This window comes from Sciurus carolinensis, chromosome 6 (assembly GCF_902686445.1).
Source record: "Sciurus carolinensis chromosome 6, mSciCar1.2, whole genome shotgun sequence".
Classification (NCBI taxonomy): domain Eukaryota; kingdom Metazoa; phylum Chordata; class Mammalia; order Rodentia; family Sciuridae; genus Sciurus; species Sciurus carolinensis.
In genome coordinates this window covers 57,785,209-58,361,924 of record NC_062218.1, presented here as the reverse complement: position 1 = coordinate 58,361,924, position 576,716 = coordinate 57,785,209, and the positions used below count along the sequence as shown (strand labels likewise).

The 576,716-nt window shown below is 39.0% G+C and overlaps 4 protein-coding genes, 2 long non-coding RNA genes and 2 other non-coding genes across 10 annotated transcripts in view; 3 read left to right on the top strand and 5 right to left on the bottom strand.

Annotated features, from left to right (window-relative positions):
• Window positions 1-211,087, top strand: part of Sv2c (synaptic vesicle glycoprotein 2C) — a 240,181-nt gene extending 29,094 nt beyond the window's left edge. For both annotated transcript variants that reach the window (XM_047554849.1, XM_047554850.1), the window contains exons 2-13: window positions 32,291-32,967; window positions 98,902-99,082; window positions 120,481-120,632; window positions 178,022-178,155; window positions 178,632-178,721; window positions 182,476-182,586; window positions 183,005-183,093; window positions 186,339-186,503; window positions 189,723-189,856; window positions 191,366-191,569; window positions 192,028-192,187; window positions 209,474-211,087. In XM_047554849.1, the coding sequence (XP_047410805.1) occupies window positions 32,388-32,967; window positions 98,902-99,082; window positions 120,481-120,632; window positions 178,022-178,155; window positions 178,632-178,721; window positions 182,476-182,586; window positions 183,005-183,093; window positions 186,339-186,503; window positions 189,723-189,856; window positions 191,366-191,569; window positions 192,028-192,187; window positions 209,474-209,657 (2,184 nt within the window). In that variant the 5' untranslated portion in view covers window positions 32,291-32,387 and the 3' untranslated portion in view covers window positions 209,658-211,087. The remainder of the gene's footprint in view (window positions 1-32,290; window positions 32,968-98,901; window positions 99,083-120,480; window positions 120,633-178,021; window positions 178,156-178,631; window positions 178,722-182,475; window positions 182,587-183,004; window positions 183,094-186,338; window positions 186,504-189,722; window positions 189,857-191,365; window positions 191,570-192,027; window positions 192,188-209,473) is intronic.
• LOC124986486 (uncharacterized) lies at window positions 179,577-210,885 on the bottom strand. 2 transcript variants are annotated; one of them, XR_007109010.1, is made up of 3 exons: window positions 210,721-210,885; window positions 183,067-183,197; window positions 179,577-181,758 (listed from the first exon to the last, which is right to left on the bottom strand). It is a non-coding gene; the product is annotated as an uncharacterized LOC124986486 (long non-coding RNA). The 2 variants fall into 2 exon arrangements; XR_007109011.1 differs by lacking the exon at window positions 210,721-210,885 and adding an exon at window positions 206,651-206,767.
• Window positions 211,088-253,154: 42,067 nt separating the features above from the next.
• Window positions 253,155-260,963, bottom strand: LOC124986685 (uncharacterized). Its single transcript, XR_007109060.1, has 3 exons — window positions 259,963-260,963; window positions 253,887-254,014; window positions 253,155-253,284 (listed from the first exon to the last, which is right to left on the bottom strand). It is a non-coding gene; the product is annotated as an uncharacterized LOC124986685 (long non-coding RNA).
• Iqgap2 (IQ motif containing GTPase activating protein 2) lies at window positions 260,147-540,605 on the top strand. Its single transcript, XM_047555267.1, has 36 exons — window positions 260,147-260,471; window positions 304,799-304,898; window positions 401,167-401,323; window positions 409,726-409,803; window positions 413,127-413,203; window positions 425,467-425,534; window positions 425,882-425,995; window positions 426,680-426,858; window positions 429,192-429,279; window positions 432,831-432,994; window positions 436,755-436,915; window positions 442,420-442,544; window positions 453,402-453,565; window positions 469,418-469,508; window positions 474,889-475,053; window positions 476,586-476,728; window positions 480,109-480,279; window positions 489,937-490,020; window positions 491,311-491,382; window positions 492,016-492,085; window positions 494,015-494,223; window positions 496,838-496,987; window positions 500,270-500,433; window positions 502,373-502,597; window positions 504,066-504,206; window positions 504,569-504,653; window positions 505,331-505,563; window positions 507,855-507,987; window positions 519,941-520,043; window positions 520,928-521,069; window positions 529,419-529,506; window positions 530,532-530,744; window positions 532,678-532,838; window positions 534,592-534,729; window positions 535,791-535,899; window positions 540,380-540,605. The coding sequence occupies exons 1-36, from the start codon at window positions 260,426-260,428 to the stop codon at window positions 540,491-540,493; spliced, it is 4,725 nt and encodes a 1,574-aa protein (XP_047411223.1). The 5' UTR covers window positions 260,147-260,425; the 3' UTR covers window positions 540,494-540,605.
• On the bottom strand, window positions 330,210-330,282 carry Trnav-cac (transfer RNA valine (anticodon CAC)). The gene has a single exon. It is a non-coding gene; the product is annotated as a tRNA-Val (tRNA).
• On the bottom strand, window positions 457,088-465,594 carry F2rl2 (coagulation factor II thrombin receptor like 2). The gene is made up of 2 exons (XM_047555269.1): window positions 465,407-465,594; window positions 457,088-460,776 (listed from the first exon to the last, which is right to left on the bottom strand). The coding sequence occupies exons 1-2, from the start codon at window positions 465,468-465,470 to the stop codon at window positions 459,728-459,730; spliced, it is 1,113 nt and encodes a 370-aa protein (XP_047411225.1). The 5' UTR covers window positions 465,471-465,594; the 3' UTR covers window positions 457,088-459,727.
• A 9,606-nt stretch (window positions 540,606-550,211) lies between the features above and the next one.
• Window positions 550,212-566,101, top strand: F2r (coagulation factor II thrombin receptor). The gene is made up of 2 exons (XM_047555846.1): window positions 550,212-550,638; window positions 563,373-566,101. Exons 1-2 carry the CDS (start codon window positions 550,551-550,553, stop codon window positions 564,566-564,568), a joined length of 1,284 nt encoding a protein of 427 aa, XP_047411802.1. The 5' UTR covers window positions 550,212-550,550; the 3' UTR covers window positions 564,569-566,101.
• On the bottom strand, window positions 557,415-557,488 carry Trnav-cac (transfer RNA valine (anticodon CAC)). The gene has a single exon. It is a non-coding gene; the product is annotated as a tRNA-Val (tRNA).
• Window positions 566,102-576,716: the final 10,615 nt, after the last annotated feature.

Sequence of the window (576,716 nt, the reverse complement as noted above, 5' to 3'; positions counted from 1 at the left end):
TTCATCTTCATTTTAAGATGGCTAAGTTAAGCAGTTCTTTGTTCATTTTTCTTCATGAATTGCATGGCACCTTGCTCTAGGCTTACTCAGCTACAATTCAAGATCAATATAATTATTCTTTTGTTTCCTTCTGGAGGAGCTATAGTAGAACACGAATAATTATATGTGTCGATACTTTTGGGCAGTGCTTCTCAAATTTTACTGTTATGTACAAATCATCTGAGAATCTTGTTAAAATGCAGATTCTGATTCAATAGATCTGCTGGGAGTGAGGCACTTAAACTTCTGCATTTCTAACAAGTTGCCAGAAAATGTCAACCACAGACTACTTTTTGAGAAACAGAGCCCTAGGAGAAATCTTTGCAAGTCATTGAACAGTTTGGAAGATTGGATTGTTGGTGACACAAAGGCAACTGATTACTACATGGTCAAGTGTTACGACACTAAAGTTGAGGTCTGTTAATTCAGAGTAATTAAAAGTATCCGTCCAATAAAAATGGTAGAAAAAATTTACTCTACATTTTTTGAAGAGATCTATGCAAAGGGCAATAAGACCACTCATTTTCTCTCCTTTAGTGTAAAAGAACTTGAAGGTTAAGATTTTTGTTCTGTATAAGAAAATTAAAATGAATGGATCATTGCAAGCAATTTCTCTTAATGTAATTTTAAAGTAAATATGTTTCTGCTTCAAATTTCAAATTAGAATAAGCCTCTATTTTAACCTTACAATGACTGTTAATAATTAGCACCAAATAGAAAAGGTTTCTTTGAAACACACACACACACACACACACACACACACACACACCAAATGAAATCTATCCAGAATTCCTTTTTATTCCTTCTTCATATTATTTTCAAGTTTTACTAAATTAAGTGATTTTCTATTTTTATACTTATCAGCAAATAGCATACCATTCCCAAATAAGATACTGAAAAAATATACACAGTTACTGTTTCTCTCAGTTTTGCTTGGGCAGATATACATTCTAGTAGAATTCAGTTTGCATGAATTTCTCCACAAAGTCTGCATTTAGCACAGTGTAAAAGCTGTTCTGGATGGTTTCACACTCTGAGAAATGGATGATAAATGTAAAAAATGAAATTTCTGGGCACATAAAAACTCAGCACAAGGAAATCAGGACTCTATAATTCCTTCCAGAGCTAAATTAGATTAATGGGTTGTCAAACATTGATTTATTGATGTTCATTCTTCATATTGTTATCCTCCTTATCTAGGTGCTTCTGATTCTGTTTTACTATTTATTTTAGATATAACTGGCTAATTTTAAATGAATAACAAGTAACAATGATAGACAACTGAAGTTTTGACTTTCAGTGTTTTAATTCCCCATTAGCTTATGAAATTTTTGAATGCAGTTACTTTTCTGTGAAAATGCTGATGCTTTTATAGACCATCAAAGTAGCAATTTAGAATTTAATTAAATTCCAATTAGTTGGAATTTAATAAATTCCAACTAATTTCCACAATAAAAATTCATAGTAATACCTAATAACACTGACACCATGCATACTAGTTTTGGTAGTTAGGTAAGACAAGTCAAAAGTTTCCATCTTTTTATGAGATATTTTATGCCAACTGTCTTAATATGTGGAGAAAACAGACCAAAAGCTATTAAACCCTTGACTGAAGCTACATAACTAGTTAGTGACGAAGATAATCTTGAAATTTATGCTCCTTCATTTATGGTTGGATGATGTTTTTAGTGTCTCCTCTCTGTTTCTATTTTGCCTTATGTGTTTTTAAATATTCAGAACATTAGCATATTTTATAAATTTCAAATAAAGGGGTAGCAGAAAATCAGTAAGGTATCAGAATGCATCTAGAACTCTAAAATGTGGATTGAGTTGGTCTCAGATTAACCAGAACAATTTCTTTCTACTGGTTTTACTTGCTTCTGTCACCCTTTACAAAACAGACTAAGAAGTCTTAACCACCTGTTTTCGATTGCCCAAGGTCTTCTTACTTAAGTACAAAAGTGGAATAAAGAAGAGCTGAATTTTCATTCACTTGTAAGACTATTGCCTGTTTTTACCTGATGGACTTTCTATGCAGTCTGTAAAAGTTCCCAGGAATATGTTTGTTTCCAGGGCTACTTTAACTTTTTTGCAAATATCTGAATAAAATCAGCAGAGGAGAGTGACAAGTTGTGTAGTGGCAGTAGGTAACACTAAAAGCATTTTGTAGATGGTGGCATGTATGCAGTAGCTATTCTAATATGAGTCAGTGTTGGCCAAGTTCCATCAGAAAAGAGCTGGCCAAAGTGCTGAAATACCTTGACATTCTGACAAAAAGCCCTAGGACAGCAGTTCAATTTATTTATCACAGAATTGAAGCTAAATTGAGAGGAGACTTCTCAATTCTCATTTTCCTTTACTTATCAGAAACTTTTGACATAGTTCATCACTACCTTCGTGTGCTAATTAAGATACTGTCTTTTAGCTCCAAAGTTACTCTTCTATATTCTGCTTGCAATTCTGCAATCTAGATTTCTGAGATGGCTCTGTTAGGTTCTGCCAGTAGGCGAGAGTACAGAGAGACTGAGAAGCTAGAAGAGGAGGATGGGACTCATTCTTTCTCTTTTGCTTCCGGCAGGCTTTTTGTCTACATGCAGTTCTTCTGAGTGCATGCCTTCTGGAGTGAAAAAATATTTTTCACTTGTTGCAGTGAAGTATTTCAGTTTGCAGTTTTTCTCACAGCTTTAGAACCTACCTCTGTGCATTGGATGATAACTCCCAAAAAGTCATGTTCCCTCAGAGCCTTAGAATATGATACTATTTAGAGATATTTATGGTCCTGCAGTTGAAATTAGTTAAGATGGAGCCATGCTGGGTTAGGTTTGACCCTAAATCCAACACTGGTGTCTTATAAGAAGGCTATTTGAAGACAGAGGTAGAGATTGAAGGGATGTGTCATCAGCCAAGAAATGCCAAAGATTGCCAAAAATTGCTGAAAGTAGGGAAGAGTCACAGGACAGAACTTGGCCCTCCTGGAACCTTGATTTCAGACTTCTAGTTTCCAGACTGTGCAAGGATAACTTTCTGTCATTTTAAGCCATGAAGTTTGTGATAATTTGTATGGCAGTTCTAGAACCTGAATACACTGCCTCATGTAGCTTTTTCACTGAACCAAACACCAGATAGCTAGTGCCTTCTTTTTAGACAAGGTTCTCAGATCCTTTCTTGGTCCCTCAACCCACACAAGCAGCACTTGATTTTCAGAAGTCAAATCTTGAGCTCTGCAATTCCTTTCTTTGAGTTTATTTGGTAGTTAAAACCCTGTTATCTTTGCTCCCCCAGCTCTAGAGGTGGTGGGTTTGTTGGTTTTGTTTTTGTTTTCAGATGCTGCCTTCATGATACTTTAAAGTTCTATTTTCACCCATTTTCCTACCTGGTTAACTTAAGTTGTTTACGTTAAATTATCTCCATTCTAAGGGTTAGGGTTAGGGTTAGGGTTAGGTTTAGGGTTAGGGAGGGGGGCAAGAATGGAGGAAGGAAGGACTGTATAGAGGGAAAAGAGAGGTGGGAGGGGTGGGGGGAAGGGAAAAAATAACAGAATGAATCAAACAACATTGCCCTATGTAAATTTATGATTACACAAATGGTATGCCTTTACTCCATGTACAAACAGAGAAACAACATGTATCCCATTTGTTTACAATAAATAAATAAATAAACAAATAAATTATCTCAATTCTAGATTGCTCAAAAGGCTAAGAATGGAGCCACCATTTGACCCACTTAGCCCACTCAATGGTATTTATCCAAAAGAACTAAAATCATCATACTAGAGAGATACAGATACATCAATGTCTACAGTAGTGCAATTCATAGTAGCTAAGCTATGGTATCAGTCCAGGTATCTGTCAATGGATGAAATACTAAAGAAAATGTAGTATATCTACACAATGGAGTTTTACTTCACCATAAAGAAAAATTAAATTTTGTCATTTGCTGGTAAATGAATGAAACTGGAGGACATTATGCAAAGTGAGATAACTCAGACTCAGAAAGTCAAAAGTTGAATGTTTTCTCTCATAGTTGAAGCTAGAGCAAAATAAGAAAAAGAATGGAGTATGGGTAGATCACCATGAAAACAGAAGGGAGATTAGTGGAGTAGAGGAGGAGGATAGGAAAAAGGAACAACTGCAGGATGAAATTGATAAAATTATGTTATGTGTGTATACACTCATATATACACACACACACATATATATATATATATATACATATATATGCACCACAGTGAATTCTACCTTTATGTATATTTGTAAAGCACCAATTAAAAAAATAATAAATAATAGAAGGAAGACTGGTAGAGTAGAGGAAGGAGAACAAGAGGAGGGAGGAGGAGAGGGAAAGGGGAAGCACTGGGGATTGAAATGGAGCAAATTATATTTCATCCATGAATGAATATGTCAAAATCAACTCCACTACTATGTATAACTATAATGCACTAATAAAACCATTAAAAATTCTCTCCTTTTAGTCCCCTGGCTGGATCCCAACTGAGACCACACCATTCTGATACTCTTCGTCATCAATTTCCAGTGAAATCCACTCTCTAGGTCCCCTCCTGACATGTATCACTTCTCAACCTACTTTGATAGCTATTTCTCTTCTCCCCAATCCCTTAACTTTTCAGTGATTCAAACTACAATCCCTTCTTCTCCTCTCATTTTCTCTCTCTTCCTCTCTTCTCTTCCCCTCTCCTCTCTTTTTCTGCCTACACTCACCTCTCTTATTGATCTCATTCATTCTTAAGATTTTTAAATGCAGCTATCTGCTATTGGTTCCCGACTGTCTATCTTTGACCTAGACCTCTGTCTCCTGAACTTCAACTTTGTACTCATTCTTCCACTGGATGTATAATAAGTACTTGAATACATCCCCAAACTGAACTCCTGATTCCTTCTCTGCAGCTGCTGCTTCCCTGTTACCTACCCATCTAAGTTGAAGGAAAATTCATCTTTCTCCTTCTTTTCTTTCCTCGCACAGTCCACACAAGAAAATCCTTGTGCCTTTAACTCAAATTACTGAAGCAGCCTCCCACTTGGTGTCTGTTTCTGCCTTTCTCCTTCTAGAATCTTTCCTCAGCAAAGTAGCCGGAGCAATCTCTTGAAATAAAGTCAGTTCATTTCCTTCTTTGCTCAAATTCCTGCAGTGGCCCTTCATCATGCTCAGAGTAAAAGCCAAGGTCCTTAACAATGTCTACAGGACTTCACATTATCTGACACCTTGTTACCTTTTGGGTTCCTCTGTTGTACTCCCCTTTTATTACTCTGTTCCAACTACACTGGCCTCCTTACTGTTCCTGTAATAGGCCACATGATTCTGACTGGGGAATTTTTTCTATCCCCTCTTCCTATAGCAGTCTTAGTCTGAATCTCCTTTTGGATGCCTCTCACCTCCTCTAATTTATTGTCTAAATCTCATCTCAATCAACCCTACCTGAATTCTCTAATTATTACTACTACCAATCCCCTCCCCACTTTGAACCCCCTTGCTTTACTCTTTTTTTAGCATAGATCATCTTCTAATAAACTACCTGATTTACTCTGGTGTGTTTATTATTTATTATCTTTCTCCTCATGCTAGCATATATACTCCAGCAGGCAGGGATCTTGTTATTGCATCCTGAGTACCTAGAAAAGTGTCTGATAGATGGCAAGAAGTCAATTAATATCTGTTGAATGTTTAAAAAATGAATAGATTCATGGATCACCATCAAAAGCTTAAGAGATGTATTATGCACTGAGTTAAAGAAACCCACAAAAATGAGTATATGGAGGAATCAAACACTGTTAGAAGTGATTAAGTAATCCAGTGGGAAAATAAACAATTCCAACATTTGACTTTTTAAGAAAATCAGCAAACAATCCAAAAATGAAATAATTAGCACATGTTTGAAGTAACTTGAAAGCAGCAGATTAGAGCAAAATGTGAGAGTTATAAGCTTTTTGCTTAATTCCAACAATTTGAAAGATCCTGTTTCTTTCGTGAATTCTATATGTTTAACTTACAGTAACACCTGTCACTATGCCTCTAGCCTTTATTCCATGGAAAACAGTTTAGGAGATACTGCTATAAAACGGAGTGGTGCAAAAGTCAGATTTTGCACATACCCAATAGCAAACAAACCTTATGGTTTTCAGATTATTTTCAGTTACATTTTTATTTGATACTGTGGCAGCCAAGAATTGATTACATAATTTACATAAGAAGTACCTGAAGACCTGTTAAAGGAAGCAGTTTTTTCACCAGAATTTTTAGTGTTTTGTTAAGATCAGTCATTTACAAATAATGTTTAAATGTTAAAACCAATGAAATACTTACAGATCCTTGAAAAGTTTACAGTATTCCTAAGAATGCAAAAATTGAATTCTAAGAGAAGGTCAGTCACATTTAGTTTACACAACAAAGGTTGAAGATATTTGGTTTTCCGGTTACTGTTTTGGACGTGTTTGTCTATACAAAGTATAGGGAATCTTTTTTTTTAGGGCCAGTGATCCATGATTGACAGAGGGTAGGAAATCAACAAAAGATCATGTGATTTGAAAGCAATTTAAGAATTTTTTAAAAAGCATTTAGAAAATATTTTTAAAGTTCTTGATTTTTAAAAAATTAGTAACAAAGACATATGATTAAACAATAATAAGAAAATAATAAAGTAACTTTTCATCTATAATATAGCCAGATGCGAGATGTAAAATGGGAGTGATGTCCTCTATGTAAGGATAAAAGAGAACAGAAAGAAAAGGATGAGGCATAAGAATTTGGAAGAGACACATGGAAATTAAATACAGAAACAGAGAGACAGGATTGGAGACATGGCAAGGTTAGAGACATGAGCAACAGTTGTGGAACTTGCTCTAGAGAGGTGTTCTAATTTCTATATTTTTATGTAAAAGTTTCAGGCACTGGTGTTCTTGAAATTTTACTCTTCACTGTGTTAGAGAGGAACATCTTTTCTCTTCTGAAAAAAAAAACAAAACATTTTTATTCTATAGAGAAAAAAATTTTATTGGCTAACTTTGACATCATTTAACCTTTAGGATGTGAAAGACTGTGTTTTAACTTAAACATAAAGCCTTTTACTATTTTTTGCTATTTGGCCCAGAGACCAAATGGAAACAAAATCTTACCAGCATTTTTATCCTCAAGTAAATGAAGATAACTTGTTAGTTTGAAAAAAAATAACTTGTTTTGTGATGAAAAAGAACTGATTTGGTTATTAGCCATTGTGTAGACAAAGAAGAGGTGGGCTAATTCATGAGCTATCTCCTGGTGTGCATTTTTGTTTTGTTTTGTTTTGTTTTGTCTTTTGTTTTTGTTTTGCTCAGTATTATCCTGTTGACATTAGAGGAAATGTAAGCAGCCCTGGGTCTCCTGTCTAATAACTGGAAGAAAAAGAATTTTAGCATAGACTGATTTTCTTTTCCTTTTGATGGTCTTGGTGAACTTATGATTATAGACTTGATCCTTTTCTCTGTCAGTAATAGAATAGTCAGAAGAACAATTAGTATTACAGACCTAATTTCCAACCCTTAACTTTTGGTGTTATTGCATATGACTTTGATATGTGAAGATTGCGAGGAAGAAGGAGGAATGAGTTAAAGAAGATAAGGACATTTATGGGATTGTTTCATTTGTGGTCCTTTCTATTCTAATATTAGAAGAAGTGTAAAAGGCTCAATCTCTTGTGGTTACAAGAATCATGCCATTTACTCTGTTGGTGTCTATCTGAGACCTGATGTATCTACACATCTCATTTGGGAGATTGGAGGGAGAATGATTACAGGATAAACACTAATAAAATGTTATAATTGTTCTAAAGCATGATCAAATGTGGGTCATTTCACATAAAACCAGTTTTCTAGGAGGAAGGGTGTTATGAATTTACTCATGTGCCCCAAAGATATGTTGGAGTCCTACACTCCAGTAAATACGAATGTGACCTTGTTTGGAAATAGAGTCTTTGCAGATACACTCAAGTTACAATAAGGTCTTTAGGGTGGGCACTAATATGACTTGTGTCCTTTTAAGAAGAGGAAAGTTTGAGCACAGACACACAGTGAGAATGCCATGTGGCACAGAAATAGAAATTTTAGTGACACAGGTGCAAGCCAAGGAGTGCTGAGAATTGATGGTACCAAGAGAAGCAGGAAAAGGCAAGGAAGCCTTCTCCAGGACTGCAGAGGGGGCTTGGCCATGTTGACACCTGAACTTGAGACTTTCAACCTCCAGAACCATGGGACAGTTAATGTCAGTTGTTTTAAGTCACCCACTTTTGGGCATTTTTTTACTTGGAATAAAGTTTGTAATGGGAAACTAATACAGTGGTCTGTGCCTAGAAAAGACATTTCAACCCACAATGGCTTAAGTCAACTCTGGTTTTCCATAGAAATAGAATAACCATAAGAGGTTATATTTTGTTGCCAATAGTCTAGTTTTCCAGAAAAATGACTGCTCTCATTATCTCAATCACCTAACAATTCTAAGTGGTGTCCATCTCTACCAAATTGTGAAGCGTCATCTGTCTTTTTTTTTTTTTTTTTTTTTTTTTGGTACTAGAGATTGGACCCAGGGGTGCTTAACCACTGAGCCACATCCCAGCCCTTTTTATTTTTTATTTTATTTTATTTCTTTTGTTTTGAGACAGGGTCTCACTAAGTTGCCTAGGGCCTTGCTAAGTTGCTGAGGCTGCCTTTGAACTTGTGATCCTCCTGCCTCAGCCTCTGGAGCTTAAGTGTTTTCTAACATGCATGTCAGGAAGGACTTATTTTTATTTTTCTTGACGTCTCAGGAAAAGAACTCCGCTGAACTATGAAGAATCCATGAGATTATGTTGAAAATCCAAAAAAGGGCTGGCCTGAAATAGAGAAGGTAGAGAGGGAAGCAGAGGGAAGCAGAGACGATCCCATTTATTTGAGAACAAGGGCATAGAATGTGACTTATTGAACTCATTGAGAAGGGGTCAGTTGGATGGGTGACGATGTCATTTGACTGCAGGAAGTAGGGGCATGAACATCCTTGGCACGGTAGCATCAGTGAAAACCCCCTCAGGAAGAACTGCTCAGTTTGCATAGGACGGGATCACGGTGGCTGGGGGCTGGTGTGCATGCAGGAGGGACGGCGGTGGAGTGAGCCTGGCAGCTGCCAACACCACCATCACAGTGCAGCTAACTGGTTTTTTTGTTTTTTTTTTTGTTTGTTTGTTTGTTTTTGCGGTGCTGGGGACTGAACCCAGGGCCTTGTGCTTGCTCCTTATGGACATTTTATGGAGAAAATAGAAACTGGATTCTGGAAGCCAGGATGGGATAAAACACATCGGGAGACTGGCACAGTGTTGTCAGCTTGCCATAATGGTGGAAAGAACACGAGTGCTTAAAGTTTCCCAAGCTCAGCAAATGGAAAAGAACAGGATTGGGAGCTCGAAGCCTTAGATGATTTGGGTTCACATTGGTTGCAGCTGGCTCTATGTGACTCTGGGTCGGTACTCGTACATTCCCCGCATCTCGATTTCTTTTTCTATAAGTACTTAAGAGTACTTATAGAGTACTTAAGAGGATCACATGAGATAACAGTTGTGAAATTGTATGAAATTGTGTTATGTGCTGTGCAGGTGACACACTATGAACGCCTATCCCCGAACACCCAAGGGCTGACAGTTGAATATGCCCTGTACTGAAGTCTCCTTATCATGCTCCAGGTGAGGAAACACTGAGGAGAAGGCAGGGGAGGGTTGTGGAAGGAGCTGATAGACCTGAGTGACTCTGCTTACATTTAGAGAACCCTTTAGGATCTTAAAAAGCATTAGGACCAGAAGTGCTCACTTACATAAAAAATGCAGATGGAAGCAGATAACATTATTTCCATCCAGAAATAAAAGAGTCCACTAACTGCATGTGCTTTGTTTTTCTTTCAGATATGTAAGGCAGTCCTCAAAGCCTAGAGGACTCATATATTCTGTCAAAGCCCCAGGTCATTGCCCAATTTCACTATGGCCAGTTTTTCAAAGGCCAGCTCAGCATTGCTTTAAAATGGAATCAACTATAAGGCTTCTGCCCTCTAGCAGGGGAGAGGAATGAATCTGTCCCCAGGATCATGCTCCTTTGTGTGTACAGTACGCCCCACAGTGTGGTGTGTGTTCCATTTGAAGTTAATTTTTTTGAATAGTCCTCTGAATGATAAGTTCCCCTTCATTAACTTTCTTTTTTAAATTTACACCTGCCTTTCCTAAAGAATCACATAGGATTTCCTTAGAAGGATAACCCAGGTTGTTGTTAACAATGAATATGTAAAGGAACTAAATGTGGATTGTGCGAGAGGTTGGGAAAGGATAAAGTGAGGCTCTTTTCCAGCAAGGAAATGTATTTTGTCCTTCTCCCTCCACCCTAATATTTGCAGCAGTATATTTCCATTTAGAGATGACCGATGGGACTATTGTAATTAGATTCCATTGCTGCAGCTGGAGACCAGAAGATAAAAGTAAGCATCTTCCTCCAGACCATACAGGCCATAGTGGGAACAGTTCACTTTCCAGTGATATCATCAAACCAATTTGCCTTCCCATGACTACACCAAAAAACATCAAAATTAGTTTGCTTTTCTGGGATCTTACTAGTGTGTGTCCTGCTCCTGGATTGTGTGAATTATTTGATCACAGAAGGAAGACTTGCTCTCTCTTAAGTGAGCCTTCTCCCTGTTGGGAGCACCAGAAAAATGGTTTCACCCCTGATGTGTCTCACCCCTGATAAAGGTTCCCCAACACTAACAAGCAGGAGTGCTTGTTCTATAAGATGTTTTGCCAGGTGATGGGCTCTCGGGTCTGATAGGCTTGGGTGATGCAAACTTGGAAGGGTCACAGTTGATGTTAGCATTTTAAAGGCTCTGAGAAGACCTGAAAAAAAAAAGATTCAACTTCGTTTAATTTAGTGTTCTATTCAGTCATGTAATAAGAAGTTTTAGAATGTGTTAGATATTCTTCTAGGTGTTAGAATTTAGCTTAGAATAAAATAGAAAAAGTTCCTCTTATGATGTTTATCATTTGTGGGGAGAGTCAGACAATGAACAAATAAGAAATATCTAATATGTTGTCAGTTAGTGACATAATGATACAAAAACAGTATAAATGGTCAGGGAGTGAGGATGTGGGAACTCTGCCTTAGTGTGGTGTAGGACTTTATGTGGACATGAGATCAGAATGAAGTAGAGGAGGGAGTCCAGCAGTTATCTAGCAGGAAAGCATTTCAGGCAGATAGAATAGCAAGTGCAAAGGCCCTGAGGCAAGTGTTCACCATGTTAGAGGCCAGTATGAGTTGGGCAGAGTGAGGGGGATGATGGAAGATGAGACCAAAGAGAAGGCAAATCAGGATATGTGGGTCAAGGGGTTGGGAAAGTACCCCCTGAAGAGTTTTTAGCAGGGGAGTACTGTTTTCTGCTGTACTTTTGGAACAAACTTCTCTGTTTGCTTTGTGGAGAAGATATGTTAAAGGGCAAAGGTAGAAGCTGGAAGGCTAGAGAGGAAGCCCTTCCAGTGTCCACGTGACACATGATACTGGCTTGAACCAGAATGAGCAATGGAGATGGTGAGAAAGTAACAAGTGGTCCCTAACATATTTGGCCATCGATCCTCTTTTTGAAGAATGCTTTTTAAATTTCTCAGAATTAATTTTGGGAAACACTGGTGTCTATTGTCAAATGTCAATCATGCATTCTGTCCCTCATAAAAGTGCTTTTATGCCTTATTGCATAGTGCTAGCTTGTAATAGATAACAACATAAGAGAGCTGATACCCCAAAAAGCCAATGAAAGAAATGGAGCTTCTTAATTCTAGAGGATAACATCAAGGTTCCCCTATTGCCCCTAGAAGCATAACTGTCAGGAAAGCATTAGAAATCTGTTTTGCCTTTGTTTGTTCTACAACTAACACAGGCGCAGATGTACCAAAGGCTCTCTGTCTCTGCGTTCTTTTTACAAATATCGACCTATGCTACTGTTTTTGTCAGCTTCTGCATTGCTGTGACCAAGAGATCTGATAAGAGTGATTTTAGAGGAAGAAAATTTGTCACGCACAATTTCAGAGGTCTCAGCCTTTAGATGGCTGACTCCATTGCTCTGTGCCCAAGATGGGGCAGAACATCATGGGGAAGGATGTGGAGGAGGAAAGTAGAGGGTAACATGGTCCCAGGAAGCAGAGAGAGAGTACTCTGCTCAACAAAGACAAAGTATAAACGCCAAAGGCATGCCCACAGTGACCCACCTCCTCCAGCCACACCTTACCTGCCTTCAGTTACCATCCAGTTAATCCCTATCAGTGGAGTAATGTACTGATCAGGTTAAGGCTCTTATAACCCAACCATTTCACCTCTGAACTTTCTTGCATTGTCTTACACATGAGCTTTTCGGGGACACCTCATCCGAACCATAACAACTACTGTGTCCTTTAGTACTCAGATTTTTTATTTGGTGAATATCTCTATTTACTTACCTTTTGCCCATTCTAGCCCATAATATGATATAGCTCTTATCACATTGTAAGACAATTATCTGTTTGTTGGAAGTTCCCACTACATGGAAATTTTTTCCATGGCAAGGAATGCTTACAATGTGTCGATGGTCTATAGCCTACTGTGCAGCAAATGCCAAACAGCTGCGTGTGGAATGAGTGAGCAAATGAATGCCACTGAGATGTAAGATGAACCAAAACGATCCCTTCCCTTCTAGGATTTGGAGTCTGATGAGGTGGATGGGTGACTTCTGCCTTCCCTTGTGACTATTGCTTAGAGCTGATTGGTTCTCATGCACTGGTGTAATATTCTAACTTGTACATCCAACTGCTAAACTTGAAATTCCACAATTTATGCATTTCTTGGAACTAGGCAATTAAAAAAGAAAGAACTCAGAGAAGGAAAAAGTACTTTAGGAACTGCCTGGTCATTTATTTATATGTTATGTGTGGATCAGTTTAGCAGCTCTTCCCTCTGTTGACAAGAAAAGAGAAGAGAGGGCACCCATTCTGCAACGGTCACCTTGCTCTCCTGGGCTGCTTTTTCTAATGTACAGATTTGTACTTACCTCCCCGTCGTCAGTCTTTCTTACACACACACACACACACACACACACACACACACACACAGAGTTCCTGGCAGGAGAGACCTGCCTGGAAGGGTGTTTTCTCAGCACACAGGAGTGTTATGTACCAACAAAACCCTGGGCAGAACATGGAACAGTGAGCTTATTACAGTTCTCTTGCTTTGCAGATGGCTCTGTGGGGACCTGTGCACCTAAAACTCCTCAGTCCCAAGGCTGCACCTTCACTGAGTCACGGAACACTGTTCAAGTGTTCAAAGGCCGCTGCTTCTGCAGCCATCCCAGGAAACTTACGAAATGAAATATTTGCTAAGTAAAATACGAACCGAGAAAAAAAAGAGACTGTCATTTCCAGGCATTAAGGGAGAAAAGAGTGCATGCCCTGAGTGCTCTGTTTGTCTTTCATTTCATCTCTGGGAGTTAACTGAGGTCCCAGGTGAGGAGGGGAGGTTTTGCTGTAAATGTAACCTGAATGAGGCAGACTTGATGCATCTGGCTATGCTTTTAAACTGCATTAAAACTCTGCAGATATGCTAATCTCATTGTCCTGATTCCCTCAGAAAGGACAGGCAGACAAATAGAGTTTCTTGGAGCGTTCCTTTGTAATCTCAACCTCAGGGTGTGTCGCTCAGCAACCACTGTAAACATGGGGACAGCCTTTTCTGAGAATGCACTGCGACTTCCTGACTCCCAGCCTGTGCTCACAGGTGGAGGAGGGCCTGGACAATCTCCACCTAGCAATCATTTTTCCCTTCAAAAAAGGAAATTGCCAGCATTATCACTGCTGGATGATGAATTTTACTTATAAATTACATTCTTTTATTCTTTAATTTCAAGTAAACCAGCTTACTGAGTAGGTACTGTGTACTGAGTTTTGCCTTTTGGTGTTATTTAATCTTCGTGACAGCCCTGTTATTTCCCATTCTACACTGATGTTGCAAAACGAGTAAATGCAAAAGTAATATTGGAAACCAGATGTATATATGTCACATAAACATGATCGCTGTACCTAAAAACTTAGATAATTTTAATATGTCTGGGATGCCTGTTTACTCAAGAGGTGTTGTGAAGTTTCTATATAAATTTGGAAACAATCGTGCATTTGTTCCACTGAGACAGTGAGTGGAGGACATGACTGCTTTTAGCTTTCCATTTTGGGGTGTAAGTAATTGCTCAGATGACAAGCTGATTGACTAGCTAGCTCTATAGACAACTTTTAAATACACAAGGTAGAAGCATCTCATTTATAGGTGGGATAGATACATTTCTTTTTCTTCTACTTCCAGAGACAGGCGAACAGAGAAAACAGAAACTAGTCCTATTTTGTCATAGTTTTGGTGAGAGAGCAAGTAAATGTGGAGGTTAAAAAAAGAAAAAAAAAAAAAAAAGGTAGGTGATTACAGGTGCTTATTAAGTACCTACCAGGAACAACTGAGTATTGAGTTTTTCTCTTTGATTGCTCTGTCTGCACTGAGGAACTTTTCCTCCTGCTGTCCTCTTCCTCAGACTTTTCTTTAAACACATTAAATACATACTGCCCTCTTTGTGAAGTTGTCATATTCATTGTAAGATGACTGTAGTCAGAATAAGCATGGTAACAAATGCGAAAGAGCAGGGCTAATGCGATCTTGTAAAAAGAGAAGACATTGTCAATGACTAGCAAATAGGATTTCAAAAGAAATCCACTAAGCTGTATTCTGCTAGATCTTGTCACTTCCTGCAAAGGTTTAGATGTGGTTTGTCTCCCAAAGGCTCATGTGCTGGAAGCTTGAACCCCAGTGTGATGGTATAAAGGCAATGGAATCTACCAGCTGGGGTCTACATGGAAGGTATTAGGTCCTGGGGAGCTGCCTTCAGAAGATATTAATGTTGATCTCATGGGAGGAGTGAGTTCCTATGAAAGGGGGTTATTTTAAAAAGAACAAGACTGACCCCTCCCTGCTTTCTGGCTTCCTGTCTTGCCAGGTAGTCTCTTCTGCATGCAGCCCTTTCCCTACCTGCTTCTTGGCTAAGTTGTGATGTAGTCAAGGGGCCCTCTCCAGAGGCAGAAAGATGGGATCACCTGATCTTTGAGCTTCCCAAACTGCAAGCTAAGTAAACCTCTTTTTTCTTCTTCATCTGCTTTTTTTTTTTTTTTTTCTTTTTTAAGTATCCAGCCTCAGGTATTGCTACAGCCTAGACTAAGCACTTCCTTATTCCAAACACATCTCATAATAAAACCGAAGGCTCTTTCCATTGCACTCAAAGCCCTTGATGATCTCTCCCTAGCCACTTTCCTTGACTTGCTTCCTGACTGTGCTCAGCTGCCCGGCCTCCCTGACATTCTCCACCTAAGGGCCTTCACTCTTGCTGTTCTGTGTCTGGAAAGCTCTGAGCCCCTGGGTAGCAGCACGCTTATGTCCTGACCTTAATCAAGCTTCTATTCCAGCTTCATCTGCTCAGAGTATCCTCCCTTGACCACTTTTCCTAGAATAGCTGCTCCTCCTACATTCCCACAGGGCAGCTGCTAGACACGTGTGGTCATTTTGATTTAAATTGTCCTATTTTTATTAGACAGCATAGATGTAGGAAATTCCCATCATCGTGGAATGTTGTGTGGAACAGAGCTTCTGTCTGACCTTGAACCCTGCTTTATTTTTATTTGTAGCACTCACTACTACATGAAATTATATGTTTTTGTTGGTTGTGATTTTTTGTTTGTTTTTGTTTTTAATCTGTCTTGCCTCTAGCAAGAAAGTGTTGTGTAAACAGGGACTTTGTGCGTTTTATTCAATCTCTAATTTAAAACTCCAAGAAGAGTGACTGGCACTTTAAATACTTGCCAAATGAATGATTGGATTTGTGGGTCTCTCCTTTAATCCCTGGGGAGATAAGCAGAATTGTTAAGGGAAGTCCCTCTTCTGCTCTTCCCAGCCCCAGCTATTTTTCCTGAGGCCTGGCTTTCTGGAAGGAGCACAGTTCCTGGCTTTGCTTCTCTTTGAGTTTCCCTCACATGATTCATAAGGGCTAGTGAAACGGGCACAGTTGTCTACATTCACTCTGAGAGGTTAATTACCACATTCACAGATGGCCCCTTTCAAATATGGAGGTCTCTGTTTAATGCGGGGAATCATATGCCAGAATGTCTTTGGTCATTTAATGGAAGAGAATGTCTGTTATATTTAAGAATAGGAATCATGAATGGCAGTCTTACAGCTGATTATGCTTCAATTATTTGGAAGCTCCTCAGGCATCTGGTTTCCCCAAAGGGTGATAGGATCCTGGTGAGTATTTGGGACAGGAATCCAGGAGCTTCGTACTCTTCCTGGGGCTGACTGAAGACACGCTAAGTCTGCTTGCCAATTCTTCCTGCAGACCTTCTGTAAACACCGTTACAGAGAAGGGGTCAGATCTATGGAAGGTCATAGAGAGGGAAGCTAAGCAAGGACTGTCAGCATGATTCAAAGCCTTTCCTTTCTGAATTATCCTCAAGCAAGTCTGACCATTACTTGCAGCTCATCCTTTGTTCCATGATGGAAATTCAGTGAGAGGCTTCCCATGGATGCTCTGTTTGCTGCAGGGAGTAGCATACTTTCTGACCCAACCATGGGTCTGGCAGACCCTAAGGTTTGTGACCAGAATGTATTTCATGGTTTTAAGAAACCAACAAGCAAATAAATTACAATTGAATATAAAATTTACACACACATACTTGTATTTTATTAACTCACACAATAAGAAAAAACATGTAAACTTCACTGAGTTACTTTAAATACTTGAATAATAGATTTATCATCTTCATGGACGAGATAGCTATTTTAATACTTTTAGTTCTACAATTAATTTATAAACTTAGTACAGTCTTAATGACAATTTCATTTGAAAAATTGCTAAGCAATTCTAGAGTTAATGTGGAAGAGAAAGTAGATGAGAAAAATCAAGAAATACTTGGAAAGGTTGAGTCATGAAGAGTATATACATTGAAAAATATGAAAACTTGTTACCAAGTGATAAAAATCAAAACCAACAAATGGTTATGAAGGTAATAGTATATAAATATATCAATGCAGCAGAATATAAACTGAAGAGACACTAATGCAGGTAGGAATTTTACCTCATGTAAAAGGGAAACTTTAATAAATTTCTGAGATAATAGATTATTCGTTTTTAAAAATTATTTCTTCAAACACACACAAAAAAATAAGTCACAGAACTAAATCTTAAACAATGAAATTAAAATTAATTAGGAAAATACAGACAAATATTTTGAATGTTTGAAAGGGCTTAATAAACACTATAAGGCAGAAACATGAATAAAGAACATTTTAATTAGACTGTAAAATAGTTTAATAGCTATTTGTTGTAAAAAAACCCACCATAGATAAGGACAGCTGAGAAAAATATTTACAACACACACAAAAGACTTTATTTCCTTACTATGTAAAGAACTCTTCAAATTTAATAAGAAAAAAATTTTGTATTAGTTTCCTGTGGCTTCCTAACAAATTACCACTGAGTGACTTAAAATATAGAAATTGATGCCTTCACAGTTCTAGAGACCAGAATTCCAAAATCAAATTGTTAGCAGAACCACCTTCTCCAAGGGAAGGATTTCTTCTTTTCCCTTTCGGCTTGGGTGACTCCAGATATTCCTTGGCTTCTGACTGTGCAACTATTATCTCTGCCTCTATCATCCTGTGACCTTCTCTATGTCTGTGTCTTCGCTTCTCTGTGTCTTATAAGGACATGTCATTGGAGTTAAACCCACTTTGCTAATCCAGGATAATTTTATCTCAAGATCCTTGACATAATTATCACTTTTGCCAGATAAGGTCCCATTCACAGGTTCTAGGGGTTAGGGCATGGACATATTTTTCTGGAAGTCACCATTCAGCCCAATATAAACCTCAATACAAAAATATAGGCAAAAGATAAAAGATTCACAAGAAAAGAAATGTTCACTTTCACCAGTAATCAAATGCAACTTAAAATGATAAAACACCATTTTTCACTAATCTCAACTGCTAATTTACAATATAGGTTAGAACACAAGGCAATAAGTCTTATATTCCTCTAAAAGTCATAAATTGCCACAGCCTTTCTGAAGGATAATATGATGTTATAAAAATCATCAACACTAGGTTTTCTTTTACTTTTTCTCAGTAAGATCTATCACACAAGTATATTTCATTACATATTGATTATACTAAAATAATGTAAACAACCTAAATGCCCAATGACAGGAGATGGGTTAAATGAATCATGGTATATGATAAATAAAAATAGTAGATAATTTTAAAACATGAGAAATGTTTCGCTGTTGAAGGAGGTTATAGAACTGCAAACCTTGGCCAAGATGGTGGATTAAGCACATGCTAAATCCTGTCTCCTTGACTCTATACCCCAGTTCACATGAATGGAAAATATTTCAAAATACTGTTTAAGTAACAAATAGTTTGAAATAAAAAAGAGCAAAAAGAAATCTTCAGGTGCCGGAAATTGAAAAGTAACACATAGTGTTATATGGATGCTGACCCTGCACTTCCCAAGTAAAAACTAGAGTGTGGCCAGCAGGCAGGTTGGGAGTTAGAAACATACTGCCCATCTGCACCTGGGAGAAAGGACAGCCTACAGCTACAACTGTCACAGTTGCATAAATGTCACCCACCTGAGGTGGAAACCCTGAGCCTACCAGTATCTCTGTACAATGTAGAAATCCAAGAATTCTTTTTTTTTTTTATTTATTTTATTGTAAACAAATGGGATAAATCTTGTTTCTCTGTTTGTACATGAAGTAGAGGCACACCATTTGTGTAATCATACATTTACATAGGGTAACGGTGTTTGATTTTATATTACTCAGCCATAAAGAATAATAAAATTATGGCATTTGCAGGCAAATGGATGAAATTGGAGAATATCATGTTGAGATAAGCCAATCTCAAAGAAATCCAAGAATTCTGACAGATAGTGATAGACACACTAACTCAACTGTTGGCTGATTCCTATAGAGCTGTAGCAGAGGCAAACTCAAAGCCCTGTAGGAAAAACAAAATAATACAAAACAAAAAGCTTTAGAAAGGTCTCCACAATGCAGGATCCAAGTGGGAAAGAATTCCTACTAAAAAGTGGTCCTGAATTTTTTGGTTTGGTCTCGGGACTTACTCTTACTCTTAAAAATTAATAATGATCAAAGAACTTCCACTTTTGTGGGTTTTGTTGAGTTTACCTTATTAGAAACTAAACCCAAGAAGTTTTCTGAAACACAAGCATCTACATGTCCCATTAACCATCAAAGTAATGATATCACTATGCCTCATGAAGCTTCTGAAAAATGCCACTGTAAACTTAGGAAAAGGTGAGAGCAAAATAGCATCTTTCTGTTTTTATGCAAATTGTTTGACCTCACAGATTACTTGAATGGTCTTGGGGATTTTCTGGGGATCACAGACCACACTTCAAAAACCACTGCCCTAGGGCTGGGTTTGTAGCTCAGTGGCAGAGCACTTGCCCAGAGCGTGTGAGGCACTGAGTTCGATCCTCAGCATCACATAAAAATAAAAGAAATAAAGGTATTGTATCCATCTATAACTAAAAACACTAAAAAAAAAAAAAAACACTGCCCTAGAAGGTGTGTTTATAATCAAGAATTACTAAATTTGGGGTGAAGTCCTGTATTGTCCCTGAGGTTGTCACTCTCACAGTAAATGGGAAAATTCATACTCAAAGAGTCAGAGATCGTAATCTGAGAAAAACTTCAAATGCAAATATACACTATGATGTAAATTAATCATATGTTCACATGGTCTAAATCATATGTTCATATATAGCCTACATATTGGAAGTATAATTGCTAATTGTTAAGAACAGAGATCTCCTTAAACCAACCACGATGTTGCACACTTGCAATCCCAGCTACTTGGGAAGCTGAGGCAGGAGGATCACAAGTTCTGGATTAGTGTCTGCAATTTAGCAAGCCCTGTTTCAAACTAAAAAAATTAAAAAGGGCTGGGAGTTTAGCTCAGTAGTAGAGTGCCCCAGTACTGCCAAAAGAAAAAGAAAAAGAAAAAAGTAGGCATCTGTGGGTAGTAGAAATACATGTGATTTTTCTTTTATTTGTTGTGACTCTCTGAATTTTCTAATTATTTCTTTTTTCCTCCCAAATTTTATTGTGATAAAATATACATAACATAAAATTTACTGCTTAACATTTCAAGTGTACACTCAGTGGTGTTAAATGCATTCACAATATTATGCAACCATCATCACCATCAACTCTACAACTCTTACACCTTATAAAATTGAAACCCTGTACCCACTAAACAATAACCCCCGAACCCCTCCTCCCAACCTCTGGCAATTACTATTCTACTTTCTGTCTCTATGATTTTAACTACTCTAAGGATCTCGTATAAACAAAATTATATAGTATCTGTCTTTCTGTGACTGGTTTATTCATTTAGTATAATGTCCTTAAAGTTCATCCATGTTGTACAATGTGTCAGAATTCCTCTAGTTATGCATAGTAGTTGGGTTCATCTCAACAAACTCGTACATTTATTGACTTTGATTTCAGTTTGTGCCCCACTTTCACTCTCCCCATTCTCCTTTCTTTACCGATCTTCCTTTCACACATTGGTTTATGTATTTTTGATTGGGCCTTTATACGTATATATAAAGTTGAAATTCCCTGTGGTACATTTATATTTTCTTCCTCTTTAAGACTGATTGTATGTGTATTGTCACATTTTGCTTATCCATTATTCATCAGTTTGTGGACATTTGAATTGCTTCTATGTTTTAGCTATTGTGAATAATGCCTCTGTCAAAAAGATGCTCAAATATCTCTTCTAGATCCTGCTTTCCTTTCTTTGGTGTATATATCAAGAATTGGTATTGCTCTATTATATGGTACTTCTATTTTCTTTTTGGGGAACCACTATACCGTTACCCAGACTGACACACCATTTTGTATTCTCACCTACAGTGTACAAGGGTTCCAATTTCTCCATATTCTTGCCAACACTTGTTGCAACTATTACCTTTTTTTGCTAGTAACCATCCCAATTGATGTAAGTGATCCAATTTTTTCTTAAATAAACACATCTTAGTTTTGTAAGCAGAAAGAACATCACTGTACTAAATGAAATCCAGATACTTGCCAAAGGCAGATGCTGCCCACTTTGACTCTGTTGAGAATATTCCTTCCATTAGGAAATCTGGGGCCTTCAGAAAAGTTCATCTATGTAAACAGGTTTGTTATTTGGGTAAGAACTTTAGGTTTCACTAATCTGGGATATGTAGAGATTTGGACAACTGCTGAGGTCATATTTACTTGGCTTAAGAAATATTATATTATTTAATCTCCAGGTATTGGAGTAGTTTCTGGTTTTTATTCTGTCATTTATTTCTAATTTCAATCCATTATGATCTGATAGAATACAAGGTAGTCTCTCTGTCTTCTTATATTTGCTAACAGTAGCTTTGTGGCATAAAATATGGTCTATTTTAGAGAAGGATCCATGTGCTGCTGAGAAGAAAGTGTATTCGTTCTTTGTTGGATGGTATATTCTATACATGTCTGTTAAGTCCAAATTGTTGATTGTGTTATTGAGATCTATGGTTTCTTTATTCAATTTTTGTTTGGAAGATCTATCCAGTGGTGAGAGAGGTGTGTTAAAATCGCCTAGTATTATTGTGTTGTGGTCTATTTGATTTCTGAAATTGAGAAGGATTTGTTTGACGTATGTGGATGAGCCAATGTTCAGAGCATAGATATTTATGATTGTTATGTCTTGCTGATTTATGCTTCCCTTAAGCAGCATGTAATGTCCTTCTTTATCCCTTCTGACTACCTTTGGCTTGAAGTCCACATTATCTGATATGAAGATGGATACTCCAGCTCTTTTGCTGTGTCCGTGTGCATGGTATGTTTTTTCCCATCCTTTCACCTTTAGTTTATGGGTATCTCTTTCTATGAGATGAGTCTCTTGCAGGCAGCATATTGTTGGATTTTTCTTTTTAATCCAATCTGCCAGTCTGTGTCTTTTGATCGATGAGTTCAGGCCATTAACATTCAGGGTTATTATCAAGATATGATTTGTATTCCCAGTCATTTGACTCAATTTTGTTTTTTGACATGATTTGGTTTCTCCTTTATTTGGCTATTCCTTTAGGCTAGTTCCTCCGGTTGCTGATTTGCATCATTGTTTTTCATCTCTTCCTCTTGGAATATTTTGCTGAGAATGTTCTGTAATGCCGGCTTTCTTTTCGTAAATTCTTTTAGTTTTTGTTTATCATGGAAGGATTTTATTTTGTCGTCAAATCTGAATGTAAGTTTTGATGGGTATAAGATTCTTGGTTGGCATCCATTTTCTTTCAGGGTTTGGTAAATGTTGTTCCAGGCCCTTCTAGCTTTTAGGGTCTGGATTGAAAAATCTTCTGATATTTTTATTGGTTTCCCCCTGAATGTAATTTGTAATACACTATTAATGTAAATGTAATACGCTATTATATGATGAATGGATAACAGAAGACATCAGGAGGGAAATAAAAAAATTTTTAGAAGTAAACAAGAACAAAGACACATCATATCAAAATCTCTGGGACACTATGAAAGCAGTACTTAGAGGAAAATTTATTTCATGGGGTGCATTCAAAAAAAGAAGTAAAAATCAACAAATAAACAACTTAACACTACAGCTCAAAGCCCTAGAAAAAGAAGACCAGACCAACACCAAAAGTAGCAGAAGACAGGAAATAGTTAAAATCAGAGCCGAAATCAACAAAATTGAAACAAAAGAAACTATCAGAAAAATTAACAAAATAAATAGTTGGTTCTTTGAAAAAATAAACAAAATTGATAAACCCTTAGCCATGCTAACAAAGAGAAAGAGGGAGAAAACTCAAATTACTAAAATTTGGAATGAACAAGGAAATATCACGACAGACATGAGTGAAATACAAAACATAATTAGAAGCTATTTTGAAAATCTACATTCCAACAAAACAGAAAACCCTGAAGACATCAACAAGTTTCTAGAGACATATGAATTACCTAAACTGAACAAGGAGGACATACACAACTTAAATAAATCAATTTCAAGCAATGAAATAGAAGAGGTCATCAAAAGCCTACCAACACCCTTAGATTAGTTTCGATTGTCTAGCCATTGTTATATGTGCATTTTAGTTAGTATTGCTGGGTATTAAAGGATAAGTCCTAATGCCCAAAGTTTGTTAGAAGTAGCGAAGTAATCCCTATATAAATATCCCTGTTAGTTTTTAGGAAGAACTGTCTTCTTGGAATGACCCTTGTTAATCCACCTCTTGGAGCTAGGGGTAGTCCTGAATTTAGTCACTGAAATGGTGCTGAGGGAGAAGAGAAAGGATGAGGGGACATGCTCTTTGCTAGTAGCTCCATATCTGGAAGGCAGGTTTAGATTATAACCATAGATCTATATGCATTTTTGGTAAAGTACTTGTGTTTATTGTGCACAAAGTTCATACTTTATTTCACAACACCTAAGCTTTCTAGATGTCCTGAGGGTAACAGTGAATCATAAAAAGTAGAGCTAGTGAATTAGCCAATTTGTAAATAACTTTTAGTTATAATTGATAGAAAAGATGCATCTGGGACATGGAATTGCTTTGTCTCTGGGCTTTGTGTATCAGGACTTGCTCGTTAGGCTGGCAGCAAAGGGGCACGGGCGCACACAGAGAAAGACAGGAGCAAGTGCTCAAGGATTGACATTTCCATGTGAGCCACTGGTGTGTGCATCTTCTGGCTGTACTATAGGAATACTTTAATTCATTGGGAACATGCATTCTTGCTAATACTTTAGTAGAAATCTGGTAATGAAACAAGCTTGGTGTATCCTGTTGCTTTGTCTCATTTTAAAGTGAGCATTAAGGGAATGCATTATTTTAGTTGTAACTCTGCCAATATGTCTATCCTAGAGGCCTGTTGCCATTTCTGTCTTCAATGAAATTTTTGTCCCCAAGAAAGGATAACAGATTTAGTTGGTATAGTGTATTCTTGGTTATCAAAAATACTCATGTAGCTTTGGGATTTTGAATTGGTGAATATTCATGATGTGTGGAAAAGCATGATACACACTACAATCTCAATCACAAAATGGGATATTGTGTATGTATATGCACGACCTGGAAGGACACGTCCAACTAAGCTGCTTGTGACTGGATGACTTTGTTCTTTGCTTGTGTTTTTATTTTTCCTGTAATGCACACATTAACATTTAAAAAATAAATGCTATTTTAAAAACAAAAACAAACAAACAAAAAAAAAGCCTACCAACAAAGAAAAGTCCAGGACCAGATGGGTTCTCAGCCGAGTTCTACAAAACCATTAAAGAAGAGCTCATTCCAATACTTCTCAAAGTATTCCATAAAATAGAAGAGGAGGGAAGCCTCCCAAACTCATTCTATGAAGCCAATATCACCCTGATACCTAAACCAGACAGAGACACATCGAGGAAAGAAAATTTCAGACTAATATCCTTAATGAACATCGATGCAAAAATTCTCAAAAAATTTTAGCAAATCGCATCCAAAAATATATTAAAAAGATAGTGTACCACGATCAAGTGGGTTTTATCCCAGGGATGCAAGGTTGGTTCGACATCCAGAAATCAATAAATGTCATTCACCGTATCAGCAGACTTAAAGTCAAGAATCACATGATTATTTCAATAGATGCAGAAAAAGCATTTGATAAAATACAGCATCCCTTCATGCTCAAAACACTAGAAAAAAATAGGGATAGTGGGAACATTCCTTAACATTGTAAAGGCCATATTCGCTAAGCCCATGGCCAATATCATTCTAAATGGTGAAAAACTGAAAGCATTCCCCCTAAAAACTGGAACAAGGCAGGGATGCCCTCTTTCACCACTTCTATTCAACATCGTCCTTGAAACTCTAGCCAGAGCAATTAGACAAACCAAAGAAATTAAAGGGATACAAATAGGAAAAGAAGAACTCATACTATCCCTGTTCGCTGATGACATGATTATATATTTAGAGGAACCTGGAAATTCCACCAGGAAACTTTTAGAACTCATAAGTGAATTCAGTAAAGTAGCAGGTTACAAGATCAATGCTCATAAATCCAATGCATTTTTATACATAAGTGATGAATTTTCAGAAAGAGAAGTTAGGAAAACTACCCCATTCACAATATCCTCGGAAAAAATAAAATACTTGGGAATCAATCTCACAAAAGAGGTAAAAGACCTCTACAATGAGAACTACAGAATACTAAAGAAAGAAATTCAAGAAAACCTTAGAAGATGGAAAGATCTCCCATGTTCTTGGATAGGCAGAATTAATATTGTCAAAATGACCATACTACCAAAAGTGCTATACAGATTCAATGCAATTTCAATTAAAATCCCAATGACGTACCTTACAGAAATAGAGCAAGCAATTATAAAATTCATCTGGAAGAATAAGAAACCCAGAATAGCTAAAGCAATCCTCAGCAGAAAGAATGAAGCAGGGGGTATTGCAATACCAGATCTTCAACTCTACTACAAAGCAATAGTAACAAAAACAGCATGGTATTGGTATCAAAATAGACAGGTAGATCAATGGTACAGAATAGAGGACATGGACATAAACCCAAATAAATACAATTTTCTCATACTAGACAAAGTTGCCAAAAATATGCAATGAAGAAAAGAGCCTCTTCAACAAATGGTGCTGGGAAAACTGGAAAACCATATGCAACAGAATGAAATTAAATCCCTATCTCTCACCCTACACAAAACTCAACTCAAAATGGATCAAGGACCTCGGAATCAGACCAGAGACTCTGCATCTTATAGAAGAAAAAGTAGGTCCAAATCTTCATCATGTCGGCTTAGGATCAGACTTCCTTAACAGGACTCCCATAGCACAAGAAATAAAAGCAAGAATCAACAACTGGGATAAATTCAAACTAAAAAGCTTTCTCTCAGCAAAGGAAACTGTCAGCAATGTGAAGAGAGAGCCTACAGAGTGGGAGAAAATCTTTGCAACTCATACTTCAGATAGAGCGCTAATTTCCAGAATATATAAAGAACTCAAAAAACTCTACACCAAGAATACAAATAATCCAGCCAACAAATGGGTTAAGGAAATGAACAGACACTTCATAGAAGAAGATGTACAAGCAATCAACAGATATATGAAAAAATGTTCAACATCCCTAGTAATAAGGGAAATGCAAATCAAAACTACCCTAAGATTCCATCTCATCTCAATTAGAATGGCGATTATCAAGAACACAAGCAACAATAGGATAGGTGTTGGCGAGGATGTGGAGGAAAAGGTACACTCATACATTGCTGGTGGGGTTGAAAATTAGTGCAGCCACTCTGGAAAGCAGTATGGAGATTCCTCAGAAAGCTTGGAATGGAACCACCATTTGACCCAGCTATCCCACTCCTTGGCCTATACCCAAAGGACTTAAAATCAGCATACTACAGAGATACAGCCACATCAATGTTCATTGCTGCTCAATTCACCATAGCCAGATTGTGGAACCAACCTAGATGTCCTTCAATTGATGAATGGATAAAGAAACTGTGGCATATATATACAATGGAATACTACTCTACCATGAAGAATGATAAAATTATGGCATTTGCAGGCAAATGGATGAAATTGGAGAATATCATGCTAAGTGAGATAAGCCAATCGTAAAAAACTAAAGGACGAATGATCTCACTGATAAGCGGATGAGGACATATAATGTAAGGTGGGAGGGGTTAGCATTAAGGTTAGGGTTAGGTTTAGGGTTAGGGTTAAGGAGGGTTGTAAGAATGGAGGAAGGAAGGACTGTATAGAGGGAAAAGAGGGGTGGGAGGGGTGGGGGGAAGGGAAAAAAATAACAGAATGAATCAAACAACATTGCCCTGTGTAAATTTATGATTACACACATGGTATGCCTTTACTCCATGTACAGAGAATCAAAATGTATCCCATTTGTTTACAATTTAAAAAAAAAAGAAATATTAGGTAGAGGGGAGTGAAGGCCAGGGAAGGGTTATGGGGGGAGGAATGATAGTAATGTAAAACAGACATTATCACCTCATGTACATGTATGACTACATGACTGATGTGATCCTGCCATATGTATAATCAGAAAAATGAAAGGTTACACTCTATTTATGTATGATCAATCATAATGTATAAATGTATTCTACTGTCATGTACAACTAATTAGAACAAATAAAATTTAAAAATAAAAAATAAATTCTTTATAGAATAAATTACCTGTGTTAAAATTGTATTTTAAAATGTTAATATGCTTCAAATCATATTTTCCAGGCTTGTTGAGTGATTTCTTACTTTAAAATATTCAGCTATGTTAAGTCCTATTTTTGTAGGAAGTCTATTTAAAACTTATAAGCAATTACATTTTGAAAATTTAACTTTCCATTGTTGATAGACTTGAAATACCGCATTTGATTTTAAAAATACATTTTAATGTAGCTTTTTGCTTTTTATTCTGCTTCCTTCAATTAATGTTAATTAGTGAGTTTTGTGATATTTTATAATAGATATTAAAACTTCAGATGATTTTAGTGTTCACCTTAATAGTGTAATTTTCCATAGTATATAATGATGACTGTTCATTGACATAATGTCAAGAGTGGGGAATTCTGTTTTTAGGAAAGTTTGGGAATGGATTCTTTCTAACAGGCTTTGCATTTTGACTTTCCAAGAGAAGGGCATGTGAAGTATAAAAGAAAGACTTGCCAAATATATTTGACCATGAAACTTTTTCCTCTTGGACCAACTTATAGTGTATTGTAGAAAGCACTTTGGGGAAATACTGTGCAGACTCCCTCATGAAGAAATGGGGGACCAAAGTTGGCCCCTGTATGGTGCTAGTGTCCTCATTTAATAACATTGCTTTAGTGTTTTACTTCTTAAGTCTCTGCTTTCAGAGAGTTTACACCCTAATGGGGAAGACCTTCCCATTTATCAACAGCCATAATGATGGAATACATGATCAAATGCCAAGAGGAAACCAACTATGCTTACCTGGGAAGATGGGATTTGGTTAAGCAGTAATGAGAGGAAATCATTTCATAAAAGAGGTAGACTTTGATCTGCACCTTGAAGAACAGGAATTGGTACATAGGGTCCTTGTAGAAGCATCCTTTTTTTTTTTTTTTTTTTTTGCGGTGCTGGGGATCGAACCCAGGGCCTTGTGCTTGAAAGGCAAGCACTCTACCATCTGAGCTATCTACCCAGCCCCAAGAGGCATCCTTAAATGATAAATGTCTGATGTCAAAGATTTAGACAGTTGGGTTGATGAATCAATAGATATTTCCTCCTCTCAAAAATGCGCTCAGTGTGGAAATCTCCATGAATGGCCTCCTGCCATCCTACTCCACTTCCTAGAGTTCTACACAAGCCCAAAGTTCCCTAGTTGGAAGGAAGGTAGGTGTCAGGAAAAAATGTGGGCACAGTTACCTAATCAGTTAGCAATATGATCCACTTGCCTTCTCTATTAGATCCAAGCTCAGGAGAGGGGTTGTTCTATAAAGAGGCCCTCGCCCCATCCTGCACATCAGGCGTCAGTAGTACTTTGGAGGATCCCTTTGTTGCTGGCATAAGGGCTGCCTTCTAACACAGTTGTTTGAGAGCTCTATTTCCATCAGAGGTCCCATTTCCACGAAAAGGTGGTAGATACAGTAGATATAGTGATGGAACCGTTAGGCTCTGGGTTAGGATTGCCTAGCTTTGCTTTCTTATTGGGCAGCTTTCAGTTTTCCCATCTATAAAATGGGAATTTAAAAATTACCCATCCCATTTGATAGTTGTGAGGATTACTGGGTGACAATACATCTGAAGTGCGTATCCATGACTGAGCTAGTAATAAGTTATCAGGAAGCTAGGAGTGCACAATGACTTTGTGGCTGCATTATTACAGATATGAGAACAATGGACTCCCCCAGCATCCAGGAGATGCTAAAATGTTTTGGGGAAGAAGAGCTATCCAAGATCTTTTGATGATGGTGATGATGAGGGATAAAGCAGAAGGGAAGATTGAAGGAGTGGGCATTGTGGGTAAACAGAAACATCTGTGTGTGTGCGAGTGGGTTGTGTGTGGTGGGAACTTGTGTAGGATAGTTCTAAAATAGTGTTCCTATTTGATATGAGTCATTAAAGAAGAAACAAAAAAACAAACTCCATTTTTAGAATAACTATTATTTACATGTAGTACTTATTTTTTTATATTTTATGTATTCATGCAAAATTATTGTCATACGCAAGGTGCATATTGTTGAATATATAAGCTACAATTTGCTGTGAATGTTGCTTGATTTAAACAGTCACTTCTATAAAAGTATTTTTTAAATCAGTTTTGAGTCCTGTGGCTCAGCATGAGCAGAACTTCTAAACAAGAGTTTATTAAATGTTTATTGGAGGAGGTGCTGTTAATCTGCCTGGATGCTTTTGGATCCCTTTCACTATCTCTGGGTTCTCTTAGCCTGGCCTCTGTGTGTTTGCTTCCATTAGCCAGCAACCGTGCTCTTCTTCCGAGGACTGCCCTTGGGCAACTGGAACTGCTTTTGTCTTTTGGTGTCCAGAGCTGCAAGAACCTATATTCCACACTTGCCCTTGGGTGGCCCATAGCCAACTTTGGCCAATATGGGGGTATAAGAGCCCAGCACCCTGGCCCTGGATGGAGGATAACTGTGAGCATCACTTACATTCCAGAGTTCCTTTACAGGGCCAGGCTGAAGCCTGCTCCTCAGGACACTGCTTAAAACTGCAGTCCTGTTTCTATTCATCTTCCTCCTCCTGTCCTTCTTCCCCAGCCCCTTACTCTTTCATAAATGATTTGCACCTGGCTCTTTTTAGTAGGGTCTATTGCTGGGGAACTTGATATATGTCAAATTCTTTCCTAAAAACAGAGTAAACAGCAAGTCATTTAATCTTCCCAGCACTGTGAGAGAGTTATTACCTTTATTTCGTGGAGGAAGAAACTATTTGAATAAGTGAGAAGGAACAACATGCATCCCTTGGAGGTTATGAAAGTTTTCATTGCTTTACCTAATTTTCTGGCTTCCTTGGCCACTAACGCCTTCTTTAACGTGATTCTTTTGAAGTACAGTCACCATCTTGGGGTAGTTTATCTGAAAAACAGGACCACATTTTGAAATTACTATCTACATAAAACCCATCATTGATGAAAGATACAATAATTCTCTTTATTTCAGGGCCTATAAGATGACATAGAGAAGAGGTTGTAAAACAATGTTAGCATGAAGGGGGGTGGTTACAGAATTATTTGAAAGAAGGCTGCAGCATTTGCTAAGACCCCAGTGAAAGGACCGTGTGAGGCAGATGAGGCTGAGCTGCAAGAGTCAAGGCATATCAGAGCCTGAGTCCCGGCTTCTCCTCTGACAAGTTTTGTGGCATTAGGCTAGTAGTTCTCCATGCTTTAATTCAGTCATGATCTTCCAAAGCAGATATCATTCTACTATTTCTACCATTCAGTGGTAGATTTCTGGAATGAGCCATATTTTTTGCATTTGTCAACTTACTAGAGAGAGGTAATAGCCATAGAATATAACTCTATTATCTGAATAATTTGCCTACTAGCTAAAATAACCACATTTTCCAAGGACAGTGCCAACTTGTTTGTACATTGAAATCATCGTAGATTCACATGTAGTGGCAAGAAATAACACAGAGATCCTCTTACTACTCCCCCAACTTTCTCCACTTGCAACATATATAAATATCTGATTTTAAACAGAATTTCAAAATTAGTATTTCTACTTGCCCTTATTTATGAAAAATAAAACACTGACAAATCATCTTTGCTTTAGTGAGACTATAACCTATGAGTTCATTTTTTCATTATCCAAAATTTTTAGAACCATCTTTTTTATGTTATTTCTGGGTTCATGTATGATAGTTGCATGATCAGTTAAATGTATATTTGTAATAGCTACTTACCAAGTGTTTTACACTGTATACAAAAAGAAAACATGGAAATGACCATTATATGAATCAATGTTTGGAATTTTGCCACAGCTTAGGCCTCAGGAAATTAGTAATGAGAGAGAGGTCCTTATTCACCTTTATGCACAAGGGTAGATGTTGACTCATTTGAACCACCAGGAGAGACAGTTCAGTGGACAAGTGAAATAGAATTTACCATGATGTCAGCATGAATTTAATGATCCAAGACATAGGGGATATCAGTGAGAAAGAAAACCAAATGATGGTCTTGGAAGGCTGCAGACTCTGGTATCTAAGACAGCAGCTAACTGGAGTATCAGTATGACAAGGTATGGGGGAGAGTTTATGTGAGGGTTGTGTGTGTGTGTGTGTGTGTGTGTGTGTGTGTGTGTGTGTCTGTGTGTACCAATTTGAAGAAAATAGAGATGAAGCTTGGGGACTTGCAGGGTGGTTGGAAGGACAGACCTCCACTGAATGAGACATATGGACTCAATCAATGACTATCAAGTGAAACATAGTCATTTGGTTAACTCTACCAGTTTCCTATAGATCCACTTGTTGTATCTGTACTGTGTCAGGGGAAATACTCATTGTCTGTTTTGGGTGCTGTGTGAGTCTCTGTTATTGTTAACACAATGAAACACAATGAAAGTAGAGGGAAATGCAATTTGACAACTACCACTGTGGTTTGATAGCTTTGGATAAGAAGTTACTTGTTTTTCTTTTTTTTCAATGTGGAGAAAGAAGTTCTAACAGGGTTCTTTGAATACTCTGGTTTTGCCCTTGCAGTATGCCTATGTGTCTGTGTATTTGTGAGCAATATTGTTTTTTCAAGGAGGCATATCTTTATAGCATTTTGGAGATGTGTTGGGTACCCTTTTAATGGTGTAGGATGCTTAGTTTATTTCTCAGGGGAATGTCTTTGTAACATTGCCCTGGAACAAAATTCCTTAAAACAAAACAATAATAACAACAACAGTAAAAATCCTTGTTAAAAATCCTGTAGTTCCAGGAGCTGATCACACTTGCACAGAGAACCAGAATGCACAGGTAGGCACTGAGATCAAACCAAGAAAAGCTTATCTATGTCTTAGGGCATGGGGCAGTGAAAAGAGACCAGGAAATGGATGGTAAGGGGAAAAAAAAAAAAAAAAAACACAGAAGGGAATAATACATATCTTCTCTGGTTCTTCTTTTGCAGTTCTATTTTGAACCCAAATTGGATGATGCTGGTAGGGCTGAGCCACTGACAGTCTGTGAAGAAGTCCCATCTTCTCGTTGGCCATCAGTGAGGTAAGATGGAAGACTCTTACAAGGATAGGACTTCCCTGATGAAGGGGGCCAAGGACATTGCCAGAGAGGTGAAGAAGCAAACAGTGAAGAAGGTGAACCAAGCAGTGGACCGGGCCCAGGATGAATACACCCAGAGGTCCTACAGTCGGTTCCAAGATGAAGAAGACGATGATGACTATTACCCACCTGGAGAAACCTACAATGGCGAGGCCAATGATGACGAAGGCTCCAGCGAAGCTACTGAGGGCCATGATGAGGAGGATGAGATCTACGAAGGGGAGTATCAGGGCATCCCCAGTATGAACCAAGGGAAAGACAGCATAGTGTCAGTGGGACAACCCAAGGGGGACGAGTACAAGGACCGTCGAGAGCTGGAGTCAGAGAGGAGAGCTGATGAGGAAGAGCTGGCCCAGCAGTATGAGCTGATAATCCAAGAGTGTGGTCACGGGCGTTTCCAGTGGGCCCTGTTCTTTGTCTTGGGCATGGCCCTCATGGCGGATGGTGTGGAGGTGTTTGTTGTGGGCTTTGTGTTACCCAGTGCCGAGACAGACTTATGCATACCAAATTCAGGATCTGGATGGCTGGGTGAGTATATTGTGTCACCGAGACAAGTTCAAAACCTGGTTTATTTGTTGAGCACAGGTATCACCATACAGAATAAATACTTTCACCTAGAGAACTGCATTTTTTTCAACAAATTTCTATATTATGAAGAATCTTAAACATACAAAAGAACCAAAAAAATTTTACAGTGAATACCTATGTATAGCCCCCACCTAGAGCTAACATTTATTATGTTTTCTTTATCTCCTATCTGCCCATCAATCCAACTTATTTGCATGCATTTCAAAGTAAAGGAGAACAATGTATTTTAACTTCTATTATTATAATAAGCCACACTGCTTAATGTTGGGATACATTATGAGAAGTATGTCATTTTGGGATTTTGTCTTTGTGCAAATATCGTAGAGTGTTCTTCCACAAAGATGGCTACAACTTCGCTAGGTGATATAATCTTATGGAAACATGGTCATAAATGCAGCCTGTCATTGACTGAAATGCCATTTTGTGGCACCTTGGTATAAATCTTTATATGAAACACATTTGACACCTTTATAAATACAGAGATTAATTCTATAAAACTCCAACCAATGTAATTTTAAGTTTTATATATAATACTGTGTTTTAAATATTTTTAGGAGCCTGCTAATCTTTATTTTTCCTATAATCTATGTGTATGTTTGCTTATTTTTTCAACTAGACTTATTTACAGAATTTTTTTCTAGGTCACTTTAAAAAGAAAATCTGTTTCAAGGTTTGTACTTTTGTGCCTAAGCTGGAAAAACTTCATTGCCTCACATGATTTAAAATGTATTTCAAGTTATATTAATATTTAAATTCTACGTGTTGAAAAATAATATGACCTCTCTACAAAGTAGTCAGACAGCAGATTTGATTTTTGTATGACAGTTGCCACACACCTAAGATTCTTACAAAGATGTAGTAAACACTCTCTGAGTTTGTGCCAGAAAAAATAAGAAGACTGAGAAACATGCACACAGTGGGGTGTCCCGATAGTTTGAATCCACTTCAAATACAGAGTACACAAAGGCAGGAGAATTTTCAAATTCCGTTTGCAAATTCATCCTCAGAGAACATGTTTATGTATATATAAAATGGTCACGTGTTTCAGAGTCTGCAAATAAAAGTAAAAATACTTAGTGCATATGTTTCCAAGGGAATTTAAAATACAGGTTAAAAAACAAAAAGTGTGGAAACCTACTAACTTTATTAAGTAATGTTAAAATCTTGATGCTGAGAAATTTTCTGGAGTGATTAAAATTAAATGCCATTTCCTTTCTCCCTGACAAGAGACAGAATCATGAAGGAGAGAAGGATCTACACTGTTTTATTCTTTTAATACTTATTCCTTTTCTAAGATTCACTCCTAGAATTTGTTTCTTTCTTTTTAACTGAAAGAAATGGATCCAAGAAAGCAGACTACAAAGGATCAAGGGGTGGTAGTTTGGAGTGAAGTTTGCATATTTGTTGATAGATGCATTGGTACGATGGAGCATCAAATGGAGACCTCACATGCTTCAGAGGAAAGACTTGGCCATTCATCGAATTGATCATTTCAGCAGATCTGTTGTGTATCCAGCACTGTATTTTGTTTATGTTTGTTTATTTGTTTTTGGTGATCAAGTCTATCAGTGTGAGCCTAGGCATCTAAAATTTTTCAAGATTTTGCTAAAGGAATATATCTGCAGAATGCTGCAAGAAGATAGATTCCTAGAAATATATCCACACAGATATTACTAATTGCTGGCTTAAATTTGGAATAAAAAGATTTTCATGTTATGATGCTAGTTTATGTTGGAAACATTACAGAAAAGTCTAGGCCCAGCTGACCCTCATGCCTTTGTCTCCTTGGAACTGAATGGGAGCACAGAATTACATAGAGTTCTCTTATCAGCTTATCCACCAAGCCCAGTACCCCCTAATGATGTGACACATCCCGCAGGTGGCACTCAGAAGTATAGATAATGCTGCAGAACAATAGGAGCTCAGATTTTTCATGTGTTTATAACGGCTGCCTGATTTACTGAATTTAAAATGTGTCTCCAGGAGTGTATTGTTTCACTCAAAGTTGTGAGTCCCCAAAAGAAGCCTTTTAATGGTTTCATAACTGTGCCTTCCAGACTTGCATTTCAATTATTTCGCATTGTAATTTCACTCATAATTGCATTCTAACGGAGTCTCTTTAGACAAGCATTTAAATTGTTTTGCCATTTTCATTTTATCGGATAATAGCTTTGTAATATAATTACCACACTAAGTCAGAGCAATGGGATCAAAATGCAGAAAAGAAAGATGCATGACCCATGTTTGGTGGCATTTTGTGGACATGGATTTTCAAAATAATTTTTTTATTCATTAATAAGTATTGTGTTATTTTCCTCAAGGACGACCAGGAATAAAAATATGGTCCAGTTTATATTTTAATTACTTGGGAGATTGATCCTCTCTTTGTGTTTGCTGTAAGATTGACTTAAATGTAGCTAAGGACACACTGTCTACATGTGCAGGTGTGTGTGGTCTTTGTGTATATTTATAACACCTATTGGGCTGGAAGAAGGTAGAGTAAATATTTAATTACCTAATGAACTGCTCTTTGGGGAAATAAATGCCTTCCCTTTTAAATAATCCGTTCTTTATCGCCAAAATCTATTTATTAAGTCCTTATGATATGTAAAGTACAGCGTTACCACTAGGAATAATAGGACAAAAAGTTTTTTAAAAAGACAAGCTTTCCTTATCCAAGAAATTTTTATAGTCCAATAGAATGATCACAAATGTCTGCAGATTGCCAGAATAAGGAAGCAAGTATCAGTAGCCAAAGGAGAACTAAATATAAATAAAGAGACTTTAAGCAAGGGTAATTCATTAAGGGATAGGACTCTGACTGAGGCAATGGAGAGAGGGATTGGATTTGGGAGCTGTTCTAGAGTCAGCAAGGACTTGTTCATTGATTAGTTTTGAAGGAGATGGAGAGAATCAGTTAATGAAAGAAAGGCAATTCATCAAATTAGGTAATTCAGAGTACAGCTGTAAGCAGGAGAGAAGAAGATGAGAAGTGTAGTTTTAAACATTCTCACTCTGAGGTCCTTGAGGAGGCTTGAAAAGGAGTATCAATGGGTTGCTTCCCATTTAGGCTGAAGTGCCCGAAGGTTATCATTTAAGATAACAATGCCAATGACTTTAACCAGGGAGAGGCTGGTTTCCTGCTGCATTCCATTTGTGGGGTTTGTGGTAGAGGACTTCTCATGGCTGAGAAGAAGAAGTCAAGAGAGAGGAGCAAACAGGAATGGGTAGTCCGAAAGTTGCAGAAAGAAGGAAGGGAGACAGTCTTGCAACGAAGACTGAAACCAATCTCTTAAATCTGGCAATTAATTTTTGGGCTGCTATGTAATGGCTCTTAGATGAACACAGTGAGTAAGGCTAAAACTTTTGAAAGTCTATGTATTGGGTGATGTGGCAATAGGTCCTCAGGATTCCCAGCCCTTGCCCAGAGTTGGGGATTCTCACAGATAGCAGACATTCTTCCCTCCCATGGCTTGGGCTTACAGTGGATGCTGCTGAGTGAGTCCCTTTGTAGGGCCATGACTGACTTGATTCCTATTCAAGGGTTGTTGAGATGGATAGATGGATTCTGAAGCAGGTAGGACTGTGACTATTTCCCTACTCTAGCTCCAGCTCACAGAACAAGCACCATATTGGCAACTCTTCTCTCACACTTTTCCATCAGAGGGGCTGATTACCACTTGTGGCTTATTTTCTCTTAAGACCCACCTAGTAAAACAGAGGTGTTGAATAATACAAAATAGATGGAAAACCACATCTTATACCCTGAAATATACTTTGTAACTAAGCCTGAACTACACAATGATTAACATTCTGTACAGTTTCTTTTATCCTTATGAAGGCACACATGAACTGTAACTCCTCATTCTCACATGCATTTGTAATTTTCAGGACCAGAGTTTTAGTAGCCTAGGTAGGACAGAGAGGTAAGTTGTGACAGCATGACAAGTAAATGTTGTATAGAAACTGGAGAAAGCAAGCACGGAAATATTTGTTGAATACATGAATGACAATCTCTGAGCTATTTAACACTTTGAGATCTCATTGATATGAACATATCTAACGTAGGACTGTGTCGTTTTGAACTCATCAGTAGCAGAGGCAACAAAAGAAAGCCACAGATTCAGATGTTGGCAATTCCCTTTCATGTTCTCTCAGGGTTGTTCTAAAGATTTGTCCTCCCTGAATTCATGACTATGTCTATTCCTATGGCAAGGAAAGATACAAAAGGCATTCTTGGCCTGTAGTCACTGAAGACATGAATCCTGTGGCTAAGACCTCTCATGCCAACTTCATGCTCCAAAGCAACTTCAGGATTACAATTCTTTTTCTAGAATTTATCCATCAGAAATATGGAAAAGTGTTTGCTAAAGGTACCAGTCTCCTTAGTCATTCTGTTTTTCATTCTAATTGACCAATTAGTATTCTGGGTTGGTTTGTTTTTATTTTGTGTTGGGGATCAAACCCAGGGTCTTGTGCATCCTAAGGTATTCCAGCGGTCCCTGCTTCCTCTCCCCTGTTAATCTTGATGAGGTTGCTATTGGAAGCTGACATCCTGGGTTGCAATTTGCAGGATCACCTGGGTTTCCTGGATAACAATTCCATGAGCAGTGCATACTAGTTTTCCTTTCAAATGTCAACAATATTAACTAAAATTAACTAGAATTGATTGGTATGCTAGGCAAAAATAAAGTTAGACCAAAAATATCAAAGCATTTAAGTCTATGAACATATAAACGGAATTTCACTTGACTTTTTTTATTTTCAGTTCTTGAAAGTTTTAAAAATATTTCTAAATGATTCTAGAATACATGTAGATTCTTACAAACTTACTTACAGATTCTTACAGAGCAGTGGTTTTCATTCTATTAATTCTTTACTGCCAATTGTATCATGTCAGACTTATTTGGCATTCTTGTATCTTCCACTGACAGCTAGAATATTTATTCAACAAAAATGTGTTGTCATCTACTGTGTGACAAGCCATCTAGGCTCTAGAGATGTAATAGTAAATAAAGCAGAAAATATCTCTGGTAAACTCTATGCATGTCTTTCAACCTCTCTTTCTATGGTTTTTACCTGGATCTTGGAATTCCTTGGAACATGGCAGAATCCACGTGCCCTCCTCCTCCTCTCTTTCTTCCATGTCCCCCTCCTTTGTTTAGCCCTTAAAGTAAGGATAGCTTCCTCAGGGGTGGGGTAGATAAATATGTCCTGAACCACCACACTTTAACATCTTTTTCTCCACGCTTCCATAGGCATCCTTATTCCTTTAGGCTTTAATCAACGAAGAAATACTCTGTTGGGATTTCTCGCTGCTTTATCTAGAGAGAGCTGTGTCTGATTTCCTGAAAATAATCAACTTCAGGTTTCTGAGATCCTCCAGTTTTTAGGTCCATTGACTCTTTTTTTTTTTTTTTTTTCTGAGGGGAAGTTTTATTTGTTAAGTTTTGAATGGCCTAATTCAATTTCATGCAAAAATTTATTTATTTTATGCTATATTTTTTAATGGGTTTCATTGTGATATTTCCATTCATTGTTTCTTTTTTTAAATTTATTTTTATTGTAAACAAATGGGATACATGTTGTTTCTCTGGTTGTACATGAAGTAAAGGTGTACCATTTGTGTTTGCCACTGACTGCTTGCAGAACGCAGTGACTGGTGCAGTGTGCACCGAGCCAGTGGTAGTGTACGTATGACCCCTGGCTGGTATTGCAGGGTAAACTAACAAGTCCAAGCTGATAACAAAGAGTGACACAGGTTTTTCTCTTTTAACTTTTTTTTCTCAGTATTTTGATCATTTGGCATCTGGCTGTACTCTAAATTTTAAGCCCTGTAACTAAAAATGTTCATTGCAATTTTCAGGAACAGTAGCAATGTCCCCTACCTGATTTCTGTTTTCAGTGTCTACTTTGGTACCTTTCATTGAGCTTTGATCTGTGTTGTGTATGTGCCCTCTGGCTCTGTTTAGCCTCTCAGCTGTCACATCAATCCTAATTGGAATTAAAAAGTTATTGACTCATAGGGTACATCCTGTCCACCAACACTAGCAAAATCTTATTTGGATCCATTATTGCCAAATTGGAAAAGAAGATTCAATAATTCATTGCCATTATAGGCCTGCATCTTATTTCCTCTAGTCTTTTGCATTCTCCTAAGAGGAGATCTGACATCAGAGTGGAGCTGGACCAAGTAGCCCAGAAAGACTCCTTCATCCTGAGTCTGATGCATTTTCACAGGACAGGAAATGAGCAGAAATTTCACAGCATATTCCTGAAATTTGCCAATAAGTGGAGTTCTGGGACTGAGAGTGGGATACAAAAAATATCCTTCTGCCATCCTGGGGGGGTCACTGAGGATTTCCCACAATGCAGCTCAGAACCTTGAGGTTGATTCCTTCCATCTTGTATTCCGAATTCCTGTATCCCTACATCCTAGAACACTCTTGGATGAGGATTCTGAATCCGCTGGGAGACTGGCATTACATAACCCAATTTGGTCTGGGACTCTCCCTGAACACAGTGTAGGACTTGTTGATATGCTGTCAGTTTGAATAATTTGTTTTTGTGGAGTTGGATTTAAGTAAGGCAATCTGAATTGCTAATCACCTAATAATTGGATCATGCCAAATACAAATAGCACAGACTTGTAGGTTGGTGTTCCAAATACCAAGAAGCAGTTGCATCTTTTCAATCTAATATCACAGTATTTTCATATAAGGCAAAAAGACTTTCTATGACCCAAGCTTCCTGCAGAACACTTCAGAGAGTAAGAAACTATTTCATTATACTCATCTTAAGAAGTTAGTCTGATAAATTACAGATGTATTCCCAAACTACATATATGCAAATTGACATTCTTACTTTAAGAACTTAGAAATCTCCTTCTGGTCTTTAATATAGTGAGAGAAAAAGTAAGAGGTCCCTGGGTGCAATTCTTAACCTTGATTTCAAAACTGAGGTCTCTAATTGAATAGAAAATAAGTGAATACTTATAATTTAATTTTTTTAATATATGGAATTTGCTCTCAAATAGAATCTAATGATCTTTACAATACTTTCACATTTCTATTTTGATTCTAGTTAATATACTTATAGTCATGGTTGTAATTATTATGCATATGTGGTTTAATTGATCTTCACCTGATTAATGTCTTAACATTATTTTATGTAAACATTTTGGAAGGCCAATTTGGTCAGCTGAGCTTTGTAAGTACATGGCCATATAACACGGGGTTATGGTAACTTGCTTAACTGTCCTGTTGCTGAGCATTTGAATGTTTCCAGTTTGCTTATTATATGAAACTCATTTGTTTTGTCAGTTTTACACTGCTGTGACTAAAAAACTCCACATGAACAATTTTAGAGGAGGAAAAGTTTATTTGGGGACTCACGGTTTCACAGACAGCTGCCTCTATTCCCCAGGGCTTCAGGTGAAGCTGAACATCATGGTGGAAGAGTGTGGTGAAGAGAAGTGGTTCACATGATCATCAGAAAGCAGAGAGAGACTCCACTTGCCAGATAACAAAACACATACCCCAAAGGCACATCCCCTGTGGCCAACCTCCTTCAACCACACCCTACCTCCCTTCAGTTACCACTCAGGTGATTCCCATCAGGGGATTAACTCACTGACTGGATTAACACTCTCATAACCCCATCATTTCTCCACTAAACCTTCTTGCATCATCTCATACATGAGCTTTTGGGGGAACACCTCACATTCATGCTTCAATTAATATCATTAAAATGACTCTTTTGTTTGGGACTTTTATTTGGCATGTTTTCCCCAAAGTATAATTGAAATAGTGAAGCATAAAATATTTTAATCCCTTTTTCAAAATCATGAATAATCATGAATAAAGATAATGTTGAAAGGAAAAAAAGAACATGAGGAATATTAAATAATGTTAAAGCCAGGCATGGTGATGCACGCCTGTGATCCCAGGGGCTTGGAAGGCCGAGGCAGGAGGATAACGAGTTCAAAGCCAGCCTCAGCAACTTAGCGAGGCCCTAAGCAATTGAGAGAGACCCTGTCTCAAAATAAAAATTATAAAGGACTGGGGATAAAAAATAAAAAGGGCAGTGGTTAAGTGACCCTGGGTTCAATCTTTGGTACCAAAAAAAAAAAAAAAAGAAAGAAAAGAAAAAAGTTGAAAATGACAAACACAAGCCTAAGGAATAGAGAAAGCTGAGTAAAATGTCCTTTGTGTATACTCCAGATATGGTGCTTTTTCAACACTTTTTAAAGGAAGTAGGTTGCATAATTATGAGGAAAATGTGTTAGTGCCCACGGGCAGACATTCATGGTGAGATGATGAGGGTACAGAGAGAAGATGAAGCAGGTCTTGCTTATATGTGCTTGCTTGATTTCCAAAGAGTGACATCACCCCAAATCCCTTAACCCCAAACTGAGCTCATTCCTCCATGTTCAGCTCTAGGCCCATGCTTCTCAACAGGCATGCCAGTCAAAGGGACAAGATTTTGCTATATGACAATGTCTCACACATTGCAGAATGGTTAGCATCTGTGACCTTTGCCCACCAAAAGTGAACAGTGCCTCCAGGCATTGTTTAAAACATGTGCCTGGCGCCTCCAGATAAGGGCTGTCAAACCCAGATTTGCAAAGTCTTCTCCCCAGGGGGCAGTAGGCCCAGGGCTTGATGTCTTGTAGTAGCATTTCCACAACTCAGCAGATACCAGAGTTTAGGGTAGAGGAAACAGAAGTGATGTCTCTTGTGCTGGCTTTCTGCCCTCCAGAAATAGCTAGCTGTTCTGTCTTCTAGGAATTCAGTTTTAATATCAGGATCTTTTGCTTGTCTTGACAAGTGTCTTTCTCTAAGGAACGTGTACAGGGAAACCAAGCAGGTCAATCACCAGGTTACTCTTAGAGCCACCACGTTAGAGAACACAATTTGATGTTCTCATAAACACTCTTGATTTGAGAAAGAGAAAAGTGGAAGGCAAATAAGGGGGCACATGTCAGGGCCGGTGAAGTGGGAGTAAGAACTGGCCTCTTGTAATTCCCATGCTGAGCTTTCTTTTCAAAAGAGCACATAGTCTCCGGTGGTGGTGAGAGTTGCACAATGTGAACGTACTTAACATCACTGACCTGTACACTTAAAAATGGTTAAGATGACAGATTTTATATTATACATATTTTGCCACAGTAAAGAATGCAATCTTCCTGTGCACATTAGGAATGATCAGATGTTTCTAAATATTGGAATATTGCTTATTTCTGCCACTAAATTTAATTTTTTTTAGCCATCAAGATAGAGCCTGGAGACAGTTACACTCATAGCTGAGAAACTACTGAAAACTCTAATGAATACACTTTCCATAGCCAGCTTATCTTGTGGGGTTGCCATGCAACCCCAGCTTATCTTGTGGTTGTTGAGGGGTTGAACTCACCAAGCTGTTTATCCTGGTTTGGGGCTGTTTCTACCCACCTGTGTTATGGGGAGCAACTTAAGAACAGACCGATCACCACTGAGAAGTCCAAATTTGAGAGTCTTTATTAAGCCGGCTGGCTGACTGTCTCACACAATGCCCCAAAAAATGGCTATTGGGAGAACAGCCCCGACCACAGGGTTGTAGGAGTTCTTATACCAAAAATCACATTAATCATAAGTGTCTGTTGCTATGATTCGAAATTACACATTAACATCATGAGATCATCAACAGAGGGGGAAGTGGGTCAAAATAACCTTTACCTAGGCACTAACTAACAAATGGTTACTAACATCCACACAATCACTGTTCACATGGTACATTGTTTAGGAGCAATAGGAATCAAAAGAGAGCAATTCTTTAGTACATAGGAGTTGCCATTGTATATTATTAAACATGTCACACCAAGTAACTAATGATGGGCACGGAGGCGGGTGTTCCCATGGGAGAAGCTTATTTCCTACATAACATGGAGTCTCAGAGCAAAATGGAGTCTGTTTAGTCATTTCCCTTAGAGTCTGGCCTATAACATTCTCATGGAGTCAGGTCTGTCAGCCCATCACACCTGGAGGAAGGGGTGACTTCTAATTCATCTAACTGAGGTAGGTCCTTCGTGTAAATCATCCACCTTGAGGAGCACCTTTCTACAGTCCTGTGCCAAGGGTCTGTCACTTGCTGACCAGCAGTAGGTAGTGGGGAATCTGTGGTGAAACAAAAGGAGAAAGGGCACAATAAGCCATTGTCACACCCTTCCAAGAATTTATGGCAGGTACAGACTATTCAGAAGAGGAGAAAAGATTAAAAGAAGAACATAGGTAAAGGGCAAATATAGTTCAGTAAACATTCATATAAACAGTTATAGTTGTGGATATTTAGTCAGATTAGTATGAGGCCTATTCTAGCAAATCCTGTGTCTGATTAAATATTTTTGAAATGTTGAGAAATAAGAGAATTTTGAGTTTGTAAATGCATTGCATTTATGACTCACAGCAATGGGACAAAATGAATCTAAAAGAGATGCTGGGTCTATGAGAAATTCTGCGGTCAGGGGGACTTCAGTTTCTTTCTCATTTAGGGAACATTCATCTATTTGTGGCCCAGAAGTTGTTGAATTTTGTTTTGGAAAAAGAAATTACTAGAAAATAATTTTTACAACTTCTACAATCACAGATTTCATAGTCCTATTTGTCTCCCTAGGGAATGAAGTGAAACTCCCTTAGATCTTAGGGCAGCTCGGGAGCCCTATCATCAGTCCCTTGCCACTCAGAGCTCGTGTTTGGCTCAGCAGGATGGGGGTGCACTTGGCTTCTGTAGAGCTGCCTTGCTGTCCCTTGAGTGGAACTGGCTCAAAGAGTGGGAGAGCCTCCTCTTCGCTTTTCTGAGTCAGGCTGGTGTTCTACAGAGCCCAGATGGAGATCTGAGAAGACCCCAGGCCAGGAGCCTAGGACGTTGTGGGAGGGATTTTCTCCAGTGCCTCCACCCGTGTTCACTGCTAGAGTTCCCCTCCAGGACTAACCTATGTGTCTGGCATCTCAAAGGTAGGGAACGAAGCAAAATCCAAAATTAGGGGAGTGGCCATATTCAAAACGTGCCACTTTCAGCCTCCAAAGTGGGGTCCTTGGACCAAAAGCAGGCTGGGAAATGGAGCCCGGAAAAGACAGCCTCTTTCTTTTTTTTTTTTTTTTTTTTTTTTTTTTTTTGCCTGTCTTGCAATCACCCACAGTGACTTTTTAGCATTGTCTTTAATAACTGACATATCAATATTATTACTATATATAAAAAAGAAAAAGTTCCATTTCAGAAGAATGGACTCTTCTATGTCTACCACTGAGAAGGGAGTTCTCACCCAAACATAGTAAAAACTAGCCTTCAATGTGACCAGGTTGGGCTTAGCTGAGTGCTCAGCATCCATCAGTGCCAATCAGCTCTGGCAGCTAACCTCACTGAACAGGAAGGAGGGAAGAAGAGCATCTGCTCTAGCTATGCCACAGAAAGAGCTTGTGGAGAGCAGGACTAAGCTACAGCCACTGGAGCAATGGTTGGGGTCCAGTGGCTCACCATGGTACCCCTCGGACAGTACCTAGGAGAATTGTTCTGTTTAGGTAATAGCACAGGATCGAACTCTTGGACAAGTTACAGGGGCTGTTAAATACTCAGTGTGCTCTTGGTGAAGTTAGGAATGTAAGATGGGAAAACTGCATTTTGCTCTACTTAGTGTGGGACGTTTATAAGGTACTTAAAAGTGGATGCTGGGCATGTTTTACTCCTAAGATTTTTGTTACAGATCTTTGGAACATCAAACATATTTTTTAAAAAATATTTTAGTAGCATTTGAATAACCCAAGATCAACACACAAACTAACTTATATTCCTGGTGGATTTCAGTATTTAAATTTAGGTAGTTTTAAGTACAAGGAGGAGGAAGAGAATGCTGAGGTAAAATCTTTATCAAGATCATTATAGTCCTTGGGAGGGACTTGCTACACCAAAGTGAAAATGAAGTCTGTGTGTCCCCTTTTCTGGAGAGAGGCTGACAGCACGTGATGCAGAGGCCTGTCCTTGCCCCAGTTATCAGGAGGAGCATGGCATGGCTGTGGGAGGGGGCAGGGATTCAGGAGTGAGAGTTCAAGGTTTAAACTGCCACACAAGGTGTTAGGAGCTGATTCTTTTACCTTCCTCCAGTGACTAAATAAAATCAAAGCAACCCAAGAGGCCTCCTCTCCTCTCCTGGGAGATGGTGATGCCATTGTTAAGACAGTGAAGTATATTTGAGAGAGTTTGGAGGAGGGTGATTTCACCCCAGATTCAACAATCCCATTTACCCCTGTGACCTTATGTTTAATTAAGCTTTCCCCCTAACACTTTTGGGCCATATTATTAAATGTTGCCTTTGTTGACTTCTGCAAGCTCATTTGGGTTGGTGGGATAAAGATCTCCCTCTTTCTAACCCCTAAATAAAAATCTAAGAATTCAAATGGAACATAGAAATGCAGTATGTTTCATTCCATGTGCAAAGCAAGCCCACTGCCTTCTACCTGGAATTGTGTTAAAATGCAGCGAAGAGACCCACCTCAAGGTGGGATCAACGTCATCTATTTCTTAAGTAAAGCAGGGATGAACACGACCAAGCCCTGCAGAATTAGTTTTGTTCAAAATTAGAAGAAAGGATGATAAAGAAACTGAACATCAAGAAATAAAAGCAAAGCAGAATAAGAAAAAACAAATAGGAAAAAAAGTCATAAAATAAAAGCAATTAAGTCCTGTCACATGCTACAAGCTGGTGAAACCTTGAAAATATAACCTTCCACAAAATAAACCAGACACAAAAGGACAAATATCATATGATTTCATTTAATGTGAATTATCTAGAAGAGGCAAATTCACAGAGCTAGAATGTAGATTAAAACTACCAGGAGATGCAGGGTGAGGGGTGGGGAGGAGAACAGGAGTGTTTTTTCCCATGTCTACGCATTTTCTGCTTGGGGAGATCAAAAAGATTTGGAAGTAGTGGTGATTGCTACACAACATTGTAAATATAATCAATACCACTGAGAGCACGTTTAAATGTAGTTAGGGCTGGAGATACAGCCCAGTGGTTCAGGTGCTTAGCATGCTTGAGGTTCTGGACATAATCCCTGCACCCTGTCCCCTAATAGTTAAAATGCTAAATTTTAGGTTTCATAAGCTTTAACACAATACAATTAGAGGGAAGTCCTTTTGGAGGTGACAGGATAATCCTAGTCCTACCCTGCTGGTTCGCCAATTTCCTGTGTTTGAGGAGACACTGGGACTGACCATGAACTGTGTATAGATAAAAATGGACTGTGAGCCGCTATTCCTACCTCATTTCTAGAAACTTCGGAGAAATCAGGATTTTGATGGGGCCCCAGTTCTTTGTCAGTGGCAGCTATTTCTATAACGTTTTTGCTGAGAGACTGCACAGTAATTCAGGGCCTGCGGCTTGCCATCAGTCTCCCGTATATGTTTAACTGCTAAAGTTCTGTTGGACATCCTGGGAAGTACTTGAGAGTGGAGATTGGGGCTTGGGTGTGAATAAATTATGCTATTTGAAACCCAGAGGGGAACAAAAATACAATCTAAAACATTCCGTAAATAATTTTTAGTTCACCTGGAGTCAGATAACCATTAGAGTTAGAAATTTGATTTCATTTATATAGATTTTTTTGAAGTGAGGTATTTATTGAGGTATTTGTTTTATGTTAAAAAAAAACTTGTCTCTTCAATAGTCAAAACTCTTGTTTAAGCTTATTTTTTAAATGGGAATCAAAGTGTTTTGTATACTTTCTGAACATCACATGTAATTTAAATGTGTCCCAATAATTCATTTTACTCTTTGTATAATACATTTTTCGTGCGTTCCATTTTTTGCTGTGCATCACTGCTGCCATTTTAACTGCCTCTAATTCATCCCTTGATGTTTCTGTGCAATGAATTAGGAAACTAAATAACTGTTAAGAATTATATGCAAAAAAAAAAAAAAAAAAAGAGCAAATAGCAATGGAGTAATTGGTTGGTTTTACAGTTGGGACTTTGTGCCAGATGTTTGGGATGTCCAAAAACCAAGTTTTAGCATCTGGCAGAGTGGGCTAAGGCCATTGGATATTTGGCTTTTGGAATGCTATCATATACCTTTTTTTCTCCAACTGCAAATAACTTCCTGTAAATAAGGCTAATGCTCAACTATGCATGGATTAGAAAAGTCGTTGCCAGCTTAAATTATAATTGAAGTAAGGTAAAAGCAAATGGTTCAAGAAGTTAGAATAATATGGGGCTGGGGATATAGTTCAGTTGTTAGGGTGTTTGCCTCACATACATAAGGTCCTGGGTTCAATCCCCAGCATCACCAAAAAAAAAAAAAAAAAAAAAAAAAGAGGAAGTTAGAATAATACAAAGTAGATTTAAAGTTTTGACATTTTTAATTCCCTTATTCTTTGCGATGTGGTCATTGCTGATAACTCTTCCTATTAATTATCCTCTGGGCTCCCTCCCTAAAGGTCCCTTGTGATGGAGATTCTTGTCACCATAACCTACTTGTCACTGCTGTTCTAATATTCTTGGGAGGAGGTGGGTGGATGGCTCAGGTCACACTTTGTCCATGGTTGGTTAGTATATGGGCTAGTGTAAACTCCTGTAAATGACCTTCAAAGCCCTGCACAGTCTGGGCTTGCCATATTTTTTCAGTCTTATCTGCTACTCACTCCCCATCCCCATATGTTCCTAGGTCAGTGGTAGTTAGGAGTTACTAGATGAAATATAGGATGCCCTCTTAAATTTGAATGACAAAAGTAATGGAATAACTTTTTAGTATCTTTATGTCCCAAACATCATATGAGACATGCTACAAAGTTATTTGCTGTTTATCTGAAATCCAAATTTATCTGGGCAACACTGCAGCTAGTGGTGATGACAGCAGGCGGGTGGAGAGCCCTCTGTGCCCGCTATCAGCAAGCCAGGCATACCGTTCCATTATCTCACTTAGTAAGAATCACATCCGATCCCAGACCTTCTGAATCAGTGCTAGAGGAGGGGCCAGGGAAACTGCTTATATGCCTTAAGAGCATCCCAGGTGACGCTTATTCAGAGAGAAATTTCAGAAACTCCATGGCTAGACCAGTGCTTCCAAGACACAAATGTGCATATAGGGGACCTGGGGGTATTGTTGAAATTCGGGTTTTGATGCTGAAGACCTGAAGTGGTGTCTCAGATTCTTCATGCTAAAAATCTCCAAAGTGATGCCAAGGCTATAGGTTGTGAACCTCACTTTTAGTAGCACTTTGAACCCTACTGTTGGTAGCCCCTCTAGGTCTCCCAGCTAAGAAGCAGCAGCATCACCAACAGTTGTGATAGTAAAGTATATAAATGATATTATGATTTTAAATAAATAAAGGGGAAATACAAATGAAAATATTTTTCTTAATCAGCAATAAATAGTGACATCTTTGTACAAAGGGTACTTTATGTGCATTTCAAGGAAAGGATTTTTGTTCCCAAAGTGAATGTTTTCTCAACAGCCAAGGGATGCACATTTCCCCTCTACTAAACTAAATGGATATTGGCTATTTGTACTGCTCTTTCTCTTACACAGTGGGGGACTTCACTGTCCATACCCACATTTACAGCTGTGAATCCAGATATGAGGGACACAGTAAGACTCTCCTTTGTGGAAATAGTTTCTCAGTGCCAGAGTCGGTGATAAAAAAATAATGTGACTCCTGCAATTCCTCACCCCCCATCTCCATGAAATTAAATGGTTTTTCTGTGAGTTTTCTCACAGAATTTAAACAACTTTTAAATTAAATGGCTTTTTTGTGAGTTCTTTCAACAGAATCTAGTTAAATCAGAAATATTAAAGAAATAACTGGGTCAAAAGAACTAAGTGAAAACTGAAAGAGTTAACCGAACTGCTAACAGGGACAAAAGAACGTTCTCCTGACCAAAATACAAAAAATTAACCAGATATGAACTCTGTTCATATAGTGTGGGAACCAGAGAACTAAGGGATTCATTCTGTTTGAGGGAAGAATAGATGAAGGAAGAGCTGCAGGAGACTGTAGTATTTGAACTGTACTTTAAATGTGGGTAGAATTTTGAAATGCAGAGATAGGGATGGAAACAGGTTGTTCCTGGAACACGGAACAAACTGAGCAAAGGCACTCATGCATGAAAATGTTGGGTTAAGTATTGTGAATAGATTGCAAGTCACTGTTGTTGAAGTGGAGCATGCATCAAGGGGAGCACTTGGAAAGGTGAGTTTGTGACCTATCTGCACATGGAGTGCCTTAAATGAATTTATTCTAGTGCCAGTGGGGAGTGGTTGATGTGTTAGCAGAGAACTGGCATGGTGAGAACTCTTGATTGGAGACTGCTGTGTATGGAATGAATTGGAGAGGAGTGAGCTCAAGATGGGGGAATCAGTTAAAACACATCTGAAATAGTCTAGTCAATAGGTGACAAGGGCCTGACTGCAGATGAGGAACTGGAGGGGAGAAGTGTATCAATGAATCCTTGGACGGTAACAGCTGATGAGTTGCAAGAGCAGAGGGAAGAACACATTGTAAGGCCCTGAGGTCTCAAGCCCAGATGATGTGTTTTAATTAGAGATTGGAGTTGCGAGATTGGTGAAGGTGGCAGCTCACATATAGGAAGGAAATCGAGTTTTGCTGCACTGGATGGTAAGGGTAAGAATTGAGTGTCTTATTCACAGGTTACCCTTAGCACTTTGTGGAATCTGGGCAATAAGTGGTGCCTAGTGAATTTTTGTTGAGTTTAAGATGCCAACCAGGCTGCTCAGGAAAAACCATCCAGGAAGGAATTTGGAAGCAAATATTGAGCTTGACCGGGAAGCTAACCCTAGAGATGAACATTTTATGGAGCATTCAAGAGTAAGCAGCATGTAGAAGGAGAGAGAGAAGATGGGGTATGGAATATTTTAGTCAGCTTTTTCACCTCTGTGACCAAAAGACCTGACAAGAATAATTTTAGAGGAGGAAAAGTTTATTTGGTGTTTATGGTTTTAGAGGTCTTAATCTATAGTTGGTCATTCATGGGACCCCAGGTGAAGCAGAACATCATGGCAGAGGGTGTGGAGGAGGAAAGCAGCTCAGAAAGTGACAATCAGGAAGCAGAGAGAGCCCCCACTCACCAGGGACAAAATATAAATTCCAAAGACACACCTCCAGTGACTCACCTCCTCCATTCACACCCTACCTGCCTATGGTTACCATCTAGTTAATCCATCCAAGTGAAATAATGCACTGATTGGCTTAATGGTCTCATAACTCAATCATTTTACCTCAAAAGTTTCTTACATTGTATCACACATGAGCTTTTGGGGAAAATCTCGTATCTAAATCATAACATTCTACTCTGGCCCCCAAAAGCTCATATCCATCGCCCAATGCAAAATATATTTAGTCCATTTCCAAGAGTCCCAATAGATTTAAAAATTCTAGCATTTTCCAAAGTCCAAGTTCAAAGTCTCCACTGAAACTCTCACTGTGAATTCCTAAAAATTGAAAGCAAATTACATATATCCAATACATAATGGAACAGAGCAAATACTTCCACGATTATAAATAAGGGACAGAAAGAATGGAAGACCATAAACCAGCTGGTCAAACAAGTTCTGTAGCTGCATGTCTAGCATTTGGAGAACATGGCATTATGATGTTCTCTACAATGGGCTTATATTGCTCCACCCCACCAGTCTTGCTGGTTGTAGCCCACATGGCTTCTCTTCTTGGCATTTTTTGTGCTCCACTCCTGCAACTGTTCTCAGCAGACATTCCACAGTACTGGCATCTCTCAATCTTGGGGGACTCCAAGGCAGCTTTGGCTCCCCTCTCACTTCTCCATGCTTCTTTTCAGGGGCTGCCTGTAGGGACTCTGACCCTGCTGTACTTCACCTGGCCTCCCTGGCCTTCCTTTGAAATCTTGGTGGAATCCTTCATGACCCTCAAATTCCATTATCCTGCATTTTGTCAGAATCAGCACCTCATGGTTGATGATGCCAAGGTCTACTACCATCTCTAGAAGTAGCCAAGCCTCCTGGGAACACAGCTGCAGCGGCCTCTGAATGCCTGGGTGGCTGAGCATGTTGAAAAAAAATTCCTGGATGCCCTGTGCAATCAGGGTGCCCCACAAATCTCTTCTCAAAGGAAATTTTACTTTTACATACTTGAGCCTGAGATAGGTATGGTCTTGTCAATCCCTGAGATGCCCTCAATTCATCTTTTCTATTGCCTCAGGGAAAAATATTCAGTTTCTCTTTGGGTCTATAAATGCTTTAAGAAGTGCAACTTCCTTAGCCCCAGTTTTACTCAGAGTTTGGCCAGACTGAACTGCAAGTTTTTCAAATCTGTCTATTTCTGATTTTCACAGTAAACTTGGCTAACAGTTACCAGTAATATCCTTGCCACCCACCGACGGCTGTGCTGCCTTGAAAATTCCTCCACCAGATTAATTAGTCTGTCATCTTTAAATTCAACTTCACAAATAGTCTCAGGACATGGGCAAACTGTAGATTGCTTCTTTGCCAGAATGTAACATGAATGGCCTCTAGTCCAATTTCTAATAGAATCTCCCTTTTCCTCTAAAACCTCATGAGCCCAGTCTTTACTGTTCACAATCCTATTGGCATTCTGGTCTTCTGAGTTCCCACCAGAATTGCCCATTAGTCTTCATTTACAATAATCTAAATCTTTTCCAACTTGCATCTAAACTTTTCAAAATTCCTTCCACAAATTCCAAAAAGCTCCAAAAGCTTCTGAACCACATGGTCAGATTAGTCACAGTAATAACCCCACTCTTGATACCAATTTCTTTTTCAGTCAGCTTTCTCATCACTGTGACCAAAAGACCTGACAAAAACACTTTTAGAGGAGGAAAAGTTTGTCATCATTTTTTCTGAAATCTTGGTACATAGATGACCAATTCTGTTGGTGTGAGGGAGGCAAGCAGCTTAGGACATGACAGTCAGGGAGCAGAGAGAGCTCTCACCACCAGGGACAAAATATACACCCCAAAGGAACGTCCCAGTGACTTACCTCCTCCAGCCACACCTTACCTGCCTAAATTGCCACCCAGTTAATCCATTCAAGTGGATTAATGTACTGATTAGGTTAAGACTCTCATAACCCAATGATTTCATCTTTAAACTTTCCTGCTTTGTATCACATATGAGCTTTTATGGGACATCATGTATCTAAACTATAACAGGACAGGAGGGAGTGGAGACAGATCTCTGGTGAATACTGAAGGGTAAATAAAGTCACCAAATAAATGGGTTGAAGATAGGAAATATCTCAGCTATCTGAAGGCCAAGAGCATAAAGGGTTAAAGGAAGGAGGAGATGGTCTTAACTGATAAGAACTTCCAGAGCATGACTAAGGGTCCTGACAGTGGCATTGAGAAAGCTGTTCCATAGAGTGGAAAGGACAGATGCCAGAATACCTGCTAAATTCAGTTTAGATGATATCTTCAAGGGGAAGAAGATAAATATGTTTAAAAATTGGTTATAAGGTCCTTTGGTATATATTTGCTTAGATAATACTTCTGATAATGTAATTATACTATAGACTACACCACCTGAAAAAATATTAGTCCTCTTCTACAAAAGAAAACTTGCATATTTGTAGCCATTATCCCGTACTTCTGCGTCATTATGTACCAATAATCACATTGGAAATATATATAAGAGATGAATGGCAAAAAAGGAGGATATTGGGTCAGCTGTTCCTATTTCATTTTATTTATTTTTCCTAATTGAAAACTGTGTCAGGTATAGTTACCTCTGGAATTAACAAGGAAATGAACATTCAATGAATGTTAACATTTAGGTAGTCAAATAGTAATTATAAAGTGATACTGAAATTTACAGGTGTGGTATAGGTTTGTGGAGCAGGTGGGAGCTACCAATTAATCACTCACTCCCTTTGTTTGAGCTGACTCAAGTCAGAGGATCCTCTAACACTACATGCTATAACTTTGCTTCCTGTGTTTCTTCTCAGTTAAATAATGTCTCCTGACTCCAGCTTCTCTCTACACTGGACATACGTCTTTATAATGTAGGAACCCAGGCAGAGATGTGGCTGATGTTTATGTGATATTTGCAAACAGAAAACAAAAAGTAAAATTTTAGATGTAAATTTGATTGTACCAATAACCCAATCAAATGATAGTGACTGTTAGACTGAACTTTTTAAAATTCCAGCTTGCACCTGTAGTCCCAGTTATTCAGGAGACTGAGACCAAAGGATTGCCTGAGCCCATGAGTTCAAGACCAGCTTGGGAAACGTAGTGAGACTCCCATCTTAAATAAATAAATAAATAAAACTGCACACTGTCTATAGAACCACACTTTATATTTAAAAATACAAATGCACTGAGAATAAAAGGATAAGAATGGTATGCCATGTAAACAGCAACCAAGAGAAAACTGGAGTGCCTACACAAATATCAGACAAAATAGACAAGAAAACATGCTTTATGCTTTACTTTTTAGTAGGTCTCTACTAAGGGCATTTTTATAATGGTTAAAGGGATAATCAAGTCAGAAGACATAATAATTACATACATGTTGGTTAAAAAAAATAAATAAAACACAAAAATATGTGAAGCAAAACTGACCAATGTGAAAGGAGAAAGAGACTGATCAATAATAGTGTTAAAAAATGAGTAGTCAGCACACAATTTTTAAACGATATTTAACAATGAGGCAGAAAATAATAAAGCTTGAATATCACCAAAACCACACAAGATCTAACAGACATGCATAGAATACTCCATCAGTATCAGAGTATTCTTGAGTGCATGTGAGACATTCTCCAGAACAAACCATATGCTAAGACATAAAACAAAACTCAATAAATTTTAAAGGATTTAAATAAAATTTTCTCCCTTATTCCAGCAGAATGAAATTAGAAATCAATAACAGAAAGAAATTTGGAAAACTCACAAATATTGTGGAAATTAAGCAACAAACTCCTAAATAATAGATTAGAGAAGAAATGAAAAGCTAGAAAATATTTTTAAATGAATGAAAATGAAGAAAGAAACATGTCAAAACTTGTGAGTTATAGCTAAAGGCATACCTAGAGGTAAATTTATAGCTATGAATACCTATTTGAATAAAGAAAGATCTGAAGTCAATAACTTAATGTTTAACCTTAAGATACTGGAAAAACAAGAGAAAACTAAACCTAAGGTAGTCAGAAGGAAGTAACTAATGAAGTTTTAGAACAGAAAAGAATCAAATAGAGAACAGAAAAGCAATAGAAAAATCAGTGAAACTCAAAGTTGGTTCTTTGACAATATAAACATTTACAAACCTTTACCTAGATCAACCAAGAAAAAAAGAGAAAAGTCTCAAATAACTAAAATCAGAAATGAAAGAGGGTGCATTATTACTGACCTTACAAAAATAAAAAAGATTACAAGAAAATACTATGAACAATAAGATGCCAATATATGAGATAATGGATACAATGAACAAATTCCTAGAAAAACAAATGATCAAAACTAAATGAAAAAGAAGAAAACAATATTAATAGACATAAAAAGTAAAGAGATGAAATTAGTAATTAAAAAAAAAAATCTACCAACAAAGAAAAGCCAGGGCCTAGATTATGTCACTGAGGAATTCTACCAAACTTTTAAAGAATAATTAATACCAATTCTTTTCAAACTATTTTTAAAACTAGAAGATGAAGGAACATTAACTAAATAATTTCATGAGGCCAGTGTTATCCTGATACTAAAAGCAAAGATGTGAAAAAGAAGAACTACAAACCAATATATCTTTGCTTAAACATGCAAAAAAATTATCAACAAAATACTAGTCAGGTGCTGGCGATATAGCCCATCACGTAGAGTGCCTGACTCACATGCTGGAGGTCTGGGTTCGAGTCCCCAGGACTGTGAGATTGCGGAATTAACAAAATACTAGTCAAGTGCATCCAACAGCATATAAAAAGGATTATACAATATGACCATTTGGGATTTATCTGAGTAATGAATGGCCAGTTTAACATACAAAAGTCAATTAACATACCATATCAATAGAATGAAAACAATCATATGATCATCTCAATATACAGAAAAAGCATTTGACAAACACCCTTTAATGGTAAAAATTTGGCAAACTAGTAGTACAAGGAAACTTAGTTCAATAAAAGATATTTACAAAAGATTCACAGTTAACATTATACTTGATTAGAAAAGAGTGGATGCTTTCCTGTAAGATCAGAAACAAGACATGGATGTCTACTCTAGCCTCTTTTATTCAGTATTACACTAGAACTTCTGGCTAAGGCAATAAAGTTCTAAGAAGAAAAGAAGTTGCATTGAGATTGGAAAAAAGAAGTAAAAATGATCTCTGTTTACAGATAACATGATCTTATATATACAAAATCATGAGAACTCCACCCAAAACTATTAAAATTAATGAACATGTTTAACAGGTTTATTAGTTTCCTAAGGTTGCTTTAACAAAGTGTCACAAACTGGGTGGCTTAAACCAACAGAAATTTGTTTCTAACAATTATGGAGGATAAAAGTCCAAACTCAAGACGGTGGGAGTCCCTCAGAAAATGAATGGAAACTTCCCTGACCTCTTCTACCTTCTAGTGTTTGTTGGCATTCCTTGGTATGTAGATGCATCACTCCAATCTCTGCCTCCATCATATATGACTCTCTTTCTTCTGTGTCCCTCTCTGCTTCTTGTCACAATACTAGCTATAACTCCAGTAAGACCTTAACTAATTACATCTGCAATGAATTACTATGGCTTAGAACTTAAAGGCTTAGAACTTCAGTGTATAGCTTTGGGGATGGTATCCAACCCATAATTTTGCAAGTTGCAGATTTAATTACTAAAATTAACTGGGGATTTATGTACTATGAACAATCTAAAAATGGTATTAAGGAAATAATTCCTTTTATAACAGCATCAAAAAGAATAAAATACTTAGGAATGAATTTAGCAAGTGGAAAGATTATGCTCTGAAAAATTTAAAGAAATTAAAGACATAATGAATAAAAAGGCATCCATGTTCATGGTTTGGAAGATAATATTATTAAGATGGAAATCATCCCCAAATTGGTGTATAGTTCATTGTACTCACTATGAAAACCCCAGGTGGATTTCTTCTAGAAATTAAGAAGCCAACTCAAAATTCATGTAAGATTTCAATTGTAAGATTTATTTGTAATTCTAAAATTCATATGGAATTTTGTTCTTAAGATTTTGACAATCTGGAAGAAGACCAAAATAGGAAGACTTATATTCCCAAATTCCAAAACTTACTATAAAATAATGGTAATCAGGCTATAGTACATACATCTCAATGAAATAAAATTGAGAATCTGGAAATTATATATAACCATCTATACATATGATTAACTGTTTTTTTTTGTTTTTTTGTTTTTTTAAGAGTTCATAATTGTCTTTTATCAGGTTTTTATTTGTTCTAATTGGTTATACATGACAGTAGAATGCATTCTGACACATTGCACACAAGTGGAACATAACTTCTCATTCCTCTGGTTGTACATGATACAGAGTAATATCAGTAGTATAATAATACAGGTATATATGGTAGAATGCCTGTTTCATTCTACCCTCCTTCCCATCCCTACTGCCCCACCCATCCCCTCATTCCCCTCTGCACAATCCAAAGTTCCTTCATTCTTCCGTACCCACCTCAACTATGGAAAAGCATCCAATTCAGAGAAAACATTTTGTCTTTATTTCGTAGGTATTAGCTTATTTCACTTAGCATGATATTCTCTAGTTCCATCCTTTTACCTGCAAATGTCATAATGTCATTCTTCTTTAAGGCTGAGTAATATTCCATTGCATATATATGTACCACATTTTTCTTTATCCATTCATCTGTTGAAGGGCATCTAGGTTGATCCTATAGTTTAGCTATTGTGAATTGAGCTGCATAAACATTGAAGCATTGATGTGGTTGCATCAGTGTAGTATGTTGATCTTTTTGTTTGTTTGTTTTGTTTTGTTTTGAGATTTTTTTTTATTTTTTTTATTTTTTTTACATTTACATAGGGTAATGATGTTTATTTTATTTTTCCCCTCCCCCCCACCCCTCCCACCCCTCCCACCCCTCTTTTCCCTCTACACAGTCCTTCTTTCCTTCATTCTTACCGCTCTCCTTAGCCTAACTCTAAACCTAACTCTAAACCTAATGCTAGCCCCTCCCACCCCCCATTATATGTCCTCATCCGCTTATCAGCGAGATCATTCGTCCTTTAGTTTTTTGCGATTGGCTTATCTCACTTAGCATGATATTCTCCAATTTCGACCATTTGCCTACAAATGCCATCATTTTATCATTCTTCATTGCGGAGTAATATTCCATTGTATAAATATGCCACAGTTTCTTTATCCATTCATCAACTGAAGGGCATCTAGGTTGGTCCCACAATCTGGCTATGGTGAATTGAGCAGCAATGAACATTGATGTGGCTGTATCTCTGTAGTATGCTGATTTTAAGTCCTTTGGGTATAGGCCAAGGAGTGGGATAGCTGGGTCAAATGGTGTTTCCATTCCAAGCTTTCTGAGGAATCTCCACACTGCTTTCCAGAGTGGCTGCACTAATTTGCAACCCCACCAGCAATGTATGAGTGTTCCTTTTTCACCACATCCTCGCCAACACCTATTGTTGCTTGTCTTCTTGATAATCGCCATTCTAATTGGGGTGAGATGAAATCTTAGGGTAGTTTTGATTTGCATTTCCCTTATTACTAGGGATGTTGAACATTTTTTCATATATCTGGTGATTACTTGTACATCTTCTTCTGTGAAGTGTCTGTTCATTTCCTTAGCCCATTTGTTGATTGGATTATTTGTATTCTTCGTGTAGAGTTTTTTGAGTTCTTTATAGATTCTGGAAATTAGCGCTCTATCTGAGGTATGGTTGGCAAAGATATTCTCCCACTCTGTAGGCTCTCTCTTCACATTTCTGATAGTTTCCTTTGCTGAGAGAAAGCTTTTTAGTTTGAATCTATCCCAGTTGTTGATTCTTGCTTTTATTTCTTGTGCTATGGGAGTCCTGTTAAGGAAGTCTGATCCTAAGCCAACAAGTTGAAGATTTGGACCTACTTTTGCTTCTATAAGATGCAGGGTCTCTGATCTGATTCCGAGGTCCTTGATCCATTTTGAGTTGAGTTTTGTGTAGGGTGAGAGATAGGGGTTTAATTTCATTCTATTGCATATAGTTTTCCAGTTTTCCCAGCACCATTTGTTGAAGAGGCTATCTTTTCTCCATTGCATATTTTTGGCCCCTTTGTCTAGTATGAGAAAATTGTATTTATTTGGGTTTGTGTCCATGTCCTCTATTCTGTACCATTGATCTACCTGTCTATTTTGGTACCAATACCATGCCGTTTTTGTTACTATTGCTTTGTAGTAGAGTTGAAGATCTGGTATTGCAATACCCCCTGCTTCGCTCTTGCTACTGAGGATTGCTTTAGCTATTCTAGGTTTTTTATTCTTCCAGATGAATTTCATAATTGCTTGCTCTATTTCTGCAAGGTACATCATTGGGATTTTAATTGGAATTGCATTGAATCTGTATAGCACTTTAGGTAGTATAGCCATTTTGACGATATTAATTCTGCCTATCCAGGAACATGGGAGATCTTTCCATCTTCTAAGGTTTTCTTTAATTTCTTTCTTTAGCGTTCTGTAGTTCTCATTGTAGAGGTCTTTCACCTCTTTTGTGAGATTGATTCCCAAGTATTTTATTTTTTTCGATGCTATTGTGAATGGGGTAGTTTTCCTAATTTCTCTTTCTGAAGATTCATCACTTATGTATAAAAATGCATTGGATTTATGAGCATTGATCTTGTAACCTGCTACTTTACTGAATTCACTTATGAGTTCTAAAAGTTTTCTGGTGGAATTTCCAGGTTCCTCTAAATATATAATCATGTCATCAGCGAACAGGGATAGTTTGAGTTCTTCTTTTCCTATTCGTATCCCTTTAATTTCTTTGGTTTGTCTGATTGCTCTGGCTAGAGTCTCAAGGACGATGTTGAATAGAAGCGGTGAAAGAGGGCATCCCTGCCTTGTTCCAGTTTTTAGGGGGAACGCTTTCAGTTTTTCACCATTTAGAATGATATTAGCCATGGGCTTAGCGTAGATTGCCTTTATAATGTTTAGGAATGTTCCCACTACCCCAATTTTTTCTAGTGTTTTGAGCATGAAGGGATGCTGTATTTTATCAAATGCTTTTTCTGCATCTATTGAAATAATCATGTGATTCTTAACTTTAAGTCTGTTGATATGGTGAATGACATTTATTGATTTCCGAATGTTGAACCAACCTTGCATCCCTGGGATAAAACCCACTTGATCGTGGTGCACTATCTTTTTAATATATATTTGTATGCGATTTGCTAAAATTTTGTTGAGAATTTTTGCATCGATGTTCATTAAGGATATTGGTCTGAAATTTTCTTTCCTCGATGTGTCTCTGTCTGGTTTAGGTATCAGGGTGATATTGGCTTCATAGAACGAGTTTGGTAGGGTTCCCTCCTCTTCTATTTCATGGAATAGTTTGAGGAGTATTGGAATGAGCTCTTCTTTAAAGGTTTTGTAGAACTCGGCTGAGAACCCATCTGGTCCTGGACTTTTCTTTGTTGGTAGGCTTTTGATGACCTCTTCTATTTCATTGCTTGAAATTGGTTTATTTAAGTTGTGTATGTCCTCCTCATTCAGTTTAGGTAGTTCATATGTCTCTAGAAATTTGTTGATGTCTTCGAGGTTTTCTGTTTTGTTGGAGTATAGATTTTCAAAATAGCTTCTAATTATGTTTTGTATTTCACTCGTGTCTGTTGTGATGTTTCCTTGTTCATTCCGAATTTTAGTAATTTGAGTTTTCTCCCTCTTTCTCTTTGTTAGTGTGGCTAAGGGTTTATCAATTTTATTTATTTTTTCAAAGAACCAACTATTTATTTTGTTAATTTTTCCGATTGTTTCTTTTGTTTCGATTTCGTTGATTTCGGCTCTGATTTTAACTATTTCCTGTCTTCTACTACTTTTGGTATTGGTCTGCTCTTCTTTTTCTAGCGCTTTGAGCTGTAGTGTTAAGTCGTTTATTTGTTGATTTCTACTTCTGTTTTTGAATGCACCCCATGAAATAAATCTTCCTCTAAGTACTGCTTTCATAGTGCCCCAGAGATTTTGATATGATGTGTCTTTGTTTTCGTTTACTTCTAAGAATTTTTTTATTTCCCTCCTGATGTCTTCTGTTATCCATTCATCATATAATAGTGTATTATTTAGTCTCCAGGTATTGGAGAAGTTTCTGTTTTTTATTCTGTCATTTATTTCTAATTTCAATCCATTATGATCTGATAGAGTACAAGGTAGTATCTCTATCTTCTTGTATTTGCTAACAGTAGCTTTGTGGCATAAAATATGGTCTATTTTAGAGAAGGATCCATGTGCTGCTGAGAAGAAAGTGTATTCGTTCTTTGTTGGATGGTATATTCTATATATGTCCGTTAAGTCTAAATTGCTGATTGTGTTGTTGAGATCTATAGTTTCTTTATTCAATTTTTGTTTGGACGATCTATCCAGTGGTGAGAGAGGTGTGTTAAAATCGCCTAGTATTATTGTGTTGTGGTCTATTTGATTTCTGGAATTGAGAAGGATTTGTTTGACGTACGTGGATGAGCCAATGTTCGGGGCATAGATATTTATGATTGTTATGTCTTGCTGATTTATGCTTCCCTTAAGCAGCATGTAATGTCCTTCTTTATCCCTTCTGACTAGTTTTGGTTTGAAGTCCACATTATCTGAGATGAGGATGGATACTCCAGCTTTTTTGCTGTGTCCGTGTGCATGGTATGTTTTTCCCCATCCTTTCACCTTTAGTCTATGGGTGTCTCTTTCTATGAGGTGAGTCTCTTGCAGGCAGCATATTGTTGGATTTTTCTTTTTAATCCAATCTGCCAGTCTATGTCTTTTGATTGATGAATTCAGGCCATTAACATTCAGGGTTATTATTGTGATATGATTTGTATTCCCAGTCAATTGACTCATATTTGTTTTTGACATGATTTGGTTTCTCCTTTATTTGGCTATTCCTTTAGGCTAGCGCCTCCTGTTGCTGATTTGCATCGTTGTTTTTCATCTCTTCCTCATGGAATATTTTGCTGAGAATGTTCTGTAATGCTGGCTTTCTTTTTGTAAATTCCTTTAGCTTTTGTTTATCATGGAAGGATCTTATTTCATCGTCAAATTTGAAGGTAAGTTTTGCTGGGTATAAGATTCTTGGTTGGCATCCATTTTCTTTCAGGGCTTGGTATATGTTGTTCCAGGCCCTTCTAGCTTTTAGGGTCTGGATTGAAAAATCTGCTGATATTCTTATTGGTTTCCCTCTGAATGTAATTTGATTCTTTTCTCTCGCGGCCTTTAAAATTCTGTCTTTATTTTGTATGTTAGGTATTTTCATAATAATGTGCCTTGGTGTGGGTCTGTTGTAATTTTGTATGTTTGGAGTTCTATAAGCCTCTTGTACTTGGTTTTCCATTTCGTTCTTCAGATTTGGGAAATTTTCTGTTATTATTTCATTGAATAGATTGTTCATTCCTTTGGTTTGTTTCTCTAAGCCTTCCTCAATCCCAATAATTCTCAAATTTGGCCTTTTCATGATATCCCATAGTTCTTGTAGATTCTGTTCATGATTTCTTACCATCTTTTCTGTTTGGCCAACTTTGCTTTCAAGATTAAATAATTTGTCTTCAATGTCTGAGGTTCTGTCTTCCAGGTGTTCTATCCTATTGGTTATGCTTTCTATGGAGTTTTTAACTTGGTTTATTGTTTCCTTCATTTCAAGGATTTCAGTTTGGTTTTTTTTCAGTATCTCTAACTCTTTATTGAAATGATCTCTTGCTTCCCGTATTTGGTCTTTTAACTGTTGATTGGTGCGATCATTTAATGCCTGCATTTGCTCTTTCATCTCCTCCTTCAATGCCTGCATTTGCTCTTTCATCTCCTCATTAGCTTCCCTGATCGTTTTAATTACGTACATTCTGAACTCCCTTTCTGACATTTCTTCTGCTGTGCTGTCATTGGGTTTTATTGATGTAGTATCTAGGTTTGTTTGGGACATTTTCTTCCCTTGTTTTCTCATATTGGTCAGTTGTCAGTGGGACCCTGAGATATTGCAGTTTTCCGCTATTGGCTTATAGTGTCCCAGTAGATTTCCAGTGTATCACCTCCCAGCCTTCAGTAGCCTGATGTCTTGGAGGAATCTGATAAAGCAGCTCATCCGAAGAAAACTGCCCCTAGCCCCCTACTGGTTCCACGGTTTGGAACTGGCTCTGTGCGGAAATGCTCTCACTGTGGGCCTGCGCCGTGCAGCTGGCCGTGTGGGAAGAGCCCACTGCCGGAGTGTGGAAGGCTACCTTGGGAAGACTCTAGCTGCCCTGCCCGGCTCCAATAAGCCACCTCTATCTGGGCCTGCCACCGGGCTGAGCTTTACCCAGTGGGCAGACTCACCCGTGGCTCTATTTCAGTCCGAGTCTCTCAATGCCTCCCCCTCTTAACTCCTGGGTTCTGGAGCGACTGGGGGTGCAGTCTCCCTCTAGGCCGCCATCTTGGATCGCCCCGTGAAGAGAGCCCGCAGCCGGAGTGGGCAGAGCCGCCTGAAGAGGTCTCCGGCTGCCCTGCCCTGATCCCTGAGGCTGCTTGCAGATCGAGGCTCTCCGCTGGTTCGTTGCCGGAGTACGCTGCGCTGCAGTGGCTCCGGGACTCGGAGCCTGCTCTGGTCAGAAAGGCTCTCACTAGCGGGCCAGTTCCGTTCCGAGAACCTGGAGAAGCTGGCTGTGTGGGCGGGGCCCACCGCCGGAGTGCGCAGGGCTGCCTGTGGATGACTCTAGCTGCCCTGCCCGGCTCCGCTAAGCCACCTCTATCTGGGCCTGCCACCCGGGCTGAGCTTTACCCAGTGGGCAGGCTCACCCGTGGCTCTATTTCAGTCCGAGTCTCTCAATGCCTCCCCCTCTTAACTCCTGGGTTCTGGAGCGACTGTGGGTGCAGTCTCCCTCTAGGCCGCCATCTTGGATCCTGATTAACTGTTATTTAACCAGAGCGCTTAAACCATTTAATGTGGAAATAATAGTCTTTCAACAAATGATGCTAGGACAATTGGATAGCTGCATGCCAAAGAATGAAATTGGATTCTTCACAGTATAAACAAAGATTTACTCAAAATGGGTCAAAGATTTAAATATGAGCTAACATTATAGAAATAGAACACTTAGAATAAAATGAAACCCTCATGACTTTTGACTTGGCAACATCTTGTTATATATAACACCAAAACACAAGCAACAAAAGAAAACTGGAAACAAATTGAACTTTATAAAAATTAAAACTTCTTGTCCTTCAGTGTTCCATTGGTGAAATGGAAATTGAAACACAGCCCACAGAATGGGAGAAAATTTTTGAAATTCATATATCTGATAAAAGCCTGTGTTCAAAATATTAAAAAGAAACTCTTTCCAACACAATAAGAAAAAGAAATAATTCACCTAAAAAAATAACAAAGACTGTGGGTAAATGACAGAAAGATCAATAGAGGGAAGGGAGCAGAGGGTCAGGGAAAGGAAGAGGAAGGAAAGGTACTGGGCTCAGAATTAAAAAAAGATATATTCCATGCTTGTATTATTATGTCAAAATGGATTCTACTATCACGTATAACTTAAAACAAGCCAATACAATAGGAAAAAATGAACAAAGGACTTTAATAGACATTTCCCCAAAGATCTTCAAATGGCCAGTAAGCATGTGAACATCATTATTCATTAAGAAATGCAAATCAAAGTCAGATAATGTATCATTTCACACCCACTGGAACGGCTAGGCTGAAAAGCCAGATAATAATGTGTTGACAAGGATTTGGAGATTCAGACCCCACGTGCACTGCTGGTGGGAATGTAAAATGGTGCATTCACTTTGGGAAAAGATCTGTCTGTTCCTCACCAACTTAACTCATAGAGTTACCACGTGACCCAATAATTCCACTTCTAGGTATATAACCAAGAGATATGAAAACAGAACTCCATATAGAATTACACAAGTATTTATAGTAACATTATTTATAATAGATAAAAAGTGGAAATGACTAAATGTCCATAAACTGATGAATGGATAAACAAAATTTGGTATATGCATTGAATGGAATATTAGAGATGCATGCTACAACCTGGATGAAATTTGAAAATATTATATTAAGGTAAAGAAGCCAGATGGAAGCAATTGGGGCTGGGGGGATAGCTCAGTTGGTAAAGTGCTTGCCTTGCAAGCACAGGGTCCTGGGTTCGATCCCCAGCACTGCAAAAAAAAAAGAAGCCAGATGGAAAAGACCACTTAACATATCATTTAATTTATTGATTCAGATTAGGCAAAGCTATAAAGACAGAAAGTAGACTATTGGCTGCTTAAGGCGGAGAGAATGGGAGGATGCAGGGGGTCCCAAAAGCTAAAAGAAAGGGTTTATTTTTGAGGTGATGAAAATTTTCCAAAATTGACTCAGGTGGAGGTTGAATATACTAAAAAGTATTGAATTTTACACTTTAAATGGATGAATAGGATAGAACATGAATTATATCTCCATAAAGACTTGTTAAAGTAGCATGTAAAGTTGCTTGGGAAACTGGTTTGCTTTATACAGTTAAGCCATATGTATATTTGTACATATTCCTCATATACCCTGCTATTTTATATAACTATAAAATCCAGGACAGAAACAAGAAAGTGCTGAGATCTTATCACCTACTTCTCCAATTTGAAATTCAGCCTGTTACTCAGTTATGTCAGCTGCAGCCTACATTTTCATGTCACTGATCATTTTACTTGGGCTATTTATAGTCTTTAGTCTGATACTCTTGGATAAGTTTGGCTTAGAAAAGGGGAAAAAGACTATTTGCAGAGTAATAAGTTCTATGAGTCAATAGGTTAATAAGATTATTGAAACACCAAAGCTATATTTTAAAAATCTCATTGACATGGTGATAGGAGAGGATATTGTCAGATGGTATTCCTGACAGTGCGGCAAGGTAAATTCTTTAGCCCTAATATACTCTTCCCCCTGAAGAGTTCAATAAATGCCTCCAAGGAAATGAATGTGTGTTTTACTGTTGTTATGATTTTTATGTTGTGATGATAGAAATATTTTAATTTACTTCAATAATTCAGTAGTTGTCATTTAACACCCATGATAATCTAAATCCTATACGAAGCAAATACAAGACAGGTATAATTCATCAGGGCCTTTGCGCCAGGAATCAGGAGCCTAGGGTTTTTCAAAGTCAGGTCACAGATTAGCTTTGTCCAGACTCATCTGTCAAGTGAGAGGTTTATTCCAGATACTTCCTGACAATCTTATCAGTTCCATCTCTCTGATGCCGAGATCTTATAGAAGATGAATTACTTTGTTTTAAGCAGAAGACAGTTGGTTAAAGTAGTGCATCCATTTCATAAGGCATTCTATCAGATAATTGGGTAGCACTGACACTGTGGGGCTTTAGCTGGCTTAGTAGACTGAGCCCTGGAATTCCATGACACGTGAAACCTGATGTGCTTGATCCTGTCTTTTCACTATGGATGCCTTTGCTCCCTCTGCCTCTCTAACAGCCTGTCATCTAAATAACAGTTTTCCCCAAGCTGAATCCTATGAAGTATTAGTTACATTTCTTTACCATACTTCTTAGAGCCTTTACTATACTAAATTGAGATTTTAATAAAGATCAGATTATGGGGCTGGGGAGATAGTTCAGTCGGTAAAGTGCTTGCCTTGCAAGCTCAAGGCCGTGGGTTCGATTTCCAGCACCACAAAAAAAAAAAAAAAAAAAAAAAAAGATCAGATTATGAAAACTTTTGACTAAACTAGAGTTCAGGGACTTAGAAGCCTCTGCTTTGGACACCTCCAAACCTGTGTCACAATTTACTGCTCCCAGGAAATGTTCTTTGTTTGCTGTGTGCATTCATCCTTGGGTCACCAATGACTGGCACAGTTCCTAGTATTGTATAGCCTGGCACATAATTATTACTCACAAATGTTTGTGAAATAATGATCGAATGAACAAATGAATGTGCACATGGTAGACTATAATCAGCTATTTGCTCTTCTAATCAGTGTTTTTGCATTAACCTTGCATAGTATAAATTAGCTCTGCTTGTGATTTTTCCTGTGATCTGGAGTTTCAGTTTTGAAGTCTGAAGACTGTTGTCATCCCAGCTAGTTTGTAACCATCTTTAACGGTACCATGTTCTTTATTAGTGTTACTGGCCTCCCTGCCCCAGCCTCACCTTGGCTTTTCTTTAGCCCTGCAGTCCTAGTCTTGGGCAGACTTTCTCCTCTTTGAGCTCTTTTTCTCACGCAGATCAAACACTAAGAATTTTCATATTGAAAGTCAAATTAGGCCTATCTTATAAATGTTGGACCCATCAACCTCATATTTTATTCCTTGTGCTCAAAGGAGGAGTGAATTTTTATGTATTCATTTTGCTTTTCTATAAAGAGATGCTCAGTGCACCAGAAAGGAATCTGTGCACAGGGAGAGACAAACGTCTCCAAGCCCTGAGGTTGAGGGCAGAGGGGCAGACTCATGTTGGAGTTTGTGGACTGGCACATGGCCCTCTTATAGCTCTCAGAGTTTCACATACTTCACCCAGCTGTCTTCTGAGTATCAGAAAGCTTTGTATTCACCATGTCTGTCCTTCTTTCAGCAGCCAAGATGGGAATTGTCTAGGCCTTATCTCGATTTTCATGTCAAAGTAAAAAACTCTACCTCCTTCCTTAAAGCCCTGGAAGCATTCAGGTCACATGAGAACAATTTCTTAGGGTGTCATGTTTCCTTTAAATAACCTTCATTAGAAGTGTAAAGGGTCATTTTACTCTGACTTCTTGATACCTTTCACAAACTCATGAATTTCTGAAGAATTACCTTTTTCTTTTTCCAGGCAGTGTCGAGATCAGGTTCCGTGCAACAGTCATTCGTGCTCTAGTAGAGACTGCCGTTCTCCTCAGGAAGAAAATTACAGTCCACACAATAGAATAAGAACAAGATGGCAGGAAACAGCCAAAGGAGAAGTCAGACTGATTTGAGTAACATGACACTGATTTGAATGACATGACACTGATTTGAGTGACATGACACACTTGAGCGTCAGCTCCATTGTATGTGCCCACAATTTGAGTTCTTTCAGGTATACATACAACACAATTTGAATTGCGATTTACCCAGCTTTTTTTTTTTTTTAATTGCAAAGTCTTTTTAAGTGAATGCTAAATCCCAATGGTATTTTCACTAACTAAGTCATGCATACGAGTTATAGTTTTGGCACTTCGCTTGTCATTTTTTTGTCCTTTTTTTGGGATGTGCTGAGGGTGGAACTCAGGACCTTATTATTGAGGGTGTATCTGACTTAAGAGTCACAAACCTTATATTAGTAATAAAGAGAGTTCCTGTTTGCCTTTTGTCCAGTTTCCCCGGATGATAATACAGTACCTCCCATAGCCATTGTAACATTGTCAGGACCAGGAAATTGATCTTGACATAATATTATTTCAATATAGACTTCATTTGGATTTCACCCATTACTTTTTAGACTGCTCTTTTCTGGAGTGGGGAGTGGTATAGTTCTAAGAAATTTTATCACATACATAGATTTACATAATCTTACTATACAATCAGGGGCCAGACTATTCCATCTCCACAAAGAAAACTCACTCATGTTTACCCTTTATAGCCATATCCTGTCCCTGGTCTTACCCCTAGTAATGCTGATCTGTTCTCCATCTCTGATTTTTTCATTATGAGAATGAAATCCTACAGTATATAACTTTTCAAGATTGGCTTTTTTCCTCCCACTTGGTGTAATTTCCTTGATCCTCATGAGTTAGTTATATGTATTAATCATTTGTTCCTATTTATTGTTGAATAGTATAAATACTATCCATTGAGTTTGTTTGCTTATTTGTTATTAGGTTAAGATTGAAGTAAAAAAGATCAAGTCAGTCGATGCAGGAACTGATGTGAATGTGGGGGGTGGGGAGGCAGCAGGGCAGAGTGGAATAGAGAGAAGGAACTAAATCAAGATCAGTAGGTAGAGGAATAACACTACTGGTGTGACTCAGCACCAGGTGCAGCCAGAGGAATGAGAAGTGATGCTCCATTCATGTACGATGTGTCAAAATGCATTCTACTGTCATGTCTAACCAATTAGAACAAATAAATAAATAAATAAAAAGAAAGAGAGGTAGAGGAACCGACCATGCTCCAAACACAGAAAAGTAAGAGCTGCAGCTGAGATATGCCAAGGTTCAAACTCAGGCTAGATTTTAAGTGTGGTCGGAAAGAAAGATCATCATGGGAGGTGTGCAGTAAATACTTCATGTTTTCTCCTCCTGTCCCTGATTGATCCTGGGTCCCAAGGTCTCTGTCCTTCCTGAGTCTCCTCATATTATTTCTGTCCCATGGTATCATGGGTTAATATCATGCCCAGAATAGAAATGAAGGTAAGGAGTAAGGGAGAACACGCTCAGGGGTAAGAGTTTTAAACAATTTACAAAGGAAAGGAAATTCCTTTCCAGTTGACCTAGCACATCATGACATAGCTTTCCACACCATCACGGTGCAGAATTTTTGGTGATTTTGCTCCAATTATAAAACCTTTTGATGACTGAGAAGGAGAAAGAGAAACTGAACTTCTTAATTTCAAGTTTATAGTTAGAATCCTCAATCCCCTATTTGAGCAGCTAGACATCTTTGCTTAGCCCAAATGCAATTTGTCAAGTGATAAAAGGAATGGGACTTGCAACAAATGAAAATCAAAGGTATCTTTGCAGCAGCCATCACTTGATGTAATGGTAAGTAAATCCTGCAAATATCTAAGAGCGAGGGTCAAAGCAGTAGACAGCTGGTGCCTTTTAAAATACTGCCTTGGCAAGGTTTTCTTTATTTTCCCTTCACCTTCTGGTTTGAGAAGACAGCCATATGTGGCCACCATTTCTGCTTCTTGCACAAAACTGGACAGAAATGATTTGGGTCACCTCGAATAACTGTTGAAAAGAGTCGTCTTTTAAGCAACCGCACACCTTTTTTGCTTTAACACAAGAAGCCCAAACTTCCAATAGCAGAGATATTTTTCTATCTAATAGAATACAAGGTCAAGTTTGTTAGTAGAAAGGGTTCTTCTCCCAATAGGGAATGCTGGGGCGTGGGGTTCCAGGACACACACAGGAGGTCTCCTGTACATGACATACATGAAGCAGAATTAGAGCCCCAAAAGGAAGTCAAACCAGGCTGACTACAATTGAGTGAGACGTGTGGTGGCTGTGCTCCACCGACGTCATTCTACGGTGGCCCTTTTCCGCAGAGCTCAAGTCATTTTCACACTGGACCATGCCACTGGAAAGGAGAACAGACTGGGCGGACAATTAACAATAGTCATGCTGACCTGGCAGGTTCCCTCTTTTAGCATGTGAACCTATACCTTCAGACAATGGGAAATATGTTTTACTGAATTCAGTTCCTGGTTCTATTGACAAATTAACTCTGTGACCATAGCAATTTTAGATTTGGTTTTCTTATCTACAAAATGAGCAGTTTCCCTTTTTCTCAATTCCCTTTCAACTTTATATCCTCCTAGGGCCTTACATCTTTGTAGCCTTGTATGTGACTGATTAGTATAGAGGGGAAATTCTCCAAGCTGCCATGACTCAGTTGTGTGAATTAAAAGTGATCGGCCTTAGTTTATCTCTACAAATGGGGAAACCCAGGATCATAATCGTGGCAAATGTTTATCTAGTTTTTACTAGATACCAAATATAGTTCTAAGTACTTAGTAAGATTTAACTCATTTTATCTTAAAAATACCTCTATGAGAAAAGTACTATTATCATATTACTGTCCCTTTTTCACCAATGATGAGAATGATGGCCAGAGAGGTTAATTATTTTTTCAAAGGTCACATAGTAAATAAGTAACTGAAGCTGGATAGGAAGCCATGTGATTTGGATCCATTGAGTAGTTGGTGGTGAAGAGTCTTCAGACCCAGGAGCCTGAATCCAAATCTTTATCAACTGAGTTATCCCTAGGCTTTATTATTATTATTATTATTATTATATTAATTATTGTTATTATTAAATCCCAACCTGGGGAGCACTTCACATTGCAAGAAAGGCATAAGCTCATTGAGTGCAACAGAGGAAATGGCTTCTATGCTTGAGGCAGAATTTAGGGAGTCCACATTCATGGTATCCAGCCTCTAATTGCAGTCTGTATAATTGTGTTAGATAAACTCTAATAGCTTTCTCCTTGCTACAGAAGCCTGTCATTTGCAAGCCTCATTAGGACAGAGTGGTGGAAGGTCCCTGAGTTTTCTATACAAACACACAAGTGCTCTAACACTCTTAGGCCTCTTGACCCTGTATGTAATCCACTGACCTCTTCTAGGTAGAATCAAAATCCATGACCCAGAGGTAACTACTCCCAGTTCTGAAGTGGTGTGTGTGTGTGTGTGTGTGTGTGTGTGTGTGTGTGTGTGTGTGGTGGTGGTGGTATTGATTGTCTTTTACTGGATGATTTCTCCTGACAACGTAGCCCCTGCCACCCCTCCCTGACCTCCAGAAATCTGAATCCCATGGACCAATCTGATAATCCTGGCTTTCAATGACTCAACCCCTGCTTACCCAACCATAGCAGCTGCCTGACCCCTCCTGCCCACCAGAACAATTCACCCTGGACCCCATCCTCCCTTTAGATCCATGTCAGATAAGACAGTGTGAACTCCTTTACCACCTTTAACCATACTGACCACAAACAAAAGCAAGTTGGAGAAAGTTTGAGTAGATTCTACAAAAATCTAGAAATGTTCATGTGTGATACATCCATCAAGGGCAAGTAAGTGGAAAATTGTTCATGAGATTCCCTCTCTCTTTTTGGAGATTGTTCCATGAAGGGCAGTAACGATCTTTGACTAAGTGCTGGGGAGCCTGGTCCACAGGTCTATCAAAGGAGGCAGCTGGTTCCCTGCCATGGCACTTTTCTTATGCCATGTTGCTCCCCTGCCCAACTTATTTGGCTTTCACAGTGCCCTCAGGTGAATGTATCTTCTCTTCCTTTTCAACTCTCACCTTTCTCTCCTAATTTACATTCTAACATGTTCATTGTGAGGTTCAGAGAACAAAGATTCTCACCAGATTTTCTCATAAGATATAAAACAACCTCCCTTTTCTGAAAATATTTAGGCTGTGGGAGTTTTAATAGTTCATAAATGATATTCCAGGGAGGTTCCAGGAATGAATTTAACCCCAAAGAGAAAATCTCCTGTCTTGCTCTTTTGTTACCAAGACCATCCTGTGGACACCATTGCCAAATTAATACTTCTGACATAACATTGATCATGAGGGGCTTTCTTGGTGCTAATATTGCTGTGGTAAGTAATGTAGCATTCAAAAATAGGGGTTTTTTTTATTATTCTTAATTAACTTTTATATAAAGAATTGCTGACATAACTGTGTTCCTGTGTAAGACATTTCTGCTGAACATGAAAGAAAATAAAACAAAATAAAAGCATAAAATCCATGTTATTGGAAAAGACAAAAGTAGAAACAATTGCCCTCTCAAACTCTTCGGAGGAGAGTTCTGAAGGCATGTTGAAATGAATGAGTCCAGGAACATTGGCTGATTAGCAGCTGGTAAGATATGGCTGGTGGTTGCATTTAGAAGTATCCTGCTTCTCAGGATCACTGTGGCAACATGATGGCAGCCATTCCAGCGTACCAATGTGACAAGATTGGCTCAGATCTATGCAATTAGAGCGCTGGTCTTACTGGACGTAATATTCACAGTAACCTCCTTAATGTGTGTGTGAAAAACTAGGAAATAAGGGTATTATAAAGGCTTATGTAGCGTGTTTTATCTCAGGCTTGTCCATTAGGATTTTGTTTCTTAAGCTGAGAGAACTACCAGATCAAAGAAGATAGACTAAAACTGATATGTTCTTCATTAGTACCAGGGGAATCCATCAACTGCATTACACCATTACCAGATTAGCAAAGGCTTGGGTAAATCCTGTGTCAAATGAAATGTGTTGGCAATAACAGGACTCTTAAATAGTCCCTGTACATGGAACCAATTAAGGAAGCCACCAGACAGGGTCGATGCTGCTTGGAAACCAGTCTGAGCAACAACAGCACATGAAATTTGAAAGGCTTAAGAAAGATGACTAGATGAATCAGCCTGCTAGACAATGAGATAATTTGTCTGATTATGAAAACCAATGCTGAATCATTCAAATTCTGTTGTGGTAGGAGAGATGTGGTCTTCCAAAAGAGAGTCATAGATGTCTTCTGGAGGACTGAGCAGCAGCTAAAAGGAATTAAACTCTACATTGTTGGTAAAAAAAAAAAAAAAAAAATACACAAATGTCCATGGAAATGATGTACAATCAGCATCACCTCAACTTCATTTTATGAAATCTACCTGCCTCTGGTGTTTATGTTGGGGGTTATGATGAAAGAATAAGATAGTCTCATAGGGCACTTTTTCCCTGGAGACAGGTAAATTGTGGCTCTGGTGGAGTGGATAAGAGAGAGAGACTGAATCCTCTTTACCGTGGTACATCTACCTCCTCACTATGGCCTTCAGCATAGAGGATGTTACAAACCAAAGATCAGCAAACGTGTCTATAAAGGGCCACATAGTAGATACTTTAGGTTTATTAGGCCTCCTATGGTCTCTGTCACATATTCTTCTTTATAATAACCCCCTTTCAAAATGTAAAACACTATTCTTAGAGCATAAGCTATACAAAAACCTAGTTGGTAGACCCAAGCTATTGATCTGTATACCCTTCAATGCCAGCTGAGAATGGTCTACTCTGATGATCTGGGCTCCTTTTGTTCATCTAGCAGAGCATGAGGACTGAGGCAGCCATAAGCTGCCTGCATTGTGTATTTTTGGTCAGCCACAAATACTGATATCCTTGTTACTGTTATTGCTGTTAGTTTTAAAATCCTTTTGTCTCAGAGCCAAGAGTCTCACATCTTCCGCCAGCATCCACAAAACCAGCATGCTAACTTAAATCTTTTCAAGTAACATAAAATCTCAGACTCCTCACAGTTCATTTTGTGAAGGAAAGGATAGTGGGGTGTGGTGGGAGATGATATCAGAGAAGACACTACATGGAAACCGGATAGTCCAAATGAAAAGATCATTTCCCCACCTGGACACTGACTTACAAGCCCTGTCAATCTCCAAGATTATGATTTTATCCTTCACAGAGATAGAGCCTTTTTTCCTTGCTGGGTGAAATGAGGGGGAGCATTTGACGCCCTCTGGAGTCCAGAATTTGCCAACCACAGGCAGAAACACAGAATTACATCTCATTGAAAACAAAAGGAAATCTGACCATAACTAGATTTTGCTCAAATGACCCAGGGATTAGATATGATTCAGTTTTTAAAAAGATTATGTATCCTATGTATAGAGAGAATATACATACATATATCATATATAAAGCAATATAGGTTGTTTTAAGTTTTAAAAATTAACACTGAATCTAATAGTGAATGTTTAGACACTAGTAACAACTGCCATTGTTTAATGCAGAGAGTGGATTCATTGTTTAGTGTAGAGAGAGAACTGGCTCTAACACAGAAAAGTGAAATAATGCTAAAAATTTCCCCCACATCCTATTCAACTTCCTGTTTGCGATTTTATTTGCTGATGATATACTCTTAAGGCTAATTTGAGTGTACTGAACCTTAGCAAAATTACCTACAATTGTCACTCACATGTCTAAAAAATGAAGATATAAGATCTAGAAAATCATATAAAAATTCATTACTTCCAACAACTGAAAATTAGAACCATTGAAATAAAAAACTAATCACATAACCAAGGGGTTTGATGAGTCAGATTCTCTTTGGGAAAGTCATTTGGAAACAGTAATAAAGACACTAGTTAAGCCCTGTCAGATCTGTCTGACAGCTCCCCTGTGCTTCTGTCAACATCTTTTCATTTGGATGGGTCAGGTTGCACATGGTGATGGCACCATCCTCAAGTCCAAATAAGCAGGCGAGTGTAGCACAAAGCCCTGAGATCTCTGCCCTCAACACTGCTCTGCTTATCTGCACACACAGCTGTGATGCTCCAGCCTGACCCCAGAGCAGTTTATTTGTGCCAACCCTGTGTGCATGGTGCTTCTCCAACACACACACACACACACACACACACACACACACACAGTAAGCTTAACACATTTAGTCTAGTTTGTGCTTTGAGAGTCAAATGTTTTAAGTGGTTACTGATTTACCCCATTGTTGCATCTCCAGATGGAAAAAACAGGAAGGAGACTGGAGGGTGTCAGTTTGGGAAAGGGAGATTGTGCAAACAGAAAACCATGGCAGGGAGTCCATGCCACAGTTTCCTAGGAGGAATGTGCTTCTGTTTCAGCCTGCCTCTGAGCTTTATCAATCGGTTACATTGTAGTTGGTAGCTTCAGAGCACACAGAATTTACACTCCTGTAAATATATTTCCCTCCAGGAGCTAATTAATACACTTCTGTTGGTGACAAAGTGCTGTCTACATATTTCTCCTCCTTGGCATTATGATCAACTCTCCCATCTTGCAACCAAATCACCCTCTACTACCACCACTCATAAAACACTCTGCTTCAATCCTGGTCCCCATTCACTTAGCTCCTATCTTTTTCCTACTTTTAAAATTCACTCATTAAAACAAAACAAAAATCCTTTCCAGGGATTATGCAGAGAAGAACACTTGATAGAAACAAGAGGAAGAATTTTCTAGGGCCATTTCTTCTCTCTTTTTTTTTTTTTTTCAGGGAGGGGGTGTGGTTGCCAGGGATTGAACTCAGGGGCACTTAACCACTGAGACACACCACAAGCCCTATTTTGTATTTTATTTAGAGACAGGGTCTCAGTGAGTTGCTTAGTGCCTGACTTTTGCTGCGGCTGGCTTTGAACTTGTGATCCTCCTGCCTCCGCCTCCCAAGCTGCTGCAATTACAGGCATAGGCAATTACAGGCATAGGCCACCGTGCCAGCTTCTAGCTCCATTTCTAGCCCTCATTCACTCTTTAGTTTATGGCTGGAGTTCAGGGGGAGAGTGGAATGCCTTAAGACAGAGCTACGCCTGATGCTCTTCTTTTGAAATGATTAGCAGGACTGAAAGAAAATACTAGCAATTAAATTGCTTTAGTCTTCCTAAAAATTGAATGGGGAGAAATATATATAATTCCTAATACTGTATTCCTCATAGTCTATTTATCTCAGCACATGAAATATTTTTAGAAATGTCTTAGGAAATATGCTACTCCAGACATCTGTCATCATATAACAAATTACCCAAAACTTTAGTGTCTTTAAAAAATAACCATTTTAATATATGTCACTCAATTTTGTGGGTTAGGAATTTTGAGAGCTTGTCTAGATGATTCTTCTTTGTGATGTCAACAGAGGGGTTTTGTTGGTAGATGAACTGTTCTGTAGGATCCAGGATAGCTGATACTTGGCCAGGACGGCTACAGCTGGTCTCAAGACCTCCTCCCTATCTCTTCCGCTTGGCTCTCTCTTCTTTACAGACTTGGAGATGGTGATCCAAGAACAAGAACAAGTACTCTGGTGAACAAGATGGAGGCTGTAGGGTCTTTTATGACCTTCTCTTGGAAGTGACATAGCACCATTTTTATCCCATTCCATTGGTTTGAGCATTTACCAGTCAGAATCAAGAAGAAGAGAAGCAAGATAAATTTGTCTTTAGGTGGGAGGAGTATCACGAAATTTGCAGCTGTGCTGTGCAACCATCAAACATGCACGCAAGAGACATCTCTACCCTGTTGCATATCACAGTCAATTTCTCTTCTTTTTTAACGCTTTTCAGAGTCCAGTGTTTCCAAAATATTGTTCCCATCTTTTGGAGTTTTATACTAGTAGTACAATTTTGGATTTTAAAGTACATTTTTTTTTTTTTTTTTTATGGTACTGGGGATTTGAACTCAGGGTCTTGTGCTTCTGAGGCAAGCACTCTACCAACTGAGCTATATCCCCAGGCCTAAAGTACAATTTTTAAACAATGAGGAAGGCCAACTTTTTATTTTACTAAGGAAGGACTTTGAAAAAAATAACAATAATTGCAACAAAATGCACAGTATTCTTAACACTTACTATCATTTTGTAAAACAAAAGCCTTGTTCACATCAAAATAATAGGAGGGACATATGCTCAGAATAAAGGACCTTCTTTTAAACTAAAGTTTATCTTTATTAAAAAGGAATACAGGGGCTGGGGAGATAGCTCAGTCCGTAGAGTGCTTGCCTTGTAAGCACAAGGCCCTGGGTTTGATCCCCAGCACCAAAAAAAAAAAAAAAAGGAATACAATTTTCCTTATTTTTTTCATTTCACCATAGGCTGATAGAAATTCTCATGATGCCTGTTCTATAGATATGCATTTGGGAATCACACATCTAGACCAAAGGTCTCAAGTGTTCCATTTATAACACGTTTTTGGGACACTTAAGATTTTGTGGTCAAAATCTTCTTTTTTGAAAAAAAATAAGACTATACCTTTTTTGTTTGTTCTTTTTAGATATACATGGCAGTAGAGTATATTTTGACATATTATACATACACAGAGTAAAACTTATTCTAATTAGGATCCCATTCTTGTGGTTGTACATGATGTAAAGTTACACTGGTTGTATATTCATACATGGACACAGGAAAGTTAGGTCTGATTCATTTTACTGTCTTCTATTTCCATCCCTTCTCCCTTCCCTTCCCCTTTGTCTAATTCAATGAACTTCTGTTCTTCTCTAGAATTTCCTTTTTACATTAGTCCCATTAATTGCATAGTTGTTTGAAAGAAGGACTGTAGTTTGTCAAGCTTTCTATGTTAAGTTCAAATGAAGTTAGCTAATTTTTACTGATTATTTCATATGTACCTAGAATACTGTAGTCTCTTTCAGAATAGGATACTATAAAGACGTAGTTCCTGCCTGGAATCAAATTGCAAATTAGTTATAGAGAAAAGATTGATGCATGTGAAGCACTGATAATGCAAGTCAGAATAAGGGTGAAAATATTAGAAGTTACACATGCACACTAGAATAGTCTGGGCGAATTCACAAAGAAAGTAGAGGTGGGGCTCAAGGGACAGAAATTGGTTGACAGGCAAGAGGAAGATATTGCATGTATGATTAAGTAAGGGTTCACAGGAGAGACTATGATAGGTCAGGTCAGTGCTGCACACCTATGATCCCAACAACTTGGAGCCTGAGGCAGGATGATCCCAAGTTTGAGGGCAGCCTGGGCAACTTAGCAAGACCCTCAGCAACTTAGCAAGATCCCACCTCAAAAAGTAAATAAATAAATAAAAGGACTGGGGATGTAGCTCAATGACAAAGTCCCCCTGTGTCCATCCCCAGTACTACCCTCCCCCACCAAAAATAAGAGAAAGATTATGATGTATTTAAGGGATATTGAGGGGCTCTTGGGTGTTTTGTTTTTTAACATGCCTTGTCGTATGTTTTAAAAGAGAAAACAAAATGGATTTAGTATTCTTTTATGGGGGTGGCTGAGCCTAATATAATAGGTGATTAAAATTCCTACTTTTTTCTTACTCTCAAAATGATTATTTTTTTACCTCTCCTCATCTGAGAAGCAGGTGGCTAATTGCTCATTCTAGACATAAATCATTAATAATCATAATAAAAATAGTAAGCTACTAAATAATAGCTTCAGTACTGTAAGTTAGCTCTTGAATATTGGGCGACCTTCCCTGAAATGCCTAAGTGTACTTCTGACAGTTTGGGATTGAGAAGCCCTTGTGTGATGTTTTATCACTAATGACAAAATAAATCTCAAGTGTCAAGAAAAACTGCCCTGAATTCACCTCAGCTTCACCAGCAGGAGTGGATTTAGAGCAACATCCATTAATCCAAGATGGTTTCCAATTATTTACACACTCACTGCCCTGAGCTGACAGCTTAGGTATCTGCCTCTTTGGGGAAATAAAAGGTCATATCAAAGCTTTAGAGATGGCCATTGAATTTTCTGTATATATTTAGCAGAGACTATTACAAGTTAATCTGATTGTTATTTTGATTTTCCATTTAAATTTAAAAACAACAATAGAGACAAACAAAACAACTTCAACAGAAACCTTATGGATGATTTTTCAGGAATGTTGAAAAATTCTTGGAGGACTTGTGCAATTATTTTCCAATCAATGTTGATCAAACCCTATGTGATCTTTGAGTTCACCCTCAGGCCTATTTTTCTGTCAAGCACAGTTATATCCCGGTACCTGGAAATGCCCAGACATAAGTGGTAAGAGTTCTCACACCTCCAGGCCTCTCTGTTGCTATAAAATATCAAAGGATTTTATATGGATATAGATCAAAGATTGTTTTCCTGTTCTGTTCCTCCGAAATGCCAGTTCCTTTTAGATTTTAATGCTTTGTTTGTTCACTATGCTAATAAAATAGAGACTTTTCTGGAAAAAAAAATTCTTTCATCGCTACAGTTATTCTTAAACTTGAGAAGATTAATCAATTTTTCATAATCTTGTTTTTCTTGCATGTTCTGGAAACAAGGCATATAATAGCACTGTTCTTCCCAAGTAACCCACTCTCTTGGTAGCATAAGCCTTTCCCTTATATTTGCTTAAGGTTGCTCTGTTGTATTCGAGGCCATGGTTTCAAGGCACTAAGGTGTACCATAATAAGCTTGATGTTTCCCCTCCATCCCTACTGATCTCCTGGACTGGCACCTTTCTTCCAGTTCCCTTCAGTACAGCAATGCTGTGCCCTTCTGCTTCTCTAAGTTGCAGTGTACTGAATTGCACCTCTTAGCTGCATTTCTTCACTGCCCGCTCAGCTTTAATCTTGTATTCTCCGCTTTTGTCACTGTCTTTAATACTGCTCTGTGATTGCCCTTTCAAACCTCACCAGCAACTTCTGAGACAAATCCAGAGGTATGTTCTGAGTTTTTATTCTCTGAGCGCCTTTGAGCAACCTTTCTTGTTCTACTCTGCCCTCGATCTGGACCTCTTCTTATTTCCTTGCTACACTTTCTTATTTCTGACTTCTTTTCCTGCTTGCCCTCTTAATGTGGTTATTCCTTGAGGGTTTGATCCTTGGGTTTCTGTCCTTTTAATTTATACTTGCAGGGAAATCATTTATTTCACAAGTCTCTGCCATCTCTCAAGCAAGTTTCTTCTTTTCCTCACCCCAGTTTTGGTCTGAAGTTTTCTGTTGCTTCTCAGGTGGATCCACTCTCCAGTTCAATCTTTACACACATACCCTCAGGCAAACTTTTCTCTACTGGCAAATTTTTCATCTAAAGCAGACTCTGCAAACCAGCCCACAGGCTAAATCAGACACTCCACATGTTTTAGTAAATGAAGTTTATTAGAACATAGCCCTGCCTGTTTACATATTGCCTATGGCTGATTTCATGCTGCAATGCAGAGTTGAGTAGTTGTGATAAAATCATGGTCCACAAAGTCTAAAATATTTGCTCTTTGGCTCGTTATAGAAAAAAATGTGTGATCAATATTAGTAAATGCTGGAGAGGATGTGGAGGAAAAGGAACACTTTTACACTGTTAATGGAATTGGAAATTAGGACAACCACTATGGAAATCAGTATGGAGGTTCCTCAAAAGATTAGGCATGGAACCACTATATGACCCAGCTATACAACTCCATGGTATTTATTCTAAAGAATTAAAGTCAGCATAGCATAGCAATACAATCTTACCAATGTTTATGGCAGTACAATTTACAATGGACAAACTATGGAACCAGTCAAGGTGTCTGTCAATGAATGAGTAGATAAAGAAAATGTGGTATACATGCACAGTGAAGTTTTATTCAGTCATAAAGAAGAATGGAATTATGTCATTTGCAAGAAAATAGATGGAACTTGAGAACAGTATGTTAAGCAAATATAAGTAAAATCCAGAAAGTCAAGGGTCATATATTTTCTCCTGTATGTGGAAGCTAAAGAGGAAAAGGGAAAAGACAGATGGGGATATCTCATGAAAACCAAAGGGAGATCAGTAGAGTAGAGGAAATGAACCAGGGGAGAAGGGAAATGGGAAATATTGGGGAATAATAATGACCAAATCATATCATTATATTATATGCATATATGAATGTGCAACAACAAATCCCACCATTACATACAACTATAATGCACCAACTTAAAAAATATGGGAAAAAAAGAGAAAAGTTTGTGATTCTAAAGTGTCATGTTGGATTGCATTAATTCCCTATTCAGAAACACATAAATAGCTCCCCACCATCTATGTAAGCAATGTAAATTTTTTTCTTTGATATTTAAGGTCTTTCTCTTACTCATCCAGCCTAATTATACTTCTTTTCACACACTACCAGCTCCTTATTCTTTTAACCTGCCCCACTTTCTCATGCTTCTCACCCTAGACCTGACCCAGGGCAGTTAGGAATGGCTAAAAGTAAGCAAGAATGCTATTTCTCCTATTCTCTTATTCAGATCCTGCTTTTTTCATAATGTATGTTTAAGAGCAAAACATGTTTTGATATATTTATACATAGTATAATATGCTTATTATAGTCAAACTGCTAATACATTCATCATCTCACATAGTTACTCCTTTGTGTTTAGTGCATGTCAAGAGCACCTACAATCTACTCTTTAGCAAAATCCCAAATTCAATGCAGTATTATTTACTCTAGTCATGTGGAACATGAGCTTTCCAGACTTTTTTATCCTACATATCTGCAACTGTGTACCCTTTGACCTATATTTCCCCCATTTCCTCCCCCACCAATTATGTTCTAGAATTTTATTGTCTATCTCTGTGTATTTGACTTTTTGAAAAATATTCCACATGTAAGATCATGCAGTATTTTTCTTTCCGAGTCTGGCTTATTTCACTTAGCATAATGATCTGTAGGCTCAACTATGTTGCAATAAATAGCAGAATCATCTTTTTAAGCTGAATGATATTATATTATGTGTATAAATATATTTTCACATATATACCACTTTTTGTCACTGGTGGATAGAAACTCTGGTCATGTGTCTTGGCTAGTGTAAATAATGCTGTAATCAACATAAGAATGCAGTTATCTTTACTTGATGGTGATTTCATTTCCTTTGGACATAGAGCCAAAAGAGGTATTCCTGGGTCGTCTGGTAATATGGTAGTTCTGTTTTTAATTATTTTGGAAACTCCCTACTATTTTTCATAATAGCTTCACCAACATATAATTCCCAACAGTGTACAAAGGATTCCCTTTCCTCATTTTTTTTTCTTTTGGAGGCTTAACTCAAGCTCTGCTTCTTTCACAAAGCACTCCCTGATGATATTGATCATTGTTTTATTGGCTTGCCTGTAAAGCACTACTCTGCCTGTTCGCCTATAGTATGAGTGTTGCTGATGTGAACATCTTCCTCACTTGTTTAAGATATGGCTCCTATTGAACCTGCCCTCCTCTGTCTCCATTTGTTTTATGATGACCTATCCTGAGCCAGAACCCCACTGTCAACTTCAGTTCTTCCTTGCTCACCCCTCAGTTTATAGAAACTGTGGGCTCCACCTACTAAAAAGATGTATAGCCTTTTCCCTCTTCTCCTGACTTCCTGCCACAGCCTTAGACCAATTGGGTCCTTGTTCTCCCGTACTGAAGATTAAACACGCAAGAAATGACAAGGGGAAAAAACAAATTTTATGTAAAGGATAGAACAGAGAGAGAAATAGAGACTTTTCTGGAAAGGAGGGGGTTTAGAGCTAGTCCCTGAAGGAGTGGGGGGTATCTTGCCCCTTTTATAGATTTCAGGTTTCCTTTCTTCTCATTCTCTCTCCTGCCATCCTGCCTACATGACCAAAGGCAGGAAAGGAGCTGCCCAGTGGGTACTCATTAATATCTCCTTGCTGGGAGTAACAATTCCCTGGAGGCAGGTAACCTTGGTGACAGGTTGTGGAGGAGGGGGAAGTGTTCTGGAGATATTAGCATTTTATTTCCTTTTGAATTAGCCCCCATCTTCCTGACCCAGTCATTCATCATCTATGCTATCTGTCCTTTGCCCTGGTCTCCCCAGGTCACCATCATCTTTCCTGGCCACTGGAGTTATCTGTGCAATGGTATTCCTTTAGCTGATCTCATTCCCAGGACAAGATGAAGGGGAGAAGGGTGAGGTGCCTGGACACAAGATATAAGGCAACACTCACCTCCAGGATTGTGCAAGTGCACAGTTTGCACCTGGGAGTGAGGGCCTCCTTCAATGTTGTGCCCCAGCTACTGCAGAAGCCTCAGTTACCGGCCCTAGTTCTGGTGGCCATTCTCTCCTCTCCCAACGCCTCTTACCTATCTTTTGCCCTTGCTGTTTATTGTCTGCATGGTTGCTGAAATGATCTCCTTGAGTACAGATGATATCCAATCTGTGTTTCAGTTGCCTGAAGAATAAAACCCAGTTTCTCCAGTTGACTCCAGTTTCTCTTCCAGCCTCTTGCCGCTGACCCACACTCAGGAATTTTACACTTCATCTACCCGGAACCACTGGGGCCCTCCTCATGCATGTGCCCTGACCCACCACCACACCTTTGAATGTGATCTTCTTTCCTCCCTTGGAACTTTCCTGAGTGTGCTCCTTTTACTGGAAGACTCTTGTTTATGGTTTATGATTCAAAGTCCAGCACAATCATCACCTTCTAAGTGAAGCTTTTCAGAATTCCCTAGAATTAATTAAGTCACCTCTTCCTTTTTTCCCCTTAAGCATAATCTGTGCACCTTAATTACAGCATGTGTTTCATTTTGTGGTAATTACTTTTTGTATGTTTTTAATCTCCCTGGAAAATAAAGGTTCAAAGCCCTGGCTTCTCCTTAGAATCGTTTGGGAAGTTTTTAAAAAATATAGTCACCTGAGCCCCACCCTATATGGAGAAATCCTGGGTGTGGCCCTGGGCAGCCCAGTTTTGTTTTGTTGTGTTTTCTTACAACTCCCTAGATGAGTCAATGTGCAACCAGCATCTTACAAACCTCACTGCACTTGGCAGTGAGCTTCTGAAGTGGAAATGAAGACTGTATCCTTCCCAGGTCTGTGGGCTTCTCCTCCCTCCTTGTTCCTCATACCTTGCAAGACGCCTGGTTTGCAGGAGCTCAACCAAGAGCTGTGGAATTCATGATCACTTACTCCACTTGTTGAGTCAGTGATAAGGATTAGTAAAGACTGCATTTTCTCCCTCAGCACAAGTCTTGGAGTGGGGCAAAGCTTGCAGATCAGGGATGCCACTGATGTGGGACAGATATTCCAATATCCATGATGCACCACACATGACTCACTTTAATGTTCTTGATTTCTAAGATTTGATTTTTTTTTTCTTTTACCACTTTGAATACCAGGTGGGACATGATACCCTTTCTGGGAGCCTGCAGAATTCAAAAAATATTTTGAATGAATTGGACATAACTTTCCTATGATCTTATATGAATACATCATAAGTGTAACTCCCTATCATGTACAACCACAAGAATGGGAAGTTACACTCCATGTGTGTGTAATATGTCAAAACACACTCTATCTTTGTGTATATCTAAAAAGAACAAATTAAAAAATATATATTTTACTATCTCTTGCCCCATTCAGTGGCATGCTGTAGCCTAGCCATGTGAGGGAAGACATTAGAGAATAGATTGGGCTTCATTATTAGGAATCTCCTACAGACTGCTTGCTTACTGGATTCGGTGGAAGTGTTTTTGACCCTTGCATTCTGTTTTGTGCCCAGATGGACAGAGGTACCAAGTAGCAGTGTTGCTTGACCCAGCATTACCTGCCTAAATAAGCAGCCAGCTTGTCTCTGCCTGGACTAACACGCTTAAATGTCAGACTTTCCAAATGTGAAACTCAAGATGTACTGTAGACTACATCTGATATTTACAGTTCTTTCGAGCTAAGGTGAACTGACTATTGCTGTAAACATTCTCCAATGCAAATTAGAGCTTTTTCCCCTTTGCCCATATGTCTTTGATGTTATTACTTCCTTTGGTTTTATTTGCTTTGTGAAAGTCCATAGATCTATTTGAACACATAATGGCCCTACCTGTGGCTACTAAAAATAGTCATTGGGGAAAAAATAAAGTGAGCGACTGGTTTTAGGGGAAGCTTATTAATTGTGTATTTAAATAGTTCTTTTTTAAAATATTTTTTAGAACTTTATTTAATTAATTTATTCATGTGTGGTGCTGAGTATGGAACCCAGGGCCTCACACATGCCAAGCAAGCACACTACCACTGAACCACAACCCCAGTTCTCAATTTTTTTTTTTTTCGTGGTGCTGGGGCTTGAACCCAGCCTTGTGCTTGAGAGGCAAGCACTCTACCAACTGAGCTATATCCCCAGCCCCAATAGTTCTAACTTGTTAAAAATCATATATGTCTTTCAGATAAAAAAAACTTAGATTTCTTCTGGAGCTGTTTTAAGTAAGCAGTTTCTTTTCAGAACATGAACTGAAGGAGGCAATTAAGTTGTCATTTCACTTTCTTCACTGTTTCAGAACCCTCTCCTTTTCTTCCTGTTGTCTGTCTCCCATCCCCTTCTTGCTTTCTCCCTTTTTTCCCACTGTACCTCACACCAATATTAGTAATTGTTGCTTATTGAGCAACTTCATTTCACAAAGTGCTAAGTGCTTTATCCAATTTAATCCCTCAAAAACCCTGTGTGAGATAGTTACTATTATTAGCCCCATTATACTGAGGAGAAAACTGGAGCATAAGAAAATTAAGTAACTTACCCAGGATCATACAGCCAGGAACAGTAAAGCAAGGACTCAGATCTAGGCCATCTGTTTCAAGGCCTGGGCTCTTAACTCCTTGCTGCCTGACCCCAAGTTAAAGTGCTAAGTGGTAGTGGGATGAAGATGCACTTTCCCAGTCCAGTGCAATAATAGCATTTGATTTTTTTAAAACAGTAAAAACAACCACAACAATAGTTCTTCTCTCACTTCAACTTACATTGCTTTAATAATGAGCTCAGTTCTCAGTACTTTTAATGAAAAAATTCAATAGGAAGAAGAACTGAACTTAAGATTTTTATATTATTTCTAATTCAGGTACAGAATTTGAAACCAGAGATGTTAAGAAACAGCAAGTTGTAAATAAAGAGGAGGCCCTGCAGCCTTCTTAGTACTGAGTGTGGGCAGGAGTAGGGGCAGCTGGAGAGAGGGTCAGTGGTACCTAGAATCAGCCTCTTATGGACTGTGATGGGATCTGGCCAAGGGACGGTCACACTTAAAGTGAACCATCTGGGGTCTAGGAGCAGTGACCACAGGACAGCAGTTGTGGAAGCTTCCACATCAGTAGGTAGGCAGAAAGAGGCCAGCAAGGGAGAGAATGTCTCCCCCGCCACCCCACCCCATGACAGAAGGGAAAATCTGGGCCAGCCTTGCAGGGCCAACCAACCCACTATCCAGGCCCACCCCAGCACAGGAGGAAGCTGATTGACTGGTCTGAAACCTTACAACTAGTTATTAGAGAAAGAATTAGAATTAGTCATGAATGTCTTGACTCTTACTCCAGAAATTTTTCCAATACAGAATTAAAATAATTAAAAATAATAATAATAATAATAATAATAAAGGAATTTTCCTTCAGGGAAATTGGGGAGAGGTAGGCTGTGAACCCTGGAATTGACCTTACGGATATAATATTTTCGGGATTGCCTTTTGTAGTAAGATAAACCAATAAGTGACTAGGCCAATGGCTTATAAAAACCTGTTTTTTTTTTAAGCACAAAGCATGCCTTCAGGGAACTCCTGGCCCATCATAAGTAACACTGGGCCTGACTAAATCTGGTCCAATAATTAGTTAATTGAAAAGTTGGTAAAGCAGGAACACATGCGAAACATGCATAGTGCTTACACATGGTATTTGGACATATTGGCATACATTCATTTGAATCCAGAATCACTTTTCTTTGACTCAGGTTCTTCAAACTGGAGTTCACTAATGCCTGTCTATGTCATTTGAGCCATTATATACCTCTGATTTTCAGTTTTAAATTTATTTCATGATGAGTGACAACTTAAAGACACATGAGCCTCAAACAGAGCACACAATCCTCATCTTAATGGTTTTCCCAGTATTTTACAATTATTTTGCTCAGGCTTATTTAACAGCAATGATTTTCTTTGCAGGTCATCTTTCCCAAGTCTTCCTTAAGTTCATTTTCACAGTAGTAGCTCCCTTTCCTTTCACATAAATCACATATTTCACTATATATATGACTGATATGCAATTAAATGCATAATTAATAACAAACAGAACTGGCATAAACTGTCTGGGTACAAACACAGTTAGCCCTTGTTAAGCATGCACTGCTGCTGATGGAAGCAGAAAGAAAGTGGATGAGTCAAAGGAAAAATCTTCCAGGTTTTGGTGTGTTTGCTGGCTAATTTATTGGGTTGGTTAAGTGAAAAATAGTGTGAAAAGAAAAATTATTTGTGATACTTGTTAAAGTAGGGCATATCATCTGCTTGTATGAACATGCAACAACATTATGTGTAATCCCATCACAGTCCAGAAGAAGCTGATTCTAGGTACCTCTGACCCTCTCTCCAGCTGCCCCTACTCCTGCCCACACTCAATACTAAGAAGGTTGCAGGGCCTCCTCTTTATTTACAACCATTATGTGTAATTGTAATGCACCAATAAAAATATGGCAAAAAAAAAAAAAAAAAAAGCAGTTTACGAAAAAGAACTAAGTCAAGTAAGGCAGACTTTATTCAGGGCCATCACAATAGGCGCAGGGACCACTGCAGGAGAGAGGGTTTGAAGTGGAAAAGAGAAGTTGAGCTCAATTCCTAAAAAAACAAGGAAAAGTGGGAGTTTCTAGTCAAGGATCTGGGTCCCAAGGATCCCAGGAAGGTTATGGATGGGAAATAACTAAGAGGAAACATCAGAAGTAAGAGGGATTACGGCTAAATCAACCTAACTGGATCCTTGCTGAAGGCAGGCAGGGAAGTAGACATAAACTGGGGGGGTTTGGAGGATGAGGAACCTGATTAGTTATCAAGGATGGTCAGATGTCCAGGATGGTAGTTTCTGACTCAGCAGGATTCCCGCTAAAATTGTGTAGTGCCCCGACCACAGGGTGGGTGTCACACCCAAGCCCGGGACCCCCAAAGAGACCACGACGGAGACCAAGCCGTATGCAACCACAGAAAGAGCCAATTTATTCAAGCAACGCTGCTCGGGCACTGGATACAGACCAGCTCAGCAGTCAACTGCCAAGTACCCTGAGCACAAGTTTACAAGCTGTTTTATACACTTAAAACAAAGGGACTCAGTTTCTCTTTTACAATTGAAGTGGTTTATGTCCTTGATGGTCCACATTAGGACATGTTTTGGACTTCTGCGAAGTTTTAGTCACCACAATAACCACTGGTCTATAGGAGGTCAGCTTGACCACAGTCAGGAGGGTCCCTTGTTATTTCTAGCAACAGCCTAAATCAGGGGATTTTTACTGCCAAGGACATCCTGTTATTTAGCTAGGCTGATTTTAGCTTGTCAGCAGCTTTTAATTTTTAACCCCTTTTTAGCATCAGCAACTTTGGCAACTTTTTAAGTTAACTCGTTGGGGCTTTACAATTGGGCAATGCAGAAATGAAATATAATATATCCAAGAGTCAGGACCCAGTTGAGAAGAGGTTAGAAGAGCTTGATGCATAGGTTTTTGTTAAGGAAAGAGTCTTCATCAGTGGGCTTCAACTGTAGGTGTACCCCACATTTGTGGGAGAAGACCCTATGTTTAGGAAAATAAACACACCTTTTTCTTGTGTGAGGAGCAATATGTAGAAAATATTGAGCATAATTTGGGCAATTAAGTTTTTTTTCTTAATTCTTTAAATATGACAGATTATATTTTTCTTTTCGACCATTCCCAGAAATGTCATTGTTTTTCAGAAAGGTTCATTTTATTTCACGTTGACTTTGTTTTAACCCAAAAAAATCCCTGTGTAAAAGATGAGGGTATTCATTACCTTATAGAGATTATTTCTCCATAAATTCAAAATACCACCACAGAATGTTGCCTTGAAGATCGATTTATAAATAAACAGTTTAATGACTTATAGAGTAATGCATTAGTCATAGACAAAGTACTTAAACCAATTTTTTAAAAAATGGGTTAGCTAAAAGTTACTAAGAGAAAAACACTACAGACCATTTCCTAAAATTGTTATGTGTTGTTTAAGTGTGGCTTAAAATGGTGTTAAGAGGAAGAGATATAACCCCTTAGGGATTGTCGGAATCAAAAGCAACTTAGCAAAGAGACAGAAATGGAAATGTGATATTTATCAGGGGAAATGAGGGTATGATCAAATAAAATGAAACCAGCCCTCATGTTAAAAAATACCTTAATGAGAAAGTCATGCCCTAGGCCTCTTAGTCTTTTGAAGGCTGAGAGAATGAACTAGCTGAGAATACCCTTCACTTGAGCTATGGCAAGAGTAGGCCAAGTTTGTTTCTCAGATCTAGTTCAACTTCCTGAAAGCCCAAATGAATTAAAATCTTCATTAATTCATGAAAGAATCCAAGAATCGTAGCTTGGGCTCTCTTAACATTGCTTTCCTGGAACTGAATTGGAAGGCAGGGCACCAGGGAGGTGAGCCTTTTCTAAGTACACAACTCCTGCGTGGCTTTGAGAGATCTCCAGCTTATCCAGGAAGATCTTGCTTGTCCAATGTCTTTGGAGTTAAAATATTCAGTGGTTTGCATCTTCTCCCCTCAAACATGAATTAAATAAACATGACTTTTCAGTAAGAACTGCATTTCTTACTTATGTGGAAAATACACCAGTCTAAAAGCACTTCCAGATTCCAGTGTGCACACATATATCACCTAGGGATCAGTGAGGATTCCAAATACTCAATAGGTCTTAACAGCCTGCATTTCTATCACGATCCTTAGTCCAAGGGTCATACTTTGAGGATCAAAGATCTAAAAGGTTCCATTTCAAATTCCATCTTCTCACAATCTCAGTTGTCCCACTTGTAAAATGAGGGCTTTAGACTAAGATCCTTTTAAATTCAGGCCAGTGGCAGCATCATGAAGTGTGGAGAACAGAGAAGGCTCATGGATGTCCAGAGCATATCCACACTAAGATTTCCGGGGCTCCTTGTAACACCATGAAAACAAAATAGAAATGTGAACACAAACAGGCAGGAAATACATTTGTGTTCTGACATTCCCAGAATGATTTCAGTTTTATTCCCCTGGTACCTTTGCCAATATTCAAAGTTTGACTTTAATTAGAACACATGATCAACAAATGAACATTATAATTACACTGTGTTTGTCTCAAATAACTATTGGGTAGGCTTGACTCTTTCTATGGCTTGCCTGATGGAATAAACTAATCCCCAATACTAATCAAGCATAGTCATAAAAGATTATTATCTTTAGACATATTTTAACCAAAGTAGAAGATACAGCCCAAGATACATTTTTGTGATAAACCTGTCAGTTGTGGAGGAATTGAACACCATCTTGTACGCTTTCGTATTGTTTAGATTCCACTCAGATGTGCCCTTCGTAGTGAAATCTTCCCAGAGGCCACCTCAGAGTTAGCAGCTGCCTCCCACCCTCTGCTTCAGTTTACACCTCCAGTGGAGCCACACCTCCTGGCTGGGCTCAGACTCATTTAGTTTTGTGCTTGCTTGGGTCCCTTACTGAGTTGGAAGTTCCTTAAGGCATCTTGATGGAGTCTGAAAGAGAACATCAGGTTCTTAGAGCCCAGGAAGATGGCTGGACACTTCAACATTGTTCTGTCCCGGTTGCATAGCCCCAGGAGGCCATGGAAGGTTCTGACCTGAATTCTTCCCTCTGGCTTACTTTCTGATAAACCATTCTCCTCAGATTATAAGCTCTGTTCTCTAAGGAGTTTGAACATCCAAATACCTTCAGGGCCAGGGTATTAGAAGGAATGTGGGAAGTCATGGGAGGTTAGCATCAAGGAGTTGGCCAAGACCCAGGTTAACTGTGCTTGCCTGGGTACTTACATTCACTTTCTTTAAGGCGGAACAGAATCGAGGTCCAGAGAGCCTGCTTTACATCACCTGATTCCTGGTTTATACATAACAGGTGTTCCTAAGGTAAGTTTAGCAGAAAGAAGAGTGGTGATATTCAAAATCATTAGCAACAGAAATAGCCTGGGAATCACAACAGTTCTTTCATAGCACTCAGCATCACCCTGTAGCCTGTTTAGGGTTTAACCAGATCAAGGGAAAACCCAAAGGGTCACAATGGAGGGTCCAGAGTGGTGGGTCCTGATGCATTCAACTGCATGTCAGCTCTGAGACAGACCTCTGGGCTTTAATCAGAGAAACATCATTTCACAACCCTGATTTGCCATTTTCTACCTGTTAGATCAAGTTGCATTGTCTCTCTGAGTCTTAGTTTTCTTGTCTGTGAAATGGGTTAATTCCAACTTTGCAGGACTGTGGTGAAGATTACATGAACCAAAATATGGTATGTTCTTCAAGGAGTACCTGGCACAAACAGATGCCCAGTCAAAGTAATAGCAAGGCCTGTTGTTTACTAGTATTAAAAAAAAAAATAGAGAGTGGAACCCACTACATCAGGGAAGGGCAACACAGGCAGAAAGGAAATACAGCACGTAAAATTGACTTGGGGGAACCTGTGGAATAGGGTGGGAGGTTGATCTCAACTGACCTAGAAATGGTGGGTGGGACAAGTCGATGATTGAAGAGGAAGATAGAGCACTCATAAAGGGATTTGCCAACCTGACCCAGCAGTTACATGTTGTGGGGTTCAGAGTGTGCCTGGAACAGCATGACTGAAACAGGTGTAGAGAGGATCATATTAGGGTGATCCGGCGTGGGAATATCGAGGGCAGAGAGCCCCCATTGGTGGCTCAAATGAGCAGCTGGGAAGAGACCAGAAACCAGACAAACAGGTACATCTGCACTCCTGGTCTGATTCTGGGTAATTCACATCCATGACAGTGAAATATGTGACACCTGCAGCAGGTAGATCCCCAACCCTCGGAGTGGAATTTTCAAGAGGCCCTGAGACCCAGATCTCTAGCAGAGATCAGCATCTGCCCAGCCAAAAGGAGTGTGAATCTAATCTCAAATACCTTCTAAGAAAGTTCCAAAATACAGCCACAATTAAACCCCAACTGCTGGAACTTTCCACCGAGAACTCTACATCAGCCCTGCTCTGGGGATGGATCGGTGTACCCTATCCTATATGTGAAGCAGGAAGCGGGGAGGTACTACAACCAGTTTTGGCTCCAGGTCACCACAGCCTGCAACTTGGTGAGACACACAAAGGAGTCAGATTTAACAACCTCTAGCCATTAATCAAAGGGTTACAGAGTCCAGAAAGAAATGCAAAGAATGCCACAACAGCATAAGCAGTGAGCAGCCATCCTTGACAACAGTTTTAGCCACCTCACTGAAAACAAGCCCTTTATTTCTAAGAATTTTTTCCCTTTATTTCCCTTTTAAATTTTAACTTAATTTATTTTTTACTCTTTGCCGTTGTATGTGCCTGCCTATGTGCATGTTCTAGCTGGACGATAGGTTTGAAATATATGCATGTACACATATGTATGTATATATAAATATGTGTATATTTATGTATTCATACAACTTTTATTTCACTTTATTGCCCTTTTCTTCACCCAGTTGTTATTTAACCTTGTTTTGACTTTGGTGAGGTAATATTTTGTGTGGGTTTGATTTTTCATTTTTTCTTTTATAGCTTTGCTTTGCTCCTCTTATTACTCTGTCTTCACTTTCCTCCCCCTCTGATAACCAAATTTTCTTATTCCCTATTCCTCTCTCTTTATTACTTTTAGTTATTTTTTTATTCCTCCCTTTTTTTTTCTTTTTTATACTGGAGGGTGAACACAGGGATGCTTTACCATTGAGCTATATCCCCACCCTTTTTATTTTTATATTTTAATTTTGAGGCAGGGTCTTGCTAAGTTGCTTATGGCCTTGCTAAGTTGTTGAGACTGGTCTTGAACTTGTACTCCTCCTTCCTCAGCTTCCCAAATCACTGTGCCTGGTTTATTTCTCCTTTATTACTGCCACCTGCTACCTCTCTCCTTATTCTCCTCTATTCGTTTTTGAAAAATTTCAAACTTACTCTTGCCTCCCTACCTTATTTTCTCTTCACTTGTCTGATAGAATTATTTAGTTTATAAAATTCCTACCCCATTCATGTTGTTTGGTTATTATCCAGTGCTGACTCATTACCATTTTGATTCAAGTGACAATTCATGTTATAGATGTCATAGTAGACACTGGACATCTATTTTAAGCTTTACTGTGATTGCCACAACTATTGCTTTTCCTTGCTCCCCCTTTCTCTAAAATGAGCTGGAATTTGATTGCAGCATTATAAGTTCATGGGGTAGAGATCCTGTGATTGAGTTACTCACAACTCAACCAAGGAACAGCACATCTCACTCTACACACAAAGTAGCTTCACGCAGGATCCAACAATACTTCAACATGTAGAGTTGGGGAGACAAAAACCCCGAACCAACAATCAGTCCCTCAGGTCCCCCTCCTGGACATCTACACAATAGTACCTGCTGATTTCAACACACCCCTTTCACCAACAGACAGGTCATCCAGGCATGAAATCAATAAAGATACTTCTGACCTAAGTAATACTATAAATCAAATGGACCTAATATCTACAGATAATTGCACCCCAAAACAACTGAATTCACTTTCTTCTCAACAGCTCATGAAACCATTTCCAAAATAGACATGTTCTAGTTCACAGTGCAAGTCTTGGCAAATATAAAAGTATTGATATAATCCCATGCATCTTATCAGATCATGATGGAATGAAATTAAAAATCGATAGCAAGAAAAATTATAGAAATGACATAAAAAATAAACATTGAACAATGCTCTTTTAAATTAGAAACAGATCATAGAATAAATGAAAGAAGAAATCAAGAAATTCCTAGAGAACAAAGAATGAGAACAAAGATACAACATATAAAATTCTCTGGGACAGTATGAAAGTAGTACCAAGATGAAAGTTATAGAATTGAATGTTTACAGTAAACAAACAAAAATAAAATAAGTTATCTAATGCAAACCTCAAGGCCCTAGAAAAAGATGAACAAACTTATTCCAAAATCAGTAGAAGATAGTAAATAATTAAGAGCAGACCCAAAATTAATGAAATTGAGAATAAAAAACATTGCAAAGTTCAATGCAACCAAGAGCTGGTTCTTTGAAAAGATAAATTAGGTTGATAAACCTTTAGTGAAAATAACCAGAAAAAATAAAGAGAAAACCAAATCGATAAAATTAGAAATGAAAAAGGAGATATCACCATGAACACTTCTAAAATACAGAGGATCATTAGAAACAATTTTGATGCTGATCACACGATGGGACAAAGCAAGCTAAGCTAGTGATGCCACTGCTGTTTTGCTTAACTTACGAACCCCTCTTCCTTCAATAACTGGTGTGGATCTAACAACACTGGCATCATGAGGGGAGGAGGGTGCTATTCTCTGGCATTAAATTAGAACCAAGAGGGATGGAGGTATTGTCTGTTCAGTCTGTTACCAGTGGACTTACTGGAGTAGTGTCAAGAGGGACAGAGGTGTTATTTGGTGAAGCATGGAGAGGGGTAGAGGTACTATCTGTGAAGCATGTTGGCATTGTTCATTCTCCATAAGCATTTTTTGATAAAACTTGTGTGTCACTGAAAAACAAAAAGAAAATAAAAACTTAAAAATGTATATGCCAATAAACTAGAAAAAAAGTTCAAAGATATTAGCAAATTTCTAGGTGCATATTACCTGCCCAAATTGAACCAGGAAGATATAGAAAACCTAAACAAACCAATATCAAGCAATGAGATTAAAGCAGCAATTAAAAGCCCTCAACAAAGAAAACTTCAGGACCAGATGGTTCTCCACCTAATTTACCAGACATTTGAAGAATTTAATTCCAGTTTTCCTAAAATTATTTCATGAAAGAGAAAAGGAGGAAATAATTCCAAATGCAAGCTATGAAACCAATATAACCCTGATACCAAACCCAAAGACAAATCAGATAAAGAAAATTATAGACCATCCCTGATGAACATATATACAAAAGTCCTTAATAAAACATTAGCAAACTGCATTTTAAACACATCAAGAAGATAGGACACCATGATCAAGTGAGTTTCATCCCAGGGATGCAAGGTTGGTTCAACACACACAAATGAACAAATGTAATTCACCACTCAAAGAAAATTAAGGATAAGAATCATGTGACCATCTCAATAGATGCAGAAAAAGCCTTTGATAAAGTTCAGCATGTTAAAAATGCTGGGGAAACTAGGCATGGAAGGAACTTAGCTCAACATTATAAAGGCTGTATATAATAAACCCAAAGCCAATATCATACTGAATGGAGAAAAACTGAGCTTTTTCTCTAGAATTAGGAATGAGATAAGGTTGCCCACTCTTGCCATACCTATTCAATATAGTTCTTGAAATGCTAACCAGAGCAATCAGGCAAGAGAAGGAATTTAAAAGAATACAAATATGAAAAAGAAGTTAAATTATCTCTGTTTACTGATGACATGGTCCTATATCTGGAAGACCCAAAGAGTTACCAGAAAATTTCTAAAGCTGATAAACAAATTGGGCAGAGTACCATAATACAAGATCAACATTCATAAATCAATAGTTTTCCTATACTCCAATAGTGAATCTGCTGCAAAAGAAATTAGGAAAACTATCCCATCCATGATAACCTCAAATAAATAAGTAAATAAATAAATAAAGCAATTTGGGGGGCTGGGGAGATAGCTCAGTTGGTAGAGTGCTTGCCTTGCAAGCACAAGGCCCTGGGTTCAATTCCCAGCACTGCAAAAAAAATAAAAAATAAAAAGCAATTTGGGAGTAGATCTAATCAAGGAAGTGAAAGACCTCTACAATGAAAGCTACAGAACACTGAAGAAAGAAATTGAAGAAAACCTTAGAAGATGAAAAGATCTCCCATTTCTTGAATGGATCACATTAATTTTGTCAAAATGGTCATGCTACCAAAACCATTATACAGATTGAATGAAATCCCATCAAAATGCCAATGATCCTCAAAGAACTAGAAAAATCAGTCCCAAAATTCATTTGGAAGAGTAAATGACCTACAACAGCCAATGAAATTCTGAGCAAGAAGAGTGATGCTGGAGGCTCTTAAAACACATGGTGTTGCCAGGCAGAGTGGTACATGCTTGAGATCCCAGTGACGCAGGAGGCAGAGGCAGGAGAATCATAAGTTCAAACCAGCCTCAGCAACTTAGTAAGGTCCCAAGCAACTTAGTGAGACACTGTCTCAAAATAAAAAAACAAAAAAAGGGCTGGGGATGTGGCACAGTGGTTAAACACCCCTGGTTCAATTCCCAGTACCAATAAATAAAAAAATAACACATGGTGTTGGGAAAAGCAAATACCCATATGTAGAAGACTAAAACTAGACTCCTATGTCTAACCCTGCACAAAATTCAAATCAAAGTGGATCAAAGATCTAGAATTAGATCTGCACAGCAAAGGAAATTATTCAAAGCATAGAGAGAGAGAGCCTACAGAATGGGAGAAAATCTTTGCCAGCTACTCCTCCAACAGGAGGTTAATATTCAGAATACACAAAGAACTCAAAAACTGGGGCTGGGGAGATAGCTCAGTTGGCAGAGTGCCTGCCTTGCAAGCACAAGGCCCTGGGTTCAATCCCCAGCACCCAAAAAAAAAAAAAAAAAAAAAAAAGAACTCAAAAACTTAAAACCAAAAAAAAAAAAAAAAAAAAAAAAAAAAACCCAATCAATAAAGGGGCAAAAGAACTAAACAGACTTATCTTAAAAGAAGAAATACAAATGTCCAACAAATCATGAAAAAATTTTCAGCATCTCTGGCAATCAGGGAAATGTGAATCAAAACTACATTGAGATTTCATCTCATTCCAGTTAGAATAGCAATCATCAAGAATACAAATAATAATAAATGTTGGTGAGGATGTTGGAGGAAGGTACACTCATACACTTTTGGTAGGACTGCAAATTAATACGACCACTCTGGAAAGCAGTGTGAAGATCCACAAAAGTCTAGAAATCTTCAGTATTTATTTAAAAAACACTGAAATCAGCATACCATAGTCACACAGCCACATCAATGTTTACAGCAGCAGAATTCACAATAGCAGAGATATGGAACGAACCCAGATGCCCATCAACAGATGAATGGATTTTTAAAATGTGGTATATGTACACAACTCAGCCATAAAGAAAAATGAAATTATGGCATTTGATGGTAAATGGATGAAACTGGAGGACATCATGCTAAGTGAAATAAGCCAAACTCAGAAAGTCAAAGGTTCAATGGTTTCTCTCATATATGGAAGCTAGGACAAAGTAAGGGGTGAGAGGGGTCTCACGAAAACAGAGGGAAGATAATGAAGTAGAGTGAAAAGATTGAGGGTGAGTAAGGAGGGATGAAAAGGGAGAAAATGTGAAATGAATTTGACAAAATTATACTATGTACATATATGAATATACCACAGTGAAATCCACCTTTATGTGAAGCACCAATTTAAAAATACAGTAAATAGAAGGAAGACTAGTAGAGTAGAGGAAGGTAAATGGGAGGACAGAGGAGAGTAGGAAAGAGGAAGCACTGGGGACTGAAGTGGAGCAAATTAAATTGCATGCATGTATGACTATGTCAAACTGAACCCCATTATTGTATAACTATAATGAAATAATAAAGGCATTTTTTTAAAAAAAAGGAAAAAGTAGTAAGTGGCTATCAATTAAATACAGAGAATTTGCCTTTGTACTGCCTTCACTTTCTGTAGTATGCTCAGTACTCCAGGACACAACCTACATAGTAATCATGGTGGGCCACAGAAGGTCTTGGGTTAGTGTACTGTCATGATGACTTACCCTTCAGGAGGAGGGAGACTATAGGATCTAAAGAGTGTGAAGACTTTGTTCCTGGACCTGGGAGTATAAGAAAGATTTCCAAGTCTTTATATTGCAGCAGCCACAGGCCACTCCTTATCTATGGAAGCTCATTTTCTGACTTGCAGTCTTTTTAACAACACAGACAGTATTATGGAGAAGCTTAGCAACCAGTTATTCTTCCGAGAAACATGAATGGCAAACTTGAGCCTCTTATACTATAAATAAAAGATATGCTGCATATGCATTTCCTTAAATGAGTCTGTCTGCTTTTGCAGTTCCCTTGCACTGTGCTGATCCATTCTTTAACCATTGTCTGAACATGCATTGGATCTCATGACATGAGTAACCACTATTGAGAAGGATAATCTGTGTATAGTCAGTCCTATGGTTCAGAAAAAACTATGCCATTCACACTGTGGCAGAGTTTGACCACCCACCTCTTTGCAGTACTCCAGTCTAATTAAAAACAACTTACATTTTGTCTGATTTTATAATTGCTCCCAACATTCACCATTCTCTGTAGCTGGGTATACTCAACTATCTGCAAGGAAGCATCCTCATTGATGTGAGAGCCATAAGGCCTTGTCAAGTGTTTTTCTTCTGAGTCTTTTATTGATTCGTTAACTCTGGTTAGCAAACTAATTTGGGAGTGAATGTTTAAATAGGATGTTTCCCAAATAAAACTAAAGCAATAAAGAAATGCTTTTTTTACCTTCTTACTTTGATGCCACAGAGAATCTCAAATATGCCTTAGAAAGTGGTGCTTGGGTAAAGGAAGGAAAAAAACAAAAATGGACGAAAGTACCAGTACAAGTTTCTTTAATGCCACATCCAAATATCACAAACTTTCATTTATTAATTATGTGATTTTCCTTAGACATTTTATATCCTTTTAGAAATCCCTCTGAACTAATATTTACCATATCTAATATTATTTGATCCCAGAGAAGATTCTAGATTGGGCTTGTAGGAATCTAGTATTTTAGAAGAAAGTGAATTAGAACATACCATACTCCCACAAGCCCAGTGTAGAATCTAGAGTCTAATACTCACAGCAACAGCAAGAGAGACCTCTGTCTAACTACTGTTTTTCCATTTCTTTCCCTTAGGGATTGAAGCCAACAATAAGTTTCATTTTTCCAAAATACTAACAGTTCTTTCTTCTCTCTTTAAGCTCCTCACTCCAAGAGTCTTCTCTGAGGATCAGAGCTAGAGATCACTTTAAGATTAACTTTTGTAATCTCTAAGTCAATTTTCCTTAACTCCCAAGGAAGGACCAGGGCTTTCAAGAAGGTTTAGAGAGAAGAAACCATGGAATCTTCTACAGGGGCCAAGGGTCTGGCTGTGGCACAGATCATCTGCTACAGGCAGAGATTTGAGGCACCGTACGGCGTACAATTTGACCTGGGGGCCTTTGCCGTGGTCTCCTACCTTGGTCTTGTCATGGTGATGCACTGGACACTAAGACCAAAGATGATTGACCATGAGTCGAACTCCAGGATTACTTTGAGTGGATACTTCTCATGTCTGCCTACTGTTTAATCACCCTCACAAGGCTGGGATGGGACCCAACCATCTTGTTCTCTTCTGCATGAGATGGTAGAGAAAATAACTTCCCATCAACCCTTGCAATTGGTCATGGCAGTCCAAGGTACCCTTCATAGCTTAATTTTCAACTCAGAACTGATTACTGTATCCCAAAGGACATATTTGTTAAGGGCATGTCCCCAAGCAAAATGCTGGAATGTATTTTGTTCCTTGTTCACTTGCTGTCATTTTACATGTCATTTACTCCCGATTTCTGATGTGCTTCTTTGTTTTCTGTGTGTTGCAGGCAGCATAGTGTACCTCGGGATGATGGTGGGGGCATTCTTCTGGGGAGGACTGGCAGACAAAGTGGGAAGGAAACAGTCTCTTCTGATTTGCATGTCTGTCAACGGATTCTTTGCCTTCCTTTCTTCATTTGTCCAAGGCTATGGCTTCTTTCTCTTCTGTCGCTTACTTTCTGGATTCGGGTAAGGTTTTCTTCTTCATACTTTATAGTAATGTATTTATTCATGATTGTATGCATTCTTCATCCTAGAAGGCCTCGATACCAAGGGATTATCTCCTACTCTTCTCCCTGTGTTTGTGTCAGCCTCAGGAGCTACACTACTGAGTTTTAGAGATATAATGATCAACCCCTAAACCTGAGGGATAAGTGAAATATCCCTATGTTCTCATGACTGACACCTATATGTCACAATTTCAGGAAATTGATATTGTTTAAATGGAAAGTTATTTCCACAGCAGAGCACATTCATACATGTATGTTTCTCCTGAAAATTTAATTTAAGCAAGAAATCTTTCTGCCAATTAAGAACTGATTAAAGTTCCAAACCATTTAGGGATACTCTCAAATTCAGGATTAGTGTCACAAATAACTGTAATGTTATTTGATCTGCATGATCTGAGTGTCTTTGACTAGGCAGGAAGCTTGCTTCGTGAGATGAAAACTTCTTTCTGTAAGTTCTTGACTCATGTTGAATTATCAGAAGTTGTGCTTCTAGCCAAGGGCAATGGCATGGAAAGCCAATGATGGAGTCATTTTCTTCAAAGAAAGCACTTATTACTACACTGTGTGAATCCACAAGCTTAGGAAAACTCAATGGCTTGATTAGGAGAGTATGAGAAACTGCTTTAATAAGGAAAAATTCAGAGACATAAAATTTCTGGTTCATACTTGAGAATTTAAAGATATTCTTTTCAAGGTGTTTATAGGAGAAACATTCTTTTAAAATGTTTTAAATGAAGGGAAGGAGACAGACTGGGTTATGAATCTGAGATGCTCTCAGTTGCAGTTGATGATACAATATCACAACCTATGCAGCAGAACACAATGTTGTGAAAAAGGTAAAGGTATGCCAGGATATCTTTCTTAATTACAAACAGTAGCACTTACTATAGCTCCTCATGTAACAGGCACATAACAAATATTTGACTAACTTGTAAAACTTTCAGGAGCATTCCTTAGAGGGACAACAGTGCATTACACCAAATCAAGATGGTTGGAGAGTTTAAGAAACTATAACTACATTTTTTTCTTGGAAAAATGATCAGAATCAATCATTTTCTTTATAATGATGGACAAAGGGGACTTGACCACAGTAGAAGGAATCCTTGGTGCTCAGTCAGAGTGAAATTGGCTACATACACTGCTGATGTGCAGAGATATTTTGGTTCATGTATTCCTAATCTTCTCTGGAAAATTTCAGTGATATTCATAAACTCAAAAGTACCTGAATGGTAAAGTGGTTATGACAATTTTAATTGTCAATCTGTGTTGTAACATGGTCAACCCAATTGACTGTAGAGACAAAGGGTCATTATGGTAACTGCAAAATACTGCAAATCAGTGGACTGTTCACAGGAAGAAGAAGCTATGTGGGCTTATTCATGTTATCATCCTCATCCCTATCATGAACAAATTATCCTCCAGTCAGCAAATCAAGGCTGCTAATCTCTAACTAACATAATTTACCCTGAAAAGCTCAGTGTGTTGCTAACACAGGTAGTCTCTATAAATTGTGATATGAGAAGTTATAGCAGTGTAGCAACTTCATGAAGTTGGCATAGGACTAGAATCAAGAAATGCAAGTCATTTAGGCTCTTCCTGGGTGACTCTCATACTCTCTCTTTTCTTTGGTAAAAGGAGATAATAGAACCTTACATTCCTACCTTGGAGTATGAGGATCAAATGAGGTAATGTACTAAAAGTATTGCTAGAGGAGAAAATGTAAGATAATGTTTTAGAATTCACCTATGATTTGGCATTTCCTGTTCCCTCTTAACTCATTCTCCCATTCATTTGGATGAGCTGTCCTGTGCTCATTGCCTCAGTGTGTCAGCAGGAACAGTGGAGAAAGTGGCCTCTTCCTGGCTTTGAATTTCAAATCTGGCCCATAAAGGAAACTGAAAGAACCAATCATGGACAAAAGATTTGGGAGGAAGTATGGCAAGTAAAATCAAGCCTCCCTGCTCACCAGAACAGATGATTTCCTAGGCCAGGGGCAGGGCTGAAGGGGACATGATGTGAGTTTAGTTACCTTTGTAGAGGAGTCAAAACATCCAGAGTTTTGTGTAACCCAGCAGCTGAGGGGACCTAAGAAATTAAGCTAAAAAAAAGGAAGTAAGAACTCTGTATTAGGCAGTGTTCTCCAGAGAGACAGAACCAATAGGCTACCTAGATAGATAAGGGGGAATTTATTAGGGGAATTGGTTCATGAGATTGTGGAAACAGAGAACAGGTTGTCTACAGGTTGGAGATCCTTGGGTGTTGTTAGCATGGCTCTATCCAAGTTCAAAAGCCTCAGAATTAAGGAAACCAACGGTATAATGTCCAGTTTGAGTGTTGCCAAAAACTTGGTCCTTGTCTCTGATGCCAATCCAATAACAAGGACACAGTTTTGAGAAAAAGGAAAAGAAGGTTATTGCTTTGCTGGCAAAGGAGAAGCACAGGGGACTCCTGTCCTAAAGGCTGTGATTCTGTCCATCAGCAGGAACAGGGGGCTTTTAAAGAGACTCAAAGGCTACATTTCATATGTTATCTGTCTGGAGTTGTAATTCACTTGTAATTGGGAGATAATCATTTTTGAGATCCTCTGGTACCATCCCCAAAGTCTGGATTTCTTTTTTCCTGTGGTGGGTGTGTACTCAGGGATAGATAGCTCTGCCTAGGATGGGAAGAAAGGTAATTCTGTTTCCCCTAAGTTTAGGGAGGGGGAGAGATTAGGGAGGAGCTGGGGGAGAGGAAGAGAAAGAAACATGTCTATTAAAAATAAGTTGCAGTAGCAGATCAGCAAGGGTTATATCAAAGCACAAAGTGGACCACTATTTCCCCACTGTCAATTTTTACATTCCATTTCTATGAAAAAAAATGGGTGACAATATGTCCAAGCTGCTTCCTGCTGAAGAGGGCAAAGTTGGCAGAAATAAACCAAAGTTCTTGTTCTCTATCAGGTGGGGCGTGAACAATTAAGGGCATTCAGCATCAGAACAGCCCAGAACATAGGTCAGGGATCATGCTAAGACAGCAATAAACAAGATAGCAAAGCATTACTTTTTTTGTAAACTATTAGTACAAAAGCAATTAATATTTCAACAAGTCTTGAAAACCATGAAGATAGTAACTCATAATCAGTGAAAAACAGATTAAGTTTATCAATATAGATTTGTAAGTCAATGAGGTCAGGCTCAAATTAACTCAGGATAAACTTGTGACTCTCAAGTCCTTTGTAATCACTACTATTAAACATTCCCACACAAGAATACTTACTTTACAGCCCTCAAGTTTATTTACTTTTGGTAGGGCTGACACAAGTGTACGTCTTAAGTTACATTAAAAAAAAACATTGTTTTTCCTTGTAAATGTCCATGTAGAACTGTGCTTAGGCTATACTCTCCTGCTAGATGTTAAAGACCAACTTGGTCAAAACTGATCTTGTCCCTCTCTATTCTGAGATTCTGAGAGTCAACTGAGATTCCTCAGAGATCACTCTTGGGGACATGTGCAAAGGATCCTTTAGCTTTCTTCTACCAGTCGGGCAACCTGCTGAGATGGGTCAGAGTCTAACTGACCATATGTGACTTCTCTTGGAAGCATCAGGGACATTTCCATCTCCAATGACCCTCCTCTTTGCAGAATGTGCACTAGTTGGCTTCCTGTTCTCTAGGGTCTTCTCAATCTCCCTGATCAGCAGATTGGGTGACTCACCAGAGTTGCAGGGCCCAGAGAGGGGTCCTGTCATTCTCTAGGCCCTGGCTGATCTTAGAGGGTGAGGGTCAAAGTGTTGGCTACTTTTTCCTTGGCCCTTTTACTTCCTTGACTTTGGTCTCCAAGTTTTTTATTTTAAACACTCAGCAATCCTTTTTCACCAGTCTTAAAGAGGGAGTAATGGGTTATAACTTCAATATCTGTAATTTTACAGTTATCCTTTTCATTTAGTTGGAATCAGTATTGGTACTGGAAGTCAGCATTATATACTATCTGTACTGTAGGTGATGGCTTATTATCTCAAATTAACCCAGGTTGTTTGTTTTATTTTGTTTTGAAGCATTACCTCTGCAAAACACTTACAGGCAACAATTATAAAGTTTACAAGGAAATACAAAATGAAATTACAGAGCAAAAACATATTCAGTTTGTGTAATAGCTATGAACCAAGAAAAATTATTTTTATAATCTTGAAACCTTACTTAGTTATATTATATCACTTGTTTAAAAATCATAGTTACCTTTACAACAAAAACCAGTCTTGGGGCTGGGGCTATAGCTCAGTGGCAGAGCACTTGCCTCACATGTGTGAGGCACTGGGTTCAATCCTCAGTACCACATAAAAATTAACAAAGACATGCTATCCATCTACAACTACACAAAATTTTTAAAGAAGTTTAAAAAAAAAAAAACAATCTTTTGAACACAACTTTAAATGAGCTAAAGTCTGGCCTATTTTGAAGCCATTCTAATGTGGAGTAAGGTGGGAGGGAGAGCCTTAAAGGTAAGGCTGGCCCTTCACAAATAACACAATACAACATTAAATCTAAAACATGAATCAAACAAAGGCTAAGAGAGCTTTTAACTTCCTTTTTGTGGAAAAAAAAAATGGGAGAATGCTTCCATGTTTTACAATGTCATCTTTAAACATATCAGGCTTTTCTTATTACCTTCCAAAATGTATTAAATTCCAATTCCAGTATGGAGAGTAACACAAAATTGTATATATAACTTATTGGCAACAGGCTACTTTATCCAACTATAAACATCAAATGACATGAATAGATACCTACCAAATTTATTATTTCTATACAAATATGAGACTTTTGCCATAGATATTTTAGTTTGGAGAACACCACCTTGGCAAAGTGCTCTCCTAAGCTTTACATTTAACTAAGTTTAACTTTTAAAGTACAATTTAGATCCAAGTGTATGGTAACAATAATCACAGGTTAGTATGGGTTAGCAAAAATCAAAGAATAGCTTAATCTCTTATACATTTAGAAAACATGTTAATGATCAGAAATTGACTTAGTCAAAGCAAACAGGTATAAGACAGGTCTTCAAATGACAGTGTGGCCCTTCAGATACAATGTGTGAAAGAGAGCACTTGCCGGTTATCTTGCCCATCTACTTACATAAACTTTCATTTTATAAACTTTTACATAATACTTAGACAAGGCTTAGACCAATTAAGTTCTCAGATGCATACATATAGTCAGTCACATATATTTGGGGTGTCATAGTATTGTAATAACCTAAATAACATTGCTTGTTTAACCAGTTACAAGTAATCATTTAAGACTTTAAAACAGGTACAAACCCCATTTCTTTAAAACTTAGTTTTCCCCAAGTAATAAAATCTAACAAATACAAGAAAATTATCTCAATAGATAAGAGCAGATCCATGTTTCAGACTTTGCTTCATATCAGTTCAAATAACTTTGTGCTAATTATTAGTCAATTTAATCACAAACACAAACTTTTGACATTTACCTTCTGCAAACCTTCTATGAATTACTCAGACATTCACAATTTTACATACTTAGTTTTGTCCTCTTTCATCTCGGACTTCAGCACAAGAATATGACTTCACCAGACAAAATACTTTCTCATCCATAAATATTTCTTTTACCTTCCAATCTTGCATATTAAAGTATATTTCCATACCTATAACTTTCTTTTATCTTTTCCAGTTTCAAACCCTTTCTTAAATTCACATTCTGAAACAGTCCTTATGAACGTTATCTGTGCATTTAGTTTACACAACAAATTTCATCTCAGGAGAGGGTTGGACAATCCAGCATATACAAAAACTGTGCCTTAATCTTTTTTTCTCCCAGGTTTTATTCAAGGGGTTGGAGCATGGGATATTTTTGAGCCTGACCTTTCTCTGTTATCAATATCACAATGCCATGAGCTTTAAGTGAGCTGCCCACTCTCAGGTGCACCCAGAGGCTCCTTTGCAGCCTTTTTCTTATACTAGGCATATTGATATGCAGTGGAGAAGGCCCTTTCCATCCTTTTCTTTAGGCTTCCTTGAAGATCCCTTTGCAGAAGCTGCCTAGGAGACACAGGTTGGCCTTAGTTTCTGTCTTTTTCATTTCTGGGGGTAGTTATTTATTCTGTCAGTCTCTCCAAGCATTTAGTTTCTTGGGATACTGTTATAGCAAGAATTGCTTTTCCCCATTGATGAATACCACCTGGCCAAATGGGGTGTCCTGTCAGATCTTAAAAGAGGAGACTATTTCCGTCCCCAGGTCATAAACAGACAGTTCTAGAACCTACTGTTACATTCATTATGGTCAGCTGCCTCCACTTCCCAGGGGGAGAATGGGCTGGAAGGCAGGGCAGAGGCCAGGTTTTATTTGGCCATTTTCTACAGCCCAGGCAGCTTTTCTGGGATTCTTCCCCCATTTTAGGGCTAGTGTTCTTGACCACAATGAGATGACCTGTGTGTGGCTGCCTAAAACAGTGAGGGAACAACCAGCACTGGGATTGAAAGATTTAAATCTTTGAACCCTTTCTTCTGGTGTCCTGCTATCCTTGCACACCAGAGACAGTGCCTTTTGGCACCTTCAACTTAGTTCCTGATGATTCAGACTCCTTATCATGCAACAGCATAAATGCTTGTACATACAGAATCTCTTTCATGTACTTTACCCCTGACAGACCAACCTCAGTGTCAAGATTGTATAAGAATCCAGAATAACCATTTAAAGCCCAGAGTGTGTTACAGTAAACCCTCTTTCTCTAGATAGGCTTATACCTATTGGTGGCCCATGCGACCAGATCTCTCTGCTCAAGGCATTACCAGTAAGATCAATGCAGCATGGCCCATGTCTTTAAGGGCCAGTAACAGACAAAACAGACAAGAGAGATGACAGATACCAGGGCTAACACACAGGAACCTTTAAAATAGACAGACCTGCACATAAAAATTTCTCCCACTTACTTTACCTTTGACAGACCAACTCCAACTGCAAGATTGTACAATAATCTAAAAAGTTATGTAAAAGCAGGATCATTACACCATAACATTATCTTAGACAGACTTATAGGTGGTCATTTCTTCTACTCACTTTACCTCTGACAGACCAACTACAATTGCAAGGTCATACAAAAAAAGAAACACAGAGCAAGACAACCAGAAAGAAACCCCCAAACCATGCTAACAGATGGAAACCTTTAAAATGACCAGCCAAGATCTTTCCCAAGAGACTACCTATAGAATCAATGCAGTACTGGCCATGTCTTCAAAGGGGCAATAGCAGATGCAAACAAAACACACAACCAGAGGGAATTTCCAAGCCCAAGGCCAACAAACAGATGGGAACCTAGAATAGAAATATCCCTAGGTTCTCAAGTCCCACTTAACCATGACTCCTACACCTGTGGCACCACAGATGTCCCTACAAAGAGGGACCAGATGTTCCCACGAAGAGGAAGGAGATGTGTGGAATCAAGGGTCTCAGTGTGCACACTGGGAGACTTACCAAATGGCCAAAGTTGTCATGAATTTCCTGAGTTTAGTTTCCTTTTCTCAAAGTGGAACATGATGGAGCAACCTGCACTGGTCAGGGAGAGAAGGTGGGAGTTCCCTGAAGGAAAAGGAGCTTCTGCAGCTGCTGGGACAATCCCTCAGTCCCTCCTTTACCCACAGGAGTAGCTCCTTGGTTCAACCTGAAGCAAACTCACCCATCTCCTAACTCTCCTGCAGCTGGCTCTCAATAATTTCGCCAGCACCTTGCATTCTCAGCATGGAAGTGGGGCTCCTTGAAGAGCCAAGCCTGCCCAAGAAAGCTGGATTGGGGGCCACCCTTGGGTCCCATCTGGATTGCCAAATTTGTTGCCAAAAGCTCTGTCCTTGTCCCCGATGCCAATTCACTAACAAGGACACAATTTTGAGAAAAAGGTGGGAAAAAAAAAAAAAGTTTTATTGCTTTGCTGGCAAAGGAGAAACACAGGGGAAACATCAGCAGGAACAGGGGGCTTTTAAAGAGGTGACTCAAAAGCTACATTCCATGTATTCTCTGTCTGGAGTTGTAATTCACTTGTTAATTGGGAGATAATCTTTTTTTAATTTTTTATCATTTTTGAGATCTTTTAGTGCCATCCTCAAAGTCTGGATTACTTTGTTCCTATTGTGGGTGTGTACTCAGGGACAGATAACTCTGCTAGGATGGGGGAAGAAAGATAATCCTGTTTCCCCTGAGATTGAGGAGGGGAGAGATTAGGGAGGAGCAGGAGGAGAGGACGAGAAAGAAACATGTCCATTTTAAAACTAAGTTGCAGTGGCAGAGCAAGGCAAGGGTTATGTTCAAAACATAAGGTGGACCATTGTTACATGAGGCCTATGGTCTGAGAACATAGGGGAATGGGGGTACTGATGCCAATTCCAGAATTCAAAAAGCAGAGAAGGATGTCCCCGGTCAAGAAGAGAGAGAGAAAAGAATCCCCTTTTCCACTACCTTTTTTGTTATGTTCGGGTCCCTTGACTGTTGCATGGCAACTGCCCACATCAAGGGTAGCTCTTCCCACTCAGTCCACAGATTCACCAGGCCAATCTTCTCTGGAAATACCTAATAGATACTCAGAATAGTACTCCCCCAACGATCTAGGTTTTCCTTAATCTGGTCAAGTTAGCAATCATGGTATCCTTCCTCCTCATCTGAGTTTGTGGATTACTGCCTCCATGGCCCAGGGTACTTCTCAACAACTCTAGAATTTATCTGGATAGCCTGTCCCTGAATCTCTGGGCAGTCTCACCCAAGTGAGACTCTGGGCAGTCTCTTTTCTCTAGTCCCATCGAATTTAATTCAAAACCCATTTTAGCCCCTGCTTTACCTCCTGAAGCCATGCCAGGCCTTTCCTAGGTATAGCTGAATCCACTCTGCAAGCTACTTGATCTGGTAATAAAAGGAAAGCACCCAATGAGCCCTTCCAGTCTCCATCCTCCTACCATAGCACCTGAAGAGAGGTGACAGGGGGCTTGGAGGCCCCCGAAGGAGAAAACGATGCTGACATGCACAGTGTCACCCGGAGGCACTTCTTGTTTTCAAAAGCATGTAATGTTTGAATCATTCATTCCATTACTTTATGAACTTGGTTACCTAAGCAGCAGAAGTGTTGATCTATTCCCTTTTTATTTAAACATTCTTTATTAAAACGAGCCGGAGAATTAAGATTCTCATGCTGAAGGCCTTAAATAAAAGTTCATGTTATAGCTATATGGTTAAGCAGTTCCTCCCATCCACATCGGATCCAGTTTTTAAATTGAGGAAGACAAGATGACCAGGGAAATAAGGTTCCGCAAGGTTGGGAAAGCTTCCCGTGTGGGCCTCCAAGGCACCACGTCTTTCCCAGGAGCACAGGATCTGCCCCTTTCCCATCTTGAAGGCTGTTCTCCCACAGCCTTCACTCCACCACCTGAGAGGCGTTACCTGACAGCACCTCACAGTGACCACAGTGACCCTCGCTTCAGTCCTGTTTTGTCTTCTTGGCAGCACTCAGGATCCCTGATTTATTTTTACTTTTATCTTTCTCTCCTCCACCAGCATGTAAATTCCAAGGGACTTAGACTTGGACAATTGTCTTTGTTCTGTACTGGTCCCCAGTATCAGTGGACCATTGATTCCTAGACCGCTTGGTAATGTTTAAGACATCAGTATAAAGTGCATATAACCTATGCACATTCTCCAGTATACTTTAGGTTATCTCTATATTCTTTGCAATACCTTATACAATGTAAGTGCTATATAAATTGTCATTATACTATATTGTCTAGGAAATATGACCAAAAAAAGTCTGTACATGTCCCTTATAGATGCAGTTTTTTTTCTGAATATTTTAGATTCATGTGTTAGTTCAATCCACAGACCCAGACCCCACAGATATGAAAGACAGGTGCACTGCTTAGATGCCTGCGGGAGGGTGGGCGTGGTTACTGCAAAGGACAGCAGAGGCAAGACAGCAGTCAGAAAAGTCTAACCCTGCACACCAGGGCTAGTTAATCTAGTGCTCCTAGAAGCGAAATAGGAAACCTATTAAATTCTTATGTAAAAAGTAAAAATAAGTCAGGCAGGGATCCTGAGTGCTGCCAAGAAGACAACACAGGATTGAAGCGAGGGTCACTGTGAGGTGCTGTCAGGTAACGCCTCTCAGGTGGTGGAGTGAAGGCTGTGGGAGAACGGCCTTCAAGATGGGAAGGGGGCAGATTACCTATAAAAGGGGCAGATTACGTATGAGCAGAAAAGTTCCATGTCAAGTTTCACAAAAACCTAACCGAACTCATGAAAACAGAAAGTCATGCCCCCTAAATAAATTTCTAAACTGTAACCACTTCCCATGACTCTTCACATGTGCTTTCCTCCTAATTCGCCAAGCCAAGTACCTCTTGAATAAGGTACAGACCAGGTTCCCATGAGGAAGGATGCCACTGCCCTGCAAAAATGTGTTTTGTTGATATTTCCCCCAGCTTTCCCTAGGAAGACTAAACCTGGGGCGGAAATCAGGCTTCTCATGACTCACTAGGGCTGGGGATATAGCTCAGTTGGTAGAGTGTTTGCACCACAAGCCCAAGGCCCTGGGTTCAATCCCCAGCACTGAAAAAAAAGAGATGACTTACTGGACATTGACTCTGAACCAGCACTAATTCCAAGAGACCCAAAGTGTCACTGTGGTCCACCAGTCAGAGTGGGGGCTTTTGGAAGTCAGGTGATCAGGGGGGTTTTAGCTCAGACCTTTCTCACAGTGGGCCAGTGAGTCACTGACCTCCATCCTGTGCTTAATTCCACAGCTCTGAAATGCATCATGGAAGCAGACTCACTGAGCAGGTGGAGCTTAGTAGAGCTCCTACCTAACAGTTCCATTCACTGTAAATTTTGGAATGTGAAGAGAAGTTCTAGATCAGGTCCAAACCCTTCCTTCATTTTGCAGATTTAGAACCAGAAATGACTCAGCTAGGAGTTAAGTTGCATTTAAGTTCTTTTAACTCAGAACTCTCCAATTAAGTAAATGGTACGTTCTGACTCCAAGGCTTGAATGTCTTTCTGCCAGTTTTGTTGCAAATGTCACATGCAGTTGCTCTCTTATGAAGCATGGGTGGCAGCACTGTATCATGTTCCTTCAGCTCTGAAGGGGACTGGAAGTTCTTGTTTCAGATAAAACTACCTGAGTTTATTATTTCATTGTCTCTAAATGTGCTTTCCTCCTAATTCGCCAAGCCAAGTCATAAGTATATCTTCTTAGAAACATAAATATGCCCAGCTGCCATATTCTGTGTTTGTCTAGATATTTATTCTGTACAAAGAAAGATTTTTCTCCTGGGGACAACAGCAGAATTTGTGGGAATGAGGAATAGGACATCAAAAATTACTCATCTGTCCTTTTTCTTTCCTAAATGAATCTCACACCACAGAACAGACATGTCCCTCCCCTCTTTTGTAACAGAAAATTAGAAAGATGGGAAATGGAGTTGGCACCACTGATTCATTTTCATTTGCTGCAGAATTAATTATTTGTTTCCAGTCACTGTTAATTATGAGAATGATAATGTGTTGGATGCCAGACATTGTCAGAGTTGGGAACTTCTCACTGAGGGTCTGGCATTGCTAAGCATGAAGGTCAGGAGAAAAACACAACAGCAACAAGAATTGAAATGAAATTTCAGTGTGTCTGTATATCTTAAGCAAAAGAAGAGTCATTCTCCCTCTGTGAATGGAGTCTAACAAACGTATGCTTCATAGCTATTTGCAATATCCATTCATTAACTATATATTAACTTATAATAACACTACCTGAGCCTTGCAGAAATGGTCACCATTAACTGGAATTCCTCAAAATCTTTTATATGTAGCATCTCATTTATTTACACTACTGTTTTTAATTATTAAGCATTCAAAAATATTGTGCCTTTTGTTTTCATTGAGGCACAGATAGATAGTTCCAAATGGTCAACCATTCCCAGTTTTGATTTTTTAGTTTGATTCTGAACTATAAGGTTTCCTTTCAAAACCAGTCTTTCCCTTAAGATATGTTTTACTTCCTTATCATATTGGGAAAAAAATGCAGATTCATTTTTAAAATTTCAAGACTTTTAAAACATGTTTTATCAAGCACCTCCATAGTACCTGCCCTGAGAGAAGTACTAGGATTAGCACTTCACATATATTGACTCCGGTAAATCTCAGTGACCCTCTGAGGAAGATACTGCTTATAATATTTGTGTCTCTATATCATGGATGAGGAAGTTGAGGCACAGAAAGTTTAAGTGACTATTTGTAGTCACACAGTAAATGATGTAGTGGTTTCATACTCAGGCAGTCTGTCTCCAGAGTCTAGTCTCCCAACTCCTAAACTCTGTTGGTCTCAGACTCAACCAGAAATATCTCTGATTTCATATGGCACCATGCCCCATACTTGTTGGGTGCTCCCAAATGTTTGAACAGATGAGTCCAGGAAGAGTTATGACCTCATAAAATTGGAATGGGAAGACATTTTCCAATATGTAAAATGAGGCAACAGTTGGACTAGACTATCTTTAATTCAAATAATTTCAGACCCAAGTTGTAAAGAGTAACTGGTAATACACTTGGTGCGGAGTTTGACCTGGTGACGGGGGTAGGTTGAGGGGTGATGCATGGGTGGGTAAGCGGAGGGTAAGCGTGGGCTTGGATGATGTGTGTACAAACGTGTGCTGCGAGTGACTGGATACCTCCGGTTGCTCATCATTTCTCATAGAGCATCACGATGATCGCTGCATCTTTATTTATGATACCGTTTTGGTCCTGTTGCAATGCGTTCTTCCAGCTCTCCCAACAGCTAGATTCACTGGTTTTTGTTTGTTCTGTTTTGTTGCTCAAGATGACGTTAGAATCTTGAGCTATAACTACACCATTTCTCCCAGTGGTGCCAGGTCTGTGATTGCAGAGGAATTATCCACAGATTTGGGGTTTAGGGGACCAATATGAATGCAAACAAGGACCAAGGGTTTGAATTGCTGTTTTCTTAGCAATGCTCAAATTATGATTATAGATCACTATATTTTAAATAACCAAGTTTTCTGCCAATTATTCTATTTATAGTTTCTATAATAATGAGAAGAAACAACTTCCTATGTCAAAGAATATTAATATTTTTACTTGTGGCTTTGGAGATTGGAAGACTAAAGCTACCTAAATCATAAGTCCTTTAGCACTGCTACTGAGCAAAGGAGATTTCCATCCTTGATTCCATGAAGGTTTGTTTTAGTTACCAGTAAGCATGCTTCTCCTAATTATTTCTATATTGATTACTTATTATGAATATGTGCCTTCTAGTTAATAGCAATCTTATTTTCTGTGCCAATTTGACCTATGCAGAGACTGTTAGGTCTGCTTTTTCATCCAACCCTTGGAAAACCCTCCCTGTGGTCTGGGATATGCTATGAAGTTCCATAAAGTGGAAGATGCTAAAAGAGTCATCTTTGAGACTGCTGTTTTTGATTTCTTCTTTTGTGTGTGATCTAAAACTATGAATTGGTTTAGAATTGCTGTGTAATTTGCCTGGCAGTTCAAAGTCTTCCCATCTTTTGATTTTTTTCTGAGAAAGGATTGAAAGGAGATTTTTCACGTAGGTATTCCTAACTGTGATACCTGGCATAGACTAGGCCATTCACTATTTTTGTATGAGCCCATAAATACATGACTTAAGAAAAGCTTCTGAAGTGGGCTCTTGATGGACTTTGTCCTCTGCTTATTATCTGTATAGAATGTGTGACTTTACAATGATTGTCTAACTTCCTCCTAAATGATGTTTTTGAATAATGCCTTACTTCCCAATGGAAATGGAAAATGGTAGATGGAGGTAAATGATTATTTGACAATAACATGTTAAAATAAGCTAGAATGAGTTTTTCTTTGTTAAATGCTTACTGGAGAATTAAACCAGAACAGAATTAGTTAGTAGAATTCTTCCTCAGAAATAAGAAGTCATTGCCCCTAAAATTATGTCATACTTCAAATCATTTTAAGTACAATTATTCTTTTTATTTATAACCTCCCTTTTCCCTGAAGTACCTTAAACCTCTCTTTGCCTAAAAATCTCTATCAGCTAGCTTTCCATTACTGTAACAAAATACCTGAGATAAGCAACTTAAAAAAGGAATGGTTTATTATGGCTCACAGTTTTGGAGGTTCCAGTCCATGTTCAATAGACCCATTGCTTCTAGACCTATAGTGAGGTAGCATCACAAGGATGGAGCAAGCTGCCTACCTCATGGCAGCCCAGAAGAGAGAGTGACAGGAAGGGGCCAGGATCCCAATATCCCCTTCAAGGGTATGCTCTGATAACCGTAACACCTCCGACTAGGCTCTACCTCTTGAAGGTTCCATCTCCTTCCAATTGTTCCACAGGCAGAGGAAAATAAGCCTTTAACACACGGGTCTTGGGGGAGACTTACCCAAACCATAGTAGCCACCATACATCAGTAAGAGGTACAGGGACAAACATAACCCACCACAGGGTTGCCATCTGAACTAGAGTAATATGAAGTTTGCAGGGATTAGCACAACCAGCTTCCCCGTTTCTCAGTGTGGTTTGTGTAGACAGTAATATTTGGCATCCTCAATCACCTGCTCTGTTAGACTGATTTAACTTACATGTCTCACATTTCCCAACAAAGAAAAAAATTTATCTGCAAAGCTGATGCATATCAGCTGATACACAATAGCCCACTCATAACTTTTAGACTATTGAGGAAAATAAATAAACATTTCATGATATTTACCAAACACAGTATCAAGTCACATGCAGGACCTATTGAGATGTATGTGTGCTTGTGCATGCATGAGGGGAACATCCCGATTTAGACCCAATTTAATGCAAAATTTTTTAGTTTCTTGATATTTCTATAATCAATGGCACAAACCAAAAATAATTATTATTTACTAAGATTAATTTCACTTTTATTAAAATTATTTACTATCCCAATTCCAAAAATGCTAAATATCAACACTTTATTTCATTCATGTAACTTCAATTATTTTGAACTTGAATAATCTTCTGCTTGTATAGAATGTGAATTTCAATGATTATTCCTTTGGAGCCTCCTATTATCAAGGATAATTAAATTTGACAACTAATAAACAATACCTGATACTGAGAAAAATGCTTTATAAACCACTCTGATTTGATTGCTTCATTGGTGTAAACAGTCCATCAAAAATGAACTCGAAGACCTAGAAATTAGACCAGAGAGTTGCAACTAAAAGAAGAAACTAAAAGTAGGTTCAAATCTTCATCATGTCAGTTTAGAACCAAACTTCCTTAACAAGACTCCCAAAGCACAAGAAATAAAAGCAGGAATCAATAATTGGGATAGATTCAAACTAAAAAGCTTTTTCTCAGCAAAGGAAACAATCAGCAATGTGAAGAGAGAGCCTACAGAGTGGGAGAAAATCTTTGTTACTCACAATTCAGATAGAGCACTAATCTCCAGAATCTATAAAGAACTCATAAAACTTTACACCAAGAATACAAATAACCCAATCAATAAATGGCTAAAGAACTGGGCAAACACTTCACAGAAGATCTACAAGCAATCAACAGATATATGAAAAAATATGCAACATCTCTAGTAATAAGAGAAATGAAAATCAAAACTACCATAAGATTTCATCTCACCCCAATTAGAATGTCTATAATCAAGAATACAAGCAACAATAGGTGTTGGCGAGGATGTGGGGGAAAAGGTACACTCATATATTGCTGGTGGGTTTGCAAACTGGTGCAGCCACTCTGGAAAGCAGTATGGAGATTCCTTAGAAAACTTGGAAATGGAACCACCATTTGACCCAGCTATCCCACTCCTTGGCCTAACCCAAAGGACTTAAAATCTGCATAATATAGTGATTCAGCCACATCAATGTTTATAGCAGCTCAATTTACAATAACTATATTGGGGAAACAACCTAGATGCCCTCAATAGATGAATGGATAAACTGTGGTATATATACACAATGGAATATTATTCAATCATAAAGAAGAATAAAATTATGATATTTTCAGGTAAATGGATGGAGTTGGAGAATATCATGCTAAGTTAAATAAGCCAATCCAAAAAAACCAAAGGCCAAATGATTTCTGATAAGTGGATGATGACATAACATGGGGTGGGAGGGAGGCAAGAATGGAAGAAAGGGAGGGAATGGGGAGGGGACAGGGGGATGGAAAAATAATAGAATGAGACAAACATCATTGCCCTATGTACATGTATGATTATGCAAATGGTATGACTCTACCTCGTGTACAACCAGAGAAATGATAGTTGTACCCCATTTGTGTACTATGAATCAAAATTTTTAAAAATGAACTTGAAATAACAAGAACTTGAACTAATTTTAGTAGTCATTACTATCATTATAAACTTTCCTTGTTAACTGGATTATGGGTGTGTTATCTATCTGGTAAAGCAAAGGTAACCACTTTATGTCATATGGATTTTTAAAATATAAAAGCAATTATATTTTCCACAATAAATACTCCCTCATTACAAGAGTTTCTTAACCTTAGCACAATTAATGTTATGGGCTAGATAATTTTTTTGTGTGTGTGAAGAGCTAACCTATTCATCTAGAATGTTTAGCTTGATCCCTGGCCTCTACCTACTTAATACCAGTAGCATCCTCTGGGTTGCGACAATTAAAAATGTCCCCAGGGCTGGGGATATAGCTCAATTGGTAGAGTGTTTGCCTCGCATGCACAAGGCCCTGGGTTCAATGCCCAGCACCTAAAAAAAAAAAAAAAAATGTCCCCAAACATTGCCAAATATCTGCAAAGGTTGGGCACAGGGTAATACAAAATTAGTCCTACTGATATGTGGGAGTTCAAGAACTTCCATTTAAACATTTTTAATCTCTTCATGTATTCTCAGAAATTGTATTTTAATGCAATAAGCAACATTGACAACAATAACAACTAATAATCATCATCATAATAATAATATGTATTAACCCTGGAGGTAGGATAGCAACGGGAAGATTTTTTAAATTTATAAGTTTTGTGTATTGGGTTGTGTCAGATTTTTCCTGCCCTCAATACTTATTGTAGGAAACAAATTTTATTACAAGACAGGAAAACTTCTGCCTTATCTCTTGTCTAAATATTTTTATAGCTGATAACTACAGCAGCTACATTCATCTGAAAGGCACATGGGTATTTCATAAGCCCCTGGAACACCCAACAGGATTGTTTGTTTCCCAGTGTCCGCTGACCATCCCAAATGAACTCTCTTGATGACAAGGACCCATCAGGGCCCCTGGGTAAGGGGTGATTGGGTTGTGAGTCTTAACCCAATCAGTGATTTAATCCCCTAATGGGAATTAACTGAGTGGTAACTGAAGTGCTAGGGTGTGGCTGGAGAAAATGGAATTGGGGTGTGGCTTTGGGGTATATATTTTGTATCTGGGGAGTGGAGAGACTCTCTCTCTCTGCTTTCTAATCACCATGATGTGAGCTGCTTCCCTCTCCCACCCTCTCCTGCCTTGATGTTCAACCTCACCTTGAGCCCTGAGGAATGGAGCCACCCTCCTATAGACTAAGACGAAGACCTCTGAAACCGTGAGCCCTCAGATAAACTTTCCCTCTTCTATAGTTGTGCTGGTCAGATCCTTTTAGTCACAGCAGCGAAATACCTGACTAAAACAAAGGAGTGACCCTAACAAGCAAGGTACAGAGTAAGTGCCTGGGGAGTTACAGAGCTGTTAGAACTTCCATCCCAGCACCCTCAAATTCTTTTGTGGTCTGACTGACCCAAGAAGTAAAGTGTAAAGTTTCCATTCTTGAGATAATTTATGTCCTTAGAACAGAATACTCAGAGCCTTAGTGTATCAACTCCAAAACTGGAGTCTGAAATTTAGTTCTTTTGAATAAACACTTTTGGCATATCCACTGGGCCAGATGAGAGTAATTCAAAGATGAAAACCCTATAGTCCCTGCCTTCAAGTTGCAAATGGTATATAAAATACCAATCATAGTTAACATTACAGCACATTGGAATGTGTTTTCCCTGCTTAAAGAATTTCAACACCGGAAGATGAGGAGTGATGTTTTCCTGAAAATAGATGACCAGCCCACGATAAAAAATGTGGATGCTTGGATTATTTTATAGATCTCTAGATATAAAGAATTTTTCAAAGTATTTAAGTAGGATCCCTCTTTAATTCTTCAGTCTCATTTATCCCTTGACATTCGAGCTGCTTGCGGTCCACTTTACAAACCTATTGAGAGCTATTCATGCAAACAGCATCACCTTAAAAGACAGGCATTGAATCAAAACCAGTTGGATTGCTTACAAGGCCAGAAGAGTTGGTATTCGCTTCTGCAACAATGATTTGTTGAAACTAACAGGCAAGTGTACAGTTTTCCACTTGAAATTTTAGTCATGCTGGAGTATATTTCTCTCAGTCCAGAGGCACCTGGCACATCTTGACATGCAACTGACTCCTTGAAGTGTGAGTTATAGCTGTTAAATACCAAATGCCCAGAATCCCAACAAAACATCAGTTAGGATGTGAAAAGTCCATGAGAACTGGAACTATTCTTTTCTTTTCTTCTTTATTTTTTGAGGTGGGGTGGGTACCAGGGATTGAACTCAGGGGCACTCAACCACCAAGCCACATCCCCAGCCCTATTTTGTATTTTATTTAGAGACAGGGTCTCACTGAGTTGCTTAGCTCCTCGCCATTGCTGAGGCTGGCTTTGAACTCGCGATTCTCCTGCCTCAGCCTCCAGAGTTGCTGAGAAAAAACTGGAACTATTCTTATGTACTGAAAAGTGAAGTCACAGAGTAGGGACAAGGACTTTATGGTACACAAAAATGGATTCTTCACATTAAGTGAAAATAAGAATAGCATTCAATGGTTTGTGGCAAAGGCATTTTATTTTCCATTAAAACTGGGTGTTGTAATGACATCACTAAAAATATGTTCAGACATTGAATGTTTAAACTCAGCTAGCTCTCCACGGCATGAGCTCTTTGAGAAGTTGTGCAAGGGAACCATGTGAGTCTACTGAAGTGTGGTATAGAGACAACTAGTTCTGACTGCCTACTACAAGCATTTATTTCTTGTTTGAAGGTTTGGTTGACTGTGTGTACTGGTGCTAAATCATCATGTGCTGCATTTGAAGATGTGCAGAGTCCTAACCCCAGAGGTTTTAAATAGAACCACTGCCTTCATGGTCCAGAGAAACATATACAGATAATTTCAAGTTAAGATATTTTAAATTCTTTGAATAGCAACTCTCAACTTAGAAATACTCAGTGGCCCAATATACATTACACACACACTCACATGGTACACAACAAGTATGTTAATGGTACAAAAAAGTTTCATGAACTAAACTCATGTTTATCCTTAATACGTGGGTTACACTCAAATATTTTCATCTCTGTCTGATTTTTTAAGATGCTGTTTACAGGTATAAATTAATTTCACAACCCATACACTAAATAATGCTGGCCTAAATGATCTGCTCACAATCAACAATGGGATAAATATGGCATCACTTTGAGTGAGGCAAATACATGAGATGGTGCTTTATTTTGACCTACCACTTAATGCAGAACAATATAAACCTCATGGTTCATATGGTACAACCAGTTAGCTGCAAAAATGGCCTTTTCCTAAATTGCATTTGCTGAAGTCACTTCCAATATTTCTTAATCATATCAACATCTCTAAGAAAAGCAGTTATTGTTAAATGGATAAACACATGTTGTACTCCTAGACATCAAATTTGTTAGAAATGTCAATAGCAATTTACTTGACAGAAATATGAAGATAAATAAAGCAGTATGTACTCTTTAACTGTATGACCAAGTGCTGGCTTCATAACCTGTTTATGTTGCTGCACATCTTTTAAAATATATATATTTAAGAGTTCATATATTGTAAAGATAAGTATCATGTTTTCTCTCACATGTGGAAACTAGAGGCAAAAAAACCTAAGGTACATAATGAAAGTCTCAGGGAAACCATTAGGGTAGAGAAGAGGACCAGAGGAATGTAAAGGTAGGAATTGGGCAGTGAAATTGATCAAATTATGTTATATGCATGTATGAATATGCTATAATGAAATTAAACTATTCTGTTTAATTAATGTGCATTAATGAAAAAATAAAAATTTCAATTAAAAAATTGTTTTTCCACCCTACCTTACTCTCTGAAGCAGTAATTCCTAAAATTGGGGATCAAGACCTATTTCAAGTTATAGTGAAATCTATGACTCTAGATGTCATCTCCCTAGAATGAACAAAATTTCAATTCTGTAGACTCTCATTTGAGAACACTTGACCTGAGTAGAGATCATTCAATGACCATGTCATCTCTCCAACTCAGTCAGCAGCTCTTTTATTACCCAATTCTGTTCAAGTGTGCTTGATCATGTCTATTTTATTTTACCAGTGTCTGTTTGAAATGTGCTCATCCAGGGGTGAGACTAGATTGAGACTAGAGTCAATCCACTGAGCGAGTGACCTTTTTGGCTCCCTGTTTGTTAATACATCAGCCTAACTGGGCTGCAGCGCAGCTGCTACTGGATGCAGTGTGTACAGATTGCAGACAGCCCCTCAGAGATGTTTGTAACTGTTTTCAGAGTTTCCATCTCACGAGTAAACATGTCACAGTGTATCTTTTTAAAAATGAGTTAAAGTATGCACTAGATCACATTAAATTATTGGAACTTTTAGTAAATATCATATAGAACATTCAACACTGAACAGAAAGCCCATCAGAATCTCAAGCCAACCTCTAAACCAAATGAGTGGGGCACCACGCCACCTTCTGGCCACATAGCCTAATTGCAGGGTCAAGTTTCCCGCAGCCCCCCCACTGGCATTTCTTTTCCTTATTTTTTTCTTTTTTAATTGTTCGATTTATATTGTAAACAAATGGGGTACAACTTGTTTCTCTGGTCGTACATGAAGTAGAGGCACACCATTTGGGTAATCATACATTTACATAGGGTAATGGTGTTTGATTCATTCTGTTACTTTTCCCTCCCCCCCCCACTCCTCCCACCCAAAGAGGTTTTTTTTGTTTTGTTTTGTTTTTTTTCCCCTCTGAGGCACCTGGGATTGGAACCACGGCCCCCTTGCATATGCTAGGTGAGCGCTCTCCAAAACGAGCTATTTCTTCTACTCCCAGGGTCAAGTTTTTAATAAATTGATTTTAAACATGAAGACTATAATATTAAAATTACAAAATGATAGAAAACATACTCCTTGATCTTCTGGCGTAGGGAGAGAGGATGTGTTGCTAGCGTTTGCTTTGGCATTGCCCTTCGCGTCTTCTGTTAGCTGTGCAGACCCCAGTTTCATGTATTCTCCGTGCTTCTTGGCAGGATTGGAGGAGCCATTCCCACTGTGTTCTCCTACTTTGCTGAAGTGCTGGCCCGGGAGAAGCGGGGTGAGCACCTGAGCTGGCTCTGCATGTTCTGGATGATCGGCGGCATCTACGCCTCTGCCATGGCCTGGGCCATCATCCCACATTATGGTAAGAGCTGGCCTTGCACCAACGAAGAGACCACCTGGTTTTGTTTCCACCTCCATTCCCATCTTTTTCCTGGCTTCTAAGTACTGGTTTGAGGGTAATGGTGTCATCATCATGGTTCTCCCTTTCATTATGTCCAGGAGTTTTGTTTTATTTTTTTCTGTGCAAAGATCAGTGTAAAGTAAGACTGGTTCTTTAGGTATACGGATATAATAAAAAATATACATATTTTTTTTTTCCTCTGCTATGCTCTCACAATTCTGGCCATGCAAAAATCAGTTCTCCCATAGCTGACTGGCCTTCAATTTAACTCAGTTCTGACACTATTTTTACCTGCGTTTAGAGTCAAATCCCACAGGCTAAGGAGTTAGGCCCATGAGATTGCCCCTTACTTCAGATGCCAATTGCAAGTCCCAGATGCCTCTGGAACTTCTCACTAACCAGATGTAAGTTGAGTGTTCTGCTGTCTCACTCTTCAGGTTCAATCAGTTGCTAAAATGGCTCACAGAGCTCCAGAAAACAATTTGTATTTCTCAGTTTATTAACAAGGCTATAACAAAGGTTACAGACGAGAGGTCAGATGAATATACATAGGGAAAGGAGAAGAGTCCTTGTGCCTTCTCCAGTCTCACCACCCTCCCAATACCTCTAAGCAACCTGGAAGTCCTCCAAACCCCATAGTTCAGGGATACTTAGAGAAGTCTCTAGAAATCACATGGGCATGGTCAATTATTAACTGAATCTCCAGCCTCTTGTCAAGGATGGAGGGTGAGGCTGAAAGTTCTAACTTCTCAGCATGGCTTAGTCTTTCTGGGACCAGCCCCCGCCCAGCAGACCAAAAGTTGCCTCATTAGAACAAAAACACCTTGTCACCCAGAATATTTCAATGGCTTAGAAGCTCTGTGACATGAACTGGGGATGAAGATCAAAAACTAAATATTCCTTATTAAAAAGCACACTATCAGAGGATACTGTAGCATTCTGTTGGCTTTTTAAAAATTTGTTCTTTTTTGGATATACATGACAGTAGAGGATATTTTGACATATATGAATGACATATACAGAGCATTCTGGCATTTTTAAAGTCAATATGTTTATTTCCTTGCATAGCATATATGCTACAACTCTGGGATCTCCTCAGATAGAGGTGGCAAGAGGATGCACAGATTATCACCAACACTTAAGGCAATGTAATTTATAGTGTTCTTGTGACTATCATACAATTCAAACACACACAGGTGTCTGTATTCATGCCTGCCTCATGTCCTCCACCTCCAGGCAGCTCAGAACTGGGTTGGAAACATGGGCATCCTGTCTTGAGGACCCTTGATTTGCAGAATCAACCTGTCTATGCTTCTGAAACCCTCTCCTTAGTTTCTACTAAGCACTTACTGTTCCTGCCATCCCAGAGTATTTAAAGGTTCTATGTGTCTGAGCAATGCTCTCCTCCACAGAAACGAGGATCTCCAGCGTGCTTTGTCCACTGACAGTGAAATGCAGGGATAAGTGAATAGTATGCAGGAATCAAATTCAATACCTAAGGAAAAGAGAAGGAGATATTTTGATCATATTTGTGACCATACATATACACAAAGAAACAGGCTGAAGTTTGCAAAACAGGAATACTGTATAGATTAAAATCACATATGACCTCAAGACTCACTCTTTGGGAGCTGGTTGTGAAGCTCAGTATGCCTAGCATGCATGAGGCCCTGGATTCAATCCTCCAGCACCAGGAAAAAGAAAGAAAACACACTCTGCCTGCACTAAGATCTAATCAATCTCAAAAATTAGATTTCAATAACTCACTTTCCTCATTTTCTATTTTTCTGCTTTTGTTTTTATAACAGAGCAATTTTTCATTATAAAGCATAACTCTGTTAAAGAACAACCTCAGAGAATATGATTCATTGTCTATTTCAGACATAGACTTTGGTAATCAGAAGCACTATAATTTGTTTTACCATATTGAATACAAAATTCATGTTGATACTCTCTTTCTTTTGATAAACCTAAAAAGTTATATGAAAACTGAAATTGGATTTAACAACCAAAACAAGATATAAGGAGTTTGTTACTTGGCCTGTAAAGAACTTTTACTAGCTGAACATTTAAATTGGGTTGGAGTGCCAGCTCAAGTGACGGGTTTCTTGTGTTTAGATTCTGGTCACTTCTAGGCCAGAGATGCCTTCACATAGCCAGAACCCCATATCACCTATTAGGATTGACTCCGGCACCATATGAGGTATTAAAGGTTTTCCTCCTTTTCATCAGGGGCCTGAAGACTTCATTAACCCTAGAACCTTCCTCTGTAGAACATTTAATTCATACCCCACTCAGATTGGTGTCTCAAATAGAAAAGATACTTAGGGATTGTTTCATAGAACTATATTTAAGGAGACGAAAAGAAAAGGCAGAGCTTCAGCAGAATCCAGCTTTACCCATCAATTCTCCCAGAAATGCTGCTAGTCCATCTTTAGGATGCCTTTATGCAAATGAAAATAAGGTGAAGCTCCACCCTCCCAGGAGGACTTAATTGCAGCCTCACTCACCATCTCTACCGGGTGCTCCTGCAGGGCGAAACCCGGCAACCTCGCAAGACAGTCTTGCATTACTTTCTCTTCTTTTCTCTTCACTTCTCTCTCTCTTCCTCTGACTTACTTCCCAACCACCTCTAGATCAGCCTTCTCCTCCATCTCAGCCTCTCATGACACCACTGCTCCTTGGCCCCCGGTCCCCTCTTCCCATCATACACGTCAGAATTTTACCTGCTTGCCTTCCTAAACTTCTAACCTGGATTGGCTTCTGCATTCTGCACGTGTCCAGTAAGACTGGACATGATTATTTCTATTTTTGGTTTTTCCTCACTAGGGAGCCAGTTCCTCTGACTTTGCCTTTTACACACCCTGCCCTTGAACTGTGGGTGGCTCAAGATTGTTTCTCTTACTTTGCCAACCATCCGTCAGTGGCTAACCCACAAAGAATAATAGTCCCAGCCTTTATTTTTCCACAGCACACATAAGACATTTCTTGTTTCTATCAGAAAGGGCTAACTGATCCACATATAACTAGAACGAGGGAAGGTTGTGGACCACAAACAATGCATGAAAAGTTACAGAAACAATCACAATACAACACAATTAAACGTCTGAGGCGGACTTTAATTTTATGCTGAAAACACCTTAAAATATTAAAATCTTATGGTCCTATTTTATTTTTTTATTTTTCCATGACCAGAAATGTAGTACCAACAACAAATTATTTCAATCAATCCTGGCTGCAAATTAGAATCAACAGGGGAGCTCTTTCAAAATGCTTTTGCTGAGATCATTGTTTTGCTATTGCAACTTGAAGAGTTTTGTTTGGGTTTTTAAGGTTGAATTTTAAAACAACTGCGTTGAGGTGTGTGAGTGATCATAATGCTTGGTGAATGGGTTTTTCCGGGGCATTCACATATAAAAACCCATAAATCTGGGTTTTTAAGACTTGTGTCTGTTGCTACGTGGAGGTTATACTTTTTCGTGAATTCCTTTTAGTAATTTTTCCATTTCTCCACGCCTTGGAAATTCCCAAGTTTGAGTCCTATCCCAGATCAATTAAATCAGATTCTCTGGTCCAGGAATACAATATTGAGCATTTCTATTCTTATTTTTTCTAGTTTAAAGTATGACTGACAAATAAAAATTAGTGTGTACCACTTGATTTTGATTTTTTAAATATATGTATACCTTGTGGACTGATGACTGCTATTGAGCTAATTAACGTATCCATCATCTCCTGTGGTTATCTTTATGTGTATGTATAGTGAGAGTACTTAAGATCCATTCCACAGCAAATTTCAAGTACATGATGCATTTTCATTAACCAGGTTGCCAGGTTGTATATTATGTCTTCAGAAGTTAGCATTTTGTAATTTTAGACTCTTTATACTCTTTGATCACCATCTCCCCATTTCCCCCAGCTCTCAGTCCCTAGTTGTAGGGGTGCCAGGCTAGCTCAGGCACAGGTAAGGACCACGGAGTCAAGACCCCAGATTCCAGCAGTTGGGTGGATGCAGGCTTGTGGCGAGCAGCCTGCAAACTCGTTTATTGCAGGAATAGCTATACATTTTATAGGTTTTTTGCCCAATCACAATGTGCCCAGGGGATCAGACCACCAGGCCCCTATACAGATTCCCTTGGTAACACTAGGTCAACTTGGGACAGTCATTTACATTCCTAGGTGGTCAGAGCAGAATGTTCCTCTCTGCAAGTTTACACATTTGAGACATTAACTGCTGCGAGCCAAGAACTAGAATTTCTCCCAACACCTGGTAACCACTCTTCTTTGTTTCTATGAGTTTGCCTTTTTTTTTTTTTTTATTCCACATTTGAGGTCATGCAATTTTTATCATTCTGCGTCTGACTTATTTCACTTAGCATAATATCCTCCAGTTTTATGCATGTTATCTCTGTGATAGAAGTTCCTTTTTTTTTAAGGCTAAATAATCATTCCAGTGTTTTGAAGTTCTACAGTTTCAAGTCTTACATTTAAGTCTTTAATCCATCTTTAGTTGGTTTTTGTTTATGGTGAAAGAGAAAGTTCTGATTTCATTCTTTTGCATGTAGATATCAAGTTTTCCCAACCATTTATTGAAGAGACTTTCCTTTCTCCCATTGTGTATTTCTGGTGCCTTTGTGGAAGACTATTGATTCTATATGCATGGATTTGTTTCTGGGCTTTCTATTAGGTTCCACTGGAGTATGTATCTACATTTCTGCTAGTACCCTACTGTTTCAGTTACTATAGCTTTGAAATATAATTTGAAATCAGAAAGTGCAAGGCCTCCAACTGTGCTCTTGCTTAAGATTGTTTTAACTATTCAAGATCTTTTGTAGCTCCATATGGATTTAAGGATTGCTTTTTCTATTTCTGTGAAAAGACATTGAACTAAATCCATAGGTCACTTGGGGCAATATCAACATTTTGATAATACTAATACTTCTAACCCATGAACATATCTTTCCCTTTATTTTCTCCTTCTTCTGTTTCTTTCATTAGTATCTTATAATTTTCAGTGTTCAGATTTGTTAGGGTTTGAATGTGAAGTATCCCCCCAAAACATTGTGTGAGACAATGCAAGAACATCCAGAGGTGAAATGGTTGAATTATGAAAGTCTTAACCCAATCAGTGAACTAATCCCCTGATAGGCATTAACTGAATGGTAACTGAAGGCAGATAGGGTTAGGGTTAGGTGTGGCTGGAGGAGGTGGGCATTGGGGACATGCCTTTGAGGTATATATTTGTATATGGCAAGTGAAGACCTCTCTCTGCTCCTGATCACCATGTGAGCTGCTTCCCTCTGCCACACTCTTCTGTCATGATGTCCTGCCTCACCTCAAGCCCCAAGGAATGGAGCTGGCAGTCTGTGGACTGAGACCTCTGAAACCATGAGTCCCCAAATAAATTTTTCCTCCTCTATAATTGTTCTTGTTAGATCTTTTAGTCACAGTAGCAAAAAAGCTAACCAAAACAAGATTTTTCACCTTCTTGGTTAAACTTATCCTATTTTTGAACATTATTGTAAATAAATTGTTTTCTTAATTTCTTGTTCAGATAATTCATTATTAGTATCTGGGATTTATATTATTTTTATTGATTTAGTATCCTATAACTTTATTGAATTCATTCATTACTTCTCACAGTTTTGGAGGGACTCTTTAGAAGTTCCTTTATATAAAATCCTGTCATCTGCAAACAGAGACAGTTTTACTTCTTCCTTTCTGATTTGAATGCCTTTGTTTCATTTTTTTGCTATTTGTTCTGGCTAGAACTTCCAGTACTATGCTGATCAGAAATGGCAAATATGGGCATTCTTGTCTTGCTTCTTATCTTTGAGGAGAATCTTTTACTTTTTACTATTGAGTATGTTGGCTGAGGGCTTGTCAGCATGACCTTAGTAATGTTGAGGTCCGTTGATAGTTTTTAAAGTCCCCGGGGTAGTTCCAATATGCAATCATATTTGAGATTCCTCAGCTTGTTGCCTCTCCCAGTGAGGGATCTCAGAAGTCTATTTTAATGGCAGGACCCTGAAATGTCACTGTATATGGGAAGAGCTGTGAATGACAATAAGAAAGGACAAGCCTGACCTGAGTTTCAGCATTGTTGATTTCATAAACTGAAATACTTTCCTGTTAATCAGGCTTAGACTCCCAGTTAAAAAGTAACTTTATGTCTAGATAGCTTTCCTTGTCAATGGCACATCTTTTCACTGTGCTTAAAAATAAACAAATAGTGGGCTGGGACTGTAGCTCAGTGGTGCAAGGTGCAAGTGGTGCAGTGCCTAGCATGTGCAAGGCACTGGGTTTGATTCTCAGCACCGCATGTAAATAAATAAAAGTCCATCAACAATTTAAAATATTAAAAAAATAAATAAACAAATATTTAAAAGTCTGTGCAATTCCTCTATAAACTTTGGAAGGAAAAAAAAAAGTCTTATATTTTCTCTCTGAAATTATGCAGTAGATAATCGATGTTGTAGCCCATAGAAACAACAAGAGCAGGTCAGTCTCTCCCCTCAATCCTCTTTCATTGAGCAACTCTGAGTGCCCGTCATCACCCACCTGCATAGCCATGTATTGAGGAACGTGGGAGCAAAATAAAATACAGCCAGATTCTGACCCCAGCAACACAATTTGGTCCTAGGGAAGAAATCCATAATTGACATCCACATTGCAAGTGTGTCTAAATGACAAATATGTTTTGTCAGGAGACTGATGGGCAGGAGGTTATCTTCCTTGACCCAGGTGTCACCTTCAGGAGGTGTGGCAGAGCAGTACTGTGCAAAGCCTCATTCCGCTGCCATGAGACTTGAATTCTAGCTCCAGACAAGCTTCTGATGCAAAGTAGACCTTGAGGTAGCCACACAGGATAATGAAAGGAAGGATTCTTGTGAAATTAGAGACCAGAAAGAGTATTTGGATTTCTTCAAAGGTGATGAGTTAAGATGTGGGCTCTGGCCAGGAGTTTCTGATGGACAGTGGGATCAGCCTGGCCTACGGACCTAGTTTTTGTATCAGCCTTAGATAATAATGGTCTCCCCTACTTCATTACTCTTGGAGTTGAAAATTTCCCTAGAGACAGACAGACAGCTGTCAACATCTGATGGTCCCTAGCATGAGCTCACTGCATCCAGCCTGGACAGCCCTCAGATTCTGAGTGATCAGCCATCATCTCACATGCGAATTCCCTACCCATCACCTGCATTCAGGAGCTGCCAGTCTGCTTCTCTCCCTGTGGCCAAGACCAGTCCCGCTTGAGGCAAGGGAGGAGGGAGAACAGCAAACCCAGAAGGAAATAGCCTGGCCACAAACATTATATACCTGCAACTGCTGAGAAAAGGTGTTGAGAACATAAGACTGTCAGTCACTTGGCACTCATTCTCAAACCTAGGCTTCTGACCCACAGCAGGGACTGGCTACCAGTTCATAAAAGAATAAACAATAATGTCTATGTTATTTTAATTGTATGCATTTATGGGATTCAGAGTGCTAATTCAATTATGTAATATGTAAAGATCAAGTTAGGATAGTTAGCATTTCCATCGCTTTAAACATTTGAAAAATTTTTAATTATATGTAATAATTGCATATATATATGAAAGACAATAAAATATTTCAATACATATATGTGTGTGTGTGTGTGTGTGTGTGTGTGTGTGTGTGTGTGCTGACCACATCAGGGTAATTAATGTTTCTACCTCCTTTTTTCAAATTTTGTTTTAATTTATTATACATGACAGTATAATGCATTTATACATTTTGATAGATCATACATAAATAGAGTGTTATCTCTCATTTTTCTACCTCCTTATCATTACTTTGTCTTTGCAGTGTTGAGCTCCTCTATTCTAGTTATCTATTTATATATTCATTAAATATGTAAAAGATTTTCATGAACTATAGTTACCTCCCTGTGCTGTGGAACACTGGAACTTATTTTTTTTAACTGTGTTTTGGTAACCATTATGCAACCTACCTCTATCTCCCCTACTCCCACCCTTCCCAACCTCTAGTTATTACTATTCTACTTCAGGTCATTTTTTTTTTTTTAATTTTTACTATGAGAGTGTACATGCACATGCAGGATTTGTCTTTCCGTGTCTGGCTGATTTCATTAACGTAATGTCCTCCGGATCTATCCATTTTGTTGCAAATGATAGGCTATCACTCTTTTTATGGCTCAGAGTTTTCCATTGTGTATATATGCCACATTTCCTTATCTGTGCATCCAGTGATGGGTACCTAGGTTGAGTCTCTATCTTGGCTAGTGTGAATAGTGCAGCAACAAACTTGGGCATAGCACCTCTTTGCTATGCTGATTTCATTTCCTTTGGCTATGTACCCAGTGGTGGGATGGCTGGATCATATAGTAGATATATTGTTTAGTTTTCTTTTTTTTTTTTTTTTTTTTTTTTTTTTTTTGCGGTGCTGGGGATCTAACCCAGGGCCTTGTGCTTGCAAGGCAAGCACTCTACCGACTGAGCTATCTCCCCAACCTTTATTTTTTAGTTTCTTGAGGAACTTCCATATTGTTCTCCATAGCGGCTATTCCAGTTTTCTTTCCCAACATAGGGCAAGGATTCCCTCTCCTTGTGCCAGGATTACCTTTTTGGTAATAGTCACTCTAACTGTGTTAAGATGACATTTCATTGAACGTAGATAAAATACAAGCAATATTGTCAAGAACAGAGCTCGGGTATAAAGGTTCTCTTTCAGCCCTCCTCCCCTTCCTCTCTCTCCCACACTCCCTGGTAATCAGGCTGCATCATATTTACTGGAAGCCCCATTGCCTTCAGGGAAAATGAGCCCCAGAGCTGAATCATTGCCTTCCTTCTGGCTGAAGCTTCCCCTTAGGCTCCCTCCTCTGAGTTGCTGTTGCTGCCGTAATGCGGCACTATCCGCTCCATTAAGCTCTCTGTCGTCATGTTCTCCTTTAAGTTCACGTGTGGAGCAGAGCGGGTGTTCTCCCCTGCTGCGTGCACCCCAGTGAGTAGCAAGGATGCTCAGTTAGCTAAGGGGGAGGATCTTTTCAGCCCAGGGGCTGCAGTTCTTCAGGTTCTTAAAGCCTGCAGCACATTGGGCTGCTCTCAGCACCTCAAACAACCCCCCCCCCAGCCTCTTTCTGGCTCACCCTTCACTGCAGACATCCTGGGACCACACTGGGAATGTCCACAAAGCCCAGGTTGCCCCATCTTCCCTGCTCCAGTCACAATGAAATGTGGGGTTTAAAAATACCCACATCCCCAAGGTTATAGGAATTACCAAAGTAACTCCTTTGGCTATGTGATGCATGAAGCTAATACATTTTCCATCTGAATGGCAAGGGGAACAGGAGGGAGGCAATAGCTTTCTGGTTGAGGAAGGAATCTTGTTTACAGTAAAAAAGGCTTTGTGGCCAAGGAAAGAAGAAGGAAAGAGGAATCCTGAGTCCAGCCCATTGCTCCTATGAGCTCTGCCAGGATTTTCAGTCTCCCTGTCCACTGCCTTCATCAGCATTGTGGTGAGGAATTAGTGTCATAATTATGGTATTTACATGGCCATAGTTAGTGCTCAAAAGTGGCAGCTATTATTACCACCAGGTTCAGATACCCAGACTGTCAGAGCAGCCCAGTGTAAGCTCAGAAATGACAGGAAAAGAGGGGGAGTGAGCTAAGGCATAAACCTCACCTGCAGGATGAGAGGATGGAGGAGGCAGCGGGTGAAAGGAAGAGGATAACAGTTGAGATAATGAGAGAGAATCAAGGAAAAAATAATGCTGTAAAACCTCGGTTACTTGGAACCTAATGAAGCAGAACCTTCCTCTCGTTGGTTGGTTGCATGAATTCATATTCAACAGGCACATAATACACACACAAAAAGAAAACTGTTTTCACAGCCACAGTGCCACCCTTCTCAGGCAGAAAGAATGAGAGCCTGGCATCATTAACCTACCTGCAGCTGGCCCTGTGGGTTAGTTGGGCAGCAAGGTGTGTTTTGGAAGCAAGGTGCCAAGATCTTGGAGACCGGCAGTCAGTGGAGTGGTTACCTGAACAGACTTAGGCATAAGACAAGCCCTGGTTCCGAGCCAGCTCTGGCATGCCTAGCTTGTCACCTTTAGGATGGTTACCTAGACTCTCTGATCCTCAGTTTCCTCTTCTATAAAACAGGTATCATGCTCATAGTACTACCTAATAGATTTCCTGCATTAAAGGACTGCTTTCCAGATGTGGTTACTTTGCATGGTGGCTGTCCCAAACATCCATCAGGGATAGTCTTGGATTTTCCCGTGCAGTCCTGAAATTGGGGTGAAAAAGGAAGAATTTTTAAGAAATTTACTCGCCTTTACCCAAACATGTTTTCTCTACTGTTTGCCTGTCACTTGAAGTTGTGAAGATGGATAGAATGGAGAAAGGTACAGGAACATAAGGTGTACAGCATCCAAAACATTCTGTGCCCACCCCAGAGGGTCAGGGGAAGGCTAAAATGAGAGCGGTGGTCCCACTCGGCAGTTTCACCTGGAGCCAGCAGGTGCCGGTGGGCCCTGAACTCAGCCCACTCAGCTGTTCTGTATTTCACTGGGTGTCACAGCCTTGAAGATTTGTGGTCAAGGGTTAAAGTAAGACACTTCATGGGGAATCGATTTTGGACATGAATGTACACCAGTGTGATTTGGAAATTTGTTTTTAGGCTCAATCATATGTTTCATCTCAACAAAATGACCCATGGCCTCCAATGTCCTTCACTCTGTGGTTCAATTTTCCCCATGCAATAAGATACATCAGCCACAAAAACAATGATGACGAGTCTGTAAGGGCTTATGAAGGAGACAGGAGCTCAAAAAGGCATTATGGTGGTTTAAGTGTATAGCCATTCCCTTTAGAGGGTGTATCTGATCATGCATAACTAGAAACAAGTGTTCAGGAAGTCTTGCATGCTGAAACTCAGCAAGAAGCCAGCTCTGTCACCCAAGTCCTGCAGTCTCTCTCCCCATCCTAAGTGCATCACCTCTTTATTCAATCCCTATTCAGTAAAAAGCCTGTGGGGAAGACGCGTCTATCAGTGAGGGTACAGATTGTATTCTGAAGGCCCAAAGGCTATCTAATGAACTTTCTTAGGGATGGAGAGCTCTGCACAGTTCTAGGAAGCACTTTTCCACATTCTCACTCTGGTTTTTGAGGCTTTCGCTTTGAATTCAGGGGAGTTGCCTCTTCGATTAAGCCAGTTGAGGTCATGGAGTTGAGGTCTTAAATTTCCAGTCAAGCACTCTGGAAATGGAAGGACATTTAGTCTCATGTTGAGATTCTTCCATGTCCCAGGCATGTTGTTTTATGCACAGGAGCTTAAAATGGGAAAATAGTCTTTAAAAAAATATGGCAATTTCCTGCTCTCGTGTTAATATAAAGAACTGTATGTGCCTATGCTGCTAACACCACTAGGTAACACTGTAGAGGTTAGTGACCATGATATCCCTTGGACAGTCAGATGAACTCCAAACCTCTTTTCAGAATAATGTTTTAAAAAACAGGTGAAATAAACAAAGTTATAAAGGAAACTAGACATTGCAAAATATAGTTACCAAAATGTATTAACAGGTTAAGTGGCAACATCTAGTGACAGAGCTAGTCACTGCCATAATGTTGAAGTAGATATGAGTGTAGAAGCTGGAAATCAATGGATGCTTTCTCTTGAATCATAGGAAGCCATTGGGCTTTGGCTCCAGGCCCATTTCTTCACTTCAGTTGAAGTTACAATTGGAAAAAAAAAAAAAAAAGCCTAAACAAGATACAAGTTTATTTTATATCACATTGTAAAAGTCTGGCTGTAGGCAGTCCAGGAATGACATAATGGTTCAAGGTTCCCAATTCCGTTCACCCATCGTTCCACCATTCTTAGCCCATTCCAATCAGTAGGTCCACATTCTGAGCAGTACAAAGCAGGAAAGATGTATAAGGATTATCCTGTGCTCCTTTCAATAACTTCTTGGAAGTCCCATACAAATACATTTAAATCTCATCAGCCAGAACTTCACCAGGTAAACATTCCTAGCTGCAAGGGAGTCTTAGAAATGTATAAAAGTCTTCCATTCCACCAGCCAGGAGAATACAAATCAGGGTAGAGTGGATACTGAGAGATAAGTAGTTATCTCTGCTGCACCATTTCATTCTTCCTCTGAAAGAAACTTTTAGAAATGTTCCTAAATTTTGTAATCTAATATTTAAGTATGGTCCTTCTGTATTCACTGATTTGGGGATGCAAATAACAGAAAGCAGCTCTGGCTAGCTTACCCAGAACAGGAATTACTGGAAGGCTATTACTGGGCACCTCACAGGATGGTTGAAAAGGCTGGAGAACCAAGCCAAGGAGAAAGGGAATCCTTCTTGAGATGGCTATCATGACGCATCAGTAAACTCAAAATTTCTATACCTAGACCCAAAGGAAACACTTGCAGTTTAAGAAAAATTAGCCCAAATTATACAGCTTCAGTTTTCAGTGCACCAAGATGCTTTTATATTGGTTTGACTTTTCCTCATAAGTCACAAAGAGATAGTTGTTTTCTATGCAAGATGAATCCTTAGAGATACCCCCTGCTGTTAATAAATCATAATTACCAAAGCATGACATTATAGATGAGTTATCCCAGCACCCTCATCCACATAAGTTGCTTAGCATACAAAAATGTGTGTTGAGAGGAGAACCAGCTCATATTTGAAGACAAGTATAATTTGGGTTCCTGTGGCCTTTATCAGCTGGTTTCAAAGACTGTAGAAACAAAACCCTCAAGATCTCTGGCCAACTTAAATTCTCCGCAGCATTTCAAAATGGATCAGACTTTCCTAGTCCTTGGATCATGGTTAACACTTAAGTGTTTGAAGCAAATGTGAATCCCAGCCTGACCAACAGACTCAATCCCATAAGAATCCTGGAGAACTTGCTCTCCAGTAGAGAATAGGCCAGGAAAGTTGGTGCCTATTCTAAGAGCTATTGATTTTGGGGTGTTTATCTTGAGAACAAATATTCATACATTTTACAGTATAAAATTATTTTTTAAATGAGTGGCCATCCCAAATGCTGGTGAGGATGCAGAGAAACTATCTTTCATGGATTCCTGGTGGGAATATAAAATAATACAGTCACTCTAGAAAATATTTTGGCAGTTTCCTTAAAAACCAAACCTAAATCTAACTTAACCAACAACTGCACTCCTGGCATTTCTCCCAGAAAAATGAAAACTTATGTCCATACAAAAACTTGTACATGATTGCTGGTAACAACTTTATCTGTAATAACCAAAAACTAGAAACGACCAAAATGTCCTACAATAGAATGTTACTCAGCAATGAAAAAAACAAACAATGCAATAACTCATACAGACCTCAATGTTATTTTGCAGAGTAACAAATCCAATCTCAGGAGGCTTATTTATGTAACATTCTAGAAACAACAAATATAGAGATGGAGAAAAAATTAGGTACAATGGGGTCAGGGGCGGGGAGTGGGTTTGAGTGTAGAGGGGGCAACACCAGGGAGATCTATGTTGGTGGAATAGTTCAGTGTCCTGATTTTTAAGGTGGTACATGAATCCACTATGTGAAAAAATGATGTGGGACTATATACAGCCCTGGGTATCCATGGGTCCCACACCTGTAGAGTCAACCAACTATGGATCGAAAATATTTGGGAAAAAAATTGCATTTATACTAACATTTACATTTTTGTCAATATTCACTAAACAATGTACTATAATAACTGCTTATAAAGAATTTACACAGTATTAAGTATTATAAGTAATATAGAGATGATTTAAAGTATTTGGGAAGATTGTTTAGGTTATGGACAGATACTATACCATTTTATATGATGGGCTTGAGCATCTGTAGATTTCAGTATCTAAGGAAGTTCTTGGAATTAACCCCCTGCAGATAATTGAAGGGTGACTGCAGTGACTAAAAGACCCCACCCGAACAATTGTATAGGAGGAAACGTTTTTTTAAGGACTCACAGTTTCAGAGATCTCAATCCATAGAAGGCCAGCTTTATTCCTCAGGTCTCCAGGTAAAGCAGAATGTCATGGCAGAGAGTCTGGCAGAGAGAAGTAGCTCACATGGTGACCAGGAAGCAGAAGGAAAGAGGTCTCCACTTGCCAGATACAAATATATACCCCAAGTCACACCCTAATTCCCACCTCTTCCAGCCACACCCTACCACTTCAGTTACCACTCAGTTAATACCTATCAGGGAATTAATTCACTGATTGGGTTAAGACTCTTATATCCCAATCGTTTCTCCTCTAAACTTCCTTGCATTGTCTTACATGTGAGCTTTTGGGGAACACCTCACATCCAAACCACAATACTGTATTAACATCAGTTTTCTGCTTTTGATATTACACTATAATCATATAAGATTAACCTTTGAGGTAGAGGGTACATGGAATCTCTCTACCTTTGCAACTTTCTGTGAACCTGTAAGTATTCCAAATAAAAAGTAGAAAACAAATGAGTAATATTATTTTAAAGGGTATTTTTACATATTCTAATAATCTTAGGGAAAAAGGCAATAGAAATGATGTTATTATTATATTATTATTATGCTATTATTATATTATTATAAATTATGTGTTATTACCCTTTTGTTTTTAATGGAGAACCTGTTTGGTAGAAAGATTGTCATTTCCCAAAGTGCCATGGATAATGGAAGATTAGATATTAGACAGACTTCTGATTCTCGTTTTTCAAAGTGTGCTCCAGACATGATACAACTAAGAAACTTCCCCAAAGAGTGACCAGAGGGTTCTCTGGAATCCCTTTGTTTCCATGGCATGCAGATGTTCAGATGGCAACTGTCCCCTTATCCGTCACAACCCCATGCCAAGCCTTCTGAGACCTAAGCCTCCTTTGTTTGCCTTAAGAAAAACCAATCACATGCCAAATTCTTTGTTATAGTAAAAATTACCAAAATAAAGACTGTATAAGAGACAGAAGGGGTTTTTACAACATGCATTATAGCCCACAGGATAGTCAATCCTCACTTGACTCTTGTCCTTACCTCGCTCTCTTTATTATGTAGAGAAATCAAACTCTGCCAATTTCTGGCTCTGAACTTACAAGCCCCACCTGTGTTAGTCTGCTCAAGCTCCCATTTTAACAAAATAAAACAAAACAGGCCTGGTGGCTTAAACAACACATCTTTTTTCTCATAGTTCCAAAGGCTAGAAGTCCAAGATCAAGGTGCTAGCTGAGATGGCTTCTAGAGAGGGCTCTCCTCCTGACTTACAGACAGTGGCTCTCTTGCTGTGCCCTCCCGTGGCAGCTAGAGGGGGAGATCTGTCTTTTTCGTCCTTATGACTGCACAGTCCTGTTGGATTAGGACCCTCTCCTTATGACCTTATTTAACCTTAATTACTCCCCAAAATCCTATCTGCAGATAGTCACATTAGAGATTAAGAATTCAACCTGTGAATTTCAGAAGATGCATTTCAATTCCTAACACCACTCATTGGTGATCTTATCCAGCAAAGGGCACTCCAACCACCAGAAATCACTGCACTTTTTGAAGACATGGAGGGTTATTAGATTTTTTTTTCTAGAGTTTTTTATTGTTAGGTATCTACTATAAACCTATCTTGATTTTTTTTCTCTATAAAATAAGGTCTTCCATATTTTTATAGACCCATAGCACTCCCCATCTCCTTCATCTGCACATTTTTATATTTTGAAGAAGACAAAATGCATGTGTGTGGCAGGGACAGGGGTTCTTTGAAAAGAACTGTTTTGAAAGTACTCTTGCTGGGCTGAATTCGCTTTGACCTCATTAGATCCTTTTCCCAAGGCTTACCATTAGCACCATTACCAAGTCTTGGTAACTAACTACCAGCACTTTTTTTAAATTAATTTTCACTTGGAAGGACATAAAAATAGTCATCATCTTCTAAAATAACCCTTGTTTGAATGTCATTATCATTCCTTAAATGTCCGTGAATAATACTGAGCTGGCTTAGAGGGTAAGAGACACATTTTTGTGGAAAGGTAGAGAATTCTTCCCTCACATCTTAGGGTGCACATTGGAGGAACTGGATATCTTTTTTCTTTCATATGCATAGTGGGGTGCCCAAAAGGCATACTCCCTTATTTTGCCCTTGTTAAGGTTAAATGTTGTAGAGCTACACATCTGCTTTGCAAATATTCTTTTGTTTATAAGGCCTAAGCCAAATTTTGTTTTTTACATAACCTACCAGCAGAGGCATTAGTACTGAGTGGTCCAGAAACTCCTTATTGTCTTATTTTTTAGTGATTGTATTGTATGCAGCTCTCTCTCTCTCTCTCTCTCTCTCTCTCTGTGTGTGTGTGTGTGTGTGTGTGTGTGTGTGTGTGTGTGTCAAAATCAAGCTTACCTTTGCCCTGAGATTCTCTTAGAGGACTTGAAGACAATCCAGGGAGCCCCACAGTATGGCAGTTTAGCAAATGTACCTCTCAGTATAACTGGACCACATGGAGGATACCTGTGTGACTAGTTCCCTAAGATGTACAACTAACCACCTAGAATAGAGCCTTAGAAGAATAGATAGTTAAATAAAACAGAGTTTGAAGTTGAAAGCATGATGGAGGAATCAAATATGCAATGAAACAGTCCATTAAGGGATGCTTCTTATGTTTGGAAGTACCTGGTCTTTTGTGTAACATTGCAGCACATTTCCACTTGAGAACAGATTGAAATGTATTGTCTCCTTTTTCCTCATTCCATACTCAACCCTGAAGAAGCTCTTTAGCTGTGCAGTGCATCGTGTTGTAGAGTGTACAAAACACAGAGGAGTAGGTTGGAGCTTGGATACGACACTTGCAAAGAGGTTGGAAAACAGTAAGCCTGAAAAGTGTGTGGTGGGAAGATGACAGAGGTTAGGCTTGAAGTCTGGGTGAAGTATAGCAGGAGAAAATGTGAGTCAGATCAGAGTGATCTGTTGATCTCAATCAAACAATAAATGTTCTCGTGTGATCTAGTAGTAGCAGTAGAAGAAATGGGCTGTTTCAGTCATTTATATATTCCTTACCCTGTCTTCCCAATAATTAGTAGCATATCTTAACAAGATGACTGGCAAGGGTTAGAAAATTAGTTGGGGGCCATAGAATCACTGTGTTTTCTCTAAATTCTGCAACGAAGAAATCGATTCTAGAACTTTGCCTTCATTATGAATAATGGGATTAAGCCTTCATTTAAATCACTTGATGAGAGTGTAATGTAGCACTTTGGGACTGGCAAACATTTATCATGTAACCCTTCTGTGCCTGCCCTGTGCCAGAAGCCAGGGGTGCTTCTAGGGTAAAGTATTAGTAGAAACATCTGGTCTGGGATCATAGTGATGAGTGAAATCCTTGCTGTTCATCTTCCCTTTTGCAGCCTATAGGTTTTAAGCACCCCTTCCTCAAGTGATGAACTTGGGTGATTAACTAGGTCCACCTTACGTTCTTCTGTGTACGTTACCATACAAACATGTTAGTAGTTAGAGGAGAGTTCACACGGCCTGATGGGTTAGGTGAAGGTTGGGGTGAAGGAAGGGGATTAAGGGAAGCAGTGTTGTGAGGAATCAGAGGAGCCCTGGCTTCATTTGCCTTAAGTGTTTAAACCAGTGACGTAAATAAGTGACAGTGGCACCTAATAACACCTTACATGAGAATCACCACTGGTGGCTTGTCAAGATTTTTCAGAACCCTCAACTCATGATGCAGAGAAAACTCATATGACAATCTGTTCTGTGCAGAGCTGACCAGGCAGAAGACCCCAACTGGAAAGAAGTAGCAGGCCGTTCCTCTAGGGACCATCTTCCCTCTTGCTATGTAGGGTTTGTGCTCAAGGTTGCCTCAGACCAGTGGTACAGTTCTATCTTGTCATGGACAGAGGGTGGAGGACCACAGAGGAGAGAAAGGAAAGAAAGGCTGCGGAAGGAACTGTTTCCCCTTTTTGACCTAAAGGAGCTACAGGGGGAAACATGTAGGAGGAACCATTAACCCAACCTGGCTGGACCATCCTCCCACCTGCTTCTGGTGCCACTGCCTCATAGGATTTTCTTCATAACTTCAGTAAAAAATAAATATTGGTTTGTTTAGAACTCTAAGCAATTTCTGGACTCTGAGGTCAGAGATCAAATCTTAGTCATCTTTACAACCTCTGTGTCACAGAACACAATGCTTCACCAGGATGAGCCCACAGTGAGTGTTTTTGTTGAATCGAGTCACAGAGTCCTATAATCAGTGCTCTGTTCAATGAATGCCCCACTTAGTGATGTTAGAGCCCTCACACATCCGGTCAAAGTCAATTACTCTCAGTTCATTCATTTTATTAAATGTGCCTGTACTGTGAAATTGTTTTTTTCCTTTGTCAATCAGTATTTTTGTTTCGTTTTGTTTTTGTGGTGCTGGGGTGTCAATCAGCATTTTTAAGAATGGGTTCCCACCCTGCTGGCAGTTGTGGCTGATGGAACATGAAGAAGAGCGACTCATTCTGTTCCATTGCATTTCACATTTCACGTAGCGAAAATCTCTGTAGGAGCCGTTACTCAGATGGCAGAGCCACAAGCAGCTCTCCTGCAGACGGAGCCTTTGTCATGGCTAAGCGGCTGCTAGAGTATGGGCTTCAGAAAATGCTGCTCGAGCTTCTGGGTTCTCTCTCTCTCTCTCTCTCTCTCTCTCTCTCTCTCTCTCTCTCTCTCTCTCTCTCTTTTTCTAACCTGTGACTCATGTTTGGATTCTAAAGCATTATGTCCATGGTCTTTGCAAGCTTCTCAAGGGACACAGACCTTTGCCCTTATTTAAGGTGCCAGGTATTAGGTACTGTACTACCAGGGGGAATTTCCCTGCTTTTGAGACTAGACTCCAGCTAGATCAGATCCATGTGGGTGTTTCTCAAAGAACAGCCTCTCAGCATGGCTGTCCTTTGAATGGCTCTGAGATGAGTTAGTTGAAAAGTGACAGGGCGGAAGCAGGGCTGAGGTGACCAGTGTGTCTGTGACTCACAGCAGAGAGGCTCTTTAAAACCCAAAGGCTGACCGTCATGCAGCAGGGAGGGGAAGTCTGCTGTGCTTCAGGAGAGCTTGGTAGGAGTGTGGGGAAGATGGAAAAATCCAGATGGACAGTTTAAAAAAGGAAACCAGGAGTCTGTCCTCCAGAACCTCATGGTTTTATGTTTGAGGCTGAGGTCACCCTCCCAGGGGGAATGAGAGGAACTGAAAGGGGTCATGTTGGGGAGAAACATCCCATACTTTAAAAGATTTGCTATCAGTAGTTTTCTTTACTAACATTTATTGAGCATTTATTATATACTATATACATTGTCCTAAAAGTGAAAATATGCTAGTTCTTTAATTTTTACAACTGTTCCATGAAATAAGTACTATTACCTAAATTTTACAGATGAAGAAACAGAGACCAGGAGAAGTTAGGACCCAAGGTCACCCAGCCAGTAAACTGGAGAAACTGGAATCCAGAACCATGCAGCATATGTGTCCCTAGACATCACATTCTTATTGGCTTTATATTTTACATTCCTTTCTATTGGGCCAATGCCCAAGAAGTCACTTGTACCCACTGCAGTCCATGCCCGCTTTCCATCAAAGACTGTGAGTTTAGGAATAATGTCCTTTCCCCTCCTATCTCAGGATAGATCCTTCAAATGACCTAGCCAGAGATCAGAGAATTTCTAGAACCAGCATTCATATAAACTATGACTGAAAGTGCAAATCCTATTAACACCCACCTTCCCCACTCCACTCCTTATATCTGCCAGGCTGAGGACCCCCACCCTGGTAAGAGGAGGCAATATGGTCATTCAGAGCTCTCTCCACCCCCATCTAACTTTGAAGTCCCATTCGCTGTTTCAGAACCTAAGGATGTCTCCTGGACAACTGGGGTTTGCTCCGGCTTTTAAGTTGCTTTCTAACTTCAGGTTGAACAATTAGAAATGTGTAGTGAAGTGACAAGGACCAACTACTGCTTCCAGTCAGTCAGCCCAAACACTTGGCCCTTTTGTTTCCATTTGGACTTGGGATGCAAGTCTTTTAGTGGAATTAGTTACTAAATGTCATGTCAACTGACTCTCACTCCTTTAATATAAATAATAAAAAAAACTCTTTACTACCTTCACAATTACCTGCACTTAAGTTCCTTTTATTTCAGTTCCAAGTCTCCAAGTTCCAAAGCCAATGTATTCTTTTTTTCCTCAGTATACAGAGGGCAAGATGGTGTGTGGCAGAGGGGAGAGTGAGAATGTATGTGGAGAGTGCCCTGATTCAATGGGGGTCAAATGGCAAAAGTTAAAGCCCTCCTCCTCAAAGTCATGCTAAGAGATTCTTCTAAAGTACATGAGGGAGTATTCTGTCATTTTCTGGAGAAAAATCCAATGATACTTGTCAAAATATGTAAATACATACATGCTAACCAAGTATACTCCATTCCTAAAATATACCCAGAGAAATTTATCTATATATGTCCATGAGATGCCATGCATAAAAATGTTCACAGAAATGTTGTTTGTGAAAGGGGATAGTTGGAGCAATCTACCTGTTCTTCACTAGGGGAATGGGTATGCCTGTGGTGCTAAATTACCTGGCATCAATTAGAAACAATCATGGCAATATGATACGTCTAAAAAACAGTGCTTAGTGAAAAGAATAAGTAGTAGATCATGTTGCTGTTATACAAATGAAAAGATACACAACTTATTATAAGAATTTATTCAAATTGAAACTAACAATGAGAATACATCAGCTATGGGGAGGGTCCTGAAAGGGAATGAGAGTGGGGAATGTTGATAAAAAGGATATATAATGATGCACATTATTTGTGCAATGTCTAATAATATGGTAATGGGGAGGGTAATAAATTCAGCCTCTACATGTAAGGTTTAAAAAGAAAATAAAACATTGAGGGTTTCATTGGAGTTTATTTTAATTATTCATTTACTCTACATTATCTGAGAATAAGATATGTAAAGAAAAGAAATAAAGTAGCATAAAGAGTTGCAGACTAAGAATCAGAGGTCTTTTCTTACACTCTGGCAACCTTGGGTTGTCCAAGCCTGGGTGCCCGATGCCTGCAGACTAGAAATGTTTTCCACCCCTTAACTCTAATGTAACATTCTGAGACCCAATGGTAAGTAATTTTTAAAGGCAAATGGATAGGTTAGGAGCCCTCTGAATGAAATTTCTCTGCCCAATGCAGGAATCTACAGTTAAGTAAGCACCTGTGAACATAGTATATCCATCATCATTTCCAAAGTTTCTGTACACCCTCATCAGTTCATCTGTTTCTCATAGAGCCCTCAGACACATAGACATTATAGTCACCATTCTGTGCAATGGATCACTAAGACTTATTTCTGCTAACTGAAATTTTGTCCTTTTTGATAACTGTGGGAAGTGCTTGATTTGCTTGTTTGATTTAACCGGTCCACAGTGTATATCAAAATTGTGTGTTGGGGGTGTAGCTCAGTGGTAGAGCACACGTGCAGGATCCTGGGTTTGATTATCAGAACTATCAAAAAAAATACACATACACATCAAACTGTGCACCATAAATATATAAGTATATAATATATGTATACATAATTATTATTTGTCAATTTCAATAACAGAGGTATTAATGTGCTAAGACTGCTGTACTTCATAATTGATTTTATTTCTTTTGGTCTTGGGAGGTTTGCTACTGAAATATTTCTTATGTCACAGCAATGAAACTGCAAACTGCATTAATTCCCAATGTGAAGGGACAAACTTTTTTAGGCAGATTTCTGTATGTATAATTATTTTTTAAAAAGGCTTTATTTCTTTAAAGTGTCATGTGTTATTACAAGCCAGGATGTATATGGGCATATCTTTTTGATTTATGTGACTATAACATTTTACTCAATAAATACTTAAATTCCATGGAACCAGTAATTTAGAAACACTTATGATATGTCCCTAGAACTGCCTAGTCACAGTAATTTAATGCTTAGCCTTTTTACTCCAGCAAAATTAATTTTATGCAGCAACAATTCACACTGAGCAATACAGTCACTATTACGCTAATCTCTGAATGTTTCTGAAGAAAATTATGACCCAAATTCTAAACAACAATTCCAAACAAAATGCCCATTTTTCAAGCCCAGCACAACACATTCAAGGTTTGCCTACAGTACATATGTACAAAATATCTGACAAATGCTCAGAAGAAAAGTTTGTTTCTTTTTTCTCTTTTCTTTTTTTTTTTTTTTTTTTTTAGCTTTTAACTCAATAAGAATCAAATGCTTTGTGTCTCTGGTACTGTGATTTCCAAATTGAAGAGATTCAAAGAGATGAAGTTTTATTCTGATACATTGTGCTGCCTCCTCAGTGGAGTAGAGATTTGAGCAGCAAATAACAACCTGATTTCAGGGCTCTGTTTCCATTGGTTGCCCACAGCATCACTGCACCATCCTGAAAATATAAGCATCCTGGCAGCCTGTAAGAGCATTATAAATCATAGTTTCATTTTAGGGAAAAGTTTATTGATTTGCTCATTTGTGTTCCCTTCTGCCTCTGGTGCACACTTTAGTGGAAAATTGAAGCTTCCTTTATGCAGTATATTACAGCCAATCAAAAGGGTGTCCTGTGCTTACCTGGTTTATAATGAAAGGTGATATGGGTGAGTGATTTCACACTGCTCACCCTGCAGTGAGTGTAATCAAGAGATAAAAGCTAGAGCAGCCACACATACTGGCCAGACTTCATCAGAATTACTTACTGCTTTTCCTAAGGCAGGGACATTTGATCATCAGTTTAGATGGAAGAGCTAACAAAATTAAAGGCAATGTATTCGTGTTTCATTTTGCATTTAAAGCCAGCCAACACTCCAATTCTTGCTTCTAATTACTAATTTGGCCATTCAGCATTGTACCTAAGTGTGATTTGGTTTGATACTTTTTCACAAAAGGGTCAGAGAAAGAAAGACAGAAAGATGGATGGATTTATCCATGGAGAAAAATGGTAAGAAAAAAAAAGATAAGGGAGATGAGATATTTAATAATATCTTAAAAGACACAATCAAAAAATACATGAATATACTTAGTAAAATGCGGAGATGTCACAAAATGTCTGGTAGAAAGATAACCAAGGCTTCATTAGATTTTCTTTCCTGTTATGGATTTTTCTAAGGCATGATTTGTGTTAGTTGGTAAAGCTTTCTATATCACAGTGCTGAGAGAAAACACTCTAAAGTTGAGACATTTGTAATATGATGTCAAATATATTAAAGAAGAGGTATTGGAATTACAAAGAAAAATAATAAAAATCAAATCAATACAAAAATTTAAACACAAAGAGTATTTTAATGTGAGCAATGATTGCAGTGTGACTGAAACACAGGACATAGCACTGTGTCATTGAAATGTATCATAGATACTTATATTGAAAACCTCAGGCTATCCATTTCACATGGCATTTGCTTAGTGCAAAAATTACTTAAGATATAAAAATAAGAATAATAAAATGTTTGTTGACCCATTTTCATATCCAGAGGGCAACCTTACAATTTTACAAATCCACAGTATTTTCTTTCAGTATATTTCATTATGTCTCCTGCAGCTGAGCACAATTCCTTTTACTTCTCAGTCGACTAAAATGGAGTAGATACAGCTGGTGATATGAACTGTCTTCCCCCTCCAACAATCCTACATGAAATTGAAGAATTTGTATGTTTTAGAAAACCAAATGATCTTAATCTAGAACTTGCATGCTGCAGAGTTCAGTGGAGGGTCCCATGCTTTCTTACAGAATAACAAAGCCCTTGTCTCTGCTGAGTTATTTGTTGTCTCGGATTAAACGTGATGACATTTTTGGTGGCAGATGCGCTACACTATTTTAGCAGCATGCCCAAAGATTCCCAATACAATTTCTTAATTATCAAACAAAACTGGCTCCATGGCACAAGGGGAAGAACATACGAGTTATCTCAGAGCTTCAGAATATGTTCTATCTATTTTAGTTTATTTTTAAAATCACAGTAACATATATCCATAGTCCTAAAAATCAAATATCACTCAGAAATAATAGTGAAAGAGAGCAGTCCTCTGTCCTCTTTCCCCACCCTCAATTCTTTCTCAAGATTACTTTCGGGCTGGGGTTGTGGCACATGTGAGGCACTGGGTTCGATCCCCAGCACCACATAAAATTAAATAAACCAAATAAAGGTACTGTGTCCATCTGCAACTAAAAATACTTTAAAAATTAAAAAAAAAAAAAGATTACTTTCAACTCTTTTTTTAAAACAAGGAATAAGCTGTATTTTAGGAATAATTATTAAACAGTTAAATATCCTAACCAGAAAATGAGAATTAATACCATGAATAAATTGTGTGGTATTTGAAAGACATAATGAAGTTTTCCTAGAGAACATCTAATACAATTCCAATATCCACTGACAACTGGGTTAGAGAAATCCAATGTTACTCTGCAATGGAAGGCAGCCCAGGCGGTGGGAGAAGTTGTCCTATCCACTCCTTATTGAATGCGATGTTTGAGTCCAGGTCTTGGAGCCACTACTTGCTAAACATTTGAAGTCAGAAAAGAAGTAAATTTCCTAATCACTCCTGAGACCATTGATTTGCATGATCAGAAATACATATACACATATTCAATTAAAATCATTTCAAATATACACAATTCCATATGTATAGTGTCATGCTGGCAGTATGGCATTTGCAGGTAAATGGAAGGAGTTGGAGGATATCATGCTCAGTGAAATAAGCCAATCCCAAAAAACCAAAGGCCAAATGTTTTCTCTGATAAGTGGATGATGATACATGGAGGGGCGGGGTTAAGGGAAGAATGGAGGAGTACTGAATTGTGTAGAGGGGAAAAGAGGGGAAGGAAAGATACTTTCAACTCTTAAGAGCTTTTTCTGTGTTGTCTCATTTATCTATATATTTTATAGATATGCTTTCCCCCTCCACAGGTCTACTACACATTACCTGTTGACGAGCATAGAAGTTGAGAATTTGAGCTTTTACACCCCCACCCAAAATCCTCTTTATCTTTATCCTCTCAATACGGTGAAATCATAGTGATATCGCAATGTTGAGTGGGGGATGTTAAATGTAATCAGGATTTATATTATTCTGACTCCTACTGAGCTAAGTAATATTTTGAATATGATTAAAAAGTAAAAATTAACCACATTAAAAAGTAAAGAGAACCATGTACAACTAATTCTAATACTATATTTTGTTTAATCCAATAAATATTCAAAATATGATCATTTCAACATATAGTCAGCATACAAAATGATGTATTTGATATTCTTTTATGATGATGATGATGATGATTCATTATATACAAATGGGGTACAACTTTCATTTTTCTGGTTGTACACAAAGTAGTGTCACACCATTTGTGTAATCATACATGTACATAGGGTAATGGGATGTTTGTCTCATTCCATTATCTTTCCTTCCCCCCACCCCTTCCCCACCCCTCACTTCCCTCTACACAATCCATCCTTACTCCATTCTGCCCTTACCTCCTCCCCCTCATTATGTATCATCATCCACTTATCAGAGAAAACATTCAGCTTTTGGTTTTTTGGGATTGGCTTATTTCACTTAGCATGATATTCTCCAACTCCATTTATTTTCCTGCAAATACCATAATTTTATTCTTCTTTATGGATGAATAATATTCCATTGTGTGTATATACCACAGACATTCTTTTGATACTAAGTCTTCAAATTTAGTATGTAGTTTACATTGCATCTCAATTCAGATGCAGGTTTTCATTGGAATGAAATTGGAATACATATTTAGATTTCACAAAATTTATAGTTGAAAATGCAGTTTCATATTTAGGTTGTTTGAAACATTCTCAGTAGTTTTAAATAATTGAATTGCATTGATTTGCAATTCTAAATTCATTAAAATAAAACTTCACTTCTTCAGTAAAATAATTCAGTTCCTCAGTCACACTAACCACATTTCAAGGGCTCAGTAGTCACATGTAGTTAATGACTTATTGGACAGTCCATGTCTAGCAGGACAGGTAAAGTACATTAAAAACATGGTTAATTGAACACACTCATGAAGAGATAATACAAGGATCAGAACCAAGGTCTGAACACTGCCTTTGCACACATCCTCATCATGGTAGGAATTGATCTCATTCCTTAGAACTTAACTCATATGTCAGCTTCCACAGACCTGGAGATTCCCTGCCTTGTGCCCCCAATTTGGGTAAGCTGCCCACACTGTAATCTCCCAAGCACCCATACATCTTCCATCTTCAGTTTGTCATCCTACATTCCAATTATTGTCTATACATCTGTATTTGTATTTTCCATTTGTTTATAAGCTCCAGATGGCCAGGAAGTTGCCATTATTGATTTTCCAGTGCTAAGCCTTCAATAAATATTTGTGAAATGAATGAATGAATGAATGAATGACTCCCACAACCAACCTTGGAGAAAAAGGAAAGAGGATTAACCTGTAGAATGGAGAAGCCAGGGTATGAAGGGAACCAAGATGGTGTAATGACAGAGGCAAGGACAGAAGCTTGGTTTGTGCAAATGTCACTCTGTCACATGCTCCTAAGAATCCAACAGGATGAGAGCTAAGAAAAAGCTCTCAGATTACTAACCAGGAAGCCACTTTTTTGTGGGTCTTCTGAAATGTTCAGACAAACCTAAACTCAGTGGTTTTTTTTTTTTTTCATAAGTTCATGGATTCATTGACATTGTGGTTTAACAGTTTTAGATATGTTAAATGTTTTAAATGTTGTAAACGTTTTGAGTAGATTAGATTCCAAGGCTATCACTGGTTTTACTGTTTGGTCAACTGTGATTCTTTTAGTTACTGCAGTCCTCACTAATGACAGCTGTTAAGTCTGTATGCTAATTGAAATAGCGAGTTATTCATAGCTGGCTTGGGGCAGTATGTGATTTATGGTCATTTGATCTAAAGATATTTAAAGGATGGAATTATTGGAACCAGAGAGAGAGAGAGGTGTGATTAATCAAAGAAGACAATTTACTAAATGGCCCACTAAAATACTGTAGTAAAAACTAAAACTGGGACCCTAGTTTTATCCATCAAGGCAAGGTGTGTGTGTGTGTGTGTGTGTGTGTGTGTGTGTGTGTGGTTAAGAAAGCAATTACACAGAGAAAACAAAATATTTTTCCAGCATGAATAGATTGTGGTTGTGGGATTCTCAAGGTATGTATATTTATCTTTGTTGACACTGTACCCATCACCAACACAAAACATCAAGTTCCTAACTCCAGGTCTACAGCATGAGAATCCCTTGGTTTTAGAGAATAACTAGGAAAAACAGACAGTTCCTTTTATTTGTGTCCTTAAGGCCCATATGACCTTCCTGTGTATTTCTTCACTTTTTTCACATTAGATACCTATGGGTCTGGGGTTCCTTTGTCAAAATTATTGGTATTAAGCAACCAGATGCAAAGTTTCCTAGTATTTATCTGAATAGAAAAAAAAATGACTACACAGTAATATGTAAGTACTTCTTTGAATAATTGGTAATTTGGCATCTGAGTCAGGTATATCTTGTGCTCCTCCTGCCCGACACAGTGTCTTTGTTGTTGAAAACCTCACTTTGACAAGCATCTAAGCATTTTTTTGGTAGTTACAGAATGTCAAAATAACTGTCCAGTTAAGTGTTTCAGGAGAAGACTCTGTCCAACCATGTAAACAGGCATCTTCTGGGGACATGTGCCACAAATCCTAAGCAGCAACACACACTCACACCCCAGATGATAAAAGGAAAAGGAAGCAGGTGCTTTGAATATCCAACAAAGCCAGAGGTAGTGAAGCTGTCCCCCTTCCCATGACAATTGTGCCCCCAGACTGACACTACCCTACCCTAACACACACACACACACACACACACACACACACAGACACACACACACACACACACCCTGAACATGCATATATTCTTGTATTTTCCATCCTTTATACCAATTCCTACCTGTGCCAGTTCTATGGCTAAAAAATTGGACTGTGAATTAGCAAAAACCCACCGAAATAGGACCCGTGGATGAATGGGATGGAGGTTCAAAGGAAGCTAGTGGTCATCCTTAACTTTTCCTTTGAAACTCTCTATTGAAAAAATGATTCCGAGTGACGTATTTTCTGTGATGTGTATTGATGACGTCTGTAAAATGAAAATTGAAGAAACAGATTAAAAATCAGAAATTCTGAATTGTTTCTCCCCAGAGTGTCCCAGTTTTCCCCTGGGTAAGACCAAGAGCAATGGTGCTGATGCCCCTTGAGGGATTAACTTACGATCAGAGCACTGTTGGTGACCTGAGCTAGCAGTGACCAGGAGAGCAAACAACTGAGCTAGAATGGTTGTATCTTTTGTTCTGCTGTGTGCAACAGATGTGATCCTAAAAATGTTCAGGTGAATATTTTTAATTTAATAATGTTTTCCCATGAACATATGTATGCTTCCTGTCTACTCCTTATTAATGTGTAATGGTTGTTTACTTTAAAAGCAACCTTCCCTTTCCAAGACTAGGGATACAAGGAGGCACTGAGAAGTATGAACAAGAAATAGAGAAAAATTACATTCACAGAGTACAGCTCATTTTCCCCTGTGAAGTGCTTATTTCTTTTCTGTGTGCTCATTTCAGATCGTGAGTTATTACTGCTAGGGATGACCTACCTTCTTAAAATTGTCACACACTGACACAGAAAATGATGTGAAATTTGTTCAAGGGAAGGACATAATAACATGGGGAAACTAGGTTGATTCTAATAATCAATTGAGAAGAAAAGTAGTCTGTATACTAGAATTTTGAATTTAAGCCACAATTTTTTAAAATTGTGGACCATAAGTAATGTTTCTTTTTGTGTTAAAAACTGAAAAGTTAAACTATTCAAAGTTCTCACAATGCCATTATCATTAGCTTCTAAGATTAAATTTGCAAATACAAGACTACATGCATGAGGATATGTTGTAAGTAAGGCAATAATAAAGCATGAAATTCAAGATAGGTCTTAGCCAGTCCCTCCCACCTGGTGAGGTATTAGATGACTGTTATTATTAGGTACCTATAAAAGGAAAAGTGAAACCATACTGAAGGGAGAAAATTAATTGTCCAAAACCAGGTACTGGTGGTCAAGTTACACACATGTCCTATTCACCTTTAAAATGTTGTAGAACTGGAAATATTCTCTTTTTTCTAAAATGTTATTGGTGAATTGCAATTATCCATGATAGCAGGCTTCATGGCACCTGCACATAGCATAGCTTGACCAGCCTCATTGTCCAGTTCTTGCCCTCTCTCTCCCCTCCTTCTTCTTCCTAATCTCCATCCTCTGCTCTACTAGTCTCCCTTCTCTGTCCATGAGACCCCCTGCTTTCTCCCTTTTCTCTCTAGCTTCCACATAGGAGAGACTTTCTGAGTCTGGCTTATTTTGCTTAGCATGCTGTTCTCCCAGCTGGAAGACCACGTTGTTATGTACTTTGGCTTCCGTACTCATTTGATCAAATTATCCTCCACAACCAGGTAAAGGAATAGCTTACCTGTCCACAGGCAGCTGCTCATTAGCGAGGGCTGCCCCAACAAATACCACAGAAGGGGCGGCTTCAACAACAGGGTTTATACTCTCACAGTTATGGAGGCTGGAAATCTGAGGTCAAGGGATTGGCCTCTTCCGAGATCTTTCTTCTTGGCTAGCAGATGACTGCCTTCTGGTTGTGTTTTCACATGACTGTTCCTCATTGTGTTTTATGTATCCCCATCTCCTCTTCTTGTAAGGATACCAGTCTTATTGGATGAGGGCCCATCCTAAAGACCCCCATTTTAACTTTACCTACTTAAAGGCCCTATCCTTATATACAGTTACAGGCACTAGATTGTACCTGTATGAAGCTGAAGGAGACACAACTCAGTCCACAGCAGCAGCCATCGTTCCAGCCCATTACCTACTCATAGTAGGTGCTCAATAAACAACTGTTAAATTACTGAATGAAAAAGGACTACTCAGAAATTCCTGTTCTTAGAGAGCAGGTATTAAGGTGAGTGTGGCCATGCTATGGCTAGAACTGGGCCACTCAGAGAAAATAGCAATCCATTTTTGTTTTTGTTTTACTGGGTATTGAACCCAGAGCCTCATGCAAGAATGCTACCACTAAGTTACATCCCAGCCCTTTTAATTTTTTTTTTTTTTTTTTTTTTTTTTTGAGACGGGATCTCCCTAAATTGCCCAGGTCTGGAACTTGTGATTCTCCTGCCATAACCTACCAAGTAGCTGGGATTAAAGACATGTTAAGATTTTTTTAAAAGAATAGTTATGTCATTATTAAATCTAGAAGAAAAGTAAAATTTTAGGTCAACTTTAAACAGATAAGGAGAAGAGACTTAGTCTTTCTCTGAGGGATACATAGAAAAGTATACATACAAGAGCTCCACAAAACTGGTTCTATCATATATTATGATTTGAGGCAGATCACAAGTAATTAACAGCTGTTCTGCTTTTATGAAAATGTTAGGTTGGATGCTCCTGTAGTAGATTCTGTTGACTCTGGAGACCGTTGTTATTTTTAATGCATTCACCCAAATGAGAAATGCTTTAAGCCAGATGCAAAGTGTTCGTCAATTTTACATCTCCCCATATTCACTAAGTTAAAAAAAAAAAAGACCCTTGAAATTAATTGGGAAAATGCATGATGCAATCCCATCACCCATTAAATATTCAACATCAGCTTTGAGAAATATTGTAACATAATTTAAAGTCAATTGGTGTAGAATTTTAATAAGATTTTGAGACCTTTGAAGAATTGCATTAATGCCAACATCTGCTTGTATTTGGTTAGTGAAATGACTAATTTTATAATTACCAGCCTTAACAAAAATATGCCGAAAATACGTTCCTCCTGTTATGAAGATGTCTATTTGTACAGATTGCTCTTCAGTGTGGTAAGATAGTGTGATGCTATCACTGCTTGCTTTTCCGCGAGGTGCGTGCTGACTGGTAGGTGAGCTGCTGATGTGCATGGTGTTTTTCTGCTGTGTCTTAGAAGCAGTGAGCTGGGCCCAATCGAAGACTGCAGAGCCATGGGGTATATAAATCTCCGGAGTCAGAGACAACTCAGTCAACCATATAGCAGTGCAATTTTGAGCCACAGTCCTGGTAATGAGATTTTTCAATGGTATTGGTTTAATATTAACCCTCGGTGGGTTACTTTGACATTTGCTACGCAATTGGAACATTTTATTCTGAACATTTGGTTTGCAAAATGATCTCCCAGTTTTCTTTCAAAGTCATTCCCTCCAAACAAAGAATTCAGGTGTGAAAATCAAATGGTTAAAATGATGACTTTAACTCTACATCACGACCCTCCCGTTTCAAGGGTTACTTCCCTAGTAGAAAAAATATCAACAGATACTCCATCTATTCTATTTTTCTTCAAGCCTGGTCAAGAAAGTCCCACAAGAAGGGCAGCCATTATCCTGTGTCTGATAAGAGCTCTTAAGTTACCCTGATAACTGCTGAGTAGACCTGTACCTCCTTCCCAGAGGTGCTGCTGACCGTGACCCACTGCAGTTATTGCCAGCAGATGCACCACCTGTGGTCAGTGAGGTAGGAGAAGTAGAACTGTTAAGCGACTAACTCCAGAGCCTCTTACTTTTCAAACTAGCATATGCAAACTCACTATCCAATGAGTTCATATGCAGTATAGCTTTAAGAAAGTCAATTTTAAGTGAGATAAGCCAATCTCAAAAAACCAAAGGACGAATGATCTCACTGATAAGCGGATGATGACACATATAGGGGGTGGGAAGGGGGCAAGAATGGAGGAAGGAGGGACTGTATAGAGGGAGAAGAGGAGTGGGGGGGGATAACAGAATGAATCAAAAACTATTACCCTAGGTAAATGTATGATTACACAAATGGTATGCCTCTACTTCATGTACCAACAGAGAAACAAGATGTGCCCCATTTGTTTACAATAAAAATGAATTTAAAAAAAAAGAAAGTCAATTTTAAGAAGCTCCATGTCCATATGCACTCTTTCCTTAAATTTAACTAAGAACTCGCCTTTCTTTTACTCCACAAATAAGATGCATACTTCTCACTGCCATCAAGCTAGTAACCTCTGGACTCTGAGCAAAGGGGCAATTCAAAATATTGGTGCAGCTGATAAAGAAAATAAAAAGTGGATGGCTCTAATAAGCAAGTAAGAAATGTTTTTGTCTTCAGGTGGTTTCTAATGCGTTTAACAAAATTAAAGGAGGGTCTTAATCAAGTAAGCTGGCACATCATAAATAATTTCAAAGATCGATCATAGTCCCTAAGTGAACTCTGAGTCCACAGAACTGGGTGGCATAGCTATAAGTAAAGCGCCTTCCGTCCACTTTACTTACTATGTGAATAAGAACAATGATAAGCTCTGTCTTATTCTAGCAATACATAACATTCATTCATGGATACATTGAACAACTGGGAAAAAGATCTTCCACTTTATGTTATAAAAATACGTAGTCAGAAACCTTTATTTTTAGTTTAACATATTTTCACAAACTATGCAATATTTTGTCCTATTGATCAATCATAACAATAATTATAATAATAGCTCAATTGTTATAATTTTTATCACTGAAAGCTTGTGGTCACAGGACATGGTTTTACAGTTTAAATTCAGATAGATGCGTTTGATGCAGAGGGGTATAAAAGTTGATCAATAAAATCATAATAGCATGATTCATGCATGAAAAATACTATATTAGTTTAGAATTTTGTGGAGAAGATGGAATGGAAATTCAAGTTCAAAGAGAAAGGGAATCATGTAAAATTTCCTCTGATGAAGTGCCTGTTGGTGTTGTTTATAAGTGGTTGATGACAGGTTCAAAATGGCTGTGGTATTTAGATTCCACTGGGACCATTTTAAAGAACAATGTTATGGGGAGGGGGTAGGGGAAGGAAAGATAATAGAATGGGACAAATGTCATTACCCTATGTACATGTATGATTACACAAATGGTGGGACTCTACTTCATGTACACCCAGAGAAATGAGTTGTACCCCATTTGTGTACAATGAATCAAAAAATAATTAAAAAATTTAAAAAGTGAATAAAAGAACAATGTTATGATTTTGTTTAAAGACTTACAATGTGCCAGAAGTTTAACTATTAGCAATAGGTAGATCCAGAGCTATGATAAAAATGTAAATGTTAATTTAGAAGTATGAGAAGGAAATGGTTTCTCAAAAAAGCGTTGGGATTTAATGAGAATAAAGTTTGGTTCCACCTCTAAATCCCTGCCCTTGAATGTGCTACAGGCAGCTCAACATAGACATTTCTAGAATTGTCTATTCCTTTCTTCTGCCATAACTACTCCTATGCCCCAAAAATCTTACTATTCCTACTACGAGGATTCATTACGATGAAATGAATGTTTCTTAATTATCTAATTGCACATTAAATTTTTTTTCAGTTTTACCTATAGGCATAATTTAATTTAGACCCAACTATCTCTACGTATTAAAAAAAGAAAAACTCAACTTTCTTCCTATCTTAAAAACTTCTGCGTAATATTCTCATTGATCTTTAAAAATCTGCACTGATTAGGGAAGAATAGAATTACTTTAGGTAGAGGAGAGTGAAGGGAGGGGAAGGTGTATGGGGGAAGGAATGATAGTAGAGTGAAACAGACATTATTACCTCATGTACATCTATGACTGCATGACCAATGTGATCCTACAACATGTATGATCAGAAAAATGATAAGTTACACTCCATTTATATACATAAATGATCTATCAGATCTATCAGAATGTATAAATGCATTCTACTGTCATGTATAACTAATTAGAACAAATAAAAAAATCAATAAAAAAAATCTGAACTGCTTCCCTCATCAGACTTGGCAGGAGGCAGAGAGGTAATGCATCTGTAAATCTAGCCAGTCAGCAAGGCAGAATAACAGCATTACTAAGTCCCTCTCCATCTTCCTTGCCTTGAGATTGGTAGCGGGAGCAAGGCTGGGAGGCCCAACTGCAGCGAGACATGACGCAGGCAGCCAGTACTCAGTCTTTGCTGGCTAGCTTTATGATTGTGTCACTGTCTCCATCTTGCTCTTTCAGTCCTTATAAACTGCCTGCTTTCTGTGGAGATTTCCAGGTCTGAAAGGCAATGTCTGATGCGGATATCCTGACACTCAATGTGAAATATGCAGATTGCTTACAACCTACTATAAACCAAGATGCAGATTTCAAAACTATTAATGGGAAGCTGGGGGTGTGGCTCAGTGGTAGAGCCCCTGGCTAGCATGCTGGAGGCTCTGGGTTCAATCCCCAGCAACACACACACACACACCCACACATACACACACACAATTATTAATGAATGAAGCTGCTGCTTTTCCCCAAGACTCACTAAATCTTCTCATGGCTTAATTACATACTAGAATTATACCAAATCTAAAATGTTAATTATGTTTATCTTTAGGTAATAAAACTCAAAGTGGTTTACCTTCTCATATTTAAATTTTTTTTTTTTTTTTGCAGTGCTGGAGTTGAACTCAGGGCCTTAGTGCTTGTGAGGCAAGCACTCTACCAACTGAGCTATCTCCCCAGCCCCTTAAATTTTGTTTTGAGACAGGGTCTACTAAGTTGGCTAGGCTAGTCTTGAATTCTGCCTCAGATTTACCTTCTTCTAAATTCTTTTCTATGTTGCTTGGACTTGCCACACATGCATGTATAACGACGCTACTACTTGAGGGTAGAGGAAAATAATCAAAAGAATTCTAGACAGGTGACGTGATTCAAGCCTACCCTTTCCTGGTACAAGAGTGACTCAGAGTTGATTTTAATCTTTTTCTAAGTCCTCTCCCTCCCTACCCCAAAATGATTTTACTTTGCCTGCACTTTTTAACACGCACTGTCAGGAAATTCTCTGTTAACCAAAGCACAACCATAGAAACAAAAAGTTGTATCCCATTTGTGTACAGTGAAACAAAATACAGTCTGTAAAAATTCAAAAAATAATAATAAAAAATAGAATGGGAAAAAAAAAAAGATTGACCAAGAGTAGAAGCTCTGAGCAATCAATGAAACCTCACTGATAAAATGTCAATGTAGAATATATTTTAATTTTGTGTAAAATTGTAATTCCTTATATTAAGAATGACTCCGTTTGGTACTTTTGTTTTTCTTTTTGTTGAAACCAAACAACAGTTGACCTTTCAAAAAAAAGACTTTGAGGTTTTCCCTGTTGTTCTGTACTATATGGGAACCTAGAAGAATACTAATAATCAATCAATATGATTAAAAACTATTTAGTCGTGTGGCTAGCTCCGCTTTTTTAGTTTTAAATATGTTCTAATTAGTTATACATGACAATAGAATGCATTTTGACACATCATACATAAATGAAGTATAACTTCTCATTCTTCTGGTTGTACATGATGTAGAATCACAATGGTTGAGTAATCATATGTGTACATAAAGTAATAATGTTTGATTCACTCTACTTTCCTTCCTACTCTCTATATCCCCTCCCCTCCCTTCACTCCCTTCTGCTAATCCAAAGTACCTCTATTTCCCACCTTATTGTGAATTAGCATCCACATATCAGAGAAAATATTTGGCCTTTGGTTTTGGGGGATTGGCATATTTCACTTAGCATGATATTCTCCGGCTCCATCCATTTACCAGCAAATGCCATAATTTCATTCTTCTTTAAGGCTGAGTAATAGTCCATTGTATATATATATACCACATTTTCTTTATCCATTCATCTGTTGAAGGGCATCTAGGTTGGGTTCACTAAACTTTAATAAGTCAAATGGCCAGAGTTTTTTTCACACACAAGAAGCTTTTTTCTGCCTCTTAAAACTTGTTCCTAGCAGCCTTTGGTTTAGTCTGTTTTCTCAGGCAGGGATTCATGATGCATTCTGCTGGACTCTGGTTATAATGCTATCAGTTATTTGGATGAAGGACTGGTGAGTCTTGATACCATCTTCTTCCCATGTCCTCAGTTCTCTCCCGTGGGGGCCCTGTCCTCCTCTGCCCTAGCAGGTCTGCGAGTGTCCCCTTTCTTCCCCACTAGCACTAGAGTCCTTCTCACTAGTCTTCCTAGAAGACATCCCATGGCAGATCTGGTTTCCTCGTCCCTCAAACTATGATATATGGGAGGAGTGCAGAAAATGTTCAAGGTTGCTTTGTGAGATGGTGGGCAAAGATTCCCTCTTTAAAAGTTCTGGGCTGCAGCCCTTGCTATGCGGGCACATGCTTAATGCTTGGGTTCTGAGATCAAGAATTCCCCAGTGTTTTGTGCTTGAGCTGCCTCTGGCTGCATTCCTGGCCTCAGAACTCGAGAGTAGGATGGGGTCTTCCCAGGCTTTGTATCTGTCCCCAGGAAGGGGCAACTTTGCTGGAATTTAGGAGTGCAGCAACTAATTTAGCACACAGACACGGTCAATGAGAACCAAAGAGGAAAGGAGGATCACAAGAGCTGCATGGCCCCCTGATTTTTCATTTTTAGACAGGCCCAGAGTCTGACCTGCTTTCAACTTCCCCTCAGACTTGCAAGTAAAAGGGGAGAGGAAAAAAGTAAAAAGAGAAAAGTAAAAAGAGCACCCTCACTGCTCCGTGACTTGCGAGCCCAGGGTGCCCCCAAGCGTTGGCTGGGCTTCATCACAGTTCACTATTCCTTGAAACGTGCGAAGGATGCATTTTAGCTTGTGATTTGTGTCCATCCATCTTAATTTCTTGCCAGAGGCTTTCCCCGCCTTTGTTACTTTTGAAGATTCGGGCTGCCCTAGTGCTTCTGAGGTATTTTTAAAGCAAATTTGGATTTGCCTTTTGGCAGACTGTACTGAGGGAAAGCAATTTCTAGTAAATTCATTTCCCAGCATGAATCTTGTCTGTTCCCATCTTTTTAAATCTGTCTCCCCTTTAACAATGTCATTTTACCTTTTAGACCACTTTATAAAACTAACACTCACTGGCTAGTTCACATCTGCACTTTGCTTTTGCAAGACCAAAAAAATTCATGAAACAGTCTTGATGAACAAGTGCCTCCTTGTATAGGGTCAAGTCTCTACAACAGTATTTGAACTTCTACCTGCCTCCCACTGAATGAAAATGACCTCTGGACATCAGAAAATCTTTCCTTTTACTTTCTTTTAAAAAATAATCTATTTCTATATCCAAGTATGTCTCTTTTGTTTGTTTAGTCATGTTTTCAAACTCCAGATATTTGTGATTTTTAGAAACCTCCAGATATTCCAATGTGCTCCAAACTTTGGGAGCCAATTAAGCAAAGAAATTTCTTGCTGTTCCTGCTTATTTATTAATCTTACTAACTATAACCTTATTTATTACTCTTTACACTCATTGCTGCCACTGGAGCTAAATATTCTCTATAATCCATGTGTATGTGTGTATATGTTATATATATATATATGTATGTATAGTTTTATTGTATCTATGCATAGTATGTGTGTACTGTGTGTGGTATATGTAGTGTGTACACTGTGTGTGGTGTGTATATGGTGTTATGTGTTGTGTATATGTGTAGTGTGTATATAATGTGTGTGTATGTGTTTGTGTACTTGTGTGTAATGTGTGGAATATGTGTGTGTTGTGTGTAGGAGTTTGGTTGTGAGGGTGTGGTTGGAGGTGAAGTTCTCATGCAATCACAAAGTCCACTCAGGTCAAAACCAGTAAGAACCAGCATGAACTTGTAAGAAGAGTAACTCTTCTCTTGCCTCATTATAGATGGTGTTTTGGTTAACCAGGATGCCATTTGTATCTGATTCCCCTGGAGGACGGCTAAAGATGATCCAAGGCAGAGTGAAGTGGTTGGGATGGGCAGCAGCCCCAGGAAGCCTCCCTTTGGCAAGGTTTGCTTCAGGGTAGGAACTTCATCCTCAGGAGGTGACAGTCCAGGAGAGAGCTTGGTGATGGCTAGAGAGGAAGGAGCCTGACCTTTGGTCACCTCTGCTATGGACAGCAAAAGGAATGTTGATGGTTCAGAAGCAAATGAATCCTGGCAACTAGTTGAAATAGGGCCAAACCCAAACCAATATGATTTTGAATAATTCCAAATCAGATTAGTATGAGTATCGAGTCCTGGCCCTGCAGCATGGTATAGTCATGAGAATGCAGTCTTGCTGCTGCTCTTTCTATTCTCCAACTGTTTTGCTTAAATTGAGGTCAGAACTTACATATAAAAAATGTGGGGATCTTAAGTGTACAGTTGATGGATTTTGACAATTGTGTATATCATGTAACTACCATGCAAATCAAGACACAGAACATTCTCATCTCCCAAAAAAATCCCCTCACACCCATTTGCAATCTCTTCCCACCCTGGATGCAACAACCTCGAACATTCTTATACAAGTGTGTAAGAGCAGCCCCACCTCTGCTTCTGCTTTCATTTCTCCTAAATAAATGCCTAAGTTGGGGATTGCTGAGTCACGGAGCAGAAGTGTGGCATATAAAAGCCTCTAGTTCTCCAAAATTGTGCTATTTGCCCTCCCACCCGGAATGCATGAGAGTTCCACTTGCCCCCTGCCCTTACCAAGACTAGGTGGGCCACGGAATGGCATTTCACAGAGGTTTAAGTTTGCCTTTCTTTGAAGACAGAGGATATTAAACAGTAGCGTTTCAATATTAATAACTGATTTTTTAAATCTTACTTGTCTAATCTATGAAACAGGATTCAGAGTGTCCAGGGGAACTAAGCTGTCTCATCTGAGCACACCTGAAATGCAGCTGGGTTATCCATAAGGACTCTGCCTAGGGTAGGAGCAGCATCTAAGAAAGAGATGTTCAGGACAGAGAGCCAAAGAAACTGTGCCCACAGGCCAGATGGATGATGGAAATTGTGCATGTTTTCCCACATAGTTTAGTTTATATTTCCTTAATCTGAACATCAGGGAGAGGGGAGTGCAAATAATTTTTTTTTTAATGTCCTTGAAGAAATCATGGGAGCTCAATCTAGGAGGAAAGGGAATCTTGACAGTGGGCCATGGAGGGAGCCGAAGGGTCCAGGCCCATGGGTTTTGTTGGCAGGACACAGCAGAGTGGCCTGCCTGCTACTCACACTAATCCTTTCAGATCCTCCTTGCAACAGATCCTCCTCCGTGTTCAGATGAGAAAACAGGCATAAAATGTCTAGTGCAGGATGGCAGCTTCCTCATGAAATAAAATGGAATCTCCATGTGACCCTCCAGTTCCACTGCTGAGAATATACCCAAAATAATGGAAATCAATGACTCGAGGAAGGATCTGCACACCCATGTTCATAGCAGCATTATATACAATAGTCAAAAGTTTAAAACAGCCCAAATAGGCTGGGGTTGTGGCTCAGTGGTAGAGCGCTTGCCTAGCATGTGTGAAGCATTGGGTTGGATTCTCAGCACCGCATACAAATAAATAAATAAAGATCTATCAACAACTAAAAAACTATTTTAAAAAAATAAAGAAGGCTGAGGGATGATATGTTTTTTGTTTTTTGTTTTTTTTTTTGGGGGGGGATGATATGTTGAAAACAGCAACAACCCATATGCCCATCTCAAGATGAGTGAATAAGCAAACATGATATATTCCTATAAAGGAATATTATTCTGCCATTAAAGGTAAACATTTTGGGTACATACTACAACATAGATAAACTTTTTAAGACATTACTGTGCTAAGTGAAAAGAAAAAAATAGACACAGAAAAAGGATTGAACCATTCTACTTGTCTGAAGTGCCTAGAATAGGCAGTCATCGAGACAGAAAGTCAAATACCAGGAGCAAGGGGTAGAGGGAAAGGACACAGTCTCAGTGTGATGAAAAAGTTCTAGAGGTGACAGTGGTGATGACCACACAACAATGTGACTGTACCTAATGCCACTGAATCCTGCACCAAAAAAAATGGTTTGAATGGTAAGTTGTTTGTTACGTATATTTCTCCACAATGAATACAAAACTGGAAAAAATAAAGTGGTTAAGTAATTTGCCCAAGGTCACACAGCCAGCAACCTACAGAATGAGGATTCAGATTCAGGTGGCTCAAATCAGATTCTGCACTGTCCCCAAAGATGCTTCAGAGATGGAGGTAGCTCCAGCTAGCATGGCACCTTTGGGTTGGGGACACTGAAGGCTGTACACCTGGCAGCAGATGCCCAAAAGTGAGGAAAAAAAGACAACCACAAGGCGTATATAGGAGATGTGCCTTGAGCTTCCCAGAAATATTTGCAAAGAAGTTTACCTAAAAGGTGGGGTCGAGTGATTGCTGTGGGTTTTGTAACTTAGTGTTTAAAACATACCCAGTGTTGCCAGAGAAATAATATCTCTGCAGGCAAAACTTTATAGACGTGTGGGTAATATTTGTAAATTTATGATTTATACATATATATACACAAAGCACAAGTACAATATTATTTTTTAATTACCTTCAATGCCTTTGGCTGCGGTGGTTATACCATAACTTAAAGCATCCTTTTGTTTATTCAATTATACCCGAGATGATTCAACAGATTAGGGTTTTAGTCTTTGGAGTTTAGCAGGATTGAGCAGAGTACGTTATAAACGAATGTGTAAACTAGATGGCAAACACCAGAAGAGGGGACATTTACATCACGGTAGGAATGCCCCAGAGGAAGCCACGGATTCTGAGGAAGACTGCAGAAGACAAGTTGCAAATCTCTAAAAATGACATTTGCTGCGGGCCCTGGAGGACTCATGGGAAATTTCCAGACAGAAAGCAGCGGTGAGAAAGGGACAATCCAGGCAAAGGGAAGAGCCTGAGCAGAAACACAAAGAAAGGCAGGTGCGGGAGGAGTAGGATGGGAAGCTCCGTTTCTTACTGGGGCGCCCGTTTGGGATGCAGATCGCTGGACCCCCGCCCAGCCCTTTTAATGAGACATTTCTAGATGAAGCTGGGGTGATGCCTATTCAACAATGTGATTGTTGATTGTCCTGTGATTCGATTGTCCACACAAGTGCAACAGGATGATCCCTGAGCTGGGATGAGAAGCACAGGGCCGTACAGGAGGGTCAAGAAACAGGCTTGCCTGAGGTCGCCGCGCCCTGGACCCTAGGCAGCTGCATGCAGAAGGCGATCAGAAGGGGAATACTGATGGGCAGAATCTGGAAAAGATGGGAGCAGGGAGGAAAGCAGATTTCCTGGTCGAGGTGGTTTTATTGGCGCACAGTCTCCAGGAGACTGTGGATAATTAACTAGCAGCAGGTGGGGAGGAGATTACTAGGCAGAAAGAGGTGAGTTGTAGACCATGGATGGATGCTGAGAGAAGGCAGTGAACTTTACCAGAAGGAGGAATTACAGGCATGAGGACAGATGGGAGCCAAGAGTGAACTCCAGGGGGCAGGAGCCAAGAGAGACATAAAAGAACAACGGTTTCCCTGAGTTCCCATTGCCGGTCCGGAGGAAGCCAGTGAGGCCCCTCCCACCGCCCGCCCACTGTTTGATCGGAGTAAACTCGTAGGACTTACGGTTGATGCCGCAAGCTTCCACTAAGGACATGGTTTCTCCATTCCTGAGGATAACTGCAAAATTTTAAGAACAAAACTCCCAGCTTATATGAAATGAGAATACAAATGTTTCAGGAAATACGTGGTTATTGCCTTGGTGGGTGTACCTGTGGTAGTAACAGTGTATAAGCCGCAGATCTTATCAGGAATCCTTTGATGGAGAATGTTACTCTCTACCAAACCCCAAGGGGAGAAAGCATTTCTTTGCTCTTTTTGTTGTGTGCCTCTATTACTCTTTGAGGTGCATTTAAAAGTGCATAGGAAGAAAAATGGCAACTCCCGTAGATTAATTTTATAGCAAAAATAAATGAATACCAAACAACTGACAAAAAAGAAAAAAAAAAAAAAAATCCACACAAGAATGAAATGTAAGTTCAGCTAAAGATCTGTTTGCAAACCAAGTATTCCAACTAACAATATATGTTGGCAAGGATGTGGGGTAAAGGGTACACCCATACATTGTGGGTGGGACTGCAGATTGCTGCAACCTCACTGGAAAGCAGTATGAAGATTCCTCAAAAAACTAGGAATGAAACCACCATTTGACCAATTGATCTCATTCCTCAGCATTTATCCAAAAGATTTAAAATCAGCATACTCCAGTGACACAATCACATCAATGTTTATAGCAGCACAATCCACAATAGCTAACCTATGGAGCCAACCTTGGAGGCCTTCAACTAGTGAATGAAGAAATTGTGACACATGTACACATTGGAGTGTTACTCAGCCATGAAGAAGAATGACTTTATGACATTTGCTGGTTATTGGATGGATCTAGAGACTATCATGCTAATTGAAATAGGCCAATCTCAAAAAACCAAAGGTCAAGTGTTTTCTCTGATAAGTGGGGGTGGGGGTAGAAGTTTAGTAGATTAGACAAAGGGGTATGAAGGGAAGGGAGGGGAGATAGGAAAAAGAAAGACAGTGGAATGAATCTGACATAACTTTCCCATGTACATATATGAATACACCACAGTGAATCTCACCATCATGCACATCCACAGGAAATTAATTAAAGAAAATAAAAATTTAAATAACTATGGATAAATGGCAGAAAGATCAATAGAGGAAAGGGAGCAGGGGGTGGGGAAGGGAAAGGGGAAGGAGAGGTACTGGGGCTCTAATTAGAGCAAGATATATTTCATGCTTGCATAATTATATCAAAGAGGATTCAACTGTCAGGTATAACTAAAAAGAACCAATAGATAAAAAAGAAGAAGAAAATAAGGTATTCAAACAGAATCTTAATTCTATTAACTTGCAGTAAAGTACTTCACCTGTGCCTTGAATGGGCACAGTGACTAGTTCACATTTCTCAGCCTGGGCACTACTGACATTGGGGACTGGATAATTCTTGTTTGAGGGTGGGAAGTTTGTCCTGTGCATTGTAAGATATTGAGTATGATCCCAGCCTCTCCCCACTAGATGCTAGCAGTAATGCTTCCCCAAGATCATAGCAATCAAAAATATCTCAGACATTTCCAGATGTCTCTTGGGATACAGTTACCAAATTTAGCAAATAAAAATACAGGATACCTAGTTAAATTTGAATTTCAGATAAATAAGAAATACATTTTCAGTATAATTATATACCAAGTATTTCGTGAAATATATTTTTTAAATATATTTTTTAAATCAGATTAAGTTCAACCTATAGCCTGGATTTTATCTGACCATCCTACAGGATGGAAAGCAAAATTATAGATGTGTACAACAAGCTGATGTGTATAAGGTTCCTGGCACAATGTAGGTGTACTATAAAAGTTCTAGCAATCCACTGCATGCCTTGAATCTGCTTCATCTGTGTCCCTCTTGGAGGTTACAGTTGACACTCAAGCCTTCCTGTCCTCCACCAAAACCATAATCAGAGTGGGTGCACTGGCCTAAGGAGAAAGAGAGCCCACAAGTGAATCTACAAGTACTGGAAACTAGCATTTCAACCAAAGCTGATTTTACAGCCACCCCTACCAGAGATTCAGTCTGTCTGCACTCCAGTGCTTTGTCACTTTGGGCTCTCTGAGTTATGAGATCATTTCTCATCAGTAGCAGCCAGGGAAGGTGATATTGAATGAAAAACTGCTACGTTAGTCCCAGACTGAGTCACTCTGGGTTTGATTTTTCTGGCGCCATAGCCCTAGAAGACCATTCCCCAGGATGCAGCAGGACCAATCATTTCCACAGTCAGTAGCAACCAGGAACTTATTTCAGGACCAAGATTAATGGCCCAAGTAGTCAGCCTTTCCAGAAAGCAGAGGTGAAATTTAACTCTGGGTAGATATCTCATGCTGAAACAAAGGAGATGGGATGGGGGTGAGGAGAAATAGCATTTGAATGTCAGCTGCAGGGACATTAATCAGGGATGGGCCAAAGGGAATCACATGTCTGCCAATGATATAATTGACTTCAGTTACTAAGGCTTCTCTTCAGACAATCTGAACAAAACATGCTTTAAAGATATGTTGCAGGAAGTACCCCGTGAAGGTAAATATCAGCTGGTTAACTTTTATTTTTCCAAAAGGAAGTCTAATTTGTGTTTGGGGAAGTATTAAGTGTGGCCAGAAGAAAATCCATTCGTTGCTCTGAGGGGAAGCCTTTTTCCTGCCTGACTATCCGTGAAATATAACATTAAAAACTGGTCACAACTCAGGTGAGGAAAAGCAATAGCGAAGGAAAAAATAGCACCCGCCTCGGGCTGCCAGCAAAACCTGAGAGCAAGCTGCACATTTTCATTGTTTATTCGAGGTATGAACCTTTATTGATCATTTTCAACTTCTAAAAAGTTATAAGTTCATGGGAAAGTGTTTTGAAACAAGGTAATAACAAATGGCACGACTACATAAAAATGTGGGGACATATCTAGCAGGGATGTGTATTTGTGTTGGGCACAGATGAAGCATTTTATGGCTTTATTGTGCTACTCAACAGAAAGGTTCTCTTTTTTTATCTCTATGAGTTTTAAAAGTGCAGGTATCCTAGTTTGTGTCTTCAATGGTATTTCAAATAATTCCATTTTCTAAACTGCTGCTGCTGGTGCTTCTTTGTTTGTTTGTTTGTTTGTTTGTTTTGGTACTGGGGATTAACCCAGAGCACCTTAACACTGAGCTACATCCCTAGTCCTTTTATTTTTTATTTGGAGACAGGTTGCTGAGGCTGGACTTGAACTTATGATCCTCCTCGCTCAGCCTCCTGGTTTGCTAGGATTATAGGCATGTGACACCTCGTCTAGCTCAATATTGCCTCTTCCTCCCTCCCACTGGGTTGACCATTTCCTTCCCATGGTAATGAGCTCTACCAGCCAACAGGCCATGAGGAAGTATGCTGGCAAAGAAGTGTGGATGTGACTCGATTTCATAATAGGTATGCTGTTCCACGTCCAGTAATATGATGGGCCATGTTATGGGGACCAGTCTTCTAACAGAAAACAAACTAAAAAGAGTTTAAAATAACAAACAGGAAAAAAAAATCAGTAAGGATAGAGATTTGAACAACATGATCAACAAACTTGATATGGGTGGACCCTGCACCTGATAACTACAGAGTATACATCCTTTTTGATCACTCTGAACACTTACAGAAGTGGCCACAAACTGTGCTGTGAAGGAAGTTCCAACATATTCTAAGCATGTGCTCTATCACAATGAAATCAAGTTAGATAACAGCCTTTTAAAAAATCTGTATGTTTGAAAAGTCACATTTAAAGGTACTAGACTAACTCTCTGGTTTAAAAGGAATCTGAGAGTGCATTCTTTATTGATTAAAGAAGCATTTTTGCATGACTACTTTTTACCAAGTATTGTACTAAAGATGAATATGATATGGCCCCTCCTCTCAAGGAACCACCTGCTGATAAATACTCAGTCTCTCTCTCATGTGACTTTTCTCTACACCAGGCATCCTGGTAAGGGCTGCAGAAATTCACAGGACACCATGATTACACAGTGGAGGAAGGGAACCCTTTTTAGTCTGAAAGAATATACAGAGAACATTCTTCTTTACTCGACCAATAGAGGACTGAAGCTTAGGAGTTCTTCAAGTTGACTGGTGGTGGAGGCGGGAATTGGCAGAGGTACAGAGATGTGGGGCTGGAATTGTGACTCAGTGGTTGAGCACTTGCCTGGCATGTGCAAGGTCCTGGGTTTGATACTCAGCACCACATATAAATAAATAAAGTAAAAGATTCATTGACAACTAAAGAAAATTTTTTAAAAAAAGGCACTGAGACGTCACACATGAAGTAATCTAACAGTGAGCTCTGTCAGTCACTAGGACATCAGAAAGTGTGTTGGCAAAGAAATATGGCCAAGGGTGGAAGGAGGGGCTTGCAAAAGAGAAGCAGGAGCCAGGTCTTGAAAACCGTATGGCTCTTGAGAAAGAATCTGGACTCCATCGTGATGGGTCAGGGGGAATCACTGAAAGGTTTAAGCTAGTGAATGAGTGAACTTGGAGGTACTTGGAAAACAGACTAGGCCCACTAGAAGCTAGGAGTTCTATTAAAGAGAAGTAGTATTAACTTTATTTAACGAAAAGGCATTGGCCAGTCATAAGAGAGAAAAGCCAAAGTGCTAGACCCCTAAGGTTTGTTGGACCAAGTGTTATCTCTTCATTACTGATCATGGAATAATCCAAAGCTCAAGGCTCAGAGCAATAACCATAACAAGTATACTTTAATGTTTCAGCAGTGGTCACAGTCATATTGATCTATGCAAACTGTGTGCCAGTCTATTAAGGTGGCTCAGGCAAGGTATAAGGATGACCTCAACCTCAGGGATGGAGAGAAAGCATCAGGTTTGAGAGAGATCAGAAAACAGAATTACATTCCTCAATGATAGACTAGGCATCCGGAAGTAGATTAGAGGCTACCCTCACATTTCTGGCTTGTAAGAACTTGAGGAGCATCACCACTTGAGCTGAGGTGGTTTGGGAAACATCTATTGGTAGTACACCTTAGGAACTTCAGATGATCTGAAAGGTATTTTCTTAGTGGGAGTAAATTGGATACAAGTAGCATGATCTGGCTATGGAGGTGAAAGGACCAGAGCAATATGTCCATCTACTGCACTTGGAGGGAGAATGTGAAGTTCCCTTGCTTGGGCATCAGGATCAGAAATTAGAGCTCCTAAATTACTGTGGTTACACGACTTTCCCACAGGTTAGAATGGAATTTCTCTGACATAAATGACAAAACTCTGAGGGTCATTTTGAGCCTGAGTCATGAGCTAAGCAGCTGTTTCACTTGTCAGGTATTAAATGATTTGTTCTGGATCAGAGGCTCTAAGGCAATAAATGGGACTAGGAAAAAAGAGCAGGTTCGAGAGGGCAATGGTGAGCAGAAGGTCATGAGTGTGACCTTTGAGCACCAGCAACAAGCAACACTGGGACTGACCCCTTGTCAAACATTAGAAAGGCCAGAGCCCCCTCTTTGTCTTACTCCTCTCCCCACAGGAATATCTTTAACTAAGCATAGATTTCATTAGAATGTTTTTACTAGACCACCAAGTTCTCTGGGAATGGACAGGGAGTTTTTGTTGATCATGAGCAAGACCTTGTGGAAGTTATGTGCAAAGAGCAGAAAGAAACTTTGATCTGGAAGAGAATGGGATCCATGAAGTTGTTTTTTGTTTTTTTGTTTTAAGGTTGTTTTAAAGATAGCTGCTTTGAAAGGCGATTGACTGAGTTGCTAATATATGCAATAAGCACCATTATCTTGCTGCAAATCCTCTACCAACTTTTCGACACTTATGTCAGAAATAACTGTGGTTTACAAGGTGTTGTTTTTTATTTTGAAAATATGCCATTTCTTGCCATAGATCCATATGTGAAAGAAACTTTCTTATGCTCTCACCTGGTCAAACAAGGATTTTCTTTTTCCATATTGGGGATTGAACTCAGGCCCTTGTGCATGCTAGGCAAACTCTACCACTGAACTACACCCACAGCACTTTTTATTTCAGCTTGGTACAGGGTCTCACTAAATTGTCCAGGTCAACCTCAAACTTAGAATTCTCCAGCCTCAGCCTCCACAGTTCTTGGGATTATAGGCATGTATCACTATGCCCTATTATGAAAGATCTTTGAACAAAGAGAGAACTTCAGCCCTGGAATGAGCTGTAGTCAATTATTGCATATTTCTACCTAATGTAAGAATTTTCGACGTTTAATTTTGTTTGTCTGTAAGTCTCCTAAAACTGTTCCAGTTCACAAAATGAACATAACTGATTTATTATTCATCCAAGAACATCAATTTTTATGAGTTTATATATAAATATATACTGAAGGTTTATATATGAAAATTAATGTGTAGATTTCATTTTAAATAAATATTTGAGTAAAACAGAGGAGAAAAGTTAATGTGTGGCTTAAAACATGAATATATATGATGCATATCTATTAATCAGTTGATTACATGCATTTGTGATATGAGCTTCAGTTATATATTATCAAGATTTTACTATCCTCTAGGTCCTTGTAGTATAAATTTACACTGAAAGACTGGGGATGTAACTCAGTGGTAGAGCACTTGCCTTGTATGCATGAGGCCCTGGTTCAATCCCCAGGATCACCAAAAATAGAAAAAAAAATTGCAGTAAAGTCTTTGATAAATTTTTGATTGAACTATATTATTATAACAGTAATACTATATCATTGTCTGCAAAAGAAAATACCAAGGAATTTTTGTTCAAAACACAAAAATACATGTTAACATACACATTTTATGCTAGCAGGCTTTTTTGAATCCTCAGACTTTTTATTTCTCAGTGGAATTTGGAAAGGACCATGCTTGAATTAGCGTTCCACACTGCCACTGGCAACTCTTTGTGGAAAGTTCACCTGGTATGCTCTTTGCATGTGAAGCAGAATAAACAACCTTGAAAAATAAGCTCATAATTTTATGAGTTTCAAAAGTCACAGGAAATCTGCTTCTTAGAAAGCATAGTTAAGGTCACAAGTCAAATTCAGGAAGCAGAGGCACGATGTGACTTCCCTTCACAGTGGGACACTTACTCTGTGCATTCCAAACAGGACCAGAGCTCAGAAACAAAAATAGAGAAACTAGGTAGTCAGAGGCTGGGGTTTGAGCATGGTGGTAGAGTGCTTGCCTAGCATGCATGAGGCCCTAGGTTCAATCCCCAGCACTGCAGGAGAGAAGAGAAATGAAGAAATGGAAATGTTGGCTTATTGCTTGAGTATGCTCGTAGAGACAGATGACGGTTGCAGTTAGTTGGAATATCACCCTTGGACTGTCTCCCTGGGATATGTAATTGGCTCTCACTTCCTGCAGGCATTATTTGATGCTGCAGGCAGATCCCTACCAAATGTTTTCATGGTGATTGCCCTGTGCATTTCTGCTGGAGATAATGCTCACAAGATTGCAGCTCAAGGAGCAACTGACCTCTGCCCCAAGAATCCAAGATTAGAAAATGGGATTATAGGTCAAGATTAAAGGTCTATGAATATTGTTCTCTTTCCTACCCAGAGATATGAGGGTTGCCTCTGGCACTTTCTCATTGGCATCCATAAATGTCCACTGCATTGTCAATGTTTGGGTTTTTCACAAACAGAAGCAACTGCATCAGTTCAGAAAAATGCAAATACAGTTGTGGTAGAACTGTAATTCCAGTTTTCTTCTTCTCTGTCTTCTCTCATCAGCACCTAAGTCTCAGAAAAATTAAAAGCTTATAACTCTGAAAAACATGTTTATGCCCTTTTCGAGTAAAACATAGTATAAGGTGATACAAGATTTAAAAATTAAAGAAGTCATGTCAAAAGTGCAAGTCCCCATGAACCCTCACCCCAGCCCTCAGTAACCATTTAAGTAATTTAGTGTATTTTTCTTCTCTCTTGTTTTCTGCAGCAAATGGTACGTTTTATGTGTATATAAAAATGAAATCCCTACAATTTACACTGTTTGGAAAAAAAGCTTTTTTTCTTCTACTGGGCTATATACCTTGAACATCTTCCCTGCTAAATCAGTAATACTGTACTATGGTTTATATAACTATCTCCCAGTTACAAACCCCCCAAACACATACACCTTTTATTGATTTATTTCCTTATTTGTTTTACAAATTGAGAATAAGATGAAAATTTCAACAACAGGGACTGTCCAGCTGCAACTGGTTAAATCTTATAGCCACAGATGATTCTAGATACATGACAACCTAAGTTTCAAGCCAAGGATTAATGTTTCATGCTGATTGTGCAGTGTTTATTTGTTAAACCAGTGGCATGTTGAAGGTACAAATTTTTATTTATGTAGGAATAAAATCAGAAATTCATCTGATCATTGTTCCCTTCTTAAGTTTTTTTCACTAAAGAAAATGGATTTTGAACCACTTTTAAAGAGAAATTTAGTAGGTCATGTACCCTGTGAGTAAAGACTACAAATAAAAATATATAGATGATTTACTTAACTATTAAAATTGATCTCTCATGCAATATTTAAGATTTTTCTTTTAGAACATTAGATCTGTGTCTTGCAACTAAAATCTGCTTTGTTGCCAAAGACAGTTTCACTGATATCTCATATCTGACAATCAAATTTAGAATAGTAAAGTAGGTACCGAGATAAGGTTTCCAGGACAGAGCCCAGAAAAGAATGCAAAACCCAGCACACTGTGTGTGTTGTATACTTTCCTTGGCACCTTGGAAAACAGACAACTGGGGAGGCAGCTGGTTTCTGCAATCACAGAGCACATTAGCTTGAGGCTGGCAAATGGCCTTGATTATTATGCAAGACACATAATACTCTTATTAGTGCCACACTGATTAGAGCTGTGCAGTCACAGTGTTCTGTAATACCCTAATTGAGGTCCTTCCTCACATGGAATTTACATTATCTGTAGATAAATCCCACAGTGTGACATTTTAATGAGTATTTTAACAAAGTCCAAAGGACAATTAGAACCATCAACTTCGCAGGGATCATTTTTTTAAGACAAAGAAGGCATGGTGCCAATGAAAAGGATTCATTTAAGAGAACTCATTTTAGTAAGTGTAGATGAGTATTCAGTAGCAACAACCCACTTTCCTAGTTTAATGAGGCTTGGTTTCAGATTCCTGTCCTTCACTCTACTTCCGACATTTGTGGTACAGACTTTGGGTAACATTTTTATTTTTGGTACCAGGGATTGAACCCAGGGGCGCTTAACCACTGAACCACATCCCCAGCCCTTTTTATGTTTTATTTGGAGACAGGGTGTCAGTGAGTTGCTTAGGGCCTTGCTAACTTGCTGAGGCTGGCTTTAAACTCGCTATCCTCCTGCCTCAGCCTCCCGAGCCACACCAGGCTTTTGTGTGACTCTTAAATTTAGATTTAGTCCACCTTGAAATGGAACTCAGGAGGGATCCTTTGGATCCCTAGATGAGGAATGATGGTGATCAGTGTTTTACTTCTTCATTCTTTTATTTGTTTTTAATGCAGAGGGTGGTATTTTTGTTTTACGAAGCATCTGTGGGGTCATTTCTCAAGACCCGCATGCTGTCTCCTATTTAGCCTTTGACCCCCAGTGCGGGATGTCATGAGGAGGGGGCATCCAGTTCCCTGGCTAGGACTCCTGCTACTGCTCTCAGGCTCTGTTCTCCCACTCCAAGTCAGGCAGTTATAATGTTGTAGGAAAGGGACAATCAACTCTGGCTAAACTCAAATACTTATTAGGCACAGATTTTAATTCTGTATCTATCTCTGACAGTAGAAATTTTAGAATTTGCTTTCTTTGTTCATAGGCCCAAATCAGAAACTGACCAGAAGTCTTGAGAGAAGACCCCTTAAAACATACAGACCATAGCCTCCTCTGTAATCCCACTGCACTTTCTTCATAACCTGGTACAGCATAGGTTGTATTGTTTATCATGTCTGTTAGCAAATCTGCTTCATCCATCCGGACTCTAACCTCCTTGAGGGCTGAGAATCAGTCTCATTAGCCTATACATGCCAGCGCTATGGCACATATAGTTACTCAATAGAAGTATGAAGGAATGGACACAATGTAAATAAAAATGTCTTCTTATAAAACTAAACAGAAACTTATATGACTCAGTTATTCCACTTCTACATATTTATACAGAATAAAGAAAAATTTTGATGCATTCAAAAATCTGTATGATATATTTATAGTAGCTTTGTTCATCACTTCAAACTGGAAACAATCCAACAATTCTTCCACTGGTGAGTGAATAGACTAACTGTGATGTATTCACAAAAAGATTCATAACACAGCAAAGAAAAATAAACCACTGGTATGTGCAACAATTTACATGAATCTCAAATATGTAATGCTAAGTATAAGAACCAGATTCAAAATGCTAAATGCAAATGATTCCAAATGCAAATCATTCCAATGCAGAATGATTCCATTTATATGACATTCTGGAAAGGAGGAAACTACTGGGACAGAGAACTGAGGAGGGGTTGACCCCAAAGGTACAACACAAGGAAAAGTTTCAAGATGATAGAACCATTCTGTGGTGGTGGTTACGTAGCTGCACATTTGCAAAATGCATAGAACTATACAGCTGAAAATAATAAATAAATCTCATGGTATCTAAATAATAAATAAATCTTACAAATTTTATTTGAAAACATAAATCAAAGATATTTTGTTGTTTAGTGTGGATCCAGAAAAAAAAAAAAGTAAAAGGAAACCTGAGTACCTATGGTCTTGTCAACCTGAAGTGATTTTGCACATTCTCATATACACATATACCCTGTGTGTGTGTGCATGCATGCTCATTAAATAAACATTTAAATAACACCTCCTATGGACTTCAACTTGCTAATGGCACTAGGGAGATATTGGCAAGTCAGAAAAGCAGGGATTCTATTTTCCTGGTGGGGAGAAGGACAAGTAATAAATATGTAAATAAATAAATAAATAAGACAGCTTTAGATCATGGTAAGTGCTATCAAGACAATAAAGGTCTCTAGTGGGGTTTAGTGTGTGGGTTCATCTGGGGAAATAACCTTAAACCAGGACCTGGAAGGTGTGAAAGAGGCAGCCATCAATGCAAATATTTAGACAGAGCAATCCAAACAGGGCAAATAATCAAATGCTGAGGTCTTGTAGGAGACTCAATAAAGGAAGAGATGGCGGGTGGCGGGGAACATCTTCCTTCAAAAACTCAGAAAGGCTGACTAAAATACGTAAGCATACTTTTAAATGTATGGCTGTGCTTCTGGAAAAAAAGGCATAGCCCCAAAGATGGGATTAAGTTCTATGTTCAAAGAACTGCTGGCAGGTCAATGGAACTGGACCAAGTGAGGAAAAGGATCAGCTGAAGAAAATGAGCTCCGATATCTGAAGAGGGATCAGTCCATGCAGGTCTAAGAGCTGTGGTAAGACACGTGGATTGCAATCCACATGTGTTGGGAGCTGTGAGAGTCTTTCAAACAGCAGAGCAAAGTGCACTTGTTGACATTTATCAATGTAACTCTGACTACTATAGGGAGAGTGAACTATGGAGGACCAAGAGAGGCAGGAAGACCAATTAGAAGGCTGTTGCTGAAGGTCAGCGAGAGACCCATGTGAACTGGAACCTATGCAGTGCCACAGAATTAAGAAGAAATGGATGGTTTTGAGATAAATTTTAGAGAATAACTTTCCAATGGGTTGAACATTGGGGATAGTGAGGGAAAATGGGGAATCAAGGAAGAAATACTGATTTTTAGTGTGAATAATTTCTGACTGGAAGAACTGAAATAGGGGAAGTTGAGAAAGAAATGAGAGTTTTTCCTTGGTAATGTGAAAATCTAAAGTTCCAATTGCATATGGTAGCTCTGAGATGCCTGCTAGGTAACTCTGTGAAGAGGTAAATAGGCAGGTGGAGATGTGGTTCTGGCACTCCAGGAAGAGAACAGGATGCATTTCTCAGACAAAGGTATGGAGATAGTGCATGGAGTTTGGACATAAATGAATCCACCTGTAGACAGAGGAGAGGATCAATGGCAAAGATTGAGGGAGTACCAACTTTGGGGGACCAGTCAGAAGAGTCAGTTAAGAAAACTGAAGGAAAGCCAGTGAGGTGGGAAAGAGACTAGTACTGATGAGGAAGTCAAGGAAAACAAGCTTTTCAAAAAGAAGGGAACAGATAGCTGTAGGAAATTATTTGGAAATTTTGAGTAAGATGAAGACAGAGAAGTCACTGTTAAGTTTGGCAAAATTGGTAACCTTGACCAGCCCCATTCGTGTGGAATTCAGGACAGAAGTCTGTTTGGGGTGAGAAAGTGGAGACAGTTGCCACTGACCATTCCTTTGAGAAGTTTTGCTGTGACATGAGGAACAGAGGAAGCAGTGCAGCCGCAGAAGCCTGTGGGGGCCAAGGAAGGGCTGTTACTTAGATGTTGGACATAAATCTGTGGGTGGAACAACTCCTGAAGTGAAGTAAGAAAATGTGATAGTAAGGGCTGGAGAGGAGGTGTAGGTGAACATAGGAGTCCCATACCTATGAGAAAGAGAAAGATGGACTTCAGAGTACACATGAACCAGAGGACCTTAGAGTGGCTCACGGGCAGGTCATCTGCTATAGAGATGGGACAGGAACAGGCAGATCAAGTTATGAAGGACTGGGAAGATGAGATGTATATATTCTTTCTGTGTTTCTTTTCTCAAAGAATCAGGAAATGAGGTCAAGTGTGAGGAATGAGGTTGCTGGATATTTGGGGAGAGATGGGAAAAAGGAATAAAGATAGTTTGGGAGAGTGGGAGAAAAGCATATGGCAAATAAAGGAAGAGAAATTGGTGGACAACACGTTTTTTACACAGAAGGAGGTCACCACTGCGTGTATGTGTGGGCATATACACACATGGATACATGCACACCATGCAAGGGACAAGAAGACAGACTTCACAGCTAATGAGATAGAGGAGGACTGGAGCAGCAATGAATAGGCTAAACTTCAGCTGTTCTAAACTGAGCAGAACTGGACTCTGGATCAGTTAGTTCTGTTATGGTTTTAGATTGTTGTCCAATTTCCTTGCTAAACTGAAACTTCCCAACTGGGATCACTTTCTAATATGTCTCTTCATCCACTGACATGATGTTCCAGAGCAGTAAGAGTGCAGGGCTACATTCCTAAGACCAGCTGTTGAGAAGGAGCCTGATGTCCCCTGGATGGGCATCTGGAGAGCCTAAGTAAAAGCAGGGAGTCTGGCATTTCATAGAGAATAGCTACAATTCTCCAACTTAACTTTCATCAGTCAAGTTACCGAGGGAGCTGTGTGTGGTATAGGTATGAAGTGTCCCCCCCAAAAATTATTGTGAGACCATGCAAGAAAGTTTAGAGGTGAAATGATTGGGTTATGAGACCCTTAACCTAATCAGTGTATTGATCCACTTGAATGGATTAACTGGGTTGCAGGCAGGATGTGGCTGGAGGAGGTCTCTGGAAGCTTTCCTTTGGGGTATGTATTTTGTCCCTGGTGAACAGAGCACTCTCTCTCTGCACCACATCCTGAGCTATTTTCCTCGGTCACACCCTTCTACCTTGATGGTCTGCCTCACCTCAGGCACAGAACAACAGAGTCAGCCATCCATGAACTGAGACCTCTGAAACCATGAGCACCAAATAAACTTTTCCTCCTCTGCATTGTTCTTGTCGGGACTTTTGGTCACGGTGGTGAAAAAGCTGACTACAACAAGCTGTATTACAAAGAGGAGTGTATCTGTTTCCTATTACCACTGCAATTAATCACCACAAATGTTTTGACCTCTAACATTATAAATTTATTAGTATACACTTCTGGAGGTCAGAAGTTCAAGTGCACTGGCAGGATTTCTGGAGGACTTCTGGAGGTTCCCTCTGGAGTGTCTAGGAGAGGAGTTCTGGCCTTTTCTTCCTGTCACCTACATTCCTTGGCTTGTGGCCCATGCCTCAATCTCCAAAGCAAACAGATGGTATCTTCAGATCTCTCTCCAGTCAGACCTCTGCTTCCCTTAGCCCCTGTCCTTCTCTAACTCAGATTCTCCTGCTTCCCTCTTTTCATTCAAAGGACACCTGCATTTACACGTGGCCCAGTCATATATGCTTCAGGATAATCTCTTTCTCTCAAGATGCCTGATTTAATAAGAGTCATCTTGAGATGCCTCTCTGAGTCCATTTTCATGTAGAGTAACATGTTCACGGGCTCAGGAGATTAAGATGAGAACATCTGTTAGGGGAGGGAGCATTATTCCATCTACCACAAGAAGCTTCCTACAGGACCGCAGTTGTGGCTCAGTGGTAGAGAGCTTCCCTAGCATGCATGAGGGACTGGGTTCGAGTCTCAGCATCACCTACAAATAAATGGATAAAATAAAGGCCATCAACAACCAAAACATTTTTTTTCTTAAAAAATAAGCTTCTTACTCTACTCACTGTAGTGAATGTCTCATTTACAAACTTCACTTTCTGAATTAATGTATTTGATGGCACCAGAGCCTTCCCCTCCTTGTCTTTGTTCTTCTTCCCTGTACTCTATGGAAGGTGCTATAGCCTGTAATTTAACAGAGTCACTGAAAGCTTTCATTTTTCTTCTAATGTTTAAAATACTAGAACTTAAAATTTCTTTAAAAAAAAAAAAAAGTCACCGGGGTTGTAGCTCAGTGGTAGAGCATTTGCCTAGCATGTGTGAGGTACTGGGCTCAATCCTCAACACCACATATAAATAAATAAAATCTTTTTTAAAAAGTCTTCATATGAAGCTCCAAAATCAAATGTGAGATGAGCCAGTTATATTTTCCCTGTTTTAGTGTAGAATTTCTTCTGCATTGGATAGGTAAAACTTTTTAACTTATGCTACATAAAACATTGAGAGCAATCATATTCCCCTAACATTTATGAAATAATTAATCAACCCCCATAACATCCATATATTAAATTCCCAGAAAAAAATTATTGATCTAAGATTAATATAGTATGTCATTAATGTTTACATCATTTGTTAACAAATTCAGTGAGTGAGTGGATGCACACATGAGGCCATGTGTTGATGTATAATTCTGTTTCAAATCCTGACAGGGAAGATTCTGATATGTGACTTCAGTTCTTTGGCCTTGAGGAAGTTATGTCACCTTCAGAATCTCACTTGGCTCTTGTGTAAACAGTGAATAATTATGCAGCTGTCCTGGGATTGGGATGTAAACTACCTGACTTATGTTCACAGAAAGTCTTATAAATACCCAGCTTTGCTATAAATTAGAATTTCACTCCACATAATTCATCTCTGCCTCTATAAATCTCCTCTGTGTTTTCAATTAGATTTGATATGCCTCATTACTTTGAATTAGAATCATGTTTGAATTCTCCTTTCAGCTATTTTAATATTCATTCAAATATTGGCTTTTTATTCTCAAAGGCATTTCTATTTGTATCCCACTGTGGTTGTTTTTACTATTTTAAAATAAAAATTCTATTTTTGTAATATTGAGAAATCTTCTATTTCCATTTAGAGCTAGGTACCTCTGTTCTCTTACCTGTTTCCTTGACTCACACCTAACTGGGAGCCATTGATACAGTCTACAGAGAGCCAATTCGTGGCAGACAGCAGGGTGGAAAACAGTGGAGGAGCAAACAGAAGATGCCCAGCACAGTGACCAATTGGAAAAAGCGTTTTCACTAATTAATGTTGGTTTCTGGAATTTGGATATATACAAGCCCACATGTAGCGCCTATGTAGACCTCAAGTCCTTTGGTTTCCAGCATCTTTCTTTGAGCACTGCCAATGGTAGACTTAAAACTAAGTTGGTCACCGTGGCTGATCAACTTATTCCTCTGAGGATCGTAGGACTTGACTGATTAATCTGTGGTGGAGATGTCGGTTGACTTTCCTGATAGGCCTAGAGGAAGCCTCCCTCACTCTTCCTGTCTCCTCTTCCAGGGTGGAGCTTCAGCATGGGCTCGGCCTACCAGTTTCACAGCTGGCGTGTCTTCGTCATTGTCTGCGCGCTGCCCTGTGTCTCCTCTGTGGTAGCCCTCACCTTCATGCCTGAAAGCCCCCGGTTCTTATTGGAGGTAATACTTATTATTACAAATACTGACATAGCCCACATCCACTGGAAAGAGTTCCTTGCTAACTCTAGGAAGTACATTGGCCTCTTTGGTAGGTACAGTTTTCCTTCCTGCCTGGAACTGTGGAGAGTCTGATTTCATGGAGACAAGCTTTCAACACTAGTGTGTGGAAAAGCTGCCTCATGGCCAGGAAATACTTGTTCCTCCTTAAACAACTTTTCATTCAATAAAGAGAACATGGTTTATTGTTTTGTAAATGAAATCTGCCATCCACATGCACTATTTCTAGTTACAGGCACATTGTGTGACCTGCTAGTGTATTCGATGATATCCAAATAATCTGTATTTGCCAGTGGGACTCTCTAAATTGTCTTTGCACAATTATGCTCAGTGTGGTCTAAGAATACAAGACGGCTATTGGAAAAGCAGGGGAGATATGTGTTTCACTGCGAGTGCCTCACTGCCTGGACATTTCTTAGGTTGGAAAACATGACGAAGCTTGGATGATTCTGAAGTTAATCCATGACACCAACATGAGAGCCCGGGGTCAGCCTGAGAAGGTCTTCACGGTGAGTTTGCTCCTCAGAGAATCCTCCACAGCAGAGTTCAGGGCAAGGACCAGACTGTAAACATTTGTGTGTGTGTTTGCCCATCTTCTTATTTATCAAAGTGAATAAGAGCAACTGTTCCTTCTTTTAGATTTAACAGAGATAAAATTTAAAAAAAAAACCTTTCAAGTCAATAAATAACATCACATATACATGCATTATAAACAAACTCTGCCATGTACTTGCTTAGCATCTATTTTATTTTTTATTTCTTAAGGGTTTAAATTTTAATTATTTATGAAGTTAAAAATTATAACAATTCAGATTGTGCACATTTAGGCTTTACGAATCATTTGGTTTCTGTCTCAACTACTTAACTCTGCCACAGTAATACAACAGCAGCCATGGATGATGTGTAAATAGATGGGCGTGGTGGCGTCCTAATGAAACTTTATTTGTTCAGACAGGCAGAAGGGCTGGTTTGGTCCCTAAGATGCCAACCCTATCTATGCCTATCTGTAACTCCAGGGTTCTGTGGCTATTTAAATAACACCAACCTGAGAGATGGGTGAAGATAGAAAGATCCTATTTTGACTTATTCTGACTCCCAGGCTCAGTACCAGAGGAGGAGGCCCTTGGTTGAAAGGATCACCAACATATTCTCCTTGGCTTGCTGTCAGAGGAGATCCAGGTCTGTTGGGCCATCTCCTCTGCTCTGCCAGGCCACTGCTTTTGCCCCAGCCACCCACCTGAAATTTATTTCCACTTGCTGCTCAGCCAAGAAGTACAGAGCATCCTAAGGCAGGAGGACTGTAAGTTCCAGGACACTCCCACACCATGAAAAAGAAAAAAAAAAAAAAATCAGATTGTATGAGACACAGTGGCACTAAATACCCAGTAATACTTCTGGTCTCTAGGTTTCAGGACATTTTCCAGTGACATACAACCCCTCCAAAGGCAGACATTCACAGGAACCCCATAGTGTTTTCTCCAATATGTCAAGAATTATCCTTCCTAGTTCTGAGGCCCTAAGAAACCATTAAGAAACTTAGTAAAATTTCAAAGTTATTTACTAAAAGTTTTTTTTAAAATCCAGTAATAAATGAGAAAACAATTATATTAGAGTATCAAAGCAGTGTAAGTAAGCAAGAAACTACTCTCTGGGTTTTCTGACAACCAAGGCAAAAGACAGATTTAATAGATTGCATAAGAGTGCCTTTCTGTTTTTTTTTTTTTCATTAGTACATTATAATTGTACATAATAGTGGGAGTTGTTATTACATATTTGTTCACACACATAACATAATTTGGTCAATTTCCTTCCTTGATAGTTCCATTTTCCCTACCCTCACCCCTGGTAGATTACACAGTTTTTGATATAAAGTAAATGGCAATGCATTTGTTTTCAAAGAAAAGTCAACTTTAGTTCTAACTTGTGAAGAGTTTACAATAAATTCTATTATAAGGAATACTGAACAATGTAAGAGATGTTATCTTCAATACAACTTTTACATAAAGGCAAATATTTTACACGTGACCATTTTTTAAGTCAATAACTAATCAGAATTTGGTAAAGGAAGGTAATCTTGTGGGAAACCTGAGAAAAGTAATCCAAATATGTGGCTACAACTTGTTGTGGCTTGCTATGAACATAAGATATGAAACAATCAAGAAACTTATTTCTAAAATAGATCTCACTTTATTATACATCTATGCACATGAGCACAAAGATATATAAGATGTACCCCAATTTCACACTGTACTGACTTCGCATTGTTCTCAGGATAAAGACAGAAATCCTCAATGTTGACAAGGTTGACAAGGATGAGACCCTCCTATTTTTTGGGTCCTTTCGACAGATACCCTCATCTTTCAGTTCCTCAGGTTTGCCATTCAACCTCACATGCCTCAGGCTGTTCCCTCTGCACTATGTTCCCTCATATCTCCAAACGTTGTTTGCACGTTCTTCCTCCAGTTTATTCATTTGGAAAATATTATACTTCTCTGTCCACCTCAGTTCAACTTCTGGAGTCCGTGAAGCCTTCTTTCTAATTTTCAGGTCAAACTGGATGTTCTGAGCAGTATTTTTCTCATTCTAGACAGACCTCCACGTGAATGCTTTCACTCTTACGTGGTAATCGCTTGGAGGCTATGATGCTTCATGTCTGACCCCAGTAGCTGCCAGTGAATGCATGAATGATCAAAGGCTGATGACTGGAGAAGTGGAAGTCTCTCAAAAGAAAAATGTTGAATGATGAGAACATTCTTTGCCAGGCTCAGTGGTGTAAGCCTATAATCCCAGATACTTGGGAGACTAAAACAGAGGATGGTAAATTTGAAGCCAGCATCCGCAATTTTACAAGACCCTATCTCAAAACAAAAAGGGCTGGGGAGCTGGCTCAGGGGTAAAGCACCTCTGGGTTCATCCCTCAGTACTGATTTAAAAAAAAAAAGCTTGTGATATAAAAAAATAAAACAACCAGAATATTACAGAATAATGCCTACATGGATTATTTTGAACTGATTATATTTGAAATTCCATATTTAACCCAGAAATAGACACCTTTGTTCACAGAGCCAAAGAGAGACTACTACCTACCTGATCCAATTTGAAAGATGCTTAGGGTCCCCAAATCCTTTCTGTCAAAACCCAGCCTAGGTACCCGGATATGGAGGATGCCATCTGGGATGTTGGCAGGCTCCCCAGAAAAACCTGCTCGAACCCAGACCAGGGTAAAGGGTGCACATTTCTATGTCCTCTCAGGTGGGTCAAAACTCAGTCAGTGTAGATTAACAGGGGGAGGGGGGCCAGGGCCACAAAGGAGCTGTTCTTCCTTTTTTCCTCTTTTCAGGATTCATTCTCTTTGATGCAAACACTGCTTTACCTGTTTTGGTAGCTCTTTTTCTTAGCAAAAAGTGACTACCTTAAGTCATAGATGCAACTTTTCATGCTGAGCTTCTGCCATTTATTTCCCTTGAGAGACTGAGGAATCGGTGTTAATGCTCAGTCAATCATGGCCACCTGTGGGATTTGTCGGCAAGCCACTTCTTGGTTATGCTGTGGGAGAAGGAAGAAAGGGTCTTAGTGACACGCTGCCAATAAAAAGCTTTGATGGGAAAGGTTTAAGGAGTATGGATGGGGATCAAATGCATCAAATAGGTTGTGAAAAAATGTGTACAGTCACTTTAGGTCAACAAAAATAAACCTTACTGCCTAAGTTAATCTGAGTGTTTTATCTGCTTATGTTGTCTTCATGGTAATGATCAGAGAAGGGTATTTTGGTTTCATATTGTCCTGTTATTGCTTTCTCTTCCCCCATTTCTCTATAACATTCCCTGTCACTCATTTCTTGTTCCGTTCTCTTAGGTGCTGTTTGGATCTTACGCCAGTGGTCTCCTATTTGTATGGAGTAATTATTGAATATCGCTTACTTTTTATAGGAGTCAGGTTTTGCTCCTTTAAAAATATATTGTGAAACTAGGCACAGTGGCACGCACCTGTAATCCCAGTGGCTCAGGAGGCTGGGGCAGGAGGATCATGAGTTCAAAGCCAGCCTCAGCAAGAGCAAGACACTAAGCATCTCAGTGAGATCCTGTCTCTAAATAAAATACAGAATAAGGCTGGGGATGTGGCTCAGTGGTCGAGTGCCCCTGAGTTCAATCCCTGGTACCCCCACAAAAATGTTAATTTTTTAAAATATATATATATTGTGAGCCTAAACTCAGCAACTTCAGAGAAGAGAACTCAGCATTTTTGCTCTGTTGCTTTCTACAGGTAAACAAAATCAAAACCCCTAAACAAATAGATGAGTTGATTGAAATTGAGAGTGATACCGGAACATGGTACAGGAGGTGCTTTGTTCGGATCCGCACAGAACTGTACGGAGTAAGTACCCAGTTCTGCACTGACCTTCATGTCAACCTCTTATATTTGGGCATAGTCAGAAGAGGGGCTGGCTCTGCCTGTCCCATCAGTGGGTTTCTTCCTTTTTGTCTAGGACATCTAAATCCTGGGCTCGGACCAGGCAATTTGACCTCTTTTGGGTCAGCAGCTAGCCACTATGTCCTGTCCTGGGGTAGGAAGGTGTTAGGCAGTAACAGGCCGTTTTGCAGTTCGCTGGCCTCCAGGAAGCTGAGAAGTGAAAATTCTAGTATCTGGTTCCCTCTGGGCCCTAGGTATAGACCCTTTAAGTTGAAATGAATTCAGCCCAACAAAAACTCAGCTCTTTTATAATCCAATGGAAGGGGCAGGGGAGTGGGGTTGACTAACTGCATAAGAAAACTATTTCTCTAATATTTCACAGATTTGGTTGACTTTTATGAGATGTTTCAACTATCCCGTCAGGGAAAATACAATTAAGCTTACCATCGTTTGGTTCACCCTGTCCTTTGGGTAAGTGATATTTAAATTCTTGGTGAGTGAAATCATTAAATGTCACATTATAAGTCCCAGTCACACTGCTTTCTTTTCTTATTCAGTTCCATGTTATTAACCTGCTAAGGAAAAAAAAATTGTCATCTTAGATTTGCTGACAAGTATGGATTTTATAAACCAATTATTTTATTTATCTTGTCATAAACCTGGGCTGACAGAACCAATAGCATTTGGAAAATCTGATAAAACCCCGATGACTCACCGTGTGACTGTCCACTGTCCTCTGTGCTTCCATTCAGCCCCAGCCACTCAACCTCTCTGCTCCTCCTCAAATATGCCAGACTCAGGCCTTCACACCACCCTCCACCTGGAACATTCCCACCAGGCAGCTGCCCGCCACATATCTTCACCCCTCCAAGTCTTTCCTCAGACATCACCTTTTTGGTGATACTGTCCCTAAGCACCTCTTCCTTCCTTCCTTTCCCTTTCTCTCTTTCTTTTTAAATCATAGCCCCTCCATATTCTCTAATACCTTTTTGACTTTATTATTCCTTGTGGTACTTTCCAGCTTCCACTATACAGAAGGTTTCTTAATTCTATATGAGAAATAAGGCTCTGCCTTCCCCCTCTGGAAACTCCACAATGATGGGAGTTTTAAACTACCTTGTTCACTGATGTACATCCCAAAACATAATAGTAGCTCAATAAACCTTTGTTACCAAATGAATAAAAATGCCATCTATGTGTTCTAAGAGAAAAGGAGATAAAGAGGGAATGCATGGGATTTTATTTGCTAATAGTTGACATCTTCACTTTTGAATATGTATGTGTAACTCTATTGTTGCCTAGTTTGCTGTTGAAAAGGCAAACAGATGATACCTTACGCTGGCAGGCCAGTAGGATTTTGATGTCTGGTAAAGCCCAACATTTACTCTGCAAATTCCCTTTTAAAAGCCGTAAATTAAAACAAGCAAGTGGTCCAAGATGAGAGTTCTTTCCCAAGTGCTGGATAAGGTATAAGACAGAGAAAAGAGGACAGCAGGAAGACCAGGGTCATAGAAGCCCATTCAGCTGTGTGACTTGGTGAACTGTGTCGTTCAGTTCCTCGTTTTTAAGCTAAGGGTTTTTTAGGATATGTAAAGTAATTCTCACACAACTTCTAGAAAATCCATTAATCTTGGAAGGAAGGAGGGCTGAAATTAGTGTATCTTAGGTGCCTACTGTATGCTAAGCACTGGGATAGATACAGAGAAGACAAAGATAAGCCAAAGGAAAGTACTCCTTTCAAAGTGAAGGGTTACCTGAAAATCATTATCTGGTGTTTATTTTGTTAACTTACCCATTAATGACCACATTTCTTTACTGCTTTTATCCTAACAATGCTAGCATTTAGTGGACATTCAGAAAATGTTTGCTGAATACCTGAAAAATTAGCTGAGACTCCTTCCATTGATGATGACTGTTCAGGGTAGTGAGCTTCCCTCATGGTTGCCATTTTCAAGTTTCTGCCCTATGTTTGTGAACTAGAGAACAGTGGGAAGGCACTAAGTGTCCCTGAGTCATTTCTTATTCAGCAACCAGCCTCAAAACCTCATCATAACAGCTCATACTATTTTTTGAACACCCCTGGTGTGTTAGGTACTTTGCATTCCATTTACTCTGAGCAACCACCCAGGAGGGAAGGTGGATACTACTATCATTACCCAATTATAGGTGTGTTAATGGAGGTTTAGCTAACCAACACAAATTCACAAAGCTGGCAAGTGACAAGGCCAGGACTCAAACCTGTTCTGCCTGCAAAGGCTATAGTCGCAACCACTTCTTTCCTGTGCAGCTAAGCATCACTGGAGACAAACTGGAGTAATGGCTCCCAAGTTTGCCTGCTCATCAGAACAATAACATTTCACATCCAGAGTCTTTCAGTCATCAGGCCTGGCTGGGGCCAAGTCCATGGGCACTGACCCAGGGATCCCACTTTGAGAACTACTACATTAGAGCAGCTCAGTTTAATAGGAACATAATGTGAACCACATATGTCCTTTTAAATTTTGTGGTAAACACATAAACACATACACCAAAGAAAGTAAAAAAAAAAAAAAAAAAAAAAAAAAAAAACAGGTGAAATTATTTTTAATACTATATTTTATTCATCTCATTATGTCCAAAGTAGTATCATTTTTAACATAATATAAAAAGTATTAATTACTGATTTTATATTCTTTTTTCATGTCTTCAAAACCCTGTGATATTTTGTCTTTATAGCACATCTCAATTTGAACTAGTTCATTTCAACTGCCTAGTAGCTGCATGTGGGTAGTGGCCACTGGTCTGAACAGTACAAAAGCATGATGTAGCCGTTAGAATAATACATCAGAGGTCAAGAGGCAGAAATAACCTTCTTTTTCAGATAGTGATCTTAATGTCCCTTTCCACAGTCTTGAGTAACCTTAGGAAATGGGACTGTACCCAAAGCTAGCAGTATCACAATAATATAGGAATCAATAAAGAGTCTCCATTAGCAAAAGAGGTCATTTTGAAAAGGCTTTCATATATTTTGTGTCCCAGGAGTTTGTACCACCAGACTAGGAAATGGGGTTTCTCAGTAGAGTCCAGAATGATAAGAATGACACTGGGGTCAGGATGCCATATATCTTAGTCCATTTGTGCTGCTCTGACCAAATACCACAGAATGGGCAATTTATAAATAGTAGAAATTTATTTCTCACACAAAGTCCAAGATCAAGGTGCCCAGAGGTTGGTATCTAGAGAGTGCGTGGGCTCTGTTTCCAAGACAGCAGTTTGTTGCTGCATCCTTCAGCGGGGACAAACTGAGCGTCCTTACATTGTGGAAGAGACAGAAGGGGAAAAAGGAAGGGAGACAGTTCTTAACACTATCACACTGGGGTTTAAGATTCAATTTGGGGGAGTACACATTCCAACCAAAGCACCGCCTATACCACTTCAGGTATAGGATGGAATTTTTTTCTGTACAACTTTTCCCAAAGGAAGAGTGTGGGGATTACATACCTGGGGTTTTCCAGCTAACCCCTAACTACCTCACCAACCTGATTTTTGCAGATTACTCTTGGAAGAGAGGGGAGCACACCAATCACTGTCTGTTGATTCATTCAAATGCCATAGGGAGCCAGTCATAACTGGAAGAGCTTCCTGGGAACCATCACCACTCTGAAAATGTGGAGGAGGAACTCATTGCCTTGGGCCTGCCAACACTTTTACAAACTGCTGTTTCTTTGTCTTTGCAGGTACTATGGATTATCAGTTTGGTTCCCTGATGTCATTAAACATCTGCAGTCTGATGAATATGCATTGCTGACTAGAAATGTGCAAAGAGATAAATATGCAAATTTCAGTATTAACTTTACAATGGAAAATCAGATTCACACTGGAATGGAATACGACAATGGCAGGTCTAGAAACTTTGAAATAACTGGCTCTTCCCCAAAACCAATTTCTTATTAGTATTCACTGCACCAAAACCCATAGGGTTTTTTGTTTTGTTTTGTTTTTAGTTTGTACATGTAGTCATTTTCAGACTGAATTTGAATACTTCCAAATGGAAGATACATGTGTATCAGTTGCTTCACTTAAAACTACTTCTGAAACTGAGTTGCTTTACATTCCTAAAATATGGGATTGACCAGTATGAAAAGAAAATTTAGAGAGACCCTGAAGAGTAATGGAAATAAGGAAGGGAAAAAGCAATGGATAATAGGTTATTTAACTTGGGGAAGAAATCCGAAATGGAATGTGATGAGTCTCTCCTTCCTGAGAAAGGGAACCACTTTTCAGAATTCCTCCCTTCTTCAGTAAGCTGAATCAACAACTGAAGTTAAATTGTATCAATTTACTTGTTTTAATTAGAGAACAGAAATGATTCCCCCAAGTTAAGTGCTTTCAAAGTACGGAATATGTTAGCAAGGGATGCTACTGAGAATGGGATCTGAAACATCTCTTGATGTCAGGAGAGAGAAGCGGACAGGGAGATGGTTCTGGTTCATTACTTCAGAGAGAGAAAGGGATAGCCAAACGTACTTGTGTTCCTCTATGTGTTGTTTGAAAAAGTAATTGCTGGTGTGAGTTCCTGATAGCTTACATTAATCTTAGGAATCTCTCCCAATTTTAAAAAGAATAAAAGTGAAAATCTAAAATAATCAAAAAATGTTACCAATGAAAAAATTAGTTCAGAAAGATGAAATCTGTGGGACACTTGTGGCCTCTGTAATGGAAAGGAGAGGTACCAACTCAGAGGTCTTAATCTAATTTGCAGTCATTGAAGGACTTAATCTTAAAGTCATATTGATATGCTTCACTCTCCCACCTGAAATTCTGACTTGAATCTGCATTTGCATTTTGCAGAAACCTTAGCATCAAATGTTCTGTAATTCTAGGGTGGGATTTTTAAAAATATATTGTTACCATTAGAAATTTCTGAAATCTGTGACTGTCTCAGACAGTCATAATTTTAGTAATAATTGTTTTAGTTCTAAGATGGGCAAGGCAGAGTGGCACATGCCTTTAATCCCAACTACTCAGGAGACTGAGGCAAGAGAATTGCAATTTGGAGGCCAACCTGGGCAGTTTAGTGAGACACTGTCTCAAAATAAAGTAAAAAGGTATAGGAGGCATGGCCCAGTGGTAGAGCATTTGTCTAGCATGCATGAAGATCAAAAGTTCAAAGCCAGCCTCAGCAAAAGTGAGGCACTAAGCAACGCAGTGAGACCCTGTCTCTAAATAAAATACAAAATAGATATGGGGATGTGTCTTAGTGGTTGAGTGCCCCTGAGTTCAGTCCCTGGTACAAAAAAAAAAACCTTCCCTGTTCCACATTATACAATGGCAACTCTATTATGTACCGACATGAAGTTTCCCACAGGTAGACTGTAAAGAAACTAAGCAAAGTATAGCTAGTGCTTTATAGGCTGAATGCTACTGGAAGAGCCACAAGAAACTGACAGCAGTGGGTATGTCTAGTCAGAGGAGCCAAATGACATTGGGTGGAGTCTTTTTCCTTCTTCAGTCTTCTAAATGTTGTACATTGTGTGTTCTGTGTGTATATCACTCATTGAAAACCTAAAATTTCTTCCCCTTTCCAAATTCAGTCAATTTTTTTGTTTTTGCTGTTTGTTTTTTGGACACCAGGGATTTAACTCAGGGGCACTCCACCACTAAGCCACATCCCCGGCCCTATTTTTTGTATTTTTTATTTAGAGACAGGGTCTCACTGAGTTGCTTAGTACCTCACTTTTGCTGAGGCTGGCTTTGAACTCATGCTCCTCCTGCCTCAGCCTCCCCAGTCACTGGGATTACAGGTGTGCACCTGGCTCAGTCTACTTTTGAAAAATTGGTAACGTTTTTGAAATGTGTAATTTTCTAGCCTCCTTTAGTGCATATAGATTTTTTTCCCCTTTGGGTTCCTGAAGTACAGATTGAAAACAAGATTTTTTTTTAGGCTGCTTGGTCTGTGAGGCCACAGAACATTTTGAACTGACAAATGCCATCGTGCGTTACAGTGAGAATAATTTTGAAAGTACTCAGTTGTTAGTGAATTGCTTTCAAGTAAGCTCACCTTCCTAGAAGGGTTAGTCCCTTTCTGTCCCTAATAGGAGTGGTCTTAGTATAATAGCTCCTTCCCAGGTAATCAAGCGTTTTCCTCTCAGTGACTGGCTAAGGGTAGGTACATTCACAGTCTTAATAAAGAACCATGATACACTGATCACATTTATCTGTTGGCTGGGATTCCTTATTAATGCTGAATCATAGACTCTCCTAAGACCTTATGGTTATTAAGACTATTATCATCTTCACCACCTAGAATTCCCCATTACAGTGCTCAAAATGCATCTCAGCAGGTTTCAACATTTTACTAAATATAAACAGAACCTTCCCAATTCTATTTGGCTCAAGGAATATCTGTTGACCATGAGGAAGAAAATACTCCTAGAAATGAGTATGACCTATACACTTCCTGACCCAAAGGCAGTCATTCCTCATGTAAATGATACAGAACTTTCTGTCCTCTCTTTAAAATAATTGGAAGTCCCCACACGAGAATGAAGAGGCCTTGAATTGTGAACCCAGGAAACAGATTCTCACTGAAAGTTCAGGGGGCTGGAAGTGTAACTCAGTGGTAGAGCACTTGCCTAGCGGGTGTAAAACTCTGCCCCAAAATTAAGAGTAATAAAAATAAAAAATTCAGGTAGGAACAGATTTTCAAGTTAGAAACACTAACCCTAAATAGAAAATTTTCAAATAAAGGCATATATGAAGAAACAGGAATATAGAATTGAAAAATAAAGAAGTAATAGCCACAGGTAATCTTCAAACTCTCTACCTTCTATTGCATTCCCCAGGAAACTTCTTACTGACATTGCAAAAGGCTAAGTGAGCTTGAGTGTCATCACTTACCCTACCAGGAAATAACACTGAGCAATGAAACAGCCAAAGGCCAGGATGCTTGAGGGGAAAAATGGAAAAGCAAAGAGCTTAGAAAATCTAGAAGCCTATATTCTTATAATTAAGAAAGTCTATCATGGGGTATCACATCTCTAAACATGTTTGACTTAGCTTTAAACTCTAATGGATACAGGTCATTGACATGAATTTGTGTGTATTTGTGTGTTCAACAGATTCCTAGGGGTCAAGTTCAAATCTGTAACTTTCAAAGACTCAGTGTTTAAGTCCTGCACCTTTGAGGATGTGACTTCAGTCAACACCTACTTCAAGAATTGCACTTTTATTGATACTGTTTTTGACAACACAGGTATGTGTGCCAGTTAGCTCTGCCTCCAGCTGGGGCCTCTTTAAAAGGCCCAGCTGTTGGCAGAAATATGATAACCATGTGATGGTGTGGCTAGGGGTTTGTGTGGGAAGTGGAGATTAAAGTGTAAATGAATGAGTTCTCTGAGTCAGATTGAATCAAAGGTAAACTTGGGTTGTTTGTTTTTTTTGTTGTTGTTTTTTTTTTTTTTTTTTTTGTCAGATTTAATGTAAATAGGGCTTGCCCAAGTTCAAAGTTGACAAAAAAGAAAAAAAAAAAATAATAACCTTTGGTGAATAAGTTTAAAGCAAAGAATTAACCTGCAGAATCCTGGTTTCAAAATCTGGCGTTTGCTTTAAAGAGCATATAGTAACTCTATGGTAACAGATATGGACAACATGTAGCTATGCTCAAATATTATATTTTATCCCAATCAATATAATGAAGTATAAAAAAAAAAAAAAAAAGGAAGGGAAGCCAACACTGATTGAGCCTCTACTATGTGCTATTTCCAGGTCATCAGACATTCATTATCTCATTAGTTCTTTACAATAGTTGAGCTTTAGAAAAATTAGGTAATTTGTCCACAATCATAGAACTAATAACAAGTGATATTTAAAGATGGGTTTATCTGACTTTAAAGCCCATGTTCTCCCATGTACACACATTGATCCTATTAAATGAGTCCAGAATAACAGCCTGTCACTGTCAGGAGGATCAGCCCTGCCTTCTCCATGTTAAGACAGGAAAAGCTTTGCCAGGCTTCAAGTGAGAATGGGGTCAAAGTGTCTTTGTTCATTAAATAGAGCTGTCTGTCACTACCCTTTAACCCGTTCAATCTCAGAGGACCAGCTTTTTTAGGCAAATCTTGATTAGCAAATAAGATAATGATTTTGATTCTCAGAGGGCTTTTAGCAACACCTACCACCATCTGCAACTCTTCTTAGATTCAAGTTCAAGAAAACCTTCAGGAGCAGTGATTACTAAAAGCCTTCAAATGAGAATGACCCCTGTTCCTTAGGATTCATCCACGCAGACCTTAAATCATAGCCTCAAGGATCTTAGAAAATTCCCTCTCCTGTGTGCCTCTGAGTTCCATAAAATAGCAATAATAAGGTTGATCCATGCACATTTTATACAAATTGTTCTTATAATTATAGCATGGAGACTTAGTACTATAATGATGGTCTTTATGTAGCGTGATAATTAGAATTAAGTAATATTGTAAAGGAGTGAGCAAGTAATATAATTTGTAGTAGCCAACCATAGGAAATCCAAAGATAACTGACTCTTTAATTTATTCCTTTATTCAACAAAGGTATCCCTCATTTTGCTAGTTTGTAATGAGAGGTCCTGAATTAGAATCCATCCCTCTGGCCAGAAGAAGACACAAAAAGTCAAGTCAGCCCAGGTTCTGATTTTTTCTGAATTCTTCATAGGCTTTCTGATACTGGCCCATACCTATTGCTCATACCCGGTAAGAGCTTGATGAATTGTCTCTTGTTTCTACAGATTTTGAGCCATATAAATTCATTGACAGCGAATTCCAAAATTGCTCATTTTTTCACAACAAAACGGGCTGCCAAATTACCTTTGATGATGACTACAGTGCCTACTGGATTTATTTTGTCAACTTCCTGGGGACATTGGCAGTGTTGCCAGGGAATATCGTGTCTGCTCTCCTGATGGACAGAATCGGGCGCTTAACGATGCTAGGTGTGTGCTCTGTTTCATGTAAAAGAAAAGAGTGGCCCCTGCACTCTAGGGGAGCCTCCTTCCTACTGGGTACCCTGCCCCCTGGAGATTTACATCCTGTGAGGAAAAATTCCTTAGACTTTCATTAGTACTAAATTGTAGTGAAAATTATGTCTAATTACATTTCATTTGAGCAGTTTTCATGAGTTAACAGACTGAAGAACTAATTATGTGTAACTAATGTATATTTTTCCACTTAAGTAACTGAGTAATGGACGATGTAGATTTCATACTTAGTGCTTTCGGAAAGAAGGAAGATGAACTTTCATATGGGTGAGCACTTTTGTACTTGAGCTTTATGGAACCCAGTCTGCAGCTTCCCCAGGAATTTGTTTTCCTAAGAGTTCTCAAAGGCTCAAGGGTCCTTGATCCACTGAGATGAGAGGAAACACTCCCCCTTTTGTCTGTATTGTTGGCAGGTGGCTCTATGGTGCTCTCGGGGATCAGCTGCTTCTTCCTTTGGTTCGGCACCAGTGAATCCATGATGATAGGCATGCTATGTCTGTACAATGGATTGACCATCTCAGCCTGGAACTCTCTTGATGTGGTCACTGTGGAACTGTACCCCACAGACCGGAGGTATGTTGAAATGGCCTTTGGGATAGAGGTGCTCCAAGTCCCATGGGACCACTGTCAAAATCATAAAAACTAAGCTGAACTGCCACATCCCCAAGAAAGTAAAAATCCCCAAAGTATCATGCTCATAAAGTTATAGGTTCCACATGCCTCTTTTAAAAAGAAAATGTAGGGGAACACAGTTCCTAGCAGGAAGTAATAGGGCAGTGAAACCAGTGAAGAAATTTAATTGTGCCCATGACTTAATTTGTTGGCTAACAGTGTGAGGGAGCTGTAATGAAGTGGTGAGGATTAGAACTTAATAGCCTGTCTTGGCCCACATTTTGAGTAGCTAATCAGTCTTGCAAGGGTGATTGCCTTATATTTGCAGATGTCTGCATGAGCTCTGCATTAAGCAAGAGAAGTCTCTAGCGCATATCTCTTGACCTTCCTGGTCTATTGGAGGAAACCCTAACACATTCTTATTTAAAAAAAAAAAAAGAAAGAAAGAAAGAAAATAAGAAAAGAAAAGAAAAAATATTGCTGCTGGAGGAAAGTTACTCACCCAGTCCTAAAATGGAGACACAGAGACTGCACCTTAAAACAGAAAAAGGGCTAGAAGGTAGGGCTTTGGGGTAGAGCTTCAGCAGGTGGATAATTAAATTAAATGAAAACAATGGAATCCCTGTTTTGCCATTTGACATAAGCTAAGACAAATGCTTTTTGCTACCTTCTGTTTCATGGACAACTCTTACACTTTGTTGCCATGGAAGACCTTTGTGTTGGAATACAGTATACACCTTGAAATGAAGGAGGAGGGTTTTTACCCTCTGACCATTCTGAGACACTTAGGGTATTGATTTGCCATTGATCCCGGGTTCCTTCTTTGACTTCATTCCTTAGGCTTATTGATCACAATAAAATGCATCTTCTGCATGTCCATACTAATTTCTTTTCTTCCTCAGGAATATCTTCCTGAGCTTCCATAATTGCGACTGGCATTTCTGTAAGCATCTTCCTATAGAACATTCAAAACTAAGAACACTAAGAATATTGTGAAATATTTTAATTCAGACCCTCAGTGAACCCCCGAGTACATACCTGGGCTCTGAAAAAAACCAAGTACAGCGTCTTCTTCATTTATTCAACATGTTTGTTCTTTATCTTTTGTGAGCACCCTGGTGATAAAAGTGCAGCCAAAAACAAGAGTCTTCAGCTTTCACTGAGTTTTCTTTCAACCAACCTCTCCTTTTGGAAGTAGGGCCCACATAGATGTGGATTAAACTATTAATTTAAAATAAGCCCCTCCAGTCAGGTTTAGTGGTGCACACTTGTAATCCCAGTGACTCAGGAGACTGAGGCAAGAGGATTAAAAACACAAGGCCAGCCTCAGAAACTTACTGAGAGCCTGTCTCAAAATTAAAATAAAAAGAAATGTATAAATACATTCTACTGTCATGTACAACAAATTAGAACAAATTAAAAAAAAGATCTGGCAGTGTAGCTCAGTGGTAGCACACTTCTGGGTTCAATCCCCAGTACCAAATAAACAAACAAACCATGTTAAAGCAAAGCTATCAGAGAGCCTCTTTTTTTTATGCTATGAGTTTGATACTATTGTAAATTAAATCAGCTGCTTGTCCCTTTACCATATGATATAGAAGGATGAGTGTCATATGGGGTTAGAATTTGGCTTAAAAAAGAAAACTCGGGCTAGGAATGTGGCTCAGTGGTAGAGCTCTTGCCTAGCACGTGTGAGGCTCTGGTCTGGTGAGAGTTTGGTCCTCAGCAATAAATAAATAAAATAAAGGTATTGTGTCCATTTACAACTAAAATATATATGTAAAAAGAAAACTAGTTGGACATAGTGGTACACACCAGTAAGCCCAGTAAGCCCAGCTACTCAGGAGGCTGAGGCAAGAAGATCACAAGTTCAAGGTTAGCAACTTGGTGAGACCCTGTCTCAAAATAAAATGAAAAGGGTTGGGGAGGTAGCTCAGTGGTAGAACACCAGAAAAAGAAAAAGAAAAAAAAAAGAAAAAGAAAAAGAAAAGAAAGAAAGAAGAAAATAAAAACTCAGCAACTGGGTAAGTTCATCCTCTGAGAAATATGAACCTGCTATTATTCTGTGTCAGAAAGCTCAAACATCAAGTGAGGTAAAAGCGAAAGTTTCTGTTTGTATTAGCTCAGGTCCTCTGAAAAGCCAACATCAAGATGGGATTGAACATGCAAAGACTCGATAAGTCATTTGTGTTCTTTTCTCTCCACGGTTTAAGGACAAGTAAAGATGAGTTATAATATGGTGTGGTCAGGGTTATGATGAGGGATGGACATGGCGCTCTGAAAGCATTGGTGCATCAGAGCGGGTTTCTTAGAAGTAACGTCTAAGCTGAGGCCTGGAGAAGAGTGAGTGACAGCCAGGCCAAGGAATGGAAAGAACATTGCAGCTAGAGCAAATACCACCTGCAAAGCTCAGCAAAGGAAAAGTCAACCAAGTTAGACAAGAAAACAGGTCATGAAGGTGCTTGAACATTGCATTATGTGAGGATGGGGAACCCTTGAGGTGTTTCAGGGAGAAAAACAAGATAAGATTAGAGAGCTCACTCTGTGACCAGAAAGGAGGTGGGACATCTCTGTAGGACACCGAAGGTGGTAATGTGGACTCCAAAAATGAAAATGGGAAAGGAGAGAAGGCAGCATTCAACATGTTCATGGAAGTTTAAGGATAAAAACGACAAAACTTGGTGTTTGATTAGATGTTGGAGTGAGGAAAAGAGGTTGTCAAAGAGGATTCCCTTTCTGCTTGTACAGTTGAGAGGATGGTCGTGGCTATGTTGAGACAGGGCCATAGAAGAAGCAGCAGGTTCATGCTGGCGTCAGAAAAATGCTGAGTTCCATTTGGGACATGTTGAATTTTCATTTCGACATGGAGCTGTCCAATATGCACTTGAATATTTATGTTGGATCCCAGAAAGATGCCTGGGGATAGAGTCCATTCACTAATTCACTCGATATGTTTATGGAATGCATACTGTGTGCCAGATACCATTCTAGTCATCAGTCAGACACAGCAGTGAACACACAGAGAGCCTGGTCTTGATGGAGCCTACATTCTAGTTTGGGGAAGACAGTCAATACAATTAGGTAAATGAAGTAGATATGAGTGTATTAAGTGGTGCTGAGTGCTAAAGGGAAAAATAAAGCTACATAGAAAATGCTAAGGTAAGGAGAGTTGTAATTGCGAATAGGATAGCTGAGGGAGATGTAGACCCTGTGAAGGTGACATTTGAGCAGAGACCCAGGCAGATACTTTGGAAGACAGCTTTCACAGTAAACACAAGAGCAAGTGCAAAGACTCTGAGGTGGGAGTAGAAGTGACCAGTTGCCAGGTTGGAGCAGAATGAGCAAGATAGAAGGTAAGAGTGATGGGAACAGAGTGGACACTCAGGTCTTCATGATGAGTGAAATAAAATCTGTTGCAGGATTTGGGGCAGAGGAATGACCTGATCTGACTTGTAGTTAAAAGGAGAACTGGCTTTCTAGGGCTGGGCATGGTGGTGCTCATCTGTAATAACAGCTATTCAGGAGGCTGAAATAGAAGGTTCACAAGTTCAAGACCAGGCTGGACAACTTAGTGTGACACAGTCTCAAAATAAAATAAAAAGAACTGGGGGTAGAACTCAGTGGTAGAATACTCCTGGGTTCAATCCTTAGTACTTCAATAAATTAATTAATTAATTAATTAAACTTTAGGGGATCTGAGGTGAATTCAGGGAGTCTAGTTGGGAGGTCACTGCAACAACTGTGGCAAGAGATAATGGGGCCTCTGGAGGCAGCGAGAAGTGATTAGATTCTAAACATATGTCAAAGACCAACAAGCGTTGCTGAAAGATCTAATGCAAGATGTGAGGGGGAGAGGTATGCAAGATGACTTCAGGGTTTTTGAGCTGAGCAACTGAAAAGCTGGGATGCCACTCCTGAAATGGGAAAGGCCGCAGGAGGAAGTTGAGCGGAATCGGGATCTCAGCTCTGTTCGTATTAAGTTTGAGATGCTATTGAATATCTTAGTGGAGATGCTAAGTAGGCCGTGGGATACAGAAAGCAGAGTTCAGGGAGAAATCTAGATGGGAAATAAAACAAAAAAATGTGAACCCTTTCAGCATATAGATGTAATTTACAGTATGATGGTGGATGAGGCCATAAAATGAGAGTGAGGTAGAAAAAAGGAAGTTCTGAAGACTCAGCTGAGACACTAGGAAATCGAGAGGCCAAGGAGTCAAGGAGAAACCAGCTAAAGAGATTGAGAAGCAGCAGTGAGTGAGATGAAAAGAAAATCAAGGTGTTAGGTCTGGGAAATCAAGGGAAGAAAGTAGTTCAGGAGGCGAGAGTAATCAGATGTGATAGATGCTACCAATGAATCAACCATAGTCACACCTGTAATCTCAGCTACCTCGGAGGCTGAGGCAAGAGGATCACAAGTTCAGGGCCAGCCTGGGCAATTTAGTGAGACTCTGTCTCAAAATTTTAAAAATCAAATAAGAGGAGGTGGGGCTATAGCCCAGCACTTACCTAGTATGTGCAATATTCAATCTCTAGTACTGAGAAAAGAAAGGAAAGAAAAGGGAAAAAGAAGGAAGAGGAAGAGGAGGAGAAGGAGAAGGAGGAGGAGGAAGAGAAAGAGGAGAAGAAGGAGGAGAAGAAAAGATAAGGGTAGGGAGTTTAATACTAGCAATGGAGTTTAAGACAGAAACTAAATCACTGGTACTATTGTAGAGATAGGTGCCTGCTCACAGGCATCAAAGCAAAGGCCCTGGGCCATAATTCCCATTCAAGGTGACAGCTCATCCTGACACAGGCCCAGTTTTGATGCTGAGTTACCCAGCCTTTCCCCTGCCTTGCAGCTCAGTTGCTTCTGAGCCAGGCTGGTTGAATTTCCAGTCAGTGAAAATGGCCTTGCTATAAAGATAGAAGGAGCATAGGGACTATCAAGCAATATATGCATATCATGTTTGGAGACAGTCAGTTCTGCACTCTTATGTCATGATTGTCCTGGAAACTGGGTTGGTGACAAGATGGCAGATCAAGCAGTAGGTTTGAGGTTCCTGGGAGAGTTCAATTCAAAAGGAACAGAAAACAAAGACTCGCATAAGATTAATATGTCCAAGAAGGCAAGAGTTTGAGTCCAGGGGTGAATCCTCAAGGTAAGAAGATTCAGAATGACCACAGATCTAGACTAAGAAAGGACAGGCACCAGGGTTACAATACCTGGTTAGGAGAAAAAGTTTCAATGGGCTAGAAACTCAGGTTGGGTAAGTAAAGGACAAAAGACCCGCCTGTAAGCAAGTGATCAAAATAATAAGATGTTATGATCTGAGGGGAAGCTGTGCAAGTTCGTTTTCTATAAACTGTAGGCTTCCAACAGTTGGGCAGTAAAAGCTTATTATAGTTTATAACTTTCTTCAGACTGACTTGCCCAGGGTCAGAACTGGCCTCAGATTGAGGCAAGATGTTAATACTAACTGCAGTAGAAGTTGTGGAAGAAGCGAGTGACGGTCACTGCACTCTCCCTGGCCGGCCACCTCCATCTCAATGCCATCTTCTTTCCAGCTCCACCGTAACAATGGGGGACTCTGACCAATGCCAGAGCATCAGCCACCATGACTGAGACTTAGTAGTCATGCGCCTACCTTTCCCTCAGACTCTTAATTCTCAGGCCTGGCTTTGAAGAAACAAGGAATACTTTTGGTTCTGCAGGGATAAGTGACAGGAAGGGACAAGGGAAGGAAGATTCACTTGGTTGGATGGTTGCAGTCAGGTGTTTGTCTTTTATCGTGAGACTAGACAGACAAGATTGCTTTGAGGGAAGAAATGAAGAGCAAGGCAAAATGGTGGACCTTTGAAATTGAGAGCATTATTGAATATTCAAGGCACTGTCTGATATTTTGACAATTTCAACTTTGGCCCTAGAGATATTAGTCCCTTCCTTGTGTCAAAAATGAACAGGGAGCCTGAATATGTGATATAGATAATGGGCGACTGATAATGTGAGATTCTTCTAATAGTAAAAATAAATATGACAAGCTCCCAAGAGAAATGGATTTTCCAACTTGCCAGAAATCTGAAAGGAAGCCCAGCCATCTAACACATTGGTTCAGGGGAGCTTCTTTTTCCCATCATTTTTCCACCCCCAGGTCCTAACACCAAGAAATTGCTTTTAACCCACTTTGCAAAAAGTTTTGGGAGATGTCAATAGGAGACACATTCCATGATTGGGATTAAGTCAGGATTGGTCAAAGTTCCCTCTGACCACTAATATCCTAACTGGGGAAAAAAACTGTTAAAATTTCCCTCCTGTCTTAAAATCTGAAGATTGAGTAAAAAATAATGTAATGATATGTTTAACTGGATTTTTCCACTATTTTCTGTCCCTGTTCCTTCACCTTCCCTCTTTCTTTTCTTGGTCAAAATTTTAAACTTTTCACAAGTCATAACCTGTAACCCACATAGTATAGACTTTGTGTTCTGGTCACTGAAGTTCAAGGTTTGGCCAGTGTCCTGCATCCAGGCAGTGACTTTTGCTGCCACCGTGTGGCCATGTGGAACCGCCCTGCTCACACTTCCTGTGTCCCCAGAGCCCAGTGGCCATTTTAACCATTCCTCCTTGAAGCTCAGGGCAAGGAGTCACACACCTTGTGAGTTACACAGCCAGGCTCTCTGAACAGCCTCAGCTCTGCGCAGACTCCCACAGCCAACAGGTCTGTCTCAACAGTATTTGTTCTTCCAGCAGCATGTTCCTGCCTTACTCTGGTCAATGACCTCCTTCCTTCACCCTTAAGCATGCACAGTTCAGACATGACCGCAGAAAGAATTTAAAAGTAAAACTCTTGATTGTTCACACCTGCTATTCCCTGCTAGTCCCGGGCAGCTGCTGCTGTCACCCAGCACTGTGGGATTGTTCTCTATATTGATGAGCTAAAATCAAAACATCTGCCCAGAATTAACCAGGCTAAGCCCCTCCTCTCAGGACTGTTCTTGTTTGGATAGAGAGGGTCTCCTGACTCCTCCACCATGGCCAATCTATAATCCTGACTCTCACTAACCAGCTGTGTGTCCTCAGGGTACCACTCAGAACAACTATGCCTCAGTAGTTTGAGATGTAAAATGAGGAGATTGAAATAAATGGCATCTTAGGTCCTTTCTACCTCTGGAATTGTCCTCCTCTTTTACATCACTTAGTGATCCACAATGACAATTTCATTCTTTCTTGAATATGTTCTCCATCTGTGGTCATTAAAAAAAAAGAAAAAAACTCACTCATTTTTTGGAGATTTGGACAGGAAGGAATCTTTCAACTATCCTTCCTGTTTTAGTCAGCTTTTTCGTTACTGTGTCTAAATGACTCAACCAGCACGACTGTAAAGGAGGAAGGGTTTATCTGAGTGCTCATGGTTTCAGAGGTCTTAGTCCATAGGCAGCCAGCTCCATTCCTTGGGGCTCGAGGTGAGGCAGAACATCATGGTGGAAGAGTATGGCAAAGGGAACCAGCTCACATGGTGATCAGAGAGAGAGAGAGAGACTCCACTCTCCAGATAAAAAAATATATACCCCAAAGCCACGCCCCAATTCCATTCTCCTCCAACCACACCCTACCACTTCAGTTAATCCCACCAGGGATTAATTCACTGATTGGGTTAAGACTCTTACAAACCAATCATTTCTCCTCTGAACCTTCCTGCCTTGTCTCACATGTGAGCTTTTGGGGGACACCTCACATCCAAACCATGTTGAAATTGTCAAAATATCACACAGTGCCTTGAATATTCAATAACGCTCTCAATTTCAAAGGTCCACCATTTTGCCTTACTCTTCATTTCTTCCCTCAAAGCAACCTATATTCCCTATATTCCCTATATCAACCTATATTCCCTCCACATCATCATACCCTGCTTCATTTTCCTGTGTATACCATAACATCACATATCTTTATATTTTATGCATATAAAATATATATGCGATATAGGTTTCTGTTTTATTATATATTCACATTTTATTTTTCTTGATATGCACTATCATTATATTATATATGTTTGCGCTTTAACCATTCAGCAAATGTCAGATTCTTTGATTCTTTTTAACTCCTGCAGTTAGAAGTGGAGGAGGATGAGGGGGTGGGGACAGATGCCCTCTCTGCCTCGCTGCCAGGTGAGTATAGCATATCCCAGGCATATGACAATGGGAGCAAATCCTGTCAGATGCAAAAACAGGCACCACAACAGTCATACAGACTATTCTTGAGCTCCAGGAAAGTCTACCTCTCTGTCCTTGAGTACCGAATTAGCCCTTGCATGAAAGGACCATGGACATAAGACATAGTGACAGCAGGACCAGCAGACTTGTGGGCCATCAGGCAAGAGTCCTCCTTTAGCGTGGGGTACAGGGCATATGGTTCTAGAACCTGGAGTCTGTACCAAGAGTACTGTGTCACTGAGTGGAGGTTGCTGAGCTCAGGGGATTGATGTTATGTCTGTTATGCTAAGGGAAGAGCATTCTCTCCAAACAACTGCATGTCCTGAAAATCACATCACCAATGAAAATCTTCTCAATGTTCATTAATGACCTTCTCCTACCAATTTCTAAAATGATATTCAAAGTGCAAAGGAATCATCTCCATCCTATTCGTTCCTGATTCATGTGCTTTATATTCTGTGGGTACACACTGGAAACAATTGTTATCTTATATCGTTTATACCAAAGTCCTTTTAAAGCAAATAACCACCAAGACCATATGCCATAGAATGTGTTGTATGCTTACTTTTTTACTATCTGTCACCCACAAGAATGTTAGCTTCCTTCAGGCAGGACTTCGTCTTTCTCACATGCTGCCATAACACCAGGTGAATAAATGAAATATACTTTTTAAAATTCAGTTGGTGATGGACTTTAGTTTTCCTTCCTAAATAGGATCTAGCTTCCCCACTTCCAAAGTAAGCAACTTAGGCCAGTTGTGAGGGAGTTCTTGTCTCTAGTTTTTGCTCTGCTGCCCCATGTGTCCCTCTTCCCCTTCTGCCATCATGGCCTGTGACCTCCTGATCCTTCAGCTCTCAGGTCCTCCTTCTCATACAGCATTGTCTCTTCTCCCTCCACTCCATCAACAGGGTGGAAGAAAGAGCACTGTTCTAGGAGTCAGGACACCTGAATTCAGGTGCAGGCCTTCCCAGAAGACAGCTGGAAAATTTGGAGACGTTTTCTGGGCCTCACTTTCCTCATGTGTGAAATGAAGGCTGAGCCAGGCACTGTGCTGGGTATTTTAGAAAATCTCATTTAACTTTATTCAGTCTTCATTCTCACACTACGAGTATTCTTACCCCATTTTCAGGTGAGGAAAGTGAGTTCCAGAAAATGGAGGTAGCTTGTCTAGAATCACTTAGCCTCAAACCCAGATGTCTGACTCAGTTCTGCTACTCTCAGTGCAGACCTATCTACCTGCCCTCCCAGGGGTGAAGGTCTGGTTTGTTCTTAAGAAGCTCACCTGGTATGTTCATGGACCTTGGCCTCAGATGAACTCTAAGTTGCTGCCCTGTGTTCAGTCATTCTATCTTTATTTACCCTGTCTATCATTATTACCCTGGCCCAGGCTGGCACTTCCTAGTCATGTTTATCAGATAAATGATAAGACACAAAGGCTCCCATTATTAACCTGTCTGTGAATATTTTATTTCAATGGCAACAAGCAATAGGAAACCCCTTGATGGTGTGGGGAATGGAAGGTAGGTGGAGGATGCTTTGGGGCCCAGGAATTCTCTCAGTCCATAACTAATAGGGGATTCCTTCTCCACCTGAATGTAAGGACAGCCTGATTACAGGGGTATAAAATGGCATCTGGTCCTTATTTAGGGATCCTGCCTACTTGAGTCTCAAGAAATTTCTTAGGGGCTGGGGAGATAGCTCAGTTGGTACAGTGCTTGTCTTGCAAGTACAGGGCCCTGGGTTCAATCCCCAGCACCGCAAAAAAAAAAAAAAAAAAAAAAAAAAGGAAATTTCTTAGTTCAGCCTTTTATTTAGCAAGTATCACAGGCATCCCTGTGACAGTCCTGAGACAGGGTTGTGCTGAGTGACTACAAAGATGACCCAGCCAACCTTCAAACATGACATAGACCTGCACAAGGCTGACTCCAGATAAGAAGATGCTCAGGTTTGAAACAGACCAACCTGGAGGTCAGAGAGAGTGGAGACAGTGGCAAGGAGGAAAGTAAATTGAGACAACCAAGTGAGAGCTAGGAAAGAAGGAGATGACTCAGGTTAGGTGAGAAACTGACAGTCTTTGGAGAAAATGAATTAAGCAGAGTGAACAAGAAATCTTCACAAGAGCAGGAGCAGCGAGGGAGAATAGGAGGGAGAGGAAGACTTTGGGTGGGATCATTCTCTGTCTGGACACAGCACCTCCTGTGACCTCAGTCTCCTCCACCCCACATTGTAAACACTTTTCTCTGGCTACCGTTATACTGCCTGATATGCCCTAGCAAATTCATCCACACGAAGTCAGTCATAGATGTGAGAGTGTTCAGTGTTCATTACAGTACTATTACCCCAAATCTGGACACTTCCACAATAATCAATGATATAACTACAGAAATAATAGTTATATGCTAATAAAACATTGGAACACAAACAACATGGGACAAACAGTTGTGTGAAAGATTGAAAAAAGGCAAAAAGCAAGGTTATATAAAACCTCTGGTTCGTGATGATTTATATGATTGAAAGCCTGCTAAAAGGAATTCGGACATGAAAACTATTTGTCGGATAGGTAGAGTGGATGTTTTGCTTTTGTAATTTCTCTTAGTACGTAACAGTAAACCAAAATCAATTTTAAATTGCAGACATCTCTGGGAAGATACCCTTAAATCACTTGGAACTTCTAAACCATACTAATGCCTAGTGTCTCAGTAGAGCAATAAAGCTAGAATCTCTGTGGGAGTAGCCCTGGTCTTTGTGATGGCCACATCATAAAAGCTTCCCAGGAGAGCCTAACTCCCTCAAGCTTAAGTGCCACCAGGTGAGGGTGTGGTTATACATGTCTGTGCACCTTTGTTCAATCAAATTGCCATCCTAACCCTAGATTGAAAACAGCTGCATGAGAAGTACGAGACTGTTTGGAGAGGTGGGCCATCTTACACTCACGAAGCCTTAGGGAGTGTCTAAGGCAGACCTGAGTGAGTACCATGAGATAAATTAGGGAGATGGCAGAGTGTTGTGACAGTCAGAGACACCCTGTCCACAAGCCATCCTTCACCAAGCAAGCTCCTACTATAACTTTCTGACAAATCATAGTCTCACCATCCCCTTTGAGAAGACTTCCCTCAACTGTGCCCACCCCCAGTCTGAAATCACCCCCCAACCCACTTGCTTCCATGATATGCTGTATCATTGCACGAAGTATGTGTTGTTGTGATCTCATCTGTCTTAGTACAAATGGGGGCTTTGTCTTTTAATTTGAGGATCACTGGAGTCTAGTGCAGTGCTTGCCACATAATACTTAACAAACGATTATAAAATGAATAAATGCACAGGAGAATTTGTAAATTGGGAGTATGTTCAAGACAAATTTACTTATTCGCAAATATTTAAGGAGCATCGAGTGCTGTTAGCATTATAGTTCAATAACCAGATGGGGTTCAGTGTTAAAAGTTAACCTGGGCACCTTGCCTTCATTTGTAGTATTGTTTCTGTAAGATAAATGAATTCATTCTGTTTCAAACAACCAATTTCCAGATGAATCTTTAGATCACAATGTGTATTTAATGTAAGGGCTGTTCATACTTTCCACAATGCTCCACGCTGGGTTCTTTTATAACTTCTGCCAATGACTTGGCTACATTACCCAGAAAAAGCTCCTTTCCAAAAGTTTAGACTAAAAAAGATGCTTACATTTTATACTTTTATAAGTAAATTATATGAGCAGAGTATGAATCTCTATCAGTTCAGGGTGTTTCAAAATGTAGCATTTAGTTTAGTTTTGTTTTGTTTCCCCTAATAACTTCATCAGTTGGTTGGGCAGATATTCAGCCAATATTTAAACAATGGTGAATACCCTCGTGCCAGGCACCACCCTAAGTACCACCATTTTTCAGCATCCCTTCCTTCTTCCCAGGAACCTAAAATATACGAAGACCCACGTATGGTTCTGCACTAATGTCAGGAAAAAAAAAAAAAATGCTCAGGACAACCAGGCTTTCCTCACGCTGTCCAGAATGGAGCCAGTTTCCTTTTTACAGCCTCCCTTAAAACATAGAGCAATACAAATAATCTAGAACCTGCTAAATTGTGAATTCTCCAATGAGGAAGCCACTGGCCAACCTCAATGAGAGGATACTCTGGTGGCCACATCCCCCATGAACTGAGTCAAAGTGCTGCAGCAAACTAGCTCCACACTCCAGCAAATGCATGTCAAAGAGAAGGAGTTCCTGGTGCAGGAAGAGAGTGCCTCGGTGGAATGGGGAACGGGGCTGCTTCAGTGACAATGAAGTTCTGTTTACATTTTAGAAACTTAAAACCTGTGATGTGGTGAGGGCACACCAGTAATCCCAGCTACCCAGCTACTCCCTGAGGCTGAGGCAGGATGATCACGAGTTCCAGCACAGCCTGGGCAATTTAAAAGATTAACGAAGTAGATTGCACAATAATTATAATTGAGAACAAAGGATTCTGGCTGGAGAGATAAGGAGCAAGGGATGGAGCATATAGAAAGATAATGAATCTTTCCGTTCTTCTTTGTTGGTGCCTGCTGGTTAAGAGAAGGCAGGAAAACATCTGTAGTCTAAAAAAAAGACTGCAGGAGCTCACCCTGTTGCTGAGAAGTCAGCAAGTGGGGGTTCTGTAAGCTCTGAACTCCCCAGCCTCACAGGACTTCATAAGCACAAGGTGACTTGGACTTTCCATGTCTGCAGAAGTAATACCCTCGCTTTAATTAAAAACAGGGAGTAAATGAACTAAAAGCTTCTTACTGTAGTAAAAACAGATAACCAAGGGAGAGTCACTTTGTGACTGATTTTTCTAATACAGCTGTGCCTTGAATGCATTGAAAAATCACACCCTCTAGCTGCAAATATTTGAAGGAATAATTTACTTATCCAAGGAAAGGGCAGGCACATTTTTTTGAATGCTGACCCTAATTTAAGGAGGCAGTGTGCTTTGCATGCACACCAGGTTTTCCTCTGAAGTATTGGCTCTGCTTAGGAAATGAAAATGGAGATTCTTAGGAAATAAGATTTGATCCTCTTTTAAGAAACCTCAAATACCAGGTGTTCCCTAATACATCTGTCTTTACTGGTGCCCAGAAATCTTAGGAAGTCGTCCATTCCTTAGTTATAATTTCAGTGATGCAAGGAGATAGCTACCCACGCTTTATGCCCTGTTCTGAGTTATACCAGAGGTTCATAGCTTGGAACTATATTGTTATTTTAACCCAGATGTAAATCCTACATGGGTCACTCTGCAGTTTCAGCATTGAGAGACTTCATCATGACAGAAGAATGTTTTCCTATCTCTTATCAGCAACAAACACACTAGCCATTTTCCCCAGAAGGATACAGTTTATCTTAACACCATAAGATGCAGTTGGTAGCTTTATGGCTCTAGAATCTAGAACTAAAATGCAGTTTTTAAAAAAGTGAAATAAACCAGTCTGAATGCGTTATATATTGTAGGACTTCAACTAAATGACATTCTGAAAAAGGCAAAACTGTGAAGACAGTAAGAATACCTGTGGTTGCCAGGGGTTAGAGGGAGGGAAGGATGAATGTCCACCATCATAGTATCTGTGAAACTATTCCAGGTGGAACTATAATGGTGGACACATGTCATTATACATTTGTCCAAACCCATAGACTGCACAAGAATGAACCTTAATATTATCTGTGAACTTCAGTTAATGATAATGTCTCAGTTTGGCTCATCAATTCTAATAAAAATGCCACAACAATGTATGTAATTAGCAGGGTGCAGTGGCACATGTCTATAATTCCAACAACTCAGCTGTGGCAGGAGGATCTCAAGTTTGAAGCCAGCTTGGCAGTGTAGCAAGACCCTGGCTCTGTGATAGAGTACCACTGGTTTCAATCCCTAGTACCCAATAAATAAAAGGGGAAATTATGGCATATGGAAACTCTCCTTTATTTTCACTCATATTTTATTTGTAAACCTTAAGATGCTCAGAAAGTCTATTAATTAATAAAAAAAAAAAAAAAAAAAACAGCAGAAAGACATCTCAACCTCATGACATCATCACCATGGAGGTGGGAGCGGTGACCATGGTATGCCATTCTACTTAAGTTTCTTTGGTTCCCAACATGTAGCCCCCAGCAATTTCATTTGAAAATAGTTATTAGTATATTAAACCCACCTCCTCCATTTTAGTGGTTATTGGTATTACAAGTCTCTTTTTCAAGAACACAAAACCAAATACAAAAAGAATACAAAATTGCTTACCTTCTTAAGAAATTCCTATTTCTCAACCAGGAAAGCTGAGGCAGGAGGATTGAGAGTTCGAAGCCAGCCTCAGCAACTTAGCGAGGCCCTAAGCAACTCAGCGAGATCCTGTCTCTAAGTAAAATATAAAAAAGTTCTAGGAATGTTGCTTGGTGATTAAGTGCCCTGGGTTCAATCCTGATACCAAAAATAATAATAATAATAATAATAATAATAATAATAATAATAAGAAGAAGAAGAAGAAGAAGAAGAAGAAGAAGAAGAAGAAGAAGAAGAAGTAAGGTAAAATAAAATATGAAAAGGACTGGGAATGTGGTTCAGTGATTAAGCATCCTAGGTCCAAAAAAAAGAAAAAGAAAAAGAAATTCCTTTCTTTCCATCAGAGATTTTATTTCACTTCTTCCTCATTCCAAAGAGTTGGCAACTTTGCCACCCTTCAAGAGCCTGCTTACTTTACTTTCTAGGTGTCTTAGCCAAAAAGAAATCTGTGCTAGCTACCCTTTAATTAGATGTGTTTTAACTAGCAAAATCATTGGTACTGCATTAATACACAGACTGTGTTCATGCAGCTAAGGGAGGAGCCTTGATTTCTTTCTAATGGTGTGAAAAGGGGGTGGTTGAATAATAGCCACAATACATTTCTGAGGTTATGAGCCTACTACACACATTGTAGAAAATACCACTAGGAACAAACAGTGCAAGTAGTGATGAGTAGTTGTTAGGACTTGCAAAAGGAAACCCTCACAGTTACAAACTTGCAAATCAATCAAAGAAAGGTGTGTTGTTAAATGCTTCATTCTGCAGCACATAAGAAACATTTCCCTTTGTGGTTTAAAAAACATTGCCAGGCATTTAATGTGCCTCAGTGAGAATCAAAAAGCATAAAGCTGGAAGGAAATTTATATTCGCTCATGATTGTGGTAGATGTACAATCATGAAAAAAAAAACTTAGTCTTCTGCCTACAAGACCAAAAGCAAAATTATTCAATATATGTTGACTAAGAGCAAAATGTCCTTTTCAAAAAAACATATTAAGAAGTGGGATGTAGTAATGCAAGCCTGTGAGCCCAGCAACTCAGGAGGCTGAGTCAGGAGGATCACATGTTCAAAGCCAGCCTCAGCAACTTAGCAAGGCTCTAAGCGACTCAGAGAGACCCTGCTTCAAAGCAAAAAAAATAAAAAGATTGGAGACTGGCTCAGTAGTTAAGTGCCCCTGGTTTCAATCCCTGATACAAAAAAAAAAAAAAAAGTGGGATGTGGACTGGACTTGGTGGTGCAAACCTGTAGTCCCAGTAATTTGGGAGCCTGAGGCAGGAGTATCACAAGTTCAAGGTCAGCCTGGTCAAATTAGTGAGACCCTGTATCAAAATAAAAAATAAAAAAGACTGATGGATGAGTGCCCCCTGGGCCGAATCCCCAATATTGGAAAGAAAGAAATAGGAATTGGGAGTGTAGCCCAATGATAGAGCATGTGCTTTGCATGTGTGAGCTCTTGGGGATTCAAAAAGAACAGAGGATTGTTTCTTACTCACATGCCTGCACATTTTTAAAAAAATATTTTTGTTGTAGTTGTAGGTGGACATAATATCTTTATTTTATTTTTATATGGTGCCAAGGATAGAACCCAGGGCCTCACACATGCTAGGCAAGCACTACTCATGCTAGCCAGCCCCTTGCACATCTTAAAGGCCAGGAAAGACAGCAAACAAGATCTCTAGGCCCACAATCTGATTATCTTCTATAATATTTTCTTGGAGTTGATTTTCCACAGAGAACTCTGATGATAGGAGAAATGTCACACTAGCTGGTTGGTGAGCCCCCCAGTTCAGTATTGGTGAAATATTCCTAATCTGAAAATTCATGGTGCTCAAAAATTTCAGATTTAGGAGCTCTTTGGATTTCAGATTTTCAGATTAAGGATGCTCAACTAGTGAAGTCTATGTGAATATTCCAAAATCTGAACCTCACAAATCTGAACCACTTCTGATCCCAAGGATTTCAGATAAGTGATATTCCACCTGTGCTCCATTTCTGCTTGCTAACAAAAAAAAAAAAAAGAAAAGAAAAGAAAACATGGTAAAGAAAAGAAAGCATGGAAGTTCAACTCCGCAGTACATTAAAGATAAGGGATCCAAGTCCATCATCCCTGATTGTCTTTGAAATTCTGTGGGCTACAATTATTTAAATTCTAGCACATTGATTTAGCTAATAGGGAGTAAAAAGAAATATATTGTCATACCCTTAAATTCTGGAATGAAATTAAGTTTCCTTTTAAATACAGATGTCTCTGAAATTATGGGAATTTACAAATCAAAATAATGTGTCATTTTTATGATAAGATGAGAACCTGCTCGATTTCCCTAGCCCTCCCTTTACATTTCTTACCTGGGTCAGAGGGAGGTGGTCCAACCTCCACACTAGCCAGAGATGAGCTGCCTCTCTGTCTAATGAATGTGCTTCATGCCTGTGTTTTTCCTGAGAGTAAGAGTTGAATGGGGTAAAACTAATTTTGATTTAAGAGACCCTTTCTTCCAACACCATTGGGCCAAGAGAAAAGAGACTTACTCCTGAAATTACCCTTCTTGTATTCATGATAAATTGAAACCTATGGTCAGAAAAATAATCAATAAGACGGATAAGAAAGTCAACAGAAAGCTGAAGGAACAATACCCACAGCTGGGTTCACTAACAAGAATTTAATTATTTGCTCTAATAACATACAATACAATCTTTTTAAAGAACATTGAAAATCACTATATAGAACATGTGTGTCTAAAGCCGGAATCATTCTCTCAACCTTGTCCATATTTCTTTCCTTTGTAGGGCAACAGGCTTCGGTTTCCTAAATGCTCTATGCAAAGCAGCAACTGTCCTGGGAAACTTAATTTTCGGCTCCCTGGTTGGCATCACCAAAGCAATCCCCATCCTGCTGGCTTCCACTGTGCTTGTGTGTGGAGGACTCGTGGGGCTGCGTCTGCCTGACACACGAACCCAGGTTCTGATGTAATGGGGAAAAAGCCATCTTCGTGCGTTTCCTTCTCCTGTGATACGTCAATTCTCCTGACAAGGCTTCAGATTTTTCATATATAGAAAGGTGGTCAAGTATTGGAACACAAACTCTTGCTGTGACTTAATATTTAGAAGCATAACATCTTGCCCCTTTAATGTGATTTTGCACAGTTTTGTTGTTGTTGTGGATTTTTGTTTTTATGCATTGTTATCTTTCCTGTGATATTACTGACTCAAAAAAAAATCAGTGGGTGAATTTCTAAAATGTCCTAGTTGGTCAGGCTTCCCTGTGATTCTGCTCACTCATTGAAGGTTTAGAATCCAAGAAAATGACTGTGCTTGTAAGAAATTGATCCTGCTCCTAATGCAACATTAACAGGAAATATAAGTTGGCATATTATTGCATTTGTGCTGAGGAGAGGTTTTTCTTCTCTCTTTTTTTTTTTTTTTTAACATACTGATACTTCCTGTTTACTTAGAAAAGGACACCCAGCGATTCTCGCTGTTACAGCAGAGCCTTTCAAAGAAAACCATGTGCTACCAAACGGGGCTGGGTGGGGCAAGACAGTTAAGGTGACTGCTGACGAGAAAAACAAGGGTTCTGCAGTTTGCAGCAAAAATCTGAGTGAGCTGCATAAGCAAGATTTCTGATGGAAATATCAATTAAACTTCTGAAAAATATGAGGAAAAGGGACCGCAATAATGTCTGTGATCGTGGCATGTAGTTCAGAATGTTTGAAAATCGAGATCAGAGAGAGACATTTTGCCTTCATTTACCATTTCCCTAACCCAGCCCTCCCAAGCTGCCATGGCTCTTACCAGATAGATTCAAGGATCAAAAGGCACTGCTGAAAAACCATGTCTGCCTACCTGATTCTGCCATTTATCCGAATGCCTCTAATCTAGATATTGTCAGTGAATAACTAAATTGTCATAAATTGTAAATTAGGAAAAAATTCACCACTAAGGTCATTTGAAAATGCAAAATAGTACCTCTTTCTGTATCTCTTTGCTGAGGGACATTCCCACCCCAGCTCCCTTTAGGGAAAGTTGGCATTTACCTGCCTAGCTGCCATCACCAAAGCAGGTCCCATCCCTCCAGCTTCCCCTGGGCTGGGGCACTCTGGTCTTCGTGTTCTTGGCCCTGTCTCTAGGAAGGATCACAGCCCGGCTGCATTCCTGAGGGGTTCTCTTGCAGACAAGGACAGCATCTCCTGGTGGCTGTTTGCCTGTTTGTTTTACCTCTGGAATCTGCCTGGGCTTGAATACAAGAGGTCAATAGGACATTCCCACGGGCAAGCTGTCAGCTACATGACCTTCTCTGGCTGACCCCTCCCCCAAGCTCATCCATTTTACACATCTTCTTTGAAATCTGAAGCCTCCTGGTAGACTCGCAGCCCTTGGCTAGCAGCCAGGAATAAATCCCATATTTAAACAACTCTTTTTTTTTTTTTTTTTTTTTTTTTTTAAGCTCTCCCTGTCTCATTAGAAGATGATCCTTATTACTTATTACAGGCATTTCCCAAGGCCACAGTCCTGCAGCCTCCGCTGGAAGGGCAAGCTTTTGTTTCCTCTAATCATTACATTCAGAGAAGCCCTAACTCCCTGGAGGCCCTTCTGCTAACCCCATAGCTCCTAATGATCCCTCCTGGAGCTCACACTCTGTGAAAAGAGTCTGTCATTAACATAAGCCATTAATGGGCTGTCCCTCACCAGCAATTCAGGCCTGGTAGAGGGAACAGCTTGGTCTTGTGGGCTGGCAGAAAGAGGGTTGTTCCCTGGGGATACATATACTCAGGGGCAGAACATCAGGAACAATCAAATCACAACTGCAAAGGTGGCAAGAAGAAAGAAAAATCAATAAAGACCCGACATGATGCATCTGAAAGCAGAGGAAGAAACAGAACTTACTCTTGCTTGCCTCCTGTTGTATTATCAGAGTGAAAGACCAGTTTTATAAAATAGCCAAGAAAGTATCCTGTATATTATTCTTTTTCCACATGTACTCATTTCCCCACCTTGCTATTGCTTGATTTTTCTTTAAAAAAGAAATATGGGGCTGAGGAAATAGCTCAATGGTAGGACCCTTGACTGGCATGCATGAGGCCCTGGCTTATATCCCCCATGCTACCAAAAAAAAAGATGGGGGACATGATCAGGTCTGTTTAGTTGAATATGGCATGTGCAGAAATAACCAGAAAAGTAAGAAGTGTATCTCTGTTCACATATCTAAAGGAAAAGTAGAATGTGCATGGCTATCGCTATCTCTAGTCTTCCATGATTGTTGACTTTGCTTACTGGGCTATCTTCAGTTTTTAAAATATCTCTATTATCTATTGCGGGTCTAAATGTGTAATATCTCCCAAGCTGCTGGGCACAGTGGTTCAGAATTTTATTTGAATGATAAGTTAGGTCAGCATGGAATAAACCAGCAGAACCCCATTTCATGAGACCTGATACCATGTGCCTCCTTCAAAAGACCATTTTTGGCCTTCTTGTCACTTAATCCAAACCTCCCAGGTGGCCCAAGAGGGATCTCTTCTAATCTTCTGGACAGTATGTGGTCACAAACCTTCTTGGTCACCACCTTTTCCACCTTTCACGTACTTTTCTCTGCCTCCTCACACCATTCATCACCTTGAGTGTCTTTGAAAGAACTCAAGTTGTTTTCAAAGTATGCCGTGTGACCTGACTGGCTTGTTCCAGACTTGGTTGGAGATTAAGATATAGCTGGGAGAGAAAAACCAAAACTCTCAGTTGTATCGATGTACAGACCACTGGCATCCAGATGAGCAGCTACCATCTTATTTCAGCTACAGTAAAAGGAAAATGAAATTTGGTTGCAAAGAATGAAAACCCAGGAAAAGGTCAGCCCCACTTGCTCTTTTATTGTTTTTTTCTTACTAAATATTCCCCTCTCAGTCATCGAAATAAATTCAGAATGCTTCCAAGTCCTATTATTATCACTGAATCTTCTCAGTAGGAAAAACAAACAAATAGCTGCCTGAAAATGTGAATTCTGTATCACGTTGCATGCAGGTAATGGGTCAAAGGACCAGCTCACATTCAGTCCTACCGCCTCACTCATTCTACTCCCCACCTGGGAGATAAGACTGATGGGTCCAAGCTCTGCTCGCCACTAGAGCAATAAACCCCAGAACTTGCTAGAGAGAATGTGAGTCACTGAACATCTCTGGTCCTCATTTGCCACATCTAGAGAGTAAAGAATTGGTACTGGTTTGCTCTCTAAGATTCTCCAGTATTATGGAAATAGTTTCAACCTCTCTGTCTCTGATATTAAATCCATCCTTATAAGCACTAAATCAGCTCAGTTCACACACTGAAAAATTAGGAAAACATCAAACACATAAACAAGGCAGTAAGTTTAGAGAGAACAACTCATGGAATAGACCAAAGAGTATAGTTCCCAGGTTGTTCTATCAGCTTCTCAGGATCCTGAATAGTATCTCTACTCAGTGGCAGTTGGACTGTTATCACCGCCTGTCCAGGAAAGGAAGCTACCCTAGCAGATCATTCATGGTTCGAAGACTCTCTGATTGCAATACTGCAAAGGCTGAATCCTGTAGCTCCCCTAACAATTTGCTCCATTGCTTTGTGAAACACAGCCTTTAATAGACCAAGGTCATCAAAAATTGAGTTTCTCAATGATTTTACCTGAATTGGCAAATACACCTTCATTTGCAAATCTCACCAAATCAGAGCTGGCCAAAAACTCCTTAGCTATTTTTCAGAATATCTTGAGATCAAGGGGGAATAGGAAAAGAAAAGTAGTGACAGAGAGTACAAGATATCATTGATAAGGTTCCAGTGAAGAGATTAGGGTACTGTGGAGACATTCTAAACTCTGGGATCATTTCCAAGGCATTCCATGGAAATACTTTCTAATTTCTTCTGCCAACCAAAACAGAATATGATATTCTCCAATTTTTTGTTTAATATCCAAAATGGCCTTTACCTATTTCCTCAGGAAGATACCTTACCTCTTCATGTGTGAAAGGCTCTGAAGCCAGAAATGTCTGAATTTGGCCTTCACCTGGAATCATAGGAAGACAATGGGCGTATTGTTGTTCAGGGCCATATTGGCTGAATATTAGGTTTCCCTTTAATTCCCATAATGTGCCAAACTTAGTCTAGTTACCAAACCTACAAAGACACCAGTCATGGTTGTGACAACAAAAAGAAATCTAGACAGTTAGGACACTCTGAGATGGACTAAACATTTCTTACAGTTTTGTTCCTACAGAGCAAAGAATATGTTTTGGGTAAAGCTTCTCTTGTAATCTGTGTAATATAGACAAAAAAAAAAATTGTTAGTGAATTGTAGTGCCTATCCCTTCCTTTCTTCAGATGTGGAGTGATAATTCTTCATGTGCTGTTCTTTTGGCTCTAAATGTTGACCGTTCTTCCTGTTAACAGTCTCTCCCCAAACAGGTACAGAGCCTTTACCAGGGCTTTCTTCCATATTTCTCAAACAACACATAGATCCAATTTAGTAATCCCAGCATTTTGAGTTATAAGAGTACATAGGTCATGGTTCTCTTTAGGTTCTTGATTAAGGCGAGCTGGGGTGAGTGGAGGAGAGAGCTGGGCAGAACATGGTCATTTGATATGTTTAGTCAGTAAATATTTATTGAGCATCTCCCATGTGCTAGATACTAAGTCACTATGCTGTCTACAGTTAACTAACTCTTTATAAGATTTAAATGCAAGCAGGGACAACAGGGGGAATGAAGAGAGAACAGTCTGATATTGACCCACCCATTACATGTTGACCCTCCTCTTCCCCCCTATAATCATAAAATGTTATTTTTCTAAGTTTAAAACAAGTAATAGCCTATTGCAAGTAGTGCAGGAACTATCCAGTAACTGGGATTACCTTCGATGGAGGAGAAAGCCCCTTGATTGACTGGTCTTTGTGGGAGGGACTACTAACGAGTACTTGGATGAAATGAAAAAAAAAAAAATAGAATCACACACAGGCTATTTCTTTGAATGTTTTCAACAGGAAATTGCACTAAGATACAAGGAAATGTGTAAGCAGCAAAAATAGCCCTGTCTTTCTAGGGGTGTTCATTTAAAAGTCCTGCTTTCTCCTGAGATATTCTTTTCAGGGCCTGAAACTAGAGACCAGAGCTGGGACGTCTGTTCCTGAGCAGGTGCGTTCAAGTGTTCTCTCCAGAGCCCACTCGGCAAAACCTGGCAGCTGACTGCTGCTCCCCTGGCCTCTGCCTCCCAGAGTGTTTCCTTTCTGATGTTGAAGATTTGTGACCGAGTCAACGGTCTTTGCAGATATCCTAGAGCAGCTTCCCCGTCTCTGGCCTCAGCAGATAAGCCACCCAGAAAACAAGTCCTGACAGCCAGTGGCAGGGGCATTTGCAGGTTCCAGTTTAAAACCAGTGCACGTTTGTTGCAGTGTCTTGAAACTGCAAAGGGACCTCTGGCGTTCTGCTGTCTGTTGGGGGAGGGGAAGCAAGACTGAGAGAGGGTGGTTGTCAGCGACCCTCGGAGGGTCCCCTTTTATCCCCATCAATTCTGTCCAGGCAGTACATCCTCTCCTGCTTTCCTTTCTCTTTTGCTTCCTCCTTTACTCCTCCTATCGCCTCTTGACTCTAACAGTGTGCAACAGCAAGGCCAGGCTTTCCTGGGGCACTTGGACTAGAGAACGTGCCCATCCTTGCCTGTCGTGGAGCCACGGGGGATGGAGATCATGGGGAGCAGGAGTGGGTGCCTGAGCGTGTGAGCCCTAGACTGTTGGCTCTGCACAGCCCCCTGACCAGACCTACATTTCCAACTGCTTCCCAACCCTGTGCCCTGATAGAATAGACACAGTTGGCATGGCATCAGAGTGACCCATTTCTGGGGCAGAAATCTGACATCTCATCTTTTAATTCCTAAAAGATGAGGACATCCCCAGCCAAGTGCTAGGGATTCATTGACCTCATGGGAGGCAGAAGGACCTGGCCTCACTCCATGTCTGCAGGGGGTCCTTCGTGGTACAGAAGGCTAGGTGCCTTTCATTCAGATTTCAGCGCTGAAAGTGCAGGGGTTGCCTTCTCTCTGCCTACTCTACCACGTTTGTGTTCCCTTTGAGCCAAGGATGCCCAGAACTAGGAGGAGGAGAAAGCAGCTTTCTGCCCTTGATTCCAACTCAGACAATGTTCAACACCCAGCCGGCAACCTCCCCAGCAGCAGGGCTGAAGAATCCTAAGTAGCTTTCAGGAGCCTGAAAAGTGACTGGCTAGCCCATTCACAGAGGCTAAAGTCACCTAAATCCAGTGATGGACTGAAACAGGTTCGAAACATTTCAAGACAGCCCATTGTTAAAATTTTGAGAATTTTGAGAACCAACTGAGAAATATAGCCATTATTAAAATTTAAATATAATAAGTTGTATTTTAAAGCAAAGTTAAAATATATATTCAAAAAAACCACTTTCTACTTACTTTGCTTTGCTATTAAGTATGCCCTTGGAGTCATACATGCTTATTGTATCTGTATGTATATGAAGTACCGTATAATGAAATACCACCGCACACATGTTCCAAATGCTGGGCTCAGTGAGTGATGTCATATTTGTAGCTTGAGATCAGCCAGGGTGGGCATATTTACACTAGAGAAATTGATAATGCTACAAATCAGACTCCTTTTATACTCCCAACCTTCTAGATGTTACATGTTTGCGTGCCACATTCTGAAGCCCTAAAGGATACTTGACTTCCCTCCACAGAGACCCAGGGTCTGTGGGTCAGCATTGCCCATAAGTTGGGGGGAAGGAAAAACTTAGCAAACTCAACATCATGTCAGTACATAAAGGGGTTCTTTCTGCATCTGTATTGGGTGACTCAGACTAGGACCCACAGCACAAAGGATCCACTCACTGCTTTCTTTAGGTATTATTCCTTCAGGGAGAATGTACAGTAAATTAACTATTTTATGCTGTGCAAATAAAAACAAACTAGTTTAAAATCACAAAGTATCTCCCCTCTGATGCCCAAGTAGTCATCCAAGATGGAAACCTCTTCCTTGCCTTTGACATTCACCAGGCCTGCCTAGGTAGACCTTGACGGACTGGCTTAATTTCATTTCCACTGTGGTTGTTACAAATATTTATTGCACTGAATCTATGTCCTAAGTGAGTTGAAAGAAAAAAAAAGTTCTTTCTTGATAGTTACTTTCCAAAATGTGGTATGTATCTTCCCCCAACCCAGAAACACATTGAACAGATCATATGTCCTTTGTTAATGTCTAGCTGTCATAAAGGAAGTCCTAGGAGAGTTTATTTCAGGTGCACTTCCCTTTGGGACATGTGCTAAACCGACAATCCACTCTCTTTAGCAATGAGATCTTGGCAATGGTCCTGTCCTTGGTTTGGTGTATGGATTTTTTTGCTGTGTGTTCTTTTCTTTTCTCTTTTTAAAGCTCTCTAAGTGCCCCTGCTATGTATGTCCCAGTTACCCCTATTGTACTGTATATATGTGCTGCATGTGTGAAACCCAGTAAATTCCACTTTCAGGTTTCTGGAGTTTTCATCTTAAGTACAGTGGATACTGCTGTGAACTCATCTTTCTGGTATGCTCCTCTGTGTCTGATTTCTGATTGCCAAAATGTTGAAAACAAGTGTGTGTTCACAAATATCCTGAGACAGCCATGCGTATCCTTGTGAAAGGGCATGCTCCATGGCTCGTGTACAGCATAAATCTATCAAGTGTGGAAGTGTGTATACATTTATATGCCAGATAACTAACATTCACATAACAGCTGCAAAGATATTTAATGTACATCAGATTAATAAAAGAGCATTTTTTGCTCCATTATATTCAAAATAAAGATTGTCGTGTGACTAATTTCCCTTCTAAACATGAATTGACCCTGGAAAAATAAGCACCTTTTAAATGTCATGGGGTACAGAGAAAACTCGTTCCTCAGATGCAGGCTACTTGGAATTGCTTCTGTGGGCTGATGTCATGGGTACTGATGTGTTGTTTATTTTACAGGAACACTTTCCAATGTTAGCTAGGACCACTGGGAGAAAAATGTTTGTGGGGGCGTTTGTGTCAAAGCAGATGCTTATGTTCTTTTGCCCTAAAGCAAGAATAGCAAACAGATTTCTATCTCACATATTAACTCCAATTTTGAGAGTGACTGTTTAGAACATTGGTTGGAGAACAATGAGGAAAGATGCTGTATTTGATGACATTCATGTTGGAGGCAGAAACACAGACTTCAATGCCACATATTTGTTATTCCCCAAGAAACACTTTGACTGCATATAACTGAAGACTCAAGTATCTTTGCTAGCAGTGGGGGTAGGATAATCCGTATGGTGGTGACAATATGGGTTGACAGCACCATTGCAGGTCCAGGTTCTTTCTCTCTTTTAGATCAGCCATCCTCAGCATACTGGCTTTTGTTCCCTTGGGACATAAAATGTGGCAGCAACTCTAAGCAACATATCTAAGGACCAGAAGTGGGATTATCCTCTCTTCATGACCCTTTGTAAGATCCAGGAGAACATTGTCAGAGTCCTCCAGCAGACTGCCCCCTATCTTTCACAGGATGAACTTGCATTATTTGTCTACTCCTAAATCAATCATAAACAAAGGGAACATAATTACCATATGGCTTAGACCAGGTTAATGTTCACCCTCCTCATAGAGCTTGGGAGAAACTCATCTCTCCTGAAGCAAGTGACTTCTGACCATTTGAGTACAATTGGGGATTTGTGAGCAAGCAAGAAGGAAGGTAGGTAAATAACACTGGCCATGAGCACTAGAACCACACCATCTGATGCAGTAGCCACACGTAGTTGTTGATATTTAAGCTTAAAATAACTAAAACAAAGTCAAGAACTCAGTTCTTTAGTCATACTTGGCCTCATTATAGGCGCTGAATGGCTACACGTGACTCATGGCTGCCACGACGGACAGTGCAGATGCAGAACATTCCATTGTCAGTGAAAAGTCTCTCAGTTCTTCCAGGTTCTCTCCCCTAGACTAGGACCTCTCTCGTTGCTGAAGCAACCTTGCTCTCCTTTACTAATCCTGAGCCCCATCATCCCATGCAGGTCTTAACCATTTCTCCACCTCCCACCCCTCCAGATCTTGGTCTTATTCCAAATGTTTAAAAGTCACTGTCAGCCAGTGTGTATAAGGCCCTGGGTTTGATCCCCAACACCAAGAGGGAGAAAAAAAATAGCTAGTGGGCTCTCATTTTTCTTTCTTTTCTGATTCATAATGAAGATCTTGCATAAGGGGAGAGAGAAAATCCCCAAAGGCTAGAAATCCCAGCAGCTTCAGGGATGTTGGCAAGCACAGACACTCATCAGAGGGTAGTGGGAGGCAGATGAGTGGGGCAAGTATCCGTGTGAGTTCTGAGGAAAGCCTCCATTGGCCTCATCTGGCTCAGTGGCTACAGAATCTCCCATGTGCAATTCCCAGCAAGCAGTGAGCTATGTCAAGGCGATGTAGGTCTTGAAGGTGTATCTTTCCTTTTTATTGATGTCTGGTGCAAAGAAGTTGTTATAATTGTGCTAGTCTGCTGGAATACATTACCACAGTCTGCATGACTTGAACAACCAAAGTCGGAGATTACATGTCAGGTACTGTTGGTTTCTCCTTGGTTTGTCATTGGCCATGTTCTCTGTGTGTCCTCACAATGTCTTCACTCTGTACATGTCTGTGAACAGCCTCTTATAAGAACATCAGCAATACTGGACTAGGGCCTGCCCATGTGTCCACATTATAACTTAATTACTTCTTTAAAAACCCTCTCTCCAAACACAATTACATTCTGAAGTCCTGGGGATTAGGACTTCAACTTAAGAATTCAGGGAGAACACAATTCAGTCTCTAACATTTTTTCCAAATGCTATTTATCTTATTGTGTACATATACTGTGTCAAAGTCTTTTGTGTGTGTACGTATATAGAATATGATTGAATGTACCTGTGACCACATGGGAGGGTAGCATGGGCTGTGTGTATATATTCACACTTGTACATGGTGTTCATCCAGAGGGGGAGATAAAGAGATTAGAATAAACCTTGGGCCCTGCACCTTTAAGCCAGAAACAGCTCTGGAGCAGTCCCAGAGCAGCCTGTCTCAGGCAGGTCTTAGATCCCATGTGTGGTTGTTTGCCTCCATATGCCTCTTTACTCTTTAGAATTCCAAAAGAAAACTTGCTGTCTCTGAACAATTATAAACTATAATCCTGGAGTCAGTGGGGGCACCATGCATAATAGCCTCTGCCTTCTGACCTCCAGGACAGTGACCAGCCTACACCCTGATGGCTGGGAGAGAAGGTAGGAGAAGCAGCATTCTTGGAGCTTGGGTAAGACTATGTCGCCTGCTGCTAACGCAATCCCTTTGTTCAGTGGGAAGAACAAATGCATCGTCATCTCCTGTAATTTGCAGTCCAGACACCAGGTGGAGAAGTGAAACCCACAAAAGGAGACAAGTTCTTGAAGGAAAGTCAGGCTCCAAACCTGCAGCCTAGGAACTCTCTGGGGTCAAAAGAAAAGAGGCTGGGTGGTCTGGGGTCACAGAGGATGCTGCGAATTCCAACTCCGACTCCAACGCACCAGGTGTGTCTGCAGCCACCTGCATTCGTCATATTTCCTCATCCTCCGCTCAAAAGCCAAGCGGGCAGTAGCCCCACTCCCTCACACCTCCCACTGCACTCTCACCCGTCAGATGGCATCAAAAATGCCTTTTGGACTGAGATTTCCAAGGAAATCTCATAAGCAAATTCAAATTTGGTGCTGCAAGGAAAGCTACTGTACATTACAAAGCGCTCAGTGATTTACGAGTCATCCCCACCTCCTCTGCTGGTGTTTGGAAACACTGGACCTCATCTCACTGCAGGCTGCTGATCACCCTGTCTCTGGGAGCTTTGCTGGACCGTTCCCCACTTCAGAGAACACACGCAGAGCCTTCCAAAGGTCTTTGCAGACAGACCTCAAAGCCGCATTTCTCTGTCCACACTGAGAACTGCGTCAGAGGTGGATGCAGAGTACAGCTGTTGCTAGGAGCATTAGCTTGAGCAGTGTCAGTTTCAGGTTTGGGAGAGGGGGAAGGTCCTTTTCAGGAAAAATGATACAGGAGTTGGAGGGTGTAGTTCAGTAGCAGAGCGCTTGCCTGTATCCATAAAGCCCCGGGTTCAACCCCCAGCACCACAAATAAAGAAGAAAGAAAGAAAGAAAGAAAGAAAGAGAGAGAGAGAGAGGGAGGGAGGGAGGGAGGGAGGAGAAAAATGTACAAAACTAAAAACACAAAATTAACTGCAAAATAGTTTTTTTATAATGCTGAAAAGGGTCCCCACAATTTACTAAATTTATAAAGAGATAAATATCACAAACCACAACAAAATCCAGAAAAGTAACATAATATTTTATTAATTAGCTGCCTGTCATGGCTTTATAGTTTTTTTCCTATATTTTTGTCTGAATATTCTTTGATTGCCTTTCCATGGGACAATAACTTTATGATATTGTTTATAATTAGAATCTAAAGATAAAAAGTAGTTTTGATTAATGAGAGTTTAAGTTTTCTTGTTCCTCCTCCATTTTCTATGCTGAAGATATGTGCCACATTCATTTTTGCAATCCAGGATCTGACTCTGTCCATTTGAGTCAGGATGCAGGTAGGTGAGTTCCTCTGGACACCATTCCTCCAATGGGATGGTAGCAACAACTTAACAATCACAAAAGAGACTGTGAGTCACATAAACACATTCCACTAAATCCTAACTGAATAATACACATCCAACTCAAATTACTCTTAGCCAATCCCCAACATACTCACCTCCACCCAACACTGGAACAGCTTTGAGGAAGAGAGGACAGAATGGAAACAACCAATTGTTTTAACTGACTATTGAAACAATCTAAATCTTTGCAATTTTCCTAATTGTGCAAATTTCTCAAAAGCATAGGACCATGGGAATACATGGCTAAGCCCCTCCCAGAACCTTGGAAGGAAACTGTGTGACTGGGGAGCCCTGAGGCTTAAGCTTCCTTAGCTTAAAGGTAAATATATCCTCTGGGTTTTGCAGTCAGAGAGATGTGGGGTTGAATCCTGACCCTGTCACTTGTCAGCTATGTGGGCATGGAGGAAGTGAAAATTAGTCTTCTGCACATTCATTTCTGCAACTCTGCATTAGAAATGATGATAGTTTGTATTTCACTGGGGTTTTTAAGGACCAAGAAAATGTACATAAAAGGTTTCGCAAAATGTCTGGTACACAAGTTCTCAGAAAATGGTAGCCACTGTGATTAACAGCACTGATTCAAGTCTCCTCTTGGAGAAAGGCCTTCACCACTCTTTGCTATGAGTATCTTGAAATGCAGTGCTCATGAGAGTTAAATCCCCTTGGAGTTCTCAAATGGGGTGGTGGGAATGGAGCGAGGTCCTGGCATTGCAAAACTCCCACGATTCTTGCAGGAGAGATAACTTCTAGCTTCTATTGTCGTAGGCATGAATGGCAGGTTCCTGTTCTACCTTAGCAGCAACTCCAAGTCACTTACCCACTAGTGGTTATGCTTCCCACTAAAGTAGCCTGCAAGCTGTCCGGGCTGTGTCCATATGCCCAAGTCCATGAGAGGGCCTCTGGCAGCCAGGAAGAAGAGGAAGGAGAGAAGGAAAGAGAAGCAGTAACACCCAGCACCAACAGGGCCTCATCAGCAGTCCGTGAGTACACAGCACAGGGCTTGGCAGACCTGGCACTACTGTCAAAGTTAGATATCTTCCCCTGCTACCCAAGGCTTTGCCACCCATCTTACTGGGTCAAAAAAATTCCAGAAACAAAAATCTTTTGCCCAAAACTCCAGGTCTTTCCCAAGTGAATTGCATCCAAGGAAGGACTCCTAAGAAAAAGACCAAATATCAACCGTTCATTTAAAATAGGCCAAGCTAAAAAAAATGGTGATGAGAAAGAAAATAATTTACAGGGAGGAGGACAAGACTGAATTGTGATCTCTGCATACAAGAAGGCATGATGGGAAGCCAGTGGAGACATGTCTGGAACCCAACATGTGCCAGACCCACAGGGCTACTCTCTGGAGGTGATAAAGAAGGAGCAACACCACCAGGAGTTGGGAGCTTTGTCCCTACACTCAAGTAGACCAGAATTCAAAGCCTAGCTCCTCCACTTATAAGCTGTGTGGTCTAGGGTAAGTTTATTAACCTCTCAGAGCCTCCATTGTTTATCTATAAAACAAAGATACTTTATCCCCATCTAAAAGGATTGAATAATATAATCTAAGTGCTTAACATGCACACCCTCTCTCTTAGTGTATATGTACATGATTTTTTTTATATCCATAGAACATATTCTCTTAATGATGTCTTTTGATGTGTAAAAGTTCCTAATTTTAGGGCCTGGGAAGGTAGCTCAGTGGTAGAGCACTTGCCTAACATGTGCAAGGCCCTGGGTTCAAACCCCAGTGCTACATGCACAATCAAAGTTCTTAATTTTAATGTACATGTAAAACACATCATCTGTGCTATTAAGGTTATTTACATCTCTTGTATCTGGTGGAGCTGCTGTATAATGATGATTCCTATCTCCACATTCACAGTGGCAACTTGAGATCACAACCACGACGGAAGTATTTGCACCAAGGAAATCTGCAGACACTGCAAGCTGGAGAGGTGGTTGTTAAACAACTACCACATGTGTGGTTACATCCCTATTTATTTTATTAAAATGAATTACCAACTGCATAACATCACTGCTAGAACTGCCCCAAAGCTCATATTTTTGAACTTTACAATTGGCTCCTGTGAGCCAGGATGACACCCTGCAGCATTCCACTGAATGTAGCCACAGGTGGTCAAAAAATGGGCTTTGCGGCAGCTACTGTTCTGAGTAGTGATGTCACACAGTTGGTATCTTAAGGTGGTTCAGTTTAGGGTGTGGAGGGGTGCAGATGCAGCTTGAGTACCAAGCTAGGCTCCTCCCTTTACTAGCTCTATTGCTTCCAGTGGGTGACATTCTCACTGTGCTTTGGGTTCTTCTGTAAATAGAAATGTGTGCCCAGATAAGATTGCCGTGTGGATTAAATATGTGTAAAGCATTAGAACAGTGCCTGGCACATGTTAGATACTCTATAATAATTTTTAGTAATATCCTTGAGATGGCTGACAGATAAAGAGTACTTCAAAAGTCATCATGGCAGCCTGGACAAGCCAAGACAACTCAGTAGTCTTGAGGTCTTACTCCAAGGGTAGGGGCAGGAAAGGATGGTGTACCTTCTCCAGGGAGCCTTCTCTAGCCTCTCCTTGTTGAAACTTGCCCTGTTTCTACAAACTCTGATAATACCCAGAACTACTGCCATAATAATGACGTCATATTGTCCTTGCCTGTTGACTTCTCTGTCTCCACAGCTAGACTGCAAGGTGGAAGAGGAGGAACTGTAAGCCTCCTCCACCCAATAAGTCCCCAGCAACCAGCATAAGGCCAGCCACATGGTGACCATTCCATAATGAGTGTTGAGTGAATATCTGAACTGAATGCCCACTTGTGGAAGCCCTATGATGTAAGAACTGGGTTCTTTTGTCTAGTGCCCTTTACCAGACCTGCTGTGTGGTATAGTCATTATTGAATGAATTTAGTTCTAAAATACCAGAATGCAGGCAGGCAGTCACCACCATTCCTGACTCAAAATTTATTTCACTTTTTTTCTTTCTTTCTTCTTCTTCTTTTTTTTTTTTTTTTATGGTGGAGGTGCTGGGGATTGAACCTAACACATGCTAAGTACATGCTCTCCCACTGAGCTACACCCATTGCTCTCCTTCTACTTTTAGAGCTTGCCTTTCCTTCTGCTGCCTAAAAGGACAAAAGTGAGACTATTGGAGGAGGACCATCCCTACTAGGCAGTCCTGAATATGCAAATGCCATAGTCTAGTGGTCGAGACTGTGGATTTTAAAATCAGATTGACCTAGGTTTGAATTTTGCTTGTCACTTACTAGCTGTGCATCCTTGGGCAACTTCCTTATCTAAAAAATGAGGGTAATAATGTACTTATATGTTTCTAAAATAACGATATAGATTATAGATTACTTTGGACCCAAAATAAAATATAATAAGGTGTAAATAATTCATTGTCTAATTAAACAAATTATTTCAAATACAAATATAATAAAGTCTAAAATAATTTTAAGTTAATTAATAAAAAATATTGTCTATAAAGCACCAAGTCTCATAGAAAAAGTAGGCAATGTATTAAAAGGAAGTCTTGGAAAAGAAACCATTGCTTTCCTGTAGAGATTCATTGCCTTTTGTAACCAATTTAGGGTAAGTTGCCTTTTCTGAATTTTCTTTAGTGACTTTGGTCTTTAAAATCATACTTATTTAGGAAATTGGGATAAAATCTACTTTAGAAGGAATAAAAAAAATGCTGGCAGGGCTGGGAGTGAGGCTTCAGGTTAGAGTGCTTGCCTAATACGTTTGACCCCCCAGCACACACAAAAACATATGACACAGGAAAAGTAAGAATATACAGTGCAGGAGGACAGGTGAAGGGCAGCAGAGATGGGAGAGTGAGGTGAGAGTGCTAATCAGTGGGTGAGTATAGGATGGACTGATGAAGGCAGTATCTCCCAAGCATGTCCCATGAACACATTGGCTACTGCAGACATTCTTGCAGGTCTTTTGGTGCATATATGCAAACATACTGCACCACAATATATGCATAACTTCAGGTTCAGCAGATATTTCCAAATACTTTTCCAAAGTAGTCACACCAACTTACCTTCCCACTAGCAGTGAATGTCCTTGATGAAAGTTCCTTGCCAACACTTTGGTGTTATCGATCTTTTAAATTTGAGCTATTCTGGGAGGTGTCTAGTGGTATTCTAACATGGGTTCATTTGCATTCCCTGCAATGAAAATGGAGCACTTTTTAAATGTTTAATGGCCATGTTCTTCTGGACACTTTCTTCTGCTGAGTTTTTATGTACATCTTTGCTCCTTTTTCATTTGGTTATACAGGTCAAGTATCCCTTATCTGAAATGCTTGGGAACAGCAGTATTTCAGATTTTAGATTCCAGATTCTTTTGGATTTTGGAATATTTGCATATACATAATGAGATATCTTGGAAATGAGGCCCAAGTCTAAACAAGAAATTGATTTATTTTTCATATATATCTAATAACATATAGCCTGAAAGTGAGTTTATACCATACTTTTTCTTTTTGTTTTTTTCTCCCCGTGCTAGGAATCAAATCTAGGGCCTCATGCATACTAGGCAAGCAATTTACCACTGAACTACGCCACAAAATTAATACCTGTTGCAAGAATGAATTAATGAATAAGCAGAGAATGAAACTTGATTCTTCAGTATGTATCTCAGGCCCTCTTTGATCTGCAGTCAGTAAACCTTAGGATTGTCAAGTTAATATAAAGCACTTAGAATAGTACTAAGCACATAGTAAATGTTCATTAAACTTAAGTGGTTATCACCAAAGACATTACATTTTAAGCAAGTCAGTTTAGATTGTCAGAAAATGACTGTATAAAATTCTTGAAACTCTTAACTTTCAATAAGAACACAGAGAAAGAGACAAATTTTTAGTCTTCATTTTAATAGCTACCTTTTAAACATCCTCACACCTCTTTAAAGTGCAGAGCATTCCAGAGCAATAATCCTAGATAGCAACACAAGCAAGACAGCATTTCCACACTCACCCAACAGAAACCAACATAAGGTTAACCACGGATTTCCAAGAGCTTAACTTCTACTAATGTTCAAATGCTGGTTCCAGTTTTATGGAATGAAGGAGACAATGTCTGGGGCTATTTTGTGAGCCATTTGTTTAAAATGGTGCAAGAATTAAATAACCACAAATCTGCATGTCCTGAGTAACCACTTCCTCTATCTTGCTCTCCATGCATGTGATTTTCCTCTCCAAAGCTCTCTAACTGCTAAAAATGAAGATATGAAAAGAAGGTTTCAGAACCATGCCCATTTTACCACCACACAATATACCAATAACTGAAATAAATTTTGCAAAGGGTGACCTATCATGTGGAAACAGGAGAGCTAGCTTCAAATCCACTCCCCAAGAACAGGGTTTAGGGGTATTTATGGCATAAAGAAAGAGGGTGGTCTGAGGTATAGGGAAAGGTGATTGGAGGCATGGAAAAGTGAAGTCATCAGTCATCTGCACATATGTAATCAAACTTCATGACTCTTCAGAGAGTGCATGTTCAGAAAATGGCAGCATTAGCATGCTCTGAGAGTGGCGTTTTAGCCTTCTGATGTCAAAATTTCACCTCTCTGACACTCACACTTGCGGAAGTGAAGGGCCAGTGGTTTCAACTGGTTTGAGCTACCTCCAAGTTCCTGAAAAACAACTTAGGCAATGTTACCATCATGACCACCATGACCCGTACATCAGAGGTGTTATCTATCAAAGATAATGGAGTATGTTGCTTTGCTACGTGACCTCTAAAATTGGTGCTCAAAGCAAGTAACTAAAAATAAGTGAAGGTAAAGGGTTTATTCAGGTTTTTCCCTCGGTTTCACCATTGCTTACCTTACTACTGGTGCATTCCCCAGAAGAAAGAAAGAGCAGGGAAGGGAGAAGGAAGAGGAAGAGATATGGGAATATGAGGAACTCTCCAGGGAGAGGAAGTGAAACAGCCTCCCTTCCTTCCCCAGAGCAACCCTTTTTCTGGAACTACAGATAACATGAGGTTCCTGTTGAGATTCTAATGTATGCAACAGCCAGGTTTTATGGTCTCGTTTTTCCAGTGTGAAATCTCTGGCTCAGGGTGACTTGAGCAATGACACCCAGATGAGCCACAGAAGTCCAGTGGCCTCACATTGCCAAAGTATATTTATTCATTCACTCAAAATGAAAATATTGGGAACTAAGATGAACCAGAAATAGTTCTAGGTACCCGTAGGAAATACTCCAGATCTGGTCCATGTCCTCAAGGAGCCTATAATACAATAAGGAAAGACAGATAAACAAGTAAGCAAATAAATTAACAAGATTCTGTAAGACGGACTAATATACAAAGTACAAACAGCGTGATGCCTCCTGTGTTGCTGGGTGAGTGTAAATAGATTCAGTGGCCAGAGGAGTTTGGAGGTGGCCATTGACTGGGACCACCAGAATATGGCTCAATGCTCAGTTTACAGTAGTTAGTGCTTTGCTTCCCACAAGGAGATGACCATGAAATTAGATGCCTCGTGGTATCTGGAAGGGTGTGAGGACCGTGGAAGAAAATCACTTAGTTCTTCTACATACTTCCACAGTGGACATGTCAGCCTACAGTTTATCAAAGGACAAAATTAAAATAATTTTGTTTAAAGGCCTTACTCAGATTTATTTAGTTAGTTGGTTAGAGACAAAGTCTCGCTATGTTCTCCAGGCTGGTCTCAAATGTGTGCTCTCAAGCAATCCTCCTGCTTCATCCTCCCAAGTGAAGGGACTCAGACAGGCACCATAGAGTCTGACTTGGTCAGGTCATCTCAAAAAGTTACTTTCTTTATAAAACAGGGACAAGGAGACAAAATAGTAGAAAAATAACTGATTAGTTAGCATTGGGTTATTTCAGATTTGTGTATGGATTTTAAAGCAAAGATAACTTCATCATTGTGGTTATTGAAAATGGTTTGTTTGGAAATTTTGGCTGTTCTCTTCCCTAGCCCTCATTTCTAATGTCAGATAAGTAGTTTAGTTTCACCTGGATGATATGGAACTATAGCATGGGCGATTCCATTTTTTTTTTTTTTTTAAGCTTGATCTGTTGGAGCCCAACGCAGGTATCCTATAATTTTTATTTAACAAGTTGTAGTTGCCTCCACTAGAACTGCTGTTGGTTTTCTGTCCTGGTGAGTAAATCCATTATGTAGTGTGGATACTGAAACCATAAGAAAGACCTTGCTGTTTCATAGCTTCAGTCACAGTGCAAGTCAGACCATTCCTTTGTGGACCCCAATTATAAATCTCTCACCATTACATGATGAGTTCAATGCCTGTGAAACAGCTCTGTTCCTTTCAGCAGCATCCTCAAAGTATTAGACTTTGGAGGTAGTAAAACCTCAGCTTAAAAAAAAAAAATCTAATGTGTATAACTCAACAACAAAAAAAATTAGGATACTGGACATGAGATATTTTTTCTCTCTTCCAATTCCAAATTCATTATTAATACATATTCCAAAACTTCTCTCAATATAAATACACAGGTATGTATCTTGGTTTTTTTTCACTATATATAATGCATTTTCACTTATTAATATTGTTCCCACATATAATTTTAACAACCTTATAGAATCTAAGCAGGTCATAATTCATTGTTTACTTTTGCTTATCCCTTTCCATTTTTAAGGATTAAAAATTGTTTGAGATTCTTCACTTTATATGAGACCTTGCAAAGGACTTTTGGTGGGTTTCTTGGTTGTCCTTTATTTCCCCTTTTGCCTTGTAGAAATATTCCACGAAGTGAAATAACCGAGTCAATGGGTGTGAACAGTGTTGCAGCTCTTGTTAAATTTACAGGGTAACTTTTAGGAAAGATGGAGCCAGTTTACAGCGTGGGCCATTAGTGGAAGTGGGTGTCTTTTCTTAGATCTGCTCCTAAATTTAACCTTAGCAATACAAAGAGATAAAATCATCGCAAGTAATTTGAAGGAATTCTTTATTTTATTCAAAAATCCTCAGGGCCTCCCTTGAACCCCACTAGTAGGGTATATTTACCTTGCTAATCCACAAATAGACCACCTGCCTAGGGCTTTGTTCTTCACTTGACCTCTACTGAAATGCTTTCTCCAAATGATTGCATGGCTTGATCCTTCCTCCAGTTAGGTCTTTCCTCAGGTAAAATCATAAGAGAGGGCTTTAAATTAAAATGTCCCTATGCCCTACACTGTCACCTTAACTTGCCTAGCCCTCATCATTACCTAACATAATATGCACCTTTTTTGCCTTTATAGATATTATGTGTGCCTCCACTAGAACCTCCATTTCAAGAGAACTAAGACTTAATCTGTTCTTTTTGTTTCTATATTCCCAGTGACTTGAGGATGCCTCGTATGTAGTAAATTCTCAATAACTATTGTGGAAAAAAAATGAATGAGTGAATGAATAAAGTATCTGATTATATCATCACCAACTTTCTGCCATTCTGAAAAGCTAATGTTGAAGACCTGTGTGGGCCTAATTGGTGGACCTTAAAACTTTGTTGCTCATGGCCATTGGTGCTTTTGAGGCTCTAGTGGAACTTATGAGTCCTCTTCTCCCCAAATGCACACTCACAAAGTGTAGTATGCAATTTTGGGGGGTGAGGGAGTAAGCTTTGACCTGCTGAAATTCTCTATGGTTGTAGAAATCTCAGCTTTAAGACTACTTCTCTGGCCAGGTGTGGTGGTGCATGCCTGTAATCCCAGCAGCTTGGGAGGCAGAGGCAGGAGGATTTCAAGTTCAAAGCTGGTTTCAGCAACATAGCAAGGCCCTAAGCAACTTATCTCAATAAAAAATAAAAAGGGCTGGTGATGAGGATGAGGCTCAGTGGCTAAGCAATTCTTGGGTTCAATCCCTGGTACCAAAAAACAAACAAACAAAAAACTACTGCTCTGGTGACTACAGCATAACCCAGAAATAATAACCTGACAGACCTAGAAACCAAACCCTATTTAGTGTGGTTTGTGCAAGATTAAAAGGCACAGTTGTTTTTTTGTTTGTTTGTTTGGTTGTTTTTTTTTTTTTTTTTTTTCCTAAGTTTTGAATTGGTTGTCCAAAATTTGAAAGTCAGAAGACTTTATGAAGGAAAAACAATCTATATTTCTAATTCTCTTGAAAACTCAGAAAACCTGGGAATGCTTTAACCTCAATTTTTTTGTAAGTCTGCTGCATTTCACTTATGCCACATGCCCAGCCAAGGCAGGCATTTGACTTGAGATTCCTTATCTAGCTCAATCATAAATCATACAGCTGAATAAACTGGAGTAAAGAGACTTGCCCAAGGTTATATGTGGGCTGACTTGAATGCAGGTTCCTAACTGTGGTATATTTGGTATTCTTCGTTGGTTCCTGGCACAAGGTTCCTACAATCCTTGAAGTTTTCTGATAAGAGTATCTTCCTATTCATAAGTAGCCCCCTTTGATCACACCTGAATTTATGCTAATGAAGTGACTGAGGGTGGGACCCCTCATAGCTTCAAGTGAATCTGAACACCAGGAAGACCAAGTTGGAGGGTTGGAATTTTCAGCCCCACCCACTGACTTCCAGGAAGAAGAGGGTAGTGCTGGAGACTAACCTCTATAAAAAATCTCATGACCAATGAGGTTTGATGAGCTTCTGTGTTAGTGAACTGTTAGGTGCTGCAAGGGTTGTGCATCTGGAAAGGGTGTGGGCACACCTCCCAACCCCCTCTATGCATCTCTTTCATTTGACTATTCCTGAGTTTCACCCTTTATAACAAACTAGTTAATATAACATAAGTGTTTCCTGAATGCTATGAGTCATTATATCAAATTATTGAACACAAGGAGGGAGTTGTAGAAACCACCAATTTGTAGCCAAGACAGAAGTAACCAGAGACCTGTGTCTTGCAATTGACATCTGACCTAGGAAAGTCTTGTGGGTGTGAGTCCCTAACCTGTGAGATCAGTGCTAATTGAGTCATTATTGTCAGAATTGATTGAATCAAGAATACCAAGTTGTGCCCAGAGAATGAATTGGTTGCTGGTATTGGAAAATACCCCACACTAACTCAATTTCTTTCCACTAGCTGCCTTGTCAGCTGAATAAAAAGCTAAAAAACTTCTACTCAGGAGGCTGAGGCAAGAGGATTATAAATTCAAGTCCAGCCTTGGCAATTTAGCAAGATCCTGTCTCAGAATAAAAAGAACTGGGGATGTAGAGTACCCTTGGGTTCAATCCCTTGTACTGGCTGGGGTGGGGAATGTTATAGTGTCTTAAGAAACTGGACAACTACAAAATTAGAATTGACCAAGCTTTTCAAGTCATCTCCATGTATCTATCAAGAACTCAGAAATACCCAATCAATGCTTGACCTAGTGAAAGGACGAATAAATTAAAGAAACCATTTTAAAATTATATTTTAATCTGGGGGAAAGTAGAATCCATTTAAGTCACTTTTTATTAACAACAGGAAATGTAATCTGATTTCTGACTATGCATCTTTATTTTCAGTAAAATAGATTCTACTGGAGTCTATGTTTTAATTGTGGTTTTGTCCTGCCAAAACTCATGTTGAAATTTGACTCCCAGTGCAAAGTGTTGAAAGGTCAGGGCAGGGGGCTTTAAGAGGTGATTAGGTCATTAAAAGGGATTAATGCCTAGATCATGGAGTGAGTGCTTCTCTGAAAGGATTGGGACAATTATTACAAGAGCGTGTTATAAAGTGAAGCTGACCCTCATGTTTTGCTGCTTCTGCAAGTGTCCACTGGCCCTTCAGCAATGAGCCATCACCTGAAGCCAAGCAGATACTGGTGCTGTGCTCTTAGACTTTCCAGCCTTCGGAAATGTGAGCCCAAATAAACTTCTTTCCTTATAAATTAACCAGCCTGAAGTATTTTCTTACCTTTATTTTATTTTTATGTGGTGCTGAGGATCGAACCCAGGGCCTCACACATGCTAGGCAGGCACTCTATACCAGTGAGCCACAACCCCAGCCACTGAAGTGTTTTGTTAGAGCAACAGAAAACAGAAACACTTATGAAGCGTTACCCCTGAAATCTGTGCACAGAAAATTCCGAATGGATGAACCATTTCATCTTCTGGAGGACACAAATATGTATTCTTACCCTAATGTTGCTCATTTGAATTTAAAATACTGCAGGCTCTTTTAAATTCTCCACAGTTCAGGTTTCAAGTCATTAAAACTCATGATTTGTCCTGATTCCAAGACATAAGAAGCAGGTGACCTGAGCCCTGGTGCTGGGAACTACTGCTGTTGAAGTTGTTTCTTCTGTCTGACTATCTACACCATGAGCCTGATTCTGTTCTGAAAATCCATTCCTGTCTTCAGCTAAGCATTGCTTCTCTTTGGCAAAGTATTCCCTACTCTGACCAGTGGCAATGTTATGCGCTAGAATAATAAAGTCAGTCACTTGACCTTTATAAGAAAGCTTAATTTTAATAAGCATTTTCTTCTGAATATTTATATCATTCAACCCCACTAATTGCCACCCCAAGTGGTCCCTGTATCTGTTTTCTTCTTTTTTAGCAAAAACCTTCCCAATTTTAGCCTGATTTTAGCTACAGCACAAATATCACATTTCCCAGTCTCTGTGGTAGATGTAAGTGGCTATCTCTGAGTTCCAACAAAGAATATATAAGTAAAGGAGTCACTTGTAACTTCGAGAAAGATCAGACTGCCTGGGATGTGGACACGGTGCTGGAACTCAACTATTCTAGTTGAGAAGACTGAAAGTCATTTTGGTGAGTTGGCGATGAATTATGTGTAATTAAAAACTGGTGCATAAAATGTTTTTTTTCAATACCTGTAGTCCCAGAAATTTGAGAGGCTGAGGCAGGAAAATCACTCGAGCCCAAGAGTTTTAGACCAGACGAAGTAACATAATAAGAGCTTGTCTCAAAATAGCAAAACAGGAGGCACAGTGACACTTGACTATAATCCCAGCTGCTCAGGAGGCTGAGGCAGAAGGATCACAAGTTCAAGGCCAGCCTTGGCAGCTTAGCAAAGCCTATCTCAAAATAAAAAGTTCTAGGGGGCTGGGGAGATAGCTCAGTTGGTAGAGTGCTTGCCTTGTAAGCACAAGGCCCTGGGTTTGATCCCCAGCACCCAAAAGAAAAAAAAAGAAAAAAAAAAGTTCCAGGGCTGTAGCTCAATGGTAGAGTACGCTTGGGTCCAATCCCGAGTGTCACCAAACAAACAAAAAACATTTTTTAATATTTCCTCTTGCTTCTGTCTTATGGATATATGAAATAAATGGTGTTTCCTCTTTTTTATATGTAAATAAACAAATGCTTTTTAAATATTTTGTGGGTTTTTTGGGGCTTTTTTGTTTGTTTATTTTTTTGTTGTTGGTTTTTTTGAGATGGGGCTCACTATGTTGCTCAAGCTGGTCTCAAACTCCTGAGATCCAGAGATCCTCCTGCCTGAGATTCCTGAGTAGATAGAGCTACAGATGCACACCACCATCCCTGACTTGTGGTAATTTTTAAAACATGACTAAAATATACATTTTTCATTTTCTAATACAAAGCATTCCACTTACTGAAATGATTTTAGATGCTGACCCATAGCAGAGGGTTTTGCATGTTTGTCTTTAACTTTTGCTTTAATGTGCTCTAGGAGTGATAGAGAACCACTATGTCTACATCCGTGAGCTTTACATTGTCACATACTCATCATTTCTTATGTTTGCTGTGAACATGTCAACCACATGCAGATCTAATCTTGGGATTTTTATTTGGTAATTCCAAGAAGAAAGAAAGATAGCCTTCTGTGGGACACATCTGGTTACCATTAGATATTGTTAATACCACTTTATAAGAAGGTTTAGCTAAATCAATGCTTTTCTTTTTTTAAGAGGTAGGATTATTTATTTATTTATTTATTTATTTAATTTATTTTAGTTGTAGATGGACACAATACCTTTATTTATTTTATTTTATTGTATTTATGTGGTGCTGAGGATCAAACCCAGTACCTCACACCCGCTAGGCAAGCGCTCCACCACTGAGCTACAAACCCACACCCACTGCTTTTCATTTTGAAGAGAAAGGTTTTGAAGTAAATTCCATCAGTATTACCCTGTTTTGGAATTATCAGTTTCAATTATATGGATAAATTATTAAAAATAATAGAGCCTCATAATACATTAACAATGTAGATAATTAAAACATGGTAGGGCTGGGGATGTAGACAGTGTAGAGTACTTACCTCGCATGTTCGGGGTCCTGGATTTGATCCCCAGCACTGCTCAAAAAAAAAAAAGTCAGGGCTGGGGTTGTAGCTCAGTGGTAGAGTGCTTGCCTAGCATGTGTGAGGCACTGGGTTCGATTCTCAGCACCATATATAAATAAATAAATAAAATAAAATCCCTCAACAGCTAAAAAAAATTTTTTTAAACATCATAGGAAAGCAAATATAAAAATTAATCAGCAAACCTTTCAAATCTTTGTGAAGCTACAGAATCTAAATAAAAATGTTTTCTTTCTTACTTGATTCTTTGTAATTGCCTGCTGTAAGAGGACAAGCAAAATTACCAAGAACCCAACCATAGAGATTCAAATAATATTCAAATTGTCCTCAAAGAGGACAACTTTAAAATTTTATACCTAACACATAGTTGGAACTGTGTAAATATATATTTAAATAAAGGAATGAAGCAGCACAGTGTAGCTAAACAGAGCAGGATGATAGGAGAGAGATCTGGATTTGGATCCTAATTCTGTCTTCTCTCAGCTATAAAGTAAGGTTTATTGTACCTCTTAAGGTTGTTCTAAGAAGAACATATATTGCCTGTACTCAGTCATATCTGTGTCCTTTCTTCCTTTGTTTCTGAATGTTATTAGAGTACAGAGCTGGCATTTATGTACAAAACATTAAGGCCACATTCCAGATAGCCATAGCTGGCTTTCCCAGCTCAGCAATGAGGAATACTGACAAGGACACAAATGCTAGTTTTTAGAGCAGGATCTGGCAGGTAAGTGAGCTTTGTCATAGGACTACACAGGGAACTAGGAAGACAGAACCCTCAATCCTGTAGCCAGGCCTCATGGAAATAGAAGTGTACTTTACAGATCCGAAACCCTCAGAAGAGGCTTCCAGGGCTTCCCGTTGAAAGGTTTCACGATTATGTTGTCTCAGCAATCCTTGGCCTCTGTTTCTCCTGCTGCTATTGGCTGACTGATGCTGTCCAATGCACTTATTCAAACTCCCCAAGAGAGACATTCTTACTGGTTTGCTCATCATTGTGTAGTACAGGCTACTACGGTTTCACAAAGCCTTTGTAATAAGCCATTTCACAGGTCACGGACCAGCCTATAGATTGGCTTTTCTGGGTCAGATGTTCACTTTGTGCCAGTTGGGTTGGCCAGGGTGCCAAGCTATGTGGCAAACACTTCTCCACATGCACTGTAGGGACTGGGAGTATAGCTCAGTGGTAGAGCACTTGCTTAGCATGTATAAGGCCCTGGGTTTGAGCCCAGCATTGCAAAAAAGAAAAATAAAGAAATACACTGTGGACATGAAAGATTTTCATGAGTCTGTTGACTCTTGATAGGTTCTTTGTCTATTGGTTTAGGAACTGGTAAAATCATTTGTCATGTAGAGTTGGCAGAGAGAAAGTCATTTGTCTGTCAAATGCCGAATGAGGATGGACTGCAAAGCCAACTCTATGTCCCCCAAAAATGTATTCGATGTCTTTCACTGATTCCACCTGTCTCTCTACAGTTCAGTCATACAGGACTAGTATATTTTCAAACACTCCCTCTCTTCCCCTCCCACACTCCCACCACCACCACCACCACCACCACCCTGAACCTACAAATACATACTTTCCTTTGTTTGGAACGCTCCTTTCATACCCTCTCAACCTGGCTAAAATGGCTACTCATTCTTCAAGGGAGTTTTGTGGAATTCAGACTGGATCCAGTTTCTCCTATTATAAACTCCAGTGCTACTTTGTGCTTCTCCTTTTATTATATTGCTGTGTTTATAATTATTTGTTTAATATCTGTCTTTCCTTTTGACAGAAGCCCAATGAGGGTAGGAATTTTTGCCTTGTCTCTGTGGTTTCCTCCACATCTGGTCTAGCTCCTGACACTTAATGGAACTTGATAAATATTCATGGAATAAGTAAGCTTTGGTTATCATGTTATCTGGACAACATGTTTTTCATTTCAGAATTTGACCTTTAACACTCTCAGAGTCAGGCTAAATCAAAATAAAATGTTTTCAAATCGCCCTAACAAATCTCCAAAAATTGATTTTATATCTAGACAGATGGGAAACTTTCCAGATACATCCTTGGGAATGGACTCAGGACAGTAAGTGGCTGGTGGACAGGCAGGAAGAAGGCCAGACCCTGTGCTAGACCAAGAAACAAACAGCTTCCTTGGGAGGAAGGATAGGGGCTGTGTGCCTCCTCCCACACACGCTCCACCTTCTGACTCCCCCACCACACCCCCACCTGCCTCAAAGGTGCCGCTCCAGGGCCACACTGGGAGAGCAAACACAGAAATTTGTTTGCTGATGTGGCTTAGCAACAAGGCCTCACTCTGACCTTTTCCCTGCACAGTAATAAAGAGAGAGGGTGTTTAAAATGGGATTGCACGGGTTTCCTATAAGTATTGCTGAGAAACGCCTCAGCTGAGCATTGCTGCCTGGAAAGAACAAGGATATGTATCCCAGTCCCACCCTGGCCTCCCCCCTAGAGTCCCTGCTGGACAAGGTCCTGAGGCTCCTGTTGTCGGGTGGAGCCAGTGACGTCCCCCCACACACACACTGGCCCCCAGGTTAATTGGTTACTGATGAGCAGTTTTTAGGATGTGCAAAGGACTAAGAGAGAGGGAACCGGTCTGATAGCTGAGCTTCACAGACACCCAGGACATCATTCATTCGGAATTGAAGGGCAGTCCAGTAGCCCTGCTCCCACCCTCATATCTCAATCACAGTTTCTGAGTCATTCTCTGGGACAATGAGCCTAGAGTTTCTCTACCTTTGAGATAACTCATCTTTCCTCCATCCCCACTTCCACTATTTCTGTACCTGCTAACCAATGTCCCTCTACGATCCGTGCCTCAAGCTTCTGCTGCCTTCTCTCAGTGGCCTCTTTCCTTGGTCCCATTCGATATCAGCTTTCCTCTCAGCACCTCACAAACTCCCTACCCACAGGCTATGATGTGTTCAGCCTATCACCATGACAAAGCACTCATACCAGACACCTCACAGGACACTGGTAAAGTCACAAGAAGCTGCCTTTGGATTAGGGGACTAATTCCGGGCTTAGTCAATTAATTTAATTGAAGCCACATATGCAGAGCCACGGGATCTAATCCACTCATTCATTTGACAAATAGGTCATATCATTTATGTCAAGCATGGAGAAACAGTGATGAAATTAAAAAACACAAGCCTTTGCCTTCGTGAACCTCACCTTCTCCTGGGGCTGGAGGACTGACAAAATATAAAGTAAAACACAAGATCATGATTGATTGATTGATGTGATAGAGAAAAAACAGGCCAAACAGGGGATAGGAAGTGCCTGGAAGAGGGATGTGTGTGTCAGTATTCAATAAGTGACTGAGAAGGCCCATGTGTGAAAGTAACGTGTGACTCAAAAAAGACAAAGGAGGCGAAAAGGTCAAGAAGGAGCCCCCTGTGGGGCTCTGAGCATGGCAGACATGATAAGACTTAAAATGATAAGTGACGGGCAGTGTCACTTGGTACTGGCATGCTCAGTAAGGAGACTTATGGGGAAGCACTGCCCTCTAGGAGCTGACAGACCAGAGGAAGACATGTCCACAGGCACCTAGGGCAGTATATGACACTTGATTAGGTCAGATCTACTGGAGCCCAGTGGGCATTTAGGGGACCCAGAGTGCAAGCACCCAAGTTGTCTGACCTGCCCCCATGATCCCAAAGTTTACTGTGGAAGCCAGCATGCTACTGTTTTCCAATTAGGAATGATCTAATTCAGTGGCTTTAAAGTTTAGGGTCCATCAGAATCACTCAAAGGCCTTGTGAAAACTCACAATGCTGGTGATTCATTAGGTGTTTTAGTCAGCTTTTTTGCTATGGTGACTAAAGGACCCGACCAACACAATTATAGGGGAGGAAAAGTTTATTAGAGGGCCCACAGTTTCAGAGATCTTAATCCATAGAAGGTCAGCTCCATTCCTCAGGGCTGGAGGTAAGGCCGAACCTCATGACAGAAGAGTGTGGCAGAGGGATGCAGCTCACATGATGATCAGATGGCAGCACAGAGAGAGAGAGAGAGAGAGAGAGAGAGAGACTCCACGCTCCCGATACAAAATATATACCCCATAGCCGTGTCCCCAACGAACCACTCCCTCCAACCACATCTCACCGGCCTCCAGTTACCACTCAGTTAATCCCATCAGGGATCAGTTCACCGATTAGGTTAAGGCTATAACCCAATCATTTCTCCTCCAAACCTTCTTGCATCTTCTTGCACATCTGCTTTTGGGGGACATGTAACATCCAAACCATAACAGTAGATCTAGGGTAGAGGCCTCAAGATTAGCATTCTGAACCTTTTCACAGGTGATGCTCATGCTCCTGATTCAGGTACCAACTGCAAAAACCACTGTTTTCATCTAGTTCCTTTCCATCATACCCTCCAGCCCTTCTAACTCTGCCCCTGTTCTTCTCTCTGTTTAAAATGACCTACATACTCTGCTTTTCTTCTTTCTGTTTTTCCTTCAAGGCAAGTAAGGAGTTCACTTCCTACAAGAAATCTTCCCTGACTCTTCCAAACAATATCTTTCACACTCTCCCCTGAATATTTTCCCTCTATTTTTCATTCCATCTCATGACTATAAATAGTTATGGATTCTAAGCAGACAAGAGTAATTTCTCCAGTTCCTCATATCTGGTTAAATAAAATTTTTGTACCTCCCCTTGTTTCTCCTGACATTTGTGAGTGGAAGACCCCCTCTGGGGAAGACCTCCAACTTGACCTTCCTAAGCTTCCAGCATGACAGGGTTAGGGAACATACAATTTGACTACAGAAGACTGGGGAGGATTGGTCTCACTTGGTAGTGGTAGGGGTGAGGGGGAAATGAGTCTGGTAAGGTATAAGAAGGATCATTTCCTCAAAGCCCTGTGGTCCCTCAAAGTTTAGTCTTTAACTTAGGAGCAGTGCCGTCACTGCAGGGTTTTAAGCAGAGAGCAGCTGGGTCAGCTTTCTCTTGTGAAGATCATTCTGGCAGCTGTAGAGAGCTGATGAGCAGGATGTAGAGGGGGCTAAAAAACTGGAGCAGAGGAGAGCACTGTGCTGATCCAGGAGAGAAGGATGATGACTGAAGGTGGTGACCGAGGAGAGAAGTGGGGACATTGGAGAGGGTTTTACAGGGTAGCATTCACAAGACCGAGTGATGAGTTGAATGAAAAAGTAACAAGAGAGAATAATGAAAAATGGTGCCTGTACATCTGACTTGGGCACCTGAATAGATGTTGAGGTTATTAACTAGGATGTGGGATTTGGGGGCAGATGAAATCAGTTTTAGGAGATATAGGAATGAGGGGAAGGACTGTTCAAAAGTAGAGGACAGCTGCCCCTGTTCATAGATTCCTGGGAAACAACCACCCCAAGGTGACATTAAGGAAAAAGTAGAAAGAGGGGTGAGCAGTAGTCAATGGGGTGAAGGCTCTGGAAGAGACCTGAGGGCGTGTGACCCAGAGCATGGTAGGAGGATGAGCCTTGTCAGTAGTGAAGCCACCACTTGAGTTCCTGAAATGGAAGGTAGGAGGCAGTCACAGGTGTGCACGCACATGGGTCTTCTTGACTTGCAACCCCTGGGAGTCCTGCCTTTCCCTGCGTACACTGGTGTCTGACCCATTCAGCCTGTGTGACCCTCAGCTAGTTGGTGAGTTAGTACTTCCATTTAGTGGGACCAAATAGTTGGTCTTGAACAAGTGAATCTCTGTGCTTCAAGTTCTTCACCTGTTCACTGGAGACAGACAACCTCAAAGGGTTGCTGTGGGGACGAAGGGAACTAGTTGCCAGCTGGATGAGAACAGTGCCTGGCAGCTAGAGAACTGTTTGAGGTGTTCACGAGCCTCCTCACTGGACTCTGGGCGCATGAGGACAGACGCCATATTTACCTGGAGTGCTCCAGGGCATTCTCTTAGTCAGAGGCAGACTTCCTGCTTCTGCCCCTTTCAAAACCATGGAACTTACTTACTTTCTTTCTATTGATTAAATTCCTATTTTCAATTTTTCTTCATTTGCCAAATCAAAAATAATAAACAAACAGTGTGATCTTACACCCTTAAGCTGCCCAGCACTTGAAAAAAATATCCTGGCCTTTCCAATTACCAAAATTGGTGGTGGGATTTGACATCATGGAATCTGCATTTCTAATCCTGGTCTGGTTAAAAAAAAAAAAAAAACAAACAAAAAAACGGAGTCGGAGACACCAAATTTGCAGTTAATATGACTAGATTTTAGTCCTGGCTCTACTTCTAAATGGGCAACTTTGGGTACCTCCTTGAGCTTTCATTTCCTCTTCCATAAAATGAGGACAGTAAAACCTGTTCATAGAGTTACTATAAAGATCAAAAAAGCTAGCACAGGGCAAAGCACTCTGAAAGGCATGCAGTGCAATGGATGGATGTAGGATAGTTTTATGGGGCTCTGAACTAGGAGCTGCTAGACCAGTTTTATTGGTAACTGAACCCTCAGAGGATTTTCCAGAATTCTCCACCATAACTGTTAAACATCCCTAAGAAGACTTTCATAACCTATATTGCTCTTTTATTACACACCATCCCCGTAAAAGGAAGTGGTATGTATCTGAGTTAAACCCATATGTTCACCACCTCTTTTGTCAGAGTACTACTTGTCTTTGTCTCCAACCGACCTTAGTTTCAAAAGGCAAACCCTTGGCAATCTGGCATCTGAAGAACTCGAGTTCTGCCAATCCAGGATTTCATCAAATTTTAGTGGGATTTCTTAACCCTTTGCTCAGCAGCCCACAATGAGGCATCCTCATAAAATAGCTTCCCACAGACCACCCCCTAACTCAGGAGGGCTGCCCATTGTTCTCCTCTGAAAGTCTGGTCTCCTTCCCAGCGATGGTCTCTGAGGAGAGTGAGGCCTGCTTCTCCCTGGCTCCTTCCAATACCCAGGGCACCACTGTGGCTGAGCCAACTGAGTCCCAGCATGACTTGTGAGTCAGAGGGAAATTTATAGTCAAGGAAAACAGAGCTTTTGTCCATCATGCAGTTCACCTAAGACCATTGCAGAAGGAGGCAGCCAGAAAGCTCAGATTGAGCCCTGTTCTGAGGTAGGAACCCGTGGACTTCTACTATTGGTATTCTCTTTGAATTTAAATCCTATCATTCACAGATACTTTCTTATTTGTATGTAAGATACTTTTCTTATTGGTATGAACTACTTTTCCTTAATCCTGAGTTAGAAGGGCTAAATCCAGTTGTTCCTCACAGATACAAAGTGGGGCTCTGTTCTGTACCCAGCCAACTCTGATCTGTTGGGTACCTCATTTTTGCCTCCCACACCTTCATTTCCCATTTGCTCTTTGAAGTCCTTCTTGGCATGAGTATGTATGGAGTGATCAGCAGCTGTTTAAATCAACCAGATGCCAGGCACTATGGCACCTGCCTATAATTCCAGTGACTTGGGAGACTGAGGCAGGAAGTTCACAAGTTCAAGGCCAGATTGGTCAACTTAAAGAGATATATGCTGAAATTAAAAATAAAATAAAATAAAATAAAAAATAAAAAGAACTGGGGATGTAGCTTGGTGATAGAATACCCCTGGGTTCAATCCTCCATTCTGTAAAAATTAAAAAAATAAATAATCAATTTTGGACTCTGCAGGCATGGAGCCCTCTTTGTATTTATTTTTATGTTCTTAAATTGACAGTACAAGTCTTAATGCTATGACTTTCTCTCAACTGAAGGCCAAATCTTTTCTCTCTTGTCCCTGTGTCATTTGCCCTGGGCCCACAGTACTCTCAGCTGCTATTGTACCCAGTATGGCCTCAACTCTGCAGAGAAGGCAGCAGGACTGAGGGAATCTCCTAGGCTGGTAACCATAGCTCTGAGCCCTCTACTCCATCATGGGCCTTTGAGAGCCAGTGGGAAGCAGAAGTCAAAGAATGTTTTATCAATTCTTCATTTAATATTTAGACTTTAAATTTAATAACTTTTTAAGTATTTACTTGAGTTGAACCTGTTTTCAGATTCCAGGCAGCTGCTATAAACCTGTATTTGGGCAAGTAATGACATAATTCAACTAGGTGGGGCTTGGTGGACATGCCTATAATTCCAATTTCTTGTGGGCAGAGTGGTGAAGCAGAAGGATTGAAAGTTCAAAGCCAGCCTGGGAAACTTAGCAAGGCCTTTCATCAGAACTAAAAATAAAAAGTGCTGGGAGTATAGTTCAGTGATGGAGTGCTTGCCTAGTACTACACACACACACACACACACACACACACACACACACACACACACAAAGGGTCTGAGCACTGAGCCCCGAGTAGTGAGGCTTCATGCATGCAAAGCAAGTGTTCTACCACTGAACTACATCCCCAGCCTGCTTCCCTTCCCTCCAAAAGAACATTCAAAGTCCTAAGCAAGTTTCCCCTCCTTCCAACATTAGCTTCCTCTAAGCCCGCAGGTTCCAATTTGTGTGTTTTACGGCCCTGAACGGGGATACTTTCTAGCCACTCCTCTCCTTTCTTGGTTCCAGGTCTCATGCTTAGCTGTCTCCAGACACCTGGCCTGGAGAAGACAAACAGGGGACTTGAGGTCAGACCACCATTTGTCCATTTTTGTCCTTGTGCTTTTTCCCATTTGTTTCCTCCAGGACCCCAACAAGAACCAATGCTCAGGTCTTCAAGTTCACTTCACCTCTCTGGTATCCCCCAAAGCACAAATCAAACATTCTCTCACTTCCCCGACTCCCCCCACCCTTTTTTCCCTGTCCTCAGTAGAACTTAATCTTTTCCTGTGGCCCATTTCTCTAGGACCCAATGTAGGGGTTAAAAGCTGGGACTCTGGAGATAGAAATATTTTCAGCAAATCCTGGGACGTTGTTGTAACCAGACAGGGTGATGGGTGTTAGTTTCTCCAGGTGCAAATTCTAGTTTTTCTGCTTACTACCTAGCTATAAACTCGGGTAACTGTCTAATCTCTTGGAGTCTTAGGCTTCTTATCTATAAAATGGGACTAATCAAGTTTACCATGATGGTTAATTTGGTATGTCAACTTACGTGGCCCACAGTGCCAATATTTGGTCAAACATTATTCTGTATGTTCTTGTGAGGATATTTTTATATGAAATGAACATTTAAATTGGTGGACTTTAATCCCAGCATGGTAGGACATACCTGTAGTCCCACCTACGAGGGAGGCTGAAGTGGTAGGCTTACCTGAGCCTAGGAGTTTGAGGTCAGCTCAGACAACATAGTGAGACCTCATTCAATAAATAAATAAATATTCTAAAATAAGCACTGGGGATATAACTCATTGGTAGAGCACTTGCCTAGCATGCATGAGCCCTTGGGTTCAATCCCTAGCACTGTAAAAAGAAATTGGTGGACGTTAAGTAGAGTGCTTTCCATAATATGGGCGGATCTCATCCAATCAAGTAAGGCTTCAATAGAATGACGTTTGACTTCTCCATTTCCACCCCCCAGTAAGAAGGAATTCTGGGGTTGGAGTAGCTCTGTGGTAGAGTTCTGGTCCTGGGTTTGATCCCCAGAACTGCAAAAGAGAGAGGGAGAGAGAGAGAAGGAGGAGGAGTAGGGGAGGAGGAGGAGGAGGAAGAGGAGGAGAAGAAGGAGAAAGAGAGGAAGAAGAAGGAGGAGAGGGAAGAGAAGGAGGAAGAGGAGAGGGAAGAGGAGGAAGAGGAGGATGGTAGGGGCAGGGAGGAGGTGAAGAGGAGGAGGAGAAGGAATTCGGTAGCAGATTGCCCTTGGATTTGAATGGCAACACGGCAACATTAGCTCTTCCCTGGGTCTCCAGTCTGCTGGACTACCCTGAAGATTTTGAACTTGATCCTTAAAATCTGTCACACACACACACATCCTATTGGTTCTATTTCTCTGGAGAACCCAAAATTATTTATCTACCTATCTCCCTTGGAAGAATAAGTTTCTTTATGACTAGTAACTGCTGCTATTTCTTGAGTGCTTACAGTGTACCCCATATCTTGCTAAGGGATTTGCCACACCATTATTTCATTTAATCCTAACCACAACCTTATGAGCTAGGTACTATTATTGTCCCCTGTGCACAGTGAGGGAAGCAATGCTAAGAGGGATTTAAATCTCTCACAGCTAGAAAAGAGTAGAACTGTGATTTGAATTTTAACCACTGCACTCACTGCCTCTCAATTGAGTGCCTAACGGATGCTTCTCTTGCCCAATAAATGTTCTATTCCACCCCCACCCCAAAATAGTTGAAACACATTCATTTATTTTATCCAGGTTTTTGATTTTAAAATAGATTTTTTTTTCATCATCTGGTTTCATGTTGCCCAGGAGCTGTCAGGAAAGAGACCGCATTCCTCACACCACCCTGCATAGACTCTCCTGGGGGTCCGGCAATCCCCTTCACCTTCCTGCCTCCATCTGCAGAGTTGGAAGGCCGCCCTGCCACTCAGGCCAGTGGAGACTCCTGGAAATCAACCCCTCCTGCTCCCCGCCAGTGAGCAATGTCATCTTGTGCTACAAAATTTCTAGTGTCCCGGCTGCAAAAGGGAGTAAACTGGCTCCTTCCTGGATGGTGGAGTGCTTGAGGGAGGGAATTGTAAACATGACCAGAGACCCAGACTTTGTACAGGTCATTTCAAACCTGTTCATTTAAATCCCTTTTAAACTGATAAGCTCATACACAAAACCAAGATGTTTGAATGGCTGGCTTCCAGTACAGCAGAAGGTGGGAAGAACTACAATTTGCAGGGTGTTACTGCCAGAGAAATGAAACTGAAATTCACTCTCAGGTTTAACCCTGACTGCCCCAATGTCACTGTGTGGTGAGGAGGCACCTACCCTGCTCTGGAGAGTCAAGAGCCCCCAGTAAGGGCTGGGATTGTGACTCAGTGGTGGAGCACTTGCCTAGCATGTGTGAGGCCCTGGGTTTGAGTCTCAGCACCACATATAAATAAATAAATAAATGTCCATTGGTAACTAAAATTATATTTAAAAAAATAAAATTGAAAAAGGAGCCCCACAGTAAGATGCTTCTAAGTCCTTCTGTAGTGGTTATCCTGGCTCACCTTGCTTGTGGAAGAAATTTTTCCAGAAAATTACCTGCATTCATGAGCAATATTTCAATATTTCTTTTTTCTTATGGTGGGGTTGGAACCCAGGGCCTCCTGTGTGTGCCAGGCAAGTGCTCTACCACTGAGCAACATTCCCAGCCACAATGAACCTTTTTTTTTTTTTTTTTTTAAGTTGGAAAGATAAGGACCAAATAGAGGAAAAAAAAAAAAAAAAAAAAACTTAGGGGGCTGGGGATGGAGTTCAGTGGTAGAGCACTTGCCTAACTTACACAAAGTACTAGGTTTGGTTTCAAGCAACATAAAATATACATAAAAAATTAGAAAACCCTCCTGGAACAGGTAAAAGTGCCCTACAAGCAAATTTCCTTATATGCAAATTAGAATAAGTTAAATGCAGGTTCTCTACTATGCCTCTCTGAACACTTTGCTGAAAGTTTTGTCTACATTATCTCCCTTGATGTTCCCACAAGGCTTTGAAGTGGATATGACTTGACACATATGCCTTAGCAGCCCAAGGGACAAAGGGACTTGCCCAGGGTCACAAGGTTACAAGTAACAAAATTGCTACTCCCAGTTCTCCCAGCAGAGCAGCATCTCCAAGAATGAGGGCCTGGTAAACACAGGGAGGGCTGCCACTCTTACAACCTTTTGTTCTTCTGCAAAGTGTGTCAAGAAGGAATGCATGAAAATTCTAGAATCTGTCTGCTTCTCTAACTGAATTCATTCATTCACTCACTCATTCAGTCAGCCAGAGTCAAGTACTTCCTCTAAGTGTCAGGCCTGTTCTCGTGCTAGAAATAAGACATGGTCCGTGGTCTGGGTTACTATTATGTAGAGTGCCAACTTCAGTAAAACTTTCCCTGAAGGATCTAACTTTATCCTTGTGACAAAAACTCAGAGCACTGATTTTTACCAAGAAATGCCCTTCTTCCTACAGCCTTCTGATCTTGTTTGGCAAGCAATAGTATTGGTATTAACTCATTGAAAGCCCCTGCTTCTTAAACGAGTTAGACTGAACTTGAGAGGGGAGGTTATTATGCACTTACCACTCAATAAACACACCCTGACTTCATGAAAACTACTTGTTACCTAATAATTTCCCTATAGAATTAAACTGTTCACACTTAGGCAAATAATCACTTTTATTTTTAAGTACTGAATTGTATGCTCTGGAAGTAGAATAATTGTGGGTGGTTGTCTGGGAAAGTGTGTTCCACAAGGAGGTAGGAACAGAGGAACGTTATTTTTATTATAAGTGTTATTACTACCTCCTTCCAGTTGTTTGTTTTGAGACAGGGCTCACTAAGTTCTTAGAGCCTTGCTAAGTTGCTGAAACTGGCCTCGAACTTGTGATCCTCCTGCCTCAGCCTCCAGAGTCATCGGGATGACAGGCATGAGCCACAACACCTAACTCCCCAGGTTTTTTTTTTCCCATACTTTTTATTGATGCATTATAGTTGTACCTAATGGTGGGATTTGTTGTTGCATATTAGTACGCATATACAATATAACAATGTACTTTGGCCAATATCCCTCCTCCTTCCAGTTTTAACAAAGGTAAACACATGGAGAAAAGAAAAAATTATATGCTATATTTTTCTATCACTTTTTCCCTCCAGATCTAAATCTGGACTGCAGATCCGTTCATGTAGGCTGACTATATATGGTGTAGCTTGAAATTCTACTGTCTTGTGTTCCTGCAAACCCAGGAAAATTAGAAATGTCTGCCAGAGACATGCACATTCACTTTAAAGATTTATTTCCAAATTCCATGCAATCTCTCTCTCTCTCTCTCTCTCTCTCTCTCTCTCTCTCTCAGACATCAGTATGATGGAAATTTTGGGCTGTAAAGGAAAATTAGGGAACTCTGAGGGAAGTTGGTGACCTCTTTCTTTTATTCCTTAGAGTTTTCAGGTTCTCATAACACAGACTTGTTACATCTCCTAAAGCCACACAGCTCTAGAAGTTTGGAGAAGAAAGAAAAGATGTAGGAATTAAACCAGTTGCCAATTTGATGCTCATGGTACTTCGTTAATATGGGGTCAGTCACGGGGGAAGTGTAATGGCAGGGGCAAAATTATAAGTCAATGAACACCCTCCCTTCCTGGGCTGCAGGATCCCACGCTCAACTTCTTTAGTTGGCTGCCCTCCAGCCTTGTTTGACCTTGAAGTTATACCTGCAGGGTGAGGGAGGAGCCATGTGCTTCCCTAAGTAGTGCCTGGCACTTTGCCAGGAGGCCCAGGTGCCTGTTGGCATCCCAGGTGGCTATGACAGACTCCCCATGTGCTCAAGTTCCAGTCACCTTGGCCTGAGCCCAGAGAGAGAGAGGCTTCTTGAAGCTCGGTACCCTGAGCGAAGTTCCTTGGGGGAAACTTCTAGAGGTAGATGTGGGGTACTGACACCTCTGTCTTTCTCTGAGGTAAGCTCTGTAACCACCCCACCATCCTACCACCTAATTACAGGCTTAAATCTTGGGGCCTGCCCCACTCTCAAGAAGACAGCACATCCCTCAGGCTGGCACCACATGCTGACACACCCAAATCTCTCTCCACCTGGCCTGTCGCCTGGTATAAAACACTCTTTCCTATAGGCCCAGTGAATACCTGGGTGTAGTGCCAACCTGGACTGAATGGACTTTAGACTACTCATTTGTGTTGATGCCTGCTGGGGATTGAACCCAGGGACTTGTGCTTGCAAGGCAAGCACTCTACCAACCGAGCTATATCCACAGCCTGGAAGCAGGATTTTTGAGAGCAGAGCAAGACTTGTCAGAGATGGATGTCTGCTGGCAGAGGTGGCTTAGGCCCATCTGTTGCACTAGGTGCTCCACAGACATATGACTAGGAATGATAGAGGAGGGAAAAGATTTTGTGACAGAGGCCGGCAGATCTAGGGAACCTGGTAGCTAGCAATTCCTGGCTGTGTACAACCTACCAAATGTGCACCCTACCTGACAGACTTTTATGTTTGTTTCTTGTTTTCATTTGAAGAGAAGAACTTTCTAACATGTTGGCAATTAATTTAATTATTTTCAAACTCTGTGTGGGCCTAAATGAAATTGTGAGAACTAGTTGACCACTAAGCCATAGTGAAGTGGAAGTCTGCCTAGGACCATATGTGCTTCTGGGGGCAGCAGAAACACCTTTTTTTTTTTTTTCCCCCCAGTGTGAACGCATAATACAAAATTATTTAACCAGCAAGAGGCCTGCATTTATTTATTTAATTATTTATTATCAGAGATTGAACCCAGGGGTACTTAACTACTGATCCACATATCCAGTCCATTTTATTTTTATTTCAAGACAGGGTCTCATTAAGTTGTTCAGGGCCTTGCTAAATTGCTGAGGCTGACTTTGGACTCACAATCCTTCTGCCCCAGGCTCCTGAGTTGCTGGGATTATAAGTATGCCGGGCTCTGCAGGAAGTCTTCTTAATAACCAATCAAACCTATTTAAGACAAGAACCAAGTGCAGTATTGTCAACCTCTTTACACTTCAGACCCTTATCTTAACCCTGAAAACAATTCAATCCATTCTTTTTTTTTTTTTTTTTCCCTCCTCCAACTCAAAGGAGGAAAATGCAAAGCCCCCCAGGAAAGTTTCTTTGGAGAGGCAGCATTGAGATTTCTAGGGGAGACTTTTGCCTCTAAGATCATTTGTCAGCAATATTTCAGGTGGATCACCAATCCAGCAATGTTTTGAACTTAAACAAAGGCCCTGAATGCCCTCCAATGAGGTTTTTAGCTTGATTCCATTCTTTGGTTCATTAAGAAAAACTTTTTGTTATGGTTTAGATATGAGGTGTTCCCCTAAAGTTCATGTGTGAGACAATGCAAGAATTCTGAGGTGAAATGATTGGTTTAGAGATTCTTAAACTAATTAGTGCATTAATTCACTGATAGGAATGAACTAACAGGTAAGTATAGGCAAGTAGGGTGAGGTTGTAACAAATCAGTCACATGCTTTTTGCGTTTATATTTTGTCTCCAGTGAACAGAACACTCTCTACTTCCTGTTGTCATGTCCTGAACTGCTTTCCTTCACCAAACCCTGCCGCCATGATGTCCTGTCTCACCTTGGGCCAGGCCCAGAATTATGGAATCAGCTGACTATGGACTGAGACCTCTGAAACTGTGAACCAAATGAACTTTTCCTCCTCTAATTGTTCTTGTCCAGTCTTTTGGTCACAGTGATGAAAAAGCTGACTAAATCATTTTTATAGTGGTTTTCTAGAGCTCAAAATCAAAAGGGTCTGATTATTTATCTAGCAGGTATCTTGTGCCTCAATTTCTTCTTCTTAAAAATTAGTGGAATAGGCCTAAGTTCTCTAGGGACCAACAACCTCTGACACTCTTCTGCTTAGATCACCTCCCTTGTTGGCATTCAGAAATACCCTGGGTAAAAGTGCAAAGTGCTTCCTGGAATTATTTGCATTTTTTCAGCCACCTCTGGGTACCTGATGCCCTCTAGCTGAACCCTAGATGCCCCAGGGACACTTGAATTAAAAAGTTGGGTCATTTCACTAAGTGATGGAGAATATTATGAATATCACTGGCACCAAAAAAAAAAAAAAAAACCAACCTTGAATGGTTTGTGCATTTTTTTTTTTTTTTCTCTTGAAGTTTCAGAATGTGCTAACTGCTGATTCTAGAGGTCACATCCAGGACTCTGCTGAATGCCATTGAATGTTCAGTGTTTGGAACTCTCCGCTCATCCTGACTTGGAAGCAAGTTTATTTATCCAGTATAAAAGGAAGTATTTGAACACAGAGTGTGGTTCTCTTCAAGTTTTAGAAGCAGCAAGACTGGATGGACAACTTTTAGAATAAGAAGACATATTTCTCTGTCCTGAACACTACCTTGCCACCCTGACTAGACAATCAGAGCTGCATATGAACTCAACACTAAAAAGGATCCTGACGTGATTTAAGTACGTGATATATTTAGATGATAAATATGAGCCTTTTCTTTCTGCAGCTATCTTCTTTTGGTTATTGAGTTGTTTTGTTTTATTTCTGGTGCTGGGGATCAAACCCAGGGCCTCATGCATACTAGGCAAATACTCTACTGCTGAGCTCCATCTCTAATCTTGGGTTATTTAGCTTTAAACCACTTTGTGAAACCAAACATGTAAACAATATTTTCATGGATGGTTTTGCTATGAAACAAGAACAATGTTTCTACTACAGTATTGCCTAAGTGAATAAAATAACTTTCCCCACCCACTCTTATCATTTTACCTAAGTAATTTAGACCTACCCGTCCATTCAGAATTACAGATTTGCATAAAAATTAGAGGAAGAGAGAAGTGGAAGTGTAAACTGCTATAGGGCATAGCCCATGGTTCATATTTCTTTCTTTCTAACCCTCGTCAACACTCAGTTGACACCCCATAAAGGAGGTGTCAGATCAATTGTTGAAGATACAAAACAATTGCATAGTAGAAAAGTGCAGCAACTACGGTGGTGCCTTAAGAATAAGAGTCAAATGATAGGAAGGCGAAAGGCTGTCTGCAGACTGGAACCACAACTGTCCCAACCCAGACTCTGGGTAGAGAAAGCATGCGGCAGGTCTTTCCATGCATCATTTGCTGAACTGGAGTCATGAGAGAGACTCCATAGAAAAGTTTCAGCTTGTTGCCAATTCATTTCCCCTCCATTAGGGAACACTGAGTTCTCCCACTTCCCTGCAAAGGAGTTGAATGACCCTCTTCAATCCCTTCCTAGCTTTTAATTTTTCCCAGCCAGGTAATCATTTTTGATCACTGCCCTCTTACAGCCTTGCATTAATAATTCAAAAGCTGCAAATAGAGGAAAGACAGGGTCCAGTGAATTCTGTCCAAGCTCTCTTCTAAGCAAGTGAGTAAAAGCCAGCATTGTGCTGTGCCCTGTAACAGTGTTTTGTTGATGATACAAGCAGTTTGATAATGCCCAGAGCACTGGAATTTTTCTTTTTCTGTTCTTACTGGTAACCTCTCATTCTTCTCCCTTTATTTATGCAGCTTGTGTTTTTCCTGACCCCTCTCCTTTGTCTTTGTCCCTAGACAGTGAAGCTGGTAGAAAGTGTTGATGTAACTTTTGCTCCTGTCCTGGAGTTGGAGCCCCTGCAGCATGACCCGCTGCTCTGCAACAGGGCTTTGCTCTAGCTGGATTCATTCTCACCCAGTGGGCCTGTCCGTAATGGGCAGCAGTCATGAAAATCAAGTCCAGATTTCATGAGACTTTTTTTTTTTTTGGTGGGGGAGGGGACTGGATATTGAACACAGGGGCACTCACCACTGAGCTACATCCCCAGTGCTTTTTTATTTTTATTTTGAGACAGGGTCTTGCTAAGCGACTGAGGCTGACCTGAAACGTGTGATCCTCCTGCCTCAGCCCCCTGAGTTACTGGAATTACAGGCATGTGTCACCATATTCGTCTATTTCATGAGACTTTGCAGAAGTCGAGATGGTTGGCTGGTTGGAATGAAAACCCTCACATTGGAAGCATGTAGGTTACTTTGCCAAAGACTGCACAGTGTTTTGTTTCTCAAAGATGTCATAGTGGATTCTCTTTCCAGATTTCGTTGTAATATTTTACACAGTTCAGCAATACTACTGCTCTTTTTGGAAGGGGTCTGGAGGTATGGGAAATACCTACCACAGTGTAGGTACTCATTAATTTACAGACAGGTCCTCTACCCAGGTGTAGCTTTCTATTGTAACCAGATGCTGTTTGGTCATCTGCCAAATATGTATATTATCAAACTTTTCATTCCCAGCAGGACTTACTGGCATCACAGACCTTGGGAGAGGCAAGAAATCAATGTCAGAACCCCAGTTTGAGACAAGTGATACAGGATGCACCAAGAAACTAATTTGGGAGAGAATTGAGACTGGAATTAATCATTCATTGATAAGACAAATATTTATTGGGTGCCTAAAATATGCTGAGTGCTGTACAACAGTGCATAAAACTGGAGAGCTGGTAAACTAGAACAACAGATGAGTTATTACGAGATCCAAGTCTTCTCTGTGGAAGAAATGAAAATTACCTATAAGAAGGAGGAGACATGTACCAGTTCAAGCTTGAGTCTTTCCTTTATCTTATTCTTTCTTTTTTTCTGTTTGTTTCTTTCTTTGTGTGTGTGTGTGTGTGCGCGCCTGTGTGTGGCCTAAAATAGACTCTTCATTAGAGTTATCACTGAAAAATCAATGCCCTCCTCATATGAAATTGTGAGAAGGAGGAAAGGGGGCATATGACCTCTCCCCTTCTGTGGCCCTTGGACACTAGATCCTGGAGATTTTTTTTTTTTTAAGGTCAAAGAACGTAAGTAAGAGAAACAAAACACAAGTGGAATTCCAAAACCTGGGTTTTGAGGACAAGTATTATAAAACTGTCCAAGAACCTGAAACAGATTGAATATCCAGGGTTAGCTTGATTCTGTTGAAAACAGTATTATCACAGAGAAGCGGTAATTTAAGTAGAAGAACTAGAAGAGGTTAAAGCAATGCTAAAAATAGAAGGAAGAGCAAGAAAGTCATATAAGATTTTAAAGTATTATTTTTTTATTTGCTTACAAATAGTATAAAATTAGAAATAAAATAAAAGGGAGCTTGGATCTTCTGGGATATTGAGAGGTTTAGAATGCCGGCAACATCATCTTCCAGTGATTCTGAAAAGAAATTGCATATGAATTGGGGCCTAATTTTCAAAATTTTGATCAAATGTTTTGTTGCTTTTAAAAATTTTTTCCATTTGTTCTAGTTAGTTATACATGAGAGTGGAAAGCATTTATACATTTTGATAAACCATACATACATGGAGTATAATTTCTCATTTTTCTGATTGTACATATTGTAGGATCACTTTGGTCATGCAGTCATGTTAAGTACATGAGGTAATAATGTCTTGTTGTTTTTTGAAAAGGCATTTCCATAGAGTGCTACAAATACTTTATTAGCATTTCCAGCTGGTTTTTTCTTTCTTTTTTTAGAAGAGCTCCTTGTATCATTTTAATGAAACATTGTTTTATACTAATTAACAGATTAACAAGTTAATACTAATTAACATATTTTCTGAGATGATATAAACTCCAGACATTCAGAAGAACTCAATTCACCACATTTTAAAATTTTATTTATCTATATGTGTGTGTTTTACTGGGGATGCAACATAGCCATACTCTATCACTGAGCTACATCCCCAGTTCCTTTTTATTTTGAGACAGGGTCTCACTAATTTGCCAAGGTGGCCTTGAACTTGTAGTCCTCCTACCTCAGCCTCCCAGATCTCTGTGATTACAGGTGTGTACCCCCATGCCAGACTTCACGAACTCTTTTACTTTGCTTAATTTTATCTCCCCACAAGTATTCAGTGCTTTTCACGATATTGTAGAATTCACTCTGAAAATGAAAACAATTTTTGTTTTAAATTAATTTAAATAAAACTACCAGACAACACACAGCATTTTAGGTCGGAAGAAGGACTGAGGGTTTTGTGAAACACGAGTAAACATGAAAGATTTAAAATGACGCAGTTTCTCCTGGGTGTGTCTCCCCTCCCCCACGGTGCCTTCAGGCAGATCAGCAGGAGGTTCCTCTCTCTGACCCTTCAACACCCCCACCCTTGCTCTGCATATGTGGTCTTTGTTCATATTAAATTCTCCTGGAAATAAAGAACAAAAGACCTGTTTAAAAAAAAAAAAAACTCTGATACTCTAATACACTCTGAATACAGACATCTTAGAAAATGAGGAGCCTTCTCAAGCCAGTTGGTTGGTTAGGAAATGGTAGAGATCAAATGATAATCTTTATATGCAGTAGGTAAACACTTCCTGTTGATGCCATTACTTGCTGAGACCCAAATAGATCACCACCCAAATCTTTATTAAGCACCTACTTTATCTTGTATGAAGTTCAAATTCTAATTCTATGAAGTTCTCCATTCTTAGATTTTCAAAGTCTCTGGATAAGAAACACTAGCTTAGAATTCTACTCATGGAAGACCAATAGGTTTTTGATAGGTCTACCTTTCCACACTGAAGTCTTGGACCCTTTTGAGGTAGCTTTGTTTGTGTGCTGTTATGGGAAGTAAAAGCAAAGTCTGTCTACTCCAGATACCAACATTTATTTTTAATCAAGGGGACAATAGAAACACAAATAGTAACTGAGGTAGCATTTGCTAAAGGCTCAATGGAAGAGAACAAATGAAAATATTTCATACAGAAATTCAGAGAAAAAAGTAAGATAAACAAATAGAAAACTACATAGGAATAGCTATTAGAGTAGTCCTGGTATGAGATAGTGAGAGTTCCAAACAGAATGGTGGTGGTAATGAAGGGAACCAAGAAGAAGAGACATCATTAATAGCAGGAGTAAGAGTAACGAAGACTCGCCGTTTCAGTGAATGGATGCTAAGGAGTGATCCTGGAGGAAAGCAACATGATTGAGATTTTGAATGCAAGTGACTGAAAATGTTTATAACAGGGTATGGAATTCGGAGGAAGATCCACTGAAAGATAGAGAATATGGTGGAACTGGGTGATTCTGGCTTTGTTGATGTAAGGTGACCATTGATTCAGAACAATTTTACAGGTATGTGGCAGAGTATTTTGTTAAGCACCTGTTAGATTTTATTTCATCAATACTTACAAGACTAACAAGGAACTGCAAAGCATTACCAAAACTGTAATGAAAACTAGTGCCTGGACCCAAACTCTGCTCCAAGTCCCTAGTTCTTTGTGATGACGACTAGCTGACAGTAACTTGGCATTTGTAGTGGGTCCTTTAGTGTTCACCTAGGGAAAGGAATGTGTTTTTAGTAGAAGGTAAACATGTTGGAATTTGTAGTTCAGTGTATCTGTCTGTGGAATAGGAGATGGGTTTCTCAGTGTGGGGGGGAAAGGGGAGTGTGCACTCCAGTAAACTGGCTTATGCCGTTTACTACCAATAAGACTCCGAGGATTCAAAGTAACAACTGTTCCTAGTATAGGGACTGGTACATGTAAGTATTTAATAAATCCATTTTTTTGCAACAAAGTAAGTAGCCACTAGTGTCCGGCATTGCTGAATCCTGGACATAGAGCAGTAAAGAATTACACCAAGTTCCAGCTGTCAAGAAGCTACTATTCTAAAGGGAGATGATCAACCATCAACAAATAATTCAGTATATGCTGGATTGTAAATGTAGTTGAGAAAATTAATGCAGGGTAAAGGAAATAAAGAATGAAGGAGGAACTATAATGAATAAAGACTTATTGGTACTCAAAAAAAAGAAAGAAGGGGGCTGGGGCTGGGGGGCCGGGGTGTAGCTCAGTGGGAGAGTACATGCATTCCACCTGGCAATCAAAGCTGCTTTCTCTGCCTGCTCATTTACAGGCTACCCTGGGGATTATCTTCTCAGAGTTATTTGGACTTCAACTTTCTTAAACTATGAAATGGGGGTGGGGGATAACTGGGGAACTGTGTGTGGTTTTATTTAATTTGCTGAAATTAAAGTTCAGACAGTCTTTCCAAACTTTGATTTGCTTGGAACTTTAAAGCAAAGAATAAAAAGGCAGGGATGGCTTCAGTGATTTAGCATTTACAAAATATTTGAAAGCTGTCCAAAATTAGAGGCTTTAGTGAAGTGGAAAAGGATTTCATTAAAAAAAATTCATATATATAAACAAAAATATGAACGGGAAAAAAAAGTAATAGTTCAGAGATTCTTGGAAGTATACATCCTTCCATGGCTGAGGAAATCATGCAATGGCTCTATGCCTCAGTTTCCTTGTCTATAAACTGATTTTAAGAAGAATTCAATTCTACAGTTTCCCTCTTCTGACGCTTCAACTCCTACTTTTGTTTTTGAGAACTGAAACACTGTTTTTTTCATTTCTGACTTTTTTTTTTTTGGTGCTGGGGATTTAACCCAGGGGCACTTTACCACTGAGTTACATTCCTAGCCCTTTGCATTTTTTTTTTTTTTTTTCCTTTTTATTTTGAGTTACTTAGGACCTCACTAAATTGCTGAGGCTGGCCTTGAATTTGCATCCTCCTGTCTCAGCCTCCTGGGATGCTTAGATTACAGGACTGTGCCACCACACTCAGCTGACTCTGAGGTTGGACTTTCATAATTTCCTATTTAGATACAGAAACCTCCTTTGCAAGAAAGTGCAATTTCTGTTGCTTCTAAGCTTCTTTCTTTCTGGGACGGGTAACAAGTTAGAGAATGTTAACAACCCAAGGGCTACCAGTACTTCAAAAAGTTCTTCAAATACTTCTTTTCTGTGATTTCCTCATGCCCTGCCACTGGTGGTGCTTTGAAATATACTGGTCATTATTTTGGGTACAGATGTTAAAATGATCAGCAATGTGACATTATTGGACAATAAAATCATCTTAAAGGTGGATGGAATGTTTTGTGATAAGATTTCTACTCATTTTCCCCCTTTGATGCTCTTGATATAAATAATCTCTTATTATTATAAAAGCTTGAATTTTTTCAAAGAACTCCATTCTCATTTCAATTTGTCAAAGGACAAGAAGAACCTTAAAAACAAATTTTAAACACAAAATTGCTTTAAAAATGATTTAAGCATGTCTAGTAGTTTTGCAATCTCAGCTTTGTTTTACATTAAAGAAAAAAAAAAAAAAACTCTCTTGCCTTATTAAAAAACATTTTTTTTCCCACTAGCTGGCCTTAGTTTTTGTTTTTAATAGTCTTGCAAACAGTCAGATGGTAATGTAGCTGACACAATGCCTCATATTTATTTGAATCACTGTTCAATGTCAAACCCTAAGAGAAAATAGCCCAGCATTTTGCGGACAAGTTTCTTTTCTCAGATGCTGAGGTGCAGTGATCTGTGAGATAGTCACCATAACCAAGGGAATTGGAGACCCAAATGACAACTTCATCACTTGTGAAATAGAAGGAGTATTTGCTTTCCAATTTCCTCTTCGGTTTCAGTTCTCATAGTGACATTAGCCATGTAAAAGCCTTGAAACCGTCCTAGACCCTCCAAAGAGCTAACGAAATAGATCATTAACTTAAAACTACCATCTTCCTGCTCACTTCTTTTTGCTTCAGTCTTTACTTTCTACCCCAAACAGATATTTTTGCATTGGGCCTACTTATTAGTATGTGTGATATCTTTAGGAGTCGTTGGTACTAACTTGGTGAAGACGGTTCCTTCATTAGTGTTAGTGATGTCAACTTCATTGAGGTTCTTCGATTTTTTCAACTTCTACTAGAGTCCCTTCCACCAGGTGTCAGCATCTCCAACGCGCCCAGCTGCAATTCACCCTATAACTTGTTCTAAGCTTTACCGTTCCTAAACTCCGTATTGTTTTACAGCTCCCATGTTGAAAACTTTGAATAGTTCATAAATTCTCCTTTGGTAATATCTAGTCCTCTTAGCGTGATATTCCAAGTTATCCATGATTTGACAACAGTTTCCTGGTTTATACCCAGTCAAGCCTCATGTCTGACCCCAATGTCTCTTACCCTCCTCTCTCTCCCAGTAAAGGACATTCTGTGCCCAATTCTTAACCATCTTTCAAGGTCTACCTGAAGTCACACTTTAAAATCCTATAATCTTCCTTGGCCATTATAGTTTTCAGTGATTTTATTTCCCACCTCTAAATACTTAGACTGACCACGTATTTGGGACCTAAGTCATACACTCATAGTAAATATTGCTATGTGCAAGGGCTTAATTGTTAGTACTTGATGCATGGACTAATAGAGATAGATGGAGTTTAGATATCATACAATTCAGCATTTCCTGAAACACAACAAACTTACTTTCTACGTGTTTCCCTCAGATGAACATTGAATGACTTGGTGCTGTGCTTCAGAATGTGACCATTTCACCTCTGAATTGCTCTTATAATTAGAGACATCTGCTTTTTGAGGAAAGATGACCCCTCCCATTCCATTCCAACCAATCTAATACCTCCAGAAAAAAAATTTTTTCCTATTATCCCATCTGAATGAAGAAGTACTGCGTGCACACTACAGAGCTCTCCTTCAGCCTCACTTGACATCTTGATAGAAATGCAAATTCTGTGAGCCTCAGAACAAACCTACTGAGTTGGAAACTGAGGGTGGGTCCAGAATGTGAGTTTTAACAAGTTTGAGAAGCACTGCATTACCCATATGAAATTGAAAACAGTTGTCAGCTGTCTGTATCTTTGCATAATTAAAAATTATGTATCACTGTGCCACCTTTTTTTCTTGTGCTGATTTGCAAGTTTATTTGTCACTATTAAGATGCTATGTAATGGCACAAATCAAGTACTAATGGTCCACTTAACAGCATGAAAGTCATCACAAAAGCAATCCTTATTATGTAAGTAAAGGGGAACTACAACTGTACGGTTACATGGAACATAAAAACATTTTCTGTTGTTAAAAAAAAAAAAAGATTACCTTAAAGAAAAATGCATCAAACTCAATAAAGCTTATACTTAGGTTATAACTCTCACCGTAAATAAATGTATTGTTATTTTTGCTTTTGTTTTCTGAAATTTGAAGTTTAGATGCTGCCTGAGGTTTGCTGAGTTTGCCATACATAATCCAAAAAATTTCACTGCATTGGAGTTCATTTACGAGTAAGACAAAGTGTTGCATTCCACTTACAAATGCAAAAGCATTTATTATGTGCCACTTTTTCTTCAACTAAATAGATATCTCTTTTAGACCTGCCTCAATAAGTTTGTTTTTTCAGCCTACTGGTCACTCACAAACATTTGTCAAAATGGTAAGGGCGCAGGTACAGTGTCTTACATTCCTTTGCATCAGGCCAAGGCACAAAGAGAAATACAGCTCCTGGTGACCGCATGAAACCCCTGGATTTTAGAACAGCAACATGCTGCTTAATTTCCTTAAAAACTGAGCCGGAAAAGGTTTTTGTGGTTGTGCGATCCCAGCTGGGCCTGACCTACGGTTCTGCACACGGGCGGGGGCGGGCAGAGGCGATGAATGACTGGCAGTTGTATTTTGAGTGGTTGTTTGGGTCATGTTTATCTTGTCCCTCCAGCATTCGCGCGCGCGTACAAATTTACAGTTTCTTGTCATGAAAGGGGAACCCTATATTTTATATACCCCCCCAAAATCAGAAGCAACTTTCAATATGGAGAGAGAGAGAGAGAGAGAGAGAGAGAGGAGAGAGAGAGAGAGAGAGAGAGAGAGAGAGAGAGAGAGAGAAACGAGCAATCTCCCCAGTGAAGGAACCGTGCTGTTTGTCCCTCACCGCGGGCGATTGGGGCTGCCTGAGTCTTCTGCGGTTTTTTTTGCTGTTCTCTGGGTTAATTCACTTCCACCCTCTAAACGTTCCAACAGTGAAAAACCAGGCGGGGTTTTTTACCTCCAGGCCGCCAGCTGTGCGCTGGGCCTCAGCTGCAGGGGGTCCGTGCCCTGCTGGCTGCTCAACCCCTTCCTCCTACCCCGGGCCGGGCAGGGGCGGGTCCACGCGGTCTGGGCTTTGCGCCCGGCATGCGGTAGGGGTCGCTGCGCCGCGGCGCGCGCGCTCCCACCGCGGTGAATAACGGGGCCGGGCTGGAGGAGAAAGGAAACCTGCTGGGGGAGGCGGCGGCCGGTGAGGGAACGAGGGAGGAGAGTTCACTTTTGCTCCAGTGTCAGCGCGCGGCGGCTGCAGCGGGCTCCCGGGTGGAAGCACCGAGGGAGCGGGTCGCCCATCTCGGAGCAGGGAGGCGAGGGCAGAGAGAGGCGGGATCCCAGCGCGCCGGCGGGGCGCGAAGCCCGCGAGCCTGGCCAGCGAGGGGAGCCGTGGGGGGCGCGCCCCGGGGGGGCCCCCGGAGGCGCGCAGGATGCCCCATGAAGAACTGCCGTCTTTGCAGAGACCTCGCTATGGCTGTAAGTGCGAGGGGCTTCCGCCGACCTTGGGTAGCCCCCTCCCCAAGGGCCGCGTAGGAGAGGCCGCGGGGCCGGGCGCGTGCCGCGGGGGAACTGGAGGGCAGCGGCTGCGTGTCTGGTAAAGTTGGGAGCTGAAGTTGGAAAGGGTAGAGAACGGTGTCTTCCCGCTCTTCTTTGCAAATTACTAATCTCTAGCTGGCAACCCCGACCCTCCATACTGCAAACCCGAACGGCCGCGGGCGCAGGCAGCCCCTCTGGGACAGATCAGGTTGGGGTTTTAGGGTTTTCAGGTGCGGAGCTCTCGGCCGTGTCGGTTTGGGCCAGAGGGTGGCGTAAGGGACCCGATTCTTCAAACCCAGAAGGGGTGGAAAGTTTGCTGTGGCTACAGGTGGGCGCCACAAGTACTGTGCCAGCGCTCTCTGCTAGCAGCTTTCCTTGAAGCGCAGGCGTATCCTCCTGTCTCGCTCTTTCAGACTTCACCTGAGTCACCGTCCGCAGTTTGGGCTCCACAGGTGTGAGTCCTTTCCTGCCGAAGCCGAAAGGGACACTAGCCGCCCTCTACTTTTCACTTCCCCCTTGACTCAGTGAATGCCAGGAGGATTGCTGTGGAGAGAGGACTCGCAGTCCTCGTGACTTGAACGAGATGGTGGATGGTGTCGATTACCCCGCCAGGGGCTGCCCTCGGAAAGAGGTAGCTTTGGCTGATCGTGAGTGGATGGAGCCAGATTAGCACCAACCACGTGGCTTCATTTGCAGAGTTCAGAGTCCTAAACATGTGCCAGGAAGTGTTTCCTTTAAAACAAACATAAAGTTGGCTCTCTTTCTCTAGGGTTGGCCCTGTCAGTGACCCCTTGGCTAATGACCACAGGTTAATCTTTTGCCTGGGCTGGCCTTGGTGGCAAAGGAACCAAGTTTGGGTTAAGGTGGTGATATGTGCAGCAGGACTTTTGTGTGTGGTTCCAAATTGTCAGTGGAGCTGCAAACTTGCTGAATAAAAGGGTAGGGGCAGGGCTGTGGCTTTGGCCCGGTGGTAGAGCACTTGCCTAGCACACGTGAGGCAGTGAGGCACTGAGTTCTAACCTCAGCACCACATAAATGAATTTTAAAAATTGTGTCTATCCACAAGTAAAAAAATTGTTTTTAAATAAAAGGGAAGAGAGGATCATGAACTGGTGTAAGACCTTTTCTCTTCCGTCTTGACATGGACTGTCAGAGGTGGGAGCTTAGTTTTCCCTTGTGATCCTTTGGTGTCAGTCAGTGAAGAGGAACCCAGAAACAGCCTCTGTAAGAAAATGCATTCAGTGACTGAGTGAGACTTAGCTTTTTGCAGCCTTATTTTACAATTTGGAAAACCACACTCTTCTGGGGCTCTAGGAAGAAGGCTGTGCTCATCTAGTGGTTTCAGTGTCAACCTCGGGTCGGTGGAGGTCTAATGTGACAAGCTCTCCAAACATATGGTAGCTTTGCTATGTCAAATTATAAGATGACTATAGTCTGGCAACTAGGTAAATAAATATACATTAAAAATGGTTTGTAAATATCACACGATCCTGTTATAGCCCTCATTACTAATGCATAGTGCAAAATTTCTGTGAATGTGGTGCATGAGTGTAGCAGTTCCATCAATCTCTGGGCATGCATCTGAGGTGGTGACTGACTGTTATTCAATCAACCTTGGCTTTAGTGTCCTCTAGAAGCAGCAATAAGGAGGCTCAGATCTGGCAAGTCTGAAGCCCACTCGGTCGGGACACTCTTTGGAAATCTTTGTTTACCCTTCTTCGCTGATCTGGTGTAATGGGGTAGTATGCCTTTGTGGGAGCCACTTACCTTCTCTGACATTCATTGGCTCTTTAACATAGTCAAAAATGGAAAATAGGTACTTATGTTACCAGGCTTTATCATCACCCTGAAATATGAAGGCTTTACTACAATAGCCTGTTATGTCTAAAGTGAGCATTTTTATAATTCCCATAACAGCCTCACGAACAGAATATGTTCCAGTGTACTTAAAAGAAATGATGCCTAGAAAAATATACTTCAGTGTTAATTAGACACTACCTACCATTGACTGTTCTCAAAAAAGGCAGTGGTTGCATGTGTTAGTACAATTTCTGGTTATTGTTGGCTTTCTGGGCCTCCTGTCAACACGAGACTGGAAACAGTGCTCTGGAGCTCTTCCTGTGAGGGAAGGATCACATGGATTGTCCTTGCTCTGTGGTGTTACAGGGTTGTGCTTTCTCTTGTTCCTTGGTTTGGTAACTTAAGTTCACGATCAGTTAAACCTCCAACTATACTAAGTAGGCTTTATCTCCAACACTTAAAAATAAAGAACCAAAAGATGGTTATAATTTCAATTTCAGTGTTGCACATTTTGAGTATGAATATTTGAGACTGGGGCTTTTAAAACAACATTTTGGTAGTTTGAACATATTCTGTTCATGAGGCTGTTCTATGTCTTTCAGGGATGGGCTTTTGTTCTGTCATCTTTTCTACCACCTTGAATTGTCATTACATTCAGTAATTTTTACACAAAGTAAGAACTTGGCTTAGGGTGCGATGTTACTGTCTCTCTCCTCCCCACCAGGTTGACTTTACAACACCACATAATAAGTTGTACTTGAGGAATTTTCCAGTGAGTTCTCCATGGAAACTGCAAGACTTCTTAGATTTCTTGACAGATGCAAGGTTGCTGAAGGCATCCTGATTTGTACATAGGAGCATTGAATTAAAATTACATAGACTACAACTTTCCATTTAATTCCTGCTATTGTTGGCCACAACTTACTTCAACCTGGAAGTTAGGATAGTAATACACCTCAGAACAAAACTGAAGTATCAGTTCAGTACAATGCTGAGAGAAGTGGAAGAGGAGCTGTTATTTTAACATAGACATTGACATGGTATATGCAAAATATCCTTCTATACTCAAAACTAAGTATAAATAATACTTATGCTTAGGTATGATTTGCAAATGACTTGTGCTGTTGTAATGAACTCTGATGCATTTGCCAAAATAGTTCTGAAAACACCTTGTTGCCATGATCTGTCAAAAGTTTTCTCTAATTACTTGAGAGTTTAAAAGACCAATGAGAGCAGAAAAGGGGCTTTGTGCTAGACAAATGATTTCACTCATCACTGATAATCCAATCAACATTTAAGTGTCACTGTGGGTCACTAATGGTTATGTTTAGGGAAAGAACCCAGGGTTTTCACCCTATGAAACGAAGGGCCTTCTTATGAGCTACATTGTAATAAGTATTAGTGATCAGTGTTTCCTTGTTTGCTTCTTTTGAAAAGTGCAACCTAAGTCCAGCCTGTGTGTGTTGTGGGTGGGGGTGGGGGGATGTTCTGACCCATGCTATCAACTTTTGAGTAATGCTCTTGTCTGAATAGCAGGGGTTCTAAATCATTGAGTAACTGACTATTGAGGTGGTCATTGCAACTAATCTTATTTCTTTACAATTACCAATCTGAGATGAAATTTAAGTAAGAATAAAGTTGTGTAAAAGGATTGAATGTATCTGTACTTAGCGTAGCTCCACTCTAACCTTCTATCAGTGCTTTCATTGGAACAGCAGAAGGATAAATGCCATGTTGTCATGAGATGCTGTCTTTAGTAGACAAAAAGTCAAGCCACTCCTGTGCTAGTGTTTTGGTTGAGCTTTTCAGAAAGGATCTTTAAGGTCAACAGCTAAAGAGTTATTTTAGCATGCTTTTAACTTTAATTACACATGCTGTTAGCCAGAATGACTTGTTTGAGAGAGTTTAAACTTGTAATATCAAGTTTATTTAAAATTTAGTGTTGTTTGGGGTGTCAGCTAACCCTTTTTTCTAGGGAACCATTGATCCATTGATTTACTGTTGTTCCTTACTCTGCTGCTCCACAGCCACCCCCACCCCCCACCTTTATTTTCTTTTTGTAGTGCTGGAGAACCAAACCCAGTACCTTGTGCATGCTAGGCAAGTTCCCTAACACTGAGCTATACCTCCAACCCTCCACAAAAAAAAAAAAAAAAAAAAAAAAAAAAAAAAAAAAAAAAAAATTTTAACAGCCCCTTTTAGTTAAAAGGCTGATGTACAAACTTATTATCTATGCTTGTTTAGTTTTCATGGTAACCAAAAGAAAAGCAGAGGCCACTCAACTTAAAATCTGATAGGGTCAGGTAAATCCTACGGGCAGGCAGTCCAACATGGGGTGTGGAACTAAGGTTTGTGAGCTTACCAAGGCCTGGGCACTTTCCATGTGTCATTGCTAACATCTGCTTATTATTACCTTCCAGAGGGCCAGTGGTTTCAGTATTCTACAAGGAAGCTGAAATCCATGGTACTGTGTCGAGGCCCCACACCTAGCTGGTGACAGGGGAACTTGGAAGCAGTATGGTCACATCTTGGAGTCTTTCCTTATGGACTTTTGCCAGGTTGCCTCACCTGATGAGGGTTCGTCTCTTCTATCTCTTTTAACTATTTGTTGTGATTTTTATGAAAGATAGAAACCTGTAGCCATTAGATCATGTGCTCTTTCAAAAATAGATGCACTCTAAAAAAATGCATTGTATTCTTTAAAGTGAATTTTGCTGCTTAATTTTTTTCCCCAAGAAAAAGTCTAGAAGACATGGGATTTTTATAGAGAGAATTCAGGCTTCATCAAAGGATTTTATGTTTATATAAAATATCCCCCCTCTCACTGTGAGGCACTGGAGTGAAAGGAAGACTCTTCCATAATAATATATATAGTGGTGTGCACCAATGATTCCAAATAGTATAATTTGTAAAACACACTTTATTACACACATCAGCCTTGCCTTAAAGTTTGGGTCTGATGAGAAATCGGGCAGAAACTTGTAGTGGGTGACTGACTAGTGAGCTGATACTCCTTTATTACTCTATTTTATTTTTCCCCAATTGAGAGGCAACCTGGTGTTGCGGAAATGGTAAAAACTGCATTGTTCAAAAGATATAAGCCTGAATTCTGACTCACTCACTGCCTGATTTCACCTTGGGGTTTCTTCCTGTACCTTGAGAGGTATGTGGAAAATAGACGTGAAGAGGTGTCTGATGTGGTTCTTGGTGTACAAATTGTAGTTATTTCAATTGAACATCTAATACGTGCAGAAGGTTGTGGATGAAGGAAATGTGACTAAGCTAGTTACGGCTTAAAAGAGGATCTGGAGATAAGAGATAGTGGTTACACTTCCACTAGTGTACTTTCAAGCTCTGTGGAAGTGATAATGTGAGAGCAATGGGTTTGGATCAGGGTGATGGGAAGATTTCATGAAGCTTCTGGATTTGCATATGACCTTGAGAAAGGTCAGAGGTAGCGCTGAAAGGCTTTCTAGGATGTTTGTTTTTTGGGTAGTTTGCTGGGGTGGATATTTAGTATGTATGCATTGATGTTGAGAAAGGGGGATGTAATTGAAAGGGATGTATCTTAGAATCCATTATTTATAAGCAGCAAAGGTTAACTTGAGCGGTCCTGAGAGTTGCTTCAGCCCACCCTTCACTGAAGTATCTTTTTCTTGTATGTATAAGGACATACTGGACAAGTGCTTTACCACTGAGCTACATCCTATCCCCATTTTAAATTTCATTTTGAGACAGGGTCTTGCTGAGTTGCCCAGACTGGCCTTGACCTTAGAATCCTCTTGCCTCAGTCTCCCAAATAGCTGGAATTATAGGCATGTGCCACCGCACCCAGCTTGATATGTTTGATTTTAATAAACTTCTCATTAGGCATTCATGGATGAGTGACCCAATGGAATGGGGGAAAGCTAGGTGTGGGAAGTTTGGTGATATATACATTTGGTGCTTTTTCTTTTGGCCACTCAGGGGTCTCTTTGCCATGCTTCTAGGTTAGAATGGGCAACTCTGCCAGATGGTTTTACCAAGGATAGGTACATTGCCTGAGGTTGGGTAAGAAAAGCGGGTATAATAGAGAAGGGTAAGTTTCTTGACAACTAAATTATTAGGTGGTAAGGCTTCTCCTCTCTCTTTCTTTCCTCATTCCATTACTTGTGGCAGTTTTCATCTCTCAGATTTCACTGGAGATTTTAGTGCCCTCCAATGACCTACTCCCCAGGTTGTTGAAGAATGGTTATGACCATGTTTCCAGTTCATTAGCAGTTACCTGAGGAGCTCTTTGATAGATTCATTTTGGCAAGAGGGCGAAAGATTTGACTTAAGTCTAACTAGACTCCCCTTTAATTTTATAAAACATGTATTGCTTCTTGTTTTTTTGGCTAAGATCAAACAATCGTGTCTTATATATGGCTGTTCTTGTCAAACAGCTAAAAGGAGCAGACAGCTGTTTTTCAATCAGTGCAGTGGTTTTCAAAGAGTAGTTGCTGGAGCAGCAATCGTAGAGCATTGCCTGAGAAATTACTGGAAAGGCAGATGTTTGTCACCACCCAGATCTGTAGAATCAGAAGCTCTGGGGTTGGGTCCACTCACAATGAGTTTTAACAAGCCTTTCAGGTAATGCTGATGCACTAGAACGTTTAAAGGGTAAAAAGACATTTCTAGTATATAGTTACATCATGCTTGCAGGTTTTTGTCAAGTAAGTGAAAACACATGGACATACTATGGAATGCTTTATTTACAGTATTCCTTCGTGTGTTTGATTTGAGCACAAATATGCACTATATATAAACCCAGGCATTGATTTCTATACAAGTTGTGTTTGTTTTATAGAATCTATTTTGGTGTGGTTTTAAGGTTGCTTTTCTCTCTTTTGGGAAACATAGCTTGGAAGGAAAAGCTAAAGTCTCCACAAACTGGAGGTTAAGTGAAATTAGCTGTCCAAAGATTTCCAGGTGGAAGTGGTACTTCAGGAACCACTAGAAAGCCTGAGTGAACTGGGGAACCTTCTTGTAGTAATTGTGGGCTTCTTATTGCTTGGACATGGGACTTTGGGGTGGACATTAAGGATTGGAGGATGACTTTTCCTTCAGGACAATTTACAGTGTTCTTCACTTATTCACTCACAATTTTTTTTTTTTTTAAACTGTAGAATGTTAGCAGAGATGACATTTTATTATTTATTTATTTACAGTATAGGGATTGAATTCAGGAATGTTCTACCACTGAGCTACATCCACAGCCCTATTAGTTTTTATTTTGAGATACCGATTCACTAAGTTGCCCAGGCTGGCCTCAAACTTGAGATCTTCCTGCCTCAGCCTCCTGGGTTTCTGGGATTACAGGTGTGTGCCACAGTGCCCAGCAGCAGAGAACACATTTAATAGACCTGAGTGCATCCAGGTCATCCCCACATTGCAGGAAAACTACAGATCTTTTATTTTACTATTGATAAAAGATAGGAGGGTTTTTCTGTGATTGATTTTTGCTTGGGGTTGCCAAAGGAGAAAACTTTTCAGTTGCTTTCCTTTTCCCATCCCTGTGAATCTCTGAATGTTTATATCCTTTTAAAAAATTAAATGTGGCTGCCAGTGTAGTTCAGTGGCAGAATGTGTGCTTAGCATGCATGGTGCCCTGGGTTCAATCCTCAATACCGACAGAAAGCGGGGCTGGGGAGATAGCTCAGTTGGTAGAGTGCTTGCCTCACATGCACAAGGTCCTGGGTTCAATACCCAGCACCACAAAAAACAACAACAAAAAAAAAAAAAAACAAAAAAGGAAAAAAGTGGTGGAGGTGGAGTGGGGATGTAGTTCTGTGGTAGAGTACTTGCCTAGCATGTACAAGGCTCTGAGTTCGATCTCCAGATTTGGGAAAAAATTGCTATTGTTAAGAGTTTTGGCTTAATGTATCTGTATTGCACTGTTCATCTGCATAAGGAACATATTTCCATTATCAAGGATAAGGAACATATTTCCATTATCAAAGATAATCCCAATAGCTTTCAACTGCCGAGCACACATATAATGTTGAGTTTAAGTTTGCTTTCCCCCGTGTAATCTGAGCAAATTAATTTACCCAGGCCTCAGTTTCCTCATCTGTACATTGTGGGTGGGAAAGTGCATACTGCAAGTCTACCACTATCCCTGGTCTGCCTCTACCTCCTTGCTCTTTTTTTTTTTCTCCACTTGAACAGAAAGCAGATATAAAATCCTAACCTCATTCTCCCTTGAGAATGGAAAAATTTTTTAGTTCTTGTCAGGAAATAAGAGTTCAGTGTACTAATTTAGGTGAGGATCAAACTAATTTTTGTGTATGTACACTTTTTAAAAAGAAATGAATATATTTTGTCACTGTTTCCAAATAAAGTTGGGGAGGGTTTGGGTTTCTGTGTTACATGTTTTGTAATCTCACAAATGATCTTGGAGATGTCACCAGCATATTCAGGTGATAATTACCAAGCATTCTTTTATTTAGGCCTCCAAGGTTAAATTGATCCCTGTTGCTGCTGATGATTCAAAGGGTTCCTAAAGTCATCTAGATGGGAAGGAACAACATGAAATATGTCTTAATCTTTGTGCCTGCCTCAGATTGTAGTTTGACTTTGCTACCAGGGTCAGGCAACCTTCTAGTCAACCTGGTCCTGCGGGCTTTTAGATGAGGAAGAGGAGGAGCAAGTACACTGGGTTCATATGACATCCCGCAGGCCTTACTCTCTCTAGAAAGTTAGCAAAGTTTGAGATTCGTGGGCCAAATGAAGCTCAATTGAGATGGGTAACTACTCAAGCTTGGGATGTTGCTCAGTGGTAGAATGCTTGCCTAACATGCTCAAAGGCCTTAGGTTTGATCAAGGCACGGAAAATTAAAAAAAAAAAAAAAAAGAAAAGAAAAAAAGAAAAAGAAAAGAAAAGAAAAAGAACAAAACAAATGGAGAACTTCAATGCCCACTTTCAGATAAGTCATTCATTATGCCACCTGCTCCTTTCTAGTATGTATTTATGCATTATAATTAGACACAATAGTGGAATACATTGTGACCTATTTAGACAAACACAGAACATAATTTGATCAATTTCATCAACATTATTACTCTTTTCCATCCATACCCCTCCTCCCCTGGTTCTTTTATTTTAATGATCTCCTTTCTGATTTCATGAGACACTCCCCCCTTTTACTTCCTTTTTTCCTCTCTAGTTTCTACATATGAGAAAAACATATGACCCTTGATTTTCTGAGTCTGGCTTATTTTGCTTAACATTAGTGTTCTCAAGTTCCATCCAGTTTCTTGCAAATAACGTAATTTTGTCATTCTTTACGGTTGAATAAAACTCCATTGTGTATATATGCTATATTTTCTGTTTTCATTCATCTGTTGACTGACACCCAGGCTGGTTCCATAACTTTGCTATTGTGAATTGTGCTGCTGTAAACTGTGGTATGCGTGCATCACTATTGTATGCCGACTTTAATTCTTTTGGATAAATATCAAGGAGTGGTATAGCTGAGTCATATGGTTCTACCAGGTTTAAAAAAAAAAATCCAGTAAGTTTCATATAATTGTTTCTTATTACCCACTCTACTTCTTACCTCCCCCAAAGGAGCCAGTGCCATCAGCCAGACTTGGCTGGTTCCCACCTGGGAACTTAAGCAGATCACTTCTGTGTTCTTTGTCTCAGCCCTGGGCTGACTGAGCAGGCCTCCCAGGGTTGGAAGAGGGGCCTGTAAGATGTTACGTGGTCAGCCTTTTGGAATGAGTCCTCTATTCATCCACTCCCTCAGCTGTGCTTCTCCAGGTAGGTTCCAGTAAGGTGGCTTCTCAAAGCCCTGCTGCATGTGGAACTCTTAAGAAGTTTTGCCTAGAAATGGCCATTATAGAGCTAATGCTTTTTATTCTGTATTACTAGTGAGTGTTATTTAACAAAGGAAAAAATGTACAGTTTTAAAAAGACTATATAAAGATCAAGTTTTCTGTCCATAGAAGCCACTTTCTCGCTTTGGCACTGGTTTTTTTCTTCTTGGTACTGGGGATTGAACCCAGGAACACTCTGCCACTGAGCTCTATCCCAGTTCTTTTTGTTGTTTATTTTGAGACAGGGTCTTGCTAAGTTGCCCAGGCTGGCCTGGAACTTGCCATCCTCCCGCCTCAGCCTCCTGAATTGCTGGGATTACAGGAGTGTGCTGCTGCACCTGCACCTTGGCACCCATTCTGGGGATAGTCTCGAAGGTTTCTTTCTCAGGTTGCCAACATGAAATTTGCTTTCGTTAGTTTGGATTGAATAGCTTGGAGGATGTGCTTGCATACTCTTCTCGAATGTAGGCTCTGGCTGTAATTTTCCATATTTGATTAGGTGAACTTTGAAAAAGAAATGAAACTTATGCTTCTATGTAGTAGTTTTGAAATCTCTGAAAATGGTTACCTTTGAACTGTTGAGTAGAACAAACAAAAAGTAGTGGCCCAGTAGGGAATGATATAGCCAGCCTGTATGTGACTATTTCTAGAAGGTTATACAAAACCTTTTTTGGAGGTTGCCTTTTGGGGAGAGACTGGGATCAGTGGGAATACTGTTTGAAATAGTTTTTACCATATATTACCTTTCAAGACATAAAGCAAAGGAATGTTTTAAAAATAATGTCTACATTGATTACTCTGAGAATAATATGGACAAAATAGAACAGCACTAAAAAATAGAACACAACAGCACTAAATTTGTAAGCATTAGGACTGTGTCTTTTGGTCAACACTCTATTCCCAGAGTCTGGTACATAGACTAACATGTCAGGAGTGGTTCTTTCTAAGTAGTGAGATGATGGATGAATTAAAAAAGTTTTTTTTTCTCTTCTCCAAATTTTCTACCACATAAATATTTATAATTGGAAAAACTGTAATAGGTACCCTTTGCTGCTTAAGATATTAAGTTCTTTTTACCTATCAATTTTGCCTTGAGAACATTAGAACCTGAAAACACAATCTGTTCTTATTGGAAGGATTCATTGAAGATCCAGTTTTCCAGGTGTGTGTGTGTGTGTGTGTGAGATTGAGTGACATACATGTTGAGAGGCTTAGGGCTCCATAGCTGTTATGCTGTTACAGTTAGGATAGAGATGCTGGGAGGTTGGATAAAAACCATAAGAATCAGCAAAGTGAAGTTAGCAAGAGTGACAGGAAAAACCCCCATATAGCTATTCCACATTTTAAAATTTATAAAGGGGAAGTGTGTAGGAAGCTGATCTGTAAGAGGCAGCAGCAACAAATCAAGTATTTAGTGTCTCCAGTGAAAAAGATTGCTGATATAAATGTAGGGGATCATTCTCTTGACTCAAAAGGAGAATTCTCCAGAATTTGCAAAGAGGTGATCACTCATAGCTGTTGCCTTATTCAGCAAGAGATTCTAGGTGCTACATGTATGTGTACAATGGCATGTACACAGAGTTTGCAGACCAGATGCCTTCAAGGTCAAGTGTGATCAGGGTCTCAGATAAAATGACAGGAAGCTTTGAAGCAAGTCTGAGCTAGAGAATGCATTTGCTATTGTAGTCACTCAAATTGAGAGGAAAACATTTGTGAATGGGGTACAGGCAAAACAAGGTAGACGAGTCTTATTTGGCCCATTGGAAGCTCCCTTGTCTCCTGCATTATGTTATAAATAGGTAGCCTTGGCAGTATTGTCAACCTGAAATAATGAGAGATGCGAGTCTCCATGATACCAAGGACAGCATCTAACATCAGAGGACTTAGATAGAAGTGCCACTTATGTGTGACATTGGGTATAACTTCTCTGAGCTCCTTTCTCCATCTGAAAGATGGGTTTATGTTTACTAAAAACAGAAGTGAGGAATAGGAGATTGGTCTAAATGCTGTTTATGTATATGTGTGGGTCAGGGGAGAGGGTAAGTTGTCACTTATTTGAATAATTCTAGGGTTTATCATTTAACCATCCACTTCAAAAGCAGTATCACCTTATTTTTGTGACATACATTTTTTTTTTAGACCCGTGTTTGAAAGGAGTTTTTCTTTTTTGCTTCCTCTTTCAGCTTGCAAGGCAAAATTTTGTGTTTTGGTAGCAATATGTTTGAGACGTAAGTTTTCTAAATCTAAATTCTTTGGCTAGAGTCTTCCTTGTCCATCTGAGCATTTCTCTTACAAGAAAGTGTAAATATTGATAACAAATTAAGAGCAGGAGTCTGAAAATTGAAAAGATTTCTCATAGTAGTTTATTTGAGCCCCATGTGTTGGAAAACATTTCATAACACCATGTGAGATAAAGGGCATCTCTGTTGTTATCCATGGGAATGAATCTTGAGAAGGCAGTTCTTCTGTTGGTAGAATTTGTTGTTTTTGTTTTGGTTTGGTTTTTGTATTTTGGCTTATTCTTAGAAGAGGAGTGGAGAGTAGGGTAGCTGGGGTCACTTGGGTTTTGAGAAAATTCCCCAGGACTTCTGGTTATCAATAGCAGGCTTCCCTCCTACGTTGATTGTACATCCCTGACCATGTCCATGCTTTTATGATATCACCCCTTGATTTAGAAATCTTCTAACTCAGTTGTCAAACTGGCTACCCATTAGAAACTTTAAGGGAGCATTACAAAGAAAATTCTGGTTCCCAGGATACCATCCCCCAGATCTTGTGTTTGTTGTTTTGGTACAGAGCTTTGGCATAAATATTTTTATTTTCCTTTCTTTTAAAAAAAAATTATTTTTGAGGGAGCTGGGGTTGTGGCTGTGTTGTAGAGTGCTGACCTGGCATGTGTGAGGCACTGGGTTCGATTCTTGGCACCACATATAAATAAATAAAGGTCCATTGACAACTAAAAAAATACTTAAAAAAAAATGTGAACCTTCGGAACCTCAAAGAAGAATGCAATGGATACACATTCCTCTCACTTAGCTTCACCAACTCTTTACACCTTGTCACACCATTCCATCTGCAGACATCGGGACAGCTCACCCCTGCTTCCCACATCCCACATACCAAGAACGAAGACAGTCTTCTCCACAGCTACCCCTTCAGTGCCACTAGTATTGCATTCAGTTCTATCTTACTACATAGAGTCTACACTAAGATTTCCCCAGCTGTACTTTATGGCTGTTTTTTTGGGTCCAGTCAGCTTTATCACATTGCCTTAGGCTATTGCGCCCCTTTAGGCTTTTTCAGGTGAAAACAGTGCTTCTGCCTCCCTAGGGTTTCATGACATTGAATCCCCTGAGGAGCCCAGGCCGGTTTCCCGGCATGAGTGCCTCCTGACTGACCCTGTTTCCTCCAGGTGCATCATGTCAGGAGCCACTGTGTCCTCCAGTCTCCCACTACTGGTCACAAGTAGATATTTTTAAAAACCTCCCTCAGAGATTCCAGTGTGCAGACAAGGTTTGAAATTAATTGAATTAATTAAAAGCCCCCACTTTGTGTGCTGTCGTGGAGAGGTACACATAATATAGAATTACCACTTCAGTCATTTTTCCGTGGACAGCCCTGTGGCTTTAGAAGTACATTCACATGTTTGTGGGTCATCTACCTCCAGAACTTCATCTTCCCTAACTGAAACTCTGTTCTCATTAAATAATAACTCCTCATTCCTGCCTCTACCCAGAACCTTGTAACTACCCTTCTTCTTTCCATTTCTATGAATTTGACTCTTCTGGGGACCTCATATCCATGGAATCATATGGTATCTGACCTTCTGTGTCTGGCTTATTTCGCTTAGCATGTCTTCAGAGTTCATCCATGTTGTAGCCATGGGTTAGTATTTTCTTCTTTTTAAAGACTGAAAAATCATATTATGGATACTGTGTATGTATGCTACGTGACATAGACATTCACCTGGTGTTATACACTTGGGTTGTTTCTGCCTTTTTAGGTATTGTGACGAATACTGCTATGAACAGGTGCGCACATTCTTCCAATCCTCACCTTTACTTTTTTTGTGTATAAACTCAAGAAATGGAATTGTCAGATCACATGGCAGTTCTGTATTTAATTTTTGAAGAATAGCCATGCACCCCTCACTCTTTCATGGAGTGAGTTGAGTAAAACTCAGAAAGGTGAAGTATATCTGTGAGTTCAAGGAAAACTCAATTACAATTAGGCCTCTGAGCTCCTGTGCAGGTAACCTCCAGGGAGGCCATGTGTGGATCCACCTTTTCCTCAGAGGGAATAAAGAGCAATGGGGAGATGGCCGTGATGGAATGATTGCCTAGCACGAGTTTGACCCTAGGTTACATCCCTACCATGGCAAAATAAATAAATAAAAATGGAAAACTCATAAAATAGGGGTCATGAAATATACTGGGGCAAAACTGACTTCTTTGTGGTCTTAGGTGGTATGCAGGGCAAGGTTAGAGTCTAGTTTTTCATTTATGTTATGTATAACTTTAAAGTATTTAGTTTTAAATTGTAAGTTAGATAATATTAGTTCATAGGCAACTGGTTGTCTTCAATCTCTATAAATACTGCAAGCTGAAAGTGAAGTAACAAACTACCTCTTTGGGGAGTTTGGTATTTTAAAAGTAGAATTTTATTTTAGTTTGTTACCCTGGGCTCTTCCAAATATTAACTGTGGGAATTTTTTTTTTTTTTTTTTTTTTTTTATACTGGGGATTGAATCCAGGGGCTCCTAACTACCAAGCCATATCCCTAGACTGTTTTATTATTATTTTTTCTTTATTTTTTGTTTATTTATTTTATGTGGTGCTAAGGATTGAACACAGTGCCTCACACAGGCCAGGCAAGCACTCTCCCACATAGCAAAACCTCAGCCCTTTATTTTTTATTTTGGGACAGAGTCTTGCTAAATTACTTAGGACCTTGCTAATTTGCTGAGGCTGGCTTTGAACTTGCAATCCTCCTGCCTCAGCTTCCTGAGCCACTGGGATAACAGGCATATGCCACCACACCTGGTGATCTTGGGAGAGGTAGTAACTCTATGGCTCATGTTCTGCTGTAAAATGGGGATAATAGTTGTAATCAGATTTAAACTACTTACTCTACATACTGTTTGGTACATAGAATTTACTTATTTGATGTAAGCTATTAGAAAGGTATTTGTTTCCCATTGATTTCAAAAGATACACAGGTAATCTCCAATTGTCCCCAGAAGCTAGTATTTTTTAAATCCATTATTATTGTTTTACTGGACCTGGTCTTTCTACTTGGTTATATTGGGACTACCAGCCTGAGGCCTCTAGAACAGTGGTTATCAACTGAAGCCAAAAGTGGCAGAAGCATGAGATCCAGGACTCTGGAATAACTGTGGACTGAGAGTAAAGGTAGCTACTTCCCAAGGGTTAGTGTTGGCAATTTTCACATATTGCAGAGGCTAAATAGTGTCGATTAAGCAAGTATATTTGGAGGATTCAGACTTTGTTATACTTTAGCTAAGGTGATCCAGGGCTAGGCAGCCTGCTGATTTTGAAGGCTGATTGATTATTCTTCCACTGCCCAGTTGGAAATGAGCTAGGGATTATAAGATCAACAGTCTAACTCCATGTAATCAAGCTGTTGTCTCTTAATGATTACTTTGGAGCTTGTGCTAAGTACAATGTGTGGCGTTCCCAGGGTTATTTAATGAGAAAAAATGTTGGCTCTACAGAAGAACCTAGTAAGTTTTGAAAAGTGGACAATGCTACTTCAGTGGAAACCCTGCTCTTATTCCTGAATCTCAGATCTGTCTCTGATTCCCTTGTACAGCCTGGGAAGATCATGTTTATGTCTGGTAGGAAGCAATAGGACCACAAGAAGTGGCATTGTGTATACAGCTCTGCCAACTTAATCTCTAATGATGCTGATAATAGCAAACACATCTTACATGTGCCAGACACTGTGCACTTTTTAACGAGTCACTCAATTTAATCCTCCTAACAGTCCTCTCAGGTTGGTAATATTATCCCCACTATGCAGGTGAGAAAATGAGGTGTAGGTTGAGTAATTTACCCAAGATACAGATAGTAAGAACCCAGGCAGTGTGACTCCAGGCTTTGTGCCTACCATGCCTATTGAATACAAGTTTAAAAGTCACATTTTGGTGGTTGGTACTGTCTTCTGAGTAAAGCACTTAATCATTGGGTTAGTTTCCTTTTTGTTCCTGCCGTAATAAAATACCAGTCTTTGATGCAATATGATCATTAAATTTGGGGAAAAAAGATTTCTATACATCCTAAGTTTCTTGGCATAGTGACTTTGGCTAATCATGAACCATGATGTGCATCACCAGAGAGAGGCAGTGAGTTAGTGGGATTGACTGGTGCCTGCTGTTAAATCATGACTAGGTCATCCCCAAAGCTGAGAAGTCATCATAAAAACAGATGAAGGAAGAAAGGGTGGGAAGGGAAGAAGCAGAAGATATCAAAGTCATGATCTGGAAGCATCAGAAGGCAGATGAAGCCATGGTGGGGACTAACTTAATGAGAGCGTGAATGTGGACACAGTTAAGAACATCACAGTTTAGGAGCGAGTAACCCATTATGATGACTTGAACCCTCTCCCAATGACTTTAGCACATTTTGAGTAAGGAAACTGGGAAGTGTGTGGTCCTTTTTAGAAGTTTCTAGCCAGTTTACATCACAGTGCCTGTAGGTTGAGCCAACAGTTAAGAAGAAAATAGGCTCATTTAGAAGCCCTTTGATCAGGCTGGATGGCTTAGACAGATGTTGTTTCCAATACAATTTCTATAGCAACAGGGCTTTCTGAAATAAATCCATGTCACATTTATGTGTATCCATTTGTATTTTCCTTAGAAAGTACAGAACCAAATTTGGAACTTAACCATAGAATTTGTGAAGAACTTAAACATGGTTCTGTTTTTTGTTTTTGTTTTTTTATATCCCCTCTTCCCTCATTGCTCTTATCTACTTTTATTTTCCCTTTACTCAATTTCTTTATTTACTTCTATTTATAAATCTTTTTTCTAACAGATCTTGGTTAATTTCAAAACTTTTTAGGAAGAGAGTAAAATACAAGCAGTGTTCTTTAGACAAATACGCATCTTGGCTGCTCTCTGCCCTCTGGGAACTGGCTTTCCAATAGGGGACATGGCAGAATGATTCAGAGCCATGTGGGTCTGTTATTTACCAGCACTGGGCTCTGGTTTCTTTCCTGTGAAGCAAAGGGATTAAGTCATAATAGCTTGTCCAGTGGCTTCATTAGAACTAAATAGGATGGCAAATGTTAAGCACCTACTGAGCCCAGGGAGAGAGAGCTCAGTGAGTGGAGAAGGAAGCCTGCAGAGCAGACAGCATGAGGGGAGGCCTGAGTTAAGAGTTCATGTGTGCACATATGTGGATTTGATGAGAGAAAGGAGAGCAAGTGTGGGTGCCACGGAGGACAAGGATTCTGTAGATACCAAAGAGACACCAGTAGTCTGAAGTTTTCTGCTCCTTCCTCCTCCTCATTCCTTCTTACCTGCAGTGATTAAGCCAAGCCTTTCTTGCTGTCTCTTTCCCTGTAGGTCCTTGATCCATTGGGAGCCTGTGCTACCTCTGTTAATTCAGGATGCTGCCCTCTTTACTGGTTCCAGCAGAATTGAAGGAGGGCTTCAAAACTCATTACACTGGTGACCAAGACTATTTTGGGAGGCAGATTCTTCATAAAATTTTATTGCTTGGTTTCCTTTTTCTTCTCCATCCTCTTTATTTACTACCTCGTATTGTACATAAACTTTTGAAGCCCGAATAGCAAACAGCTGTTAATGTTGCCCTTGGAGAACCACAGATACAAAGTAAATGGATTGGTTTACAATAATATGAATAATATGCTTATATAATAAAGTGAAAAAGCGGGATACACTGGGGGGAAGTTAGAACTTAAGTTGTATGGGGAAAAGCCTGGAAGGAAATGCGTCAAATTGTTAACAGTTGTTTTAGATAGAATGATGTTTCCTGTTCTGCGGTGTTTGTTTTTCCCAGAGAGACCTGTAATGATAGTAAAAGGAAAGAAAAATCATGTTAGTTTTTGTATTATTTCTTTCAATTGTGAGAGATGTTCTTTCCTGTCTGGATTTGATTTACTGGGGCTGTTATGGTGTCAGGTAGGAATTAATGGTGTGATGAAATGAATTGCCAGTGATCAGCTTGCTGATCCTGCTTTTCTACTACTTTTACCTGAGTCTAGGAACTCCGTAACACCCTCCTGTGCCTTATGGCTCAGAGCATGTGCACCACACCAAATATTGAGTTTTTTGTGCAGGCTGGGGGTCAGCAGTTGGAAGGTGGACTGAGTTTGATTTGGGAATTCTTAGGTAACTACATGGGTCTGGTTTAGAGCAGGTTTTCCCATGGTCTGTGCCAATATTCTCTCTTGATGCCCTCAAGTCACAAGATGAGAGTGTGTTTGCTCAGTCCTGGGTTTTCCTTCATTGGCATCTAGTCATTTTCAGTGAGCAGAATTTTGGTCAGCTGGCACGTCACTAGCAAGGGCCAAATTAGACATAATTGCACACAAGTTTAACTTTAAGGTCTGTGGCTTAAAGTGCTCTGCAGAGGCATGCCAGGCCTGCAGCTTTGTTCTCCCTGGGAACGGCATGCCCCGGAAGAAAGGTTATAATATAATTTATCATCCAAACCTAGACACCTAGGAAAGGAGGCTTCTAATAATCTTGCTAAGGCAACACTGTGAGTGGGCCAGTTCTGGGCAGACTGGGACATCTGGTCATCTTGACCATAAGGACAGATCTCTGTTCTGTGAAATGAGGTTCATTTTCCCAGACAGCATTCATTTTTGAGGAGAGGGGAAGCCAAAACAGTTGGAGAGATTTCAGAGAAGGGGAACGTGCCTTTTCAGGAAAGTTGAGCTATAGAACGGTGCCGCTTGCACTCTGCAGACACTGGGGCTCGTGCCATTGTTCCGCGTCTCTACTTGGAATCCTGGCTCCTCTTCCTCTGTCATAAGGGAAACAGTCTGTGTGGAGTCTGCTAGGATGCAGCCCCTTTAAGATGCCGAGGGAGCTGGACTGGAGGATTGCTAAGGCCCCTTCCAGCTCTCACAGTACATGCATGATTTCATAATAGGTAACTCAAGGCCTGTGCTGCATGGGTAATGAGGAGGGGACAAGTGGGGCCCTTCCTGCTGAAAGGACAGGGCCTCACTCTCTGTCCTTGGCTGTCACACACTCAGTGGCAGGCTCTTCTCTGAGCCAAGAAGGGAAGCTGGGGAGCCAGGAGAATGCAAGTCTTACTGGAAAGTGCATTGTTTGGTGGGGTGATTGGTATGTGATGGGAGGGGGCGCTGAGAGGGAAGAGAAAATAGCATTCTAGTTAATCCTGTGGGCCATCAGCACTACTGACATTTTGGACTAGACAATTCCTGGTGGTGGGGGTGCTGACTTGAGCTTCGTAGGCTGTTTAGCATCATCCCTAATATACTAGATGCAAGTGGCTTCCCCCCTCACGAGTGACAACCCAGGATGTCTACAGACACCGCCAGATGTCCCTGGTGGAGAATCACTGCTATAGGTTAAAAAACAAAACTGTGTTCTGGACACTTCTTTTTGTGTGACTCTGTTCTGTCTGGCCAAGCTTCCACCTTAAGCCTTTATAATACCATTTACTGGACCAATTAGTGTTTGTGACGGTGGGTGGTGGTTTAAATGAAATACCCTCACTTTCATATCTTTGGATTTGGCTTGGAAATAAAGTGAGCTCAGCTTCCCTTTCCCTTTCAAGAGTGCATGAATAATGAGGTCTTTCTGCTGGGAATAGGATTATGCGTCTTCCCCGCCCTTTAAAATTATTTCTTTAAAATGTCTGCCATGAGGTCTGGGAGTGTGGCTCAGTGGTGGAGTGCTTACCTAGCATTCGAGGCCCTGGGTTCAATCCCCAGCACCGAGGCGGGAGGAAGTCTACCATGACTAGTGTCGCAGGTTTTATTGTGACAGAAAATGTTCAATGTCAAATGAAGGTTCTCTAGTACAGTGCTGCCCACACTTGGCATATGTTTTGTAAGGATTTGTTTCAACAGAGATTCTGCTCTGGCAGCGTTGGGCTGGGACCTGAGAGTCTTCATGTTTAATGCACTCCCAGGTCATGCCTGCACTCTGGTCTCTAGGCCACATTTCAAGGAGTGAGGTTCTAGGAAGAACCAACTCTTGCCAGTAAAAAACCGTCACATATGTCCAGGAGGATGACGTAGCGTGGAGTGGGGGCAGCAATCTGTCTTGTACAGGACTGCTCACAGACCTTTCCATGAGCATGTGTTGGAGGTGCCTTGCCTGTCTGCACCCTCACAGGCTGTCAGGCAGCGGGGGACCAATGCTCACAGCAACTTACTGGCACCTTGAGGATGAGTTTAACAGGACAGCCTGAGACAGATGGTTGCACCCCCTGAATGGGCACGGAAAGGGAAAGGCAGGTCTGAAATGTAGCAGTTTGGACTGTTACAGACTCTGAGCTGTTCGCTGGCTTCCTGGGTTCGATTTGAGCAGGGACCATGAAGGAGAAGCATCCCCTCAGACAGGTCTTTGCCCACTCAAAGTTGCTTACCTCTGTGGGTAATGGGTAGTGGACTAGGCACCTACTATCCTTGCTGGGGACAGTCCTTCCAGGGTTTTGGGTGGCATGAAGAGCAGTTCTACTGTTGTTGCCCCAAGCCTTTATTTCTGTGGGTCTGCTGGGTGCTAATGAAGGGAAGGAGGGGGATATGGTATTGGCACTCTGTGAAGTGGGTAAAATATTTAAATCTGGTGATGCAAAGGAAGGGAGGGAGCCCAGGTGGCCCACTGCTCAGTGCCAGGAGTTGGCCTTCGATATTAATCTACAAGTGCAGCAGCATCTTTACTTATTAAGCTAATTTACTTTTTAGAAAAGACATTAAAAGTAATAGTCATCCCAGAAAAAAACTGAAATAAAAAATTGTAAATGATCTTTAATTTTATTACTCATTATAATCATTGGGAAGTCTTTAGGTATATTTCTCATATTTATTCCTTCCTACATTTGTTTCTACTTTTTTTTTTTAAGTCTGTGTTAAAATTAGTTAACATTCCTCTCATCTAATGATAGGTGTTAAATTTGTTCTGGTCATAATTTGTTGAAATTAGAAGATTGACCATCCATGAAAGTCTTTGTGGGAGGCTCAAATCCAGAGATCCTGACTGAATCTTAAACCCCAAGTTCACTAAGAATTTACATTTGAATATCTTTGCTCCAGCTGAATGAGAAAGAACAATACACACACTCACACACACACACACACACACACACACAATTTGTATAGATGAGCTTAATAGGATTTGGGGTGAGAGAAAATTACCTGCTCAAATTAGATAGGCCAGACCCCCTCACCTTCAGAGTTATAGTGCTACATAGCACATCACCCAAAACTTAGTGGAATAAAACCACCAGCATCTTCTGATGCTTACAGATTCACTAAGTTGAGAACTCAGGTAGGACATAGTAGGGGTGATTTGTTTCTGCTCCATTTACTGGATCAATTAATGAATCTCTACTGAAAGATTCAAGCTGATGGGGGCTGGAATTATCTGGAAACCTCTTCACTCATGTGCCCGATACCTGGCTGGGATTGCTTGAAGGCTGGTTTCAACTGTGCTGGTCACCAGGGCATCTTCAGGTCAGCTCTCCATGTAGTTTGGTCATCTCCCAGCATGGCGTCCAACCTCCAAAGAGGGAGGTTTCTAAGAGGGCTCCATTCTAAGAGAGTAAATGTTCCAAGGGACTGAGTGGAAGCTGCATGGATTTTTATAACCTGGCAATGGAAGTTACACAGGATCACTTCTGCCACCCTCTACTGGTCGAAGCCATTGCAAGTCTGCCTAGATTCAAGGAAGAGTAGATTCATCTCTCATTGGAAGGAATCAAAGAACTTGCAACTACTTATATCAAACTAAACCAAACCAAAACACATAAACCATTCAGCGTATACTGCACCAAGCACTGATTCCATAGGAAATTAGCTGGAGTAGAATCAGCAAAGCCATATCAAGAAGAGTGAGTTAACTGTAAATGAAGAAAAAAATATGAACTGTGTATATTATGAACAATTAATGAAAATGATTGAGGTTGGTAGAAAAATTGAAATCCCCCTAAGTTGGGGAATGGTTTAAATAAATGATCAAATATTTATATTAAGAACACTATATAGCTTTGAAAAAGAATGAGGTAGCTCTTTATGTTCTGATATAGGAATCTATCCAAGATTCATTAAGCAAAAAGATTATTTTCAGAATGATATGTATAAAATGACCCATTAGTATTTTAATATATATGTATATATTTAAGAAATATAATATATACATATATACATATATATATAATATACCTATATATATATATACATATATTTTTAAGAAAAATGTTATTTGAATTCTTTATATATCCTGGAAATTAATGCTCTATCTGAGGTGCAGGTGGCAAAGATTTTCTCCCATACTGTAGGCTCTTTCTTCATGCTCTTGATTGTTTCCTTTGCTGTGAGGAAGCTTTAGTTTGATGTCATTGCATTTATTGACTCTTGATTTTATTTCTTGTACTTCAGGAGTCTTATGAAGGAAGTCAGAAGTGAACATTAAAACTACATAGAGATTCCATCTCACTCTAGTCAGAATGGCAATTATCAAGAATACAAATTATAGTCAGGTGCTGTGGCGCATGCCTGTAATCCCAGCGCTTTGGGAGTTCTAAGGCAGGAGGATTATGAGTTCAAAGCCAGCCTCAGCAATTTAGCAAGGCCCTAAGCAACTCAGTGAGACCCTGTCTCTAAATAAAATACAAAAGAGGGCTGGGGATGTGGCTCAGTGGTTAAGCACCCCTGGATTCTATCCCTGGTACAAAGAAAAACAGTAACAAATGTTGGTGAGGATGTGGGGAAAAGGTACACTCACACATTGCTGATTGGACTGCAAATTGTTGCAGCCACACTGGAAAGCAGTATAGAGATTCCTCAAAAAAGTAGTAATAGAACCACCATTTGACCCAGTTACCCACTCCTGAGTATATATCCAAAAGATTTTTAAATCAGCATAACACAGTGATATAACCACATCATTGTTTATAGCATCTCAATTCACAATAGCTAAGCTATGGAGCCAATGTAGGTGCCCTTCAACTAGTGAGTGGATAAGAAATTGTGGCATATATATATACACACAGTGGAGTATTACTCAGCCATAAAAAGAATGGCTTTATGGCATTTCCTTATAAATGGATAGATCTAGAGATTGTCCTGCTAAATGAAGTAAGCCAATCCCAAAAAACCAAAGGTTGAATATTTTCTCTGATATGTGGAAGCTAATCCATAATAAGGGGGCAGGGCAGCGAGGGGAAGAATAGAAGTGTAGTAGATTAGACAATGGAGAATGGAGGGAAGGGAGCTGGTAAGCAAAGGAAAGATAGTGGAATGAATCTGACACAATTTTCCCAGGTACATATATGAAAACAACACAGTGAATCCCACCAGCATGTGTATCTATAAGAATGGGATTCTAACTAGGATAAGATATATTCCCTGCTTGTATAATTATATCAAAATGGATTCTGCAGTCATGTATAACTAAAACCAACAAATAAAAAATAAATTCTTATTGTTAGTTTGGTTGCTTTGTAAATATAAAGTGTAGTATAAAATATAGGTATGTAGGAATGGTATGTGCACAGGTAGACAGTAATCTCTTCGACATGCACTGTAGCTACCTGAGAGATTTAGGAAGTCTTGCTGTTGGGTTTGTCTTACTGCCTAAGCCAGTTTTCTCAGTGGCTGCAAGTTTTCAGAATGTGTGGTGATTCCAAATGGTCTTTTTATAATGACTTTGGTAGAAGTTAAGAGCAGACATATTCATGTTGGATTGAACCATATAAACTTGCATTATCTCCCAAATGGAATTAACTGTATTCATATAATCAGATTGGGGGGATTCATTGGCACTGGAAAAGATTTATGGCTTTAGTCAAAATCAAACTGGTGTTGTATTCCCAAGCTAATGTTCTGGAGGTGGGTTTTTTTGAGCATCACATACTCCTTGAGCTAATGAAGGTTGTGGAAGGTGGGATGGAGACCCACATCTGTATTTTAAAGGTACCAGCTCTCTACTTCTTTCCTGTGTTGTATAGCAACCCAATCATATCTTATTTTCACATGATTACATTATTTAAAATAGCATCATAATAAGAGCTTGTAAGAGTAGCTTACCCTGTGCCAGGGACTGAACTGTGTTTGGGCCCAGCACTGAATTAGCTGAATACTTCCTGCTCTTAGGGAATTTATCATTTTAATAGGATAGACAGAAACATAAAATAAATAGTTTTGAGGATCAGCTCACGACATCTTTGAGAAAGACCTCAGGATGGTGATTCTATTTGCCCTTCTGACCTGCAATGCTCTATGTCCTGAGAGAAAGCAATTTCAGATCTCCTGGCTTTTGAGAGATAAATTAGGGTATTTATATTCTCTACTCCCTCTTCCTGAGGCTGGGGGGAGGTGGTGCTGGGTTCCTCTGCTAAAAGCCTGGACTCCTCCTGTAGGGGACCCTTTCTCCTGCAGCTGTTGTTAACCACTGAATTCTTGCTGGATTTTGGCGACTTGTTCCCCCTTCCTTCCTTTTCAGACCTGGGGAAGGCAGTGGCTCTGCAGATGCTGACTCCCAAGTACCCACAGTCCTTGGCAGTTTCCCTTGTTCACACCTTTGTAGTTTTCAGTGAGCCTTTTGGACTACCATTTCTTTCCTGCCTGGACCTTGCCTCTTTAGATAGTATCCCATTTTACGAATAAGGAAGTTGAGGCTTAAGAGTTTGGTGGACATCAGAACTGGGATAAGACTCCAGGTTGTGGTTTTTTTTGTTTTGTTTTTGCCACCAGGGATTGAACTCAGGGTGCTTAACTACTGAGCCACATCCCCAGCCCTTTTTATTTTTTTATTTTGAGACAGGGTCTCGCTAAGTTGCCGAGAATGGTTTTGAACTTGCAATCGTCCTGCCTCAGCCTCTCAAGCTGCTGGTATTACAGGCATTCGCCACTGTGCCTGGCTCCAGGGTATTTTATGTCAAAGCCTGATTTTTAACCTCAATGCTTTAGTATTTGCCCGTCACATTCAGTGAATTCTCAGTCATTTTCAAATTGAGGAGACAACTGAGGGAACAGTGTCTTACCTGTTGGGTAGGACTGTGAAGTTGTGAGGGTAAAAACAAACTAGCTCTTAAACATTTAAGTAAACAACAACCTTCCCATCAATTCCTGTAGTTAGGAGTTTTTTGTTACTGTCTTTTGGAATTGCCATCAGAATTATTTTATAAGCTAGGAAGGACAAAATAATATAACAAAAGTAATCAAACCTTTAGTTTGCTACCTTGTTTTCTAGGTTTGGTTCAAATGAACTACTGATTATTTGTAAATGCCTGATTCATCTTTGAGGGTATTTAAAGGAAACACGTAAGATGAGTACTGTGGCACACACCTGGAATCCCACCAACTCTGGAGACTGACGCAGGAAGGTTGCAAGTTCAAGATCAGCCTGGACTATTTTGTGAGACTCTATCTCGAAATAAATTTTAAAGGACTGTGGATGTAGCTCAGTAGTAGAGTGCCCCTGGGTTCAATTCCCAGTATCAGTGACCACTGCCCCTCCCATATATGGGTTTGGGGTGGCGGAGAGAGAAGGCATAATTGTGTTGAAGGTATTCCAAAAGAGGAATCCAAACATGAGCTCTGTACTGAAATGGACACGGGGGGCTGCCTGAGGGGCTACTTTGAAAGACAGAATATTACTTCTGCATGTGATCTCTTAACTCATAAATACCAAAACTTACTCAAGTTACCTGAGTCTCACGTCAGCGCATCCTGACAGGGTATTTATTTCCCTGACCTGCAGAGGAACTCCAGGCTAGCTAGGATGACAGTGCTTGAGACCATAAGAGCTCATGGCAACATAGGCTGATGGTTAAGAGCTGGGTCTAGGAGCCGAACTGCTGTCAGTATACCAATCCAAGTCCTGCAAATGATCACTCAGTGTCCTTGGATGCTGTGCTTTGGTTCCTCATTTAACAAGTGGAAACAATAGCACCTACTGCACACAGTTTTGTGAGGATTAAGTTAGATGTATAAAGCCTTAAAAGAGAGTCTAGCACCACTGTAAGTGCTCAGTAGTGGCTAGCATGTGATTTTATTTCTTTTCTCATCCCCACAGTCTGGGACACCCCTCCCTCTGGGTAATCTTTTTCCTCTGTAGGTCGTGTCTATCACATTTTGGTGAACTCCTTCCTTTCCTGGGAAAAAATACAGACATTAACTCCCTAAAGTATCAGTATTTTTCCCCTAAAGCATCTACTTTTTAAGAGATTGCATCTGCCATGGAATATGAGAAAAATAATCAAGGAAAGCAGCAGCTTGGGAGGCTGAGACAGAGGATCCCAAGTTCAAAGCTATCCTCAGCAAAAGTGAGGCACTAAGCAACTCAGTGAGACCCTGTCTCTAAATAAAATGCAAAATAGAGCTGGGGGTATGGCTCAGTGGTGGAGTGCTCCTTAGTTCAATCCCCGGTACCTTTCCCACAACCCTCCCCCCAAAAAAAAAAAAAAAAAAGAATCAAAGGAGAAAAAAAGAATTAAACATCTGGTGGGAAAGTGAGCATGCAGGTGAGAGAAGATAGAAGCCTAATAATGCTGCTTCCTATTGAGTCAGCATTTAGGATTCTGTGTCTGGTACCCTTTGCCATTTGTCTCTTCGTCTTCAACTTGCAGAGTGTTGTCTGTACCTGTTTCTTCCCTACCTGTATTTAACTCGGTGGACTGAACTGTTGTGGACAAGCATTCCTCTTGCGTCAGATGTGTTGAAGATATCAACACTAAAGAAACTGCCTTGCTGAGGAAAGCAAAAATGAGACAGCCTTATGTGCCATCAATAAAGAGGGCATTCAAAGCCCAGGCGTGAGTAGGAGCTGCAGCAGAACATGGCACACGTGGGATGAAGTTCAGGCCTACGAGGAGTGGGAAATGTCTCTCAGCTCTCCCTGCGGTAATGCCAGGAACCAGGAAGGGCTCTTCTGCCTGCAAAATGGGTGTTAGGAAGTAAAAACAAAAACAAAACCACTGACTGACTAAGGAATAGCTATTGAAAGAAGGACCTTGGACCTAGCAAGGAACTGGGACCCAAAGTCTGAATTGCTCATAGATGAGATAGTGGAATTCTTTTCCGTGTGACTGTTCCCCCTCCCCCAACCTCTAGGTGAGACATTCACAGGAGTTGTCTGAGCCCATGGAAAAGGTGAAGAACGATATAAAAAGGAAGATTGGGCTACAAAGCCTTCGTTGATAACATATTTACTCTGTTTCTTAATATATTTTTCACAAGAAAAATTTGTACTTCTTTTCCTATCTTTCCAATTAAATGAAAAACTTTGGTGTGCCCTTATGAGCAGACATCAGACAAATCGAAATTGATAGACATTCTATGACAAAATCACTGGCTGGTAATCCTTAAAAACATAAGATCAAGAAAGAGAAATGCTGACAGTAGTTCCTTATTAAAGGAGGCTAGAGTACATGACAGTTGAAGGGATAAAGAGAAAGCTGTAAAGGATATTACTGGGACAATAGATGATACTTAAATTCCCTTCTTTTTAACAAATACTATGAAATACTATAAAATAAAAAGTATTAAAAAAAGTACTGAAAACAAGACAGAGAAGTTGCAGCCCCATTCCAGAGGGGTTCATATTTTTTACTGTAGTTTTACTTGTCTGGTCTTTTTTATTCTTGTCCTAGTTTGACCTTGGGAGAGGTGTGTAGAATGTGCACAAGAAGGGAAAGGCATTTTATTTGAGCAGAAGTGAAATACTAGGTGTATCGTTGACTGTTTCCTCATTGTCTTTTGGCTAGATGAGTATCAGTGTGTGAGGGACTGATTAGACTTTAAGGAGCAGGGTTTGAGATGTACAGGTGATCATTATTGAACTGTCAGTTAAGCATTTTATTTAGATCTTTTTAACCTTCTAAGTGGTTATAATTTTGAGAACAGCATTTTAAATTTTTGAAAATATTCCTGCATATGCTAAGGGAATTTTAGGCCGTGAATACTGGTTACAAGAAGATGATTTAAAATTATATCCACTTGGCAATGAAAAAGACTTGGTCAAGGTGGTTCCTGCCAGATCTAGAATCTACATTCTATGGCCTCCTGGGACTGGGTTCCAGAAACCATGGATTCTGTGTAATTTTGGAAATATCACAAGATATAAATATACAAAATGTAGGAAGGCACACTTATATCTTCTTGGGGTAGTATAGCAATAGTTCTGTCTTGAAAAGAGAATTAGACCAGAAAGATATAATTTCCACTTTGATAGTCTCTGGTCCTGTGAAATTGGTTAAAGAGGCTGAATTTGTTACAAGATGTCTCTGTGTGGTGGCCCCTCTGGATATTGCTGAATACATCACATTGAGGTTTGAGCAGTCTCCCAATGGTGTGGGAGCAACAAGATCTGTTGTTCTGCTTCTGGTGAAATGGTTAGAGCAGGCTGGTTAAGGATAAGATGATGGGAGCCGAATGCCTGTGTTCACATCTTGCCTCTGCCACTTGCCAGCTGTGTGTCACTGGACAGGATCATAGTGAAGAAGATGATACTAACAATAGAACCACCTCATAGGGCTCTTGAGAAAATCAACTAAATTATATTGGCAAAGAAGTTAGAACATTGTTTGACAAAGTGCTATATAAGCATACTTAAATTATGATAACATATATATAACATAAGATTTACCACTCTAGCTATTTTTAAATATATAACTCTGTGGCATTAAGTACCATCATATATTTGTGCAACTAACACTGATTCCCCAGCCTCCCTACCCTTTGCCCCCAACTACCTCCATTCTACTTTCTATGTTTTTGTTTTGTTTTTGGTACCAAGAATTGAACCCAGGGGTGCTTAACCACTGAGCAACATCCCCAGTCCTTTTTTATTTTGTATATTAAGACAGGTCTTGCTAAGTTGCTTAGGGCCTCACTAAGTTACTGAGGCTGGCTTCAAACTTGGGATCCTCCTCCCTCAGCTGCTGGGATGACAAGCACGCCCCACCGCGTCCGGCCTTTCTATGTTTTTAACTACTCTAAATACCTTCTTGTGTAAGTGAAATCACAGTTTTGTCTTTATGTGGTTGGCTTATTTCATTTAGAATAATGCCCTCAAGGTTCATCCATGATGTAGTATGTTTCAGAATTTCTTTCTTTTTAAGCCTAAATGATATTGTGTGTATGTAGCACATTTTGTGTATCTGTTTATCCATCCGCAGGCTTTTGTGTTGCTTCCTCCTTTTGGCTATTATGAATAATGCTGCTATAACATGATTGCACAAATATCCATTGGAGCCCCTGCTTTCAATTCTTTTTGGGGTCTATACCCAGAAGCAGAGTTGTTGGATCTTGTTTATGTGTAACTTTTGAGGAGTTGCCGTACTGTCCACAGGGATTGTGCCATTTTTCAATTCTACCAGAAATGCACAGGGTTCCAGTTTCTCTCTATTATTACCAATGCTTGTTACTTATTGTTTTTTTAATGTAAGTGATTTTACATGTAGAAATGTTTGAGTTTATCAACAACCAATAACCTCATAATGTTCAATATCTTCTAGATTGTTGCCTTATCTTTTTTCATGTGCATAGATGACTGCATGACTGATGTGATCCTACAATATGTATAATCAGGGCTGGGGAGTTAGCTCAGCTGGTAGAGTGCTTGCCTTGCAAGCACAAGGCCCTGAGTTTGATCCTCAGTACGGCAAAAAAAAAAAAAAAAAAAAAAAAAATGTATAATCAGAAAAATGAGAGATTAGACTCCCTTTATGTATGATTGATCAAAACGTATAAATGATTTCTACTGTCACGTACAGCAAATTAGAATAAATTTTTAAAAATATCAACACCCTCCCCCCAAAAAGAAGAAGAAGAAGAAAAAGAAGAAGAAGAAGAAGAAAGAGGGCAAAGTAAATTATTTTGAGTAGAAAAGGTCTGGGAAATCTTCTAGTTAACTGGTTAATTGATGTTTACCAACTCATCTTGTACCAAAAATCTCTTCCTGAACTGACCTCCTCCCCCATGCCCACTGCTCTCTCCTTTTAAGGAGAAAGGCAAGTCATAAGTAATAGATTTGCCACAAAATATTTATTTATAGCCAGGCATGGTGGTACACAGCTATAATCCTGGCTGAGGCAGGAGTCAGGTTTGAGACTCGTCTCAGCAACTTAGACCCCATCTCAAAATAAAAAATAAGAAGTGCTGGGGATGTAGCTCAGTGGTAAAGTTTCCCTGGGATCAGTCCTTAGTACCAAAAAAAGAAAAAAAATATTATTTACACTGAATAACTTTGTGGTTTATGTGCTGAAATATGTGAAGAATGGATTTGTTCGGTGTTTTCAACCAAATTGGAATAATCTTACCTTCCAAGTACATTCTAAAACTTGAAAGAAGAAAACACTTTCTATCATGAGATGAGCCTATCCCTAAAAAAGACAAAGAGAGGCCTGGGTTGTAACTCAGTGGTAGAGTGCTTGACTAACTTGTGTGAGGCACTGGGTTCGATTCTCAGCACCACATTAAAAATAAATAAAGATCCATTGACAACTAAAAAAAAATTAAAAAATTAAAAAAAGAATGGAATGAGAAAGATCTTCTTTGACCTGCATTTTCCCCTCTTGATCTGCTACCCACTCTGTGAACACAGCTAGCTTCTGTGGATCCTGAGGGTGGTGCACATGAAGAGGGTCACATCCATTCCTGAGAAGTTTCTGGAGAGCCCTGTGGATGGAGGATGTGGGTCAGATGGATGGAATGAGATCTTCCTGGAAATGCTCTCTCTCAGCTGGGTTCACTAAACTGCTTCCACATGTGCAGCACAGTGTGAGCCGAACCAGGTCAGAGCCCAGTTGTCCAAAGATGAAGCTGCTCATCTGTGCTGTTAAGCCAGGTGCTGGTGGCATGCAGGCCCATCCGTGTAGCCCACAGGTACACATGGCACATCATCTTGAAATGCCAATTTTATTAGGTTGTGGGTGGAAACCCCTAATGTATTAAATAGTGAAACATTGAGCAGCTGTGGAGTAAAGTATAAAGTGAATGGTATTTTTAAGGGTGACCCTGACATAAGATATTTATGCTAATTGTTCTTTGAGCTGTGCCCACAGATACTCCTCTTCACCCCTAGTTCTTTTCCCCTGTTGACTCTCTCCTGCATTTAAGGTTATTTTTTTGTGGAAAGCTCAAGAATCCTGTTTGGAAAGCTGGGAGTCTGTGGAGGTCACAAGAGGGCCCATAAAACTGCCTTTAGGTTTGCATCTCCTAAAGGTAGTGTGGCAGTTACGAGTGAGACTACTCCAAGCCACATGTTTTGTGTCAGCTGTAATCTTGAACACGTGATTGAACTTTCTCAAGTCTCTTTCTACATATATAAAATGGGTTTAATATTGATATTGTGAGTTAAATATGATAATACTGGTACCAGAAGCAACTGTTCATAGAGAAGGACTGGTGCTGGCTGTGGAAATGTGGATGTCAAGTCAAAGCCTCACCAATTATTTCTATTAGCACCTCCACTGACTCCTCTCTTTACTCATTCATGTTACAAGGTTTCTACAAATTTTTCTTTGCTTACTGGATCCCATCTCTCTGCCCTTCATCTTCTCCTAAGTACCTCTACTTCTCCCTGGCCTGATATCAAGAGGGAAGGAAGTCAGGTTGGGGGAAAGTCTGGAGTGGCCCAAGACCACTGCTGAGGAATCTAGCTTAGAAGACAGAAAAGTGAGGGCTGGGGAGATAGCTCAGTTGGTAGAGTGCTTGCCTCGCAAGCACAAGGCCCTGGGTTCAATCCCCAGCACCACAAAAAAAAAAAAGAAGACAGAAAAGTGTCTGGTGAGACACTCTTGAGACTTGAGACTCTCTGCAGGTAAAGGCGATGAGGGTGGCAGTGGATGGAGCATTAGGTGAGAGACTAGGAACCAAGGATTTTGAAGTCCAGATCTAGGGCCATTTTCTTTAGCTTCTACTTTTCCATGGATACAACTCTAAGCATGTTGCCAGGGAAAGTAGATCCACGTGGACTTTGAATATTGGTGAACAGGTAATGGAGACCGTGCATTGAATATATAAATTAATAGTGACTATGGTAACTTACCACCGACTTAACAGTTGATATCCAGTGAACTGAATGCTTCTGATGCAGTGAGGTTTGTTATTAGATGTGCCAAGTTAACTATGTTGCAAGATCTGTGGTTTGGATCTGATTGGTCCCCAATGCAGCAATGTCCAGAGATGAGGCTTTTAGAAAATGATTGGATCATGAGGGCTCTAACCTTATCAGTGGATTGATTCATTTGATGGATTAATAATTTGAATGGATTCCTGGGACCTCGTTTGAAGAAGTAGGTCACTGGTCACTGGGGCATGTCCCAGAAGGTTAATCTTTTTCTTGATCCTTTCCCAACCCCTCTCTCTCTCTCTTTCCCTTCCCACTTCCCAGCTTCCATGAGTTGAGTAGTTTTCCTCCACCCTTCCACTGTGATGTTCTGCCTCATGATGGGCCCAAAGCAGTGGAACAGTTGACCATGGACTGAATCCTCTGAAACCAGGAGCTGAAAGAAACCTTTCCTACTCGAAGTTGTTTTCTGAGGCTCAAGTGTTTGTCACAGTAACAAAATGCAGATTAATAAACTTTTACCAGTAGACTAACATGCTGCCCAGCTCCCTGATTTTGAGCTGCCACCTGGTCTTGTCACTGTCCTCTTGTACCTGCACTTCTCTCACCTACCCTGCTTGGAAACAGCTGCAAAACATCCTACATGATCTCCCTGCTCCTGTCCTCAGGAAACTTAGAGATTTGGGGGAGGGCTGGGGAAGAATGACCTACTTTAGGTAATTTCACAAAACAGATTTTGAAATCTGAGGAATAGAACCAAACACCAGGAACAAAAGTGCATCTTGAAGTATGTATACCATTTATTATTTTTCCTCTCATCATTGAACAATCACTACCTGCCCTGCCTGCCACACATCAGCTTTTCTGTTCTTTTACTGTAATTAGTTTGTACTTTTCCCAAAGGGGCTTTATAACTTATCTCCAATGTTAAGTGCTCTTTCTTCTGCTAGAGTGTAAACTACTGGGTCACAAAGTCCTCCCACCCTGCTCCTTCTCTCTATTTCTGAAGTGTTCTCTAATGGCTTAAGTTAGAAACTTTGCCACAAACCAAAAGAAACACAGTCTGTTGTTGTGTTGATTGATATTAATTATAAGGCACTTGGAATACATTTTAGGATTCTGCATCTCCATACTTCTCTGCCAGCATTTTGCACCTAGTGGACCATCAATAACAAGAAGAAATTTCTATTCTTGCTTGGCTCCATAATTGTGATACTACTGCTGCACACATGCTGGCAGGACTCTCACGTCTGGAGTAGAAATAATGACTTAATTCTGAAATTGTGTTCAAATCCTCTAAGGAACTAGTGGCTGATACAAGAGAAAACTTGGCCCTCTCCTCCTGTCTGTGGTAGACATGTGGTGCTAGGGCATTTACACACAGTACCACGGTCCAGCCCCCAGCCAAGAATTGCCTGAAGGAGATCAGCGAGGTCTTGAGACTGTAAGTCTGGGCCAGAACAGCGTGAATGATACTTAATGTGGTTGCTGTTCCAGGTATTGTATGAAGTTCTCTGAACTTTGACCAAAGTATCAGAGTCTCTGAACACCTTCATGTGTGTCTTCTGTTCATAAGAATATCCATTTTCCTAAACTCGGGACCATTTGCTTTCTGAGGGTAGTGGTATTGCATGTTAGGAGAAGAAGCACGTGAGCCAAAACCAAACTGTTTGCAGCTTTTTTGCCCAAGTGAGGTAAATTCTTTCCCATGAGAGAGTGTTCTTAGTGTATTCTGTACACTTTCCAAGTAGTTTACAAAGTCATGGGTTGTATACATTCTCTTCAGCCTGCAAACTCCATGTGAGCCTCACCTACTCTTGCCAATTCTACTCCCTTCCCTCATCAGCCATTCCAATTCCTTCTGCTCCCCATGCTGATGAATGAGAAGAATAAAAATATGTTTGCTGTAATATAATAGGGGAACTACAAAACACAAAGGCCAGCGGAAAGTAAACAAAAGCCAAGAGAAGTTTTAAATTCAAACCAGCTCCTGCAATCTACTAGGCCTGGGACCTTGGGCAATGCACTTAACACATTTTCATTTTGGGCAAGTAGAGGCACAAGTACTTTCCATCCGTCCGGTGATGGCTTAGGCATATGAAGTCATTTGTGGTGGAGCACTTTATACATCTATGTGACTTTGATGAAACCAAAGAACTCGGCATGTTTGGTTCAAGTCCTGCTGCTTGATGTTGGCACCATATGCAGTGTTTTATGACTTCTCACAAGTCCAATCTCTTACAAACCCTAAACATGTGGACCGGTGCTAATTTTCATGATCTACTTAAAACCAGAGATGCTTCTTGCTCATGAGAACTAGCCTGATCTACTTTGGTCTAGAATATAATCATATTGAAATGTATTCTTGATCCATGACTGTATTGTCAACACATCCCTATTTGAATAGTGTGACCCATTTCAGAGCTGAGTTTTTGGCAACATTTTTTTAAATTGATTGTCCTGAATTGTGTTAATTCACACTCACTAATAAACTGCATATGCTTGTATTAATAGTACCCTTCTGTTCTACATCATAGCCTCATAATTGAGTCTATTACATTAAACTCTATCAGATATAAGTTTCAGCGTAGCTCCTTAGTATATTGCTAGAACAGGGGAAGCATCCATCTTTCCTCCCTCCCCCTTAATGCTACAAACTCGTCTTTATTTAAATTGGCATATTGGGTGACTTTCTGGAGCTAAGCCATGTGCAGTTTCCACCTCCACTATTTGAAGTCACAAAATGAGTTGGCTGCTACTTGGCTTCCTCTTTCTTCCCCCGTACCATCTCTTCATCCTGTTAATTCTATTGCCAAATCCTGCCCAGGCAAAGCATCACCATGTTTTTCTTCCGCTCTCTAATTTAGACATATAACATTTCTTGTCATACAGGCTTATTGCTGCCTTCTCTTTATTCCCCATTAGGTCCTTTCCATTCCCTCCATTTCTCTCATCCCCACACCTGTTCTTTCTTTAGTTTATCATACCTGAGCTATCTATTCAGACAGTTGTGGCTTCTAGTAGAGCATCATAGTATTAGTCATCTTCTGATCATTTTCTCTCTGCTGCCTTTGAACCTTTTTTTTTTTTTTGGTAGGAGGCTGACTAAAGGTTCATTGTACATTTTGAGTGACAGTGGTCCTTTTCTAGCAGTTCCAATAGATCAATTAGATGCATGAAAGTCACCTTTTTTGTTAGACTTGGCATTAAAGATTCTCTGTCATTATATATTGTTTTTCTATAAGTGAATATTAAAACAAATTTGAACTATTGCTATTTTCTTTTTCCTGAGATGGTGGGGGGGGGGGAGGATTTCACCTTGTTGCCCAGGCTATACCTGAACTCTTGTGATCTTCCTATCTCATCTGAGTGGCTAGGATTACAGGCATGTGTTACCATGCCCAGCTTTTGTGATTTCTGATAATAGATATCTCTAAGGAATATGTCAATGATATAGAGTATTTGGGAAAGTTTGTGGAAAAATCATGAACTTGGAATCAGTGTTGTTTCAAATCCCAATTCTGCCATTTAACTGTCTTTATGATCTTAGAGTGATCTAAGCCTACATTACTTGACATCTCTTATCTCTTGTTTCTTATCAGACAAATGGAGAATGCAATCCTATCTTAAGAGTGATGCATGGACTAAGAGATAATATATAAAAAATAATAGTACTTACAAAGAGCTCACTGCTAATCCTTTCCATCTGTTACTGTGTTTGTGTGTGTGTGAGAAAGAGAAACAGAGTCAGAGACAGACACACACAACAGTGGGAATTGAACCCAGAGTTCAGGGCCTCACTTGTGCTAGGCAAGTGCTCTACCACTAAGCAATATACACAGTCATTTTTACATATATCATTAAGTTACTCAGACTGGTATCAAACTTGGAATTCCTGTCTCAGCCTCTCAGGGAGCTGGGATTATAGGAATAATACACCACCTAACTGTGTCTGCTATTTTTCATGTACACATCACAAAGAGCTTACATTGATTAGAGAAATATGACATGTGGACTCTAAAGCATATACAGGGGAAAAAAATACTAGTCATAACCAAGAAGTTACTTTGTACTTACATTTGAGCCATTGGTGATTTATTTTTCTTTTCTTCTAATAGTCAAAGAAAAAAATCATCTAAGACTATTCTATTGTTTTCTAAAACTTCCAGCTTTGTAGGAATATCCTCTGATAGTTTACCTTTTGTGGGTAGTTGTTAAGAGAAGGACAAGATGTTACCAGTAACTTGGTACTCCTTGGAGACAGTTTGTTGTTTTTTTGTTTGTTTGTTTTAGTCTTTGGTGTGTTTTTTTTGTTTTTTTTTTTTGGGTAGGACTGGGGATGGAATCCAGGGGTGCACACCTGCTAGGTAAGCACTCTACCACTGAGCGACACCCCCAGCCCACTTGCTACTCCTTGGGAACAATCCAGAGGACTGTGGTTATTTAACTTACTAAGTCTGTTTAATGGGTTGTAAAGTATCATTATTCCTGTGGGGTATTAAAGTTTAGGTAAACATTTGGGTCTTTAAAGTATTCATTATTTATAGAGAACAGGGAGACTCATTTTAAGACTAGTTCTAAATAATTTGGGGCATTTTTCACTGACCATCTTAAGTAAGTTTATACTCCAGTAAAGATGATCTGAGTTCCTTTCCCTTCTTTTAAAAATAGTAGCAGCTTATAGAGACTGAAGGTTTTAAAATTACCTTCTGTTGTTGAAGTTAAAACTTTAAAATTGGCTGTGGAAACTTAACACTCTATTCTTCCCTCTGGAGGCTGTGTGGGGCGGGGATGACAGGGTGTCTGTGTAGGAGCAGGCAGTGGGCAAGTGGAATTTTCCCTGTGCTTTCTTGGTTCCCAAAATGTTTCTTGAAATTATAATTGTTTGAGAAATCCCAAATCTAGGAATCACTGCTTTTAATTCTTCTCCCAAATGGAATAAAGGTCTAGACAGACCTGTTTCCTCCCATCTCAGTCTGCAGCTGGCCAATCTCTGTGTATGAACCTTAACATCACCATGGTCTGTTTTGGGTTTCTAGATCATGAAAAACAAAGCTAGACATTCTTGTTCAAATGTGCATAGTGGGCAAAAGTGAATTTTCCTTTTGTTGGTGAGAATTAGAAATGAAGTCCTGTTCTGAAAACGTGTCCTGGGTTTTGCCTTCCAGGGTTGATACAAACAGCACCAGGTGCTCACATGTGATATTCATATTCTTGGGGGAAAAGTTTTGAGTTTCTTATCTGTAAGTGGGATCCCAGAACCCTATGCCCTGCGTAGAACTTAATACCGTGTTCCTTGAAAGCACATTTGTAGAAAAGGATCAGTTCCATAAGGTCTATTTCCCCACATTCCTGAATAGTTGTGACACAGGAGCTTCTTAACTCTTCTGGGCTTCAGTGACCTCACTGGAACAGGGAGAGGAAGAACTACTGGTCAATCTGGGATCTAACTCTTGTTGGTAAACATGTAGCTTCAGTATCGGCTGCCCTTATTTCCTCACCTGGAAAAATATCCTCATGATGAACTTGAAGTTTTAGGTCTTTTCTTATTCAAGTGAGTGACCATAGCCCTTTACAGCCTTGTCTAACCTGAATAGCTCCTGGGGTTGTGTGTTCATTTACAACCTCAGAAAACGTTCTTAGCTATTTGTGATGGAAAAGACATACCAGGAATGGTGTGGAGGGCCACCTTTAAATAAAGCTCACCTTCCCTTAGTACTGGAGAAGATGGCCATGTTCCATCAGGGCAGTGGGCTTGGTAGGATCAGACTTGGAAGGACATAGTTTATCTTCGACCGAAAGGCGAGCACCACTGTTAAGCAGCATTTACTCTGAGCACCTACTATTTCCTTGGCCCTTGGTAAGGATTCAGAAATGGATGAGACTCGAGGCCATGCACTGAGTTTTTTCAGTGACTTGAGGAAGCCTGTTTCTAACACATGGTTTAGCACTGCCATCATTGTTTCGTATCCTTTAGAGTACCTGTGAACATGTGTCAGGTTGCTAACAACTTCAACCTCAATTTTTCCTATTTTTCAAAAGAAAATTCAATTTAGGGAAGTTTGATCATAGGGCCCTTTTAAATTTAAGTAGCTGTGAAATACTTCAGGAAGCTGGTATGAAGCCAGAATATAACATGGATCAAGTTTACTTGAGTGTATCAACTTTCTTAAAAATCTTGAACTTTTGGTTCTCTCATTTTTGTATCCCACTCCTCCTACCTTGCCCCCACTTTTAGTGTTAGTGTCAAATCTCTTGCTTCTTGTGTCTTCTTTGGGGTATAAATGCCATCTCCAGTAACTATTATTATTTTTATTTTTTTTGTGGTGCTGGGGATTGAATTTAGGGCCTTGTGCATGTGAGGCAAGCACTCTACCAACTGAGCTATATCCCCAGTAACTATTCTGTAAGCCCTGAGACTGGGGACATATCCATTTACCTATTCCCTTCCAGGTAAAGCAGTTCCCAACTCATAGAAAATGGTTTAGTACACAACCGTAGTGAATTACAAACCCAAAGATATTTAGGATTCTTTGTAGAAATTTTGCATCACACAGAATAACAGTGTGTACTTAAAATACTAAATGGTGGGTATATTTCTCTGCATGGATGATTCCATCATATTCTCAATCTTCTGCTTTTCCTGAAGAGGATATACTCTAAATGACACCATTTTATGAAACTGGATTCCCAGCCCTGTTTTTGCTGATTCTTTCCAACTGTCTGTCTATTATATCCCCCAAATCCAAGCATCTTATAATTATGCCAAACTTTTAATTGTTTAACTATAATAAAACCCCATGAGGAACATACTGTGTTCAGCCCCTGGACCAGACTGGCACCAAGCAACCATTTGACTGTTTGAACAAATGAATGAATTTTAATTCAAAGGATCTGGTGGCCTTGGTGTTCCTGTGGGAAGGGAGCAGGTGGAGAGTAGGGGAGATTAAGCAGTGGCCATGTCAACTCTTTATCAAAGGAGGTAGATCTTTGCTCTTTTTACATTGAACTTGGTGGATGTTCTTTGAGAAACAGACTCAGATTTCCTTCCATCTCACTTCTACTTCCAAACCTTCTTTACCAACTCACTTTGATTCTGCTCCTTAAACCTCTAAATAAGCCCTCTCATGTGATTTCTATAGAATGTATTTGCTTTAAAATAATGAAGGGAGGGGAAGGGTATGGAGGTAGGAAGGATAGCAGAGTGAAACAGACATTATTACCTCATGTACATGTATGACTGCATGACCAATGTGGTCCTACAACATGTACAATCAGAAAAATGAGAAATTATACTCCATTTATGTATGATTTACCAAAATGCATAAATGTATTCTGTCATGTATAACTAATTAGAACAAATTTAAAAAATCAAACAATTTCTTTTAGCCTTTGTCAACTGATTTTATAAATGGCATTCTGTGAATTACTAATACTTCAAGAGCTGTTCTTCATAGTGTCCTCATGTGTCTTAGGGTTCAAGGCAGCAAATAAAGATGAACTTTAGAGGAAATCACATTTAATCAAGTTGTGTTTTTAAAAGAAGTAATTCTGAAGCCACTCAGAAGACCCATCCTTGGTATGTTGGTGAGTACTGGTTTGGACCGGTGCAGCAGCAGGCTGTGGTGCTGAAGGGCCTCAGATCCAACCCCGGCTTTGCTGCTGACCCAGGCGTAGCCATGGGCCGTCCTTTCCCTCACTTGACTTCTGGTTTCCTCATTTGTAAGAAAGAGATAATGCCTATCTTTCAGGGTGATTATGAAAACCCCACAACAACATGGAAAAGTGCTTTATAGGCAGTAAAGTCATATCTTGAATTATTGGCTCCATGATGGCTCTTTAAATGGTAGGGCTGCTACCCATGCCTGTAGCTCTTATCAGTAGTTGCTACTAAGTAAATGATGAGTAATGCAGAAACCTTTGTAGGCATCCTGGGGCTCAAAAGTGTCTGTCTTTGCTGTTGAGACTTTTTCAAACTCATAGCTTTGGCTTACGCTTTGAAGGTAGGTCACGATAGGTGTTCGCTACTACTGAAGGAAGGAAGGTGAGGCAGAAAGAAGTGTGGAGGGAAGAGCAGTGGGTGGGCCAGGTATGTGGAACGGCAGAGGGAAGGAAGAGATGTGTATCAGGAAGCCCCATTGTCTGTTAGTTCACTCCCCTGTCCCTGGTGCTTTGATGCATGCTGGGCACATAGAACCAATGACTTAAACATTAGTTGAGTGAGTTCTGTGGAATGGTACCATATGTACCCCATTGATGATCATACGCTCATTGTATTCAGGGAAATAAGAAAATAAAATTACTCTACATAGCTATTTTGGGGCTCTTTTATTGGCTTTTTTTTTTTTTAATAAGAGATTATGTTTACTAAAGATTTTTGGCCAGTTTGTGACCTTTGCCTGGTAGTATGCCAGACACCCGTAGGACACAAATGTGCCTTTTAGGTGTTAAGGTGCAGTAAAGAAGGACCAGGAAAAGAGGAAATTTTGAGCTGGGACAATTGGAGAAAACTTTAGGAAGGAAGTGGCCATTGGGTTGAGCTTTAAAGATAGGATTCCTTCAACTATGGTCAGTATTTTGCATTTACCATATAAAACTGTGTGTGTCACTACTGAATAAAAAATAGAATAAATTGTGTATGTATTAATGTATGTATTAATTTACACATTGACTTTTTTTTTTTTTTTTTTTTTAACTTAGAGTAATATCAGAGTCTGTGAGCCCTCAGCAGCTTTCCTGGACTGTAGAATCTTGGCATGATTTGTGGAGGCAGTTGGGGCAAAAGCTGAGGGATTGGGTGCTACTAAGGCTTCTGCCTTCTCCTAGGTGGGTCAGTTGAGCTGGAGGGAGAGTTTTTCCTTTTGAATGTGGTCCCAGTGCTTATGTTCTTAAAAATTGGGAATGGTAGACTGAGTATATGGGCCGCCCCAATTTTATTTTGGTTTCAAGCTTTAGTTTGTCTGAGGTAGTATAAAATGAAAATATCCTGTCAGCAATGGGAAACAGTCTTTAAACTGATATTAAAATGAGAAACTAGAAATCACATGGTCTCCTGGGGTTAACTGTTAGAAACAATGGATAGAAAGTGGGCATGGGCTATAGTTTGGATCTGAGATGTATTCCAAAAGTCCATGTGTTAGAGACTTGGTCACCATCCTGTAGCCCTGTTGAAAGGTGATGAAACCTTTAAGAGGTATGCACTCAAAAAATAAATTAAAAAAATAAATAAAAGAGGTATGCACTCATGTAAGGAAGCGAGGTCATTGGAAGTATGCTCTTGAAGGGGATATTGGAACTCCAGCCTCTTCCTAACTCTGTTTTCTAGACACCATGAAGTAAAAACCCTCAGCCTGTACACAGTCCTGCCATGATGTATTGTGCCACCACAGTCCCAAAGAGGTGGGGCCAAGTCACTATGAACTAAAACTGTGAGCCAAGATAAACTTTCCATTCTTACAAATTGCTATATCTCAGGTATTTTATTACAGTAATGGAAACCTATCAGAGGATGCCAGATATCTTTTAAGAAAGACCTGGAGAAGAAAATTATAGTTTGATTCAAGGTATATTCATTATGGGGTAATCCTAATGCCATAATGAAATAATCTAATCATCCTTACTTAAAAATGATTCACTTGAAGGTATTTTTTTCACTAAATATTTGAGAGGTACCTACCTATGTGTAAGGAGCCATGATAGATGTGAGGGAGATGTGAAGATGAATCAAAATAGACTCCGTTCTTTGAAGAAATACCAGTTTGGAGAGAGACATGACCCATTCACAAGCTAGGGTTTCTCTGATGAGTAATGTAACAACAGTGTGAACTGAAGTTCAGATGGAGTGGATGGATTCGGACTCAACCATTCCTGGAATTTTACTTGGGTAAATGTCTAAGATGTCATACACAGAGCAGAAGAATGGCTTTCCAGGCAGTGAGAAGGTGGAGTGCGGAAGACTTCGACATAAAAGGGGGCTGTGCAGTCCTGGGATACAGCGCTTCCTGGAAAGCTGGCTGAAGTGTAGGCTCCATAGAGGGGTGGAGAGGCAGAGGGTTCTAGAAGTTTGTTCTGCAGAAAATGGGAAACCATCTTGAGGTTTTGAGAGAGGGAATAACATCAGTAGGACCATGTGTTAGCATGAAGCTTCTGCTGGGAGTGAGAGAATGGGTAGAGGAGAGGTGGGCTGAGCAGCAAAATCTGCTCTTCAGATGCGGGAGAGATGCAGAAGGCCTGGGAAGTACAGAGGAAGATCCTTGAGAACTTTCGTACTTTTCTGAAATGAGAGAGCTCTTTTAAAATTCCACTCAGATTGAGTTTAATAAAGAAAAAAAAATGGTTTTGACAAATATAAATCTTCTGGCTTCATTCATGCAGATGAGGAGGCTGTTGGAGTGCAGGGACAATGGAAAATTGGGAGCGGTTGGAAGGGAGGTGGGGACAGGCTAGAGACTCACACCCTGCTTCTGTCATGGCCAGCATCTGCAGGTGCTGTTCCATGTGTCACCTCTGTGTCCCTTCCCTTCCTCCTCTCCTGCCGATTCCCTTTCTTTATCATCCACAGACAGAGACATTAAGTTCTTACACACTACTCCATTCTGTCCAAATATTTCTGGCCTCAGTGTTTCTGCTCTTCACTTGGGCAGATGACCTCTCAGCTCATATGCCTAACTGTAAAGTGAAGCAAGTTCCTTATCACAGTGTCATGGGACCTGAACGAGAAAATGCATGGCGAACAACTTTGCTCAAGACCTCAAAGACAGTGCTGCCTAAATAAGAACCTAGTGTGCATGTCTGTGCTTATGGTATTCTGCCTTACTTTTTTTTTTTTTTTTTTTTTTTATAAAAGAGAGTATTCTCTTTCAAACAGTCTGAGGGTTTAGCATTATTTTTAGATCTTAAGCACTTAGCATGGTACTTACTCCTGAAGAGTTCAAAATGTGACATTAATTCCTTTTGTTTGCTAAGGTGATGTTGTTGACCTGTCAGCAGCAGGATGTGGGATTTGCATGGTTTTCTTAGAGATTGATGGGTGACCTTCATATCCTTGTCTTTTCTTGTGACCACAGGTCCCCTTTATGAAAATGGCTGACTAGAGCTGGCAACTTGGAACACAAAAGCAAACACTGACATTCCTCCCCTGCTGCACACACTGACACACGTGCTGCCTTCATTAGATGAAGTGATCTAACAAGCTAGAATTAGTTTTATGACTGTCAGATTTAAAGTTCAAGACGGAAGAGGGAAAAGGAGTCCTTTTTATGGGAAAGCAATATTGTCATGTAAACAGGCAGCAGAGTTGACCGAGTTAAGAGTTGGACGCTGTGGAGGCTGCAGGCAGAAGAAGCACAGTCAGGTATGGTGAGGCTGTGGTCTCCACAGAAGAGCAAGGCTCAAGTGTTGAAGTTTGTGAACTAGCCTTGTATTGGAATAAAGAGTGTGGACTTGAAAACTCGAATCACTTCCTGTTTTGATTTTGTCTTTGAATACATGCTAAGTAAAAAGGTTGACCTTGTAGATGAGCGAGGGGGAAGTTTTAGAGACTTGGGCATCCCTACAGTGGGATTGATCCATTTTTTAAAAATTCTAATTAGTCGTAAATGATAGCAGAATGCATTTTGATTCATTGTACTCAAATGGAGCACAACTTTTCATTTCTCTGGTTGTACGTGATGTAGAGTCACACCATTCCTGCAATTATAGGGTAATAATGTCCATCTCATTCCACCACCTTTTCCACCTCCATGTCCTTTCCCCTCCCCTCTCAATCCATCTTTTGGGTTGGATGAAAGGCATTGATTTCTTCACGGATGGGCTGGGAACACACAAGTACTTGAATATTCTTTGTTCAATCCCAGAGTTTCTGGGATATTGTGTGGATCAGTGCCTCCAAGTTTAGCCACTGGACAAATTTCTATAGCCTTTTTAAGGACAGTTGTTCCTGGTAGACCAGGCTCTAATTGACTTGAGACTGTTCAAATCCTAAGGTATTAACTCTATAAAACATGATCACTGTTCTGACTCTATAGTAATTTCAATACTTCTTCTGTCTTGTTTTTGTTTGTTGTTTTCTGAGGTAAAATTCAAATGGAAATCTTTTTCTATGTGTAATGTTTTAATACCCCATTTCTGAAGTTTCAGTGAACTCATATAATATCCATCCTTCCTCCCTCTCTTCCTTTCCTTTCCTCTTGTTCTTTTTTTCCTGTGCTGAGAATCAAACCCAGTGCCTCCTACATGCTAAATATGTATCGTACTCCTGAGCTACACCCTCAGCACTGAGTTTTTTCTACTCAGTGATCTCAGATGTTTATTCATTAAAGACTGCCCTTGTAGGTAATATATTATTTCCCTTTGTTTCTAGCTATCGTGGATGATGAAAGGCTCTCTGCAGAGGAAATGGATGAGAGGAGGCGGCAGAACATTGCTTATGAATATTTGTGTCACCTGGAGGAAGCCAAGAGGTAAGATCCAGACCTAGGCTATTGGTGTGCCTTCTTTTGGAGATAAGCTTTGGGGGAAGGGTATGGAATTTAATGACCAAAAGGTACTTGAATGGGCTGGCAGCTCTGAAGGGTTGTCAAAAGTTGGGTATAACCAGGGAGAGAATCTTGTTTGCAATCAGTGATTTAGAACTAACCAAACTTCCCATGCCAGGTCAGTGAGCCAGGGGAGCCCTGCGACTCCACTCCAGTTCTCAGTCACAACCGGATGCACACTACGCTCACCTGTGTATATGCTGCTATACTTCTAATAACTCATTTGTAGTCTTGTTGGCAGCAGGCTAATGGAGATGAAAAACCTATTTTTTAAATGTTTAGGCAGGTTTAAGAAAAAGTTGTCACCACAGCCAAGATCAAGGCCCTAGGGAGGCAGCTGGTCCTTTTCCCTTCTCTGGAACCTCCCAAGAAATCACTGAACAAATGGCAGATTTTTTCTTTTCTTTTTTTTTTTATTGTGCTTTTATTAGCGCATTATATTGAAGGAAATTCTTTTTTTCCATATTTTTGTTGGTGCATTATAGTTGTACATAATGGTGTACAAATAAGGATTTGTTGTTACATATTTGTATATGCACACAATGTAACAATTAATTTGACCAATATGATTCTCAATTATTTTCCCTTCCTCCCTTCCTCTGGTCCCTTTCCTCTATTCTACTAATCTCCCTTCAATTTTCTTGAGATCCCTTTCCCAACATCTTTCTTTTCCTTTTTTCTCTCTAGTTTCCACATTAAGAGAAAGCATATGACCCTTGACCTTCTGAGTTTGACTTATTTCACCTAACATAATGATCTCAAGTTCCATCCATTTTCCTGAAAATGACACAATTTCACTTTTATTCATATCTGAATAAAACTCCATTGTGTATATATACCATATTTTCTTTATCCATTCATCTGTTGATAGGCACCTAAGCTGGTTCCATAGTTTGGCTCTTGTGAATTGTGCTGCTATAAACATGGGTATGCATGTATCACTGTAGTATGATGATTTTAATTCTTCAGGATAAAAACTGAGGAGTAGAGTAGTATAGCTAGAACATATGATGACTTTATGCCTAGTCCTTTGAGGAGCTTTCATACTGATTTCTGTGGTGGTTGTACTAATTTACAATCCCACCAACAAGTATAAAAGTGTTCCTTTCCCTCCCACATTGTCTCCAGTATTTATTATTGTGTGTATGTATGTATGTATGTATGTACGTTACCAGAGATTGAACCCACATCACCAGCCCTTTTTTATTTTGAGACAGGGTCTTGCCAAGTTGCTGGGGCTGGCTTTGAGCTCATGATCCTCCTACCTTAGCCTCCTGAGTCACTGGGATTACAGGCTTGTGCCTGTAATTGTTCCTATTCTTGACGGTTGCCCTTCTGACTGGAGTGAGATGAAATCTCAGTGTGGTTTTGATTTGTGTTTCCCTAATTGATAATGATGGTCAACATTTTTTTCCCACATATTTGTTGGTCATTTGTATCTCTTCTTTTGAGAAGTATCTGTTTAGTTCATTTGCTCATTTATTAATTGGGTTATTTGTTTTTTGAGAGTTAAGTTTTTTGAGTTCTTTATATTCTGTAGATATTAATCCTCTGTCAGAAGAGTGGCTAGCAAAGATTTTCCCTCATTCCGTAGGGTCTTTCTTCACATTCTTAATCATTTCATTTGCTTTGCAGAAGTGCTTTAATTTGATGCCATCCCACTCACTACTCTTGGCATTATTTCCTGTGTTTTCGGGTCCTATTGAGAAAATTGCAGATTATTTCAAATTCTTCATCAGACTGGTTTGGACATTGGGGAGAAGCAATGACTTGAATCAAGTTCTTTCTCCTCAAGTGTATCCTCAGACTTTTTTACTCACCCCTCCCTAATGATAAATACATAGTGGGACAATAGCATTTGGACTAAAGTCCATTGGTCATTTAGCTGCAGTGTAGATTTATGACAGCAATCTCCTCTTTAACCTGTGGGTGTGTGATCACTTAGGATAAATTGTCTCTAAAATCACATTGACTCTTTTAGACTCTTCCAATTAAGAAAATGTGTTGGGTTCTCCAAGGAGAAAGTGAAGATAAAGAGTCCTAAGTGCAAATACTTTCTTTATCAGAGGAATCAAGGGAACTTTGTCCTTTGCTGGGTGAATGTCCATATACCATGAGTTAGAGTTTGATTTAATGCTTGTGCAACACAGTTTTTCATCTGGTACTGGAGGCACTGTACCATTCCACGAGTATGATGTGTTATCTACGTAGAAAATAAACCCTTAAGTGATCTTTGGTGCTACTTATCTCTGATCACTAGTATATAGCTATCTACAGAGCTAGAATGATGAGAATTTTAATCAGTATTTTGTAGAACACCACTCAGTGACACATGCCCTAATTTGGTATCAAAATTGTTCCATGGGGGGTGGGGTGGGGGTTCTCAGTGTTGTTTAATATTTTAACAGTGTCATGTAACTTCCTTTACGTTCTAATAGCCACGTTTTAAAATTTGGTTACCATGTCTGTGAAATCTACAGTTAGGTTGCAGGACCCTAAAGATTCTCAACTAGTCTAATGATTATGAAAAACATGCTTTTAGTCAAATGATTGCTAAAAAAAAAATTAGATAAGGAGAATGATTCATAAATATTCAAAAGGAATGAGATTTCAATGAAAAAGTTTGAGTTGGAAACGTCCTTCATATCCACATACTTCATAGTCTATGCTTCTGCCTCCTGCTATTTTTTATTTTTTATTTTTTGGTAGGTGGGGAAAGGTACGTGACTGGTAGTTGGTAGACCTGATTTCCTTGTCCCAGCTCCACCACTTATAAGATGCATGACTTTGGACAGGCCACTTGACCTGTGTGGAAGTACAGTTTTGTTTCCTCTATAAATGGCATGATAAAGACAATACTACCACCTGCCTTATCTAGTTTGTAGGGTTTTTTTTTTTAAAGTTATCAATGAAAAATGTTTATTGGCAGTGAAAATAGCCCAGGCCAATTATACTAATGGTTAGGCGATAACTGGTAAACTAGAAGATCAGTTATAGCAATCACCTTTAGGATGACACTAAAACAAAATGTAATATTCTTCTAAGAATTAACATGATGACCAGGATTAGAAAATGCCATTTAAGTAGGAATTTGGTCTCTCAAGTACTCCAGTATAGCATCGGTTCCTTTCATTAATATGGCTGCTTGAGGAACACGGAATGAATTTCCATCTAGTAGTAAAGTTCTTAAGTTCACACAATTACCAAACTCTGGTGGAATTTGTAGGAGATCATTATTTTGAAGGTCCAATGTGGTCAGATTTTCCATCATCCTCATTTTCTGAGCATCCACAGATCCAACCTGATTATTACTAATCAGAATTGTTTCAAGCAATACAAAACTTCAGGTAGCATTTTGAACCTATTAAAGGAAAGATTGATTGTTTGTAATCTTATCAACAATTTCATTTCTTCTGGCAAAGAATTTAAAAAATTGTTCCTGTAATCCCAAGGGCTCCAGGAGGCTGAGGCAGGAGGAGTTCAAAGTCAGTCTCAGCAACTTACTGAGGTACTTAGCAACTCAGTGAGACCCTGTCTTAGATCTAAAAAAGTCAATTTTTGAAGCATACATAACTCCAAGGATATAGAGGAAAGCTTATTAAAACTGAGATTGACATCAGAAACCATTTCCTTCAGTTCTACAATCCTTTTTGGGATTTCACATAGTTGATTCTTACTGAAGTTAACAGAAGTGATGATGTTGTTTTTTATTGCATCAAAAACTTCATCAGGAATCAAAGTTGCTTGCTTATCACTATAGTCTAATATTTTTAATGCGACGATGGCATGTATATTGACTCTGGACTCACTTGGTAGTGTCATGGCAGTCTCAGCAACAGAGCCACTTTGGCTAGGTCCATCATATTTATTATTTCTCTCCGAATGGTTCTCAAAGGATTTCCTTCTAGTGCCAGGAATTTCAAATGTAGGTTTCCCAATGAACAGGGCAGACTACTAATATCATTGTTACTTAAATCAAGTCTTTCCAAAGACTGTAGTAGTGTAATTTCATCTGGAACAGATTTTAACTTGTTATCCCTCAGGTCCAGCACAAGGATGGAATTCAGATGCCTAAGATGTTCTGCTCCTAACATTTCAATCTGGTTTTCACCTACATGCAATTCATGTCAGAGAAAACATTCGGCCTTTGGTTTTTTGGGATTGGCTTATTTCACTTAGCATGATATTCTTCAACTTCATCCATTTACCAGCAAATACCTTTAATTTCATTCTTCTCTAAAGTTAAGTAATACTCCATAGTATGTATGTGCGCGCGTGTGTGTATCACATTTTCTTTATCCATTCACCTTCAATAGTATACATGAAGGAAATTCTGGTAGTTTGTAGGTTTTTTTTCCCTAAAAATTAATTAAAGAAGGTGAAAGTATTCTGTAAACTATAGTGCAGCCAGGTCTATGGTGATAACATAAGTACAGTTTGCTCTACAGTATATCAAAGTGGTGTAAGTGTAGCTTGAAAGCTTGTCATCTTTTGTAGTATTTTTGAAATTGGTAGTTGGGTTTTGTTTTAGAAAGTCACCATAACAATGACCCCAGGTCCTTTGAAGAAACCTTCCTTTGGAATAACTTCTTTGAAAGAATAGGCTGTGAAAATCAAATTTGTTCCTCTAAGATATATTTTCAAAAATTTTTATTATTAGAGGAGATAAGATGTAATATGTATTTATGAATCATTAAGATATAAACACTTTCAAGGAAGCTGAATTTTGTTTACCGATTGTATAAAAGCTATGTGACTACTAGGTACATAGAATGCTATGATTGATGCTGGAGTTGGAGAATATCATACTAAGCAAATAAGCCAAACCCAAAAAACCAAAGGGCAAATGTTTTCTCTGATATGCAAATGCTAATTTACAATGGGGGGCAGTGCTATGGAGGAATAGAGTTACTTTATTTTAGGTAGAGGGGGAGTGAAGGGAGGGGAAGTGGCATGTGGGTAGGAATGATAGTAGAGTGAAACAGACATTATTACCTCATGTACATATATGACTGCATGACTGATGTGATCCTGCAATATGTACAATCAGAAAAATGAGAAATTATACTCCATTTATATATGATTTATCACAATGCATAAATGCATTCTACTGTCATATATAAGTAATTAAAACAAATTAAGAAAAAGAGAGCATAGTACCCAGAAATTTCATGATTCTAAATTGAAGAAATATATGAAGAAGTGAGTTTTTCTCTGTTCAGAAGATTATTTGACAGAATTTATCCCATGATTCTTTTATAGCTCTAGCACCTTAGGAATTCGTCATTGGATTTATAACGTGTATATGTGTGTTCATGTGAGTGCAGTTGCTTAGAATGTTGAGTTTCTACCAAATTAGATTCTTCCAAAATTAGATAACCTAGATGAAATGGACAAATTCCTAGAAAGACACCAAACTACCAGAACTGAATTAAGAGAGAAAAAAAATCTGAATAGGCTGAGCATGGTGGCGCATGCCTGTAATCCCAGCAGCTCAGGAAGCTGAAGCAGGAAGATCACAGGTTGGGAGCCAGCCTCAGCAACTTAGCGAGACTATAAGCAACCTAGTGAGACCCTGTCTCAAAATAAAAAATAAAAAGGGCTGGGGAATGTGACTCAGTGGTTAAGTGCCCCTGGGTTCAATTCCTGTTACAGGGGGAAAAAAAAAATCTGAGTAGATTTAAGACATGCAAAGTTAGTAGTCAAAATTCCAACATGTCCAGATGACTTCATGGTAGAGTTCTGCTAAGTATTTAAAGAAGAATTAACATGGTAAGTTTTATATTTTATGTTTTTCACTACTATTTAAACAATAAATTTAAGAAAATTAAAAAAAGAGGAATTAACACCAGTCACTCAAAAACTCTTCCAAATAAATGAGAGGAGGAAACACTTTCCAACTCATTCTTTGAGGCCCGTGTTACCCTAATGCCAAAGCTAGACAAAGATATCTCAAGAAAACTGAAGACCAATATCTTATGAGTAAAATTGCAAAAATCCTCAACAAAATCTTAGCAAATAGAATCCAGCAACATACAAAACCATTTTTTCACTACCCAGTGGGACTACAACCTTGGTTTAACACCTGAAAATCAATATAATAGGTCATACTAGTGGAATAAAGGGCAGAAATCAAATGATCATCTCATTAAGGTGCATGAGCAGCATCTGATAAAATCCAGCCTCTTGTTGATATAAAAACATTTAAGGGCTGGGGTTATAGCTCAGTTGGTAGAGTACTTGCCTGACAAGCACAAGGCCCTGGGTTCAATCCCCAGCATGGCAAAAAAAAAAAAAAAAAAAAAAAAAAAAAAGGAATCTAAAAAACATGTAAGAAACTAGGAATGGATGAGAATTTCACCTGCTAAAGAGCATCTGTGAAAAATTCACAATTTACATCATACTTAATGGTGAAATACTGGATGCCTTCTTTCAGAAGCTGGCTTTGATCTTGAGATCCTCCTGCCTCATCCTCCCAAATTGCTGGGATTACAGGCATTTGCCACCAGGTCTGGCTTTCCTTTTTCTTTTCTCAGTTCAAAATCGACAAGCTGATCCTAAAATTCATATGGAAATACAAGGAATGTAGAAAAGTCAAAACAGTCTTGAAAAAGAAGAACAAAGTTGGAGGACTCATATTTCCCAATTTCAAAACTTACAAAATCAAGACAGTGTGGTACCAACATGAGGATACACATATAGATCAATGGAGTGCAGTTGAGGATCCAAAAAACCTCTGATACTTATGGTTCATTCATTTTTGCCGGGGGAATTAAGGCAATTCAATGGGAGAAAAATAGTCTTCAAAAAAGGACACTGAGACAACTGAAGATCTGCATGCATGAAAATGAATTTGAACCACATTCACACCATATACAAAAATTATCATAAAATAAATTATTAACCAAAATGTGAGAGTCACCAGTATAATTCTTTTTTTTTTAAATTTTTTGCTGTTGTACATGGACATGAGACCTTTATTTTATTTATTTTCATGTGGTGCTGAGGATCGAACCCAAGTGCCTCACACATGCTAGGCAAGCGCTCTACCACTGAGCCCCAGCCCAGTATAATTCTTTTAGAAGAAAACATGGGAGTAAATTTTTGTGATCTTGGTTTGGGCAATGGTTAGGCAATGAGATTTGACACCAAAACCAAAAATGTCAGAAGTAAAATAGATAAATTTAACATCATAAAAATTAAAGCCTTTTTTAAAGTCAGAAGATACCATAAGGAAAGTGAAAGATGAATCATGTATCTGATAAAGGACTTGCATCCAAAATATATAAAGGATTCCTACCACTTGGTGTCAAAAGTCAATAGCTGGACTGGGTATATAGCTCATTTGGGAGAGTGTTTGCCTCGCAAGCATGAGGCCCTGGGTTCAATCCCCAGTACCACCAAAAAAAAAAAAAAAAAAAAAAAAAGTCAATAGCCTAATTTTAAAATAGGCTAATTTAAACCTAGACAACAGATCTGAAAGATTGATAAAGAAGATATGACCAATAAACACAAGACAAGAGGAACCACAAAGCAAAACCACCATGAGATATCCCTTTATATCCAGTAGGATAGCTTCCATCCATAAGGTGAATTACAACAAATGTGAGGATATAGCTCAGTTGATAGAGTGCTTGCCTCGAAAGCACAAGGCCCTGGGTTCAATTCCCAGTTTCCATATGATCCAACAATTCCACTCCCAGGTATTTTGAAAGTCTATATCTGCACAAAAATTTATACACAAATCTTCAAAGAAGCACTATTCATGTTAGCAGGAAATGGAAAGAACTCAAACATCCATCTACTGATGAAATGAGGATAAACAAAATGTAATATCTCCTCCACCCAATGAAACATTATTCCACTATAAAAAAATGAAATACATACTACAACATGGATGAACATCAAAAACATTATGCTAAGTGAAAAAAGCCAGAAGGTTCTATGAAATGTCCAGAACAGGCAAAGATGAAGTAGTGATGAAGTACATTAGTAAGGCCTAGGGAGAGGGAGGGATGGTAGGTGATTGCTAATGGGTTTGGGCTTTCTTTTTGAACTGATAAAAATGTTCTCAAATTGCTTGTGGTCATGGTTGCACAACTGTAACAACCACTGAATTGTATACTTTTGAAAGGGGGAATTATTTGGTATATAAATTACCTCAATAAAACTCTTAACTAGAGAAAAATTCCTTTATTTAGACTGGCTCAGAATGTTTAAAGAAGCCCTTAGTGAAGCTGATAAATAAGATTATTTGGATTTTAGAGATACATCACATACAAAAGATACTCTTGAGATATGTGAAGTACCTATGTGCTGTATTCATTTTGTAGACACTTATTGGGTATCCGCTAGATGTAAACAAGTGCCATAGGGTTGCTCTGGAGATAGAGATCAAACAACTAATAATACTGTACTCAGAAAGCCTCATTATTTGGGTTGAAGTTTTTACCCAAAAGTAAAAACTTTTTACTTTTCCCTCAGTTATGTTTGCTTTTTTTTTTTTTTAGTACTGGGGATTGAACCCAGGGGTGCTTAACCACTGAGCTACACCCCCAGATGCTTTTTATTTTTTATTTTAAGACAGGGTCTCACTAAGTTGCAGAGGCTGGTCTTGAACTTGTGATCCTCCTGCTTCAGCCTCTCAAGTTGCTGGGATTATAGGCATGTGCCACAGTGTGTGTATATCTCACCATATCAGCATCATCACCATTTCAGTTCATCATCATTGAACATGTTTTTCATATGTTCACTTCTATTCTACCAGTATACTGAAGTTTTTGAACATCTCTTGCTAGACTGCTACTGTGGACTTCTATTGGTTTCTCCACTCCTCTCTGGCCCCATTTAAGCCTCTATCTAAATTATAGTCAGGTGAATCATTTAAAAACTCAGATCTGTGGTGACCAATCCTCTGTTTAATGGCTTCAGTGGTTCCTAATACTCTTAGGATAAAGTTAAAATCCTTTGGGCTGGGTAGGCTCTGCACAGTGCAGTCCTTGCAGCCTCTGCAGCTTCGCAGTGTGCTCTGCTTCCTGTTGCCCTCTGCTCTGACCACACGACCTCTTTTCATTGCTGTTTTCCCTCCACCCAGGCCATTGCATGTGGCTCTTTACCTTACAGGTTGAAGGGTTCAGATGATGTCAAAGAGAGCTAATTATAATTGTTTTGGGAGGCAAAGGTTGTCTGTGATAGGTATTACTATTTAACCATGACTGAATAACAAATTCCCCTTAATTAGTAGCTTAAACTGACAAACATTTATCTCAGAATGTTGGGAGATCAGGAATCTGGACATAGCCTCCCTGGGTCCTTTGGTTCTGGATTCTCACAAGGCTGCAGTCATTTCAGGATTCACATGGGGTACATCTACTTCTAGTTCACTCAGTGCTATTGGCAGGCAGGATTCAGCTCCTGACAGGCTTTTGGGCCAAGGGTCTTGGTTCCTTGCTGTTACTGGGTAGAGTTTTCCCTTGTTGCTTGCCACTTGAGCCTCTCCTTAGGGCTGTTCCCAACATGGCAACCATATGTCATCTCTATGTTGAAGCCAGCTTCTATCAGAGTGACCAAGTGAGAGAGCAAGCCGGAAGCCAGAGTACACAACAGTATGAATTAAAAACAGAAAAATCATTGAGAGCACCTTAGAAGCTGCCTCCTGTACCGTGTGTCCAGATCCCTTTGAAATTCACAGGGTACTTTTTAATTTTTTTATTTGTTCTAATTAGTTATACAGGGTATTTAAAAAAAAAATAACAAAATATATTTTTCACAATTCTGGAGGCTAAAAGTCCAAGGTCACAGTGCTGATAGGTTTGGTTTCTTCTGAGGCCTCTTTTTGGCTTACATCTACTCAAGTGGCCATCCTCGTCTGTGCTATCTGCTTCTCTCTAGCCTCTTCTTGAAAGGACTCCAGTTGTATTGGATTTAGGGTCTACCTAACCAACCCTACTGAATTACCTTTTCAAAGACCCTATTAACAAACTGTCATGTTTTGAAGTACTGAATGTTAGGGTTCAACATGTGAATGGGGGGTACAATTCAGCCCAAAATAGCAGAAAAATTTGTCTCTGGATTGGCAAAGATTGATGTGAATGTACACATTATTATATCCTAAGATTAATACAGGTTTTATAAGATGTCAAAACAATCCCCTTTATGCTAGAATTACTTTACAAAATACATCATACCTTCTCTTGAAACTTTTTAGGTAAGAGTATTGTATTGGTCAGGATCCTCGGTTACCAATTCTGGTTACCACAAGCATAACAGAATGGATTAGAAGGGTATAGGTAGCTCCCAGAATTAATGGAAAAGCCAGAGGAACAGGCTTGGGATATAGAAAGCAATCAACTGATGCCAACAGGCAGAACCACAGCTGAATGTTTTCATTGTGAGGAACTTGGTTATGGTATTGCATTCACCACGAGCACCCCAAACTGCCATTGACAGGGGGAAATTCTTTTTGTTTATTGTCAGGAATTAGATGTCTTGATCTGAATAGTTATAATACTAAGGTTATTACTGCCTTGATTTTTTTTTTTTTTTTCAATTGTGAGTTTTGGATTTTTTTTTCAGGGAAGTATTTTTTGTTTTGTTTTGTTTTGTGTTTTCCAGCACTAGGGATTGAACCCAGGGCTTTGGGCATACTAGGCAAGCACTCTACCACTGAGATACACTCCCAGTCTTGAACTGTTTTAAAGAAAGCTTTTCATTTATTTAAAATAAATAGTTAGCCAGTCATGGTGGTGCATGCCTATAATCCCAGCAGCTTGGGAGGCAGAGGCAAGAGGATCCTGAATTCAAAGCCAGCCTCAGCAATAGTGAGGCGCTAAGCAACTCAGTGAGACCCTGTCTCTAAATAAAATACAAAATAGGGCTGGGGATGTGGCTCAGTGGTCTAGTGCCCGTGGGTTCAATCCCCAGTATCCAAAATAACTAAATAACTAAATAAATAAGATACTAATAGTAAATGAACTTTTTGAGTTTTCTCTTTGAATATCACTGAAAGCTAGCTTTATAGCTTCTTCACTGTGGGAATTTTGCTGAAATGGGACTCTGTGGACAAGCATGCGACTCAGGGACTTTAAAAGGTTCTCTGATGCCAGAAATCCTTTTGAAAGAGTAACTTTTAATAGTTACTCTTTTAATTTAAAGAATTGGTACTGCTGAACAGATTTCTTACTGATCTGTATAAAATAATGATTCATTAATAAGAATGAATCTATTTTTTAAATTTTAGTTTGTCAGTGTTGGGAGACAACTACAAAAAAATTTAAGATAGGTCTCTTTGGGAAAACTCTGGGTTGAGGAACTAAATCCAACTGGAGCTGTTATGAAGGTCAGAGAACAGGAGAGGGAATCTTGGCAAGAAATGGAGAGGGAATTTGCAAATTACAGTCTAGCAAGTAGTTATGAATGGGGCCACTATTGTGTCTCCCAACGCAAGTTCCTGTAATATTATAATCCTTTTTTAAAGAAAGAGAAAATGCATACAAATTTTCACTGTCCTTACTTTTTCCGGCCTAACTTTGAAAATAAACAAAGTGGGAAAAGTTTTCCCTTGGTGATGGGCTTGTTTAGAAATATTATCTTAAAAGAACTCTTTATGTGAGCCAAACTGTTCTCTGTATGGGTAAGCCTGGGACAGTTTTGTATGTGCCCTGGAAAGAAAACAAAACACGGGTATGATTGCTTTTGTGTCTGTGTTTACAACTCAGATACCAAAAGGACATCTCTGATTGAATCAAGTTTCAAGCTCAGACCTAACCTCATAGCAAGTTAGAGAATCAGATTTGGAAGAAGAAATGCTTCAAATGTTTAAGCAGATGAAGCGTGAAGGTAGTTTTATTTAGCAATTAATCATGATTTCTTAAAAAAAAAAATCTTATGCCTGGGAATGCTTTATGGAATCTGCTGGATTTCCTCTTAATGCTTGGAACTCACTGTCCCTATTCCTAAGAACACTCTCCATGGATGTGCGCATCGATAATGTTAATAAAAACTTGGAATTTGGACCGAAATACCTTTCCTGGTTAAAAAAAAAAAAAAATCTATTGAGACCTGTTTCTCTATACAAATTTTTAGTGAAATTTTAAGGACTTTCTTCACTGTATTTTCAAAACAAACAGCTTTAATGTTTCCATGGTAACTGCATTCCCTCCTACTCCCTTGTTCCTTCCCTGGCTCTGACCTCATCTCTGCTGCCCAAGGGGGATAAGATGAAGTGTGGGTTTGCTCCATGTGGCTGCTGGTAGGGCAGGGGTGCAGTGAGTTGTGAGTAGACCCTCTCAGGTTTGGTTCCTGGTAAGGGAAAGGGCCTACCTCTGAGGACCAGCCTGCTTGGGGTTGCTTTCCAACCAGCTTGCCTCAGAAGCTATATGCTACCTATAGACAAACCAGAGTTTGGCATATCTCAATAGTAGGGAAAGAGTATTCTACGAGGAGAAAGGGCTCATCTGGAGTAGCTTGTGAGTGGATGAGATGGGATCTGAATGGGGTGTCTTCATGGCACAAGAAGAGATGTGAAACCAACCAGCCCGCCTGCCAGCTCCTGGTACTTCTAACTGGGGCCTTAGGGAAGGTGTTGGTGCTGAGGTCCAGGGATTGTGCTATGGTCTTCAGTGGAAGGGATACTTATTAGGGATATGAGGGAAGAAGTCACAGGATTTGGCAGAGGATTAGATTTGGGCTGCAGAAGAATCTGGGGGGGTGAATGCTTTGGGGCTTTTTTGACCCAAATGGACTCACTTCCTGGTTTCTCTCAGCTGAGCCTAGACTTGGGTTACATCTCTGGGAGGTTTTTTGTTTTTCATTTGCATATATTGTATGTTCTGGCCTTAGATATATGTTGGACAGGTACCAATCAGGTAAGTTCTGACAGATGAAGATATAACTTCTCAAAGTACTGGTAGTTTTAAATACAAACAATTGGCATTGATCTTCCAACCAAAGACAAATTGAGCAACTGATATTTAATCCCAAAGTTTATATTTGTTTCTCAGGCTCTTCAAAGTTGGATGCCTAGGAGAGGTTTGGAATTTTCCATGGTCTCAAATGTCCTTTACTAATAAGGGTGATCACGTGAGTGTCTACTCACCAGGCATTGTGCCCTGAGCACTCAATGCACATGATCTCAGTTCTCACAACCTCCCTGGGGGATGAGGGGTATCCTTGTTTTATAGATGGAGAAACCAGTTTCTGGAAAAACTTAAGTAATTTATCCAATGTCAGAGCCAACAGGCTTGAGAAACAGTCTTACAACCTAAAGTCTGTCTAACATCAAAGACTATGTACCTAAAAATGGACACACTGTCCCACTTCTTTATTCTTAATGCATTTTGACTACATCTTCATTGTAAATTCAAAATGTAGTCTTGGTTTTTTAGATTCTTTGTGGATTAGCTCTGTTCCAGCTCTTGATCAGTTCTTACTTCTTGAGTTTTGATGGAACTAGCACAATATAGCCATCTACTGTCTATTTGTTTCTCCCTTTTTTCTTTTTTCCTTTTATGTTTGTTCATTTTGGTTTAACTGGTACCACTATGAATAGTTTGCTATAGGGAGAATTTACCATGTATTTACCTAGCACTTATTCTCCCCTCCACCCACTTCCTGGTCTCTTAAAAATTTTTTAAGGGATTGTCAGTTTTCTGTTATATAGATTTGATTCTCCTCATCCAAGATAGTTTGGGTTCATCTTTATTCTTGGTTAGGTCTGGATTCTACTTTTAATTCATCAATCATCTTTTTGGTTGTATCACTATTATGACTGGTTTCAAAGAGTGCTTGGTTTTCTGTTGAAACATCAAAAGGTCTGAATAGCAAACACCACCGAGGTCTCTTCCTTCCTGTATGAACCTCCCCGCCAGATGCTACTTCATGCTGTGATGCTTAAAACTCATAAAACAATATCATTATTCAAGGAGTAGAGAGACCGAGGGAAGTTGGTGGGGGAGAACATTTGTAGGAAATATTCCCAGATTGCTTTCTTCATGTCTTCCACTTTATATATTTATTTATTATTTATTTTTGTGTCACTGGGAATTGAACCCAGGTGCATTGTGCCTCTGAACTATTTTATTTTTAAATTTTGAGACAGGGTCTCACTAAGTTACTGAGGCTGACCTTGAACTTGCAGTCCTCCTTCCTTAGCCTCTGACTTGCTGGGATTACAGGCATGCACCAGTGTGGCTGGCTCATCTCTTCCATTTTAGAATGATTACAGAATGTAGAATGGTCTTCCAGTGCTGTCTCAGTCTGAACACCTTCCTTTTCCTCTAACAGAATCAAATCCCCATTTCATATATGGGGCTTAGAGGAGCTCATCAACTCCCTTATCCATGGTGGAGTTCATGGCAGATTTGGATTTAGGACTAAGGTCTGCTTGACAATGTTCTTTCACTCCATGAGTCTCTCCAGATCATGCCAATGAGAAAAAGTAATAGGTGAAAGCTCAACAGTGAAAATATATACAGATAAAAATGAATATTAAACGTATTTGGTTTGGTAAATTCAGTTTAATTCTGCTTTTATTTAAATGCTGAATTCCTCACGTGGGGGAGTTACCTATGTGTGTATCTCTGTTATCCACCTTTCATTTTTTCTGAGAAACTTGAATCTATTTAAGTGTTAGAACAGGACTTCAGGAATAACATCACTAGTCATCTCCGTACTCCCCATTCAGTCTTGTTTAGCTTAAATTTCCCTGGGTTTTCTCCCCCGGTCTCACCATCACATAACTTGTAATGCACAGGTTTCCCTGCCTCTGATATTTCACAGGGCAAAAGGTGATGAAGCTGTGTCATTTTTGAGAGAGCGACTTAGACTGTAGTGATTCCCAAATTCACCATGACCTGCACTGTGGTTTCAGGGGTGCTTGTGCAAATGCAGGAGTTTGGAGATCACTTCAGACCCTATAATTCCATATCTAGGGAGTGGGGCCAGAGGGTCTGAATTTTAACAAATTGCTCATGAACACTTGTATGCATACTGAAGCTTGAGAATTGTACTCAAGAAGGAAGAGACCAGCGTCTGAGGCTGATACGACCTTAGCTCCTGGCTTTTCCACCTAATGGCAGATACCTCTTCCTTTGGAATGAGAAGGGAGAGAGGAAGGGCATTCAGTGTCACCATCTGCTAATGAGAGAAGAACGGGAGGATCAAGGTATGAACAAGCAATAGTACCTCAGTCAGAGCTGGATAGAAAGCCAGAGCAGTTTTGAAGAGTCAACTAAAGTTATGATTTGTCTTTGTGGACCAGTCAGCCTTTCACATGAATTTCTCCAATCAGACTAGAGGAAACAAATTGGGTAACTAGGTCTCAGGATGAGCTTGCTGGCTCTGACAAAGTCAAGGGAGACTGAGGCCCCAGGGTGTTAATGGGAGCAACACTGAAACTGGTGGCCTTGAGGTCTCATCTGGCTAATGAGGCCAGTAAAACCAAGCTGGGTAAGATGGAGCAAGGCGAAGCCAAGGATGAAGGATGAAGGGCAGGATCTAAGAATAAGGAAGTAGAGAAGTGAGTAAATAAAAAGCTGTAGTCAGAGATTTGGAAGCCTAGATCTCAAAGGTGGAGTTTTTCCGGGTAGTGATAAAGTCCGAGGTGTGGTGGGACTTGTGTGTGGTTGGAATGTAAAACCTTTAGATAGAGGAGGAAGTCTCTGAGCTGTGCCTTTGGGTGTTACCAAGGTCATCCACCTGTGTGAAGCCAGCAGAAGCAGGTACCAGAGGAGCCTAGTGATTATGGTAAGAAAGGAGGAGGTATTGCAGGTGTGAGACACCACGGAGCTCCTGGAATGGAGGTGACAGAACAAGGTGTGGCTTGGAAGAGAAGTTCAGGGAGGAGAGCGAGGACTTCCCTTCCTTGGAAATTTGGGGAACCACCACCTCTTGAGTGGGTTGATGAGAAGTGGTATTGTGAAGGAAGCCAGATCCAATAAGACAAGTAGGCAGAGAAAGTTCAAACAAAAGTTGAAAATAGAGGAGAGATGTATTTCTATACCAGATCAGCAGTGGCAGAGGCACATGGGCAGGAATGGTGGACTTGGAGAGGGTAGGAGGAGGACCAGTTTGTAGAACAGATGAGAAAGATGAGTGTATCTAAAAGAGACTTGTAGGTCAACATTGTCCACATTAAGTCGAAGGGTGAAACCATTACTGAAACCAGTTTAGATTTATTTTACTGTGATACAGGCCCATTAGACATTGTCAGTTAGCAGTTTACAGTGATTCATTAGATGGGAACTTCACTTTCAGCAAGTGGCTTTAAAGCCTTGTGACCTGGAGTTACACCATTTTGTATCATGACCCAAGATATCTATGTGATGATGTGTGTAAATGTGTGTGTGTGTATCTGACACACTAGAACAAAGATTCACAAAACCACACTTCATCTTCACCATACTGTACTCACTCTGATATTTACTATGATAGTCTGTTCTCATTTTCTGAGAAATGTTGGTTGTGATCCTCTGCACTTATTTTATGACCTGTTGAAGGGGTACAGCCTGGGGTTGAAATGATATGCTTATGCTATCTTGACCCTGCCTGGTAATACTAGATACTGTTTTCTGGGCATCTCTATGATGAGAAATATTAGTTTTCTGCATTTTTGTCATATGTAGAGCTTAGTATGTGATTGGGGAGAAAACAGGAAGTTATGGTTGATTAGATTTTTACTTAAAACCTTCATTGCCTCCACTCTGCCTGCAGGGTCATCCTTTGGCACCTCAGCCTGGTGCATTATCCCACATTCATCTTGCCCTTTTTAGTGCATTACCCCTCCCTGTAATCGTCCCCTCCTTGGTCTTGCCTTGCAGCCTTGTCCTGCTTCCAGTGCATTTATTGCACCTATGGCACCTTTGCTGTATGCTGACCTCCCCTGACAGTTGGGGAGCTCCCCAAGGGAGACATTCTCACTCTTGGTACCTCAGTGCCTCACATGGAGACTGGTGCAGAGTGCCTGCTACAGTAGCCTGCCTGAGCAAACAGTGCTGGGACCTCACAAGGCCTGGCTTCGATTTCTTGTCCAGCGTGATTTGGCACAGAGAGACCTGTGAGAAATGTCAGTTCTCCCTATCAGATGGCCCTTTTATAAGGCCTGACCCCCCACAAGCAGCTGCAAAAGCCCTACACCCCCCTCTCTTGGAACAACATCTCAACAGTATGGCGCATATCCTGCTTCTCTCCGGAGTGCCAGTTTCCTGCCGGCGCGGCCCTGCACCCAATCACTCTCCACTGCCCTGCCTCAGTCCCCTAGTGACAAAGCTTGCCCAATCACCTACCGCCCCATCCCATACCCTGGCCTATGAGACTTCTCTCCACTCTATAAAAGTGTGCACATTCTCTGAATAAAGCGGAACTTCTCCAGTGGACGGACAGTTGGTGTCACCTCATTCTTTCACCTTTGACCAGCTCTTGATGATCATTGATGATTTTCTCTTCTGAACCATGTGGGCCCCTTTGAGGAATATAGACCAGCGGCCCGTGCTTGGGTAGCAAGGATCTTGTTGTGGAATTGGTCGCAGAATTGTTGCACTCACATTCTCACATGTACTCCACCACCCAGTGGACATTCAGTGGAGCATGTCTGAGTTCATTCTGTGCTGTCACAACAGAATATCTGAGATGGAGTAATTTACAAAGTTATTTGAATCACAGTTTTAGAGGCTGGAAAGTGTACTCTTGAGGGGCCACCTCTGATGAGGGCCTTCTTGCTACATTATAGCATGACAGAAGACATTGCATAGCTACAGAGTGTGTATGTGAAAGAGAAGGGGGCTAGGAGTGAAACTCAGTGGTACAGTATTTGCCTAGCATGCACAAAGGCCCTGAGTTTGATCCCCAACACTGAGAAGAAAAAAGAAGGGGAGGAGGAGAGAGGAAGGGAAAAAAACTTATCCTTTTATCAAGAACCTACTCCTATGACAAGCACCATTAATCTATTCATCAAGACTCAATCAAAAGTCCACCTTCAAAAAAAAATATCTGCCTTTCAACACGGTCCCATTGGGGATTAAGTTTTAATGCATGAACTTTGGAAAACATACTCAGACCATAGCAATGTGCCATGGTTTGACTACTGTGCCCATAGGACTGGGTATTCCTCACCTTCCCAGTTCAAAGGAGCAGTTGGTCTGGTGACTGCTCTGTGTGGGTGATGTTATAAAATAGGGATTCTAGTGGACTGGGGCTATAGCTCAGTTGGTAGAGTGCTTGCCTCGCAAGCACAAAGGCCCTGGGTTCAATCCCCAGTACCGCAAAAAAAAAAAAAAAAAAAAAAAAAAAAGGGATTGCACCTCTGTGCAAATAGACCCTCCCTCACCCCCAATCATTGTGTGTACAAGTAGATTTCAGTAGACTTTTTGTGAATCAGAATCACCTACAACCTAAAACATACCAACAATACATATTCAAGGATGAATTACAAAAGGTTCCTCAAACTTAAATGGTAACTATAGATGCTTGGAAGTTCAGCAGCTAAGTTGAACAATAAATTCATCTATGTGGTGTTCACCTGCATGTCTTGGCTTTTACTGATAAAAAAAATAAGTAGATGGAGTATTGTTTCCTTGTTCCTGATGAGCCTCTCAGTTTGGATATGAACAGGAAGAAAGGAGAAATGCTCAGGCTCAGGGAGAGAGGAGAAGTGGCATGGTTTAAGTGTGCAGGAGAAGTGAAGGGACATTTGTGCCATTTGCAATTTTGATCAAGTGGTGCTCTTTGTATAGATGAAGGCCTGGGCAGGGAGAATTGCTTCTCCACCCAGAACCTCACTCAGTGGCCTGTGTTCTGGAGGTGGTGGCTGATGTCAGTCTGGTCAGGGAGAAGCACACACATGTATGTCCCTTGGGTGATATTTTACATAGGCCTGGCCAGATTCAAGGTGGAGAGGTTGGTTCTTTTCTTTCAAACAAAGCTCTCTTTCCTGTCTCACTGTCATGATTCTGCTAATCCTATTTCCCTAGGGTAGTTTTCTCTCTTCCCTTCTTCCCTACTCATTTTTCTTCCTTTGAATGTCTACCTGATCTTCAAAGATAAATTTAGAACTCATTCTTTGTCTGCAGCTTTCCTTGGCTGCACAAATGGTAGTGGTTTCCTCCTCTAAATGCCCGTAGTGCTTATTGTCCAATTAACTCTGATGTCATTTATAATAAAATAGTGGGTAGAGGATTTTCCAGTATCTTCTATACATAGGCAGCTTTAGTGTTTCTATTTTTAACTTCTATTACTTCCATAAACACAAACCCATTGTATCAAGCCTTACCTGATTCCTGTATGCCTAGAGGATTTTTCTTGGTAAAAGGAGTTACTCTGTAAATGAAATCATGGTGCACCTTGATTATGTCAGAGAATTTCTTGTAAATCCCTGTGTGCACAACCGACTTATCTGTAACACTGCTATAACAAAATACCAGAGACTGAGTAGCTTATAAAGAACAAAAATTTATTTCTCACAGTTCTGGAGATTGGAAGTCCAAGATCAAGGTACTGGCAGGTTTGGTGTCTAGTGATGGCTCAGTAATTGCTTCCAAGGTGACTGTGTTAAGAAAGTAATCAGAAATCACTTCTTGGTCAACAGGCATTTCTGTGTACCTTTGCCCACAGAAAATTCATCTAGGTTTTGTCTTTCTTTCTTAATAAAGGACTTAATTATAGACTGATAAAATTGGCCATCTATTTTTAGACTCAGTGAAGTTAAGATATGTCCACACTATTTAATTTTATAATGGTAGTGGAGGGGGGAAAAGAGGAGAGTAGAATAAACCTACAGAAGAAAGAAGGTGGCCCGATATTGCCATTTTAATATCTGGGTCTGAAAACAAATTCCCTACTGTTATAAAGGCCAGAAAGAATGCTCTCTTTCTACCTAGGCAAACATTTTCTCAATTTTATTCACAAGAAGATCAAGGCTTAGTTATTCATTGTGTTTAGCTGCAGAAACAGGAGAAAACACAGTCTCCTCTTGGTTATCAGAGCAGCATTATATAAAGAAATTGATCAGACTTGTTTTGATCTGGCCTTGACCTAAAGGTGTGGAGGTAGCATGGTGATTTTTTCTTCTTGAACAATGTACAAGTCATAGTTGATTTCTGTTCCCTAGTCCTGCCTCTGTTAGTAGTTGAGTGACCTTGAGTGCTATCTCAATGCCTCAGTTTGTATATCTGTGAGATGGGTCCAGGAATATTTCTTACATCTACATTGTAGCATTATGATATGAAATTGGTATAAATTGTGAAGTGTGGAAACATGCAGCAAAATGCCTCTTAAATTCCATTGTTTATTATAAAAACATTTTCAGTAGCAGGAACAGCTGTGACTCAGGCATCCCAACCTAATTAGAGTTGAAGAATGTGTGCCTTCAGCTGCTTTTTATTGATATTGTTTGCATGTTCACTTCTTGTCTAGCACAAACAGAGGTGGAGTAGGCTTATGCAGAGAAGAATGAGAAGGTTGAACATCCTGGAAAGGGAATCTTCCTTCTGTAAATAGTGTTTTTAACACTAGACACAAACCTTTTTACTTATAGCATCAGGGGAAAGGAAGTCACTTTTAAAACTGCAAGTATATGCTTGTGGTTGATTTCCCCACTTTGAGGTAAAGCATCCCTCACAGAAATATTTGAACCAATGTTAACATAGCACGTTCAACTCCTAAATACAATTCTTATTGGAAGGGTTGTTATCTCATTCAGGAAGGAGCATAAAGTGGTTAAAAAGTGTTTACTCTTTGACCTTCCACCTTGGGAAGACTGTAAGTTAGTCACCAGCTTTTGGTGACTTGGACAGCAGGTAAACTGGACTTCCTCCAGTCAGATGCATAAAAGACTGCAGGCTTTCTCCTGGCCATCTGGAGCTCTGGGACAGGATAGCACTTTGTCTGAATTCTGCAATAAAGCTTATTTTAACCCTGCTTACCTGACTCCTTCAGAAGTTGGGATGTGTGTAAGCCTGCTCCTGCCCAGCCTCAGTCTTAAAGTATGTCGCCTTATTGCTAGTCTTGATGTCTCTACTCTACACCCCCCACCCTATGCCAGCCAAGGAAGACTGAGAAGATGGGGAAAAGACTTCAAGTTTTAGCTCTTTAGCCCTTCAGAGGCTTGCCAGGAGCAGCCAGAAGATGGGCAAGAATCAAGGGTATAATAAAACAAGCTATAATTATAGCTTTTCCATCTTCCCGAGAAACCCAGATTCAGGTGTTGTGTTTATTCTATTAAAGTAACTCAGCTGCAGTGTGGATAGAAGGGGGGATAGCTGCCTGAATTTGGGGGACAAGGCTGCAAGTTTTTTGAGGACAGAGACTATCTCCTTGATGATAGTTTTTTGTCCTGTCAGTTTGTAGGACCTCTGGTTTTTATCACATTCTCAGCAAAGGTGTGGTGGTTAGGATGACTTCTAGCATGAGCCCCAGATCTATCATTGGATTGGTCTTGTTTTCAAACCTAAAACTAAGCTAAGCCCTAAAGCAAGAGCAAACAAAAACTTCAAAGAACCAAAGTAGAGTATGTAATGTCACATGCTCTTCAGGCTTAGAGCTTTGCTTCATCCAGGTGCCAACACGTTGTCAGGTTTACAGGAATAGTCTAGTCTACCTGCCTTTACAGCTGTGGGTGGGGCTCTGGTTGTGACAGGCAGCTCTGGAAAGCCCCTCCAGGAGTGGGTGGTGTCTGAGGGCTCACTGGTTTCTCTCTGCTTGATGCCCGTCTTCCCAGTTCTGGGCATTGTGTGTTCATTCCCCCTCCGGGAGCGTCCTTCCACCTGCCCTCCCTGTCTCATATTCAGGCACTGGAAGGTGGTGGAGTTCTCTTCTCCACCCTGTAAAGCAGACAATAAATCCATCAGGCTTATGAAGCATTTTTCATTTTTCAAAGTCATTTTCCTTTCTACTTTCCCTTCAGCACCCTGAGGTAGGGGGCTGATGGACAAGGAGAGGAGGAAATTGAGGCAAGTTTCAGACCTCAGGCCACACCCTGGTTCTCTGGGTGATGATGCTTCTTGGGTGTAAGTATCCTTTTGTGAAATATTTTGATCCCTTTTGATATGCGAAGATTTATTACACACATACACAAAACAAAACACCATCTGAAATAGCCTTAACCTGCTTTTGCTTTAGTCATAGGTTCTATTTTGCTGTGGTGAGGAGAGAATTTTTCTTTTGCTACATTTTAATTTAACAGGCAGTGAATAAATCTTAGTAAATACATCTTTCCCTCAGTGAAAACCACTCGGTGTTTGCATTTGCATGTGTCAGTTCTTGGAGTCCTTAAGTGGATCCTGTTGTTTGGAGTTTGTATAGAAATAGCCTCCCTGCTACCCCCATACCCCTTCCCCTCCCTTCACTCCCCTCTAACTAATCTAAAGTAAATCTATTCTTTCCTAGCACCACCTGCCACCCCCCATTGTGAATTAGCATCCACATATCAGAGACAACATTCAGCCTTTGATTTTTTGGATTGTGCTTATTAGCATGATATTCTCCAACTCCATCCATTTACCAGCAAATACCCTAATTTTATTCTTCTTTAAAGCTGAGTTATGTAAATATATATCTCCTATATTTTCTTTATTCATTCATCTGTTGAAAGACACCTAGGTTGCTTCCATAGTTTAGCTATTGTGAGTTGAGTTGCTATAAACATTAATGTGGCTGCATCACTGTAATATGCTGATTTTAAGTCCTTTGGGTAAAATATGTACGATCAGAAAAATGAGAAATTATACTCCATTTATGTATGATTTATCAAAATGCATAAATGCATTCTACTGTCATGAATAACTAATTAGAACAAATAAATTAAAATATATAAAAAAGAAAATTTTAAAAGGAAAACATACTAAAAAGAAAAAACAAAAAACAAAAACAATGTAAGAATATATCTAAAGGGCCTTAAAAAAAAAAAAAAAATCACCTCCCTGTGTAGTACAATGTCCACCACATGGGTGATCCAGTACATATTGTCATGGAAGAAATTGTTGAGTCAGGTGTCAGAGTTGCTACCAGGCTATGTTCAGATCCTTACATATCCCCCCTGGGGAGTGCTCACTTGCATAGTCCCCAGGTATAAATGGAGTGAAATAGGTGTGCCTTGTCAAATAGTCCTGTTGTTTGTGGCTTCTGAATAGGGGTGGGAGTGATCTTTCCCAGTTTTAGGTGTTTGATATACAATACATTTTAACTTTGAGTCTTAATCGGAGTTTCTCACAGCCTAGTAGGAAGGTTGTAAATGATTCCCCCAGCACAAACACTTGTTCTAGTTTTAATTTTTGTGAAAACTTAGTCCTTCATGTTTAGATTCACCTTTTTCTTCCCTTAAAAACCCAGCCAAGGCCCAATTAGCAAGAGTTGCTATGGTAACTTTCATGAAATTGAGAATGTGTCCTAATGCAAATATGTTTGAACAGTAGATTTCATTTAAAATGTAGAAGACGAATTAACTTTAGTATAAAGATACTCAACTGAACCTTCATGAAAAACTTGCCAAGGACTAAAAATACAAAGTGTTTGCATAACTTATCATGGGAATTCTTAGCCATCCTTTCCATAAAATAATTCTCATTTGGTTATATAAATATTATCAGCTTCGATTTTGCTTGGGTCTACAAAACAGATTTAAAATTCTGCCTAATTGATCTCCCCCATCCCCATATGATTTTACCCATAGATTATAGTGTTAGTTATATTTCAGGACTATATTAATATACTGCTTTATGTTGAAATAAACTCATTTTCTTTTTTAATTTATTTATTTTTAAACTTTTTACAGACTGCATTTTGATTCATTGTACAGAAATGGGGTACATCATTTCATTTCTATGGTTGTACACGATGTAGGTTCATACCATTCATGTAATCATACATGTACATAGGGTAAAGCTGTCTGTCTCATTCCACCATTTTTCATACCCCCACTCCCTCTCATTTCCTTCTACATAAAGTTCCTCTATTCTTCTCTCACCCCCACCCCTCACCCTCATTATATATCATCATTTACTTACCAGGGAAAACATTTGGCCTTTGGTTTTTTGGGATTGGCTTATTTCACTTAGCATGATATTCTCCAATTCGATCCATTTATTTGCAAATGCCTTAATATTATTTTTCTTTATGGCAGAATAATATCTCATTGTGTATATATATATATACCACAGTTTCTTTACCCATTCATCTGTTGAAGGATATCAAGGTTGGTTCCATAATCTAGCTATTGTGAATTGAGCTGCTATAAATATTGATGTGGTTGTATTACTGTAGTATGCTGATTTTAAGTCCTTTGGGTATAAACCAGGGAGTGGGATAACTGGGTCAAAAGGTGGGTACATTTCAGGTTTTCTGAGGAATCTCCACACTGCTTTCCAGAGTGACTGCACCAATTTGCAACTCCACCAGCAATGTAAAAGTGTGCCTTTTTTCCCACATCCTCGCCAACATCTGTTATTGTTTATGTTCTTGATAATAGCCATTCTAATTGGAGTAAGATGAAATCTTAGAGTTGTTTTAATTTGCATTTCTCTAATTACTAAAGATGTTGAACACTTTTTCATATATTTCTTGAAACATGCATTTACCAATTTCAGACCCTGCGACACAATCATAGGCAAAATCTGTTTGACTTGAAGTATTGCTAAAGGCTTATAAGCTAACTAGGTGGAAGTTTCCTACACAAATATAAATTATTTTGCCAATTATGTAGAATTTTGTTGTACACTGTTCTTGGCAGCACAGAAGAATATTGCAATTCATGATTTTTTTTTTTTAAAGTGTTCCTTCAATAGAATAAATGTTATCGCACCCTCCGAAGTGATAATGCCCATTTAAAAGAAGCTGATTCTATATTTTAATGTCATAAAGAATATGACTAAATTTAAATTTCCTTCAGAGTTATTTTGCCACCATAGTCCCCATCATAAGCTTGGTGATCAGTGATCCTGTTTTTCCTTTTGATACCATCCTAAACACACTGTCTCACCTGTTAGGTTAGTAGTCACTTAATCTGAAGATTCTCTGGAGTGTAAGATATTTAACTTTTTATATTTACTTATTAAAACTTGTCATAACTGACTTATCCACTTCAAATACTGTTTTAAGGACCATAAATTCAGTAGTGCTGTTTTTACTTACTTTGATTGGTGTGTGTGTGTGTTTATTGATATTTAGTATTATGAGTGTGAATGAGGGGAGCAGGTAGGATCACTCTAAGACAAAACTGAACACGTTAGTATCCTTTATTGCTTGGCATTCTGGTGGTGCTGGGGATTGAACCCAGGGCCTTCTGCATGTGAGGCAAGCACTCTACCAACTGAGCTATATCCCCAGTTCCTAGCATTGATATTTTTTATGTACTGGTATGTAAATGTGAGTATGAAGTTGTTGTGAAGAGGCTTTTAGAGTCTAGCCCTTCTAACCCTTCATCACGTGTCTCTCTTCCTTTCACTTCAAGCGCTGTTCTAGCTCAGCACTAGGCCCAAGGATGCACTTCCTATGCAGTGGGGTTGGAGAATGGAGAGTGGAGTGGAAGGTGGAATTTCTTCCTTCTTTAGCGCTGGTCATGATCTCATGGGGTAGGGAGCTAGACAGTATCTGTTTGACCTCCACTTTGTCCTGATGACCAATCTGTTGGGCACAGCTCCCCTCAAGAACAGAGAGCCCAAATCTGTACTCAAGTAGTGGTTTAGAAAATCATGTTTGAATAGTCAAACGTGTGGAATAGGTTCAGTCTTTTCAAAATTTGAAAAGGTGGAACTATATTGGAAAACCTTGACTTTGAATGGAGAGGAAGCTGGAGAGGAGTTGAGGACTTCATGGAGTTTCAAAGAGGTGGGAACCTGGCCTCAGATCTGGGGAGCAAGGCCTTCTCCCCTCATATGGCTTTCATTACTGAACTTCCCACCCTTGGTTTTCTTAGAGTCATAGTACTGCTCTAATGGTTATCAATTCCTAATACCCATTTCAATTATTGTAAATGTGAGAAGAAAGAAGAAATTCTTGTGAGTAATTAGCTTACTCTTTAGCATCAAACTATCCATGACACTTGTCTCTGTTGTCTGTATTAATTATAACTAGGATTGGACCATTCTTATTTTAGATTAAGTATCTTTTAAGAATTATCAATATCTTATTTTAGATTAAGTATCTTTTAAGAATTATCAATATCTTTTAAGTATCTTATTTTAGATTAAGTATCTTTTAAGAATTATCAATATCTTTTAAGTATCCTTTAAGAATTATCAATATCCTACTCCTAAGGTTATCAGTCAATAATGAATGTCTGTGTCTTAAGATTGGCCTAGAGTAGTAGTGTAGGGTGTAACTTAATAATTGCCCTATGAAAGATTCTGCTTTTTTTTTTTTTTTTTTAAATAACAATATACTATAAGGTTAGTTTTCTAGAATAAAACTCTCTGGTCTGAATAAGTTCTGATTTGGGGAAAGGGCAGAGGAGCTGAGAATTTAATCCTTTGTCCCTCTAGAATCCATCTTGTTTACATGGCACCTCTTTGGACAGTAAGGGAGGTGTTGCATGCATAAGGCATACATTGCTGCAGAGGTTGCAGGTTTGCCCTCGCCCGTCCTATGTTCACCAGACACATTCATCAGCTTGAATCAGTAAGATTAGCCAGCTGTTAGCTTCCAAAACAGAGACAAAAGATTCTGCTTTCGGATTTTCTTGCTGTGTAGATTTGGGCAAGACAGTTTGGAGCTAATGAATGTCATACTTGAAAGGCCAAGCATTCAGCTAGAATTTTTTCATCCGTTGTTATCTCCAGTCCCGGTACCAGTCCTGTGACTTACGCATTTACTTCTCTTCAGGTAGGAAACTAAGAATAAGAGGCTCAGTAATCACTGAAGGTCACGGAATTAGAAAAGGGTGACCCCCGAGGTGTTTCACCAGGCTCTCACCTTCTTGTTCTTTAATGTTCTAAACTCCTTACAAACTTAGGCCCCATAGAGTTTCTTCACCTACTTCTGTGGCTCTTGGTAGAGGTGCAAGGAATCCATCTCTTAGGACTTTGACCTTGATGAACCATTCTGGAGACTGTGCTGGGGAGCAGAACAGCCCCTTCCACCCAGATACCACAGTCTTTGCAGAGACTGGCTCCTGCTGCCTTGTGTTTCCTGATTTTTAAACTCTATAGTCTTGTCTTCTAGGTTTGACTCCTTTGTTTTCCGTCACATCTCAGGCCTAGAAGTAACTTTTTGTTGAGAACATCTTTTGCCAGTTAAGATGTGTCCTTTCACTGCCCGGTCTGATGGTGCATACCTGTAATCCCAGGCTGAGGCAGAGTGATTACAAGTTTGCGGCCACTCGAGGCAATTAGCAAGACCCTCTCTCAAAATAAAATAAAAAGGGCTGGAATATAGTGCAGTGGTTGTGTGTTGGCTCTGGGTTCAATTCCCACTACTGGGGGAAAAAAAAAAATCTTTTCACCTTTCGCTTTGGCCTCTCCCAGTGCATTTTTGGACAGAGATAATCTATCTTGACAAAATTTGAATGAAGCTATTGTTTTCATGAGGATTAATTCTGATTCCTAGTTCTCATCTCCCTATCACCCTCACTTCCTCACCACGCACTCCACATACACACCACACATGCGTACTACGCATTTCCCTCCCACCTTCAAGATGAGTCACTTGGAAGTAGGATTAATTAATCTGGTTGCAGGGAAATCTCTCCACTCCTGACATACTGTGAGGAGAGCTCTGCTGGCAGCCCAGCCCCCTGTTTCAGGGTATCAGAGGGATACCTCAAACTGGTGTATGCTGCTAGGAACTAGCAGTTCACTCTAGGCAATATTTTTCATTGAAATGTAAATCACCGTATCCAGGCTCTGCTTCTTGTGGACTCCCCAAGAGGAAGACAGGTTTTATGTTACAAGCCTTGAAAAGAAAAAAACTTGCTTCCCACATCACTTTTTTCAGTGTATAACAAAATCGAGGATGATTCACTAAAGTAAATCTGGTCTACTATGGAAATGTGCGTATCTAACAACAATATAGAATATTCTCAGGAATTTTAATGGTGCGGGATTGCTAGTAATTTGGGGGACCAAAGATAACTATCTGAATTTAATTTCTAAATTAATAAACTGCCATCACCCTGGAATGCCTATTTTCTTTTGAATTGTTCCCTTTTCCATCTATGAACTACCTTAAGGCATTTATCCAATAATGATTTCAATCTAAAAATAAAATGAGTGTCTAGCGTGGAGGGCTTTTAGAGAGCATTAGGACTTGTGAGCCCTGAGGTGAACGTGGAGGGAATGAAGGACTGAATAATGGTTGCATAAAACCTGAAAGCAGCCCTCCAGCAGGGCAGCCTGGCCAAAATGGGGCCTAAAGCAGAAAAGTGAATGTAAGAAAGGAGTTATTTTATTGTTACTGTTGTAACAGCCAACAAGGCACTGTATATGCTATCGGTCCTTTTACAATTTTTCAACTAAACACACTTTATTCCCATTCTGACTTCCAAGCATGACCATTACATCATAAAAAAATACTGGAATCTGTGTGGCAGAATATATTTAAGATGAACAATTCACATTAGGGTTCTAGGACCAAAATGCTGAATACCCTTGGGCCTTGTTCTTTCAATACGCAAGTTTAAAAGTATATTCTTTAACACTCTGAAAAAAAAAAAATCCCTGTAAAATGAAGATGACTTTTAGAATATGTAGCACTTGAGATTCTTCTCTCTCTCCTTTATGACCTTGGGCTTATCCATGGAAACTTTCAATGGCGTACTGCGTATTTACGTAATAATGAGTGCCATACAATAGTGTGTGCTCTAAAATGGCACATTTTATTCATTTCCTGTGTTCCTGGAAGATGACTTTCTCTTTTGAGTGTTGTTCTTGTTGTTTTTTTTTTTTTTTTTTTTTTTTTTTTATTTATCATGGTTTTATGGACAGGATAAAACTATTCATGTCATTGTGGCTCCTTTTCTGAATGGTCAGCACTAACTCTGTGTGTCTTAATTCTCTGCTAGATCTTGAAAGTCTCAGTAGATGAAAATGTAAAAAACAAAACAAAACAAAAAAAGAGTACAATTTAATAGATATATCTGTGAGTTGTACCAAATGGAATTGGAAACAGTGTTTTGTAGAACTTTTCATCTGTTGGGGAAGAATCCTAATAACGTTTCTCATCTTTCCAGAACCTTGCTCTTTGCTTTCTGACATGTGCTTTAGCCTTTGACAGTCATCCACATATGTTTGGCTCCCATTCTCTCTTCCTCCTCTCCCACGTGCCTCCATCCTCCAGGCCGAGAACTCCTTGTGGTTCTCTCCATGACTTGTGTGCCTGGGAACACACTGTCCCCTTCCTCAAACGCCTTTCCTCTTCCTTGCGTGACTAACTCTGACACGTCCTTGAGGACATGTGAGCTGTGCCTTCGCCTCCAGAAGTTCTCCTTGGTACTCCCTCCCTCCCTCCCTCCCACATCTTGGCACACATAGGGTTACTGATTTGCTGCTGTTTTTTGCTCCTGAGAGAACTCAGTGCTCCCAACCCACCTTTCTTACCACTTCCTGTCCTGGGCAGTCATGGCTGATCTGCTCCCCTGACACCTTTCTGGACTTCCATGATCCCTCATATAGCATGAACTCCCAGATAGCAGAGTCTGCAATAAGACACAGCCCTGTTCATTGTTTAAGCAATGACCTCATAAGAGTAGGTTGTTGGTAAATGTTGAATTTTTCTTGGCTTTGAAAAGGGATTCTGAGAATTTTGATATTTGTCACTTGGATTGGGGAGTAATACCTGAGGAAGGTTGCCATGCTAGTAAGCACAGGCAGAGTAAGACAGAGTCAACATGAACCTGTGGATGGTGTTCAGGACTCCCTCTCACCTGAGTGTGAAGTATAGGAGTAGCTACTGTCCTCTCTGTCCCCATAGGGTGGGGTGGGAGCCAACATCTTGGTGGCAGGACTTAGAGACTAAGAGAAAGGGTGACCCTGGGACACTACCTGAGGATGAATAGGATTTCTATAAGCTGTGTTGGGGAGAGGAAGTGGGGAGCACAAGGAAAAGATTAGTATTGAGAAGGGACAAGGGACAAGGTATTTGGGCAAAAGGTTGGAGCAGAGATTTCCTGTATTGGACTCAGTGGGAGGGCAGGCAGAGCAGTACTGAGAAACCAGTCATGTCGGAGACCCTTGACTGCCAGGCAGACATTTGGGTGTTTTTCTGACGTGCAAAAGACTATTTGAAGGTTTTACAGCTTTGAAGCAAAGAGGGATTTAGTGATTAGAGGAGAGGAAGATTGAGCCAAGAAATAGGTTGGAAAGAAGGCATCCCACCCAACAAGATAGGAGTCCACTCTTCATTCATTTAACAAAATTGCATCCCTGCCCCAGGCAGTGGGGATTCAAGGTACATAAAGTGGGCACCTTAACAAGGAAAGGGCATGTAAACAAAGCCACCTCAGTTTTCACACAATAGTGAAAAATGGCAAACTGAAGGAAAATCCGCAGGTGGTGAAAATCCACAGTATTAGTTAACCAATCTGAGCAGAAAAGCAAGATTGCAGGATGCTCAGATCACAGATTGCAGATCTGGGCTTTGTTCACAACAAAACGCATAATACCCTCTGTGTGCGGCTGTGGTGGGTTGGCCTGGAGTCTTCCTGCTGCTGTTTGCGGCAGTCCCTTTTAACTGGGCTCCCTGCCTCCTGCCTTTCCCCACCTTACTCTTCTCACATGGCAACCAGGGTGATCCTTTTAAATCATAAGTCCGAATGCGTTGGCTCCCATCCCCAAATCCCACGTGACTCCCATCACACTCTGAGTAAAAGTCAGTTCTCATGATGGTCGCATGTCGCCTCTCCGCTCTGCCACTCTACTCGACTACTCTGGGCACACAGCCTCCTTGGTGCACCTTATATCTCTTGCCAAACTACCCCCCCATCCCCAGATGCCCCTTCTTAACCCCTTGCATATCTCCAAGTCTAATTTCTCACCTCTTTGAAGTCTGTTCATGTGTCACTCTATCATCCTGTTTAAAATTACAATCTGTCCCCTACCCAGCCTCCCAGTCCCTCTGACCCTGTCCCGTCTTTTGTTGTCCAGGGCACTAATTACCCTCTGACGGCACTAATTACCCTCTGACGTGATACATCATTGATTATTGTTTCCTGTCAGACCTTTCACATTGCTCCATTTCCCCACGTAGGCTCTTTAAGGCAGGAATCTCGGTCCATTTTGTTTACTGATACATCACAAATGCCTACAACAGTGCCTGATGCAAAAAGCTCAGTAATGCTGGTTGAATGAATTGTGATTTAACTGAGATTATTAATAAGTTCTGTTTATCATTCTTTTGTCCTACAAAGTAGATTTGGGTTTTGAGGAATAACAATTGATCCTTTCACAATCTAAATTATACACGTGTGTGCACGTGCATGTGTATATATTTTACCTGATTTTTATTTCCTTCAAATGACCTGTTTCTCTCTCGGTCTTTTACAACAAAGTTTTAGAAAATATGTACAATAACTACAGAAGAAAAATTGAAGATAGATTTTCAAATAGAAGAAATTTACTTGGCAAAAGGGTTAAATCACATTATAAAGGATTTGTAATCTGTAAGCATGAAGGAAGTATAAAAGCCTTGTAATAAGAGAATAAGTTCCTTTGCCTCTCTGGCTTACATTCTCTGGATACTTTCCAGTAATTCCTAAGAACAGTGATGAGTTCTGTCATTAGTATCTTGGAATACTTCAGCCCCACAATCATATATGCCCCTTAGCATTCTGGAACTAAACCCCTCTTCACAAGACTAAATACCAAACACATAATGCAATGTAAGATGGAAAAAGGATAAGAGCTTTTTAGTTGTTTTCGTTTGTTTGTTTTCTTTTTTCTTTCTTTTTTTTTTGGGAATGCGGTTACATAGCCAGTTTTCCTCCTCTGCACACACACATTGACACACTCATACCCTCTCACCCACCTGCTCCCTACCCTCTTTCCATTGAGAGAAGGTGTTGAAGAAAATACAGAAGAGAACTTGGAGATTTGCATATCTTTGGGTAGCTTTTAAGTAGATAGGCCGCTAGTTTCTAAGTCACTTCTAAAAGTGAGTTAGGTCTCTCAATTGACACTGAAAAGTACCATGTAGAACATGCGGGTGTTTTCTGAGAACTGTTTTTATGCTTTTTTAAATTGCATAACATGTTTCTCACTGGGAGTCATATCTCCTTTAAAGGAACACACACACACACACACACACACACACACATACACACAAACTTTGTGTATAATGCACAAATGTTACAAAGTAGTACATAAATTGATATATAATATATGGCATAAAAATTTCATGGGCGGACAATTAAGAAAAAAGTCTAATACTCTTGGGGTGGGGGACAGTAATGAAAATATGGTTGAAAAACAGTAGTCAGAGACATCAGTTTAGAGCATAAAAATTCTGCTCTGGATGTTCATGCTTTTGTGTGTATGTGGCAGGGGCCGAGAGGGGGTCATTTTGATTGTTTTTCAGGAGCTATACCCTAGAGAAAGAGGGTTAGGACACAAGTCTATGATCAATTTGACTATTATGCCTTTTTTGGTTAAAGGAACGGAATTGCTCTAGCTGTCTGAAGTCCTAGAGGACCAAGTGAAAGTTTGCCAGGCTCTCAAGGACTAGGTGACAGGAGCAGAATTTGGGAAAGGAAAGGCATTTGAAATGGCATAGGTTAATCTCCCCGGAAGCAGGAGTTTCTGCAGTCTTGACTGTAGGCCTCTGCCATTCATGCAGTTCCCTTTGATCTCCTTGGGATGCTTTCTGTTTGGGTCCCCCTTTCTAACTCAGCAATCCTCTTCCCCATTTACATTTCAAAGTTCTGGTGGACAAGTAAGTCCTGCCATCCTGGTTTGAGCAGATCTAAATGAACCTGCCAGTGGGGCAGACCTCTGGCCCTAAGACAGGCTGCCCTGGGTCTGCTACCCAGCAGGGGTAGGGAGGTGCCACGCAGCATTCACACATAGCTGCCTGTGCTTAGGTGGTGCCTTGGGGCCACTTCTCAGAGGACTGTGGTCAGGATTCTTTGTGACAGTGCCTCCTGAGAGTGAGATGGGCATCCCGAGGTTTCACCTTCCCCAAGAGGCTTAACTTATCAGCTTGAGTGTTTGGCATAGGTCAATAATTGTCATGGAAGAGTTTCCTCTGCGGTTCCTTTTAGTATCTACTTGGAGAAAGAATTTTAAAGTTTCATTACAACTTATTAAATCAAAGCTTGCCTTAATATCAGCAAAAGTAAACCCAGACTTTTTGTATGTCAGAGATGGCATCTGTTTCCTTCAGCACCTAGCACACTGACACATGCAAAGTATCCAGTAAGTTCTGTGATCTAACTGTGGTTTATAGGATATGGAAAATCCTAATTTTGGAATTCAGTTCTGCAACTTAATATTTTTGGGGTGTTTTAAAAAATTTTTAAAAAATGTTTTGTGAGCATCAATTATGAGAGAATATAGAGTGGGGAGATTATAATGTGTAGGGCAGAGATGAATCTCTTTAATATATAAAGAGCCTCTTTTAAATAAGGACAGAGTACTAGCTGCATTTTCTGCCTACTTTATGTTTGTTTGTTTTGTGGTACTGGGGATTAAACCCAGGGGCTCTCTACCACTGAGCTACATCCTCAGCCTCATTTTTAAAGTTTGAAACAGGGTCTGGTTTTGTTACTGAGGCTCAAACTTTTGATCCTCCTGCCTGCCTTAGCCTCCTGCATACCTGTGATTATAGGAATGTGCATCACCTGTCATAATAGATTGTTATTCTATACTTCAATAATAGATCATACTTTAAAAAATTCGTAAACATGTGAAGCATGTGCAAGTTCACTCTCTCAAGGAATTGAAAATGATAAAATATATCCCACTTTACCTGCACATTGGCAAGGATTAAAGCATGATTGGCATTGTTAGGATTAAGGGAAAGAAACATTGGAACCTTTCATGTGGGAGTGTGACAGAACAGCTTTTGGGAGGATGATTTCACAATTAATGTTTCTTTATGGCTCAGCAAATTCTTCCACAAGGTTGTTTATTGCCACCTTATTTACAGAAATGAGAAATGACAAGCAACCTGCATATCTGGGAATAAGTGACAGATTGATTAAATTATATACAATGATAGCTTATTTTGCCATTAAAGTTAAATTTATAAGTATTGTGTAACTAGCAAAATAATACCTAAAGTATATGTTGTATAAACTCATAAAAATTTATAAATTTGCTCAAAGTGAATTATTTTTGTTGTTGGATAAAGCCGTGACAGGTTTTTGTTGTTCCTATTGTTTGATCCTGGGGATTGAACCTAGAAATGCTATGCTATAGCCCATTCCACTGAGCTATAGCCCATTCTTTTTTGTTTTTAAATTTTGAGATAGGGTCTCACTAAGTTGTTCAGGCTGACCTTGAACTTAGAATCCTTCTGGCTCAACCACTTCAGTCACTGGGATTACTGGCACCATGCCCAGTTTATTTAATACTTTTTTGTAATTTCTCGAGTTTATTTAATAGACCAGAATTGCTCCCATAATCAGGAAAAGTTATTAAATAATTCAAACCTTAGTATATAGAAGCATAAGTCTTGGTTTCTTAATAAATTGCCTATTGGTTTAATACTTTAATGATGACTTTTCTGTAAAGGTTCTTTTCCAGTGGATAACAAAGGAAAACTCATTTGATAAAATGCTCTTAGTATTTTGATAAAGTGCTCTTAGTACTATTTTACAGTTTATTGAAGCAGAGAAGGAAGGAAGTGGAAGCAGTGTGGCAAAGTGGAAGCAGTGTGGCATAGTAGAAGGGGCAAGTCGGATGGTTTGGGGTTAGAATCATGGCTGTGGCTTTGGGACCATGGGCAGGTTATTTAAACTCTGGGACCTGCAGATTCCCCATCTATGAAATGGGTTTGATAATCATCCCGGGCCTCATTGGACCATGGTGAGGCAGTGTCGAGGTGGTGTGTGTGAAGCACTTAGCACAGTAGGCAGCTGGCTCTTGTGGGGGAGTGCCCTCAGGAAAGGTACAGTATTGCCTCAAAGAGAACTGAACTTGAAAACCATGACTGAGGAGATGGTTTACTCACTTTACGGAGGACTGTTGTGATGATGTATTAGCTTTCTGTTACCTATACTTAGCAGCTTACGCATTTATCTTTGATGGTTTCTGTGGGTCAGAAATTTGGGCACAACTTAATGGGCCTTCTATTTAAGGTCTCTCCAGGCTTCCATAAAAGTGCTGCCTGGGGCGGGTTCTCATCAGGAGGTTTCACCAGGAAAGCCTCTTCATCCCTGGACAAGTGGTGGTTGGCAATGCTCATTTTCCTGGGGTTACAGGATTCACAGTCACTTGCTCTTCAAAGCCCGCAATAGGGGTGAATGAGAAATGCAAGAACAAGACACTAGCAAGATGAAGCCTTAACACAAAGCCATGTGGTCTCGGAGCTGGCGTTCTGTCATTTTTGCCATGTAATATTGTTTAGAGGTTAGTCACAGGACCCACTTACACTCAAGAAGAGGGGACTACAGGAAGGTGTGAACTTCATGGGGGAATCAAGTGAAGCTGGGCTGTTTGCTGCAAATGGTATTCACATACACTTGTGTTCCCAGCATAGGCAAATGCAGTATTTTAGAAAATAACTGAGAATAGTTGAGAGAAATATTGGCTCATCATAACACTGAGTGGAAAGCAAGATGAAGCCACACTGTGCTTACTTAATATTAACTCTCAGTGGCCAGTATCTACCCTCTGCCTTCTGAGATTTGGAGCTTATTGAGTGATGGCTCTATTCTTGGAAAAACCTTATTGTCAGATCTTCCAACCTAGGGAGCTAGTCAGGGGCTCAAGACCTAATTTGTAAGAAACAGTTAATTAAAATATCACTTCAGAGGTGATCTTAAAAATCTTTGCTAAAATGTAGGACTTATTTCTATTATTATTTGCACAGTTTTTATAATAAGTATTCATTTCAGTGAAAATAGTGCTTTGTTTCACTCAGAATGACTGTTGAGCTTTAACCTTTCACTTATTCTCTGGATTGAAAAAAAGCCATTTTTTGGTTGTTTTTAACTGACATTCTCCAATGAGAAGTGTGGCACTTGGAGTTCTCTGCTGGGCTCCCCCTCTTTGCACTAGCTTAGAGTTATGCTTAGTCAAGTCTCCTCTTTTAGGAAAATGTTGATAAACAATGCTAAGAATTTTTTGGGTATTTCAAAAGCCAACATGCTATTTGAGGAATAGACTGAAATGTAAAACAATTGAATGATTTGGAAGTACATTTGTAATTGAGAAGACAAGAAAGGATGATTGTCAGGGATCAAGTAGTCCCGGTAGATGGTGGAACATTTTTCCTGATATTCACAGGTGTACTGATACCACGTATGGTGCTTCCAGTGACCGTAGGTTAGGAGTCTTGGTGATTAGACTCTGGGATATTTTATAACTCCACATATATCACATACTTAACCTTCTTAAGTTGCCTGTAAAATTGGAATCAGAAGAGCTACCTCGTTGAATTGTTACTGGGATGGTAAGCTCACATTAAGAATCCAATTATCAGGGGCTAGGGTTGTGACTCAGCAATAGAGCATGTGTGAGGCACTGGGTTCAATTCTCAGCAGCACATATAAATAAATAAAATGAAGGTCCATCAACAACTGAAAAAAAAAAGAATCCAAATGTCAGCTTCCTCTCCCCTCCCCCAACTTAGAAGCATTTCTTTCTCTTCCTCCTGTTGTATGCCACCATTTCCTGAATGTGGACATTTCCTAAGTAATTAAAAGCAAAGGCAGCATTAATTAGCCCATTGGTGAACTAATGAATGGAAAAACATTCTTTTCATAGCTAGACTGTGTGCCTAAGGACTCGTCAGCATAGCATTGTCAAAACTCAAAATTTTTTCTTACTCATTATAGAAAGCCTAGAAAATATAGAAATGTGTAATAAAGAAATCAAATTTCACATACAACCTCACTTTATAGACATTTTGGTGTAAATATTCCTTTTTTAATTTTTAGATTTTTTTTTGTGAAATAGTTCTTGCCTACTAAAGCATAGACGATATATATATATGACGTGAGTAATACTAACTATAAGATCACCCCTCACGTGACTTAAGAACTAGAATGTTGCCAATATCTCTGAGCCCCTTTGTGTCTCTTTTCATTTATATCATTTTCTAGAATGGGATAAGTTGTATTTCTGTAGTTTCATATTGTGTTCTTTCCCCTACTTGCCCATAAACCTTTTCCTGTAATGTCATCACTATAGGTTTTCTTCTTACTTTGGAGCTTGTGATTATCACAGACCATGGACTGGCTTAATCCTAATAACTGCTATTGGTGACCTCCTATATGCCAGGCATCATACCTTAAAAACTCATTTAATTACCATATTAAAAACAACCTACAGATTCAATATAGTTCCTATTAAAATACCAATGACATTCTTTGCAGAATTAGAAAAAAAAAAATCCTAAAATTTATATGAAAGCGCAAAAGACCTTGGTGAACCAAAGCAATCCTGAGCAAAAAGAGCAATGACAGAATTATCAAAACCCCCAATTTCAAAATATACTCACAGCCATAGGAACAAAAATAGCATGGTACTCACATAAAAACAGCCATGTCACTGGGGATGTGACTCAGTAGTCATAGAGCACTTGTCTGGCACTAATGAGGTCCTGGGTTCCATCTCTAGCATGATCCCCCCACCCTTAAAAAAAAAAAAAGTAAATCTATAAAAACAGGTATATTGACCAATGAATAGAATAGAGGACACAGAAATGTACCTATACCACTATAGTCATCTGATTTTTTTAAAAAAATTGTTAGTTATAGATGGACACAATACCTTTATTTTATTTATTTTTATGTGGTGCTGAGGATCCAACCCCAGTGCCTCACACCTCCTGAGAAAGTGCCCTACCACTGAGCTACAACCCCAGCCCTGCAGTCATCTGATTATTGACCAAGGTGCCAAAAATGTGCATCAGGAAAAAGATAGCCTCTTTACAAATGATGCTGGGAAAACTGGATATCTGGATGTAGAAGATGTGCAAGATCCCTGTATAGAAATTAATTCAAAATGGATCAAAAGCCTAAGTGGAAGAGCTAAAACTTTGAAACTGCTAGAAGAAAACATAGGGGAAACACTTCAAGCAATGACTTCCTGAATAGGACTCCAGGAGCTCAGGAAATAATAGCAAGAATTGACAAAGAGGGGAGGGGTGGGAGGGAAGGGAAAAAAATAACAGAATGAATCAAACAACATTACCCTATGTAAATTTATGATTACACAAATGGTATGCCTTGACTCCATGTACAAACAGAGAAACAACATGTATCCCATTTGTTTACAATTAAAAAAAAAAATAAGATCATGGAACAGGTTTCTCAATTTAAAAAAAAAAAAGAATTGACAAAGAGAATGGCATCAAATTAAAAAGCTTCTGCACTGCGAAAGAAACAACAGTGAAAAGAGAGCTTGCAGAATGGGAGAAAATCGTCTGAGCTACTCTTCTGACAGAAGATTAATAATCCAGAATATATAAAGAACTCAAAAAATACAAACACATACACATACACACACCCACAACCAACATACAATAATCTAGTCAGTAAAGGGGAAAATAAATTGAAAAAGCACGCCTCAAAAAAGTAGAAAAGACCAATAATTGTATGAAAAAAATTTTTCAACATCTTTAGCCATCAGGGAAATGCAGATCAAAACTACATTGAGAGTCTGTCTCACCGCAGTCAGAATGGATATCTAGAATTTAAAAAACAAAGCTGGCAAGGATGCAGGGAGAAAGGAGCCCCTGTGAACTGTTGGTGAGAATACAAATTAGTATAATCATTACAGAAATTAGCATGGAGGTTCCTCAAGAGACTAAAAATAGAACTACCATAGGATCCAGCTCTGCCACTCCTCAGTGTGTATCCAGAGGAATTAAGGTCACAAACTAAAGAGAAACCTGCACACCCATGTTTAGTGTGACACAGTTCACAGTAGCCACATTATGAAAACAGCCTAGGTGCTCACCAACAGATGAATGGCTAAAGAAAATGTGGCATATGTGTGCAAGGAAGTATTATTCAGCTATAAAGAGGAAGGAGATTATGTTATTTGCAGGAAAGTGGATGGAAATGGTGATCATCTTGTTAAGCAAAATAAGCCAGATGCAGAATGACAAGTATCACATGTTTTCTCTCATGTGGAATCTAGTGGGGAAATGACAGGAAAGTAAAAGGGAGACTACTAGAGAAGGGGATGGAGGATAATGCCTCTGTGTGTGTGTGTTTGTGTGAGAGAGATATATTAAATGCATTTATGAATAAACCACAATGAAATCCATTATTCTGTATAATTAATATGTACTAATTTAAAAATACTCATTCAGGCTGGGGTTGTAGCTCAGTGGTAGAGCGTTTGCCTAGCATATGTGAGGCGCTGGGTTCTATCCTTAGCACCACATAAAATTAAATAAATAAATAAAGGATTGTGATCATCTACAATAAAAAATATTTTAAAAATGCTCATTCAGTTTTACAGCACTGTAAGTTGAAGGTGCTGCCCATCTGACAGATGTGGAAACTAAACTTCAGAATGTTTAATTGCCAAGGTGATATAATAAAAGAACTGATGTTGGAGCCTAAGTCTGTGTGTTTCTAATTCTTTTGCCAATTCTACCAGTAACATGCAATCTTTATGAGCTGGATTTCAGAAGCACAATGCACATTTAAAGAAAAGGCCATTATAGTATTTCTGCAAGACTAACACACATGACCAGACTCTAGTTTTTAGGTGTGTGGTGCCAGAAAAATCCAACTGAAGGCCTTTCACAAGACATGTAGAAAAAAATCTTGATAGAAATGTATTGCATATAAAACATTTGCTCCTATTTGGAGGGTCTGTAGTGTTGTGTTGTCTAATCTTTCCACTGACCCATCACCTGGTTCCCCACCACCCTCTTGCTGCTGTGAAGCCTGAGCTCTTTTGTTCTAAGCAGTCCCCTGCTGCATTTTCTATAGTTGTGCATCTGTAATTATGGGGCAACCTGGGAGGGGGCTGCCCTTCTCTGCTTTGCCCCTGGAGACATTACCCTGCCAGATCTGGAAGAATAAATTGGTTGCTATGGTTGCTGCAGCTGCTACAGTGTCAAACTCAGAGCTGACTAGAAAGTTGTGGGTTTTTTCAGCAGAGAGGAGACTCACAGATAGATTTGCTGATTATATGCTGCAGTTATTGTCACTGTGGCATCCGTGGTTACTGTCTGTGAACTCTAAGATGCATGTAGAACCGAAGGTGAAGAAGCTATGCTTGTTTTGGTGGAACAGCATCTTTTCTGTAAACAATTCTCATGCATTGCAGTGTAGCAATATGAGGTGAGGTGGCAATAACTAAGCTAACTAAAGTGTTTATAAATATAGACATAAACATGAACTTTGCCATAGTGTCTTTTTTAGACATGGAAATTCACTGCCTGTAACCAGTAAATAGCAAAACACTATTGGGATTTCTTTTCAAATAGTCATTAAATGCCAATAGCCACCACCACTTGCTGAGGACAATCAAAGGAGTGGAGGAAGGCAGTCAGTGACTACTTGTGTATATATTTGAATTCGTACACTGTAGGGGTCCAAACTAATGCTGTAATCAGTTTTAGTTCAATTAATCATGCCTGAATTAAAATAGGTTTTCTAAAAGTTTAATTCTGGGAATAAAGCAACATACAAATGTTCTTGTGACCCGACTTCATATCTGAAATATAAAACAATTTATTTTTTTAGAAATGTAGTGATTGTCAGGGTATTTTCTTTTTTTCTTTTTTGGTATCAGGGATTAAAACCAAGGGTGCTTAGCCATTGAGTCACATCCCCAGTTTTGTTTTGTTTTTTTGAGACAGGGTCTTGATAAATTGTTTAAAATCTCTCTAAGTTGCTGAGGCTAGTGTTAAATCTATGATCTTCCTGCCTCAGCCTCCCGAGCCACTGGTATTAGGATATTTTCCTATCCAAGGTTACTCTGGAAAGTAATAAACCTGATGGCAAGTTCAGACTGGCTTTGAAATTGTTTTTGCTTTTAATTTTTGACTTTAAACTTTTCAATTATTTTTATGGTGGTATAGATAGGCCTTTGATGCCATGCCACTACCTGGGTTGGTGTAGAGCCTTAGTAGAATAGGAAGTCTCGTGGACTGCTTTTCTTTCAAACTGGACCGATCCTCTTGTGATACAGCCATTCTCTGTTCATTGGTGCTATTTAGAGATGTCTGCCTAGACTCTTGGGTTCTAAAAGATTTGACCAGACTGTTGGGTTCTTTTCAAAATGCCCTGTTAAAGCTACTAAATCCCTGAACAATCAAAGCAGGAACTGACTTTGGCAGTGGCCTTGACTTTTAGAGCACAGTGTGTTGACAGAGGAGCTTGGCTCACCAAAAGAGCATCAGGGTGACGTCCAGGCTTCAGGCTTCCAATCATGTTCCTCCCACCCAATACTCTCCACCCTTGCATTTCATCCACCTTCTGCCACCGAGTCCTGTTGACAAGGCCTACCCTGGTGGGGGGGCAGGCAGAGTCTCTGGATACAGTTTGGCCGAATGCCTTCAAAGTGAGGGCAACAGAACCAGTCACAGAACCTCCATGGTGCAGATTATCTGCCTTGTACAGGCTTTTGGCCCCCCTAATCCTTGTCATTTCTACTCTCCTATTGCTGTTCCCCAACCCTCCCCCATTTGAGTGTTTCTCTGCATGATGAATGTTTATTCAAGTTTCTCAAGGCCCAACTTTCTTAAGACGCAAGTTTCTTGCATCTCTTCAGCCTGTCCTTGTTTTCCTGGGATAGATGGATGAGGGGAGACTTCCTGATGACTCCAAGGTGTACTCCAGCCCAGGCTACTTCTCTAAGCACAGATCTGTTGTGAGTGCAAACTCAACATTTTGTTTGCACTTCCTGGACTATGCCAAATTATAAGTGTTCAGATCTAAACTCAGAATTTGGTAACCCTCCCTCCACCTGTAACCCTTACCCAACAACAGAATCACAGACTTGGTCTCTTCCAGGCCTTCTTGTAAAAGGCCCTGTCATCCAGGGAATCTGGGAGTTAATAGCACAGTCTCTCCCTTACCTTCTCTTCACTAGTCCCCTCAGTTGGTTATTTTTGACTCTTCAATCTCTGTTCTTACCTTGGTGGTAAGGTCCAACAGAACTCGGCTATGCCTCACCCACCAGCTTCATTTCCAGCTGCCCCAGCCACTCCTGTGGGTGGACCTTCCCATCTCAGAGCCCCTTCATAAGACCCCCTTGCTGAAGTGCCCTCCCCCTGGCTACTGCTGCTCCCATCAGAGTCACACAGGTATTTTCCTGATCCCCAGGCTTGGAGCTGTTACTCAAACTACTTCCGCTGCTTTCCTGTCTGCCATTTCAGTTCTTGTCTTTTTATACTCCCACTTGCTCATTCAAAAACTGTTTATTGAGCTCCCATTGTGTTCCAGGCAGTATGCTGGTTACCCAACTCCACTCCAGTCCTTTGTCAGCGTTCCCCCTCCCCACATTGCCCCATTGCTCAGCAACCCCGTGCTTTTACAGGAAGTGTCATTAGTTATGTAATGAGGTGTCCAGTGTAAAAATGTGCAGTCTTACTATTTAAACATTAATTGGGCACTTTCTATGTACAGGCACTGTGCTACAATTAGAGTTTAAGAGATGCACTGAGTGAGTGCCTTGAAATCTGTGGATACTGCCCTCAACCAGGTAGGAACTGACAAGAGTGTGAAGTTGGGAAATGTCTATTTTCTGTGACCCATAAGCACTGCAGGGTTTGTTTGTTTTAGTTGTTGATGGACCTTTATTTTATTTATTTATTTATTTACTGACTGACTGACTTACGGTGCTGAGGATTGAACCCATGCCTCACACATGCTAGGCAAGCGCTCTACCATTGAGCTACAACCCCAGCTCAGCCCTGCAGGTTTTTAAGCTTGTGGGCAGCTCTGAGCTTCTTGATCCATTATTAGGTCAAAACTGAACAGAAAGTGATCCAAGAGCCCTACTGTGAAGGCAGGAGGAAGGATGGGTCTATGTCCTCTCAATCACCTTCTCACCCCCATCCCCACCCCTAGATCTCAGGACACCTAGTTCATTGCCAATGCATTTCCTGTTTCTAAAGTGTGGAAACTTTAGCACTTGGTGAGCAATTCATAAATGCTGCTTTTTCCAAGAAAGCAGTGGTATGTTTTTTATTTCAAACTTGAATTTAATGAAAAAATATTGATCATTGGGCACAAAGCTATTCGTCCTATTTGAATTTCACACAACAGTTAGGACAGCAGGACTCTAAAATAGATCACAAGAGTGGTCTCCAGAGTGGAAAATGGGAAGTTAATATTAGAATATTCATTTGTTTATGATTTCAAACGTTTCTTTTGATCTTTATAAAATGTAGATAATATTTTAGAACTAATAAATGATTACAGAAATGTTGCAGCATAAATATTAATAATATATAAAAGTTAATCCTATATACTGACAATGAACAAATGGAATTTAAAGTTAAAACACAGTACCATTTACATTGGTACCCCCAAAATGAAATACTTAGGTATAAATATAAGAAAATACATAAAAAAATATGAGGAAAATTATAAAACCATGATGAAAGAAATCAAAGAACTAAATAAATTGGGAGGTATTTCATATTTGTGTATAGGAATACTCAATATCAGTTCTTCTCAACTTGATCTATAAACCCAATGTAATATCAGCCAGAGTTACTTTGTGGGTATTGACAAAGTGATTCAAAAGTTAATGTGAAAAAGCAAAAGACCCAAAATAACTAGTACAATATTGAAGGACGGAACGAAGTTGGAGGACTGACACTATCTGACTTTAACACTTACTATAAAGCTGTAGTAATCAAGACAGTGTGGTATTGATGAGAGAAGAGATAAATTGGTCAGTGGAATAGAATAGAAAGCCCAGACATAGACCCCCACAAATGAAGTCAACCAATCTTTGACAAAGGGGCTAAAGCAATACAATGAAGAAAAAAAAAAAAAAAGATTAACACAAAATAGGTCAGATCTCAATATGGGAGAAAATCTAAACAGCCTTGAGTTTGACAATGATCTCACAACACCAAAGACTTACTACCCATGGAAGAAAGTATTGATAAAATTGACATTACTAAAATGAATAGTTTCTGCTCTGTGAAAGACAGTGTAAAAGAGAATGAAAAGATAAGTGACAGACTGAGAAAATATTTGCAAAAGACATATTTGATAAAGGACTGTTACACAAATATACAAAGAACCCTTAAAACTCAACAGTAAGAAAACAAGCAACCTGATTAAAAAATGGGCCAAAGATGTGAATAGACAGCTCACCCAAAGAGATATGCATATGAATAGACATCTTACCCAATAAGCATATGAAAAGATTCCTCACATCTTTTGTCCCCAGGAAAAAGCAAATTAAAACAACAATGACATATCATTACAAGCCTAGAATGGCCAAAATCTGGAACACTGACAAAAACAAATGCTAGTGAAGATGTGGATCAACAGGAACTCTCATGGGAATGCAGAATGGTAAAGCTAGTTTGGAAGACAGTTTGACAGTTCAGTTTTGACAAAATTAAATATACTATTACCATATGGTCCAGCAGCGATGCTTCTTGGTATATACCCAAGTGAGTTGAAAACTGATACCCACACAAAAAAATCTGTACACAGATGTTTATAGCAGCTTTATTCATAATTGCCAAAACTTGTAAGCAACCAAGGTGTCATTGTACTGAGGCGAAATAAACTATGGCATATACAATCAGTAAAATATTATTTAGCACTGAAAAGAAACGAACTATCAAGCCATGAAAAGTCATGGAAAAAAAGGTAAATGCATTTTACGAAGTGAAAGAAGCCAATTTGAAAAGATTGCATACCATATGATTCCAACCTTATGACAATCTGGAAAAGGCAAAATATGGAGAGAGTAAAATATCAGTTGTTGCCAGAGGCCTGGGGAATGATGAATGAATAGGTAAAAGCACAGAGGAGTTTTATGATAGTTAATGACCATTATGGTACTCAAATGGTGGACACCTGTCATTATACATTTGTCCAAACATAGAATATGCAACACCAAGAGTGACCCTTTAATGTAAACTGTGGGTCTCAGGTGATGATGTGTCAATGTAGCTTCGGCAGTTGTGAAAATGTACCACTCTGGTGGGGGTTGATAACGGAGGAAGCTATGCATGTGTGGGTACAGGGGCATATGGGAAATCTATACCTTCTGCTCAATTTTGTTACTAAAACTAGTCTTTAAAAAAAAAGTCAATTGAGAAATATAGATTCTATATAGCAATAATAGTTCCTGTGTGTCAGACATTGTTCTAAGAGCCTTATGTGTAAGTGATCTTCACAAAAATTTATGAAGTGAGTACTTTCATCGCTATTTTACAGATATGGAAACAAGGGTGCAGTTACTTGCTAACACAGCTGATAAGCTAGCAGGCTGTCAAACTCTGGGAGTCTGGGACCAGGACTGTGTTAGTAACTGCTTTGCTGAGCTGCAGTACATGTTTAAAATTTTCAGATACATGCACATGTGTTCAGAATATTTTTACTGATAGGGATTTATGATCAAGAAAGTTTAAAGACCATTGTTCAAGATGGTCAGATGCAGAATGTATGCTGCTCCTTGTCCATTGCCAATGGTAAACATCAGGTAGTAGAGACAGGGTTGGCCTGTGAAAGGACTGGGGGACAGCAGAGGCTCTTCTTTTTTTAGAGGAAGAGTCTTAACTTTAGTTGGGTAAGAACACCTTCAGGAGGTAAGTGAAGAAGAGGTAGGGAGTAAAATGGAAAGTTCGAGTTAGATTATGTGTAAGATAGTATCAAAATACATCTTGGGAATGTCTGCTTTGATTTTGAGAAACTGAAGAAAAGCCTGAACTCTGACCTAGAAAAGGAAAAAAAGAAGAATGGCTTAGCACACAAGGGTAGGAACATCCTTAGCACTCACTTGTGCTAGGATAAAAATGGCGAGAATTGAAGAAAGAAAAACCTTCATGATATGGTGGTCATGATATGGTCATATGGAGGGTGTTTTTCAGATTCCCACCAAAAGCTAAAGATGAAGCACTAGAATCAGGGCAGACAAATTTATAGTAAAAATAAGAATAAATAAGATAAAAATACCAAGTGCCTATGAGTTACATGGAAAAAGAACAGAAATAGGTAATTCATAGAAAAATAAAAATGGCATAATATTATTATTCTTTATGGCTGAATAATATTCCATGGCATTTGCAAACAAAATGAATGGAATTGGAGAATATCATGCTAAGTGAAACGAACCAATCCCAAAAAACCAAAGGCCAAATGTTTGCCCTGATAAGTGGAGAATTATATATAATAGGGGTGGGGGATGGAGAGGGAGAGAAGAATGGGGAACTTTAGATTATGTAGAAGGAAATGAGAGGGAGGGGGGTATAAAAAATGGTGCAATGGGACAGACATCATTACCCTAGGTACATGTATGATTACATGAATGGTATGAATCTACATCATACATAACCATAGAAACGAAATGATGTACCCCATTTGTGTACAAAACGCAGTCTGTAAAAAATTAAAAGATAAATTAAAAAATAATAATAATGAAAAAAAGAAAAAGAAAAATGAAAAACTTCTAACATTTTCAGTCCCACACAATGACATAAAACCAGTCAGGTGCCCTGTTAGTTTAATAAAACAGCATAAACACACATAAAGCCCCTACATGAATTCAGTGTTTTAAGTATCTAGAGAATCCTCCTGACTGTTGTAGGGAAATAGTTGCCCATGTGCCATGCAGATGACATTGTGCTCTAGGGGGAACCTTTCAGTAAACCATTGGGAGATACACACACATCTCCACACATACATATGTATACACACATACATATAAAATCTTGAATACCTTAACATTTCTTTTTAAAAACTCTCCCTAGGAAAACAATCTCAAATGCAGTAAACACCACATGCCTATTATAGCACATTATAGTGAATAGTTGGAAATAACACAGATATCTACCATATTTAATCTAGCTAGCCAATGAAGTGTTAGCCGGCATTATAGATGATGGTGAGAAAGACTGCATGTAGCTCCAAAAAGGTTGATAACACTGAATGAGGGGAAAAAAGACACAATTGTACCTTGTAAAGTACCTCTATTATAGTTCTTGTCCATTTGTGTCAGAATCTTTTGTTCTTATTTCACAGTCTTTAGTTTTAGATGTGGCAGTACCCTAGGGGACGAGACCTGTTAATTCACAGTACAGTACATGAGGAATGTCTCCCTAGTGCTTTGCCCCTGGTAGACAGTCAATGTAGAATAAATAATAAACTCACTTCCCACCCAACAGTTCCCAAGAGCTGTTAACAATTTTTCATTATCTTAAAATTATGGGATTTAATATTTAGAGAACTTTTTTTTTTTTTACAAAGAAAAGATTTTCTTATGTCATAATTTTCTTATGTTTCTTTACTTTGTTGAATGTTACATGAAATCATTGATAGGACAGTTTTCCAGGGCAGTATTGGTGACTGCAATAAAGAGCTATTTTTTTATACAGATGATTAGTATGTAGTCCTTTTATACATATCCTAGGTGAAAAACATTGCATTGCAGATAATCTCAAGAGTACTTTGGAGGTGGATTCTTTTAATTCATTGTCTGTGAGAATTAGAAAGGCAAGCTATTTGAAGACAGGAATTTTATAAATGGGACTATTAGGACTAATAGTCAAAAGATAGAAATATCTATTAAAAGAGAGGGTCCTGAATCCTTTCCCAAGGCAGTTGCTGGGATATACAAAAATAGTGTTGGAAGACAGATTTGAACTATGGAACTAACATTTTATATAAGACTTTTGTATCGTCAGAAGAAGAACCTCAAGGATTTATGTGTTCATGATCTTTCTCAGTGCTGAGCTTATGCATGCTAACCTTTCTGCTTTGGTAACTAAACTTTGAATTCCATGAAATTGAAACCTTTTAATTGCTTTCTTTATTGGTGACCTTTAAGAGATAACTTGGGCTTATTGGTGTCAGTCTCTAAAGAAACCAAACTCTGAAGTGTGATATCTATTGAATTAGGCAGGGAAAAGCTAATTAGACTTAACAGTGAGACTGGAGATTCTCAGATCTTAGGTAGGGGGAGCTGAGGGTATGAATGTTCCCTGATTTTTAGACTCACAGAGCCTGACAATTATTTTCAGAAAAGAATTTTTCCTACCAGTTGCAGTATTTTGCCTCTAATAACTATTTACCATGTACATGAGTTTGAAAAAAAAAATTCTCACAGCCGTAACTAGTTTTTTTGTGGTGCTAGGGATTGAACCCAGGGCCTCGTGCATGCGAGGTAAGCACTCTACCAACTGAGCTACATCCCTGCCCTTAACTAGTTTTAATGCTTCTTTATTGGTAGAAAACTTACAGGATCATGAAACATTAATTGTTGTCATCTTTTGATGTCCAGACATTGTGTTAAATATTTTAGACATATTGTCTTTATTAGTCCTTCAGCAAACTTTTGACAAATATGATATTGTTCTCAGAATACAGTTTAATAACCCTTGAGGTTTCAGGATTAATTACTCCACATTGGAGCTTAAAAGAAAAGTGCTGACCTGAACCAGGTCTGTCTGCCACCAAAGCATCACTCTTCATAGAGATCATGGTCTGGGAGAGTAGTAAAATCAAACATATTCAATTCACATAAATTGGTTTGTGTGTATGTCTAAAATTCCTAGAATTCTTTCTAGTACTATAGATGTTCGATAACTTGTTATCTTTCAGATAAGCTGCAAATGTACTGATGTGACATAGTGGAAGATTTAGTGGAAGCTATTGGGTTAGTTGGCCATCTAAAAAACTAAGCCTGAAAAGGCTACTTACTGTACGATTCCAACTACATGACTTTCTGGAAAAGGCAAAATTATGGAGACAATTAAAAGATTGGTGACTGCCAGGTGTCAGGGGAGGGAGGAATAAATAAGTGGAATATGGAGGAATTTTAGGACCTTGAAACTATTCTGTATGATACTACAATGTACATGTCGTTATACATTGTTTGTAATAATGTATGGATATTGGTTTATAAGATTTAACAAATGAACCACACTGATGGAAAAGATGTTAATATGGTAAACTGAGGGGCAGGGGTGGTGGGGATATATGGGAAATCTGTATTGTGTCCTTAATTTTTCTGTCAATATAAAACTGCTCAAAAAGAAATATTAGTTTTTGTTTATTTGGTGCTCATGGTTTCAGAGATCTTAGTCCATAGATGGCCAACTCCATTACTCTGGTGGAGAGTAGTGGAGGAGGAAAACAGTTCAGGACAAAGTAACCAGGAAGCAGAGAGGACTAAGCTAGGCTCACCAGGGACAAAGTATATACCCCAAAGGCATGCCCCATTGACCCACCTCTTCCAGTCACACCTTACTTGCCTACAGTTACCACCCAATTAATCCATTCAAGTAGATTAATGTATTGATTAGGTTAAAACTTTCATGATGCAATCATTTCACTTCTAAAATTTCTTGCATTGTCTCACATATGAGCTTTTGAGGGACAATTCATATCTAAATTATAACATTCCCCCGCATTCATCCCTCCCCTCCACATATTGGTTTTTGCTCTTTCTGTGAATGAGCTTTTCCATATCTGGTTTCTCTGTCTTTTCCTAGCTGCCAGTATGCTGGCTGCTTACATGCATTCTACCCACTTCCAGCCTCTCCTACATGCCACCCTCAGATTACTCTTTCTGCAGGTAGCCCTAACGATATCAATCCCCTGGCACCATACCCTTGTGCCCTTTTCCCACCTCAATTTCTCCATTGGGTGGCTCATATTCTGTGGAAAATAGCATTATTTGTTGAAATGAGGAATGATTTGCCAAAACATACTGTTTGCAACTTTCTATTGACATTTGTCTTGTGTAAACATTCTGCTGTACTTGCCTTCCCCTCCCCACCCAACTGGACCATAAATTATTTGTTGGAGAATTCTGTTTTCCCTTCATCTTTGTTTTTGACTCATCCGTAATGCTTTGAATATTGTAGGCCCTTGAATATTCACCCAAGTTCAATGTGTCTGTGTTGCAGGCTCTTTATCCAGGAACTTTGCTATTAGATGAAATGGAAGAGAAACCCAACCCCTTTGACCATCAGTGCAATCCACAGTACGAGAGCTGAGATGTTTCTGACATTAGAGCATTGTAATTTATTGGTATTCAGTCACTGACATGTTTATTTGAGATTTGTACTCTTTCTTTGGCTGCTCTACGGTATCTTGAATGAAGAGTTCAGATTGGTATAATTTTTAACCAGTATCTTTTGAGCCAATCAAACATCTCTTCATACGCCCTCCCAAAATAAATCCTAATTACATAATAAGCAATTGTTTTTGCCTGTCTTTCCTATAAGATGATTTAAAATCATGTTAATTTGATAACAATTTTTACATTCTTTGAAGATAGGGGAGTCTTGTTACCACTTAGATAAGCAAATTTTCTTTTTTTTTTTTCTTTAACATTTTGTGGTTTAATTCCCGTAAAAGATTTTCATCTAAGTGAAAAGATATTTTTCTTTATCCTAAGCAAAAAGAGGTAGGGGTAGAAATATTCTAGTTCAGTAATTGCCTCTAACATCTAAGAGTTCAATTTGAGGAAAAAAATAGGTGACTTTGAAGAATGTAAACTGAGGACAGAGGTGTAAAGGAAATAAATGTGCATCTATAGAAACTAACTTGGTTTTTATTTGCTTGAACAATTGTTTAAGCAAAGCACATTTCACCAAGTTGAATTTCAACTTGAAAGATGTCCAGATGTTAAATGGCAGGACTCCAAATACTGAATGTGCTGTGCTTTGAGAAAAAAAAAAAGTAGGTTTTTTGGTTTTGTTTTCTTCTGTTTCTTTAAAAATAAAAGTCAGGAGAGAGATGAACTGGAATGTAAGAACAGAAGTGAATTTAGAGATACAATGTCCTCACTCAAGAATAGGGGCTAATCTTTTAAAAAGGAAATGGAATTTAATAATAGTATGTAGGAAGTAGGATTAAGATTGGAAGTAGTTGACTACTCAGTTATATCATCTATAATGCAATGTGGCTGAAATTAGGTTGTTTTAATATATTTTATTGTTTTGAGAAAAGATAGGCATCCTCTTAGAGTTTCAAGAACTACATACTAATGAGGTCTTATGTTTGACTTATTAAATCATAAAGCTTCAACAGTGTAAGTCACTCATGATATTTGTCTTCAACAATATAGTGAATGATATTTTTTGAGTTCTACATTGGATTATTGTTGAATTAAAAGTTATTTAATAATTTTCCAGGATAATAGAAATATTAGTTGGTCAGAAAAGCTTTATGGTGGGTTTTGTAGAAAATGGGTGGGGAGTTTGAGAGATGAGAAGTTGTCCGATGCATTCTTGGTGCTTTAAAAGAGATCGGAAGATTGTCACAGATTTTAAATGACTGTTGGATATGTGCAAATTAGCTCTTTGAATATTTACAAATGAATTATTATTATTATTATTATTATTATTATTATTATTATTATTTTTGGAAGTAGTACTGAAGAAAATAATGTGGTCACTTTTGATGTTTGGTTGCTTTCCAAAGAATTGCTATATTGAAATTTTGTTTTCAGTGCTGGGAAACAAAAATGTATTTTAACAACTGAAAAAGATGCTTGCACTTACAAATGCTTGTTTTAGAATTATTTACAGATAGATAAATAGATTGTTGCCTCTTCTCTGTCAGTGTAGGGTTTGGAGGCGATGAAGCTAGAGGGGACAGTTGATAAGACAGTAAAAGAAAACCGCAGCCAGAGACCAAGTAATAATGCTCAGTGATAATTTTGGCAGACTGCTTAATCTACCAATGAAGATAAAATAAGTTTCCCCTGAGGTAGGTTAATGCTTGAAGGATAAAATAAAGTATATTAGGGATCTCTTATGCCTTTATTCCAGAATATTTTTTGACTTTATGTACCACTGGATATACACACATGCACATGCATACAAACATGCATCATCCATGTGATGTGATGTCAGGGAAGTGAGTATAAACTCACAGACTGCTTTTGAATCTGCTCAGTGTTGCCCAAATTGTATTCCTTCTAATGGCATTTAGTTCTTCAATTCATAATTGGAAGATATAACATGCAAGCAATGAATTCTAACCTGTTGCATTTCTGACTATTTGAACTGTTTAGGTGTGTAAGAAAGACAATGTAAAGCAGAGGCTTTTCACTTATTATTTTACTGGAGGAGTTGAGGGTTGGAGGGGAGAATTTGGAAGCAATAACTAGAAGTTACATTCATCGCTTATTGAATTGTGATTGCTGAATTGTTTCTGCAACTGGATAATAAGCTGCTTTAAGAGTTAAAGCCTATTTTCTCATCACACACACACAAAATAGGCAAGTTGGTGAGGTGATAAATATCATAATTAGCATGACTGAATCTTTCTACAACATATACTTCAATAAAAAATTACATTGTAGTCTTATCTATCTTTATAGAAGCATTCATTGATTCTGATATCTTTGACATTTTTCACTTTTCTTTCTAAAAGAATGTATTTAAAAATCAGATTTGAGTTTGTATTTTTGTTTTTAACTGAGTCGGTATCCTGAGACAGTCAATCATTTGTCCAGATTTCTATCTTCTTTAGTGCTGGACCCAGGCCTTGCTGATAGAATGTCATAGGGCAGTGACAGTACCAATTCCACTGGTAGAGCCAGCTTCTCTAAGGTCACTATTTCCTATTTCTCTCCTCTTTACTTTCAGTTGTAGTTTCTGTCTTTGGTGAAAAGCAGGCAAAATCTAATTTGTAATGGATTGAACTAGTTGTCCACTTAAACAATAGAAAACTGAGTCATAAATTCTGTCTTCATAAAACTCCTCCATACTTTTGGAAAATGACTCATTTTTAGGCAGAGTCTGCCATAGTTATTTGCCAGAAAGTGATCTAACTTGGATAAGCTGGATGATTTGTACGAGTTTCAGAGCCCCTGTAGAGAAAGCATTAGGAGCTAGAGACCATCGTGTGCACGTCTGTGTGCCAGGCTTATCGGTCCATCAACACACGTCATTGTAGCATTTTGGAATGTTCTAGTTCAGTTGTTCTCAAATGTTAGCTGCTTCACAGTCACCTGGAGATTTTATTAAAACAGAGATTGCTGTGTACTGCTCCCAGAATTTCTGATTCTATGGGTCTGGAATGGATCTGAGAATTTACATATCTAACAAGTTCCAGGAGTTGCTGAGGCTGCTGGTTTGGGGACAGCTTTGAGATTCAGTCTTCTGATTTGTCTGTTTGTGTCACTGAAAAGAATCGATAACCTAGTGGCACATGCCCATAAACCCAGTGACTGGGGAGGCTGAGGCAGGAGAATCTCGAGTTCAAAGCCAGCCTCAGAAAAAGCAAGGCAGCAACTCAGTGAGACCCTGTCTCTAAATAAAATACAAACTAGAGCTGGGAATGTGGCTTAGTGGTCGAGTGCCCCTGAGTTCAATCCTGGGTACCCCTCCCCACAAAAAACAGAATCCATAACTAAAAAAATACAACTACCTTAATCTCTCTAGGATCTTAAAATGTTTACAATGAAATCGTTCTTATGCCTGAGGAGATGGTATGCATTTGTGTTTGGTTATTGAAGGGGAAGTGGAATTCCTCCCCTGGGAAGCCCTGCCCATCTCTGATACAGAGAGAGGCATCATGTTGCTTTCTGTTTTCCTTTCGTACCACCAAGATGCAGCACATCCCTAGAAATTCAATAGCTAATTTTCCTCTGAAGATTGGGTCTCTTGCTTACTTCAAAGAGGTATAAAATGAATTCATTTCTTTCATGTAAACATGCTACATTTTGTGGGTTGAAAGCAAACAATGTGTATTTATCAGCATTCAAAAGAATTCAGAATTCAGAAGGAATTTATAACAGCATAACTCTGATTCATTCTAAAATGCTTACCATTGACTAAAAGTTTTATTCCTGTGTATTGATAAAGCAGAGAAAGTATGATAGAGTGGTCACTAACTCAGGAAATCTATGTTCTGTGTGGCTTGAACATTCAATATAGTAGCCTTTGAAAAGTCACTTTATGTGGATATCATTTTAATCAGGAAACTGAGCAGTTTTTGAAATTCTTTTTAGCTCCTTTTTGGCCTTGAGATTTTGTTTTTGTTTCTCTTTCTATGTATTTCCAATCAAGCAAATGGTACCTTTTTTTCTCACCAACCACCATTCATCATCATTATAAATTAAATGCCTTTTTGTATAATATGCTGTTGTCAAAGGGACATCAAATGTAATTAGCATTAGCAAACTCATGAATTTCCTTTCAGTTTTAATTTTCAAAGGAAGAGATATTTGAACCATGCCTTGTGCTCTGTTCATTAGGGAATCTTACCATATCAAATTCTTTCTACCTGTATTGAAATAAGGAATTTGCACATCTTTCTAAAATGTGCACTTTTGTCTGCAGATATCAAATAGACAAGGCACAGTTGAATAAGAGATGGGAATAAGGCTGTTGAAAGTGTAGCTTGTATGTGTGGTGGTGGGGGTTCTAATATCTTTCTGTCCAATCAGCTATGCAATAATAGCTCAGCTTTCATCATCTAGCTCTGAATAGGATGAGGGATTCATCAGCAATCTATTCTGGAGCAACATTTTCTAAAAGTGCTTTGAAGAGAAAAAATTTTCATCAAGCAAGTAAAGAAGAGCTTCTGATTAATAATCACATTTCTTTTAATTGGGTTAAATGGAGATGATTAGGAGGAAACAAAGGTAGGGAGAAGCTTAGAGACTTTAGAGATCAGTGGCTTCGTCATTTGAGTGGTTATACACACACCAGTCTTGGACGTGTTGTGGGCTTATTTACCTGCCTTGGGTCGGAGGAGGGTTGACCTGATTTTTGAAGCAGGTAAAATTAGATAAATCTCAAGTGCCCTATGACCCCTGGCCTTTTATGTTTAGGGAATCTTAAAAGGAACCTCTTTGTAACCTAATCTTTTTTTCTTCTTTAAAATCGTTTTTATTCTTACAGACTGCATTTTGATTCATTGTACACAGGGGGTACAACTTTTCATTTCTATGGTTGTACACAATGTAGATTCACACCATTCATGTAATCATACATGTACATTGGGTAATACTGTCTGATTCATTCTACTATCTTTCTGTCCTCTATCCCCTTTCACCCCATTTTCCTCTACACCATCCGAAGTTCCTTCATTCTTCTCTTCCCCCACACCACCCCCCTCATTATATATTGTCATGCACTTATCAGAGAAAACATTTTATAAATCTGGAGTACATGCTTTGAGATGAGGGCAAGCCTTGCTGAATCACTCACTATTAGGAGACGACTCTCCAGGAAGACTTGGGACATCACACTTTTAATTTCATCTTGTTGTGCAGGAAAATCAGTTGGTTTTCTGGTGCCAGGAATCAAACCCAGGGCATTGCACATGCCAAGCAAGCACCCTACACTGAGCTACAACCTCCAACTCAGAGAATTGCTTTTAGTTTTGATAACAGCCTTTAGTATTGAAAGAAATGCTGTACCTAAACCAACCTGTGCCTGGAGTCATGTTCTGTGACCTGCTTATCTGTACATTTGACTGTTCAAAGATCCCCAAAGCTGGGCAAATTGTTGCAGTATGGTAAAGCCTTTGGCAATCTTTTAATAACAATCTAGACTCTCTGGGAAGGCCTCCATTGCTGCTGTTCTCAAGGTCACCCTGTATTTGAGAATCAGCTAATACCAATCCAGTGACACAGAGACAAAACTTCTGTGATTATGGAAAAACAGAATTGAAAGTGGTGTTGATTGGTCAAGCTACATGTCTGGGCATAATGGAGGCCATGGTTTCTCACTTTGCTTTTAACATGAAACCACAAAGAATTTCTTTGTTAAGAATCAGAAAACACAGAGTTGAATAATCCAGAGGAAGAAATGATATCATGGTCCAGTTGAATCAACTGAGAAATATTCTTGTGTTAAAGACATTCTTATAACCAGGGCATTCACATTCTTGTGTATTGAATGGAAGATTCATTTGAAAAGAAAGTTAACATAAATAGCCCCATGAAAGATGTAGGGAATATTTTGCAATGTAAGGCTCATTGTTTCAAATGTGAAATATGTTTTTACCTCCCACTAATCTTCTAAGAGCTTAGAGTAACATCAAGACAATGACACCCTGCAATTGCCTATAACTTATCACAAATGCCCACCTTGTGCCAATGTATTCAGCGAGGAAGCTATCTTTTCCTCTGTCTTCTTTTCATTGGGGAAACCCACGCTTATGTATTATGCATGTGAGTCTGGTGTGTTGTGTAAGTACACTCACTCCCATGAGACTGTCGTGAGACTGCTGGAAGTTTGGATTTGGGGGAGGGTTCTGTCTTGGCATTTTTAAATATAAGAAGAGATGTTACCTGATACTCAGAGAATCTTGGCTGAAGCTTAACAGCACTTTCTGGATTAGTTTACTGTTGTTTTATGATACTTTTTTTTTTTTTTTTAACCAATTGTGCTGTTGTTCACTGATGGAAATTGTTTCATGGTGGCAGACAATTGTTAGGCAGTTCTAGGGTTTCTGATAAAGGGAGTGCCCGCTATTCTTCGTGTCAGCAAAATGATGAGTTGTTTCCCATCATACTTAAAGTTAATTTGGGACTTAAAATCTGGAGCCATGCAAATGTATAAATACTACTTAATAGGAGACAGGGCATTAGTTGATTTAACAGTTGAATCTCCAGTGATTTTTTTTTTTTTTTTTTTTTTAAATTCTGTGTGGGAATCCATTGTCTGAAAAAGAGAACTAAGGAGGAAACTACAGTTTGAGGCAGGCTGGGTTGGGAAATGGGCAGAGATGGGGTTTGAATAGGAGTTCATACATTTTCTGTATGGTAGGAGCCCCTTTGGCAGGCAGAGAAATCTATGGACTTTCTTTCAGAATATTGTTTTAAATGCATAAAATAAGATTAATAAGACTATACTGGAAGCCAGCAATATTTTTTAAATTATCAAAGTATTTAAGAAAACATAATGTGATACAATAGTATATACTTCTTTACTAAAAAACAGGTTCTAGTATAGGATCCGAAGACTAATGTAAGTTTTGAATAACAATGAGCATTTTTTAAAGTGGCAGCAACTATGAAGTGATACAAAGTATGTTTACTTCTATTGGTGACAAAGTCATAAACACGACCAATATCTACTGTGGTTGGTTGTCTGTATTCACAATTAAAGAAAAATGCTAAATTTTAGCTAGCAGTTAATAAAAAGTAAAATACACAAAATTTCCTGTCCCTGTCTATAGACTTGAAAGCCCATGGATCTCCCGGTTAGATCCCGTGGGTTAGAGAAACTTGGCTAGAATATTAAGTTGGTCATTTACTGACTAGGTGACCTTGGGTAAGTTAACATAATTGCAAAAAGTTTATTTCCTCATCTGTAACATAGCACGATACCTATTTCACAGAGTTGTTGGAAAGCTTAGGAACATCATGCCCCACACTCCTCCTTGTGTGAAGATGGTCACTCGGGGCTTGTTGGTTCCTCTGTCTCTTGGCAGTTGCTGCACTTGTACAGAATATATGGAAAGCAGAAAACTATTTACCTGTAGATTTTCACAAGGTCTGTTGACCTTAAGGAGGTAAGGGATTGGGGTATCATGTGGAGAAGAGGGAAAGCAGGAAGGAATTTATGAGGAAATTTCTCCCTTACTTTGTTGATCTAAACCTTTATTTGCAAAGAAATAACTTTTTGTTCATCATAAAAGGTTTAACAGTATCTAGAAGTGGCCAGACACTTTGGGCATAAGCTTTTCCTTTGCTGTTCTGTTTGAAGAGTAGGTCCCCTGATGATTGGTTGGCTGCAGGGTATGAGCATGTCTTGGCTGTTTCTAGAAGGGACAGGACCACTGCCTTCTCAGAACCTATCTACAATACCTGCAGAGCCCCCAAAAGACTGGTAATTCTATTAAATTTTGGCTAAATTTTGGGTTAATTGGGGCCCACTTTATGATTTGACTTAAGGAGAAACTTGAAATAGTAGATACCCTGGTTTTGTCTGAATATTTTCTTAAGCAAATGCACCTATAGCACATAAGAATGTGTTATTTTCTGGCTGGTCACTTACAAGCATAGGCCCAGTGCTGGGCAATCCTTCCCTTCTCTCTGATGGTTTTGAAGGCAGGATACTGTAGTGTTTGATCCATTCCCTCAGTGTGGGTGTGAAGTTGGTGAGTCTATGGTTTCAGGATTTCCTTGTCTCTTGGGTCATGGCTAACACTTTATTTAATGTCTCCTTTTCATCAAAACCAGATTTGTCGTCTCACTTATTTCCCAGTGTCTGGCCAAGTTAGTGATCTTTATGAAAACAAACTGGCAGTCACTCAAGCCAGATAAGAGGGGAAAGCTTCGCCTCCACAGAAGGAAGCTGTTAAGGGGAACAGATGGAGACGGTGTCTAAACAGCTTCAAGAAGGTGTATGCTTTCTAGTCCCGGAGGTTCTTCCTGCTCCCAAGGGCTGTTAGGATTAGGAGCTATTTGGGGACCTGAAGTGATTCTCCAACCCTGCCAGGGACCGTCCATCAGCCCAATACTACTGAAAAAATTTGATATGCACAGTAGACATTTCCTGTTCTTCTTTGACATTTCTGAATGCAGAAGGCTAATGAGATACAGTGCCAAGATTATAAATTGCTACCTGGTATGGCTAGAGAAATAAGGAGTGCCAATTTATAAAAAAATTACCAAATATGACCAGGTATGTGCCTATACTCCCAGCAGCTCGGGAGGCTGATGTTGGAGGATCTCAAGTTCAAGGCCAATCTCAGCAACTTGGCAAGGCCCTATAGCAAGATCCTGTCTCAAATAAATAAATAAATAAATAAATAAATAAATTAAAAAAAAGATGGGGATGTGGCTCAGTGATTAAGCACCCCTGAATTTAATCCCTGGGACCCTCCCCACCTAAAAAAAAAAAAAAGGACTAAGTCTATAATTGTCATATTACTCTCTGAAGGCATAGACAGGACTTTAGGAGGTTTCTGTGCCCTGGCTATCATTGTCATCATTTACTGTGACTTGCCAATTTGATGACTGCGTATGTATGGTAGGCATTCTGGGAAAAGGAAGGGAAGAAACGATTTATCTGCATGTCTTGGCTGTTTGCAAGTTTTTACTCTTTTCTTCCATTAGTCTAAACTTCAGAATACCTAGGCTCATGCTTCATCATGTATTATTTGCCAACTAACCTCTTTGTCTCATGGTTTTCTTTCTTCTGATTCAACTTGTCCAATCAGAAGGAAGACTGAATGTTCCCAAAATGCTGCTTTCAGAACACGATCCTCTTGTTGAGGATCTTCCCCTTCCCCAGCAAGTCTTAACTTCTCCAGCCATCTAAATCTCAGGCAATGTCTTCATATCATAAACATCTTTGTTTTACCATCATGAATCTTTGATCTCATTGATGTAATTTCTTTATTGTCAGATATTACCTTAGTCAACTTTTTCATTGCTATAAATAAAAGACCTGACAAGAAAAATTTTAAGGAGGAAAAGCTCATGTGAGGGCTCACAGTTTCAGAGGTCTCAATCCATAGACAACCAGCTCCATTCCTGGGAGCTCCAGGTGAGTCATAACATCATGGCAGAAGAGTATGGTAGAAGGAAGCAGCTTCACATGATGATCAGGAAGCAGAGAGAGACTCTACTTGCCAGATGCAAATATGTACGCCAAAGGCACGTCCCCAATGACCTATCTCCTCCAGCCACACCCTACTGGCCCTTCAGTCACCACTGAGTTAATCCTATGGGAGAATAATTCACTGATTGGGCTAAGGTTCTCCTTACCCAATCATTTCTCCTGTAGACCTTCTTGCATTGTCTCACACATGAGCTTTTGGAAGATACCTCACATCCAATCCATAACAGATGCCCCTGGTTCTTTTCTGCCCTTTCATTTGTGGGATTTTTCTCTTGATCACGTTCTATCCATTCTTGGCCCACACTGCCTCACCTGCACTCTCACATCCTCTCTCTTTGTTTTGAGCAGTTAATGTATTTTGGTTTTACATTGGTCTTTTATCCTTTTACATGTGAATAGTTTACCCAGCAAGCTAAAGTTCCTAAAGAGAAAGGACTCTCCTTTATTTATTTTGTATATTAGAATTGTAACACTAGCACACCCTAAGTGTTCAATAAATATTTAGAGGAAACTTCTGGAAGTGGTGGTGCACAGCTGTAATTCCATCTACTAGGGAGGTTGAAGCAGGATTGCAAGTTTGAGACCAGCCTTGGCAACTTAGTGAGAACCTGTCGTAAAACAAAAAATGAAAATGGCTGAAAGATAACTTACTGGTAAAGTGCCCCTGGGTTTGATTTCCAGTACTGCAAAAAAATAAAATAAAATAAAATGCAAAAATATATATTTAGAGGAAACTAGCAAAATGTGCCCTGCATTAGATAGTTCATGGGAGAAAATGGGGTTATGCAACAAGTGTGTCTATTTTGCAGATCCAGAAATTCACTTGTCCCCTACTTCACTCAGAGTTGATCCAGGCTCAGGGAACTCATTCATATAAACCAATCTCAGGAGGGTGATTGCCAATTCATTCACAATAAGAAATCTAATTTCTGGGTAACTGGAGTATCTTTGTTAGAGCAGTCAGTGCATTCTTTCCCATATAGCAAGGCTCCCAGAAGATTGCTCCAGGATTATAGATCGTCACAGCAATTCATTTGAACCAGCCCTGAACTCTTAGTGTGTACCATTTAGACTCTAGGGACAGCATGCCAGGTTCTTGATTTTTAGTTTCATGTCTTCTTTATCGAGAACTTTTTGCTTTTAAGAATTGAAGGGCTATTCTATAGACTTGGGAGTAAAACCTCCAAGGAGATATTGTAAAAGCCAGATTTGGTTTGTTTGAGAAGCAAAGGGAAGGTAACAAAAACAGACTCAGAATGCTCTGGGAACAGTGTTGTCTAAGTCCTAACTTGCAATGGGGACCAGATGAGTTTGTGAATCAGACAAATGGTATTAGTGAGCTGGAGAGAATGAGTGACTGCGAGTGCAGGGGGACAGCAGTTTTGAAGGGTCAGGTGCACTGTTGAGAGATGCTGAGGGGGCTGTCAGAATATTGAAGGAAAAGTATGACTGATGTCTACTTATTTTTCTAATTTTGTTTTTCCTGACGCTGACTTGGCCAGTGATCTATATATGAATAACAGATGTTATGAATAAATTATCTTTATACTAAATTAACTAATGGTGTTTACATGGAACTTCAGAAAATTCAAAATAATATGTATATATACATATAGGCACAAAATGTTTATTTTTAAAGCAGGATTTAATGTGAAATTCATGACACTCTAAATTGGCAGAAGCTGAAAGGTGTTAATTCTGAGATATTTTTTATTATCCTTTAACCCTGATGAATATTTTTGCAATCTTAGAGCTACATGTTTAACCTAGGGGCTTCATTATCCTGTGGACAGTGTTGGGGACTGTTAGGAAGTGACTTGAGTCCAGGAAGTCTAAATGAATACTAATTGATAAGCTGATAGGGAAGAGTTGCCCATCTCTGAGCAACTGGTAATTACTCAAAGGTATGTTAAAGCTGAATGGGTGCTTTTTACAACTATCAGTCATGATGTCTGCATACAGCAAATGGGAGTAAAGAGGATTCAATTAGTCTATAATGGGCTGCATACTTTTTTCTGTAATGGGCCAGATGGTTTGGGGGGCTGTATGAACTCTGCCCTTAGAGCATTTAATCAGCATAGACCATCCATCAATAAATGTGTGTGGCAGAGTTTCTATAAAACTTTATTATAGACACTGAAATTTGATTTTTATATAAACTTATGCATCATAAAATACTATATTTTTTTCCAACCATTTAAAAATATAAAAAGTAGCCTTGACCTATAGAATGTATGTGCCAGTCCCTGGTCTATAATATAGAACAGAACAGGCATAGGGAAGAAATAGTATAAAATACAGGCTGCAATGTATTTGTAATAATGTGAAAGGCAACTTTACCTAGCTTTTTCTTGTCAATTAATACTCTTTAGACCATTCACTTTCAAAAGTCATTTTCAGAACCCCTGATTTTCTTCTTCTTTTTTTTTTTATTTAAAGCTAATAGTGGAATAAGTTTTAATTTTTTAAATTAGAGCATTAGTTGTACATAGTAGTTGCGTTCATTTTGACAAAATCATACATTCATGGAATTTGATTTTAGCCCCCTTCCCCCCACTTTCCCTCTTCTTGTACTGTATTTTTTTTAAATTTACTTTTATTGTAAACGAATGGGATACATCTTGTTTCTCTGTTTGTACTTGAAGTAGAGGCATATCATTTGTGTAATCATACATTTACATAGGGTAATAGTTTTTGATTCATTCTGTTATTTTTTCCTTCCACCCACCCCTCCCACCCCTCTTTTCCCTCTATACAGTCTCTCCTTCCTCCATTCTTGCCCCCCTCCCACCCCACATTATGTGTCATCATCCGCTTATCAGCTAGATCATTCGTCCTTTGGTTTTTCGAGATTCACTTATCTCACTTAACATGATATTCTCCAATTTCATCCATTTGCCTGCAAATGCCATGATATTATTATTCTTTATGGCTGAGTAATATTCCATTGCATATATATACCACAGTTTCTTTATCCATTCATCAATTGAGGGGCATCTAGGTTGGTTCCACAATCTGGCTATGGTGAATTGAGCAGCTATGAACATTGATGTGGCTGTATCTCTGTAGTATGCTGATTTTAAGTCCTTTGGGTATAGGACAAGGAGTGGGATAGCTGGGTCAAATGGTGGTTCCATTCCAAGCTTTCTGAGGAATCTCCATACTGCTTTCCAGAGTGGCTGCACTAATTTGCAACCCCACCAGCAATGTATGAGTGTACCTTTTCCCCCACATCCTCACCAACACCTATTGTGTGCTTGTATTCTTGATAATTGCCATTCTAATTGGGGTGAGATGGAATCTTAGGGTAGTTTTGATTTGCATTTCTCTTATTACTAGAGATGTTGAACATTTTTTCATATATCTGTTGATTGCTTGTACATCTTCTTCTGTGAAGTGTCTTCATTTCCTTAGCCCATTTGTTGATTGGATTATTTGTATTCTTGTAGAGTTTTTTGAGTTCTTTATATATTCTGGAAATCAGTGCTCTATCTGAAGTATGAGTGGCAAAGATTTTTTCCCACTCTGTAGGCTCTCTCTTCACATTGCTGATAGTTTCCTTTGCTGAGAGAAAGCTTTTTAGTTTGAATCTATTGATTCTTGCTTTTATTTCTTGTGCTATGGGAGTCCTGTTGAGGAAGTCTGATCCTAAGCCGACATGTTGAAGATTTGGGCCTACTTTTTCTTCTATAAGATGAAGGGTCTCTGGTCTGATTCTGAGGTCCTTGATCCATTTTGAGTTTTGTGCAGGGTGAGAGATAGGGGTTTAGTTTCATTCTGCTGCATATGAATTTCCAGTTTTCCCAGCACCATTTGTTGAAGAGGCTATCTTTTCTCCATTGCATATTTTTGGCCCCTTTGTCTAGTATGAGAAAATTGTATTTATTTGGGTTTGTGTCCGTGTCCTCTGTTCTGTACCATTGATCTACCTGTCTATTTTGGTACCACTACCACCCTGATTTTCTTCACTAGATTTTTTCAAACTTATTACAAGTTTTTCTGAAGTATCAGGTCTATATTCAAGGTCCTGTTTTCATTGCTGAATTTCACAGACTGTAGTTTAGTGCTAGATTTCTTCTTGCTTCAAAACAAATTGTGCATATACACGATGTGCATACATGTGCACATACAGGAGGCCCTTTTACCTTAGCAACGTCAAGTTCTTCTAGTCTCCTTTTTTTTTTTAATTCACCACTCAGTGGTTCTTTATTCTTCACAAGTCAGTTTATTCCTAGATGTCCATCTTAGTTTTATTTTGTTAAACTCCTATTTTTTTCCTACTCTCTCTGGCAGGGGAAACCACAGAAAGGATTTCTTAAAATCAAGGAAACAGTGGGCCCTTCCGTTGTGAATCCTGTATGCTTTAATGAGAATCAGTTTGAAACCCACAGTTGACGTCCAAGTCCAGATGTAAAATTCACTTGGGTTGGGAGCATGTTGTAGAGGAAACTGAGAAGTGGAAGTCAGGCATTTATAAAGAGCCCAAAGGTGTTTTGTGTATTCTGATGTTGGAACTTTGCTGACTATAATGAGTAGATTAATACTGACAGATGGACTCTGTCTTAGCCTATTTTCTGCTATTAGAACAATATATCTGAGACTGAGTAATTTATTTCTTGCAGTTCCGAAGGTTGGGAGGTCCAGGGTCAAGGCCTCCATCTCTCTACTTCTGAAATGGCACCTACCTTTAATGCTCTGTCCTCTGTAGGAAACAAATATCACAGATTCAAGTGGCATAAGAGCAGAGAAGTGAGAACGCATTCTTGCCCTTTTTTTTAGTGGCATTAATTCACTCTTGGGGGTAGTTCCCTCATGACCTCCCAGTACTGTTGTTTCAGGGATTCATTTTCTGACATACGAATTTGGGGGGAGACATGTTAAAACCATAGCAGGCACTGTTCCTGGGAACAATTTCCTTTTAAAAATGTATTAATCATTCAAGGGATATATGACTGTGTTCTCTTCTTTTGAAATAATAAGAATAAATGGAATTTCTCACTTGGCACTGCCCCCTCCACTCAACTCTACTTCTCTTGGCAGAGGTAATGTCTTATTCCATCTAGGCCACTAGAGCAAAATGTCATTGAGTAGGAAGCTCATAAAGAACAGAAATTTGTTTCTCACAGTTCTAGAGTCAAGACACTGGAGGCCCAGCAGTTTGTGAGGGCCCACTTTCTCACAGACAGCTATCATTTCACTCTACCTTATGGGACAGAAGGAGCTAGGAATCTCTCGGGAGGTCTCTTTTGAAGGACACTGATCCTATTCCTGAGGGCTCCACCCTCATGGCCTAATCACCTCCCAAAAACTGTACCTGCTAATCATCTTGGGAATTAAGATGTCAACATATTCATTTGGGGAAAACATAAATGTTCAGCTATTGCAGTTTGCCATTGTTATCAATTTCCATGTCTTTCTAAATGATTTTCTATGTGTGTATATATAAATGTTCATAAAGTGTCTTTCTTGATATCAACTGCATAGATGGTAATGAAAATTGCTTTTTTTCCACCTCATAACATCTTGGAGAACCCAAGTAGGTTCTTTGTTTCCTTGTGCTTTCCTCACGATGGGATGGGAGAGTAGTAAAAGATCTTTTTGCAACTATTACTCTGGCAAGATGGCTGCCTCCAGTGCTGTAGACCTGGTTGGGGTTTAAATCTGTCTCACTTTTAAAGTGCTCTTGAGGTTCTATAAAGACAGATTCCTTCATCCCCCTCAGTCTGGAGAGTCCATTGTTCCACCTCCAGTTCTGCCTACCGAGATCATGTTGCCCTGGAGGACTGGATCTACCTACGACAAGCCCTGCATGGACTCTGTCTTGTAGGTGGACCACCCCCAGTCCATGCAAACCTCAAGCCCTCTTTGCCTCCCCAAGTCTGTCAGAGGTTGGGCCAGATTCAATGCGGAAGCCTCTTTCCATTACTCCTGGGTTTCCAAGGCAGCTCATCATCCTGTGCTCTTGGGTTCTAGAATCCCAGAAGAGTCAGACACCAACTCTCTGTGCCTTCCTTACCTGACTCAGATTGAACCCCCGCACTGGTCTCTTTGAAAACTGTCATTCCCACCCTTCCCCCAGTGGGGAAAGGGGCTGAATAAGAGGATCCTCTTTCCTTCTGCTCTTTTTTTTTTTTTTTTTTTTTGGACCCTCACTGCTAGAGGGAGCTCAAGCCTGGTTTTCAGTTTTCCCCTTTTGCATATTTTCCAGAGCAGGCTGTTTTAAAACTCACATTGGTATCTGATTGCTAGTATCCTGCATTATATTCAAAACTTCTGGTGTAGCACAGGCTGATGTCTAGGTGGGGGTTTGTCTCTACAGTACAGACTTTCAGGTGGGGTGGTTGGATTTCAGGAGTCAGGCGGTAGAAAGAAGACTGTTAAGTTATTCACTAACAGGTTCTTACATACATGTCACACTTGCCAGTACTTTATAAAAGTGATCTATGTTTTGGCCAGTCTTTTGAAGAAAAAAAAAACCCACATGCACTTCACTGTTTTATTTTTTATTTGCCAAGCAGCTCTCGTGTTTGTTGGGCATTTTCTTATTCTTTTCGTTTTTGCATTTGCTTGTGAATATCCTTTGCCCAATTAAAAAAATTTTTTTCTTTACTTTTCTGTATTGATTTGTAATGTTTTATATTTCCTGAATACTCATCCTTTGTTATGTTGAAAATATTTTCTCTAAGCCTAGCCTGGTCTTTTAACTTTGGGAAACTGGACAACATCAAAGGTACCATAAATAATTCTCTCTGTGTGACTTTTGTTGTTGTGTCTGTCTTAAGAGGAGGGTCTTCCTTCTCCAAGGCTACAAACACATTCCCTCATATAGCCTTCTGATGCTTTAATAGTTGAAATCTTTTAACGCTTTGAGTCTTAATCCATCTGGAATACTTTTGTAAATAGTGACTCTAACTTGATTTTTTTTTTCCAAAGGTAGTTTGTCTTAATACTCCTGTGAGAAAACAGCAGTGAGTGTAATCAAAGGACCAGTTAAAGGGGGACATGTGGAGAAGGATGACAGGCTACTGTCAAACATATAGGTGATCCAGATGAGGTGACTTCTTAGTCTAGAAGGGGCACACCCCTGTGCGAAGGCTCCTTGTAGAGTAGACACCAGCATCCCTTGATCCTTTTACTATCAGAACATTTAAATAGAAACAGAACCAAAAGCTAAGAGTATCCCCAGGTGTATAACTCAGGAGAAAACAGTTGGATCCAGCTTATTCATGATTGTTCCTTTTTAATTTGAGTAAGAAAAGTCTGAAGTATTTGCTTTATGAATCTTCTATCACCTCTAATAATTAAATTTCTTCCAAGACCGTATATGAGATTTTATTTTAATTCATTCCTGTTAACATTTTTCATTTTGTTTCCATGAAATCCTTCTAAGCTGTTGGAGAACATTGTTTCAGATCCAGTGAAGGGTCACCAAGGTGCCTCTTAGGCCTAATTCACTTGATCTGAAACACTGGGAACTGACCTTCTCTACCTCTCCCTGTTGTGACCTGTTGTGGATTTCCTACGTAGATTGAGGTGTGTTATCCTCACCTTGGGAAAAGTAGCTCAAGGCATAGTGTAAGAGCAATAGAACGGGAAGCAGACCTCAACAGATTCAGAGAAGCCTTTATTCATTTGCAGACTCGGGCACCATCTGGGCACATTTTCCAGACTTGAAAATGGCTGTCAGTTACAGAGGGGATTTTGGTTTTATAGGGTACAGTGAGGATAATGTAATCATGTATGTGCACTTTTGACCATCAGGGTCTAGTTGTATAGGTTAAAACTTTAATTTAGGAGGGTAGTAGTAAAAAGGTTGAAACTCATTGTCTGGGGAGATAAGAGTCCAGACCCCTAGGGATGAGTACTCAAATCTTGCCCATTGATATTTGCTGTGCCTCCATTTAGGACTAATTTGCCATGGGTGAAGGTCAAGGTTTTAGGGCCCAGCATTCAGTATCCTCCCCTTTCCCCCAGGGCCCATTGTTATCAGAAAAGGATCTGCTGGGAGGTTAATCCTTGGCTAGTTAGTTACCCCTCCCTCCTCTTGAGCTGTACCTCTCTTCATTTTTCTTCCAGGGCTACCTTACAGCAATATTATTTTCCATAACCCTTCACATAGTGTGAGTGAAAAAACCTACTAAGAACTGTAAACCTTTTTAACTCCTCTTGTGTTCCCTTTGAGAAATTAAAACTAGTAATGATTACATCAGTTTGAATCCAGGATTTTTGCCTGATTTCATCTAAATCCTTGGTCATACATAGATTGAAATATCTGCCCCTTGGTGAGGCAATATGCAGGAGGCAAGGCATGGGGTGAGGTCGAGCAGCAGAGGGAGGCTGAAGCCCAGGGCCTCTCAGCCAGGTGAAGACTTTGGACCTAATGCTGAAGTGAGATGAGGTTTATAGTAGGTGAGAACTTGGGATGCTGTGTGAAGTATCCAGAAAAAAACAATTTAGAATCTCATTATAGTGATCCAAGTGAAAGATACTTTCCCTTTATTGGATTTGAAAGTATAAAGATTATCAGCATCTATTTTTTAGAGTAAAAGACATGTAAGGTATGTTATAAAATAAAACTTGTGAAAATGTTTAACACTTCAGTACCATCTTTAAAAAAAATTAGGTCTGTGCAGTGCCACCTTCATGATTTGCAAGGCTCACTGTAGAATGAAAATGTTGGACCCTTTGTTTAGGTGTTTAGAATTTCAAGATGGCAGCATCAGAGCAGTAAACAAATGTGGGGCCTGTGTGATTGCTTGGAGCTCACCTGAGTCTGTGTGAGAGAAGGGCATGGGTCAGCCCCTGAAAACCATCTCTCTACCTGATCCAGAAAAAGATTGAGTGTAAGGAAACCCACGAAAACCACGCCGGACACGGGAAATCATATAAGGGAGTTTATTAAGCAAAGAGAGTGTCTCCCTGCAGGGTAAGAGAGAAAATGAGAGGAAAAGAAAGGGAGAGAGAAAGGGCGTGCACTAGAGAGAGTGGAAAAGCTAGGAGGAGAGAGAAAGCAAGTCAGGGGGAGAGAAAAGCAAGAGAAAAGATGGTGGTGAGGCTATCTTTAAGAATCCCACTGGGCTAACAGGGGACCAGTAATGGAGAAGGATACTTGCAAGCTGACTGATGAACCAATAGCTAGCTAGGATGTTCACAGAGCGACAGTAGTGGGGAGGCGGGGAAATGGCTGCACCCGGAAAGGGTGGGAGAGCAGCTTTCAGACGGACAAGCTAGGTTGTGATACAACGGAAAGGGTGGGGGAGCAGCTTTGTATTACACTGTGGACTCCTGAGTTCCAGGCGGAGGGACAAAGACCGAACCACACTGTGTAACTACTACCTGCTGTTATTTAGCTAGAAGCATTTGTTAACTTTACCAGTGCAAGAGTGCAATGGAAGCAAAGTTAGTAAGTAACATGACTAGATAGGCAAATGGGGATGCTGATGGGAATTAAGAATCTTTCATTATTTCCTGTGTCATTAGCTGTGGTTGATGAAAACAAACTAGGGAAAGGGAATAACGTTAATGTTAAATCTTTTCCTTAGAACTATTCATTCCTTACTAGTGTATACCCATTTAACTGGCTTCTCTGTAGCATATTCTTAAATAGTTTAAAGGAACACTTGTTTGAATAAAAGGTTTCCTGTCAAATTGCATGCTCCTGGGGCTGGGGAGATAGCTCAGTCGGTAAAGTGCTTGCCTTGCAAGCATAAGGCCATGGGTTCGATTCCCAGCACCACACACAAAAAAAAAAAAAAAAAAAAATTGCGTGCTACTTTTGTTTTATTTTATTTAAAAATAATTAGTAAGCTATCCCTTGTCCTCTCAACTTTAAATGTTAAGATCCTCTTCATTTATTTTATATCTCTGAAACATAATTCAGCAAATGACTGAGGTTTTAATAAGACGTGTATGAAATGTAAAGTTCTTCAACTCTGAAAATTGAAAAAATTAGTATATATATTTTTGCCTGCTAATATCACAGAGGGAGAAATAGAAGTGGTGGAATTTGGTAGTTTGGATTGCCCTGAAATCAGACATAGTCATTTTCATTTATGGTAAGTTCACTTGGCAAGCTCTGTACCAAGCCATCTGGAGGGCAGAGTATGAGAGCACCTTTTAGCACATAGCTTATACTTCTAGGAAAAAGAGCTTGTGCTTACTTACCAAGTCCCTTTTGGCAATTTTCAATGACTCAGAGCCTTGATATTTGCATAGTGATTCAGCACCAGGGAGGTTGACTGCTGAGATAATTTAGTTAAGATAAGTCCCTGGGTTTATGCTTTTAAAAGGTTAATAAAGTCCTGTCCAAGTAGTCTACTGTGCAGTAGTTTCCAGGGACTTTTGATTGTCTAAAATGGCACCTAGAGAGCTAGGTAGTAATGGTGATATTAAAATATTTCAGAGAAACCCACAAGTCCAGTTTTGGATAGTTGACATTAAACACTGCAAAATTCCAAAGTGCAGACAGCTTGGCAAGTTTGAGTTCTGGTGCATTCTGTTCAGAACTAGGTTTTTTTTTTTTTTTTCAATAGTGCCTTTGTCTTTCTACTAAAGGTCAGACTGTAGTTGTTGAGTACTGATGTTCCTCTCTGGGAATTACTAGGAAAGGGGGTGGATGTATTGACTTAAATTGTTGTATTATTTATATATAACACATATATAAAATAACCTATCACAATGCTATATTTTGTAGATTTTAAAATGTAAATAAAGTGATTTGTATTTTTAAGGTCCTTGTGAGCACTTGCCAGTCCTAAAATCACTGTGGACATTTGTAACTCTCTGGGTTCATTTTATCCTCTGGTCCTCTTCAACATCAGGTCAGCATCATGCGGCAGAGTCAGCGTGCACTTTGCTTAGAGTCAGACGAAGTTGGAATACTGGGCTAACCATTTGTACCGTGGATGTGACACTCCTATTAAGTAATTTCTAATATGAGGTATTACCACTCCTGGCAAGCTATTAGGTGAGGTAGCGTGTATTTGCCACTTAGTATGTGTGGTATACACATTAATTTACCTGGTAAATTAACACCTAAAGAAGGGGTGAGATTTTGTGCAGAACCATGTGAGTTAGGACCCAGGGGCCCTTCTCTTCCAGGGCCATGGGGGTGGTCAGTGGTGGCTCATCAGAGAAAGGGCAACAGAGACCCACAGCTGACCTGGGCCTGTCTCAAGCTAGAGGACAATACTGATGAACTATTTTTCAACTGCACGCAGTTTGTTCAGGGAACTTGCAATGGATGTGTGTTTAGCCTACTGTTCATGTTACTGGTTTCTTGAGGAGCCTCACTCAATTGGGAGTAACAGCATGAAAGAGATTTAATCTTCTCTCTGCACTGCTTTCAACTGTTGAACCCCCTTTCCAAGCTCTGAATGGTGCATTGGGCACACTGTATAATTCCTTATTCCTTCCAAAACTGCTCATTTCATGTCCAGTTCAGCCTTCCTCTGCTCTCAGTTCTGAGCTCTAGCTCCTCCAGGGTATTTGGGCGGAGAGAAGATAGAAAACAAGGCGCAAGGGTCTGGTGGACATTTGGTTCACTAGTTATTAATCAAAGCCGAGAAGGTGCTTCCGGTGGTTCCCTGCTTCCATGGGCTTCATTCTGATGGTAGGGGTTCTTCTCAGATGGTGTGAATGACTCTTTGGGGGCTGTTTTGTGTCACCTGCCTCCTCTCCTCTCTGACATACCTGTTCCTTGGGGGACACCTTGTATTGCTAGGTTTTCATGCTCCACCCACTCCCCAGCTTCTCCTTTGATTGAGGGCGGTTGCTTGACCAGCATCTGTCTGGTGGTCCTGGGATTCCTGCCCTTCTGACTTCCATACTCCTTCAAAAGCTGCTCTGCTGTTGTGGTCCTTTCTCGCTCTGTTAAGGGGTCATAGAGAACTAGAATGGGGTGGGAGTATTCCAATCTTCTTTCCTGGAATGCTGGACCTGGAATATTCCCTTTATGATCTGCTTTCATAGGGTTCTTCCATTGGGCTTCCCACCTTCCAAATCTCTAGTTTAGAAATGGGTGCCAGTCTTGTGTTCATGGGTACCTCCCTCCCCAACCCAGGGAATGGATGCCAAGTTCTTTTCAATTCCCTATCATATCCCACTTAAGCCCATAAGGTGGGCCTATAGTGTCTATAGCTCAGCAAGTAGCCAAATAAGGAACAGACCTCCCGTCTCCCCTTCTTGTAAGTGCCTTGGTCTCCTCTGGTGATTCTCTTGGAACTGTCTAACACTCCTAACTTGTTGGAGAAGCAGTTAATAACCTGCACTGGAAATTTGCCCTCCCCACAAAGCCAGTATCAAACACTCTCCCTTTCCCTGCGGGTAGGGTGTGAAGAAGGGCTATGGTCAGGTAGTAGGATTGGTCCTCATACCTCTGGGCAAGCAATAGGGGGCAGTGTCTGCCCCACTTGTTTTTGGCTTTCTAAATAGGGTATTGGTCCCATTATCCTCCGATTTGGGCCTTAGCTATAATACTAAGGATAAGGAAAGAGTTCCACTCCACAATGTCTTCTATTTTTAAAAAATTTTTTATTTGTTCTAATTAGTTATATATGACAGCAGAATGCATTTATGCATTTTGATAAATCATACATAAATTAGAGTATAATTTCTCATTTTTCTGATTGTACATGTTGTAGGATCACATTGGTCATGCAGTCATATTTGTACATAAGGTAATAATGTCTGTTTGGTTCTACTACCTTTTCTACCCCCATTCCCTCTCCCCTCCATTCAGTCCTCTCTACCTAATCTAAAGTAACTCTAATCTTCCCTAGCACCACTGCCCCTTATCATGAATTAGCATCTGCATATCAGAGAAAATGTTTAGCTTTCGGTTTTGGGGATTGGCATGTTTCACTTAGCATGATATTCTCCAACTCCATCTGTTTATCAGCAAATGCTATAATTTCATTCTTTTTTAAAGCTGAGTAATATTCTATCACATATGTACGCATGCATGTGCACACACACATATACATATTTATGTACGCACACACACACATACACACACACACACACACACACCACATTTTCTTCATTCATCTGTTGAAGAACACCTAGGTTGGTTCCATAGTTTAGCTATTGTGAGTTGAGCTGCTATAAACATTGATGTGGCTGTCTCACTGTAATATGCAAATTTTAGACCCTTTGGGTATAAACCAAGAAGTGGGATAGTTGGATCAAATGGGGGTCCCACTCCAAGTTTTCTGAGGAACCTCCATATCACTTTACATAATGGTTGCACCAGTTTGCATTCCCACCATCAATGTTTGAGTGTACCTTTTCCCCCACATCCTCACCAATGTTTGTTATTGCTTTTACCCTTGATAATTGCCATTCTGAAAAGTGAAGCAGGAGTCATCACAATACCACACCTCAAACTATACTACAGAGCTATAGTAACAAAAACAGCATGGTATTAGCACCAAAACAGACATGTAGACCAATGGTATAGAATAGAAGATACAGAGACAAACCTACATAAATACAGTTATCTCAAACTAGACAAAGGCACCAAAAACATTCACTGGAGAAAAGATAACCTATTCAACAAATGGTGCTGGGAAAAGTGGAAAGCCACTTGTAACAAAATAAAATTAACCTTTATCTCTCACCCTGCATGAAACTCAGCTCAAAGTGGATCAAAGACTTGGGCACTAGAACAGTGACTATTAGAAGAAAAAGTAGGCCCAAATCTTCACCATGTCGTCCTAGGATCTGACTTCCTGGACAAGACCCCTAAAGTGCAAGAAGTTAAATCAAGAATCAATAAACAGAATGGATTCAAACTAAAAAGCTTCTTTTCAGCAAAATAAACAATTAATAATGTGAAGAGAGAACCTACAGATTGGGAGATAATCTACAGATTGGGAGATAATCTTTACCACATCCTATATAAGCTATAGGATATATAAAGAACTCAAAAAACTTAACACCAAAAACCCAAATAACCCAATCAATAAATGGGCTAAGGAACTGAACAGACACTTCACAGAAGATAGATATACAATCGATCAATAAATATATGAAAAAATGTTCAACATCTCTAGCAGTTAGAGAAATGCAAATGAAAACAATGTCTTCTTTACAATAGTACTCTCTTCCCATCACTACCTTCCAGGTGGTGCCTGGGGTGTTCCTCCTGGGCATCCGTCCTGCACTGTCACAGGGAGGGCAGGGCTAGGTTAACACTTGTGGGTACTTATCTAAGATTTGAATGGTAAGCTTAAAATATTTCTCACTTCAGGAAGGTTTTGTGGGGGTCTTCATGGACATTGCTTCAATTACCTCTGGGAACAGGAGGTTCAAGGGTCTCCAAGTTTTCTTCAACTTTGCTCTACTGATTCCTTGCCAGGAAGTTGGAAATGTAAAGGAGCGTTCTCTTGCACAGATTGTTGGAATTCCTGGATCTTCTTTATATTCACCTAAGAAATGGGTAGTCAGAATAAACTCTAATGGTCTTACTTTAGCAGAGTTGACAATTAGGTGTGAATTAGGTGCAAGTAAACTGCATCATTGTTCATTTGTTCACCAGATACAAGCAAGAAAAGGGAAACCCCTGGGGATAAGTGAGTAAAATGCAGCCCTATTTGGGGAAAATCTACCTGGCATCTGTTTGATCATCCAGTAGGGGGCACTGGAGGAAGTAGGTCAGAGGCAAGTGTCTGAACCAGAGGTCAAAGGGCAGCAAGATGGAGAGCAAGGGATGTAAGATTTCAATTCTCTATATCCTCACCAACATTTTTCTATGGGGTTTTTGGTTTATTTTGTTTATAATAACTTTTCTGATGTGTGTGAAATGACATTTTGTTGTAGTTTTGATTTGCATTTCTCTGATGTCTTATATTAGATTTATAGCACTTCTTCTAATGTACTTTGATCATTAAGAAAGCTCTGTTTTTCAAGAATGCTAGAAAGAGCAACTGTTCCTCCTGCAAACTTAGGGCCAACCTCCACTCATCTGAGAACATACTCACGGAGCATATTGTCATCTCTTTTTCAAATACTATAAAAGTTCCAGATGTATTTCATTTAACATGAGGAGTGTTTATTTTCAAGTTAGCTGTATTAAAAACTGAGAGAACTAATAAAATCTGACTTCCCACTTCTAAAGAAATCCCAGATTTCCAGACCCTCGTGGTCCAGTTTCCCATGAACAATGGTGGGTGAGAGCCCACCCAGCCAGCTTCCCTCCTTTCCAGTACCTGCCTCACCCCCTCAGGTATCTGTTTGCAAGCCCTGCTGGAGTAGATCTTCTGAGGCTAAAGTTAGTCTGGATTTATTCCAATTTATATTAATAATTCAGGTGTTTAGATATGATTAATACCTCTGTTACCTAACTACTCAATACTTCCAACTGACACTTTTTCCAGTAAAATCTGAAATCCCCTTCTTACCTGTCCTTGCATACTTTAAACTCCATGCGGACAGACAGGTCTTGCCCACAGATCAGACCCTAAAAGTCACCTTAAATTTGTTTCTTCTTTCCTGGAATAATTTGAAATTGTGTTTTCTATCTGGTCATCAGGCATACCTGCTGTCTTTTTACCTCAGTCAGGGACCTACCTTTGGTCTTTAAGTTTGTGGTCACCTAATTCTAAACCCCTGCTTCTTATTTTTCTCTGAAGGTTATATTATCCAGAAATCAACTTTTCACACATATATGTATGTGAGTGTGTCCCTCATTAATATTTCTGTATATGTGCTGGGATTGTGGCTCAAGAAATAGAAGCTGTTTTGTCCATGGTCAGGAAAGACAGTTGGCAATGTCTAGCGATATTTAGATGGTAAAGATTGTAATGGGCCGGCTTCAGATCCTGTGTCTTACAGATAACCAGTACTGGGAGGCGTTAGTGGAGACTGCCTTGCAGCCATGCAGAGAGGCATTGTGAAACCCAAGCTGGCCCAGAACACCCTTGCAGCATGATTTGTTATTGCCCAGAGCTGGCTGTGCTGTCGCTCAAGCCATATTTCCTGAAACCTAAGAACACCAGAGTGGAGTGGAAGTCTCTTATAACCGGCTCCTGTTCACTAAAACCTTCGCATGACTCTCCTTGTGGTTTTCAGCCTGTCTTTCTGTGTGACCACTAACAGCTTCATTGAAGGTGGAATATTTTAGTGACAATGAACCCCTACTTGATGGTGGTCAGAAAAGGATAAGTGTGATGGCAGGTCTCAGCCCTTCAGACAAACCAGCTCCCCACTTCCCGTCTCTCCCCTCTGGAAGGTTTCTTCTGCGGAGCCTTCTTGCTCATTTGTCCTGCTGACCTGGAAATCTGGTAGTTACTTACAAAGTCAGGCCCCACAAGGTGTCCTTCCTGTCAGAGGAGAAACTAAACTATGTTTTAGTGTTGTGCTTGTTACTACCAATTTCTTTGTGTCTGTCAGTCTTTTTCTCGTCTGTCTGCTTTCTTCCTAACTGGACATGATATTCAGTTGTTGAGTTTGAATTTTGATCTTCTTATTACATAGAAGTTTGTTTTCTGACTTCTTCCTGCCCCCCACCTTCCGCCCCCAAAAAACCCTATTAATTGTCTGTTTTGTCCTCAGGGTGGGTGGAAGACAAGATTGCTTTTATTTATGTGTATTTGCATCACCCCTCCCCACCCCCACCCCCCAAGGATTTGCCAGAGGAAAAGTTTCTCGATTTCTCATGTCCGTTGCAGTACAAACATTGTCAGAGACAAGTGAAATGGTACTTAATCACCGGCCTGGAATTCCTTACACATCTCAAAGGCTTTCTGAGTGACAATTCATGGTGGCTGGTGGTTGAAATGCCAGGTCCTGACCATGCTGTAGGGGCAGGTTCTGCAGGTGCAAGGCAGTGTCTCCTGCTGGTGGCCCCTGGTCTTCCTCTTCCTGTTTTGATGGCCACTCCACCCCAGGTAGCTGCTGTTCTGATGAAAGAGCTGACAGACAGCACACAAACCGGCAGAAACAAAAGAAAACAACAACTAAGAAAATGACATTAATTTATTAAAAAAAACTTTAGCCTGCCTTATTTAGCATAAGTCCCCAGGGCTCCTGCCTTTCTGCAGTCTTACATGGATCAGAGGAGTCTATAGTTCTGGGGCCAAGAATATGGAGACACAAAGGCTGGGACATTTGACAGAGACAGCAGTTTCCAGGTGACTTTGGTCCTGGGAAAATATTCTGGGTGGCAGGGCTATAATTAATTATTAACCCACATCTAAAATCAAGGAAGTACAGGCAAACCAGCAGCAGATGCTGCCACCTTGTGAGCTGCCTGAGGTTGGGCTGGTCGTAAAGGCCCCAGGAGGATGAGTAAAAGAAACCAGGGTACAGCTTAGGGAGGACTTGGCTGTCTTCCTCCTGGTTCTGCTGTAACCGAGACATGTTACTTCTTAAACTTATTTTTTAATATGTGTGAAGAATGGGTGGTTGGTTAATGAAGTGATTTAAAATTTTCATTTTGTCATATGTGCACATGGTACAAAATTTAACACATCCAAAAGAAGGGTACACAGTGAAAATTAAATCTTCCTCCTACCCAATGCCCCTCCCCAGAGGTAACCACTCTTTCCATTTTCTTTTGTTAGCCTACCAGGGATCATTTCTGCATAGCTATCTATAATTATATAACTATATATATTTGTAGATAACTATACAAAGAAGTGACTTCATAGAGATATAATTCAGTCAGCCCTGTGTGTCCATAAGTTCTATATCTGAAAGTTCAATCAACTGCAGACCAAAAATATTTAGGAAAAAATCCCTCTAAACATGTACAGACTTTTTTTGTCCTTGTCATTATTTCCTAAACAATGCAGCAGGTATTTACATAACATTTAAATTATTTTAGGTATTAAAGTAACCTATAGATGATTTAAAGTATACAAGAGAATGCTTATAGGTTTTAAGCATCTCTGGATTACGGTGATTTTAGAGGGCAAGATCTTAGAACAAATCCCTCATGAACAAGAGGGATGACCGTATAGGTATATATAGAGAAGGTATATATATATATATTTATATATATTAATATATATATTATATATATAATATATTATATATATTTTTATATATATATGTATATGCTATACCTACACATATATAATGCATACATATGTGTAAATACAACTCCATCCACAAATACCTATATATAAAACCATATAATTGTTAAATAGTTGTATAACACATTTGTGTTTACGGTTAACATCATCAAATATTTCTCAATAATGATTTTTTGCAGCCATTTAATCTGATTTTAAACAGGGAAAATTAGAACCTGGCCCCAAACAAAATGGTGTCATATAAGACAACTGCTGTTTGAGAGCAGTGGACGAGTCATGGAGACAAAATGTCTGCCACTCTGGCACAGCAGTGGTTAATGCCACAACCTTAAAATCACTCCTGGCCCTGCTGGAGGACAGCAGGTGAAAAGGCTGAGTGGACCACTCTACCCAAGTCTGATTCAGGGTCTCACTGGGCACAAGGTGTGGTTGTGCAGGGCCCTCTGAAAGTTATTTTCTTGTGTCTCTAGTCCCCTTCTCCCATAGGCAGCCATTTGGATAGACATAAAGTATCTCACTTATGTTTGCATTCTTACAATCTATCTTATATACAAATATATTTTTAAATTTATGCTGGTGGCATGGCTATTTCACTCTGCTTCTTAGTTTGTTTCACTGTATCCAGGATGATTTCCATTTTGCTATGTTTCTGTGTTGTTGTTACCTGTCTTTGTGAGGCAGAGCTGAGATTTTAAAAGCAATTATAGTGAATTTTATCCTAATTTTTCTTTTATCTCAATTTTTGTTTATCACAGACATTCCAAAATAAGTTTGGGAAACCCCAGAATCCTATAAACCCAATGTGTCAACTTTTCTTTTACACATGTGGACACATGACAAAAACTACTTGGATTTTGTAGTGTTTTTAAATTAACTTTGTCAACTTCCCTCTTCCAAATTATCATCATAAATTTTAATGCTATGTAGTACTTCATCTGTGTGATGCAGTATAACTTCACCACCTCTTCATATCATGAAATTTGAAGTTATTTATTTTGTAATATTGTGATTGGTAACTCGTACATATAGTTGGTCTTTGTTAATTTTCTTCTCTTATATTATTTAGCCAGACTAGATGCCCAGTAAGAGACTACAGAGTGAAAGAGAAATTTTTCTATGGCCTGTGATGCAAGCTGCCATTTTCTGACTCTTGCTGCATTCCCAGAAACAAACACAAGTATCTATCTTCAATTTAAAACATCCTTGTTTATTTTTAGTGCCTTATACTCATCATTCGTTGCCATAGGAATTATCTATCAACTGTTACGGTAGTCAGCAGAAAAATAAGGAACCCCTGCTCTCTGTCTTCAGAAATGTTGCACAGTACCATCTGTGACCTGTATTGTGCATCCTTTCTATTCAGCTATCCCACCTGGTACCAGAGCAGCATTGGCTTGATCATCAACCCTTCTGCTCACAGTGGTCGGGATTGGCAGGAGTGTTGGTGTACAGCCTTGCTCCAGTCTAGCCTTCCTGAATTGTAACTGTGAGCATGTATGTGTGTATATGTGCCTGGATGCTTCTACTGTCTGCTCCTCATACACTTCCACAGAAGGGAAATTAAAAAGTAGCTTACTGCTTTAAAAGATTGTGTGCTGGTGAAGAGGAGGAGATGGAATGGAGAATAGGTGGCATTTGCAAGAACATATGTTGGATTCTTTTCATTCTTCTCTTGGTGACAGTGATTGATGGCATCCAGTGAGTCCCCATTTGTTGCTTCCTTCGTACAGCTGGTAGTGGGGGTGGGAGAAATCAATAAGGGCTGGGCAAAGGACATAGGATATAGCTAGAGGGAGAAGGGGCTCTAAATATGACATTAGAATGATATTTCTTGGGCTGGGGTTGTGGCTCAGTGGTAGAGCACTTGCCTAGCACGTGGGAGGCACTGAGTTCAATTCTTAGCACTGCATATAAATAAGTGAATAAAATAAAGGTCCATCAACAACAACAAAAATTTTTTTAAATGTTATTTCTCACAGTTAAATTTTTCAATAGTAACACCATACATTATTAATTGAAACTACTGCTGAGAGCTAGTCTCTCTTGGTCTTGTAGCCTCCAAAAGAGCTGGTGGAGAATCTTCCTCATTCTCTACCTCCAAGAAAGGGTTAACTCTGAACAGAAGATACCTACAGAAAGGAAGGAAATTCATACTAGATACAGCTTTTGCCAATTGCGTTTCTTACGTGTTGAAATATGACCTGGCTTTTAGCCGTGGCATTCTCTTCGTGTCCTGGAATGTCAATATTTTACAATTCCATATTGAATATTTGGTTGGGTAGTAGGAAAGGACTGTCAAGAGGGGAGTCAAAGGTAGGAACGAGTATGGCAAATTAGGTAAGTTCACAATGATCTTATGAAGCTTGCTGCTTTCATTTTCCTGTGTATGTTGGAGCAAATAATGTTTAGAAGTGTAGGAACAGTGATTGTTTTGTGGCCAGACCACATGCACAGAACAAACTCAGGAAGGCGAATATGCTTTACCAAGTCTTAGGTTAATATTTAGTCTAAATTTCTGTGAAAGCCTAAGATGAGCATTGGTGTACCAGCAAACTGCTACTGGGTACTTCCGTTTCTTTCTTCTTTGGTTTTCCTCTGCACCCCAGCTCATGTTGTTTTGCAAAAGGGAAGATACTTTGCACTGCAAATGGATAAGAGAGCATAGTCTCACCTGTAGCAAGTTCCAGGGACACCAGATTGACAGACTCACATTTTGAACTCAGTTCTCCAAGGCCCTTGGGGCAGCTTGTTTTTCTGTTGGGTGTCATCTGTCTCAGCAGTCTCCACCCAGAAGACTTTGGATCTCAGATGTTCAGGAACACATGACCAGGCTGCTGAATGAAGGACTTTGTGGTGGATCCTTTGGAACACTGATGCATTTAAATGGATGCTCAGATTCCCACCTCCTTTTTATTTTTAAATTTTTATTTACTTTTTTATGAACAATTATTTATTAAGCACCTGTTTCATGCCTGGTACTTTTTCTTTACTTTTCTTTTTAAAATGATCTTTATTGTGGTTGACTCAACATAAAGCACCATCCTTCATCAGCAGACTTACAAAATTATACAAGAATTAGAAAAATAGTTTATTTGACTTAGATAATGAGCTAGGCACTTTTCACAAGTTGATATGGCATCCATTCTTATGACAGCTCTCAGAGGTGTCTGGTTATGCCCACTTTTTTGAAAGAGAAAAATGTGGCCCAGAGGGACTGTTGCACGCCAAGGCAATCATGGCTAATAGGCTGTAGAACCAAGTTTGAAGCCAGGTCATCAGGAGCCAGAAATCCAATGCATAGCCACACCCCACAGATAATTCTGGAAGTGTCAGTATGTTCTCCATCATTTTGTATTAAAGCACAGGTACAATTTGCTTTCAGAAAACAGCCTAAATCTGAACTGGATTCTTTCAGTTTTACTGAAGACTTCACTATTTCTGCCTAAGCAGTGAACATTCCTGGGAAGTGGCTTAAGCCCTGTTCACTGCACTAATTAATCATGAATGATTTGTCAGAGCAGAGTAGAGCACAGTGGAGACATCCTATGGAGGTGACAGCCTGGATTTAAATCATAGCTCAGTTGCTTAATCTTAAGTTACTGAACTCTCTAAGCCTATCTTTGCTTGTGTATTAAAGGACAATAATATTGATCTCATCTGGTTAGTGTAAGAACACATTCATGTAAATACCAAGTAGCTGCTAAGCATTAGTCAATGTAATAAGTAACTATGAGAGCTGCAGTTGTTCACAGTTGGAATTATTAGCATTGTGGGAGTCTCGTAGTGAAAACCCAGCTCTCATGAACATATACAAATATCTACACATTGCCTACTAAATAGCATAAAGACTGTAATTTGTCAAAGGTAACAGAATGTGTATGAAGGGGAAGAGTGGATTATCTAAGGGAATGCAGCAGACTATGATGGGAGAAGGCTTGTTTGGCATCATTGCTACCCAAGGGTCTGTACAGCAGGGGACAGCTAACCAAGTTGTGCTGAAGGACAGATACAAACAGTGAGTCATATTGGCAATTGGCAGGGGAATGGTCTTGAGCTATTAAAAGCTATGGTAGGCAGGGGCTGGGACTGTAACTCAGTTCATAGAGGGCTTGCCTGTCAAGCACAAGGCCCTGGGTTCAATCCCCATCACTGTTAAAAAAAAAAAAAAAACTACATTAGCTACTGCCAACAGTGCTTGCTATATGCCAGGCACTGTTCTAGTGCTTTCCTACCATTAACTCACAACAACCATCCAAAACAATATTATTATTCCCATCTTACAGATTAGGATGCTATGATTTAGGTTAAGTCACATGGCCAAGGGGTATATAACTTATAAGCAGTAGATCTTGGTTTCAGTCTCTGGCACCTTGCAGTAGAATTTGTGATTTTAGCCAGTATGCTGTATACTGTCAAGACAAATAAGGGCCTCCTTCTCATGCAGTTACATTCAGATTTTTAATTTTTATTTTTTATTTTAGTAATAGATGGACATAATACCTTTATTTTATTTATTTTTATGTGGTGCTGGGAATTGAACCCACTGCCTCACATATGCTAGGCAAGCAACCCCAGTCCCAAGGTTACATTCTTAAGTGACTAAGTCAATCCAAAAAATAAATATAGCTAAACCCAAATCCAAAATGCTCCCAAAACTAAAACTTTTGGAGCACCGACATAATGCCACAAACAGAAAATTCAACACCTGTTCCCATATGATGACTCATACTTAAAGTACAAGTGCACTGAAAATATTGTATAAGATTACTTTCAGCCTATATGTATAAGGTATAGATGAAACATAAATGAATAGTGTATTTAGACTTGGGTCCTATCCCACAGTAGCTCATTGCAATATATACAAATATTCTGAAATCGAAAACACTTCTGATCCCAAGCAATTTAGATAAGGAATACTCATCCTGTATAATGTACCAGGTGGTAATAAATAAAGTGAGGAGAAATCCCTACCTGTGAGGTAAGGGATTTTAGAGGATGATGGGGGCTAGTTTATTAGTTTGCTTGGACTGCTGCAGACTGGGTGACTTAAACATCAGAAATTTACTTTCTCACAGTTCCAGAGGCTAGAAATTCAAGATTGAGGGGTCTGCAGGTTTCTTCTGAAGCCTCTCTGCTTGGCTTACAGATGACTACCTCTCCTCATGTCTTCACATGGTCTTCCCTCTGTAGGTGTGCAGCCTGGTAACTCTCTCATCCCTCTCTTCTTATAAGGACACCTGTTAGACTGGATCAGGGCTCGCCTTAACTTAACTGTCTCTTAAAGCCCTATCTCTAAAAACAAAAGTCACACATCGAGGCATTGGTAGTTGACAGTTTTGCCTATTGCACTCTGTCTTCTACATCCCCCAAATTCATGTCCTTTTCCCATGCAAAATGTATAGACCCACTTCAGGCAGCTCGGATCTTGACACATTTTAGCATCAACTCAGACCCCTCAGTCTGATCTAAGTGTATCCAAATCAAGTGCAGGTGAGACTTGAGGTATGATTCATCTTGAGGCAAAAACTAAACTACAATAAAAAGATGCTTTTTCAGCTATGGACCTACCTGCAAAACTATCCAAGATATTTGTTTTCAAAATATGATTATGGGGTAAGTACAGGATAGAGATTCCCTTCAGAAAAGGGTAAATCAGAAAGAAGAAAGCAGTTATGGATGCCAAGCAAGCCTAAAACCTGGCAGGGCAAGCTACAGTGCATGTTAAGGCTTTGAGAATATTCCTCTTTTCTTGATCTTTGTCCTCCCAGCCCACTGAGGTGGCAGCATCTAACCAAATCCCTGGAAGGCACCCCCATATTTGATGCTCTTGTTGATGGCAGCCTGGTCTGAAACAGGCAGAGACAGCCTCACCCTCTGAAACCAAGGAGAAGACAACCTCACTACCTTTGTGTACACTTTGGGACTGTAGAGGGAGTAGTAACCTTCCCTAAAGAGCCTTCTTCTCTTTAAGGATAACATATATTCATAGTGAGATAGCTCTATTATTCCATCTTGCAGAATCCCAGAAGTCTGCCAGCTCTCCTTAATTTTTGTCCCATCTCTGTTCCCTATAGTTGAGACTAGTGCTCTTTCTACTAGTATAACCCCATCTCTATCCCTGGATTCTCTTGAGATGCCTCATAGATCTGAGTCACACTGTAATCTCCTAGCTCTATGTGTGTGCACGCTCTAATCTCTCTATGGAGTGCTTGTCCAGATCTAACCACATCACTAGTGTTCTCTTTAGAACATACTCTCTGAGCTTTTGCAATAGAGATAAGCTGAGAATTTTCTAAATTTTCAAGTTCTCATTGATTTTTAACAATCAATTCCTTCATTAATTTTCAACACTTTGCTTAGAAATCTTAGCTGAATATCCAAGGTCATAACTCATAAGTGTTACCTTCCACAAAAAAACCTAGAACGTATTCAGCGAAGTTCTCTGCCATTTTATAACAATGATCACCCTTTCTTCAGAGCCCAATAATGTTTCTCATTTCCATCTGAGACATCATCAGAATTACTTTATCATTCATATTTCTACCAATAGTCTCTTTTAGCATCTCACTGAGGAACACAGTTGGGAAATATTTGCCAAACTTAACAGATTCTGCTGTATCCTCCCCATCCTAAAGAAGAGAAATATAAAATAAATCCTGTGACATCTGCTCCATTCCTGCTGGACCTTGGAGTCACACACTGATCTTTTTCATGGTATTGTATATCTGTTTTTAAGAAAGCAATTAGCAAATCATGTCACTTTCTTAAATTGAACCAAATACGTTTTGTATGAAACGATGATGGTCCTTGGATGCCCACCTGTTTTGCAGCGCTTCTCTTAACATCCATGCGCCCCTGAGTTAATAATGCTGGTAGTATGAAGGCTAGAGTTTTGCATTAGTGTGCAGCCAATGAAAATGGTTTCCTGAATTTAGTCCTTCTGATGTTTTTACTTCCTGTTGGGGCACAAGGTAAAGAGTGATCAATTATGTTATCTGTAAAACCAAAGACCAGATATTTTTACATTTTTTCTAGAATAAAATAGCTTATATGCTGATTTTCCAAACACTGGGAAAAGAAATTGACTTGTAATACTTGAAAATTCATGGAACAGGGCACTACATAAAGCAGGGTTTATGCAGAAAAAAACACATTTTCTCTTGGCCAGCTGTTCTACTTTTGGGACATTTATTCCATACAGCACTGTAAGATAGAGACCAAGATTTATAGTTGGTGATTTCCTGAATAACAACTCAGACAGCAAATGTCTCCACAAAACAACTTTCATATGTTTTGCAAGGCATAACATAACACAATAGAATAGGTCATTTGTCCCAAGATTTTGTGGGTTGGTTTTTAAATTTTAGCTTTTGTTTTTTCCCTTGCAAGATAAAAATGACATTATTTTTTCTTTCGACTTTAACCTAAAATTGGAAAAAAATAAATTTCTTTCTCTCACCTCTCTTCTTCTCCCAACTACCTCCCTTCTCCTTCCTTCACAATTACTTGTATCAGACCTTGTACATTGATACATACAGCTACTTACAGAAACTACCCTACTCCAAAAACACAAATAAAACAGGTGAGTAATAAAAAGAAAATTCCTCTTACTTCCATTCCCCCACAGCTCTCTGTCTTTTAAGTGATCTAGAGTTTCCTTGCAGAGAGAAGAGAAAATAAGCAATACTGCTAGGGCTGTCCATTCTGGAAAGGAACATAAGATTTTCTAATGACCTTTCAGGTGCTCATGAGAAATAGCTTCAGCTTGTGCTTTGGGATGAAATGTTCCCATATTGGTGTTGGGTGCCAATAAAAGTAATTAATGGAAAGAAGCAGAGAAGGTAAGGGCAGTAGGTGGGGGCTGGTGGGGCAATTCTGGTTTTCTTTTGTATAGATTTTTAGGCCAAATTTGAAAATAGTCTCTTGGTAGCATAGGAAGTCTCACTGGCTTGATTTTATATAAACATGCTTTATATACTATTCATACTTAAGTCATAGACCCAATAGAACATTGGAATAGAGAGTTTAAAAAATAAATACTTGCTTTTATAGTCTTTTTTTTTTTTTTTCCTTGTGGTGCGAGGGATTGAACCCAGGGGAGCTTAACCACTGAGCCACAGCCCCAGCCCTGTTTGACAGGTATAGATTTTCATGACCTTTATTTAGGCAATGGCTTATTATATATGATACCAAAAGCACAAGCAACAAAGGAAGAAATAGATAAATGGGACTTCATCAAATTAAAAACTCTGTGCTCTGCTTCCTGATTGTCATGTCTTAAGCTGCTTTTCTCTGTCACATCCTTCTACTGTGGTGTTTTGCCTCACGTTGGGCCCAAAGCAATGGAGTTTGTTGTTTGTGGACTGAGACTTCTGAAACTGTGAGCACCAAATAAACTTTTCCTCCTTTAAAATTGTTCATGTCAGGTCTTTTGGTCACAGTGGCAGAAAAGCTGACTAAAACAAAAATTGGTACTGAGAAGTGGGGTCATTGCTGTGATTTACCTAACCATGTGGTTCAGAAGCTTTTGGAACCTTTAGAAATTTGCAAGAGAAATTTTTAAAGTTTAGAGAGGCAAGCTGGAAAATATTTAGAATGCTGTAAGCAGAGCCTACTGGGTGATGCTGGTGGGAGCTCAGACCAGAATGCCACTAGGACTTGGCCATGAAGACGGCTCAAGAGGTTTCACAGGAGGAGAGCTCTATTGGAAATTGGACTAGGGGCCTTCCTAATACATTTTGGCAAAGAAGTCGTCTACATTTTGCCCATGCCCTTGACTTTCTGTAAGGTCGAATTTAAAAGTGATGTACTAATTAATCTGGTGGAGGAACTTTCAAGTCAGCACAGCCTTCTGTGGTGGCAGGGGTATTACTAGCAGCTTTTAGCTAAGTTTAATGTGATGATCAGGAGGAGAAAGATTTGAACAATTTGCAGATTGGCCAGAAAACTGCAAGTAAAATGGGAACTAAGGAAGGTGTGATTGTTAAAAGGATTACAGTGACTAAAGAAATATTAATTCCCCCAGAAACAAAATAGGAAAGATGACTGGAGGGTTCTCAGGAATTGGCAAGACCACACCCATCTCTGGATCAAGGATGTAAATCGAAAAATTCCTTTGAGAAGAGATTAATGGGGGATTCTGCTTGCACAGGGAGTCCTAGAAAGTTATTTCACCATACTCAGCCACCTAGGTATTCAAAAACTGCTGCAGCCAGGGTCTAAGGAGGCTTGGCTACTCTTTGAGATAGGAGCAGACTTTGGCATCAACCACGTGGTGCTGTCTCTGCAGGAATGCAGGATGCTGGTGTTAGGGAGTCATGGAAGCTTCCACTAAATTTTCAAAAGACCTGAGAAGCCAGGCAAAGTGCATCAGGGTCAGAGTCCCTGCAGGCTGCCCCTGAGAGGGCAATGCATGAAGAAGTAAGAAGGAAACCTCAGTAGAGACCCCTCCAAGATTAAGAGATGCCAGTAATATTGGGCATCTGGAAAGGAAAGTTGCAGAAATTGAGCAGAAACAAGCCAAGAAAGAGTTCATGTATACTGCAACCAGCAAGGCCATAGGTGCTAAGCTCTACAAGCCCTTTGGAGATAACATCATGATACCATGTGCCTCCAAATGCTGGATGTGGAGCTATAGGACTTGTTTGCTTAGCTGAATTTCAGTCTTATTTAGGTCTCATTCACTTTTTTAATACATTTTTTAGGTGTAGATGAACACAAGACCTTTATTTATTTATTTATTTTTATGTGGTACTGAGGATCGAACTCGGTGCTGAGGATCAAACTCAGTGCCTCACACATGCTAGGCATGCACTCTACCACTGAGCTACAGCCCTAGCCCCTCATTCACTCTTTCTATGCTCCTGTTTATCCCAAATGTTTACTCTGTGCCTTTATATACTGAATATACATAACTTGCTTTTGATATTTACAAGGGCTCACGCTGAGTTTGCCTTAGGTCTCAGAGGAGACTTTGGATTTGGACTTTCGGGAAATGCTGGAACTGTTACAACTATGGGGACTCTTGAAAATGGACTAAATGTATTTTGCATTGTGAGATGGACATGAGCTTTTGGGAGCCAGGGGTTGAATGTAATGATTATTTTATTTTATTTTATTTCATTTTATATTTTTTAAAAAATTTTTGATTTGATTTTATTTGTTTTATTTTTTTTTTATGTGGTGCTAAGGATAGAACCCAGTTCCTCACATGTGCTAGGCAAATGCTCTACCACTGAGCTACAACCCCAGCCCTGTTATGACTTAGATATGAGGTGTCCCCCCCCCACCCCAAATTCAAGCATGAATCGGTGCCAGGAAGTTTAGAGGTGAAATGTTTGGGCTATGACAGCCTCAAACTAATCAGTGCATTAATCCTCTTGAGTGTATTAACTGCGTGGTAACTCTAAGGAAGTAGGCTGTGGTTGGAGGAAGTAGGTTGCTGGGTGACATGACTTTGGGGTTTATATTTTGTCCTTGGTGAGCAAGAGCTCTCTCTGCTTCCTTATTGTCCTGTCCTGAGGTGCCTTCCACTGTCACACTCTTCCACCATGGTGTTTTGCCTCACCTTGGGCCCAGAGCAGTGAAGTTGGTCATCTTTGGACTGAGACCTCTAAAACTAAAAAGTGCCAAATAATTAGTTTTCCTCCTCGAAAAGAAAAGAAAAGGAAGAAAGAAAAAAAAACTTTCATATTTCTAAAGATTCCCTAAGAGGACTGGGGTTGTGGCTCAGTGGTAGAGCACTAGCCTAGCTTATATGAGGCACTGGGTTCGATCCTCAGCACCACATAAAAATAAATTAAATGGAGGTATTGTGTCCATCTACAACTTAAAAACAAAACAAAACAAAACAAAACAAAAAAAACACCCTAAGAAAGTGAAAAGAGAGCACACAGAATGGAAAAAAATATTTTCAAATTATAGATCTAATAAGGAACTTACATACTAAATATATGTAAATCAAAATATAACTAAAACATGAATAATGGATTTGAATAGACATTTCTTTAAAGATACACAAATAGGTTATAAAGACATAAAAAGATGCTCAATATCATTAGTAATCAGGGAAATAAAAATGGACACCAGAATAAAACACCACTTTGCATCCACTAGGGTATCGTTCATCAAGAAGATGTGTTGGAAGGGATGTGGATAAATTTAAATCCTTTTATGCAACTGCTTTGGAAACCCAGTCTGGAAGTCCTAAAAGGGTTAAACATAGAGTTACCAGATGACTCAGCAGTTCACTCCTGAATATATATATATACCCAAGGGAAATGAGAACACATGTCCTCACAAAAACAAGTTCAGTAATGTTTGTAACAGCATTATTCCTATTAGCCAACAATGAGAATGTCCATAAATGCATGAATAGATAAATAAAATATAATGTATTTATACAATGGAATATTATTCAGTAATAAAAAAGGGATAAATACAGATTCATCCTTCAACATGGATGAACCTTGGAAATATGCTAAGTAAAAGAAGCCAGTCACAAAAGACCATGTTGATAATGTATAATTCCATTTTTATGAAATGTTCTGAGTAGACAGATCTATAGACAATAAACTAGTGGGTTGGGGGATAAAAAATAAGATGTACTCTATGTTTGTATAAATATGTCAAAATATACTCTACAGTCATATATAGCTTTAAAAAAAGAGTGATTGTTAATGGGTAATGTTTTTGGGGGTAATGAAATTGTTCCAAAGTTGATGATAGTAATAATTTCTCAGTCCTGTGAATATACATGGTACATCTTATGTGGGCTCATGTATGGCATGTGAATCATCTCAGTAAAGCAGTTATTAGACAACAGCCATATTATGCAATTACAATGTCATGTTGAATTCTGTTATAATTTAGATTATGAACTAAAACTGAGTGCTCCGAGTTTTCAGTGACTATTCCAGCACGTACAGCTAAGGATCACACAGCCAGACTTCCTGAACATCGGGCCAGTTGTCCCTACATTGTAATCTTTGTAGAAATCGTACCTCAGTAATCCATAAAAGTCACACTTAGAATTTCTTTTGGTTGAACTGACTACCATTAACTTATGTAACAGATAAGTCTCTAAGGCTAAAGTTGGCAGAAGTTTAGTTCTCACTCATGTGAGGTTCAGTAGACTTGGGCATGGGTGAAGGGTTGTTTACACCCAATTATCCGAGGACCCATGCTGGTGGAGGTTCTTGTACTTTGTCTTTCAAGGTTGTGGTGGGCTTTAGTATTCAGCTGATAGACAGGGAAGGAAAGGACAGAGGCTCTTCCATGGGAGGTGTTTTTGAGCCCAGCCTTGGACTGGTGCATATCATTTTCCCTCACCTTCTATGCTCATATCCCAGCCCCTCATCCTAACCCTACACAGATTCCGTGGGGCTGGGGATGTAGACCCTGACCAGTGGCCACTTGGTCTTTGGGTTGAACAATATGGTATCTGTGCTAGAAGTTCGCTTCCTTATACTTTGAAAAGATCAAAAGGAGATTCACCCCATGATGGCCTGTACTAGCTTAACTTTTACTTGTCCTGGTTCCTGCTTCACTGTGAGATATTTAATACCTTTAGAGTAATAGCAAGTACCAGTCTGACTGGTTATTTTGTCAGCAGAGTCTCCCTAGTCCCAGGAGGGTAGTCTTGTGTTTATTGATCACATACTGACCAATAACTGATAGGAGTTTCTAAGTTGTATCTTAACAAAGAGCAGTTGATAAGGCTTGCAGGAGTTCTTGAAGGGGTGGCTCTATTCAGATGGTGTCTCAGCTTGCTCTGTCTTTCTGAAGCACCCACAAGAGGTAGCTTAAACCATTTGCCATGGTGGTTGCCAGGTAGGTGACGAAGAGGGAGTTCTGAGAAAACAGATGAACCCCCAGAAATTTACTCACCTATGCTGCAACCATAGCAGCACTGGTGATTCCAAACCTTGGAACTTATACCTCTGCTCTGGCGGTAGCTGGGAGTGTCTTGTTATCACTTTTGTTTTGTGCTAGGCTGTGGACCCAGACTGGAGGATCCATTTTTCTGTCAAGTGAGTTAGGAGAAGGGAAGTGAAAGTTGGAATTAGAGGAGCAGAGGCCCCTGGCAGCTGTATCGCGTTCTTTTACTTACCAGCTGTGTGGCCTTGGGTTTTTCTGAACCTCAGAAAAGTTAGGGAATCATCTCAAAAAGTCATCAGAATCTGAGAACAATATCAAAATCTGTAGGATATGTATGTGGTGACCCTAATACACCTCTTCCATGTAGAGTGGTTGTGAAGATTACATGATAATCCCTGTGAAACATTAAAATCCAGTTTTATGACAACAAAAAGGGGATATTTCCATCGATGACTAATGTCGTAAAAATATAACAGTTTGGTGGGGCATGGTGGTGCGTGTCTGTAATCCCAGCAGCTCAGGAGGCTGAAGCAGGAGGATTGCCAGTCCAAAGCTAGTCATAGCAACTTAGTGAGACTCTAAGCAACTTAGTGAGACCCTGTCTCTAAATAAAACGTAAAAAGGGTTGGGGATGTGGCTCAGTGGTTAAGTGCCTCTGGGTTCAATCCCTGGTACCAAAAAATCAAACAAATAAATAAAAAACAAACAAACAAATAAAAAAACACCACATTTTGTAAGTCTGTCAATGTCCTAATAGGTTTTACAATGTAACCATGATGCTTGGAGAAGTCATAAGAATCTTTTATTTAAGAGTCATATTTTGGGTATCCACGGTATACAAACAGATTGCCAAGTACTAAAGGACATGAAGAGAAAGAAGGAATGGTCTTTGTCTTTGAACAGTTCATGCCATAACATTAGCCATCTCTGCATTTCAGACAGACTAGGTGATCTCAGTTTTGGTATCATTAGTGTTTTAAGCCAACTGCACATACATTCTAATATAGACAAAAAGATATGGTTATCTCTCTCTTTAAAGCAAGTCCAAGTCTAAACTAATTTTTTTATTTAATTTTTTGATTTATTGTACACAAATGGGGTACAACTTTTCATTTCTCTGGTTTTACATGAAGTAGAATCACACTGTGCAATCATACATGTACATAGGGTAGTAATGTTTGCCTCATTCCATTATCTTTCCTTCCCCTGCCCCCTGCCCCTCATTTCCCTCTACACAGTCCAGCGTTCCTCCATTCTTCCCTTACTTCGCCTGCCTTCCCCACTGTGTATCAGCATCCACTTATCAGAGAAAATATTTGGTCTTTGGTTTTTTGGGATTGGCTTATTTCACTTAGCATGGTATTCTCCAACTCCATCCATTTACCTGCAAATGCCATAACTTTATTCTTTTTATGACTGAGTAATATTCCATTGTGTATATATACCACAGTTTCTTTATTCGTTCGTCTGCTGAAGGGCATCTAGGTTGGTTCCATAATCTAGCTATTGTGAATTGAGCTGCTGTAAACATTGATATGGCTTCATCACTGTAGTATCCTGATTTTAAGTCCTTTGGGTATAGGCCAAGGAGTGGGATAGCTGGTTCAAATGGTGGTTCCATTCCAAGTTTTTTAAGGAATCTCCATACTGCTTTTCAGAGTGGCTACACCAATTTGCAATCCCACCAGCAATGTATGAGTGTACCTTTTTCCCCACATCCACATCAACACCTATTGTGTGCTTGTGTTCTTGATAATCGCCATTCTAATTGGGGTGAGATGGAATCTTAGGGTAGTTTTGATTTGCATTTCTCTTATTACTAGAGATGTTGAACATTTTTTTCATTTTTTCTGTTGATTGCTTGTAGGTCATCTTCTGTGAAGTGTCTGCTCAGTTCCTTAGCCCATTTATTGAGTGGGTTGTTTGTATTTTGGGTGTAAAGTTCTTTATAAATTCTGGAGATTATTGCTCTATCTGAAGTGCATGTGATAAAGATTTCCTCCCACTCTGTAGGCTCTCTCTTCACATTGTTGTTTCCTTTGCTGAGAAAAAGCTTTTTAGAATGAATCTATCCCATTTATTGATTCCTGCTTTTATTTCTTGTGCTTCGGGATTCTTGTTAAAGAAGTCTGGTCCTAAGCCGACATGATGAAGATTTGGGCCTATTTTTTCTTCTATTTGGTGCAGGATCTCTGGTCTAATTCCAAGGTCCTTGGTCCATTTTGAGTTGAGTTTTGTGCAGGGTGAGAGATGGGGGTTTGGTTTCCAAGCCTAAACTCTCATACTTCAATGCTGGCTTTCTTTTAGCACCCTTCCTCATGTTCCCAACTGTCAGTGTGTCCTCCAGCACTCCTGCCACCAGTCGTCAAGGTGCCTCTCCCCCAGCACACACATAGACCCTGATTATCAGGATGTTATAAAACATTTGTATATTGCTGTGTATTTTTTCAGATAATTTTTTTTTAAAACAAGGTTGAAAACAGACTGTGTTTTGATATGAAATAGCTTAATGTTCTAATTTGTTTATTTAAGTTAGAAACTTGGTGCTCTAGTTTGATGCTGAATGTCCCCCAGAAGTCCCTAAGTTAAAGGCATGGCCCCCAGGTTGGTGCTCTTGGGCAGTGGTATATCCTGAAGGGTGAAGGTCCTATGGGAGGCCCTTAGGTCATTGGAGGCATTTCTGTGAAGGGAACTGTGGGATCATGTTCCCTTCCTTTTTCTTTTGCTTTCTGGTCATGAGATGAACCATTTCTCTACCACATGCTCCCTGTCATTGCCATCTGGTACCCTGACAAGAAACCCCAAGTAATGGGTCTACCTGATCTTGAACTGGAAATTCCAAAGCCGTGAGCCCAAATAAGCATTTCCCCTTTATAATTCAGTTATCTCAGGTGTTTTGTTATAGTGACAGAAAGCTGACTAACATACTTGGCCTAGTGCATTGGCTCTTTGACTTGACCCATTTTTTTAAGGCAGCGTTATGATTTGTTCCTTTTTGTTTAATTTAACAAATCCATTGTACTCTTAAGTTTATTTGAAGCAAGGCTCATATAAATCAAACATCTCCCCTTCACCTGGTACATATGTGAAAAACTAAGTTCTTCATTGTCTTGTTTTACTTCTTGTACTCTTAGTTTCACAGGTTCCTAAAATGTTAGAACTGGAGCAGGGGGTCTTTATCATCCAGTTCTTCTCACCACTACCCCCTCCTTTAGCAGAGGAGAGAAGTGGGGCCCAGAGAGGTTAGGTAACTGGCTTGCAGCGACACCAGATGCCAGTGGGTATAGGGTCCTAGTCTCTTTGTGTCATACCCCTTCTCTGACTGGTGTTAGTTCTCCTTCCTTTAACCATCCCCCTCTTCCTAAACTGTCACAGACTCCTGCTCTGGTTTCCTTGAAATGTCTCTTGGTTTCCTCCCTTCCCATTTCTTCCTGTCTAATTCGGTCCCTCAGGACCTCTCAGCGGGAAAGGCCTGACAGAACTGTGTCTCTGAGGCATCCATTATGTAGATTAATTTGCTGTAATTACTGCTGTCAGCATGTCACTCCTCTTCTGTGAAGCTGCCAGGAGCTTCCTGCTTCCTATGGCAACAAATGTCAACACTTCTCGTGGGCTTCTGGGCTCAGTCCTCCAGAGCCCTCCTTGACTGCAGATGCGCAGCCTCATTTCTCTTTTCTCCCTGTGACCGCCCATAGCTGCCTCTAGGATTTCCCACCAAGTCAGCCATGTTTCTATTATGCCTTTGGATTGTACAGCTCTCCAGCTGATAGATTCCTCCTTACCTTGCCAAACCTCCATCCCTCTACACCAAGTTCAGATTCCACCACTTTCTTGATGCTTTCCCTAATTACTCCAGTGATAACTCAGAGCTCCCCCTTTATTCCCAAACATTCTTATTGTGCTCTGCATATGGCAGTGGGCACAGTGCCTCTCTTACATGGTTCTCTGGTTTTTCCTTGGAATTGCGTTGGCTTCACAATTGCACGCACACATACACACACTTTTTTTTTTTTTTTTTTGAGGTGCTGAAAATCTAGCTCAGGGCCTTATACATGCTAGGCAATCAGTTGTACTGAATGCTCTTCAAAGGTGGGACTTACTTATATTTTTCTTTTATAGTCCTTTTTGCTTGTTTGTTTTGTTTGGTACCAGGTATTGAACCCAGGGGTGCTTTACCACTGAGCCACAGCCTCATCCCTTTTTATTTTTTATTTTGACACAGGGTCTTAAATTGCTTAGGTCCTGGCTAAGTTGCTGAGGCTGGCTTTGAACTTGCGATCCTCCTGCCTTAACCTCCTGATTCACTGGAATTATAGGCATGCACCACTGTGCCCAGCTTGTACATTCCATTTTTTATAGTGCCTAACAAGTGGTCAGTAATTACTCCTTACTTATTAGGAACTTGTTGAGTTTTTAGAAGGAGTCATCCAGAACTACAAGCATTTGCAGATTGGATCAGGATCAGTTGTTAATATCACAGGATAGTGCTCTACTGTCTTCCAAATGTTTAGGGGATCCAAGTTTGTCCATGCTAATGCTCTCTGGGTGGCTGCCTAGATAGGTATGACACTCACACCAAGTTGGATTTGTGTGTGGATCGGTGCCTGGGTTGCAGGAAGCTGAGGGCTCTCCCACTGAGAACTGCACACCTGCCTCTCAGGTTTTGCAGTCAGGAATAATGACTTGAGAATGGTAGGAAGAGCATTCCCCTCAGCACTTTGGCACACTCTTCACTCCAGTGTGAAGTGCGGACTGGCCTGGCTTCTTTCCCACAATGCATCCTTGAACAGATCATAACCTTGATGCTCTCTTCTTAATAATACTGACACAGTGTCCTAAGATTTAATCTGATCTTTGTTTAAAATATTTTTTTCAGAACCCAGTAGGTACTGTAGCTTCCCATAAAGGTGAGCGTGTTTAATATGTCCTGGTGTTGGCAGAGGGAGTGAGTGTTATTTCAAAAAGTCTGATCTGCTTTTTTGAACTTCTGATAACCTTTTCTATGCCTCTGACCCTTTCCTGACAGTCATTTCTGAGCTGAAGCAACTGCAGATTTTATAGTACTTTGGACTCTGCTCTCACCAAGGCACAACCCCTATAAGAATTGCCCCTGCTAAGGACTCATAAACTTGGAATTAGTTTTTCTTTAATGTCAGCAGTACTAATTCCTTTCATACAAAATGGTTTGACCTTTCCCCTTCTTTGGCACAAAAGATAATTGGCAAAGACTCAGATAAAGGTAAAGTTGGCATACTCTGGCATGGTAATGAGCTCAGTGCCCTGGGCTTTTAACCCCCTTGTTCATTTCATGTTCTGAATCCTTGTTCTGCCCAGTAAGTCCTCCCTTCCCAACTCTGACACCTAAAAATGTTTGAAACCCTGCTCCCTTTGTTAATGTCTGCAACACACATGGTGAAATGCTGCACATCTGCTTTTATAGAAAGTTATCTAACTGGAGTCACTTTAACATTTTAAAATCTTTTTAGGTGGATGGAAGTCTGCTTAGTAGAAGAATTGCCCCCAACCACTGAACTGGAAGAAGGACTCCGGAATGGAGTTTACCTTGCGAAGTTAGCCAAGTTCTTTGCCCCAAAAATGGTATCAGAGAAAAAGATCTATGATGTGGAACAAACACGTTATAAGGTAACCAGGATCTAATTGGTTTTGGCTTCTGGATAAAAGTGAAAGTTTGGTATTTCACTTTCTTTTCCTTCCTTTACTTCTATGTGTCTATAAGGATCTGGGAGACAGGGTGTCCTTGGTCTTTGGAGACTGTTAATCCTTACTGAGGCAGCAGCAGAATGTTCATTTCCAGGCTGAGAGACTTCTGATGTTTGAGGCTTCTCAATGCCTCCCTCATTCTTCTTTCATGGAGGTCATTTGAAACTTTATTAGTGCCAGTTAATGTAAAAGTGGGGGCATGTGACACCTCTGTTTTTTCCACCATCAACACAGTTTATTGCTCCCCAAATTTTCATTAAGGAATAAAATACCCACTTGGGACTTGAACTTATGGCCCTGAAGAATTAAGGCCAATGTGACAAAATACATAGTAATGTTGAATGACCAGATAGGAATTCTTTTCTGTTTGATGTTTAAAACAAAATAAGACTAACCTTTTTGTTTGCAACTTAAGAACTGTTTCATGGCCAATTTGGGAAGAATCAGAAAATATAAAGTTGTCATAGCCCCTTTGAGAAAAAACAAGGATAATAACAAAACACTATTATTTAGATTTGGAAAGAGCTGGGGAGGGGAGAAAAAAATCATGGTAAACACCAATCTTATGTTTTTTTTTTTTTTTAATTCTGATCTTTTAGACATATATATCAAAGTATCTGTAGGTGAAATGTTATTTTGCTTCAAAAGAGTTGGGGGAAGGATGGAGAGATGATACAAAATTGTCCGTGAACTCATAACTGAAGGTGTGGGATGGGTACTCAGGAGTTCATTATACCATCCCACTTCCTTTCTAATGTTTGAAGTTTTCCACTAAAAATAGAAAGAGGTAAAAGTGGACAACACCCAAAAAGCTTATGCAGTAGAGATGTCTTCAGAAGGGAATTTAATATGTGAAGTGTTCTATTCTGGAATATGTGATATCTTATCTACTATAGACCGAGATTTCTAAAGTTTCTATCAAACTTGATTCTTTATTCTCTTAATGTATTTAGTTTTTTTGTTTTTGTTTCGGTTTTTTTTTGTTTGTTTGTTTTTTGTTTTTTGTTCTGCAGTGCTGGGGATCAACCCAGGATCCCACACATTCTGGGTAAATGCTCTACTGCCAAGCTATACCTGCAGCTCATATTTAGATCTTTGCATCAAGGATTTTTTATCTGCAGATTTTCAAGTGCTCTTAAAAGTTGTGTCTCTTTAATGAATGCTATTTTTCTTACAATTGCAGGGACAATGTTGAGAATAGTTGAAAATGAAATAAATGGGAAATCTATTTTAGACCAAATGTATTTTTAAATGTATATATTGAGTTCATCGCAAATGTTCAAATAATCATTAAGGCTCCCAGTCAACAAGGTCATTTGACAAATCTCTTTTGAGCCCATCTTTATTGTCTAGACAAAAAGGCAACTGAGTACAAGTTTTTTACTTGAATAATGTTATGAATAGTTGTTTGCCATTTGTTAAAGTTTGAGTTCATAAAGTCACATGTTCTACCCCGAGAACCAACTACTAATGGTCTTTCACAAGATTTTAATAAAACAATGGCCAAGTCAGCCAAAATTAAAGTTTAAGAACTATTTTTAGAAATTCAGAGAAGTGTAAAAAAAAAAGTCTGTACACCCCCCTCCACCAAAATAAACATTTTTCCACATTTTAGACTTTTAACTCTTCTTCATTGTACTTATTATAATTGTTATCAAGATCTAGGTCAGTCAGTGCCAACACCCATGTAGATTTCATGATAAATTATAGTTGGGACAGACCCCAGTCTTCCCCGAAGGATAATTATGAAGATTTTCCTTTGGCTTTGTGGACAGTGAGACTCAGATAGAAAAACAAGCCCTCAGTGTATGTGAGCCTCAGAGCAAACTGAGGTCTGGTCCTTTTCTCTTCCTAGCATCTCATAGGTGTTGGATACAGGTGTCTTCTTCTAGATCAGCTCTGGACCCTCATGGCATTGCCTCAGGGCTACTTGAACAGGAGCCTTCCTGTTACATCAGAGAACCTACTACTTAAATGGACATCAGCTTCTCTTTGGGAGGGTGACAGAAGAAATAATATTTTCAGTCCCACAGAGCCTGGGGATTGAACCCAGGCAATGACATCCCTGAGCCAAACATCATGAGAGAGGAAAGTGCTCTGTGTTGTGGTCCTCCACCCCATCAGGCCCCCAGAAGACTGCTGTGCAGAAGTGATGCTGAGGGGAAGGAAGTAGCAGAGGCAAGGAGGCTATTGCCAGCTGTGGTGGGGGACCCCCTCCATGCGCTTGAGCTACAAGAACAACAGGACAAATGGAAACCATCCCTCTGTGACTTCACTAGAGCACAGAGCTTTTTCTTTTTTCCTTCCTTTTATTAAGTTCCTGAAAGTGCCTAGTGTTCCTGACGGAAATTTTTAGTGGTTTGCCATGTAGTCATACAATTATATTTTAGGGCCTTTTTATTTCTTGTACAAAAACGAAGAGACAGATCTTCATGAATAGGCGACACAACTTCCCGTTCGTGTGTTCTTCAGAACTAGAGCCCATCACGTGGTCCTTTCCGAGAAGCACTAAATCATGAGACTGAGGCAGAGATGTTGAAACACAAGGGAATGTTCACTAGCTCTGCCCAGCCCCTCCATATGCCATCTGGAAACCAGGAATTCAGTGAAGCTGGGCTCTCACTGCAGGGTCTGCCTAGACTGCAGCCATGAAATATGATACCCCTGTGAGACGTGGTATCCCAAGGCAAGGCTACGGCCCTGAGTCCTGAAGGACGCCGTGTTGGCACCAACAGCTTTGGTAGCCTTCGTTTAGACAGATGTGACCTTTCTGGCTGCCCCATCCTCTTTGTCTGCCAGCCAGTGTATAACCCTGTTCCCTCACCTTTTCAGGGTTAGAAATAATATAATAGGTATTAGAGTTAAGCCTTCCAGTTATGAGTATTCTTTCTAGGTCACCTCCACTCTCTACCCCAGGTCTGGGTACATGATCACTCCATGTGTGCTGGGCACCTGTCACTGTCTCCCATGGACATGCTGTAGTTTATTGTAAAGATTGTCCCATCCTGTAGATAGGAACCATGTGCCCCTTCTCTGCTCCATCCTCAGTGAATGGTGCAGGGTCTAGTCCACTCAGAAAACAGCTGTTAGGTGAAGGAATGAATGATGGTAGTTTGAAGTAAGCCCAAAGCCTTCATTCCTTTCCTGTCTTCTGAGCTTTATTTGGTATTCTTTAAAGGAGCTTAGAGTCTGACACTCTTCTTCTGAGTATGTTGCTCAGACCTCTAGCAGGACCACCTAGTGGGTGTGGGCTAAAATTGGTAAACTGGTTCTGCCCCAGATTGCTGAGTCAGGCAGAATCTCCTGGCCTGGGACCCAGTAAATTGTACTCCTAGTAATACACCTGCAGGAAATTCTTTTTTTTTTTTTTTTTTTTTTTTGTGGTGCTGGGGATCGAACCCAGGGCCTTGTGCATGCAAGGCAAGCACTCTACCAAATGAGCTATATCCCCAGCCCAGGAAATTCTTTTCTTATATACTACTAAGATTTGAAAACCATTGCTCTAATAGGTTAACATTAATATAAATTGCAATAAAGTGGTGGGGAAAGAAGACAAAGTTGTGCCATGATAAAAATATGCTCTGAAATCCGAAATGCTCTGAAATCTGAAATTTTGAGTGGCAGCAATGCTCAGAAGTTTTTAGAGCATTTTGGATTCAGGTTATTGGGTTAGGGATGCTCAACCAGTAAATATGCCAATATTCCAAAAAATCTTAGAAATCTGGTCCCAAGCATGTCTGATAAATGATTCTCAATTTGTATAGTGTAGAATTCATTCATCCATATAATACTTACCAACACTTTCCCTGTGCCAGACACTAATAGTAGAATGGTCCTGAAGTCATGGGACTTATAGCTGCTGAGATAGAGTAGAAGGATTGAGTGAATTTGGATCAGTGTATGAGGGAAGCAAAGCCAGTGTTATTGACAAAGCAATGGACAGAAGACAGTTCTTCACTGGGGGAAGTTTACTCTGTGGCTGAAAAAATGAGAAGAAAGTCATCCATGCGCAGAGTCAAGGGTGGGGAGTGGGAAGAACATTCTGAAAGAGGGAACCCCCTTGGTGAGATTTCGAGGAAGATAAGAACTTGGCTACAACTGCAGGGCTGAGTGGCTGCAGCAAGGGACAATGGTAGGAGATGAGGCCAGGAAGGAAGCCAAGATGGTATCTCAGGGCACACAGGCCCCACCAGCTCCACAGAGGATGCTATGATGTCATCTGACATGTGGGGGAAGCCACTGAAACAGCAAACACAGGCATTGTGAGTTGATCAATATGTGTGCTTTAGAAAGATGAGTCCATGTTCTGCAGAGGATAAGTGGGAGGGAGCAGGAGGGTGTGGAGATGGAGCAGGAGGGAGTGGGAGAGAGAGAGGGAGGGGGAGAGGGAAGGAGAGGAGAGGAGAAGAAAAGAGAGAGTGAGTCCAGTAAGGGGATGATTCAGTCCAGGTGGCAGTGGCCTGCATAGAAAAGGAACGAGTGGCTTCAAGAGGGAAAACTAGGGTGGATCCTGGAAAGGCATTGTAACTGGTAGAGGACCATGAAGAGAGGGCACTGGTGGACAGTGTAAGAGCATTAGTTCCAAAGAGATGGGGGTGGTGAGGAGCTAGGAAGGTTTCCATAGCTGGGGTGCATGTCTTAGTTGCTGCTATAACTGAATCCCACAGACTGGGTGATTAAAGGATAGAGGTTTATTTAGCTCATGGTACTAGTGCCTGAGAAGTCCAAGAACATGGCACCAGCATTTGCCAAGGGCCTTTCTGGCTGCATCATAGTGTAACAGCATCACGTGGCAAAACAGCAAATGTCTAGCTCAGTTCTTACTTCCTCATCTTATAAAGCCACTGATGCCTTCTGGGGGCCCACACCTCACAACCTCATCTAATCCTAATTACCTCCCAAACAGCCACCTCCAAAACCCCTTAACATATTAATTTAGGGATTAGATTTCCAACATGTGAATTTGGGGGAGATACATTCAAACCATAGCTGTGAGTGTTCCTATGCAGGCTGAGATGGGCAAGAGAAAGAAGAGGAAGGATGGGCGTTCCTTGGAGAGGACTCAGTGACAAGGCTCAAAGATACAAGTAGTATCCTGGACAGTGCCTTTAAAATTGTGAGCTTATAATGAAAGCTTGTTGAGTATTTAGGTGAACCTTACGTAGGGAAGACGTAGGCATAGTGGTTGGCAGTGTGAGCTGTAGAAGCAAAATATATCCCATCTAGCTTTACCACTCGCCTCTTGGAGCCTGTTTCCTCCCCAGTTTATTGGGCTTAATAATGACAGTATCTCTCTTAGTAGAGATCTGTGAGGAACAGATGTGATCCTCCACAGAAGACACTTGGTGCAGTGCCTAATAGATTTGAAAACTCTCAATGAGCATTGGCAGAGATTGTTCTGAGGCACTGTGAGTGGAAAAATGAGCCGAAAATTTGGACTTAGGGTTAGGAATTCAGCAAGGGTGACTTAGCCGTGAGACTGACAAGTTAGGTCATTTGGGTGTCTAACATACTCGTTCCCTCAGTTTCCTCATCTATAAAATAAGCAAATTACAACAATAATTGGTTTCTAAGCATCATCAGCATTCTAAAATGCTCTAAATCTACTTATGTGGAAAATTAGCATCCAAAGAAGACTTACATAATTCCTCATACAATTTAAACTAGGTAAACCTTGTTTACCAGCATTGAAATAGCAGTAGAAAATCAGCATGTACCTTGTGCATGAAATGAAAAGAATAAAAAGAATTTATGTTTCTATATGAAATATGAAGTTAGGTAGATGGACAAAAGCGTCCATTGGCTAAGTATGACCACAATCATGCCATCTAGTCTGTTATTAATATGTAGGACTGATGAAAAAAAAGAGACTGATTAAAATAGTTACAACAGACTGAGGTTGTTTTGAACCTGTTTGGAAGACCATTTTCATTATAATGGAGCAAATGAAACAAATCAATAGATTGCATATATTATGTACGCTGATGTATACTTCTTAAAGACACAAACATGAACTGTAGGGTTCTAAGGTCAGCATTTCTAAGACTTTTAAAATAAAGAATTTGAAATCTGCTTCATTTGCTATAAAAATATGACCAAGACAGCTACCCTTTACTTCAGTTCCTCTGACATGAAGCACTGTGTCTTTTTCTTACCTTATAGATGAATAAGTTTTCAAGCCCATTCATGTATTAATTACAATACCTAACATTTGCTGGGCATTCTTAGGCATACTTTGTAACCAAATACTTTCTTTTGTTTTGAATATAATCTCTGCAGCTCAAAGAAGCCTTTTTTGACTGCGGGACCAAGGCTCTGCAGGATTTGGAACCTTCCTGAGATTACTTAACTAAAAAGAGCAGGTGTCTTTGTTACATAATTTGGATTGGTTGAAACCCATCTGCCAAAGACCCTAGACCTATGGTCAAATAAAATTGCATTTATTTAACTTATTGGGGCAAAAAGAAAATGCAAACCCATGTTGTCACAAGGAGAAGACATGAAGGGCTTAGCATAGATATGGGCTTGTGCTCAGTGGTTTTAAAAAGGATTTAGATACAAAGACTAGTTTTCTTTGGGAGCAGGAAGATGGCTCAATTTGATATCGTTGTCATTTTTATCTAGGAGGCAGTGAGATTGAATGGGGGACTATACTGTCATAATATAGAAACTGGAATAACTCATAGTAGTTGAAGACATTTGGTTATATTTTTAGTGAGAACATTTAGTTTTTGAGTGGTGCAGGGTCCTCATTTCTGTCTTCCTTCAGACTTTATTGAGGATTGTATCTGTCTTTTTCCTTCATGGTCACTGAGTGACTTGTCTGAGAATTGCTTGTATTCTGCAAAAGTTATTTATTTATGCTTGGTACAAACACTCAAAACACTATGACCTGGCAGTTAATGCTCTGGAATCTCTATTCCTTTTCCTCCTTTCTGTTCTTTTCTTTTTCCTCTCCTCCCCCCACTTTCTCCTTCTCTAAGGCAACTAGCTAATTTCTTCCTTCCAAAGAACCATCAAACAATCATTATGTTCAGTGTTCTCTCATGGGGGAGTGTTAGCATAAAGAAGATTTTCAGATAAATTGAGACTTAGGCTTAGATTCCAGATTAGCCACTTAACAGCTACTTGACTATAGGTAAATTACTTCTTCATTTTGGCCTAGCTTTTCTCATCTTTAAAAAAAACAGAAATGGTAATTACCTTATGGAAAATAAGAAATAATTTGCATTAAATACTTGACTTGCATTGTTCAATGGCAAATATTGACCACTATTTAAAAGGCATAAACATTTGTCAAATATTAATTTGCTCATATTTTATAATTTTTAACAGCAATGAATATGCTTATTAGATTATAGAAGATCAGGAAAAGTAGGAAGAGTCAGAACCCAGGGCCTTGTGCATGCAAGGCAAGCACTCTACCAACCGAGCTATATCCCCAGCCCTAGAGCCAGTCTTTCTAAATAGGATTATCTACCATTGGATGTTACTTATATGATGAAACTTGGTACAGTTGTTTTTTATACATTTATTAAAATGAAAAAACTAGATAACTTTGTGTTATACATCTAATTAATTAAAAATATAAGATGACTTTAAGGCTCTTAGGAGCTCATTAATTGAGATAATGAAATTCAGGCAAGGGTGTTTCATTTATAGACTATAGAAAAAGTGACTATCTGATTAGGACTGTAAGGAAGAAATGGAAGACAAAAAATTGTGTAGAAAAATGTAAAACACTTCTGAAGGTCTTACTTCTTATTAAGGTTAAATTATAAGAGGAATAATACTAAAATTAACTCTGAATCAAGAAGTGGTTTCTGTTTTCATCTTTATTGTGCAGGTTTTCCCAGAAATAATATATTCATGATTAGAAGGAAAAAAGAAAGCATTTAGTCTTCCAAAACTCCAGTTTTTCTTAAGTTGCTAGGCTTCTCAACCATGGTCACCAAAATCTTATACCCTGTGTATATATGTGTGTGTATGCACAACCACCTATGCACGTGTACACGCATTTCATAACACATCCTTAGGCATATGCTAGACATTAAATGGTATTTGAGATTCCAGTTCAGAATTACCCAAATGTGTGAACTATGGAAGCTGGCGATATTCACAGATGGCTGAATATCGTTGAGATACAGTCTAATCTTTTTTTTTTTTTTTTATTGTGTCTACATTTGTATTATGTAAGCATTAAAAACTCTGCTCTTGGAGAAGTACAATTGAAAAACATCCTGCTAATGAAAAAATTTATTACAAATGACTGACTTTTTGTGTGGTCTTTCTTTCCTGGTTTCCCCCTTCTGTCTTCACATTAGAAATCTGGCCTTCATTTTCGACACACAGATAATACCGTCCAGTGGTTGAGAGCCATGGAGTCTATTGGATTACCCAAGGTAAGCCTTCATGTACTGGATCCTGAACTGGGAAGACAAAAAGGTGGTGCAGAAACATCTCATTATAAGAAGTGATTTGGCAGGCTGAAATATGTTAATTCAGGAATGTGAAATGTGAGACTCAAATAAAAATTTTGAAAAGCTTATGCAAAGTAATATATGGTAAGAACTCAGAATGAGGGATGGGTACATGAGAGCAGAAGAAAGTATGTATGAGTTAAAGAAGGTCAGAATAAGCTTTAACTGGTATATAGTTGATTTTTAAAACAGTCAACTAACTCCCTTTTCTGTGTTGTTGTTTATTCTTAAAAAATTCTGTCTCATTGTATCACTATAAATTACTATAAATTTATTTTTATAAATCATAGAATCACTTAAAATTTTAAAATCTAGGGGCTTGTAGTTCTTACTCCTGAAAAGATCTTCCAGGTAAGTACTCAATGCTTGTTATAGAATTACTTTATATTAGGTAGAGTGGGGTGAAGGGAGGGGAAGGGGTATAGGGGTAGGAAGGATAGTAGAGTGAAACAGACATTATTAACCTCATGTACATATGTGACCGCATGACCATTGTGGTCCTATAATACTATAGGAATATAGTATTATATTCCTATACAATCAGAAAAATGAGAGATTACATTCCTTTTATGTATGATCTATCAAAATGTAGAAATGCATTCTACTGTCCTGTACCACTAATTAGAACAAATAAAAAAATTATTTTTTAAATTCCAAGAGTAGGCACTCTTAAGCCTGTGAGAGAAATAACTACTTTGGGGAAATGAGGAAACTAGATTTGATAAAAGTTGTAGAGCTCTTACTTGAACTTCTTATTTTGAAAGAACTATAAAATCACAGGAAGTTGCAAAAATAGTGCATCTATTTGTGCATCCTTCATTCAGCTTCCCCCAGCAGTGATGTCTCACATAACTGTAGTACAGTATTAGTTGATACTGGGGTGTGAATGTAAACTAGACTACAGACCTTATTCAGTTTCCACCATTCTTAAGTGCATTCATTTGTGAGAATGTGAGTATGTGGATCTATGCAGTTGTGGCCTATAAATTTGTATAGCCACCACCACAATCAAGATGTAGCCACCACAAAGAAGTGTCTTTTATGCTGCATCCCTCCCATGGTCTTGTCCCTGTCAACCACTACTCTACTGTTCTCTACTACTATGATTTTGTTATTTTGAGAATGACATGCCAATGGAATCACACAGTAGATGAAATTGACATTTTTCTACTTGCTGTGTTATCCTTGAGCTCCATCATATATATCAATAGCTCAATCCTTTGCATTGTTTACTATATATGCAGCTATTTTAAGGGGGTGATTTAGGAGAAGTCCAGCTTGAGGACAAGGGAATAAGCTACTGACTTATAAAGACCTACATTGTCTTCTGATAAAGCCAGATTTGCTGTTTAAAACACCCACCATGACACACACAAAAGAAGTTTCCTTAATGTAAAGTATGAATACCAATTTTCATTATATTTGTGCTCAGTCTCATTTTCCTTGAAATTGTCAGTTCTTATTTTATTCTGCCATTATCAATCACGTTAATTCTCTCCTCTTTCTTCCTCTCTCTCTCTTTCTTCCTTTCTCTTTCTCTGTCTGTCTCTCTCTCTCCCTCCCACCATCCTCCCCACTACTTCTTCCCTTACTAAAGGTTGAACCCAGGGGTATTTTATGTCTGAGCTACATCCCCAGCCCTTTGTATTTTATCTTATTTATTTTGAGATAGGGTCTCACTGAGTTGCTTAGGGCCTTGCTGAGTTGCTGAGGCTGGTCCTGCCTCAGCCTCCTGAATTGCTGAGTGTGTGTCACTGTGCCTGGCCTAGTTTCCCTTCTCTTAAAGTGTCTAGAATATTAAATGCTGTCCCCTTTTGGGCACTAGTTGACATATAGAATTCAAATTTCCAGGCATTAAATGGGTCTGGATGGCAAGCAAATGAATTTAAATAGGATTTTTTCTTAGTGAAGCAACATCTAATTAAGATAATCAGATAATTCAATAGATTTGATTTAAACCTTTTCAAATTGTGAGCTTTGGAGCCAAAGAAGTGATCTGTAGAGCAAATTCTGTTTTGCTGTTGATCTTTATCATGAATTAATTGATATGTTATATTTTAGGGGCAAGAGATGAACAGTATATTAGATCTACTTTGTATGTGACTATTAGAAGTTTCAAGCCTAATTATTCATTTTTGTCATGCTTAGGAACAGAAAAGTTAGTGTCCCCTTTGAAAGATGTTTCTTATTAAGTTTCAAGTTAAAGAAAAACAGTGTGAGTATATGTGTTAAAAATCCTTGATGCTCCAACCTTTCAATCTAGAATTCCATATTTAGGTGATTATCCAAGCACGAAATCACATGCTCAATAATGCCCAGATATTCACTGCAGTGGCTTACAATAAGGAAAAAATTGGGAACCAAATAAATGTTCAACCACAGGGAATGGTTAAGCTATGATTTGAAAATATGAAAGCATTATATATATCCACTAGATCTAGTACTCTTAAAGAATAATGAAGTATAGAGGGAAATGAGGGGTGGGAGACTGGTGGGGGAGGAAAAAATAACAGAATGAATCAAACACCATTACCCTATGTAAATGTATGATTACACAAATGGTGTGCCTCTACTTCATGTACAGAGAAACAAGTCGTACCCCATTTGTTTACAATAAAAAAAAATAATGAAGAGGATATATAATTGTCATCTTTTATTAAGTATTTTGAATAGGGTTACACTATGTACAATTTTGTTTTTCACATATACATAAACATAAAAGTATCAGAGACATACAGAAAAAAAAAAAGACCAGAAAAAGTATGCCAGAAGACTAATGATGACAGTCTGAGAGATGGGATTATAGGTAATTTTCCTTCATACTTTACATACTTTCTATATTTCATTCAGTGAAAAGGTATTACTTTAAGTGGGAAAAAAATCCATGTGTGTGTGAGTGTGTGTGTTCTATATGAATGGAATGTTTATAAAACTAGGTACCAACTTTTTAATAGTGTAGTAAAGTAACTGCAAGAAGGGCACCTTCTCAGTTCCATGGGAAGTCACAGGCGTGAGGGTACTGTGGACCTCACCCCTCTGCTGGCCACGGGGAGGCATGCAGTCAGGCAGGGAACTAGAAGCAGGACTAGTCTATCAGCAGAGCAAGATGAAACCAGAGTTGAGAGGCTGCTGTACACTTGAACAAATAAAGAATGGCCAGGCCAATCAGAGCAGGAGCATCTGGGGAGTTAAATTGATTGTGAGAAGCAACACATAATAAACACATTGTCTCTTTTGTTTTCCAGATATTTTATCCAGAAACAACAGATGTCTATGATCGGAAAAACATACCAAGAATGATATATTGCATTCATGCCCTAAGGTGGGGGAAAAAATAGAACTAAGAGATTCCCTAGGAAGTAGATTTAAAGAAGACTACAATTCCAATTGTGAAAGATCTTAAGCAACTTTAATAATCTGAATTTTTTATTAAATTCAGCTTTGACTATAATAGTACAAAATTCAAATAAGTCACATAAACACCATCCTTGAACTTGAAAAATACTGTTTTAACTTTTAAACATATGGTTCAAAATATAAAACCAGAAAGTGAATGAAAGACCTTTAAGCTAAACAAGGAGAGAATTTAAGTTGAAACTTCAAGGTATCCAATAGTAATGTGCTACTACATTCTTGAGTTATGATCTAGTTTGCAAAAATGTAGCTGAAATATATCAAATGAGCAGATGAGCAGCTGTAATAGTCATTATGATTTTTCTTTGGTTATTCTTAAAATTATCAGTGTGATTCAATTCTTAGCATCTATTAAGAAGATCCAGTATAAGGGCAGTTTTGGGTTTTGTTCATTTGGTTTTTACTTTCTGTTTAATAGAACTTGCATTGTAAGGATAAGAAAGAAATACAGAAGTTGCTCTAAATTAGATAAATCAAGACACATTCATTGTTTTATAGCTATTTTTTATAATTTATGCAAACGTTGAAATTCTGCTATTTCAAAAATTATTTTTATCATATTGGTTTGGAAGGAACTGTGATTTTTCTTTTTTTTGTAAGATGGTAAGTAAAAATGATTCTAAAAAATCCAGCTTGTAGCTATTGTCTTGTGTGAACACAGGTAATGGTTGGAAAACTTCATGTTTAATGAAATTTTAAATTCCTTTTACAACATCTGCCTTGTGTTTATATCACTAGAAGTCATTTTCCTGGCAGGATCATCTGCCTAGGGGTTTATATTAACTTCTTCCTGGCTCTTTTCCTCTCCAAAGGAAAAGGTTTCTATAATAATTCATTGCAATGCTGGTCTTCTAGAGAAGAATTTTGATTATGTCATATAATTTGACTTTTCCCCCCAGTCATGACTTATGAGACTCCTTTGGAAGATGATAGTTGGTAGAAATATAGACCAAATGGAGGTGACTTTACTATGATTTTAAAAATTCTAATATCTTAGAATAATGTTGGGAGGACCATTCCTGCCTTACTCCTCCTATGGGACTAAAGTATCAGTATGTCAATAGGTTTTCACAAAGCTTCTTGTGCTAAAGTACTTATTTTTAGGGATATTTTAAACTATGTTGCCTGTATTCTTTATCAAATACTTTTCAGAGCTTAGAATGATCATTTAACACTGTAGGTGGCACTGTTTTTTGTGACTTGCTAAGCCAGCCACACTGAATTAATGGCATTATCATATCCATGCATCATAGTGCTAATCTCTAAATCTGTTGAATGCTTATGGGGTGTCTCATGTAAGCTTATGTTGATTTTCTGAAGTAGACACCTGGGATGTTCACATTTAGCAACTTATAAAGAAATGGTGTGTTAAGTTCCTTTCTGGTATTATCACTGTTCTTAAGTTCTATAAAATGGCACTGAGACTTACAAATGTGTTTGCTATGGTTTTATCAATGACATGAATAGCTTGGTAAATAAGGAATGAGCAACTTCTTGCATATTGTTGCCAGTTGCATTGCAACTGTTGATGTGATGTTTTCTGGGAACTTATTTCTCTGTTACTTATCTTGTTGTCCCTGGAGGGTATTCCTGTTGGGTCCTGTCATCTGCTAGATCTGACCTTAAGTAGGAACTGTCTTTGAAAGCAACATTTGTTTAGTAAATAGCATTCCCTGGGAGAATATCCTTTACTTTTTCTCTCTGTATTGTATGGCTACCTCTCAGTATGGAATTGAGAAATCAAAAGTGTATGTAAAGTTTGTTTGTGTTTTTAATCAGAACTTTTCCTTGCTGTGGTTTAGAATGCACTCACTCACATGAAGTCGGTTTTCTGCTCTGTCAGACAAGACACACTTGGAAACTGGGTAGCACGATCCTTGAATTAAGCATGGCAAATTTGCCCTTGCAGCACAGCTAGAAGTGATGCTGGAAATGAGCAAACATGGGTTCAGCTATTATATCCTGACTGCAACTACAGCAGCAGTTCTGGTGTAGAGAGTTATCATCACTGGCAGAGAATTAGGCAAGTCGGAAGTTCTGATTATAGCTCAGGAGCTAGGAGGGAAGATTGCTCCAGGTAGTTAAGCTTGCCAGGCACTGCCCTCCTCCTGCCCCAGCCTGTGGGCCTGACTTAAAAGCTACAAAGTTAGCTCTTGACCCTGACCAAACTTGTCTCCTATTCCCTGTCATCTTGATTTGAGCTTGACAACCCATAATCCCCTAGGTTTCTTGCCCTTGCTTCCTGTTTGTGTCTGTTTCCCCTTTTCCCCTCACCTTTTCTTCTTATTTCTGACCCAGTCTAGTTGCTATTATTCATTGAACCCTTTGTCAGTCTAGCTTGGTGTTCTCAAGCTGGACTCCAGAGAATGTCAGGACAGAAGCCCCAGGGCAAATTCTCAAGCTTTTCCCTGTCTAGAGAGACTTACCTTTGTGGTGGGTCACCTCATACTTTTTCCCTGGAAATGTTTATCTTTTTCTTATTTTTTTAAAGTAATATATGCTCATTGTGGGAAAATTGGAAAATTTGGAATGTCAAAAGAAAAAGTTACAACACCCACTATCTCAATACCAAGTGAAAACCACTGTTACTATTTTGGTGACTTTGGACTTAAAATCTGTATATGGCATGTTTTCCTTTTGTGGCTTCTTTTGGAATGTGCCTAAAGTCTGTGTATGAAAAGGAACAAATTCAAGAAATGAGAGTCTTGCTAACTAGTTACTATACTGACTTTTTTTTTGAGTGTCTGGAGGCCTTCCAAACTTGGAGGGGAAAAAAAACTTGTGTGTTGTATTGTTTAGTGCTCAATTTATTATTAAAGATTATAATAAGTGGTATCAAACAAATGTTAACTTTTAAAACATTAGTTATAAAATTGGATATCTCTAAACAATTTACATAATTATGTGATCCTTAAAAACAATCAATGTAATTTTTTAATACTTCAGGAACTTTAAAGAGCAGCTGCAATGCCCAGATACATTTTATATACTTACCACATTGGAACCAATTCAGAAAAATCCACACCTGAAGTTTCACTCATTTCATCTTGTCCTAGAGTTGTTCTATTATTTTGCTGTGTAACCAGAGGTAACATGATGTTAGCACCACCAGAAACAAAAGGATACCCTTTCAAACTTGCTGTGATTGCAGATTGGGTTTCAACTGACCCTCTCAATTGTTGGTGAGGGCATGGAGCCTCTTGGGTTCTTCTCCCAAGGTGAGTCAGCCCTTGGCCACCAATATCAGGCTGAACTTAAGTCAACCAGATCTTTTTTTATTCATAAGTACATGACCTTCAGATAGGTTCTTATTTACAGTCTGGTACCCCCACCCCCTTTGCCTTTCGATGATTTCCTTCCTGTCTCCTTTGGCCAATTTTATGCAATCCATTGCCCTGTCATAATGATGTATTGGCCTGACCTGTGAACATTATTAAAAGCTTATGTATGCCTTTTTTCATTTTTTATTGAGATTAGTTAGACTGTCTAGAGGTTTGCATCTCTGGGGAGACCAAGGATTGACTCTCCCCAATGCTCTTTAGGCCATTTGGCTGATTTATCATCTGGGATCTTGTTTCTGGATCCTCTCTGCTTCATTACTGACTGTGACCATTAGTGCTAGACTCTCTCTCCACCTGGCTAGTTTTGTCACCACCTGTACTCTACCTTGCTTCCTTACCTTGGGATACTTTTATTTTGGGGAACTATTTGGCTTACTCAGAGTTCTTGATCTTTATTCCTGCCTATAATTTATATAGTACAAAAATAAGTGCACATCTGTATTCCATAATCAGATGTAGAAGAAACAAGTATGTTTTAATAGCATTCCCCTTTTAGAAATCAGAACAAATAATTATGCATGGACTGTTTTATCTCTTTTGTGTAACAACTTCCTTTTTGTACTCCGCATGCTCTTCTGTGGATTATTGTCTTGAACGTCTGACTTTTCACAGACTTAAGCAAGATCATTGTCTTCTTTTTTGATGGACGAGTTTGCTTCAGTTTGATCGTCAGAGCTCTCTCTGGCCAGCTCTCTGGAGCACTGCCATTGGCATTCTTTTAAATATCCTTGCCTTGTGGTTTCAACCAAATTTCCATGTATTATTGTGATTATTCCTGCTTTAAGAAACAGAATCACCTACCCTCCAAGGAATCCCTTTAAAGTCATGTGTTCATATTGGTATTTCTAGCTTCACATAATTAAGGTGCTGGATTTTGTTTTTCTTACTATGAAATTTATCTGACCATTGAGATTCTGCTACACTGACAACCACAAACTAAAAATCCAGCTAGTTCCCCTCTGTGTAAGGATCACTGTTCCTGTTGCAGATTCAGTACCTGTGCTCAGCAGTCTGGTGTTCAGGTGCATTGATGATGCTGAGATGGCACCCACTGGGGACTTGCATTTGTGAGAACAACTGTGGCAGGCACACTTCTGGTTGACCAGTTGTCCAAATACCCTGACTACTTTGTGCCAGGAGGGCTCCTCTCCTCAGCAGTCCTTCACAGTCAGGTGGCTGTATGGTCCAAACAGGTTGCCTTTTAACCTGTTCCTCAGGAATTCATGTATTACTTTCCTTGTCTCGATACTCCATTCTCCCAGGACCCATTTTCTCTCTAAGAAAGCAATTAAACTGTTTCCTCTAAAATATCAAGTTGATTGTATCTCTTACAATAAACATATTTGCATTTTTGAACAACCTGTCTAGAGACAAAGTCTTAGTCTAAAGGACAGACTCTAATCCTGCGTTCTCAGGAGGGTTATCCAGGATGAACTTGGGATGAAGGTGAGGCAGGCATCTTTTAAGTCACTCCTTGCTCAGAATTCTCCCTGTGTCCCAGATGGACCATCCTCTCTCTTGCTCTTCCCATCTGAATTAATCCTGTGAGTGACCTTTCTATTTTACTAAATTCCAAGCTCTTTCAAACTGAGAACGGTATCCTGTTTCATAACATAGCACATACACCTTTGATTGCAACTTAATGTCTCTAGAATATGTTTTTCACTTTTCAGAAGTTTAACTGAATTAATGCCCCTATGATAAGGCTGCCTTTGGATTCCTTTGTTACGCGATTAAAAATTGGGTGTAGAACACTAGATTTTTACATGATACTGGCAGTGGCAAAATGTGACTAAAATGGAAAAATCATCTGGTACAACAGATAAAACTATTTCAAACATAGAGTCAGTGAGGGAAAATAGTAAAAGAATCTTTGCATTGAAAGAGGAAACCACTGTGGTAAGTTGTCAGTAAGTGTTTACAAAGTATAGTAGTGACAATAAAATCAAAGGCTGACATGAGGGAACTTTTAACTGTATTTCTCCACTGCTCAAAGTACTTCACAAGTATAATCTAATTTAATCTTCACAGCATCCTTCTTGTGGTATGTACTATTATTAGTTCCATTTGTAACCAAGGCAATAGGAGAAGAAAGGTTGTCTCAGGCCACATGATTAGTAAATGATGAAGTTGAGATTCAAAACCAGGTGTGTGATAACTGAACCTGTGCTAGTACCAGTTCAACTGGCCATCCACTTCAGAAGGGAGCCAGCCATTTCCCCATTACTAAGAAAACTAAAAGAACAGTGGCATCAGACTTGAACTTCAGCACAGTCCTCTAAACACATGTTAGAAATACTAGTTTTAAGGGGTTATCCCTCTAATTACCTGAAAAATACCAAAGGCCAATGTCTATGTAGTCAGTTTTCAATATTTTTTCTTTCTACCAGCTATTTTGCATTTAAAGTAAAAATTGTAAATGTTCAAAAAAAAAAAAAAAAGTTACAGACAAAACATTTGAAATGCAGAATCATGGAGCTTGAAAACTACAGACCTTGGGGAGTTTTTGTTTTGCTTTGTTTTGTTTTTGTCCAGATCATTCATTTCATAGATGAGGATACTAACAGCTTGGAGTTGCACATCTCGATACTGCCATTTTGGGGGCTGGGCCCAGGCCTTCTGATTATAGTCCTGTGGTCTTTCTGGTCTGCCATGCGGCTTTGATTTACAAACATTCATCCCACGTGTTATGGCCCCAAAATGAGCTGCACATGATGTGATCCAGAGGAGCTGAAATAAACCCAACTCCTGCCTTTTAAGGTTGCATTTCATTACTATAGAAACTTTTAATGCAGATATTAAAAAAATCTCTAATCATAATTTTTTGACTTTTCTTTATTACTTCCCACACTTTAACTGCTATCATTCGTACAGATATGAGCACCTGGGCCAATGAGGCTTTAGCTACCTCAAGACAGCCCCTCTGTTGCCAGCCTGAGTCAGGAACTCAGGTTACTGTACCTGTTGCTGTGATACGAGGCTCTCTAGTTCACACCAAGTGCTTTCTTATATGCAGAAAGTGATGGTGACATTAATTCCATGGCTTTTGCCTTTTGTATTGACTGTTAGGCACTAAGAGGTACTTAATAAATTCAGGGTTGAAGAACTACATGCAGTTGGTGCTTTTTATACTCAGTGGATTTTTTTTTAAAAAGATTAAGACACTATGTCCTATGTATGTCAGGTAATTAACGACCTCATTTCAATTTAAGTGCTTAAGAAGGAGCAGTTTGCTGTTGCCAGTGCTTTTTTGGCATGGAAATACAGAATAAATACAATTTCCTAATAAACATTTACCCCTTTGCGTGATCTGCTTGAAAAAGTGCCTTCCATACAGACCTTTGCTATAAAATCCCCGCACTATGGAAAGTGATCTTTTTTAAAGCTAACAATTTAAATTTCAACATAGGCAATAATAATTGTTGAAGATGAAGTCAAATAGAAAATATACATTGTTTTAAAAAATTTTTAGTAAGTAAGGTGGCTTTTTTTTTTTTCGCAAATGTAAATGAGATTTCTACCCTATCCCTACTAGTTTAAGGAAATCTCTAAATTTAAAAGCAGACTCTTCCATCCAAAAAGCTAACTTCCCAGCACCACCTTGTGGTGACTTTTAGTTAGTCCAAGATGTTTGCTTATTGTGTACTTTATATTAATGTTACAGTGTATAATGGAGAAGTAGAAAGTATGATTGGAAAGAGCCACCTAATTATTACCAAAAGGGAAAATGAAGGCTTTTGTTAAGTATTCCTTTATGTCATATTGCCAACAAACCTGTTTTTTGTTTATTTTTGGTTTTGTATGAAGACAGAGTCACTCTATGTTAACCAAAATGGCCTCAAACTCTTGGGCTCAAGTGATTCTCAAACCTCAGTCTCCTGAGTGGCTTAGACTACAAATATGTGCCACCTCACCCAGCTGACCCTGTTTCATGACAGCACAAACACCTTTATTTTAGGAATAGCATATAGATGTGGAAAAATATTTTTTTATGAAACATTCTATAGATACTATAAATTAAATAAGTGAAGGAACAGGACATGATGTGAAAAAAGTTATATCAAGATTATTAAGAACAGCTGTCTTACCCCTTTCCAAAAATGACATGAAACTTTTAAAACAGTAATTAAAAAAACAAAAAACCTTAGGAAAGGAAATGTACTAGAGAATGAGATTGATCAAATTATGTTATATCCATATATAAATATGACATAACGAATCCCACTATTTTGTAATTATAGTGAGCCAAAAAAGTAGAAATAAATTTTTTTGAAGTAAAATAAAATGAAAAAAAATATACTTACATTAAAAAAGAATGTCACTCACTAACCAGAGATTTGAAAACCTCCTGACACAAAATAAACAGAAGGAATTAGATTGACTGATACAATATGGGAAAAGTACACAGTCCAAAAAAACACTGAGGGAAACAGCAGAGCTCGAAGCTGTTATGTGGCTGGCTCCAAGCAGAGAACCAGAAAGAGCCTCAAAGCAGGAAATCATCAGCTTCAATGAGCCTCTGACCCTTCCCTAGAGCAGTAAGCATAGATGCTGGTGGAAGGAGAACCTACCAGTACCCAAGGTACCTGATGACCTCAAGAAGGGACAAGGAGATCCCAGCCTCAGAAGGAAAGTCACTGACAACCTCCTGGCATCAGTTCCACTGTTCTACCATAGCCTCCCTGGTGCTGGTTCCTTCCTTGGGGACCAGCAGTTGAAAATGGACAAATTACAAATCAAAAACCCTAAGATGAGTGCCAAATCAAAAGATGTCAGATATTTAAGGGAAACTGACACTGAAGAGGTATTTGAATCCACAAACAGAACTAACAGCCAAGGAACAAATGAAAAAATTAAAATATGTACAGTTGACAATCATCTGATTTATATACTTAACAGATATTTATTAAGCACATATATACAGCAGAACCAAAGATAGGTCAGCGCTGGGGATCAAACCCAGGGCCTCCCATATGCTAATCAAGTTCTCCAAAGATAAAATTAGGAAGAGGAAATTTTGTATGGGTATAATTGAAAAAGAAATTAATAACATTTATAGTTATCTAAATTATCAATGCTTAATATAAAAATAAATTTTGTATCTAAAATTTTAGATTATCTTGACATTATATAGGTAGAGAAACAGAAGTGGAACTATGTAGAATAATAGACACTAATTAACTTAGGCTTTCATATAAAGATATACATCTTAGAGTATGTTAAAATTTTAACAAGATATTAATGTGATAGTACACATTAAAGAGTCAATACATTTAGTACTTGAAATAGATATAAAATGCTAGAAGACTTATGGATGTCTGCTACTTAAGTTTTGCTGTCGAATATTCAATGTTCCTCACCAAATTTTTAAAATAGTTTTCTTCATGAGTTAGTTAATATGTACATTCGAATTCGTAGAAAGGGAGGAGGTGAATTTGCAAATCAGGTACTATGAAAGAAATTGGCACAATGTTACATTTGTGAACATTTGTTTATTGTCATTTCTTAAATGATAGTTTGTTTTCTTCAAGGATTCTTTTACAACTTTACTATACCTATTAAATTCTGCTTAATTTTAGAGTTCCTGTTACTAGAAAGGTGCAAGTAAAGAGGATGATGTTTCATTAGTTTCATGTGTCCTTTTTAGTTTTTTAACTTTTTTGTTTGTTTTGTGTGTGTGTGTGTGTGTGTGTGTGTGTGCGCACTAACTACCTTTTAACTGGAATATTTCCCCTATGTGATAATGAGTTGGGAAATGGTTCATAAAATATTATGGTTTGTAAAATGTCAACATGGTGTCTTAATGATCTAGTTCTAATTATAATGACATGTTTAGCATGAACCTTTGGCAAAAGTCCTCAAAGGCTATGTAAACAGTTTTGTATCTTTGATAATCTCTAGAGACCTAGAACTTAAACTAAAAAAATGTGTTGTCTTTCTAGCTTTGAATTATGAATATGTAATGGCTGTTTCACACTGATGAATGTCCAAAGCTGAATACATTTTCCCCTTAGAAAAGATAGGAATATCATCTTGGAGTTTAGAACTAAAATTAAAATTACCATTTGTTCTTTGTCCTTTGGTATAATTTTGAGGTAGGGGTGATGAAAGAAAGGAAAATTCTTCCCCCCACCCAAAATTCTTAAAATTTGAAAATTCATTAATATACATTTCCTGGAAGAAATGTAAGTGGTCATTATATATATATAAATATAAATATTTACCCTCACCATTAATGAAGGAAATATAGAATTAACATGTTTTTGCTATTAGATTGGGAAAGGGTTTATTTTGTTTTGATTTTTCATTGCTGTTTTTGGATTGAACCCAGGGCCTTGTGCATGCTAAGCAAGTGCTCTGCCACTAAGCTATACTCCCAATCCCTGACTGGAAAAGTTTCTGCTCTTATTCTAAAGTGATAAGGGGACAAAGAAAATGACTTTCACATGATTGGTGGCACTCAACTTCACACAGCTGCCATAAGCCACACCTGGTACCATTGCTTAGAAGGATGAGGGCCCGGAAGCCCAGCAAGCTGTCAGGACAGCTCTCCCTGGGAGCCTTCCACATATTACACGTGGTTGCCCACGCAGCCGTCTAGAAGGTGTTCTCTTTGATATACCAGTGACAACTTGGGTGCTAAGGAGTGGGAGTCATATTGGTAGGTTTGAGCCTCCTGGCTGAAAAGCCTCACTCCCCTAGGAGTTGCTGTCTGTTGTAACACCCCTACTACATAGCTTCCCGGTTCCCTGCAAGAGATTTATCAGTTATAAAGGTCACTGAACTCAGGAGGACCCAAAGATACGCTGCCTGTTGGGTATATTTTGATTCCTTCAGTTCAAGATATGACTGATCAATCGGGTTATTTCCACCCACCCTCATCTGTGATGCTTGGCTGACAGTATATCTTTACTAGGTTCCTAGGAGATCAGAGCTAGAAATTTAACTCAAGCTAGGCATGGAGGTACATGCCTTTAATGACAGTGTTATAGTCACTGTGACCAAAAGACCTGACAAGAATAATTATAGAAGGAAAGGTTTATTTGACTCAGTTTCAGAAGTCTCAGTCCATAGGTGACCAATTCCATAGATCTGGGCCCAAGGTGAAGCAGAACATCATGGCAGAAGGTGGTGGAGGAAAGCAGCTCAGGACATGGCAGTAAGGAAGCAGAGAGCTCCACACACTAGAGACAAAATATAAACCTCAAAGATGTGTCCCTTGTGACCTTCCTTCTCTAGCCACACCCTATATGCCTATAGTTACTGCCCAGTTAATTCAACAGAGGATGAAGCCATGGATTAGGTCATACTTCTCATAATCTAATTTCGTCTCTGAAACTTCTTACAATGTCTCACACATGAGCATGGGAGACTTCTCATATCTAAATCTTAACACCCAGCAATTCCAAAGGCTTAGGCAGAAGGATCACAAGTTTAAGGCCAGGCTGGGCAGCTATTAGCAAGACCCTATCTCAAAATTTTGAAAGGGCTGGGGATGTAGCTTAGTAGTAAAATGCCCATGGATTCTATCCCCAGTAACACCAAAAAAAAAAAAAGAAAAAAAAATTTTTTAAGTTAACTTTAAAGATCTCATGAAAGGAAGAAAGAGTTTTGTTTTGTTTTTTTTTAAACCCTTTACTCACAAAGAATAACTAAATGTAATCTCTTTTAAATCAATATTGTAAAATCAAATATTGGCAAAATACATGGAAAGTTTTAATGTTTGTATACATTTTCAATCTGGAAATTTTGATTTTAGAGATTTATTATAAAAATAAGAATGTAGCTGGGCAGATTGTTGCACACATGTAATCTCAGCCCCTCAGGAGGTTAGGCAGGAGGACTGAGAATTCAAAGCAGCCTCAGCAACTTAGCAAGACCTTAAGCAACATAGGAAGATCCTATCTCAAATTTCTTTTTTTTTTTTTTTTTTTTTTTCCAGTGCTGGGGATTGAACCCAGGGCCTTGTGCCTGCCAGGCAAGCGCTCTACCAGCCCCCTGTGCTATATCCCCAGCCCCCTGTCTCAAAATTTTTAAAAAATTAAAAAGACTGGGGATGTGGCTCAGTGTTTAAGTGCCCCTGGGTTCAATCCCTGGTACAACCCCTAATTAAAAAAAATTAGAGCCAGGCTTGGTAGTGCATGCCCATGATTCCAGGGACTCAGGAGGCTGAGGCAGGAAAATGGCAAGGTTGAGACCAACCTCTGCAACTTAGCCACACACTGTCTCAAAATAAAAATAAGACCCTGGTTAAAGGTACAGCAGCTGCAACAAAATACAATCCAAGTTGCCCTTTCAGCCAAATAAGAATCATGTAAGAAATATCCACAGAAATGTTGGTTGCATTTGTGGTCGCCATTTTGTATTAGCTGAGTTTCTTTATCTCCTTACAAATGAATGATGGAGTTAGATGACTCAGTGGAACTGCTGTGTATTATAGAAGACCAACTCTGCTTCTTAGACTGGAGTTCTATTCCTTGCCCCCCAAGGGACTCTACCACCTTGGGATGCATTTTTCCTCACCTATAAAATGAACAGATTGGATGTGGTATCTCTTAAGTCCTTCTCAATTGAAGATTTATGATAAGCCAGCTGTGTTGGTACATGCCTATAATCCCAACCTCTGAGGAGGTTGATGCAGGAAGATTTCAAGTTCAAGGTCAGCTTGGGGAATTTTGTGCAGTGCTATCTCAAAATTTAAAAACATAAAGAGCTAGGGATGTAGTTCAGTGGCAAAGAGCCCCCAAGTTTAATCCCCTGTACCACACACATGCACGCACACACAATTACAATGATAAAGTTCCTGATAATTGTGTGCTTTGTCTTTCAGCTTATATCTGTTCAAATTAGGAATTGCACCCCAGATCCAGGATTTGTTGGGCAAAGTGGACTTCACAGGTACTATTCTTTATCTTTACATATATTTATGTATATCTTCATATAATATTACATATATATGTTTTTAAACAATTGTTTTTAAAAAAAAGTACCAATACTTTCTTTTTCATTTTGATGTTATCAATTCTTCTATGTTAACCAGAAGAGAAAACTTGCCTGTCTTGTTTTATTCAACTGGATGCTCGTTCTCCATGTTTGTAAAATGAGACTCTCAGGCTGGAATCTTCCTAAGGCTTTTGTTTAGAAATAGCCCCACCTTCCAGAGGAAGGCATTTGTTGATATGAATGTACTCATTCCTGCCTCCATCTCTGTGGCTTCCTTTCAGTTTGTTATTATTCTTTTATAGAGGAAGAAATCAGTAATATGAGAAAAGAACTTGAGAAATATGGAATACAAATGCCATCTTTCAGCAAAATAGGTGGTATTCTGGCCAATGAACTGTCTGTGGATGAAGCTGCATGTGAGTCTTATTTAAAATTCAAACTTGCCATTGATGTGCAACTTACCTATACTTTATTTCATTTTTATGACATAAAATAGTACATTTAGAAGATATTTTAAGGATACTGAAGTCATTATTATGTGTATTATAGTTAATTTGGAAATGTCAGAATGTACTTAATTGATTTTGAACTTTCAATGTTCATGTGTACAACATGAATTAAGAGTTTCCAGAAATATCTTCATTCTCCAAAATATTTTTCTATTTTCTGTGTCTTTACATTGTATTGTTAGGGTGCCTTGCTATGAATCTTTTAGAATTACAAGCTAAATTAAAGGTACTCCTTGGAGTCTACTTATTACTTTAAAATGGGCTATGTTGCCTTAACCATGGAACAAGGACTGGCTCATATGTCTGAACTAATGATTGACAATGCTTGCTTCATTTTAGCTATTCAGTGCAAGTTGAATAAACAAATAGGGCTTACTTAACAGATGCTGCAATCATGACAAAAGACAGACAGACATGAGGTACTCATGACAGGTACTCCATGATATGTCTGAAGTTTCTCTCATATCTCTATCCTCCATACTTAATAGAAGCTAAGGAAGACAGTAAAGCTGTTTGAATTCATGTAAAGTCAAGGCAACTGTTGATGTTGTCTTTTGCTGACAAAATTCTCTTTGTCTCTTTATTTTGCAGTACATGCTGCAGTTATAGCCATTAATGAAGCTATTGAAAAGGGAGTACCAGAGCAGACCATTATAACGCTAAGAAATCCAAATGCAGTTTTAACTTTAGTGAATGACAACTTTGCACAAGAATATCAGAAAGAACTTTGGGAAGCCAAAAAGGAAAAAGAAGAAAATGCAAGACTAAAGGTACTTAATTAGATTCCAAGTAATAAATACAGTCATGAATATGATTTACTAGTTTTAAAAAGCTTTATTGTTAAAAATGATATTTTAAAATAACTCTGTGTTATAGTCTCTATGTCCAGAGATGAAATGTAAGGGTGAAAGAAGACCATACACTATATACCACAATTAGATAGGCTTTTTTTTAATGAAGAATATTATAGGTTGGAAGGATTGAAGGTCATGTCATAAGCATTACTACTTACCCAGAAAAAGTAGAAGTAGTAGCCAAAGATCATCCCTTCTTAGGCACTATCAGCAGATCCTATATTGACCAAGTGATTTTGTGTTTATTAGTAGAGGTGAGTGATTCAGTGTGGCAAAGTTTAAAGAGGGTGGTTTTTAATCTGCTATCTTCATTTTTTTCCTAAGAGTTAACTCTTAATATTTGAAAATAGCAAACATGTCTCAGCAAGACAGATTGCTCCTGATCCTAACCCCATACTAAACTACCTTTCTGGCTAATCAATTATTGAAAGCTTTGTCCACACTGAGGACTTGTATTTCATCACCAGCCTTCTCTCACTGGGCTCTTGCTAGTCAGTTTTAACTACATTACTTTGTTTTATGCCTTTTCCTTACCTGGTGGCTTCTACCAGCATCCACGGCCTTGAGATTCTTGGCTCCCCTGGCTTATGTGTCTTGGCTGCCATGGTAACCCTCAGCCACGACCTCTTAGTGTCTTTTCTTCCTCTTTCTACATATAGGGATCCTTTCAGGTCTGACACTGATCCCGTCTCTGTTCTTCCTCCATCAAGCTCATCTACTTATTGAGGAAGTCACCTGTCAACTTTGTATAAGTTCCTTTCAAATAGGCTTCTCTACTACTCCACCAGATTTCACTGTCTCTGCTTCCCAGGCCTGCACTCCACCATAGCAGGAGAGTGCTCATCTCCACCTTACCCTTCTCCATGCATGCTCCTCCCCAGGTCTTTGGTTTGGAATGACTACCACCTTGTCCAAAACTCTTTATGTCTCCTCTGCCCTACTCATGGCTATATTCTGTCTTTTCTTTTCTTTTTTTTTTTTGCACTGCTGGGGATCGAACCCAGGGCCTTGTGCTTGCAAGATAAGCACTCTACCAACTGAGCTATCTCCCCAGCCCTATATTCTGTCTTTTCTTGCCAACTTAAATTCGTTGTCTGGTCTAGTCTCACCAAACTTGTCTTAGTGCTGCCTTCCTGACCTTGTCACAGGACTCTTATAGCACCTTCCTCATTGGGCTTCCCTGCTTCCTGTCATTCTCCAAGCCAACCCATCTCAGAACTTGAGCTTGCAAATTTAATCTTTAACTATAGATCTGAAGTCACCCCACCCAAAACCTCTCCTGATTCTTTACTACCTACTGAATTAAGTACAGGTCCTTAGCTTGGCCTTCAAAGACCTCCATGGGGCCTAACTGACCTCTATCTTTTTTAGCCAACCCTGGACATGTATTCCATGCGATAGCCCAACATGGCAAGCTTTGTGACCTGTGTAACCAAACCCTGCTGTCTACATCCTATCACCCAATTGGTCATTATGGTTACTCTGTTCCTCCAAGCCCTTCTCAGTTGTTAATGCTTTTCAAAGTTTCCTTCCCAATTTAATTTGAATCTAGTTTTTAATAGGATCTGTTCTGTTTTACTGTGAATATTCATTAATACTTGCATTCTTTTTTTTTTTTTTTGTATTTTTTTTTTTATTGTAAACAAATGGGATACATGTTTTTTCTCTGTCTGTACATGGTGTAAAGGCATGCATTCTTAATTTTATTATATCAAATCAAGCAAGATTGCCAATATTTAACTGTTTTTCAATTTTAAAAAATGACAAGACTGCCAGGTATAATGGAGCAACCCACTCAGGAGGCTGAGGGAGAGTTCCAAGTTCAAGGACCTACCTGGGCAACTTAGACCATGTTTCCAAATACAGTTTTTAAAAAGGGGCTGGGGTGTATCTCAGTGGTAAAATACTTACCTACCATGTGTGAGGCCATGGGTTGAATCCCAAGCACCCCCAAAACACCAAACAAACAAAAACAAAAATCCCAATACTAAGTCATGCAACCTAATGTTTTCCACATTAGAAGTTTAGGCTTTTTCTAAGGGTCGCTGAGTCTGTCCTTGATAATCATCGCTGAGTGTATGTATCTCCCCTAGTTGTCTGCACAGAGCAAGCACTTCACAATGCTTGTTCTGATCTGAAATGAAAAATAGTGGGTTATTTTTAATCACTGCTTGCATTTTTGCATTCAAGTTTTGAGCATTGGAAAGATTTTATTGAGCCTTAGAATCAGTGAAGACTTTGTTTTGCAGAATAGCTGTATTTCAGAAGAAGAAAGAGATGCATATGAAGAACTGCTGACACAAGCAGAAATCCAAGGAAATATCAATAAAATCAATAGTAAGTAATGGATTACATGAAGGAAATGAATATTTTTATAAGCTACAAACTTCCTTTGCTAGAATTTCAGTAAAACTCTCTATGTACTTTCAGAACTGCCTTATGTGATGAAAAATCTGGTAAATGTCAATATTGCTCTTAATTATGATACATTTGACATTTTTCCATTTTGAGTCTTTTGGTAAACCTCCTTCCAGTCCATACAAAGTATCTCCAAGTACCCTGATGTTAGTTTGATTCTACCTTCCTTGTACCAAAAGTTCAGTGCATTTCATATTTTGAATCTGTCCCTTTTGTGATTGCTATTGAAGGTTATTTAGTGAAAGATTTTAACTACAAGATTATATCTCCTTGTCTGTGTTAGGTGATGGTGTTCTATTGGAATCATAAAAAATATTATTAACACTTATGCCTTTTATTCTTTCTCAATCACTAGTCTATAGTTTGCAAAAATTCTTTTCTTACAGTTTGTGTAGTTTTAGTGCAAGAGAGCTCCAATAGCACAATCAGCACCCAGAACTTATGAAAGAATAAGACTCTCTGCTAATGGGTCAGATTAAATCACACAATGGCAGGTTTGAGTCTCACTTCTCTGAGCCTCTACGGAGTCACACAATTTCCTCCTCATGCCTTGTTCAGTTATGTGACTAAAAAGAACAGAAAATTTGGGTGTTTAAAATAAGCATGTGCAAGTTCAGATCCATCAATCTTGTTATTAGACTATTCCCTTCTCTAGTAAAATGTATTATTACTTGAGTCTCAAAAGAGGCAGTAAGGAATTCCACTAGATCTTTGTATTCCCTAGGTCAATGTAAACAACCCATATATTTCCCCCCAAAAATGAATCCATGTCAGTCAAAAGTCAAGAGGTGGACCTGGGCAGGACTCTCTGGAAACTTCTCTGGGATCCCCAATAAAACCGGTGTGCAGGAGAAGCATGTTGTCCCTCTCCTCTCTGAAAGGACTCACTCTTTCCCTTGAGAGAGTGTCCCCTTTCCACTTTCCTGTCCCTTCAATAAACTCATTCCTGTTACTCTGAAAAAAAAAAAAAAAAAAAAAAAAAAACACCTAAATCCATGACAGGACATTTGGTGCTAAAGCATGTGAACCCCACTGCCAAACTTAATTTGAAGTGTCCACTAATTACTATAGTCTTATATCTTGCCCTATGTGTAACTGCCTAAATGAGTTTGGAATGTTTTTTATTGCTTTGAGCACCTTCAAAGAAATGAACACCTGCAGGTGTTACTCAGAAGTCTGCTCCTAAGTTGCTGGGGAGAAACTTCCCAAAGCATTTAAAGAGTAATTGAGGAAGCCCAAAGCAAGTTCATTTCAATGTCTGGCAGTTAGCAACTGAGTAAATTTTTGAGAATTTAATCACAACACAGCTGAGAGTTCTCAGGCAACTTTTTTTAAGTCAATATCCTACTATTTGGGGGTATATTTTCCTGTTCTTCTATCCCTATTAAGTCTAGATCATGTTAGTGATAATGTATGGCATCCAATTTCAGGTTTCTCTTTCTGCTCTTTTTGAAAGCTAAGTAATTCATTATGTTTGACAGATATGAATTATAAGAAAAAATTAATACTGCCAGTGAGACAATATCTGAAGTCCATAAGCTTAATGAAGAAGTTTCCTTATTTTTGAAATGTTTATATAATCACTAGAACAGTCTTTTTCATGTTAAATAAAATGTCTTATAAATAAATATTTACAATGACATATACAATGACATAATTTCCTGACTGCAAATTTAATGCCAAATTAGCTCTACTTTTTTTTCCCTATTTTTAAGTAAAAGCCATTGTATGATTTGGATATAATGAAATAATTGGCTAAAATTGATAAAGGACATTGCAAAGTTTGGTGGCTTTAAATGTTCAGTACATGATTATTCTGAAGTTTTTGATCTCTCCTCACCTGTAAATTTATAGCGCAGTAGGACTGAAAGTAGTCTTGTAAAAACAATCTGAAGCTATTTTAGTTGGTGATGTGACAACAAGACAATGGGGCACTTTAAAATCTGTAAATAAAATATAGGTACTTTAACAAGCTCTTCCCCAGCTGTGTGGGTTATTGTATTAAAATGCTGAGGCATTACATTTGTAGCAGTCATTGTAATGACCTAGGTGACAGCTTTGGTGGTAATGCCAATGGATCTGTCTTCAGAGACTTCAGTTTTGTTTAACTGTGGTCATTTGGCTTTTGGATTTGGCTCATGTGTTCCATTTCATTGCACAATATATTATGTTAAGATCAGGGCTGGAAATTTTGTTAAAGGCAGTTTAAATGAGTAAAGACAAAACTTCTTTAGAAGAAATAGTTTATTAAAAGTGTTTTAAGGGTATGGGTTTCTGGTAATATTTAACATCCAGTTACACAAACTCACATAATAAAGTTCTCAGAGGTGAAGCAAGATCCTACTCAGAGTATTTCCAGATGCAGCTGAAAGGCCTTGGCTGACTTTAACAGAACAACAGACACCACAAACAATCACCAACCCTCCTTTCTGGAATTCTTTCATTTATCCCATTAACTCTATGTATAGAAAAATAGTGGGATCCAAAGATTTTTCATATTAACTTTGTGTTTCCAGTTGGAATTGACTCAAAAAGTTCCATTAGTCATGTTTCCTGCTGTCGAATGGTGTCTTTTAGCAGAAAGTCTAAGGGACATTTTTTGTGAATATATTTAGAGAAGATTGTCATCTTGTCATAAAGGGTTAGAATAATCATAGCTGTGGTCCAGTCATATATTAGACAGACTTGCCTTGAAAATCTCTACAAACCTATGGGTCTTTGTTTTTCCTGCTACCCAGATGCCTTGTTTAGAGGGTACACTCTGCAGGCTCTGGTGAAAGAGCTAATCACTTGTTCTTCCATTAGTTCAACAATTTATTTTTTGTGCCTAGTAAACTAGGCTCAATCTGCTGTTCCAAGCATCCTTAGTTTGGTCACTAAAATTCTTTGTAACCTGAACCCTACAACTGGAAAGATTACATAGTTTATGGTTGTATCCAAGTGCCTGTGGGGGGTTTTCCCCCATGCCAGTTCACTTGAAGGATACAGAAGCAGGACAAGACTTGTTTCTGGTGTTCTTGTAGCTTTAAGTCTTCTGGGAGAAGCAGTACTAATCCAAGGAGCAGTGGAGAACAAGCCTGATGGAATAGCCTCGTTTTAAATAGCTGTGGGGATTCACAAAGGGAGAAATCCTCAGGGACTGAAACAGTTTGAAGGTGTCCTGGAAGAGGAGGGACTAGAGCTAGTCCCCAAAGCAAGGCTTTTTCAGGGATGTCATACTAGGCAGGAATGATCCTGTAACCCCAGCTCCATCAGTGCCAAGGTTTTTCTAGGTACTGACTCCAAGGACTGGGCTGACTTGAATCACTATGCTGGCTTTCCAGGGTTTTGCCTATCCTCTATCTGCAGCTCTTCAGAGTTCTTAGAAACTGACTACTTAGGTTAGAATCCTTGGGAAGAAGGGCTGTCTGGGTTAGGCGGCAAGGGGGGAAAGCAGTTGTTCTGATGGAGCAGTGTGAACCCATCCTCAGGACTTGCTGCCGTGGACCACATCAATGCTGTCATTCGGGAAGGTGACCCTGCAAATACACTGCTTGCACTGCAGAAACCAGAGGCCCAGCTGCCTGTGGTCTATCCCTTTGCTGCTGCTATGTATCAGAATGAACTCCTCAACCTCCAGAAACAGAACATCATGGTAAGTCAGAAGAGACTGTGCACATAAAGAAAGCAATTGGGGAAAGGGGGAAGAGGGTGGGAAGGGTAGAGTCTCTCACTTGTACTAATTTCCAGCCTCATGACCCACCTGTGCAGATCCCTATCCTTCCCTTCTCTGTAACTCTTTCTTTAGAGTATGAGAAGATTTCAAGAGCCTAGTTAGTAAACTAAGGGAGTGAGTTGAAACAGGCTGTTTCAATTCTGTTATTTTTGGAAGAAATTTAGAGAATTTTTAAATTATACTGAAATGTTTTTAAAGTATGTGATATTTTTGTTATAGAAAAATAAGCTCTAAAACAATATTCCTAGAAATGTACAACTAAGAACATTAACATCATGGTTTTGATTTTTGTAAATTTATGCTTCTTAATATGCTAATAGGGTTAAACCGTAGTACTCATGTAAGAGCTTGTTTATGGGCTGGAGTTTGTGGCTCAGTGGTAGCGTGCTTACTTGGCATGTGAGGCACTGTGTTCAATTCTCAGCCCACATATAATAAATAAAAACAATAAAATCCATTGACCACTAAAAATTTTTTTTTCAAAGGGCATGTTTATTAGTATTTCTGTGAGGCAAGCAGAGGAGCAAAATGCTTAAAAGTTCTAGAAGTAGAGCCACAGTTTTTACACAGGAGAGAGCCATATTGCAGAGAAGTGGGGAAAAGATTATTTAATAAATAGGAATTCTTACAAGTGTTTAATCGTTGTTCAGAAAGTGTTAGTTCACTACACATATCATCTGTCAAAATAAAGTTCCACAATAGTAGGTTAAATATTATATATGAGGCCCTGAAATCAATCTCCAGCACCCCCCCATAAAAGGTAAAGATAACTTAAAATTCTAAGAAAACACAGGTTTAGTGATTAGATTAAAAATCAGAATTAGCACTCATCTACCAAAAAAGAAAAAAAGAATAAAGAAAAAAAAACCAAACAGGCAATTCACAAGACAAGGAATATATAGATGGCAAACACAAAAAGTTCAAACTCAACCAGAAGTAAATAAATGCACATTTATTTTTTAAGATTAGATTTTATATTATTATACATTAAAGGGCTTTTTTTTTTTTTTTTTTTTTTTTTTTTTTTTTTTTTGATACCAGGAATTGAACCCAAGGGCACTTAACCACTGAGCCACATCCTAGCACTTCTTATTTTTTATCTAGAGACAGGGTCTTGCTGAGTTGCTCAGGGCCTCACTAAGTTGCTAAGACTGGCTTTGAACTTGTGAGCCTCCTGAGTTGCTGGGATTAGAGGCCTGTGCCATCACACCTGGCCTTTATTAGAAATATTTAGCCCAATGTAGATAAATGTGGGGCAGTGGGCATTTCCTAAATAACTAGTAGGAACATGAGAGTACAATGTTTCTGGAGGATGATGTACATCAAAGGCCTGTGGTCCTCACCATTACATTCTAGAAAATGAGCCTAAGGGATATGAATCAAAATGTTTTAACCATGAGGATGTTTCACAGCATTGTTGATAATTCTGAGAAACAGGAAACTAACTACATGTTGGATAACAAATTGCTTAATTTGTGGTACTCCTGGTTCTAGAAATACTGTGCAACCAGTAAAAATGATAGTGTAAAGAATAATGCTCAGGAAAAATATCTACACTAACTGGGGGGTGGAAAACTGCTTGAAAGTAAAATATATTGCATTATTTTATTTTTTAAAATCAGAAAATAATGTAAGAAGAACAAAACCTGTATAAATGTATGCATGAATTAAAAATGAAAGTGTAGTCTAAAGGTTTTGGGTGATTGGACCTGTTTTCTTATTCTTGATTATCAATACTATGTTTTCTAAATAGAAATATGATATTTTATAATAAAAGTAAAAATAGTTTTTTTTTTTTTTTTTTTTTAAATTGCACTTAGTTTTTTCCTGCACTTCTCTAACTTTGAAGGCCAAAGCTAGTTTTATTATAGCTCAGTCATTTTTTGCCAGGTGATCATGGTCAATCTGTGGTCATCCAGTCACATTTCTTTTTGGTTTTTCCTCATCCTTGCTATAGCCTACTTTAGATATTCATGAACTGTACACTGGAAGAAATAGAGGAGGTAAATTGGCAGTGGTTCCATTCTGCTCTTTACTTGCAATCTTGTGCCTCCCTTATAGAGTAAGCCTGTAGTTCATGTAAGGTATTTAGATAAAATTTACTTACGTACTTCCTATGATAACTACTTCTAAAGATAGAAGGTAAAATTGTGCTGTGTTACTCTGAAACCACTTTGCTTCAAGATTTCTGTGAAGATCCAGAAAACTATAATAATGCATTTGAATATAAATATTTCATTATATACATGTCTTGTCCACAGTCTAGTTATGCCAGGAGAGTGGGGTAAGTTGCAGACAGGTCAAAAAAAGTACCTGAAGACAGCATAGGAGACATGATTTGTTGGGGAAAGCTTTCAGGAGATCAGTGACATTTCCAAGGACAGTTCAGTGGTGACAGGCTGACAGATGGCACCTCCATCTCTCGTGTTGCTTTGCCAGGTAGTGCCTCCTCTCCCTCACAGTGTTTTGTTCAGTGGTGGCTGACTGAATAAGTGACATGTATCCTTTCCACAGTGCCCTCAGATCTGTGCCTGTCCCTAATCAGAAAAGGGTTTTACATATTAGGCTACCCAAGCAGTGATATGATCAGCATTAGCCTGCTTCATTTGCTTTGTCTGGAAGGATTTTTCTTGCATGTCTTAGTGTACATGCAAGGAGGTCGTTTTCTACAGATAACACTAACTTGCTCTAGCTCCCAGTGTGCATAGAGAAAGCCATTGTACTTTGAGATTATATGTACATGGACTTTCCAGCCCAGACTTGCTCTCTTTATTCCTTTAATATGTAAGATTTGGAAGAACAGAAAGGGGGCATATGTTTTACGGTCCCCCTTTGTTTTAGGAATGACATAATATATAATATCCTAAATATAAAGATATGTATCAGCTTTTTTCTAATAATTGATTTTCAAGCTCTTCCTTGTGTTCTACCCCTTTTGAAGTTGCAACAAGGTGGTATAAGATGGACAAATGGAAGAAAATATTAAAGGGGAAGGATATTCTCAATCTAAGATATGTGCTTTTAAATAAACCAAATGTAGATTTATAAGTTGTATAAATCTGTTGATCCTCACTAGTTTCATAAAAGATTTACCTCAAATTTCTTCAAACAGCAAGACTGTAGTGTGTTTTAATTGTTCTACCCAATTTATAAAAATGTTACTTAGACTTGCTTTTTTGGAATTAGAATTAATTTTGTTGACTTAATTAAAGATCTTAATATATTTTTCTGGAGTTATAATGTTTAGGTGAAATTCTCCCCTGTTTTCCTTCACCCTTAATTCAAACTAATAATCATTAATCATTAATTATGTTAAAATCTTACAGGGGACTCTCAGCCAAGGTTTGTCTAAACCTTAGCTTAGTTATAAGGTTACACTGAGCATGTACACAGCCAGTGCAACTGGGAATAGATATTAACTGGAGAATGCAGATATTTCTGGAATTGTAACTGTTGGTTATAATTAATGCAGCCCCCAAAATGATCATCTAAGGAAAACCTAGGAGCCATTTATCTGTTCTTTAAAGCCAATGAGAAAAGTAGGTGAGCAATGACCTCTCTGGTGGGCTGTTAAAATCTTTGCCTTTTCATTGTTATTTGCAATGTGCGTGCTACACCCCTGTCACAGATGTGCAGTGTATGACTTGAGGACCTTACAGTGCTGTGTGTTTGCCAACAGAAATATTTGACCCATGAGGACCTCTTGTTTGCCGTGGAAATGTTGTCTGCTGTTGCTTTACTAAACCAGGCCTTGGAGAGCAATGATCTTGTGTCTGTGCAGAATCAACTCAGAAGCCCCACAGCAGGCTTCAACAACCTGGATGAGGCACATGTGGAACGGTAAGGAACACTTTCCAAATCCTCTTTCAGCGCAGAAATTTGTGTTTGGCAGATAGCATAAATTAAGAATTTGTTCCTTAGTGGAAAAATCCATATACCATGCTCATGTCTCTTGAGAGCTAGTCTACTCTGTTAGAAGAGTTCTTACTAGACGCCGCCTTCTTCCCTTTTTTTTTTTTTTAACTTTTGGTACTAGGGGTTGAACCCAGGGGTACTTTACCGCTGAGCTACATACGCAGTTCTTTTTTTTTTTTTTTTTTTTTGAGACATAGTCTCACCAAGTTGTTGAGACTGGCCTAGAACCTGCGATCCTTCTGTGTCCGCCTCGGGAGTTGCTGGGATGAGAAGCATGCATCACTGTGCCCAACTCTAGCGGCCTTTTCACAGTGTTCTTTGGGGGAACAAAAAAGAATTTTAAAATGATCATCTTGAGGCAATCAATGAGTGCCTTCTCATTGACAGGTTATGCAATAGCTAAAAAGAGAGAAACCATTGAAAACATACCTTCCCTTGGGCTTCTTGTGGAGATAATAGACTGTAGAAGAATTGGAAGCCACTTAATAATCATCTGCTCTACCTTTTTTTTTTTTCAATTCACTGATGAGGAAACCAAACTTGCAGTTATGGACCCAAAGTTGGGCAGTTAGGACCAAACCCCACTCTTCCTATTGTTAAGCCAAGGGAATCCTGAGCCCACAGTGGGTCATGGGTAACATCCTCAATTTAGTGTCTTTCATTTCATATTCCTGAAATATGCTTCTAGATGGTACAACTGAATTTTAATAAACACAATAATAGATCTAAAGAGAATATTAAGGAGCCAGAATTAAAGATTTTTTTTTGCTTGTTTATTTGTTTTCTTTTTGGTGCAGAGATTTGAGCCTAGGGCCTCACACACACTAACACGCACTCTACCACTGAGCCCTCAAATTAGAAATTCAGTAAGACGAAAACTTGAGTTAAAAATGAGGGAACCCTGAATTCTTGTGTCCACCAGAGGGAGATGTCTGCATAGATCTTGACAAAAGCTTTTTCAGATACTGATTCCAGGACTACTTTAATCAGTAGTTTGGTTGATTATCTTGGGTAATGTACAGTCACACAGAAAAAAATCAGAGACTTCTTCGATTTTAAATAAGTGGTGTTTGACCACTTATTGAAATACAAAATGACCAAAGAGTACTGAAAGGACCATGAATTTTCCTTGTTTATAGTTTTCCTAGAGAAACTAATGTTCATATTCTACTTTACATGAACCATCTGGTTCATATAACTCCCCAGAATTTGTTTCCAAGGTAATTTATTTCTGCCTCCACTGTTCCCACTAATGGCATCATCCTCTTCTCTGAGCTTAGAAACCTCAAACTCTATTTCAGTTTTCCTCTGCCTTCTGCCAGCAGCATTGTGCAGTGAGGAGCCTGCTCACTTCTGGTCTCTATTGTCAAACTGTAGGAGGGTACCTCTTCGAAACATTGCTGCTCCCAGCAACCACCCTTATTTAACCCTTATGTTCTCACTTTGTTTCATAATAACCTCCATAGTTCCCATCTGTTTTCTCTTTTTATCCATGCATCATTCATTCTCCCTCATATATATATATATTTGTAGATGGACACAATACCTTTATTTTATTTATTTCTTTTTATGTGGTGCTGCGGATGGAACCCAGTGCCTCAGATGTGCTAGATGAGTGCTCTGTCACTGAGCTACAACCCCAGGCTTCATCATTCATTCTTACTTAACAACGCCTCAGTCACTCTTGATGCTAGAATAGAATGCAAAGCTGGTCTCTCTCGTGAAACTACAGTCTATTGAGGCTTCTTGGGAAGTAATTGTCAAGACTATTCCAAATATTTAGCAGCCCAGCCATTCCCCTTTAAATTACAGTAGTTCCCACCCACCTAGTCACTCATTCTTAGAAGCAAAAATTCCTTCTCCATTTACAAATACCCAATAAGGAAGTGTTACCCACTGTATTTGAGAACCACATTTGTACCTGTATCAGTCAGCTTTGTGCTACTACAACAAAATACCTAAGGTGATTAACTTAAAAAGAAAAAGGTATATCTTAACTCACAGTTCTGGAGTTTCTTGTGTACATTCAAGAGGCCCCATAGCTTTGGTGGAAGCACATGGCAGAACAAAACAGCTCACCTCATGAGCCAAAAAAGCAAAGAAAGAAAAAAAGAAACAGGGGTCCTACAGTTCCATTCAGTGGTATACCCCCAAAGACCTAAGGACCTCCCCCTAAGCCCCTCCTCGAAGAGGTTCAACCACCTCCCAAGAGCCACACTGGGGACCAGGTCTTTAACACATGAACCTTTGGGGGGATACTCATCCAAACCCTAGCAATACCTGTTGATTTCAACTAAGACCTACAAATACAGAGTTCAATACAGAGTAGTTTGTAGGAGAAATGTTTGAAATGTGTATATTTTGATGATTTTTTAAATTTTTATTTAAGTACATTCTGGATAACCTAGAGAACGACATGGGTGACCTAGTACTAGCATGAGATTTCAGGGTCCACTTTTGTTATTGTCTTAGCAGTCACACTAGCTCCAAGTAATCTTCCATAGCTTCAGTATTTCACTTTTAATATCAGCCTGTGTTCTTGGAAACCAGGGCTTGCACGTTATCAAGTTTGAAAAGCACTGCTCTATTGGACTACTCCTTACGGTTGTCCCGGTTCATAGCACAGAGGTGCTGGGCAGGCCCACCTTGATGAAGTCCCGCATAGTCTCTACCTGTTCATCATGTCTTCCACTCCTATAGTTGTATTTTCCCAGAAAGATTCTTTTGTCTAATTCTCACAAAAGTGACATATGGATTAGCCTTGACTCTGGGAATATAATGTTCCAGGTTAACTGTTCTTCTGTTTAATTGTTCTCTGTTCTCATCTGAATTAGGAACTAACTCCACACTCCAAACATTTTGTTCTGACATTAGCTCCAGCTATATCTCTATTCCTATTTTGCATTTTTGCCAAGCCAGATCCAACTACCCCATGGATTTTCTGCCCTGTCTGTATCTATGAATGCTCCGTTCACCAACAAAAATTTAGTCTTTATCCAGCACTGCTCAGCATAGTTTTGGAACCTTGCCTACTGTAGATAATGCTTCTGTGAATTGTTTCCATGCTTCTCATCCCAGCTAAGTTCTTTCTTCTGGGAATTAGCATGATGTGGTTAAAGGAATATAAGCCTTGGAGCCAAAATATCTGAGTCCCACCCTCCCTAGCTGAGTCCTTTGTTTTTCATTTATAAAGCACAAAAATGCACAGAAGAAAACAACAGCAACACAATAACAACAACAACAACCAAAAAACCCTACTCTGTATCTACATAACTATTCTGAGGATTAAATGCCTGGTTCAGGGCCTGTCCTAGGGCAGGTGCTTCCTCTTCTCCTTCCTTTGCATCCCATTGTATCTATTCTTTGAGACTATCTGTACTTTTGTGACCTTTACTGTGCTCTGTCTTTATACCTGTTAGGAATTTCTGTCCCCTTGCCCATTAGTCTGAATGTTCCTGGAGGCGAAGGCTACATCTCATTCCTCCTAATCTCCCTGTGGTTAACCTGTCACACATTTTTCTTTTAGTAAGTGCTTAATAAATATCTGCAGAACTACACTGGATTGTTAGTCTTCTCAGAGCTTCCCAGGTCTTTGAGATCTGCAATCTTACTAGTTCATCTGTGGCAAAATGGGAAGAGGGCTCGGAGATGAAGGACATAGAACTGTTTCAGCAGACTGTGGAACGGTTCCCAAAGTTGACATTCGGAAAAGACTGTGGAGCTCTGTTGGGTTTCCCCTACAATCTTTTCCCTTGACTTGTTGGTATTCATTTCTAAAGAGTTGATAAGTGTTTGTGGGTTTTTTTCTGTGTTCATACTAAGCTTTCTCATTTTATTCCCATTAGATCATGACTCAAGACATTAATGTATGAGTCACCCATTGGATTTTGCACTTTCTTATAGATGGTCCCTATCTTCAAGGGATGCTAGCCAGTGCAAGCTACCATTTATCCCTATTGTTACTGGAGTCCGTGTTATTTATTATATATTAGTGTAGTAGAGTATTTTCTTAGGTTTTTAATTCTTGATAAGGTAAAAATCTCACACACAACATTTAGCTAATTTCTGGCCTGCATTTGGTAACTTCATTCATATGGAAAATGAATTGACCCTATCACTTTCTATTTTTTTTAAAACATTTTTATTAGCTGTCGATGAACCTTTTATTTATTTATTTGTATGCGGTGCTGAGAATCGAATCTAGTGCCTCACACATGCTAGGCAAGTGCTCTACCAATGAGCTACAGCCCCATCACTTCCTATTTTGAAGATTTTTTTCTTGAGCTATTTTGGGGAAAATTCTTTAGTGTCACGTTGAAGCATACAGAACTTTGAGAAAATTTGTCACAACCTGGAAAACAGTTTTAGACTCAATGTGTTACTTCTTTCAACCTCTGCTATTAGTTAGCAAATACCTCAGACTAGTCATTAGTCAACCGCAAATGAATCTCTGTGTACATAGAGGATGGGTTTTCATTTCCTGGTGTAAAGATACAAAAACTAACTCTGGAGTTTATTTGCTTTGGGCTAGCTAGTGCATATTAGGAAGTGGTATAACATTGGTTCTATGATGTTTAAATGGTAAAATTTACTATTGAGAAATGAGTTCCTTAGTAATATATCAATATGAATAAGTTTTGTCCTAAAATTTTCCTAGACAAGAAAAAAATAATCAACCCAAGCCTATTTTCCAGAAGCTGTGTACAGTGAGGAGGGTCAAGGGTAGTCTGAGTGCCCTGGTAATGAAGGAACAGAGTTTTGAGTTGCTGCTATGGAGCCATTGGAATAATGGACAGGTGACAAGGAATTTAAGGATATTTTGGCTCAACTCATGTACCCTTTCTTCAAGAAAATATACTGTGAATATCTGTTCCTCAGCAAGATTTCTGAAAATGGATTTTCATTTTATTTGAGGCATGTTAGGTCTCAAGGCAGCCCACCTATATAAGAGTCAGAGTGGAAAAGCTTGGCTTTTGTAAAGAGCAAGAAAAATAATAGAAAAGGACTCTTGGTGATGGAAAAGTTGAGAACCATGGTAACTTTGAATTTTATGACAGATCAGAGACTGAGCAGAATCAAGACATGCAATGAGGAGGGGATTTAGTTTAAAAATATTACAATTATTATTTCACAGAACTGAGAACTTGTAGTTTTGCTTGAGTAAGGTGTAAAGTTGGATTTTTAAAGAATTTTCATTAAACAGAATTCTTTGTAAATATAAAAATATTTTATAATTTTTAAGAGAAATACCAATAGTATAAGTGAGTTTGGTAAATATTGACAGTGTGGCACAAGACAGTTTAGTTTGCCTTTCTACTCTTTGACCTCATAACATCTAAACCTGGCCACGTATGTCAAATTTAAGATGTATAATGTAATGTGAGCAAAGAATGAATGAATGATTAGTATCATTCTTTTCTCTTCCACAGTTATGCTAATGCACTACTCTCCATTAAACTAGAAGCCTTATCCCAAGGGCAAGATAACTTAACCTGGAATGAAATACAGAATTATATTGATATGATTAATATTGAGATTCAAGAAGAAAATGATCGTAAGTATGGGGTACTTTCCTACTCTACTTTAGTGGGAGAATAGGGTGCCTAGGCAACTTTATTCCCTAGATTAGAGTTACAAGTTTTTGTTTATGGAAGTTTATAAGAACTCATTCCCTTAATATGTATGCATTTATTTTTATATGAATTTTATGCCTGTACTGCTATACCAACATATTGTAAATATTCAAAGACATACAAAAGACATTAAAGGATAGGATAAAAACACATAAATAGGACTCTGCATTATTTTCTTATGCAGACAAGATTACTCTATAACAGCTTTTTAAAGCATTCAGCTTTATTTTGACCTTTCATTTGGACATTCCTAAAATTTGATATACTTTCCTGTCCTAGGAAGGAAGAAATTAAAACATAATCTAACTTTGTGATCAGAAATCATGGTGATTTGCTGTGTTTCTAAAATTAAGAGCTACTAGCATGAAAATGGACCAACCCCAAGAACATATACCCTGAAACATGTTTTCTTGAGTATTGACTTACTTCCTTTTCATTTGCCTCTTTCTTCTAAAAACACTGAAGAGTGAGGAGCTGTGTAACTTCGTCAGTCAGTATATTCATTGCTTTTCTGTAGCATGTGTGACCACATCTAAGCTTCGAACTCTATTTTCCATCATAAAAACAAACCCAACACCATCTTTTTTGGCTTTTAGGTACTTTAACTTGTTAGCAACTGTGGATTAGAATTGCTAGAATCATTGATGTCCTTTCTAGCTCCAGCTTCAACTTTTCTTAACTCTCTAAGCTTGCTGATGGAACAGGCAGAAACTTCTCTTGCAAATCTACAATGTTTTCCTCTAGTGCATTTAGGTAAGGTCCTAGGTCTGGTATTCTAATGCTGTATCTAACTTTGAAATATTAAAATCTTTCTTGAGATAGACTTTGTTAGTTAATTGTATTTGCGTAGTTTTCTTCTTTTTGTTTGCTACTTCCTATGAGCACCATGACAAAAATCAAGGCCAGTTTTGTTGTTTGCTTTTTAAATATCTTCTTTCTCAAGAGTCCTACTATAAAACAGGACCCAGGTGTGCTGCCTTGATGTGGTATTCCATGGATGTGCAATTGTGACACTGATCCTTAGATTTTTCTTAATTTTGTCCTTTTCAAGTTGTGTAAACACATCTGAGTTTCCTCTTTTGGTCCCAAACAGCTTTCTGTTGCCTCTGCATTTCCTGTCCACAAGGCATTTGAAAGTCTGCAATCAGATGCCTTGCTTATAGCCCACTTAGCTTTTCTTATGTGTTGGCTTGGGAGCTTGTGGCTTTTGCCAGATGTTATCAAGAGGAAAGCATCAATTTGAGCAGATATTCAACATCAAGGGGGCAGGGTTGAGGGAGAACTCCTATGTGTGCATGCTGCTTCAGAGCTTAGTCCTCTAGCCCTCTTGCCTTCCCCTTAGACACCAACCTCTGCACTCTGAGTCTTCTGCAGCATTGATTGAATGCTACCCAATAGGTAGGACTGTTTTCTTTTTTTTTTTTTTTTTTTAATTTATCTTTTAATTTTTATAGACTGCATTTTGATTCATTGTACACAAATGGGGTACATCATTTCATTTCTATGGTTGTACACAATGTAGATTCATACATTCGCATAATCATACATGTACATAGGGTAATGATATCTGTCTCATTCCACCATTATTTATATCCCCCTCCCTCTCATTTCCTTCTACATAATCTAAAGTTTCCCCATTCTTCTCTCCCTTCCCACCCACCTCATCCCCATTATATATCATTCTCCACTTATCAGGGAAAACATTTGGTCTTTGATTTTTTGGGACAGGTTTATTTCCTTTAGCATGATATTCTCCAATTCCATCCATTTATTTGCAAATACCATAATATTATTCTTCTTTATGGCTGAAAAATATTCCATTGTGTATATATACCACAGTTTCTTTACCCATTCATCTGTTGAAGGGCATCTAGGTTGGTTCCACAATCTAGCTATTATAAACTGAGCTGCTATAAACATTGATGTGACTGCATCACTGTAGTATGCTGATTTTAAGTCCTTTGGAGTGAGATAACTGGGTCAAAAGGTGGGTCCATTCCAAGTTTTCTGAGGATTCTCCACACTGCTTTCCAGAGTGGCTGCACCAATTTGCAACTCCACCAGCAATGTAAAAGTGTGTCTTTTCCCCCACATCCATGCCAACATCTATTATTGTTTGTGTTCTTGATAATAGCCATTCTGATTGGAGTAAGATAAAATCTTTGAGTTGTTTTAATTTGCATTTCTCTAATTATTAGAGATATTGAACACTTTATATATTTATTAATTGCCTGTATGTCTTCTTCTGTAAAGTGTCTGTCCAGTTCCTTGGCCCATTTATTGAGTGGGTTCTTTGTGTTTTTTGTGTAAAGTTTTGTAAATTCTTTATAAATTTTGGAGATAAGTGTTCTACCTGAAGTGTGTGTGGAAAAGATTTTCTCCCACTCTGTAGGCTCTCTCTTCACATTCTTGATTGTATCCTTTGCTGAGAAAAAGCTTTTTAGTTTGAGTCCATCCCATTTACTGTTTCTTGCTTTGATTTCTTGTGCTTTGGGAGTCTTGTTGAGGATGTCTGATCCTAAGCCAACATGATGAAAATTCAAGCCTACTTTGTCTTCTATTAGGTGCAGGATCTCTGGTCTAATTCCTATGTCCTTGATCCATTTTAAGTTGAGTTTTGTACAGGGTGAGAGATAGAGGTTTAATTTCATTTTACTGCATATGGATTTCCAGTTTTGCCAGCACCATTTGTTGAACAGACTCTCTTTTCTCCATTGTATGCTTTTGGCTCCTTTGTCTAGTATGAGGTGACTGTATTTATGTGGTTTTTTTCTCTGTGTCTTCTATTCTGTACCATTGTTCTGCCTGTCTATTTTGGTGCCAATACCATGCTGTTTTTGTTACTATTGCTCTGCAGTATAGTTTAATGTCTGGTATTGTGATACCTCCTGTTTCACTTTTTCTACTTAGGATTGTTTTGGCTGTTTGAGGTCTTTTGTTCTTCCAGATTAAGTTCATGATTTCTTTTTCTATTTCTATGAGGAATGACATTGGGATTTTAATTGGCATTGCATTGAATCTGTATAGCACCATTGGTAGAATGGCCATTTTGACAATGTTAATTCTGCTTATCCAAGAACATGGGAGATCTTTCTGTCTTCAAAGGTTTTCTTCAATTTCTTTCTTTAATGTTCTGTAGTTTTCATTGTCGTGGTCTTTCACCTCTTCTCTTAGATTAATTCCCAAGTATTTTATTTTTTTTGAGACTACTGTGAATGGAATGGTTTTCCTAATTTCTCTTTCAGAGGATTCGTCACTTATGAATACAAATGCATTAGATTTACGCATAGTGATTTTATATCCTGTTACTTTGCTGAATTTATTTCTTAGTTCTAGAAGTTTTCTAGTGGAGTTTTTTGGATCTTCTAAATATAGGATCATGTATATTTAGAAGATCCAAAATATACATGACAGCTTTAGTGACAGGTTTAGTTCTTCTTTTCCTATTTGTATCCCTTTAATTTCTTTGGTCTGTCTAATTGCTCTGGCAATTGTTTCAAGGACGATGTTGAATAGAAGTGGTGAAAGAGATCATCCCTATCTTGTTCCAGTTTTTAGAGGGAATGCTTTCAGTTTTTCTCCATTAAGAATGATGTTGGCCATGGGCTTAGCATAGATAGCCTTTACAATGTTGAGGTATGTTCCTACTAATCCTATTTTTTCTAGTGTTTTAAACATGAAGGGGTGCTCTATTTTATCAAATGCTTTCTCGCATCTATTGAAATAATCATATGATTCTTAACTTTAAGCCTATTGATGTGATGAATTACATTTATTGATTTCTGGATGTTGAACCAACCTTGTATCCCTGGGATAAAACCCACTTGATCATGGTACACTATCTTCTTAATATATTTTTGTATGCAATTTGCCAGTATTTTGCTAAGGATTTTTGTATCTATGTTCATCTGGGATATTGGTCTAAAGTTTTCTTTCCTGGATGTGTCTTTGTCTGGTTTTGGTATCAGAGTGATACTACCTCATAGAATGAATTTGGAAGGGTTCCCTCCTTTTCTGTTTCCTGGAATACGTTGAGGAGTATTGGTATCAGTTCTTCTTTAAAGGTCCTGTAGAATTAGGCTGAGAATCCATCTGGTTCTGGGCTTTTCTTGGTTGATAGGCTTTTTATGGCTTCTTCTATTTCATTGCTTGAAATTGATCTGTTTAGATATTGTACATCTTCCTGATTCAGTTTGGGAGGATCGTATGTCTCTAAAAATTTGTCAATGTCTTTGATATTTTCTATTTTGTTAGAGTATAGATTTTCAAAGTAGCTTCTAATTATGTTATGTGTTTTGATGGTGTCCGTCGTGATCTTTCCCTTTTCATCACGAATTCTGGTAATTTGAGTTTTCTCTCTCCTCTTCGTTAGTGTGGCTAGGGGTTTATCAATTTTGTTAACTTTTTCAAAGAACCAACTTTTTGTTTTGTCAATTTTTTCAATTGTTTCTCTTGTTTCAATTTCATTGGTTTCGGCTCTGATTTTAATTATTTCCTGTCTTCTATTTTTGGTGTTGATCTGTTCTTCTTTTTCTAGGGCTTTGAAATGTAATGTAGGGTCATTTAGTTGTTGACTTTTTATTTTTTTAATGTATGAGCTCAATGCAATGAACTTTCCTCTTAGTACTTCTTTCAGAGTGTCCCAGAGATTTTGATATGTCATGTCATTGTTCTCATTTACCTCTAAGAATTTTTTTATTTCTTCCCTGATGTCTTCTGTTGTCATTGCATCATTCAATAGCATATTATTTAGTCTCCAGGTGTATGAGTAGTTTTTGTTTGTTTTATCGTTCATTTCTAATTGCATTTCATTATGGTCTGATAAGATACAGGGTAGGATCTCCATTTTTTTGTATTTAGTAATGGCTTCTTTGTGGCATAGCATATGGTCTATTTTGGAAAAGGATCCATGAACTGCTGAGAAGAAAGTATATTCACTTGATGATGGATGAAATACTCTGTAAATATCCATTAAGTCTATATCATTGATAGTATTCTTTAGTTCTATAGTTTCTTTGTTCAGTTTTTGTTTGGAGGATCTATCCAGTGGTAAGAGTGGTATGTTAAGGTCCCCCACTACTAATGTGTTTTGGTCTATTTGATTCTTAAAATTGAGAAGGGTTTGTTTGATATACATAGATGCTCCATTGTTTGGGACATAAATATTTAAAATTAGTATATCTTGCTGTTTTATGCTTCCCTTAAACAGTATGAAATGTCCTTCTTTATCCCATCTGACTAACTTAGGTTTGAAGTCCACTTTATCTGATATGAGGATGGAGACCCCTGCTTTTTTACTGGGTCCATGTGCATGGTATGTTTTTTCCCATCCTTTCACTTTTAGTCTGTGGATGTCTTTTTCTGAGATTAGTCTCTTGAAGGCAGCGTATTGTTGGGTCCTTCTTTTTAATCCAGTCTACCAGTCTGTGTCTTATGATTGATGAATTCAGGCCATTAACATTCAGGGTTATTATTGTGATATGATTTGTGTTCCTGGTCATTTTGGCTTATTTTTGGTTTTTAACTTGACTTGGTTTTCCTTTGATTGGCTTTTCCTTTAGGGTAGTTCCTCCCTTTGCTGACTTGTATTGTTGCTTTTCACTTCCTCCTCACAAAATATTTTTCTGAGAATGTTCTGTAGTGCAGGCTTTCTATTTATAAATTCTTTTAACTTTTGTTTATCGTGGAAAGATTTTATTTCATCATCAAATCTGAAGGTTAGTTTTGCTAGGACTGCTTTCTTTTGGTAGGCATAACAAAGAATGAGGTCTCATCCTTGTTTCCTAACTTTCCTTCCAATTCTTTTCAGGAATACCCACCAGCTGGGTCTTTAAGAAACCCAGCATGTGCTGCTCACCCAAGCTCAGTGCTGCACAACTGTAGTTCTGTTCTTCTTTTTCTTCACACTGATGATAATGGGGGAAATGCCAATTTCAAATGTCAACTAGAACCTTTGTTTTACCAGGAAAAGAAAAACAAGTGATGTTTGTATAACTTAAAAAGACAGTGACCCTTTTTAGGTGGATAGAATTTGTAACAGAAATTTATTGATTGCTTTGACTTTTATCTAGCCAGGAAACTTCACTACTAAGTTATTCTGCATAGAACAGAGCACATGGCCATTCTTACATTTTCTTCAATCATCTTGTGTAGTTATGTTATTTCAGGTATTATTTCGATAATTTGGGAACTTCAGTACTTTGGTTTGATGTTTTTTCCCCCTTTGTCAAAAAGAGGTATTTTTGTTTAAAATTCCTGAAGCATTGAATTTGATGTTATGTTTAGATAATTGCTTTAAAAGCTACAGTTTTAAAATTTTGCACTGTGATCAGACAACAATTGCACAGTATAATTAAATCATCTGAAAGAGCTGAGACTTTTTCAAGGGCACTACAAAGGTGCATTCTTCTTTTCCTACCACCCCCAGCCACTCCTGCTGCCACCTGGTCCAAGTTCTAATTCTTTGTGTCACTGGTGATGTGGATCAGCTAATGCAAAATGCTAAATGTGAAAGATGAATTCAGTGGAGAAGCTGTTAAGTGCATTTCCTCAGACACGTATGCTCTGTTGATTTCTTACTGGAAAGTTCACTTTTCCCTATAAAGCCATAAAGGAATATTATTTTTACCATATAGCCTAGACAAGGCAAGTTTTCTTATTTGAGATTTTGCTTTTTAAATTTGGCATACCTTCCATTCTTTGTATGTTACTTCATTCACCATCTCAAATATAATATCACACTTTGATTTAAAGAAGTGGGTCATAGCATTAGTAATCTGTGTTCATATGGGACTTCCCCCTTTGCTTGTATAAACAGAGAAAATGATGCAGAGAGGCCCAGGGGGCTTCTGGGTAGGTCTCTCAGCTCCTATGAGGTCACTTACTATGACCTCAGTTGCTTCTGTTAGAAATACACCAAACAAAAATTTTCAGGTGATTTCAATCAAGTCAGCTGGAATGCACTCATTGCCAGGTGATAGATAGTTAGGTTGTGTGTACATTCTCTTTCTCAGACTTGATTCTGTTAAGGCTGTTTTTGGATGGGGTATTTGAAGCTATTTACAATATACAATAACCTAACCAGAGGGGTGTCCAGTATGTGAAGTATCCTCTACTTTCCATATACCATAGGGTGAGATAACAACACCTCATATGTGCATTGTACTTGCACTTTCCAGAGTTCTTCCAATGTTTAGAAATCATTTAATTTGCATGTTAGAGAAATAATTTTGCATTTACTTCAAACATATCTAAGTTATAATCTGGAATTATTTCTTTGAGTTTTAGATTATCCCTTTTCCCTTACAGATAAATCTTTTTATTCCTATCAAGGTGGTATTTATGGGGTCATCTATTCAGAAAATAGTTAGCTAACTCTTTTACCTTAATTTGAATGTCAAGATAGAGATACGTTTTAAAACTTTGAAGTACTCATTCTGTTTCATGGCACATCACATTTTGTAAAGTGACTTGTGATCATATTTTATGAAAAACAGTTGACACAGTGAAAAGTTTTAGTTTGGCCCTAAGAATGTTTATTTTCTAAGCTTGTTGCTTGTTAATATTTAGCTTCTTTACCATTTCTTGTTCATGGGCATGAAACTAGAAAGTAAAACCCCCTCTTAACATGTATATGAATAAGTGTGTATGTATGTATACATATATACACATATTGTATTATTTTATGACTCATAGTTAATTTTTTAATAATAAGATAGTAATGAGAAGTAGTCACCAAATTAGATCCATTCTGCTTAAAATTTCATAAAGTTTTCAGATTCCCTAGCTTGATTTCTGTGCTTTTTTGTTCCTGGACTTTATAGTCCAAGATCATTTGGTGGGTTAGAGATGGTAGAAATTAAGATAGAGGATATACTTAAGGTGTATCCATGAATTAGGACTCCAGGTATCATTTTATTACCTGTTATTATATCAATAATATATGAAATATGTGGAATTAATTATCCATATTTGAACCTTAGAAGTATCCCAAAATATGTACGACTGTGTTTATTTCTGTGGAGCCTACCTACCTTTCCCAGACACCACATGTGACTATTTACATGTAAATTAATTAAAGTTAAGCAAAAATTTTAAGTTCAGTTCTTTATTTATACAAACCATCTGTTAAATCCTCAAAAGTTAACGTGGCTAATGGGTACCATATTGGACAGCAGAGAAAGAATATTTCCACCACCACAGAAGTTCTATTGGATAGCCCTGGGCTATATCATGTGGATATTCACTGTACTATTTCTTAACACTGTAGGGAGTTGCTTGACTTCAAACATGTGTTTTGGAATTATTCACAGAATGCTAAAATAATCTGAAGAATAGAGTGTATATCAAAATATTTCTGTACTTCCATTTGTCTTTCTACACATTTCAACTTTAGTCCAGCTCTCGTGTTTTATGGGTCCATCACCTAAGATCTTGTCATCATCATCTAACACCTATGTGAGGGTTATGCTAGAAATAGTCTCTGTTGATGTTTTTAAGCAAAATTATGCCTCCCTTGTTTAGTAATAGCATATAATACACATACCATAAAATTTGCCTTTTTTCTTTACTTTTCTTTTCTTTTCTTTTTGTGGAGCCAGGGATCAAGCCCAGGGCTTAAAGCATGCCAGGCGAGCACTTTATCCTTGAGCCATATACCCAGCCCTAAAGTTTGCCTTTTTAAAGTACGCAGTGGACTTTTGTGTCTGACTTTTTCACTTAGCAAAATGTTTTCAAGGTTCATCCATGTTGTATCATATATGAGTGTACTTCATCTTCCATTCTAAATTAAAGACTATTCCAGTCCATGGATACATGTTTTGTTTATCTATTTAATCAGTTGGTAGATATTTGCACTGTTTCTACTTTTGGGCCATTATAAATAATGCTGCTATAAACATTGCTTACAAGTTTTTATGTGGACATGTGTTTCTAGTTACCTGGAAGTAGAATTGGTAGATCACATGGTAATTTTAGGTTTAATATTTTAAGGACCTGACAATGTGTTGCAAGATAATTCTAACATTTTACATTCCCTCTAGCAATGTATGAGGGTTCCAATTTCTTCTATAAACATTGATGTGGGGGCTGGGGTTGTGGCTCAGTGGTAAAGCACTTACCTACCATGTGTGAGGCACTAGGTTTGATTCTCAGTACCACATATAAATAAATGAATAAAATAACATCTAAAAATTTTTAAAAATAAAAAATAAAACATTGATGTGGCTGCATCACTGTAGTATGCTGATTTTAAGTCCTTTGGATATAAATCAAGGAGTGGGATTTCTGGGTCAAATGGTGGTTCCATTCTGAGTTTTCTGAGGAATCTCCATATTGCTTTCCATAATGGATGCACAAATTTGCATTCCCACCAGCAATGTATGACTGTGCCTTTTTCTCCACATCCTCACCAACATTTAGTATTGCTTGTATTCTTGATAATTACCATTCTGATTGGAGTGAGATGGAATCTTAGAGTAGTTTTGATTTGTATTTCTCTAATTGCTAGAGATGTTGAACGTTTTCTCTTATATTTGTTGATTGATTATAATTCTTCTACTGTGAAGAGTCTGTTCAGTTCCTAAATCCATTTATCAATTGGGTTATTTCATTTTTTTTATGTTAACTTTTTTGAGTTCTTTGTACATACTAGAGATTAGTGCTCTATCTGAGGTGCATGTGGTAAAGATTTTCTCCCAATCTGTAGGCTCTCTCTTCACATTATTGATTATTTCTTTGGCTGAGAAGAATCTTTTTAATTTGAGTCCATCCCATTTATTGATTCTTGATTTAACTTCTTATACTTTAGGGGTCTTGTTAAGGAAGTCAGGTCCTAGGCTGACATGGTCAAGATTTGGGCCTCTTTTTTCTTCCATTAGGTACAGGGTCTCTGTTCTGGGTGTCCTTCAACAGATGAATGGGTAAAGAAAACGTGTGGTATATTTACACAATGGAATATTACTCAGCTTTAAAGAAGAATGAAATTAGGGCATTTGCTGGTAAATGGAGTTGGAGAATATCAAACTAAACAAAATAAGCCAAATCCCAAAAACCAAAGGCCAAATGTTTTCTACAATATGCAGATATTAATTCATAATAAGGGTGCAGGTAGCAAAGAATAGAGTTACTTTATATTAGGTAGAGGGGAGTGAAGGGAGGGGAAGGTATATGTGGGTAGAAAGGATAGTAGAGTGAAACAGACATTATTACCTCTTGTACATATATGACTGCATGACCAATGTGATCCTGTAATATGTACAATCAGAAAAATGAGAAATTATACTTCATTTATACATGCTTTATCAAAATCTGTCATGTTTAAATAATTAGAAAAAAATTTAAAATTTTAAAAATAAAAGAAACAGCACTAAAATTTTTATAGAGGTTGCACTGAATCTGTAGACCAATTTGAGGAGTAAGTATTTCCTCTTTCACAATATTAAATCTTCTAATCTATAAACATAGGATGCCTTTTTATTTGTTTAGGTTGTCTTTAAATTTTCTCAGTGGCACTTCATACTTTTCATTGCATGTCTTGGCTTCTTGTGTTAAATTATTCTTTGTGTAAGTAAACTATATTTATAGTTAGAATCTTTAATGAATAGAATTTTTCCTGATTTTGCTTACAGACTGCATATTATATGTAGGTAGAAATACATGAATGTTTTTGCATTAGTCTTATTATATGAGCCTTGCTGTACTTGCTTTATAACAGGTGATACTAGGGAATGTGAGATGTGCTATGACTTAAAAGAAAATTTTTTTCTTTATTTTTCTAGGAATTGTGGCTATAGGATTCATCAATGAAGCTATAGATGAAGGAAATCCTTTGAAGACTTTAGATACATTAATGTTACCTAATGCTAAGATTAGAAATGTGGACCCCAACCGTGCCCAGCACTACCAGGATGTTTTACACCATGCAAAATCACAGAAACTCCTGGTAGGTTTTAGTGTATTTATTTCTTTTAAGTTTACAGGTTATGTTGGGAACGGGAGGGAAGATTTTTGATCCATTTTTCTTAAATTTCATAAGCTTCTTATCCCAGTGAATCAAAATGGAAATAATAGGGCTGTTCTTTTCCTGGTACCAACCTTTAAGGGAAAGCAGGTCCTAGAGCTGATTGCTGCTTCTATTCTTTCACTAAAAACTCAGTTGTAGGTGACTTCTTGTTTAGAACCAATTCCTGGAATCGTTCTTGAGTGTAAACTGTGTGCATAGTATAGTACATAGCAGGAGATGGGGATAGAGAGGGATATATGGCACCATCTGTGTGTTCTCTGTTGGGATCCTCAACATACTTAGAAACTTACTGAGGTAGTATACATTCTTTTATAGGGCAATTAAAGAACAGGAGAGATGACTGTGTAGTGAAGTGACAAAGAGATTGAGAGGTGGTTGGGATTGCCATGGTCTAGAATCTGAAGAGAAGTTAGCATAGAGGAAAAACAGTAGCTGAGCCTAATGGGTAAGGAAGAGGTGGGTAGGTGGGTGGTGGGCAGCATGATTCAGTCAGGTAGCACAGTACTCAGTGAGTACCAGCATCCTTTGGTCTGGGCATGGTAGGTGGCCAGCCTGGCTGACTTGCTCTTGAAGGACAGCAGGGTTTATCTGGACACAAGCTGGTGCTGGGATGAGTGTTGAAACCTGTATGACCTGAGAAGCAGAGTAATGCTACCTGGGACCTAGTCACTGATGGTTGACATGTCCCCAGGTGAGAGGGTGGATATCTTCTGTGTATATGTCTTTAGACCCCAAGAACTACCTCATCTGAGACAGAAAAAAATATCTTTGGTTAGAAAAAGCACTGATTGAGCACCTATTGTTTGCCAGGCATGGCAGTATTTTATGTATATTATCTCATATAATCCTCATAAGAAAGCATGACAGTCCCCTGAATCCTTTCACCATCATTATTGCCCTCTTATGTATTATAAAGCAAGGATTAAATAACTTGGCCAAAGCCATCCAAAAGATAATTCATTTTGGGACCACAACCCAGGTCTGCCTGATTCAGAAACATAACATTATTGTGCATTCAGGCAGATGGAGAGAGATATTTATTGCACCTTTATTTGCAATAACAAAAGATCAAAAATTACTTAAATGTTGCAGTGCAAAAAATGTATGCTTCTACATGCATAAAAATGAGAGGCATATCCATGGGATCCAGGAGACACACACACTTATCTATGCATAAAGTATTTCTGGAAGGAGATGACTTCTAGAATGTGAACTGGAAGACTGAGGGAGATGAGAGATTTCTTTTTCTCTGTGTTTTTCTACTGTTTGGATTTTTTAATTTTTAGAGTGTGTTTTTAGGGAACACTGAGTGTTTATAAACCTTTAAAGACCAAAGTATATCTTATTCACTTCACACTCCTCAACTGCCTCGTTGAAGGTGGAGGAAATGATGCCCCAGGGCGGGGCCTTCCGCCAGCCACAGCAGGGATTGCCTACCTACTCTGTCACTTCCCCAATATCAACCACAGCAGCTGTGCAGTGGGTGCTCTTACTTGATGTAGACTGAGATTCAGAGTGAGCGCTTGACTAAGGTACTGCCATTGCATGGGAGAGTGAGGACCCAAACCCAAACCTCATGTCCCCACATCCAGGTAGAGGGGATGGGCCTTCTCCTTGTGGATCCCAGGGAGGTGGCTCTGTCCATGCTATAAGGCACACATTAACATTGAAAGAGAAAATTATTTGTCTTGAAGACAGGCACCATTCAGATCTTAGCTATGTGACCTTGGTTAGGTTACCACATTGCTATATGCTTATTTTCAAACGTGTAAAGTAAACCTGATACCTGTCTTTTAGGATTATAGTGAGGGTTAAACAAAAATATATAACTAATATTGTATGAACATATAATTACATATAATGACATTAATTATAAACATATATGTTATATATAGAGAGATTATAAATAGATACATTTTCCATAATCACAGAGTACTGGGGACTCGAACCCGGGCCTCCAGCATGAGAGGCAGGCATTCTACGAGATGGGCTATATGGCCTGCAGATAGATATATTTTTGTGTGTGCATATGTACAGTTATAGCATTTAGCATGGAGTCTGGCAGCATTCCCCCAGCAAAAAAAAAAAAAAAAACCTGCATAAATAATGCAGCTAGTATTATTGTAGGAACCTATGACTGGCTACCATCCAAGCTGGCTGAGTGATGTCTGTATCATAGGGTCCTTACTAGACACAGGATCTGCTCTCTCCACACACCTTGGTTCTTCTCTGCCCAGGGTGGGTAGGTATTTGTCTTTTGAGGTGAGCCCAACTTCAGAAAGCCAAGGACTTTATAGTTAGCATAGGCCCGCTCCAGAGCATTCCAGTAGAAGGCTCTAGATCAAGATGGAACTCCACAGGACCTCTCTGGGCACTCATAAGCCTTCAAGTTCCTGTATTGGACAGGCTTCCTGTGTGTGGAAGTGGCAGCCTTAATGTCCAACTAGAGCTTTAAATATGTAAGACAGGAATCTGATGCTCCCTCAGAAATCAAACCACTTTTGACCTGTGAAACTAGGGTCTTGAGCTATATTGGCCATTGCTGAAAATTTAAAACACTAAAATTTCGAGGAATTTTTTGTTTGATTAAATTGCTATTTTTTGTAATAATTTTTATTTGTTTTAATTAGTTATACATGACGGTAGAATGCACTTTGATACGTCATTATACGGGGTATAATTTCTCATTCTTCTGGTTATACATGATGTAGAGTCCCACCGGTTATATAGTTATATATGTACATAGGGTAATAATGTCTGATTTACTCTACTATCCTTCCTACCCTCATGCCCCCTCCCCCACTTCACTCCCCTCTACCTAATCTGAAGTAACTCTATTCTTCCCTAGCGCCCCCACCTTTGTGAATTAGCACCCACATATTAGAGAAAACATTTGGCCTTGGTTTTTGGGATTGGTTTACTTCACTTAGCATGATATTCTCCAGCTCCAACGATTTATCAGTAAATGCCATAATTTCATTCTTCTTTAAGGTTGAGTAACATTCCATCATGTGTGCGCGCGTGCGTGCATGTGTGCGTGTGTGTCACATTTTTTTTTTATCCGTTCACCTGTGGAAGGGCACGTAGGTTGGTTCCATAATTTAGCTATTGTGAGTTGAGCTGCTATAAACATTGATGTGACTGCATCAGTATAATATGCTGATTTTAAGTCTTTTGACCATAAACCAAGAAGTGGGATAACTGGATCAAATGGTGGTTCCGTTCCAAGTTTTCTAAGGAATCTCCATACCGCTTTCCAGAGTGGCTGCACCAATTTGCATTCCCACCAGCATTAAATTGCTATTTTTAAATACTGTTTACTTTCACAGTTCATTATTTTTTATTTATTTACTTACTTTATTGTGGTACTGGGAACTGAACCCAGGGGCACTTACCACTGAGTTACATCCCCAGTCCTTCTTATTTTTTATTTTGAGATGATGCATCATTACATTGCTGAAGCTGGCCTCAAATTTGCAATCCTTCTGCCTCAGGCCCCCAAATTGTTGGGCTTATATGCATCTGCCATGGTACCCTGAAGTCTATTACATTTTAAACTTTTCTCAGCCTGTTCTTTACCCTGGAAAAATCTGATTCTGTTGTTTGTTTGGCTGAGTCTTCATTTTTTTTTTTAAATACAAAGCTTTGATTGCTGGAAATTTCTAATGTCTCTTTATAGGGTGGTATTAAGTGCCTTGTTTTCCCAAAGTATGAACTTGTAAAATAATAGAAGAAAATTATATTTTTGGTATTATCACTATGAGATAAAGATGTTACAAAATATATGGCCATTAAAGATCACAATGGGTAGCATCTTCACAGAAGAAAGCTCAAAGATTGAGGTCAGTGATGTAAGTTGGTGAGGATTCTTGATCCTTTTTAACAATATAACTTTGTGTAGGCAAACAATCTTTTTTTTTCTGTTGAAGACAAAATTGGTATACTTGTAGCAGAGTAGAACACGTTTTCTTTATCTATCCACTGGAGGCAGTGAATTGTGAGCAATTTTGAAATGGAAGACTTTGCCTGACAGCATGTGAATTACACCCCACCAAAAAGTTCTGATTTACTCCTTGTATATTTACTTTATAAAAATTAAGTGTGCATTTAACAAGTGACTGTTGCTGCATTTTTTTGTAATCTTGAAACTTATTTTAGATTTGTTTTTCTTTGCTTGCATTAATGTTTTCCAGATTTTTACTCATTATATAACCACACACATACTGTAAAGAATCTTCATGTACAAGATTTTTTACCTAAGTCCAATGAAATAGGAAATTCTATTCATTCAAAAGTATGCATTGAAAATTTTTTATTGTTTTTGTGGCCATTATGAAGTGTATGGGCCAGTGCACATCGCTGCAGACTTAATCAATTCAGCACAGTAGTGCTTTGCTCCATGATTAACAGTTTCCTCAAACCCATTTGTATTCTCTAATACCATCCCACCATTAGGCTCTGATATTTCACCTCTTGTTTTATCCCTAAGTCAAGAGAAATGTAGTTGTTTACCAATAGAAATATACTGAGAGTTTATAACACAATATTTCCTCATTAAATAATATTTCCCCATTAAAATATAAGGAAGAAAAATAGAGGCAATATTTTAAACCTCTAAATGACCTTATGAGTATATTCTCAGTTTAACTCTCTTGCCTTTTTTTTTTTAACATACCCAACCAGAAATGATGTTATCTCATACAGAGTATATTGTGCCTCTTCCATGTGAATTGAACAGTCTTCCATGCTATTTAGATGCTTTGGGATTTTATTCTTTCATTTATGTGGCCACATGATGTGCAAAGCATGTAAAATGTACATGCTCTGTAAATAGTTGTTATCCTATATTGTTAAGGGATTAATGACAGGGGAAAGTCTTTACATGTTCAGATGCAGTCTTTTTTAAAAGTATTTTTGATCCATAATTGGTTGAATCTGCAGATGTTGAGCCCACAGACACAGAGGGCCAACTGTACATAGTGCTTAATTGTTTGTAGAACTAATATTTATATAGAAATTGAACTACACATGATACCTATATATATAAAGTATAAGAAAGTGCTTTGGCAGTTGAGATGAGGAAAATGACACTTCTAGCTTGAGCATCCAGCAAGGACTGTCTTTTGAGGACTTAGAATTAAGGGAAAAGATATTAGAAATAGTTTTCAGCAGAGGCAGGGGTAAAAAGAGGAAAAATTAACTTCATAGCAAAGCAAAAGTTTTGACTGGGGCTCATACCACAGGCAGGGCTTTCCAGGAAATCTGGTTAGAAAGTTAGCCTATGTGCCACGGTAACAATTTATAATTTATTCCAGAAACAATGGAAAGTCAGTGGAGATTTCTCAGCAATGTATTGAAACTGATGTCTGAGAAGGATTAATGGAGGGTAGGCCAGGGGTGAGGAAAATGGTTAGAAAGCAGAGGTGGGATTAGGCTAAAGGACCTAGGGAGGGCTGGGGCTGTAGCTCAGTGGTAGAGCGCTTGCCTAGCACATGTGAGGCACTGTGTTCAATCCTCAGCACCACATAAAAATAAATGAATAAAATAAAGGTCTATCAACATCTAAAACAAATATTTTTTTTAAATGGATCCTAGTGAAAGGCACTGCAAAAATAGAATCAGCTGATGAGATCACCACCCACATGAGCATAGAAACAGACAGAAGAATCAAACTTGATCTATCAAAATGTATACATGCATTCTACTGTCATATACAACAAATTAGAAGAAATGATTTTTTTAAGTTGATGTTAAATTCCAGTGATGGCAGTACAGGAGGGAAAAGAGAATTTAAAGAGCATGAAGTATCAGTAAGGCAAATAGAAATGTGTCCATTGCCATAAAGAGAATAGAGATTCCAATTTTTCTCCTCATTAACAGTCTTAAAATACTAAATATGAAGTCTCTTTAAAAATCAATCATTAGTAATTTTGTAACATTTGACATTTGAAGCATTATTTCTTTGGAGGTAAAAAAAAAAATAAAGCTAAAGAATAGAGCACCTTGCACTTTGCATATATTGTCCCAACCATGTATGTTTTCATAGATAGCTTTTCATGGTCTTAAAATAATCTCACAACTCTAAGAAGTGCAGGAATCTACAATTTTCGACATGAGAAAATAAAGGAATGGATCTATACAACTATTTAGGCTACCCAGACACAGAGCTATGAGATAGGCAACATACAAGCCATCAGTGTTGTTGTAGTAGTAGTTAGCATGGTGAACAATGAGTATGATATTGCTTGGAGCAAAGCAAATGGTAAAAATCACAAGGATAAGGAAACTTGCCTTGATATAACTCAACCATCTGTGGTCGTATGTGCTAAGTTTGTGGATGATGTTTGTATAGCAATAGGTTACTACCACAAATGGAATTAAGAATCCAAAAAAAACCAAGAAGATGAAGTAGTAGAACTGGAAGAAAAGTGAAGACTTCTCACATGTGTTGTAGACATCATGGCAGGTGGTGATATTCAACTGGGGAAGATAATACTTCTGCTTCAGGATGAAAAATGGCAGCATATATAAGTAAACCACTGTCCACACCAGTCCACATGCTAGCAAACAATAGGTGCGCTTGGGCAGTCTTCGGAATGTGAAAGGATAGACAATGGCCAGGTAGCGGTTAATGCTCATGCAGGCAAGAAGCAGAATGGAGCAGTATATGTTGCCATAGAAGATGACTGTGATGACCCGGCACATGACTTCTCCAAATACCCAGTTGTTCCCATTGAGATGGTAAGCTGTCTTAAATGGCAGTGTCATCAAAAAAAGAAGATCTGCAATGGCCAAGTTTGTGTGGAAGATAGTCAAACCAGTGGATTTGGTCCCAAAGATTTTCCACAGGGTCACAGCATTGGCTGGCACACCAATCACAAACACCAGGATGTAGATGGCAGGTATCAGCTTGGTAATTAAGGAGCTTTGGAGGTACCCCATGGTAGCATTATTCACATGGAGAGTTGAAGCCGTTTCATCAGGGCACTTCATTTTTACAGTTGTGGTATCTCCTGTCCAGCCTTCTATAGCAGAAAGAGGGAAATCTTCAAACGAATTCGAGGGAAATCCATGAAAGGTCTTAATAGTTAGGGTTGGTTTTACCAAATTGTCTGCAACATTTTCCTTGCCTGTAATTGAAATATTAACATATGATTTGTTGCAAGGCCATATCATAAAATGAAGTGTTTTAAAAAGTACTATATAATTTCTGTAGTTGTAAAATTTAGGGTCATTTTTATTTTTAAAAAACTATTGTAGATCAGGCAATCCTCAGGCATGTATTTAGTATATATAATATGCCCTAGCATAATGTTAACGCACGCAGGAACATAAGCTAGGTGGCAGCTCTTTGCCTGTAAAGAGTTTATAATGCTGTTAGAAGAAACAAAAATGAACCAACAGAACATTATAGGCAAGTGGTATGTTGAGTATAAGCTGTATAAGTATTCAGACAATATTTAACAGATTCAGGCATTTGAGCAAAATGTCAAGGAAAAGACAAAACTAAGCAAAGACAACCAAGGCTTTTAAAGAGATAGAATTTAATACATGAATTTGATTCTGCTGGTGATGAATGGGCAAAGGCATAATGTAGGCTGGCATAGGATCTGGAATGCTAGATAAGTTTGTTCAGCAGATGTTTATTGTATGCTTATGTGCCAGTGGTATAAAGTTTTAAATGAATTCATAGATATAGAAGTTGCATGTATATCTTTGAATAGAGGAATGACCATTGTGATAGAATAATGGTACTCCCCACACACAAAGATCCCTCCTACTCATCCCTGAAACCTATGAATATGTAACCTTACATGATAAAAGGGATTTTGCAGATATAAATAAGTTAAGGGACTTGAGATGGGGAGAGTGTCCTGGATTGTCCAAGCATGGGCTAAATGCCAAGTATAAGAGTCCTTATAAAAGTGAGGTGAGGGACATAGAAATTGTGTGCTGCTGGCTTTGAAGATGGAAGAAAGAGCTATGAGCCAAGGAATATGGGCAGTTTCTAGAGGCTGAGAAAAGACACAGAGGCATTCTCTCCTAGAGCCTCCAGAACAAACACAGCCCTGCAAACACCTTGCTTTAAAACTTTTGAACATCAGAAATATCAAATAATAAATGTGTGTTTTAAGCACTCAATTTGTGATCATTTGTTACAGCAGCAATAGGAAGCTAATATAACCTTGATTTTGACTCGTGTTTAAGATGACTTTGGTGTGACAGTATAGAGCACAGATTATAAGGGGAAGAAATTGGAGACAAGGGGGCCTGACGGGAGGCTGTGGTAATGATTCAAGCTCTGCAGAATGGTGAGTAACTGAACTAGAGCAAATGTCATGGAAAGGTGAAGATGAGCACGTGAAGCTGAGCAGGGCTCACAGGGACTTGGCATCTGATAGCAGTGGAGGCAGGGAGGGAGGAGCAGGAGGAAAGGTGACTCACAGGCTACTACTCTAGATGACTTGACAGAGGAGGATGCCATTACCTGAATGGGACAAGCAACATGAGGCAGATGGAGGAGAAATTAAACCCCGTCTGTAGTATTACTGAGGTGGAGCTGCTGATTAGGATGTTAGCGTGTAAAATGTACAGCAACTGGCTAGACAACCAGATGTGGAGTCCAAAATTCCAGGAGTCCAAACTAGAGGTATGAATTTTTTTAGTCTGTATACAGACTGTCATTTAATTTAGAGGGAATGGTAGATATGCCCTACCAAGGGTTGTGAGAAGAATCCAAAGACAGACTAAGGAAAATGCCAGATATTAAGGCGAGAGAAGACAAAGGAAGAAAATCAGAAAATGAAATCGTTACAATAACTCAAGAAATTAGAAACGAATATTTTTAAATGAATAAAACATAAACTATATAAGTATTTGTATTACTTGGCATGTTGACATTAATAATCCTAATTCTTGAAAGGGCAATTTCAAAAATAAATAAACCTCAATATATAAACTTTAATATGCAAATAAGTTTCTCATAAATTAATCCTGGACATGTATAGAGAATAGTTTCTCTCTGACTTATAATACAATCTTCTAGATATACCTTTATGCCTTATACAAACCTTTTATCAGTTTAAAATGCTAGTACACTGCCAGCTATGACTCACTGCATGACCTCTGAATTTCTCTATGTTGAATACTTGATGTTAACTATGGAAAGCAGTATGAAGATTCCTTAGAAAACTTGGAATGGAACCACCATTTGACCCAACTATCCTACTCCTTGGCCTATACCCAAAGGACTTAAAATCAGCATACTACAGTGACACAGCCACATCAATGTTCATAGCAGTTCAATTCATAATAGCTAAGCTATGGAACCAACCTAGGTGTCCTTCAACAGATGAATGGATAAAGAAATTGTGGGACTGGGTTGTGGCTCAGTGGTAGAGCTCCTGCCTCCCATGTGTGAGACACTGGGTTTGATCCTCAGCACCACATAAATAAATAAAATAAATGTATTTTGTCCATCTGCAACTAAAAATTAAAAAAAAAAGAAATTGTGGTGTATATACACAATGGAACATTACCCAGTCATTAAGAAGAATGAATGAAATTATGGCATTTGCCAGTAAATGGATGGAACTGGAGATTGTCATGCTAAGTGAAATAAGCCAGTCCCCAAAAACCAAAAGCCAAGTGTTCTCTCTGATATGTGGATGCTAACCCACAACAAAGGATGGTGGGGAGGGGAAGAATAGAAATTCATTGAATTAGACAAAGGGAAACAAAGGGAAAGGAAGGAGAAAGGAGGGGAACAGGAAGGACAGTAGAATTAATGGGTCGTAACTTTCCTATCCCTGTATTTGAATACACAACCAGTGTAACTCCACATCATGTAACCCACAAGAGTGGGATCCTAATTAGAATAAGTCATACTCCATGTATGTATTATATGCCAAAATACATTCTACTGTCATGTATAACTAAAAAGAACAAGTAAAAAAAAAAAAAATACTTGAGGTTAGTGTCTACTAAACTGTTCCTGATTAGAAGCAGCTTCTATTTCTGTTCTAATCTCTAGCAGCTTCCTTCCAGGTAGCCGCTAGAAGCCTCCCTCATAACTCTAAGATTGCACAAACTGATTTCCATGTGTAAGATGGAGAAAATGTGGTCTGAACAACTGGAAGGTGATCAGATGTCACTAAAGGAAAGGTGGATTAGAGAAGAGGAAAGACTTTGGAGGGCAGCATTCTTCAGGGCCTCTGTTTAGACATGATCACTGAAAGGATGTTGTTAGACACTCGAATTCAACTGCACAAATCCTTCATGCTTTTGCATTTGGGAAAAGTTCTTGGGTCTTATGTGACCTAAAGAGGGGTGCCTATAAAGAAAGATAAGCAGAAAGCTAGTAATGGTGACTGCAGACCAGATTTCCTCCTCAGGATCTGATAAGAGAGCTGTTGGAACCAAGTGTTTGTTCATTTTCAGAAAATCCCTGTGATTAAGCAAGACATCGTGCCTATGGGCAGGCTGAACAGTGACTGCCTTTGCAGAAAAATTGACTCGGTTCCAGTTTTCCATGAGAATTCTGGCTCTGGTTCCACTTAATAAGTCTTTTGATCCTCAGAGCCTGGTCTTAAGAATAGTGCTCATCATTAAGTTTATTTTTTTACTGTATTTGAATTCTTTATATAGGTTTCCATTTGGCATCATGATTGTGGAATGATTTCCACCAGGGAAAAGACCTTGGCAGGGGGCTAATCCACAGGGAACCGACTTCCACCATGGATGGGTTCTACCACCCCTATCACAGAAAACAAACTCACTGTTCTTGACTTTGTCTCTTCTAAAGTTCCCCATTTTCACTCTCACCGGACCCTACTAGCATCTTGCGGGAACCTCCTTCACCAGCCTCGTTTCTTTTGCAGCTCTGCTCCTCAGCTTTTTGGTTCATTGGTCCCAGACTGAGCGTCTGCTTATCCTCCTAAGTGCTACGCTGTCCACAGGTTCCTTTGGAGCTCTCTGTGGCGACCTGAGGACCTCCAACTCTCAATCTAAGCAACATTCCTTTACTAAGGGTTTTTGTGGTGGTGGTGGTGGTGGTGGTTTAATTCTGGCTTTTTCTCCCTTGTATCCCCACCTCTCCCACGCCTACCAATGTAGTGGAGTATGACCTAAGAGTAAAAAGATTGTGGATATAGCTTCATTCCAAATTGTTTAACTTCAGAACAAGCAGGGTCACAGGCTAGCATTGTGGTGGATAGAACAGGAAACATGTTCATGGTAGAATAATAGGCTTTGGGAATCGTATTTCTAAAATTCTAAAAATTCATTTATGATGGTAGAGAGGACTCCCTGGCACTATTCCATTTTGGAAACACTAATGTATCGGCATCATAGGCTACTAAAGGCAAACGACTCGTTCCAGCAATATTCTTGTTTCCCCTATTTGTGTCTCACCAAAAAGCATAAACACAGGGCTTTTTTTTAATCCCTTGAAAAAGTGCTGTCTTTCCTAAATCAGAGGAAATTCCTAAGAACAGAGAACTTCTCACAAAGAAAGTTGTTTCTTGACTTAATTGTAGTTGTCTAAAATCTTAACGAGGCAACACTTAAATATCAGGAGATATTAGTCTTTGATAAAGTTTGACTAGTGAACAAGCTGTAGATACTGACTTCCATGATCATACCTTTTAATAACCAAGATCAAACTCTGCAGTTTTTGTCTGATGCAAAGGTTAGGTTCACTTGGCTCTTGTAATACGAAAAAGCCCCCCCACCCTCCTACTCCAGAAGAAAAGAGCTTACCACTTCCACAGAAAGTGGGTGACAGAAGCAGTAGTCCAGCAACTGTAAAGATGAGGGCTTTCATTTTGATGACCTGAGTCCAGTTTCTCTAATGTTATTTAATGTGTAAAATCATAGGGCACAGTCTCCCCTCAATTCTGTACGTTAGTTACAAAGCCCTGTTCTATCGGTAGAAGTATGCTGCCTTGTACTGTGTGGGCAGGAACTTGCCTGGTTCCTCTGCAGGGAAAGGATGTGACCAACCCGAAGTTTCACAATGCATGACTCAGGCGAGCTTCTGAGCCTGTTTCGTTGTCTCTGGAGAAAGTCGTTTAACTCTTACCCCTCCCCAACAATCCCATTTGAATAGATGCTGTAATTCTCACCTGGTGTGTTTATGTGCATTTTTTTAAAAAATGACAAAGTAGAGAGCCCTTTACAGAACTAAGCTGAAAAGTACATGCAGAGCAGCAGTTAGCTTCGAAACTATCCCACATCCCATTTTACCTATTTTAAAAGTTTCAAAGTGTCATTTCTACTTTATAATTGAATAGCCAGAAATTATCCTTAACTTTATTCTGCCAGTTATTTAAAATTTTAAGAAGTTAAAATTATTTAGGTTCTTGATTGCTTTGAAAATTCTGTGTTGCCAGGTATGGTGGCTCATGCCTCTACTTCCAGTGGCTTGGGAGGCTAAGGCAGCAGCATCATGAGTTCAAAGCCAGCCTCAGCAACTTAGCAAGGCCCTACCCAACTTAGCAAGACCCAGTCTCTAAATAAAATGTAAAAAGGGCTGGGGATGTGGCTCAATGGTTAAGTGCCCTGGTTTGATCACCAGTACCAAAAAAAAAAAAAAAGAGAGAGAAAATTTTGTGTCAGTGTCACATAGTGTCACATTGGGCTGAATTTGTCATCTGTGCCTGGCCAGAATTTAGTTTTATATTTGTTGTTGTTTAGAGAAAGAGAAATCGCTTGTTTGCCATATTTGATGTGTTCTGAGCCATTCAGTAACTCTGCAGGGTCAGATAACTGCAGAGACCTATCCCCTACCAACACTATTTGTTTGAACTAAAATCATAATGCAGCATTGAAATGTAGAGAATTCTGTAAATGTTGGTTATACAACAGTTTATACAATAAGATTTTTTTAAAATTGTGGTAACAAAATACTTAACATAAAATTTGCTACCTTAACCTTTATAAGCACATAGTTCCAAAGTGTTAAGTACATTCACATTGTTGGGCAACATATATTAGGCTTTCATGAGTAGTTATTTTCTGGAGAGTACAATTTAATGTACAGTAAAAAGAAAGAAAAAACTGCACTATAATTTGCCTATAATTAACAAAATGATTGAACTCTTAAGTCGCCACCATACTGGCTATAAAAATGTGGCGAGATCAGAAAATAAAAATTTCGTGAGACTTGAAAGCTAAGGAATAGACTAGGAAGAAAGTGACATGTTTAAACTTACATATCTTAAGTTTAATCAAATCAAGATTTTTACAAATAAAAATAATAAATAATAATAATAATAATAATAATAAATATATGATAAAACAAATAAGATTGAAGGCCATTATCCTGCAAAAAATAATTTTTAAAAACCATAAAATATTGAAAATGTTTTGTTGTTGTTGTTTAAAGTTTTTAGGAGTCATCTAAATTCAAGAATTTGTGGTTTGATTTGCACGTGTTCTGGTTTCTGGTCATTTAATTCATTTGTAACTCACATGTTGAACCTGGCTGTTTAGCTGAGGTGACCTAGGCATCCCACTGTTACAATATTTCCAGTCTTCTGGTAATTGAAAGGAGACCTTACGTTTTGGTGTTGTGGTTGGTTTGGATAGTAGTCGGGGGATGGAACCCAGGACCTCATGTATGCTAAGCAAGTGTTCCAGCACTGAGCTATATAACCCCAACCCAGGATTTCGCTTTTACCCTTGGTTTTGTGTTTAACTTTAGCTACCTTTAGTTCAGCATATCACACTTTAAACTATTGACTTTAATTTGACTTTGCAAAGTATTCCTTTTGTTTGACTTACAATATTTTAATCTTTGAAGTACATTTATAAGATTGTGACTACCTTCTTCTGAGCAGAAGTCTGTGTGGTGCATTTTCTGTAGTAATAAGTTATAAATGAAAAAAAAAATGCTGAGATTGACATAATGAACTTGTATGGAACTCAGTTTTTGGCTCTTCCTGGGGAGTGTCGGGTTCTCTTTGGGCTTAGAAATGGAAATAGAGAAAAGGTAGTCCTGTTTCCTTGTCATCCTCTCCAGGCTTCTCCTCACCTTGCTTCCTGATTGAATCTTACTCATCCAAAATTTCATTTAGAAAGAAATGCAGAATCTTGCACCAGGTGTGGTGCTGCATACCTGTAATCCCAGTGACTCCAGACGCTGAGGCAGGAGGATCTCAAGTTCAAAACCAGACTCAGCAACTTAACAAGACCCTAAGCAACTCAGTGAGACCTTGTGTCTAATAAAATACATAAAAAGGACCTGGGGATGTGACTCAGTGGTTTAGTGACCCTGGGTTCAATTCCCAGTACCAAAAACGAAAGAAAAAAGAAATGAAAAATCGTAACAATTGCTATTTCCCTTGTGACAGGCGTAATTAGAGATGATTGAGGAAGCAAATATCCCCAGAGCTTTATTAACCACACAGTGATGCAAAATGAAATGGCTGATATTTTATCTCATTTTCAGAGCCCTTTGCACACACAGATTAGAAGCCTGCCAGAGAAGCTGGGAATGTTACTTCTCCTTCCTGCCCCTCCCCATCCTTCTTGAGTCCTTAGTGATGGAGTTGGCTCTCTGTGGTTGCAATGCCAGTCACTTGCTTCCGTTTGTCATAGCCTTGATTAGGATTTAGAACACAACACTTATCCCTGCACATGGTTGAACATAGTTCCCATTTTTTAAATGGACAAGTTGGCCATCTTGGACAAGTTTTTATAAATCTATCCAGAAGTCCTATTTAATTGATCCCAGCACCACTTTTGTAGCAAGATCATCAGGATCAACCCAAAGGAAAATAGCAGAGATCATTGAGGACTTTGCTACTATCACTTGCTTTCTAACACTATCCTTAACTACTTAGCCTTTTCTTCTGCTGCAACTTAAGACCCCTATTATAGAACACCTTCTTGCCTAACTCGTAATCATGTGTCTACAGCTAATATTGCCCCAAATATAATTACTTTTAAACATTTACTATAATTATTTCTTGACACGTCTGTCTCTTCCACTAGACTGCCAGCTGCTTGAGGACAATCACAATGTCTTAGTTTTTATATTTGTCTCTCTCTCTATAAATGTTGAGTATCACTATGTTTCTCTTAAATTTAAAATATCCCCTGGCACATAGTTTGGAACTGACAGTTATTGAATGCTTAGGGGAGAGAGTATTTGACTAGGTAGCCAGGGGAGGCTTTTTGGAGAAGGTAGCATTTGAATTAAGGCCCAAATGATGAGGGGGAAAGAGCAGCCACACAGAAAGGGGAGAGGGCTGTAGTCTGAAGGAAGCTGGTGTGAAGTTCCAGAATAGGGAACAGGGAAGCAGAAAGGGGTGAGGTGAAGCCAGAGGAGTAGGCAGATCATTGGAGCCTCAAAGTCCATGAGAAGGGGCTTTGTGCTTTGTGTTTCCTTCAAACTTCAGGGAAAAGTTGGGGGAGGTTAGCAGATGAGTGGAATAATGAGACATCCATTTCAAAGAGTCATGTGGCTCCATGTCGAGGACCACCACAGGACAGAGCAAACTTGGAAGCAGCGAAAGCAAATAGGAACCAGAGTAGCTGTCCACTTGAAAGATGAGGGTGGGCTGGACTCAAGAGAAGGAGCAAGGAAGAGAGAAGTGGTCAGATTTGGGCTCTGCTCATTAATAGTATTTGCTTCATATGGCAGTGCTTGGGAATTGTTGAATGAGAATTGGTGGAAATTATAATCAGATGACTCTGAAAAGCAGTTATTGATTCCATCCCATCACCATTCACTGTTCTGTCTTTGGTCTGTGACACTTTTCCTAGGATGTTGAGAGTGTTTCCAAAGTTCTTTGGCTGGATGAGATACAGCAAGCCATCGATGAGGCCAACATGGATGAGGACAAAGCAAAGCGATGTAAGCATGTGCATTCTTTTGCTTGGATTGGATATATGCCTGAAGTCATATACCTTTTCATTTCTGGAATAATTTAATTTATTATCAAGTTTCAGTTCTTAAATGTACATATATAAAAATATGATTTTGATTGCATATTTTCAGTGACTAGGGCTATCTCCAACAAAATTTGATGATGTTGCTGAATAAAATCCAGGAAATAAAAAATACTTGGTAAGCTCTTGAATTTTGTAACTGAATCAAATCCTTTTTTCTCTTAATCTCTAGAAAACTAGCCCATATCTGCACCATAAATGACTATTTTCTTTTCCATACCCTCCATTGCTAGGTTTTTTGGAGAAACAGACTAATAGGGAGTGAGGTAAGAGTGTATATAGATATATATTTTAAGGAATTGACTCACTAGAGTCAATTGTGGAGGCTGGCAAGTCCAAAATATGTAGGGTAGGCTGACAGGAGCCAGGCCCTTAATCACTAAACATAAATGGGTGTGGTTACTGTCATGACCCCAGAGTCAGAGCAGTTAACTGGAATAGTCTTGGAGAACTATGGAGTTGTGCAATATTCATGGTATTCTTAAAATTGAAATTGACTGGTAGTTTATAAATTCTTACTCTGTGCAAGTATGTGTTGGTCAGCTTTTAATTGCTGTGGCCAAAATACCTGAAAAAAACAACTTAGAGGAGGAGAAGTTTATTTTGACCTTGATAAACTGACTCCATTGCTTCAGACCCAAGGTTAGGCAGAACATCATGGTGGGAGGACATGGTGGAAAAAGCTGCTCCTTTTATGGTGTCCAGGAAGCAGAGAGAGCAAGGGAAAGGGAAGATGAACCCTTCCTAGGCACGACCCCATGATCCACTCCTCCAACCATGCCCCTCCTGCCTACAGCTACCCCTCCCCCTGTTATTCTATACCAACTAGGATGGACTAATGTGGTCACAGCTCTCATAATTCCATCAATTCACCTCTAAACATTTCTGCATTTCTGCACAGGAACTTTTGGGGGACACCTTATATCTAAACCATATCAAAGCAGAAGAGTTCTAGGTCAGAGAAGAAAAGTCTTACTTGAAATATAAAAAGACAGTCAAAGCCCTCAATTCCCAGACTTTAGCTAGTTTGCAATCCCAGAACCCTTTGAATGAAGGGGAGACCAGGTCCCCTTGAGGAAGGATACCACCACAGTGCCCAAAAATTATACTTTTAATCTATCATCCTTCACCAAATGGACCTTTTACCAAGGTGAAGGTGCTAGGGGGAAGGGCATAATCAGACTCTGCAGGGACTATTGGATACTGGCTGTGAACCAACACTAATTCCAGGACACCACAATGTCACTCTAGTCTACCACTGAGAGTAGGGGCTTTGGGAAGTCAGGCGATCACTGGAGTTTTAGTTCAGGCCTACCTCGTAGTGGGCCCAGTGTGTCCCCAGACCCATCCTAGGGTTACTTCTTCCGTTTTGAAGTGCACAATTGGAATAGACACATTCAGCAACTAGCAGAATGTCTGCACTGGTTCAAATGATTAAAATTTTTATTTTATTTCAAACCTCAATTTTCAAGGAGGAATAATAAGAAAATTCACCTGACGATCTGAAATCAATTCTAAATTGATATACTAACAATCTCCATATACAAATCCCTACATAAATCAAAACAAGAGTCCTTAAAGTGTATTTCATTAACCTGCCCACACATGGATGGCATAATTAGATTTTATTGTAGCAAGTCAGTGTGCTGTTGAAATTACTTACTGTTACTTCACAGATGTGCTTTCAAATTTTGGAAGCATCTGTGAGGAACATCTGGTTTCTATTTCCTTAGCATGGAAAAAAATATGTGCATTTCTCCAACCTGAACTTTTATACCTTAGGAGCTTTGAAGTCTTTACTTTCCAGTATGCTAATACTCAAGGGGAAAAAAAAAAAAAATATATATATATATATATATATATATATGTATTTATACATACAGTTGACATGTGTACATAAGAGATCTAAATTTACATACAAAAAGAATACAGTTGAGATGGGAACATAAGAGATTTAATTTAATTTTATATAGAAAGCCAAAGCAGCCATAGTTTGAAGATAATTACTAGTTTGTAATATAGAAACTTATTTTTTCTTTTTCTTTTTTGGTGGTACTGGGGATTGAACCCAGGGATGCTTTACCACTGAGTTATATTTTCAGTCTTTTCTTTTTTTTTTTTTTAAAGGTTCTTACAAATTTACCCAGGCTGGCTTTGAACTTATGATCCTTCTGCCTCAGTCTCCTGAATTGCTGGGATTACAGCAATTGCCATCATTCCTGGTTTATAGTTTTTCTTGATACTTATCAGAATTTCTTAAGTTTTTATAATAAACTGCACCTGGCATAATGCAGACACTCAAGTAGCCTAAAATGGTTATGACTTTTTTCTTAAAGATCAAAGCAAGGTAGAGGTCCTTGTTCTTACATTTGGCCCGTAAATGTTGGTTCTTTTTTCACACTGAGACTCATGGTCCTATTGGCAATAAAAATGAGAGGTTTTATTAAATAGTTATGATTTTGTACTCCTCACTTGCTCATCTAGATCCTATCTTTTCCTTCTGCCCTGTCCCTTGTATTCTTCATCCTTTCCATGAAGACTTGAAACAGACTCTGGCCACATGTTGCAAGCATCCCAGATAATCTGATAAAAGAAAACGTACTGGCCCATATATTTCACCACAGGCAAGATTTGAAAGAGCAGGGTAACTCAAGTCTCCTTTATTTTGGCTCTGTGATCATTTTTACTGTGGTATCTTACTTGTTTAAAGTCTGCCTCAGCATTCTACTCCTTAGAGCAATGTTTCTCAGCTTTTTAAAAAATTATTATTATTATTATTATTATTCTCTAAAGAATCTTTAAAAAAGACTTTTCCATGATCTCTCATCATGAAATTTTCATACCACAGATATATCTGTTTATGTACTATATGTAAGACATGTGCTTTATACATAAAAGATTTTTTTCTACCTCTTCCCCGCAAGAACCAGCATTTTTCTATTGAGGTTTATATCCCCTCTCTGAGAACACCTACTCTAAAGACAGCCTGCTGGCCTATGTCTTAAGATATAAAGCAAATGTTGTTTGGATCTCTTAGGAGATTTATGGTAGGTTTCTTAATTTGTTCCCCAGCAGAAACATACCTTGAGAGCTTGTTTGGAGGTTCTAGCAGGGGAGCGCAGCTACTCGTATACCCTTGACCGAAGAACGGTCCTCCTCTATCGAGGAAGGTCGTCCTCTTTGACTGAGTACCCAGCTTCGGGAGGGACGCACACGGAGCAGTGAGGGAGGAAGGGGACACCCGCCTAGCCAGCCAGATCAGCCAAATCAACTCTGGCAATCAATGGGGTGACAGATGTCACAGCTAGATCGCCCTCACATCCCAGAAACATACCTGACTTTCTGGAGGTCATTTATCTGACATCCTCAACTGTCTGGGACTTAACCATCACCCACAGAATAAGCAAAAAAGGCCATCAAAATAGATGTCTCACAGCCTGAGCATTGGATCTACTGTCTTCATGGGGCCCCTAGGCAGTCGCCTTGGGCCTGTCCATTCTTTCTGTAGGTATAACACTCTTATGGATGGTTGTTTCTCTTCCTGACTCAGAGCACAGCAGAAACCACAGATTATAAGATGATAAAGTGTGTGGGCTGCCATAGGCAGGCAAGTAGATGTCTATACAAAGCAAAAGCCAACAGTGAAGGAAAAGGGAGAAACTGAATCATATGAGTTTGACGCCATTCAGTGCAGAAGCAGATAGGCCCCCAAACTCCATATCCTTGAGCATATTGCTCACTGTTGCATGGAACAATTTTTCTGACATAAAGGACTCTTCCAGAAGCTCTCAGCAAACATTAAACACCTACCATGTAACACAGACTGTGAGTAAAATGCTTAGCAAGCTAGAAACTTCTCTGTTAGGGTTTTTATCCAAGGCATGGTTTAGATTTTCATGGAAAAGGATACTATTAAGATGAGAGTTGGTACTATTAAGATGAGAGATGGACCTGTGGACTAATTCCTTGTGCATCATTATTCAATGATAAAGAACATTACTGTATGCAGGAACTTTGTGCTTTCCTAGTATTGTCTTTTAAGGAACATTACATTTTATTTGGTTAACTAGATGGAGCTATCTTGTGTAATTCATATGAGAATTCTTCTTTGTCAACTACTAGTTCCTCCTGCTTTTCTCAGACCTCAGACTTCTTAAGTGTCAGTTTCTCTCCAACCTATCAAGCTTTCCTGGAAAAGAGGAAAGGGGGATGGGTCACAGTTGCTGCCAACCTCCAGAAGCACAAAAACACACTGCTGTCCCTTTTGTTCAGCAGCCGTTAGAGTTTGCTGGAGAAGCCCTCCTTAAGTGTTTGTGTGCTCTTCCAGATATGCATGACTTCGACTCTGAATGGTCAAAAGTTGGCTCTTTTTCTTGCCCTTCAACCTTCACAGTGCTCTGCACATCTGAACCTAATTTGGTAACAATATGTTATTTAATACTTGCTAGAGTTTGACATATATGTAAAAAAGAAAAAGAAAAAATATCCATCTCTCAGTTTTTTTTCATCAAGGTATTATTTTTTTTTAACCTGGGAAGAAATTTAAACATGGTTTCTCCCCTTTTTATTTTTGTTATACATTCCTAACTCAGCATTTACAGGTTGTGAAAAAGAGTAGTTCCACTGGTTGGACCAGAACATTCTTACCTAGAACTGAAATGGATAATAAAGAACTAATTAAATTAACTTTCTTTAGTCAACTAAAGAGCTTAATGTGATTTTATTATAGGGAGAGGCAGAAAATGGAAATGGGATAAAATGCTTGCTAGGTCTAAATCAGTTCCAGAATTAAATTTCTGGACTCCATTGTACATAGTCACTAACTGTGCCTTTCTAGAACATTTGTTTCAGTTTCTTATGACAACTTTGCCAGATATATTAGCATGATATAAGAGAATATTAGGATTTCTATATCTTAAATAGCATTTTGCTTATTTGAAAATAAATGTCTTTATTAAGCTAGTTTTTCAAATCCTGATTAATGATCTAGGTATGCTTTACCCAGTTTTTTGTTGACTACAGTGAGTAAAACCTAGCATCTTGATACCACATAAGACTAACCAAGAAATAAAATGGCATTTAATACACAATGCACCTGTAGAATATTGTTTTTCTTACAACTTAAGCTGGTAGGTGAGTTGGCCCGTTTACTACAGCATGTGTGGTACATCCTTTTAAAGGGTAAAAATTCCAACACATTACTAAAAGATTCAATAATATATTTGTGTGCTTTGGGAGTTAGTAGAAGATAACCATTAACAGAAACATTTATTTTCTTTTCCCAGGGGTGACACTGGTCATTGATGTCAATCAGTGTTTGGAGGGGGGAAAATCCAATGATATTTTGTCTGTATTGAAATCTTCTTATAACACACATGATGTAATCCCTGAATGTGCTGACAGATACTACAATGCCCTTGCAAAAGCAAAAGAGTGCAAATCACAGTATGGTAAGCTTTTTCATTACTTAGCACAAACTAAATATGATTAAAATATAATAGTTTCTGTGGTATTATATTTCCTTAATTTTAAGACAAGTATTGCTTTCAAATCAACAGTTTTAGATTTGGGGGGGGGGGTTGGGGAGCTATGATTAACTCAGTGGCAGCACATGGGTGATGGCATCATAGAATTGAGAACATATAGTACTTGAGATTATTTTTGAATTGAGACTGTGTAGTTCTTGAGATTTTTCTGCCTTATATTTTATATCTGGTGACATAAAGGGATTTTACACTAATTAATTCTGTCATTTAATCCATTGTGAGACAAATTATACATAATTGCACAATATTCAGTAGAGGATATTAAGTAGTAATTGATAAAAAAAATAAGACATATCCATACAATAATATATTACCAGCCAGAAAAAGGAGTGAAGAGCCAATACCTGCTACAATATGGATGACCTTTGAAAATAGTATGCTTAATAAAAGAAGTCAGATACAAAAGGCCACCAACAGTTGAACAGCTATCTGATTGCCCATTTGAAAAGAAGTACATCTTCCTGGGCACTGACAAATTGAACAGATGAGGGCATTTAAAACCAAAAACATAAGCACATATCAGCATGACTTAAAGTTATTTCTGCTTGGTTATCTGAATGCATTTAAGTAGGTTATGGAGACAGTCACTTGAACTTTGGCTTACCTATAAAGATAGTGAGTCTAATGCTCACCTGTTAACTGTTGACTCAGCTCAATGTAAGTTAGAACTTTTAAGCTTTTGTTGTTGTTGCTGCTGTTATTTTTAGTTCTCTGGTCTAAAATAAAGATTTCTAAATATGAAGTGTAGCCCATAGATTCATGAGGAAGAAACCTTCTTGACCAATTTAAGCCATGACCACCATAGATTTTTCTAATATGCTCCCAAAACAAATTAAGTACTTTCAGCATTTTTTTTCTCTCATTTTGTTTGTTTGTATAGAACAATTTGACTCAGAAGGATTAGGATCTTTCTTTTTCCTTACCATAGTTGAGTTTCGTGGTATATATTTGCCTTTATATGACTCCAAAGGCAACTCACTTCTGCTTTGATTCAATGCAGATCACTGTCTCCCAGCCCAAACATGTCCCTCCTTATGGGAGAAATTGCTGGAAGACTGAGCAAAGAAGATTTTGCTCATTGATCTCCTCTGTGTACTTGTGATGTTGTTCACATCTACCTGGGGCACGGATTCCTTGTTTGCTTTTCCTTCTCATTGACAATATTTTATTCCTCTCATCCTTGTGAAAGACTTGGGATCCAGAACTAGCATTAGACATTTGTCTCTCCTCCTTTTATTTAGCTTAGCAAAGGGTTACCATGGAATACATGGAATCTGTTCCACTTTACTAGTCATTTCTAATGACTTTAACTTAGACTACCTGAATTTTTAGTGAAAAATATAATCATTCAATTATTTTATGTATTGAAGAAACTATACTAATGTTTAAGAGTCCACCGTTCCTTTGTTAGAATTTAACAACCCCTTTTTCTTTAGCTTCTAGTGATGGCTCATGGTTCAAACTCAATCTGCAGGATAAATATGATTACTATTACAACACTGATTCTCAAGAGAGTTCCTGGGTGCCACCTGAATCATATGTGCTGAAACAGTCATGGCTCATGGAAAAAGAAATCGAGGTAGGAAGCTGGTTTTTGATGGAAAACTATGTGATATAAAGATAAGTGTGATAGCTTTTCTATTTTTGCTTTGTGAAAATGATGGAAAGAACTAACTGATTTATTTGAAGGCTGGGCATGAAATAAAGTCTTCAGGAAATGCATTGAATGTGGCTGTATTTGTTACTCTGGCAATTTTTTTTTTCCCCATAATGGCATTAACAAAACCAAACAGAATGGGAAGAAAAGCTTTTGCAGTTATTTGGTGTGGTAGATTATTCTAGAAAATCAGTCTTCCTTGACATAGTTAAGTTCAACTAGTGATAATTTCTAGATTGTCAGTATTCAAAATGTCTTATCCCCACCACCACCACCACCACTACCATAACCTACAATATAACATGGTATCTTTCCCATCAAAATGTAACTTTTTCTACAAAGTGCTGGAGAAGGCTTCTCTACCACAGATGATCCCAGCCATCTCCAGGTTGGCTTTAGGAGGAGAGGACAGAATTGGGCAAAGGACAGGATGGGTATTTAAATACTTGCTTCATTTTAATATATTTTTAATATTTATTGTAATTTTTGGAGATTTTGATGTGCTTATATCCAAATGTAAGTGGAAACAACACAACCAAGTGTATTTTATACGTGACTTTTAATTAACTGAGATGAAAATTAGACATTTTCCCATATATTATTACTAACCAAGGGTTAAGTATAATATGGTGAATCAGAATTTAAATTAACCTCTAAAAGATTGCCTTTTAAGGAGAGAGAAAGATAAGATTATATAAAGAACCAACATGCAAGGCAAGCACTTTACCAACTGAGCTATATCCCCAACCCAATACAACATTTTTAATTGACTGTTAGGACCTGTGGTGTGTTAAAATACAGAAAGAAGAAACCCATTTAGAAGAGTCTATGTTAGGATCACTTGGTCAAAGGTCATTTCTCATTATATACAATACTGGCCTAAGTCTTAGGGCACCTGTCAATTTCTCTCCATCTGACTTGTAGTCTTGACCCATCTCCATTGTAATCCAAATAATGCAGCAGTTTTAAGTACAGGAACTCAGGGATGAGTATTTACAGAGAAAGATGATAAACAATTTATGAGCAAAACTGTAAGAAAAAGTAAGGCCAGTGAGCTCTTCCTGGTCTTAGTTCTAGGCCATGTAATTTCATTCATTTTTTTAGTTCTTTCTTCTATGTAAAGGAATGAAAGGAGCAGCTTAGCAAGAGATTGGCCTCTTTGTGACCATGGCTTTATTAGATCTGACTATTTACTTTTTTGGAACATGGAAATAACAACTAGATACTTCATGAAAGTTTCCTAAAATGAAAGGGGACTTATCTAAAAGCAGTTCATGGGATAGATATCACCGGAATGTGCATTGGAGGGCTATGAAAATAGAATCAATACTTACAACAAGGTATCTGTTATAAGTTTTGGCCAAAAGTAATCTTTCTTAACTGGTGTGCCCACAAATACCCCCCAAATGTGTAGCTCTACAAATAAGGTCTTCTGAAACCACAAACATAGCCAGATACCCTTGGTTAGCATAGAGTTTCAATTTCCAGCACACCCTCACTTGAGTTTGATCCCAGAATCATTCTCCAAGAGGTGATAGAGCAAATATCATCTTCCATTTCTCTGAGTGAGGAAATGGAGGCACAGAGTGGAAAAAGCAACTTCTACCAATTCTGCAACTTCCACAGAATCCATCAATAAGCAGATGTTTACCCCCAGTGCTCCTAATTTCTAGTCTATAGTCTTTTCCACTGTTCCACTATTGTGTTGTTTTTGACATAACCAGCCATATCTCTAAGGGCATATCATGTACCCATTCCTCTGGAATTAATAACACAAGATGCATCTCAAGAACTAGATGTTTTTCTGACAGAGATATATAGGACCTATAAAAAGTGAGTAATGGTTCCCAGGGGGAAATTCTCTTGAAGGAATGTTCACCAAGATTGCTTTGAATTTAAGACCATAAGTTGGACCCAAAAAGTATGGAAATTGCTGATGGACCAGGCATTGTAATATGTTTAAAGAGAAAATACTGACAATGATCATGTTCCATCTTCAAGAAGAAAAATAGAATACCAATATAGATCTTATTGAATCATTAAAAATCAATAACATCACATATCACAGTGTAGCAATATGTGCTAAAAAAAAAAAAAAAACAGGAAAATTGTGGCCAGAGTCTGACAACAATAAATGACAAAAATCCTAAATGATAAGAAGAGATTGAAGAACATAGTTTTGAAGCTAATTTCAGATTTTCAAAGTTCTTAAATTTTTATTAGAGCAATGGATTGTTAGTGCTAAATTTTTGAAAAAAATGAGATTATGGAAAATACTAAAAAATCTTATGCCATGATCGAAAAGATGTACCAGATTGTGAAGAAGCAGCATTGAAGAGTTAAAATTTGGAATCCATAATTGCTCCCGTGGCATCCAAAGATGCCTCAGGTATAACTTTGTGTTATATTGTGCATCAGTCTGTTAGGTGGAGGGGCTCACCCTGTGTTTTGTTTCATTTTCAATTTATTTCTTCTAAACAACCTAAAGTCACTGATTTTATTCAATGAATGTGTATATATATACATATATATTTATATATGTCGTCTTTGAATAACTTCACTTTTAACTATTTAAATTAACCAACTATTGGTTCTAGTTACATTGGATAAGTCTTCAGTTGCAGAAGTGAATCTTGTCTTTGCTTAAATGTCACAACGAACAAAATAGTAAACCCAGTTCATAGCCGACATAAAAACTTGTCACAATCCCCCTTCTTCCTTTGTTTCTCATTCCTCTAGATTTCCTCTGTCTGGCCTTGTTACAGGTGCTTGTCTTTCCTCTTCCACCCCTTTGCCTTCTGCCCCAAGTATTTTACTTGTCCCTGAGCATCACTTTGTGTTCCCCCAGCTCACTGCAGGGCTTTCCTGCTCTGTCCTGGGGGAGTAAGGAGAAAGGGAAGCCAGGACTTCATGGACACTGAGGTCTTTTCCTCAGCAGCCAGAGGAAGGATGAGGTGATACATGTCCTTATGCTAGTCATCCTTGTCCCTTTTATGTTCTGTGGAGCTCAGGCTTTACCCCTGGTTCTTGCCAGCATCATCGGTACATCTCTGTCTCCAAAGCCTGAGATCATTCAACCACCATCTCATGATACCTCAGCATGAGTCTCAAAGGATTCCAAAATTATGTCTCTAGAAAGAAACTAAGCCAGTTCATCCCTTGGCTCTGGTTAAATCTGTTTTTAAACCAAGCCAAAAAGAACGATCTATATCATTTTCTAAAAGATACTCTTTCCAGAGGCTATTCTGTGCGTCCTTTCACCTGATGTGTGAAGTGTAACCATAAGAAATATCTCTTGCCAGGACATCATTGAGGAAATCACAGTAAATTACATCCGTGAGAAGATGTGGTCTGCTTCAGAAGATTTGTTTCTTCACCTTAAAGATACAAGCTCAGGATCCCTCCTTAGGAAAGAGTTTGAAGCTAGGAAATCATTTTTGTATGAACAAGAAGCAAATGTGGTCAAAATACAGGTATGTTGAATCATCTACGACTGGTTAACAGCAAACTGTCCTATCCCTTGAAAATGATTTATTTGAAAACAGGACAGTCTACTATGAGCCTTCTGGTAAACAATTCTGACTGCACATCTTTACCGAATCAATGCTTCCTCATCTACTTTAGTAATACTTTCAGATGGGAAGTATCTTGATGATTGACTTTTAATTTGTGGAGAGTATTTTGGGGCATTATAGACTTGCACAGATCTACCTGCCACCAACCAGGTTGGAGTCAAAAGGGACATCTCAGATCAAAGTTGAAAATATGCTTTTCTAAAAAGCTGGATCTCTATATGTCACCTTCTACCCAACTTTGGGTTTTACTGGTAAATGGATGTTGAATGGCATCAAGCTTTTTCTAGCCTGAAAGAACAGAAGAAGAGAGTTAGCATCTCCAAGAGAATCTTTTCTCCCTTATGTAATCTGTCACCCTTCACTTAGGCTTGCAGGAGAAATCCTCATTCCCCCATTCATTGTTGTTGCTATTGTAAGTGATACATAGGCCTGCGTGACTTGTTGAACTTTCCAGCTGGGAAGAGAGGAATTTGCCAGACCCTGTTCCCCTAGTGCCCTCTACCAACCACCACAGTGCCTTCCAAAATACTGTGTGTTTGTCCCATTTTTTCACAAGTCTAACGTGATACTGTTATTGACTGACTGATGGGTTTTTTCTTTGACCAATTAACTATGAAATTTCCTAAATTGAAAGTTTTCCACTGAAGAGCTTCTCTTTTGTGGTCCTCAGTGAGCTCATCTACTTTCCCCACTCAAATGTAATGCCATTCAGGGCAGAATATAAGTTTTACAAATATTTGTCTTCTTGTGTCTTGCATATGATAGATATTCAAGTGTTTGAATTTGCCCAAGATGTTATCAAGGCAGAAATGAATTTTTCAAAGAAATTTTTGCTAAAACCAGACATTCAAGAGATTTTTCTAGGTGAGCCAATGAGTTTTCTAGTTACTCCTTATATAAATAAACAGGATGTGAACCTAAGCCTAAAAAATAGAATCTGCAATGATGCTACATTGATGCTAAGATTTCTACAAAATTCAAAGTGTGAACTGATGTGATACAATTTGGATTACCCTGTGCTCTCCAATCTTGGGATATGGACCAGTGTCACAGTTGGGAGACATACTGAAAAGCCCTTCAGTATAGAATCTCCCTGGCATTCAAACCCAGGGCTCAAGTCATGAGAGGACTGGGGAAGGATAGAAACAGTCATTTGGAGCCATGTTCCTCCACCTCAGCAGAGGAGCAGGATTGAAAAAGCCATCCCACTCTGAATTCACCCCACCATGCCTTCTTTTCATTCTTCTGGCAGTTTCTTAACAAGGTCCAAAGGTAAGTTAGCTTCACAGATGAGAACCAGAAGTAAATGTACTATCCGGTAACGTGACCAACAAAGCCATAAGACCATGAAAAAAGGGTGTCATGCTCATCTCATTTCCCACCAAAGTGACTGTTCATCCTGAACTAGAGAAATGTTCTAATAGCTAAGGGCTTCCTCTGCATAGAACAGCTCAACCTTCCTAGCTTGCTGAATTAGCCCCAGATTAACAGACTTCACAAATTTGGAAAGAAAGTTTATAGCCCAGACCAGGCATACCCAGGCTCCACCACCCTGTGCCATCCTCAGTCTCCTGCAGAGGAACTGAAGAGTGGTACAGAGAATGTACCCATCCAACACTCTGTCTCAAATGCTTATGAAATAAATCAGAAAGTGCCCAGGTTAACACAGAAGGAAGTCAAGGAAGGAGAATCTACATAGCCATTATCTTTGAAGAGATAGAAGGTCTGATAAAGTTCTGTAAGTTTGGAAATAAGTGAAAACTATCTCATAAATAAGAACAAAAACTTTATATCAAAAACAGAAAGAAGTATATGACCTGTAAAATATAAATGAAGTAAATATCTAAGGTTGCTCTTTCAGAAGCCAGAAGAAAATTTCACACTAAAATTGCTTATAAATTCCTACTCAAGGGACTTACTAAGATATGGACTTAATGAAACAAGACATAGAATAAAATGAAAAGACAGCTGACAAACATGGAAACTCAAATAATGACATCATGGGATACAAATTAATCTAAAACAGCAGAATGCAAAATGGACACTGAATACTTGAAACAGGTATTGAAAAGGATTGAAACAGATCTATAGAGGTTAACAAAATATATAAACAGCTGACAGAAAGAATGAATGATTAAAAATGCATTTTCTCATCCAGAGGTCATAATGTCCATTTTACTGTGGGATTGTGAGGATTGCATGGAATAATTCACATAGCAGCACTCCCCAGCATGTTGTTATTTGATGCTCAATAAATGATTAGGTAATAGAGATGATGACCTGGAGGACAGAGAGTGATGATCCAATGTTGAGATCATTGGAATGGCATAGGAGGAAATGAGAAAAAATACGTAAGTACATACTGGAAGAAAGTTCCCCATCCCCCTTGAACTGAAGAAAGCTGGAATACCACTTTTGATAAGGATGTAATACTTTTGGAGGGCAAATTCCAAAACTTGGACCTAGGAGTTACTGAATTGTGAAGTACAGGTCAGGGAGTGTTGCAAGCATCCAGGCAGAGAAAAAGAAATGGCTTATGTGAATCAACTCCAGATTGCCAGTAGTGGCAGAGTCCGAGGACTGGAAGGAAGGGGAGGAGGACCCCACTGGGGAGTTGATTATCACATTATTTTAATAGAATCTATCCCCGTAGACTGCTGAATTTTGTTCTTGAGGAGAAAGGGAGACGAGGAAAATGTTTAGGACTTTCTTGTCTGACCAACATCATGTGAGAATTTGTGCTTTAGGATTTAGCATTGGTAATTCAAATATTACTGTACTGGGTTATTACTGTACCAGTTATCAGTTAAGACAACCAATTCAGCAAATCAGATTTTCCAGATTGACCATGAAAATCGATAAACCATAGCAATAACCTCTGAGGTCTAGGTAGTTTGAAAGATTTCTTCGTTACAGATGCACTATACAGGAAATATATTTAGAGTAGAAGAAAACAGAACAAATTAGATGGCCAATATAAAACTTCCCACAAGTGCTCAGACCAGGCAAGAGAATAAAATTGAGATAGATAGATAGATAGATAGATAGATAGATAGATGATAGATAGATAGATAGATAGATAGATAGATAGATAGATAGATAGATTTTTTTTTTTTTATTTTTTGGTGTCAGGGATTGAACCTAGGGGCACTTAACCCTGAGTCACATCCCCAGCCCTTTTGATTTTTTAATTTTGAGAAAGGGTCTCACACCAAGTTGCTTAAGGCCTCACTAAGTTGCTGAGAATGACTTTGAACTTGAGATCCTCCTGCCTCAGCGTCCCAAGCCACTGGGATTACAGGCATATGCCATTGTGCCCAGCAAGAATGACATTTTTCTGAATGTTTTCCATCCATAATTTTCTATTAAAAACTGCTTCTGAATGCCATTATGGTTTAGTGTGTTAGTTTAGTTAGTGTTCTTCTACATCTTCATCTAGAGCTCCTTTCTCCCATGTTTATTTATAATAAACATCCTCTAACTAGGAGAAATTGATTTTTTTTTTTTTTTTTTTTTTTTTTTTTTGCGGTACTGGGGATTGAACCCAGGGCCTTGTGCTTGCGAGGTGAGAAATTTAATTTTATGACTATGCACAGGAGTTCTATTGTTAGTACAGCATTAGAAAAGTCAAGTTTGATGGAATTAAAATTTATAAGCTGAAAAAGAAGAATGCAGAACTCTAACAAATAAAATATATGTCATAGAGTATTTCTGTTTCTATAGACTAAAAATTCTATACCCAGCCAAGTTGCCTTTGTTTGGAAAGGTGACTAAAACATATTCATAAATGTAGAAGCTTCCAGAGAAATCTATATAAATAATAAATTATGACCAGCAGCTGAGACAGGAAGATCACAAGTTCAAGACCAGCCTAAGCAAATCAACAAGGCCCTAAGCAACTTAGACTCTGTATCAAAATTAAAAAAAAAAAAAAAAAAAAAAGGGTGAGGGGATGAGGGAATGCTAGGGATATAGCTTAGTGGTAAAGTGACCTTGGGTTAAATCTTCGGTACCAAAAAAACCAATCAATTATGAGATGAAACATAATGATGAATTCTTAAGGTAAATACTAGTGGTAAGCATTGAATTAGTACATTAGAGGAATAATGCAGGATGGACAATGTAAGAATGGTTTAATATTAGATATTCTGTTACTATGATGATAGATTACTTATTCAAAGTGTTTGTGAATCTGGGTAAATGGAGATTAATAGCATTTCTCGAGTTTCAATAATCCTGGAAAAGCAAGGTAAGAACTTGATCTAATAACAGTGTCTTATTTTGCTATAAGCATGGATCAAGGAATGTGATGCATAATAGACTTTCATATAATTGCTCTTTTGTATTTTAAAACCGTGCAACTCACCCAAATATATGAACCATTAAGACCCAACGCTAGTTTACAACCAGTCAGATTGACATGGTCCTAATCATCTACAAATTAAGGTACACAATAGGGCAGGGGATGTGGCTCAGTAGTTGAGTGCCCCTGAATTCAATCCCTAGTACCCCCCACCAAAAAAAAAAAAAAAAATCCTTCACTTTGGTTGCTTATATCTTTCTTACAGTGTGGGCCACATACCAGCACTATCATTGGCTAGAAGTTTCTTAGAAGTACAGATTCTCAAGCCCCACTTCAGATATTCTGAATTCTGATCTGTGTCTTAAAATTATCAGATGATTTTATGTGCACTTTGATGTTTGAGAAGTATTGTTAAAATCACTCCAGTATTAAATCCCTAGAAAATTTATCTTTCTTTGTAATTCTTTCCCACCATAAAAGGTTTAACAAGAGGAAAAAAAAATGTGTTCACCTTAATAGTTATTTGACAAAGTTCTAAGCCTATTCCTAAATTTATTTCTTTATGAAGTGTTAAGATTTCTTTTTGGGGGTGGGAACATCAGCATCCTTCTGATAATGAATTTCCCATTTCTTTTTTTTAATATTTTTTTAGTTGCCAATGGACCTTTATTTATTTATTTATTTATTTATTTATTTATTTATTCATTTATTTATATACAGTGCTGAGAATTGAACCCAGTGCCTTATACATGCTAGGGAAGCGCTCTACCACTGAGTCACTGAGTCCAATTCTGATATTAGTATTTTCTGTCCATTTATTAATCTGTCCCAAAGTATAGTATTATAATTTTATTCCTTCATATTTCTGGTTTACTCATGTGCTTGATTTTTTTCTGCTATTGTGAATAACATCTTTATCATGTTGTCATTTATTTTTTACATATGGAAAATTTGTCAATATTATAACTAGCCATCCAGATGAATTGTTAGTTTTAATAACTTTTCAATTGATCCTCCTGAGCCATAACTGCTTTTGATGCTTTGGATTTAAATAAAAAGATCATGGACTCTATCAAGGAATAAATCCTTTTGGCCTTAATAATTTCAAAAACTATAAAACTTTGGGAACTTAGAAATTACTTGGGCTTGACTTCCACTTCTAGGGACCTAGAATACGTGTACTCTTCCCTGTTACCCCATCAAAGTACAACTAAAAGCCCCAAATACTGTACGTAAACATAGCACTCTGCGAAGTGGAGAGAAAAAAGGCAGTCTGAGTAGGGAACAAGTATGACATAGCGATGTATTTTGTGGGTTTTATTCTTGCCTCATTTATCACTGACTTGGAGCCAAAGAGGCTGGCAACCCAGAAAAACCAATAGGTATAATGCAAGAAAAGCTACAGCAAAAACCTATTCCCATAGTCAAGGAACAGGAAAGGCACAACCTAGCAGGACAGAACAAAACTTATAGCTAATAACCTCTCTGCCATAGCCAAACACTATAGAAGAAACTTACCCTTTCCCTCCCATGACACAAAAACTGAGTGGGGTTACTTTGGCTTAGGCAGAGGGGAATGAAGAAGGAGGGGCTTGCGGGTAGGAAGGACAGTGGAAGGAATGGGACATTATTACTCTATGTGCATGTATGACTACACGACCCACGTGATTCTACATCACGTACAACCAGAAGAATTAGAAGTTATACGCCCTTTATGAATGATATGTCAAAGTACATTCTACTGTAATGTATAACTAATTAGAATACTTTTTATTTTTAAAAAAAGTACTTAAACACCAACTAAAAAAAAAACTGAGTAGAGAGCCTGAACTGTGACAAGGCACCCAGCCTTCCCTCTTCCTGCTAGGTGGTATCAAAGGAAGCAGAGGCATGGGGGATAGTCAGCACTTTTACACCTTCTAGTCAGTGGAAGCCACAGGGGGAATAGTAAGGAGGTACTTCTACCACTCCACATAGAGTGCTATCAGCAGAGCTCCAAGATTGCTGGAGTTCCCACTTCCACCCGGCAGTAATGTGGACCCCCTCCCCATCTCTGTTGCAAGGACACGTGGAAAACATAGACGTTAGCCTCCATCTTCCAGTAACGAGGCAGCACCCTCTTCCCTTGCTGAGTCAGTGTCAGGAAAGCCAGCTGAACCTGAAGGACCAAATAAGATCCAGCATCTCTCAGTATCCAGATTGTCAGTTTCTATCACTCAGGCAATTTGGATATTTCATTCACATAAATCATCATGCCGTGAAGCAAGAAAAAAACATCAATTAAAAAACAAAGTCAAGAGATGCCAACAGAAAGATGGCAGAGATGTTCGCATTTGCCAATAAAGATTTTTAAAGCAGCCGTCATAAAAATGAGCAATTACAAACACATTTGAAATAAAGCGTTTTGGAAAATCTCAGCAAGGAAATAGAGGAAAAGAAAAACCAAGCAGTAACTTAAAAATACAATAGCATGTGTGAAAAACTCAGTGGATAGTCTCAACACAGAATGCAATGAACAGAGGAACTCATTTGTGAATTAAAGAACAGAGCAATAGAAATTCCTAGGTCTAAACAACCAAAAAATTAGACTGACAAAATATTGAATGGGAGCCTCAGATATCTGTGCTACTATAATAAAATATTTGGTATTTGTGTCATCAAAGTCCCAAAGGAGAGGAAAAAGGGGCAATGTTGAATAAGACCTTGAAAAAATAGTGAATGATTCTATGGTGTAACAAAAGATGCAAAACTACAGATGTAAGAACCTGAGCAATTTTTTTTTTTTTGTACCAGGGATTGAACTTAGGGGCGCTTGATCACTGAGCCACATTCCCAGCCCTTCCCCAGCCCTATTTTGTATTTTATTTAGAAACAGGTTCTCACTGAGTTGCTTAGCGCCTCACTGTTGCTGAGGCTGGCTTTGAACTCAAGATCCTCCTGCCTCAGCCTCCTAAGCTGCTGGAATTACAGGCATGCACCACCACACCCAGCTCTGAGCAATTCTAAATAGGATGAACCCAAAGAAAATTACACCAAAACAGATCATAGCCAAACTTCCAAAAACACAAGATAAAAAAACCCAGTAACTGGTGAGTCTGAGGCAGGAGGATTACAAGTTTGTGGCCAGTCTAGACAACTTAGCAAGACCCTGTCTTAAAATAAAATAAAAAGGGCTGGTGGTGTAGTTCAGTGATTCAATCCCCAGTACCAAAAAAAAAAAAAAAAAAAATCTTGAAAGCAATAGGCAGAAAGGACAGCTTACCTAGGAGAAAGACAACTACGTGACAGGATTTTTCATAAGAACCTCAGACGTTCAGACAGTTTTCAAGTGCTGAAAGAGAATAGGAATTCTGAAACATCAATAGGAAAAAAAATGGAGAGTAAACACAATGCATTTGTCTTCTCCTCTTGAGTTTTTAACATTGTTTGCCCATGTAAATGAAAATTATAACTCTGATGTGGTTCCAAATATATGGAGAATTACTTTAAATGATTATAAGTGGAGGAGAGTAAAGATGTGTGAAAGGGAGAAGTATGTATTATTTTAGGTATTTATTGCTAATGTAAGATATCATAAATAAGTGTGGCAATCTATCTTGGAGAGCTTCCTATTCCTCCAGATACAGAACGCTTCCCTGGTTAGCAATGTGCCTACCTCTTTCTCAGCGGCTGTGTAACATCCCTTGGTTTGAGTGCAGTACAGGACTGGCCCCAGCTGTTACCCTCTTGGTGAGAATCCCTCCTGCTCTGTGCACATTTTTGGTTTTGCAATGCTGCAAGAAAAATCCTTATATATATATATATTTTTTTTTTCACTCCCAGGCTGGATATATTGGAAAACAGGATAGCCTTTCACAATTTTTAAATTGGATATTGCTAAATTCCTTCTAAAAGTCTATACCCTTTTGTAGTTTTCTCAAGCCCCACCCCCATGCTTTTTTGTCCCTGATTGACAGATGGATAAAGTGATAATTCCCCAAAATGGCTACTCAAGGCTCTCTCAAGTTTAGAGCCATCTCAAAGATCTTTCCATGTTTTTGTTGAATTTTTTTTTTTTCCCCTCTTCCAGATCAATTTCAGTTGCCTTCTCTCTTACAAGAATTCTCATACCTTTCAATCTATGTGCCTTCTTGTTTTCTAACACTATTGTGGATTGCTTTAAAAGTGTAGTTGTAAGATGTTACCATTGGGTAAGCTGGATGAAGAGTACTTAGAACTCAATATATTATTTTTGCAGCTTTCTGCGAATCAATAATTTTTAATTAAATTTTTAAAGCATAATTGTTATTTCCAGGGATGCAAATTGAGAGGGGAAGTCTGGAGTAAAGGCTCTGTTAATCGTTTTGATTCTATTCTGACTTTTTCGTTTCGAGTCTTTACAAAGAAGTGTATTATTTTGGAAGTCATAAAATTCCACATACACTTTTTCAAAAGAATGAGTAAGACAGATTAATATATGCAGATGTGAAAAGAAAATGACAAAAATAATTCAACTACTGTTTTTTCACCTTTTAACAAGAACTTATATTTCATTTCTGACTTGAAAACAAGATCAGAGAAATAGGGTGAGTTACAAATGAATTTAATAAAAGATGCTCAAAATGAATTGAAATCAACTACTAACAATTACACAGTTAATCATTCTAATGATAGCAGTTTATATCCAGTTTTTATCAATGTCTCCTATAAAAATTCTCATTATTATATTAGTCAAGTAAAGATACTTTAATGAAGTATCATTAAACTTTATGTATGAACATATAAAATAATAAATGACTAATCACTAGCACTCATGTTTTCAGGGAGTCAGGGTCACAAGTTAGTGGAGTGTCTTCCTTTCCAGTCTGGGCTATGGTGGACCACTCATTGGATTAAAGATATTTATTAGCCACTATTTTTAAGCATTTTATGTTGTTGCCAAATAACACCAGCACCCAGTTAAGACTGTGTGTTGAGGGTACTTCTACTTTATTATTCTATCACCCAGACCCTTGGTAAAATAAGCTTGCAAGCTGGGAAAGCTTTCAACCCTCACTATTCCTTCCCCCTCTTGGGGCAAGTCCTAGCCATGAGCTGGTGTGCTCTGCCCCAGTTAAATGCCCACCCCTGGAGATGGAATCCAGGTGAAATTCAGAAGGGGAGCTTCTGGCGGTGTCCCCACTCAGTGCCTCCTGAGATGTGCTCTGTGCTTACACTTTAATCAACTGTGGGAAACTCACTCATCAGTGACTCTGTAACTCACTTTTCCTTAGGCTTTTTGGAAGAGATACACACAACAGAAGACATATATGGCCAGACGAAAAATGTTCGTTGATAACGTTGATTCTATTGTGAAGGTAAATATCCTTTCCTACCACATCAAGTGCTTGGCTTAAACTTTTCCCCTCACTTTGTTTTGATTCCGGAATACAAAGTTGCAAGAAGGGTATGCATGAGTCTTGAAGCCAGTCCTGGGTTTAAATCCCAACTCTGCTACTCACTTAGACTGATCATCTTCAAACAAGTCAATTGAGCCACTATAATTATTTTACATCCTTTATGTGTTTTGAGAATCATGTGAAAAATGATTCTATAACCAGTAAATGTTCTCAATTTGTCTAGAAAGTCTAAATTGATTATTTAATCTCCAGGGGGAACCCAGCCTTAGTTCATGTACCTTTTCTCATATTTGCTAGTAATATTTAGAATGCTCAAACATACCAGTAGAAAGCCTTAGTTGTAAGGCAAATGCAAAACAAATGACAAGAGGAAGTAGGGCTAATTTAGGATATGTACTTGAATGTTGAGCTAGTCTAACCCAGCTTTCTACCCAGGCAGATAATTCTGAGCTAGAGCAATCAAAAGCACTGTGTTCACAGCACACAGAGAGCTAAAAGCCAAAGGACTGTCCAAAAATGAGCTTGTAGACAACTTGAAAATCCAGATGAGAGTTAGAACAACAGAAGTGGATAGATACTGGAATCAGATGAGATTCATTAAACAGACATTTTAAACAGTAAAGTCGGAGAATGACATGGTCTAGATCCATTGTACATTACCTCCTAAACCAAATAATGCTGTGTGTTCACTATGGTACACATGCTGATTCCCTCAGAAAACTGTTGGTAGCAGTTGGTCCCTCTGCAACATCTTGAGATATTTTCCTGTAGACATCTAAAGGATATTGGTTACATTTAAAGGACGATGATGAAACCCTGGATCTGGTTTAATTTGATTCCCTGAGTCATGCAACTCTCAGCAAAATGCCTTGCTCTCTTGGTTTTTATTTAAGATTAAAAGAAAATAGCACAAAGCTACATACCTCTCCCACCTCCCTCCTGTTAAGGAAGTGGAATGAAGGGTAGAAAAGTGTTTTGAACCCCCTGAGAAAAGCAATAAAAGAAAGGGGAAGTGAAGGACAGGCTTTAGATATGATTTAACAATCTGCTCATTTTTTTATTATTTTTAGAAAAATTATATAAAATTATATTAAAGGACTGGGGATATAGCTCAGTTGGTAGAGTACTTGCCTTGCATGCACAAGGCCCTGGGTTCAATCCCCAGCACCACACACACACACACAAAAAAAATTATATTAAAGCATGGTTTGGTGATCACTTTGATTCCTCCATTTTACTTAATTTTAGATTCAGTCCTGGTTCCGAATGGCAAAAGCAAGAAAGAGCTACGTTTCACGACTACAGTATTTCATGGATCATGTAAGACAAGTGCATGCGGGTTTTTAACAGGATTGAAAATGAACTAAATGAATGTTTATTGAATGTTGGTTAGCACTGAATGATTTTTATTAAATGATGGCAATGATCACTTAGGAAAGAATAGGCGTTAGAGCCTAATGTGATAGTGTTTGAAAATTTACATTTTTTATTGAGAGGTTATATTGAGAGTAAGACTTCATCAGTCAGGGGTAGAGAGTAAGAAGAAAACAGTGGGATAGTAATAGGAGAGAAGATCCTAGAGAAGTATTTTCCAGCATTGCATGTACAGTTTTCTAACTCTTCACTGATTAGGTTGAAGCTGATTGGAGAAATGTTTTCCAGAAACTTTAAACAGATATGTGAACAGAGACTGAATCATCAAAGTTCTATGTTGAAATCTGTTTCTCTCTTTTGATCTCTTTAAACAGTCCCCCTACTGTCTTAATATACTTTGAAGCTAATTTATGTGACCCCTTCTTAAAAAAAAAAAAAAAAAGGAAACACACTGTGTCTAAGGATCATCAGTTCTAAACAGTATCAGTTGTAATGTACTATCAGTTCTTAAAGTTCTAAGTTCTGAAATGGTGCTGCAGATGGGACTCTGGGATCATGACTTGTCTCAATGTTTTGCAGAAAAATGAAATTGTGAAAATACAGTCCCTGTTGAGAGCAAACAAAGCTAGGGATGACTACAAAACACTGGGTAAGTGAGAGCCTTCAGAAACACAGCCTGAATTCCTTATTAGTCATCAAAGACAAGTTCTTTCCAGCTTAGTGGCTTCAGAGGCGACTCCAAGAACAGAGGATGATGCCACTGTGTCGTGTAGACTTTGATCATCTCAGACTGTGTAACAGGAAAGGGCTTTCCTATTTGTAAGTGGAAGGGATAAGCAGAGTGGGTATGATTTCTTCCTCAAAAAGAATGGAGTGGCATAATTGCTATTTTTGTATTATATTTGAAGTAGAATCAACAACCTAAAGCAAAAGAGTTAACCAGAAGATAAGCCTACATTTAAACCATTAATTAACTGGCCTATCATCCCTCTCCACACACACATATATACCTTACCTGAAGGATAAAATATATAATAAATTAATGAGAATTAAAAAGGAAAAGAAAAAAAAAAAATCTCATCTCCCAGAGGTGATAATGACAAACATCTTTGTCCTATCTAGAAACCTAAATGACTCTGTATTTGGTTGTTGATGCTGGGTTCATGCCGTAAATTGTGTTATTGGTTTAACTCTTCTTATTCCTTAAGTGTCAAAACACCACAGAACCAAGCTGGAAGTACAAGGAAGACCTGCTAAGGCCCCAGGACTGGTTCAGGTCATCTTTGTATTACTGTGTCTTTCATCTCAGTCAGTTTATTCTTTTTTTTTTCTTTTTCCTGCTAATGTTTTATTTTATTTTTTTGTCTTTTTTAATTATTTTTTTATTTTTACAGACTTATAGTTAACTCAGAGCTGCTCTCGCCAAAGCACATTTAAAAAGATTTTTTTAATTTATTTTTTTTATTTTTACAGACTGCATTTTGATTCGTTGTACACAAATGGGGTCTAACTTTTCATTTCTATGGCTGTGCATGATGTAGATTCATACCATTCATGTAATCATACATGTACACAGAGTAATGATGTCTGTCTCATTCCACCATCTTTCACACCCCCGCCCCTCTTATTTCCCTCTACATAATCTAAAGTTCCTCCATTCTTCTTTCACCCCCACCCCACCACCACCACCAAGCGCCGCCATGTCAGTGCTTCGCCAACTCAGTGCCTTGAGGCAGCTGACAGGATTTTCACCAAATGTATTTTAAAAGATATCTTTTTAAGAGTCAGAATGCCAGGCAATTACAGCCTAAAATTACTAAGGGAACCCTCTTAGAATTTATATGAGAAACCTCTCTCCCAGTGACTGAGGCTAAAGCAGAGTCTCCCTTGGTCCACACTGGAAGGACAAAGACCAACTTTCAATTTCTAAAATCTTTTTACTTCTGTCAAGGAGAATGCTCATTCCTCTTATCATCACACTGATTCCTGTTGGGCCTTAACAGTCTTCCTTCATTTCCTTTCTAATTCAGCTTTCACCCAGTTCTGGCTCCTTCCCAAAGATCCTTTAGGCTTCCACTTTCTGCTTCCTGCAGTAAGAACGTAAATCTCTTATCTGGCTCAGCCACAAGGCCTCAGAGCTGAGGTCACTTGCCTTAAGTTTTCCATGTTCTTCATCAATAAGGTGCAGATAGTACTGTCTTCTCAGTGCATGAGTCCTGGGAACAGTGTGACAGACAGCTGACAAATGAGTATTAGATAACTAGAAAATACTGGGCCAGACAGTATCCATTTTGTACATTTGTTTATATGATCCGTTATTTATAGCTTCTAAATAAATAATGCTGTGGGTTTTGTATCTGTGTGAAGTAGTAGTTAAATAGTATATATCTTGAAGAAATACAACCATGGCAGTTTTCCAAATTTTCATGATACAGAATGTTTTCTTCCAGAAGTACTTTTATTGATACATTTTTCTGGCAATCCTGCCTTTATAGGCCTACTTTTTTTCTTGTTGATAATAATTCCAAGCCTTCCTAATTTCCCAATACTAAAAAGTATTCTGTTCTTCTCCCTGCAGTTGGCTCTGAAAACCCACCATTAACTGTAATCCGCAAATTTGTGCACCTATTGGACCAAAGCGACTTGGATTTCCAGGAGGAGCTGGAGGTAGCACGATTAAGGGAAGAAGTAGTAACCAAGATCAGGGCCAATCAACAACTGGAGAAAGACCTGAACCTGATGGACCTCAAGATTGGACTCCTGGTGAAGAATAGGATCACACTAGAGGTCAGTGGGGCTTGCAAGCCTGTTGGCTGCTAGGAGGAAGAAGAGGGACACGTATATGCTCCTGGCACTTTGGTCCAGCTAAGACAGTGGTTCACAGCACAACAAAATTCTATGCCCCCTGTTTATGACATATTTTCCAAGATTATTTTACCATTTTGAAATGAAATTTACATATAATAAACTGTACTTACATGTGCTTTCATAATAAAACTAAAACCTTTGTATAAATATGAAAGAAATAAAAATGAAGTGATTCATATTGAAAACTACATATCTAAATGTGAAAATATACAGGCCTTATGACATTACAAGATAACATAAAGTTATCAAGGGCTTGGGCCTCTTCCCAGAATCACCACAGATCAAGGGTGCCACAGATGGATGCCCTGAGTGACAGAATAGGTGACACCTCATTTTCTAAAATAGAGAACAATAGTTTAGAAAACTCAGAATAAGTGTGGTCTGCCCCCAATATACATAGCAGTTACAGTCCTAGAAAATCTGATGTATATTAAAATATCTTGTGTGGAGAAAGTCTATTGTGCATATATGTAAAACAATAAGATTCTAGGCTCAGAATCTTGACCTGTGTGAATGACCAGAAGAATATTTAAAGTCCTGTCATGAAAAATGGGGGTGGGATAATTGTTTAAGCAGAACCACCCCACAAATTGCTGAACAATAGATCATCTGTCATCTCTAGCATCCCACAGAAACCACAAGTGCCTTCTGATTCAGACATCCAAAAACACTCCTACATATTTCCAAAATGTCCCCTACAGAGTGGTACCACACCCATTAATAGCTTCTAAATAAATAATGCTGTGGGTTTTGTATCTGTGTGAAGCCTGTTCTTAATGAGAGCTGTCTTACTTTTGCCCAAGATACTATTTCTAAGACCTCTCTCCATGTCCCTGTTCCTTTCCGATATGCCAAATCAATTTTCAGGAAACTAATAGGTCAAAGAGGAAAGCTAACCTTCCAGAAGTTCAGAGAAAGCTACAGTGGGTCCAAGATGGAGAGTAAGTGAGCAGCCATGGAATACCTGTCCGGTGGATGTACGAATGTCCCACCCTTGTCCTCCAGACCTCATGAGGACACCAGGGAAAGAGTCAGAGGGGAAAATAGAGCAGCGTACAAATAGGACATGGTCATGTTTCCTAAACATTCAAAAATAAAACTGCAATTTAAATTTTTTGTATTTCTTATTTTATCCTGAAAAACTGTAGTACTTCATTTAAAAATTATGTATTTGTATTTGATTCACATGTAAATTTCTAAAGTATAATATATTCCAGAAGGTCCTGCAAAGAATTCTTTTTTATAACCTCAAACTGCTGTTGTACCCTGTCCCCATAAAACTGTAAACAGGAACTGTTTCAAAATGAGGGCTTAGTTACAAATCAGTAGTTAAATAGTATATATCTTGAAGAAATACAACCAGGGCAGATTTCCAGATCTCTCTGAATGTTTGTGATGTTGTTGTGCTTTTTAAAAGCATTAAAGCCATTTATTGCTCATTGATAGCACTACGAAATAAGATTAATTTTTCAATCAGTCAGGGTGGGGTTTATCTCTAGTCCCAACTCCTCTGGAGGCTGAAGCAGAGGGATCACTTGATTGATCCACAGTTCACAACCAGCCAGGGCCACACAGCAAAACTCTGTCCCAAGCAAAACAAAAACAAGCACACACACACAAACATATAATTTTTCAACTTATATTTTCAAACACCAAGTATATATCCAATATTTATTAGAAGTTAAACTATGATTATTAAGTATGTTGTCTTTGATCCTAACATTAATAATAGCATTTTTAGTTATTAAATTACTAAAGCTTTATTTTTAGTACTATATAAGTGGGAAGCAGCTTAAACAATAAATTGAGGACCAGTGTATGTATGTCATATAACCACTAAAAATGTTTTTGAAGACTATTTAAGGGCAGATAAAAATGATTTGCAAGATATAGAAAATAGTACCTAAAATATTGTGATTTCTTTTACTCTAAAAAAAATTTACTGAAGAAAGGTCAGAAAAAAAATTGAGTGATCATAAATGATTTTAATCTTCATCTTCCCTCTCTCTTTTTTTTTTTTTGAAACAATGGTAATGTGTTTAGTTACAAAAAAAATTTTATAGAGAAGCAGCTTAATTCTTATAGATCACCTCAAGCACTTTCTCTGATATGCTCACAGAAATGTATGTCTGGTTTTTCTTTCAAGAGTTTTATAGTTTTAGCTCTTATTTTTTATTCTTTGATCTCTTTTGAGTGAATTTTCCTTTATGCAGTAAGGTAGGAGTCTGACTCCTTTCTTTTGAATGTGGATACCCAGTGTCCCAGCATCATTTGTTAAAAAATATTATTCTCTATTGAATTTTCTTGGTGCCTACATTAAATCCTAGGAGTAAATAAATACAGCTTCCGAGAATACATGTTACAAAAGCCAAATTCACCTACAAGGCTCATTTCCTTAACATTTTCTGTTCCTGTTTCCTAATGAAGGAAATGCAAGAAATTAATCTTTCCAACAGTGTGTGCTTCTGGGTACGAAGGGATGAGGTAAACAGTACCAGAGTGCAAAGTAGTCATGTCCTAAAATTCTTCGCAGGATGTAATCTCACACAGAACAAAACTGAATAAGAAAAAAGGAGGAGAAATGGAAATATTGAATAACACAGAACACCAGGGAATCAAAAGCTTGAGTAAGGAGAGGAGAAAAACACTAGAAACTTATCAACAGCTATTTTACCTTCTACAGGTGAGCACAATTTATCTTTCACTGTGAGTTTTGAATAAACATTTTGTTGTGTTTGTGGTTTATGATGGATCTTTCCCCACACTTCAGCAATCATAACATGCATGCTTTGAGCACCTAAGTGCTATTTTAGGTGCTTTATACATATGATCTCACTGAATTCTTACTGTAACTCTGGGAACCAGGAGACAGTGAGTGCTGTCATTTTCCATTTTCCAGGGGAGAAAACTGAGACACAGCTATTGAATGGTAAGGTGGAAGCTTTGGAAACCAGACAGTTCACTTCAGAGTCCATGACTGTATTATACTATGGTGATCTGCAAAAACATTATAAATCTAGTAATGACACAGACTGTTAACCATGAAAAAAGCTAAAATAATTGTGAAAAACATGTATTTACTAGAACCAGCCCGCCCTTATTTGAGGGAAAGAGCAAGAGGGTTGGGATTAGTAAATAATGCGCCTTTGTATTTCATTATTTTCATGATGTAACAATGATATAAATGAACTGTAATCTTCCATTGTTTCCAGAGTGCTGGTGAGAACTAGTAAGTTTAATTGGTTATGTTTATTTGGTCCTTTAATGGACCAGTTCTTGTTTTGGTTGACCATTGATTTACCCCATCCACCCTACTAATACTTACAATTAGTCACAGAAGAAACTGGGTAGGTGATGGTGATAGGTACAAACCTCTGCTTCACCAAGAAAACTTTCCCATAAGATGAGATTAGTAGTTCTTCCTTGTGAGAACCAAATGTCCCTTGCTGTAGGTCACGGATTCCTTCGAAGCCTGGAGATGCCTGAATCTTTGCTTGAGGATGTCACTGGCATTGGGTATATAGAGAACACATGATATAAACCATAAATAAGAGTGACAAAATGTTAGTTTTGCTTCAGGTTCAAGAATTCTCTACCTGGAATAATAAGGTTTTAATTGGAAAACATCTTCTTCAAACAGATGTAGGTGCCGGAGATGGCCACCACGGGGCAGTATAGAAGGAAAAATAGCAATACTTAAAATTGTGGAATCTACTGTTGAACACCAGCCACCTTTGCAGAAGCAAAGGGGGCTCACTTCTGGCAGGGGAGATTTTATGTCTGACTCATTTCAATTAGTAGTCAATCACCAGTTGGAAATTTAATCTTAGGGACTTATTATTTTTTACATCCATGAAAATCCAAGCTTCTGTAGGTCAAGATTCAGTTGTTCTAAATTTAATAGAACTAGTCATAAGAAAAGTAAAAATTTGGACTGGGGTTGTGGCTCAGTGGTACAGCGCTCACCTAGCATGTGTGAGGCACTGGGTTCGATTCTCAGCACCACATACAAATAAATGAATAAAATAAAGGTCTATCAATATCTGAAAAAAAATTTTTAAAAAAAAGAAAGAAAAGTAAAAATTTAGCCACTGACCTTGGACTTGCTTGTTTTGTTGTAAGTGAAGGCTCATTAATGGAAATGAGAAAAGGCACAGGAATGTGTTTAGAATAACTCCATCAAGTTTTATGCCCCAAATTATCTCAAACTGATAGTCCCAGGGCAGGATCACTCAGTTATATGAAGTAAAGTGTCTGTTTGTATTTTTCCCCACCTTTTCCCCTATCTTTTTTTTTTTTTTTCTTTTTGAGACATTACCCTAAGATCAATGTAGAAATTACAGAAGAGCAAATGGACTAGGCATTGCCCACCACAGCAGCAGGTCAGCTAGTGAAGGTTTGCTTTGGGCTCATCACTGCAGTATCAGCCAAAGTTTAAAGATTTGGGGTCACCTTAGGAGAAATGGCAAGTAGTCTTCTTAAGTCCTACAGTGAGTTTCCTTTCTCATAATTTCCATATGTTTAGTGTTAGAAAAGAATCATTACAGAGCTATCAAAAAAAAAAGTTCTCGAGCTGCTGCTCCATAAAATTTCAATCCATTGTTATGAGCTCAAAATTAAACCTAAGTAGTAAGTAAACTAAAATTTGGATTTTCCTGAAAGCTTTAAAGCCTAACTAGTTGCTAGAGTATACTAGGTGAATACTAGTTTTCAAGCATGTAAATTAAACATTTTCTTTTCTCTTCAGAAGGAAAATGAAACCAGGCATGGTGACACATGCCTGTAATCCACTGGGGAGGCTGAGGCAGGAGAGTTGCAAGATCAAGGCCAGTCTGGGCAGTTTAGCAAGACTCTATCTCAAAATTTTAAAAATAAACAAAAAGGCCTGGCAATGTAACAGTGGTAGAGCACTTGCTTAGCATGCGGGAGCCCCTGGGTACAATCCCCAGTACCACAATAAGAGAGCAAAAGAGATAGAAGGAGGAAGGGAGGGAGAGATGAGGATGATGAAGAGAAGGAGTCTTAAATTTCTCTATACAAATTATTTCCTCTCTAAATACTGTTATTTCTCTTTTAACCTCCACTGCATCTGTGTAGCTGCTGGAGGAAAATCCTATGAAGGCGGTGCTGTGTCTAATGGAATCCATCCTCAGGGGTCAGGGCTCCACATCTGTTGTTCTGAATTACTGTCAGTCTTTTGAAATCGTTTTGGTCATGTCTTTCTGGAATTTTCCTCACCGGCTCTCCTGACCTTCACCCCTCTCTACAACCTCCTGCTTCACTCTACCATGGCCATCTCATTGTCTCCACACGACCACGGCCTTTTTCTTTCTAGTCTCAGGTGTTCTCTTTCCTTTATTTATCTATCAGTCATTCTAGGCCAATCTGTATTGCCTTAGTTCATTCTTGTCAGTCTTTTTGGATACCAGATTCCATGGGCTTAACCCCCTCTCTTCTTTATCTCTACAATAATATTAATATGTGACTTCAAAGGGTGTATATATTTGTAGTAAATATATAATACAGGATATAACAAAGCCTATCATAACTAATATAGCTTATTTTATACTATGGTCTTAATATTATCTGATACCTCTTAAAGGTTATGTGTTAGGTATCTGTTTATATACTTTGGGGGAGTGGTTCTGGGGATTGAACTCAGGGGCACTTGACCACTGAACCATATCTCCAACCCTATTTTGAATTTTATTTAGAGACAGGTTCTCACTGAGTTGTTTAGGGCCTTGCCAAATTGCTGAGGCTGGCTTTAAACTTGAGATCCTCCTGCCTCAGCCTCCCAAGCCACTGGGATTACAGGCATGTGCCACTGCACTGGCTTGTTTATATGCTTTTAATGACATTAAGTCACTGAAGAGCAGGGAATCAGATACTGTTTTCTGCTTTAATAATTTATTAACCTATAGTTGGGGGGGGTTCTGTTTTCTTCTTCCCTCTTTCCTTTTAGACCAACCCTTTATACTTGGCTAAGCTGATTTTCCAGATGCCACAGAACAAGTCAACTAAATTTATGGACACTGTTATTTTTACACTGTACAATTATGCCTCTAATCAGCGGGAAGAGTTCTTACTCCTCAAGCTTTTTAAAACTGCTCTGGAGGAAGAAATAAAGTATGTATACAAACATGTATGTAAAGATACCAATGCAGAGGTCATTTTGTTAGTGGTGACTGTCTCAGATTTACTAAAATAATTTTTAAATTGTTGTGATATGTTATTCATGCATATTAAAATATGTGAAATTGCTTGAGATTGAAATGGAATTTCAATTATTGTTTCATTTCTGCATTGTTAGAACTATATTCAGGTACAACTTTTTCCCACCAGTGATCCCTTTTCTAGGGTTAAATTAACTTTTTATTTTGTATGTCTACAACAATTGGAAACCAAAAATTTATTAACAGTCAATGAGAAACGGTACGTTATTAAAACTCTCTAAGAAATAGAGCTACAAACAGGTGGGATATCGATCATGAACATGATCTCTGCTAAAGTTCTCACTAGAACTTCAACTGCTTTTGCTAACCTATTCTCTCTCTCTTAGTTAATGAGAGTGTGCAGTTAACTATAACAAATATCTACCCCCAAAAAAAATTACTTGAGAAATGTCCTAAGCCAAGATAGGCCTTAATTGCCTGCCTAATTTCCTGGAAACTTACACTCTGCTAGTCCCTATGGGTTTCTGAAGCAGACGAGCCAGGCAGCCCTGCCCAGTGGGTGTCTGTAAGCTGGCCTGAGGGATAATGAGGCATGAGAAGTACAGTGCCCTGCAGTGGGGAATGTGTAAGAACTAAATGAATGACAAATGCAGTATAGCAGATTAGACAGCTGGAAAGAAGAGGACCCATTAGTCTACTGAAAGGGATTTTATGGAAGAGGAGGAGCAGCTTGACCAAAAACTTTGAGGAATAACTACAATTGTAATAAGATGAGATAGAGAAATAGTGGTGGAAAATGAACAAAAGTGTGAGAAAGAAGAGATAAAGCAGGGAAGATGGGCTAGACCCAGATCATGGGAGACATAGAGCACAGGCCCAGGTCTTGAGGTTCCATTTACTTTCTGGGGACCTGTGAAAGGTTTCTGAGCAGGATATTGACATGACCATATGGGTTTTCTTTGAAGACTGATTTACCAATAGTGTACATACAGGATGAACTGAAATTGAGTCAGAAGAAAAAAGATACAGTTTAGATTTTAACACAGTGAGTTTGAGCTGTAGTTGGAGAATACAGAAAATATAGAGGAGAAAATTGGAAATGCCAGACTGGCCCCTGGGAAGGAAGTATAGATTAGAAATTGAGGTCAGAGGACAAGTCCTAAAAGGACAGTTGTTGAATCTGCACAAGTGAGTGAATTCTGAGGGGACAGCATGGCCAGTTATTATTTTGTTTGCCCTCTGGTTTCATCCCATCTGCTCTACTTGCGCATAAAATTAGTCAAAAAGGGAGAGAAAACAGAATTTAAAACTGGGAAGAAAAGCCAACAAAGGAAGTAAAAAGGAATGACTAGGAAAGGTAAGAACCAGACTCTAAAGGGAAAGGAGTGGAAAAGGGGGAGAATGGTCAAGAGGGAGGAGAGTAGGGGTTACACAGGGGAGAGAGGAGAGAAGTGATGAAAGGCAGCTATCAGAGTCACGAAGAGCTTTCTCAGTCACGCACTGTGACTAGAAGCTGCATTGTAATGAGTTGAGTGAGATCTGAAGATGTTGAGACAGTTCTTTTGATCAAGAAAGTTATTTTTGAAATTTGGTAACTAAAAATGATGCAGTCCTCGTATAGTGTCACCCAGTAGTGTTGGTCTTGGTTCATTTCAGTTCATACCTGCCTTCTAGATTGAAATTGAAGCTGGGATGTTATTTTTAGATCCTTAAAATGTTCAGATAAGAAATGCATCTTGCAAATAATGCTTTTTTTTTAAATCGCACCAACCTTGATTTTTATGGAGAAAAATTAAACTCTACAATGCTTTTGCCTGCCAGGGAGAGTAGACGGTGTTTAAAACTCTATCTATAGAATCAAACCATTTAATTTTGGCTTGGGCTTTGTTTAGATCAAAGGTGGACCAGGTACAGGACATAGTTACTGGTAACCCTACAGTCATCAAGATGGTGGTCAGCTTCAACAGAGGTGCCCGAGGACAGAATACCCTGCGCCAACTCCTGGCTCCAGTGGTGAAAGAAATCATTGATGACAAGTCCTTGATCATCAACACCAACCCTGTAGAGGTGTATAAGGCTTGGGTGAACCAACTAGAAACACAAACTGGAGAGGCCAGGTAACGAAGTCAGGAAGATGTTGGTTTTCACTGATGTTTTTTGATCACTTTTACATATTCATTGATGTATACTCTTGAACTTTGTTAAGCCAAAAAAAAAAAAATTACTGTGAAAAGTCAGTTTTCAATGCAAAATATTACATCCTGTATATATCATATTCTTGAACTTTTGGACATCTTGATACTAAATGGTATTTTCAAACTTTAGAACCAGTGGCTCTCCAATGCCACAGGTTTTGTAATTTTCCCCCTTGTTTATTCCCCATGTGTTACTAACCCTGTACCTAGAGGTGGTATATGCTTTCTCTTCACCTGATAAGAATCCTCATTTAGTTACCAACTGAGCAATTTCTATGTGTAAGTATTAAGAATTCAGTTAGGGGCTGGGGATGTAGCTCAGTTGGTAGAGTGCTTGCCTCACAAGCACAAGGCCCTGGGTTCAATCCCCAGCACCGGAAAAAAAAAAAAGAATTCAGTTAGAATGGGCTTATTCTGGGTGGTGATTTGTGGATTTCATCAATCCTAGCTTAATTTCTTGCAAAAGTTTGTCTTATGAAATACTTAAGATATGCACAGAGAACTATATATATGATTGTCATAACTCTAAGAGTGAAAATTCAGGAAAAGTCAAAATATTTAGCTTTGAGGAATTTATTAAATAATTGTAATAGTGATATAAATATATATAAATATATATTTATAAATGTATATATATTTATATATATATATATATAGACTTGAAAAACATTTCATGATGTAGTTAGGTGTAATAACCATTATCTTTTTTAAAAACATTGGTTATGTATATGTACACACACATAGGATCTGTATGGAATGGGTATATACACAAATTGCTTCATATGTATGAATACATGGGGCCCATACACACCTGCGTAGAGGAGTACTTGAAAAGTTATGCAGATGTATGAAAATTGATTCCGTGTATTTGTGGTATTTTCTTATTCACTTCTGTGTAATTTTTTTGTAATGATCATAGTACTTTTAATAATAATTAAAAATTTTAATGAAAATAGGATCCAGGGGTATGGTTTGGTGGTAGAGTTTGGGTTGTTGTTTGGCTGTTCTGGGGATTGGACCCAGGGCCTAGTGTATGCTTGGTAAGCACTCTGCCTCTGAGCCATATCCCCAGCCCAGTGGTAGAGCTCTTGCCTAGTACACACAAAGCCCTGAGTCTAACTTCCAGCAACACACACACACACGTTAGCTGGATCTGCATTACCTAGGTCTGCCTTTTATATTTTCAAAGAGCCTGGAGGGAGTCCTGGAATCCTTCCTGCTCTACTGGTGGCAGAAGGCATGTCTGCACACTTCACTGGACAGAATCGTGTTATTGGAGTCAGTGAGCAACATCCAATTCTACAAATAACTCACCTGTAGAGCCAACTTGGAAGGAGTACTAATATTCATACCTGAGGCTCCAGTTAATGTAAAGTCCTTGTGTTTGCAGCAAGCTGCCTTATGATGTGACCACAGAACAAGCCCTAACATACCCAGAAGTGAAAAACAAACTAGAGGCATCCATTGAGAACCTGAGAAGAGTCACCGACAAAGTCCTGAATTCTATCATTTCTTCCCTTGATCTACTACCGTAAGTTGGATTTGTAGCAACTGTAGCATTCTTTGCTGAAGTTCTCAGAATCCTGTGTAAGATAAGCCCCTGCGGTGAAGACAGGGGTTCTCCTCATATCATGTTAACTATTTTAAGATGATCCTCATTTATCTTTTAAATTCACAACTATTCTCTAAAGAAGGAATGAGACTTCGGTCACAGCCACAAACACTGCTCAGTTATTATCATCAGTGGAAGTCCTGTGATTCCATTACCATCTCATTTTATGTTTAATTTTTAGGAAAACTGCTCAGCTTTAGTTGACTGGAACAATTGCTGTTTGTTTCTTCCTCACTTAGCCTTTTTCCATTATTTTCTTTTGTCATCTGTTTTATATGTAGTTATGGATTGAGGTATATAGCCAAAGTACTGAAGAATTCGATCCATGAGAAATTCCCTGATGCCACAGAAGATGAGCTATTAAAGGTAGATTTTCAAGGGTAATCTCACCATAGCTTCTTTTTGGGGGTCTGACCAAAATTACCAACATACCATTTAATAAGATTTTTTCCCACATATGACTATTTATAATAAGCTTCAGGACTTCTTTTTCTAAAGACTATTAAAATTATTCATTATACTAAGGTAAACTTAGAAATCTTAGATATTACTGCAGTTTTTTATATTAGAATATTTTGGGGGTAATCAGCATATTTTTTTTTTACCAAAAGTAGATTTGTTAAATATATTAGTATATGGCTAAATTCACTGCCTTTACTTAATGTCTTGTTAGGATACACATCAGAAAATGATCTGCACAGAGTGTGCTAGCACACACCTGTAATCTCAAGAACTCAGAAACCTGAGGCAGGAGGATCACAAGTTCAAAGTCAGCCTCAGCAACTTAGCAAGGCCCTAAGCAACTTAGATAGACCCTGTCTCAAAATAAAAAATAAAAAAGGCTGGGGATGTAGCTCAGTGGTAAAGTACCCATGTATTTAATCCTTGGAACCAAAATAAAAAAATAAAAAAACAGGAAAATGTTCAAAATGATCCATTTTCCCTTGGGAAATGTGATGAGTATATACTTTAATCAAAAAACAACCAGAACTCTTAGATTTTTCTCTCTTAAAAATGTTCTTATCCCTTTTGCATCATCTCAGATTGTTGGAAACCTCCTGTACTACCGGTACAAGAACCCAGCCATTGTAGCTCCGGATGGCTTTGATATCATTGACATGACAGCTGGAGGTCAGATCAATTCTGACCAAAGGAGAAACTTAGGTTCAGTGGCCAAGGTTCTTCAGCATGCAGCCTCCAACAAGATGTTTGAAGGAGAAAATGAGCATCTCTCATCTATGAACGATTATTTATCAGAGACATATCAGAAATTCAGGTAAGAGGGACTGTTAGCTTTGAAGAAATATGCAGGAAGGTGGGCAACAACAGTGTGTGCCTGGAGCTGGTATCGAGGGGATGGAAGACAGGAACCCCAAGTGGTTCCATGCATTTCTTCTATCAATTGCCACTAAGGGAAAGAGAAGGGAAGGGAGAGCAGGCTGGTTTGCTGATGCCCAGGTGTTCCTTCCCCACCCACAGCACTCCTGCCCCACTAAGTCCTTCCTACATGTATAACTTCTGCTACTGGAAAATGAAATACTTACTCTTCCTGATATGTTACAGATTTGTACCTCTTACTTTTTTTTTTTTTTTTTTTTTTTTTTTTTGCCGTGCTAGGGATTGAACCCGGGCCCTTGTGCTTGCACTCTACCAACTGAGCTACATCCCCAGCCCCAGACTTGTACTTCTTAGAATCAAACACTCAAAATAGTCGATTTCTGTTTCATTGAACTTAAGAAAAGGGTTAGTTTGTTGTTTTCCTGTCAGGAAGAATTTGCCTTATCTGTAACAAACAAGAGGAAATGGAGTATTTCATTTTGAAAGGTTGGGAAAATCCCCGATTTTATATTTGTAGATGATTGTGTGTGCATGTGTGCTGTCCTGTTCTCAAGCCTTTCTTAGTTATCTAAATAAGATTTAACCACATTGACTTTATGTTTCCAAATTATCACACCGATCATTACATAGGGAGGAGAATGGAGTGAGTCAGCAAGTAAGGTTTACAATCCTGTCAGGAAGCTCTGTGATGGAACAGTTTCATCTTGGCATCTGTTTGTTCTCTTGTCTACAGCAGATTGTACAAGTGTGACACAAACTTGGAGACTCACTTGGAGACTAATTGCCCATTCTTCAGTTTCCTCTGGGTTAGTGATTTGTCTACCACTAAAGGTAGTTCACGATCATGATCCCTATCTGGAAATTTTAGCCTTTTGTGAGAAAGCTAGCCCAGTCCTCTGACTATAGCATATTTTGGTTTTTCAAGCTGCTTGTTTTAGTTCTTCTCAGTGACTGAAAAAGTGATATCCATTGCCGATATTTCTTGCAAACTCTTGAATATTGTTAAAACTTCCCTTTCAGTTCCTTTTTTATTGAATTATTATCTGCCGTCTGTGTTCCCAGCTCTTCATTTAAAAAGGAAAAAAGAAAAAAACTAACACTTCCCCTTGCCTCGTCTTAAATTCATCCTTTTTCTCTTTCACTCATATTTATTCTTTGTGCTTCTCAATTCACCGTGAATAATTATAACCAAAACAGCACAAGAAGACGGACCCATTGTCATGGGGAGCATGATTCCCCACCACCACATAACTTCTGCTGTCTCACCTCCCCCAGCCCGGGTTGGGAAGGGAGAAGTCATTTCTGTGTATAAGCCTTGAGTGCTCTTTCGAGAGATTTCAGGAATGATTTCAGATCTATGAAACATTTAAAACTACAGAATAACATGCACACACCAACTGTGCAAAGGTGTTTTGGGACTTCTCTTAAACTGTCGTCACAGGATGCCTGGCTCTTTTTCATCTGTCTGTCTATGTTTACCGTAGTTTGAAATACTAGAGTTTTTAGGGTCTGAGTACGGTGGCATTTTATGGATTCGTTTGTGTGGCTTTAATAGTCTTTCTACAGGCCAGCAACTATTGCTTGAATCACGCCAGAATGGAGTAGTCTTAACTCCCATCGCTATCAAGGCAGTAGTTACAGTGGTGTAGGCCCAGGAACTTTAAAGTTGCAAATTTGATGAATTACCTTTTGGGTTGTATTCTCTACAAAGACTTGATTCTCAAATCAAGAATTATTCATCTTGGGACTGGAGATGTTATTCAATGGTGCAGTGTGTACTTTCATGCACAAGGCCCTAGGTTCAATCCCAGCACACAAAATTAGAACTATTAGTCTTGATATTTCTAGTTAAATACCCAGAACTCTGTGTGTATGTGTGGTACTGGGGATTGAACCCAGTGTGTCATGCAGTGTGTCAATGTTCTATCATGGAGCTACATCCCCAGTCCCTCGGGGACCAATTTTAAAATAACATTTTAAGATAATATGCCAATGATTTGATCACAATGATTCATAAATGGGACCTCACCACCCCTATTATTCTTCTCCAGTTCTGTTTGAGGATGAGCTCCCATAGTCAGTAACCAGTCTGGAAGAAACTAATAAGTCTCCCCCAAGGTTTGGGACAAAGAAAAAGTACTAACCATCATTCAAAATTTCCTGGTTTGATAAAGCAATTTCACTCACAGATTTGACTGTAACATAAGACTCTTCTTCACCCTTTGTTAGGAATTATTTCAAAGAAGCATGTAATGTCCCTGAGCCTGAAGAAAAGTTTAATATGGACAAATACACAGACTTGGTGACAGTCAGCAAACCAGTCATTTATATCTCGATTGAAGAAATCATCAACACACATTCAGTAAGTGGGACTGAGGGGGGGGTCTTGGTGATGGACCCATGGTTCAGATGTCTGTTCAGTTGAAAATGCTTTGTCTCTACAGGACTTGTGATATGCATGTTCTAATACTCATGTTTTTAATCCTAAAAAGCCCTCCACTGTTTATTTCCTAACTCTTAGACATTAATAAAACTCCTTTTCCTAAACAATAAAGGTTACTTTTGACATGATTCATTTGCAAAGTCAGATTGTAAATATAATGTTTAGGCCCTGAACAAGGAAAAACCCTGGAGTTTTCTCACCAGAGCCATGCTACCTAGATCCATACCTGTTTCTGCCCCTTTCATGAAAGTCACAACTTTTCTAGTCATTTTCTGGAGAAATGAGAATGTTCTCCCTGTTTTGGTGTTTGGGTGCACTATACTTGGTCCTAGCCAAAAGATCAAGAAGCAATGTTAGGTTTGGACCTAGAGAGGTAGAAAATAGACTATTCAAGGAAGACAAGAAAACACCAATAGTAGCCTCTTACAAAGAATCGCTCCCAGAATAGGAGAGACAGAATAGCCAAAGAAATCCCTAGCAAAAATATGAGAAACCCAAAGCAAACCTCACAGTAAATGAGGAAAAATCGAAAGCATTTCCTTTAAAATCGGTTACAAGGATGTCCATGCTAACCACTCATGTTTAATATAGTCCTAGAAATTCTAGCTAGAGCAATTAGACAAGAAAAGGAAATAGAATGGATAAAAGTAGGAAAGGAAGAAGTCATGTTATCACTGTTTGCACATGATGTGATTCCATACCTAGATGACCCAATGAACTCCACCAAAAGACTTCTAGAGCTAATAAATTTGGCAAAGTAGCAGGTTACAAAATCAGCATACAAAAATCAATAGCTTTCCTATATACCAACAATGCATCTGCTGAGAAAGAAATCAGGAAAACAATTCAATTCACAATAGTCTAAAAAACAAAATCTCTAGACATAAATCTATGAAAGACCTCTACAATGAAAACTATAGAACATTGAAGAAGACCTCAGAAGATGGAAAGACCTCCCATGTTCATGGATTGGCAAAATTAATATTCTTAAAATGACCATACCTCCAAAAGTAATACACAGATTTAATGCAGTTCCCATCAAAATATCAATGACATTCTTCACAGAACTAGGAAAAAACTATCCTAAAATTCATTTTGGAAGAATAAAAGACCCAAAATAGCCAAAGTAATTCTAAACAAAAAAGCAATGCTTGAACACATCACAATACCTGACTTCAAATTATACTACAGAGCTATAGTAATAAAAACTGCATGGTGCTGGCATAAAAACAGACACATAGACCAGTGGTATAGGATAGAAGATACAGAGACAGACGCCACGCTTACAGTCATCTTATCCTTGACAGAGATGCCAAAAACATATTGGAAAAAAAGATAGCTGGGAAAACTGAATATCCATATGTAGAAGAATGAAACTGGACCCTTATATCTCACCTGCACAAAAATCAAATCAAAATGGACCAAAGACCTAGGAATTACATCAGAAACTATGCAACTCCTAGAAGAAAACTTAGGATCAACACTCCTGCATACAGGCACAGGCAATGACTTTCTCAGTAGAACCCCTAAAACTCAGGAAATAATGCCAAGAGTTAATAATTGGGAGGGCATTAAATTAAAAAGCTTCTGCACAGCAAAGCAAACAGCTAGGAATATGAAGAGAGAACCCACAGAAAAGGAGAAAATCTTTGCTGTCCTTCTGACAGAGATGTCATTAATCCCTTGGACAGAGGATTAATATCTAAAATAAATAAAGTACTCAAAAAAAATCAAATAACCCAATTAATAAATGGGGAAATGAATTAAACAGACATTTCTCAAAAGAAGAAATACAAATGGCCAATAAATATATGAAAAAAATGTTCAACATCATTAGCAATTAGGGAAATACAAATCAAAACTACACTGAGACTTCATCTCATACCAGTTAGAATGGCATCCATCAAGAATACAAATACTAATAAGTGTTGGAGAGGATATGGAGAAAAAGGAACACTTTTACACTGTTGCTGGGTTTGTAAATTAGTACAACCACTTTGGAAATCAGTATGAAGTTTCCTCAAAAGACTAGGTATGGAAGCACCATATGACCCAACTACACTATCCTCAGTATTTATCCTGAAGAATTAAAGTCATCATACTACAGTGATACACACATGCCCACGATTATAGCAGCACAATTCATAATAGCCAAACTATGGAACCAGCCTACGTGTCTGTCAGTGGATAAATGGAGAGAGAAAATGTGGTGTATATACACAATAGAGTTTTATTCAGCCATAAAGAAAAATGAAATTATGCCATTTGCAAAAAAATGGATGGAACTAGAGACCATTATGTTAAGTGAAAAAGTCGAACTGTGAAGGTCAAGGGTTATATGTTTTCTCTCAAATACAGAAGGTAGAGAGAAAAAGGAAAAGAAAGATAGAGGTTAATCTCATGAAAATCAAAGGGAGCTCAGTAGAGGAAAGGGACCCAGGAGTATGAGGTGGGGAGGGAGGAGGGACATGCTGGGGAGTGATATTGGCCAAACTATATATATTACGTACATGTACAAATATATAACAAATTCCACTATTGTGTACAATTATAATGCACCAATAAAATGGGAAAAAAAGAAAATTATAAAAATAAAATACTTCTCTGTAATAAAAAAAGAAATTCTAAGTAAGAAGAGCTATGTAGGAGGCATCACAATTCCCAATCTCAAATTATACTATAGAACTATAGTAACAAAAACAGCTTGATATTAGTATCAAAATAGACATGAAGAACAATGGCATAGAATTGAAGGCACAGAAACAAACCTGCATACTAACAGCCATCTGATACTTGACTGCAGTACCAAAAATATAGGAGAAAGCTTTTTAACAAATGCAACTGGTGGGAAGCAGGAACCGGACATCAATATGTAGAATGAGGGCTGGGTTGTGGCTCAGGGGTAGAACACTTGCCTCACATGCGTGAGGCCCTGAGTTCAATCCTCAGCACCACATGAAAAATAAAATAAAGGTATTGTGTCCATCTACAACTAAATAAGATTTTTTTAAAAATATGTAGAAGAGTGAAACTGGATCTCTCTCACCATGCACAAAAGCCAAATCCAAATGGTTCAAAGACTTAGGCAGAAACTTCGCAACTGCTGGAAGAAAACATAGGGTCAGCCTTCCATCATAGTGGTGCAGGTACTGACTCCTTAAAAAGATTTTTAAAGCTCAAAAAATAAAACCATGAATCAATAAGCAGGAAGACATCAAATTATAAAGCTTCTGCACAGCAATGATTGAAGAGCATGAAGAGAGCCTACAGAATCTTTGCCAGATTCTCCTCTGATGGGGATTAATATCCAGAATATATAAAAACTCAAAAAACTTAACAAACAAAAAACAAATAACCAAATGAATACATGGGCAAAAGAACTTAACAGACATTTCTCAAAAAAGAAACAGAAATCGCCAACAAATATGTGAAAGAAACATTCAATATCTGTAGCAAGCAGGGAAATGCAAATCAAAACTACCCAAAGATTTCATCTCACTTCACTCAGGCAATTATCAAGAATATAAATAATAACAAACGCTGGTGAAGGTGTGGGGGAAAAGGCACTCTCATACATTGTTGGTGGGACGAAAATTAGTGCAACCACTCTGAAAAGCAATATAGAGATTCCTCAAAACACTAGGAAGGGAACCATTGTATGACCCAGTTTTCCCACTCCTTGGTATTTATTCATACTATGGAGATACAGCTACTTCAGGGTTTATGGCAGCACTATTCACAATTCCAAATTGTGGAATCAGCCCAGATGCCTGTCAGTAGATGAATGGATTAAGCAAATGTGGCATGTATGCACAATGGAGCTTTACTCAGTCATAAAGAAATGCAATTATGCCATTTGCCAGTAAATGAATGGAGCTGGAGAACATCATGCTAAGTGAAATAAGCCAGACTCACAAAGTCAAGGGTCAAATGTTTTCTCTCATATGTGGAAGCTAGACAGAATCAAGGGAAAGAAGGTGAGGGGGAGGGGATTAGATATCATAAAGATACAAGAGAGATCAATGGATTAGGAGAGTGAGAGGAAGGGAAGGACAGGAAAGGAGAGGAAATGTAGAAAGAATTTAACAAAATTACAGTACGTGCATATATAATTATACTACCAGGAATTTCACCTTTATATATATATGTGTAGAAAGCACCAATCAAAAATAAATACATGAGCAAAAGGAAGATCAGGAGTATAAGAGAGAAAATAGGAGGAAGGAGAAAAGGAGTGAAAAGCAGGGTAGGGGGGAGTAAATCAAAACCAATGCATGCATGATTTTGTCAAAATGAACCCAACTACTATGTATAACTATAATGTTGTAAAAAAAAAAATCACTTCTACTGTTCTGGGAACTCCCATTTCTTAGAAGCAGGCGATCTTACAGTCTGGCATAAAGTCTCCATCTGGTTCTCATGTAGACTTCATCACCATCTGCATCAGTGCTCCGTACTGGCACTGGAAGGAATGAGGAAGCCATAGAGGGCTTTTCAATCACTCCAGATGAAAAGAGAAGCCAGGCATGGAGGGGTTTGTTTGTCTTGTTTTTTTTTTGTTTTGTTTTTTGTTTTTTGTTGTTTTTTTTTTTTAAGACTAATTGGGACTTTTTTGTTTTAAGTCCAATCAGAAGTAGGTTTTTTAAAAGGTAAGCTTTCAAGAACAGTTTCAGACCTCAGTAGTCAAAGCAGGGTGCTGAGGATGTGTCAAAAGTGTCCTCCAGACCTCCCAAAACTGAGTTTTTGTTCTTTCAAGATCCCAGGGTATTTAGATGCACATGCAAGTTCTGGATGCTTCTGTTATGACTACAGGAAAGCATAACAAATGCACGCCTCTCAAAGATCATACACCTAACCCTCAAACCAGATACACTTACAAGTGGCAAACTGGCCACTTCACATTTCAGTATCTGTATTAAACTTCTCTAAGAAATAAAAAAATTAAATGTGAATTTGGAGGACAGATTGGACCTAGTTTTGATTTTTGTCTTCTAGGTCTGAAAAGAGGGAACTTCTCTGACGTTTACAACAGGCTCTCAATGAATATTGAAGAAATGAATAAGCCATCCTCTTTTTCTCTAGAAGTACCCCAAATCTCAAAACCATTCAGCAAGGCACCATTTATAGAAATAATTTTCTAATGAGCAAGGAGGCTCATATTTGAATAATGACCCATTTGTATATTTTTATGGTACATTATCCATCTCAAATATGAACGTCTTGATTACCTCTTTGTTGAAGGCAATATTCACATTCAGAAAAGGTGGTGGGGAGTTCTCTTTCAGAGTGAAAGATTCTTTCTCATGGGTAGCAAAGAGGCAATGTTCTTGTATTAATTTGGTCTTTATGGAGAAATAGTTTCCTTAGTTAACAAGATTAAAAGCAGAATGCAGCCCTGGGAAACAGCGTGAGACTGATTTGGAGTTCCTTCGGGTGTTGGGTTGAAAGCAGATGTCATGTGGGACAATGCTAATGGCAGAGACTATCCTGTTTACAGTCCAAGGGTGGAGGCGTCTGCTGCAGACACAGCACAGCCGCAGCGCGACCCGCCAAGCCCCTGGCCAAGTGGTTGACCTCACTCTCTAGGGAGTATGTGGAACTTCAACATAAGCTCTTTAAGGAGACAGTTTCAGGAAATGATTTTGTTCCACAAAAACAGAATAAAGGAGTAGAAACTGACCACCTAAATCATCCATTTCCAGAAATGGCAGCCAGATCAGCTGAACTGTCTCTAAAAAGAACAAGTACATAAATTTATCCATCCTGCTTTTTTTTGTTCTTGTTTCTGACTTTTCTTTTAACCCAAAATACCATTATCTGCAACCCTTTCAGATTTTGCCATGTCTTTACATCACCTCTGTTGTTTAGTTAACTTTTCTTTGAAGTGACTTACTTTTTCAAAAACAACAATGCACTATTTCTTTGCATTAAAACAAAGTGCTTCTACTATAGTGAAGAACTCGCTTGCCTTGCTGTAAACAGACGTCAGAAGAAAACAAATATAATGAAAACAGAATAGTACTTCCTTGCCTTGAAACTGTGCATCTATGGCTGCTCTCCTGGTTTTGAAAAACCCAGTTAGAAATGTCAGGGAAGTGTTAAGAAAATTCAGCAATAAAAAGAAATGTTTTCTCTTTCACTGATCTTAAAGATTGAAAGAGAAAAGCCAGTAATCGAGGTAGTCAAGGTAGCACTCAACTGGCATAAGGCTAAAATAATCTTTTCAACAAATGGTACTGGGTTAACTTGAAATCCACATGCCAAAGAATAAAGTTGGTCTTCTTTCCATGCTATACCAAAAAAATTAAAGAGCTCAAAAAGGATTAGATATAAATATAAAAATGAAAACTATAGAATTCTTGGAAAAAGTTGTAGGAGTAAATCTTTGTGGCCTTAAACTAGGTACTGATCTCTTAAATGTAACACCAGATGCATAAGCAGTAAAAGAAAGAACTGAATTTCAGCAAAACCCGAAACATTTTGTGCTGTAAATAGTGTCATAAACAAATTGAAGACACCTGCAGATGAGAGAAAATAATTGCAAATAATATATCTGATAAGGAACTCGTTTCCAGAATATAAAATCCTGCAACTCAATGATAAAAAAGATAAATGATCTGATTTTTAAAGGGGCAACTGTGCATCAAAAAAGGCAATCAACTGAGTGAAAAGGCAGCCGTGTGGAATAGGAGAAAATATTTGCAAATTACGTATCTGCTAAAAGGTTAATATCTAGAATTTACAATGAACTCCTACAACTCAACAACAAAAGCCTGATTGAAAAATGAGCCAAGGACCTGAGTAGACATTCCATATACCAATGGCCAGCAACTACATGCAAAGATGTTTGTCATCATTAATGATTGGGAAAACCCAAATCAAAACCATTATATACCATCTCATACCCATTAGATAACTACTATTTTCATTTTTTTCTTTTTAGATATATGACAGAAGAGTGTATTTTGACATATCTTAAATACATGAGTATAACTTATTCTAATTAGGATCCCATTCTGTGGTTGTACACAATGTGAAGTTACAATGGTCATATATTCATGTACGAACATAAGAAAGTTATGTCTGAATCATTCTGTCTGTCCTATTCCCATCTCCCCTTCCTTCCCTTCATTCCCCTTTGTCTAATCCAATGAACTTCTGTTCTTCCCCACCCCCATTATTGTGTGTTAGCATCCACATATCAGACAGAACATTCAGCTTTTGGTTTTCTGGGATTGGCTTATTTCACTTAGCATGATAATCTCCAGTTCCATCCATTTACCAGCAAATGCCTTAATTTCATTCTTTTTTATGGCTGAGTAATATTCCATGGTATATAATATACCACATTTTCTTTATCCATTCATTTGTTGAAGGGCACCTAAGTAGGTTCCATAGTTTAGCTATTGTGGATTGAGCATCTATAAACATCGATGAAGTCATGTCACTATAGTATGCTGAATATAAGTCCTTTGGGTATATGGCTAGGAGTGGGACAACTGGGTCAAATGGTGATTCCATTTCAAGTTTTCTGAGGACTCTTCATACTACTTTTCAGAGTGGTGGCACCAATTTGCCATTCCACCCGCAAGAAATGAGTGAACCCTTTTCCTTACATCCTGACCAACATTTATTGTTACTTGTATTCTTGATAATTGCCATTCTGACTGGTGTGAGATGAAATCTCAGCATAGCTTTAATTAGCATTTCTCTAATTGCTAGAGATGTTGAGCATTTTTTCATATATTTTTTGACTATTCATATTTATTGTTCTGTGAAGTGCCTGTTCAGATCCTTTGCCCACTTATTGATTGAGTTATTTGGGTTTTTGGTGTTAAATTTTTTTGAGTTCTGTATGTATCCTGAAGGTTAATGCTGTATCTGAGATGCAGGTGGCAAAGATTTTCTCCCATTCTGTAGACTCTCTCTTCATGTTCTTGATTGTTTTCTTTGCTGTGAAGAAGCTATTTAGTTTGATACCATCCCATTTATTGATTCTTGATTTTACTTCTTGCACTTTAGGAATCTTATTGAGGAAGTCAATTCCTAAGCCAACATGATGGAGAGTTGGGCCTACATTTTCTTCCATTAGACTCAAGGTCTCTGGTCTAATGCCTAGGTTCTTGATCCACTTCGAGTTGATTTTTTTGCAGGTGAAAGATAGGGGTTAAATTTCATTCTACTATATATGGATTTCCAATTTTCCCGGTACCATTTGTTGAAGAGGCTCTTTTCTTCAATGTGTGTTTATGGCACACCTTTGTCTAGTATGGGGTAATTGTATTTTTGTGGGTTTGTTTCTGTGTCTTCTATTCTGTACCTTTGGTCTCCATGTCTGTTTTTGTGTCAACAACCTTGCTCTTTTTGTTACTATAGCCCTATATGTAGTTTAATTTTAAGTTCTGGTATTGTGATGCCTCCTGCTTCACTCTTCTTCCTAAGGATTGCTTTGGCTATTCTGGGCCTCTTATTTTTTCAAATGAATTTCATGACTGCTTTTCCTATTTCTATGAAGAACATCATTGGAATTTTAATAGGAATTACAATAAATCTGTACGGTGCTTTTTGTAGGATGGCCATTTTGACAATATTAATTCTGCCTATCTGAGAACTTGGGAGATCTTTCCATCTTCTAAGGTCTTCTTCAATTTCTTTCTTTAGTGTTCTGTAGTTCTCATTGTAGAGGCCTTTCACCTCTTGTTTTGTTTCATTTTTTAGGCTATTGTGAATGGGATAGATTTCCTAATTTCTCTTTTAGCTGATTCATCATTGGTGTATAGGAACACAATGAATTTGGGGGGTTAATTTTATATCCTACTACTTTGCTGAATTCTTTTATGATCATCAAATAAGGATAGTTTGAGCTCTTCTTTTCCTATTCATATCCCTTTAATTTCTTTCTTTTGCCTAATTGCTCTGGCTAGGATTTCAGGGACTATGTTGAATAGAAGTGGTGAAAGAGGGCATCCCTGACTTGTTCCAGTTTTTAGAGGGAATGCTTTCAATTTTTCTCCATTTAGAACGATGTTGGCCTTGGGTTTACCATGTATAACTTTTACAATGTTGAGGTACATTCTTACTATCCCTAGTTTTTCTAGTGTTTTGAGCATGAATGGATACTATATTTTGTCAAATGCTTTTTCTGCAACTATCAAGATAATCATGTGATTCTTGTTTTTAAGTCTATGTGATGAATTATGTTTATTAATTTCCATATGTTGAACTAACCTGGCATTCCTGGGATGAACCCCTCAATCATGGTGCACTATCTTTTTAATATGTTTTTGCATATAATTTGCCAGTATTTTATTAAGAATTTTTGCATCTGTGTTCATCAGGGATTTTGGTGGAAGTTTCCTTTCCTTATTGTTTCTTTGGTTTTGGTATCAGGGTGATACTAGCTTCATAGAATGAATTTCAGAGTGTTTCCTCCTGTTCTATTTCATGGAATAATCCGAGGAAGATTGGTTTTAGTTCTTGAAGATCTGGTAGAACTCAGCTGAGAATCTGTCTGGTCCTGGACTTTGTTGGTAGGCTTTTGATGATTCCTTCAATTTTAACTTGAAATTGATATATTTAAATTTTCTGTGTCCTCCAGATTCAATTTGAGTAGGTCATATGTCTCTAGAAATTTGTTGATGTCTTCAAGATTTTCTATTTTATTGGAGTACAGATTTCAAAATAATTTCGGATTATCATCAGATATTTCAGTAGTGTCCTTTGTGATATTTCCTTTTTTATCATGAATTTTAGTAATTTGAGGTTTTTTCTCTCTTTTTCTTTTGTTAGTTTGGCTAAAAGTTTATCAATTTTATTTATTTTTTTCAAAGAACAAACTTTTTGTTTCATTGATTTTTAAAAAAAAAAATTTTAATTAGATATAACTACTGTTAAGAAAAAAATTGTTGGCAAGGATGTAAAGAAAATGGTACCCTTATACATCATTGGAGGGAATTTAAAGTAGTACAGCTGATATGGAAAATAGTATAGCAATTCCTCAAAAATTAGAAATAGGCCAGGCACAGTGGAACATGCCTATAATCCCTGTGGCTCAGGAAGCTATGGTAGGAGGATCACAATTTCAAAGCCAGCTTCAGCAACTTATTGAGGCCCTATCTCAAAATTTAAAAATAATCATAAAAAGGGCTGGAGTTGGGGCTGGGGAGATAGCTCAGTCGGTAGAGTGCTTGCCTTGTAAGCACAAGGCCCTGGGTTCGATCCAGCACCCAAAAAAAAAAGGGGGGGGGGGGCTGGAGTTGTGGCTCAGTGGGTAAGTGCCCCTGGGTTCAATCCCTGGTACAAAAAAAAAAAAAAAAATAGAAACAGCATTACCATGTGACCCAGCTATTCCACTTCTAAATGTACACCCAAAAGAACTGATAGCAAGGTTGAAGAGATTTGTACTCCCACATTCACAGCAACATTATTCACAATAACCAAGTGTCCATTGATAGATGAATGAGTAAAATATGGCACATATAAAATGCATTATTCATCTTTAAAAGGGAAGTAAATTCTGTTACATACTATATGGCTGAACCTTAGGGGCAACGCACCAAGCAAAATAAGCTGGTCACAAAAAGACAAATGCCATGTGATTCCCCTTATGTGAGATACCTAGAATAGTCAAATTCATGGAAACAGAAAGTAGATTAGTGTTTTCTAGAGACTAGGAGCAGGGGATAGTGGAGACTGTTAATGGACAGTACAGGTTTTCTTTTAGGGCGATGAAAATGTTCTGAAATTAGATACTGGTGATGATTGTGCAACTCTGTGAATATGTTAAACACTGAGTATGAAACATTTTAAATGAATTTGGTGATGTATGAATTATAGCTCAGTAAAGCTGTTAGGACAAAAGGATTGAAAATAAGCCTGGCACAGTGGCACACACTTGTAACCCCAGTGGCTCAAGAGGCTGAGGCAGAAGGATCGTGATTTCAAAGCCAGCCTCAGCAAAAGCAAGGTGCTGAACAACTCAGTGAGACCCCTGACTCTAAATAAAATACAAAACAGGGCTGGGGATATGGTTCAGTAGTTAAGTGACCTTGAGTTCAATCCCCAGTACCAAAAAATAAAAATAAAAAGATTGCAAATGGAAAAGGCTCTAATTTTGTCATTATGATTCAGATTTTCATGAGATAGTTCACAACTAAAAGCATATCTCCAATCACTAGAGATACTAATCTCATAGCTCGGAAACCTTGTTTCAATTTGATTAGAAATGCAAACAAAAAAAGATATTTTGTCCTTTTTCATTTTCTCCTTGAATGCTGCTACTTCTAAGACCTGGAAAGACACCTCAGCAGTTGTTACTTATCTTTGAGCTTTTTATGAATCATAAAAAGAGGGACCCACTGATCACATCTAGGTCTTAGGTCTACCTAAGATATGTCTGTCATCCTTACCCATGAAAGATCTTCCATGCCAGACAACAAATTAAAATAGCTAATAGTTGTGACTTTTTAACTATTTAACTATAGTGTTTGATTGCAGCATAATTGATCTCAGAAGAGGTATGGAAATGCCTTTCCAGTTTGCTGCCAGTGTTAGCTGAGAGACTGTGTTTCATTTTAGACTCCTCAATTTTGAATTTTCTGTAAAGGTGATGGGGAGCACAAGATCTTGCTAATAAGGAGCTTTTTTTTTTTATGAATACATTTCTTTCTACAGTTTCTTAACATAGAGAAATACCCTCAAGATAAAATAAAAACGGTGTCCCTTGGCAGTCCATAGTTTTAATAAATGTCAGACTTATATTTAATATATAAACAGTATTTGGAGAAAATATTGAAAACGGAATAGGAAGACTAAATATGGTAGCAGGTGGGAACTGACCTGTCTTTGCACATGTGTTGCTCTCTGTATAAAGCTCCTGTTGGAACACCAGGATGCGATTGCTCCTGAAAGAAATGACTCACTCAATGAATTGCTGGAGTTGCTGGGAGAAGTGCCCACTGTAGAATCCTTCCTCGGTGAGAGCTTGTTCCTGCTACTAATCCTCATTTCTATTGATTTTGGCTCTTTTCATTTTCATATCCTAATAAAATTTTTATTTTTAAAATTTAATACTTAAGCTTATTTTAAGAATAACTACCTTTTCCCACTTTTTGCATTAAGGGTTCTGTGAATCAGGGCTGGGGTGTGGCTCCCTGGTAGAGCACCTGCTTATTAGCAGGTGCCAAGCCCCGGGTTTGATCCCCAGTACTCTACCCACCCACACCCAAAATAAAGGACTTCTGTCATTCATAGTATCCTGCACTGTAAAACATTTTTATATATATGAAGATAAGCTCCAGATATATCACAAAGGGTTTGTTAATCTGCTTCACAGAGAAAACATTACAGAAACATATTTATTAGAAAATGGAAAATTCCTTACTGTGTTTTCTAAGGATTTCTTTTATTAATAGTTTTCTCTTTTTTGTTATTTGTTCATATTTTGAATTTCTATGTCCCATGTTACTTACTGTTTCTATCAAATTATGTATGATCTATCAAAACATACAAATGCATTCTACTGTCATGTACCACAAATTAGAACAAATTTTTAAATTTTTTTTAAAAAGTAGGGGGGACTGGGGTTGTGACTCAGTGGTAGAACACTGGACTGGCAGCACGTTTGAGGCCCTGGGTTCAATCCTCAGCACCACATAAAAATAAGTAAATGTACAACTAAAACAAATTTTTTTAAAAAATTTTAAAAGCCACTTCAGATACAGTAGAATGTGGTTTTGTGGGGACGGTGATCACTCATCTTATTACTGATCCTGTGTCCTGCAGAACCTTTACCTTTCATTATTGATGCCATCACAAGGAATAAATTGCAAGAATAACACTGTTGGATTTTTTTCGACAGGGGAAGGAGCAGTTGACCCCAATGACCCTAACAAGGCAAATACACTAAATCAACTCTCAAAGACTGAGATTTCCCTTTACTTGACAAGCAAATATGATATAGAGGATGGTGAAGGTATGGACGGCCGAAGCCTCATGATAAAGTAAGTGTGTTGGTCAACTTTCTGTTTCTATGACAAAATCCTTGAGAAAAACAACTTAAATGCAGGAAAGATTTATCCAGAGATTTTAGTTCATGGTCAGTTGCCTCTATTGCTTTGGGTCTCTGGCAAACCAGAACCTTATGGCAGGAAGCATATGGTAAAGCTGCTCACCCCATGGTGACCTGCAAGCAAAAGAAAAGGAAGAGGGTGGGATGCAAAATAACCCCTTCCAGGGAACAACCCCAGTGACCTACTTTCTCCAACAAGACTCCACCTCCTAAAGTTTCCTCTACCTCCCAGTGACCCAGTAAGCTATGAATTCATGGAAGGATCAGTCTATTCATACGGTTAGAGCCTTAGTGATCCACTCACCTCCCAACACCACCTCTGAATGCTGCTACACTGAGAACCAAGTCTTTAACACGTGAGCTTTCAGGGAAAGTTTCAGAATCAAATCATTAGCAAGTTAGTTTGGGGCTTAGAGGACACATCTCCAGTTATATGTCTTGAAAAATCAAGTAAGGCTAACTCCTCAGATAACTTATTGAACAGTAGGTGAATATTGAAATCTATTATGTTTATCCATCAAACATCAGACCAAAGGGTAGTAGACTTTTCATAATTTAGGAAAGAACTAAGTATTATAATAATGAACAAAATCTGCCTTGGTTCTTAATTTCCATGTAGTACTTTGATACCTTTTCTTTAAGAATTGAAATTAACTCACAGAAATATCTGTCTCAGAGTGATTAAAAGATTAGCAAGAAAATACTTTTAACCACATTTTATTCCTGGTATAAAATGATAATGTAAAAAGGCACACATGAACAGACTTATCTCATTTATTGACTTTCTTTCCTATTAAATTAATCCTGGATATCTCTACCAGCTTTGACTTTATTCATCTTCTACTTCCTGCCCTGAAAGATGTCAAATGAAGCATTTGCACTTTAAATTATTACTGTATTTTTCCATCAAGGCTTTGTGCATTTGCTACATCAGTCTTTTATGCAGAGTAAGAAAGAGAATGAGATTTATAACACAATACCACAAATCAAAACACCATCAATCAAAAACATGTGCTCATCAAACAGTACAGTTTTAAAGAATTTATATAAAGAGAATGATGCATATCATCAGAACAAATAGATCTTATGAAGAACAATTAGAACTATATAACTGTTCTCATCTGCACATTAGAACAATAATATATTGGAGTGGAAAATAAAAGAAAGGGAGACAAACAAGAATAAATATGCCTTGACACAATATTCAGCACACGACTTCCAAACTACATGTCCAGAGGGCTGAGATTATCTTCGTTTGGGCTGAGTTTTCTGTCCTGCCACTGACATACTTCAAACAGCACTTATTTTCCCTTGATTTTTTTCCAGATAATCCACCACTCACATAAATGTCAAAAAGAGCTTCCTGGGCCTGGGGAGATAGCTCAGTAGTAGAATGCTTGCCTAGCATTCATGAGGCCCTGGGTTTTATCCCCAGCACTCACCCCCACACCAAAAATAAGCTTCCTCAGTGTGCTATGTTGTGATATATGCGTCTTCTATGAGCCTTATTTATTTTGTCAATCAGCTAAGCTTCCTTTCACCTTTACAACAAATGTTTGAGAATCTGCTTTGTGCCAGACTTGAGACCAGGAATACAGCAGTGGCAAACCAGTGACAGTCTCTGTCTTCCAGGGTCTGAAGTCTAGAACACATCTGGGCCTCACAAGAGCTGAGGGCAATGTTCTTCAACTACTGATTACCAAGTAGATTGAACTTTCAGGAAGACAGTTCAGGCAAGGGCAGGGAGAAAGAGGGGAAACTAATTACTCAGGTAACTGGAAATTCTAGATTGTATGGTTCTGCCATGCAAATGAAATTAGATTGGGCCTCCCAGGATCTCAGAATCTTTGTCCTTTAATTTTCTCTTAATTGGTTTTGTCTGTTATTCGAATACCATTTCTAAAAACATTTGCTTCAACTCAAATGTCTGCATTAATGAGTAAAAATCACAATTTGGGGAAGTCTAAAATATCAAATAATCTGAATACCATATATATGCAATTCTGAAACACGAGTCTCCGTTGGTTCTGCAAATTCTTAGAATTCACATTAAAAACAAAACCATCCAAGTCAGGCATGTTGGGAAGTGATGTATCTTGGCCTGGGAACCCGCTTTGTCCTGCGTGCCTTACCCAGCCCCTGACTATGTGGCAGTCTTTCAGCTCTCCAGTGTGCACGAGAAACCCACACTGTCTATTCCTCCAATCACCATACTATGTGCAGCCAGTGGGTTTTTTTATTTTTTATTATGGCAGAAATCACATAGCATAAAATTTACCATTTTACCCATTTTAAAACATACCCAGTGGCATTTAACAGAGCATTGTGCAGTCATCATGACTATCTAGTTCCACATTTTTATCATCCCCAAAGTTCGTTCCCTCCTGACCCTCTTCTCTCTAGCTTCTGATAACCACTGGTCTGCTTTCTGAATCTATGAATGTACTTACTCTAGATATTTCATATAAATGGAATCATGTAATGTGGCTTTTTATGTCTTTTACTCAGCATAATGTTTTTAAGTTTCCTTCATGCAGTGTGGAATCAGTACTCCATTCCTTTTTTGATAACTGAAAAATATTTCTTTGTTCGGATATACCACATTTTGATTATCTACTGATCAGTTGATGGACATTTGGATTGTTTCTACCTTTTAGCTATTGTGAACAGTGTTACTATGTATATTGGTGTAAAGTTTTTGTTTGAACACCCATTTTCATTTCTGGGGAGGTGTATACATGGGAATGGAATTGCTGGATTAAATGGTAATTCTATGTTTACTTTTTGAGGAGTCACCAAACTAATTTCCCCAGTAGCTGCACTATTTCATATTTCCACTAGTAAGGTATAAGAACTCAACTTTGCTGGGCATGGTGATACACACCTGTAATCCCAGCAACTTGGAAGGCTGAAGCAGAAGGATTGCAAGTTCAAAGCCAACCTCAGCAACTTAGCAAGGCCCTAAGAAATTTAGCAAGACCCTGTCTCAAAACAAAATATAAAAATGGCTGGGATGTAGCTCTGTGGTTGAGGGCCCCAAGTTCAATCCCCAGTGCCAAGAAAAGGTTCTACTTTGTCTTCTTTATCAACAGCACTTCTTCCTTCCTCTCTTTCTTTCTTAAAATTGCCATTCCAGGTGTATAGAATATTTTTATAGTATCTTTTTTGTTGTTGTTTTTGGTATAGCAGATTAAATTACATGGCACTCTACCACTGAGCCACATCCCCAGCCCTATTTTTGTATTTTATTTAGAGACATGGTCTCACTGAGTTGCTTAGTGCCTTGCATTTGCTGAGGCTGGCTTTGAACTCTTTATCCTCCTGCCTCAGCCTCCCGAGCCACAGGGATTATAGGCATGCACCACCATACCCAGCTATAGTGGTTTTGATTTGGAATTCCCTAGTCATAAGATGTTGAGCATCTTTTCATGTGCTTGTTGATCATTCGTATATTTTCTTTGTAGAAATGTATATTCGAGTTGTTTACCCATTTTTAAATTAAGTTGTTCTTTGGTTTGTGTTTGGTTTTGTTTTAGTTTTGCTCCTGGGTATAAGAGTTCTTCATATATTCTGGATACTAGACCTTTATTAGATATACATGATCTACAAATATTTTTTCCTCCTCTGTCGATCATCCTTTTATGCTCTTGTGTAGTTAAAAAAGTGTTTTGTTTTGTTTTGGTTTGTTTTGTTTGCAGAAAAGGATATGACCAAAAGAAAAAAGACAACCCATAGAAGGAGCAAAAAATATTTGCTGTATTTCTAATTTTTTGTTATGTATACATATACATAGAGAATGGATGACATGCATATACAAAATACATATAAAATATTCCACAGATGAGAAAAATAGGCATAGAACAGATACAAACCTTTTCCTGGGTAATAGATATAGGAAGTGGAGTAGATTTAACCTAATACTAAATCCTTCAAACCTAAACTCTTGCTCACAAAGTGTTACAACTCCTTGAGGTATTCTTTGCACTCTTAGGAATTCTAGAATAAATAGTAAGAATTATGACAGGGCAGTTTCTGCACAACTGATGCTGGTGCGCCTTTCCAAGCCCAAAGGGAGCCTGCTAGACTTGAAAGACATGAAGGACACATAGTGAAGTAGGAAAAAACACTGATTTCTCTTGCCCCTCATCAGGTTTATGGAGTAGAGATCCTCAGCGTGGCTGTTGCCATTTTCCCACTACTGACAAATGTGGTGATATTGAACCAGCAAGCCTGGGGGAGAAGTTCTAGGGTGAGGTAGCATTACAGCCTCAATGTGTTACTTGTTGGCCAAAGGATCCAGCACGTAGCCTAACCCTCAACGTCCCCATCCTTAACTGGAAATGTTTGGGAGAAGCTATGAGCATCACATGAAATCATATATTAACACCTTATACATTATAAAGAATAATAAAATTGTAAGTCTCTCTCATCATAACTTTCATTTCATCTTAAAATGTGTGACCCTTCTGGACTTTATTAAGCCTGTATTTCTATAAAAGTATGTGTGTTTAAGTAGAAGGCAATATTTGTGGTTTTTAATCATACTAGACTGCCCAAGTACTTCAGTTGTCATCTCTGAAGAATTTTTCTCCTTTCACATGATTCAGTTTAGAGATTCATTATCCCACCCAGAAGATTTCTTTGCTTTTGGTTCAAACTGACAGGAGCATTCAATGGCTAAGGTGATGTTTGAGGTCTGGTGCTAAAAATGTATAATGATGTCAATAGAGTTTTAAACAACCAAAAATAACCCTTAGCTTCCACAAACACACATTCCTTTTCAACACTGGGCACACTATACGGCAGATGACAAAGGGAATGGCTCAGACAGATGCCACATGGATAGAGTAGCCAAGTCCAAGGCTCTGCACCAATTTAAAATCACCATTTGATCTCATTTACTGACACTGGGCTGTGAGCATAGCTATGATGAATAAACTCCCTGGTGTATTTCATTTTTCTTAGTTCTTAGAGTTAGCGACCTCCTTGTTCAGTAAAGGCAGGATTTTTGGTCTGGATCAGCCTGTCTTACAGATCAAACAGTCATGGGACCAATACTTCACCAGTTGACTTATACTGGTCAGACCTATCTAGAGTTTTGTGTTAGCACTGGGGTGAGGAGGGCAACTCAGCTTAGGAAGTTTGTTGGAGGACTGGGGATATAGCTCAGTTGGTAGAGTGCTTGCCTTGCAAGCATAAGGCCTTGGATTCAAATCCCCAGCACCTCAGAAAAAAAAAAAAAGAAGAAGTTTGTTGGCAGCTGAAATGTGAACTAGGCTGTGAACTCTCTCCAGATCCTATTATGGGGAGATTTAATGGCCTATGGGGTTGTACTTGTAAAGGTGTTAGAAGAGGGACCATGGTGCTAGGGGTATACTCCATGGTACAATGCATGCTTAGCATGCACGAGGCCCAGAGTTTGATCCACATCACAAAAAAAAAATGGTATGTAAGGACACAGGACACCAAGGTACAACACAGCCCCAGTACCTCTCTACAAATCTATGGTGGTGGAGGATGGGGGGGCTGATGGCTGATGATATGAGAAGGGAATTTGCCTCGTTTTATGCAACACTTGAAAGTAGTGTGAGAATTTTACCCGTTAAACCTCTTATGTCTTTGTTGCATTTGTAACATCAGCCAGAGGATTGTTTCCAAAGGTTCCCCTGGCACTAAAGTCCTATGACTAACCAGGTCCAGGGAGTGGGCCTCTCAGAGTGCTAGCTTCCTGTCGAAGAATGGAATGTTCCAATGTTGCACTTTCCAAATGAAATTTAATATGACCCACACATGTAATTTTAAATTTTCTAGAAGCCACATTTTAAAAAGAAGCATGTGGAGTTTTTTTTTTTCCGGTGAATTTAATTTTACAATTTTTTTGAATTGATATATGGTAATTATACATATTTAGGGGTATACTATGATATTTCAAACCATGTATATAATATGTAATGCTCAGGTCAGGATAGTTGGCATATCAGTCACCTCACACATATTATTTCTTTGTGTTTAGAGTAGAAATTATTTCTATTAGTATATTTTATTTGACCCAGCATATAAAAACTATTTTTATTTTCAATAGGTAATCAATGTAAAAAGTGGTTAAAGAGATATTGCAGAGTCTTTCTTTCACGCTTTGTCTTCAAACTCTGCTGTGTCCTGCAATCACAGACCATCTCAATTTGGGTTAGACATCACGTTTCAAGTGATCAATTGCCACTGTGGCAAGTGGCTGCCATCTTGGCAGCACAGCTTTCTTCATCATAATGTCATGCTTTTACATGACATGTTTTTTGTTCTGTCTTTATATCAGTTCTCACAGAGATTTCTGTGTTACAAATGAAAAAAAAAAATGGAGGTTATAACTTGCACAAGTTCATACAACTGGTATGTAACAGGAACCCAGATGTGGCTGGCTTCAAATCTGTCTGACCCCATTGTCCCTAACCCTTAAGAGACACAGTGTGGGAGGGAGCTGAACTCCCTGTCCTGGGCCTGAACAGTTATTTGGATATAGGAGTCTAGGGTAGAACTTTGGCAATGAATTCCACAGGAATGATGTAAAGTAGAATTCCAGGAGAAATGTGTTCTGTGACCAATTTGTCCTCCAGCTACTCCTGAACAAATAAACATTCTTTGTCCCGGGCAGGACATGTGTAAGTGACCCTACTTGCTCGATCATTAGACAGCTTCTCTAAAGAAAATCAGCTAGGATTTTCCTAGAAGTGTATATCATAAGCAGTTTCTAGAATGTTATTTCAAGTAAGGCATAGTCACTGTTGACACTTTTTAAATCATCCAAAGTTTTTATTTTTAACTAATCTGTTTAATTTATTTCTGATGATGATTAGAGGCAGGAGGTGTAAGTGAAGTAAAGGAAACAGCCTCCTAAGCTGCAGCCACCTCAGGAACTGTGCCCTCTCTCCCACGTGGCTATAATTAGCTATGTGCCCACCTTTGACTCTCAGTGGCGTTTTGAGCTGTGCATTCCCAGACAGCCTGAAAATCCCCAGCAGCAGAGGGTCACGGGGCCAGAGGAAATGGTTCTCCAGAGGCTGGGGGGAAGAGAGGAAAGGCAGCTGCTCCGTGATGGTTCTTCTCATGAAGACGTACAGTAAATAGGAAATGAGAAAATCATGTTTACAGATGACTTTACTGGATTATTTTATCTCATTTTCAAAACTCCTACTTTTAAGGAGTCATTTGAGAACAGTTGCCCTGAAGCTTCAAAATGTGAACATTTTATTTTCATTTCCAATTTTCATGCTATGTGAACATTTCCTGCTGTAATTGAGGAAGAAGTCTATTCTTTGACAGAACTAAAATTAAGTACAATGACAGGACCACAATAAAAGTAAACTTTAGCCTTGACCTATTTGTAATTTAAGGAAACTTCTGTTTATGTTGCCTTCCTTCTTTTGGAAAGGAGGTTATTTCCAATAATACTGTTCAGCATGAGCCAACTTGACCATTTACCTGTTCTATAAAAATCTTTTGACATAATGACACAACCTGATCCCTAATTAGATAGAGGTTACTGATTGCCATAACGAGCATGTACAGAAGAACACATCCACAGGGATTTTCCAGCTCTGAACTTCCACAGAGCTGCTCTCCTCTCCTCCTCTCTTCCATGGAGACAAGGACCCAACCCTAATTGCTAGTTCATCAGCATCCTCCTACCCTCCATCAAACAGCCGCGCAAAGCTTCCCCTGGCCACACAGAACAGCCATCTTCAAACTGTTTCATAACTTTTGCATAGCAGAAAAGTATGATATATTCATGGCTCAGAAGTTTAAATGCTGCTAAAGTCAGGAAAGGGAACTAGCACTTCTTCAACTATCCTTCTGTAGTAGCAAGTCATAATGGCAGCCCTTGTCCCTGCTAGTCATCAGAAAGTGGTCTCTGTCTAAAAGTATTTAGACAAGGAATCTTTTGGATATGTCTTAATCCTTTAGCATCAAATATATAAGGCCCAGACTTTGATTAACAAGCATTCACAAACTTGGGGGAGCTTTAAAATAGACCTTGTGAATTTCTGAAAGCATGTTTTGTTTTAAAGAATTATCTTCGAAGCTTCATTTTTGTATCTATGTTTGCGCATCGCAGATTTTTTTTATTTTTGTTTTTGTTTTGCGGTGCTGGGGATCGAACCCAGGGCATCGTGCTTGCAAAGCAAGCACTCTACTGACTGAGCTATCTCCCCAGCCCAGAAGTTGCAGATTTTTTCACCTTGGGACTGCTGTCTGAAAGTCTGTCTCTTCTTTTCTCTTTTGTAAGGACCAAAAAGCTCATAATTGATGTGATCCGGAACCAGCCAGGGAACACATTGACTGAAATCTTAGAGACACCAGCAACTGAACAGCAGGTAATTTGTATTTAAGTATAAAATAATAAATATAATCCACAGGAATTGAATTTAACAAATCTGTAACAATCTGTTTACTGTTATCTGGGGGAAACTGTCTGCCATGGCCTGGAAATAAGGAATTGTATCTATTATTGTGGTCATCTGAGCTCAACCATATATAAAACCCATGTGGAATATCAAGGGGAATGAAATAGAAAGTGTAGCATCCAATTTATGCTGAATGTAATTTTATCCCACAATAGGAAGATAGTTCTGGGTAAATTTCCTATTTCCACAATGTTCACCTGGGTGTCCTGTGTCTTACTGATAACAATCATATCCTTAGAAGTCATATAATGGGTCACTCAGTTGTCTAGTACAATGAAGTGAGAAGATCACCAGTCTTTTTTTATTATTGTTTTATTGAACAAACTAGTATTCATTCATTTCCTCATTTATTCAGAAACTTATTGTATGCTATAGAATATCCTTATTTCCTTTGATTTAAAGAAACCCTACAGGTGTTTCAATGTTTGTATTTTGAGAGTTATTCCGTTACTAGAATGAAACTCTCTGTCTGCCTTGCTGTTGGATTGACTTAAGGATCTCCATAATATATATGAGTGGTGTGTGAGATTTTCATTGGTTTCATACTTTCAAGGTTCTCTAGCCACATTTTAATAGATAATCTAGTTTGAATTTTCTCAAGTGGATTATGTAATTCCTTCCATCCAAGGCATTACAAAATAGCAGTTATCCATAAAAACATATCCATTACTAAAGTGATTTGTCACCTTAGCAATAAAGTAGCTTGGAATTTTGCCCAAATTAGATCTGACATCACTACTATGTTATTCCCAAAAAAGGAACTAATTCCTTCCAAAGTCCTACTTCAAAACCATGAAGAACATGTCCTGGTGCTAAGTCTTTGGGCTTGGTGTAAAGACTGCTTTCATTTTGACATTAACTTGCCTTGTCTAGCTACCAAACCTGTGAAGTTAGGAGATAAGAGAAAAATTAACATCTTGATATTCTCTCTTCAGGAAACAGATCACAACAAAGACATGGTGAGTCGTGCAATTATAGACTCCAGGACTCCAGAAGAAATGAAGCATAGCCAATCGATGATCGAAGACGCACAACTGCCACTTGAGCAGAAGAAGAGGAAAATCCAGAGAAATCTTCGGACCTTAGAGCAGACTGGACTTGTGTCATCCAAAAATAAATACCAAGACATCCTCAATGAGATCGCCAAGGTTTTAGAAACAGTATTCTTCCTTTTTCATTTAACAGACATTTGCTAATCATGCTAGGTACCCTGTGAAATGACATGAGGGCTTCATGGTTGCATGTCCATGGTTCCGACCTGCCTCGATATTACTGATTTTTTTTTTTTTTTTTTTTTCAGAGCAGTTGATGATTTTTAGTAGAGAATAGCCACAACTCCTCTAAAGTAGGAGCATTGAAACAAAATCAGGAATAAATGCCCAGGAGATAAAACAAATTAGCAGTACCTATATATATATATATATATTTTTTTTTTCAATAACACTTTTAGGAGAGATTGCTTTTGAGTTGTTAGTTACCATATCAATATCTTATATTATTCCCAAATGTTTTTAGAACCTGCCATTGTGATGGTAACTCTGTCCCTGAGCATTTATTTTTGAGCAGTGTAGCCTAGATGCAATGCAGACTTAAAAGTTTGTTTCTGTTTTCTCAACTCACATTTTTACACATGAGAAACTTCCTGAGAAAAGGATCTCAACTTACTGCAAGGAAACATCACAGGAAGTGACTGAGGTCTGTTTGTCAAGGATAAAGAAGTATATATTAGGGCAAAAACACATTTCTTTCTTTTTATTCAAATGTGCAAATTAATATGGGTCTGTAAGTTAAAAGCAGTTTAAAATGATCAGGAAAAAAAATAGTTTTTTCACCCCTTGGTAGGAAAATGCACACATTATTCTTCAGTGGAAAATGGTAGTGACTTGTGGCAGTAAGCCTGAGTGACCAAAGAGAAGTAGCATTTCTTTCTATAGCTTTGGGATGGAAAATATTTCTCCTTGAAAATATGCAATAGAGAAATCAATGCTTTTACTGTAAAAGAAAAGCACTATTGTGAAGGCATCTACCAAAATATGCTATTTAATGAAGAATTTTTATTTAAGAATGGGAGGTATCTCTGAATTGCTAGGGGAATGCATTTTAATTTGGTTCACAAAGGAAACATAATATTAAATTGAATAAAACATTTTCAGACTTTGTTAGTTAAATTTTTTTTGTTAAACCCCTTATATCTACTTATATCTATAAGTTTAAATTTAGCACAACTCTTGTAAGCTGTAAGCAGCTTACTCAACTTTATGTTCTAGGAATTCTATTTAAATCCAAGTATAGTCATTTCTCAGTATTTTTAGAGGACTGGTTCTAGGACGTCTCACTGATAACCAAAATCTCCAGAAGCTCATGTTCCTTACATAAAATGTCATGATTATTTATAATATCTAATACAATGTAAATATGTGTTATACTGTTTAGGGAATAATAAGAAAAAAGTCTGTACATGTTCAATACAGATGCAATATTTTTGTTATTGTTGTTTTTTCCCTGAATTATTTTTAATCTGTCTTTGATCGAATTCACAGATTTGGAACCCACAGGTATGCAGGGCTGACTATAAAAGTTATCAATGTTGAATCTTCTCAATCAGTTTTGAGGGCCCAGGGGGATTGTTTTTTTCAAACCTTGAGAAGTATTTGCCAGATGAAAAAGATTTTTTTACTTATTACTAAAATGAATTCAACAATTAAATGCAAACTATTTCAGTTGAAAATATTCTTCAAAGAAGAAAATTCAAAATAGTCTGAAGTAATCACAATTCCTGCTAAGATTTTCTTTGCCACTTTTAAAACATTGTTTTGCCTTAAAAGAATTGTGTGGTCATTCTAAATTTTTCTTCTTATTTTTCTGTCAAGAGAAAGAAACACTTTAGCGAGTCTCTTAAAGTAAAATATATGCACACTTTGTAGTTCTGAGGGATGAGAATGCTCTGTTGTTGAGATAATAACAAAATAAGATGTATAAGATTAACAGTTGCAAAGAGTGCTTGTTCTTGTCCAAACTGGCAATCTCATAAAGCAAATTTGTGTTTAAACATCCTATTATAGCCTGTACTTGTCATTTTAGGATGTTCTCAATCAAAGAATCTATCGTAAGCTACGAAAAGCCGAACTGGCAAAACTTCAGCAAACCCTGAATGCACTTAATGGGAAGGCAGCATTTTTTGAAGAGCAAATTAATTACTATGACACCTACATAAAGACTTGTTTAGACAACTTGAAAAGGAAGTAAGTTAAAATCATTTCATGTTCATTTGTAATGTCATGATTTATGTGGAGAAACTACAATCCTGATAGGTTGGGTTGGGTGGCAAATTTCTTGCTCTATTTTATAACCAAAATGTAAAGTTTCAGTTTCATTTTTGGCCTCTATGACCTAAGAAGTCAGAAAGGAATTCAACTTTTTAATTCCCTATCAGCATTGGAATTAAAGCAGCTAACCCTTTTGTCTTTTAAGCAAATGACATTATCATCTGGGAAAGAACTTTCATTATTTCCTTTGTCTTTTTTGTCAAAGGTGCTTTAAAACACTATTATAAAATATATAGCTGAGAATGGTGGTGCATGCCTGTAATCCTGGATATTCAGGAGACTGAGGCGAGAGAATCACAAGTTCAAGGCCAACCTGGGCAACTTAGACCCTGTTTCAAAACAAAATAAAAAGAACTGGGGATGTAGCTTGGTGGTAGAGTACAGCTGGGTTCAGTCCCTAGTACTGCAAAAATAAATGAATAAACACACACACACACACACACACACACATAAAACTTGTTTTTGGAATGTTCATTATAAATAGGATTTTATGTACGTGATAATGTTAGATGATGCCAAATATTTGCTAATCACACAAAGCAGCATAATGATTTAAAATTGCTTAGTGGTTTTAAAAAATCAATATTGACACAATAGGAAAACTTTGGCAGCTCTCCATTATCCATTAGCATACCTATTATGCATTTTTATGCATTACATAGCCACTTCTAGTGAATTACTCTTTGTTCATAATTATTATCACTAGTCTAGGTCAATGCTAATCAAATTTTAAATATCCATTTAAATATGTAATGCAATATTTTCATATGCCCTAGTCATCAAATTAGCAGTAGCAAATGATACAGTATGGAAAAATGAGTTATATTAATCATAGAAAATTTAATGAAAGGAAAGAATGTAAACTTCATTTATTTGACCCTACTACTTGTCAATTGTAATTAATTTGCTTGTGGATTGTATTTTTTTTATATTCTACCTGGGAAGAAGTTGGTCAAGCTGATTTTCAGTAGAAATGAGATCATTAGGAGTTTGCTTTACATAGTTGTAGTTACTTTAAGGTCTTTTCCACAAGCTCTACAGTCAACCTATCAGGACATCAATTCTGATTCTCTCTTACATTGTATGATCTTGATCCCAGATCGGTGAACTTCTCTGAGCCTCAATTTTCTTATCTTTAAGATGGTACTAGGAGTATCAGCCTCAGGTATTGCTGTGAGATCAAAATGAAATGATATAAAGCAAAGGAACTTATTAATTTGAAAACTCTGTGGAAATGTTAATTTTTTAAATGCTAGGTGATATTTATAAAGCACTTAAGACCAGCCACATAGTATCTGTTAAATAGATTGAAGCAGTTCTAGTAATCTCTTCACTTAGGAATACATAGTTCATGCTATCGCACCAAAGCTACTTGAGAAATGACTTAAAATAGACAGTTAGCTCCATATGCCTGACAACATAGGGTGTAAATTTCATTAAAAATATTAGTCAGTAACACAAACTTGAGTCATTCAGGAAATTCTTTTCTCCAAACAGTTTAGTGGTAAGGTTTTACTATCTGGAGAAAATTGTTACCTATTATAATGAAGTGAAAATGTGCACATTAAGCTCAGTGGGTACTTGGTGTGAACAGTGGTGTCACTCTGGGCATGGCCATTGTACTACCAGAAACCTCAAGACATCAGGTGGTCTGTTCTTATTTTGTCAGGAATAGTCGAAGATCAATTAAACTAGATGGAAAAGGAGAACCCAAAGGGATGAAGAGAGCAAAGCCGGTGAGATACACTGCAGCAAAGCTGCATGAGAAAGGTGTCCTGCTAGGGATAGATGACCTTCAAACCAACCAGTAAGTATGGCCCAGCATCTGCACGGAACATGTACCATCCACTTACACAGCATCTGACTTACCCTTTCTTTGGTTTCCTTGACCTTTGAGAAAGTTCATTTGGTCTCAAGGATGAGCCTTGGATATAGTTTATGGGAAAAACACTCATAATGCTGTCAGTAGTCTTCCCTCAGGCCTTCAGCATCTAGTGCTATCGGTGGGTGATATGAAGTGCAGATGGAACGGTGGTGTTTCCCATGGCTTGTCCAGTGCATTTGGATTTGCAAGCCTCCCAGATCCCTCCAAAAGAACTGAGTCATAGCAATGAACATGAAAGGCTATCCTTTGGTCTTGATAGATGAGTTGTCTATAATTGCGAAACAGTGCCTTTCTAATTTCAAAGCCACAGACTGTGTAAACCCCTGGGTCAGAGCTACTTCCAACAGGGTGCTGGGAATATATGCATTCAAGGTGAAGGAGAAGACAAACCCTCCTCCACAGCCCACAGCAGGTACCAAGTGTTTCTTCCTTTGGAATGGATCACAGGCCCAGTGCCCCATCTCTCCCTCAACATTTGTCTCAAGGGAAGTCAGATTTACTGGCATTTGCCATGTCCCTAACTCCTGCCTCCCCCCAAGGCCTTGCTTCTATTCTGTTAATCCCAAGAAATCTTTTGACTACCCAAACCCAGACAAAATGCTTCTTCCTCTTTTGAAGTTTCTATAAAAATTGCCATCTGAAATATTGAGGGCTGCCCTGACAACAACAGAGGTCAATATATAATTCTTGTGTTCTGTGACTCATATATTTCCAACTCTACTTTGTTCCTCAGAAGCAAGGACCATTTCTTCCATCTCTTTTGTAATAAAGCAACTATTTCAGTTTCTGTGAGCCAAAGATCTCAACAATAGACATTAGACCTACTTTGGGGTGAGCACAAGCAGGCAAAGATGCTGTGAGGATTTTAGTGACAGACTTTTCACAAACCATTCACTAAGTGTTAATTAGGATTCCATTTGTTCGTTTCATCTTTAAGGGTGTATTTGTAATTCCATATGTGTGAATGTTCCTTTCTTCATTAGGTTTAAGAATGTTATATTCGATATCTTAGCTACAGAAGATGTGGGCATATTTGATGTCAGATCAAAGTTCCTTGGTGTTGAGATGGAAAAAGTGCAACTTAATATTCAGGTAAGCTGGGTTTCTGCAAATTGGGACTGAATTTTAGATGAGGGACATCTGTAGCTCCATGGTTAGCACTTTCACAACAATAATGAAGTTTAACAGATGACCAAGGTAAGCCTTATTTGCCAGTTTTCTCTTTTTTTTTTCCAATTATCATTGATTTTCATTTTTAAACTGGGATTTTTCAAATTATTGAAACTTAAAATGATTTTATGTGATAAATCATAGCAGTTGATTTTTCTAAGCCATCTCTCTAATTTTGGGTTTAGACAAAAAAAAAAAATGTAAAATAATTCAGAACCATTAAATGAAGGCTGAAACATTTTCTTTTGTTGGAAACGGATTTCTTTCTCTAAGACTGTGTGTCCAAGATTGGAACTTAACTGAACCCATTTTTCCTTCTTTTCTTTCTCTTTCCTCGAATAGTTTTTACATCCATTTTTTAATTATTTTTGTTTGTTTATTTATTTATTTATTTTTACCCAGTGCTAAGGATTGAACCCAGTGCCTCACACATGCTAGGCAAGTACTCGGCCACTGAGCTATAGCCCCAACCCCTACATCTGTTTCTTAAATGTACTTGTTAAATGTTTTGGATCATAAGAATAAAAGACATTATCCAGACCACAAACTTATAGATAGAAAACTATTGTTCTCAAAATTAATTATCATTAATTTCTCATTAAAAGACACACATACACACACAAGCATAAGCCAAACATGTGAAAAAGAAAACTCAGGGGTGTGCTGGAAGATCAGTTTAAAGAAATAATGGAGTTTTTTCTTTTTGATATAGCACTTTTTAAATAATTCTTATTTGCCTGAACCTCAAGATACCTGTAAAATGGTTTCCAGGCCCTCTGCACAGATCAGTGAGAATCTTCACTGAGCCCCTTCGAGTGATGTAATTTCTGGCCTCACTGCCTGCTCAGCCCATGGCTCAGTGCCCTAAAATTACCTCCCCCTCACCAGAGCATATGCCAGAGCTCTTCATTTCTGTCTAGCAGCCCTTGTAAAAAAGAAAGAAGAAAAATGGGAGCTAAATGGGTTTGATAAGGACGTTGAGATAAGGAGGTAAATCAGTTGAGCAAGATAAATTAAAGATGATGGGTAATTATGAAATGCATATTTTAGTAAATGGTATTGTTTTCTAACTTATGTTAAGTGTCTCCGAATGTATTCATTTAGCAATTCAGTTAATGAGAGTCTTCAGTAACTTTAAGGAAGAAAAAAACAATATGATTGTGATACACCATAGTCTTCTGTAGAAACGGCAGATATGCATGTGGTTGCCAGGAAAGAAATGACCCAAGGCCAATCAATATCAACTGAACAGACAGATGAATCAAAGGTGAAGGAGACACCTTATGTTGTATTTAGAAAGACCTCAGAAATTCCTGGGACTTATTCTGAGTATTGGTATAAAAACCAAGCTTTAGGACTGGGTTGTGGCTCAGTAGTAGAAAACTTACCTCGCCCATGTGAGGCACTGAGTCCGATTCTCAGCACCACATATAAATAAATGAATAAAATAAAAGTCCATCAAAAACTGAAAAAAAAAAAAAAACAAGCTTTATTTTCTTCTTTATAAAAGATTCAGTATACAGTAGGACTAGCTACTCATACCATTCCTTTATACACAAACTGATTGTGAAATGTTCCTCCTTCACTATAGGCAAGTGGTCATCGCGCCCCAGATGGTTTTTACTAACATACAATTGGAACTAGCTACATAATTTTCGGGGTCAGTGAAAAACTAAAGATACAGGGCTCCTTGTCCAAAATATGAAAGATTTTAGGATGACAGCAACAGAGCATGAAACAAAGGACACACGACCCTTCTGAGGATGAGACCCTATACAGCTGCAAAGATCACATGACTGTGGAGTCAGCCTAGCCTATAAGTTCTGTAAAGGTGAATTCAGGCTTCTATTTATATGTGTAGCTTTCAGATAATCACATGAATGTGTAAATTAGCAAAGAAAAGCATGATGACTGAGTCTTGGACTGTGAATGGAGAAAAGTTTCTGAGTAAGTTCTAAGTCAGGTCTCTTCTAACATTTATGTTTCTAGGTCATCTTCAGTCCAGTCTCCCTTTAGTTCCCAAAGAAAACCATAGGATAGAATGATATCCTATAACTGTAGGCCATATACACAAGAGGACAGTGTGACTTTGATAACAGATGAACTACTTAATTAAGTAACATCCAGTGTTTATCAGGAGCTACAGGGTAGGAATCGCTCCTCTCCCCAGTGAAAAATAGAGGGCTTTTTATGGAAAAGGCAAGTGGGGTCCAAGCTCTTCTCCACTGCCTGTCTCACAAGATTTTGGTTGCTCTCAATGAAACAAAGGTGGTTCAGAAAGGGTTTGCAGATACCTTGATCTCAGTCCACTGCCCACCAGCACATTGATGTTGTTGGCAGGGTTGTCCTCAACTTACACACAAGAATACAGAATTTCCAAGGCTCAGGTTATGTTGCAGGGTCCTGCAATAGCAAATAGTAAGATCAAGACTAAAATTTTTTGCCATATTTTCTCTGCTTCTGACTTTGGGGTTCCAGCTGATTCCCTAACATACACCCTTCCTTCTCATCCTAACCAAGTTGGTTCAATCCTTTTCTAAGAGACTTTGATTAACAGATAATACATTTCCCAGAGGGAAACTGAGCATCCGCTACATCCTAAGGGGTAAAAACATTCTTGTTAAAAGGACGTCAGTTGCTATGGAATTTCAGTCCCAGAAGTACATCTAAATGATGTAGGGGTGTAGTTGAGTAGTTGGAGGAAATTGAGGAAGTAGAGGAGGAAGCTGGCAAAAGCCAAAGTTCCCTCAAAGATGGCTCCAACTTCTGCAGATGGTCTTGCGTAATAGAGTCCCCAGGCGTTATTAAGAATAAAAAAATTTCCAGAGCTAGAAACAAGAAATTAAGACTTAGGCATTAGTCCAAGGCAGTTCAGCAATATCTTCTACTTTTGAAAGCCTACTTGTCCTTTGTTATGGGGAAATGTCACTGCTTAGTCTCCTGTACATGGCTGGTGATATCCAGATATTTGTTTTTAAAAGTTGATTTTCTTTGTTAACCTAGCAGCAGTGATAAAATGAGAATGAGGTATACAGAAATAGTCTAGATCAAGAAGGAGTTGCTTAGAACAATGTTCTACAAACATTGGTGACATGAGTTCTTCTGTAAATAATGTGCTTCTCCCCATACATTCGTGTTTGTTTATATAGTGCACATCCTTCTATCACCAGATTTATAACAAAAATCTGTGTATCTCTTTCTCATTTTTATTTAATCATGCTTGAATTTTAAAAGAACACTTCTATGGAAGCCTTTTCACGCCAAGCAAAAATGTCATTCCACAGCATATGCTTGAAGCAATTTGCCCAATGTATAGCCACATTTCATCTTATAAAAAATAGCCTGCCATCACTGACCTGGAAGGTGGACTGTCTATAGGTGGCTGGTGTTTATGGGTTAAGCCATGACACCCAAGCGTACTCCTGTAACAGATGCATTTGAAAGATCTGTGAAAATAATGCAAAACTTTGGAATCATAAGAATCTACTCCTGTTTTAAAGTATAGAACCACAACGATGGAAAGTTGTAATGCTGCTAATGACATTTGCAAAGTACACCTTGAATGTAGTACAATATTCTTCTGTCTACTGGGAGAGGCAGAAGAGGCATGATTATTATACTTTAGCACAAGTGGGGGAACACTCCAAACAACCTAGAGTATAGTAAGGTATTAGGCTTCAATGAAAAAAAGTTATTTATATTACATTACTGATATAATTTTGTTGCCATGCTATTTTGTCAATAGCCAAAAACAATAAAGATGACCACAGAAAATAACAACAACAAAAGGTGTACCACATTTCACTGGAGCATTTGGGCTTTGAATATTTTAATTGAAAGTTAAAATTAAAAGCCAGGCACGGTGGCACATAGCTATAATCCCAGTGACTCAGGACTCTGAAGCAGGAGAATCACAAGTTCAAAGTCAGCCTGGGCAACTTGGCAAGACCCAACCTCAAAATAGAAAACAAAAAAGGCTAGGGATGCAGCTCAGTGGTAGAACACCATTGCATTCAATCCCTAGTACTGAAAAAAGAATTGAAATTATAACAATATATCTGATATTAACTTGATGATAGTCATTTTCTCAGAGTCCTTGTATTTTAAAAATCTGTTATCTTTCATCAGTGATTCTCAAAGTGTGGTGTCTTGACCATTATTATCACCATCACTTGACAACTTGTTAAAATGCAAATTTGTGGGCTTCACCGCAGATTCCTGGGGACGGGATCTAGAAATCTGAGTTTTAGACAGCCTATGTTTTTAACCAGGTAATTCTCATGCACACTAAAGTTTAGATCATTATATCATGTTGACTCTTATATTTGTCACCAAACTCTTCTGTTTTTAAAATGTGCAAAATGTCAAAATTAAGATTTAATGATACTCCTCCCAATTTCAGGACTTACTTCAGATGCAGTATGAAGGAGTGGCTGTAATGAAAATGTTTGATAAGGTTAAAGTGAATGTGAATCTTCTCATATACCTGCTCAACAAGAAATTCTATGGGAAGTGAAGTGCCTGCGGAGATTTCATGGATTCTGTATCACCTGGATTGAGATGAATTTGTTCAATATTTTTGTTTTTAAACATGATTGAAATCACTGCTTCTAAACGTGTGATTCTTTTAAAAAAAAAAAAAAAAAAAGAAGACCAAAACTGTTCTGAAGAATGTACCCATGTGCCTTTTTGATAATTTGATACTACAGTAGAATGATACACAAAATGAATTAATGTAAACATACCCACGTTGTACTGTGGTATAGGTACTCTGATTTAAAACTCTGGACACCCTGTGATTTGTTTTAAAGTAGAGGGAAGCTTAGCTAACTAGGGACAAATGTGTAAGCCTATTTTCCTATGAAAGATTTTTAAATGTCCCACTTTAATAATGTATTCTTCATGGATTGTTTTTTATCTATGGAGACATGATAACCTAATTAATTTGTAATGAATTATTTAGACATATAGTTCTAAGACCCGTCTTCTGGGAATTATCAGTTTTGAAGAATTTTTGTGCAATTCAAAATGAAGTTTTTATAAGTAATTGAAAGTGACAATACAATAACACTTTCTGTATAAAAGTATATATTTTATGTGATTTATTCCTACTAAATGAAAGTGCACTACTGCCTCATGTAAAGATTCTTGTATGAAGAGTCTAAGTGACTAAGGAACAACATGGATAGCAATCATAGACCCCCACCTCTACCCCTCACAATTTATTTGAATACTTCAATTGTGCCTCTCAATTTTTGTAATGCTATAAAATCAGCATCTAGATGGTTTTTAAATGTATTCTTTGAAAATTGTTTAATGTAAAATAAATGTTACTTAATTACATCAATGGGGTTTTTACATTGTCTTAATATATCCAAATCATTTAGTGTATAGAAGATTCTTGGTGGGGCTTATCAGGAAAAGAAATAATAAACATAAAGCTATTACTAACTAGGGAATAGAGTAAGCCTCTATAAGAGAGATATGCAAAAACTCTTGTTGCTGAAATAAGGTAGAATTTTCTTCTTTTCAAGTTCAGCAGTTCAAAGGCAAATGAGCAAGTTCACAAAGTAATTCAGGAATACAGGTTGTCTGGTTGCCTTAGTACTTGCCACTGATTCCCAACCAGCAGGAATGGGGGAATGAAGTCCGGAGCAAACCATTTTAAATTACATGGATCACTTCTGTTCATTCTGTTTACCAAAATCTAGTCATGTAGTCACAGTCAGGTAAATATGGTCCCTACCTTCATCTGTACTGTGTTGCTGTAATAAAACACCTGAGGCTGAATACTTTATAAAGAAAAGATGTTGGCAGGCATGGTGTGCATTACTGTAATCACAGCTACTCCAGAAGCTAAGACAGTAGGATCACAAGTATGTCGTCAACCTCAACAATTTAGTGAGGCCCTACACAACCTAGCAAGACTGTCTCAAATTTTTAAAGAAAGGGCTAAGGATGGATTCCATCCCCAGTTCTGGGGGGAAAAATGTTTATTTAGCTCACAGTTCTGGAAGTCTAAAACCATGGCACTTACACTAATAATCTGTTTGACTTCTAGTAAGAGCCTCATGACAGATGGCATTACATGAAGAAGAGACAAAGCACCAGGGGTAAATTTACCTTACAAAACTCACTCTGCAGTAACTAATTCAGTCTCAAGAAACCCACTCCCTTGAGACCAAATCCAACCTTGAGAGACCTAACTTAATCTTTCACAAAAGAGATTAACATATTCATGAGGGTAGAGTGCCCATAATCTGATTGTCTCTGAGAAATCCCACCACCTCTCAACACCTTTCATTGGGAAACAAATTTCAACATGAGTTTTGGTGGGGACAAACCACATCCAGAATATAGCAATCCTTAACTAGGTAGTTATATAGTCAATTAAAGGCACAGATGGCAAGGAAGGTGGTTGTGTTGTTGAAGGAACGGAGACAGTCTTGCCATCATTACCACAGTAACTCAGACTCCCAAGCTGGAACCTCCCTAACATTTTGTTCATTCATTCAACAGCCTTTATTTTCCTTGGGGATTGCAAAATATGCTTATTTGGCACAAAAGAACTTAAGTAGAAGAACAACAGAATTTAGAAAAATCCAAATCTTAAAAAGTAACATCTGCTGCTTTAGTGATTGTTTCAGGCTACATGTATTTTTTATTCTTAAACATTTTTTATGTGGTTCTGGGGATCGAACTCAATGCCTCACACATGCTGAGCAAGCACTCTACCACCGAGCCACAACACCAGCCCCTTCAGGCTACATGTATTTTTGACAAAGACATGAATACCTCAAAACAGTGCTATCTCAACAGTTTGTGGAGTGGAAGGGATTTTTTTTTTCCTTCTTTTAAAGCATTACCCTTCATGCAGATTTTAGTAAAAGGAATCAAATATACTGTTAAATGTTACCTTAATAATGAGCCTTCCTCTCCCCTACTGCTAGAATTGGAGAGTAGGGAACAGGAACCAGAGGCAATAGGATGGTATCCTTCGCATGTGGTATTCATGATGTGATTTTTAGGACTTTGGCTGTGGTTAAGTAGAAAAGCTTTTCTCTTCTTGCTCCAGGAAGAAATGTAGTAGAAATGTACAGGAGCCAAAATTAGGGGAAGATGTTTGGAAGCAAAAACCAGCCTTTCACAGCATCTCTGAAAGGAGCTTGTCTTCACTTACTCCAACACTGGATGACATGCTTGAGTGTCATGTGTGTGAATGAAGATGTACCACGCCAGTGCCTCAGAGAAAGCTGAAAATGTTTACTCTGTTGGCCCATAAGATGAGGATGTTACTAAAGATATCACCAATCGCTCTTTGAGGGTGACACAGAGAAGGAGGAATCTAATGAAGAAAAGGAGAAAGAACAAGAAGCCAATGGGACCATGGATATAGTCAGACCTAAGTTTACAGAGATTGTTGGAGACAAAGTCTGGGCCACTCTTGGGAGGACTGAACCATCCCCAAGTCAGGGGACATTTTTTCCTTGTAACTGTGAGCTGCTCAGAACTCCTGACCAGCTTCTTCCCCAGAAACTCATAGCTCTTCATACCCAGTGTGTGCGTGGTGGGGGATCTATATTTATACACATGTAAATATATGTACATACATGTATATATACATGTCTCTTTTAGAACAATGAGCAATTGGAACTATAACTTGAATCTTGCAATGCTGACTCCTATATTTTGATGTATGTTTGATTATGTTTCCACTGTTACAAAGTGGTCTTTGATCTGGAAGGTTGAGAGGCTGCGTGTGTTTAGTCTCCACTCTGGCACCTGGGACTTGGGCAGGCCAAAAAGGTCCAGCACTCTAGCCACTCTCCATGAATATGCTCTAGTAACTTTCAAAAGAGGGAAGACCTTTCTGTTCTAAAAGTGGCCAAAAAGAGACCAACTGGTGTGATTATGATCATTGGCATAAAAGGTCAGAACTATAATGGTATGCTGGCGTGTGTTGTGGTTGGACGCTAATTAAAGATGCCATTCACGATGTGAGTTTTAGGACTTTGACTGTGGTTAAGCAGGGATTGTGGTATTCCTCAAACATTCCAAGTGGCAAACCACGGAACTCTGGTGAGAGTTGTCTGTATTTTGAAAGATTCTTGTGAGCATGGAATGGTCTTCCTGCTGGTTGGCTTGTTGAAAATGAATCCCTCTGTTACTGAAACCTAGACTTGATAACAGGTTAAGGGGCTGGGGAGATAGCTCAGTCGGTAGAATACTTGCCTTGCAAGCACAAAGCCCTGGGTTCGATTCCCCAGCACCGCCAAAAAAAAAAAAAAGATAACAGGTTAAAACAGGATCCTCTGAGCTCCTGAGGATGGGCATGGTGTTTCAGTCCCTCTGTATGTCCAGAGCTGGGCAGTGCCGCATGAATGGCAGGCACTGAGGTGAGTTCAGGCAGTGGGGTGCAAAGGAGACAAAGCCCTCCATCCCACTGCCCCTTCAGAGTCCAGAACCACCATGTGGATGAGGCTTTTACTGACTATTTACTTCAAACAGTGAAAATCCTCTCAATCTCCAAATAAAATGACCATACAGATTCACTGAAATGCCTCACTGCTGTATTCCTTAGAGCACAAAATTCCCTAGCTAAAATATATTAGAAGAGAAATTCAAAAGGAGAACCAAAAGATACTGAGTTTACCTTATTTAACTGGAATGAAAGTTTTGGTTTTTGTTTTCTTTCTAAAAGACACTGAATTTGGCCTTAGCACTCTGAACCATAGGGATAGCAATTCACACTATGGTATAATTAATGGAAGTACAGTTGTTGATTCATTATGAGAGATTAACTTCTAAATTCAAAGTACTAAACAGGTTTGTGAAAACAAAAGACAGAAACAGGACTCCTGCTGGTTAGCTTGTAATTTGAGTGCAACCTCTTGTTTGCTTAAAAAATAAATGGGGGGCTGGGGTTGTGACTCAGTGGTAGAGCAAGCACCTGGCACACGTGAGGCACTGGGTTTGATCCTTAGCACCACATAAAAATAAATAAATAAAGACATTGTGTCCATCTACACCTAAAAAAAAATTTTTTTTTTAAATGTGGAGGTCTTTACCAAGAACTGGATTATCTCACACCTAATTTGAGTATTACATGCTTTTGTTTTACATGGGCTCTGGTATTACCACCATTATCTTCCAAAAAAGGAAATCACTAGGCAAGTTCTTAGAATATATTGTTGTCTTTGGAGAACTTTGGATAGAGGTGTAGTAACCAGAATACCTGAAGCAGGTAGGTCATCTAATGATTTGAAAGAAATGGCTTTCATATCATCTTGGGATTAAAACTTTGGCCACATTGATGTCACATTTGTTTTTAAACACTACTAAACACTATAAACATGGGAGAATGATTAGTGACTCATACTATTTAGTGCCAGCTGAGTTAAAAACGGAAATGGAAAACCAAGAACTAATATCAAGTGGTTCATATATGAATGATGCTACAAAGCTTCTCATCTGAGAAATATATTTATCAACTCTTCTCAGGTAGGTTTTCAACATGTTTATCATCTCTGATTAGGTAACATTTCCACTGTAGTCAACCTACATAAATTCGCTCTAAAACTGACAAAGGGGTTTTGGCATGGTAGGCATGGAATAAAAGAAGTAGAGGAACTGATACCTTTCTCCAAAGCAAGCACACAAGCATAATGGGAACTCTGTAAAGTCTGAGGACAAAATAGAGAAAAGAAAAAGAACATTACCAACAGACCATAATACCAAATTAGAATTCAATCCAAAGTGTCAGTCAAAATTTTCCAGTAATTTATGAGTTGAATATTTAATGAAATTGACAAAATGTTCAATCTTCACTTGCATATAAGAACATATCAAAACTTGCAAAATGTAGCCAAAGTGGTCCTTTGAGAGAGAAGGGTAAAGGTTCACAAACCAAGCTATCAGTTCAAAGTTAAGACTAAGGAATAAACCTGAAGAAAGTAGAGGAAAAGAATTAAAAACCTGTGTGAAAATAAGTGACACTAAAAATAAACAACAAAAGCAACCAAACAAAAAGATGAGCATTAAAAACTAACTTCCAAACTCTGGCCAGATAAATTGAGGGAATAAAATAAAAATAAGTCATTTAGGAGTAAACATGGGAACAAAACTACAGATAAAATAGTTTTAGAAAAATAAAATGTAGTATATGCATATATGGGAGTAATATAAATCTTTAAAAGAATTATATGTGTATGAAACAAATGTATCTAGAAAAATGCAACTGAAGAATTCCTAAGAGCATGTTGTAAATATTGTAAATGTCCATAAACATTTAAAACATGCAAAGCAATATTTATTATAAACATGTAAATGTACTAAAAGTACAAAAATGTGAATAGTAAAGTTACTCTTCTGGTCAAGAAAGAGAATGACATCAGAAAAGGGTACAAAAATGGCTTAAACAGTGACATGTATATGTATATGTACATTGTGTATATGTACATACATATGTATGTACATATGTATATGTGTGTTATTGCCAGGTTATGGGCCCGCGGTGTTTTGTTTTAGGTGCTAAACTTTTCAATGCTTGAAATACTGTGTGATATAAAGAAACAAACTACAGTCAGCCCTTTATGTTCAAGAATTCAACATTCTCAAATTCAATCAGCTGAGGATGGAAGATATTTGGGAAAAAATATTGCATCTGTATTGAATATGCACAGACTTTTTTCCTGTCATTGTCCCTCAAAATATACAATATAAAAACTATTTACACAACATTTACATTGCATTAGGTATAATCTAGAGACCATTTAAAGTATACTGAAGGTTTTGCCATTTTATATAAAGAACTTCGAGCATCCTCAGATTTTGGTAACTTTGGAGGTACTGGAGCCAACCCCTTTGGATACTGCGGGATAACTAGATGGAATCTTGTTCAGTTTTTTGGGGGGAAGGGCTGGGGATCGAACCCAGGGCCTTGTGCTTACAAAGCAAGCACTCTGCCAACCGAGCTATCTCCCCAGCCCCTTGTTCAGTTCTTTTTTCAGCTATATGTTCCTCCTACCCCTAACATCATCACCATCACCTGGGAAATTGTTAGAAATGTAAATTCTCAATCCACATCCCCCATATCTGCGGAATCAGGATTTCTGTGATTGAACAAATCTCACAGGTGATTCTGATCCATGCTGAAGTTTTATGGTGTTGTTGTTGTTGTTGGTACTGGGGACTAACTCTACCACTGAACTAATATCCCTAGGCTTTTTTATTTTTTATTTTGAGATAGGGTCTTGCTAGGTTGTCCAGGCTGGCCTCTGACTTGCAATCCTTCTGTTTCAGCCTCCCAAGTAGCTAGTATTACAGGCATGCACCATCACACCTGACTCCATTCCTAAAGTTCGAAAACCACTGTCTTAGAATAATATTAGTTTCTCAAAACTTTGGTCTGGGAACACACAGATCTCACCATCTTCTGGGAGTACTTGTCAAAAATGTAGAATATAATACCATAGGTCTGGGATGGGGTCCAGGAATCCATACCTATGCATGCTAAAATTAAAACCATTGTTTTTGAAAGTAGGTTCAACTTTTGGTGATTGTTCTATGAGCAAGTTACAATCTTTAGCGAATATGAAAGTGAAAAAAAAAATACCTCATTCTCTTCCACTCCCTCTTGTTCACTGTATGCCAGTCCCACTCTGAGGGACACTTTAATCTAGTTAATACACAGAATTTAAGCATCTTATTGTTTCAGGAGCCCTCTTTTTATCACTAGCAGTACATTTTGGTTTAATACTAAACCCCAAAACCATCCTTTTAAGCTTTATAGCTTTGTAAAATGGTTGAAAACATTTTCCAACAATGAAATAAATGAAATCTTTAAAGTGTAGTCATAGCATTAGTCCACTCTTTTAAGGATATGCATACATTCATTTATTTGCATCTGAGAAGTTGTTTTTTGTTTTTTGGGGTTTTTTTTGTGGGGGGTGCTGGGGATTGAACTCTACCTTGAGCTATATCCCCAGCCCGAGAACAGTTTCTTGAATGATTGACAGAAACTTAATAGTAATCAAGGAGACCATGAGAGGAGAAGTAGGAGATAAGTTCACCCTCCTTTCTCCATAATTTTCCTTTCTGCAGTTTCATTTACCCACAGTCAACCCATGTTTGAAAATATTAAATGGAAAATTCCAGAAATAAACCATTTATTACTTTTAATGCTTTTCTGAATATAGTGATGAAATCTTACCCTATCCCACCTGAGGTTGTGTTACTCTTCCCTTTATGCAACATAACTACACTGTATACACTATGCACCTGTTAATTACTTGGTAGCCATCTCATTTATCAGATCAACTGTTCTAATATTGCAAAACTTGCATTCCAGTTACCCTTATTTTACTTAATAATGATCCCAAAGTACAACAGTAGTAATGCAAAGGAGGCATCAGGGCACAAAACACAAAAGGACAGATTAACTCTGGCACTAAGGGGCAACACTGCAGAGGAAATAGGGAAAAGGCATGGTGGTATACTGTCCATAGGACTTGATACTATTCAGGTTGTAGACATCCATTGGGGATCTTGGACCACATCTCCCATGGATGAGGGGTGACCACTATACTTTCTATTTTATATCCTTGAACTGTCAGAAATTTTTGTCACATTTTAGTACTTTGATACTTTACACTGGACAGAATACCTTCATTTTATTTATTCATTTTTATGTGGTGCTGAGGATTGAACCCAGTACCTCACACATGCCGGGCAATCTCTTCTACCACTGAGCCACAACCCCAGGCCACTGTAGTTCATTGATTCTAAAATGCACTTTCATGTCTAACGCTGAAATTGGAGTGTTTCTTACAATTAATGGTATGTCCCAGGTTAATTGGCAGTTCTTTGCCTCCTTGTGACTGTAAGTTAAAATGATGAATCTTAAAGTCAAAAGCATCTTAGGGTTAATGAAAAAAACGATATAATAATGGGTGCAAAAATATACAATTTTGATGGTTCACACCTACTCTTGGATATGTTTTCCTGAGAGTATTGAATCAGGGAAGATCTTAAAAGGCATTATTTAACTGGGTAACTCCATAATTTATTGAGCAACTTCTATGTAAAACAAGGCATTGGGCTGTGAGGGGGATGGAAGAATATAGGGAAGAAGATGGTCTCTGCTCGTATTTTCAGAGCTCTAGTTCGAGAATGACACTATCTTCCTGCAAAACTCCCTTTATAAAAAGCTGACTCTGAACTGCAGCCACCAGTGCCCTGGGTTGAGAGGCCCAGAGGTTGCGGCTGAACTTTCCAAGAAACAGCCTCTTTGGGGGACCCACTTCCTTTTGCGGTCTGAAAGTTGCGCTCACCAGAGACTCTAAATAAGCTAAATGCTGAGAGCTAAATAAGCTGAGCGCTCCTCACCTCCAAGCCTAATCATCGACGTCCCCTCCAGGTCCCTGAGCGTTCCCTGTCCCAAGATTTGAATTATCCAAAGTCATAATAGCGTTGAAGAACACGTAAAGGACTCTAAAAAAAATAAATAAATAAAAATAAAAGTCTCCAGGGCGCTTCGTCCTGTGGACATCTCTCACTTTGGAGGTGCCAGAGCACCACCCGCTGCCCAGGGCATCTCCGAAGGTGATTCCAGCGGGCAATGGAAGTGAGAGAACAGAAGAAGTTACAGCCTTTCCGGAGGAAGGAAGGAAAAACTGCGCTTGGGTATGAGTTGGTTAGATGGGACAGTCGCAGTAGGTGGCGTGTCTGTGAAAGAACAAGCACCGGACTCTAAGATTTCTAATGCCGTGAAATACAAAGAATTTTACATGTCAAACACTTGAGGACAACCCTGTCACTACACTATAAACTTTTAAATCCATTATCCCTAAATTACAGAAACAGGAACAACTCGCAAGGTTTTAGCTAAATACCAAACTTCCCAAACCGGCCACAGAGCTTGGCACGAGGTTCCGTGCGAGGAAGAAAAGTGTTAGCCGCAATCCGTGGGGGCATCCTGGACACCACGGTCCCTGCTGGCGTTGTCTGCTTCTCGGGAGGATGCTGACCGGCCAAGGAAGCAGTCTACGAACTGCACGGGTCTCCCCAGGATCTCGCCCCGCCAATCTGAGTCACTGACAGCCTCGCGGGGCAACGGCGCCCAGGGGAGACCGCGTCTTTCGGACTCCCTAGCCTGGCAGTGGCAGGCCGGGGCCGCGGAACAGCGCGCAGGGCAGTGGCGCAGAGCGCGGACCGGAGTTGCGGTGGGTAGCGGAGGTTCGGGGCAGCCGGAGTCCGGGACAGCGTGAAGGCGCACGGTGCGCGCCGGGGGGCGCCATTCCGGAATAGCTCAGTTCGCGCCGCGCGCCCGGGTCCCGCCCCCAGCTCCGTCAGTGCCCGCCCTGCGCCCTCGCAGCTGCAGCCAGACACACCGCCCGCCGTGCACGCCGGGTCTCTTCTTTTTGCCCTTAGGAAGTCTTCTGCCCTCTGGCACCAACCGGTTGCTGCACCCAGCCGGAAAAAAAGGGAGAGGGCCGGGCCCAGTCGATCCAAGTCGCCCGCGGCGGGGCAACTTCTCCGAGCTGTACCTCGCCGACCGCGCCAGCCTCGGGACAATGGGGCTGCGGCGGCTGCTGCTGGTCGCCGCCGGCCTCAGTCTGTGCGGCCCCCTGCTGTCGGCCCGCACCAGGGCCCGCAAGCCAGGTGAGAGCAGCCGCGGGAATGGGTCGGGCAGGAGATGGAGGGACGCTGATGCGGGCTACCTGGGTACGAGTTACGCTAGTTCCTCCGGGGGTTGCCCCTGGCAGCACCCCTGCCTCAGTTTCCATGGGAAACCACATGGATATTTGGGCGGTGATCCGGAGTCACCCCCAGTGACTTCTAGGTGGGATGTGCCACGCCAGCAAACCCCTTTCTGGGCCCCGCCGATGTCCCTTTGGACTTGGTTTTTGAGGGTGCAGCCGGCCTGCCACCGGCTATTGGATAGGGAGGAGGGGAGCAATTCTGGAGTAGCCTCCGCGTTGCGTTTATCATTGTGTGGCCTGTTTCTCCCAAGACCACCACCCAAAAAGAAAAGGTCTCAAGTCGCTTCCAGGTTTTTTTCAGTGTAAAGTGGAGAACCGCTCCTGCTGAAGTTTTGCTTTGTTGGAATTTTTTTTTTTTTTTTTTTTTTTTTTTTTTTCTTGCACCTTGTACCGGGGTTGCCGGGTTTGGGGGCGAGAGGTTGCGAGGGTCGTAAAGAAAGCCCTTTTGGGGGGGCACTTTTAGCCGACAATCAGGACCAGCAGTCCCCAGCAGGGCCTTGCCGCCCGGGTATTCTGGAGGTACCCGAGACTAGGTGATAACAACGTAGCCACTGGGTGGTGAGGGTGGTTGGAAGACTTTAGTGTTTGTTACCAGGAATCCCTTCTTTCCGGATTGAGGAAATCGACCCCTCCCCAGAACCAAGCTCCCTCTGACACTACCGGATCAGTTTTTCCTAACGGAATTTCCTTTCTACTGCAAGGAGGTTACTCTCTTAGAATAAGTTCCCCACTAACAGTGTATCTTTAAGATTCTATTTGAACAAATATATAAATACACTTGGGTTTTTTTTTTTTTTTTTTTGGTTAAATGTTTTCTATTCTCCCTCGAAACCAGGCAGTGGAGTTGTTTTCAGCCTATAAAGGAGCTAATTAGTAAGAAAAATGTTTTTAATTTCTTAATAGTGATAGTACTTCAGCAACTTTGGCCTGTTTTTTTTTTCGTGCAGAAGAAAATCTAGCGGGTTTTCTTGTTATCAGTCAAAGAAAGCTCACTCTGTATTCCTCCCACACATGAAAAGGGGACAAAGACATAGCATGTTCTCTGCTCTCTCTCTTTGTTCGGGGTGTTTGAAGGGATGCTTTTGGGATAACTTAAGAGCTCAATCAGGGGCCCGGAGTTTAGCAGCAGAGAGCCATCCTGCTTATGGAAAATAGGAACATTACTACCAGTGGTGTCACTATCTGGGGGCAACAGAGAATTGCTGAAAAGCCGTGGTGATATATGATTTCATATACCATTGTGTGATTTCCTCAATTGTATTTTGGGACGAGCTCTTGACAATTCAAATTTTTGTTTGCGATTTGGAGCAAAGTGCAGGTATACACAAATGCCACCTCCACAATAACCACCTTTGCTCACAGGATCGTCCTCCAGCAAGGTGTTTGTCCCCTTTCGGAGGCGGAGTTAAAGGCTGCCAGTTTCTGCCCCACTTTTTACATTTTCCTGGAAGGGATGGTAGCATGCCAAGGGACTGCACTGATACAGATGGAGAACTGACCAAACATTGGCTAATGTATCCACACTAGATTGCGGAGCCATGTAGGGAGGGAGAAAAGAAAGAGGGACAGAAGAAGAAAAGGAGTATGTTTCAAGCCCATATCAAACCCTGGGCCAGGAGGAATTTCCCCCTTGGTTGTTTCATTTCACCCTCTCAAAAAATAAGGTAGGGGCTTATCCCCTTTTGCTCATTCTGAAACTGAGGCCCAGAGACAGCCTTGCCAAATGGGGAAGAGAGGTCTTGGAATGGTCTTCTGCTAAGAGTAGGCAATAAGTGAGACTTTGTCTTTAGAAAGTTTAAAGTCGCTAATAAAATCAAACAAAAATAGGTCTGCTTCTTATATTATCACTGGCAGTTCTAAACAGTGTCTGTCATAAAATAGTGGTACAGAGACCTCTCCCACCATCCAGCAATTCCTCCCTGACCCTTGATAAGCCACTACTGGGTTGCCAGCTCATTGCTCATGACCATCAGCTGTTATGTGTTAAGGAGCACTATGGAACCCTTCCAGGACTGACCTTACCCACCAGTCTGAGCTTTTGGCTCCCTCGTCACTTTGTGGGTATCTCATCTCCCAGCTAAAACTATAAACTTCCACTTGTCCACATGCAGTCTAGAATAAATGTTCACTCAGCAGATACTTGTTGAGAAACTTGTAAGTTCATTAACCATTTTACATTCCGTTGACCAAGCAATCTAGCAAGATGGTGTGAGTTGATTAAAGAGGGCCAGCATCCAAGAATGAAAAGGTACTGTTTATGAATTTTATAAGGATCTAGAAGGTGAAAGTGTTCAAGAATAGCTAGTGGCAACTGTGGTAGAGCATACTGAGTGGCATTTTCATGTGCTGCCCTCCTACTTTCAGGGTCAAGCCCAGTTCCTTTGCAGGTAATAAGGTGTCTTTCCCTTGCAAGATGGGTTCCCAGCCTCTCTTCAGCACCCCCTATTACATATCATCCACTTCACCAAGCCCTACCTCTACTTCCTCCCCCAAGGACCTATGCTTTCTCTGACTTCTGTCCCTGGTTCACTCCTTCTGGACCAAATGCCCTCCTCATACCTCACATAGTCGTCAGTTAAAAACAGGTGTCTTATATGAAGCATCTGTCACAGCTGACACTTGCTTGGGTATGTTGCATAGACTACTTTACTTATGACTCAACAAACTTTTGGGTAGATGTTATCCCCAATTTACAGGTAAGGGCTCTGAGACCCAGAAGGGTTAAGTCACAAATCTAGTGAGAGGTAGAATTGGGACTTGATCACAGGCCATTCTTTCCTAAGTGCAAGCTTTCTCTACCACTCCCTACAGAGAGGGAGCTATCTTGTCTCCCAACCCCTCTTACAGTACAGGAGTAACCCCACTGTGCTCCCTGGTACCTCTAGAGGGTAATGTCTGTGCCCCAGTGACTTGGGAGGCCAGACCCAGCCCAGAGAGGAGAGGCATTTAGTAAACGGTTACGCATGAACTGTGATAGCCTGCCATTTACTTTTGTTAACCGATGATAAGAAAAGCTACAAATAGATCCCTACTCATGAAAATGCTATTAATTGACTGTTACTTTGAGATGGTGATCCTGAGCCTTCACAGAATAACCCAAAATTGGGCAGTGATTCTGCCCTAAGTAGACCAGAAAGTTCTATAAAACATAAAGTGCTAAGTGATGTAGCTCAGTGGTACAGCACTTGACTAGCATATGTGAAGCCCCAGTACCACAGAAAGAAAAAAGCAAAGGGGGAAAAAGCCTGAAGGGAGATTTCTTAGGAACCAGCAAGAAGTTTTCTACCCCAATATTTATTTATGTATTCACTTCTCGTGCTTGTGCATTTAGGCACTCTCTCCTATTGTATTCCTTGGTGGCTTTGCTTTTTTTTTTTTTTTTTTTTTGGGGACACTCGACCACTGAGCCACATCCCCAGCCCTATTTTATATTTTATTTAGAAACAGGGTCTCACTGAGTTGCTTAGCACCTCCATTTTGCTGAGACTGACTTAGAACTCACAATCCTCTTGCCTCAGCCTGCCTGACCACTGGTTTTACAGACGTGCGCTACCCAACCAAGCTGCCTTTATTTTAAGGCATATTGAGATAGTAAGTTGTCTCCTAATTTGCCCACCCTTACTTTGTATGGGGGAATTTTAGGGGCCTGTTCTCAACCCTCTTCCCAGAATCCTCTCATGATGGCTCTGTTGGTTGCCTTTCCACTTCCCTCTTTTTTTTTTTTTAACTTTTTTTTTTTGTAGTTGTAGATGGACAACATGCCTTTATTTTGTTTATTTTTATGTGATGCTAAGGATCGAATCCAGTACTTCACACTGCTAGGCAAGTGCTCTGCCACTGAGGCCCAGCCCCAGCCCCACTCCCTTCTTCATCTTCCACATTCAGCGTGTCTCAGGCTTCGCGTCTCAACAGTGCAGTGTGCTGTGAACACTAACTTGCTCTTTCTCAGCATCTCTGAATTTTCCCCTTCTCCAAAACGCTTCTGGCCATTCTCCTTCCTTGTGCCCTTTCTGATCCTTCCCTCCTCCTCTGTCATTTCACCTTTGTGCCTATCACCCTCACGTGCTAGAACTCAGCAGGGCCTTAAGCAGAAGGACCCCAAGACATAGGGTCCCAGGACCCTGGGTTTCTAATCCTGCCACTGTCTTCATTTTGGACACATATACTTCTTTCCTTAGGTACTCCTTTCTCTCTCTCTCTTCCCCTCCCCCTCCATCTCTCCTCCTCCCCCTCTCCCTCTCCCTCTTTCCTTTCTCCCTTTTTCCTTCCCTCCTGCCCACTCTCCTACCTTCATTATTTTTTTTAATTCAAGTGAAATTCATATAACAAATTAACCACTTTAAAGTATACATACAGTTCACCAACATTTAGTGCATTTTCCACGTTGTAAAACTACCACCTCTGCCTAGTTCCAAAATATTGTCATTGCACTAAAAAGAAACCCCATATCATTAAGTAGTCAGTCCCCATTCTCCCTTCCCTCTAGTCCCTGGAAACCTCCAATTTGCTTTTTGTCTCTATGGATTTACCCCTTCTTAATATATCATATAAATGGAATCATATAATATGATCTTTTTTGCCTGGGAAACTCCCCTTTCACTAAGTTTCATGGGTACCTGGGCTCCCCTTTCCTTTGCAGATACTACCAATAACATGTAGTTGCCAGGAAAGTCATTAGGAACCATGTCCTGTTTATTTTTTGTTATGATGCTAGTTTTAGGAACTCTGCAGTTTTAACATTCAGAATTTTCTGTTTCTCTCTTTTTTGTGGTTTCTTCAATTCCACTTACTCCTTCCTCTTTTTTCTGCCTAGAATTGTCAGTAAACAGTGTTTTCTGTAGACTGAGATGTTTTTCTGGGTTTAAGCTTTCCCTTCCTGAACACTCTTCCCACATTGGCCCTGTCATGGTACTTGACAGAACCCATTGAAGTCAAGGTCACTTTCTCTATCCCAAGGCATTCAATGAAGTTTTGTCATTTACAGTGTCTTTACAGGACTTTATAATTTTATTTTATTTCAGAAATAACTAACCATTTGAAATGATAGACATAATCTGTAATACGTACTTGAAAACCAATTTAATTTATATAACATTAAGAAAGGACATTATATAACCTATTTATATTTCAAGTGTACAATAAATTGGAAGTCAGATATTGTAGTACTATAGAAGTGTTTATCTTTTTTTTTTTCCTAATCAACATGAACTGTAAGAAATGTACTTTACATTGTGATACAGTCCAGGTATGTGTACAATAAATATGCTTAGATCATCATATTATACATATAGATATGAAGCAAAAGTTTTGCCAAACAGTTCTCACCTTTACTGTATGATTTACATTCCAATATTTTCTACACTATTCTTTAAAAAAAAAAAAAAAATGCATTATACTGGTCGTATATGCACACATATAGTCCCAGTTACTCAGGAGTCTGAGGCAGAAGGATTGCTGATCCCAAGAGTTCAAGACCAACCTGGGAAACATAGTGAAACCCCCATCTAAAAAGAAAAAAACACTCATTGCAACCTTATTAATTAATCAATTAATTTCATAGACACTGCTGTGCTTCTACCATAATTTAAAACATTGTGCAGCAAGTATGATGAATTGTTCCTTGGTAGCAGAATCAAAAGCCTTATTAACTTTACAAGAAGAACTCTGCTTCCCCAAGGTGAAGTTTGTGATTGTTCCTATCACATGTAGGACCTAATTTATTTGAGCTCAGGTTTACAAACTGCAGAAGGACTTGGGCCGGGTTAGGGGGCAGAGACTGATGGAGCCCTGGAAGAACAGGTGAGATCAGTAACACCCTTAAATGTGAATTATATTCCTTTCAGCTTGCTGTCTTGTTGGAGAGCGGAGATCTAAGGAACTGTAACTGTGGTTGGAGAACAGACCTGGAGGGATGGGGAAAACCAGGGAATGAGTGGTTCCTAGGAAGGCCTGCTAGCATCCTAACCCCAGGTCAGGCTCGGCCTCCAGCCACTACAGGCATGGACCCCACACACTTCCCTTATGTGCCCTTGGGTCTGCTGTGTTCTTGCATACACCTACATTTATTTCCTGTAACCTTTCCCACTCCCAGCTTCCTCCTAGGCTTGCTTACCTGAGTTTCCAGAAGAACCCCTGCTCCTGGATGTGGCTTGGGAGGAGAGGCAGCCTCCATTACAGCAGCCCCATCTTGGCCCTGTCGCCAGTGTTTACTGTATTCTACCTCTAGTTGTGCTTTTTTTGCAGCAGAGATTTTTGTTCACTCACTGCTCTTGCTTCTGCCCCATCTAGAACAATACTTTAAATATTTGTTTTTCTTTGTTCATGTGCTTGAACATCTCCACACTACATTTGTCCTGTCTATAAAGGCTGAATTGTTTGCACGTGGTTGGTGTGTAGCCAAGGCCAGCAGGACTTCAGAATGCCCAGGCAGTAACTCTGGGCATCATCACCATGAAGTATACACATCTATACACCGTCTTGCATATTTGAGCAGGAATTGGTATGGATGTACTACCTGTAAATCAAACTTCATGGTCTGTAGTACGATTCTCTCTAGAACCATCGCTTCTTCCTCGGGATCATCTACAAACTGGCCAAACTGTACATCATTTTAAAAAACTACAAACTGGTTTTTTTGTTGTTGTGTTTTTTGTTGTTGTTTTTTTGTTTGTTTTTTTGAGGTGCTGGGGATTGAACCCAGGGCCTTGTGCTTGTGAGGCAAGCACTCTACCAACTGAGCTATATCCCCAACCCCTACAAGCTGTTTTGATGATATCTTTATGGTTTTTTTTTTTTTTTTTTTTTTTTGGTGTTTCTTCTACTTTCCCAGCCAGAGAGAGACAAGAAGCTCCTTGGGAATTTCTTGAAGGAATGAAACATACAGAAGCAGCGAAAATAAATTATTCCAATTGCCAGGGTGTCATAGTGTAGCCCCAAACATGTGCCCACATCAAAGATGAACCTAGCTTCCTCTCAGTGGTACTGGGCCTCAGTGGTTGGATCAAGTCCTTCAAGTTGTGAGGGTGTATGAGCCAAGTCTTTCTTATCCCAGTACCAACATGGTTTTGTGTGGTCCAGGTTTGCTGATGTTACTGAATGGCTTAGATTTTCTTTCTTCTCCTTCATTTATTGAAGTAGACTTGATCTTTCCAAAAGGTTATCTAAAAACTTTAGAATCCCCTTGCCTCAGTCAAGTCCCTTAACGAAGTCTCTCCTTGCTGACTGCAGCCATCTTGAATATCATTGGGTTTTTTAGGGTTTGGTTTTGTTTTTTTCATACACCAATTTCTCTGTATTCCAGAAAAGGCTTTGAAGAGTTGGTATCAATTGAATTCTCCAAATGTAAATGAAAACATTCGAGAAACTTCCCCTTCAGAACTAAAACAAAATTTAAAAAAATACTTACCCTTAATTTTTAGTGACAAATAAATAGCCTAAAATATTTGTTTTGCTTTTTTTTAAACTTTAATATGGAAGTTATCAAACCTACTCCAAAATGAGCAATGTAAGTAACATCCCATGACCAGTCTTGTTTTATCTATACCCTCCCTTACTTTTCCTCCTCTCCCAACTGGAGAATTTTAAAGTAAATTTCAGACATTATATCATTTTATCCTTAAATACATCAGCACTTATCTCTAGAGATTAGAACTCTTTTTTCACATAAATGTAATACCATGATAATACCTTAAAGAATGAACAATTCCTTAGTATCACCAAATATCCAGGATATATCCAAATTCTTCTGATGTCTCACAAATGTCTGTCAACAATTTGTTAGTTCAAATCAGGATCAGAGAAGGTCCATTATTGCATTTCATCCTTATGTCTCATAAATCTCTAAATCTGTAACTGTCTCCTATTCTCTCACTCTTTTGGGGAGCAGAGGCAGTACTGGGGATCAAAACCAGGGTTAAGCACATCCTTACCCCTTTTTTATTGTTGTTTATTTATAAAGAAACGGAGGCGTCTGTCTTAGATCCTGCATACCAGATCTGGTGACTGCAACTTGAACTTATGGATCTTAACATATATAATGTCTCAATTCACTTTCACCATTAATCTTTTGGTGATCAAGTCGTCACTTCTTTGGCCAATGAGATTCCCTTTGGTTTGACTTCACAGTCTTTCTAACCTAACCCTAATATTCTTTGAAGGTATGTAAGGCTTAGCTTGTGTATTTCCTACTCCAGATCTGAAACCAGATTCTTTAGGGAGCACTGGTTCTTGCCATTGGAGAGTGGTATTTGTTTGAATTAGAGGGAGTGGAACATTCCAGCGAGGCTGCTGTTCTCCACTTGATGGAGTTAGTGTTTTTGTTGTGTTTCTGGCGTCCTCCTCTTCATTTCTGATTAGCACATGTTTCACTTTTGAAAAGTGCAGGGCACAACTGGCCTACTCTTTGTGGGAATGTGGTCAGGGTCCTAGGACTTCTGCTTGGTTAATTCCCTAAAAGCATGAACTCTGAGGGTCAGAACTCTGAGTCACAGCTAGGGCCAGCTGTTGTGGGCATGGTATCAATCCCAGGATCAAACAGGACATTAAAAAAGCATCTATTCACCACTCTGCTTCCAGGCCAGGTCCCATCAAAGCCAGAAAAGGCATTGCCTGACTCACAGATTTTAAGTCTCCAGAGTTAGTCCATATTTAAGTTTGTAATTTGCTGTATTCAATAATAATAATACCACTGTAGAATGGGGTGGATGGCACACCTATAATCCCATCAACTCCCAAGGCTGAGGCAGGATGATCACAGAGGGCAGCCTCAGCAACTTGGGGGTGGGCTGGGGGAGCTGGGGATGTAGCTCAGTGGTTGAAGGGCTTCTGGGTTCAAGACCCAGTGCCACCAAAACAACAAAAGCACTCTGGAAGCATTTAGAGAGCCTATATTAAGTAAAACTTAGCAAGAAGTATGAGAACTAATTTTAGGACTCTGTCGCTTTTTTTTGTTTTTATGTTGAAACCATAGCTTAACAGAAACCAAGGATGAATTACGAGTCTTTTGGCTCACTGATATTCACTTTCTTCTTGACCACTGAGCTGTGCTAGGACAGTAGGAAAAGGAGGTATGCAAACTTGAATTTCAGCCTGAGGAACTTGAGCTAGTTAGAAGTATCTAGTCACCTTGCTTAGTTTGGTTGGTTTTTTTTTTTTGGGGGGGTTTTTTTTTTTTACTGTTGTGTATATATATATATATATATATTTTTTTTTTTTTGGAGGGGAAGGTTTTAGCATTCTTTAATTTCACAAAAATATAAAATATCAAACCTAAAGTACAAGAAAAGGTAGTACCTTATGCAGTGATATTTAATCAAGGGATTATGCATGCCTCCTGGGTTCTAGCTTACCCAAATTGCATGTTTCCATGGGTATCATGTTCCTGTCACAAACACTGCGTTGCCCAACAAATACGTATTACTAAATACCAAGTAAAGCCTAGTGACGATTTTATTTCCGGATTCAGTGATAGTATCTAAGAAATTTAGTATTCAGTAATTTTCAAAATCATCTTGATTCACATGTGTGTGCACACACATGTGCATGTTCATGTGCAGTTTTGTTTGTTTGTTTGTTTGTTTGTTTTGTTTTGTTTTGTTTTGTTTCCCCTCTCTGCATCACAAAAGTCCTGTCTGGTCAGGCTCACAAAACTGCAGTGGCAAATCACATTCTCTTAAGATTCCTCTGGTCAGTGTTTACGGATACAAGTTTTTGTGTTAATAAAGTGTCAGAACTCACTCATTCTTTTCTTTAAGCTCCCACACATTCATCATGACCTTGAGGGTAGCTTCACATTCCATAGGGGCTATCAAATGTTAGGGTCAAGGTGAATACAGAGGAAGTCAGTTACATCACAGAGGAAAGAAAGTGATATATCTAGAAAAGCCTGTAAATTTGAAAATTTGATTTATAGCTCAGAACCCTAAGGTATATACTTTTTATTTAATTTTTTTAGTTATAGATGGACACAAGACCTTTATTTTATTTATTTATTTTTATGTAGTACTAAGGATCCAATCCAGTGCCTCACACATGCTAGGCAAGCACTCTACCACTGATCTATGCCACCAATTCCCTAAGTTTTATATTTTACAAACCTGTTCATTCCCTTATCATGTGGAAAAACTAAATATTGCTAAGGAGGGAGCAAGGGGATCCCGGACCCCATTGGAGGGACAGGTACTGGGGATTGAACCCAGGGGCGCTTAGCCACTGATCCACATTACCAGCCCTTTTCATTTTGTTATTTTGAGACAGGGTTTCACTAAGTTTCTGAGGCTTGTCTTAAATTTGGAATTCTTTTGCCTCAGCCTCCCAAGTTACTGGGATTATAGGCATGCACCACCATGCCCAGCTAGACTTTCTTTTAACTTAAAATAGTTAAGTAAACAAGAGTTGAGTCTAAAAGCATGCTACATGGAAGTGGGAGAAGATAATAATAGTTTCTTATGTTTCTTAGTTTTCAAAGTGAGTTCATGTCCTATTTCACATAGGTTGTTCCAGCTGTCAGATGTGTAGCCCAGATAGGTGCTGGAATCCCATTTTAATGATTCCGAGCTGCATTCAGAGAGATTAAGTGGCTCCTGGCAGAGCCAGTATTAGAATGCAAATATGTGACTAATTTAAGTAGCACCTATTACAGGCAAAGCACTGTTCAGGAGATTCAGAGATTAATAGGAATAATTCTTATCCTTGAGGAGCAATCTAGAGGCGTATGTACTGTGCCACTGGAAGCATTTGACCCTTCCCTGTTGTTACAGAAGAAGGGCCCACCAAGTTGCCGAGGCAGCCACAGAGGTCCTGGCTTACTGTTTCTTGTAATCATGCTGGAAGGATTTCAGGCACATTGATCTGAGTAGCAGCACTGTATTTATTAGAAGGGATAGGAAAAGGGGTAAAGAACCCTCTTAAGGAAGATAATGGGTCCTCTCAGAGAGGAGAGGGATGGTATGACCTTCCTGCTCTCCTGTTTTATTGGGGGAACCAAGGAAGTTTCCAGAGAATCCTGCCCAAGACTACTTCTTGCCTTCTGACAACAGGATTGGGTCAGACTTTGAAGACCCCCTTGTGCGTGGTATTATCGCATGGAAGGAAGATTTTACTATTGTGATGACATGGTAAAGATTCAGGGCAACTCTGGGTCACTTTGGCCTATGCTGGCCCATTCTAGTTGGAATGTTCTTGTAGATGTTTATGGATAGGGAGAATTATCCTATCTCCCCGAGCTGTGGAATCTGGTCTATGTAAAGAACACAAAAGTCCCATCTCCCACCCCTCTGCTTCAGGGTAACTTGTGTTCTTTTCTTTCAGCAGGGAGGAGCCTTTCAGGCCTGCATTTCTCTTGAAGGTAATAGGTTATTCTTGAAGAACGTAACATATCCTGTTGACGTAAACCAGACAGGGCTTCAAGTAAATTATTTATAGAAGAAAACATGTGGGGGCCAGTTCACTAGGTCCAGTTGATAGAATTATCCCCTTAACCTCATGTTCCCACTACTCATATCTGTTACCTGTCACCCATGACCAGTTTCCTGCCAGGCTGTCCATTCACACTCAGGGGACCGCACATGACCTTGCTGAGGTGGTTTGACCCCCACCTCTCACTGCCATGCTACTGTCTCTGAGTTGAGACAGTAGCTACTCTAGCTTTACCCTTCAAGTTGGAAATGGACGTTGACATATTTGACTTTATTTTCCAACTTAAGAATTTCCATTTGTTAGTTCATTTTGGTATTTCCTATTTTTTCATTCATTTCAGACAAAAGTTCACATCATTGTGATACGTCCTTTAAATTCTTGGTAATTTCAGCATTCATGTCATCTCAAGGTTGGGTTTCCATTGATCGTTCTTTTTGCTTGAGAATGGGTCACACTTTATTTGCAAAAAGCCTGGTTGGCCTGGCATGTGCCTCGAGGCGTGCAGCATTCTAGAGCAAAGCCAAGGCCACTCGCCTGGTGTGAATGGCCGAGAACACCTACTGCAGTGCCGACCTCCTCAGGAAGGAGGCCGGATGATGACTAAGGTGACAGAGACCTTGTGGGTTTATGCCAGCTAACCTGAAGGGCTGTGGTGAGGACCCAGATATGTAGGAGAGATTTGGGCATCCTGCTGTGTAAGCAAACTAAATACAGCAGAGGAAAACTACTGTCACATGGACAGTGGTCTTAGAATTGGGGGTCCTGGGTCAATGTGTCTCATGTTCTGTAGCATTGTTCAATTAACAGTGGGTTTCACAGGATGACAAACTAACTGGTGAAAATGTGTATATGAAGGCGAATGGAGGAAAGAGGTCATAGAAGCCGATCATGTGATTTTCATACGTAGACACAAGGCAGTACAGAAGAGAACACTGTTGGATTCCTCCGTGTCAGGAACTCGGCCTTTCTGAAAATATATCATTCACCTTATTTCCTCTGGGGCACAGAGTTTTAAAAGTGTTAGCTTCTATCAAAACAGAACATTGTACCGTATTTCGAATTAGCTTGTTCTCTAATAAAACTACTATCTCTCTGTGCATGAACTGGTCTTTGCCACCCGCTCTGCTAGGAAGAAAACAGTAAGCAAAACTAAATGTATCCTTTACTTACCTCTTTTGCCTTTTTAGTTTATTCATTTTTAAAATTTTTCTTTTTCAGAGTCACAAGCAACAAATGCTACTGTGAAACTCCGATCATTTTTTCTCAGGAATTCCAATGACAGATTTGAACTCTTCCCGTTGGGAGAGGATGAAGAGAAAAATGAAAGTGCACTCACTGAAGACAGAACCATTTCCCTCAATAAAAGCCGTCCTCTTCAAAAACCAGCCCCTGCGTTCATCTCAGAAGATGCCTCTGGGTACCTGACCAGCCCCTGGTTGACTCTCTTTATCCCCTCCGTTTACACCTGCGTGTTCGTCATCAGCCTTCCCCTAAACATTATGGCCATCGCCGTGTTCATCCTGAAGATGAAGGTCAAGAAGCCGGCTGTGGTGTACATGTTGCACCTAGCCACAGCCGACGTGCTCTTTGTGTCCGTGCTGCCCTTTAAGATCAGCTATTACTTCTCCAGCAGCGACTGGAAATTCGGGTCTGAAATGTGTCGCTTTGCCACTGCAGCGTTTTACTGTAACATGTACGCCTCCATCATGCTCATGACAGTCATAAGCATTGACCGGTTCCTGGCTGTGGTGTATCCCATCCAGTCCCTCTCCTGGCGCACGCTGGGAAGGGCTTCCTTCACTTGTCTGGCCATTTGGGCTTTGGCCATCATAGGGGTGGTGCCTCTTCTCCTCAAGGAGCAGACCACCCAGGTCCCAGGACTCAACATCACCACCTGTCATGATGTGCTCAATGAAACGGTGCTCGAAGGCTTTTACACCTATTACTTCTCAGCCTTCTCAGCTGTCTTCTTTTTTGTGCCATTGATCATTTCTACAGTCTGCTATGTGTCTATCATTCGCTGTCTTAGCTCTTCCGCAGTTACCAACCGGAGCAAGAAGTCTCGGGCTTTGTTCTTGTCTGCTACTGTTTTCTGCATCTTTATCATCTGCTTTGGACCCACAAATGTCCTCCTGATTATGCATTACTTATTCCTCTCTCATAACCCTGCCACAGAGGCTGCCTACTTTGCTTACCTCCTCTGTGTCTGTGTCAGCAGCATAAGCTGCTGCATTGATCCCTTGATCTACTACTATGCTTCCTCTGAGTGCCAGAGGCACCTCTACAGTATCTTATGCTGTAAGGAAAGTTCTGATCCCAACAGTTACAACAGCAGTGGTCAGTTGATGGCAAGTAAAATGGATACGTGCTCTAGTCACCTGAATAATAGCATATACAAAAAGCTGTTAACTTAGGAAAAGGGACAGCTGGAAATATGAGTGTGAAATGTGTTCCTTTGCCACTACAGCATATTACTTCATCAGGCTCATGACCATTATAAACATTGACTTAAAAAGAAAAGGTTAAAAAGTGAATAACCTGGGGATTCTGTCAGTCCCTTGAAAAACTGCTTCACCATCAAAAACAACCAAGGTATCATTTGCATGTCTGCTTCCTAAGAGAGCCACCAAGCATATATATTGCTTAATTATCAGTAAAGGTAACAGGAATAGAAAACAGTGTTATTCCAAGGGAGTATTGCCAGTGCTACAATAACTGAATGCCACTTTTTGATATTTCTATGTGACTTATGTACGTATGTATATATGCACAAATACATATTATTTGCAGTGCAGTATGAAATAGGCACTTGGAAGCCCACATTTTATTCCCCGCAATTATGGAAATAATCTCTGATTCTCTGAATTAGTATGCAAAAAGTCTAGGTTGGTATAGTTTAGCCCTGGACATCTAAAGATGTTCATCAGTAGTGAGGATGTTCATCAGTAGTGAGGACTGACTGACACAGCTTTTTGCAAATAAGTGCATTTTGAAATTGTTCAGCAGCAATGTGTAAGTCATGGAAGGATAAGGTTTGATGTTATCTCTGTAGAAAATTTCTAGTTTTTCATTTTAAATGTATCAAAGTTTGAATTCTTGTCAAAAATTATCAAAAAAGATGAAAAACTCATTTTGATATGGGTAACATTTTTGACATTTTATGCACAGTAAACATGAACCAAAACTGAGCATAAATCCCACTAGTGACTGTAAACTGCCTTTGGAGCTGCCCACCCCAAGAGCTGCACATGACCTCCCCCTGGAAGACTCCAAGCAGCAGAAGCACGGCACAGCTGCACGTTGGCAGCCCTCCGGATGAGCCTCCCAGGGGTTGGCTAGGAACTGATCACAGCTATTGAAAATCAGCAAAGCAGGATGACATCCTGGGAGGTAATAAGTATGAGACTTTTCTGCCCATCTTCAGGAACAGAGGAAGAAGGCATGCTCATGTCAAGTAGGTTTCTGCCAGGTGGGCTCATTCGGAAGCACCTGGGCACTTCAATAAGTACCAGGCCTGCAGAATATGTAAGACTAAGACCTGTCCTCAGAAAAGCAAAGTAGAAGGCACATAGCTAGAGTGTGGTGTGCGTGTAATAATTATGTCATTATATAGATATAAAAGTGTTTTTAATCAGATGTCAGCAAGCATCATTCACGCAAGCCTATCTTCTAAAGAACTTTGAACATTTGGGTTTCTACTTCCTGTGGTTATAATTTAAGATGAAAACACAGAAAGTATATGTTTTTTAAATAAGTCAGTCTACATTAATTTGATACTATTTATTTATAAATGTTTTGTTCAATAAGATGCTCAAGTGAACTATCTCTTCTCTCTCTCTCTCTTTCTCTCTCTCTCACACACACACACACACAATTTTTTTCATTGTTTTTTAATGGTACTAGCAATCAAACCCAGAGCCTTGCACTTGCTAGACAAGTGCACTGCCACTGAGCTACATCCCCAGCCCTTTATTTAAATTTTATTTTGAGACAGGTTCTCACTAACTTGCCCAGGCTGGCCTCAAACTTTGGTCCTCCTGCCTCAGCCTCCTGAGTACCTTTATAGGCATGTGCTGTCACACCAGGCTTCAACTTTTTAAAAATAATTTATGTCAGTCTAGTTAGAAATAAAAGAAGAAAATGGGATTGACATTGAAATCTAGGAAAATTATTCATATTTCCCATTCACTTTCCTTAAGAATTAATGGAATGTTTATAAAAGCATTTTTTAGATTTTTTATTTGTTCTAATTAGTTGTACATGACAGTAGAATGCATGTATACATTTTGGTAGATCATACATAAATGGAGTATAATTTCTCATTTTTCTAATTGTACATACTGCAGGATCACAATGGTCATGCGGTCATATATGTACATGAGTTAGTAATGCTTGTTTCACTCTACTATCCTTCCTACCTCCATACCCTTCCCCTCCCTTCACTCCCCTCTACCTAATATAAAGTAACTCTGTTCTTTCCTACCCACCCCCATTGTGAATTAGCATCTGCATATCAGAGAAAACATTCGGCCTTTAGTTTTTTGGATCTGGCTTATAAAAGCACTTTTTAAACCCATCATAATCATAGAACATAAAGAGTCTTTTATGTGTTTGACAAAGTAATCTGAAAATTTGGTTGAAATATATCCTTTTTTTGATTTATCAAAATGCATGAAAGCATTCTGTCATGTATAACTAAGAAAATATTTTTAAAAAATAAAAAAAAATTGGTGGCATTTTAAACAAAAAAAAGGTGGAAAAATGGAAAAGTTGCAAGGTAAATGTTTATCTATTTAAAAGAGCAAAGTATTTCCGAATATAGAATAATTTACATAAAAGTAATATAACAGTATTGTAAGTAGAAGTTAGTACTTATTAACTAGTTACCATATTTGTTTAATCTAAAACAGTAGAGATTTATTATCTTTGTTTATTCAGCCTATACATATTAAAATACCTCTGAGTTAATATGACCATTATTACTGCACCTATGAAACATTTCAGTTTTTATGTTCACTCTTTTTTAGAAACATTATGTAACATATATTAATAAACATGAAAATTTTGCTTGATATCTGTGTGGAATAGTTAATTGTTTCTTTTGGGTCCTGGCCAGATGGCACACTTGAAAAGTTTAACTGAAGAGAGCGTTTAGTGAAGAGTGATTTGCAGAGGTATGGGCAGAGTTAAAGAAACCTACAGGGGTTGGTTAAGTCTCCAGAGACTAACAGGGAAAGCTATTACCGCCCCAGGTCCCGGAGGGTAGAGGCAGGAATACATGGACCCCTTCTCTGTCACCCTCTGATCTCTTACTGGTGCCTCTCATTGCTCCTGATCCTAATAATCCCACAGTCTGAAACTTAGGGAACTTGGGTAACATAGTCCATAAATATCAGCTTCTTTGGACATGGAGAATGGAGTTGGTAAATCAAAATGGAGATTTTAAAGATAAATATACAGCACGATTTCTAACAAAGACCCTGGGTGATCAGCTTTCCATTTGTTTTATATTTTTAAGAAAATTTCAATGTTATATCATTGAAAATACACTCAGATCCCTGGCTTATAAGCATTAAGGGTAACATTTACAACATTTCCTAGTGAGAAGCAAATTCAACATCAGACTAGGGAGGACACGGTGGGAGGACTGTGCTGCCCCTCTGCCCTGAGTGATTAGCCTGTGCCCTTGCCTGCTGCCTGGGTCTCAACCCTGAGAGTTGAAAAATCAATAAGTTTTCAATTAAGTATTTCTGGGTTCATAGTCAACTAAAAAAATGTTTCAACTAAGTTATGTTAACATGAACTTTTTACGTTTTTCAGGCCATAGAAATATTAAATGAAGTCAGATGGTCTCAGCTCATGGCCACCAGAAATAGGATCTTTTCTCACACCAGAGAGTGACCTTTATACTCTTCTATTACTTTTTTCCCAAGGTACATTTGAGTTCAGAAAACACACTTGAATTTTATTAACACAAAAATGTTTTTTTCCACCAAGTCAAAAATAGTATTTTTGAGGAAATGGAATACTTGGCTGTTGAATGTACAGTTGGAAAATTTTAGGTTATACTTCCAAATTTAAGAAATTAAGAAAACAGCATGTTCTTAAGGAAGCAAGTGGAAAATGTTAGGCAGTGTTTATGACCCAGCTTTTTAAGTTTTTGAGTGCATGGAGAGAAATTGACCACGGGATAAACAAAGCCAGTTGTGTTCAATGAAGGAGGTGTGGTTAAGTAAGCTGCAAGTTACAGAAGGAGAAATGCCCTAATGCAGTGGTTCTCGAGTTACTTCAAGGTATCCTTGAGCTCCAAACTATCTTAAAACACTAAGACCTTATTCATCTCTTTGGATCTAATTTTTCACAAAAGTGCTGTTGAGTTTTCCAGAGGCTACCGGACATGATAGTGCAACAAGTTAAACACAGTGTTGTGGTTTAGACATTAGGTGTTCCCCAAAAGCTCATGTGTGAGACCATGCAAGGTTTAGAGGTGAAATGACTGGGTTATGAGAGCCTTAATAGGGATTGACTGAGTGGTCATCTTAGGCAGGTAGGTGTGGCTGAAGGAGGTGGGTCATTGGGGGACATGCCTTTGGGGTATATATCTATCTGTGAGCTAAGCTTTATCTCTGCATCCTCTGCCATGCTCACAGCTGCTTTCCTCCACCACACTCTTCACCATGATGTCCTTCCTCACCTCAGGCCCCAAAGAATGGAGTTGGCTGTCTATAGACGAACATCTTTGAAACTGTATACCCCAAAATAAACTTTTCCTCCTCTAAAATTGTTCTTGTCAGGTCTTTTGGTCACAGCAGCAAAAGAGCTGACTAAAACAGAAGTAGGTATTAAAATTTTTCTTCTACTAAATCATCCATTAAAGACATTGTAAAACTACAAACAATGTAACTCTTCTCATTATTGTTTGAAGATAAAGTATGTTTAAATTACAATATTTAGCTGGACCTGATGGTACGTGCCTGTAATCCCAGTGCTTGGGAAGCTGAGGCAGGAGGATCACAAGTTCAAAGTCAACCTCAGCAACTTGACGAGACCCTGTCTTAAAAAATAAAAAAGAGCTGGGAATGTGTTCAGTAGTTAAGTAGTTAAGTGCCCCTGGGTTCAAGCCACAGTACCCAAACTAAGAAATAAAATAAAATATGATATTTATGTTCACATGTAATAGCTTTATTGTTACTTTTAACTGAATGGAATGTTTTCAAAAGTTCTTCATTTTAATGTCTAACATGGAAAATATCATTAGATAAGTTCAGTGGTGCTCAGGTAAACTAGATCTCCAGAAAAAGGGAAAAAAAGGCCTGAGTTGTAGGATTTGTCACTTTCAGCGGTATAAATACTCTTTACAGGCTTCCAACAGTTTACTAGTTGATTTGAAATTTTCCTGAATACTGAATTCTTATGAGTGGGTACAAGCTGTACCAGCACTCTACTGGACATAACCCACATAAACAAAGGTTCTTTGTGGTCCTCAATAATTCCAGGTGTATTAAAGTGTTCTGAGTCAAAGAAGCTTGAGAACAATTGTTCTTACACAAGATTTTCCAACTTTTTTGACTTAAGTAATACAGAAAAAACTGACAATAAAGATAAACAGGAGTAAACAGTTGACTCAGAACTGCTAGCTACCATATTGGTCGTCTAGCTGTCTCACATTCGTGTCTTAAAACAATAAAAATGAATTCAGTTCACCAGGTGTGGTGGGGCCACGAATTGGAAAATTCTGCGAGAGGTCTGGTTTTGAGCCAGTTGCTGTCTAAAGGGAAGAAGGGCTTTTGCGGAGCACCGTTTTAGCCAGCAGGATAAGGGGCTGTTCAAAAGAGCAGCAGATTTTACCTGTGAAGGCATCCCTAGAAAATGAAAATGAGTCTCTGAGTTTGCAGTCATGGGATTGTTGACTGCGCGCTGGTCTTCTGGAAACACATGGAAACCCAGAGGTCAGATTCAGCAGCAACTTGGAATCAGCATGTATGGTTCCTACCCAGGTGGCCCTGTGTTTGTTCCTCACTTCAGGAAATGACTCAAGTAGTAGGGAGATTACTTTTGAAAACTGCATCCATAGTAGCATGAAGACATTTGGTGGGGGAAGGGCCAGCCTTGCTGTTTTGTCCATTTTAATGACCTCATTACTGGAGCTATTTAGTGTGCTGCTATATGACCCATTCAGGGAGGTAAGAATACCACCAAGGGAAGTCTGCAGATACTGAGATGAATTTGTGGGCAAGAGCACTATTGCTTTGTGTGGGGTTTTTCTTTTTTCTTTTTTTTTTTTTGCTTCACTTCTTATCCTGACACCTAGTTGCTCTTGAAACTGAGACAATGCCCTCCCCCATTAGACAAATATGTTCATGTCCATTAAAATCTTTGATTTTTAATCATAATACATAATATTTAGTTTAAAAGCATGAAATTTGAGGACCTCGGATTTAGAAAAAGTTTTATCAGTTTTTACAAGGAAGTTTTACAAACTTAAGTCAGTTCTGAATTCTAACCACAAGAAGAATCATCAGAGAGCTTCCCAAAGTCCAATGTCTAAACCCATACTCAACCAATGAGTCAGAATCTTAGGAGGTGAGGGCCTGAGCATAGATATTGTTTGCAAACTCCTCAAAGGAATTCTAATGTGTAAACCATGGTTGCGACCACTGCTTTAAGAAAGTGCTCCTCAAATTTAACCTGAGTACACATCATCTGGATCTCTTGTTAAACAGCAGACTTCATCCAGAAGGTCTGCTGTGAGGTTGGTATGTCAAATGACTTCCCAGGGAACATTGAAGTTGCTTGCCCTTGGACCATACATTGAGTAGCCGAGCCCAAAGAGGTCTAAAAAGTTCCAAGCACCCAAAGTATTCAATTCTCGTATCCCTAAATTCATTTTCTTAGAATTTTTTTATTCTGACAAAATTGAGGCAATTTTTAATGTAATGATAGCATACATCCTTAATCCAAAGGATTATTTTTAGTAATATCTATCGTGTTACAACCCTCTTTCCTTCTTAGTTTCTTTACTAGAGGAGAAAATAGCTTAAAAGGTTCTAATCTCAGACAGAAAACCATTTCACAGACACTGGGGTTTAGAATGGCAACTCCCGTTTTTTTTAAGATGCTGTCCAACAGATAGCAGTAGAGTCTGATTACCAGAAAGCAGATGTGGATATGTTTCCCATCTCTGGGTCTGGTTGAAAAATGGTGACCTCAGGGACATATGGGGGTGCATCAGGAGTATCAGTCTTGATGGTGCTGGAAGGAGAAGCTTTGCAAACCCTAAGGAAAATGAGTCAGCTCAGGGATCACAGAGGATCAGCTATCCAGGGAAAAACAAAGATTTCAGAAATCAACCCTGAGAATACATATTTCCAGCACGTACAATAAACATGCAATAAATTATTCATATAGAAGCCCTTTTACAAGTTGATGAAAAACTACTAGATGATGAAAGAGAAACTAAAATTATTAGCCAACATACGGGAAAATGTACTTCGGCAATAATCAAATAACTGCAGTTTAAAACAGGATATCACTGGTTCCTATCTAATCAGCAATGATTTTTTTCCTATGATGGTTATAAGCTGCTCTCTAATAAATATTAGAGAAGGAATGAAGAAAAGAAGGGAAATAATATAAATACAAGCAAGGGTAATGTAATGTTGGTGAACATAATTTAGGAAAGCAATATGACAGCAATGACATCATCTTTAATAATGTTTTAACACTTGACTCAGATCTATGACTTCTGGGAATTCTCAGTGAATGACCATAAATAATACCACCAACAAAAAGGCAATGTTAAGCAGTTGTTAACAGCAACCTTATTTGCATAGTAGCAAGAGACTGGAAACCCTCCAGATGCTCAATCCCAGAGGACTTCTCCAAAGACTATTACACCCATTAAAAATGACATGTATTACGGATATATAAAGACACCAAAAAGTACTTATAATATTTAATTTTTAAAAAGTAAGATGCAGACTGAGGCAGGAGAATTCCAAGTTCAAAGCTAGCCTGGTCAACTTAGGGAGACCCTATCTTAAAATGAAAAATAAAAAGTGCTGTGGATGTGGCTTAGTGGTTTTATATTAATTTTTTTTTTGGGGTGCTGGGGATCAAACCCAGGGCCTTGTGCTTACAAGGCAAGCACTTTACCGACTGAGCTATATCCCCAGCCCCTTAGTGGTTTTATATATGTGTGTATGTGTGTGTGTAGTATAAAACCAACAATTTGGGAGTGAAATAGATCAAAGACTATTGAGAATATACCAAGACATTTAAATTGTGTTTGGAAATAAGGGCTACTTTTTTTTGATTTGTGCGTTTCCCACCTCTTTCCTGAATACTTCCCTAACCAAAAAACCAACCAACAAACAAAAAGCCACTCACATTAAAACAAACTCAATTAGAACTCAATTTTACTCAATTAAAAATAAGCCCTTCTGAGCATCTAGTAGGCACAATTAGTATTTTGTACCTCATTATGTTATTCAAGCAGAAAATATAAGGGTTAGAAGATGCTATAAACTACATGTCTATCTTGTGGAACCTTAGCATTTTCAAAAACTAGAACAAAAATGTCTTTAGCTAGACTCTGAAGCCAGAAATGCCTCTATTTGTCCCCAACAGCTACCAGAACATTCAGAAAACTGTTTTTGGTCAACATACATAACTAGAACTTGACCAATTTACTCTGATAAATTTCATACTTACACCAAAGGACTATGCATTTATTTTCTTCTGGAACTCATCTTTCCTCATCAAGTAGTAAACGTTATTTTCTCAAAATAAAACAAAAACTTCATTTGGACTGATTTCATTGCATAATTATGTTAGTACTTTTGTGCATGTATGTGTTGCTAAGGATTGAACCCAAGCATTCTACCACTAAGCTACACCCCTACTCCTTTTTGTTTTTTTATTTTGCAACAGATTCTTGCTAAGTTGTCCAGGCTGTCCTCAAACTTATGATCCTCCCATCTCAGCCTCCAGAGTAGCTGAGATTAAAGGTGTAAGCCACCACCACTTTCCTGGTTTATTCTTAAAATTAGTTTATGTATAATTATCATTTATTATAGTGTTTGAAAAATCTGATTAATTCTTCCACAAGTTCTTTTTAAAACATACTGATGATTTATTTCTTTAACTTCTGCATTCTTCAACTATATCCCCAGTCCTTCCTTCCTCTTTCTTTCTTTTCTTTCTTTCTTTCTTTCTTTCTTCCTTCCTTCCTTCCCTTTTTCTTTCTTCTTTCTTCCTTCCTTCCCCTTTCTTTCTCTCTCTCTCTCTCTCTCTCTCTCTCTCTCTCTCTCTCTCTCTCTCTCTCTCTCTCTCTTTCTCTCTCTTTCTTTCTTTTCTTTCCCAGGGATTGAACCCCGGGGCACTGAACCACTGAGCCACATCCACAGCCCTTTTTACTTTTATTTTTTTTATCTTGATATGGGGTTTCCCTAAGTTGCTTAGGACCTCATTAAGTCTCTGAGGCTGGTTTTGAACTTAAAATTCTCCTGCCTCAGTCTCCCAAGTCACAGGCATGCATCATGGAACCCAGCCCTTTTTATTTTTTTATCTTAAGACAGGGTCTCACTAAATTGCTGAGGGCCTCATTAAGTTGCTGAGGTCGTCTTCAAACCTGCAACCCTCCTATCTCAGCCTCCCAAGCTGCAGGGATTACAGACATGCACCACTGCACCCAGTTCCTTTCCTTAGAGTTCTTAAATTAAATGGCCTTCTACTTGGTGAAAATGAGACAAGCACCCACAGTCTCGTGCTTTCTGTACAACAAAGGCAACTTGAGAAGTTGATGGAACCACTCAACAGTGATTATGCTGAGTTCTACAAATGGAGACCATTTGAGTTGCTAGTTATAATGCACATTTCTGGACAACATCATTCTGACCTACAATCAGAATCTCTGAGAGAACTGGCCCATTTACATTTTTAAAAGAAGCCAGGGATGATTTTTATGCACCCCAAACTTTGAGAACCAAGGAATTGGTGTTTGGAAGAAATCTCTGACCTAGCATATTTTGTGGTCAACTAGAGGAAAACCACGATTTATCAGTTGAAATGGAAATGTCTTTTGGAACTGATCTATAGATTATCATGTCTAGCTGTAAAGTTACTACAATATTAATATACTGGCCCTAAATATTCAACAGTATCACTGAAAGATTTAGCCTTCCAAATAATTTCTCTTTTTCCCTGCTTTGATCTCTCTTTCCTCTGGAGATACAAGTCAATGCACTAAATGTGCATAGGATTGTTATTGTATTTTTCTGAATAGGGAACACTTATGGTTCATATCTCAAAAGAACAAAAGGATGAGCCAAGTGTGGTGGCCCACACCTGTAATTCCAGCAATTTGGGAGACTGAAGCAGGAGGATCGTAAGTTCAAGGCCAGCCTCAGCAATTTAGCAAGGTCCTATCTCAAAATAGAAATAAAAAATAGAAAGGGGTGGGAATACAGTTCAATGGTAAAGTGTCCCTGCATTCAATCACTGGTGCCAAAATAAATAAATAAATAAATAAATAAATAAATAAATCGGAAAGAATCTGGGATGTCCCATGTCTTGCATTGGACAACAAAGAACTACAAAAGGATGTACAGTGAAAATTTCACCCATATCCCTGTCATCTCTTCAGAGGCGATCACAGTCAACATCTCAAGTCTGGCATTGGATTTAATTTTAAAATAATCTGAAAACTCAGAATCACTTTTAGGGGGAAATGGAGAGTATAAACAAGTCATTTGACTTTTTCATTGTATTTTGGGGTTTTAAAATCTCCTTTTGACATACAGACATCAGAAAGATATTGTTGTGTAACAAAGCCACACAAAGTCACAGAAGTTCATAACAAGAATTCATTGCTGGATAAATGGGGTCGTCAGCTAGATGGTCCTGCTAGCACAACTGAAGATCCATGAGGAAGGCTTCCCCTGGGAGGATGGGTGCCTTCCCTGAGCTCCTCAAGTCTCTCATCTGCCCGCCAATCCTAGCACATTCTCACAAAGATGGTGGAGAAAGATAAGAGGAAACACCTCGAGATGCACAATTGGAACTAGCATGTCCTCACTACGCATTCAATTGGCCAAAACAAGACACAGGACATCCCTGATTCAGAAGGATGGAAAACAGACATTGCTTCTTTGGTGAAAGAGATGTCAAACTCAAGTGGCAAATCCATGGCCATAAGGGAGATGAAGAACTAAGGTTATTGATGAAATCTACTATACATAATGACTGGAAATTCATAATAATACTAAAAATATTTGGTTTAGTGTCCAAGTATTGCATTTTTATAAACAAACGATCATGGCTTCTGAAGGTGTTTTAGTTGTTTAAATATTTTTTAATATCAACAGAAGGGTCATGAAAGTATCTCAAAGGCTTTGGGCCTGGACTCAGGGCAGTCAGCATGTCATATGTGAAACAAAAAAAGGTAAGTACGACCCCAGGGGAATATTTGAAGAAGCAGGAACTATAATTCAAGTGCGATCAAGGAAGAGTAGCACATTTATAGAAGATTTGCTCTTAAGTGTCTGACTTCTTCCAACAGGGTGCTGATGTATACCCATTCCTGGAAAAACCGTGCCATTTTCACCCTTCAGTGTCAACATATTTTGGGGGAATTATTTTTAGTATTTTAGTGCTGATTAAAATCTCTGGCTTTTTAAAATCAGAATAGTCATGCTTGCAGAGTGACCCTTGGAAAAGGTCTATGAAACAAATGTCAGGGGTGATACTGGTTTCTTTTCCCCATTTAACTTAATTTCGAATGCTATTTTGTTTATTTTTAATAAATTAACTTTGTTTCTTAAGATAGCACTGCCTCAGATGCTATCAGTAGGTTTATCCTGATTTTTAAAAAATAACCTTTTAACTATCATTTTCAAGGGCTTTAATATGCATGTGGAATTACTTAGACGTTTAACATTTCTTGGCTCAACCACATTTAGTCCTACTGATTGGTAAACAGGAACTGGAAAAATGGAGCATTTGTCTCTGATAGGAGCTGAGAGTTAAGACTTTGTAACACTCAGGGATCAGGTCATAGTTCAATGAATGACTTGTATTTAACATCTGGGAATTTGTTTTATATGTTTAGAGAGGAATTGGGGCATATATTAGCTTTTGATGGATTAACAATTGCTAATTGTTGCCCATTGACATCAGCACTTACTGTATTCTGAGATACATAAAAGCTTCATAAATTTTGTAAACTTTGTAAATTCCTCTTCTCCCTCTGTCCTTTCTCTTTGTATTTGTCATTGATGCCTATGGGACACATCACTAGAGGCCCTCTGAGCTCAGCCAGAAGTCAGAGAGATTTTCAGATGGAAGGATACCACAAGGATGTTACTGATGTGAGAATAAAATAACACAACCTCTTTGGGAAAAAGTTTGGCAGTTTCTTACCATATACCTACCTTATGACCACACATAGCTACTCCTAGGTATTTGCTCAAGAAAAATGAAAACATATCCCACACAAAGGTTTATAAAGCAACATTTATGATAATTTTTATTCATAAAAGCCCCAAACTGTGAACAACCTAA

Bases quoted from the DNA above. Each gene is read 5' to 3' on its own strand.
- Iqgap2 (XM_047555267.1), top strand. From the start codon at position 260,426: ATGCCCCATGAAGAACTGCCGTCTTTGCAGAGACCTCGCTATGGCT. The intron at 476,729-480,108 runs GTAGGAAGCTGG...ATCTCTTGCCAG, and splicing joins TCATGGAAAAAGAAATCGAG to GACATCATTGAGGAAATCAC. The intron at 480,280-489,936 runs GTATGTTGAATC...ACTTTTCCTTAG, and splicing joins CAAATGTGGTCAAAATACAG to GCTTTTTGGAAGAGATACAC.
- F2r (XM_047555846.1), top strand. From the start codon at position 550,551: ATGGGGCTGCGGCGGCTGCTGCTGGTCGCCGCCGGCCTCAGTCTGTGC. The intron at 550,639-563,372 runs GTGAGAGCAGCC...TTTCTTTTTCAG, and splicing joins CACCAGGGCCCGCAAGCCAG to AGTCACAAGCAACAAATGCT.
- F2rl2 (XM_047555269.1), bottom strand. From the start codon at position 465,470: ATGAAAGCCCTCATCTTTACAGTTGCTGGACTACTGCTTCTGTCACCC. The intron at 460,777-465,406 runs GTAAGCTCTTTT...TTTCAATTACAG, and splicing joins ACCCACTTTCTGTGGAAGTG to GCAAGGAAAATGTTGCAGAC.